At 41.5% G+C, this 488737-nt stretch overlaps 1 protein-coding gene across 1 annotated transcript; it reads right to left on the bottom strand.

The window, feature by feature from the left end:
- Positions 1 to 58318: 58318 nt before the first annotated feature.
- On the bottom strand, positions 58319 to 472821 carry adgra1b (adhesion G protein-coupled receptor A1b). Its single transcript, XM_079560565.1, has 19 exons — positions 472530 to 472821; positions 430684 to 430755; positions 397500 to 397571; positions 392383 to 392454; positions 392133 to 392204; positions 391557 to 391720; positions 371010 to 371223; positions 357151 to 357315; positions 347026 to 347263; positions 342635 to 342784; positions 336785 to 336946; positions 333992 to 334249; positions 199402 to 199612; positions 198898 to 199115; positions 136029 to 136156; positions 114437 to 114560; positions 83027 to 83184; positions 61092 to 61187; positions 58319 to 60837 (listed from the first exon to the last, which is right to left on the bottom strand). Exons 1-19 carry the CDS (start codon positions 472748 to 472750, stop codon positions 59511 to 59513), a joined length of 4122 nt encoding a protein of 1373 aa, XP_079416691.1. The 5' UTR covers positions 472751 to 472821; the 3' UTR covers positions 58319 to 59510.
- Between the last annotated feature and the right edge of the window lie 15916 nt (positions 472822 to 488737).

Here is a 488737-nt window from a genome sequence, read left to right as displayed (position 1 = left end):
CGTGCGCAAAGCATGCTGGTCCAGGTTAAAGGTCAAAAATCCCAAACTGTTAAAGGAACAGGCCACCGTTTTTACATACTGAGATATGTTCTTACCTTAGCTTTGACGAGTTCTTTAGGACCTGTCTGGTCTTCACCCGTGCCTTCAGTCACGTAAACACAGTGCAGACGGCGTTAGCATTTAGCCTCTCCCTGTCTCCACTATAGCTCCAAAACAGGTCAAGATAGAAGCTACAAAGCTCTTCCACGTTTTCCCTATTTAAATATGGTTACGTGAAGTGTTCCACTACAAAGTATGATTACAGAAAATTAAACAATGTGGATTTTCTAAGCGGATAAAAGGGGGGACTATATTGTAAGGCGTAATAATACCAGGAGTAGTTCGAAATCCGCGCAGTAATCTTCACTTTACTGTGCGGATGCCAAATGATGCCAAATGCCGAGTGTGACACAGATATTGAATATATTGAGCGTTGAAAATCGATGATTTAAGCTCTTAACTCCCACCTGAACGGATCCCATTTCCTCCAGTTTGGCTTTACCCTAATCAAAAAGCTTCTTGGAAAAAAAAGCACCAAAACAGCCACACAAAATGAGAAGAAAACAAGGATGTAAACGCAACAAAAATGTGAACCAAAAAGTGACAAAAATGTGACAAAAATTCAACAAAAATGTGACAAAAATTCAACCAAAAGGTGACAAAAATTCAACAAAAATGTGACAAAAATTCAACCAAAAGGTGACAAAAATGTGACAAAAATTCAACAAAAATGTGACAAAAATTCAACAAAAATGTGACAAAAATTCAACAAAAAAGTTACAAAAAATCAAGAAAAAAATGATAAAAATTCAACCAAAAAGTGACAAAAATCAAACAAAAATGTGACAAAAATTCAACAAAAATGTGACAAAAATTCAAGAAAAAAATGATAAAAATTCAACAAAAACGTGACAAAAATTCAACCGAAAAGTGACAAAAATTCAACAAAAATGTGACAAAAATTCAACAAAAATGTGACAAAAATTCAACAAAAATGTGACAAAAATTCTACAAAAATGTGACAAAAATTCAACAAAAATGTTGCAAAAATTCAACAAAAAAGTATCAAAAATGTGACAAAAATGTGACAAAAATTCAACAAAAACGTAACCAAAATTCAACAAAAAAGTATCAAAAATTCAACAAAAATGTGACAAAAACTCAACAAAAATTCGACAAAAATTCGACAAAAAATCGACAAAAATTCGACAAAAATTCAACAAAAAAGTATCAAAAATTCAACAAAAATGTGACAAAAACTCAACAAAAATGTGACCAAGAAAAAAAAAACATAAAAAAAGGTTGCACAACACAGCAACAACGTGATTAAAAAGATCAGTTTTGTGGGTCTTAGCTTTCAAATGAGGTGTTACACAGGCCTATATAATGGCCAAAGAGGACGGAATGCATTTGGTTCAGGCGGGTGGTAAGAGGTTAAAAGAATTCTGTAAGAAACGGGGAAGAGAAAAAGAACTCGTGGCCCTTGCTAAAGCAATAAATAAATAAAAACAGTTGTTGTATTAAGTAAATAGACGTAATGGTTTCAAATAGCAGTACTAGTTATGTCAAACTTACTAATTTCATCCATTCGTCACGACGTTCTGGATCTTTTCTTTCAGTAGGAAATGTGATGCGTAGTTTGGTGGCTCGCATATACAATGCTCCTTTATTGCACTCGTGATTAGAGCAAACCTCTTCCATAGACTGATTAAGCCCACGTGGACAGTCGTACTGCAATGGAGAATGAACGTGAACCTGCATATCGGCGTAAAACCACTTTAAGGGACGTAACAGTCACTAAATAGCCGGTTGTTCGACTGTGATAGTGTGGTTTTAATGGGCTTTGTTGACACCGTGGGTAGTTGTGAACTCTGACTGGAACATTACCCCGCATGCGTACTGACAATGCAGATATGACTCTGTGCAAAACTTCAAATCATAACAATGCTGCCCAAGAAGTGACTTCCTGTTTCTTTCCAGGTCACCAAAATAAAATCACCATCTTATTCATTAGTTCAGCAGTTCATTAGTTCAATTTTCTTTCTGCCTTACAATTAACCCCTTAACTCCCACCTGAACCGATTACATTTTCTCCAGTTTGGCTTTACCCCAGTCCAAAAGCTTCTGGAAAAAAGCTGTGAAAATAGCAACAAAACTGAGACGAAAACAATGATGGAAATGTGACAAAAAAGTGGGAAAACATTGACAAAAAGTGACGAAAAATTGACAAAAAATGGTCGAAAAAATGACAAAATTTTAACAAAAATGTGACAAAAATGTGACAAAAAAATGTGACAAAAAAAATTGACAAAAATTCAACCAAAACATGGGCAAAAAATGACAAAAATGTGACAAAAAATGACAAAAAAAATGACAAAAAAGTTACAAAAATGAGTTGAATACCCAACAAAAAAATAATGGAAAAAAAAATCTGATGACGTGAGGAAAAAGATCCTCTCGGTTCAGGCGGGAGTTAAGAGGTTAACGGACAAAACACTAAAAATGTGTGTATTTAATTATATTCTTGTAATGTTGCAAGTACCTGCTGAACTAATCAATGAGATGAGCTGTGTGCTTTTATTTTAGCGTACTGGATCGAAACAGGAAGTCACTTCTTGGGCCGCGTTGTTATGATTTGATGTTATGCACAGAGTCAATTCTTCGCAGGAACATTTCACAACTGCAGGGTCACTTTTCTATGTCACTGTAACAAAACATGTTAAAAAACTGGCCTGGAAGTTCATGAAATTGGTACAAATGCTTTCAATGTACAGCGTTCTTCCCATAAATGTTTACCATTACTTGAAAGAAAACAATCCAGTATTGTGCCTTTAACCTCTTAACTCCCGCCTGAACTGAGAGCATTTTCTCCAGTTCAGCTTTACCCAAATCCTGTAGGCCAGTGTAACGCCTCATTTGAAAGCTAAGATCTACAAAACTCATCCAAATGGATCTTTTTCCTCACGTCATCAGATTTTTTTTCCATAATTTTTTTTGGGTATTCAAGTCATTTTTTTCACTTTTTTGTCATTTTTTTCCATAATTTTTTTTCTTCATTTTTTTTTTCACTTTTTGTCACATTTTTGTCACTTTTTTTTGTCATTTTTTGGTCATTTTTTGTCAAATTTACGTCACATTTTTGTCACATTTTTGTCATTTTTTCGTCACTTTTTTGTCATTTTTTTCTCACTTTTTTGTCACATTTTCATCATTGTTTTCGTCTCAGTTCTGCCGCTATTTTCACACCTTTTTTCCAGAAGTTTTTGGATTGGGGTAAAGCCAAACTGGATATTCACCAGTATTCATAACAATGCATCACCCTATAAAGCTTTTTTGGATGCTCAAAGACATTTTACTTTCACTTCTACTCTGGCGCTATTGTAGCCACAGTTGCCCTGACACGAGCGAGGCTTCCAATCTGCACCATTTGTCCCTGACCACCACCAACCCCTCGGACAGATGGTACGCTCACACATACAGTAAGGTGAGTGAAGTATCGTGCCCGTGTGCACCTGCAGGACCTCGGATTCAAACTGTGAGACTACCCACACTACCATCTTAGCCACTGCCGTAGCCTATATTTTGGTGCTCCTTCCCCCTGGTAACGCAAGCTGCCCCATGGTGCAAACAGACAGAAAAGTGGCTGTTATTGTGAACACCAGTCATCATCAATCTCATGCTCGTGTTGGCAAGAGAATAACAACAACAGGGATCAATTGCCAATGATTTCAGGACAAGTGTTTTAATAACTAACCTCTTTCCAAATTATTAAAGGGGGGTATTATGCTTTTTTTCAATCACATAGCACCAGTCTATAGCACACTACAATGATGACGAAACCTTCTGTTGGTCTGTAAATGCAGTAAATTAGAATAACTGCCTTGTATAAAATTGCTCTCTCAAAATGGCTGTAGCGAAAGTCTTGAAATAGGCCTCTGTCTCTTTAAAGGAATAGGCCACCGTTTTTACATACTGAGATATGTTCTTACCTTAGCTTTGACGAGTTCGTTAGGACCTGTCTGATCTTCACCCGTGCCTTCAGTCATGTAAACACAGCGCAGACGGCGTTAGCATTTAGCCTCTCCCCCTCTCCACTATAGCTCCAAAACTGGTAAAGATAGAAGCTTGGTGGCTTCTATCTTGACCAGTTTTGGATAAAAGGGGGAACTATATTGTAAGGCGTAATAATACCAGGAGTAGTTTGAAATCCGCGCAGTAATCTTCACTTTACTGCGCAGTAATCTTCACTTTACTGTGCGGATGCCAAATTACTCCTGGTATTATTACGCCTTACAATATAGCCCCCCCTTTTATTCGCTTAGAAAATCCACATTGTTTAATTTTGTGTAATTATACTTTGTAGTGAAACACAACACATAACCATATTTAAATAGGGAAAACGTGGAAGAGCTTGGTAGCTTCTATCTTGACCTGTTTTGGAGCTATAGAGGAGAGAGGGAGAGGCTAAATGCTAACGCCGTCTGTGCTGTGTTTACGTGATAGAAGGCACGGGGGAAGACCAGACAGGTCCTAAAGAACTCGTCAAAGCTAAGGTAAGAACATATCTCAGTATGTAAAAACGGTGGCCTATTCCTTTAAGAACCTCTGACCCTTTCCGGCACGTCCCCTCCACACACTGTCTGTGGCATCAGTGGGGAGGGGGTTCTGCTGAGGAGCAGTGGTTGGTTACTCGGCTGGTGACGAAAGCTGGGAGGCGTCTCCAGGGGGTGGGGGCGTTCCTAGGAGGACCCAGGCAAACCTATCCCTAAAATGGCTGCCATCAGAGTTTTTACAGATTACTCAAAAATACGTGAATGGGCCAAGGCAATAAGGCATAATACCCCCCCTTTAATAAAAAAGACCCAGTATATCCAACATGCGTCATGCACTTTCAAGACGGATCAAACACAAAGGACACATCTCCATTCAGTTCACTTACACTCTTTGTTTATTCATCCAAACACGTGAGGGTGCATTTCTGGGCATTTCCCGCACAATGCAGATGAACATATTGAACGCTGAATCGTTTTCTGTCTCGTTTGATCCGTCTCGCAGTAATTGGCCTTTCACGTCGGTCGCCTTGTTGTGCCGCTTGTGAAGATGAAACCGCTGTCTGAGCTCCAGCTGGGCCCACAGCGGCAGACAATAATGCGCCTATTACACCGGCACTGCCCCGTGGCTTCCCTCAATGATGCACAGGCCTCATCAGACGAGCAGGGAACAACAGTCGATCTGTTGACTGCCTGTTGTTATAGCCTGTTGTGATCAAAAACAGCACGAAAAAAAAAAAGGAAGATTTCCACACTTTCACATCCATCAACTTTACTGAACTAATCCCTCCTCAAAGCTCCAGGAAAGCGCTTTTATTTCCACGTTTGTTCTTTTTCCAAACAAATTTTTCAACAGAATTCAATAGCGTTTGGGATCAAATGTTATTGATTTAAGGTTGCCATGGAAATCCGCCATTTTAGGAGGTACAAGCAAATCTGTCCATAGACTAACATTAGTTGTAACGATGCAGAAAAGCCATCAGCTGCTGTGCCTAAAAGCTTTTATATGAACAATTCCTCTAGTGTTTTTTTTTTTTTTTAACCCCTAAACTCCCACCTGAACCGAGCACATTTTCTCTAGTTTGGCTTTACCCCAGTCCAAAAGCTTCTGGAAAAAAGCTGTGAAAATAGCAACAAAACTGAGATGAAAACAATGATGGAAATGTGAAAAAAAAGGGAGAATACATTGACAAAAAAGTGATGAAAAATTGATGAAAAAGTGGCAAAAATGTCACAAGAAATCGACAAAAAATTGACGGAAAAATTGCATAATGTGACAAAAAATGACAAAAAAATGATAAAAAATAGCTGAAAAAATGACAAAAATGTTACCAAATGTTACCAAAAAAATACAAAAAATTGATAAAAATTTGACAAAAAAACAACAAAAATTTGGCAAAAAAATGACAAAAATGTGATTAAAAAAAATTACGAAAAAATGACAAAAAATTTACAAAAAATGACAAAATAAATGACAAAAAAGTTACAAAAATGAGTTGACTACCCCAAAAAAAAATGATGGAAAAAAAAATCTGATGACGTGAGGAAAAAGATCCTCTCGGTTCAGGCGGGAGTTAAGAGGTTAATATCCCCACTGGCCAGGAATCACAGAAATCTTTCTGATATTGACAACACAATCCAAATGCTTTGGTAGTTCATATAGAGTTGATGCTTATTTAGCATTGAAAAATGATTATTTTCGAACAAATACTTTAAAGTTGATTTGGTAGATGTGTGCAATATGCTTGAGCTTTTCTTTCAAAACGTGACTTTTAGGAGTGCTGCTTGGATATAAAGTCTGGGATTATAGTGTGTTTTAAATCATACCCTTCAGTGCATGTGAAAAAGTAAAACAACTGAAGCACTTAAAAAAAGATTGATGGCTGTTTTTAACTTTTGTAACCTTTTATGAGTGCCTCAGTTTATTGCTTTTTCACCCATGAGCTTCTATTTGATGTACTGTGAACTGTTTTGGATTCCTGTCCATAAAAAAAAGATCAATTTGTGTTACATAAGGTGATCATATTTCGGCGCATTGACTTATTACAACATAACAACGGCGCAGTCCTTGTTTCCAGCGCACTGTGGCCTTGCTATAGATACGTTCATAAGGTGTTTTGAGTTCAAAGGGATTAGCTCATACCGCAGGGTCCCACTCTGCAGGAGAAAGATTAATTATTAAGAAACAGACGGCAGCAGGAAGAACAAGCACCAAAGTGGGGGTTACATCGGGTCAGGCAACTGTTAACAAGTGGCACTTACGTATGCTTTCCTATTTTATGACGATTGCTTTATAAAACTCACCTTCTGCTTTACAAAGTTCCATAGAAACAGGTTTTTGCTGGTGTTGTGTAAAGAAAGGATCCCTAGTGTTGTGTAATTTAATGAATATTACAGCAGTTCTTTGCCATTTCGAGTCTGGACCACTGGATTGCTGTCAGTTTTCTGTTGGCTGCTGGTGAGTGCTGAGATTTGTACCACCCACACGGACAAAAAAAAAAGAGGTGTCAAACTTTTCTGGAGTCCACCCTGTTAAAGTCTCCACGGACTGAAGGGAGACGATGTGCACAGTAGACACAATGAGGACGCTCGGGGAGAATCGGTAGTCAGTAAAGATGGAAAATATGATCGGAAATTTGATTTTAGTCATAGAGTAGTAGCACTGTCTCCCTCTGCATCCAGGGGCGGACTGGCCATATGTCCATTCTGGAAGAGCACAGAAGGGCCACTGGCTCTAGGGTCACCGGTCCCGCCTTAACCGAGCCTTACCCAAATCTAAAAGCTAAAAAGAAAAGCATCAAAATAGCGACAAAAAAAGAGGATGAAAACAAAACAAATATGTGCCGGAAAAGCAACAAAAAAGTGACAAAAAATGTGATGAGAAGTCAAGAAAAACAAGACAACAAAGCAACGAAAAGGCCACAAAAACGTGACAGAACCATGAGAAAAAAATGATAGAAAAAATGTAACAAAAATGTGACAAAAATTCAACAAAAATTTGACAAAAATGTGACAAAAATTCAACAAAAATTTGACAAAAACTCAACAAAAAATGACAAAAATTCAACAAAAATGTGAAAAAATTTAACAAAAATGTGACAAAAATTCAACAAAAATGTGAAAAAATTTAACAAAAATGTGACAAAAATAAAAAAAAAAAGTGACAAAAATTCAACAAAAAGTGACAAAAATTCAACAAAAATGATAAAAATTCAACAAAAATGTGACAAAAATTCAACAAAAAAATTGACAAAAACTCAACAAAAAATGACAAAAATTCAACAAAAATGTGACAAAAACTCAACAAAAAAATGACAAAAATTCAACAAAAAAGTGACAAAAATTCAACAAAAAAATGACAAAAATTCAACAAAAATGTGATGAAAACTCAACAAAAATGTGACAAAAATTCAACAAAAAGTGACAAAAATTCAACAAAAATGTGACAAAAACTCAACAAAAAAATGACAAAAATTCAACAAAAAATGACAAAAATTCAACAAAAATGTGACAAAAATTCAACAAAAATGTGACAAAAATTCAACAAAAATGTGACAAAAATTCAACAAAAAGTGACAAAAACTCAACAAAAATGTGACAAAAATTCAACAAAAATTCAACAAAAATTCAACAAAAAAATGACAAAAATTCAACAAAAATGTGACAAAAATTCAACAAAAAGTGACAAAAATTAAACAAAAATGTGACAAAAACTCAACAAAAAAATGACAAAAATTCAACAAAAAATGACAAAAATTCAACAAAAATGTGACAAAAATTCAACAAAAATGTGACAAATATTCAACAAAAATGTGACAAAAATTCAACAAAAATGTGACAAAAATTCAACAAAAAGTGACAAAAACTCAACAAAAATGTGACAAAAATTCAACAAAAATGTGACAAAAATTCAACAAAAATGTGACAAAAATTCAACAAAAATGTGACAAAAATTCAACAAAAAAATGACAAAAAATCAACAAAAATGTGATGAAAACTCAACAAAAATGTGACAAAAATTCAACAAAAATGTGACAAAAATTCAACAAAAAGTGACAAAAATTCAACAAAAAAATGACAAAAATTCAACAAAAATGTGACAAAAATTCAACAAAATGTGACAAAAATTCAACAAAAAGTGACAAAAATTCAACAAAAAGTGACAAAAATTCAACAAAAAAATGACAAAAATTCAACAAAAATGTGACAAAAATTCAACAAAATGTGACAAAAATTCAACAAAAAGTGACAAAAATTCAACAAAAAGTGACACAAATTCAACAAAAAGCCACAAAAAGAAACAACAAAACTATGACAAAAAATGTGGCGACTTGACAAAAAGTTACAATAACTCTTGTAGGCCTCAGCTTTCAAATGAGGCGCTACATTGTTGCTCTCCAGCCGAGAATAAAGCCGAACTGGAGAAAAGTCCAGGGCTGTTTTTCAGTCCCAGTCCGCCCCTGTCTGCATCTATATTGTTAGTTTGATAGAAAAAAAAACTGGATGTTTCAATCAAAGAAACAACAGGAGGTCCCAGTAGGTTGACAACAAGCCTTATAGAAACCTAGCCCCTCCACAGATGTTGCTTCCTTGTTTGCATTAAATGTTTGCGATTTCGATTCTCGGCTTTATGTGGTAGAAATTAAACAGCAATAAAGGTAACTGAGCTGAACTGAAGATGTGCACAATAGTACAATTGGAAGAGAGAAGGACTAATTCTCTGCCAGCCTTACAAAGCCGTATACCTGCTGCCTGCGCTCTCCTGACTCTAAACCTTTACAAAATGTAGCTCTGACAGTTTTATCGCTCCCTATTAAAGCCTCAGCAGTCTGCTAATCTGGGAACATCTGCTCGCAGCATTTAGCCGCTGTAATTTATTAGCCATTCATGTAAGGCACAGGAAAGAGGAAGCCAGAGCAAACAGTTTTTTTTTTGGAGACTTTGTTTACAGCTAAATAACGCTTCAAAAGATTAAATATAGTGTTGATACTTCACCGGCAGTGGGTAAAAATGTCCCAAGCCTTGATAAGAGAGGAGTGCTTAAATTATGCCTGGATCACATAAATGTAATGTCGTGAGAAGGAGATGTCTCTATAGGAGAGCGTTCTGCTGTGGTAGCCATGAGAGAACGCTGAAGGCCACCTTTTCATTTTACTGAGAAGTGAAGCTGAATAAAGAGATCGACTCGAAAGTGTCATTAAATTCGATGCTATATCGCACTGCTCTGTCTTTACCTGTATCTCTTTTGCAGATGTATCAGACTATTTCCAAACATTTCAGTCTTGTAAATGTGTACATATAAAAATGCCTATCCTGCTTATACTTATTTGATTCATATTTCTTTTTTATTCTGTTGTTGTTTAACCCCTTAACTCCCGCCTGAACCGAGCACCTTTTTCTCCAGTTTGGCTTTACCCCAAACCAAAAGCTTCTGGAAAAAAAGCTGTGAAAATAGCGACAAAACTGAGACGAAAACAATGATGGAAATGTGACAAAAAAGTGAGGAAAACATTGGCAAAAAAGTGACGAAAAATTGATGAAAAAGAGGCAAAAGTGTCACAAGAAATTGACAAATGACCAAATAGTGACAAAAATGTTACAAAATGTGACCAAAAAATTACGAAAAATATGACAAAAATGTGATGAAAAATTAAAAAAATTGACGAAAAAATGACAAAAAAATGACAAAAATGTGACAAAATGTGATTAAAAAAAATTACAAAAATGTGATAAAAATTTGACAAAAAAGTACAAAAAATTGACAAAAAATTGACAAAAATTACAAAAAAATTACAAAAAATGTGACCAAAATGTGATAAAAAATTGATGAAAAAATGACAAAAATATGACAAATAAAGTTACAAAAATGAGTTGAATACCCAAGAAAAAAATGATGGAAAAAAAATCTGATGACGTGAGGAAAAAGATCGGTTCAGACGGGAGTTAAGAGGTTAAGGGCCTATCTTTCTAGCCAGGAGTCTAGTTGGAGACCCGACTCGCTGGTCATGGAGATTTCTCCAAGACGTCCCCTGGAGATAAGGTGAGTCTCCAGGCGAGTCTCAGTGAAATCGATCAGGTTCATTTTCAGCAGAGACTGCATGGACACTTGAGAGAGTGTTTCTGGAGACATTGCAGGGCCGTTTGCAACATCGTCACAGCTGCTTGAGACCATGTGGACCTCTGGGAGACCGCTCAGTCTTAGACTCCGCTGAAATTTAACCTGTTCATTTTCACCGAGACGACCTGGAGTCCCTTATTGCCAAGGGACGTATCGTATAGGCATCTCTGTGACTAGCGGCAACTCTAGTCTCCAACTAGTCTCTAGGCCGGTCAGATAGGCCCTTTGTGCATGCAATCAGTCCTGGTTCCGAAGTCTCCGCAACGTCTCCGCAACGATCTCCAGTGAAATAGGCCCTTTTGGTTGTTTTACTGTGGCAACGCAATGTCAATGTCAATAGCAGTTTTTCTAAGCCATAGACAAACTCTATTTGTTATCTTGAAATGGATATTCTTGCCTTCTTTTAACACATAAACAAAGTGGGGGGGAAAACAATTTTTGTAATTTAAACAAATCTATATATTTATTTTAGAGAGCGAAGTGCACATTTCGCCGTATAAATAAATGTTTCTAATTCTAAAAGTGCACAGATCATTTACTTACTGCTATATTTCTAAATCCTGTAATGGCATGTCCTCCAAATAAGCACTAAGAAGCACCACTACTGTATATCCCGTATCCACAGCCCTTTTGAACACATGGATTCATATCATTGATGAAACCTATTGAAGCACAATCATGATTTAACTTAATATGTTTTCCCTCAAAACCTCCGCATCCTTGTAATCTTCTGATTACTTGAATTGATAATCCGTGATCCACTGAATTGCATCTCAGTCCTCTGTCTCTTTGTGGTTTTGGTGTAACTCACGACTGTGTGTTTGCATCTCCACCGTTTCCAATACACTTATCGGGCCTTTCTCCAATACAACAAAACAAACATTGGTCTGTCTCCTATTTGTTTTGTATCTAAAGTGGAAACAGCCCCTGATTACACACTACACAGCCAATCTTTTCTTTGAGGTCATGAACAAAGTAATCTGCATTTTTCTTTGCGGACGAGGGGGGGAAGCTTTGTTGGAAAGTATGTGTTTGAAGAATGGCTATTTATTTAGCGATTTCCTTGTCAAACCAATGGAAACTTGTTTTTTTTTTTGTGTGTGGCCTGTACATAGCCCACCCTCGACGTTTTATTATCCGCCGGACCCCAATATCTCTGTTCTCGTCCGACCTCCTGTCGCTTCAAAAATCTGTGTTTGTCTTTATCCTGGGAGACCTTCGAGACGTGACCAGTGTGGACATCTGTTTTCACCTTGTTCAAAAGTACAAAACAGGAAACCGCACAGTATTCCCCCTCGTTGGCTGGAGCAAAGGGGAAAATAAGCTTGTAGAGGATTCAGACATAAAGTAAAAGGCCGTGTTTGTAATAGGTCCGGTTTCATTGAGTGTGACAAGTGCTCTGTGGGTTGGTACACTAAAACAGGGATTACATAATCAGACTTTGGCAGGAGATCCTGGGAGATAGTAGTCATAGAGCCAGTTGTTATGTAGGTTGAGAGGTATTTCTATGGAAACGAGTAATCTAATGTAAAGTACTGATTCATCTTCTACATAATCATAAAGAAGACATGTATAGCTGGCAGCTAAATGCTTAGACCATAGAAATTGTGTGTGATATACATTTATTTTAATTCTGATAAACCAGATTACAGCCCCAACAGTCATTTAGTACATCAATTAAAGAGGGGGTATTATACTTTTTTCAATCACATAGCACCAGTCTATATCACACTACAATGATGACCAAACCTTCTGTTGGTCTGTAAATGCAGTAAACTAGAATAACTGCCTTGTATAAAATTGCTCTCTCAAAATGGCTGTAGCGAATGGCTTGAAATAGGCCTCTGTCTCTTTAAGAACCTCTGAGCCTTTCCGACACGCCCCCTCCACACGCTGTCTGTGGCATCAGTGGGGAGGGGGCTCTGCTGAGGGGCAGTGGTTGGTTACTCGGCTGGTGACGAAAGCTCGGAGGCGTCTCCGGGAGGTGGGGGCGTTCCTAGGAGGACTCAGGCAAAGCTATCCCTAAAATGGCCGCCATCAGAGTTTTTACAGATCACTCAAAAATACGTGAATGTGCCAAGGCAACACTTCCGGCATGTTTTTAATGAGGGAATAACATCATAACATGATGTAAAGCTTGAAAAAGTCGATTTTGCATAATACCCCCCTTTAAGCTGCTTTTTATATAAATGGACATTTTATGTATTTTATCATGCCACTGCCCCAATCAAATAAATAAATAATATAGATACAGACGGCATCTCGTCATAGAAGGGGGCGTGGCTTCGCCGAGGGGGAAAATAGAATCTTTAGAGAAACACAATTTTCCCTCTTTTTAGCCATTTTCTGGTGGAATATCAACTTATTTATCACAAAAGAATAAAGTCAAATGTAAATCAGGCCCATATGGATATTTTCTCACAGCAGATTGTTCAGTAGAAGTGAAAAAACGGCAGTTGTAGCAAGCGCTAGCTAAACATTAGCATGAAGTTAGCATTCATGTATCTATGGGCTGTTGAACCACTTTTCTCCTCCCCATGTCTTTGTTTCTTTATTAAGTAGAAACTATGTTCATAACTCAGCATTTGTTACAGTAGTTTTTGAATAATTAGACAAAGTTTCGATTTTTTCAAAATTGTTTTCCCCCTTAACTGTTTTCAAAAATGACCATATATGGACAATTCTAGAGATGCCGTCTGTATCTATAGCGTAAACAAGTGGCAATATTCCTCTCTCTTGGTAGCGGCATATTTTTGCCTTTTTCTGTGAACCGCATTTGTGCTTTCTGTTCCACATTGTTTTACTGGATACTTCTGTGCATCTTTGCTGTGTTTTTGTTAAGTTTTTTTTTTTTTACTGCAGAGAGCCCATAATGGCCATGAAGGAAAGGTAAACAAACATCTAGCCGATGAGCGAAAGACATTTGAGACATGTCTTCATCTGAAACACTGAAGAGCCCCCCACACCTGCAGCACAGTGGGGGCGTCATAAGGGCCCAACGAGGAGGACTAACAATATCCCTATATTGTTCTGGCAAATGTTTGTTCACTGGAGAATCCGACAATTATATTAATCTGCTAAGCTCTTCCCAGAAGATTGTGAAAGACTGTTGTGGAGTGGAAGGAGCTGCGCAGAAGGAAGGGGAAGGAGGTGGCGGAGGAGCTGACCAGTGCAGGACACCACGCTCTGGAAACAGGGACAAACCCAGACAGACGGTGCACTTTTTTTAGAGGATCCCTGAAGGCAGTGCTCCGGTTTCCCCTGCCTCCAAAAACATGCTGGTCAGGTTGGTCAGGCTCAGTTGCAGCAGCTCAGGACTAACCCAACATCTTAAATAAAGCACTTACTTACTTACTTGCTTTTGCTCCGATAAAACTTCATATAGAGGAAGTAATGTGACAGGATGCTGTTAACTTACTAACAAACTGAGCTTACAATCGAAAACACACATTTTACATGTTTCCTGGGTCATTTTGAAGTATTTCCTGCCCTGTCTGAGTGATGCGATCTCTTCTCAAGGCACATTTTTGAGTCTAGGTCATAAGTATTTCTGTTATCAACAAAATGCATTCAATATGATTATTTTAACCCTAAACCAGAGGGAACAAATATACACTACAAGCCAATCGAGTGATTCTACGATGTTCTATGAGCCAGTCTTTGTTTGTCGCCAGTACCCGGAAAGCTCAGCGTGGATCTGTAAAACTGCAATTCTTTAGGCACACAGATTTAGACATATTCAGCAGACTTTTGTTGTTTTTTTATTTTCCCCCCAAACAACCATGATCTCGCGGTCTTCAAGTAGATCCATGAATCTGTGTTCACAATGGACGGCATATGAATACGCTCAAGAGGTTTGCCTGTCTTTCTGTCTGTGGGGTTACATCATGCAACAGACTGGAAAGTACAGGCTCATGTCCAAAAACTACGATTTCGCTGCATTGTTTGGACGGCAAAACAGCCAAGATAAACTCAAAAAGTGGCAGTGAACCACGGTGCAACGGCTCCTTCAAGGCCTCCGTCTGCAACCTACGCTTTGTAAACTTTATGAGTTCCTTACATTAACGGATCATTTGTTTTCCTTATCACTGTGTTAATGAAAGACAAAAAAACTCTTCAGACATTTTTTCTGTGCCAATACTAAGGCCGCTGCACCTCTCGGAGTGCAGAAAGTGCTCCCTTTAAAAGCTCTCCATTGTGTTGACATCTTGTTTATGACTGTGACTGATGACAGGCAATTACTGAACACAAATCACTGTGGACTGGAGCGTGACCCGACATTACTCAGCCACTTGATCACCAGCTTTAAGAGAACTCGCTGAGCTCTACTATATTTATCAGAACTTGGGCTAATGTTTATTTACGCACAGAGACTTTTGCATGTAAGATAATAATTGGAGTCATTATCAAGGGCAAAATGCGTGTATGTCGAAATAAGAAAACCTAATTAAAGACATGTGGTGGATTGTTGATACTGTTCAAGAGGAATTCCGTGGTTATTTAAATGTAATTCCTAATTTAACACCTTAAGTGCTAGATTGTCATCTTTAAAGGGGCAGTGGGTAGCCCCTGGTGGTAATAACATGCATTACACTTTGCCTCAAGTGCCTGCTTACCAGTGAAGTAATATTAGTTTAAAGAAGTAGTTCATGTGATTTGTAAATTGTCAGAAAAATCACTAAAATTGACTATTTTTTTCAACAATGGCTTTGTAACAATTAGCGCTCTTTTACAGTAGTGCTAATTATATCCCGAGGTAAGAGCACACAAACAGTGAATATTTCAAGTCTGAGTTGATTCGAAGAAATGCTTTTCCCCTTTGTACTGAGCCCAAACGTTGGGTGCCTTGTTCTGTTTTCCCAGTCGTCGGTGAGTTTACCCCTGGAGCTATAAGGTGTTCCCCATCAACATTAGAAAACGGTGTAAATGCTCACTCAGTCATCCAGGCGATTCATTCTGTCTTGTAGGTTTAACCCCTTAACTCCCACCTGAACCGAGCACATTTTCTCCAGTTTGGCTTTTTACCCCAGTCCAAAAGCTTCTGGAAAAAAAGCTGTGAAAATAGCAACAAAACTGAGACGAAAACAATGATGGAAATGTGACAAAAAAGGGAGAAAAACATTGACAAAAAAGTGACGAAAAAGTGGCAAAAATGTCACAAGAAATTGACAAAAAATTGACGAAGAAATACAAAAATGTGACAAAAAAATGACAAAAATTGATAAAAAATGACCAAAAAAATGACAAAAATGTGACAAAAAGTGACAAAAAGATGACAAAAAAATTGATAAAAAATTGACGAAAAAATGACAAAAATATGAAAAAAAAGACCAAAAAAAAAGAGAAAAATGTGACAAAAAATGACAAAAAAGTTACAAAAATGAGTTGAATACCCAACAAAAAAATCTGATGCCGTGAGGAAAAAGATCCTCTCGGTTCAGGCGGGAGTTAAGAGGTTAAAACAAAGCAGCTGGAAAACAGAGATAGAAAAACGACACCTTGGCTCGAGATTCGCTTCAGATCTGCACTGCTTCTGTCATCAGGCTATTATTCTGCGTATTTTGCGTATTACTACTTTGATGTTTCGTGTTGCACAATTGCACTGAAAAAAAAAAACCTAGCTGATGAATGCACATTCATTGATGATTAAATTAAAACCTATTTCTTCATCTGCTTGATAAGTCACATTTTCGATAAACCTTTTTAAAATTATTATTATTAACATATGAATGGAATCTGCAAACCAGTTAGGTAAACAAAGTTAAGAATACTGACAATATTCAAGTGAATGTCTTGGCGACAAACTCAAACTCCTCCTATAAATCGCATAGTTACACAAGTGTCTTTGATGTTAAAGTACTTCACTGATGGTTTTCTTATGTTAATGTAACTCACCATGTAAAAACGGTTGGAGACCTCTGATTTAGAGAAATATTCTGACACAAATCAGTAATTAAGTAGCTGTCAAAGTACATAAAATACTGTCAATTCCTTTAAATCTGCAACACATAATGTTACACATTATTTACAACACTGGTGTTTGTAAAAAGTGGTTCTTTACTTTGGGGTAATGAGAGGTTCAGCCCGTCTCAAAACAAACTTGACCACCATTCATTCCTTCATTCAGTGATTCAGTCTGGCCATTGCATGCTGTCGTGTTGTCCTTGGGCAAGACACTTCATTCATGCATGTCGTGTGTGACTTAGTGAGGAGGTTTAAGGGGCTTGAAGGGGCTTTTTATAGCCACACTAGAGGGCGCTGTATGCTGGTACTGATATATAATATGTGTATTGGTATTCCTCTTCTGTTCCATTAATTATTATCATGAGAGCTTTCCTGTTGTTAGTGCCTTAACCCCTTAACTCCCACCTGAACCGGGCACATTTTCTCCAGTTTGGCTTTACCCCAGTCCAAAAGCTTCTGGAGAAAAGCTGTGAAAATAGCAACAAAACTGAGACGAAAACAATGATGGAAATGTGACAAAAAAAGTGAGAAAACATTGACAAAAAGTGACGAAAAATTGATGAAAAAGAGGCAAAAATGGGACAAAAAATGACAAAAATGGGACAAAAATGTGATACAAATTTGACAAAAAAATTACAAAAATGTGACAAAAATGACAAAAAAAATTATAAACAATTGACCAAAAAATTGACCAAAAAATTACAAAAAATTGACAAAAAATGACAAAAAATGACAAAAATGTGACAAAAAAATACAAAAATGTGATTAAAATTTGACAAAAAATTACCAAAAAAAACATATATGTGACAAAAGTGACAAAAAATGACAAAAAAATGACAAAAAAGTTACTAAAATGAGTTGAATACCCAACAAAAAAATGATGAAAAAAAAATCTGATGACGCGAGGAAAAAGGTCCTCTCGGTTCAGGCGGGAGTTAAGAGGTTAAACAAAAGACACTGATCTGAGAGACAGAGATGTTAGCTTCAATTTGAGCCGTTTTAAAGCTAACATGCTAGAGCCGTTTGTTAGCTAGCTTACGGGTAAAGTGGACACTCTGAGCTATTTGTAACAAAAAATGAGGGGTTGTTTGTCACATGGGATATAAATGGTGGGACATTTTTTTATTTTGTGTCTAATATATTTTTTATGATCACTTTATTTTAACATGAGCGGTTGCAGAGGCTGTATGTGTGGGTCATTTTAGTGAATTTGTACACCCTATAGTCATGAACACATCTGGCTTTGCATTACTGTTTTCGCTAAAAGCAAAAAAAAGTTACAAAGGCTTATAAAATTTCAGTCACAGTCGATTTTGTTGTGTTTGACAGTTAATAACTATTTATCGCAATATGGTAGAAGAAACAGAGCGAGGTCTCCTCCAAGTCAAGGGTTCAAGCTTTTATTTAACCTCTTAACTCCCGCCTGAACCGAGAGATCTTTTTCCTCACGTTATCAGATTTTTTTTCCATAATTTTTTTGTTGGATATTCAACTCATTGTTGTAACTTTTTTGTCATTTTTTGGTCCATTTTTTGTAAACTTTTTATCAAATTTTTGTCATTTTTTTGTCATTTTTTTTGTCATTTTTTCATCCATTTTTTGTCATTTTCGTGTAAAATTTGTATCACATTTTTGTCATTTTGTTAGGTCATTTTTTGTCATTTTTTCGTCAATTTTTTGTAATTTTCTTGTCAAATTTTTATCAAAGCGTTATCACATTTTGGTCATTTTTTTGTAATTTTTTCGTCAATTTTTTCGTCAATTTTTTCGTCAATTTTTTGTAATTTTCTTGTCAAATTTTTATCACATTTTTGTCACATTTTTGTCACATTTTTGTCACATTTTTGTCACATTTTTGTCAATTTCTTGTGACATTTTTGGGACATTTTCATCATTGTTTTCGTCTCAGTTTTGTCGCTATTTTCACACCTTTTTTCCAGAAGCTTTTGGATTGGGGTAAAGCCAAACTGGAGAAAATGTGCTCGGTTCAGGTGGGAGTTAAGAGGTTAATGCAGCTCTGACTCTTGTAAAATAGCCCCGGTCTCCCCTACGGAGAGGAATAACACAAGAAAACGTGTAGGAAAAGTGCTATAGAGATATTAATTGTTTTTATTAGGTTGCAGTAAGTTTCCCAAGTGCGTGGGTCAAATGCACAGAACAGACTGCCAGGATGGATCAATAACATTAACTAAAGTTTGACAGTTTGTAAGTTTGTAAGAAAGCACATTCTAAGGTTGTACAGAGGTTGAGAGCGTGACAGAAGTTTGTTGTCTCTAAACTTAAACAAAGCGATCAGTATGTAAATGCTTGTGTGAGTCTGTTTGCTCGCTGCGGTAGAGCTGCTGTTGTGGGGGAGGCAGTCGGGCAGAAAAGTCGAAAAGGGAAAATTAATATTCATTTGGCCTCGCAGACAAACGCTGCTTCAGTCTGAGGGAAACGGGAGGGTGAAACAGTCCTGCCAACGAAAAGAGGGCGAGCTAATCCACATTGTGTGTAAAAGGAAAAGATGAATGGTGCCGTGAGGTCAGACGACACAAAACTTAATGCTTTGAATGTGATGCACTTAAAGAGAAAACAGTGCACAAAAAGTTATTGGCATTAACATTAACACATTTAGTTGAAATGCGAGGAAACTCTTAGGCCACTGCCACATTGATTGAACTGAAATAATAACATGTTTTTCAAATTCCTGGAGATGAAGCAGAAATTCTGTCCCTCACATCAGGGGCGGACTGGCCATATGTCCATTCTGGAAGAGCACAGAAGGGCCACAGGCTCTTGGGCCGCCGGTCTGGCCTCTCAATTTTCCCTTTAACCTCTTACCCTCCGCCTTTACTGAGATTACCCAAATCTAAAGCTTAAAAGAAAAGCAGCAAAATAGCAGCAAAAACAAGGATGAAAAGCAATGAAAGCTCCATGCTGGCCATGCCGCCTTTGCTCTGCCCAATCCCGTCAGACCTTGGAAGCTAAGCAGGGAAGGGCCTGGCAGGACTTGGATGGGAGACCGTTTGAGAACACCAGGAAGCCTAGCGAATGTAATGCGTGAGTAAGTGAGTGAGTGAGTGAGGGAGTGAGGGAGTGAGGGAGTGTGAGGGAGTGAGGGAGTGAGGGAGTGAGGGAGTGAGGGAGTAAGGGAGTGAGGGAGTGAGGGAGTGAGGGAGTAAGGGAGTGAGGGAGTGAGTGGTGGTCGAATTGGCCGATGGCGCAGACTGGTTGCCTTGCTTCCGTCAGTTTATCCCAGAGCAGCTGTGGCTACAATAGTAGCTTACCACCACCGAGTATGGAGTGGACGTATAGTGCAATGTAAAGCGTCTTGAGTGCTCAGAAAAAGCTATATAAAACCAATGCATTATTATTATTATTATTTATTTATTTATTCTTTTATTAAAGAGGGGGTATTATGTTTTTTTTCAATCACATAGCACCAGTCTATATCACACAATGATGACGCAACCTTCTGTTGGTCTGTAAATGCAGTAAATTAGAATAACTGCCTTGTTTAAAATTGCTTTCTCAAAATGGCTGTAGCGAATGTCTTGAAATAGGCCTCTGTCTCTTTAAGAACCTCTGACCCTTTCCGACACGCCCCCTTCACACGCTGTCTGTGGCATCAGTGGGGAGGGGGTTCTGCTGAGGAGCAGTGGTTGGTTACTCGGCAGGTGACGAAAGCTCGGGGGCGTCTCCAGGAGGTGGGGGGCGTTCCCAGGAGGACCTATCCCTAAAATGGCCGCCATCAGAGTTTTTACAGATTACTCAAAAATACGTGAATGTGCCAAGGCAACACTTCAGGCATGTTTTTAATGAGGAATGACATAATAACATGATGTAAAGCTTGAAAAAGTCGATTTTGCATAATACCCCCCCTTTAAAAAACATGACCAAAAAAGTGACAAAAACGTGATGAAAACATGCCAAAAAGGCACTAAAAAGGAATGAAAAAGCAACAAAAATCAACCAAAACATGGCAGAAATTTGCCAAAAATGTAGCGACAATGTGACAAAAACTTACAATCACTCTTGCAGGTCTTAGCTTTCAAATGAGGCATTTCTCTGTTGCTCTCCAGTCGAGGAGCTTTTAGATTTGCCAAACTGGAAGAAATGCACTTGGTTAAGGTGGGGGAAAAGAGGTTAAAACATGTCTTTGTGGAAGTGTCGTATGGGCCAGGCTGGTCAGAGTCCAGGGCCGTTTTTCAGTCCCAGTCCGCCCCTGCCTCACATTTTCTTGTGATAAGGTCATTTTGATACAGCCAGTTTAAGTAAAGGCATTACCAATGATGCACTCTTGCCTCGTGTCCATAAACTGAGTGAAGCGATAAATGTTTATGAACTAGTTCCACGCAGTAGCCTCATGATAATGCCTCCCAGGAGAAGACCAACGAGCCACTTAAGAGAGCTCAAGCTGCGGGCTCGTTTTACATTTGGTCTGAGTTCAGCCACGCTTCACTTTTCGCACCTCGCTGTGTGTGGAGTTAATTACTTCAGCTGTTCGGTGGTAGAACTTTCACTTCATAAAAACGAAAGGTCTGGGTCGGCGCTGCTGGTTACAGGAGAAAATCCCGATTTAGAGCCTGGAGCACTGCTGTGTGCCACGCGGTTACACTTGGCACGGTGGCACTACGATCACACGTCCTACGGGCGCGATGTAGTGAAGAGAGAGCTGCTTTTGTTCCAGGTTTATTTTACTCTTCATAAATACAGATTGGAAAACCTATTTATACTCGGACTGCAGAGTTACTTGCCATCAAAGTCACGCTTTTTATGACTTGAGATGAAACTACTAAAGGGCATTTATTTCGATGTAAATGATGGGGGGGATTATCACTTTTGAAGAAGAAGAAGAAGAAGAAGAAGAAGAAGATCTTTATTTATATAGCGCCTTTTCAGTATGGAGTGGACGAATAGTGCAATGTAAAGCGCCTTGAGTGTCCAGAAAAGCGCTATATAAAACCAATGCATTATTATTATTTTTATTAAAAAACATGACCAAAAAAGTGATGAAAACGTGATGAAAACATGCCAAAAAGGCACTAAAAAGGAATGAAAAAGCAACAAAAATCAACCAAAACATGGCATAAATTTGCCAAAAATGTAGCGACAATGTGACAAAAACTTACAATCACTCTTGCAGGTCTTAGCTTTCAAATGAGGCATGTTCCAATCCATCCATCCATCCATCCATCCATCCATCCATTTTCTCCCGCTTTATCCGAGGCCGGGTCGCGGGGGCACCAGTCTCAGCAGAGATGCCCAAACTTCCCGATCCACACACTCCTCCTCCAGCAGTTCTGGGGGGACCCCGAGGCGACACCAGGCCAGCTCGGAGACATAGTCCCACCAGCGTGTCCTGGGTCTTCCACGAGGCCTTGTCCCAATCCAATTCCACCATTCAGGGATAAGATAGGAGTCAAATGAACTATCAGTGTTTACCCACTTCCTCCCTGATCCCACATTGGTGAGCGTTGTAAACAGGTTCATGCAGATTCTATAGAGAAAAACCTGATTTTGAGGTAAGGAAGGAAAGTTTTTGACCAACATTATATTCTGTTTAGTGCTTATACTATTGCACATAAAACCAGGGGCGGACTGGGACTGAAAAACAGCCCTGGACTCTTACCAGCCCGGCCCAAATTAGCGCAAATGCGACACTTCCACGAAGACATTATTAACCTCTTACCACCCGTATTAACCGAGAGCATTTTCTCCAGTTCGGCTTTACCCAAATCTAAAGGCTTCTTGACTGGAGAGCAACACTGTAACGCCTCGTTTGAAAGCTAAAATCAAGAAAAGTGATGGTAACTTTTTATCGCCGCATTTTTGTCATGTTTTCGTCACTTTTTTGTCCCTTTTTCCTCGCATTGTTGTTGTTTGGTGTTGTGTTTTTGTCTCTTGTTTTTCGTGTTTTTTTTTTTTTTCATTTTGGTCACATTTTGTTGCTTTTACAGCACATTTTGGTTCTGTTTTCATCCTCGTTTTTGGATGCTTTGCTTTTAAGCTTTTAGATTTGGGTAAAGCTCGATTACGGCAGGGTGTGAGAGGTTAAGGAGAAAAGTGAGAGGCCAGGCCGGTGGCTCTTCTGTGCTCTTCCAGAATGGACATATGGCCAGTCCGCCCCTGCATAAAACCATATGACTTACATTAGATTAAATTGTAGTTTCTCAGGCAAAATGTGATGCACATTTAACCTGCTAATTTCAAACCATTATGCTGATACAGCTATAGCTAAACAATGGCTGACCAGGTTGGGGTGGGTTGTAACACAATCATCCCCTATAATAATAATTACACTTGATTGATTTCAATACTTTTACAGAATGTGGAAAACAGTGGAAAAGAAAGACTTACAGATTTGTGCCAGCTTATATATATATATATATATATATATATATATATATATATATATATATATATATATATATATATATATATATATTATAATAATATATTATAATAATATATATATATTTTTTTTAAAGCATCTGATGTGGTCAGAAAGAAGGGCAAGTCAGACCAGATGCAAAGGCACATGGGATCTGCCATGTAAAACTGAGCAGATTGCAAAACACTGCAGACGCTGGGGGTCCAGTGATCATCCCAGTGTGTATTACTGAAACATATGACAGGTTAGAGAGAGAGAGAGACATTGTTCTGGATTGTTCTTTTACTTAAAGGGGGGGTGTTATGCAAAATCGACTTTTTCAAGCTTTACATCATGTTATTATGTCATTCCCTCATTAAAAACATGCCTGAAGTGTTGCCATTGGCACATTCACATATTTTTGAGTAATCTGTAAAAACTCTGATGGCGGCCATTTTAGGTATAGGTTTGTCTGAGTCCTAGGAACGCCCCCACCTCCTGGAGACGCCTCCGAGCTTTCGTCACCAGCCGAGTAACCAACCACTGCTCCTCAGCAGAACCCCCTCCCCACTGATGCCACAGACAGCGTGTGGAGGGGGCGTGTCGGAAAGGCTCAGAGGTTCTTAAAGAGACAGAGGCCTATTTCAAGACATTCACTACAGCCATTTTGAGAGAGCAATTTTATACAAGGCAGTTTTTCTAATTTACTGCATTTACATTGTAGTGTGCTATAGACTGGTGCTATGTGACTGAAAAAAGCATAATACCCCTCTTTAAATTAACCCCCTATTTGAAGGATATCACATGACATGCCCCCTTTTTTTGCTTCTTTTGTCAAACTGTTACAACTCACTCCATCGTGTGGTTCAACCTACCCTGGTAGTGGGGCAGGTTGTAACAAAGGACCACTGTGTATTTCCCATCACCTCACGAGGTCTGTGATTTTCTTGCAGAGGTTCGAATTGGTGCCATGTGTAGTGAACAAATGTGGGTACTTTGTTTAAAAGTTTGAGAACTCTAGCTCAAAAATTTGGTGAGTTACAGGTGCTGAAGCAAAAAGTCTTACAACCATACCCGGTCTCCACTACATGTTCCCACAGAGTTTGGTCCTGGTGGTGCTTACTTAACCTCTTAACTCCCGCCTGAACCGAGAGGATCTTTTTCCTCATGTCATCAGATTTTTTTTCCATCATTTTTTTGTTGGGTATTCAACTCATTTTTGTCATTTTTTGTCATTTTTTTAATCACAATTTTGTATTTTTTTGTCACATTTTGTCACATTTTTGTCATTTTTTTGTCAATTTTTTTAACAATTTCTTTTGTCTTTTTTTGGTCACATTTTTTGTCACTTTTTTGTCACATTTTTTCGTCCATTTTTTGTCAATTTCTTGTGACATTTTTGTGACATTTTTGCCACTTTTTCATACATTTTTCGTCACTTTTTCGTCAATGTTTTCTCACTTTTTTGTCACATTTCCATCATCGTTTTCGTCTCAGTTTTGTCGCTATTTTCACAGCTTTTTTCCCCAGAAGCTTTTGGACTGGGGTAAAGCCAAACTGGAGAAAATGTGCTCGGTTCAGGTGGGAGTTAAGGGGTTAAAAGGTCAAATATTGTACGAGGTGGCACTTGGTGTGAAAACATTTGACAAACATTGTACTGTAGAGCATCTATGCAACATCAGTGTATTTCAAAAGGAGCAGCCTTGTGTTTGTCCATTGATTATGCAAAAACGCCATTAAATAGGTCGGCATAGTTTACCGCGTGTCACATTACGTAGCCTAACCGTAGCCGTAATGCACTGCCAGAATGTGCAATTATTCACTGTTTCCATGACCTATTTGGATAATTATTTCCCCACTGTCTCTGTGTAATAGCCTCTCTTTGGTCTGAATCACCCTCTGCATTTGTGGCCACCGCTGTGACTAAAAGCCCCACTCGTGCATTAACCTGCCCGCTGACCCCCGTGCAAACTCTCCTCTGCTCCTCCATGCATCCCACTGACTACAGATGTTTCCAGTAATTCACACTCTCGAGTCCATTCCAGCAGTTACCGGTAACCCGCCTCTCGGCCACCAGATGGCACTGCAGCACTGGGATTAAGGCGGAAAGGGAGACGTTCAGATCCTACGTGTGTTTTTGCAATGTTGATGTTGTGCTCGGGGGCCATAACGTGAAGCGTGAACGTGCGTTTCTGTTCCTATTCTGTGTTTCAAAGACTGGCTGTTTTATTTGTTCGGTGACGAAGACCTCTCCCCCCCCCCCCCCCTCCTCTCTCTCTCTCTCTCTCTCTCTCTCTCTCTCTCTCTCTCTCTCTCCATGCAAATGCCACAATATCAATTTCAGGCATTTGCACATTGGCCGCCGCATGTTTAAAACGGTTAAGAGTCAAGTGCATAAAAACGTCTCGCCGAGAAATTTAAGAGAAAGCCAAAAGCAATCAGTGAATCCCAGGGCTCCTCTGGTGGATACAATTGGAAGTGGTGCCACATGGACAGTTGGAGAAAGAGACTCTGAGCCAATATTCTGAAACATAAACATAAAAAATAACGGGGGTGAAAACATGCCAGATCGAGAGACGGGGTGATATGTTTTGGTTTAGACCAATCCGATGTATCTATAATAAATACTCACCCATGGAGCCTAACATGTAAACAACACTCTGTGTCAAGCGTCGGCAAGTGTGTGTCGTGGAGGGCCGATATTCATCCTCGCCAAATCCCCAAGGGCCGAACCATTGATGCCCAAAGTAAAGAACCATTTACTGCAAATGCCAATGTTGTGCATTATATATGACGTAATGGGATGAAAGACAGTATTGTCCACATGTATACAGTAGGTTGGTAAGTGGAGCCAGTGGGTAAGTTGATCCACCCATTATATTTTGAATTTTTTTTTTTTTTAATGCGAGATTAAACTTGCCAAAGAAAAAAACTGCAGATGTTGCATATGAAAAGACAAATATATATTCATTTTTGCATAAAATTGCTAATGGGAAACACTAAAATGTAACATATGACCTTTTATGATGGTTAGATGTTCCCACACTTCTGAGATAAAATAACACTTTTTTTCTTGAAAAACACAAACTCCAGGCGATTCTTTTTTAATCCCATAGTAAAATGTTGTATTTACATCATACTGTTTTTACGCAATAACCACCAAAGCAAAAAGTGTCTCATCTCCCCCCACTCTCTCTCGGACTTTAACAGGTATTTGAGCACTAATTTGCGCAACAATATTAATCAAATTCATCTTGGGGGCCAGAGGTTCTATGCTGGAGGGCCGGATTTGGCCCCCGGGCCTGACGTTGCCTACCCATGCTCTATGTTATGTTACAGTGGTGGCGGTGAAGAGGAAGAGAAGATGAAGAGGTAGCTGGTCTTGCTGCTGCGAGGTGGGTTGCTACAAATATGGCTGTATATCAGAGGGGAGAGAGAGTGCACTTAAATGAATGCTTGATAAGCAGCTCAATTTATTCCAAAATAATCCAGTTTCAACAGTGAATGGTCTTGTTATGATATTTGGAAACTGCAGGATGACAGCGGCGCCGGTGGTAGAGCAGTTTTGTTGTAACCAGAAGGATAGAAGTTCAAACCTAGACAAGTTCATGCTGTTGTTGTGTCCTTGGGCAAAACAACAGTCTGTGTTAACGTAGTATGGATCAGGTGGCCAGATTAGTCGACTTCAGGGCAGCCTGTATTAGCACCACCAAGTGTGGAAACTGGATGAATAATGGCTTACTGAAGCGCTTGGATTGTTTCACACTGTCCAACTACAAACACTTTCACAGACATTTGACCCACTCTTACACCCACCAGGACCAGTGGAAGACTTCGGTTGAGACAGGAGAATACCAAGGCTCCACGGGGTCTGGGAATCGAATTTGGACATTTAGGACTTCTCTGTTCTGAGGTAAGATGCCAACACGTTGCTTATTGAAGTGGAAAGTCTCAGAAATGACTTAATTTGCATGAATACACAATCAGCTATCGACTATTCGGTCCAACACATTCTGGCAACCAAGAACGAGCGCTGCCGCAGGTCCTTCATCCACACTGCTGTCAGACTGTACAACACTGTAATGTAACTCACGTGCAATAACTTCTACGCAAAACTACGTGCAATAATCTTTGTATCAGCGTCACATTATCAACAACCTGCATTATGACTGCAAACTTTGCATTGCCGATGCTGATATTATATGTTAGTTAGTCGCTTAGTCGCTTCTAACTTCACCTCCGTTTGGAGCTATTTGAATATACTGGGAGAGGCTAAATGTAACAACATCTTTGGTCTTTTTGCGTGACTGAGGGCACACAGTTCTTCCATACTGTGATATGTTCTTACTTGAGCTTAGATGAGTTGATGCGTGTCTGGTCTTTGTGCGTGCCTGTGAAAGAGCGTGGTAGCTTCCAACTTCACCCCGGTTTGGAGCTATAGGAATATGCTGGGAGAGGCTAAATGCTAGCAACATCTTTGGTCTTTTTGCGTGACTGAGGGCACGCACAAAGACCAGACGCATCAACTCGTCTACGCTCAGGTAAGAACATATCTCAGTATGTAAAAACGCTGGCCTGTTCCTTTAAAGCAGGGGTAGGCAACGTCAGGCCCGAGGGCCAAATCCGGCCCTTCAGCACAGAACCTCTGGCCCTCAATTATTTTATTACATTCATTGTGTCTTCTTGAGTGATAGACTTTTTGGTTTCTTTTTAAAAGACACTAGGTTGAAACAAACAAAAGCTGTTCAATTACCTTACGCGTTTCGACGGACAAGGGAACTACTACCGTCTTCGTCAGAGCAATAAGCAATAAACCTGTCAGTGTGGCCACGCCTTCCGCCGAGTGCTGGTTAGTGGGTTTATTGCTTATGTCAGTGTGGCCACGCCTGGGAACTACAACATCCCAATAAGAGACGCATCATGCACGTCGGGAGACGCCTCTGACGAAGACGGAAGTAGTTCCCTTGTCCGTCGAAACGCGTAAGGTAATTGAACAGCTTTTGTTTGTTTCAACCTAGTGTCTTTTAAAAAGAAACCAAAAAGTCTGGCCCTCAAGATGATTTTGAGAAACATTATCACACAAATTTGAGAGTACTTTTAACAATATTAGACTTAAATGGAAGAAAAAAAGGTAGAAATACTGTCAATACACCCAATTAGGTCATATATTATGTACAACACTGGCATTTGAAGGAAGTGCACTGGAAAAAGAATAATCGTTTTAAGGAAGAAATAACATAAATCTACTTGAATTAAGAGATTAAATCTAAGGATTGAATCTAAGGATTGAGTAGATTTGGTCTGGTCTTAGATGAGATAAAACCTCTAGTAGTTGTTATTCTCTTAATTCAGATATTTTTCTGTAATTTCAAGTGAAAAACAATTGTCTGATTTGAAGTAGGTTTTATTCTTGTTCCATCGGCGCTATAGCCTTTTTATCTTGGATTAGTTCAAACCGACTCAAATTCAACATAGACAAACTTTTATTCAAGCAATTTTAAGTCATTTATCTCATTTAAGTTGGTCATTTTTCCAGTCTTGTGCTTTACTCTGGGCCAATAATCATCGGCTTCGGCCCCTCGGTCTATTTACAATAAAGAAAACTTGCCTACCCCTGCTTTAAAGCTTTTGTATGCATTGTATATAAGATACCTCTATTTACTGTGTTTGTTTGCACATTTCCTCTGTGTTTTGCACACCTTGAGTGTTTCTCGAGAGCTGATGGAACAAGTGATCTCCATTGCGAGATCGATAGAGGCTTATGTTATCTTTTTACACTTGTTTGTCTGAGGTGAAGAAATGGAAAAAGTGGGCCAGTCCAAACAAACCCAGTAAATGCGCACAGTTAGTCGAAACACTCAGCTGGTTGTAGTTCAAATGAGTGCGCTAATTATGAAGCAAAGCAGCGCCGCGTGCTTTTTCCTTTTGTAATCTCCAAACAATTAACCAGAAGAGCTTTTTATGGTACTGCAGAAACTGTACAACAACATGAGCTTTGAACTGATACACTTTACACCAAATATAAGTGAGAAGGCTAAGAACTAGCATCTTTCAAACAATCAATAACCTGACCTTTTTCTCATCTGAAAATCGGTGAACATTATGCCCCTGAAGAATGGATAGGTGTAGTGTAATCTTGTATGTCAATTCTTCTGTATTATGTTTTAAGTCACAACATATTTATAAGTCAATTCTGTTTTGTATAGCCCAAAGTCAGAACAAATGTCCCCTCACAAGGCCTTATAGAAACCCTTGGCGGGGAAAAACTCTGAATACCCAGTGCAAAATTAGAGAATTAGAGAAACCTGGAAGAAAAACCACACTGTAGGAGACAGTCACTCCCACAGATGGATCATTATTGACGAGATCGGGATTCACAAGGTGGTGCGACTGGATAAGGAAGACAACGGCGCAGAAAAATAGGCCAAATTAAGTTACCAATAAGGAAGGATAATTGGAAGACATTTCCGTAATGGGCCCCAATTTCAGCCTGGAAACACAACAGATGAAGTTTTGTCACTGTTAATAGCTCCGGCTCAGACAGCTGGAGGTTAAGCTTGACTGGATGAATTGACTTTGGATCGGAAGACTATGGATCGCATCTTTCGACTGACATTCGTTACGCACGGGGCTGACAAAGACATAATCAAGCTCCTGCAGTCAAGAGACGTCATTATTCAAAATTATTAATATATTTTTTATACAGTTTTTACACAAAGGTCACTATTGCTTTTCTGTTTCTTAACCTTTTTCAAACCAACCTGGCCTTTTTTCCCCTCCCTCTGTCCTTCCTTTCACTCACACAGTAACGAATAGTATGCTCCACATTGGACTCAACCAACTCAAGTGCAGAGGCTTGTTCGGCGTGAAAGATCGGCTTGCTGTGTGTGATTCTCATTGAAGACCTTAAACTATGAATGAACACACGCACAACTCAAAATATCTCTTAAATGTTTTAATTGTTCGCAATTGCCAGCCTTTCTTTTCTTTTCTAATCTTGGCATTTTCTCAATGAGCTTCATAAGGTCGTCACCTGAAATGGTTTCCAGCAATCTAGTGCCAGCCCTGGCAACTACCTTTGCATGGAGGATTAACTGCACCGTTTTACTAGCCTCTCCCAGCAGGCTGTTGCTCAAGCTCTCATTTGCAAACTCGTTCCTCTAGCTGTAGCCATCTAGCTTTTAGCTGGTGATTAGCTTTTTTTTGTTTGTTTGCCATTCCAGTAAGAGTGACCGCCGCTTTTTGCCAGTCCCTCACAAGTGTTTCGCTCACACCGTGCTTTCTTTCTGCTGCTCGATTACTGTATTTTCAAATCTTCAGTGGTACAGGAGTAGCGGATACGGGTACACAAGCCTAGAGCGCCCTCTAGTGGCTGTCGGTGTGAAAAAAACAAACATGTGAAATTATATATTTTGATATATGAGTCGCACCCACAGCCAAACTATGAAAAAAGTGCGACTTATAGTCCGGAAAATATCTGTCTGTCTGTCTGTGTTTCCAAACTTCTGAGGTCTGCTGACCAGCTTCTTTTGTCTGTTCCTAAATCCAAGCGTGTGTCCAGAGGTGACCGAGCCTTCTCAGTGGCGGCCCCAAACTCCACAGACTAAAATCTACACAGTCTGAGAATCAAACACGGGTTCCTTCTTGTTGCTCGCTGTGCAGTCGAGAGAACGGACCGCGCCATCTGTTGAACGCGGAGAATCTGAATATGTATTTCCAAATCAATTCCTCTCCTCCGCTAAGGCCAGTATGCTAAACATGTCATTGAACGCATGGCCAAACCTGCTTAGCTCAGCTGCAACGTGCCCTTAATAAACAGCCATAAGTCACGCTCTGCAGATGTGCCGGCGTAATTTACACCCGACGTTAGAATGGAGATGATGGTGTAAAGGTGACGCCGTAATTCTCAGCGACGCAGACTCTTATGAAGCATGTTTGTCTGTCTTCTCGCATTATCCACAGGATGAGATTGCTCCCCCACGCGCTGTTGTTCTCGAGTTGTTTGCTGGCGGGCAGAGGCGCCGCTGTATGCTAATGCCGGATGCTATACGCTCTGGGGCTAGAAGCGAGGGGGGGGAAATATGGTTGGTTTCTCTTGCTCGTCACCGCCGCGTCTCGTGTCTCCTTCGGCAAAAATGTCAAATTGAATAATGCGGGACAAATCTAAGCAGGTCTAAATAATCAATGCAAGATAATATTCTGATTTCAAGTGGTTTAGATGTGAAGATCTTCAGGGATTACAAAAAGGAAGAGCCTCCGCAGCATCCCCAATTACCACAACTGTGTGATAAAGTGATGTTAATGCCAGAGAGCAAATACGTCTTCCCAGGATTTTCTGATCCTGCATCGGGTCCGCATTTCCTGGGATTCCATCTGTGAGCTTCTTGAGCTCTTATTTAAAAAGTCAGAGGATTCCAATAGCAGCTGGTATAGTGTGAGTCTTTGTTACCCATGTTGCTGGGTTAAGATAGTTTAGTAAATGAACCGTGTACTTTCCTTCTGTGAGGCAAAAGCACGAACCTCTCAGCCACTAAATTCACCAATTTCTGTGATTTCATCTTTATTTCAGGTAATTTTCTTTGCCAATTGGGGAGGGGAAAAAATGATCTAAACCTATTGGCAGTTTACCTTTCTTTTTTCAAGCGAGATTACTTTAGAACTAGTGTGAAATGTCTATAGCAAATTAAAGTTGGCCTGATCAGGAAAAAAAAAGTAAATGAGTGAAAAAACGCTCAAAGATACATTTGCTTACACATCAACTCGTCTAAGCTCGGGTAAGAACATGTCTCAGTATGTAAAAACAGTCGCCTGTTCCTTTAAAGGGGCTGGATGCAAGTTGCCCATTTTATACTCACTACTGCCACCTCAGGCCATATGTGTAACTACACCTTCTATATTAAGCTCGTGCATTAAGGCAATACGGACCCGAAGTGACACCTTAGTGACAGTGCAGGATTTTAGAGGCAGTTGTGGTGAACAGGTCTGGGCTCATTCTACACATTAGGACACGGCTGGAAGATGTAAGAGGAGGAAAATACATAAAACATAATATTAACATTTTTAAACTCCCTATAGTCCCTTTAAATAGGGAAAACGTGGAACAGCTTGGTCGCTTCTAAATCAAATCAAATCAATTGTATTTGTATAGCACTTTTCATACATGTCATGTAACACAAAGTGCTTTACAGATTTAAAAACATTCTCTCACACCCACCTCCTTCCAAAAATACAGACACATTGTCGCATTCACACTCCCCCCACCCACCTCCCCAAAGACACACCACACAAGCACACAATACACACTCAAGGTAACACAGTGGAGACTATGGACAAAAGGCTAAGATAAGGCTGGGTGCAGATAAACCAGGTAAGGGAACACCATCCAAGGAGCCGTCTGCATCGGGAGCGGCACCTCGGCTGCAGCCACAGGGCACCAACACAGGGTGCCCGGACAACACCACACCTCCATCCAGACACCCACAAGACAGCACCCCAGCAGCTTCTAACTTCACCCCCGTTTGGCCCCATAGAGGAGAGGAGGAGAGGCTACATGCTAACAATATCTGCGGCCTTTTTGCATGACTGAGCGCACGCATGAAGACCAGACAGCTACGCATCAACTCGTCTAAGCTCAGGTAAGAACATATCTCAGTATTTAAAAACGGTGGCCTATTCCTTTAAAGAGGGGGTATTATGCTTTTTTCAATCACATAGCACCAGTCTATATCACGCTACAATGATGAGCAAACCTTCTGTTGGTCTGTAAATGCAGTAAATTAGAATAACTGCCTTGTATAAAATTGCTCTCTCAAAATGGCTGTAGTGAATGTCTTGAAATAGGCCTCTGTCTCTTTAAGAACCTCTGACCCTTTCCGACACGCCCCCTCCACACGCTGTCTGTGGCATCAGTGGGGAGGGGGTTCTCCTGAGGAGCAGTGGTTGGTTACCCGGCTGGTGACGAAAGCTCGGAGGCGTCTCCAGGAGGTGGGGGCGTTCCTAGGAGGACTCAGGCAAACCTATCCCTAAAATGGCCGCCATCAGAGTTTTTACAGATTACTCAAAAATATGTGAATGTGCCAAGGCGAACACTTCAGGCATGTTTTTAATGAGGGAATGACATAATAACATGATGTAAAGCTTGAAAGAGTCGATTTTACATAATACCTCCCTTTAACAACAAACAAACATGCAAAGTTTGGGAACCTCTGTTATAGGATTACATACCTTTGATAGAATTAACCACCTGGATGCCTGAGAATTTGCACAGTCTTTATGAAATCATTTCATTATCCTGAGCACCACATGAAAAAGTCCAAATATAACCAGTGGTGCACGCACGACAGTTTGGGAAAGTGTCCTATGGGATTCTCCAGCCTGCCATAACTGCTTCTGTCTCCGTGCACTAAAGGTTAGCTCTCAGCCAAGCCTGATCTCTGCTCTTTCCCTGAGAAGCCCTCTGATGACTTGCATTCCCTGTAAGCGCACGAAAGTGTTGAACCACAAAAAATGAGACAGAAAAAGAAACAGGATCTGCTGCTTCACTGCGGCTTACTGTCACAACTCTGACAAACCTGGATCTCCGTCTGTAACGTCGACCGTAGACGCTTCTTGCAAAAAAAAATACAAAAAATAAGGAGTGACATTTGTTTGAGTGACACGTTTGAATATTCCCTTTAGCTTGTTTTCCCGTCACAGCCACTGGCCCCTGCTGCGTTGTCACATTTCCTTCTGCATCAAACTCTTTCTTTTTGGGCTTTTTTTTTTTTTTCTCCGTGTGTGTTGTGCGCGTCGTGCCAAAGAAAGCGGAGTCAGGTAAGTGTGAAAACGACTCTGCCGTCTAACTCAAAGCAGCGAGCCGTGTTTGGGAGGAATCCAATAGCTGCCAATCCGTGTTGTTGCATGCGTTTGATAGTCCTCCGCTGAATCCTTCCCCCCCCCTCCCCGTCCTCCTCCTCCTCCCTCCTTTGCTCCTCTTCCCTCCGCTCTCGTCTTTGTTATTTATAGCCGCTTCCCTCCAATAGTGACGCAACGCGGTACAATGGGAAACAGCGAGGATCATGTGATGGGTTTAATGCAACAGACCATCGGATTATTAGAAACACAACAAAGGCTGTTATTGAAGAGGGTATAGCAACAAGCTTGGACAAGATGCACTGTACATTTCAAGGCTTTAAAGAGGCTTTTGGGCAGGCTGTGCAGATTCTGGCACACAGATATTTTGCAGGCTTTAAACGTCCTTGATGGCCTTCTTACTTTTCACTTCTGCAAATCCATGCTTGAAGTATCGTGTAACGCGCCGTGCTAAAATCTAAATTGTGCATTAGATGGTGATTTTTCGTCAAAATTGCAGTGCAGCTCAGGTCGGTTTATCTCTCTATTACCATTTCAACCTGGATAGACTCAAACTGACAAAAGCAACGATTCGGAAGATTTATTGACATGTACTGTACAGAGGTTCCGCTAGACTTTTTTTTTGTCGGCCACTTTGGCCGGCTGGGTCGTAAAATGTCGGCCATTCGCAAGAATTACCGGCCATTAAAAAATATATACATAATGAACGTGGCTTATTATCAACAACAATCTACATTTAGACAGAGCACTGCACGAGTGCTTTAATGGGTCCCAAAACACGGCTATTTCTAATTAAAGACTGACGTGAGAAAAATGTAGCAACAGCGAAAATCCAAACATGAAGTTGTGCGCGTGGAGACGGTGGAGCAGCAGGTGTCACGCGGATATACACCACTCATCTGCACTTCAACTCAGACAAAAAGTAGCCGATATCTACGACCCTCACGCCGTCCTTATCCAGGTCTGACCAGCTGCTCAGCGAGGGCTGGGCTGTAGATGCCCTTCCGCGCTTTTACATGGCTTCAGGTGTAAAATAGTGATTAAGTCCCTCGTCACTGAAATATTGTGGAGAGACAAATCGACAGCACTAAAGTCACAAAAGTCAGTCTCGAGCGATTCACAAAGGACCCAGCTCTGCCGCGCTGTAGAGCGGCTCCAACACCGGTAACTGAGCCGAGGCGTCTGCACAGACTGACCGGGGGAAGAGCCTCTAAACCCGGCCACTCTGAGCGGCTCCAACGCCGGTAACTGAGCCGAGGCGTCTGCGCAGACTGACCGGGGGAACCCGGCCACTCTCCCAGGAAGAGCCGCTGCGGGACAGCGCGTCAGTCTGACTGAACACATGCGCGTTTCAAGAAAATCCTAATCAAACGTATTAGCTGCTGAGTTCTTAACACACTTATATAAAAGTAAATGTATCTGTAGTTTTTGCCGTTTTCTTGGAAAATGTGACGAAGCACAAAGAAAGAGCGTTACATATCCAGACAGCGATGATGGCGCTTCGACTGCGCTTTGTAAAACGGGCTAAAGGCGTAAATCTAAACTTTTTTGATAGAAATATTGAACCTTTTTTAATATTTAGACCTGTCTCGAAAACACTTTGTTATGTTAGACACTGACTTAGGTGACATGTTTAATATATTTTTCTATATTCTCTCTCCATATTTTTTTTTACTGTCGGCCAATTTGGCCGATGGACATAATTTTTACCGGCCATTTGCTTTTCAAACCGGCCAAAAGCCGGCTACAGCCGGCTAACGGAAACCCTGGTACTGTATATTAGTTTCGGCGATCAGACCCCGGTGGTAGACATCGATGTATGGCAAGGCAAGGCAAGTTTATTTGTAGAGCACAATTCATACACAAGGCAATTCAAAGTGCTTCACAGCTAGAGCAGCATAAAATATAAGAAAAACAAATACAATCAATAAAAACATCAACATAAAATTAATCAATTACAGTAAGAGGCAAGAGTGTAGATAAAATACTTTCAGTTATATGCATTTTTAAGTCTTGTTTTGACTCGCTCTGTCTTGAGCACTATTTCACTCTGTCTTGAGCACTATTTCTAAGTCTTGTTTTGACTCGCTCTGTCTTGAGCACTATTTCGCTCTGTCTTGAACACTATTTTTAAGTCTGGTTTTGACTCGCTCTGTCTTGAGCACTATTTCACTCTGTCTTGAGCACTATTTTTAAATCTGGTTTTGACTCGCTCTGTCTTGAGCACTATTTCATTCTGTCTTGAGCACTATTTTTAAGTCTTGTTTTGACTCGCTCTGTCTTGAGCACTATTTCACTCTGTCTTGAGCACTCTGTCTTGGATGAAAGTCAGTATGGATGAACAGCTTGGAGTTAGGGATGTCTTCCCCTGGAGCCTGGACACTGGTGGTGGTATGGAAGACCCGTGAAGCTGCAGCAGGTAGAAGCCGTGGACGGAAGAGGCGGAGAAGGGGCGGAGGTGGGTCGCAGCACAGCTGGGAAGCGAACGGACCATGAGTGCTGGGGATTAAAAGCAGGACCGAGGGCGATGATTGGCTGCTACGGAGGTGCGGCTCTTACGCCGATGGGCTGAGGTGGAGGTGTGGCCCTCTTGGAAGCGATCATTGGCTGGAGGTAGGTGACGCTGAAATTAGTCTCCCAGGTTGAATTAACGCCTAGGCTTCATTTGACCATTTCACCAAATCATAACACAAAGCAAACTTCACACACTTCCCTACAAAAAGGGGGGAATCAGGTACGGCGCCTTTAAGCTAAAATCTATAATTGCTGCATTATATTAACCTCTTACCACCCGCCTAAACCGAATGCATGCTGTCCTCTTTCACTATAGGCCTGTGTAACACCTCATTTGAAAGCTAAGACCCACAAAACTGATCTTTTTCCTCGCGTTGTTTTTTTTAATGTTTTTTTTTTTTCTTCATTTTTTGTTACATTTTTGTTGAGTTTTTGTCACTTTTTTGTTGAGTTTTGTCATTTGTTGGTTGAGTTTTTGTCACTTTTTGGTTGAGTTTTTGTCACTTTTTTGTGTGTTTTTTTTGTCACATTTTTGTTGCGTTTACATCCTTGTTTTCTTCTCATTTTTTGTGGCTGTTTTGGTGCTTTTTCCCCAAGAAGCTTTTTGATTAGGGTAGGAGAAAATGGGATCCGTTCAGGTGGGAGTTAAGAGGTTAATGATAATAATATGGCTGAAAACCATCCATGAGATGAAAAACTAATATTGTAATGATAAAATGATGACAAATGACCATTATCTATGTTTCGATTAGTCGGTGTGAGCAAAAGTCTGTATAAAAAAAACCAGGACATATCACATGTTTAGTCCATGCTTGGTGCAGCGTTGTGAGGTCATCCGTGTCATCAGTAGTCAGATTCAGTTCGAGGTTAGACCAGATGTAGTCCTGGTTCAGTGCAGCTCTCGCATTGGTAGGAAAAGTGAAAAATACTGACAGGTGATATACCCACGGTCTGGTCACATTGACAGATCGAGAGTGACTTTAATGCTGGTACGGCTGCATCAGGTGTCAATAAAAACAGACCGAGTTCGTCAAAATTAGTTGTTTGTACAGGCTGCATTGATAAGGAGTTTGTATTACATGAAAAAGATGAAAAAATGCATCACAATTGTCGTCGAGTCTGTGAAGAGCATAGTGACGGGGACATCAGGACTCTCAAAATCTTCCCTGCCGTATTAACAAATCTAGTTAGCTGCTCCTCTGACCCAAAGGAGATGTACATATGAGCAGGCCATGAGGAGACAGACCAGGACCGCATTTCAAATACAGTAAAGTACAGTAAGACAAATCAGTGAATGCTGAGCACAGCCAAGCACACAGATCTCGACTGTTTTGAAACAATCAGGTTGTCCTATTGTTCGTTTTGCAGCAGGATAACACTTAGAACAGCTGCTTCACACACAATGTAATTACTGCTTTGTTTTGTTTAATTAGAGCGCAGTTTTGTTTCCTACAACAAGACTGAGTTACTTATGTCACACAGAGGACTTGCATTGCTCCTGTATGTGCTGACAATTATGCAGTGAGAACCGATATGCTTCAACGCTACAGTGCAATAGTAATGTCTATCTAAAGGAGGCGATACATATTGTCATAGACTTCATATAACCTGGCAGAGTATGTTACACTGCTACATTTACAAGTACCTATAGATCTCCCTTTTGGTTCCCTGTGTAATCACGTTCCTCTACTTCAGGGATAGGCAAGTTTGCGTTGAGGAGGGCCGATTTTCATCATCGCCAAAACACCAAGGACCGAACCTCAACATTCAAGAACGTTTTCTGCAAATGCCAAAGTTTTACATCAGTGGTTCCCAAGTCGGGACCCAACGTTACCCTTGAAAGGCAGGCCCAAAAACACCCAAATAAAACCTTAATTTGTCATATATTATACAAAATATTATGTTTTCCCACACACGTTTTTATTGAACAAGAAGTAGATATGCCTTTTAAATCTGAAATTCCATGCAGTTTCAGATGGAACATGTTGAAAAAAAGTTTCCTATAGACTCGCGACCCACTGAAAAAAGTTCTACTTTTGGGTCCCGACCCACCAGTTGAGATTCACTGTTTTACTGCAGGACCAAGTGGGATATTCTGCCAGGGCATTTTTTGAACACTGACACTATTTATTGCATTTTTAGAGTACTGTAAAAGGAATTTGATCTCTTATAATGTTTCTCAAAATTATCTTGAGGGCCAGAGGTTCTCTGCTGGAGGGCCAGATTTGGCCCATGGGCCTGACGTTGCCTACCCCTGCTCTACTTGCTTGTCCTTAGTCTCTTTTTTAAGCAAATGATTTAGCTGTAAACATTTTCCTATTTTGTCCATTGCTGTAGTATCCCTAAAAGACAATTAAGTAATAGTATTGTGCGCTAATCCTCTTCCAAGGAAACAAAACTTTGCCTTCAGACAAACACCACCAAAGAATGTTCCTGAGACCAATTATAGATCGTGCCAACTCACTTTATTAAGCATTAACACCAGCTAATCCACAGTGCAGAGGTTAGATCTGGGCTAAAGCTTTTGCAACCAGACTCACGCTCACTGAGCAGGCTGGCAGTCACACTTCTGCCAGCGCATCATACTTTAAAGTACAAGTACTGATGAAACAAAAAAAAGAAGTCGCAATCTGCATGTTCTCCCTGTGTCTTCGTAGGTTTCCTCTGGTTTCCCTACCATTACAGACATGTACAATTGTCATGGTGTGATGGGTGGAACAAGGAGAACAGTGTCCAGCGGTGGCTCCAGAACCGAAGGGCCCCATGGAGGTCGGGGTCTGGCAGTGGCTCAGGGCAGGAAGGAGGGGACAAACACCCTGGACGGTGGTAAGAGTCCAGCGGTGGCTCTGGACAGGAGCAGGAACACGGGTCAGGGTCCTCAGCTACCGAAGGGCAGTCCGGTGGATCTCGCAGTGGTCGTGTCATTCTGTCATGGTGTGATGGTGGAACGCGGAAAATAAAACCCAACATGCAGGACTGCAACAAAACTGGTGATGTTTAATGAATGATGATCACCAAAATAACATGACAAAAAAACTCAAACAAACCGGGGCTGACATAGACACTGACACAACAAAGGACAAGGGAAACACAGGGGTATAAATACATGAGGAAACGGGGCACAGGTGAAACACATCAGGGCGGGGCAGGCAAGTAGCGAGGGATGTCGAACAGAAAATCACAAAGACCAAAAAGACATGTCAAAATAAAACACCAAGGACAGATAAACACAAAACAAACCAAAACAGGGTAACAAGAGGCTGAATCGTGACAATAGGCCAGAATAGATGTAATGTGAGTGAAAGGTTCAAGGTGGAGGGGCCGATGGCACAGACTGGGAACCTCGCTTCCATCAGTCTACCCCAAAGGGCAGCTGTGGCTACAACAGTAGTTTACCACCACCGAGTATAGTGTGAGTGTGGCGCTTTGAGAAACTTGGTAATACAGACTTGTAAAGCACAATACAAGTGTATTATAACTACCTGTTATGATCTGGGGTGCTGCCGTTGGTCAGGTCAGCAACATTATATGCCCAAAGTATGAGATCAGCTGACCACCTGAACATCCTGAATGACCAGGTTATTCCTTCAAAATGGATTCCTTCTTCTCTGATGGAACGGGCATATTCCAACATGACAATGCCAGGATTCATTGGGCTCATATTGTGAAAGAGTGGTTTTGGGAGCACGACACATCGTTTTTACACATGGATTGGCCACAGAGTCCAGAGTGATTTGGCAAAACTTTTGGTTTCCGTGGGTTTGACATTTTGTGATGTTTATTGTTCCACGTCCCCGTCAAAAATGGACACAGGTAGAATTTGTTCTGTCCTTGGAATGTGGAATTTTTCCTCTTTTTCTGTCTCTTAACTTTTTTTAGTTTCACAAAATTGTCACTTCACTGTCGTAAAACTTTGATTAATACATACCACCAGCATTATCCCATCAAACCAAGTAATACTTTGTAAATCATGAAAAGCTGTCAAATGCACTGTCACCGACTGAGGAGCAAAAGAATTGTGAAAAAGATTTTTACCAGAGTAGATGACAGTAATGCAGAGTTCTTAAAGCTGAGCCATCAATTAAACATTGTTTTGATTGTGCTGGGACTTTTCCTCCAAGGTTTCCAGTGCTGGAGACCTTCCTTCCTGGACATTACTTATTGATGGCCACTTTGTTTTAGTATCAATGATCCCGGTGCACGATTTGGAAGCACAGAGTGTGTTTCCAAGAAGTGGGTTGATAATATCTCATAAGAAGTTTGACCCTTCTTCTCCTGTCTGCCGCTCCTCTTTGATCTCCGCGCATTACAGCTCTGGATTCTTTCTTCCCGTAAGCTTCAACTATCCGTCCAAATCCCCTCTCCTCCTCCTCCGCCCCGCTGCATGCGTCTCACTTCTTTCCCCCCAGTCACGGTGCTCCTCAGTCGGGCACGCCGCCCCGCCAAGCCCCCCTCACCCCTCCTGCATTTCCATCACTTCCTTCTGCGTGTTATTTTATGTCAAGGGCGGCATTTGCATGACGATCATCACATCGCGTTTGTCTCTGCCGAGGCTGGAGGGGCAGAGCCTTGTTGAAAGTAAGGGGAGAAACTACTAAGCATGCGAGAAGCAAACACATGAGAAACAGAGCCAAAGGCATGGGAGGGTTCAGAACGCGTTTTAGAAGAAATCAATCAAAGAAAACTTGTAATTATGTCAGATTGGGCCATTTGTATGCCAAGTGTTGTCTTACCGCTCTACATATACAGTACATGGAGCAGGCCACCCACTTCTTGTCGATGGGAGACGAAATCAGCACTGTACAAAGAGACTCCAAAATCACACAGCCATCATGCAAAAGCGCAATATAATGAGGGGCATGCAGGGAAGTTGAATCAAACAAGGCTGGCAGTAGATGCCAGGAATGAATGTTAACATGTGCAAGAAGACAGCAGTGAGGAAACATGCCAAGCGACATATTTATAGACCAAAGACAATCTGCTAATTGGCAATCGAAATGTGTGGTTTATTGACTTTTTTTTTGTCTGAACAGGGTTTTTTATGTTACAGGTTGAAAGGTCCTATACTTTTTATTCCTTGTAGTGGAGGAAATCCATTTGTGCCCTAAAGCAAATTTAACATTCACTTACAAAATAAGACGACTATGGCACCATCTTAATACGAATTATTGTTGTCAAATCTGGAAGTCTGAATTGAGAGCAGCTGTGAGTTTTGGTTTTGTGACTTTCATGTGACAGTCGTGAAGCATGTGAAGTACTGCGATGTGCAGAAGGGTTTGTGACCGCTGGAAACAATTAAACTTCCACCCTTGGTCACTGTTTGAGAATGGGAAAAATCGGGTACAATGTCTAACTAAGAAGCACATCGATGTGGCACCAGCACAGTGGACCCGAGAGATTACATCAGCCCCAGAAATATTCTGTCTGCACCCGACCCGGACATGAACCATCATCGGGACGAATGGACCTGAACCCATTTTTTTTTTTGCTTTTGGTCTAGAGGTTTTGTATTTATGTTTTATTGTTGTGCTTTTTCACCCACAATCTTAGTTTGGTACAGCCACGAGAGCTGAGAGTGGTGCCCAAAGTGCGGCCCGTGGACCAAATGAGGCCCTTCTTGTTAACTCGGCCCAAATACCCAAAGATTTTTACAGCAAGTTTAATCATTCAACATGATTTAAACCTCAAAAACTAACATTGTATTGTGAGACAGAGCTGGCTTTAGGGTTCCAAGCCTAAATAAAGGTGTTTTAATCCATCCATCCATCCATCCATCCATCCATCCATCCATCCATCCATCCATCCATCCATCCATCCATCATCTTCATCTTCTTCCACTTGTCTGTTCCCGGTTGGCTCCTCCTCCTGGGAGCCACAAAGCCACGACAACAGAGCCCCCAGGATCATTCGGGGGCTCAAACCCCTCCACCACGTTAAGGTGGTGGTTCCAGGAGGGGAAGGTGTTTTAAACTGCTCTTAAATGCACTCAGTTGAATATTTTACTGCACTGTCTGACTACTGATCCATGGTCCTTCATACCATATACACTTCAATATGCGACCCAAGAGGAAACATTTTGGACACCCCTGTGCTAGAGCTACTGGTAGCTTTCTCTCTTTCTCTCGACCAGTATGAAAACCGCTCAAGCATATGCGCTCGCTAACATATGCATGCAGTCTACACTCACGCACATATTCAGCCACTTGAGCCACCATGACTCCATCACATTCATCTTTGTGTTTTGCCTTTTTCCCGTTGTAAGTATCAGCCCTACAGTCCAGCAAAGGTGATACAACATGATACACACAAGCTGCAACAGTAAATGTTCTTAGAATGAACAGATCCCATGCGTGCCCATATGAATTCAAATTTGAATTTACAATGTTGGTTTTGCTGCAAGGTTGTGTTGTGAAAACCAATGCTTTAATCAGTTTTGCGCAAGAATATCACCCTGGGCCATCAGTCTGAACAAAGCCTATTTGAATTCAGAATATCAGGGCAGCCTTCAAAAACAGGATATACATGCAGCACAACGCCTGTTCTCTTCCTCTTAATGGATCATCTCTGCTCATGAACATTTAAAAACGCGTCCCTCTCCTCTCGGCCCGTATTTACCCACCTATTTATTATAACAGGAAATTAAAAGATAGATAATTGTATCACCAACACACATCTGCGTTACTAAAATCCGATTAATTTTTAATGGAACAGATGCCGTCCTGGGCCAGTCTGTCCCCTTGCCAGCTCCGAACCTGACGGCACTGCAAATTCACACGAGCTGAAAGGACTTGTTCTGAGCATTTTGGACTTTCACTTGTATTGAAATAAGAGATACAAAGACTTCACCAAGGCTAAGATGTGTAAAGCTGTTGTTTAAGTCCGAATGAAGCAAGACACAATGCCTGACCAAAAATAAAACCTAACTGTTATGATCTGGGGCGGCTGCAGGTGGTCAGGTCTAGGTTCATCAACACTATGTGCTCAAAGAATTACATTGCCTGTCTACTTGAACATCCTGAATAACCAGGTTATTCCATCAATAGATTTCTTCTTTCCTGATGGCTATTCCAAGATGATGACGCCAGGATTAATCGGGCTCACATTGTGAAGGCTTCAGGTAGCATCATTATGACACATGGATTGTTTGTATACTTTATTGTCCCCGTGGGGAAAAATTGTCCTCTGACCCTTTGATGCCACTGGGGCGACCCGTACGGAGCAGTGGTCGACGGCAGTGCCGCGCCCGGTGGACCCATTTCCAGGCTGATGGTCAGAAACACCTGACTGGAGGATTCACCAATTGCACATGTTTTTAGTGGTAGGGGAAACTGGAGAACCCAGAGGAAACCTAAGCAGACACAAGGAGAACATGCAAACTCCACACAGAAAGACCCCGTCCTGGTGGGAATCGAACCCAGGACCTTCAGGCTGTGACGTGGAGGCGCTAACCACTACGCTACTGTTCCGCCCTCTACACTCTGTAGTGGTCACGCTAAACCCCATTGAGGATCTATGGGATGTGCCGGAGAAGACTCTGCCATCATCAATACAAGGTGTAGACATAAATGTCCGCTAGGGGTCACTGCAGGACAAGGGCACACAGGATATAGGCGGTGACCTTTGCTACCTGTATAGAGTTGCTAGGCGGACGGGCTCATACGTTTGTTTACCGCTTTGCGGCACTGAGAATGAGGTAAACTGTGTTATTTTTGAATATGAATCTAATTGCACTGCATGGACTGATTTTAGACTATTTTTTGTAATAAAGGAATGCTTTTAACAATAATCAAGCCTCCGAGACTTTGATACGAGCCAAGAATGAATGAATCAGTGAGCTAGCGCATCAGCTAACATGTCCGTCAGCAACAGAAGCAGCTCAGGTTAGGAGGTCCAAGGTCCAAGGTCTTGGAGAAAAAATACTGGAGCACTTGATCTTTTAAGTAAGTAAGTAAGTGCTTTTTTGTGGTCAGGTGTTGGTTTAGTCCTGAGCTGCTGCGACCGACCGCGCCGCCATTGTGGGCCAAAGTGACCAGCATGCTTTTGGATGTAGGGAAAACTGTAGTACTGCCTTCCGTGCTCCTCTGAAACGGTGCACCGTCTCCTGGGTTTGTCCCTGTTGAGCGTGGTGTCCCGCACTGGCCAGCTCCACCTCCTCCTTCCTCTTCCTCCTGCGCAGCTCCCTCCCCTCCACAACAGTCATTCACCATCTTCTCCTCGTTTCCCTCTTTTTTTGTTTCCTGTAGTGCCTCTTGTGACGCCTCCACTTGGTGCCTCTTCAGTGTTTCAGAAGACTAGACATTTCTAGGTCTCAAATGTTTGTCGCTGTCTGTCTCCTTCAGGGCCATGGTGGACTCTCTGCAGTAAACAAAATCCGCCGAACCCCACAAAAAACACGGCAAAGATGCACAAAAGCCAACAATGTAATGCAGAGAAAGGCCAAAAACAAATCGCTGCATCAAGGGAGAGGGAAGTTACTGTTTGTGTTCGTGTCGCCATGATGCGTTTCACATCACTGAAGTTTATAGAAAGAACGCCACAGTAAATATGTAGGATCTTTAATAGGAATCTAAATTGATTTACTTTCTTTGTATTTAAATTGTATCTTCGCCCTCAGTTGTTTCTATTTAGTATAAGTGTCTGACATGGTGGAGGGAAAAAAAAAGGTTGGAGCGTTACGTAGCCTCTTAAATCCACAGTGAAGCAGCCTCCACTCCGCTGCTGTGCTAAGCTAAAAGCAGAGCACTTATAGGTTTAAAAGCACCCAGTGTAATTAAAGCCATCACTGCCTTATAGCCATTATCCGTATAATCACCGCTGCAGCTCGTTTGGCCCGGGCACAAACAAAATCATTCACACTCCAGACTTTTATTTGGAAATGACTCACCACCTTCCAGGTCTCAGAAAGGTCAGGAGCCAAAGTCTGCACTTAAGAAAAATGATGCACGGAATAAGGATAGATCTGGAGCAAGCAGGGATTTTAAAGCATGGGGCAATGTTTTGCAGGTGATCATGTCAAGTCTCGATAACTATCTTTTTGCCTAAAGCTCTAAAGTTGATTTTGCATAACGTCTCCCTTTAATTATAATGAATTGCACAATAAGATGTGAAACAACGTTATAGAATCCAAATCTCATTTATTTTGTGCACCATAGAAGCAATTGATATCCCCTGAGTGGATTTAGATTAATTTTCAAGCCGTATTGAAGCTATGAGTGATGATAATTTGTGTCTAAATCTAAGCGGATACAATTTCTATAAAACAAATATGGAGCTCAGCTTAAAGGTGCATTATGCAACTTTTTATGTGGATTTTTTTTTTTTTGGTGCATATTTGACCTTGTAGTGACTGAATGGCTGTATGAGTGGTCAGCATGGCGCCTTTACCGTCCATCACAGTGGCCTCTAGAGAAATAGTTTGGAAGATTTTCACTGCTGACAGATCCTCTCACCAGAAAACCTAAAACAATTGATCCTGGAGCTTTGTAGACACCGCCGTGATCGAAAAGGCGCCATGCAGACCACTCATAAAGCCATTCAGTCACTACAAGGTCACATATGCACGAAAATCAACTTTCCTTTTCTCGCATAAAAAGTTGCATAATGCAACTTTAATTACTGTAGGACACAAAAAGAAGAACATATTGACGTTAAAGCACCCTTGATTCTATTGTGAGTCAGCTCAAAAATGTTTCTCATGTAACAAGAAGGACATTTTTTGTGTGTGTATGAAATAAAACTCATAAGTGATCTCATGCCCCTCTAGACCATAAGCACCACTGCAGGTGTCGTAGCATGTTGCGCTTTTTTACTCATTAATTATCCGTGAGAGTAAATACTACACTGACAGAAAAGACAAAGGGAGAGAGGGATATTGTACATCCAATTACATAATGGAGATCATTGTTTTCACTCACACTTGGCTGTAAATACTGCTTAAAATGACGCTAGCCCGCAGTTAGCTTTGCCCGTTAGCCTGCTAGCTTCTTCTTCGTGATTCTATTCTATGGCCAGAGACAACAGAGGGAGATGAAAGACCCCCCAATCATCCCATTAACACTTGTATTACCCCCAGAAGGACTACATAAAGGATTTATTAAGGTAAACAAGTTACTTATTACTGCTTTAACAAGATTTGGAAATTGATCAACCTTTGTTTTTGGATTTATTGTACATCATAATCAAATACGTTTCATGAGATTTCAACAATAAACGTGAATTGGCTCTTTCCACTCCATTGTATTGATTTAGAGGTATAAATGGGTGAATGGGTGAGTGGTTCCTTGATATCAAAGACATACACACCCAGCCAGTGAGCACAAATAAACAATCGCTCGATATATTTTAAAGCCGATTTACCATTTTCTACGTTTAACTCACAACTATAAAATTTACACCCCAGCGCAGTGTATCAAATGCCACATTCCTTGTCATTCTTGCGCACCACCCGCCTCCGTTCAACCACGCGGCGTCACGGAGATGCTGTTTGACATTTCCATGCTTTCACCGAGACATGTAATCAGGGCTGGACCGTGGGGGGCTGGGGCCGGGCGGTCTGCATGGCCGAGGGTGAAAAAAAAAAAAAAAAAAAAAAAAGAACAGCGGCATATTAAACGTGCTGAGGCGTTTCATGGCCTGTCAAAGCAGCCGGTGATTTGTGGAACACTCAGGACGCCCGCGCGGATTACGCAGGCGAGCCGTGCACGTGCGGAGACGACAAGCACGGGCCGATGTGTTGGGGGGCCGTGCGCGTCATATAGACACACAGAAACATACAGGAGATAGGCGGGGCGCGCTGAAGCATGCTATCATCTGAAGTTTCCCCCGGGGGGACAATCCATAACACATCTCAATCTCCATTATCCTGTCACAGAGAATAAACATGGAATGGCCACAGTGCAACAGGGAAGCGGGGTTATTCTATTACGGTGGATTTATTTAGGCAAAACAGGATGCAATGTGTGCTGACATATTGGTCACGTGCATTTGGACAGGAAGTATTAAAGGAACAGGCCACCGTTTTTGCATTCTCAGATATGTTCTTACCTGAGCTTAGAGTACTACACTGCGTTCTAAATTATTATGCAAATGAAAATGAGATTTTCTAAATTGTCAACTCAAATGAGAGTCAGCATAAATTTCAAGTCTTTAACTGGTAGAGGATCATTTAAATGTGGTGGAAAAAATGTTCTAGTGATAACAGTATTTTTTTCAAAAATAAATATAGTAAAAACCTCAAAATCCACTGTTCCAACTTATTATGCAACTCATTGTTTCAATACATTTTAAAGCTTGTAATTAACTGAAAATGGTCATTTGTTGAATTTGTAGCATTAGGAGGTCATATTTACTGAAATCAAAAGCTATTTCAATCAAAAAAATATTAACAGGTCAAGTTATATTTTACCAAAGGAGCCCTTCTGTGATAGCAGCTTCAAAATTCTTAAATCCATTAAACTTGTGAGTTTTTGTAGAGTTTCTGCTTGGATTTCTTTGCAGGATGTTAGAATAGCCTCCCAGAGCTGCCGTTTGGATGAAAACTGCCTCCCACCCTCATAGAAGTATTTTTTGTTGAGGCTCCAAAGGTTCTCAATAGGGCTGAGGTCAGGGGAGGAGGGGGTCCACATCATGAGTTTCTCTCCTTTTATGCCCAGAGCAGCCAGTGTTGCAGAGGTATTCTTTACAGCAGGACATGGTGCGTCGTCATGTATGTAGAGGATTTTATCGGGAAAGCACGGCTCTTCATTTTGTAGCATAGAAGACAGTGGTCAGTCAGAAATAATAATTTGGAACGCAGTGTATATTGTAAGGTGTAGTAACAACTTAGGAGCGCTTCGACGTCCGTGCAGTAAAGACGAAGTGCTCCTAAGGTATTATTAGCTTGGTCGCTTCTAACTTCACCCCCGTTTGGCTACACAGTGGAGAGGAGGAGTGGCTAAATGCTAAAAAAACATCTTCAGTCTTTTTGCGTGACTGAGCGCACATGAAAAGACCAGACAGGTACGCATCAACTCGTCTAAGCTCAGGTAGAACATATTGTATCTCAGTATGCAAAAACAGCGGTCTGTTCCTTTTGAGGGGTGACACTGCATGCCTTTTTTTCTTCAAACAAATAACTTATCTAATCTCCACAATAGGAAGTTTACACCACATTTTACAGGCTTGTACATGACAACATTTTTTGGCATTTGTTGATAGTTGGTACACTGGAAACAACGCAATCGTATCTTAAACAAAAATGACTTAAAAGTGCTTGAATTACTGGAATTTGTGCTGATTTTGAGCAGGTTTGAACTATTTAATTGCCAATGGAACAAGAATGTTTCCTTTTGACTTTTTGATCTCATCTCAAGTTTTTTCTTATTTTGAGTGTTCAAGTTAATGCACTTGATTGTAATCTGCCAGTCAAACTGTATATATAAAGTGCTTTTCATGCAAAAATGCAACACATTGTTTCATATTTTATTCAAGCGACTTCCTGCTTATTCCATTGGCTATTTCAAGACAGTCTAAACCTTCTCAATATCAGTATCATATGTCTTAAGTCAAGCACTTTTCTAGCCATTTTCCAATGTATTTTGATTCATAAAGATCCAAACCTGAAAAAACAAGATTCAATTTGCTTGCTATCTATCGTTGATTTTCTAGCTGTTCCTTTGTTTGATCAAATCAGCTTTTCTCGTGACGCCGTGCGAGGCAAATGCGGCTGTAATATTGGGCGGCACAAAAACAAATTGGAATTGAAACAAGGAATTCTTTAGCCACAAAATGTCCTAATAGTAATTTATGTTTTGACCCGCACACTCTGAAAATCACTTCGGCGGTCGCCCAGTATATTGGCGGAGTTATATCAGCTGCGTTTCTCCCCCGGGGCCAATCCGTGAGGCATCTCTCCATCTTCATTACCCTGTCACAAGGAATAAACATGATGTAGAAGCAGCGCGCGGGGAGACCGTTTTTACTCCGTCATATTTATTTCAATGATGTGTCTGTAACGGTGATAGCATGTAAACGTTTTACTGTCTCAACCGAGTGGGCCAGTGGTTGGACAGGCTGATCTTTGGGTGCTGGAAATGGCTGTTCCTTTGCTCTGTGTTGTACAAGCAGCATGTGTTTAAAAAGTCCATTGTACATCTGTATTTTGCCTAGAAGTACCTGTAAGTAAGTATGGCATCGCTGTGGGCCAACCTGACCAGCATGTTTTTGGAGCTCGGGAAACCGTAGCACCAAGAGGTAACCTGGCTAGCTGCCTTCAGTGCTCCTCTCATCCTCTCAAACGGTGCACTGCCTCCTGTCTTTGTCCCTGTTTCAGAGCGTGGTGTCCTGCACTGGTCATCTCCTCTACATCCTCCTTCTTCTTCCTCCTGTGCAACTCCCTCCGCTCCAACAGTCTTTCAGTAAACTCGTAGGGACAGAAGACATGTGTGTGGCTTAGCTGCGAGTCTTGCCCGGATACCTCCTTGTTTGTCCTTTCCTTGTTTCCTGTAGCGCCTCCTGTGACGGCTCCATTTGTGCTGCAGGTGTGGGGGGCTCTTGGTGCATCTTCAGTGTTTCAGAAGAAGTAATTTGTAGATCTCAAAATACACATGGGGGTCGACGATTTATGACTCGCGTGGTTCGCTTCACAAACAACAAACACTTGAACCGGACAAATAAAAATGAAGCACAAAGACATGAGAGTGTTGGAGATTGAATGAGCCACTGGCCTGCCCTGAACTATTGCATACTCTCGACAAATAAGAAAGAGCATATAAAAGTTTTTTTCTTCTTCAACTTAACACTTTTCAGCAATAGGAGCCCTTTTGTGAAAATTGGTCAAATAATATACATTTACAATGTCAGTAATGACCTAAAATGGGAACCCCTCTCTTCCGGCTCTGTTCCCTTTTTTCTAAGTACTATTATTTTCAAAATGAGCCGTGTCCCAAAGAAATCCATCTTTAGAAGTAGGGGACTTTTGGCACGGTTTTGCTCACAATGTGCTTGTGAATTTATCTCTTTTTTCCAATAGAGGTTCATAAGAGCATTTTGGACAGAGTATCCAGTTTTAATAGACATTTTCATTTGGAAACGTTACTGTTTCATTTGGCTAGGTGAGAGTGGATCCACTTAAACATAGATTTTTCCACTCCTGAATATCATCCTCTTTAAACTAGACCTAATAGTTTTATATGTTTAGCTTTTCTAGAAAATTCTTTCATACATTTTTTAACACCTTCTCTTTTGACTCATGAGATTTCAAGCATTAATTACTTGATGATCTGATCCACCCAAAAGCAAGAGGCCTATACATTTGACGACAAAAGATGAAGCATCTGAAGACAGGAGTGAAAGGTCCTCTAGTCTAGTTGACAATTTGAAAATCTCTACTACAATGGAGATTTTCTGGATGGATGAGAGCTTGAAGCAACATTTTGTACAAATATGTTAATTATGTTTATTTATTTTAATCCTCTGAAGTGTCTCAATTCTCCGTTGACCTGCTAACTACAAACATAATACTCTTCACTCTTTGGAGCCAGAAGACTGTGAACCGCAGCAGCCAAATTTCTGTGTTCACACTAGTGACAATCGGGCCCTTTGTGATCACTACAAAGCCACTGAAGGCGCATCAATCAAAACCAGCAAAAGAAAAAAAGCGCAAATATTTTCACAATCATCATTCACCAGAACAAAGAATGATTATTCCAAGTGAGGACTTCATTTGGCAGTTTTCCCTTTTGGCATTCTGCTGTTAAACATTATGTTGGGGAATAAAGTGGAATGGTTTATACTGTAGTTGCATATAGGACAGTACACAGTACATACTACAAAAAGCTTCAACATGACATTGGACGAAATGAAGGACTAAATATTCTCCCCTAAATAGATAAGGAGATTACATAAATGAAAGAAGGGGAGATCAGATACCACGTTACTTACACACTACTATTCTGAGAGTGCCAGCAATGGTTTAAATACCTTCATCTGCTAAATTTGGGAGGCAAATCTGTCCCACATTTATGCATATAAAAGTGTGTAAAGTTCATGGACACAACAACAGGCGTTGCTCAGGCGGGATCAGTCTTCACCTTTAAAGCAGACATATCATGCAAAGTGGACTTTTTGAGCCATAAACCATGTTATAAAGTCATACCTGGAGGAGTATTTCACTATATTTACCCAGTTTTGAGTTCCTCGGGTAATCTTCTTCTTCTTCTATGGTGTCAGCACTTTGTTCTGTACTTCCTGAATATAATTGTGACTGTTAATTACACCCTGAACACATTTTTAAAGCCCACAATATATCGGTTCTGAGCAGTTCAGTGTGTTTATTATGCCGTGCTGAAGCTGTAAACCACAGCATGAATTGAAACTGAAAGTTAGTTTTTAAATAAGTTAATCCCACAGCAGGAGGAGCCTGTCTTCACCAGCTCTGCATTTCTTTGTCTTACAGAGGCATGATTTCAAATGATAAAATATCAATGCTGAGGCACCAAAATAATGTTTAATCTCTATTTTCAAGCCCCATATGCATGATATGTACACTTTAAAGAGATCGTCTGTAAGAGTACGGAGAGATAGACATAATTCAAAAGTAAACAGCAAGTCCCGCCCCCGTCCCGATTGGACCCGGGAGCCACTCCTAGTTTGCAAAATGAAAAAAAAAACACAAACCAAAACAGAAAGTAAACAATCAAGCTCCCTCCTCCTTCTCTCCTGATCGGACCTGACAGGCCAGTTCACAGGAAAGCTCGTTTCATTGGTCAAAGTGATCGCCCGGATTATGATTAGTTGCCAAAATCAGTGAAAGATGGATTTTAGAAAAACTACGATCATTTTTTTAATATTACTTTCGCTACGTCAAAGGTCGGACCCAGGCGCTCAATTATACACAATCTGTTACATTTGTAAAACATTTAAACTTTTTCTGACTATCATTTTATCGCTCGCGAAAGAACACCGCTCTCAACCTTTCTGTATCATAGAAGTATGGACTTTCTAACAGGCGCAGGTCCCCACAGACGCTGAGGGGTGACTGCCCTTGCCTTGCAGCGAGAAGGTCCGGTATTTGATTCCTGAAGCATGTGAGCCTTCCCGTGTGACGTTTGGACGTTCTCTCCATGTCTCAGTGGGTTTCCTCCAACCTAAAACACGCACAATAGGGTGAAACCTCAAGCGAGATACTCCTGACCACTGATTTATTGTAGCTCAAGATCTGGAGGTGGATCCCGTGGTGCTGAACTGCAGCCGTCCACCGCTCCTGGCATGTTGCCCCAGTGACATTGAAGGATAGGTCTAAATCCAGAAATGCACAACAATAATGAGTGACTTACCTTACCTTAGTATAGGCCATTGACAACAGACAGAAGATCTTATTCTATATGATAATAAAGCTGATATTTTTCCCCCCACATTTTTGAAAGATGGATATGTACAAGACATGGCGCATTAGGTTTTAGTGTTTGGTTTGCCACTTAACTTTACAGCACAGTAATAACATGGAAAGAGGATGGAAATAGCATGCTAACTCGAGGAATATTGCCTTTTTCCGTGCTGTCTCTATGATATTACCAAGACAATACTCACCATGTTTATTGATAAAGAAGGGTTGTTGTTATGGAAAACTATACCAACATCGTACGTGATAATTGAGTCTTTACAGTTCAGGATTAATGACAAAATAGTGTTACCGCGTTCCAAATTCTAATGCAAATTGTATTCCAGTGTAAAAAAAAAAGTTTTTCAAATAAACTCATGTGTGGTATCGTGTCTCATGGCTCTTGGAATCACTGACATTAATCTCAGAGACCTGGGATGATAAGTTGTCAGGTTAAACCCAGTTAAGGGAAAAACTACTGAAAAAGAATGTTCCACATTATTAAGCGGACCATCATATTCAAGCAATATGGGAAAGAAAAAGGATCTCTCTGGTGATGAAAAGTGTGACATAGTTTAATGCTTTGGTCTAGGTATGAAAACCTTCGATATTTCATAAAAGATTAAGCTTAATCATCGTACTGTTAAGAGATTTGTGGCTGATTCTGGTGTTAGCCAAGCTCACCTCCATCATGGACAACACCTCCCATCCACTGCACGGGACTGTAGAAGAGCTGTGCAGCTCTCTCAGTGGCACACTGAGACACCCTCAGTGCAGGACTGAGCGCTACCACAAAGCCTTCATCCCCACTGCTGTCAGACTGTGCAATAAGACTGTAAAGTAACATGTGCAATAATCTCTGTATCAGCTACACTTTATTAACTCTGAGTGATCTTCTTGAACGCCAACTGTAACAAGTGAATTTCTCCTTTGTGAGATCAATAAAGGATTATCTTATCTTATCTGATTCAGAGCACACATGGGTTTTGTGGAGATAAAGGCACAATGAGGACGGTTTCTGCCAGACAATACATGAGATTAAGAGAACAGCTGCTACAAAATGGCAAACAGGTATTTGAAGCTGCTGGTGCCCCTGGAGCAATGGCCGCTGGCTGCCCTGCTTTTTGACCACAAACGTGGGGGCCGCCATTGCTCCGCCGTTGCTGCAGTACCTCCATATCGCCGCTAGGCCCCCATTGAAAAGCATTGGACTTTAGACACGTTAAAAACTACTTTAAAGCCTGGTTTCAATTGTTTCAACGCTAGACGAGGCTAGATCTTCCTCCTGAGATAACGCTGGGTTAATAACAATATATGAAACCAGGCTGGTTTTCGTAATATGATTTTTTGAAATCTCGTATTTAATGAGGCTCGGACTGTTAGCATTGGAGCAGCGCGAGCTACACGTCACGCAAGGGCCGAGTCTACGGTGAAAATCCCGCCCGTATGTCCTTTTTAGGAACATGCTTCGTCAGAGCTGGGGAGGGGGAGCCTGTAAATCCGCCATGAATTGCCCCACGGCCGTGGTCATTCTGGTAAACGGGGAGGAGTGAGCATAAGACGTCCATTATTTTCTACAGTCTATGCCCTGGAGTCTCCCGAACATCAAGTTGTAGGACCCTCCAGATGCTTGCGGTGTATTGAAACGATGAGTTGCATAATAATTTAGAACAGTAGATTTAGAGTTTTTTTTACTATATTTATTTTTGAAAAAAATACTCACTGGGAGGTTTTTTCAACCACATTAAAATGATCCTCTAAGAGTTAAAGACTTGAAAATTATGCTGACTGTCATTTGAGTTGACAGTTTAGAAAATCAGAGAAAAATGTAATTTACATAATAGTTTGAAACGTGGTGTAAAAAACATACTATGACAGTTTTAGAAACAATACTATTTCCATCCTAAAACCACTCTGTTATTGCGCTGTAACGTCCTACCAGTTTTACAATCATTGTAAACCTGGAAACAGAAGAAACTCTATTAAACATAGGACCATTCCAGTTTTCTCCGATCTTCTCGATTCTGCACTGTTCACACACACAAAAAAGAACCCAAACAGGATCTCGCCGGTTGCATGGTGAAAAAATACATTTATTGGAATCTGTGTCAATGTAGAAAAAAGTGAAAAGTGGCTTTAGGTTTTGTCACAGTACCACAGGCGAATGCTCGGACAGAACGGAAATGACCTGCAGCCCGCGAACACATCATCTCTGACAGCGGAAAGCTCAGGCTGCTCCTAAACGCACCGACAGCAAACACACACATTGTAGTAGCAGTAACACAGGACTCTCAGGGTCACCACAAGCTTTAGATAGAAGCTGCATTAGGCCATGTCCAAACTAATGCCATACTTTGTTTTTCTTTAATTCGAAGGACAGTAAAAATGAGTTATGGTTGTGCTGAAGGCGAGACACGATCAAACGCTTTTGAGAGTGACATCAATATTTGCCTTCTGATAATCCCACGGACAGGGTAGTGTAATGTCCAATTAAAGGCCACTCTTCTGGGCCTTTAGGACTCTGAAATCTGAATTTAATACAATGATATAGCTTCAATCAGATGTCTTACCTACTACACTTTCCCCCCATATATTTCGGCTCGGAAATGGCACTCAAAATACCCACTTTGTATCTTCGTTTTAGGCCTAACTCCCCAAACACACTACGCTCTTTGCAAATCCCATGATTGTAAAATAAAATGAAGGATGCTGTGTCAAGGATTTATAGCGGCAAACTCTATAAGAAAATAGCAGGGACCAATTTCACGATACGGCTATTTCGAAAGTGGCAGCGGACTTGAAACCTGCAAATACACTGCCAGACCCAAAAAAAAAAGAAAAAAAAGAGTCTGAGAACTGTTCTGATCTTGGGTTGCTGCTGTTCATCAGGTATAGGTTCAGCAACACTATGTGCCCAAAGATCGAGATCAGCTGAACATCCTGAACGACCAGGTTATTCCATCAATGGATTTCTTTCTTCCCTGATGGCACGGGTGCATTCCAAGATGACAGCGCCAGGATTCGTCATTTTCACGCGTGGATTGGCTACCGCAGAGTCCAAACCTCAACCCCATTGAGAATCTTTTGGGATGGGCTGGAGAAGGCTTTGCGCTGTGGTCCCGCTCTCCCATCCTCAATACAGGATCTTGGTGAAAAATTAATGCAGCAACACCGGATCTTTTGATGTTGCAGAGGCTTTTCGAAACAATGCCACAACGGACGTGTGCTGTGATCAAAGCTCAAGGCGGTTCAACGAAATAGCAGAGCCGATATAACCTTTTTGGGACAGGCAGGCGATGGGAAAGGCGACTGGGCTTTCATAGGATGGGAAAGACCAGTCGCTCCCTGATTGGCCAGTCACTGACATTAGAGCCAATGATGAGTGGAGCTCCAAACATGACATCACCTCAACAAAACAATGCTTGCTTAAACTAATCCAAACTAACCCTATACCTAATCCTGACCTGAAGGATAGTGGAGTTTACAAAAGGTGTCTTTCAGGCGTTAGTACGAATCTGACCAATCAGGGGGTTGATATGCAAATGTGACCTTTCCCATCCTAGGAAAAAAGAGATTGGAGATGCCACTGGTCAAGGAGAAGTCTCTGAGGTGTCTCCTGGAGATAAGGCGAGTCTCTAGGTCGTCTCGGTGAAAACAAACAGGTTTCCAGCTAGTCTCCAGACCGGCTACACGGGCCCCTTGTATGTGTGCAGTCAATCCGAGATCCGGCCAGTCCGGCAATGTCTCCGCAGCTCTCCTCCAGTGAGATAGGCCCTTTACTACCGCCCTGGAAGCAGTTCACCACCATAAATCATCATTACTGTCAAAGTTTAATCACATTACTTTGGACATGGCATGAACATGACTAATTGTGATACTGTTACAAATCCTTTCTCTTCAGTTTCAGACACAGGGGCCACTGACTGCACCCTCCAAAGTTCACCAGAGCCCGCGTCCAACGATCAAGCTTGGGCTGCTGTTTTGACTCATAGCTTATGGGCCTATTATTCATCTAAAACCCCGTTTAGTCTGTCTCCAGTAGCCCAGTGCAATGCTATGAGCAGCATGCATCACCCTGGAAAAGTACAGGGCTTTATCCACTATTCGAATGTGTAGGGAGAGTGTGTATTATTTCTTTTTTTTTTATCCCCAATTTTAAGCAGTGACAAATACTAACTCCAGACATTATGATGGGTAGTGCATTTCTATTTGCGATGTGACAGAATACAACACATGGTGGGTCTGCATACTTCATGTCGTCAAATAAAAATGGCAAAACAGGAAACACTGAAACCATACATTTCTAAACTCAGATACTGAGTAGTAACATTAAGAGGTCAGTTTTTTTTTTCCATATCTTTCTTTACACATATTTTTTTATTCTTAAATATCTTCATAAATCTCATATAAAATAATTAGGAACCAATTCTATATACACAGACACGAGTGCACAGGGCGGAGAAGAGATGGCGTGCATGCCGAGAGTTTGCACAGATTTGAGCCTGGAAAATACAACTCATCATCCACAAAACAAACAAGTGCTTCATATTCAATACAATCCCCGCGGAGGGGAAACCTAACCTTCACTTTAATGAGAAAACAACCTCGGCCTTGGTCGACTCTAAAAGCGCAGATGAATCTGTGATGATTTCTTGAGCTAGAAGGACTGTATGTAAAATGGACAGCGCTGAACTGAAGACATTCCTTCAGCTTTGTGGCTATAATTACTTCTTTTCATTTTTATTTAGTCATGTTTTAGTCGACGAAAATATCTGGACTGGATTTTAGTCATAGTTTTAGTCTCATTCACTCTCATTAAATTAGTTTTAGTCCAATTTTAGTCGGCAAAAATACTACTTTGACAAAAATTATGACGAAATGAACACTGGTCAAATTCTGTCATGTAGCATCAGGAAGGTGAAGATGCTCATACTTTTGAAAAGCATGTGGCTCTCCAAGCTACTTGTTTACCCTAATTTCATGCATTACCTGAAAACCCTGTCCTATATAGATTTGATATATCATTATTTTGCCAATCTGAATATCACTGTATTTCAATCGTGGTTTACATGCCCCTCACCTGACCTCCTTTACATGAGATATCACTGTCAATAAACAAATAAAAAATGTATTTAATAATCTAAAACCTAAATGAACTTGCATGCCGTGTGGATTATTCAATATGCATCTCCACCAGTGCTCTGTTGGCTCTATTGTTGAAACGTATCCAAAGCATTTCCATTTGATTCAATAAGATATGCAATCTCGATGTAGAGTAAAAATTCAAAATGGCAGGCAGGCTGTTAGCTTCCTCCAGTGCTGCCCTACATTTGACCCTGAGGGCTGTGAGTGCATCTCTAAAGCTGGGGGTCTTAAATAAAGCTCTGTACTTTGACGGAGCAGGGGCTGTGCGCTGTGGAGAACTATCCAGATGACGCAGGTTTGTACACAGAGCTGCAGCTATTGTAAGCCTCACAACAGAAGTTGAACTATAGGTTGAACTATAGGTTCCCATAGGGTTAGGGTTATGCAATGCCGGCGATTTCTAGGCGCAAGAATTGGTTGGGAAAATGCGTATGGCGTGTATTGCACCGTCCATTTTACATACAATCCAGGCGAAACTTAACTTGTGGGAAGCGTGTGGTCGACAAAATGAATCATGGCAAGCTGCAGCAGTCTTATCGGGTCAAGGCAAATCATTTGTTTACACTAGAAAGAAACATTTAGCTTCATACAACAACAGCATGCATGCTTTGGGGATCAATAAAATTGAAAATAAAAGTGAAATAAACATGTAGGAATTCAACAGCTTCCTGCCATGTGCGAACAGCTGATGTTTAAAGGTATTTTGACACAGGCAGTTTTTCTCGATCATCACCCGCCCCTTCAGCTGTTGGCCCGGGCTTGGTTTTGTGATGGAAAGAAAGGGGGGGGGGGGGGGGGACAATTGTTTGGCAATCAACTTCGTGAAAAACCTGGCTATCTGTTGCACAGTGTTACCAACTGAATAAATAAAACGCTTCATCCACAAACGGAATGGCAGAGACTCTCTTTTCACAACCACTGTCGCTGTTTTTACTCCCCTCAGAAGAAAACGGAAAACACCAGTGAAGACATCATACAGACAGTACGATCAATAGAAACCTGGAATAGGATGCCCAATCTTTTCATAGAGTGACAATTTTTATACCTGGCATCCACACATCTCTTGCAAGCGACAGTATCTTTGTATAGTATTTAGAAAAGAAAAAAAAAGGAAACTAGTATTTATTCACAGTTGCTTGACTGAAATGACAAAAATACCCATGGAGTCTAAAATTGCTGGTTTAGTTTTCTAAAACGTGGATGCCAACAGTTTGTTAAAGTACTGGAGGTGTCAGATTATTGTGGTCCATAGAGTAAAAAATCTTGCAGCGAGTTGCCTTGAGCACTAACACACAGACTCACACACACACCATCCATGTTCTGAATATATATAGATCTGTAGTAATATGAGCGTTTGGAGATACCTTCAGTAACAGCTGATGACACTTCACAAATTCATCTGAATGGAAGAGATTCTGGTCCATTGATGTAACAGCGCCCCCTAGTGAGCACTAATTTCTTTACTGTACAGTAAAACGGTACACAGAAAAACATGACGTGAAAATAAAATATTCCACACTGATTGTGATAATTCCTCCATCTTTAAATCCGTTAAAAGGGAGGTGAGGGTTATATTTGGCGGGAGATTTGGGTATATTCCACAAGAGAGCGCCCCGACTACACAGTAGTTTCGTTCTTCCAAGGCCCAGTGCGTATATTCCCCGTGCTGTCTGATGTGTACAGCAGTCCTTCGTGTAGTCCACCCTTTAGTATCCCGTTCTGATTGGGCGGGTTCTGAGGAAAAGATTGTCTGCGCGGCGCATGCATCTCCAGATGGTGATGAGTGGCCTCCTCCTCTGCCACTTTCCCACAGCCGCACAGGAACATGCCAGTGTCTGCCTCGGCCGGGCACAGCGAGGGGAACAGGTCTGCTTTGGCGCAGCAGATGTGCCGGTGGCAGGGGTTGTGGCAGGCGGTGTGGCAGCTGTGGTGAGCCTCGTGCTCGTGGATGTGGGGACAGATATGGGCGTGGCGCTCGTGTGTGCTGTGAGGGCTGTCAGTGTGAGAGCTGTGTACGCTGCCTGCGTCTGCACTGGAGGAGATGTGGTAGGCGTACTCCCGGTCGCCTCCACACGGGGCAGCAGTGGGCCTGCGGCTCAAGCTGCGGCTCTTAGTCCTGCTGGTCTTTAGACAGGGGTGCAGCTGGATGCCGGGCCGGTAGCCCTCGGGGTCTGAGTGCAGCAGGACGTGAGTGGCTCCAGGCTCCTCATCCAGCAGCTGTGTAGTGTGCAGCGCAGCACAGCAGGGGGCGACAGGCGCTACACACGTCACATGGTTCTGGTGTTTACAATGGCAGCTTAGCAGAGCCTTACAGGCCGTGGCATCATGGTGGCAGTGGCCGTGACATGGCATGTGCCCCGTGGTGTCGCCGTTTACGTTGACCTTGGGCCGAGCCGGAGTGGGACCCTGGGGGGCGGGGCCGGCATTTTCACGGCGACTGGGGCAGCAGGAGCACCAGCAGTGCCACACGTCATCGCGCTTGGCACAGTGATGGATGAGGATGAAGAGACCAAGCGTGACGGAGAAGGCACCGTACAAACAGCTGAAGATCATGTCCAGGAAGTGCCCCTGTGACACGGCCAGCGCCCCGAACGTCCATGTGGCCAGGAACAGGAAGAGCGTAAAGGCGGCGGTTCGCAGCTGTGCCTTGAATGAGTGCTCATTGGCCAAAAGTGCAGGGTTAATCGGTATACCTGGACAGCCGGCGGGACAGTGACTCCCAGGGGCTGGTGCCCCGGGCTCTGCTCCCTGGTGGCAGTGAGGAGGTACATCCACAGCAGCCAGTCGCTGCTGCTCCTCTGACAGAGTCTTTAGCTCATACTTTTTCTCTGGGTGCTTCCGCAGTTGGATGAAGGTGCAGATGAAGTAGATGCAGGTGACCAGGACGATGAAGGCGACGGGGCCGAAGAAGGCCCCCAGACTGGGCTCCCAGGCCATCCAGCAGCTGTGCAAAGAAGGACAGGAGTCAGTCATGCACATTATATGTATGGTTTAAACATGACTATGGGTACAGTTGGACTTCTTGGTTAGAAGTGAAAAATCATGTGTGAATATGTTAATGTATACAGCCAAATACTTGATACAGTAAACACTGGTGTTAGATTTATTCAAATGGCCTCACAGTGAAAAGCTGAAGCCATAGTTCCTGTGAAATATGATCAGATTTGACCTTGAGATCAGGTGTAAATGCAGACTTACTATGGTGCTTGCTCCCCACTGCCATAGTTGTCTATATTGACGGCTGCCGTGACCCCACAGATGATGAGGGGCACTCCACCACTGACTAAATAAAATCTGTGGAGAGAGGGAGAGAGAGAGCACAAGTCAGATACATACAGCCCTTCAAAATCATCCTGCAGTCTTTATCTAATATCTGGATTACGACTGTAAAATGTGCCAGAGTAATAGCATTAGACAAGGCCAAAGGAGATGCACAGATAAAGTGACGGATACATTTTTTTTCTTTTTTTTGCAGTCAAACAGCCCTTTGTTGCTCCAATACGACGGCACTTCAACTTGAAGTACCAAATATTGAGGAACAGAGAAAACAGCAGGCTGAATTTGAGTCATCATTCTGTTTGGAGTGGCATTGTGCAGGTGTGATCACAGCTACAGCCTGTTCCCCAGCTCCAAACCAAAGTGTACATTCAATATAACAACAAATGTGCTTCAGAAGCACCTGCTGTTGAGGCAGCCAGACTCAACAAAGCAGAATATTTTTTTCCCCCCCAAAAAAATTGTCTTATGAACTAGGTTGTTTTCGACGTTTTGGTTGTTTTTGAAGATGCTTAACCTTTCATCTCAGAGGCTTTCTCAGTTCTTCAGGGTCTTTTAGAAAATGGCCAGCCTAGCGTCACACAAGTAGAGAAGTAAAATAAATCCCTGTGTGCAAACCAGAAGAACTAGATCACTTTTTAATGCTTTAAAATCAGCTACCATTATCTACAAGTCTTTACATAGAAATGTAGATGTATAACAACAAAAAACAGACTGAAATGGAAAATTAAAAGATACTGTTGCAATGGTTTTGTAAAGGACTTGATAATGATGACAACACTCCTCGGACACAGTAGGTTGTGTCAAACATTTTACCCAAAGTGGACTATCTTGCCAAATTACAACAGTATTGTCTTGGGCTGGACTGGAACTGCCAACCTTAGTTACAAGAAGACCACTCTACCTGTTGAAACACAATTTTATGGAAAAGAACACTCAACTCAACACAGTTTTCGAGGGTCATGGACAATACATCACCAAACACAATATCCAAGAAGCAACAAACTTCCCGAACTTTGCTCTTGTAGGCCTACATCACAAAATATTGCTCAAGTCCTGCGAACATAGAGACTCATAAAAGGAAAATGTATAAATCCACAGAAATGTATTGTATTACACGAGGTCGAAAACAGCTTGAAATGCCGGTTAAACCGACATCTTGTAAACCCTTAACAAGAGTGTGAGATTAAAGCAGTGCGAGACAGAGAGTAGATAAACAGGATGCGCGGTTAATCCCAGCACCTCCATCGCAGACGCCGCTTCCTTAAGCTTTTTAATGCAAGTCTGCGGGGAGTGCAAAGCCTTGTTTTTTAAAGATGCTAAAACGATTAGCCGCGATGCGCACGTGATTAAGTGGTGGAGAGAACTCATAGCTCGACGGGGAGATTCATACAGCGCCGCGTGTCTCTGGTGCTAAAGTCATTTACGCGCTTATTGCACGCAACTGAGAGATCACAAATACTGGGAGAAATAGTGACTGTTTGTTTTGTTGCATGTTTATAGACCTTCAGTGCAGCTCTGGGCATAAGGCGAGGAAAACGTGTCGACTCTGATTACTCCCATTTGAGATGTTGTAGTTTCAGTGATACAATGCAATACTTCATTCATGACTTTCTATGACTGTTCATGGCTTTATCGATCTTTGGTTGGGGGGAAAAGAAGTCTCACACAAGAGTATTAATAGACATAAACCACTTGCTTCCTTCCACTCACAAGGGGGCAAGAGTCATGAGGACATCGTGAGCGTCGATTGGCGTTCATCTATTATTCAACTGGCTTTATTGTCAATTCTATCGCACATGCAGAGACGTTTTGTTACTCCTAAATTCTTAAAGCTGTGGCAATCAAATTATTTTCTGGAAATAAGAGTAAACTTGTTTCGGCACCATAGATCTACATCGTGTTATCAGTCATCTTGAGTCTCTCTCTCTAAAACCAAAAAATCAGGTTAGAAATCTAGGAGTAATCATGGACTCAGACCTGAACTTAAACAGCCACATCAAAGCAATAACATCAGCAGCTTTTTACCATCTGAAAAACATTGCTAAGATCAGAGGAATAGTGTCAAAACCAGACCTAGAGAGACTTATCTATGCATTTGTCTCCAGCAGGTTAGACGACTGTAACGGCTGCTCACTGGCCTCTCTAAACGAGCTATCAGAGCTACAGTACATCCAGAACGCTGCTGCTCGAGTCCTGACAAGAACCAGGAAATACGACCATATTAGTCCAGTGCTCCGGTCTCTGCACTGGCTTCCTGTCACTCAGAGAATAGACTTTAAAACAGCTCTGCTTGTGTACAAGTCTTTTCATGGTTTAGCACCAAAGTACATCTCTGACATGTTAGAGCCGTATGAACCATCTCGGGCCCTGAGAACTTCAGGGAGGGGCCTCCTGGTGGTTCCCAGAGTCAATAATAAACACGGTGAGGCTGCGTTTCAGTTTCATGCAGCTAAAATCTGGAACAGTCTTCACGAGGATGTGAGACAGGCCCCAACTCTGACCATGTTCAAATCCAGGCTGAAAACAGTTCTTTTTACCAATGCATATGACTGAAAGTATTTTATCTGCACTCTCGCTTTTTACTGTAATTGATTAATTTTTGTTGTTGATGTTTTTATTGATTCTATTTGCTTTCTTGTATTTATGCAACTGTGAAGCACTTTGAATTGCCTTGAGTATGAATTGTGCTCTACAAATAAACTTGCCTTGCCTTGCCTTGCCTTGCCTTGCCTTGAACGTGACATTTGTGAAAGGAAAATAGACCCGTGTGTGCTGTTGTGTGTCAAAATATACAACGCATTTTGCTCCAGCGCAAAGCGGGAAGTCAGGGGCCAAATTAGCGCAGCGTTAGCATCGGTGGTCTGCCTCGTTCACTCTGTCTCGCTACGAATTCCAGCTGAGACGTGCTTCTAATTAACTCCAGTGAAAAATCCGGATGTGTGCGGGAGGGTCTGTGAGAGCTGCAAACGGATTTAGATTTGACCTATTCTGCCGATAACATTCACGGTTTATTCGGTATAGTGCAGTTTTAAGAGACAATCGTGACAAAACACTGCAGCGATATCAAATACTCATGTAGAGTATATAGTGTACACAATGAGGGGGCAAGAAACAATATTTTATTATTTACTATTTCCACCATCATGTTTGGCCATGTTGTGCACACAGAACAATCTCTCTCTAAATGCGGAGAAGACAAAAGAGATTGTTGAGGACCTTCGAAGAGCGCGGGTCCAGCTCCTCTAACAATCAACGGTGCTGCAGTGGAGAGGGTGACCAGCACTAAGTTCCTGGGTGTGCACATCACAAAGAAGCTCTCCTGGACCATGCACACTACATCACTGGTCAAGAAGAGTAATCAGCGTCTCTACTTTCTCCGCAAGTTGAGAAGAGCCAGAGTCCCAGCCTCTGTTATGTCCAGGGACTATAGAGGGACTATAGAGAGCATCCTGACCAGCTCCATCACTGTGTGGTTCTTCTACAGAGGGACTATAGAGAGCATCCTGACCAGCTCCATCACTGTGTGGTTCTTCTACAGAGGGACTATAGAGAGCATCCTGACCAGCGCCATCACCGTGTGGTTCTTCTACAGAGGGACTACAGAGAGCATCCTGACCACCTCCATCACTGTTTGGTTCTTCTACAGAGGGACTATAGAGAGCATCCTGACCAGCTCCATCACTGTGAGGTTCTTCTACAGAGGGACTATAGAGAGCATCCTGACCAGCTCCATCACCGTGTGTTTCTTCTACAGAGGGACTATAGAGAGCATCCTGACCAGCCCCATCAATGTGTGGTTCTTCTACTCTACAGAGGGACTATAGAGAGCATCCTGACCAGCCCCATCAATGTGTGGTTCTTCTACAGAGGGACTATAGAGAGCATCCTGACCAGCGCCATCACCGTGTGGTTCTTCTACAGAGGGACTACAGACAGCATCCTGACCAGCGCCATCAATGTGTGGTTCTTCTACAGAGGGACTATAGAGAGCATCCTGACCAGCTCCATCACCGTGTGTTTCTTCTACAGAGGGACTATAGAGAGCATCCTGACCAGCCCCATCAATGTGTGGTTCTTCTACTCTACAGAGGGACTATAGAGAGCATCCTGACCAGCTCTATCACTGTGTGGTTCTTCTTCAGAGGGACTATAGAGAGCATCCTGACCAGCTCCATCACCGTGTGTTTCTTCTACAGAGGGACTATAGAGAGCATCCTGACCAGCCCCATCAATGTGTGGTTCTTCTACTCTACAGAGGGACTATAGAGAGCATCCTGACCAGCTCTATCACTGTGTGGTTCTTCTTCAGAGGGACTATAGAGAGCATCCTGACCAGCTCCATCACAGTGTGGTTCCTCTACAGAGGGACTATAGAGAGCATCCTGACCAGCCCCATCAATGTGTGGTTCTTCTTCAGAGGGACTATAGAGAGCATCCTGACCAGCTCCATCACAGTGTGGTTCCTCTACAGAGGGACTATAGAGAGCATCCTGACCAGCCCCATCAATGTGTGGTTCTTCTACAGAGGGACTATAGAGAGCATCCTGACCAGCGCCATCACCGTGTGGTTCTTCTACAGAGGGACTACAGACAGCATCCTGACCACCTCCATCACTGTTTGGTTCTTCTACAGAGGGACTATAGAGAGCATCCTGACCAGCTCCATCACTGTGAGGTTCTTCTACAGAGGGACTATAGAGAGCATCCTGACCAGCTCCATCACCGTGTGTTTCTTCTACAGAGGGACTATAGAGAGCATCCTGACCAGCCCCATCAATGTGTGGTTCTTCTACTCTACAGAGGGACTATAGAGAGCATCCTGACCAGCCCCATCAATGTGTGGTTCTTCTTCAGAGGGACTATAGAGAGCATCCTGACCAGCTCCATCACAGTGTGGTTCCTCTACAGAGGGACTATAGAGAGCATCCTGACCAGCCCCATCAATGTGTGGTTCTTCTACAGAGGGACTATAGAGAGCATCCTGACCAGCGCCATCACCGTGTGGTTCTTCTACAGAGGGACTACAGACAGCATCCTGACCAGCGCCATCAATGTGTGGTTCTTCTACAGAGGGACTATAGAGAGCATCCTGACCAGCCCCATCAATGTGTGGTTCTTCTACAGAGGGACTATAGAGCATCCTGACCAGCGCCATCACTGTGTGGTTCTTCTACAGAGGGACTATAGAGAGCATCCTGACCAGCTCTATCACTGCGGAATCTACGTGTCAGTTCCAGTCGACTGAGGAACAGTTTCGTACATAGGGCCATCGGGAAGCTGAACTCACATTGATCTGAATTACAGTTCAATGTGGAATTAAATGGTATCAGTTGTGTGCTGCGAAAACATTGCAAACAAGATTTTTGGATGTTTTAGTCCTATTAAAGCACCACAGTTTTAAAAGCTTAGTTACACATTATTTAACTGGATTCTAATGTTAAAAAGCTAAAAACTAAAGGGCACGGCCAGAAAGACTTTGGCAAAACATTAATGAATGCTGACATCTCCCCGTATTATACTTTGGGGGACACTTGAAGAGTCAAAGTGGATTCATATCAACTGTCCTCATTTGCCAAAAGGTTTTTCAAAAAACACAGACTTCAATATCAAATCTGACCGGGATAAACGGGTTAAAAATACAGTATGTATGATACGTTCTGCTATTGCTTTCTTGTGAAGCAATTCCATCCCATGTTTGTGAAAAAGTTTCCTTTCTCTAATACTGATCATTGCTCCCAAAACTCAAGATGCCACTGAACACATCAGGCCATTTACAATCAAACCATAAAGAAGCCAATCCACTACCATCACTGCAATATTCTCCAGAAGTATAACTAAACTCAAACTAACTTTCAAATGTCTCAATAATCTGCACCTGAGGGTCAGTTCATTTATACAGAGATGAAACAGAGGCTCCATTAGTCACAACTGCACAGTTCCTCACCACAAGACTGCATTTGGTCAGAATGCTTTTACATATAAAAGTGCAAAGTTGTGGAACTCATTACCCACAGAACTTAAAACCAATGCTGAGTTTAAAACATTCACTTCTCGAGTTAAGTCTTGGCTGAAATTGCAACAGGAATACCCATTTGTGAATAGCACTGAGCCTGTGTACGTGAATGATTTATATGGTGTGTATATAGGAAGGTTTTTAGGATGAAATGGAAAATTTGAATGTAGTGTAGAAAGGCCCCACTAGCTCTAAACTCTTTTTGCATAGCATCAGCTCCGAGCTTGTTTTGTACTATTGCAGTGTCTTTTAGTCGTAAATCGTTTTGTCAACAGGATGCTTAACCTGACAGATCTGCCCTGACAGATCTCTCCTACTGTGTTGAAACCCGCTTGGTTACCAGAACATGATCAGATGACATGACGTGGACGAGAGAAACAGTTTATAAGGGAAGACACGCACATCCACAATTCTCAGCCAGTGTGCAGGATCCAAAAAACAGTACTGTGAAAAAATAGAAAAGATCTGCAAAGGGGGGTCTAGTCATAGTCTGATGAAGGGCTAAGACCCCGAAACGTTACTGCCAGTGAGAGCAATACAGTAATTGGCGAGAATACAGTTGTGCTGATCTTTTCTATGGACAAGAGAAACACCCTCAACTCAAATAATCACCTCATAGAATATTAGACCTGCCAAGTACCCGGATTATGATCGTTTCAGGACTAAACTGAATCTAAAATATATCAAAATCAGGCCAAATTGAGTCTAAACTGGGTGTCAGCCTCGTCTAAAGCAGAAGGAAATGCCTCTAAATGCATTAATGAAGCAACAATGAAAGTATCTAGCATTTCAGATTACCTGGAGGAGTCCAAATACCACCAGAGGTACATTTACTGCAGCTTGAAAACCACTGCTGTAGACAGGCCTAATTTGCTTGCCCGGATGGGAATGTGTTCAAGTGTATTTTTAAACAAAGCTCTTGAACTGTCGAAGGGAAGACGCCAATCACGTCCCGCCTCTTCCTGTCCTGTCCTTGTCATCCACTTTGCCATTCCTCAATATGCTATTTCCTGTTCAATCTCCATGTCTACCTCCGCCGTAACCTTTCTCTCCTCGGCTTCACTTTACAAGCCTTTCCCTTCCTTCTCTCTCTCTCTCTCTCCCCTGCTCGGTCGCAATCTGTCCTCCTTCACAGAGCAGCCGTCTCGCTCACACACACACACACGCACACACAAAAAGAAATTCAATTACAATCAAGATGTTTGTCTGTGGCCGGGCTGAGGGGGCTGGGTTTTGTAGGGGGTATTAACGGGCTGTCACTGCTTCCTCCGGGGACCCTTCTCCAACAGAAAGCCATTTAGGCAAACGTCACACAGATGAGTATAAATGAGCGGGATGTTAGCGAAACCACTTATTCACACTGGGAAAAGCCGTGCCACCGAGAGCAGGCTACAAACGCGAGCAGAGGATGTTAGTACGGTCATAAGGGCGTGAGTGGTCTCTAAAGGAAGGCTTGGACTTTACACAGATTGTTTTTGCACTTCTAAAGCAGAAAATGACTTGTTTCTTGTCTGTTTTTGTCTCTTGAACCCCTTTAGAGCGCCCAGACACTTATTTTTCTCATACGTTATTGCACTGATTCAAACACAGACACTAGTTGGAAGCACTCATGTGGGGAAGACTCTCTCAAGTCCCACATCATTCATAACTTCTCTCACCTAAACACAGTTTTATGGTTCGCCTGTTGTTTTTTGAAAATTGAGTGGCTGTTGCTGCATTCATGAGGCCGTCCACATGTGGCCGTCCACATGAATGAGGAGCTTGTTTTCCCGAGATCATTATTCCCAGTCGGCTTGTGTTCAAATGCTTTTTATGTCGGAAAATGACTGGATGAAATGGATTTTGATGTCATCAAATAAAAAAGGTCTTTTATCACTGATTAGCGCTTAACTCAGCACACGAACCATTAAATTTGGCATTAGCGTCTCAAAAGCGAAACTTTGCTTTAAAATCACAAAATCTCGTAAATTTTCATTGATGTCGGGGCCAGGCATTTCTCTTGCAAATATGTTACTCCAAAGATGACACAAACTCAAGAACGTTGCAAGTTTAAAGGTCCTATATCATGCCAAATCAATCAATCATCATCATTTAATCATGTTGTAATCTTATTTCCTTATCAAAAACACCCCCAGAGTGTTTTTGACTTCATTCATGCAGTTCTCAGCATCCGGAATCCTGCTCTCTGAGCAGCTGCTCCGCCCTCTCCTGGAAAACAGACTATTTCTAGTGACTTGCTGTGACATCAGAAAGGAACGGAAGTGCTCGACGTCTGTAATGTATTGCCTTACGGCCCGATTTTAAGTTGTAAAACAGCTTTTTCATTATTTCTGTCATAAGACAGAAATGCCCGACTGCCCCTTCAGTGAAAACAAACGCACCCCCTGAGTGTCTGAACATTTGTCATGTTTGCACTGAAAATTGTGAAGAAGGAGCTCTTTCTTACCTACTCTGGAAACCTGTTCTTTTTTTTTTACCTGACGATAATGTCACGGAGAAAAGCGTACAGGTCTTTAGGTACATGACTTTATTCAACCTTCCTAAAGAAGAGGCCACTCGCCGGAGGTTCGAGTTTCTCTCCGAGATTCGGCGACTATCAGCCAAAATAGTGTTTGTTTGTGAACCTTGGCCCAAATCAAAGTGGCTTAACTTTTATAACCAACGCGAATCCCACAATAAAAACACCCGATGGAGCAGCTAGTGAGTCAATCAAAACGTGGGGGCAGAGTCAACTCAATCCAAGCGTCTTGTCTGCCCGGTTTGCAAAATACCTCCAGAAAATACTTACATTTATCACAAAAATGAGTACTTCATAGTGGTAGAGGTACAATATATCATACTTTGAAATGGCTAAAATGGCATGATACAGATCCTTTAACTAAAAACCTCACATTAAACGATACATGAACAACTCATTTCTGCAGTCAGGTGCGGAATCTTGTTTTGACTCGAGTTTCCCAGTTGTTTTCCCCAGTTGAGTAAGCGTTCATGTGCATCATGTGCACTGGGGAAAACGTTCCAGAGGACCACATGTCTGCAATGTTGTTAAAATCTCGTGTCATTCTTTGATTTGTCCATTCACTTGAGGCTCCATTTACACTTAGATTTAAGTAGAGACAGAATCTGCATAATCTCTATAGTTCCTTTCATAACTTCAAACCCGGGTAAGCCGCCACGATTGTTTTGTAACGGCCGGTCCGTGTGTTTCTCTGGTTGGTTAATCCGCCTGTCAGTCATGCCCAGCGAAACTCGCAGAGATAACGTCGGATCCCAGACTGCACATCTTTATAATGAAAAAGAACAGCGTAGTCTGGCTGTCCAGGATATGGACGCTGCGCTGTAGTCGCCCACTGCTCCTGACAGCAGCACTGAAGGATGGGTCAATTGCAGAGAACCGATTTCCTCATGGGGACAATAAAATATACCTTAACCTAACCTTAAAACGTATGCTATATGCCACCGGGCTGAGGGAAACTGCCCCACAACAATCCCACTGGCTATATATGAGAGTTCACTTAGTTCCACTTTGAAATGTATACGGCAAACTGTTTGCTCTGTGCAACTACAAAGTCTGATTGCCGCGGTTATAACCACGCTGCACCAATACATCACACACAAAACCCTCTCTCAGACAATTTCACTTTGAACTTACCCAGGACGACAGATGCCCAAACCAACCAAAGAAGACAGAGTAAATATGACAAGATGCGAAGCAAAAGCAGTGCAACTTCACAGCGAAAATGTCCAATCCAATAAACCGAAATGAGCAGTTTCTGTCACAAAGTTATTGCGCGGTCAAAGCTCGGCATCTAACAGTGCAATATAGTGTCTCTCTGAATGAATCACTTCCCGGATCATGTTGTGTCACTTTATCGAGATGTAAATATCAGTGTGGACACAAAACTAACTACGCAAAAGTGGAGGCCAATGCCCTTTCAGACTCCCTCTATCGAACTGCAGCAGATTATTGTCAATGTTCAAGTCGGATGATCAAACAATTGTGGAGTACGTACAGAAAATTCAAATGATGTGACTCTCAAACAGTGAGTTAAAGCAGTACTAAGTAACTCTTCCCCCTAGAGGCCATGAGCGCAACTGCAGGTGTAGTAGCAAGTTACGATTTTTTAACTTATTAATTGTCTTGGAGAGTAAATACGAGGCTGACAGGAAAGGCGAAGGGAGAGAGGGTTACTGTGCATCCAATTATACAATAAAAAATTTTTTTTCACACTTAGCTTTGCCCGTTAGCATGTTAGCTTCTTCTTCGTGATTCCATTAGTGTGTATTGCTTTCTCCGGACCGGTGGCAGTCAAGTTGCAAACATGGTTTTCTGGCCAGAGACACCAGGGGGAGATGAAAGACCCTCCAATCATCCCATAAACACTTGTATTACCCCCACAGGGACTGCGGAAAGGATTTATTAAGGTAAACAAGTTAGTACTGCTTTAAGATTAAATAGACAGCAAAAAGTCTACAATGGGGTTGGGGTCAGCGCTCAGTGTGCATTAGGTGTTGGGGCGGACCAGAGTTTGTGAATACAGGAACCAGAGGGAGGGAGGGAAGGGAAGGAAGAGATTTCAGCTTCCTCACAGAATCTAATATATTCCATTATAATATATTTCACTGTAAGCCTTTAGAAAATATATGCAGTATAAGCACTACAGGCCAAAAGTTTGGGGTCACCCAGGCCAGTTCTATAGCTATTCTAATCAGAACAACAGTTTTCAGCAGTGCTAGCATAATTGCCCTTTTTTTTTTTAAAGTATACTTCTTCATAACATAACATACAAAATGACCGAAAAGGTATAGGCTGAAGCTAATGCTTATTTTGCCTACCCTTGTTTTTTTTGTTGTTTTTTTTTAACTTACAGCACGTGTTTTTGTTAAACTTTCTAACATAACATCAGACATTCAAAGGATTTTATTATTGTTTTTTTCCTATTTTTTTCCTATTTTTTTTTTTTAAGTAAGTTGACAGTCTTAAACAAACTAAGATAAGATAAGATAAGATGATACTTTATTGATCTCACAGATGGAGAAATTGCATTCGATGAGAGAGCATCCGGCAGCAGCACCCATTCAGTGCGCACCACTCTTTTTCCACTCTTTTTTTTCTTTGGTGAAAGATCGTTGTGTCGCGGCCGCCATCTTCACTGTTTTGGTCACAGGAGGAGCACTGGTTGATGGGAAATCCGTAGACGATGACCACGGCGGTGGAGCTCTTGCGCTTGGCCACGATGTTCTTGGCCACACAGGTGTAGTTGGCCGTGTGGGACAGACGCGTCTGCTTGATGATCAGGTTGTGGTCCACTGTGATGTAGAAGTTCCTGTCCTCGGCCGGGTCGATGATCTCGTTGTCCTTCAGCCACTCCACCCGCATGACCTTGGAGGATGGAGAAACTGTAGCTGCCCTCTGTCTCCTCTGATCATCTGAAACGGTGCACCGCCTCCTGGGCTTGTCCCCGTCTCAGAGTGTGGTGTCCTGCACTGGTCAGCTCCACCTCGTCCTTCCTCTTCCTCCTGTAAAGCTCCCTCCACAGACTATCACCATCTCCTCGTTGGTCCCTTTTGCTGTTTCCTGTAGCTCCTCTTGTGACGCCTCCTCCGTGCTGCAGGTGTGGGGGCTCTTGATGCCTCTTCACTGTTCACTAGTAAACAGAATTAAGGTATTTTTCAAGTATAATACTTTTATACATTCTCTTTAGGCGGAAGAGAGAGGGACATAATTTGAGATCCTCTGTACAGTCATTCCAGAGATCGACCCCTTTAATGGCAATACAAAATCTCATGGTGTTTGTTTGAAATGTTTTCTTTAACATGATTAGCTTACACAATGTTTCCATGGGCACCACCCACCCTTTGGAGAAGATCTAAGCCACCTGGGCTGGTCCACTCCACATACACTGTGGTTCAAAGATGAAAAAGAATGATCTGATGAATGCTAGAATAGGAATTCACAATATTAACAACGTAATGTATTTCTGATTCATTTAATGTCATCCTAATTGGAAAAAAGTACATTTCTCTCAAAAATAAAGACATTTTAACCCCTTAACTCCCACCTAAACCAAGCACATTTTCTCCAGCTTTACACCAATCCAAAAGCTTCTGGAAAAAAGGTGTGAAAATAGCAAGAAAACTGAGACGAAAACAAGGATGAAAATGTGAAAAAAGTGACAAAAAATTGACGAAAAAGTGACCAAAAATGTACAAAAAATGTACAAAATTGACAAAAATGGCCAAAAATTTGACAAAAAAGTGAGAAAAATTTGACGAAAAAGTGACAAAAAATGGACGAAAAAGTGACAAAAAATGGACAAAAAAGTGATAAGAATTTGACAAAAAAATGCGAATAATTTGACGAAAAAGTGACATTTTTTTTTTTTTAAGTGACGAAAAAGTGACAAAAAAGTCAAGAAAATTTGACAAAAATGAGATGACTGCCCAACAAAAAAAGTGATAAAAAAAAATCTGATGATGTGAGGAAAAAGATCAACTTAGTTTTGTAGGTCTTAGCTTTTAAATCAGGTGTTACACTGGCCTACAGGATTTGGGTAAAGCTGAACTGGAGAAAATGCTCTCGGTTCAGGCGGGAGTTAAGAGGTTAAATGGATCCAAACTTTTGAGCGGTAGTGTAATAATTGCATAATCCCATGCTACAAAGCAGGTGGCACAATATCGACTATGCTTGTTTAAAGGAACAGGTCACTGTTTTTTCCCACTGAGATGCAGTATGTTCTTACCAGAGCTTAGACGAGTTGATGTGTACCTGTCTTTGTGTGTGTGCTCAGTCACGCAAAACGACCAAAGATGTTGTTAGCATTTGGCCTCTCCCAACATATTCCTATAGCTCCAAACGGGGGTGAAGTTGGAAGCTACCACACTCTTCCACGGGCACGCACAAAGACCAGACAGGTACGCATCAACTCGTCTAAGCTCAGGTAAGAACATATCTCAGTATGGAAAAACGGGACCTATTCCTTTAAGTGCAGCCAGCATGGAAGCATTTCTGTTATTAAACACATTGTGAAGCCTAAAAGATATGATTCCATCTCATCACATTAAATATTGCGCCATGAGGTTGATATCATGATAGTGCAGTACTATGAGATACGTATATTGCTACCTACTGTATACCTGTGAAACACAAAACTACACTTGCACATATTTTTATGAATCTGACCCATTTTCTAACCCAACGTGGTCTTGTCTAAAACAATAAAAGGAATTACAGCCCATACACTTATCTCACTTTATGCAAAACCTGCTCGAAAAATTATCCCACGCGGTCCCCTTTTGCTATCGGTTTCATTAAACAGTCCCTGGCATATGAAAACAATAGCAGAACAGCTCTTTAAGTGAGATGGGAGCAGTAATCAGAGGATATAAATAGTCTCTGAAGTGGCTTTAATGGTGCAGGGGAGCGTATCTCTCCTCGGCCTTCTCCTCTCTGACACCGGGGGTGTGCGTCTCCCGCCTGCCCCGCCTGCCCTGTATCGTCCTCTGCTTCAGTGACGCCACAGTGACCCCTCTCTCTGGAGCCCCGCCAGGACGCCACCTCTGTTCCGGGATGGTTCATGGTCATACAGCTGTGAACTGCATTATGCATAAGTACTGGATATCCTCAGATTAAACAAAGGACTGCATGTGTCAGCGGCTTTGGGCAACAGATCACTGTGGCTGAGATAAAGGCCTTCTGAATAATGCAAGCTTTTTGGACTTAATGGACAAATGTGGCGTTAATGCGAGGCTGTGTCTCAGACCTTTTAACACTCTGAAAACCAGAAATGACACTAGAGACTCCATAACAACTCAGCGTGGCCTTCATTTTGATGCTTTGTTACAAAAATGTAGAGGTGCATTTTGAATGAAACATTGGCGTATCAGAGGTTATTTGCAGACTAATGCTTTGTACAAATGTTGAATTGTTTCAGTGAAAAATGGGTTATTCTTGAATTTCAGTAAAGTGATAACAGCTTTTTACCATCTTACGACGTTCCCTCATCAGCTTGCTCATGCCAACCTGTGAAGTATGCGCAACTCGGTTCACAAAGTTTACATGTTTAACTTGCAAACCTACCACTAGATGCCTTAGAATCAACACAAATGTCAAACTATTGCCGCTGGTGTTATGGTAAACAAATCAATTATTGGATTCACTATTTTAACACATTGAGGCCGTACTGTTTTAGGGATTTAGCTGTTGAGTGCCAACAATCCAAACTGTTTTTCATGATATTTGTAGCACTACAGCATATTCTATGTTATAGCTATGGACACATGCTGTGGCTCGTTTTAAAGACGAAGCTCTAAGCTCTCCGTAGGTGAAAACCGTTTACTTCTACGTGCCTCAGTTCCTGAGACATCTAAGCTGAACAGAGGCTAAATTTGATCAAAATCACTGATTTTTTTTCTAGATTCTGAGATAATTAGTGTTTCATCAAACACTCTCCTTTCTGATTAACGCCTCTCCTCCTCTCTCCTCTCTGGATGGACACTAACAATGTTGTAATTTTCAATGACAACATTGTTTTGAAACACGCATGTTAGCGTGTTCGCTCATTATCACGTGTGCCTTCAAACAGCCTGATTCTCGGATTGAAGACTTTAACAGGATGTTTCTCAGTCGTCCTTGGTCCGATTTTGACCATTTAAAAACTCAGAGAAATGTTAAAATCTCAACTGTTTCGATCCTTCCATGGGAAGCCACTCTGCTTTGTCAAACGCGCTCCAGAGAGCGAGAGAGACGTGTCGGGTTTACAGCTGTTTGCTACACAACACCACAGCCCTTCAGACTGAAAAATAAGAGCAAAGAAACACAATAATATGAAATGTCCAGATCGTGACTCTTCACAAGTTTTTGATCGTCATTTATTTCACTTCTGTTCATCACAGAGCTACCACAATCACACACAAGGTGTTTTAGAGTGTCTAGTTTCGCAATAAAAAAAAAAAAAATGGCACTCAACGCATGGGAGCGAATAACAAGTTTCTCCATTTTTGGCACTCTATGGGCCAGATCTTGTGGCGGCGCACGGAGTGGCGCAGGCTCTTGGCGAATTATTTTCTGAGTGGCGGAGCTATATGTGCCATTCGCCTCCGCCACCTGTGAGGGGGCGTCACAAGAGGAGGTGACTGCACTGATGGAAACACGGCTGACATTCACTTCCTCGTTTACAGTGCGCTGTCTTGCGTTCTTTCTTAAGGCTTAGGCTCTCACAGGTCAAACTAAAAACTTTATTTACCCCATCGTGAGCTAAACCATGTTCACGTCTGGAGAGAAAAAGAGCTACAGCGTCCGCTGTGGCGCGGATCGGGCCATGCTTGGCGTGAACGCGAAGCAAAACAAAAGCACATGTTCACCCTCCACTCCCACACAACCACTCTCCTGGACGCGGAGTCGATCTGGTTGGAGGAAAAAGTGTCTCCACCCACTTAAATGCGCTAAGTCTGGAGTGGCAGATTCATTCACCTCAATTACAAGCAACAGTTTGATGTACAAGATGTTATGCTCACATTTTTTTTGCTTTGGCAGAATTCAGTGCCTTTTTTTTTTAAAACACTAAGAAGAAATCCTACAAACATTACTTTTAAAACAGGGTCAGATCAATAATGGTTGAGTAATAGAAGTCAGTTAGCTGAAAATCAAACTGATTGGCTATTTGAGGTCTTTTAGCTGATTAGAAACTTGCTTCACCGTTCGATATACTGCACAGAAATACTGCAACATCATGCTTTCGACATTCGACAAAGGTCACATGGATTGCGCAGTACCAAACAGCATCACCGAACAGGACATGTCTTCTACAGGAGGGGATTGAGGGGGTATACAGGTCCTGCCAGGGGGGGGGGGGGGGGGGGGGGGTCCCTCTCCTTCACACAGATGGGGGGGAAATTGATTTGTTTCCAGCTGCTAAGTCCCATTGGCTGAGCCTGTCTGAAGAACAGCATTACCGTCAATCACCGCGGATCAACTCTACCGCCGGCCCCTCGACAAATTATCTCGTTGGAGGAGCAAAGCATGATGGGAAGAGGGGAGGAGGAGAGCCCAACCTATGCCTCTGCCTCCCCCCACCCCCCCTCCCCTCATCCTCTCTCTCTCTCGTGCAGGTGTCTAGGGGATTTGCTCGGCGATGGAGGGAAAGTGGCGCTTATAAAAGTTGAGGGGATCCTTATCTGATGGGGCTTGATTCTTTCCGGTGCGGCTCTCAGGAAAAAAGAGCGGAATACATTAGCGGCGAGATGTGATTTTAATAATGTCAAGGCATGATACTGCGGGGAGAGATTTCAGAGATGGTCGCCATGTGTTAAGATTCGCGTACTGTACTATTAATCATAGGCATAACTGTGTGCCCTTATGTTTCACAGGGATATGCTATTACTCCATACGATGTGTTAATGCATGCTCCGCTCTCTTAAATTAGGCATGGCGGCACATCACTGTAAAGGATCAGTGTTGATAATATATTTGGTTGAGCAAGATACAGTAGGCGCAGTAACAGTGGAAAAGTATTGTCTTATCGAGGGAATAATGCACCGATGTTTCGTATGTCCATGTAAATAGATCAATGATTAAATGTCTGTTTTCGTGCCAGGGCTGAATGGGTCGAACGCCGCTCACCTATAGGCAATGTTTTCCGTGCACAGCTGAATGTGAGTAGATACTGTTTACGGAGAGCGGCAGCCTGACGCGGGGCCAATTCAAAGCTGTCGTATGGCCAAGTTAGACACGAGGGCGCCACTTTAACTTCACAGCTTTATCTGCATCAGACCAAGTTAAGGGGAGGCACTGCAGGAGAAACTGTGGATTTCTTCTTGTTCAATGTTCATACTTCCCCCACCACTTAAAAGATGTACAATAGGCTCAGATTAATGAGAGTGTGTTTGAGTGTTTGGGTGTGGGACCACGGATGTAATTTAGCCCATGGCTATAATCCGGTGTGGTGTGTATTAACATGCACTGTCCCGACCAAATAAACCAATAAAACTCTGTTAGCGGAACATTGACATCAATGTTACTGCAGGTTTCTGTTTCGTTTTTACCGCGGACCAGATTATTTGTTGTTATCTTGTGTAAAGTGGAGTTTAGACGGAGCGTTTGTGTTTGTGATCGATCATGAGACTGACCCGAGAGAAAACGAGACGCTCGCGCTGATCGGAGGAGTTATTTTGAGGCGTGGGACTGACCTGCACACGGAGCAGCTGGACGTGCTTTGAAGACGCGATGGTGACTTTATTAAAACCCTGGAGGGTCACACAACATTTGTTGTTTGCCCTGTTTCCAAATATCGTCACAGAAGGTTTGAAAAGTGGCTAAATCTGTGTCAAAGTTACGCTCGGATCAGCTCCTCCGCAGCGTCCCCCTCGGCCCGGGTTCCCGTTTGTTTACTTCCTGCACGTGAGTTATCATTTACACCAGTATGAGACAAATTCCTAACATGGGGAATATTTCTACCACTATAGTTTCTAATAAAAGCCCCGGCCTGTTTTGGAGACCGGCTTTAATTTGCCTCCGCCAGCCGTGAACTGGAGAAATAAAGTTATACAGCTCGGCACATTTGGCTGTAGTTCAGCTGAGTTTTCACTTTGCGATGAGAGGATTAAGCTTAGCAAGAGATCCCAGGAGGAGCTTTTATAAAAAAAACAAAGCTCCGAGTAGGTTTTAACATGGTAAAAAGTTATACCCACCCATTAAATTGCCCACCAAATGATTATCCTTCCTCCTGAGCAAGTCTCTTTGTGTTCTAAGAGAGCAGAAACCTGGCCCGTGCACCCCCCGCTCTGCTCTCAAATCTCCTCAAACACGGTTCCTTCTCGAAGCCTCTGGGACCGAAACAAGACGTGTCAAAAGCAGAGCACGCACCACCTTTCCTGCTCCCCCTGCCTCCAACGAACCAAATATAGAGACACGGCACAAAATAAAGGGCTGAAGACAGAGGCAGGAATCCAATGTGACACGTGAAGAGGAATTAAAACGGTCAGGAGGCTAAATACACCGAGATTGGTGATAATGCTCGAGGGTGTGCTGCTTTTGGGATCGAGGTAATTATTGGAGCGGCGAGTGAAGCCATGGAAACGGGCGGTTTAAGCTTCGTGCCCACATTCATCTGTCTGCGAACTGTTGCATAGGTCTGGAACACTGACGAAAAAACAAGAAAATGGCCAACACGTAGACTTTTTCAGGGAGGAATAAAGGCTTTTTTTTTCAATCATTAGACAAAAACTTTGACTGAAATTGGACTTTTTTGACTTTCAATTGCACCTTTGCCTTCGGACTACTTAAAGTGTTCCAAAGTTGTTGATGTTTGCAGATGTTTTGACCCAAATCAGAGCATTTTCCTCAGTAGTTACAGGAAAGGTTAATGTGAAACTGGCACAGAGTGTAAAATCTGTCAAAACTGAATGAATTGCTTTTAACCCCTTAACTCCCGCCTGAACCGAGCACATTTTCTCCAGTTTGGCTTTACCCCAGTCCAAAAGCTTCTGGAAATAGCTGTGAAAATAGCAACAAAACTGAGATGAAAACAATGATGGAAATGTGACAAAAAGTGAGAAAACATTGACAAAAAAGTGACGAAAAATTGATGGAAAAAATGACACAAATTTGACCCGAAAAAAAAAATGACAAAAAAATGACAAAAAATGACAAAATGTACAAAAAAAATTACAAAAATGTGACAAAAATGTGATAAAAATTTGACAAAAAAATGATAAAAATGTGACAAAAAAATGACAAAAATTTGATTAAAAAATGGACAAAAAAAATGACAGAAATGTGACAAAAATGTGACAAAAAAATGACAAAAATGTGATAAAAATTTGACCAAAAAAATACAAAAAATTGCCAAAAAAAAAAGGCAAAAAAGTTACAAAAATGAGTTGAACACCCAACGAAAAAATGATGGAAAAAAAATCTGATGACGTGAGGAAAATGATCCTCTCAGGCGGGTTCAGGCGGGAGTTAAGCAAGTAGGGTGAAGTGTCTTGCCTAACGACACAAGGACAGTGTGCATTTGCAGGAGCTGGGATTTGAGCCCACGACGACCCGCTCTACCAACTGCACCACCGTCGCCCCATTTTGCTCAAATGAGTGAACCGCACTGACTTTAAGGGTGTTATTTTGCCAATAGCATCAGCCTGAGATCGCTGTGAGGATGATGCTCCATTGTTCAGTGAGCGGTTGTGTTGCTAAGCAGCAGTTCCACGGATGCCAGACGTGATTGGATCGTCTGGGCTGAACAGGCCTCTGAAGGGTTTACTCTGCTTTAAGACAATTAAAGACAATTAACTCTTCCGCACAGATTCATTTAATCATTAAACAAAAGACCGCCGCATGTCTATCCCTGACTGTTCTTGGATAGACATGCGGCACAGCGTAACCTCCATACCCATACAACAGGGAAACGGCAGCCTAAAGCAAAGAAGTCAGAACTGAGTCATAGATTATTTACATTTACTATTCTCAATGCGCAACAATGCAGGTTATTTTTTCCCAGGGATACAGTAATTGCTGACAGAAGTGCACTGTAAGTGAAAAACAACGCCGGCTGGACACTCATTTTATTTATGTTATTCCACGGCATTTTCTTTTATGTCAGTGCCGATGCATTTAATCATAAATCTCTGAGCCTTATCCAGTGTGAATCACCTATGGCAAAACAGAATCATAATTTGGCAAAGAAAGAGCTCAAGCCTCAACGAATCTCGACTCACAGTACTGCATTCGAAGTAATATGTTATCGCGTTATTTGTGAGCTGTGAGGACAAGCTGAAATAAAAGTGATGCAATGAGGTGTTCGGTGCTAGCTGCGGTCTCAAAGTAGCATGAGCCGACAAACACCTGCAGAAAACACAGAAGCCAGTACGAATCAACACAAAGACCCCAGTATATGTAAGTACTACGCTCGGCTACACTCTGATGAGAGAAGTTAGCCACTCATAAAATGACACAGAATTCAATTTAAGGCTATGGAAAAGCTAATGAATACAGGCTGCCAGTTTAAAAGAACGTATATCTCACCGTTTATGTGCAGACTCAAAGTGAACTGAAAATCGATATAGAAAAATATAAGCCGTGTTTCAAAGCCCTGTGGGATGTAGCCGCCATATTGGGAAGGTGACGCCATGAAGGTCAGTAAAAAGTGTATCGTAAATAAACAATTTACTTTCTGAACTATGCCGTCTTTCACAGGTAAAACGTCCAATCCTAAGGGGAAAGTTCGGAGTTAGACATTACAACATTGTTTCCTCCTCAAAAGCATACCAGACATATTTACGGCTAAACCACGGTCATTTCTTCTATTGAGCCTATGCCACTGAAGGAACAGAAAACTATCCTCCGCTATTTCACAGTTTAAAAATCATCTGTAGCTCTGCACTCACATTGTGTTCATTGTGGCACCATCGGATTGTTAGTATGCAGTTGACTGAAAGCAAAGTCTAATAACACCATCAAAATCCTTGGAGAATCCTCGATTTGAGAATCTTGGAGAAGGATTCTCAAATCCTTGGAGAACCCTACTCTAAAGATTTAATGGTGTGCAGGAATTTCTTTATTAGACTTTGCTTTCAGCCTTCATCCTACCCATCGCCAATCAATGTGCGAAGTCTCCTTACTTTTTTCTAGCATGCAGTCGGCTGAAAAAGCACGCTTGTATTCAGTCATTTAGTAGAGGCAATTCCCACTAATACCTGCAGTGGGGGCTCCAACCTAATTCAAAATCCTGACCACCGGCTCAGTCCCTCACTCTCTAACCCTATCCATCCATCCATCCATCCATCCACCTATCTACCTATCCATCCATCCACCTATCTACCTATCCATCCATCCATCCATCCATCCATCCACCTATCTACCTATCCATCCATCCACCTATCTACCTATCCATCCATCCACCTATCTACCTATCCATCCATCCATCCATCCATCCATCCACCTATCTACCTATCCATCCATCCACCTATCTACCTATCCATCCATCCATTCCTCCACCTATCTACCTATCTATCCATCCACCTATCTACCTATCCATCCACCCATCTACCTATCCATCTACCTATCCATCCATCCATCCATCCATCCATCCATCCATCCATCCATCCATCCATCCATCCATCCATCCATCCATCCAACCATCCATCCATCCATCCATCCATCCATCCATCCATCCATCCATCCATCCATTCTCTTCCACTTTATCCGAAGCAGGGTCGCAGAGGCAGCAGTCTCCACGTTACACTTCCTCCAGCTGTTCTGGGGGGGATCCTGACCTCCAAGTGTGTCCTGGGTCTTCCACGAGGTCTCCTCCCAATAGGAAGGCGACCGGGAGTCATCCGGGAACAGATGCCCGAGATGCTACTCCGAACTCCTCTCGGGTGACTGAGCCCATCACCCTATCTCTAATGCACCAGCCACCCTACGAAGTAAACACATTCCCGCCCCCCAAAAATGTAATCAAGTTATACAACGTAAAATATGAATACATTGGTCCCCAGAAGAGACTTTTTTTTCACGTCCATAAATACACCTTGCCTTAACCACTGACCACGCCAGTTAAAACCCCTTTGTTTTGACCGGTTTCTCCCATTTGCGTCATGTCATCTTTCTCCATTCCACTCCATCGGTTTCGAAACAGTCCAGAGTGGGAAGTACAGGGGCCTGACACTGGACATGAGCTTTATTAAAATTCATTGCCGAGTGATCCAGCCCTTGGCCTCGGAGAAACACGCACACAGCAGCAGTGACTCATCAAAACAAAACAACAACAAAAATCTTTCAACACCGACTCTCAGAAACTCTCCGAGGCGGGTGCAGCAGGGGTTGGGGTCGGGCGGCGCTTACCGGAGCAGCGGTTGCCAGAGCGGTGACGGAGGAGGCGGTGGAGGGTCGCCGTCTTGGCTCTGAGGCGGTTTCTTCGTCACCTGCGTGTAGATGTTTCGAGCCGTGACCCCGAGCCACAGCATGGTGGACAGAGACGAGTAGTGCAGCACCACTCCAACCTGCAAGAGAGTGTTCAACAGGAACAAGGTCAGTACAGAGGGGAAGCTTCAGCAAACCGAGAAGATAGCCAACTAATGGTGTAAAGCAAAATGATGCCGTTGAAATGATGGGATTTATGAGAGCCAAATCTTCTCAATTCATTTATAAGAGCCATTTAAAAAAACTGGCTCATTTTCATATTGATATCTTAAGATGCCAGCCAGAGAACGTAGATTTTTAGAGAGCTAATTTGCTCAGAAGTACGTCGTTTGATTAAAATGAACAATGCCTACATCAGAATTCACTGCAACCTTTAAAGTTTGTGTTATGCAAATATACCATTCTGCCACATTGAAGAAAAAAAGGCGACAACAGCCTTACGAAGTCCACCTTTCACTTGTGGTTTCGACAAACTGTCTCAGACCATTCAAAAGAGCCAATATTAAACACTTTTACTCTCATCTAGCCACTTATGCAACATGACATGTACACATACCTAAGTCAGACAGAGGAGGTTCGAGAATGTGGTTTCACTAGGGTGACCTTCTGGGGGCTTAATGCTGACTAACTCTTTTATTTTCACCATCCATTTTGGCGAGTTGAAATGTATGAACACCAAGATATAAACGTTCAAGGTTTTCCAAAGTGTCTGCCGTTCTGCTAAGTGTAAGAAAAGGAAATGATAAATTCAGACAAATGTTTCTTTCGCTCCCTACAATTTATTTGTTGGCACGCCGGCCTTGATATTGCATATTTCTCTGTGTGAAGCCTTTGTAAAAAAACCTATGCAACCTGTGCAATAAAATACCAGCTTCACCACATTAGCTTGGACAATCCATTTTGCACACGATCAAATGCCTAGTAAGCAGGGCCGAGTGGTTTGAAAGAGGCACTAGAACCAAATTTTGGTTGCCATCAGGAGGTTGGATTTTGGAAGAGAGAGAATCCATTTAAAGGAACAGGGCACTGTTTTTACATACTGATTATGTTCTTACCTGAGCTTAGACGAGTTGATGCGTACCTGTCTTGTCTTTGTGCGTGCCTTCAGTCACGCAAAACGACCAAAGATGTTGTTAGTATTTGACCTCTCCCAATGTATTCCTATAGCTCCAAACGGGGTGAAGTTTGAAGCAACCACACTCTTCCACGAGCACAAAGACCAGACAGGTACGTATCAACTCGTCTAAGCTCAGGTAAGAACATATCTCAGTATGAAAAACGGTGGGGTATTCCTTTAAAGTTTGATTGGTTCCAGCTATAGAATTGGTCAGCCCTTAGTGAGCGGTGCTTCCTGATTGTTTTTTGTTTATTGTTTACTGGGATCCCCAATAGCTCCCACAGAGCGGCTGCTAGTCTTCTTGAGGTCCTGAAATACTGCAATTTAAAATGACAAAACAGTCAAAAGGGATTACATAAATGTTACACATTTCATATGTAAGGGATAATGTATAGAACGCTGGTCATTATCTGGAAAATAAGCACCGACAGGGCGACCCGGACTTGTTTCGCCCTGAAGGTACTTATTTTCCCGATAATGACTTATTATACGGCCATTTGCCAACTGAACACACACAACATAAACTTTGTACACTTTTATGAAGGTTGAAAGGTTTATTTAATGACTTCCGCGCCAAATAGTTGCTCGGCAACGTTTTGCTAGGCTAGAAGCAGCAAGGCTAGTAGCTAGCCTAGCTACTTAGTTGAAGGCGCAGTTGGAGAGGAGGAATGCTGGTGAATCTCTGGGTAAGTTGAAAGTCAGACTCACGCTAACTTCATGAGCAATTCCCCCAACTTCTCTCTCAGAGACGGGGACAGAGATAGTGTCGCTACTACGTACGCGCGGAGTGATATGAAAGCACGAACTCCGTTGCCATTGGCAGCGGTCATTATTTTTTTCAGGGGTCCTTTATCAGAAAATAATGACCGGTAGAACGTTGGGAAATCCCATTCAAATCAACGGAGCGTTCTACTTACGTTGTGAAGAGCCGTATAATAAAACCATATACTCATAAAAAGCATAAGAAGATATTTTTGCTCACATGTGCTGAGCTAATTGACCTTTCATTCTCAGCTTGAAATGTGGTTTATTTTTAGTGTTTCTAATATTAAAATGAAGCGAGTTCCATGCGTTTGCCTCTCTGTACAGAACAGTTCTTTTCATTGAGTTACTACTAGGTTTGGGAACAACCAAAGACTTTGTTGTCACTTCATCACATGACTGTGACAAAACCCGCTGAAAACGGTTTCTTGTGCATCTCATGGACATTGCTTTGAAAAGGACAGTGGAGCACAACTCTAGCTGCTCTTTTCTGAGCAATTTGAAGTTTCTGAATACGCTTTTGTGTAGCATTGGACCAAACTATAGGGCAGTGACGTAGGTGAGGCAATACTATGCTTTGGACAACAGTTTTCAGAACAGGAGATGGACAGTAAACATTCCTTTGCCGAAGCTATACCTTTGCCCATCATACTGACAATATGATTAATCTGATCGAACCAAGACAATAACTGATCCAGTCTGACACCCAACAGGATAAACCTTTCTGTAATTTCAAAATAAATCAGTATCACCTTTATCAGTGAACCGATATATATATACATGTCGACCTCATATCTGGGGGACACACATAGTTAATGTTTATACAGTGTTTACCTATAAACTTTGAATATATAGACGCTAGTAAAACATCAAGTCGAGTAAGGTTTGAGGTCAAGTCATCGCTCTCTCAACATAGTATTCTTTCTGTATAGCATATACCTGTAGAGCATGTTTTTGTCAAAACATCTGCTCCGTCCCTCAACCCTCTTACTCTCCTTTTTATCGAATTCCCTTTAAGTTTCAGTAACACACCCAGCAGCGAAAACTTCTTTCTTCCGAGCGTTATCAATGTCACTCCAAGGTCTTTGTCTTTCTTTAACAACTCTCCGCTTTGTCTTATCTGCTCCTGAAACCAGAAGAAAGACGCGCTTTCAAAGTGCTATTGACTGCTGAAGGTTGTCTGGATGAGAGCGTTACGCCGGGTTACACTGGTGAGGCCTTATCGGGGCGGGCGGAGGACACGTGCGAACAAGCGAATATAAATGATACTCACCTTGACAACTATCGCCAGTGATGGATTTACAAAAGGAACTGTACACATGGAGATCGCCGTTTTAATATTCATCAGGCAAACTTTGTCTAAGGGCTTAAGACGCGTCGAGGAGAGGTGACAGGGAGAGAAACGACGCTCTAAGGACTTTTTTTTTCTTCGGGAAACAAGTGATCTTAAGGACATGACAATGGATCGAGTCAGTTTTGGCATTACAGGAAGAAGGTCCTGGGTTCAATTGCTGGTAGTGGTGTGACCTTCATGACCGCATCGGCTCTTTATGCTGAGTTCAAACCATATCTCTATTAAGAAAAGAGCTGGATCTGTTTTTTTCTCCATTCTCTTTTACCTTGATTGAACTCATGAATCAGCACAACAGCATAGCAGGCAGCGAGTGAAAGCTTTTTGGACTTCAAACTGTTAACAATTGCAGCCTCTTTCCATTAATCAGTCCCTCCAGTCTTTTCCAAAATCCCAACTATTCCAATAATCCTCAATTTCCTTCGCACCTTTCCCTTAACTCTGTCTCCTATGCGCAACTAAAGTGAGTTTTTGATAATTTAAATATATTTCATTTTTTCTATTTTCGCCCAGTGCCCCCGCCTCAGACTGAAGGACTTTCGCATCTGCTCCGCCTCCTCTCACTCACCTGGGCCTTTACAGCGTGAGGCGCTGTGAGCTCCTACCATGGATCTTCTACTGTGCTCTGTCCAAGTTGCTTTTCTCTGCTACTGGATCTTTATGTGGCGATATAGGCTTTATCTTACAGATAAACTCTGCGTGTGCGTTTGGACGCTTCTTTCCCCCGTGATGGAGTGAGTGGCGTTAGTGTGAGGGGCTGGTGCTTTTACTGCGTGAGCTTTAGGAGTCACAGTTCTGTTGAACCGGAGCCGAAACTCAATGTCGACATTCGTCCGTTTTCCTCGTGTTCTCATTCATGGCTCTATCTAATCAGATTTGTGTGGAGTCAGACCCTGCGCTCACAGAAACAGGCAGGTGCCTGTTAGCCCTGCCCACTTTCTGTAGCTGAGCGGAGGAGACGAGAGGGGAGGGGCGCACATGGTTCTGTTTTTTTTTTTTGTGTATCATAATTAATAATAATAAAAATCTAAAATAACATTTATTTGCACAGCTGGACGAGGGTGTGCTGCTGCCTCCGCGACCCGGCCCCGGATAAAGCGGAAGAAAATGGACGGATTATTCCCCATAGTCTCGTTGGTTAAAATCGATGTAACATACAAAGAAAAGTTACATTGTTATGTAAAAAATATATTGTTTTTCATCGCAACTTTTGGAAAAATGGCCTGCGAAATCAGGCATTTTACCCCACAGCAATCACAAAAAACGCCCGCGAAATCCTGGAGGGACTGATTAATTGTAGCACAAAATCTTTTTCACATGCAAACTTTTCAAAGGGCCAATCTGTTTGAATCTGAACCAAAAGTGGTTTGGGCCAAATGGATACTAATTAACAGAAACTATGTATACTGCAACATACTTGCAAACACACATGCATTATTTAAAAATAAAATAATTCAGAATTTTTAGATGTTCTTGATCTTTTCAGCAGCAAAAGTGCATCCTCTCCCCAAACGACTGGGGGAGGATGGGAAACCAGAGCGGTCCCAGATTGACATCAGCGCTAATGTTATTGGCACTGTTAATATCAATTTGGCTCTTGCCAGGTTAGTAATCTTTCCCATCATAATTTTGTATAATTTCAATAAAAAGGTGCCGGTCAGCGATCGGGTCTTGGTAAAATGTGTTTTCTGGCCGGCGTTATTAAAAAAATGTAATGAAATGAACGGATCCCAAAGACTTGGCCATAAATCCCATCACTAATTCCCAGACTGTGAGCTTTTCTTTGCGGAGTTTGCATGTTCACTTAAAAATATGCACTATACAACAGGTCTGGCTATAAGAACATTTTGTCATTATTACTAGAAGACCTAATGAACCTCATTGGAATTCACAATACAAGCCACTGGTCCTGACAGGTTCCCACTTCAGTGTTGAAAGAGGCAAAGCAAAGCAGTGGACAAATTTCCCTATAGAGATAATAAAGTACACCTTGTTATTCAGCTGCAGGGGATTGGCCAAGCTGACACCGACATTCAAAGAGACTTGTGTGGAAATGGAACCTAAAACATTTAACACGGATAAAGATGTAGTTGATTGGGAAGTTAAATCATGCAACATTTGGAATTTCACCCTGGCTCAATAGTAATTTTCTCAGCTTGCATCGAGATCTCCAATTAATCAGCCGCTCCACAGCTACGGGCCCAGAATGTGGCTATTGCACATTCACAGAGTAAATGCTAATTGCCTTGTCCTTGGGCAGGTTGTGCTGAGGGAGAGTGAGAGAGAGGGGTGGCTAAGACAAGATGTGAACGCCTCTCAGCTTCATTATTGCTGAAGGAAATGTGCTTTTGTAAAGGAGCTCAAGTTAACGGCTGTCGCTGAATTACAGAAACACTGGCTGGTTTACAGCTCATCAGTCCAGGGCTGTTTCCAGCTTTGAGACGACACATACTGTACATTCCCACGCTCGCAGAGAGGCCTCCATCTGCCTCCGAGGAAATCAAGATGAGAAACGTTCCATATCTTTGCTGGAAAACACGGTAAAGGGTTGTGATCGAGAGTCAGTTCCAAGCGCAGATTTTAAACATATGTCCAAACCAAGAGCATTAACATCTGAGAAAAGATTTCTTACAAATTTAGAATATTAGAGACATTCAGAAATAGTTTGGAGAGAAACTGCTGGGATCTCAAACATAAGAAGTCCTGATTGCACTTAACTGCAGTCTATGGCGCGAAACTGCAGGTACAAAAGGGAACTTTTTAAATCTAGATATACTAGCTGAGACCCGGCCTTCGGCCGGGCCTCGCTAGTCTCCACATTTGATATTCTGAGATTATGAGTGATTACAAAGAAATGTCCAACCCGTCACACAGTTCAGCTGTAGACCAGTGGTTCCCAACCCAGTCCAAAAACTATGGCCACTACAAATGAGTAAAAGAATGAATGCAAAAAAAAAAAGTCAAACAAACTGCAATTGGAGTGTTTGATGCACCCGTGCTCCTTTCTTATAAACTACAACGACAATATTTTCGCTAAACTCAGGGAATAGAATTCAAGAGACAGTGGAATAATTATGGATACATATTAGGGGTTCAGTTCTAACGCTTTGGTTCAAAGTGCAGGACCCGTGGTTTGGTGCATGACGGTAGTTTACAATCCAAAAAATAATGAGTAGGGTTTGAACTGAAATAGCCTAATGATCGTTGTTAGACAGTATTTATAACCTTACAATAAAATTGGCAATGCTTTCCAAGCTGCTTTAGAATGAAATGTACCTCTGGGCTCAATACGTGAAAGCAAAATAGAAAACAAATGGTCCAGCAGCAAAGTAAAAAAAAAGATAAAAAGAAAAAAAACTACGTAGTGCAGGCCATGCGCTCGTGAAGTTGTAGTGTCATTTTCGCTTTTACGCACACGGAGGATAAATCAGTCGGAGCAGCGCGTGTGATTAGAGGCTCGTGTTTGAGGAGGTTTTGGGCACGCACGCACACGCACACACATACGCACACGCACACACACGCACACATGGCCCTGTTTGGATGCGCACGCGCACACATACATACACACACACACGCACACACACATCGCCCTGTTTGTACGCGCGCACACGCACGGCAGTCGGATCTCGTGCACTCGCGTGTTTGTGACAGCGGGTTGTCCTCGGACAGCAGCACCGCGGTCCATATGGACCCGTGGCCAATGCCCGCGGCCGGTGGGACTCGTCACGTGGGGGCCGGCCGCGGATGTAATAACACCAACCACGCACACACTCAGTACTGTCGCCAGGCTTCCTGGTGTTCCCAAACGGTCTCCCATCCCAGTCCTAACCAGGCCTTTCCCTGCTTAGCATCGGAGGAACGGTCTCCCATCCCAGTTCTAACCAGGCACTTTCCTGCTTAGCTTCAAAGTCGGTATGGGAAATAAACATGGCGGCGCCCAGGCGGCGGCCATTGAAATAGCGTTTTCTATAATAGATTTTCATATGAAAATATGGCTAACATACCCCAAATTTCCCATATTTTCAGCAACGGAAGCTGAATAATGAATTAAGCCAGGTTGAAAAGCATGGTTTTATTTTGTTGACGTATTAGTGACTTTGGATTTTGGATATCTGTCTATAAAAATTCAGTAAAAAAAAAAAAAAAAGCCTTGCTTTGTTTTCTCAGTGTTTCTGAGAGCTGAATGTAACAAGTGGATTTCTCCATTGTGAGATCAATGAAGGCATATCTTATCTTATCTCTTTATTGATACAATAAATCAGGTTAGGAATGGGATAAATAATAATTAATAAAAACCTCCCTCTTCAAAATGTTGTTATTATCGGCTGGAAGGTTTGAAGTCTGTAGGTGCTACTTATGTGGGGATATTGCCGCACCAATGTGAGAAAAAGGCATTTTGAGGAAATGGCCCTTGAAATTATAATTTCCCAAACAGTGAAAAAAATGTGACATTTAGGTCATTTAAACTGTGATTTTGATTAGTTTGAAAAAGGGTTGGGCTATATCGTATTGCATGTCGTTATCGTGATGTCATTTTTTGATATTGTTGTGGACATGATCTAATATATATTTTCACTCCAGCCACATCAGAGCAGCAAATACACACCAAAATCGCGAGCCGACAAGACTGGAGTGATATGAGGCCTTTGAGGGGCACCTGTTTAGCAGCAGAATTTTGAAAAATTTGTTTAGAGCAGACTTATTCAGACAATGTTGCAATAGTCAAGTCTTGTTGATATGTCTTTTCTCCACACTAATAAAGCAGTTGGTTTCCTCCTCTCTCCTAAAGTGTGGTGTTGTGCTGCGTCAGGGTTTTGCCAAGAAGCTCTGCATCTTGTGTATTTCCGGAAGGCGCCAGACATAGACGCCACATAAAAGTACTTCCTGTACACAAAAGACCAAGAGTCCTTCCACGGATCGAACATGCGCACAACACAAATGACTGTTCCCTTTAATGGAGATAATCTCAAATGGAAGGAGTATTCGGAAGAAGTAACCGAGGGGTAATATACATGTTACGCTCAGCTCCATCAGAGCAGCATAAACACTGACTGTGTTTATGCTGCTCCTTTATGGAAACATTGGTATAGCTGTCTTTTATAAGTTTAATGGTTTTGTAAAGCCCAGTAAACAATACATAATCTTGTATGTATTGTCGATATATATGTCTTTTTATACTATGGACCTAGAGTCTGAATAAAGAATGATGATGATGATGACACAGGGACAGGTGCTTTAAAAGTAAAATGGAATGAAGGATGTAAACTGCTTGTGTAGATCATATTTGCGAGAGGAAATTTGCATGCAGTAAAAAAAAAAAAAAAAAATCACTGACTTAATATGCATAAAGGCTGGGATTTTGAAGTAATTTATCCATTGTCAATTATATCGTCACATATATCGTTATCGTGATATTTCTTTTTTTATATTGTGATATAGATTTTGGGTCATATCGCCCTGCCCCATAGCCACAGAAAAGAAACTGCTTGGAATTTCGCATTTTGCGTCTATAACGGCACAATTATTTCAATAGTTGTAATTCAAATGAGAAATAACAGTGGTTTGAGTGGATCTATATGCCCAGAAAATTCCCTCTATACTCGCCATTTCCACTGTAAGCTCTCCTCTGCTTAAACAACGACAAGCTCGATGGTTCATTAAGTCTCTCAAACACAACCCAATTCCAGCCTGTTTGCTTATTTAAATGACATCTGTTCCTCCCGGTCTGCGGGCTCTCTCCTTCGCATTACGGCCGCAGTGCGTGCTCTCACTGTTAAACTCTATCTGAGGACTTGTTTTAACAATTTTAACCATATGCTAACAGCGCTATACTCACAAGTCCCACTAAGCCCCCCTCTATTGGCAGTATTCATTATATCGGCTCCCCACTGCTTTTTGATGCATAAGTAACCAGCGTTGAATTTTTGTGCATGCGGGGAGAGAGGCCGCGGACTGCTCAAATTGGACCCATTGGAAGCACAAAGCAGATCAGGCTTCGTATTGTAACATCCATCGCAGTCTTTCACCATTACCGGCTAATTTCACAGTGCAACGCTAATGAGGGAAGCCTGTTTAAATTGACGGCCAGAGTTAACTGCGGATTTGGGTCATATTTTGAGGCAAACTATTATTTAACAACGGACCGGGGCTGCACATTTTCAGAAGAATGTCCGATTGAGAATTTTCCTGACACATACTGCAAATACGTTTTTCAAATCGAGATTCAGCTCGCTGTGCAGATTTAAGCATGTCCAGGAGCAGGAACACTGCAGAGAAGATTGGAATGTGAACTCCTCAACCAATATAACAATAAAGTACATTTCAGAACATGTTTGTAGGCACCTAAAGCAGAGGGTGAGCAGGTTTTAAACTCTATGAGGACAGGAAACTCTGTTTGCAGCCTACACAGTTAAGCGCAGGACAACGGATTGAAACTTGCCCATAGCTACAAACCCACATGAACCACACTTGTGTTCATTGTCACGCACAGTCCTATCAAAGAAACAAACAAATATCGTCATTTGCAGACTTTGGCATAGGCCGATACTAATTTCAATGACTACGTTTACATGCCATGTAACCTGGATAGACTCAAACAGAAGCAGCGATTCGGAAGATTTATTGACATTTATATTAGTTTTGGCAATCAGACCCCGGCGGTAACATCGATGTATGAAAGTCAGAATGGAGAAACAGCTTGGACTTAGGGATGTCTTCCCCGGAGCCTGGACACTGGTGGTGGTATGAAAGACCCGTGAAGATGCAGCAGGTAGAAGCCGTGGATGGAAGAGGCGGAGATGGGGTGGAGGTGGCTTGCAGCACAGCTGGGGAGCGAACGACCCATGATTGCTGGGGCTTAAAAGCGGGACTGAGGGCGATGATTGGCTGCTACAGAGGTGTGGCTCTTACACTGATGGCTGAGGTGGAGGTGTGGCCCTCACGGAAACAATCATTGGCTGGAAATTAGTCTACCAGGTTGAATTAACGCCTAGGATTCATTATCCGGGTTATGGCCAATATCGCATCCGTGAGCAAACACAGTTGCTCTTGTCTATGTGGTCATTGTAATCAATTGGGATATCCTGATCTAAACTGCGACACATGCAGAACATCATGACGCAACTACATATCATTTCAAACAACCAAACTCATTATATTGATGTATAAGTATGTAAGTATATAAGTAAGTAAAGTTTATTTCTAAAGCACTGGCCAAGAGAATTGGTTAAAAACAAACAATATAAAAATGACTAAAATTAAAGTGACACTGGTGAAAACCCATCAACTAATCTTTCTGAAATAAACATGTCTTCAGATCATTTTTAAAAGGGTCAACAGATTCGGCGGAGACCGGGGCAGGGCATTCCAGTCTGGGGGCAACAGAGTGAAAAGCCAAGTCCCCTCGGGTCTTATAATGAGTCTTGGGGACGACAAGCAAATTCTGGCCAGAGGGCCGAAGACTGCAGCCAGAGGAGTACGGGCTCAAAAGGTCCTGGATGTACTGCTGGGCCTGACCATTTAAGACTCTGAAGGTCAGCGCTAAAACCTTCAAATCAATCCTGAATTTTACAGGGAGCCAAAGGAGCCGACAAGACTGGAGGGATATGAGGCCTTCGAGGGGCACCTGTTAAAAGTCTAGCAGCAGAATTTTGAACAATTTGCAGTTTGTTCAGAGCAAACTTATTCAGACAATATTGCAATAGTCAAGTCTTGTTGATATTTCTTTTCACCACACTAATAAAGCAGCTGGTTTCCTCCTCTCTCCAAAAGTATGGTGTTGTGCTGCGTCAGGGTTTTGCCATGTTTAGCTCTGCTTCTTGTGTATTTCCGGAAGGCTGCGCGCCAGACATAGACGCCACATAAAAGTACTTCCTGTACACAAAAGACCAAGAGTCCTTCCACAGATCGAACATTCGCACAACACAAATGACTGTTCCTTTCGATGGAGATAATCCAAAATGCATGTATGTAACTTTTGTAAATTAGGACCCTTGCGAACGAGTGGCCAAAACGAGGAGTTTGCGGCGTCTTTGGTAAATGCAGGTGGGGAAGTAAAATGTACGCAAAAGTTTGGAGGACGTCGGAAGATGAGAGAGAGATGGGAGTTTGAGGTCGGTGTGTGCTCAGTATTCAAGGAGCATTGTGACGGTGCATACACCCCGTTCTTTTGGCTTAGAGGTGATCTCTCTTATGCAAATGATAGACTTAAAGGTTTGCCAGTCATTTTTTGGGCACGCTCATTTAGCACTGGGGAACAGTTAAACACCCTCCCCCCCTTTGTTTCTTTTAGCGATTAAAAGATGGCGTATCTTGGGACTTTTTGATTCCCCATCTCCTTTCGTGCAAACATGGCGGTTTGTCACTTGAAATGTGTCACTCTGTCGCTGTTTGGGGAGCACTCTCAATGGTGCGACGTCTCAGGGTATCCATATTTTGTGATCGACGTCCACGTTTTTATCCGCGCACCTCAGAAATAATTGAACCGACCAAACTCCAGTCGGATTAGGAACTTTTTCATTGTCTTTCCTCACTCAGCCCTATGTTTCTATTTCCATTGTAGGCACAACTACTTGAATAGCTTTGGATTTTGCTCTCAGATAATGAACAAAATAAAAATCCTTCAAAGATGACCAAGAATTCCAAACAGTTTTGTGCTCTTTTTGGAGAAAATGATTAAATTTGCATGACCGTTAAGGAAAAACACGCCTTTCCAGAGAACACTAAAAGAAGAACGTGTACTTGCCCGAAGCCCGCAAACTACCACAGACTTTCCTAACTTCACCCTTGCGCTGGGAGCACGTGCGTCTCACGGGTGCAGCCGAGTCACGGAGCGTCGAGGGGAGCGTGGAAGCTGGATGTGCGGTGGATTTGTACTCCGTGTGATCGCGCCTCTCCACCAACGCCGCCGTAATTATCCCAAATGCTGTCTGCTGGGGCCCTTCCCTCATCCCGCGGGAGCACCACAGAGTCTGGGCTCCGAACCAAGTCTGCAGAGAGCCTTCCCGTTAAAAGCAGCGGCTACAAAACCACCATTCAACGGGCCCAGGGACCGAATTAGATAAATGAAAGAGGGCTGAATACACGGGAGAGAAGAGCTAATGGGTTTTGTCAATACACCTGCACAGAAAGGGTCAACAGTATAGAGCAACTCAGTAAACTCTGTGCTTAGCCATGTTTACAACTTACAAAATGGAGAGATTTATTCTGTTACGCCTCCAAAGAAGAACATGCAGTCCAAAAATCCATATCTATCCAAGAAAGTACTATATCTAATGACTAGCAGAGTTTGTGTGGTTGTGTAAGCAGGACTAATGCAGTAATCCGAATCTCCCTGAATATAAAGCAATTACATTTGGACTTACTACTCTTACTGAACCAGCTTTGAACAATGTGAGTCAAAACTAAAAAAGAGGTTTCCTCATTGATTACCCCCGAGTCACAGGACTGTTCATGTGATTTTGTATCTACTAAGGATGAAAACGCAATGAAAAAGCGACAAAATCATGATCAAAAAGTGTGGAAAAAGCATCAAAAATACGACAAAAAAGTGACAACAACACGAAAAAAGTGCAAGGAAATATCTCAGATCACTTTATAGGTCTAAGCCTTCAAATGAGGCGTCGCACTGGTCTGTAGGCTGAAACTTTTTAGATTGGGGTAAAGCCAAACTGGGGAAAATTTGTTAAGGGTGGGGTTACCTTAGATTACCTTAGATAGTTAGATTACCTTCATGCAGGCAGAATCAAGTCAAATGTAATGCTTTTTAATGCCCCAAACGCAAAAAAAAGAAAAACAAAAAAAATGCAGCATATTTGATTTTTTTGTATTTCTTTCATCAAACCTAGGAAAGATCATTTGAACAAAATTTAAAAACATAGAGCATTAAAAATGTGGGCAAGTTCAGCTAAAACTGCAGCTGAACATGTTTTATAGCAGTAAAAAATGTTGAGTAATTTTCCAATAAATTCAGATGTAATGCCAGTTTGAATTCAATTTGATTTTTTATAATGACATTTAAGGCCTTGATTTTAGCAAAATGTATTTAATGACTTTTAATGATGCTTTTTAATGCCCCGCGAAAACCCTGTGTATGTAATACGTAATATGTAATGATAATTTATAGTGTTATAACGTTTTTCCAAAATCTGTTTGTGGAAGCATTTTGCAATTTCAGATTAAAGTTTAATACGGCAACAAACATGGGCCTTGTTGACCAAGTGCAAGTTTTATTTCGCTCAGCTGAAGTCTGGGAGCTTAATAATGTGCTCCCACAGCTCAAAGAACAGCCTCTATGCCATCCGATAATTCCTTCAATTAAAGTACAGTAGTTATAATGAAGGATCAACCAAGAAGAGAATGTTAATGTGGCATTTATGTATTTTTATGCGGCACAGGGCGGCGGGTGTTGGCATGTGTTGAGCTACACCAGAGCTCCGTTACACAAGGGACATGCCCAGTGCCCATAGCAAAAGCAGGGATGAGTTCATAACCACATTTTACAAGTTTCAGGGTCACTTTTCTGGGCCACCATCAACAATGTCAACAAACAGCCTGCCAGTTCATGAAATTATGACAAATGCTTAATAATTAGATACAAAGTTTTCCCCGCCCAAAATGTACTGAGGACGACAAAACAAATTAAATTCAACTACTTGAAAAACGCAGACATTTTAACAGACATTTAAAGCAGTTGCAGCAAATTCAATGGTTTTAAAGCTTCATGTTTTAACATAGATACAGACGGCATCTCTGGAATCGCCCATATATGGTCATTTTTGGGGGAAAACAATTTTGAAAAAATGTACATTTTCTCTAATTATTCAAAAACTACTGTAACAAACGCTGAAATATGAATATAGTTTTCTACTAAATAAAGATACAAAGACATGGGGAGGAGCAAAGTGGTTCAACAGCCCACAAATACATGAATAACGGAGAATGCTAACTTGATGCTACATGTTAGCATCGGGCTAATGCTAACGGTTAGCTAGCGCTTGCTACAACTGCCGTTTTTTCACTTCTACTGAACAATCTGTTGCGACAAAATATCCATATGGGCCCGATTTACACTTGACTTTATTTCTGTGTGATAAATAAGTTGATATAAGAAAGTTGATAAGAAAAAAAAAAAGAGTGGTGCGCACTGAATGGGTGCTGCTGCCGGATGCTCTCTCATCGAATGCAATTTCTCCATCTGTGAGATCAATAAAGTACCATCTCATCTCATCTCATATTTCACCAGAAAATGGCTAAAAAGAGTGAATAATTGTGTTTCTCTAAAGATTCTATTCTCCCCCTCGGTGAAGCCACGCCCCCTTCTATGACGAGATGCCGTCTGTATCTATGGTGCCAGTGATAATCCATCAGAAACTCTTATGGGCCCAATCTTGCATTTCTTAACGCAGGCTGTAGACTAGACTTTTGTGCAGACGGGCGGCGCGCTGTGCAATCTTCAGCTTCATACCTGCCTAGGGCTGTGTACCGTTAAACGGTACCTACTTGGTACCAACCGAAAAGCTCCGGTAGGGGGCGGTATCAAATAACGTTTTTTTTTCTGCGCTAATTTTCGGTACTTTTTCTCTCCAAACGTCAATAAATGATCCGCAGTGAGTCTAAAAAAGCCTGAACTCATGAGCAGCTTCAGCGCAAATGCAGAAGCGAAGCTGTAACTTACTCACACTTCAGTCATTATCAGAGATGGCAGAGCCGCGGTCTGAGCCAGGACTAAACCAGGACTAAACCAGGACTTAAAGTAAGGTGAGGGCTCACTCTGCATTAGCCATTTTTGGAACAGTTATGGTGCATTTTTAGTGAGTGCTCTCACTATGTAACAGATCTTTGATGTGTGAGGAGCTTTCACTTCGTCGGACAGCTCTGTGTGTTTAGAAAAGTTTATCTGAAAGAAAACGGTGCCTGATGTGGATCTGGTCTGTTCCTGCAGCTCAGGAAGTAATAATGTCCTTTCTCTCTTTTTATTAGTGCTTTATTGAGAATTCTTCTAAAAAAATTAAGTTCCAGGTGACGCTGCTGCGCCTGTTTTCTAATGTGCCGTGCTTGGACTTCCTCCTGATATTATTGCACATTATTTTAACTCAATTAAAATAACTCAGGTATCGAAAAAAGTACCGTTAAGGCACCGGTACCGAAAAGCAGGTATCGCTAAAGTAGTGGTATCGAAAAAAAAAACGGTATCCAGCCTTATACCTGCCAAAGTAAGTGGCTGGACAGACTCCCACAGCGATGTTACGCACAGAAGTGGTTCCTCCCCAAGCTTAGCATCCCACAGACTGCACCACCTAGAATCATTTCCCAGACTGTGGTTATGGGGAGCGCACTTGCTGGTGTTTTCATCATTTCTGTGTCGTGGAATTTGGCTCACGCTCTTGAATACTGGTGCTAGAGCAGGATGATAAATTCAGGACATGGACAGTGTTTAACTCACTGTGGGAGAAATAGCTTGCCGTCTGTCTTGCAAGAGCTTCATAAGAAATGCGAGGCTGCGTGCCATGTTAATATTAAGAAGGCAAGAGTGAAAGGCAAGTGTCGGAGTCAACACTACTTGTAGAACACCACGCCACAGCAATATATATGGTTGCATTCTACTGTATGACATTAGCTAAGTATGAGCCCTTATTTTTACTGTGAATAATACATTTTGCGGAGGTTAACAACCAGGTTAAGCTGTTGATTTGTATTCAAATGCTAATACTGTTGAGTGGGAGTAAGCGTGCGTTTAGCGGCTGTGGAGTCAGTTACAGTTTGGCAGAGGAGGTTTTGACAGCTGTGACATGCAGACCGGCTCCTCACAGACCTCCCTGTCAGGATCGCTGCTGTGGACCTGCCACGAAAAGTGAAATATGACGCGGCGCGTTCGACTGCTGGAGGAGGAGACTCTGAAGTGTAGCGCCAAACAGACGGGTGACAGAAGAGCGCAGGTACTGGAGTCTTCACACAGTATGGACAGGGAAGTGGAGATGGTTGAGGCAGAGAGTGGCAGCGGGTTCAGTGAAGGTTACACTTTGAGGATTGTGAGTCAAATTATACTGTCAGCTGGAGGTATGGGACAGACAGGAACGGTATTCAGTGCATCAAATAAGACATAAAATCACTATACTTGGTGGGAATCCTTCAAATTGAACTTGGGGAGCAATTGTTATCTGGTGTTTGAAACATCTTCCTGTTCTCTAAAGTGTTTCTGTATTCTTCCAGCATGTGTCCCTGCATTCAGGGGAAAGGCTGTTTGAGTAGCAATGTTAGTTTTAAGCCTTTGCTCCTATAGTTAGGGAATGTAAGATTAATGCTTGTGCTTTCAAATGAGGATACTGAAACCCTGCTTGGATCATCTAATTTTTTTATATGTTCTTACCTGAGCTTAGACGAGTTGATGTGTACCTGTCTGTTCTTTGTGCGTGCGCTGAAATGTTGTCAGCATTTAGCCTCTCCCAGCAAAGGTATAGCTCCAAACTGGGGTGAAGTTAGAAGCTACCAAGCTGTTCCACGTTTCCCCTATTTAAATACAGTTACGTGAAACGTTACACGATCCAAGTCTAGCTACACAAAATTAAACATGTTGATTTTCTAAGTGGATAAAAAGGGGCACTATATTGTGAGGCGTAATAACACCTGGAGTGCTTCGTCGTCCGTGCAGTAATATCGTCGACCCTAACCCTAAACCTTTGATGAAAAAATTATTGCAAATGTTCCGCCATTTTATGTTTTTCATTTAAAAAGATTATTTTTTATGGATAAAAATTGACGATAATTTCTGCAAAAAAATCAAAAAAAAAAAAAAAAAGGATGGAGGAGATGCATGTTTAAATTTATGGTTTAATTCCGTTGGCATAATAGTCACAAAGATCTCTTGTTTAGTTTTTGAATGAGCTAATAATAAGTGAAAAAAGTCTTTTGCCTTGTTTTTTTGGTTCAAAGCTCAATGAATCCGACTAGGAATTAGATATTAAAAATCCCTGTGAAAAAAAAAACCCTTCAAAACATTGTTACGTCCAAGACTGGGAAATGTGGAGTCTGTGGAGCTACTAAAATGGGAAGGTTGTTGCCTGAGTGGAACGAAAACCTCATTTTGAGAAAACCAGCCCAAAGGTTATGTATCGTGTTTGCATGCACAAGTACATTTATCCAGTCTTTTGTAGCGGGTTTCGTTTCTCCCACAAGGGAAATGACCTTATTTGGATTATAGCGTGATCTTAGGCACCCTATCGTGGATATAAAATATGTCAATATTTATGAATTAACCTTGTTTTTTGGGGTCGCTATGTCAGGGTTACTTCCTTGATATCTCCAGCTCCCTCGAGGTCAAAACGTTATAAATTAAGCACCGTACAGTGTAAGCTTTGTCTGTTTTATCCATGCGCATCCAAGCGCTTTGAGTGCCTCATGTAGAGACCATTTACCATTTTTGGTTTTAAAAAGAGACGCGGCAGGTGAAAACATTAATTTTTCAGGCCAATGGAGATGTGTTTTGCTGGTTTCTTCATTGACGTCTTAAAGGAACAGGCCACCATTTTTCCATACTGAGATATGTTCTTACCTGAGCTTAGACGAGTTGATACGTACCTGGTCTGTGTGCGTGCCCGTGGAAGAGCTTGGTAGCTTCTAACTTCACCCCCGTTTGGAGCTATAGGAATACATTGGGAGAGGCCAAATGCTAACAACATCTTTGTTCGTTTTGCGTGACTGAGGGCACGCACAATGACCAGACAGGTACGCGTCTAAGCTCAGGCATGAACATATTTCAGTATGTAAAAATGGTGGCCTGTGGGGGTATTATGCAAAATCGACTTTTTCAAGCTTTACATCATGTTATTATGTCATTCCCTCATTAAAAACATGCCTGAAGTGTTGCCTTGGCACATTCACGTATTTTTGAGTAATCTGTAAAAACTCTGATGGCGGCCATTTTAGGGATAGGTTTGCCTGAGTCCTCCTAGGAACGCCCCCACCTCCTGGAGACGCCTCCGAGCTTTCGTCACCAGCCAAATAACCAACCACTGCTCCTCAGCAGAACCCCCTCCCCACTGATGCCACAGACAGCGTGTGGAGGGGGCGTGTCGGAAAGAGTCAGAGGCTCTTAAAGAGACAGAGGCCTATTTCAAGACATTCGCTACAGCCATTTTGAGAGAGCAATTTTATACAAGGCAGTTATTCTAATTTACTGCATTTACAGACCAACAGACGGTTTGGTCATCATTGTAGTGTGATATAGACTGGTGCTATGTGATTGAAAAAAGCATAATACCCCCTCTTTAAGACGTCAATGAAGAAACCAGCAAAACACATCCACATTGACCATCACCTGAAAAAATCTATGCTTTCACCTGCCGTGTCTCTTTTTGAAACCAAAAATGCTAAACGGTCTCTACATTAGGCATAATACATAACGGTCTCAAGGACCCACTCACCCATTCACACTCTCAATACACCAATGTACGCAGACACTGGACGCAAGGTGAGTGAAGTGTCTTGCCCGAGGTCAGAATGACAGTGTGCGCACGCAAGAACTGGGATTTGGAACAACTACCTCTCGGTTATAGGACGAACCCCGCTACACAACAAAGAGTGCAAATAACTATTATACAACTATTAAATGGATACTTTTAATTGCCACGAGGGAAACGAGGGAAAAGCAAATAAACAGCACTAGTTCCGCTACCATACACGACTGAGACACCTCTGGCGACAAGTCAGTTTCTAATTGCCACTGACTCCGGGATCAGCCGCAGTGGAACCGAGTAACTTTGGTGCCTTCAGTGAGCTTGCTTCAGAGTTCCGTGTGACTGTCAATTGAGTCGTTTTGGAGCTGAGCGAAAAACGTCCTTCATCTTCCTCTGACATCAGCCAACAGGTTATCTTGTCATGTCGGAGCGATGACGGATAAAACAACTCTGTAAGGCAATAAACCAACTGAATTTGAAAAAAAACAAAGCGCAGGTATCCACATAGTCTCGCGCTTACCCGAGGACCGCGAAGGAAAGGGAGTTCAAGATGATATTAATCCCATTTACAAAACCCCTAATTAGTCATTTGCACTCTAATTTTATCACATTCTGCATATAAATCATCCTGTTCCTGCCTGCAAAATAACTGGAGAACATTTCCCACCATTTACTTTTTGCATATACTGTACATTTTAACTAAAACAGACTAACTATGAGCAATTATATGTCCTCTGTCCTTTCTTCATCAGGACTATATTCCCTCCTTATGTGCAAAGGCAGTAGCAGTGGTAGTGCAGTACATCTCTGTCTGCGCGGTGCAGCTGAGGTGAGGAGCCAGTGGAAGATTCTCTGTTTCGTGCTCACAACCCGAACCGGCCCGACTATCAATCACCTTCAGCACAAATCCACACGGAGCTTTTTGGCCTTCCAACCATCTCCATCTCCCTGACACTCATTTTAACACATAGCTACCTCAAAACCTAAAATAGAGCTGTACGTACTTCCTGTAGCAAGTCTTTCAATAAGAGGAATAACACCTTAAAGTAAGCTGAGATTTGAAGAATTTCAAAGTGTCAAAAAGCCAAACAGAGGATTGTGTGTATGCGCCATAGCCAGCTCCTGGTTTTGGCTTCTTCTTATAACAAATATGTAGACTGACAATATCAGGGTAGTGCAATATTTACATAGCATAACATATCCATAAGGCACATAATAAGGGATAGGGCCTTATTATGTTAAAGGCCCTATACCAGATTGTTTTGCGAACAAACAATGAAAGAGGAGCCACAAAATTAAAAGGATGTGTCCAAACTCATTCCTATAAGACACAAAACTGTTTACATTGACTCAGCTCAAAGTGTGAAAATGCTGCACAATAACAATGAATGCTTATTTTTACAGTCATTCCTTCTGCTGTCAGCAAACTCCTTACCATCTGGTGTCTCTGTTTCTGGGTCGCTACCTATTTCTTGCAAAACCTAAATCATCAATGCAGAGACACTCTCAAAAGATTGTTTTAAGTCCCATGTGCATGATATGGTTACTAATTCAAATCATATCAAGTACTTTTGTATAGCCCCAGTGGCGTAGCAAGGGTACCAAGCAAGAATGTCGGTAGGGGGCCCTCCGGCGCCGCCCTGTGTACTGCGCACTGGGAGAGAGGACGTCATTTGGGCAGGAGCTGGTCACCTGACAACTCCCATAATGCAGTTCTCTGCACAAGCTTCCCTCTGAACAGAAGGATGAGGTTCTTTGGGTCACGGTGATTGTTACAATAAACTGGTTTTACCAGGGTTCGTACAGATTTTCTCTGGAGGTTTTCCAGGACTTTCCATGACTTTTCCATGACCCTTAACAACATTTCCAGGACCCCAATGCCATCATTTTATTAGCCACATTTATTATTCGGCGTACGTATTCATCAGCACTACATCATCAGTTTGGGATTTTTTATATTAGGCCTACTGTAGTCAAGACCAAAACTATACTACTATTATAAAATATAATCTAGTGGAGCCATGAGTAAAAAGTCTGTCCACTGCTCATTATAAGTTTACATTAGGGAACCATGACTCACGAAATCATGCATCAGGATGGGGATGAACAGCGCCAGAGAGCAATGGTGGAGAGATGGTGTAATTGCAGCACCAAAGTTAATAGGAAGACTGTCAATATCAAGCATTTGATGCAAGCTTATAGATAACAGATTAGTGTGTGGGGGCCCTTGACTGTTGGGGGCCCCAGGCAGCTGCCTGCCTTGCCTAATGGCAAGCTACGCCTCTGAATAGCCCAATATCACTACAGGAGCTGCTTCAACCAAACATCATAACAGTGAAACAAATAACCAATGTCCAAATAAAAAGCTTTAAACCTAAAACAAAATGCATGTGAATCTGGATTTTAAAGCAGTACTAAGTAACTCTTCCCCCTAGAGGCCATAAGCGCAACTGCAGGTGTAGTAGCAAGTTACGATTTTTTAATTTATTAATTGTCTTGGAGAGTAAATACTACGCTGACAGGAAAGGCAAAAGGGAGAGAGGGTTACTGTGCATCCAATTATACAACGGAAATATTTTTTTTCACTCAAACTTGGCTGTAAATACTGTTTAAAGTGACGTTAGCCCGCAGTTAGCTTTGCCCGTTAGCATGTTAGCTTCTTCTTCGTGATTACATTAGTGTGTATTGCTTTCTCCGCACCGGGGGCAGTCAAGTTGCAAACATGGTTTTCTGGCCAGAGACAGATGAAAGACCCGCCAATCATCCCATAAACACTTGTATTACCCCCACAGGGACTACGGAAAGGATTTATTAAGGTAAATAAGTTACTTTGTACTGCTTTAAAACAGAAATTGCAACAAAAAAATCTTGATTCGATCTACAACCTATTACTCAAGTACATACAATATAATTCCTTTCTATTCACTGGTCTAGCACTGGTCACAACTGGGCTCTAACTGTCAACCTCCGAGTATGTGGTCTAACACTCCGCCTACTGCAAAGCCATAATCAATCATGAGCTTCCTTGTATATCCGAGACTTCACAGTGCTCGATTTTTGTAACGTTGTATCTCCGAACCGGAAATGAAACTCTTCAAATCCAACTCCACACGATGCTGTTGACAATGGCTCAGTGGAAATATCTGCAGCAGCCACCCACCACTGACCCTGAGCCACAGCAGAGGACAATGGTCCACTGAGGAGAGAGAAAGAGTGGGATTTCCAAAGCCGATACGTGAATCACGGCCTTGTTCAGAGACACTTCGGTAAAAAAGACTGTCCACTTCACACATTCGGCCTCAAAGACATCAGGAGTGGGCGTCCCATTCATTCGACTGCAAAATGGTTTTCCTCCCACCACAATGTCTCTATTCCAAATAACATTACTGGTTCAGAAAAAAATCACACCGACAATAGTGCACGTAAGCATTTCAATGTGATGATGTAACTTTACTCCTATTGAATACTTTGTAGTTTTGTGAAGGGAGCAGACTTCTGAAGAATCATCGGGTGAAGCAATAAACACTTGGATAATCCGAGCTGTTGAGATGTGATGTTCATGTCCGGCTCTTTGAAATGAACGAAACGGTTTGGTTGAATTTTTCCTCCCACTTTGATACAGACGGCAACGCGTCTTACAAGGGGCCGTGGCCTAGACAAGACGGAAGAAAAGCTCTCATGGGAATCACAGTTTTTCACACATAAAGTCAAGTCAAAATCGGGTCCATATGGATGTTTGGACAGGAGAAAAAGAGGGGGAAAAAGAGTGTGTGAAGCTTTCACTTTAGATCCATGGTTGGCGTCCGTTTTTTAAACTATTTATTGACCCGCTCCTCTCCATGCCTCTTGTATCTTTATTTAAAACATATTCATAATCCATCATTTGCTAGTAATGGGAGGAAAGTTTATTCTATTTTTCCTTTATGTTTTCCAAAACAAAGAATAGAACGGACAATGCTAACCAGCTAGCAACGAGCTGAACAATTTGCTGCGAAAAAAAATCATCCATATGGACCCAATTTTGACTTGACTTTATCAGTGCGTGTGTTGCCTTTAAGGTAGTTTATTCTTTAAAAAAATATTTCAAGTAATTTCATGACTTTAAAATGTTGCAATAATTGATACATTATTCATTTTTCATGGATTTCTATAATTCAAAGCAGTACTAAGTAGCTCTTGCCCCTAGAGGTCATAAGCGCAACTGCAGGTGTCATAGCAAGTTGCGATTTTTTTAACTTATTAATTGCCTGTGAGATTAAATACTACGCTGACAGAAAAGGCGAAGGGACAGAGGGATATTGTACATCCAATTACACAATGGAAATAAGTTTTTTCACTCAAACTTGGCTGTAAATACTGTTTAGGTGGCGCTAGCCCGCAGTTAGCTTTGCCCGCTTCTTCTTCGTGATTCTATTAGTGTGTATTGGTGGCTCTGGTCCGGTGGCAGTCAAGTTGCAGTTGTGGTTTTCTGGCCAGAGACACCAGGGGGAGATGAAAGACCCTCCAATCATCCCATAAACACTTGTATTACCCCCATAGGGACTACGAAAAGGATGTATTAAAGTGAACAAGTTACTTAAAATTGCTTTAGTAAAACAATATTATCGCTAAAAGCTAATTCAGGTATCGCGGCCCCGATTCCCGAGTGTTAGCAGAAGCTATGCTACATGCTACAGGCAGTGAGATTCGCATCAGTTGACATCCACCCTGAAAACATTAATAAGGCAATGCTGTTAGTTTGTATATTGTTTTATCAATGCGTTGAGCTTTCTATGTCAGTATCATAAATATATGCAGTTTAACAGGATGAGTGCACTTTATTTTTGTCTCTCCATCAGCTGTTTACTGAGACACTATGTACTGCATGTGTTACAGTTTTCACCATCCAGTAAAGGGAAAATACAAGCTACTACAGTCTCCTCGGTTTCTTTGCTGGTGGTTTAACTCAGCGTGTGATACATATGTTTATAGTCTGCCAGAAAACGTCTAGAAAGAGGGAGCATTTTCAATTCTCATGAGAGGTTGTATGACACGTTGCCGTCTGTATCTATCCCTAATTGCTACTGTGTGTGGTTCGCCCAAACTCGTGGGAGGAATGATTTACTGTGAGGAGGGTCCCAGACTAAAATTGGACTAAAACTAAATTAAAAGTTTTTCATGAGACTAAAACTATGACTAAAACTACTACTACTACTACTACTACTACTAAACTACAAATGACAGTCTGAAAGAGACTCATATCATGAAAATTCTCTGCTATAGGAGTCGCTCTGAGCTTTATCATGTGGAGCAGCTCCATGAAGCAGAGGAACAAGGTTAACCCCTTAACTCCGACCTGAACCGAGCACTTTTTCTCCAGCTTTACCCCAATCTAAAAGCTTCTTGAAAAAAGGTGTGAAAATAGCAACAAAACTGAGACAAAAACAAGGATGAAAATGTGAAAAAAGTGAGAAAAAAGTGACGACAAAGTGACAAAAAACGGACAAAAAATTGACAAAAAAGTGAGAAAAAATTGACGAAAAAGTGCGAATAATTTGACGAAAAAGTGACAAAAAAGTCACGAAAATTTGACAAAAATTACCCAACAAAAAAAGGGATGAAAAAAAATCTGATAATGTGAGGAAAAAGATCAATTTAGTTTTGTAGGTCTTGGCTTTCAAATGAGGTGTTACACTGGCCTACAGGATTTGGGTAGAGCTGAACTGGAGAACACGCTCTCAGTTCAGGCGGGAGTTAAGAGGTTAAATATGATTGTAATGAATATTATCAATGCAAAGTCAACTAAATTAGTCATAAATTTAGTCGACTAAATTGACATGCAATTTTAGTCGACTAAAACCAGACTAAAATTGAAAAGATTTTTTCGACTAAATCTCGACTAAAATTACATTACATTTTAGTCAAAAGACTAAGACTAAAGCTAAATTAAAATTTGTTGTCAAAATAACACTGATAGATATAGATAAGATCCATATAGATAAGAAACCATCATAAGTGAGGCCAATGCGATATTGACAGTACGTGCCTTAAAAATGACACACTCGAGAGCACCGCCATACTTACGAATGACCTCGAGTTCAATTCCAAAAAAAGGTTTTCGTGAATTCCAGCATTTGTGACATTGCGCAACGGCGTAAAAGCTCAGATGCTAATAACTGGATTCCACTTCTCCGCAGCTCCTGGGCCCCGAGGCCAGACACTTCAACAGACACTAATGAAAACACATGGCACCGTTTCTCACAAAAGTCGGCATTTTCAACAACTCGATATTAAACGCGGCGCAGACACGACTCAATTTGTCCAAAAAAAGAAAAAAATCAAGACAAAGCATCTCTTGCCGATCGCCGCCGACGCTAATGACCGTATCTGACGCTAAAACGCTCTCCACTCCACTGTCCATCAACTCGCTCCGGGCCGAATCAAAATGAATTATACATGCGACCGGGGAGAAGTTGTTCTCAAATTTCAGATGAGTTTTTTTTTTTTTTTTTTTTTTCCTCTTCTTTCTACGAGACACGGACCGCATCACATTTTTCATCCTTTGTCCGTTCGTGTTTTCTTGCTCCATTTCTCATTATCTCCAAAACAGCTGAGAGAGTGCGGATGGCTGCTTACAAGCCAAAAGCGCGAAGGCACATTTGTTACTCAGGGAAAGCGGGGGATGAGGTCTGATGGAAGCTGAGAAAGTAAAAACAAGGGAATGGAAGGCAAGTTTAAAGGAACAGGTCACCGTTTTTCCATACTGAGATGTGTTCTTACCTGAGCCTAGACGAGTTGATGCGTACCTGTCTGGTCTTTGTGCCCGTGGAAGAGCGTGGTAGCTTCCAACTTCACCCCCCGTTTGGAGCTATAGGAATACACTGGTAGAGGCCAAATGCTGACAACATCTTTGGTCGTTTTGCGTGACTGAGGGCACGCACAAAGACCAGACAGGTACGCATCAACTCGTCCAAGCTCAGGTAAGAACATATCTCAGTATGGAAAAATGGTGAACTATTGCTTTAACCCCTTAACTCCTACCTGAACCGAGTACATTTTCTCCAGTTTGGCTTTACCCCAATCCAAAAGCTTCTGGAAAAAAAGGTGTGAAAATAGCGACAGAACTGAGATGAAAACAATGATGAAGATGTGACAAAAAAGTGAGAAAACTTTGACAAAAAAGTGACGAAAAAATGACAAAAATGTGACAAAAAATGACAAAAAAATGACAAAAAATGACAAAAAATGACAAAAAATGTGACAAAAAATGACAAAAAAATTAGTTTAAAAAAAGACAAAAAATGTGACAAAAATGTGACAAAAAATGACAAAAAAAATGACAAAAAATGTGACAAAAATGTGACAAAAAAAGAAAAAAAATGAAAAAAAAAATTATTTAAAAAAAAAGACAATGTGACAAAAATGTGACAAAAAAATACAAAAAAATTAGTGAAAAAATGACCAAAAATGTGACAAAAAAAGACAAAAAAATAATTACAAAATGAGTTGAATACCCCCCCCAAAAAAGATGGAAAAAAATCTGATGACGTGAGGAAAAAGATCCATTGAGATGAGTTTTGTAGATCTTAGCTTTCAAATGAGGTGTTACACTGGCCTACAGGAGTTGGGTAAAGCTAAACTGGAGAAAATGCTCTCGGTTCAGTTGGGAGTTAAGAGGTTAAAAAGAGTGAGATTGAAAAAAAAAAAAAAAAGCCAATGTCAAAAATTGATTGCACGGACGTAATTTCTTTGTAGTGTTTTGTGTATGCTCTTTGTCGTACTGGAGTTTTCATTCATAAAGAAGAGCTGTTTTTTCATCTGGACTGATTTATTTGTGAGTTTATAGGTCTTGCTTTATCACATATTTGTATCATGAGCAACCCTCAAGAGTGCCAAAATAAATACATAATTAAAATACAACAGGTATTCGGTTGGAAACGCAGGGGTGTCAGTCTACACAGAAAAAAGATAAGTCCTTTGGGTTTAGAGTAGTTTAGTGACAATGGTGCCAAAAACAACAAAATCCAAGGCACAAAGGACTTCGCCTTTTCTGTGTCGCCTGCAAAAAGATTAGTCGATTAAGAGACGGGTATGAAAATGGCTAATGCTTGCAGTCAGCAGTCTGTGAGAATCACTGGTTACAACAGCAGCTACAAAGGGAAAGCATTTACCATTAAGGAAATGAAAAGGTGTGGGCCTACACTATGCATGTTACAGAGGCCTGTCTAATCCCTCCTGCGGTAAATCACCGGCCGACTGACGTCACATTTTAGTACCAGCCTGATTGCTTATGATGAAGGGGGAAGAGGCTAAATCAGCGCCAGCTCTGAGGGGTTAATACCTGAAACCCAGTCAGATGCAGAGCTGAGCAGGGCTGAGTACGAACGAGGGGGAAGAGAGAGTGTTGGGGAAGTGTGGGGTTGATATAGTGTAAAACATACCATGCATTCATAGAGTTATAGTTTACAGTTTGATATGTGTAACCTTGTTTCTACAGTTGACACAGTAATGTATCAAAGCAAATCAAATCAGATGAACAGAGTGAGGTAGACCTCTGTTTCCAGATCATTATTACTTCCTCTGTTTACAAATGATGAAAGAATGGTCAAAACAATTGTATTTCTTTTCTTTTTCTTATACTGTATATCAGACACTCATGCATTGACAAGCACTCATGCATTGACAAGCACAATAAGTGGTTCAGGTGTGAGCTGCTGTTATTGTTAAGTCTTCATAACACTGTATGAAAGTAGTCAGTATGTATCAGTTGGTGAGCGTAGGAAACATCGAACGTCGATACTGTTCGCTTTTTCTGCTCTGAAACATTGATATTCCACGTACCAGTGCTTTCGCAAAAATGTCACATAAATATTGATTTGGCTGAAAACACAGCCGTTCTCTCTCTACCCACATTGCATTCTCACTAGTCTGTTCATGAAATAATGTGGGCTTCAGCTGCTAAATGTAAAATCAAACCATAAAAAGACTGAAACTTTTAAGCCCAGAAATTCTCCTCCAACAGCTTAATGCTGGTTTGCAGACATTGCTGGTTAGAGGCCACTCATGAATAACATCGAATATGGCGCTAAAGGGTCCTGCTAATGGACTGCAACAAATTTAAACGAGACAAATCAAAGCAAGCTCAAGACACTGGGACCTGCCAATTCATCCCAAACGTTCTGTTATTATTAAAGGGCCACAAAAAATTAAAACCAAAACTTTACCACCTTTTACCAAACAATCACAGAGCGGCAAGTGCAAGGATAAAGAGGCACATGCGGCTCTAACACCACAGATTCCTGACATTGCAGAAGAGCAATAATACATGCGTTTGTGAAAAAACAAAATACCGTAAATTCTCTAATACTGGCCTGTATTCCATTAGCGGCCGGGTCTCTAACAGTGGCTGGGTTTGCGGCTGGCGGAGGCAAATTAAAGCCGGTCTCTGAAACAGGCCGGGGCTATTATTAGAAACTATAGCGGTAGAAATATTCCCCATGTTAGGAATTTGTCTCATACTCGTGTAAATGAAAACTCACGTGCAGGAAGTAAACAAACGGGAACCCGGGCCGAGGGGGACGCTGCGGAGGAGCTGATCCGAGCGTAACTTTGACACAGATTTAGCCACTTTTCAAACCTCCTGTGACTATATTTGGAAACAGGGCAAACAACAAAGGTTGTGTGACCCTCCAGGGTTTTAATAAAGTCACCATCGCGTCTTCAAAACACGTCCAGCTGCTCCGTGTGCAGGTCAGTCCCACGCCTCAAAATAACTCCTCCGATCAGCGCGAGCGTCTCGTCTTCTCTCGGGTCAGTCTCATGATCGATCACAAACACAAACGCTCCGTCTAAACTGAACTTTACACAAGATAACAACAAATAATCCGGTCCGCGGTAAAAACGAAACAGAAACCTGCAGTGACATTGATGTCAATGTTCCGCTAACAGCAACGAAACACTTCCTGTTGTCCCTTCAAAATAAAAGGCGTCAATGTTCCAGCTACTGGGAGAGGGTTTGAAATGTTAATTAATTAATGAACCTAATATTTTAGGTGCAAATGGACACAAATCTCGTTTTTCTTCATTTTCCTGGTCGTCCGTTTTGCTCAAATAGAAATAAAGGCCTGTCTCTAATTGTGGCCTGGTTCCAATAAAGGCCTGGTCCTAGATGCCCTTGAGTAAATAAAGGCCCCGGCCTATATTAGAGCATTTACGGTAGTCTGAATTAGCTTGAAATGACAGCATTGGCTACAACAGCAGTAAGCTGACATGAATCATCATCATTATTATCATCAATACCAAACCAGGTCAAAACTACACTAATATCTCTCTAAGACAGGACACAATCCTGAATATCTGTGAATAAGTGCATTCAATCTCTTTCTCGCAGTATACTGAATGCAGGAGTGAGCATCCTGTCTTGCAAATGTATTTTACCACAACACACGAAACAATATGCGTAATACTGGCAACTCAACACGTGCCACCCACCAACGGCCTGAAGCCACGCAGTAGGAGTCGGACAATGGCCAAAAGTGGATGGATTGCATTTACAGGAGCATGAATCATCCTCTGCGTGATGACACTTAAGAGAAAAGAGACCACTTCCACACAACATACAGGTCAAGACATACAAGCGAAGCATGAACAACAGAAACCATTTGCCGGTCAAAGCTCGGTCGATGCGGCACTGCCCTTACACCTCAATACACAATCTTAATGAATTTCACAGACGGCTTAAGGGGAGTCAGACAGAGAGAAAGGGTGAATGATACCCGTCATGCAAGTGAGGAATTCTGTGAGACCTTGATGATTAGATAAATATAAAAGAGGCAAGGGGGTCGCAAGATGATATTAAGACTATTTTTAACAGCAACAGAGTGAAATTAAAGGAACAGGCCATCGTTTTTCTATACTGAGATATGTTCTTACCTGAGCTTAGACGAGTTGATGCATACCTGTCTGGTCTTTGCGCGTGCCCTCAGTCACGCAAAACGCCTAAAGATGTTGTAAGCATTTGGCCTCTCCCAATGTATTCCTATAGCTCCAAAACGGGGGTGAAGTTGGAAGCTACCAAGCTCTTCCACGGGCACGCGCAAAGACCAGACAGGTACGTATCAACTCATCTAAGCTCAGGTAAGAACATATCACAGTATGGAAGAACTGTGTGCCCTCAGTCACGCACAAAGACCAAAGATGTTGTTAGCATTTGGCCTCTCCCAGTATATTCCTATAGCTCCAAACAGGGTGAAGTTAGAAGCGACTAAGCTCTTCCACGGGCACGCACAAAGACCAGACAGGTACACATCAACTCGTCTAAGCTCAGGTAAGAACATATCTCCGTATGGAAAAACAGTGGCCTGTTCCTTTAAGCCAAAATCAAAATACACCACAGTATCCACACTAGCATCATTAAACCAGATTTTAAATGTTCAAATTATTCTAAATGCTAAATAAATTTTACAGAAGTGGGTCAGGACTTGTTGGTTGAGGGATTTTGCTAAAGACTAACCCACATCTAAACTATTAGAGTGATAAAACAGTCGATTAAACAAAAACAGGGTTAAAAGAACCAAAACCGGGCTGAGCGAAGCGAGAAAACGTAAATTGAATTAAAGCACTAATTGGCAAAGATGTTGATGCCAGGAGACCAACACTTACAAGATAATGCCATGTTTATAATCGGGCTGCACGTTTTCAAGTTTTCCATTAACCGTTAACCGAGGCCCTTATCGGTTAATACTCGGTTAACCATTAGTGCGCTAACGCTAACGCTATCAGTACAAAACATGCTCCCAATGGCCAGCTCAACACAGAACATGCCATGACTACAGTGGGGAATCAAACAATGGATTTGAATGAGAACCTAACCAAAAATGTGAACTAACGTTGAGAAATTACTTCAATCCGTTGGTGACTTGTGGTGTTTAAGGCAGTGTTAATTTCGTCGACTAAAATATTTAGTCTTAATTTTAGTCAAAGTGATATTTTTGACGACTAAAATTGGACTAAAACTAAATTAAAAGTTTTTCATGAGACTAAAACTATGACTAAAATGTCCAGATATTTTAGTCGACTAAAATAAGACTAAATAAAAATGAAAGGGAGAGACTAAAATCATCCAAACTTCTATTGACTGTCTGAAAGAGCCTCAGATCATGTAAATTCACTGCCAAAGGATCAGCTCTGAGCTTTATCATGTGGAGCAGCTCCATGAAGCAGAGGAACAAGATTAAATATGATTATAATGAATATTAAAAATGCAAAGTCGACAAAAATTGTCTTAAATTTAGTCGACTAAATTTACTTGCAATTTTAGTCGACTAAAACTAGACTAAAATTGAAGATATTTTTTTGACTAAATCTCGACTAAAATTGAATTACATTTTCGTCAAAAGACTAAGACTGAAACTAAATTAAAAATGTTGTCAAAATTAACACTGGTTTAAGGAAAAACTGTACACAGGACCAATTCTGACCAAAAATTGCAACCAGCCAATACAACTCACCGCACGGATGAAAAGCGCAGAAAGCTTTTATTTATTAAGCCACAGTGGATCGTTTCATGGCATGACCTTCTCCTTGAGTTTATAACGCCTCAATACAAGATCATAATCAATTGAGCAGAACGTTTAGAAAGCGCTGGAAACATGACAAAGGGGTACGCTCACCGCCTGGCAGATGATGGGGTACTTGATTCGGTTGATGCCTCCAGCGAACACCGCGAAGGTCAGCGCCGTGTGGAAGCAGAAGTTCAGCAGCATGTGCCATCCTTTTCGACTGATCCGGATCGCGCTGGAAAAAACAACAGTGAAGAGTGTTTAGAAAAATACAAATAATGTAAGAAACAGCCGATATGAACCGAGTCCTCTGGCTCTGGGTGAGAACAGGAAAGATACACAGTGTTCAGTGTGATTGGGCTTTTGAAGGGAGCGGACATGACGCACCGCCGGCATGAGTCAACGGAGAGTTCAGAAATATAAAGTACACAGATGAAAAAAAAAAATCCTTTAAAAGTGCATTACAGTGCACTAAAGGGGCTAGATCCAAGCTAGCCATTTATACTCACTACTGCCACCTCAGGTCATACGTGTAACTGCACCTTCTATATTAAAGAGGAGGTATTATGCTTTTTTCAATCACATAGCACCAGTCTATAGCACACTACAATGATGACGAAACCTTCTGTTGGTCTGTAAATGCAGTAAATTAGAATAACTGCCTTGTATAAAATTGCTCTCTCAAAATGGCTGTAGTGAATGTCTTGAAATAGGCCTCTGTCTCTTTAAGAACCTGTGACCCTTTCCGACACGCCCCCTCCACCCGCTGTCTGTGGCATCAGTGGGGAGGGGGTTCTGCTGAGGAGCAGTGACTGGTTACTCGGCTGGTGACGAAAGCACGGAGGCGTCTCCAGGAGGTGGGGGCGTTCCTAGGAGGACTCAGGCAAACCTATCCCTAAAATGGCCGCCATCAGAGTTTTTACAGATTACTCAAAAATGCGTGAATGTGCCAAGGCAACACTTCAGGCATGTTTTTAATGAGGGAATGACATAATAACATGATGTAATATACACCCCCCCCCCCCCCCTTTAAAGCATAATTCCATGTGTTCATAATTGCTGCCTTCTGTGAGAGTCAGCAATGTTTCAAAGCGAAAGAAAAAACTAAATACAAAAAAAGTGTTTACAAACCTTTGATGGGTTTGGCAAATTAGTGCGTATTTGCCTTTTAATGACCAGGACTTTTGTAGCTCTTTTTTTATATCATCACCAAGAAAATACTGAACAAATCCAGAATCATTTACAGTCTGCATTCTGTGTTCGGGTTATGTTTAGTCATTTTCAGTGTGTGCCCTTTTGCCATGTAATTGCCTCACTTTTGAAAAGATACCTCGCTATGTTTATTCTACCACTATGCTATTGTTACCGTTCTATAAAGTGCCGCCGTATTTTGCTGACTTTAATGTCCCATAGGGGGATGAATGCTGTATCACTCACCTGCCGGGCTCATTCTGCACGTATTCTATACACACAGTTTAATGCACCGTTTGTGCACGGTGCGGATCTCTCACAAGACCACCAAGTTCACAGGTTCGCACCGCACATAAGTAAATACTAGTCAACAAAAAAAGGCCACTCCATCGCTGCTCCTTTCTGCCGCTTCCATCACAAATCCACAGGACCCAAACGCAGCGATGGTTTTCTTCTTCCAGGGGGAAACTTATTGTCCTCCTCATCCTCTGAGAGCTCCTCTGAAGCCATGTATCTCTTATTGCTTACATTAGCCAAGTTAGCACAGGTTTGTGGCTGATTTGATTCTAAAATTCAACAGGTTGTCTTCCCTGGCTGGGGCCGGACTTCCTGTTTGGTCCCTGGGCTTGTTCAGAGAATGAGGCAAAAGTAGACTCCTCGTAGATTCCTTCCATATAGCGCCGTACGTCCTTGATCAGGGGCGGACTGGCCATATGTCCATTCTGGAAGAGCACAGAAGGGCCACTGGCTCTAGGGCCACCAGTCCCGCCTCAACCGAGCTTTACCCAAATCTAAAAGCTAAAAAGAAAAGCATCAAAATAGCGAGAAAAAGAGGATGAAAAGTCAACAAAAACGTGAGAAAAACACAACAAAAAATGATGGAAAAAATGATTAAAAAAACAACAAAAATATGACAAAAATGTGGCGACGTGACAAAAAGTTTCCGTCACTTTTGTAGGTCTTAGCTTTCAAATGAGGCGTTACATTGTTGCTCTCCAGTCAAGAAGCTTTTAAATTTGGGTGAAGCCCAGTATAAAAAAAACATGAATCTAAAAGGAATTCCGTGGAGTATGGTGTGCCACAAGGCTCAATTTTGGGACCATTATTATTTATTATTTATATTAATGATTTTTTCTGTTTCTACGACCACCTTTCCCGTTCTTTTTGCTGATGATTCCAATCAAAAAAATAATAATAAAAAGCCGAACTGGGGAAAATGCACTCATTAATGTTAAGGCGGGTGGTAAGAGGTTAAAATATGTATTTGTGGAAGTGCACAATTACGCTAATTTGGGCCAGGCTGGTCAGAGTCCAGGGCTGTTTTTCAGTCCCAGTCCGCCCCTGTCCTTGATAACCAGATCTGCACTGTGCGGGGCCAATGTGAGCCACCAACATTGATCTGAATGAGTTTTGATTTCTTGCGGAGGCTGCATTGAATCCGTTCAGGATTGAGCGTGAGCCTGGGGTTGAATACAGCCGACTCAGCACGGAACACTCAAACATTTCAAATAACCATTCATGCAAATATATTCTATCTCCACTCTGCTATTTCAGTGATTTACCACAGCAGCAGAGCAATCAACCACCGAAAAGCCCAGCCGATTAGCCGCTTCACTAGTTGTTGTCAAGCTTGTTGGATCGATTTGATATTTCCAAATCTACTGACACTTATTTTAAAATCATAAAAAAGGCAATTCTCCACATTCACAAACATAGACGTTTATAGTAATTGGAGCATAGCAAAAGGGCAGAAAGTCTCAGTTCGAGGGCACACTTTGGCCAATTTATTGTAGCACACTCTGCAGCGCTGACCTTCACAGACACCTTCCAACACGCTTTAAGCAAACCAATTTAAAATAACAATGTTTCCGGGTGAGGATATGCAACAAATCAATATTAAGTGCTTCAGATATACATTTTATTTTACAGGCCAACGCGTTCTCTCTGCACATGTAACTCAATGTTCTGGCCGAGAGTTGTTGTGGTTGAAAATGTTGCCCAACATCGATTCTGGACTGTTCATTATTTATGTATTGACCAAGTCTTTGGTTATAGAGCAACTACGTGTACTTGCACATGCTAAGGCGCTTTGAGTGCCTAATGTACCGGTCAAAAGTTTGGAAACACTTTATATGTATTCGCTTTTCTTTATAATACACACTATTTGCATTATAGAATTATCGTTAAAGATATTAACCCCTTAACTCCCACCTGAACCGAGCACATTTTCTCCAGTTTGGCTTTACCCCAGTCCAAAAGCTTCTGGAAAAAAGCTGTGAAAAAACAACAAATCTGAGACGAAAACAATGATGGAAATGTGACAAAAAAGTGACAAAACATTGACAAAAAAGTGGCAAAAATGTCACAAAAATGTCACAAGAAATGGACAAAAAATGGACAAAAAATACAAAAATGTGACAAAAATGTGATAAAAATGAGACAAAAAAATGACAAAAATGTGATAAAATGTGACAAAAAATGACAAAAAATTTGATAAAGAATTGACGAAAAAATTACAAAAATCTGACAAAGACAAAAATCTGACAAAATTTGACCAAAAAAAAGACAAAAATTTGACACAAAAAAAGACAAAAATGTGACAAAAAATGACAAAAAAAATGACAAAAAAGTTACAAAAATGAGTTGAATACCCAACAAAAAAATCTGATAACGTGAGGAAAAAGATCCTCTCGGTTCAGGCGGGAGTTAAGAGGTTAAACTATGAATGAACAAGTGGAATTATGTAGGAAACAAAAAAAAAAGGGTGAAATAACTCAAAATATGATTTATATTTTAAATTCATCAAAATTGCCACCTTTAATTCTTGGCATTTTCTCAATGAGCTTCATAAGGTCACCTCTGCAACTCCTTGAGAAAATGTCAAAAGTGTGCAAAGCAGTAATCAGAGCAAAAGAGGACTATTTTGAAGAATCAATTTCAATTTTTTTTTGTTTAAAACATAATTCCATATGTGTTCAGTTAGAATTTACAATGTAAATAGTCCAATATATATAAAAAAAGAAATCTTTCCCCCAAATAGCTGAAATGTTACTGTATGTTTGTTCATATTGAAAGCGGAATATATAAGGGAAAGCCAGTCTTAGGCCCTGTCCCAATACCAATTTTTATTTTAAATGTAGAGTGGGTACCCAACTGGTATCTGGTAAGTTTTATGTTTTTATACATCCTCAGTTTTGTTGAAGTGAAAAGTTGAAATTGAATTTTATATGAATGATTGCACAGAAAAAGTATTGAAATTGTTAGCATAATGTCCGTAAATACTGAATCAAATCATCGTAGCGCTTCGTCAGATATTTATGCTTATTTCCAAGTAACAGAGCAAACCTTGATTGTCTTTTCACAAATACAGCATTACAAAAGTTTGAATATTTCATTAAAATACTTAATGCACCCCTGACACCTTTCATGTTGTTCCGTGTTCAATCTACCTTTGTGTCCTCTTTCATATTCCAAGGACACTGTAGTACTTGGTGGCTTTGAAGGCACGAGGGTATATGAAAATGTCTTCAAGCTGCGCCAATGGAAGACCTTCAATAACAAAGTGTGCGTCTGAATCCACTTATTGAAAAACGGCGTTGGGGGGGGTTGACTGAGCCCGCAGCAGAGCACTTAACCCACATTGCTCCTCGCCATTCAGCGGGTACAGCGAGGCGAGGGGAGAAGTAGGTCGCACAAAGCCAACGTGTTTGTCAGCTGGCGACAATTAACGCCACATCTATTCTTTTAATTACAGGGCCGCGTCACATCACGGAGGTTTAATTATGAAGACAGTGCAGCGGAGCCGTCTCTCAAATCACTCTCTTAACGACCGGAATGGAGAGGAGGGACACGGAGTTTTAGGCATTAATGTCAGCCATGGCGCTAACTAGGCATAGTCCGGTTGTCCAGGGGAAATAGTCAAGCGTCAGTATAACCCACATACAGACTCATTATGGAGTAAAAAATTATACATAAATCATTTTAATTAGAACAATAAAGATTTTCTTTCCAATACAGAGATTTCACTGTAACCAGGTCGCTGCTTTACTTAGTTATCTCAGTGGTTCTAAACTTGTGGGTTGGGGGGAACCATTTCCGGGCAAATTTCAATGTTTATGAGTCTACAGGAGGGAGGTGGACCGGCTGGCGTCCTGGTGCAGCCACAACAATCCGGAGCTGAACGCCCAGAAGACAGTGGAGATGATCGTGGACTTCAGGAAAGACACAGCCCCACCGTCCACCCTCACCCTGACAGACTCTCCCACCCCCATCTCCATCGTGGACTCCTTCCGTTTCCTGGGCACCACCATCACCCAGGACCTCAAATGGGAGCCAACCATCAGCTCCCTCATGAAGAAAGCCCAGCAGAGGATGTTCTTCCTGCGGCAGCTGAGGAAACTTAAGCTGCCGACCAAGATGCTGGTGCAGTTCCACACGGCCATCATCGAGTCCATCCTCACCTCCTCCATCACCGTGTGGTACCCCAACACTACAGACCGGGACAAGCACTGATTGGCTGCGAGCTCCCATCTCTCCAAGTCCTGTTCACCTTCAGGACCCGGAGGCGTGTGGGTCGGATCACTGCTGACCCTTCTCATCCTGGACACAGACTATTCACCCCCCTCCCCTCAGGCAGGAGGCTACGGTCCATCAAGATCCCGCCACTTGAACAGTTTTTTCTCTACTGCCGTCAGACTGTAATCTGCTCTATTGCACTATGTGGTATGTCCACATTTAGATCCGCTGCTATCATTTATCACTTTAAAACTTTATATCACTTCATACACCTACACAATATGTAAGTCCAATCCCGTTGCTCTATGTCAATTGTTGTTGTCTTACCATATTTTACTTCTTGTTTTTTTATCTCATGTATTTCAATATTCTTTATGTATGCCCCTAAAGCCTTATAGGTAAAAGTTTTATAGCTTATTTTTATCTAAACTCTGTGTTATATGTTTTTTATGTTTAATGTTGCACGTCTCCACCGAGAAAAAAGTTTGTGAACCTATTTACAAACAACGGTAATATAAACTATTCTGATTCTGATTTATCTTCTATAAAATGATAGAAATGTCTGAATCGATAAAAAAAAAAAAGACTGTTGTTTTGGTCATAATTTCAGCTTTATAGGTTTACCGTAAATGTTCTAATATAGGCCGGGGCCTTTATTTACTCAAGGGCATCTAGGACCAGGCCTTTATTGGAACCAGGCCACAATTAGAGACAGGCTTTTATTTCTATTTGAGCAAAACGGACGACCAGGAAAATAAAGAAAAACGAGATTTGTGTCCATTTGCACCTAAAATATTAGATTCATTTATTAATTAACATTTCAAACCCTCTCCCAGCGGCTGGAACATTGACGCCTTTTATTTTGTCGGGACAACAGGTGTTTCGTTGCTTTTAGCGGAGCATTGACATCAATGTCACTGCAGGTTTCTATTTCGTTTTTACCGCGGACCGGATTATTTGTTGTTATCTTGTGAGTTTAGACAGAGCGTTTGTGTTTGTGATCGATCATGAGACTGACCCGAGAGAAGACGAGACGCTCGCGCTGATCGGAGGAGTTATTTTGAGGCGTGGGACTGACCTGCACACGGAGCAGCTGGACGTGCTTTGAAGACGCGATGGTGACTTTATTAAAACCCTGGAGGGGTTTCCACAAATAGAATATAAATCTGTGTCAAAGTTACGCTTGGATCAGCTCCACTCCGCATCGGCCTGGGTTTCTGTTTGTTTACTTCCTGCACGTGAGTTATCATTTACACTCGTATGAGACAAATTCCTAACTTGGGGAATATTTCTACCGCTATAGGTTCTAATAATAGCCCCGGCCTGTTTTAGAGACCGGCTTTAACTTGCCTCCGCCAGCCGCGAACCCGGCCACTGTTAGAGACCCGGCCACTAATGGAATACAGGCCAGTATTAGAGAATTTACGGTATGTATGTTCAGAGTGTGAGTGGGGGACAACGGATGGAAATGGCGTGGTGTGTTTACATGCATGTGTCCATGTATGTTCATTTATGTTCATGCACTGTCCCGACCAAATAAACATCCACATGATTTAAGTCAAGTCCAGTTAATCAAACCAGATGGATTTTCGTAACAAATCATAGCCTACATAATAAGTTATATAATATACAGACCTCACATTCCTTTAGCTGTCTTCTCTCAAATGTGAAAGCCCTTGAATATGAAGTTGCAATAATGTATTTCTAAAATACAAAGCCCTTTCGCTGTAAGGTATGCAACAATTTACTTGACTTTTGTCAGCAGTATGCCCACAATTTTCGCAGAGACAACTTCTGTCAGATTTAAGCATTCCATCAAAGCTCATGTCGCTATTTGAAATCACATTACCTTGCACTGGAGATCTCCTGTCTCCAAAATGGAGGAGAGGTACCCAGGCAGCACGTGAGCCTACTGTAGATGAGAGCTACAGCAGTGAGCTATGACCATGTCTGGGCCTGCCCTGCTGTAAGGAGGAGAGGGGGAGCGGGAAAGAGAGCTTGCTTCTGCTGCGGTGGACCAGCACTGGACTCCATCCAACAGTAGGCCATAAATCAGGCGCACTGTGGCGGCTCTGTGGAGGGTTTTCATAGGCTCTGCTCTGGGCTTTCATTGGGTCAAGTACATTAACCCAGCAACCCCTCACACCCCCCATCTCCCAGAAGATCATGGGAAATAGTGTCCCGTCCCCATAACCGCTGTCTGGCAGGATGTATGGACAGTACATTAGCACTTATTACACGGGGAGTGCCGGCCTGACGGGATCATGTACCGTAACGAAGTAACTGAAAATGAGAAGGAAAACCATCTGAGACGGGTCAACCAAGAGCGAACACTGAAGAAACAAATAAATCGAAACAGCTGGACATTTCTTGCCGTGGACGACCGACGGATTGACCAAATCACTTCTCCAAGGCCACAGTTTGCACAAGATGGGCGATAACAGGACAACACTGCTAAAATTCTAGCTCAATTAAACAGGAATTCTCAGACTCCAATGTCAAAAATAACTACAGAGGTGAGAATTCCTGTTTAAGAAGACGTTGAAGAACAAAAAAGAACAATTTAGACCAGCCGTTCTCTACATAAGTGGGTCGTGGAACCGTTTTCAGTGGGTCACAAGCCTTTCCCAGAAAAAAACATACATTTTAATATTTATGTACAGACAAAGTAAAGAATCACTACTTGAGTTTGTTAAACTGACTTTTATTGGTTGTTTTCATCATTATGTTATATTGTTATTTAATGCTTATTTAACAAATTTTTTTGAGGAAAAGACAATTAATTACGTAATATTGTACAAGTCCAAGTAGTAGTGCTTTAGTCATGGCTAGGCCTGTCACAATAACAATTTTGAAGTTCGATATATTGAGGCGAACGATATTATTGAATCCAACGATATTAGATACTGTCAACTCTCAGGCATAAACATGACAGTAAACCTTTGTTCTAAAAGTACATCATCATATTCTAAAACACCACACAAGCTGCAATAAACATGGAACATAATATAAAGCAATTTGCTTCAGTTAGAAATCAAAGTTTTACAAACATAAAAATGGAGGGAAATGCTAATAAATATACAGACGATAAATATCGAGCCCAAAAATTCATTGTTTAACTGTTATTTATTGAACGAATATAGTAATTATCATGACAGCCCTAGTCACGACCTGTCATCCCAGAGAGATTGTATGGGTCCCGAACCACTGATTTAGACGATGCCTTTGAAATACTAACCAGTGCCACACCAAGTACCACACCAAGTACTATGACTTGAACAACGAAAACCCTTGTACTAGAAGTGCGTGCTTGCTTCAAGCAGAAAAGGTCATGCTAACAACATTTGCTAGAGCTTGCTGCCTGCACCAGGTACAGCCACTTAGAAAGGCAATTACTTTTTGGGCATTTTCTTAGGAACTCCCAACCAATGTCTGGGTCCCTGGTCGCACCTAACAGGTTGAAGAATGGGTACGGTAACCAAAATCCAACTCAGATTTGATATACCTTTCCATTAGCCTGGCTAACACCAGACTAAAATCACAAGTGATATTTAGTCTGGGGACCACCAATTCATTTTCTCGTAGGAGAGGTGTGGTTTACGATCGTCCATACTCGTTTATTGGGCGATACGAAAAAGAAAAAAAAAAGTCTATCATGCGTCTGCACGTAGCCATAGCCAATCGTATCATCGTATGAGATGACGTATGACGTACCCGCTGTAAATTTTTGAGCTTAATTATTTAGAACAAGGTATAAAGCTTGATCAAAAAATACCATTGTGTCTGCTGCTGTCATGTTGGATCCGTAAATAAACTACAAGCTTCCGTATATCGAATAGCGCGTCATCGTTTTGCCGTCCCACCTCGCTCTGTGATTGGTTCCCAAATCCATGCGAAAATTTCGGCCATGGTCCCCAGGCTGTTGTGCAGTTCGAAATAATTCGAGCGCACACAGCAGCCTGGTGTTAGCCAGGTTACCTTTCCATACATGATTTGAAAGAACTGAGATGACTGGCTTATCCAAAAAAACAGGAAACTGTTAATACAAACAGCCGGCATCAAGAAGCCTCAGTCAGCAGCCACCATGCGGTTTATTCCATCTTTCATTCATCACACTCATGCACTGGAGCCCTCTCTCTTTGCCTCCATATTGGCTGGTAAACTCGTGCATTTGTAACAGCGTCGCTGCGCGGAGGTGTGAAAATGAAATGCGCTCCAAACTACAAACTGCTGTAACTCGTTCTCAGACAGCTCTCTCTCGCGCTGATGGAGTTTAGCGCTCGGTCCCGACTCTGAACACATCCCGGCTTCCCTACTGTCAGTCAGAGCCACGCAGCAGCACACAGGAACTGAACGAACATGTGTTTTAGGAGACGCACGGAGCCGTCTGCAGGGGCTGAGGGGGTGGAGGGAGATCTGCCATTCACTGTGCAGAGAGAGAGAGAGGGGGGTCTGTAGTCATACTGTAACTGTAAGACACTGGGTTCTGTTAGGCCATGTTTTTATCATCATTTGTTTATTTGGCCGCACCAGATTGTGACCACGGGCTACTTTCCATCTGTTCTCCTCTCCTCCCCCACACCATACAATGAAACAGGAGGGAAGGTACAGGGACGGCGACAGGATTCGAACGGCCAACCTTTGGATTGGATCGACAAACCCCTATGCAACTGTGCCATTGCTGCCCGGCACTTTTCGGGCAAGCTTTGTTCATCTACAAAGTTCAAATGTGTTCTGTACTAACTTCTCTGTGTCTTGGCGGTTTATTGCAGATGCTCCGGTTTCCCCCATCAACTGAAAACATGCACAATCATCCAGCTCTATTCTCCTGAACAAGCCTTTTGCATAAGATCTCATGAGATCAGGCGCTGCACTGGAGCTTTCTACTGCTCCTGACAGGCTGCACCAACAGTATTGGAGGCTGCGGGTCCAATATAGAATACATAGTGGATAATAAAGGGCTAGGATTAGGGTTAGGGTTACACCAAAATTTGCATCCAAATCTCAAAGCATATTGACTGGAGAGCTTACAGCCTATATGCCAGTGTGATACCTAATTTGAAAGCCAAGACCTTTTAGTTTTGAAAAATATGCCCCCTATATAGCCCCCTGATCAGGTGGGATGGCAGGTAAGAGATTAACTCATAATTCAAAACCAAAATGGTAAGGAAATAAGGAAATAAACATAGAACCACTTATCAGCTGACTATTCCCATTTGTCAGATCACATTGACAGCAGAGCACGGCTAATGCTCTATTTACCACGACCACATATAGCTCTGTGCTTCAAAGGAAGTGACCTCCCTCTCTCCTGGTGCAGCTGAATTTTTTTCACTTTTTCAGTGAATTATTTGCCTTTTTCAGCGAACCACGTTGTTTTTCTGGATTCTTTTGTACGTCTTTACCGTGTTTTTGTGGAGGTTTGGTGGATTTGTTTACTTTGAGAGTCCAAAATGGTCCTGAAGAAAGCAGCTTTTTGAAGGTAAACAAACTGCTAGCTTATCAGCTAAACCCATTTGAGATCTACAAACATCTTCTTCTGAGACACTGAACAGTGAAGAGGCACCAAGAGCCCCCACACCTGCAGCACGGAGGAGGCGTCACAAGAGGAGCTACAGGAAACAACAAAAGGGACCAACGAGGAGATGGTGATAGACTGTGGAGGGAGCTGTGCAGGAGGAAGAGGAAGGACGAGGTGGAGCTGACCAGTGCAGGACACCACGCTCTGAGACGGGGACAAGCCCAGGAGGCGGTGCACCGTTTCAGATGATCAGAGGAGACAGAGGGCAGCTACAGTTTCTCCATCCTCCAAGGTCATGCGGGTGGAGTGGCTGAAGGACAACGAGATCATCGACCCGGCCGAGGACAGGAACTTCTACATCACCGTGGACCACAACCTGATCATTAAGCAGGCGCGTCTGTCCCACACGGCCAACTACACCTGTGTGGCCAAGAACATCGTGGCCAAGCGCAAGAGCTCCACCGCCGTGGTCATCGTCTACGGATTTCCCATCAACCAGTGCTCCTCCTGTGACCAAAACAGTGAAGATGGCGGCCGCGACACAACCATCTTTCACCAAAGAAAAAAAAAGAGTGGTGCGCACTGAATGGGTGCTGCTGCCGGATGCTCTCTCATCGAATGCAATTTCTCCATCTGTGAGATCAATAAAGTATCATCTTATCTTATCTTATCTTATCTTAAATAACGTCCGATATTGCCTTGGGCTCGTACACCTGTCAGCCCGTGATTGACAGGCTGAACGGTATAAAACAGCCGCTGAAATCCCCAACATCAGACGCTTTTGACTGTATCTATGCAGTGGACATGATCAAAGCTAAAGACAGAGAAACTTGTAGTCACTGGAGATGCTTGAAAGGCTATTATTGAGAGGGCACTTCACACGCACCTGCTAACCTGTTTTATAAATGCACTACTACCACACAGCAGCCAGGCTCATGGGCGGCCTCTCATTAGTTAACCACTGCTGCTCGTATTGCACCATTCCCTCTCCTCTTCCCCCTCCTCTCTCTATCTCTCTCTGTGCCCCCTGTCTGCCGCTCTGTCTGCTGCAGTGGCAGATGACAGTAAGTGACGCTGTGACTGCACCACGACGCGCCCCGTCTACGTCCCAGGTGTCAAACAGATTCCAGTCTCTCTCTCTCTCACTCTCTCTCTCACACTTTCTCCCTCTCTGCGCCTGGGAAAGTAAATAAAACCAAACAGGAAAACACCACTTCTTCTCGTAACTCCATCAATATTTCCCCATAAACGACACGTTTGGGACGTTTCCTGCGACGCGGATTGAAATAGATGGAAAGCCATTTCAATAACGCTGAATTAATGCCAATGACACAGCGCTGTGAGTGATGTTTTACGCAGGAAACAAAGAGGGATGGATGGGGTAATGTGACAGGGAGACTGGGAACACTTAACGCCGACACACACACAGAGTACTTGAAATGATGTTTAGAGTCTGATTATATATGTATCTATCAATAGGTGGAGGAGTAGTTACAAGCCCATTTGGGTTTTCTGCCTCTCTCTGCACTTGTAATATTGTATTTTATTGTTATAGAGCAGTGGTTCTCAACCTTTTGGAGCCGCGACCCCCATTATAACAGTTAACCCCTTACCTCCCACCTGAACCGAGCACATTTTCTCCAGTTTGGCTTTACCCCAGTCCAAAAGCTTCCGGAATGAAGCTGAAAATAGCAACAAAACTGAGACAAAAACAATGATGGAAATGTGACAAAAAAGTGATGAAAAATTGATGAAAAAGTGGAAAAATGTCACAAAAATGTCACAAGAAATGGACAAAAAATGGACGAAAAAATGACAAAAATGTGACAAAAAATTACAGAAATATGACAAAAATGTGATAAAAATTAGACAAAAAAATGACAAAAAATGGACAAAAAATGGACAAAAAATTACAAAAAATGACCAAAAAATGACCAAAAAATTAATAAAAATGTGACAAAAAATGACAAAAAAAAGACAAAAAATGACCAAAATTTGTTGAATGCCCAACATAAAAATGATGGAAGAAAAATCTGGTGACGTGAGGAAAAAGATCCTCTCGGTTCAGGCGGGAGTTAACAGGTTAAAGGGGCTCAGGACCCCCCGCCCGGGTCACACCGTGAGAAATTGGCCTACATAATTCTGAAAAAAAAAAAAAAAAAAATCATCAAATTACGAACACATAATGGCACTCTGGTAAAATAGCACACACTTGCGACAATAACATATTATGATATTCGCTAATAAAAATATGTATATTTTATCTACATGATCTGGCGACCCCCCAAATGTGTCTCGCGACCCCCTTGGGGGTCCCGACCCCCAGGTTGAGAACCACTGTTATAGAGGATTGGTTGCCTCTATGTGCAAAACAGATAACTCATATGAAATCAAATAAATCAGCCATGTTCAAGCTGAAGTCCCAGATTAACAAGCAATTGATTATAGGCGGGGTATCTGACGTTGTATGCTAAACTAGATAACAAATAAAAGTCACCTATAGTTTGGCGTAATGAGCGCAGTAGTAGAAGAAGAAAAAGGACACAAAGACAGTAGATCCAGTCTGAATCAATGTCCTCCACAACGGACACCGCGGTGCCTGGTGTGTGTACGACTGATGGTACTTGAGCTTCCCAGGGTCATCTGCAATCTGAAACTTCATTCATTCAAATCGGAGATCATTTCACTTATGCTAAAGTCGTACAAATTGAGCTTTAAACCAATGCTGTGACGTTCCCTCGTCATAGACACACCTGCAGTAGCATTTCACCACATTCACATGGATGAATTCTCGTCATTGTAGCCGTTTCTTCTTCTATCTTGTCATCGCTTCGTCTTTTACTTCCTCACTATTGCGTCATTCTTAAAACCCGAACCTGTCCTGTTTAAAACCCATAATATATCTGAGCCATTCTCTGCCAAAGGGGGGTAATTTACCAAACGTTTGCTAATGTGCAAAACGAGTGGCATGTGAAAAAGCGGATAAGGAAGTTACTTGCATATTTTTAGTCACGCACAATGGGAATGGGAATGGGAACACGCTTCTGTATGGTCCTTATGGTGGTGGAGCTGACATCGCTGTAAAACTACCCCCTGATCATTGATTCTAATGGGACTTCAAACTTACCAAGCCTGGCTCAAAAGAGTTTTTTCGTTTTATAAAAATCGATATGACCTTTGTGACAATGCTGGGGTAGGTGAAATATTTTTAACCACCCTCATTTTTGTTTATCAACCCAAAATCTGGAAGCACTTTCAGTACCTACATTGACTGGCTTCAGAGCCTGTCAATCAGCTTCCCGCCCTTTTGCCCTTTTAAGGAACAGGCTGCGTAGGAGGAGACGGAGCGGCCATTACATTTCACACAGAACTCGGGAACCTTTTTCAATGAATGGGGCTGAATGGGACCCACTCATCTTCATCATGTTATAGAGCTCCACAGTCCCGCCTCCTCTCCGGTCCGGAAGTAAAACTCCCCTTGCTTTGAGACCGTATTGATTTCGAATAAAGTGTTTAACTCCGTAACTACGTCATCTCGGGCTGAATCCAGCTCTGTGGTTATAAAGCGACCGCAAAGTCAGATGCAGGTGAAAAAAGCACATATGAGATCCATCTAGTTTACCAAAAAATACTGCGAGCCTTCGTCCTAGAACTACATTACCCAGGATGCTCGGTAGTCCCATGATCTACTACGAGGCTTTAATTGGTGGAGCTTCACGTTCCCACATGTATTTATTTATTGTAATGTAGACAACATATTATAAATAATTAATAGTAAGAAAAACGTCAGATGGATCAAAAAAATGTTCCCAACGATCCAATTAAACGAACCACAGATCATTTTTATTCCAATTAGCAGGATTCAGATTGTTTAATAGTGAAATAATATAGAACTTTTGTCTGCAAAGTAAAAGAAACTCGCCGTGTTTGCTGAAAACCTCGTTGCCTTGACCAGCGGGAGCGATGTCGCAATGGTTCTTGGGATGCGGAGTTTCTATAGTCAGGAAGTGAAATATGTCACAGCCTTGTACCTTTGGCTTTTCTTCAACATTATGTCTTCTTTTTGGATTGAAATGAAACATTTTATGGTCACGAATTACTACATAGCTGATTAGCTTTTGCGGTGACGTTAAACTCTTAATATTTGAATTTTGGGAAAATCGACGGTCGTGTAGACAAGGTTTTTTTGCTTCCGGAGCAACAGGACCGCAAGCAGCGGGACTGTGGAGCTCTATATCTATGGTCATTCAGCATTCTCTCATTTACATATCAGATTCAGGGTCCTAAAACAGTAATGCAGGCAAACCCGTCTTGATGAATGACCCTCAACGTGTGCACCGTGCTAAACTTAAAGTTACGTTTTAATAAGTTATTCCCACAGCTGCCATCAGGAGGGGCCCCGGTCGAAGTCTACACCAGCTGTTTCACTCTTACAGAGACATCATTTCACATTATAAAACATAAAATATCAATGCTGGGGCAGAATAATGTTTAAAGTTTATTTTTTAATCCCCATATACATGATTTGTGTCTACTGCTTTATACGAAGTTGAGACCAGTCCTAAATCTTGGCTAGTTTAAATAGAAATCTTGATCTAACCTTGTACAGTGAAATAGTCAAAGTTTCTGAGGTGGCAGACTATACTCGGTGTGAAAAGTTTGAGCACCGCCGCACCCGTCAATGAACTTCCAAATTCTAAATATATTCCTTTAAACTGATGTGTCTAGGCATATGCACAGTGCTCTCAAATAAAATCTACATCGTGCTAAAAAAAAGGTATGACTCACTCAACTCACAGTTTGTACAGTAAGTTGATCATATTTTCTTACTCCAAAAATGCAACAGTAAGTTAGAGGGCATTTCCAAGTCCCTGAACCCAGATGCACAGTCTTAGGATTGAGCCCTGGGTCTTAGCCCAGATTTTGAGTGCAGCCCAATCCTCTTATCCACCAAAACTGTCAACAAAGGCCAGCTCTGCCGTAAACCAGCACTCGCCAGAATTAGCCACTGCACACCGTCTTTAGGCTGGACAGTCAGGAGCGAATACATAGACCTGTATGTGCATTTACTTGGTTGAGTTGGTGGTGGGCCGGTTCACATTACTTTCTTGGAAGCAGTGTTAATTTCGTCGACTAAAATATTTAACGCCTGGGAACTACAACTTTCCCAATAAGAGACGCATCATGCACGTCGGGAGACGCCTCTGACGAAGACGGAAGTGGTTCCTTGTCCGTCGAAACGCGTAAGGTAATTGAACAGCTTTTGTTTGTTCCAACCTAGTGTCTTTTAAAAAGAAACCAGAAAAGTTTAAAATATTTTGTCTTAATTTTAGTCAAAGTGATATTTTTGACGACTAAAATTGGACTAAAACTAAATTAAAAGTTTCTCATGAGACTAAAACTATGACTAAAATGTCCAGATATTTCAGTCGACTAAAATAAGACTAATTAAAAATGAAAAGGAGAGACTAAAATCAGCCAAACTTCTATTGACCAACTGAAAAAGCCTCATATCATTTAAATTCACTGCCAAAGGATCAGCTCTGAGCTTTATTCATGTGGAGCAGCTCCATGAAGCAGAGGAACAAGATTCAATATGATTATAATGAATATTATAAATGCAAAGTCGACTAAATTAGTCTTAAATTTAGTCGACTAAATTGACATGCAATTTTAGTCGACTAAAACTAGACTAAAATTGAAACTTTTTTTGGATTAAATTTCGACTAAAATTAAAGGGGCTGGAAGGAAGTTCGCCATTTTATACTCACTACTGCCACCTCAGGCCATATGTGTAACTGCACCTTCTATATTAAGCTCGTGCATGACGGCAATTCGGGCCGAAGTGACACATTTTTGAGAGACCGTACAGGATCTTAGAGGCAGTTGTGGTGATCAGGTCTGAGCTCATTCTACACATTAGGACATGGCTGGAACATGTAGGGGGAGGAAAATACTTAATTTTAACATTTTTAAACTCCTTATAGTCCCTTTAAATTACATTTTAGTCAAAAGACTAAGACTAAAACTAAAATAAAATATGTTGTCAAAATTAACACTGCTTGGAAGAGATATTTTATGCCGTGAGACTTAACCAACATGAACAAAGTAATTTCAGTTTATTGTGAGAAGACCCTTTTTTTCAGCACACATAAATAAATACATTAACTCTACATAAGTAAATACATTTTTAACTCGCTCATAAATGTAGCACCTCAGCCCTGCTATCTACTCCAACCAGTTACAACTTTGGTTCATGCTTACATTCTGTACAATGTCATGCTAAAAGTATAAGAATTACTTCATCCACTGATCACAAGTGCTGCTTGGATACATTTCTCGAACTTTTCACACCGAGTAACTAAGAAATTATTGGATTTCCCAAGGACCACTCAGTCTAATTAAGCGGGGTGTACACTGCGCGATTTTGGCCGTCTGCCACCAACGATCGCTCGGCGAGGGGAAAATCTAGGTCGTAGCTCAAAATCGCAGGTCTGAGGTCGTACAGTGAGACAGGGACACAGATTTAAATAATAGAGCCGTCGTACGACCAAAGACGAGCTGTGACAGATATCAGGCAGGGTTTGATCACTTGGATGGCTAGTCGCAGAGTGAGCCTCCTCTCGCTGCAACGATGATCTCTGTCACAGTGTCACAAGCAACAGAGGCCAATGAGCGGGTCCGACTCCACATTTTACAGTACTATCCCTTCACTTTTCCACAGAAATAAACAACGCTAGCATGAAGCACTTGCCTCAGCAAAGCACACGCCGTCTGGAGCCTGAAACTGCTACGACAAAACTTTGATCAAAGCTATTGTCTCTTTGAACTATCGCAAAGTGGAGACGAGTGCAGGCTCACGATTTTACAATCCCCGCGTTGTGCAATGTGACATCTAAAAAAGGTGCACAACTTACACCAGCAATAAGCCAGATCAATGACTAGACTATATCAACATTTGGTTGTTTTCAGGTTCTACAATGTGATGATTCCCTATTGATTGCGTTGCACTTTTACAAGTAATATCTAAAATGCACAGATTACACACATTGAGTCAATGATCTCACTGTACAACCACTGTAAAATCTCCAAAATAGCAATACTATTTTACCTGCCCCGCACCTGCATTAAAGAGACTAGATGCAAGTTGGTCACTTTATGCTCACTACTGCCACCTCAGGTCTTACGCATAACTGCAGTCTCTATGTTACACTCGTGCATGACGGCACTGTTTGAGCGATTTTAGAGGCAATTCTGGGCTCATTTTACACATTAGGACATGGCTGGGACATGTAGGGGGATGAAAATACTTTTTCTTTTTTTACATGTTTAAACTCCTTATAGTCCCTTTAAGTATTATAGGTTTTTAATGTGGTCTCATCCGAAACACCGCAAATTAGGTTTAGCTCTGGGAAAAAAGCAAACTTTGACAAAAAGTATGCCTGTACTGATTCTAAAATAATTTAAAAAAAGAGGGTCGGCATGATTTTAACTTTTATGTACTATGGTATAATGTAATCTCCACCTCATAAATATGCCTTGAGTGATATTTTGCTAAATTCAACTCTTTCATATTTCATAACTTAAAGGCACACTGCGTAACATTTAGGATCCTACTGGATTCTATACAATACAAAACATGCTCTACTACTCCAAAACACTGAAGTGGGTTCTCCAAGAATTGATTTGGTTCAGCATCTAAATCTCATATTTGGCTGACTTTAATCAAAATCTCCATGGAGACGAGATGGAGACGTCCCTGCTCCCGGCAAAGTCCTATGTCAGGCCACTCACAGCAAATGCATGTTTGTTCGTCTATTTTTTCTAATTTTTTCTTTATATTTTTGCAACAATAAAAATATAGTTTAATCCAAGTTCAAGGGGTATTTTCTCTACATTATTCTAAGTCATGCAAATACCAAGGATATGTTGTTCAAACCATGCACCTCATGACGTAAAGACTGATCCACTCCATGTATACAGTGCCTAGAGCTATTTAAGCAAGATAAACCTACACACAATCACTGCTCACGCAGCCTCCTCCGTCTGTATCTCCATAAAGATTACCGCAACAAAGCTGGGAACCTGCCTTGAAATGTATAATTATGCACTCATGCATAGTTAAATCTTTGCGCTGCCACACTCCCGACTCTCGCAACGCAGACTGATGTGTTAGTCTGCAATATATCCGCTTAGTCAGAGGCAGAAAGCTGGACCTAAAGCATGTGACTCACCGCACCCTGAGCTGGGATCATTATAGGGGGAGACACAGCCCAGTCATAAGCCAACATGAAGGTAACTCGGGGAAATGGGCAGATTACACAAGCAGCCGTCTCCACAGTGTACTCTGGAGGAGGGGGGGGGGGTGGAATCAAAGGCTGACAGGTGTAAGAGCCTTAGGTAATATCGGAAGTTATTTGAAGTATAGAGCTATATGTGGTAGTGGTAAATAGAGTATTAGCCGTGCTTTGCTGTCAGTTTGGTCTAGCAAGTGGGACTGAGGAGTTAGTCAGCTGAGACTGGCTAAATGGCAGAAGTGCAGCTTCTATATTGAATTATAGGTGAAAGATTGACGGACTCTTATACAGAACGTCAATGGAGATTCATGTCTACATCCATGGTCAAGATGAATATTTTCAATAACAATATATTATTTCAGCTGGACAGGTTTTTGATTGTATGTTATTTTATGCATTGTCACGTTGAGATGTTCTTTTAGTTCTTTGTACAACAAGCAAAGACCGTACAGCTGACCTGAGCTCAGACAGGTAGTGTGGGGCCATGTACATTTAACAAGACAAGTATAGAGTATAGAGAGTTTTATATTAAGCTCAAAAAGATCCACTTATTAGAAAGCACTGCACTTAAGGCGATACACGGCAAGTGAAAACATACATTTTTCACACAGTGGTCAATTTTGAGAGTTTTGCCAAGTTTTCTCTCATAACCCCTTAACTCCCACCTGAACCGAGCACATTTTCTCCAGTTTGGCTTTACCCCAGTCCAAAAGCTTCTGGAAAAAAGCTGTGAAAATAGCAACAAAACTGAGACAAAAACAATGATGGAAATGTGACAAAAAAAGTAAGAAAACATTGACAAAAAAGTGACGAAAAATGGATGAAAAAGTTGCAAAAATGTGACAAAATGTGACAAAAAAAAAGACAAAAAAAATGACAAAAATGTGACAAAAAATGACAGAAATGTGACAAAATGCTAAAAAAAAAAAAAAAAAAAAGACAAACATGTGATAGGAATTTGACAAAAATGACCAAAAAAAGGACAACAAAAAGCTACAAAAAAGTTACAAAAATGAGCTGAATACCCAACAAAAAAATGATGGAAAAAAATCTGACAACGTGAGGAAAAAGATCCTCTCGGTTCAGGCGGGAGTTAAGAAGTTAAAATCTTTATCGTTTTAATGTCAGAGTGAAACTTAGACCAAACTCGATTTTCGTGTATTCACTCACACATTTGAACATGTTTGGTATCCACGTGCAGAATGAAAGGCGACCAAGATGACTCTGTAATATTGTAATAATTGTTTTATTTTTTTTATATCTAATTCTTAGCCTGATTTCTTAAGCTTTGAACTGCAAAAAACAAGGCTGAATTTTATTCTTTCACTTTTAACTAGCTTATTAAAAACTAAGCAAGTTTTAAATAAGCTAATCCATTCTTCAGATGTTGTAGCTGAAAATATAGGCAATTGTGGCCATTTTTGCATCTATATTTTCTGGAAAACATACCTTTTTTAACTGGAAACACACACGATAAGTTTCAAATTGATTTCTGTAAAATATATATTTTTCCTTATGTACCTGTGGCGTGTTGCTTTAAAGCAGTACTAATTAACTTGTTTACCTTATTAAATCATAGTCCCTCTGGGGGTAATACAAGTGTTAATGGGATGATGGGGGCTCTTTCATCTCCCCCCGGTGTCTCTGGCCAGACAACCACAATTGCAACTTTCCTGCCATCGGGTAAGAGGCCCCAATACACACTAATAGAATCACGAAGAAGAAGCTAACAGGCTAACGGGCAAAGCTAACTGCTGGATGTACAAAGTCCCTCTCTCTCTCTGTCTTTTCTGTCAGCGTAGTGTTTACTCTCAGGGACAATTAATGAGTAGAAAAATGTAATATGCTTCAACAGCTGCAGTGGCGCTTATGGCCATGAGTTACTTAGCACTGCTTTAAAAGTGCACTTAAAAATACATTTTGTTGTCAATACCTACACTCAGAGAGCAGATTTACTCTCTGTCCAATGTGCTTTTACAAGCGTGAGAGAAAATGTGTCCAGAACCCAGACAAAGAGAAGCTTTCGGGGAAATTGTGCAATGCTTAAGAGGCATGTTTTCTGAGGAATTAGTTCAAGCAGGCGGCGGTCTGAAGAGATTCGTATTAAGTGTCTCATCAATCGATGAAAATAAAACCTTCAGTTTCCAATATTGAACACAACGTGATCGATGGGCCTTACCTGTGGTGCACTATGTAGGTGATGATGGAGGCGAAGAGGCAGAGCAGCATGACCGCAGTGCAGGCATAGACGACCGGGTGCAAGAACTCCCCGGGGTACTGGGGGAACGACAGCACCTTCTTCAAATCCTGCACAGGAGAGACAGGCACAAAAAGAGTGAGGCGGGCGGGCGGGGGGAGAGGAGAAGGATAGATCAGTGAAATGTCACCTGCACATGGCCAGAGACAAGGGTTTAACCTCAGGCAGGACCATAAGAGAGGAGAGACGACATATAGAAGTGTGTGCTTGTCTCACTTTAGTCCACAGTTTATGGGCGAGGGCTCTGTGCTGGACAAGAATGCTGCTGAATGTTTCATAGGCTAAAAAGGAATGGGACTAGGGTTATCTTTGTGAATAGGTATAGGTTTATTCATTTAAGGGGAGACACTACAGGCAAAACACATTTTTTTTCAGTTTTCAGGTTTTGGGCCAAATTGGTCTCTGAACATATAAGCTTTCACCCGGAAACAGAAAATATGCCTAATCTTCACAATAACATGTTTAAATATTGCGCTGATTCAATGTTCACCCATAGACTTATATGGGACAATGCAATTTCAAGGGCCTTTTTCTCAAAACACATTTTTCTGTAATTGTGGCGACACTATGTCCACGTCAGTCGGACCTAAAGACTTCAAATTTTCCAGCCTTGGACTGAACAATACTTGGAAGATTTTTTCAGAGGGATTTTTTATTATTTAATCCCTTGCCCCATTTATTGAGTTTTGAATGTCAAAAATTAGGTGAAAATTATTTTTTTTACAAATTTTTCCACTAAAAAACAGCTTATTTTAAAACTAAACAAGATATCCAAAATCCCCTCTGAGAAAGTCTTGGTAACTCAATCATCAATAAAATGAAACTATAAATTTGAATGTAGCTCTGTCCATTATTCAGATTTCGTCGCCGAAAAGATGGGAAATTCGGGGCATTTTTAGGCATAAAACACCTTGTTCTTATATGAAAAGATAAAATGACAGAAAACCTTCAATGTCTTTTTTTCTCACATTTATGCCAGTGATCGACAGCAACAGTTTCAAATTGATATCTGTAAATATACATTTTTTCCCTATTCACTTGCAGTGTCTCGCCTTAATTGCCATCAATACTTAGTTTTCCTTAGTTAACCCAAACATAAAGCAACATTCGAAATACTCCTGGCTTATAAATCTCCACAGCCAAACGATTAGCCCTCCCCCCGTTCATAGCCACAGCATGCGGCGCTAATACGAACGACTATCAATGAAAAGTCTACGTCCAAATCAGCAGAAATAAGTCCCCAGCCCTGTTGCGCTCCTGCATTTACATTTCGCATTTTGAGGCGTTTAGCTGACACCCAGAGCTTAACGGATGAGCGCGACAATAGCGTAAGCCTCCTAGTCAGCCGGCATAAAGGCGAGTATCAAAACAAAAAACGGATAGAAAGCCAAGTGAAACGGCTAAATGAAAGAAAAGTTAAGTCGCTTTCTGCGCCGCAAAAAAAAAGACACATTGTTAACCGAGGCTCATTAAGCTCCCATCAAAAAAAATCACGCCGCGGGTTCGGAGTTTTGTGACAGCACTTTCAAAACACGGGGTTTTCACTTTACTTTCTCAAATAGTCAGTCGGACAGATCTGTCACACCGCCGCGGTTCAGGCGTTTGGGCCAGACTGCCAGCTGCATGTGACAAGTTATTCTTTTTATTCGACATGCCCGATCACCGACTCTGCTTTCATGCACACAGGCGCACATCGGTTTGAGCATAGTCCGGGGAAAAGTGGGTGAACCGTCTAATTCGAGAGGCAACGACTCCTGGTATAGATCTGTTAACTCATTTCATCTCAGGATCTGGATATGGTTCCATCAGCAGAGAAAGACCACCCTCTGGAACCCACTCCCACAGCCCATTTGAAACTCTGACTCACTACCAACCTTCAAATCAGTACTAAAAAACCCACCTGTTCAGACTAGCTTTTTCCATAAACCCCTATTTTTGTTTTGTTTTATCCCCCATCAGTGTTAATTTTGACAACATATTTTATTTTAGTTTTAGTCTTGGTCTTTTGACGACAATGTAGTATAATTTTAGTCCAGATTTAGTCAAAAAAAACGTTTCAATTTTAGTCTAGTCAATTTAGTCGACTAAAATTAAGACTAATTTAGTCGACTTATATTTAGAATATTCGTTATAATCATATTTAATCGTGGTCCTCGACTTCATGGAGCTGCTCCACATGAATAAAGCTCAGAGCTGTTCATTTAGCAGTGAATTTACATGATCTGAGGCTCTTTCAGACGGTCAATAGAAGTTTGGATGATTTTAGTCTCTCCTTTTCATTTTTATTTAGTCTTATTTTAGCCGACTAAACTATCTGGACATTTTAGTCATGGTTTTAGTCTCATGAGAAAGTTTTAATTAGTTTTAGTCCTATTTTAGTCGGCAAAAATATCACTTTGACTAAAAATAAGACTAAATATTTTAGTCGACAAAATTAACACTGTCCCCCATGTAAAGCACTATACAAGTTTGATGTATTATTATTATTATTATTATTATTATTATTTTTATTATTATTATTATTATTATTATTATTATTATTATTATTATTATTATTAGAAAGAAGCACCCATACAGCCGCCGGGTCACTGAAAGATCAATACAAACTAAAGTTACAAAGTGCACCTTTAAAATGGTCAAAATTGGTCAATTGTGTAAACCCAATGACACAACCACAGTGTGTCATTGCAGGAATGGTGGTTAATGAGCGTGTATTTGCCAGAGTAAGTTTCCAGCCATTACACAACACTTCTCTCCATCCTCTGCTCTGACTCATGTTCTCTTTTACCACATTTATGTGTCTCCTGTCCCCTAATTCCTGGCAGCTCTAACCTCAGCCTCCTTCCACTCAAATGTTCTTAATACCTCTTCTGTACATGTACATCTCAGTCTGACCTCTCTGACTTTTTCTCCCAAAAACCTCCATTCCCTAAGATTACACGGGCGTCAGCCTCAGACTTGGCATCATCTTTGCAAAATGCATTCATGATCTCGTCTCTCTGTGTCTCGCGGCTTATGGCAGCCGAGTTGTGATGTCAAAAGTTCGTCATGTTGGTGTTTCTAAATAAAGCAGCACCTTATCGCTGTAACCCAGCGCTGTCTGACATCCTCTGTCTGCATCACTGTCGGCTGCGTAGACACTGTTTATCCCAGAGCTGAGGAGAATGCCTGCCAGAGGGACTATGACCCTCGCTGTGTAATGAAAACATTGGGGACGAGACCAAAAATACAAGCACACAAGCAAAGGCAGGATAATGTCTTTTGTGAATGCCAAAACACAGAAAGAGAAGCACTGGAGAGGCTTTTTTTAAGTGAGAAACAATGAATGACCAACACAGCAGATCTGGGTTCAGTGTCGAGCTGCCAGATTAATCACAATCAAATTGCAATGAATGGTTGCAATTTGTAGATCACAAAAAATTACACTCCCGAATCAAAACAAACAAACATGGTCACCTGGACTAACTGTTATAATCTGCGGTTGCTGCAGTTGGTCAGGTCTTAGTTCAGCAACACTATGAGCACAAAGAACGAGATCGTCTGACGACTTGAATATCCTGAATGACCAGGTTATTCACTCACTGGATTATTACTTCCCTGATGGCACAGGCATATTCCAAGATGATAACACCTTGTTCATCCTCATTGTGAAAGAGTGGTTCAGGGAGCATCAGACATCATTTTGGATTGGCCACCACAGAGTTTAGGTCTTAACCCCATTGAGAATCTTTGCAATGTGCTTAGCGCAGTGGTCACTCTCCCATAAATGTTTTTTTCTATTTATTTGTTTAATTTATTTGTTTAAAAATGTTAAAACAAAGTATTTTCCTCCCCCTACATGTTCCAGCCATGTCCTAATGTGTAGAATGAGCCCAGACTTATTCACCACAACTGCCTCTAAAATCCTGTCACTCAAAAAGGTATTAATTCCGGTCCGAAGTGCCGTCATGCCCGAGCTTAATATAGAGGCTGCAGTTACGTGTAAGACCTGAGGTGGCAGTAGTGAGCATAAAATGACTAACTGAAATGAAACCAGAGAACCCTGAAGAAACCTACGCCAGCACGGAGAGCATATGCAAACAGGGATCTAACAGGTATCATCAATATAAGATCTTGGTGAAAATGAATGGAGAAGCTTATGGAAACTGTAATTAAAGCTAAAGGCAGGTCCAAACAAATATGAGAGCGTGTGACCTTTTTTGTTTGTGGCTCAGTAATATAATGTCCTCTGCAAAAAAAATCATTAACCCTATAGACTAGATCTCAACAAACAGGACTGCCATGTGATTGTTGTGTCAAGTTCAGCAATTCATTATTCAGTCCTCTTTCAATTGTTAATGATCCTGAACGTGTAATGAGCAGTGCGTGTGAATCACATCTAATCGCTACAACGATGCTTGTAAAAAATGTGCAGCCAGACGTTCTCCAAAGGGTCTAAAGTAGATCTAAAATAAATGATGTCTAAACTGTGAATAAACCATGTCTACTGCAGAAAAGTGAATGGTCTAAAGCAGGGGTGTCCAAAGTGCGGCCCGGGGGCCAAATGCGGCCCTCAGACCAATTTTTGGTGGCCCTCTGCTTATAGTCCTTTTTATTTGAAAATGTAATAATTCTGCACAATTCTAACCAAACAACTAACCTTTTACTGTGAGACAGAGCTGGCATGAAGGTTTTGAGCATAAATAAAGGTGTGGGGCGCAATTTAAACCTCTGCTAGTCAAAGGTTTTGCGGCACTAACCACCGATCTATGGCCCTTCACCCTGTGTACGCTTCAGTATGCGGCCCCCCATGAAAAAAGTTTGGACACCCCTGGTCTAAAGCTACATATGACCCTGTATAGCAGGGGTAGGCAAGTTTGTTTCGAGGAGGGACGATTTTCATCATTGCCAAAACACCAGGGGCCGAGCCTCATCATTGAAGCTCAAAGTAAAGAACCATTTCCTGCAAATGCCACTGTTTTACATTATATATACGGCATATTGGAATGTTCGGCTAGGAGGCTTAAGAAAGACTGACAGAATTTCCCTTAAACAGGTATTTGATCTCTTATAATAATAATATTTCTCAAAATCACCTTGGGGGCCAGAAGTTCTGTGCTGAAGGGCCGGATTTGGCCCCCGGGCCTGACGTTGCCTACCCCTGCTGTATAGGATTGCTAACATGCACAGTTTGGCATATTTACTTGAACTTTGAACTTTGAATTGTCCTTATTTCATGATGTGCATCTTTCGTATTAATCAAAAGTTATCATGGGCAATGCAATTCTACAATGTCTTAAAAGGTGACTCAAGTTGAAGGTGCGCAAATGCTAAAATTAAAGTTTAAATGGTCGTATTCTCATAATGAGGTAATTATTGTAATTATCACTTCAGGTAAAGAGGGAGACAAAGGAAATCAAGGTCTTGGTACTTCTATTGCCTTGGCTCATGCTGGAGAAATAGTGACTACAAAGTGGGTACGACTGAGGTCAGCGTGTACGGGCGTTTTTTGAATCCTTTTTGGAAATCCCTTCCAAAGTCATCACAATCCAGGCAATTACAAGTATTTGCAAAACATACGTCCGCGATTGCACATCTCAGGAGCCTGTTTGATCTACACACACAGAAAGGCTTAGTCACACAGTTCAAATGTTCAAAAATGAAATGTAATTAGTCTCCCACTGTAAAAAAAAAAAGAAAAAAAAAGTCCCCTCATTTAGAAGCGGGGCGGCGGAAGAAAAACATCTCCGGAAAAAAAAAGAAAGTAGCCCTTGAAGCGAAAAGCCAAACATGCTGAGCAAATGTAAACAGCGCCGCTTAATTTGTTGGTTACAGATTTACGGGGGAATTATGAAGAGCTCGGAGCTCGGAGCGATGTCACGGAAGGACAATGTAAACCAAGGCTAATTACGTCCCAATGAATCGATGTGGCCGAGTCTGGGAGAAGTACATGTCCCCGAGCCTTCGCGCCAAATCCCGCTGAAGTGAAGCTTTTAAGTCACTAAGCTGCTTCATATTGATGTAAATACAACTTCACAGTGCGTCAGATGCGGGGAAAGAACCCCAGTAAGTGTCAACAGAAGTAAAAGGTCAGTGCAAACTCTTTGTACAGGATGAATGACAACAGCAGGGCAGAGGAGTTTGACAATATTACTGTCATTCTTATACCAGTGAGTTTAACACCTTGTGCCTGGGTTTCTTGCTTTGTGTATTTATAATGAAAACACAAACACATCATTTCGCTCTTTCCTAGATTTCATGCATCAGTCGCAAGGTAAAGAAAGGTCCTTGTGTAGCCACAGCTGCCCTGGAGATCAAACACCAAACAGGCATTCACACACCACATTCATAAACTTAACCTCTTAACTCCCGCCTGAACCGAGAGGATCTTTTCCGTCACGTCATCAGATTTTTTTTCCATCATTTTTTTGTAGGGTATTCGACTCATTTTTGTAACTCATTTTTTTGTACTTTTTTGCCACATTTTTGTCATTTTTTCGTCAACTTTTTGTCAATTTTCTATCACTTTTTTGTGTCATTTTTTTGTCATTTTTTCGTCCAATTTTTATCAAATTTTTGTCACATTTTTGTAATTTTTTTGTAATTTTTTGTTCTTTTTTTGGTCATTTTTTGTTCATTTTTGTGACACTTTTTTGTCAATTTTCTATCACTTTTTTGTGTCATTTTTTCTTCAAATTTTTATCAAATTTTTGTAATATTTTTGTAATTTTTTTGGTCATTTTTGTGACATTTTTGCCACTTTTTCATACATTTTTCGTCACTTTTTTGTCAAACTTTTCTCACTTTTTTGTCACATTTCCATCATTGTTTTCGTCTCAGTTTTGTCGCTATTTTCACACCTTTTTTTCCAGAAGCTTTTGGATTGGGGTAAAGCCAAACTGGAGAAAATGTCCTCGGTTCAGGTGGGAGTTAAGGGGTTAAAGGCCCCATACCTATGTTTTATTACAAACAATGAAAGAAGCAGCCACAAAATGGAACACAAGATCGCTGTTATTTGTGATCCAAACTCTTTTGTATCTTTCTGAACACATCTGTAGCATCCCAATTCTCCACAGGAGGGAAGCACGTTTCATAACTTGGAAGGTCACTTCACAGAAATGTGATCAAACGAGCCTGTAAGTTCATTAAATTGATACAAAGGCTATATTTAGATGCAGTGTTTCTCACACAAATGTCTGAGTTTACAATATACTAAAGGAGGTCAAGACAAATTCCGTTCCACTAGAAAAAATCAGGTATAGTGCCTTTACACACAGTCTATAACCAAGGAGACAACATTCACATTCCCTGGACAGAGCTTTGGATTGTTTTCACCACATCAATGAGAACAGTTTCCATCATTTTAGCTTGTCTCTTACAGGACTTACTTCATCACTCTGATCCAGGTGTTGTTCAATTAGCTCTGACTTTTATTTGAGTCTTAATGTGCTACTTAAATGAACGGGCTATGCTATATGTGACACTAAATCAGGTCAGACCAACTAGACCAACATATACATATGACTGGGACCCGGTTATGTGACAGACCACCGATCACATTCGGTCTCTGGGCAGAGCGAGGAATACAGACAAACCTCAGGGATCAAACCTATTACAACCTCAGGCTGGAGGGCAGGAGAACTCAGAACCACTCTTTCATCACGCACCCCTTCTGGAGACTGAACGATATAATGCAGTGGTTCTCAGTGCTTGAGTTGATTCACTTTTCTAATATTTATTTTTTTCTTAGTTAAGGATCCGGGAACTATATCCGGTTTTCCAATATGGTGGGTTGGGACTCAAAAGTGGACTGCTGGACCATGCACTGTGGTTGTGTCCTTGGGCAAGACACTTTAATCACCTTGCCTCCAGCGTCTGCGTACATTGGTGTATGCATGAGAGTGCACGGGTGAGTGGGTCCTTGCTTTTAAGTGCTTTGAGTGTCTAATGTTGGTGGAAAAGTGCTGTAAAGTGGAGACCATTAACCATTCACCATCTAGGGACAGCGTATATATAGTACTATATAGGGCTGCTCGAGTATTGAAAAAATAATAATCGCGATTATTTGTTGCCTTTAAAAAAAAGTCTTTGTTTTATTTATAGATTTATTAATAAAAAAAAACGATGCTGAATGTTTTCTGTTTTCTGAACAGTCATAAAAGTACAAATGATTTCAAGTTTGCCTGGATTAAGGAGAGGTCTCTGTTTCACACCTGCCCCCTGCTGGCCAACCCTCACACCTGCGCAAGTAAACTGAGCAGCGCGGCCTGATGACATCATCACTCAGCGCTATTTGTTTTTATGCCAGGCAAAAGCATGAGCCAAGGGAAAATAATCCCAGCGCCATGAAATAATGCAAGTCTGCTTTGCAAAAAAAAATAAAAAATAATAATGATAAAAAATAAGAATAAAATAATAAATAAAAATTACATTGTTTTTTCCCCGATTATGCTAATTTTGTAATCGTTTAGTGTAATAATCGAGATTGTAATCGAATGTCGATTAATTGCACAGCCCCAGTAGTATATAATAAAATACTTTTCGATAGTCAGTCCCCTTATCATAACTTGAATCAGCAGATCTTTATATTAAATATCATTGGCTTGTTAACCTCTTAAAACCCCCCACCTGAACAGAGCAGCTTTCTCCAGTTTGGCTTTGTCCAAATCTGAAAGCTTCTTGAAAAAAAGAGTAAAAAAAACAAAAAAAACAAACGTGACCAAAATTGTGCAAAAATGTGACAAGAAAATCTGACAAGAACATGACGAAAACACAACAGAAAAGTGACCAAAATGTGGAAAAAAAAAAAGCATCAAAAACGAAAAGTGATCACAACACGAGCAAAAAGATCCGTTTTGATTAGCTTCGAAGGTCATAGCTTTCGAATTAGGCGTTTTCTTTTAGATCTGGGTAAAGCTGAACCGGAGAAAACTCACTTTTTGAAGGCGGGGGTTAGAATTCTGTAACAGCCTCAGATTCTTAAGATTTTTGGGGAGAAGAAACTGAACCCTAACAGACATTAGATAAACTTAGGCAGATATTATTGAAGGGCAATCGTGTTGTCGCAGTAGCTCAATAATAGCAATCATACAAAACTAAGTAAAGCAGCTTGCTAGTCTACTTGGGTGAGGAGAAAATCAAATTATATCCAAAGACGCAGCAGTGTTTAGAAAGTAGAGTGAAATTAAAAATAAACGTGACAAAAATGGGGCTGAATAATGAATTGCTTTCATTAAAAGTAAAACAAATATTTCTATCTTTTTAATTGCAGCGTGTTTGCAGCGTGTGTTGAAAGTGGGTCCCAAAGCTTCTGCCATGGATCAGTCACAAATAACTACAGTTTTTATATGTGCTCCATCCACCCACAGGCGACAAAGTAAAAACAATGGCGATATTTATTACGTACATTCAGGCTTTGCTGCCTGTCAACGAACCACAATAGTTTTCGAAGTTATTGTTTGTGTACGTTACAACCGCTCATTGCACCGTAAACTTCACGTGCTCAGTTAAACGTAATGTCCGTTGCATCCCGGTCTGTAAACATCAACACAAACGCTGTTAATAATCATGCCCCTGGTACCACTTTCTGCACCGACTCTATAAATACATTGCTGACACCGTTTACAATTGAACAAGTCATAAACCTTATTCGTCCGGTTTTAACAGGAATCCAATACAAATAGGATGCTGTAATGTGATTCTTTGCAGTTGCAGTTCGTTTCCCATTCCCTGTTGCCATGAATGTGGTTCCGCAGTGTTTGAGTGACGGCCATGCGGGAACACGGGGATGATCAGGGTGTTTTTGGGTGTTGAGCCTTTACAGTTTCCCTTAGGCTCATAAAAGGGTGAAGGCACAGGGTTTCTGAAATGCAACATATGCTTGAAAACTTCGACTAGAATAGAGCAAGAGAAGTTTGAACCAACACCACCAATACTGCAGGAACTTTGATGCAATACTCGGGGCAGTCTTCTGGTAAATACTGTAGGACACAAAAGCATCGATCAGACAATCACTGTCAACTGCAATTTCAGTTTAAGCGATGATATACACGACTGAGAGGCCTGAGTTAGTCATTTTATACTCACTACTGCCACCTCAGGTCTTATGCGTAACTGCAGCTTCTATATTAACCTCTTAACTCCCGCCTGAACCAAGAGGATCTTTTTCCTCACATCATCAGATTTTTTTTTCATCATTTTTTTGTTGGGTATTCAACTCATTTTTGTAAGTTTTTTGTCATTTTTTGTCACATTTTTGTCATTTTTTTGGTCATTTTTTGGTCGTTTTTTTGTCATTTTTTTGTCATTTTTTGGACATTTTTTTGTCTTTTTTTGTCACATTTCTGTCATTTTTTCATCAATTTCTTATCAATTTTTTGTCATTTTTTTAATCACATTTTTGTCATTTTTTTGTCACATTTTGTCACATTTTTTGTCACATTTCTGTCATTTTTCTACAATTTCTTATCAATTTTTTTGTCACATTTTTGTCAAATTTTTATCACATTTTTGTATTTTTTTTGTCACATTTTGTCACATTTATGTCTTTTTTTTGACATTTTTTTTGACATTTTTTTTGTCAATTTCTTGTGACATTTTTGCCACTTTTTCATCAATTTTTCGACACTTTTTTGTCACATTTCCATCATTGTTTTCGTCTCAGTTTTGTTGGTATTTTCACAGCTTTTTTCCAGAAGCTTTTGGACTGGGGTAAAGCCAAACTGGAGAAAATGTGCTCGGTTCAGGTGGGAGTTAAGGGGTTAAGCTCGTGCATGACGGCACTTCGGACCCGAATTAACACCTTTTTGAGTGACAGTGCTGGATTTTAGAGGCAGTTTAGGTCAGGTCTGAGCTCATTCTACACATTAGGACATGGCTTGAACATGTACAGGGATGAAAACAAACATTTTTAAACTCCGTATAGACCCTTTAAGATGAGAGACAATAATTCTTTATTGATCTCACAATGGAGAAATTCACTTGTTACATTAGGTTCTCAATAAGACGGCGACATTCAGGGTGTGCAAAATAGACAGGAAATGTGCACATAGTTAAATAGTAAAAACAGGTGTCTTTTGTACAATGAGTAAAAGCAAAAATCTTAAGGGGCAGAAATACAAACAATAAGAAAACAAAAATAAAATAAAAATGAGAACAGGTTGTCAATAAGTGACTCTGAAACAGGGAAAAAAAGTGGCGCTGCTACAGAGAATATTGCACATATGTTACTTTACAGTCTTGTTGTGCAGTCTGACAGCAGTGTGGTCGTGGCTCCTTCTTGCACTGAGGGTGTCTTACTGTAACTGTGTAATGTTTACTGTAGTGGGTTAGACACATAACGCCATATCTATATTGTGGTTATATTAATGCATTAATGTACTAACCATTTCAATGCATACAGTCAGGGCTGCTGCAAGCCATTTTGGCTCCCTGAGCAGAAATGTTCTACTGTGCCCCAAAACAACCCCCACCCTCCCCAAAAAAGGAGGAGGAGTGCGGGAAGGAGGACCAATTACAATCAAACACACTCCCAGAACTTTACCTACAATGTTTGTAAAATTAAATAAATCGAGTTTAGATCAGTGTTAATTTTGTCGACTAAAATATTTAGTATTAATTTTAGTCAAAGTATTATTTTTGACGATTAAAATTGGACAAAAACTAAATTCAAAGTTTTTCCTGAGACTAAAATTATGACTAAAATGTCCAGATATTTTAGTCGACTAAAATAAGCCTAAATAAAAATGAAAGGGAGAGACTATAATCACCCAAACTTCTATTGACCGTCTGAAAGAGCCTCATATCATGTAAATTCTTTGCCAAAGGAGCAGCTCTGAGCTTTGTTCGTGTGGAGCAGAAACATGAAGCAGAGGAACAAGATTAAACATCATTATAATGAATATTATCAATGCAAAGTCGACTAAATTCTTCTTAAATTTACTTGAAAATTTTGTCGACTAAAACTAGACTAAAATTGAAGATATTTTTTTGACTAAAACTAGACTAAAATCGAATTACATTTTTGTCAAAAGACTAAGACCAAAATTAAATTAAAATATGTTGTCAAAATTAACACTGGTTTAGATGTAGCAGGTTAATAGTTGATGCCCCCGAGAACCTGAGTTTCTCTGCTCTGCCCCTGCAGCCGCTCAGACGTGTTTTCCCTCTCTGCGCCTTCCCCTCTTTCCCTTTTTCACTTGCCGCTGTGAGCACAGGCGCCCGACAACATTACATCTGAACTTAACTGTGTAAACAAATTTGCTACGTTTATAGTAAGTCTCCTCACGCGGCTCTGAGATTCCTCCGTGTGTTGCATCGCTGGTCGCGTTGGCGCACATTTCTATAGCTTTTCTTTCTTCATCGGTCTCACTGAACACGGGCCACTCTTTTGCCTGCTGCATTAATAAAACAGCAGCGCAAATACAGCAGCCTACGGTACCATGCCGCTCAATCACAATGGCCTTAATGTGGTGTCCCATACAGTATATTCCATACAAGAAAAAGCAGATTCTGTCAAAATGTGCACTTTGATTTACAGACTGAATGAAAACATAACTAAAAAGATGCATCAAGTTCCCTACAAGGCTAAAATGGTTCTAAATGAGGAAAGTCCTGACTGACCTGAGCTCCTGTTTAGACTGGATTTTGCAATATCTTCCTGCATTAAGGATAGCACAACATTGGAATGATGATAATAGCAGATATACTATATTCAACGCACACAGCAACAACAGACTTTACATTTCTGTAAAAAGCAGTCAGCTTGAATGTTTTGTGTGTCTATTGGAGGACAAGTGCTGGTGTTACTTAAATTAGCAACAGCCGGACGTCAAATGTTACAAAAGAATCGGTTGGCGCTCTAAACAAGAAACGAGATAAAAGCGACAACAAAATTAAAACCTGGTCCCGAGCAGCAGCAGCAGCTACAGCCTTTTTCTTATCAGCTCCTCTGTGGCGAACACTACGGCTACATCCTGCTGTATGGGCCAGTATATGGAGCGGGATAAAAGCAAAGAAGAAGGGCATCGGGAGAAAGAGCGCGCCTCATCAGCAGAATCCTGTCCCGGACATGTAAAGGGGGGGAACAGGACCTTGGAAGCAGGCTGCAGGGCTGAGGCACACAAGATAAACTGGGACTGTCCCGCGCTCCAGATGGATGGGCCTAAAAGAAAAATGGCAGTGCACACGTGGAGATGCCCCGGGACAAATTGCTCGTAAGGCTCCAAGGAACAGCGCTTATGATGCTTCTACCACTGCCGCTGCTGCTACTGCTGCTGGGCGAGGAGGGCACACACCGGCGGTCATGAAAAGATAAACGAGAGGAAAAACTGGACACTGCTGATATGAGACGGAGCAAGGGATATAGTTTGATGAAAGTAACACATGCGGTGTGTGCTCATTTGATCGAGTCATGTCAAGATCACAGCAAATTGCTACTGTAATTCAGAATGAACAATTTTTGAGCAATATCTAAATGCAAACCTTTCTCTGAAGTGTATGTATGATAAACACACTCAAGATAAGGATTTGAGAGAAGACAGATATGAACAGCTTAGCACAATAATGACATGCCTTTCAGAACATCAGGACATAGAACATAGCGGTCTACTGGGCTAGCAGGTTTCAAAAAGACTCCATGACAACAAGATCTTTATTTCTCTAAAGAGGGCATTATTGCGATTATTATGATCCAAGTTTAGTCACACAAAATTAAACATGTCGAAAGCAGCAGATAAAAAGGGTTACTATATTGTGAGGCGTAATAGCACCTTAGCAGAGGCGTAGCTTGCCTGAGGCCCCCAAGAACTAGTCCATTCTTTATATGCTTGCAACAAATGCTTGATATATTATTTTGATTATATTATTTTTATTTTTTGGTAGACTGTAAATGATGAAATTCTTTGACATTTTGTACAATCATAAACGATTTATATCAATATGTAAGCACAGACTCATGCATCGGTTTCTTGCATGAGTATAGCGGAAAGTTTATGTGATGATTACTTGAATGAGAGATAAGGGGTAGGTTTACTACAAGTGAACTTCTTCTTACTCCTTTTGAGCACAAAGTTTTGTTTTGTATTCTTTCTTTCTGTAAAATGTTGCCATATAAAATACATAAAAAACAAAAATGACATAAATAAAAATGAAATGAATATTCACAGTCTTCCCAATGACTTTAGTGCTGCAGTTACACCTTCTCTCCACCAACGCCTCTGGCTGCTGCTGCTTCAGTGAGTCATGGTTCCCTAATTTTAACCTATAATAAGCAGTGGACATGACTTTGTACTCATAGCTCAGCCAGATTATATCTTTTAACAGTGAAACCAGTTTATTGTAACCTCAGCCTTCTGTTCTGAGGGAAACTCATGCAGAGAACGGCATTATGGGAGTTGTCAGGTGAACAGCTCCTGCCCAAATGAGGTCCTCTCTCCCAGTGCACAGTACACACCGAGCGGCTGCCAGAGAGCACCCTTCTGACGTTCTTGCTTGGGGCACCTTGGCACCCTTGCTACTCCACTGCACCTTAGGAGCACTTCGACGTCCGCGAAGTCGAAGTGCTTCTATCCGCTTAGAAAATCGACATGTTTCAGTTTGTGTGTCTTGGATCGTGTAACTACTCACGGAACCGTATTTAAATAGGGAAAAACGTGGAAGTTGGTCACATCTAACTTCAACCCCCTTTGGGTCCATAGAGGAGAGGAGGAGAGGCTAAATGCTAACATGTTTGATGTTTTTGCGTGACAGAGCACACGCATAAAGACCAGACAGGTACACATCAACTCGTCTAAGCTACAATAAGAACATATCTCAGTATGCAAAAACAGGGGCCTATTCCTTTATAGACACAGCCAAAAACAGCGACTTATTTATTCACTTCTTGTCTCACGTGAAATAGACTGATTTGAATCTTTCTCAAAGATCTCTGTGAATCTTTTTTTGGCCTATCCCAATGATTCACTCATATTCCTGCCAAAAGAAACTACAACAGCATGCATTAGCGGGGATCCAACAACCAACTCACTCGGTCATCACCCCTGAAGTCTCTAAAAGCATGTTAAATACTGTATTTCCAAAGGTGTTACTGCGACCTTTACCTTTTAAATATTCATCTAACAAGTAGTGCAGTGTTTCCCAACCGGTTCCATGTAGCTTATTAGAGACTACAGTATGTACTATTCCATAAATGGGGTCAGTGTAACTTTAAAATACTTGCATAAACTCCATAGAGACAACTGCGACAATACATGCTCCTGAGGCATGACCCCTTTTCCGTCGTCTCCCCTCCATAGAAGAGCTAAAACAACTATTTATATAACAAATTTAGTCATACATTTTTGTTCACTCTGGTGACCTATAACAAACATGTCCTTGCTCCTTCCTGAACTGGCCTGAATCCAGGTTTCAAAAGGTAAAGTCATCCAGTCGTATGTTTAAATGTAAGTGGATTTTTGTTGATTTACAGCTCCATCCTTAACGCCGAAAGTTACACAACGGCTACACACAACCTCGTCTCGATTCGATCCACCTGCTCTTAATGCCCAAGCCGTGCGAGTCAATTCTTGTTATATAGCATGTTTCGAAAGTTGCCCCACAAATCTATGTCTTGTAAGGATTCTGTCCATACCGTTTAGCCGCTGCAGGCGCATAAAGGCTGTATACAGACCTCACTGCGCCGTGTCTTAAATACAGATACAGCCCGGGCGCCCTGGATGACTTGACTTGCGCTGACCGGTTCATGATTGATAGGCCATTGGCGTAGCTCACAGCACGCTCTCAACAACTCCAGCTTTCTGTACTTCTCCCCCCAAAGCACCGACAGAATGTCAAGCGAGGAGCTGCGCCAGAGACTGTTTCGGTGCCGACAGGTCAGTCAGTTAGTGGTCTGAGCACCGGTTAAGTGCAATGCAACGTTTTGGAAAAGCTGCTGAACACTGATGCAATTGTACTGATAACATTTGGAAGAGCGGATTCTTGTGTCTCTCATGAAACTGAGTGGGAAGGTTATGGTACTGTATACATTATAGTGCCGTACGGAAATGTATCTTCTGTATTTGCTCTTCTATTCAATGCACCGGGATGACAGGAGCAGCGTTTTATTAGGCTATTTTCAAGGCAAAACGGGTTTCAAAAACGTTCTCTATAAACACATAGCCAGCTCATGTGTGTAAAACCGCTGTGATTCATCCACCAGGCCTGTGTGTGGCGCTGTGACACTACCACAGATAATGGGACAAGACTGTAGATAGTAGTTTAAAGGGGGGGTATTATGCAAAATCGACTTTTTCAAGCTTTACATCATGTTATTATGTCATTCCCTCATTAAAAACATGCCTGAAGTGTTGCCTTGGCACATTCACGTATTTTTGAGCAATCTGTAAAAACTCTGATGGGATAGGTTTGCCTGAGTCCTCCTAGGAACGCCCCCACCTCCTGGAGACGCCCCCAAGCTTTCGTCACCAGCCGAGTAACCAACCACTGCTCCTCAGCAGAACCCCCTCCCCACTGATGCCACAGACAGCGTGTGGAGGGGGCGTGTCTGAAAGGGTCAGAGGTTCTTAAAGAGACAGAGGCCTATTTCAAGACATTCGCTACAGCCATTTTGAGAGAGCAATTTTATACAAGGCAGTTATTCTAATTTACTGCATTTACAGACCAACAGAAGGTTTCGTCATCATTGTAGTGTGATATAGACTGGTGCTATGTGATTGAAAAAAGCATAATACCCCCTCTTTAAAGTGAACAGCAGCACGTCATGAAAATGAAACTGCTTCATGGATTTACGATCTACAGAAGCGACGGGGAGGTGGATTTATTCTTCAGACCTCACAAGACTAAAGCAGAAATACTGTGATCACACATTCACTGTCAGTTCAAAAAACACAGACTGAATCGAACTAGCTCTGCCGTGTTTGTCTCCTTATCACCTGTGGCTCGTGGTGGAGCAGAGGAGTAAAAATCATTATGAGGCCAGTAGATTATGGTAGGGCTGGGCAATTAATCGAATTTCAATCTAATTGTGATTTTAATAAAGGTCGATCACGACGGTGCGTTTTAATCGACAGGAGAAGTGGCCAGTCTTGTCACATTCTGGAAAGAAATATGGACGACGCAAAGCTGCCGCACCTGTCAGGTCAATCCCAGGGAAACACTCTGCCCAAACAAACAGGAAGCGCAGGACGGCACATGCGGCAGCATGAGGAGAGGATCTGGTGATTTTACATGTAAAGGTTGCGCTAACTTCGTCTAAAGGGCAAAACAGAAACGCTGCCAGAGGAACAGGACGCGCACGGGGATGAAGGGTACATTCGAAGAGGAAAACTATCGATTGCTATTTGGACCATGTGGACTTGTTTTGAGGCTGCAGCGCTGGATGAGCTGGACTTCTAACAGTGAATTTTAAGTTTGATCATCTTTTTTACTAATAAATGCGCGGTTTACTCATTTCTGTGTGACGTCGTGGCCTTTTGAGGCTAAACATGCGCTCGTTGTTGCTTCTGACATTCTTCAAACATTCCAATTTTTGGAATGCTATTTTTTTCCAATGCTTGTCCAGGGGTGACATGGGGATGTTGTACTGTGATGCTAGAAGTGTGGACTTTGTTTTTGCTGCTGTGTTAGCTGCAGTTTTCCGTTTGGCCGCAGCATCTGTTTACATGCTCGTCCAGGAAAGACCACATTCATTGTTTTTACTTTTAAACAAAAAAATCAAATAGAAAATTGAGATCGATCAATATGTGGAAAATAACCGTGATTTCCAAAATCGGCCATCCTTAGATTATGGATAACGTACAATGCTGGCGCTGTGATGTCATCATTTTAGTAAAAGTTGCAGAGGTCGTAACAATGGAGCCACATAAACAGCGTTTCGAGATCTTTCCACTAGCTAGTTCGGAAAATGCTTCTACAGACCTCCAAATTGCTGGTTTCCTGTGGATTCACGAAATAATTTTGCATCTAGTCCTGAGCTTGTGGACAAAAGGTTTTGCTGAGAAACACTGATATTTCAAAGGCACAGTTCTAAATACATGACACGGTACGGTGTGCAGAGAACAACTCGTTCAAGAAGTACTTCATTGTTTCATGGGGACCTCGGTTTGCAATCTGTTACACCTCAGACGCACCTTTAGCATCGAGGACGCTTTTCTGGATTAGCGTTGAGTGACTGTCAAAGTTAAGTCCAAAAACTCCACTCTTGTCCCTGGGCGTCTTCACTGATCGCTGTTTATGCTGTTGTTACAAGTTTAATCCACAATCCTCTCCCCGTGCACAATCAGATTAGAGACTCAATTAAAGTCTGTGTAATCTGGCAGTCCCGGGACAATGGGTACAATGTTATCAGCGCCGCGAAACAAAACTAAACCACTTCATCCTTCGGAAACAATAAGGGGCCAACGTGTCGACGGCGAGATTGGGTTTGCTTTGCATTTATCTCCAAAAAAAGAAATGTGAACAGAAAATTGAGCGATTTAGACAGTGGCACTAAACGTAACACAGAACTTTAAAGACAGGATGCGTTGGAAATAGCGAAGACAATGTCAAAGTCAACGTGCTGATGTTTGTGGAAACTCCAGAGTCAGAACCTTTTATGGATCGAGTCTTCACAGCTCAGCCGCCAATGGCCCCATCAGTTTCCACACGTCAGCTCTCAGCTAAATGAGATAATTACAAACCGCAATTATCCCAGCTGTAGTCATTGATGTGCCATAGTTGTCATATAGCGTCGCTCGTCGAATGTGCAACATAATCGGCAGCTGAGCTAACAAGACCCACTGTGAAGCACATAATCTTATCATGGCAAATGCTCCGCACACATATGAGCCACTGGGGATGTGGAGGCATGACTGGTATACAAGATGAGAGGAACTATAAGATTGATTAGTTTTATACAGCGACTCTTAGAGATTGCAGGCAGCTAAAATAACCAGCTATAGTCACAATTATCAACTCAGAAAGGCTGTAGAAATAGGGTAGCTAGAGAATGTTATTGACAAATGACCCAATATCCTAACCCAGTGGGATCTTATTGTGAATAAAATGTTCTAATCTTGTAGTTTGGACCAGTGTGTCTCAACCAGGGGTACGGGGTCACTTTAGCACTTAGCAGGGGGTACTTGGAATTATTTCAGATACATAAGGAAAAGGTGAAACTAAATATTTCAATAAAGGAAAGTTCATTTTGTTGATGCTTTTCAATATAAAGCTTGATTATATGAGGGTATTTTAGCAACAACAAAAACGGAATAATCTGAGTATAGTTGATGTCTTTTCAAAAAATAATGTCGGGATCCTCGAGGCAGGGGGTACTCAGAGTAGAAATGAAAGAATCAAGGGGTATGGGAAACAAAACAAGTTTGGGAACCATCGCTTTGGAAACACAAGAAACATGGGCAGCAGTAGTAGTTTAGTCCAAATTTGGCCAAATCCTAACAAAGTTTTACAAGTTTAGTTGAGTTTATTTGAGCAATTCCAAGTTCCAAGTTATTAGACAAAAAAGAAAGAAACACAATAATGCCCAAAAAGGAGTAGGCTGTTAGATACATAACAATAATCAAGTTGGAAATCAGTTTACGTAGTCTTCTGATGTACAAGAAAGCTGTCCTACAATGCATTGTACTGTATATTCTTACCCATCCAACAGCACTGGATTATCGCTGCCATCTGATACTGCCCCATATCGTACCATCACTACCATATTTACATATATGTATATACATGGGCAGTACATATATATGCATATACTGTATAAACACAGAGTTTTCTTCTTGTGTGTCTTCTATGCTTTGTCATTTAGTACATTTCAATGTGACCTGATCTATGCATTAAAAGAACCAAGGTTTGATAAGCTGCTGCCAGAAGGGGGCGCCCTTCCAGCACCAGTCCACCTCCAATTCAACCTATTCTTCATTGTATTGCAAGGAGTGCCTTTGGGTGTCCTGGTCTATGCAATAAACGAGCAAGAGTTGGTTGACCTTGCACGAGGGTGGTGGTCCCACTCGAGCACCGGTTACCTCTAGTATTGTTGTGTATGTATTTAGTATTATATTTATTTGAGTGGAAGGTAACAAGGATGGAAGTCGCCCACAAATTAAACACGCAAGTCATATTTAATGCAATGAAAGCAAAACTGCACTTTACAGACTCCACTGAAGGACTTTTGCCTGACCAGTCAACTAACTTATCGTCGATAGAAAGCTAAAAGTCACATATTATTTGTTCCAATTTGAATCATTAAAGATCCCCTCTAGCCATAATGCAATAATAATGCATGTACACTGCTTTGAATAAAAATCTGAGCGGAATGTGGTTCTGAAGCATTAAACATGTATAACACGGCAGCTCATCCACCTCTCTGGGCTGCTTATTCTCTACATGCAAATCGGGTTCATTTTGCAGACAGGACCAGAGGAAGATTGGATATTTTGTGCTTCTTGAAAGGTCAATATAAAGATCTCTCACTACACCATCTGGCACTAACGCGGGAGTAAGGATTGGTGTCAATGTTGATAACAGAATACCCCATAATTAGTTAAAGCCGCTATGTTTTAATGCTTTTACCCTTGATCTGTGGCTCTAGAGACCTGCTCACGGATGCAAAGCATGCAATAAATCAAATCCATTATGGTTATATTATTTCTACGGTGGGGACAAATGTACGTCTAACCTTAAATATGCAACAAGCGTTTCCTCTTCTCTATAGCCGACATGAAGTTGAAAATAGCCTGTCAAAAAGAGAAGTGCATTGTTGCTATTGAGATGGAAAGATTGCAAGGACTCGGGGAGCGGTTGAAGAAAGGCTTTAGAGAAGAAAAGGACTGTATACCTTACTTCCCGGGAGACAAATACTATTCTACTAAACCAAGGACTGGGTTAGATTAAGCTAGGGCTGCTCGATTATTGAAAGAATAATAATCACGATTATTTTAGGCATAATTGAAATCCAGATTATTCAAACCATTATTTGTAGCCTTTAAAAAATAGTCTATCTTTATTTTATTTATTTATTAAAGGGACTATACGGAGTTTAACAATGTCAAAATTATGCATTTTCCTCCCCCTTCATGTTCCAACAATGTCCTAAGGTGCAGAATGAGCCCCGACCTGTTCACCACGACTGCCTCTAAAATCCCGCACTGTCACTCAAAAAGGTGTTGATTCGGTCCGAAGTGCCGTCATGCACGAGCTTAACATAGAAGGTGCAGTTACACGTATGACCTGAGGTGGCAGTAGTGAGTATAAAATTACGAACTTGAATCTCGTCCCTTTAATCAAAAAACTATGCTGAACATTTTGTTTTCTGAACATTCATAAAAGCACAAATGATTTCAAGTCTGCCTCAATTGATGAGAGGTCTCTGTTTCACACCTGCCCCCTGCTGGCCAGCCCGCACACCTGCGCTGCCTGATGACCTCATCACACAGCGCCGTTTGTTTTTATGTCAGGCAAAAGCATGAACCACGGCACATGAAATGCCAAGGGAAAAAAATAAAAAATCCCAGCGGCCTGAAATAATAGAAGTCTGCTTTGCAAAAAAAAAAATATATATATATATATTTTTTTTCTCGATTATGCTAATTTTGTAATCGTTAAGTGTAATAATCAAAATCGTAATTGAATTTCGATTAATTGCACAGCCCTAGAGTAAGCCTTATCTGAGACTGAACCAGGACTAAACCGATTCTGAAAATTGCAGGACTAAACTAGTTAAAGCCACACATTTTCACCTATAAATAAAATTGAAATACTAGCATTAATTTTATGATAGATCATCATTGGAAAAATACCTCATAAATGTACAAACAAACATGTGTTTTTTTGCTGTGAGTGGCTCAGCTCTCCTAAGACGTGACTAACTTTACAGAGAGTGAGTACGTCTCCAGCTCGTCTCCATGGAGATGTCGATTAAAGTCAGTAGAATTTGAGATCTAAATAGCTTAGGTCACTGCAGTAATAGCATTTTCTGTGTCGAGCTGGTCAATAGGAGCATGTTTTGCACTGAAGGCAACAGTATAGTCCAAAATGTTACGCAGTGTCCCTTTAAGGTTATCACTTCGCTTTCTTTTTTTTTTTTTTTCATTGTATTCATTTTATTATTATGCAATTTAAAAAATAGCACAATGGCAGGGCAAACAGACAACTGGTCTTCCATCCAAGTAATAGCCAGGAGTAAACAATGTCCCCTGTACAATAGGGGGAGGGGAAAGAGGTTAGTGAACCATTTGGTCAAAACTGGGCGTCATCTGCATCCAAAGATTTGCCTCCATATTGTAACGTTTATCCAGCTTCTTTTTTTTCTAGGGTTAACTGCAGAATTTGCGCTCATTGCCTCGCCTTTATTGACTACATTTGTCTCTCTGCAAAAAAAAACCCATTACATTGTGTTACAACAGGGCAATGTTCCCGTTGTACAAATGATCTCTGCCGCAATAAAAGCATTAGGATCGAGCTTCCAAGTTTTTCAGACAAGCCGCGTTCAGAATGCCTTGTACCATCTGAAATGTTTCACTGTGTTACAAGTTTTCCAGGAACGCATTACCATTTTATGTCATCACTCAGACAGATTCCGCTTCGAAGGGAATTCAGCAGCAGGGAAGCCGTCGATCCTTTTTTATGTTCGCGGATTATCATCAATGAACTAATAGCCAGATCACAACACGCTTGGATCAAATCTCCAGATAATTCGCAAAATATACATCACAAGCCAAAACTACGAACACAGTCATCATGTATCACAATATCTCAGCAAAGCGGCGCTCGTTCTATTCACAGGCTCTCGTTGTTTTTCCTCACTAAATGGCCCTACACAATGTGAATTTCAAGAGTATCCTCAGGGCTGCGTTTAAAAATATGGCAGCAATAATACCATAGTCGAGTTATTAAATATTTCATTGCGTTTATGCACCCCGTTCTATCTCAATAACACACGCCCTGCAATTTGTCTGCGCTACGAGCCAAATGAGCAGCAGATTTCGAGACTTTTTCGGTCATAAATCAAAAGACAATCCCCCTGTATCGCATCATTTATCTGTGTAAAAGAATGTGCTTGAGATGCGAGTGTGACCGAAAATGTTATAGAGTCCCATCGACTTTTCTCAACACAGTCGTTTTACACCAGAGTTAGGACACTTAAGTCCAGAGACCTAATCCAGCCCTTCATCCTTGTGCCCCGCTGATGATTTTGAGTAAATTACAGCACACACCATAAATCTAAACAGGTAGAAGGCACGGGCAGTGTGGAGGAGACCAACCTCATTCAAGAGACAGTGGAATATTTGTGTGGCGATGCCCGGAGGTTCTTCAGTTCTGGGAGAATGTCTCGAAGAAACTCTGAAATATTACTGGAATAGCTATACCCTGCACTCCAAGGGTTATTCTGCTAGATGATGCCTCAAAAATAAATCTGACAATTAAAAAACTGTCGAATGATATTAGCTGGTTTAACGGCTGCCAAAAAGATGGTAGTTTGCCGATGGAAAAAAAGTGCAACCTCTGACTGTGAGGGAATGGCTTGTCTCCTATAGAGATATAATTCAGTTGGAGCTTTCTGCTGCTCCAATTCATGCAGCAAAAATGGAATATATTCCTTGTTGGTCCAATCTACTATCCAGAGCCGGTTTTTCCTATAGGCAAACTATGCAAGTTGCATAGGGCCCCCGCAGCCGCTAGGGCCCCGCATCTCAGTCAAACTACGGTGTTGTTTCACTGATTAATCAAGGCGTTGTTACAGGCCTATTTTGTCTCAAACATGACTTGAATCCACACGGTTCTCATACACGCAGTTACTTACAGTAACTCTGGTTCTCTGAGTCTAAAACGAATTGGGCTGCTCACAAGCTAACTCTCAGTGGTCAGACAGAAATAACTGTCAGGTGCAGGTGTTAGTTTTAAATCAGTGGTTCCCAAACTGTGGGTCAGAGACCAGAGGGGAGAGAATGTGACCATTTGCCATTTACCATTTTAAAAAGTTGGGAAATAGACGAGTAGTAGTCCTGAATCCCAGTCTCACAGTAGCTTAGAGGTTAGTGGTTCTCACACTAAGGGGCAGGGCCTGAATTGAGGTAATTATTTTCCACTTCTGCCCTGCACTAATGCACAGTGGAACTGTTTTTGACCATAAATGGATTCGCTCTTTGTCGAATAACCGTGGGACGTGTACTGTACCGTGTGTTTTTTTGCTTAGGGCCCCAGAAGGGCCAGCACCGGCTCTGCTACTATCTACACCGGTTGCGGATTAGATGCGGCATTTGACTTTTTCTTTTTCTGCCTGTACATAATTGTATGTATCCTGTTGTGAAGGTTTCTGCGTATTGTACATATACTTTATGTATATTTTGCTATTTCCGCAGATGTCTTTTGATGGAGGAAATTAGCTTTGTATTTCAAATAATACATCAATGCACTCGTGGTTGTAAATCCTGGACAGGGTCATATTTCCTTTCATTCTGTTATTATTATTTTCTTTCTTTTATTATCCATTTTTTTTATTCATCTTCTATTTTATCTCTCTTTTATTTTCATTTCTATTTGTCCTGTTTTGATCTTTCTTTAAGGAATTGCCTTCAGTGTATCTGTTTTGTGTATCATTTGATGATTCAACTAATATGATGCCCAATCTCAAGGGGGATTGGGGAAAAGAAAATGTGGGGGGAAAAAAGTGTGCTATGCCTGTATACTGATACAATTGTAAATGCAATAATGGCATCACACCAATAAAAAAAAAAAGAGACAGTGGAATATTTATGGATAAATACGCTTGATTGAACATGGATTTTACATGAATGAAGGAAACGGCCTGGATTATTGCCTTTTTGTCTGTGTTCAATCATGTGTTTATGTTTACATTTTTTAGAGAGTTTTCCATAAAACTACAAATTACTGGCTTTGACTTTGACTTAATTCAATTTAACAACTCTCACTTTGAGGAAAAAATATTGGGATACATCGTATATATCAATATTCAACCAAAATATATCGGGATGCGACTTTTGCTCCATATCGCCCAGCCCTAGTTTTTGAGATTATTCATTTGTGTGTAATGAATCCACAATTAATCCAGCCTGGGGGCAAACCAAAATCGGTCTGAGGACTGTATTTGTCATGTACTTTGGGCACCCTTACAAAACGCTTTCCTGTCATATTTTGAAGAAAAATTGACAAAAGATAGAATAAAGGGTCCGGCAACCATCCTAATTTTTCATCCCGTGAGAAATAGTCTGTAGTGATACACCAATGATCTCTTTCATGATTCTCTTTCTAAATCATGCGATCCACCACTGGCAGGCAACTCCCGATCCACATTTTAGTTTATTTATTTTTTAACAAAATATTCGAAAATTTCCACCCACTTTCAGCGTTTAGTGCATTCGGGCAAGACGATAACAGCTCCCTGCACGAGTTAAAGAGTTTTCACTGGAGCCATCACAGCGAGCCGTACTCAAAGCCTGTCAGACAACCCTCTGCAGTCTGGCAGCGCGAATCAATAAAAACAAAGATGCCCGAAGATTGTTTTGAAAACTTGAAGCGCAAAGCAAAGCAACAGGCTGAGAGAGCAAGGTGTTTTGAGGGGGGGATTTTTGAACCGAAAATCCAAAAATGCTGCGAGGGACGCCCTGATGAGCAAAGGGAGAGAGAGAGAGAGGCTTGGCGTTTGTCGGAGAAACGGTGAGTCATCTCCACGGAGCACAGTGGACAAGATGGTTTGTGAAGCGACAGAGACGGGTCATTCTGGTACATGCTTTGTTTGGGTCTCACAAACATGGATGCTATTGGGTCAAGCCATGCGGTTTCTCACGCAAAATCTAGGGAGAAAAAGAGTACAACGAGGGATGCACCCAGTACTTTGATTTAAGTACTTGCCAATGCCGAGTACAAGGCATTTTCTTCAACATTTTTACTTTTTTTCACAGCAGATTGGTTTGTTATTAGTTAATTTACTCATGTACATTTCCTTAAGTAAAGTAGGCGACACATTTAAGAGCAGTTGTATTAGAATTGCGCTGATGCCACGTATTTATTTATTTTATTTTCATTCAATATAGTTTTTTATTTTTATTGCACTGTCCATCATAGACAGAAAAGCCCATGTCCAAAAGCTCCCCAATGCCCGTGCTTTACTCATTTATGTATTTTTATTTAACAATAGTATTGAGATGTTACTTAAATGGTCTCTTTTCGCCTTTACTTCAGCTCCGTGTAGATTTTCACGTGTATGTGTAGCAACTTAGCGAGTAGCTACAGCGTTTTCATTGTTCTGCTGCAGCTCACTTTCGCTCAATATGGACATGCTGTATCTCTTTAATTTGGATTTTCTGAGGACTTTTTAGTCGCTGGGTTAGTTTTTTTCCAGATGAATAAACCCCTGGGCATAAAACGGAGTCAGAATGGCCACAACTATTAGCCGCGAGTTAGCAACATTAGCCTGTATCTTGTAAACACTGCAGACTCCACGCTGCAGCACTAACAACATTAAGCTCTGGTTAAATCCAGCACAGACAGGTATCGGCCCGATACTCGATACTGGTATAGGTATCGGTGCATCCCTAAGTACACCTGCGCAAACTCATGAAAAAGATACGTTGAGATACATAATTCCAATCCTTTACCCTCTACACATACATATAATATACAGTATAAGAGAGCCTGATTCACAGTCTTTCACATATAAAATCCAAGTTTTCAATTTCAAGTGGTTTAGTGTTGTCCCACAGAATAATACAGCAGTGCCTGATGTACCATTTTCAATTTCTTTGTCTATCTGCAGTGCGCGGCTCTTTTCATGTTAGCTTTTTCTATTGCCATAGAAACTACTGAGTTTTTGGGAAGAGAAAGGGATTTCCGCCAAGATAAAGCCATTAAAAATTGATGGCAATTTCTCTTCGGGGGAATCAATTTGAAAAAGTCAGTCAGTGTCAAAATTCTGGGCAAACACGGAGCGCAGCGGAGCTGGAGATTACTGAGCCGAGATGTGGCGAGAAGCATGTTTTTGAGAGGATTTGACCAATAAAAAGGTCAGTTTTGCCACGTCGTACACAAATCTGCATGAATTATTGAAATGTTCTGTTTGCAACTCAAGCAACAGTGACTAAGCTGGAACATTATAACCAAAGAGGGAGCGGCATAATCCCCTCTCCGAACCAATGTTGTTCGGTTCTTGGGCTGAAAAAGAAAAAAAAAAACTTTCGCAAATTGCCATTTATTTTGCAACAAGCGAACTTTGGCACAAATGTGTTCATAAACTGTGGGACCAGTCATCTCTGATCTGCCTCACTGCGCGCTGACAAAACGCAACAAATGACTTTCTGCGAGAGATTAATCACATTTCAAAGAGTCACGATCACACGGATTGACCGGGGCCAAACTCTGCCGTTGGAATCAGAACTCCAACACAACAGGCTACATACAGAAAGCTTCTTATTTCAAAAGAACTATAACTACAGATAAGGTGATACACGTGATAGATCCTTTGTAATTTTCCTCTCAATCTCAAAACCTCATTGCTAGTTAGCGTCCCGAGCAGATTTGAAACATATTGATTGTTTGAACTGAACATAGGCGCGCACCACTGGGAATCGCATCAATAAACCCTTTCGAAGAACGGTGAGTCTAACTGGAACACACTCGTCCCTATTCCCAGGGCTCCGGTCCCTGTACGAGGTAATTTCTCTCAATTTCTGATTACAGATTGCGCGCCATGATCTGAACCGGATTAATTCCACATCTGACGGTTGTGCTATCGATGCCATTTAGGCTCAAGTGGATACTCAATCTTCAGCATTAGCCAATTTTACGTGCGTGCATCTTGATACGGTCATTTGTAAAGGCGCGCTGATGAGTGGGGAGGAAAGCGCTGGACTTCGAGGCTCCTAGATTAGTTTTCACCTGCAATATTTGAAGCCATAGCTCAAAGAAGCTAGGGGGGAGAAAAAAGATGCCTTGGTTTAAATTAGAAAATAGGTACCTCCACTTTTGCTACATGTTCAGGAAAGGTTTGATATATTATGTTCTCTATATATTGGCGTCCGATTAGATCTTTTGGCCTTTGTTGCCGAGAGCGGAGAACTTTCTTTGTGGGCCTTCAGATTGACTTCTGCAGGCTCAACTCATATAACATAACATATAAAACAACAGGCAAATACAGCAACCCCTCAGCCAATCAGAAGCCTGGGTTTACATGCCCTCGAGGCCTTCTCCAAGCCCAAAAGGTGACGTGACGCATCTCGTTGGACAAGGGAAGGGAATCTTATTTGTAAAGCGCTTTTTTTTTTTATATGACACATTTCACACCCAAAGCGCTTCACACATGAAAGGGAGGAGGGTTCATTCACTCCATGCTGATGGCGGTGAGCTACATTTGCAGCCACAGTTTCCCCTGGGGCAGACTGACAGAAGCGAGGCTTGCTCACATCTGCACCAACAGTCCCTCCGACCACCACCAACCACTCACACAGAGGCATTGGGTGAAGTGTCTTGCCCGAGGACACAACGACAGTCTGCACCTGCATCTTTGAAATGATGTAGTGAGCTAAAACATCTTATACCATGGTCTGGGTGAATACTCGATTCTGATTGGCTGGTGGGGGCTAACAAGCGTGCATTATCCCGCTTTTATTATACGGCTCTTCACAACGTAAGTAGAACGCTCCGTTGATTTGAATGGGATTTCCCAACTTTCTACCGGTCATTATTTTCTGATAAAGGACCTCTGAGAAAAATAATGACCGCTGCCAATGGCAACGGAGTTCGTGCTTTCATATCACTCCTCGCGTACGTAGTAGCGACACTATCTGTCCCCGTCACTGCGAGAGAAGTTGGGGGAATTGCTTGTAAAGTTAGCGTGAGTCTGGCTTTCAACTTACCCAGAGATTCACCACCATTTCTCCTCTCCAACTGCGCCTTCAACTAAGTAGCTAGGCTAGCTACTATCCTTGCTGCTTCTAGCCTAGCAAAACGTTGCAGCGTAACGCGCAAACTTTTGGGAACTATTTGTCGCGGATGTCATTAAATAAACCTTTCGGCCTTCATAAAAGCGTACGAAGTTTATGTTGTCTGTGTTCAGTTGACAAATGGCCGTATAATAAGCGGGATAACGTATAGAACGCTGGTCATTATCGGGAAAATAAGTACCTTCAGGGAGAAACAAGACGGTTCGCCCTGTCGGTGCTTATTTTCCCGATAATGACCAGCGTTCTATACATTATCCCTTACAAAACCGCACACGTAGTCCGGTAGTTAAATCACTGGGATATCACTCCGCTGTGGGCATCGCCATAGCAACGTGTGACACAGCTGAATCAGATAAAGGCGTAATTAGTGACTGACAGGAACGTATGAGATGGATTTTGTGGTTAATTTCAACGTTTTTGGCCAAAACAAAACGTTTGATAAATGTGAAGTAGAGGAGAGTGAGCAGCTAGATTAGCTACTGTTGAGCTAGCTAGCTAGCTTCAGGTTAAACAGCGTAAAAGTGAAATAACTCCTGCCCACGAGTGCCGCATATCGGTGTTTACTTCCACGGAAAAGTGTTTCCGGGTTAGTCCTGTTGTGTTGTGATTCTGTGCTGATGTTGTGTCGTTGAGCCTGACTGAGATCCTCGTAATAGCTGCGGAGAATGACTCGCTCTGAGACAAGCCTTCAGTGACCGGCTAATAACCCACAGAAAATAGTCCCGGTAGTCTGGCATAGTTAGTGAGTTTAGTAAATGAAAAAAACCAGTGCATTATAACTGTCTAATGCACGGCTCCTCGTTGTTTAATCCTTACTGATTAATCTGGTAAATACCTGCTCTAAAATCGTGTGGCGTTAAACAAAGAGACAAACTCTCTATCGGAGGAGGAGGCACTAAAGAAGCTAAATGTATATCTTGAGTCAGCCTCTTCATGCTCTGTCCTTTTCGCTCATGCTTTCTGGATGTCGTTTTTATGTCCCTTTTTGGAAAATAATCATTTCTCCAACTCGTTGTCCCCTCAGCCACTGAACTGTTGAATTCTGAGGGGTGTCTAAAGTTTTTTGAATCTGAAATCTTCTGTTTTTATCATTGAATGGTGTAATCTTCGGTGTAATCAAGGACATGTCTTTTATTGTGGATGCCATTTCTATCGCTGCTGATTTTCTTTTTTCAAAAGATGGACTTTGTTTGAAATGGCCCGAGGCTGGATCATTGTGTTACTCAGACCAGGAGGTCGTTCGGAGTTTCAGCTCACGAAGCAGGAGCTGGAATATGCGGCTTTGAAAACTGAATGACACAGAGCTGGAACATGGACCAAGGAGAAGATTCAAAACAGTACAAATGGGAGGACTCTGGGATTACCACAATGTTCTAATCGAGAAAAACTTCTACTTGAAGTTTGGGAGGACTCTCTATCCACCTCTTGCTCCTTGGGCATTTCTAAACTTGCTACCAATAGGAAGCCTGGATTCTGCTGTACAATTTGAAGGGGATTTCAGAACAAAGCTATAGGGCTGATAAAAGCACATCTGTGAAGGGGAACGCTTTACATTATTGAGTCTGACATATACATTCACAAAATCTGACACATTTTGGCACGAGGCAGAATCGGCGCAGACAGGAAGCACGGCAGACAACGTCCGATGGGAAATGTCTCTTTTCGACATGAGAATATAGAAACCAGGGCATGCATCACATCAAAGCATCACATATGTGGATATCTTTGATCATATTTACGGCACGGGGCCTGATCCAAATGGTATCGTACACTCGGGGAGATATGGAATAAACGATTTGTATATATCAGATGGAATACAAAAGGCCCATTAATGGAGCGAGATTTGATTCATGTTGTGTACTCTATTGGACAACGCACCTCAGGGAAATATTTCCAAAATGTATTGTGGAAGTAGTTTGTCTCATGAGCTGCCAGAGAGGCTGGTATTTGAATGGACATTATTACATAGAGTCGGATTAGAGGAATAGTTCCACAACCTGTTTTTTGTTTTGTTTTTTTGAGGTATTTTTGCTTTTATAAATTAAAGGTCCTTACGCACTCAGAACACCTGACTCCCGTTGTACATCACAAAGAGAAATCCAAGAAGTTTCTCTGAGTTTTAAGGACCAGACGCCTTCGCCAATCTCGTTCAGGTGGATTTGGGCGAAGGGAAGTCAGATTTCTACTGAAAGGATTGCATTGGCATCCTGCTAACAAGGAGTTCTGGGGTAATCTGGATATTTCCAGGTGGTGCGAAACTAAATTGTCAACGTTTCACACTGCTGTCCGTCGAGGTGAGCTAAAGATCCAACTGTAAATGACACTATCAACAATGACGACGATCTGAATGTGTTCTGATTCAAAACTTAACCTTTTTTCTGTGTCATGCTGCTAATACTAAGATGTTATGGTGATCCAATCATTAATAGCAGATGGAAATATGTTGTTAGTTTTCTGCTACACATATAAACATCAAAAGCATGACCTGAATAATGTTACTTTTGGGCTGGTACAGTTCATGTCTGTAGAGCTGAATTGCTTCTATGCAGACTCATCTCTATGCATTTAAACCAGCAAATAGACTTGTAATGGTCTCATTTTTAAGCTTTGGCTCGTGGATTGTGTCTGTTTACCAAAATGCATTTGAATGAGACAGCCTCTAGACAGCGATTTTGACAATGGTGAGAATCACATTTACAAAACAATTATTTACATAGCCATTGTCTGCAGAGATGCTGGGTCTTGTTTTGCCAAATGCAATGCTCATACACTGGCGTGCGCCTCTTCATTCATTCTGCCCCTTGTGTTTTCTGTCTATTCATGTTGTGAGGAAATGAACTGGGCACTGAGCGTCTCAAAGGCCCCTCCTGTGCTTCTGCATTGATAAAAGAATTGCCTTGTCACCCCTGAAATGCTAATTCAAGAATCAACGCTCATTAGTCAATAGAACAACCATGTGATACTGTATGGCAGTGATGTAGTTTACGGCCATCTTAGTCTATTTGGTTATTCGTTTAATATTTATAGCAATATCCACAAAAAAAACAGCCCAGTCTTGAGTCATATCTAAAGATCTATTCATTCGTAACTAAAGTGAAAGAATGGGGAAATAGCAAACCTGATGTGGTGGAGCACTTCACCCACCTAGCCTCCAGTGTCTGCGTACATTAGCATATGAGTGCATTGAGTTGCCTTGTGTGTGAAATGTGCGGTATAAATAAACTTGCCTGGCCAATGAATGAGTGGGTGAATGAGTGGGTGAGTGAATTGTTCTTTGATGTAAAGCATCAGTTCTCAGCTGGTGGGTCAGGACCCAAAAGTGGGTCGCAGAACAGTTTTCATTGGGTCGCCAGCCTTTGCCTGGGAACATTTCTTTCAATATCACTCTCCTTAGAAAGTATAGTAGCACCATCAGCTCTGTTAAAGAGGGGGTATTATGCTTTTTTCAATCACATAGCACCAGTCTATATCACACTACAATGATGACGAAACCTTCTGTTGGTCTGTAAATGCAGTAAATTAGAAGAACTGCCTTGTATAAAATTGCTCTCTCAAAATGTCTTGAAATAGGCCTCTGTCTCTTTAAGAACCTCTGAGCCTTTCCGACACGCCCCCTCCACACGCTGTCTGTGGCATCAGTGGGGAGGGGGTTCTGCTGAGGAGCAGTGGTTGGTTACTCGGCTGGTGACGAAAGCTCGGAGGCGTCTCCAGGAGGTGGGGGCGTTCCTAGGAGGACTCAGGCAAACCTATCCCTAAAATGGCCGCCATCAGAGTTTTTACAGATTACTCAACAATACGTGAATGTGCCAAGGCAACACTTGACATAATAACGTGACGTAAAGCTTGAAAAAGTCGATTTTGTATAATACCCTCCCTTTAAAATGACTTTTCAGCTTGTTTGCGTCATGATTTTTAGTCTTATCTAATTCATGGGGAAAATGCAATATGTTGTATTATATATATACAACGGATCTAATTCTTCCTTGAGTCGCAGCTTGTCATCCTATTGTGAGATGGTAGATCCCAACGCCATATCAGTTAAGAGCCACTGAGGTAAAGTGCTCTGAGTGCTTAATGTAGGTGGAAGAAAAAAAAACGCTTTATAAAAAGAGACCATTAACCACAAACCCATATCAGTCTGACTGATAAAATACTAAAGATGTTATTAGTTTGAAAGAAGACATAACATTGACAATAGTTTGACTGAAAGCAGAACTAAGTAACTCATTCCCCAAGAGGCCATATACGGCACTGCAGGTGTCGTAGCATGTTGCATAAATTGTCCGTGAGAGTAAATACTACATTGTGCCACAACCTAATTACACAACGGAGATATTTTTTTTACAATCAAACTTGGCTGTAAATCCTGCTAAAGTGACGCACAGTTAGCTTTGCCCGTTAGCCTGTTAGCTTCTTCTTCGTGATTCTATTGGTGTGTATTGCGCCTCCGGGTTGGAGCAGGGAAAGTTGCAAGCATGGTTTTCTGGCCAGAGACACCAGGAGGAGATTAAAGACCCCCCCCCAATCATCCCATCAACACTTGTTACCCTAGAGGGACTACGGAAAAGGATTTATTAAGGTAAACAAGTTACATAGTAGGCTACTGCTTTAACACAATCCTATCTTAAAGGGGGGGTCTTATGCAAAATCGACTTTTTCAAGCTTTACATCATGTTATTATGTCATTCCCTCATTAAAAACATGCCTGAAGTGTTGCCTTGGCACATTCACGTATTTTTCAGTAATCTGTAAAAACTCTGATGGCGGCCATTTTAGGGATAGGTTTGCCTGAGTCCTCCTAGGAACGCCCCCACCTCCTGGAGACGCCTCCGAGTTTTCGTCACCAGCCGAGTAACCAACCACTGCTCCTCAGCAGAACCCCCTCCCCACTGATGCCACAGACAGCATGTGGAGGGGGCGTGTCGGAAAGGGTCAGAGGTTCTTAAAGAGACAGACGCCTATTTCAAGACATTCGCGGCAGCCATTTTGAGAGAGCAATTTTATACAAGGCAGTTATTGTAATTTACTGCATTTACAAACCAACAGAAGGTTCCGTCATCATTGTAGTATGATATAGACTGGTGCTATGTGATTGAAAAAAGCATAATAATAATAATAATAATAATAATAATGATACCCCCTCTTTAATGAAATCTCACCACCTTTTATTCCTGAAGTACAAAAAAACGATTATTTTTACTTCATTTAGCTCCTTGTTGGTGACCGTTCATTGAACTGTGTGCCAGCCTTTGCTTCATGTGGGCCCAGTAAGACAGAGATACAAACAAGCCACCAGGACTGTAAAAAAAAAAGGCAGAATAGACTTGGATAAAACCGCACACGAGTGTTTTGATGTCATGAAGGCAACCTACTTAAGCTGAATCCAGACATCCTTCACCTTTACAGTGCAATCTTCAAATGGGCTTATTTTAAATTGGAACATTTGCACATTTTCCTTCGCTTGATTTAATACATCTCTCAGTCCACCCAAGAGCATTTGGCTGAAAATGTCTCACCCACTTCACCACTGCACTCAAAACAAGCTCTTTAGACACAAGAAGCGAAAAGTGCGACAGGGACCGAACATTTTTGATGAATTTGTTTACGCAGCGTGATGTTTAAAGTGTCGTATCTGCAACTGCACCGGTCACTATGTTGAGGCAAAAAAAGCCAAGAGCAAACCAGTGCGGCTGTGGCGTCATTTGAAACTCATGAATAAGCCGCATTAGCTTTAGTGTCATCTTAAGTAGATTGTAAAGAGAAGAGACAAGAGGCCAAAGCTCAACAACCTGTGTACACTCCTGCAAAGCTTTCTGGGTAAGACGAGGTTGTAACAGTGATTAGCTGTGTCGGAAAGGTCACGCCGTATAATAAAGCACTTAATTTGAAAAGTCTGTTATGAAAATGAACCTTTTCACCTGGTCATTTCTCGAGGCTACATAAATCACAAGCTGGTGGGAGGAGGAACATTCGGTGGCCGAGAGAATTAATGACTTTGCACACAACTGGAGGTGCGAAATATCAGTAATAAAAAGAGGGTAGCAGTTTAGTGAAGTACATGAAATAGTCAAGAAGCTGCATGTCAAGTTAGAAACACGGCTCAATGTTTTCTCCAATAGAGGTTTATCAAAAGAAAAAGATTTCACCCAATAAAGAAGGAATAATAGTAGATGTTCACTGACGGAAGCCATTTCCCCCAATTGATTTCATTGCATTTTGTCAAAACAAATCCAAATAGGACGTTTCAAAACTTTCATTGACTTATTATTACGTTCTTATCTGGTTTGATGACACAATCCCAAGCATCAGATCATTATGAGCCGATAAAAAGAGAATGTCATCATCATTTTAAACCCCCCCCAACAATACACAGGACAAGAACCACTTCTAACTCAATTGCATCTATATTTTACCAAAGGACTTTCTAAAGTGTTTTGTTTTGCTGAGTAACTGTAACCACAGCTCCGTGAATCACGGCGGTCAGATGGAGGCGTCACTGGGACATGTTGGGTTTGAATCATTTCTGACCAACTGTGGATCTGAGCAGTTTTTTTTCTCCATAATTTTACCGGAACTTAACATGTGGAGCAGTAATATTTTACCTACTTTTGATACTGTAATAAACTGTTTACTTGGACATAATGTAACACATTAGTTTTAGGCTAGATCCAATCAACGGAAATTCCATCAAATTTTACTTGAATTTTGCCAACTTTACACTTATATAATTGTATTCAAACAAATGCACGAAGCACTATTTGTTTCTGTGAAAATCTAAAGCCTGGTTCACACGGCAGGATAATTAGGCAGCCCCAATTCTCCCCTTCTGACAATCTCAAAGACGCCCCGATTATCATAAAATAATCTTGTCAGATATTCCCGCTGTGTGTGGTGATTTAAGATTGCTCTCGTCTGCTCGGAAGGACGATGGGACCACTCAAATCTCAAATATTCAACATGTTGGATTGTTTTGGCCCAATTTCTCCTGGTGTGTGGTGAGCCCCGAGGACAAACAAGCCTGCTGACTGTGACCAATCAGAAAGCGAGGTGACGAGGCGGCGAGGAAGCACCAGGAAGCGCGGAGGGGAATCCAAAATCAAAACAGCTGTCATGGCGCACCAGAAAGTCCGGTGGGCGTCGGCAATCTGGGAATGTTTGTGAGTGAAATCGTTTTGTGTGTGATGTGCTGAAGCACCACACTCTGTACGACCAAAACTGTTAGACTCTGGATTTTTTATCACCATGTGTGCAGGTTTGGAAAATCTGCAGACAATTTTGAAATCTTCCCATGTGAACCAGGCTTAATATGAATTACAGGGCTCTTTTAACCCCTTAACTCTCACCTGAACTACGCACATTTTCTCCAATTTGGCTTTACCCCAGTCCAAAAGCTTCACAAACAAAACTGAGACGAAAAAAATTATGGAAATGTGACAAAAAAGTGAGAAAACATTGATGAAAAAGGGGCAAAAATGTCACAAGAAACTGATGAAAAATGGACAAAAAAATGACAAAAAAATGACAAAAAGTGATAAAAATGTGACGAAAATGTGACAAAAAATGACAAAAATGTGACAAAAAAATGACAAAAATGTGACAAAAAAATGACAAAAAATGTGACAAAAATATGACAAAAAATATGACAAAAAATATGACCAAAAATGTGACATAAATGTGATAAAAAATGGACAAAAAAATGACGAAAATGTGATAAAAAATTGTCTAAAAAATGACAATGTGACAAAAAATGACCAAAAAAAAAGATTAAAACGTTTTTAAAAAATGAGCTGAATACCCAACAAAAAATGATGGAAAAAAGATCCTCTCGGTTCAGGCGGGAGTTAAGAGGTTAAACTGTCAACGAAAGTTCAAATGTTTTTTTAGTTTTAGCTTTCTTTTCATTTTCACTGAACTGCTTCTGTTAGTTATGCATTGTCCCTTTTAAATAAATAAATACAAATACAATATTAACTGCTTTAAATTTAGTTTTAGTCTAGTTTTAGTCTGCAAAAATAAGCTTATATATCAATCCAATCGGTACCACCACTGTTATCGTATTAAAGGAACAGGCCACCGTTTTTTCCAAACTGAGATATGTTGTTACCTGAGCTTAGGCGAGCTGATACGTACCTGTCTGGTCTGTGTGCGTGCGCTCAGTCACGCAAAACAACCAAAGACCAGACAGGTACACTCAGGTAAGAACATATCTCAGTATGGAAAAACGGTGGCCTGTTCCTTTAACATTTACAAAACTCCTGCACAACTGAGAATTTACACCAACCTGTGAAAACTAGTGGAGGAAACCCAGCCAGACACAGGATAAACATGCAAACAAGGCTCTGAGAATTGAACTCGGGACCTCCATGCTAGGAGGCAGGAGCCCCAACCACTCAGCCACGACTTCATGCTATTATCTTTTTGCCACACTGCTCTTGAGCCCAGAAGCATTTAATTCCGCTAATGCAATTCCGTCTCTTCACTGTTCAGCGTTACGTAACATAATTAACGCTTCCAGGTCAAACTACATACAATGTGTACATTTGGAAAATCACTGGCGTACTATATATTTGCAGATTTCTTATACATTTTACTCTAAAAGGTTATGTGATTTGTGAGTTTGGACGCTGGACTCAGGTAGGAAAAGCAGAGAATGTGTCCTCAGCCAAAGTCAGTGTTTCATTACTTACGGTATAAATGAAGGCGATTGTTTCGAGTGAGCCAAATACTGAGGTACAGTATAAACGAATAGGCTATTAATCTTGTAGGATTCATGAATGGGGAGAAAATAAATTAAAATAAAATTAGACATATTAATTTGAATCTTATATATTAGTCACATAGATTTTCTGATTTTTTGAATAATCAATTTATAAGTAACAATAAAATATGTAAAAAGTCTAATTTTGCTTTGTTTATTGCGGTTCAAAGCCCAATAAATCAGGCCAGGAACTAGATATTAAAAACTTCTAAATACTGCAAAGTACATGACAGGAAAGTCTGCAGGAGCTACCAAAGGGGAGACACTGTTGAGTGTGAAGAGTTTGATGTATGTCCCCGGCTGTTTTTTAAGGAAGGAAATTACCATATTTGTTAGTTTGTTTGTTTATTTATTTATCAGGACAGTGCACAATTACATTATGCTCGAGAGCAAAGATGATCCTATCAGATTGTAGCTTCTCAAGCTTCCATCTGTAGATATATATTTGGATTACAGCATCATCTCGGTCACCTTTTGTGCTACACTTTGATATCAAACATATATTTGTGAATGAATACGAGTGTGAAAGAGGAGGGACAGTTATTTCCGGCTTGCTAATGGATACATCACAAAATGAGGTTACTTTTACTCTGACATTAAAACTGATATTAAATATTAAAGCAGTACTAAGTAACTTGTTTACCTTTTTGTAATCCTTCTGGGGGTAATACAAGTGTTAATGGGATGATAGGGGGATGATCATCTCCCCCTGGTGTCTCTGGCCAGAAAATCACAATTGCAACTTCCATGCACCGGGTCGGAGTCACCAATACCCACTAAGAAGCTAACAAGCTAATGGACAAAGCTAACTGTGGGCTAGCGCCACTTAAACAGTACTTACAGCCAAGTTTGAGTGAAAACAATGATCTCCATTGTGTAATTGGATGTACAATATGCCTCTGTCCCTTTGTCTTTTCTGTCAGCGTAGTATTTACTCTCACGGACAATTAATAGTAATTAATTAATTAATTAATAAAACGCAACATGCTACACCTGCAGTGGCATTCATGGCCTCTCGGGGCATGGGTTACTTCTGCTTTAAGGCAGAAAACTAGCAAAAAATCTCAACAATGACCACTGCGGCAAAAACATATGTTTTCACCTTGCTGTGTCTCGCCTTAAAATGACTTTTTTTTTTTGTTAGTTTACTAGTTTTTACATTTTAGATGTTTTTATTTCAGTACTTTTTTACAAATTGATAAAGTTCTCTTGGTCATAAACAGCCGAGTTCTGATTAAACTTGAATATATAGCACATACATAGATAAACGTGTTGTCAAATTGGATATCCATGTATCCAGCATCCGTGGTTTCTCTGCAGTTGTACAATTAGATTTGGATTTAAAAAAAAGGTAGGGTTCACCAATGCAATTTAGTCCTGCTCCAAAGACAGACGAGCTCTGCTTTGAAAGTCGAAGAAGATCCAATTCACAGAGTAAGGGAAAAAAGGCCACAGAGGAGTAAGTTTCGGCTTAGCCCTGCAACGCCAAAGAAAACTGTTGATCACTGAGAGAAATGGAGTGTGTGCTGCAAACTCATTAGTCATGGGGAAAACTATCTGCATCTTGTGTCAGTGCGAGATAGGGACAGAGCCTTAAGGCATAGATCCTGAGAACAGTCTGCAAATGAACTGAGGGTCATCTCCGAACGCATGCACATGCTCAACTATAGTGGTTTTATAGTTTACTGCCATTTTTATAGAAGTTCAGCAAGCGCACTGTTTGATATATCGGTCAAAAATGTCCAAATAGCATATATGGGAATTGCTTTACAGATTTTACTTTTTGGCTTCATGTCAGATGCTCTTCAATAAACAAAGACTTAAGAATTTGTCTAATCTTGGGAATTGAATAATGATGTGACGCTCATGACCAAATTGTCTCTTTTGGATCAAGAGGCAGATCTTCTTTTCTCAAAGTTGCACAGCTGTAACAGAACAAACACTACAAAACGGCAGAGCAGTAGAAAAACACATTACGAATGAAAGGTGTTTGCAATAAAAAAAATCCTTGGCAAAGCAGTTGATTCCTTCTTTCCTTAATTGCAGCCCTAAGACATATTTACATAATATAATTTCCAATTTCCTAGATCATGTCTAATACAAGTGTTCTCGCTTTTGAAAAAACGCACATAATATGAGCTAGTCTTTTGACCGTCTCGATTTAAATAGTAGTGTGATGGGATTGGCATGATGTTGGAGAAGAAAAGCTGACAGAGAGTCGAACCTCGGATACAGAAGTCCACATGTGCTTTGTGGCTTTTGAGAAGGGATTCAACCAGTGTCCTATGGGGGAGCGCTGGACGTTAGTGGTTGGGGCTTCTTTTCTAAGGGCCTTTGTTCCTGTAAGATTTGTTACTTTAATGGACAGAATTTATAGGCACCACCAAGGGCTGCAAGGAGATAGATAGATAGATAGATAGATAGATAGATAGATAGATAGATAGATAGATAGATAGATAGATAGATAGATAGATAGATAGATAGATAGATAGATAGATAGATAGATAGATAGATAGATAGATAGATAGATAGATAGATAGATCTCAAAAACATAGATTTCAAAACATAGATCTAGCAAACTGGATCTTTCCCTTACTGCGAACTCAGGGTTATCTCCGAACAGCAACACAAACACGAGCACGAGTAATCAAGCCTGACATCAAATTCAGCTAATGCCTACAAATGGAACATGGTGCATTTATTAAATATTTAACGTAGCGGCGAACCTCAGTCATGTGCACTGAGTTTTTTCCACTAAACTCTGCAGCCGGAACAGCAGGCAGGATGAGTGAATGAATGAATGGCCAAACAGGCAGGACGTGTAAGACGGTAACTCAAGGACACGAGGTCTCTTCTGACCAGTGTGGCATCAGGTATCAAGTATGGAGGAAAGTGCATCCTAGGCAACGAGAGGGGCATGGAGGCTAAGCAGATCGTGAATAATTTAACATATTAGTTTGTTAAGCAGCAGAATGGCGATAACTCTGTATATATGAAGTTCTGCTGCTGGTTCCCAGATTCAGGACTAGACGTGATCCAGGCGTGGTACAGTCTTATGCTGCTAAAAAATCTGGAATTGTCTTTTATCTGCACTCTTTGTCAATTAATGATATTATTTAGTAGTCACACAGATTAGCCTCCTTCTAATATCATATAACTGTTGAATTGCATTGTAATAGGATGGTGCACTATGAATTAACTTACAATGCCTTGCCTAAATCATGCATGAATATAAAATACAATTCTGACATCAAATTTTTATCCTTTTCTCATATTTCTTTTTTTTTTTTACAAACTGCACTTAAATAACATCTGGTTATAATCCCACCATGTTTTCCGCCTGCCATGTCACTTATTGAACCCAGAAATCGTCTGGCAAGTCATGCCACTAGGAAAAAGAATTGATTTGATCAATATCAGTGTCGTTTCCAATTCGTCAAATTGACCCGGTACTTTAACGATCAGGGTCCGTCACGATTCTCTTATCAAGTCTCCATGTGTGAACTTTCATTTGAACAGGGGTAATACATGCAACGCTTTTCACAAATGTGTAAGCCAGGGGTAGGCAACGTCAGGCCCGGGGGCCAAATCCGGCCCTCCAGCACAGAACCTCTGGCCCTCAAGGTGATTTTGAGAAACAAAATGGCACAAATCAGAAAGTACTTTAAAATTTTTAAGGTTAAATGGGAGAAATACTGTCAATACACCCACTTAGGTCATATCATTTACAACTCTAGCATTTGTAGAAAGTGCACCGGAAAAACAGAAATAAAAAAATATAGAAGAAATGACAGAAACCTACTTGAATAAAGATTCAATCTAAAGTTTGTGTAGATTTGGTCTGGTCATCTTATCGCCAATGGAACAAGTCATTATTCTCTTAACTCAGATTATATTGTATAATATATTTGTAATATATATTTGTCTGATTTCAAAATGGGTTTTATGCTTGTTCCATTGGCATCAGCATTTGTATCTTTATCGTAGATTAGTCCAAACAGACTCAAATTCAACATAAAGAACCTTTATTCAGGCAATTTGAAGTCATTTATCTCATTTAGGATGGTAATTGTTCCAGTGTAGTGCTTTACTTTGGCCTAAAACTGGCGGTTTCGGCCCTCGGTCTTTTTACAATGAAAAAAATTGTCCCTCCGTTAAGAAAACTTGCTGACCCCTGGTGTAAGCAATGTGACAAAGCCACCAACTATTTAATCAAAAAGATTTCAGAAGAGCAGGATAGGACAGATTTCTGTAAAAAAAAATGTATATTTAACTTATTCTGCTTAGCGACAGGCTCTGTGTCACCAGACAATGAACAGGTAAATGGGCAGTTTTATGAAGCAGCCCGAAGCGGCATCGAAAGACAATGTTAATGGAGACGAACGATTCCAATGGATTGTTCAAAACAGCACCCATTCTGGTTGGTCACTCCTATTGTGCATTCAAAAACCAAAAGCATAGAAGACTGTGACCACAGCAAGTAATTTTTCCCACAGTAACAGCTAATTAATGCAGCATTCGTCTTTCTAAACATGTAAACCACCATGCTGGTTAGACATGAAGGGAACAGAGACAATACATGTTACATAAATGTTACATACGAATTGGAAATCAGCATAGTCTCTGCTGGTCAGGCAAGAAAACTGCAGTACTGATGTGGACTTCTAGTGCTTAGGACCTACAGCTGAAATAATGACTCGCAGTCCTCTATGCAGCAGCCTTTGTTCACTGTCTTACATATACAGCTCATGAAACATTAGACACATAAGGCAAATGCAGGCTCCCTGTCATCTGTGACCGTTTCATCCTCTGTGAAGTGTGCCTCTTTGTACTCCAGTAATAAGGCTTTCGACTATCTGCAATTATCTCGGCTGTGCGGCCTGGCCACGGTTGGATTTTATCTCCACCAATCCCACTCATTATAGGCGGGGTTGTGTGTGCATAGGGCTACTGTATGTGCAGGCAAACACAGAGGGCAGCACCATATGAGAAAAACATTATTAATAAAAAAAAAGAAAAAAAGGACTTGTTGTACAACTGACAGTACGCAGAACTCCAGCAGTCGTGTCATGTTTAGTCCAGGTGTAGTCTTTGGTCTTAAAGGAACCGGGAACCACTTTTACATACTGAGATATGTTCTTGCCTGAGCTTAGACGAGTTGATGCATACCTGCCTGGTCTTTGTGCGTGCCCTCAGTCACGCAAAACGACCAAAGATGTTGTTAGCATTTGGCCTCTCCCAATGTTTTCCTTTGGCTCCAAACGGGGTGAAGTTAGAAGCGACCAAGCTCTTCCACGGGCACGCACAAAGACCAGACAGGTACGGATCAACTCATCTAAGCTCAGGTAAGAGGTGGCCTGTTCCTTTAAAGGGAGGGTATTATGCAAAATCGACTTTTTCAAGCTTTACATCATGTTATTATGTCATTCCCTCATTAAAAACATGCCTGAAGTGTTGCCTTGGCACATTCGCGTATTTTTGAGTAATCTGTAAAAACTCTGATGGCAGCCATTTTAGGGATAGGTTTGCCTAAAGGCCTATTCATACTCCACAAGACGCGAGAACTTTGTTCTCGCACCCAGAGCTGCGAGAACAAAATGACGTCATTTTCTTCTCGCAGCTCCTGTTCGGCAGGTCTGGCTGACGCATCAGCTCAGCAGAACTTTGTTCGGCAGGGCTGCGAGAACTCTGGCTGTGATTGGCTGGATTTTTAGTGGGCGGGGTTATTTTAGCGGAAGCGGAAAGCGAGAATCCAATGTTTACGTCCTAACACCGGTGCGGAAAACGGAGACAACATGGATAGTTTTGCGGCACCGCTCGCGGCAGTAAAATACTTCGTTGAAGGATTACAAGGACACGCACATGTAAAGAAGTCCTGGGGAGAAACACGCGGACGTTTTGGGCGAGGACGAAGAGGAAACAGAAGAGCCTGGTGCTGCCTGCGTGAAAGAGGCGAGTGATAAAGAAAAAAAAAAGTGGTTCAGGCTCGTGGACGGAGGAAAACCAGGCTTGTACATCTCAGACCCTTTCATCAAACACCGGGAAACATCACCAACATGTTCAGTGAAGGTTCTTGGATGGACAAAACCTGTACTGAGCTACACAGACGTGAAACTATTAGATATTATAAGACTTGTTCTTCTCCTCTGCTCCGTTTCATTCAGACCGTGTTGGCTTGGCGGTTTTATTTATTGTGATTGCACAACATTACTTTTGAATGAAATAAATAAAATGAAATGAAATGAAACAACATGGTTTTACTGAGTGACACGGAGGTAAGCTTTTAACGTGAACGTTTTTTAACGTAATAAACCAGCGGGAGACGTGGCTAAACATGAAGTCAATCTTCAACATGTTTTCAATATCGTGACTGATACATTTTATAATAGTTTGAAGTCAAATGGCTCGTTTTATTTCGGTCATTCCTTGTTTGTTTTGGATGCGGAAAAGGGGGGCGTGGCAGTTCGGCAGAAACACGTCTTGTGGAGTATGAAATGTCAGAGCTCAGACGAACTTTGTTCTCGTTCTTTTTGCCTCAAGAACAAGAACAAAGTTCTCGCGTCTTGTGGAGTATGCAGAGGCCTTGAGTCCTCCTAGGAACGCCCCCACCTCCTGGAGACGCCTCCGAGCTTTCATCACCAGCCGAGTAACCAACCACTGCTCCTCAGCAGAACCCCCTCCCCACTGATGCCACAGACAGTGTGCAGGGGGCGTGTCGGAAAGTGTCAGAGGTTCTTAAAGAGACAGAGGCCTATTTCAAGACATTCGCTACAGCCATTTTGAGAGAGCAATTTTATACAAGGCAGTTATTTTAATTTACTGCATTTACAGACCAACAGAAGGTTTGGTCATCATTGTAGTGTGATATAGACTGGTGCTATGTGATTGAAAACCGCATAATACCCCCTCTATAAGAGTACAAACACCTCCAATCAAAGCATTGACAGTTCCAGTCCAATAATTATTTGCAGTAGCACAAAATGAGGATAAACAAAATCTTAACTATAGGCCATTTTTTTCCTTAAAGGGACTATACGGAGTTTAAAAATGTTCAAGCAAAGTATTTTCCTCCCCTTACATGTTCCAACAATGTCCTAATGTGTAGAATGAGCACAGACCTGTTCACAACTGCCTCTAAAATCCTGCACTGTCCCTCAAAAAGATGTTAATTCGGGTCTGAAGTGCCGTCATGCACGAGCTTAATATAGAAGGTGCAGTTACATGCATGACCTGAGGTGGCAGTAGAGAGTATAAAATGGCAAACTCGCATCTAGCCCCTTTAAATTTGACTTTAAAGCGAATCATAACCCACTTTCAACTTCATATCAGGGAACGTTACTCTCGCATTACTGAGGTTATTATACTTTTGCGACAGATAATGCAGACCTACAAAGCCAGCAGTCCTGGAAAGAGCAGCGAGGCGCATGTCTGAAAGGCGGTCTCTGGGGGGCTTGTGAGATGGGCATCGCGAGGTGTCTTAGTCCAATACAAAACCCTTGTATTTTAATCCACTATCAGTGCAGCCTCCCCTGGTGATATCTCCACCTGTCATCGCGAGTCCCCCGTCTCCAAAACATGTCAACACCAGCGGCAACAAAACAGACGGCGTATCTAAACAGGCCATCAGCGCTATCAGTGGGGATCTCCTCAAAGCAACACTGTCTTGGTGGTTTCATGTCCTTAAAAGCGAGGTTTTCTTTTTTTCTTTTTTTTGGGGGACTTTACATTCGCAGTTATACAGTAGAGTTGACTACAGCAGCAAACTTTTCACAAGAAGCACCACCTCATGAAGTCTCTGACCTTCCAAGTGTCACCAGGAAGAAGGGATGAAGATAACACAAGTGTTTCGCTATGTAAACAAATCAAAGTTCAACTTAAAATTCTACATAAATGACAAGGCCCAGTGCAATCCCTTTGTAATGCTAATGCTAACAAGACTCTCTCTCTGTTGTTATCGATAAAAGTTGCCCCTAAAACGAATATATTCTGTGTCTGTGCCTTATATGTGACTTGTTATTACCAACTTAATGGATAAAACTATGAAAACAAACAGGCGGCGAGAGGGAATGGGGAGCAGAGCACACCAAGGGCGAAAAGGATGACATTAGCATTATTTATATATTATATAACAGGGCGATTGTAACGAACAGTTTATGTAACTTGTTCCTGTGAGCTGTAGTTTCATGAAAATGGTGTGCGGAAAACCAGTCTTTGAATGCGTCACGCTGACATTTGTCACCTTTGATTGTGTAGCGTTGATTATCTAAAGCAGGGATCTCCAACCAGAAGCTCTCCAGCACTTTTTAGGGAGCACGCTAAAGGCTTTCTGCATTTCTACAATCACATTTTAAATTTTGTTCGGAACAATTTGAACAGAATCTGCACCACATAAGGCAAATAAAGTAAATGGTAGGTACAAAATTTGAGTCATTTTCTTTAATTTTGTTAAAATATCTTGGCAACAAACTCTACTGAGTGAAATCCTGAGTCTCATAGTAACAAAAGTAGCTCTCTGATGGTTTTTGTATGTAAAAGTAGCTCACTGTGCCCCCCCCCTCCCGCTCAAAAAAATAAAATACAGATACAAATTTAAACCATTTCTATAGGAACACATTCTAATGCAGATTGTTTTCCTCTAAAATCTCAGTAGATTCTGGACTAAACAAAATAACAAAATATTCCTCCAAAACGGTTGCTTCTTCAACCAGATTTACTGCAATTCCAAATCCTAATTTTTCAGCGACTGCTTTTCAGCCAACACAATACAATTACAACTACGACTTTAACTTTTAATACCCATCACTACTACTGATACTACTACTGACCAAGGTCACACGCTCTAATACTTAGTTGCACTGCCTTTACCTTTGATTAGTTTGTGGTGTAGTCTCAATAAGCTTTATCCAGAAAAGATCCAGCGTTGCATTTATTTTTCAAGATCTTGTATTGATGATATGAGAATGTGACCACTGTGCAAAGCTTTCTCCAGCACATCCCGATTCTTAACGGGGTCAAGATCTGGAGTCTGCAGTGGCCAATCCATCTCATGCTCCCTGAACCACTCTTTTACAACGTGAGCCTGATGTGTGCATTGCCATCTTGGAATATGCCCGTGCCATCAGGGGAAAAAAAAATTCATGGATGGAATAGCTTGGTCGTTCAGGATGTTCAGGTAACCATTGATCTCATTCTTTGGACACATGGGGCCCCGATCTTGTGTTTCTAAACTCAGTCTATACTGTGACCTTTTCCGACTAGGAGGAGCGCGATGTGAGATCTTGCTGCTCCCCAGACCTGGTGCATTAAGTGGGCTGTATGTGGGCAGGACAGTCTCCCATGGCCACCGGAAACATCGACCAGTGGTACAGTGGGACATATCTTTCTCTCAGGACAAGGTGGGATCAATAAAGTTTTACTTTGACCTGCTATAGCTTATTAAAGCCTATAATGCTAAAGGAAGAACATGAGGCAGCGAGGAAAATAATGGGAGGCTGTCGTGGTGCTGCTTGTTATAAACCACACCTTTTTGTTAATAAGCAACGCCCTCTTGCTAGTGGTGCAGGCACATAGTACAAAAGCTGCACCACATGCATTCAACATCACATTTGGAGCAACGCTGTCCTCGCGCTAGGGGGAAGATCGACCCCATAGTGTCGCTGAACCTAGACCTGACCAACTGCGGCAACCCCAGATCATAACGGTTTGTTAAATCCAGTTGCTGACTTTATTTTGGTTCAGGCAGTGTATCTTTTACTCTTACTACGAAGAAACACTTTTGAGGTTTTTTTGTATTTCTCCAGTCTTTGTGTTGATTTTCAAGTGGACACACAACCAGACGTTCAAACTTTTCTCCACAAAAAAACACTTCTATTCGTCTTTGTATTCCAGCAATTTTTTCTCTTTTTTTTGTGTGTGTGCCATATCACAAAGATGCCGCGCAATCTTTAGTCAGAAACTGTCAGCGATTGAGAAAGTCGAAGGCGTCAACAACAACAGAACCAAACACACTGTCAGAGCCTTATGTAACTTCATGCGGGGCAAAAAATAACGACAGTGTTGTGCTTCTGTCAGAGCTCGACTGCGCTAAATAATGAGCTCACAATGGTAAACAATGAGCCTAAAGAAAGAGATTTTCAAAGCTCTTTCAATTAGCAACACGTAGGCCATGCATTACCCACAATCCCCAGCTGCAGACATTCTTTGAGTAATTAATCCTTCCCGCAAACTTCTTTTGACTCTCTAAACTGTAACGCTCTCTAAATGATCTCGTCTTGAATCGCTTCTATCCGCGGACTCTTCTGGGACGGCTATTTTGGTGATTTAGGAGACCATTAACATTTCCGCGATGTCCCGAAACAATGTAAAGCCGCCGTGCATCCTCACGAATGGCTCTCTGATTAGTTTGTGCTTTAGGAGGAAGCCGCCTAGACGGATAAATGGGACTTCAAATATGAAATGAGGGGTATTTTAAAATCCTGCATGTCTGAGAGGAGCTGGACAAAGCAGTGTGATATAGATTTCTGTATTGCAGCAATTTTGCACAATCACAAACACTGCTCCCCGATATTTTCCAGCCACAAATGGTTTGGGAAAATATATCTAGGGCTGCATGTGTTTCGGGGATATGTACGAAGGAAGGGTTGAATCCTGACTGTTGTTGTGTCCTTGGGGAAGACACTTTACCCACTTTGCCGATGAATGTGGTGTGTGAGTGCGAGGGGCTGTCCCGGTTTGTAAATGTGCTATAGAAACAAAATTGACATTGACATTGTGACGCATGCGTGAGCGTTCGGTGGTGGTCGGGGGGGGGGGGGTTAGGTGGTGTAAATGGGCAGCCTGGCTTCTGTCAGTCTGCCCCACAAGCAGCTGCAGCAACGACGGTAGCTCACTTGTAATCTGCGGCAACCAATAATTCATCTATAACTTTCAACATATGCGGTGTAAAAGTTTGAGTTAACTTAATGCAAATCTAATTGCCATCATACATTTTGCATCGCACCATATGCTCCTTTCAAGGTGGTGCTAAGTCACTGTCTCCCTGAAATTACTGAAGTATAAAGAAAGCTACCTTTTCGAAAGCACTGAATATATTATCACTGCACATCATGTCACATCATACACACACCCAACCAGAGGTGGGTAGAGGAGCCAAAATATTTACTCAAGAGTAAAAAAAAAAGTACTTGGAGAAAACTTTACTTGAGCACTGTGTGTACTGAGTCACGGTTTTGAGCATAAAAGTTTCATTTATTTTTCAGTTGTGACATAAATGATGAGAAACCAAAAATCCAGGCACACAAGTCAGGTGAGTGAAAGTTTGTTTATCTTCGCTGGTGGCCGCTGTGCCATCGTGTCTGTTTGCTTTTTGATGAGGCCATTGTTGTGCTGTAAGCTATAGTGTTCAGTTGGATTGGATTTGTTTGTGTTTTGTTTTGGTCGTAAGCTGTGTGCAGGTTGCGGATAAAACAAAGTAGTCATTGTCCATGGCACTTACGATCGTGTGCATTCTTCTTTCCCTCTGGTCAAATGTGTGTGTGTTGGGATAATGTTGCTAGTTGTCATTGTGTTGCTAGTTGCTCTAGAGGTAGGTATTTATATTTTTGCCTGTTTGCAAACCTCAGCTGAGAGGTGAAAACTGTCCAAACTTTAGAAGCCGATTTCTCTGCTTAGAGAGATATTAGAGACGCTAGCTTCAAATGTTCACAGATTTCCAAATGTTATCAGATTTTCATGTGTTACACATCATTGGAAAGCTTGGAGACTTCACTTTCATAATCTATGTCCAAAAACTCCGGTTTCAGTGATGGGTCACATACTGTATATAAAAATGAATTATCAACTACATAAACAAAACAATGTGTACATCTAAAAAATAAAGTAGTAGTAGTAAGTAAGAGTAAGGATAATTCATTTTAACATTACTCAAGTAGAAGTAAGTTAAGTTAAGTCAAGTTAAACTGTATTAATCTCTGTAGAGAAATCTCTGTAGAGAAATTAGTTCTCTGCATTTGACCCATCCTCAGTGTCGCATGGGGCGAACTGTAGGAACAGTGAGCTGCCAGCATGGGCCGGCGTTCGGGGACCCATCTCTATGATGCGGAGGCAGGCTGGTGGTCAGAAACACCTGGCTGGAGGATTAACCTATTGCACATGTTTTTATAACCTACCACTAACCTACGCAGCCACGGGGAGAACATGCAAACTCCACACAGAAAGGCCCTGTCCAGGTGGGAATCGAACCCGGGACCTTCGAGCTGTGAGGCACGAGCGCTAACCGCTGCGCCACCGTGCCTACAAAAGAACTGTATGGAAAAAAAAAACTTCAAAAAGTATATAAGTCAATGTCACTGAGTACTACCCGCTTCTGATCATGACATTCTAAACAGCTACTAACAGATGGTTTTATTTGTCTAAACAGTTGGGGATCTTCCGCTTGGAGACTTCTTTTCAAACTAATGAATCACCCATAGATGTATATATTGGCCCCTGCCCGCCGTGTGATATTTTCATCAGCAAATTCGACACCACGATCCGTATAACGTGTAACTCATTCTACAAACCCAACGGTGACACATTCCGTGGTGAAAAGTGCCTATATTAGCGCCCCGTGCAGCAGATTCAGATTCAGCACAGACGGCAGCTTTAGCACGTCGCCGGCCTCTAGCATGTGTCTGACAGCTGTGTGCTAACATTAACATCAGCGCAGTCACACATGGACCGAGCCAACACTGTCATTCACACCTGAGCCAGCACTGAGACGCCAGCGTAAACAGCACTCAGGAGGGAGCAAAGACGGGGATTGTTATTATTTGATCTTACTACATTTCTATTACAAAATTAGAATATACCATTTGATTCCAACAGACAGTGCGAGTTAATTCCATGACGCACTCTGTTACAGAGAATTGAAAGCATTGAAAATAGTTTAATCTAGTGGAATTTTTATGATTATACAGCACACTGGATTGTAGCCACGAGTTTGTTCCCATTGTCCCACAAGCACACTCTTAGTCATCAGCGTACACTTGAGTAAAGTGTCTTGCCCAAGGACAAAACTGAAGTATGAAGGTAAGGGACGCTTCAAAAGTTAAATGCAAAAGTTAAGTTGCAGAAAGTAATGGGTTTGCACAGATTCAACCTCAAAAAGATATATCTAGCTTAATAGTACGCCTAAATAATGATAATGCAACATTTAGTAAATGTTTAGAGACAAAAACTTGCATAGCTTTGATTTTGACAAAATAAATTAAGTGTATTTAAAGGGGCTAGATGCAAGTTCGTCATTTTATTCTCACTACTGCCACCTCAGGTCTTTTGCATAACTGCAGCTTCTATATTAAGCTCGTGCATGACGGCACGGACAGAATTAACACCTTTCTAAGTGACAGTGCAGGATTTTAGAGGCAGTTGTGGTGAAAAGGTCTGAGCTCATTCTACACATTAGGACATGGCTGGAACATGTAGGGGGAGGAAAATACATCATTTTAACATTTTTAAACTCTGTATAGTCCCTTTAAGGTTAAGTTATACTTCATTGAGCCCCATTTGGAAAGTTTTCCTCTGTATTTGACCCATCCTCACGGCCGCTGGGGCGACCTGGAGGGGCAGTGAGCACCCAGCGTGGGCCGGCGCTCGGGGACCGAGTGAAGTCAGGTTAATCTCTTAACAACCACCTGAACCGAACGCATTTTATCCAGTTCGGCTTTGCCCAAATCTATAAGCCTGGACTGGAGAGCAACAGAGTGATGCCTCATTGGAGAGCTAAGACTTACAAGAGTGGTCATAACTTTTTTGCCGTGTTTTTGTCACATTTTTAAGCGTTTTTGCTGTGCTTTCGTCTCTTTTTTGTCACTTATTTTTGTCGAGTTTTTTTCATGTTATTGTCCCTTTTTGTGGCTTTTCTAGCTAATTTTTATGCCGTTTTCATGTAACTTTTTTGTCATGTTTTTGTCGTTAATTGTTGCTTTTTCATTGCTTTTTTGTCACTTTTTGTCACGTTTTTGTTGCTTTGCTGGCATGTTGTTTTTGTTTCATTTTCATCCTCGTTTTCATCTCTATTTTGATGCTTTTAGATTATGGTAAAGCCAAACTGAAGAAAATGTGCTTGGTTCAGGTGGGAGTTAAGAGTTAAGTTGAGCTGCCTTACTCTTTTTTACAGTTTGTTCAGAGCTGGGACCGAATCCCCAACTTTCTCACTGATCGACCCAACGCTGCCACTGAACCACTGTCACCAGGCTGATACGAAACAAGGCCCAACCTCGCTTAGCTTCAGACATGATGGAGCATTCTCAAGGTGGTGTTGGCTGTGGCGTTTCAGTCCTTCACCAACAGCAGAGGGACAAGAGGGGGGGGTAACTAGCCACTCTATTTGTGCCAAAGAAGCTCCACTGCAAACTTTTACAGCAAATGGCAGTTTGGTTCACTTCCATCCATTTCCAGAAGCCATTCTTTGCTCGGGTAAATTGCACATTGTTTTATAACAGAGGCCACGTCACTCTTCAAATTATTGGGTTAGTAAATGTTTTAGTAATAAAAGAAGAATAAGCCACTCTTTCTTTACTCCGGCCTTGAGGTGTTTCATATCATTGTGCTCTCACAAAAGCAAACCGCCTACACTGAATCGGCCCCTCTTAAAACCTGCCACAATATATAGCCGGTGCTAAATGTATCAGGTCTATTTCTTTTTTTTATACAACCAAAGCAGATAGAAAGGGGTGGGGGGGGGAGATTTAGAGAAACAAGCAGCAGACGGGACCCTTTTGGAGCCTTTCTTTTTAATGCTTTCCATTGATTTAAATGTTGAGTAAGCTCTTTTGTTTTCAAACTGTATGCAAATGTTGCTCAAGTCTAAGACCCAGACAAGACAAGTAGAGTCAACAGACAACAAAAACCCTATTTGTTCCAACACAAAGCAGTGACATTCTGTTCTTAAACTAAGCTAAAAAATGCTGCAGGATTTGTTCATGCATCACCTTTTCTTGAACTAAATTAAAGGGTTGTACTAGGATGAGTATTTTTTTTTAATCTCTCAACTCCCGCCTGAACCGAGAGGATCTTTTTCCTCCCGTCATCAGATTTTTTTTCCATACTCATTTTTGTAACTTTTTGGTCATTTTTTTTTGTCATTTTTCGTCACATTTTTGTCATTTTTTTGTCATTTTTCTTCACATTTTTTGTAATTTTTTTGTCAAATTTTTATCACATTATAGTAATTTTTTAATCACATTTTTGTAATTTTTTATCACATTTTTGTAATTTTTTTATCACATTTTTTTTCATTTTTTGTCACATTTTTGTAATTTTTTATCACATTTTTGTAATTTTTTTATCACATTTTTTTTCATTTTTTGTCACATTTTTTAATTTTTTTTGTCATTTTTTGTCACATTTTTGTCATTTGTTCGTTATTTTTTTTAATCAAATTTTAGTCATTTTTTTGTCACATTTTTGTCATTTTGTCGTCAATTTTTGGTCAATTTCTTGTGACATTTTTGTGACATTTTTGCCACTTTTTCATCAATTTTTCGTCGCTTTTTTGTCAATGATTGTTTTTTTCTCAGTTTTGTTGCTATTTTCACAGCCTTTTTCCAGAAGCTTTTGGACTGGGGTAAAGCCCAACTGGAGAAAATGTGCTCGGTTCAGGTGGGAGTTAAGGGGTTAAATCCATGCAGGTTTGAGTTGCAGATCTTTGCGCACAAAGAAATCCAACCACAGGTGTCCACATCTCAGGCGCAATCATGTGAATTGACACAGGAAACGGTATATTTGCCGGATCGTGACCGGCAAGACAACCGATCACCCTCCTTCTTGTAATCTACAATGCCCTCAAGTGAAAATAACATGTTGCGCTGGAGAGAAACCTCTAGACACTATAGAGGGAAAAAAAAGGGGGGTGGGGTGGTGGTGGGGGCTGTTCAGGGGTGGGAGGGGTTCAAGTGTCCGGGAGCTCGGGTTGTCACGGTGATGAAGACGGATGATGAGGCTGCATTGCTGTAAACGTGTGAGTCAGGCCTCCTTTCCGCTCCACACGGCCGGGCTGAGAGGAGGAGAGAGAGGGGGGGGGGGGGGGAGCTGAAGGATTCTGGTCTGACCGCGATGTTTCTGACAAATGCTGTATTTACATCTTAAATGAAGACACGTTCTATAGAAGCCAAAATGACTGCAGCACAAATATATACACAGGGATTGAAGCGTTTCAAAAACAAATTTGGAGAGATCCACGACAGGATTAGGTTTGGTACACAGAGGCCCAGGGTGACTTTTTTTTTCCTTGAGAAAAAGTGTCCAAATAGCGAAGGAAAACGAGGCTGAAAAACGCAACAGTCAGTGACAAAAACGCGGCAAAAGAGTGACAAAAACAAACCGGAAAAGCAACAATAACAGAATTTTAAAAACACTCGACTAAACAGTGATGACAAAGCAACAAAGAACAAAAACATGTGACCAAAACGCAACAAAAAAGGGACTACAATGCGATGAAAAAGCAACAAAAACACGACAAAAAAAGCGATAAAAAGAGATGGAAGAGCTCCAAAAACATCTTCTTTTTTTTCAGTTTTGCAGGTCTTAGCTTTCAAATTACATTGGCCTAGCCTTCCAGTACCTTTTAGTTTTGGGTAAAGCTGAACTGGAGAAAATGCGCTCGGTGAAATTGGGGGGTAAGAGGTTAAAGGAATAGAGCTTACCCTGTGTACCTGTCTGGTCTTTGTGCGTTGTTGTTGTTGTTAGCATTTGGTCTCTCCCAATGTATTCCTATGGCACCAAACGGGGGTTAAATTGGAAGCTACCACGCTCTTCCATGGGCACAAAGGCGAGACAGGTACTGTATGCACCAACTGTGATATGTTCTTACTCAGGTACGGACATATCACAGTATGGAAGAACTGTGTGTCCTCAGTCACGCAAAACAACCAAGGATGTTGTTAGCATTTGGCTTCTCCCAGTATATTCCTATAGCTCCAAACGGGGGTGAAGTTAGAAGCGACCAAGCTCTTCCACGGGCACACACAAAGACCAGACAGGTACGTATCAACTCGTCTAAGCTCAGGTAAGAACATATCTCAGTGTGGAAACAATGGTGGCCTGTTCCTTTAAAAATCATGACTCATTTCAAAGCCGTCTGACCGAAATAACTGCAAATACACAACTCACATGGATTTTTGGAACATGTCAGGGATAGCAGGTTTGACACTTAAAAAGATCTCATAAATACTGGACAGAAGGATTTAGATCAGATATATATGTTAGGGCTGGGACAAAATATCAGATCGGACTTGGATCGCAATACTCTGTGCTGCAATACCTAGAATCGATACTTTATCAAGTATTGCAATACTGGAGGCACTTTTTACCACACACTCCTTTGTTTTCCAGCAACGGTTGCGCAGCACTTGATTACCTATAACTTTAGACACATGACTTTTTACACAATTTAAGGTAAACATATTACTTATCACACTTAGTTGCTATATTGCAATACATATCGGATCGGCCCCTGAGCATCGTGATATGTATCGGATCGCGACAAAAGTGGATCGTCCCAGCCCACATATTTATAAGTTTAGCCATTTTGCTGGCAATTGAAATTCAAATTGCAATGAGAGATATATCAGGGCAATATCGACCAAATATGATGTGGGTTTTTGCTTGTCAGAGGGGTGAGGTATTAGGTTTTATTCAAAATATGACCCTCGAGATTTTGCAGCACATTACCTAAATCAGGTTTTGGACTTGCTAATTGTGACTATTCAAATTGTAATTTCGAAACGCTTGCGCTGCATAATTCGGCCCCGCATTAGGCAGAAGAGGTCCGCTTTGAAAGTGAGAGAGGGGGGGGGGGGTGAAATGCATGGGAACTGTCCGCGGTGCTGAAATCTGGAGCGCACTGACAGACACAATAGGGGAGAGAGACAGAGCGGAGCTTCCCAAAAACAGTTTAGCCAAGGCCCAATCGAAATCCTGTCAATACGTGACCCACTTCTGCGCGATCTGCATGACTAGTGACTGCTGGTATTTGACCCGCTACACTTGTAATTCAAAAACCTATTTGACAACACTGCAGCAGCCAGCCAGAGAGAGAGAGAGGGGGGGGGGGGGGGGGGGAGAGAGAGAGAATAATCTGGACTTTTTAACACAGCGCTTCTTCCAAATCAGCACTTTGGCATTCTGATCACAGGGCTATAGCGGGAGAGAGCGTGCGAGGAGAGAGATGTGTGTGTGTGTGTGTGTGGGGGGGGTAACTATGGGCCGCAATGCAATCTATGAAGCGCACAATTCAAAAGCAATTTCATCATTTGTCCAACATTTTAAAAAACATCTTGTTACTATTACTGCAGCAGCTGTCCAGACTGATTCTTTTCCGTCACTACTTGTTGGAGCACCGTTCAGTTTAAATTAGATGCGCATACTCAAGACAACAGGAATGTTAGAACGCATAACCAAAAGGGATGTTTTGCTCTTGCCCTTGGTATGATGTTTAACCCTAGACATGCACAACAGGATACAAAGGGACTCCAGACCAAAGCAAAACTTTAGATATGGCGTCACCCACTACACTGGCCGATCGCCCTGTAGGATTTAGGAAAGGGTCAAATGAAGGGACGATAGAACATGTAAACCGGGCAAGTTTGCGTTGTGGAGGGACAATTTTCATCATTGCCAAAACACCCAAGGGCCGGACCTCAACATTGTAGCCTAAGGTAAAGAGCTATTTTCTGCAAATGCCAATGTTTTACATCAGTGGGTCCGAAGTGGCAGGGCTTTGGGACCCGCCATTACCCTCGGATGAGGACCCAAATAAAACTGTACTTTGTCATATATCGTATAAAATATTGTATTTTCCACACAATTTTTTGTTGAACAAGCAGTAGATTTCCCTTTAAGACTGAAATTAAGATCAAAACAACCCAATAACATTCATTTACACAGACACAGTTAGTGTTTCTATGCAGTTTCAGATGGAAAATATTGACTAAAAGTTCCCTATAGACTCGCGACCCACTTTTGGGTGCCGACCCACCAAGAATCACTGTTTAACATTATATAACCAAGAGGGACGTTTTTAGACTACTTTAACAGGTATTTGAACTTTTGTTTGCATAATAATATTTCTCAAAATCATCTTGGGGGCCAGAGGTTCTGTGCTGGAGGGCCGGATTTGGCACCCGGGCCTGACGTTGCCTACCCCTGATGTAAACCCAACACTGCATTCTCATTTCAGACAGTAGAAGTAGCAACATTGCATTGTCAACATCAGCAATTGCCAAACAGCAAATATCATTGGTACAGAATGTCAAAATGTCAAGAAATATGTCTCCTGAATTGAAAAGGTTAAAGCCTAATTCGGTAAGTCACTTATTGATACTTACATGATACTACCAATTCCTTTGATCCTGACTTGGATCCTGTCCCAACAGGTACTTTAGATTCAGACTTGGGCTGTGCATGTTAGAGGACAAAAGGGGAAGGCACTGCAATACATGCATTAGCTTTCTGCAGTATTTCTCTCTATTTAGTCGCTGCCAAAGCTACTCTAAATAGCATAATCATAATGGTTTGCACTCAACAAGCTTTTCAACGCTCGACAGTAGACAACGATTCACTCCCTCCCCACACTCTGCGGTGCATTTGTGAGTAAAGCCACACTCGCCACACTCTGCAGGTAAGATGGGTGGAGTGTCTCGCCCATGGACACGAATACAACACGCACCAGACGCGGCTGAGCTTTGGCTCCGTGTACGAACGCGCCAACCACTTACTCCAAAATTACGAGTCAAATCAAAGTACCCCACATTGAATCCGGCACCTCAGAAATAAAATATAGAGTCCTATGTATTATAGATGCCTCACAGCTTTGCCCAGAGTGATTTCTCTGTTTGAAAAAAGTCTGTATGATCCAATATTATCTCAGCCAAAACACAGTCACTTAAAGCACTTTTTGAACACTGAGACCTATACGTCTCAGGAGACTTCCGTATTTGGGCCTCGCTCCTTTGTGAAATTGTCCTCTCTCATAAGAATTGACTATGAAGGAATCAACAGGAATTTGCAGCAAGCTTTTCTTTCTTTTTTTTTTTTTCCAGGCTTCCCTCCGTACGACCCGCCATGCTCTTTGAAGTGATTTTGTTGCATAATTCATCTTGCCAGACTGTCATGCTTTGTGGCTATCCCTGTGTCACGTTTGCTCAACTATCCGTGCCATACTATACAATACGACAAGAGGGATTTCACATAAAAGGAGGATTATAGGTTTTTAAGGTTTTACTGAAAGCAGACTGCAGACACATTGTCAGGATGGTACATTATCACTAGACGTACTAAACATCGCAGGCAGCGTTTGGTTAGCGTCGAGTGGATCAATGAAGCGAAAGAAAACAGCAAATCCAGTTGATTCTTTCAAGAAATGCATGTTTCTGATGAGAGAAACAAACGTTAAACGGAAGTCATTCAGAGCGGTTATATATATGGTTAAAGTTCCTGATGTCATTGCTTGAGTAAAAGTATATGACAGTAAGAGTTAGAGGCCGGCCAGTATATCGGGCCGATATTTGGGTATTTTCAATATTGACTATCAGTCGATCTAATGTTGATAAAAGGCTGAACAGAAAGTGATAGATACAATACATACTTCCCGTTTCTTATATTGGACAGAGCTCAGACAGAGCTTTAAAGGGATATTTCAGGATTTTTGACATAGGGCCTCATTTCCTAGTTATCCAGAGTGTTGCTGATTTCTGGAGATATTTTTTTTCTTTAATTCATGCAGTTCTTATATTTGAAGAGTTTCGTGGCGCTAGGCTAATGCAAGGGTAGCGCATTTCTACGGTATCAGCTAGCCTGCATTAACATTTATATGGTTAGTCTGGTGTTATAAGTGATTTGCCTCAGGTGCTCTGTGGAGCGGGTCACTAGCCTAGCGCCACGGAACTCTTCAAATAAAAGAACTTTTTTTACAAAAAAAAATATCTCCAGAAATTAGCAACACTCTGGATAACTAGGAAATTTGGCCCTATGTCAAAAATCCTGAAATATCCCTTTAAAGGAACAGGCCACAGTTTTTACATACTGAGATATGTTCTTGCCTGAGCTTAGACGAGTTGATGCGTACCTGTCTGGTCTTTGTGCGTGCGGTCAGTCACGCACAACGACCAAAGATGTTGTTAGCATTTGGCCTCTCCCAGCATATTCCTATAGCTCCAAACGGGGTGAAGTTAGAAGCGACGAAGCTCTTCCACGGGCACAAAGACCAGACAGGTACGTATCAACTCGTCTAAGCTCAGGTAAGAACATATCTCAGTATGGAAAAACGGTGGCCTGTTCCTTCAAAATGCACCCCCTACAATTTCCTCAGCCTCAGGGAAACTGGGAAACATCGCAATGAAAATTGGTTACAAGTTTGTTATTATATTTATTTATATTTTATGTTGCAGACACCAGCTTATAATTTTGGAACCATAAGAGATGGGGACGTAGCATTTTTAGTTTGGGAATCTGATGATTTTTGTCTTTAAAACAAGCTCCCTCTAAGTACAGATGTTTTTAATGTTCTTAATAACAAAGCGCCCCCTGCTGTCACAGTTGAACACTGACGCACAGTTTACAGTTTAGAAGCATCACACACAGGAGGATTATAGACGAGACATTTGGAAAAATCAGCCAAAATGATCCGTCAAAAACATCAGCAGTGCATATTGCATTGGCTAATCAAAAGTTTAAAAAATTGGCCTCGGCCTTAGAAAAACTCATATCGGTCGACCTCTAGTAAGAGTTACTCAGTCAATCTATTACTACATAATCATTCATCACTGAAAGGCTGTAATTTACCATATGTACAGCGATGTGATGGAGACAAACCTTTTTTCTTGTCATGTCTGTAACAGTGGCACTACATCCACACACCACCAGCTACTATTCCACATACAGTAAGGACTGAGAATTGGAAAAAGCATCCAACCAATTTCAGACTTCATACGAAAGGAGTAGAAAGTATTATATTCAAACTTTAGTGGAGTAAATGCATAGGTTCTCAACAGAGCCTCAAACATTGCACATTGTCAGAAAGAACTCACAACATGTCGATAAAAGCATTGCACGATTGGCACCGAAAAGAAAACACGGGAACGCGTTGCAGCTGGTGATGCTATAACTCCTTTCCGAGCATCTTTTCTGTCGTGTTGTGTTTGTAATGTCTCAAATCACCACAGAGTTCCCTATACCACGTTCGGTTATAGTCAGACCTTGCAGGATTCAGCTCACAATCCGTCACAGTGACACAAGTCATTGATAAGTTATTAATAAGCAATCAATTGAAGAATTTAGAGACCCAAGAAGTCGGTGATTCCTCAAGAGAACCTTCTCAGTTGCTTCTTGTGCTGCCAAGGGACAGTAATGTAGATATATTTATAGGCATGCGCGTGGGCTTGTGTGAGACATATGCAATGCTTTGAACAGAAACCAATTATATTCATATGTGAATATTCTATTATCATTCATAATTCACTGTTATCCTCTTGGCTGAAACGCATTAACAGCCCGTATTATTTCACCACAGAATAGGAACATATGTTTAAACTTCGACAAAAGCTCACCCAAAATAATAATAATCATAAAAAAAAGAGCAAACAGGAAATCCACAGTGGTACCTCAACGGAAAAAAGCCACATTTAAACTTTACATTGCTTATCCTCGCCCCACATCATCAGATTTTTTTCATCCGTTTTTTTGTTGGGCAGTCATCTCATTTTTGTCAAATTTTCATGACTTTTTTTGTCACTTTTTCGTCAAATTCTTCAAATTTTTTGGTCAAATTCTTATCACTTTTTCGTCCATTTTTTCTCCATTTTTCTTCAAATTTTGTGTCACTTTTTCGTCCATTTTTTCTCACTTTTTTCACATTTTCATCCTTGTTTTCGTCTCAGTTTTGTTCCTATTTTCACACCTTTGTTCCAGAAGCTTTTGGATCGGGGTAAAGCTGGAGAAAAATGTGCTCAGTTCAGGTGGGAGTTAAGAGGTTAAGCAGATAAAACATGGAATAGTCTTTCAGAAGATATGAGACCAGGGCCTCAGCTCTGGCAATGTTCAAATCCAATCCAATCCTTCTATCAAAAAGAGGACGATCTGTTATTTCAGCGCAATGTCATGTCGTGATTAAACCAGCTCTATATGTTGTGTGTTGTCTGTGATTGACAGAGGTATTTAGCCAATCACGGCCAAACGTCAACAGCGGAAGACTTTAGTTACCTGTTAGTAAGAATAAAAAGCTACAAAGAGCACACGAATCATTGTGACAAGAACTTTTCGGCATTGTCCTACTCTCAGGTTATTGTTCGATGGAAGCAGATCTCACCATAGGACAAACCAACCAACTCAAGAAACTACCCAGCCATTTGTCATGTTTCAATAACTATTTTTTCCTTAGGTTTTCTCTTTCTATAGATCAGCTACGGCTTCAAACCTAAGGACAGCCTACTGACACAATCACTGAGCCTGCCCTCCTGCATCAGTCAGAGCAAAGGGAGGACGCATGGCACAGACACGCAGCGAAGAGGCTGAGTTCATTTCAACTTTTCAACTTGTTTAACATTAACTTTCCACCGAGCCTCTCAGAACACAGAGGCTTATCCGAACAGACTCGAGTAGCTCCAGTGACGAGTCAGCCGGTGGCCACGGTGTACATTTGAGTCAGACGCCCTCTCCCTTTTGACGTGAAAAGATTATGCAACAGGTCTTACATGCTCCCAGGCGCCCTCATAAACCGCGAGGGTCACTGTGGCGCGCGGATGGGGGGAGGGGGGGCTTGTTTTAAGGATGAGGTCAAACGGAAGGGAGTGATGTCACGAGCCCCCCGTATCAAAAAAAAAAAAGGACAAAAAAAAATAAAATAAGGGTCGTTTTTGTCGGGCACTGCGGAGAGACCAGGCGGGTGTGGTGACTGCATTAGCAAGACGCGCAGGCAAGCAACCAAGCAATCCAATTCTCCACACATCACACACACACACACACACAAGGGCGCGCGCGCACGCACACACGCACAGCCGCAACGACAGCCGCGGACAAGACGAGGCGTTTTTTTTTTTTGGGGGGCTTTCAAAACAGCGTTTCAGAAAACACAGGACAGCGCTTCCAAAAAAAAAAAAAAAACGAGGCAGCGACACAGTGACACGCACACGCACGCCTTCAACAAGCTCCCTAGAAACACAATGACAATGTGACATCTGCTATCCATCTGACAGCAGTTTAGTATTCTCCACAGGCAGCTCTCTCCCGGCTCTGCGTGCACCCCTATGGCGCTCCATCCCTCCACTCATTCCAATGCGGCTTTTTTTTTTTTTTTTGTACATGTATAACCAAGACACACACACACGCACGCACACGCACCGACGCACAGAACAGCTTCAGGTACAATCAAATAAACTCAAACACACAAGACTTTTAGTTCATGCGGTAACTCAAAAACTGACCTCCCAGTCTAACGCATCCCACTCTTCGGTAAACATCCGGAGGTTTTCTTTGCATCCAAAAAAAAAAGACGCCGGGAGCGTGCTTTTTTTTTTCTTATGGAGTAGACACGGGACGACGCGATGCCATTGCGCTTTTGGTGATCCTCCTCGTGGAGACGGAGCACGGGGGGGATGACGAAGAGGAGGAAGGACGAGGAGCGCGAGGCATCTCCGCGGCGGCGGCGGCGTCGTCGAAGTTAAACGACTCCCAACATGTTCCTTCGCTCGGCGTCGTCCGTAAAGCAATTCCACATCTGCGTCCCCGCTCGAGCACCGCCGCTGTTCTCAGAGCCGCTGCCTGCTTCCCCCCGCTCTCTCGGCGTTTGGGTGGCAGCGGGCTACACGAGGAGCCACGCAACTTTTCATTTCCAGGAGAGAATTCACTCCAAAGCCAATAAATCCCCGTTGCGCATTAGACAAATCCTTCCCCTCCGCTGGAGAGCAACAATAAGGAAGCTTTTAACGTCCCCTGTATGAAGTGCTTCGTTAAACACGTGACTCCCATGTAGAAGAAAAAAGCATTTGATCCGTAATAGGCCCTAAGCAGTGGTAATGTAGGAGGAGGAGGTGGTGGGAGGTGGATGGATGGATGACTCTAGACCTATACTACTCACCATTAGAACAGCAAAGTTGTTGTGGTGCAGGCTGCAGTCAATGGTGGTCGTATTGCCCCCGGTGCCCGTTATGTGGCAGCCCTCTGCCCTCCAGCCGCCGTGGCCATCCAGCAGGTCAAAGTCCCAGTAGGCTGCGGTGGGGTCGACACCCAGCGCGAAGTGCCTCAGAGCGATGGTCACGGAGGAGTGCACGGCGCTCCGGAGGCTGCTGCAGCCATCTGAGAGGGGGAAAAGTCCGCGAGAGATACAGTTCACAACGAAGGAAGGATGGGCAGGGGCAAACAGCATGTGCGTAAACATAAACAAGCCTTAAATGTCACGTTAGTAAAGTTTTACGCAGCGGCACCGTGAGCACATTAGTCTCTCACATGTCGTTCATGAAACACAGGCTTCCAACATGTTGCGCAGAGAGCGCCAGTCTAGTCTGCATGCATGAACAGTCCACTCGTCCACAGCACAGCGTTGACATCACAAGCACAGCGATAAAAATGGATTTCCTCTTACCTAATTTGGTGAAAGCAACTGGTGTCGAAACGCTCCTACGCTTGCCATCGTCCGCGAGGTTTGAAGAATTCCCGGTGCAGGGGAAGAGTTTTCCATTGCGAAACACGATAAACTGCAGCCTGCAAGTGGAGTTATCAACAGATTGCAACGTAGAGGAGGAGATAGGCGTACCAGCCAGCGGTAAATGGATAGAGGCGACTGCCACTGAGTTCTGCGGATGGAACAAAAACAAGAGAGAGGGAATAGAAATTAAATAATGTCCCCCAAATGCGCAGGAAAACACGGCGTGGGCTCAGAGAAAAGCGCCACGGAACGCAGCTCTCCTCTCCAGGTGTGCAGCGAGCATACACCACAAGTGACCAGGGGAATGAGAATCACGTTTGAAGCGCTCTAGTGCGCCTATTTGGTCAGGCTCCCTGCCGCAGAGGTGGAAATGGTTCTTACCATTTCAGCTTGAGGGCACATCAACACTGCAGCTTGATTTAAAGAGACAATCAGTCTGCCTTTATCTTCCTTTCATCGACTCAAATCAGCCCCAAAACAGACACAACAACTTTAGTTTAGGGGCAGAAGAATGCTTTCAATTCAGGCTGGCTCTCATAGGTAAACCCAGGTGTCCAACTCCCAGCCAATCCACACTCGCCCCCGCACAATTAGTTTTATGATGCCAACCTCAAGCCAAAAACAATAAACCCTATAAAATGAAGAATCAAATGAAGTCCACATTATGTCCCGTGCCAGTCATACTGTCCTACTCTCCCCCCACAGCCCAAAATAAAAGTGATGCCTGCTCCATGAGGCTGCAGGAACTTTGCCACAGCTGCAGAGGCTCGAGTCTACGCCCCTCTGTGCTCATCGTGGGACCAGAGAGGGACTGACTCGCACTCAACCAGGCACAAGTTTCAATAATTAAAGCTCAGGGAAGAGTTACAAGCAGGAATACTCAACAAGTCAGTGAAACATAAAAGGAAATACAAAGTGCAAACCCCTTTTTTTTTTGCATGTCTGATACTGATATATATCATTTTTAGAGACATATGTTTCTGTATTCGGAGTAATTTGCGAGATTGCGAGACGTGTTTCGTTAATTCTCAATTAACGCTGCATTATGGAACTTTTTAAGCGAAAAAACAAACTTGATATTTGTGTTTGATTTGCCTTTCAGTGACCTGTATGGGTGGTTTAGCATGGTTCCTTTACTTCCAATACCGTTGGCCTCTACAACACTCCAGGATCAAATGTTTTGTAGGTTTTCTGGTCAGAGGGTCCTTCAGCAGTGAAAACCGACCAGAAATTTTAAAGAGGGGGTATTGTGCTTTTTTCAATCACACCAGTCTATAGCACACTCCAATGATGACAAAACCTTCTGTCGGTCTGTAAATGCAGTAAATTAGAATAACTGCCTTGTATAAAATTGCTCTTTCAAAATGGCTGTTGCTAATGTCTTGAAATCGGCCTCTGTCTCTTTAAGAACCTCTGAGCCTTTCCGACAAGCCCCGTCCACACGCTGTCTCGGCTGGTGACGAAAGCTCGGAGGCGTCTCCAGGAGGTGGGGGCGTTCCTAGGAGGACTCAGGCAAACCTATCCCTAAAATGGCCGCCATCAGAGTTTTTACAGATTACTCAAAAATACGTGAACGTGCCAAGGCAACACTTCAGGCATGTTTTTAATGAGGGAATGACATAATAACATGATGTAAAGCTTGAAAAAGTCGATTTTGCACCGTGATGGGAAATTAAGGCACCATGCTGACTACTGGATCACTAAAAGGTCAAATGCGCAGTAATAATAATTTTTTAAAAATCACATAAAAAGTTCCATAATGCAACTTTGTCTGATCTTCACCCGTGCCTTCAGTCACATAAACACAGCGCAGACGGCGTTAGCATTTAGCCTCTCCCCCTCTCCTCTATAGCTCCAAAACAGGTCAAGATAGAAGCTACCAAGCTCTTCCACGTTTTCCCTATTTAAATATGGTTACGTCAAGTGTTCCACTACAAAGTATAATTACACAAAATTAAACAATGTGGATTTTCTAAGCAGATAAAAGGGGGAACTACATTGTAAGGCGTAATAATACCAGGAGTAATTTGGCATCCGCACAGTAAAGTCTCCTAAAGAACTCGTCAAAGCTAAGGTAAGAACATATCTCAGTATGTAAAAAACGGCGGCCTATTCCTTTAAGGCTGAACACTTATGCCACCAACATTTTGTTGTTTTTCTTTTGCAAAAGTTCAACCATTTCCAAACTGAATCTTGTGGATTTTCTCGTGGATTTTTCTATCAAGGTATAAAGGTAAAGATATAGCAAATGGTGAAAATAAATGTACTACTTTCTTTTTACAAACCTGTGCTTCTCTACTGGCCACTCAAAACAATTCATGTCAAGAAACCATTCAACCGCTCACAGCCACACGTTCCTCGGGGCTCTGCGCTGGCGTCTCGTCCAAGAAACTCCCAGCGCTAGTTTTCGGGCTCCAGTTGGTGAACATCCCTTTCCGCGCATGCTTTCGAGGCAGAGACATTAAACTCGCCCTTGCATTTATCCATCACGACCTGATACTCTGGAGTAGTTTTAATGGTGACTGATGCTAATGAACTACAGATGCTATACATTACTATAAAGTTAATGGCTTTGTTGTGCATCGGTCCCAAACCCGGTCTTGTCTTTGCGGAGCTCTCCATCACTTCGCCCTGCCTCAGCGTGAGAGGAGCAGCGCCGCAGCCTATAGGGGAGGCAGGGAAGATGAATGCACATGCCCTTACACTTAATGGGGAGCTGCTTAGTCAGAGCTTCAGCCCAATCAATGTCAACAAGAAAAATGGACAAATTTCTTAATTAACTTAAACAAGACCTCCCTTGTCTGTTCTGTCTGTTCCTGCGTGCCTTATCTCTGCCCATTGTTTGGTGCTTGTAGAAAGTGGATTTCCAGGAACTGCAGTAAATAGATAAGAGGGACTTATGAGGACAACAGATCGGGTGCTATTTATTTACTGGTTTTAGTGGCTACTTTTGGCCCGCAGCAAGGAGGACTCTTTCTTGAGTGGTGTGGGCGTGCGAGTGGATGACGGTGTCAGAGGGTCAGTCTGCGCAGAGGGAATGGAAAAATCACTTGTGAAATGCTTTGAGAGATGTGTGTCATGTGAATATATTATCTTATCCCTTCCTTTCTGTTCAACCTCTTAACTCCCACCTGAACGGATCACATTTTCTCCAGTTTGGCTTTACCCTATAATCAAAAAGCTTCTTGGGGAAAAAAGCACCAAAACAGCCACAAAAAATGAGAAGAAAACAAGGATGTAAAGGCAACAAAAATGTGACAAAAATTCAACAAAGATGAGACAAAAATGTGACAAAAACTCAACAAAAAAATTACAAAAATGTGACAAAAATGTGACAAAAATGTGACAAAAATGTGACAAAAATGTGACAAAAATGTGACAAAAATTCAACAAAAAAGTGACCAAAACTTAACAAAAATGTGACAAAAATTCAACAAAGATGTGACAAAAATGTGACAAAAACTCAACAAAAAAATTACAAAAATTCAACAAAAATATGACAGAAATTCAACAAAAATGTGACAAAAATTCAACAAAAATGTGAAAAAAATTCAACAAAAAAATTACAAAAATTCAACAAAAATGTGACAAAAACTCAACCAAAAAGTAACAAACATGTGACAAAAATGTGACAAAAATTCAACAAAAATTTGACAAAAAATTTGACAAAAACTCAACAAAAAAATTACAAAAACTCAACAAAAGTGAACAAAATAAAAAAAAAAACATACAAAAGGTGACACAACACAGCAACAACGCGAGGAAAAAGATCAGTTTTGTGGGTCTTAGCTTTCAAATGAGGTGTTACACAGGTCTATATAATAGCCAAAGAGGACAGAATCCATTTGGTTTAGGCGGGTGGTAAGAGGTTAAAGCAGTGGCTCTGAACTGTTATGATTTTGAGACCCACTATCACCCGAGGATGACAAGCCACAACCCAAATAAGAATTTAATTGGTTATATATTGCATTGTTGTTGTTAAATAAGCATTAACTGATCTGATAAAGCTGAAAATCATAATCAAAACATCTCAGCAGTGCCATAAACAGACTCTGGGACTGGGCTAGGGCTGGGCGATATATCGGTATATAAAGGAACGGGCCACACTTTTTACATACTGAGATATGCTCTTACCTGAGCTTAGGCGAGTTGGTGCGTACGTGTCTGGTCCTTGTGCGTGCCCTCAGTCACGCAAAATGACCAAAGATGTTGTTAGCATGTGGCCTCTCCCAGAAAATTCCTATAGCTCCACAAGGGAGGAGTTGGAAGCGACCAAGCTCTTCCACGGGCACGAACAAAGACCAGACAGGTACACATCAACTCATCTAAGCTCAGGTAAGAACATATCTCAGAATGGAAAAAACGGAGGCCTGTTCCTTTAAGATATATCCCAATACCTTTAAATGAGACATAGATGTATATATCAATATAGTTCAAATTTGCGCTGTAGTACTCTCTTCAGGGCAGTGGCAATATGGTGACCTCCCACAGAGCATCTCTGAAGCCGGATGCCGCTGACAGGCTGGTGTTTCTTGCACAAAATCTTAAAGTGAAGGAGGACACGCTGGTCTATCTTCACTGCAAAAAGTAATTGACTAGATCAGTATAAACATCTCAATTTGAGCAAAATACTCAAAATTTTAGTTGTTTTAACTAGGTAAGTTGTTGTTGGGCATTTGTCCTAGATTATTTCACTTGTTCTGAGATGTTTCTGACTCGTTTCGATACATTTCGTCTTTATTTCAGGTTATTTTCTTTGCCAATGGGGTAAGAGAATTGGTCTTATCTCATTGGCAATTTTACTTTCTTATTTCAAGCGAGATTTACCCAAGAACTAGTCTGAAATGTCCTCAAACAAGCAAAGTAAACTTGGTCCGATCAGGAAAAATGTCTAAATTAGCGAAAACCGCTCAAAACAAGATATATTTTCTCAATTCCAGTCATTTAAGACAATTCTTGATATTTACTTTTTGCAGTGTTCTAATGTCTACCTCAAGACAGCACTACTGCTTATTATCAAAGCAAAAAAAGAACATGTTTATTGAGTTGATAGTCTTTTTCTTGTGCAACTGGTTGAGACTGTTCAGAGAAGCTATTAAGTTAACAAAAAGAAACAGGTAATAAAAAAGTTCATCTTAAACTGAGCACTTTATTTTGCCATCTCTTTATATATAAATGCTGCCCTCAGAAAAAGATTGACCTACTTTATTTTATAGGCTATTTTTATTTCAGATATTTTCTTATTTAAATGTGCACCCTACGGAGCTTTGTTATACAGTGTTTATGTTAAATTTTATAGTGAGTTTTCAATAAAACTACTCGTATTTGGCATTGGCTTTGACATTCATTTCACGGCTCTCACTTTGCGGGAAAAAAATATTGGGATACAAATTGTATATCGATATTCAACCTGAATATATCGGGACATGACTTTTGGTCCATATTGCCCAGACCTATTGTGACCCACTAAAAATGGTTGTGACCCACTTTTGGGTCCCGACCCCCGAGTTAAGAGCCATGGGGGAAAATATGCATGTTCTCACAGTGTTTAAACTTTATGGTTTCCTGGTTTGCCCTATCAACCTAAAACCTTGGTTCTCAAACGTGTCACTCCAATTAAAACCTCTACATCACCGACAGCAACACCACTAAAATATTTGATAAAATGAACCCCTAGCTCCTGACAACAAGCAAGACAATGGCACAGATAGAGCAACCAGTCGAACAGCTGTATAAAAAAACAAATACAATTTGTTTTATTTTTTTGCCAAAGAAACCATTATTCATCTCACCATTGTCCAATTTTAGAGAAAACTTCATCTACAGATGATGTTGATTGTTTTATATTGCAGCGGTGGTTGTAAATAGTGTATAGTCCATGTTTGTTTGTTTTTTTCAATAAGTATCTGTACTGATTAAATGAACTACTAGCCAATTCATCGTTGAGCTGTATAGAAGACAGAAGATAGAGAACCATCTGAGATCTACAAGAATTAAAGGCAAATAAACATAGAATCAAGCAACTTTTTTTTATTTTGGTTCACTGCTATTTCTATAAAAAGCTTGTGATGTGCAATGAAATAAAGCCACTGGTTAACAGTGAATCAATAAGACAAGCAATTAATGAATTTGAATGAAAGTAACTGAACAAATAGTGCATCCCAAACTGAGGAAAAATAAACACCGATAATTGCGTTGGCGAACAGATTTTTTTGTAATTATCTGTACAAAATACTAGAACCCCCACTGCTTTTAAATCTAAGGTGCGTGCATCTGACTTTCCATGTCAAGAGAGCGATAATTATTGCATTTATTTCTTTTTTTTCCCCCCCTGAAGTCTTAAGTTATGCATAATTAAAGAATGCAGCAGGGGGAGGCAGGTGTGACAGGCGCAACCGTTTGTTGAATAAACCATGTACTCTGTCAGACAGCTTCAAAACGCTTTACTAACAGGAGTAGCGAGTGTACATGCAAATATTTCATTAAATTTGCTCAGGCTTACATTAACACCCATTAATCAAAATCACCACAAGTCTCTGTTAATTAACATCAGCTTTTTTCTTTTTTTTAACTAATGACTAACTAACTCACTCCCATCAGACGTCAGACAGACCTCCAACCTCCCTTCATCTGCTTTGTTTCTCCAACCATCACATCAAAACCATCAAGACCTACTAAATTAAGACTGAGGACCAGACAAGGTGGCAGAAACAAGCCACGTCCGATTGTATTTGGCAAATCCGAGTTCAGAGGTGAGAGGTCCTGCCCTCAGAGGAGGTGATTTACCCGATGTGGACTGTCAACACGAGGCCTGCAGTCATTGGTCAACAGCCAGTGAGAGGTTATAGAAGCTGGGTTTACTCACGGTCACGGTACTTTAATATGACAACAAACAATTCAGCAGCGGGCGGCCCTGAGGGAAACAAATCCTCCTTCATTCGTAGCGGGCCACATGCTTTCAGGCGTTGACCTTCTTAGCGGGATGGACAAGATGACTGAGAGCCTCCCCCAAGGATTTCAAGTTCATTTCTCGTACTGTATAGTGGATAAAAGTGACAAGACGGACGTGGACGAGGTGCGTGGTTTTCAAAAGCACTTCTTGAACATAAAGGAAGTGACAACAGTTTGTGAACCCCTCTCCTCATCTCGGTCGAGCTTGTCTGGCTGAAGGATGAGGCATGTTTTAGAAGAGGAGAATAACAGTGACACCGCATCTGTTTCAAATGGCAATTTTTATTTTTGTTTGAGGAGGAGGCCGGATGGGCTCGCTGGATCTCGATCGTGTGTAGTAGTACCAGGTGCTTTTCGGAAGAAAGAGAATTTTTGGTTTGGGAAGCGGGGCCTTTCAAAGATGCATTAAAGGAACAGGCCACCATGTTTTCATACTGTGATATGTTTTTGCCTTGAGCTTAGACGAGTTGATGCGGACCTGTCTGGTCTTTGTGCGTTCCCTCAGTCATGCAAAACGCCCAAAGATGTTGTTAGCATTCGGCTTCTCGCATATTCTCCCAACATATTCCTATAGCTCCAAAACGGGGTGAAGTTAGACGTGGGCAAAAGTACTTATTTCAAGAATAATTTACTAATATTACGATTACTTTTTGCAGTCTTTCTATCTAAATGGCAAAAAGTAACCTTGAAATAGTTAAAATTTTAGTTCAGTTGATCCTGTGGCATAGCAACTTACTGTAACCATAATATTCCGCAGTGAGGCTTTAATATACTTAAGTAGTTGATCTCAAAGTGCATACGACATTTTTTTTTTTTTTTGCCAAAACGTAGTTAACACGATTATATTTAACATTTTGCAAAGAAATGTTACCCAGTTTTCTTTTTTTGTGATGTTTATAGTTTCACTTCCTTATTGTGACATAGATAGAGGCAAACCATTTTAAACCGTTGCCGTGCCGACCATGTCATGTCAATGCGAAATGAGTCAAACTGCTGTGGAACTTTACCTCTACCTATGTCACCTCTATCTATGCCCCATCTCCAGATGTAGAGCCAAGGTGACGGTCAGAATCACCTGGCTGGAGGATTAACCTATTGTGCAGGTTTTGGGTCAATGGGGGAAACCGGAGAAGCCAGAGGCAAACCAATCCAGACACACATAGCATTCAGCACTGAAGCTTGTACAGTGTTCACGCTGGCAATCTGGCTGTTTTTTTGGCAGCTCCTATATTTAGAAGAGGGCAAATATAAATATAAAAAGACAAACATTGTTAAGTGCCTTTTTTAGTCACTACGCCGAACCCCGCACTTCTTTGGGTTGGTGATGTTAAAGGCCTCCCAGCAGGACTTTACTCAAGCACAGAAACCACTCGTACTTTTTGTTTCTTTTTTTTCTTTTATTGGAGTAGTTCCCAGCAGGTAAAAAACCTTTAACAAATGGACACACAACATGCGCAACTTAGATCAAACTTCTAAACTCAGATCAGCAAAGTGTAACTTAAATCCATCACAGGCATTATATCTTACATTACTATTAGCATAAATTGTTTTACATTCCTTTAGAACAAATTGTTTACACGTTTACTTTTCCTTTGTATAAGAGTCACAAACCACATAATTTAAAGTGATTATCCATCCCTGCTTTCTTTCATTTCCTTAATTTTAACCAAACACAACCAAAACACATCTCCACCGGAGAATACGTCATAACGAAACCATAATAACATAGATTGGTGTTCTTTAAGTTCAGTGTTCATCGTGCGTAATGCGCGTAATGCAACCGCGGCGCTCACGAACGTAAACACAACACTCATGCGCTACGTGTGAGCCATCGCTTTTGAACTCCAGTTTGTCCATTTAACAGTCTGAGGGCTTTCTCTTACCGGCAGTTTCTTCGGAGGTCACTTTACACGTAACAACACCCTGCGTAGTGGTAGCACACAGTTCAGCACGATCTGTACTCCAGAGACCATACTTTTTTGTGTTTTCTCGGGGCGCACAGCTGATTGTCATTTCATTTACCGCACCTGCTGCGGCGCGCACGCAGTCAAGGCAGAGTGAGGTCACGTGACCGTTGCCGTGACAAACATGTTGAGGTCAAAATACAGAGGGGCAAATAAGCTTGAATGGTAAATTACAGCAAGGACCTTCCGGAGCCTGCTCTCCTTTCCTATTAGGCTTCCCTAGGCTTTGGTGAAAAACATTCACAGTTTACGATTATATTGCATGTCTCATTCACTCCATTTTCGTATAGCTCCAAGTTTTGAATGGTCAGCCTTCAAGTTCCGGTTTTAAAAAAATACCCGCTCCACAAGCTGACCCATTGTCACCCCTTATTTATGGAGGAAACTTGGGCACATTCAGGTCAAGGTATAAAGAGGGCAACTCCACACAGAAAATCCCCACACAACCCGAAAGTTGACCCGGGGACCTTCTTTCTATATAATCCACACATAAACTGAATGATTTCTCTGACCTCAGTTTCACAATGTCCTATTACATTGCAACATAATGCACAATATGCAGAAAAAATCAAATTCATTGGTAGGAGCTGACCCTGGAGGCCCGGCCAGCTGTTGCACCAGATTGAGACTGTAAAATATTTAATGATTAAAGATCATAAAACCACACAGAAGGATCATTATCTTCTGAAAAAATAGGGCACGTACGCAGAGGATGTTTGGAAACTGGTGCAATGCAGTACATCATACCATAAATAAATATCATCAATGGCAGTCATGTTTTTTTTTTGCACTTAAAATGAAATCCAACAACGAAAAACCTTCACAGTGCCCTGATCGCTGCCTCCACTTTTGCCCCGTCTCTGTACATAGCCATGAAGTGAGTTGTTTAGATCTCTCCATTTCCTCCATCATCCAGAACATAATCTCATCTCGTCTTGAGCAGCAGCATGCTTAAGCACAGCCCCTTTACATTATAACCTATGTGGGTATGGATCGTACAGCTGTGGGGTTGTTTGCCATTTGTTTCTGCATCGACTGCTTCTTGAAAGGCTATTGATTTCAATCCGGTGCGGTGTGGGGAGAAGCAAACAAAATGGTAAATGAGGGCAGAGGGAGAGTAACCCAAAATCCTACCTCACTGTGGATTTTATGTCGCATCATTTCCTTCGGTGAACAACTCTTTGGGATGTCATGGGACAAAGGGAAAAGCAGCCAGAGTAACCAGAAGGAATCAGATTCAAAACAAAACCAAAGTAATTAACCTCTTGCCACCCGCCTAAACCAAATGCATTCTGTCCTCTTAGGTTATTATATAGGCCTGTGTACCACCTCTTCTGAAACCTAAGACCCACAAAACTGATCTTTTTCCTTGCGTTGTTGCTGTGCTGTGTCACCTTTTTTATGTTTTTTTTTTTTTTGTTGAATTTTGGTCACATTTTTGTTGAATTTTTGTCACTTTTTGGATAAGTTTTTGTCACTTTTTTGATGAATTTTTGATGAATTTTGGTCACATTTTTGTTCATTTTTTGTCACATTTTTGTTGAATTTTTGTCACATTTTTGATGAATTTTTGTCACATTTTTGTTGAATTTTTGTCACATTTTTGATGAATTTTTGTCACATTTTTGTTGAATTTTTGTCACTTCTTGGTTGAATTTTTGTCACATTTTTGTTGAATTTTTGTCACTTCTTGGTTGAATTTTTGTCACATTTTTGTTGAATTTATGTCACATTTTTGATGAATTTTGGTCACATTTTTGTTGAATTTTTGTCACATTTTTGTTGAATTTTTGTCACTTCTTGGTTGAATTTTTGTCACATTTTTGTTGAATTTATGTCACATTTTTGTTGAATTTTTGTCACTTTTTGGTTGAGTTTTTGTCACATTTTTGTTGCGTTTACATCCTTGTTTTCTTCTCATTTTTGTGGCTGTTTTGGTGCTTTTTTCCCAAGAAGCGTTTTGATTAGGGTAAAGCAAAACTGGAGAAATGGGATCCGTTCAGGTGGAAGTTAAGAGGTTAAAGAGGGCATTCCCAAAACAAAAGTCATTTTAAAGCAACAAAACCCCCCTTTTGTTGTTATAGCAGCGTAAAACCCGTTTCAGCAGCAATATGTGACAGAATTTGACTTCTGCATGTTGCATGCATCTTTATTGAAAACGTTTTATCAAATGCAAACCTGGAAGGATGCACTGGGGTTAGTTGGTGTCACTGTTTGACAGAAAACTCTTCTGTTCATTTCAAATATGCATGAATGTATTTGAAGACGTGAGGAGGGTTTGTGAGAACTATAGACATTGGGCATTTCCAGTACATACTGTATATTATAGGTAAACAAGAAATAATATCCAGCTCTAAACCACCAAAGAAGAAGAGGGTTGAAAAACAACAACTAACTGTATGGTTGGTGTACACTGCGTGATTTTTTTTTGTATTATAAGATTATTCAATGTCACATCCTTGGTGGTTTATTTTGGCAGAAAAGTGCAGGGAAAGTCCTGTAAAATGCGGAGTCCTGCTCATGTGTGGCCTCTGTTGCTTATGACTCTGGCAGTGGTGCGGCATACTTTATTGAAGCTACCCCTGACAGACAGATCCTAGTTGATGCGAGAGAAGGTTCACTCTGCGATAAGTCGTCCAACATATCAAACCCTGTCTGATGTCAGCTCGTCTTTGGTCGTACGATGGATCTATTTGAAATCGTTGTCTCTGTCTCACTATACGACCTAAGAACTGCAATTTTGAGCTATGACGAGGGATGGTTCATCGCAGACGGCCAAAATCGCACAGTGTTAGAGAATTAACAATGGCGTTCGAGAGGATAGGTGAAGAATAGGCAGCAGTCTGGATGTCTTGTACAGGAGATGCTTATTTACCATTGGTATGGGACATGAACTTGAGACATTGCACCATTCAAGTCTGTCTATGCTTCCACAGAAGAGACACCTTCTCAGGGCGTCAAACTGATACGCAGGCGAAGCATTCAGTGGCTGAGAGTGGGCGCCACAGTCAAGGCTGCGACAGAGATAGTACGACTTTACAGCTTGACCCAGTATGATAAATAGCGATTTAATGTTATCCTCTAACACCCGGCTTTTAACAAGGGTTTAACAGTACAATGGGAATATTGCTTTTTGGTACATCAGTATAAGAAACTACATTCTTATGTGCAGCACTTTGGAAACGCTTTGTTGCTTAAATGCACTAAACAAATAAAGTGGATTGGATACATTTTAATTCTTTGCATGTGCTTTATGCGTAGTAGAATAATGCAAGTGACTAGCTTGAATTGAGATGACAGTGACTCAGGAGATAGAGTGGGCAACAAAATCCAGCTATGAACTGCAAAAGACCGCAGAGTAACTGACATTACAGGAGGATTTGATACCAATTGATAGCCATCCGCCGGCTTTAAAAAGGGTCTTCACCGTGGGGACAACAGTGTCTAGTGACCTCTCTCCCAGGGGACATGTTTTGTTGCTCAGATCTCCCTCCATCTTATCTTGTACACTCGTCTCCTCATCTTTTCTGCATCCTTTATCTTCTTTTATTTGGCGTATCAGAGGGATTTACAGCCCGTGGGGTGTGTGCTGTGAGGTAGGGCACACGAGGAAAGGTCTCACTCTAAGCCGGGATCTATGTTTCTCTTGCGCAAACTAAACGGCTACATTTCCTCCGCCGCCCGGGCCATTGGGGACCCCTCACTTCAGAGTTGATTTAGCGGATTGTGGCTCAGACCCGCGACCTCAATACAAGCACCTCCCACTCGGTAAGGCACCGCTAACAAGGGGGTCATTCTGTAGCTGGAGAAACCTCAATTACAATGCACTGCTAAAGGTTGTCCTCTTTTTGCCTTTATTGTTGTTGACAGTATTTTAAGAACTGTATCATTGGGAATCTGGTCTCAAAACCCATAATAGTGGATGATTATGAGGGAGAACACACAGTTTAGGACTTCATTTTGACATGTTTCTTGTTTGTAAATAAAATGGGAAAAACATTTGTTTTTGCATATTGCATGTAGTCCTCACATATGAATTTTGAGATATCTCAATTAATTTAGATAAGAATAATGTCAATATTGCCCAACCCTGTGTGTGGTGCACCGTGGACACATAAATGCAACAAATATTCACTCGAGAATATAACAGATTAACTGCTAAGCACTTCCCAGAAGATGGTGAAAGACTGTTGTGGAGCGGAGGGAGCTGTGCAGGAGGAAGAGGAAGGAGAAGGTGGAGCTGACCAGTGCAGGACACCACGCTCTGAATCAGGGACAAACCAAGGAGGCGCTGCACCATTTCAGAGGATCAGAGGAGCTGAACTGAAGGCTGCCAGTCAGGTTCCCCCGGATGCTACGGTTTCCCCGACCTCCTGCTGGTCACGCTGACCCACAATGGCAACGCGGCTCAGTTGTAGTGGCTCAGGACTAACACCTGAACACTATTCCTTGTAGGCTTGTACAATGACAAATAAAGCACTTACTCACTTTAACATTACTGCGACAAGTTTGGCCACTGCATTGACAGTTTTGAACAGATTTCTCAGTTCCAGAGGGAATTTTGTTTCTTGTATTTACCCCTCGCATCTTTCAATCAGTACCCCAGGGCGAGGAGCAGTGGACGACCGCAGAGTAACCATCTCTCGATCTTGAGCCAGAAGATTGTAGATTATATGGTGCAGGTTTTGGGTTGAGGGAGTATTACGAGGGACTGTATCCCTAAAGTGAGCACAGTATGATTTTGCTTCTAAAAAGTCCAAATTCCATTAGTCCCCCTCTCTGTTGTATCAGTGTGGACAGGATTATTTCCCCTCAGCCCTGCTCTCGTGTGCAGAGGTCATGCAGGCGGATGTCGGCAGTCACCTCTTGTTCCCGGCTGTTCCCTCCGCTCCTCTCCCCCCCCCCTCCCCCATCCTCCTTCTGTCCCCTCCCTCCTCAGCAACAGCCGACCACAGCGGCTCTGCTACTACGACGACTACCACAGCCCTGCGGGCCCGAACTCTGCAGGCGTGTTTGACCGGGGGCGGGCCGCGAATCACAGCATAAACAGCCCTTAAACATGGATCTGGAGTCCGCGGGGGGGCACCGCGCAGAGTCGAGAGCGCGTGTGTCTGATTAAACGTGCCGTCTGCAAAAATCAAGCACTGCGTCCCATTACACGTGCAGCTCGTCACAGATATTAACATAATCTGTCACAATTTGCCAGGGAACAGGAACATTTAGGGACAACTGCTGGTCATCTCGAAACCGCCCCATAGTGAAAGAGTAAATCAGTTCAGCAGGTTCATGTGTGTAGTAGCGTAATCTTGTCTGATGAACTGATGCTAAACAGTAGCCACAGGCGTCCTGAGGCATGCCATACGGAAGAATGGCGGCCATACATATCCGATCTTGATCAGTCTCTCCCATTAACTGATTCATTTGCGTGAACTGCCTTTGTTAGGACATGACAGCTGTTTTAGTAATGGAAGGTATACTTTATTGTCCCTCAATGGGGAAATTTGTCACGGTGCTGCTTCAAACACACACACAAAACAATAATGAAAACAAAGAAACAATCACAACACATCAATACAAGAGTGAATGGTTCTAGATGACAAATAAACCAAGTATCATTAAAGTACCGGTATGGAAAAAAAATGGACAGTACCCAGCCCCAACAACGACATTATGCGCCTACAATAGCAAGGATTCAAACCTCCAATCTTTCCATCATCACACAAGCATGATTTTACCGCTGACCCCATGATAAAGAAGTGTGTCTACCACATGCCACAATAGGCAAAGTGTTCTACGTATTTAAGACACTCCAGGTGGGGTAGGGAAAAAACAAATAATAGACCGACATATCATTTTGAAACGTCGCTTTATATGTTTTCGTATAAAATAAGGCATTTTGTGAATGAAAATGGCCAAAATTGCCTATATGTTCAGCGACGGAATCTAAGATGTTAAGGGACGAAACTAGCTAAAAGTCTCCACTTTGACCACTATGTGAAAAATCAATACTTTCACCTGACGTGTCTCGCCTTAAAGCAGTGCTAAGTAACTTGTTAACCTTAATAAGTCATTTCCGTAGTCCCTCTGGAGGTAATACAAGTGTTAATGGGATGATTGGAGGGTGTTTCATCTCCCCCTGGTGTCGCTGACCAGAAAACCACAAATGCAACTTCGCTGCCTACGGGCCGGAGCCACCAATACACTAATAGAATCACAAAGAAGAAGCTAACAGGCTAACGGGCAAAGCTAACTGCGGGCTAGCACCACTTAAACAGTATTGACAGCTAAGTTTGAGTGAAAAAAAATATCTCCATTGTGTAATTGGATGTACAATATCCCTCTCTCCCTTTGTCTTTTCTGTCAGCATGGTATTTACTTTCACGGACAATTAATGAGTAAAAAAAACGCAACATGCTACGACACCTGCAGTGGGGCTTGTGGCCTCTAGGGGCATGATTTACTTAGTACTGCTTTAATACCCAAGAAATGCAGGTTGTTTTACTATGTGTCACAACTCCCACTAACCATAGAAGTGGTTTCAAGCGTTATCAAGCGTTGCCCTTAATAATCAGCTTCACTCCAAACAAGCTATTTTTACATTGTGTTAGAAAACCCCAACATTCGGCCAAGTGTAGACAAAGCAACCTCTCCATGGAGACGAGCTGGTGATGTCCCACTCTAAGCCACCGCTTGTTGCCTGTCAAGTCTAAAGTGACGCATACCCACTCGCAGTGACGGGGGTTTCTGACAGTCACAAGAGAAGTGCTCCAGAAACCCGCAATCTCCTTACGTCGTTTGAATTATCCGCCATATGGTAACGTACACTCTGATTAAAAACTACGCAGAGACGCTCAGGTTGACGGGGCGCACGTGAAGCCTAATCTGCGGTGAGTTTGCTGAAGGAGCGAGTTGCTTGATCTGACGCGCGGCTGTGAGGAAGCGCCGACGTGCCTGACATTTGCATAATTTCTGTTCTCATCAGAGACACACACAAAGCCCCAAAGACACGATGGCCATGACAAACACACTGATGTCGTGACTCCGAAGGCTCACGGCTAAAGTCTCTGGACACAAAAGAAAAGGAATAAATCCAAGTTCGCCCAAGACCATGGATAATTCCGAAGGATATACGAGGAATAATACGCAGCGTAGATATTAGAAGGAGCAACATCTCATTGTGCATTCGATTCTACTCATAATAAACCCTTAGTCAAATACATTTCCATTCATTCATTTCCTTACCTCTAACTAGGAAATTATTACAGATATTCAGAATCTCTTGTTACAGGATATGCACGAGCCCAGGAAGAGGACATGCAAATTTAACCTCTTACCACCCACCTGAACCAAATGCATTCTGTCCTCTTTGGCCATTATATAGGTCTGTGTAACACCTCATTTGAAAGCTAAGACCCACAAAACTGATCTTTTTCCTCGCGTTGTTGCTGTGTTGTGTCACCTTTTTTATGTTGTTTTTTTTTGGTCACATTTTTGTTGAGTTTTTGTAATTTTTTGGTTGAGTTTTTGTCACATTTTTGTTGAATATTTGTCACGTTTTTGTTGAATTTTTGTCACTTTTTGTTGAATTTTTGTTGAATTTTTGTTGAATTTTTGCTGAATTTTTGTTGAATTTTTGTTGAATTTTTGTCACTTTTTTGTTGAATATTTGTAACATTTTTGTTGCATTTTTGTCACTTTTTGGTTGAGTTTTCGTCACATTTTTGTTGAGTTTTTGTCACATTTTTGTTTAATTTTTGTCACTTTTTGGTTGAGTTTTTGTCACATTTTTGTTGAATTTTTGTCACATTTGTGTTGAATTTTTGTCACTTTTTGGTTGAGTTTTTGTTGAATTTTTGTTGAATTTTTGTTGAATTTTTGTTGAATTTTTGTTGAATTTTTGCCACATTTATGTTGAATTTTTGTCACTTTTTGGTTGAGTTTTTGTCACATTTTTGTTGAGTTTTTGTCACTTTTTGGTTGAGTTTTGTCACATTTTTGTTGAATTTTTGTCACTTTTTGGTTGAGTTTTTGTCACATTTTTGTTGAATTTTTGTCACATTTTTGTTGAGTTTTTGTCACTTTTTGGTTGAGTTTTTGTCACATTTTTGTTGATTTTTTGTCACTTTTTGGTTGAGTTTTTGTCACATTTTTGTTGAATTTTTGTCACATTTTTGTTGAATTTTTGTCACTTTTTGGTTGAGTTTTTGTCACATTTTGGTTGAATTTTTGTCACATTTTGGTTGAGTTTTTGTCACTTTTTGGTTGAGTTTTTGTCACATTTTGGTTGAATTTTTGTCACATTTTGGTTGAGTTTTTGTCACTTTTTTGTTGCTGTTTTGATGCAATTTTTCCCGCAAAGCTTTTTGATTAGGGTAAAGCCAAACTGGAGAAAATGGGATCCGTTCAGATGGGAGTTAAGAGCTTAATGCAGAAAGGCCCCACATTGTCCAGAAATAATACCCAAGACTTAAAAAAAAATGTAAACATTTTCATTCAGAAAGACAAATATAGGACCAGGACGTTGTGTCACAGGGCTCAAGGACATTGCCTTCCTTATTGTTGTGGGTTTAAGTCCTAGAACTCATCATGCTTAGCTATTCCCATTCAAAATGTAACTTAAATGTTTCTTTCAACAAAACCACAGCTGCCTTTACATGAAAAAAGGCTTCAAATACTTGTAAAGGACACACGTTTTAAACAAAATAAAAGCCTTTCCCTTGGCTTGGGAGCTTAAAGGCGCATTTCTCTGGACATGTCGCTTCTTTCACTTTAGCTTTATTTGTCAAGAGAATTGAAGTTCTACGGGGTCGCCATGACAACCAGAGGCTGCTTCCTCCCGATGGTGGAGCGGGGTTTTTTTTTTTTTTTCCTTTGCGATCACCAGAATTGGGTTTGTGAATTAAGGACTGCTAAGGAGATTGGGATGTCAGGATTTTTGAATAGGTCTGACGTGCCCCTCCTTCTGGCAGTGGAGTGGAGTGGGGATGACAGTGAAAAAAAAACTTTGAACAAACATCATGCTATGTCACTGTGATGAACATTTGTTGAGCGCAGAACTGGTCCAATGAGTTGATTATAAACTGAGGACTGTTTTGTGTAATACGCAATGAAAAAAAAAAAAACGGGAAGTACAGATTGCAGTGCTTTAGCAGTAAAATAAGAAACAACAAAGCTACATGACATCATCAAAAAAGCCTGTTTGGAGCAGGATTTGAAGCAGAAGAGGCATGTCCTTTTTGGGCTGAGCTGTCAGCTGCTCCGGCCTCATTCAGAGTTGACTCCAACTGTCACTTCACAGATTCACGACCACAGCACTCGAGAGAGAGAAACAGGCGCTTGACGTTTTCAGTCTTAAAGGCATCACAGTGTAAACAAGAATCAATTTACTGCGTGTGTGGTAACGTACGGGCTGCGCCGCCAGAGACGGAGGGGAAGAATTTGTGACATCTTTGGGGCCATTTTGAAACATTTTGTACTTCAACAGCACTCTTCACAAGATTAAAGGGATGTTTCAGGATTTTTGACGTAGGGCCTCATTTCCTAGTTATCCAGAGTGTTGCTGATTTCTGGAGATATTTTTTTCTTTAATTCATTCAATTGCATTTCTACTTCTTCTATCAGCTAGCCTGCATTAAAAACAGTCTGACCCGGCTCCACAGCGCACCTGAGGCAAATCACTTATAAGGCCAGACTAACCACATAAATGTCTGTGTTAATAGAATCATTATAACTATTTTGCATTTAAAATAACTTATATTTGAGCAGCGTCAGCTTCGTGGTTGTATAAGCTACGCAGCAGCGGAGTGATCTGCGAGAAAATAGTCCCTTAAAATTCCTGTGATACAAGGTCAGTTATATTTCAAACACGATTCTATTAACACAGATATTTATGTGGTTACTCTGGCATTATAAGTGATTTGCCTCAGTTGCACTGTGGAGTGGATCGGACTGTTTTTTAATGCAGGCTAGCTGATACCATAGAAATGCACTAGCCTTGCACTAGCCTCGCGCCACTAAGCTCTTCAAATATAGGAAATGCATGGATTTAAGAAAAAAATATCTCCAGAAATCAACAACACTCTACATAACTAGGAAATGAGGCCCATATGTCAAACATCCTGAAATATCCCTTTAACATTATTGTCTGTATTGTCATAAATGTGACTCTGATCTCCGATGCCAGAGATATGGGCAACCACAGAGGTTACAAAGGCCCCAACAGCAACAGCAAGACAGTCACGGCTGTCGTGAGGCAAACTGATATGTCACCTGTCTTACTTTTATACACTGTTCACTATTTGTTCCTTTAAGTTTGGTCTTGATTCACCCACTTTACTTTGCAATTGTATATTTCTCACTATTCAATGCCACAGTGACACACTTCTTTTGTCACTGAGATGGCAAATTATCAACTTTTACAGCTAATATAGGTTGTTAGACAATGTTAGCAATGTTGTTAGCATTTGGCCTCTCCCAACAAATTCCTATGGCTCCAAACGAGGGCGAAGTTGGAAGCTACCACGCTCTTCCACGGGCACGCACAAAGACCAGACGGGTACGCATCAACTCATCTAAGCTCAGGTAAGAATATATCCCAGTATGGAAGAACTGTGTGCCCCCAGTCAAGCAAAAAGACCAAAGATGTTGTTAGCATTTGGCCTCTCCCAGTATATTCCTATAGCTCCAAATGTGGGAAAGCTAGAAGCGACCAAGCAAAGACCAGACAGGTACGCATCAACTCGTCTAAGCTCAGGTAAGAACATATCAGTGTGAAAAAAGCCATTCATCCGTCATTCATATGGCAGTGTAAAGTACCTGCCAACCAAATGTATTGAGAAAATACATTTTAGCAAAAGTAACTCCCCGGGCGTGGGAACCGAGTGATGTCAAACAATGAATCTTGGACTTTTTTTCAGATTTCTTGAACAGTTATCTTTCAAGTCAAATGACGGTGTGCTTCTTTTTCATATTTTTTTGTTTTGTTTCAACCAATTGCTGGGTTGCAGGTGACATCACAGCGTTCTAAAGGCCACTGCTATTGTATGGAGGAAAAATTATTTTGTTTTTGAGGAAATTTTTGGTCTTGTACAGAGAGATCATGGACCCAGTGATTGATATTAATGATCATTTTTCTAATTCATACATTTTCTTTTGAGCTACGACTTGTGAAAGTGTAATGCTGTTAATAGGAAAAACTGGCTCCTGCCCCCCGCTGGGCCCGATGACATCATCATATTCTAGAACCTGAAACCCAGCAATACATGAAAAAAAACAAAAACAAATACAATTCAAGACTGAAGAAAAACCTTGAATGTGGCGGGAGACGTTTTCAAACTAGCTCGATTGATGAGGCAAAAAGAAAATAATCTGTCGAAACCCCAACAAAAAGGCCTGTAGTTCAAATCCCGTTGCTGTCTTTTGGAGCAAGACTCTTTGCTCCCACTTGCCTCTGGCTGCGCACTAATATATGCGTCTGTGCCAGTGTTGGTAATTTATTCACTTCACGAGATCCTTTACAAAATCCATCCTCACTGTCAACAGCTACTGTACACTGACTGTAAATGACTGAGACGTGGAGTGTACCAACAAGGTGACGTGCTGGAAAGACCTTGATGGATATAATTAATAATTTGCCTATAATTACTATATAAATGTGTGACATGTAGCTTAATAACTGTGAAATGTGTGTAATTTCATTTATCTGTGTTGGCTCCATTTATGATCCAACAATTATGAAAACGACTCTGTGTGACATTGTTTGGGGGATGAACAGTGTAAATGTTAGAGTGTCATATGAACATTTTGGTGGGTTAGCATGAATGCAAACACATGAGTGAGTCTCTGGAAGAACTTATTCAATGGAGAGAGAGCAAAATTGGCTGATACATTCAAACAAAAAATAACTGTCTCTAAAAAAACTCTCTCACACACAGATTTTTTAAAGGGACTATGTGGAGTTTAACCCCTTAAATCCCACCTGAGCCGAGCACATTTTCTCCAGTTTGGCTTTACCCCAATCCAAAAGCTTCTGGGGAAAAAGGTGTGAAAATAGCAACAGAACTGAGACGGAAAACAATGATGAAGATGTGACGAAAAAGTGAGAAAACTTTGACAAAAAAGTAACGAAAAAAATGACAAAAATGACAAAAAAAAGACAAAAAAATTGCAAAAAAATGACAAAGAAAATATTTTTTAAAAATGATGAAAAATTTGACAAAAATGTGACAAAAAAAAGTTTAAAAAAAATGACAAAAAAATGACAAAAAAGTTACAAAAGGAGTTGAATACCCCCCCTCCCCCCCCCCCCCCCAAAAAAAAAGATGGAAATAGATCTGATGACGGGAGGGAAAAGATCCCATTTAGATGAGCTTTGTAGATCTTAGCTTTCAGATGAGGTGTTACACTGGCCTACAGGACTTGGGTAAAGCGGAACTGGAGAAAATGCTCTCGGTTCAGGCAGGAGTTAAGAGGTTAAAAATTAAGTATATTCCTTCCCCTACATGTTCCAGCAATCTCCGAAGGTGTAGAATGAGCCCAGACATAATCACCACAACTGCCTCTAAAATCCTGCACTGTCGCTCAAAAAGTTGTTACTTTGGGTCCGAAATGCCGTCATGCACGAGCTTAATATAGAATGTGCAGTTACACGTATGACCTGAGGTGGCAGTGGTGGGTATAAAATGGCCAACTTGCATCTAGTCCCTTTAACCAATGAGAATCTTGGTAATTTAAAGTTTGCAGGATCTCTTCTTAGGTTTCCTCCAGCTACTCTGGTTTCCCCTACCAGTAAAAACATGAATAATAGGGTCTCCATTGGGCAGTAATATTGAGAGTGAATCCAGACTATGGCCACTATCCAGCATGGCGTTTTTACATGCATGTTTATGAGTGCTTAGTCCTTACTAAATAAACAACATTAAATAAGTAAAGTTGATGTGTCCCCATATAAGACATTAAACATGCCATTATCTTCAGCACTACTATAGAATTCTTCTCCTTGAAAGATAAGACAAGATGGTACTTGAAATGTAAAATATACAGTAGGCTATTTTGATTGTAAAGGCACCACTCACAGCCTATGTTGTTCATGAGAGCTCTTCAGAAATAAAATAAAAGGGGGGAAAAAAAGCCTATCCTCTTCCCTATTCATGTATTCACAGCCACTAAAGCATTCATCACCTGTTTATTTCAGCCCAGCCGCGCCGAATAATCCCCCGCAGTTATAATTAGACTGTTTTCAATGGGTCTGAATTGGCATGACTGGGATTCAGAGGAAAGAGTCAGCAGCATTTGGACAGAGCGAATAAGAATGTTTATGAGACAAAACTCACAGTTCGTCCACATCCGAGAATGACTCATTTTTGGCTCGGGCTATTGCATAAGAATTGCTAAGTATGTGAAGAAAGAGCGTGCAAAGTTATCACCAAACAAAGGCTTTTATCAGTATGCTCTCATTAGTAAACTGCCAGGCCACAAACAAAGGTCACACAATCAAATAAGTTTGTATAAAGGAGCTTGTATAAGTTTTAGTTTGTATAAAGGAGCTTCAACTTCAGAGTGATGCTGACAGCAGTGTGTGGAATGCTTTTATGCAGGAGTGCATCAAGGCCCGCTACTTGGCCCTCTATTTTTCTTTTCAATGATGGAAGAAGCAACGGAGGAGGAGGGAGGGACTGCACAAATTCTTTCATGCGGATGGTCTAGTATTGATGCCAAGTCTTGAGCGGTCACAACATTTGCCAGCTCCATTTGTTTAGCCTATGAAAAATGTTAAATGCGGGAGTTATTGATCAACAAACAAAAAAGCATTTGGACACTACAGTATTTACCTGAAGTGATCCCTCAGCTAACGAAATGCCCCACAGCTCTTTTCTACACTATTTCTATGATTTTTAGCTAAGGATTGTCATGAACAAATTTGCTAGTTCCCAGATTCAAGGTGGATATCCATGTAAACAATGAATTTATAACGTTCCATCTTGTACTTGAACAAATAAGATCCCAAATTCTTAACCAAAGTGTCAAACGCAATATCCTGCAGAACTATAAACACAATTCGATACACTGAATGGAAGTCGGGGCTCCGGTCCAAATCTCATTCAGTTTGGGGACCTAATACGTATTTCTTCAATGTTGGCACTTGAATGGCTTCGTTCTATTGCTTTACAATTTGGTATTTTGGAAGCCAGACATGCAGCGAAGGTCACACCGGGCTAACTTATTATTAATCTGTGTTTTTCAGTTTCAAAGATTTCCTATGCCTCTATCCGACAACATCATTTCACACAGCTGTCAAAGCCATATTTTTCTCCAAAACTACGTGTTCGGCTGCGGCGGCGTGATTAAAGTACGTCTCGATTCGCGGGGAGAAAGAGAGGGAGGTAGAACAATTGTCGGTCTCTTTGGGGGCCTTTTTCAGATTGTAATTTAAGATTTGACTCGGAGGTGAAATGAATGTGAACTGGAGTGTGCTCCCCAGATTGGATCATTCAATTACTTTTCAGTCGCTATTTGATTTTCCGAGAGTGCGGTGTTTATGACAATCTCTGCGTTTTGGCAAGACGACACCCGATATGATCCTGCGAATGCGTGCCAGCGAGCGAACAGTTTGGGGAACAGGCAGGATGGGTGCATTAATTGAATAGAATAATTACAAAGCATTAGGAATCAAACAGGTCGCAATTTGTGAGATCACGTTTTAAGTCTATGAATTTGTAGCAATCAGTCAGTGTGAGATGAAAGTTAGAAATGGCTAAATGAGGTGAGCGTAAAGTGGTGGGTCTAATCAGAGTGCTGAATGGTTCTTTGTCTGGTCCTAAATATACCTATTATTCGTTTATTTTCTATCATATAAACAGCGGCATTAAAATTCATAGATATTTCAAGAGTAAAGGCATCAAAAGGCACTATATAGCCTTTACCAAACACGATTAAAGAGTTCACATCATTACATCTCATTTGCAAAAAGGAGCTTGAGTAAAGCATATTTCTGAAGTAGCTCAGGTTTTGCAACGCTTCAAAAATATTTTCATAAGCAAGGACCACGCCACAACAGAAGGAGACATTTACTAATGTTGAGATGATTGCTGGGTTCAGACTATCTTCAGGGGCAGATAGATCAGCCCTGAAAGTGGGCTTGGCTGGAAGGGCATCTGGATGACAAGAGGCGGGGTTGGGTGAGGGATGGTTGTGGTCTTGCTCCTGAGCCTAGTCGATAGAATAATTAGAACATTCCAATGGTGATATATATGTCAATGTATTTATTCAACTGGGCTAATTTCCATCCATTAACCTCTCAACCCCCACTTTAACGGAGTGCTTTTTCTCCAGTTCGGCTTTACCCAAATCTAAAAGCTTCTTTACAGCCTACAGTGCAACGCCTCATTTGATAGCAAAGACTTACAAAATGGATTAAAGATTTCGCCTTTTGGTTACTTTGTTGTTGTGTTTTGTTGCTTTTTCCATCCTCATTTACTTTTCGTTTTTTTGTCATGCTTTTTCCAGGAAGCTTTTAGATTTGGGTAATGCCTGGATAATAACTGGAGAAGATGTGCTTGTGTATGTGGGGGTAAAGAGGTTGAAGGAATAGGCCACCGTTTTTACATACTGAGATATGTTCTTACCTTAGCTTTGACGAGTTCTTTAGGACATCCGCATCCGCACAGTAAAGTGAAGATTACTGTGCGGATTTCAAACTACTCCTGGTATTATTACGCCTTACAATATAGTTTCCCCTTTTATCTGCTTAGAAAATCCACATAGTTTAATTTTGTGTAACTATACTTTGTAGTGGAACACTTCACGCAACCATATTAAAATAGGGAAAACGTGGAAGAGCTTGGTAGCTTCTATCTTGACCTGTTTTGGAGCTATAGTGGAGAGGGGGAGAGGCTAAATGCTAACGCCGTCTGCGCTGTGTTTACGTGACTGAAGGCACGGGTGAAGATCAGACAGGTCCTAAAGAACTCGTCAAAGCTAAGGTAAGAGCATATCTCAGTATGTAAAAACGGTGGCCTATTCCTTTAACACATGGTAACAGTCATAAGCATGAAGATAACTTTAACTCAGGGGTGTCAAACAAATGGATCCGGCCTGTGAGATGATTTAATCCGGCCCCGGCCCTGTAGAGCATAAACTCCAGAGGATGTAAAAAAAAAAAAAAAACGTCTTTAGGCCATTCCTATGCAGAGTTATGATTTTTTAAAGAATAACCAGAATGCCCATTCTAGCCACTAGGGGGCATTAAATTAAAAAAAGGAAAGAGTTCCACACGTGTCCAGCAGAGGGCACTGCCATAAAAAGAGCTCAGGATATGAACAACACATTATATAGCCACGTGGTAAATGGACAGTCTGCCCTAGGGCGGCTGTGGCTTCGATAACAGCTTACCACCACCGAGTGTGGAACTTGTGATACAGGCTTGTAAAGTGCAATACAAGTGTAAGCTGTTGTTTTTAATGAAGCTACAGTCAAGTTGGGGCTTTGACCAAATCACAGCTTATTATTATTCATTTATTGGAAAAATGTTCTCTATTGTATGTGGCCCACGACCCGCCCGTGACCCAAAATGAGTTTGACACCCCTGCTTTAAATGCATTTCATTATTTACCAATATAGAGAAAAGTTATAAATAATAACTTTAAAATGGTTCTGCTGAACACAACTGGTCTGGTCTGTGACATTTTGGAGTTCACCGCTGTTATAAAACACATCCTTGTTCTTTAACCCTTCTGTCCATGTCCATACAAACTGCTTTTGGTTTGTTTTCTTCTCTTTTTTCAGTTCTACCATTGCAGGAAAAAAAAAAAATAAATAAATCATAAAATAAAGCAATTTCTTAAGTTGTTTTTTGACTAACCTGGAGGTGCTACTTTCTCACCGACATTTCGCGCCAGCAGGTCGGAAAATTTTAAAACCATCAAACTCTGCCAATGTCTTTTTCCAAGGCCATACCTCAGAGTCAGGGCGAACAAATAAAAATAAATATATTTGCTTTCTGTGTTTCCTTTCCCGGAGTAAAATGCTAGCTGTTTGTTGATTCGGTCGACAAAAGCGGAACCTTAAGGCATTTTCACTTGGTTAACCGAAGAAACTGCAACATTCTGTGATTTTTTTCCCGCCCTTTGTATGGTTAACTTCAAAACAGGCAGGTCGGTAGAGGAGCGCTGTCGAGTCCTTGGGCAAGACACATCATCTAACTTGCCTTTGTTTGAATGTGGTGTGAGAGTGGGAGGACTGGTGTTTAGCAGAGGGGAGTTATGGATACAGAAGTAGAGTATGGAGTAGTGATGCACCGATACCACTTTTTCTAAACTTACTTACTTTGATACAAGTACTTTGATTTAAGTACTTGCCGATACCGAATACCAATACGAGTACAAGGCATTTTCTTCAACATACTTTTTGAAGTGAATAGACGGTTTATGGATTGACTTTTTCACAGCAGATTGGTTTGTAATGAGTTAATTTACTCATTTACATTTCCTTGACTAAAGTAGTCTACACTCTTAAGAGAAGTTATATCAGAATTGAACAGATGCCATTTTTATTTTCCATTCAACATAAATGTTAATTCATGTTTCACTGTCCATCATAGACAGAACAGCTCATGTCCCCGTAGGAGCCACACATCAAGTGTTATCAGTTTCTGGTATCGGGAACTCATGAATGAGTACAAGTATGAGTACATGCATGAGGTATCAGCCCGATACCCGATACTGTTATCGTATCAGTGCATCCCTAGTATGGAGTTTATGAAAAGCGGACAAAATTGTAAAGCCAGAAACCATAATGCAAACCATAAAGGGCCAGCAAATGCAAGAGTAGACCGATATTTAATGACACCACTGGTGGTAAGCACAGGTTCAGTAGCGACACCTGCCTGGGGGCTGAATATTGACACGTGTCTGGAAATGTGCGCACCAGTGTCTGCCCAATGACAAAACATCAGTATACACTAGCTGAGATCAGGCATTTGGAAACGGCTTTGGAAAGACTCCAACCACAGAAAGTTGAGGGTTCTGTTTAGAATGAAAAATTGGTGGATAAGTGTAAACTCTATTTCTAGAGGTTTCTCAGTCTAGATTACAACATCAGGGGCACTTAAAGGAATAGACCACCGTTTTTACATACTGAGATATGTTCTTACCTTAGCTTTGACGAGTTCTTTAGGCCCTGTCTGGTCTTCAGCCGTGCCTTCAGTCACGTAAACACAGCACAGACGGCGTTAGCATTTAGCCTCTCCCTCTCTCCTCTATAGCTCCAAAACTGGTCAAGATAGAAGCTACCAAGCTCTTCCACGTTTTCTCTATTTAAATATGGTTACGTGAAGTGTTCCACTACAAAGTATAATTACACAAAATTAAACAATGTGGATTTTCTAAGCAGATAAAAAGGGGGAACTATATTGTAAGGCGTAATAATACCAGGAGTAATTTGGCATCCGCACAGTAAAGTGAAGATTGCTGCGCAGTAAAGTGAAGATTACTGCGCAGATTTCGAACTACTCCTGGTATTATTACGCCTTACAATATAGTTCTCTCTTTTATCCGCTTAGAAAATCCACATTGTTTAATTTTGTGTAATTATACTTTGTAGTGTAACACTTCACGTATCCATATTTAAATAGGGAAAACGTGGAAGAGCTTGGTAGCTTCTATCTTGACCTGTTTTGGAGCTATAGTGGAGAGAGGGAGAGGCTAAATGCTAACGCCGTCTGCGCTGTGTTTACGTGATTGAAGGCACGGGTGAAGACCAGACAGGTCCTAAAGAACTCGTCAAAGCTAAGGTAAGAACATATCTCAGTATGTAAAAACGGTGGCCTATTCCTTTAAATAAGTCTGAGACAATCCCACTATATATTAGTAGAGTAACTTTTTAGAATCAATATTTATCGATATTTTTCAGAATAGATAGGTGGTACCAAAAACAAGACAAAATCCGTATTATGTTGGTATATATTCAGTCTGCTGCTAAAATGGCATTTGTTGCTGATGAAGTCTCATAAGGCGAGAGGCGGAACATCATTACATTGAACATCAAAGCAACCCGACACTTTGAAAACTATTGGACACTTTTTTTTGGACACAGTTTTAGATATCAGGGGGCGTGTTTAGTATGAGAATGATGAAAGTGCATATCCTCTACCCCCCCTGCACCCCCCCCCCCCCCCTCCACACACTCCCCCCTTCCCCCCCCCCCCAACATTGTTTTCTGCAGATGCTCCTCTCCCACGGACACAGTACAGTGGGTTTGGGACGGGCTTGTATTGGCTCCTCTCGGTGATGTATAGCTTGTATTAGGTGGTAGTAATAACCGCTGAGATGTGTTGGCCCGGGGAGGCGCCTCGTGTTTATGATTCAGAGGTACAGGTGGAGTCTCCATGGAAACGCTGTAGGACGTGACTTCACAGCTTCCTGCTCCTGAGTTACACGAGTGGAGCTGCATGGAGAGGGGAGAGCTTCTTCATGCGTTGACGTTGCGTGGAGATGAATGCGGGGGGAAAGGAGGGAGCACGGGGCACGTTTGTGAATAAAACTATGGCAACTTTACATAAGGGCTGCACTTAAGAAAAACAGGGAATATCAATGCTGTAGATCTGCGGTTCTAAACTGGTGGGTTTGGACTTAAAAGTGGCTTATGGATTTCCAAGGAAACACATACTTATTGACTGCAAAAGTGCAAAAACACTACCCGAGTGTGTTAAAATGACTTTCTTTTGTCATATCTTCTGCTTTATAAGCTTATCCATTGCTTAAAGGGGGGGTATTATGCAAAATCGACTTTTTCAAGCTTTACATCATGTTATTATGTCATTCCCTCATGAAAAACATGCCTGAAGTGTTGCCTTGGCACATTCACGTATTTTTGAGTAATTTGTAAAAACTCTGATGGCGGCCATTTTAGGGATAGGTTTGCCTGAGTCCTCCTAGGAACGCCCCCACCTCCTGGAGACGCCTCCGAGCTTTCGTCACCAGCCGAGTAACCAACCACTGCTCCTCAGCAGAACCCCCTCCCCACTGATGCCACAGAGAGCGCGTGGAGGGGGCGTGTCGGAAAGGGTCAGAGGTTCTTAAAGAGACAGAGGCCTATTTCAAGACATTCGCTACAGCCATTTTGAGAGAGCAATTTTATACAAGGCAGTTATTCTAATTTACTGCATTTACAGACCAACAGAAGGTTTCGTCATCATTGTAGTGTGATATAGACTGGTGCTATGTGATTGAAAAAAGCATAATACCCCGTCTTTAAATAAAAATGGGAAAATACAGTATTTCCCATTTCAGATTAAGAGCCCGATCTTCTGCCTGGCACAACAACAGCATTTGTTCAGACCAGCATCCTGCGCACACAAACATGCTGCGTCAGAGAGGGCGTCACAAGAAGAGGCCGGTTGAGGCGTTGCTGCGAGCGCAAAAGCCTCTGCTTCACCGCTGCAGCATCTTTTCATTTCCTTTTAACATCGCTCCTCATGATCTTCATTCAGGCCACATCTTGTCTAAGCTCTCACAGGACAAAGTACCAACTATGTATCACACAGTGAGCTAAATACTGCCCGTGTCTGAGAGAAAGAGAATGCAGTAGACTGATAGTCCAATGGTCCAGAAACTTGATCGAAACACCTGCATGTGCCATCCCCTCCCACTCCCCCCCCCCACCACCACCAGTCTGCAGGTACAGTCTGTAGGAGGAAAAAGCTCGGGGAGGGACCGTTGTACATAACATCGTCGTTCGCCATGGGTGTCTGTCCAGCCCTAGCCTGGCCTTAGCCATCCGTAAACTCCAGTCAATCATAATTTCCCTAATTTACACTTTTGCTGGTTGTAGTTTGGCAATGACGGCGGATACGAAAGAAATGGAAGCTCTTCAATGCGCTCTGGCTCGGCTCCCAAATATCCAGAAATTAAAATAGAAGCCTTGGAATGCGTGAAGGAATGCCACCAAGAGTTATGATAGCTTCTTCACTCACTCGGGCGCATTACACACGGCCCGACCTAATGCTAGAGAAAATCATATCCAATCGTTTCAAAGGAGTTCACCCCTTCCACCTGATCCTGGAGCTCAATTGTGAAGATCCAGACCCTTCTATGAGGGTATGGTTGAACCAGGCTAGTGCCACTACAAAATAAATATCAAGCCTTGGCTTAAATGACTTGAATTAAGAACATATATCTTGTTTTGAAGGGTTTTCACTCATTTAGACCTTTTTCCTGAACTGAGCAGTATCAGGAGAAAGGTCTTGGTCATCAAACTATTTTGCTAGTTTGATGACATTTCAGACTGGTTCAATGGTAAATCTCGCTTGAAATAAGAAAGTAAAACTTCCAATGGGACAAGACCATTTTTCTTACCCCATTGGCAGAGAAATTTACTTGAAAATATGGCGAAATGTATTGAAATGAGTCAGAAACATCTCAGAACAAGTGAAATAATCTAGGTCAAATGCCCAACTAAATCTTAACTAGTAAAAACAACTAAAATGTGGATTATTATGCTCAAATTGAGACATCTAAACTAATCTATTAAATTACTTTTTGCAGCAAGCAGCCCAGGACAAGCCCACTTACTGCTTCACTTTCTGAAGCTGAAGATTCCGCAGAGCCTCCCCCGTCAACGCAAAAGTCTGCGTTTAGGAACACAAGACCGGGCCAAAATTTCAGATCAGTGGTCTCCAAACATTTTTGCCTCTTAAGCTACATGTATGTAACAGAAATCAACAGTGTTAGCTGTTGATACAAATGTGCACCTTTGGCTTGTTTGTTATTTGCTTCAATGAACGTTCTCTCCCCATACAAATGAATGGTGAAGACAGTTTGTATGGCATGTCCGTTTCATGGCATTGATGCAATTTATGTGTTTTCTCCATCATAAACAAAAGAGCAGTGGCGTTTATCTGTCTAGATGTACCTCTGTATTTCTAAAATTCTAGTTCTGGCACTGGTCATGGTCACTGGCCTTCAAGTGATGGCAATAACAATAATCTATCCAGACAACATGGCTTTATTTGCCTTTATATAGATATTAGGGTATTAGAAATTATAGTAACCACAATTTCATGACTTGAATGAAAAATGTTGCCCCAGGAAATCCAGAGTAAAAGTGTTATTTTTATGCAGTCAATGACATAACACACATTTGTATTTAGCACTGGAGCATTTAAAAAGACTGAAATTCCCGGCTGGTGGTAGCACCATGCACAAACTTCGATCAACATGAAAATAAAAAAAAGAGTGTCAGAACGTCAGCAGAACCAGTAGAGCCAGGCTGAAGTCTAGCTGCGGCTGTGCTCTCCGCATGAGACCGGCATAAACTGCACTCTGCACCCACCGAGATCAAACCGGGTTTAAAGATTCAAGAAACAGCCGGGATTAAAGTTTGATTCAGGGTTTTAAGTCAAAAAAAAAAGGCGGCTGCTGTGATGATGCAAGAGAGGGAAGAGAGCATGGGTCTGCAAAACTGCAGATCACTAAATGTATGGTTTCAGAGGGAAATAATTGTTGGATAAAATGGTCGTTTCCCGCTTCAGCGTTTTGCTCTACAAAACATGGATGAAATAATGTTACTTTTAAATAAGGCTGGGTTTGATCTCACTGATGCTGCAAAGCTCTTCACACTGATGTAATTCATTTGTTACATTTACAGGCATAAACTCTCCCAGTCTATTCACACAGCAAGGAAAGTTTGTAAGTAGTACACTATATGTACACAAGGCAATTCAATGGTGGATAAAATCAAACCATAAAGTGTAAATATAGTCATTAATTAGTTAAATTAAAAGGGAACAGTCCAAATGAAATACTTTCAGTTGCCATAGAGAACTAACTAGAACTGTTTTCAGCCTTGATCATCAGCGTTGAGGCCTGTCTCACATCTCCTAAAAGGTAGCTCCAGATTTAGCTGCATAAATGGAAACACAGCCTCACCATCTTTAGTCCTGACTCTAGGACCATAGAGTGGTAGGAAAAAGTATGTGAACGCTTTGGAATTTCTCACATTTCTGTCTAAACTGGTCACTAAATGTGGTCTGATTTTCATCAAAAATATAAGAATGATTAAACAGTGCCTGCTAACACCACCCAAACATGTACATTTGATCATATTTCTATTGGCCATAACATGAAAACATTCACAATACAGCGTGAAAAAGTTGTCCAATAGTTTGGGAGGTCTCAGGGCCTGGACAACGTGCTATCATCAATAGAAGAATTTATTAACAAGTTTATGAAGACATTTTGCAGAAAAACCTGAGATATTCACGACAGCGTGGAATCCCTTGTATTGAACATCTGGCTGATCCAATAACTGCTTTCCTGTAGATCAGACGCTCACAATGATCAGGATGAATCTTGGACCATTCCTCGTTTATCAAGATATTTTGCAGAAAAAAGACATTCACATCATCATTTGACTACAACAATATCTCCAGGCAAGTAGCTCCTACAGACTTCATATTGTCCGGCCTCGGACTTAAAGAGGGGGTATTGTGCTTTTTTCAATCACATAGCACCAGTCTATAGCACACTACAATGATGACGAAACCTTCTGTTGGTCTGTAAATGCAGTGAATTAGAATAACTGCCTTGTATAAAATTGCTCTCTCAAAATGGCTGTAGCGAATGTCTTGAAATAGGCCTCTGTCTCTTTAAGAACCTCTGAGCCTTTCCGACACGCCCCCTCCACACGCTGTCTGTGGCATCAGTGGGGAGGGGGTTCTGCTGAGGACCAGTGGTTGGTTAATCGGCTGGTGACGAAAGCTCGGAGGCGTCTCCAGGAGGTGGGGGGCGTTCCTAGGAGGACTCAGGCGATCCTATCCCTAAAATGGCCGCCATCAGAGTTTTTACAGATTACTCAAAAATACGTGAATGTGCCAAGGCAACACTTCAGGCATGTTTTTAATGAGGGAATGACATAATAACGTGGTGTAAAGCTTGAAAAAGTCGATTTAGCATAACACCCCCCCTTTAACCATATTTTAAAGGTTTTTTATTTTAAATTTATTAATTTTTAGGTCTCCTCTGAAAAAGCCATTGTAACTAATACTGTATATCAACAAAATATAACCATAAATTTAAACTTGGCTCAATCCATTATTCACATTTCGTTGCTGAAAATATTGGAAATTTTAGTACATTTTATGCTTAAAATGCCTTGTTTTGATATGAAAACCTGCACATTTTTCCCTCATATGCCAGTTATCCACAGCAAAAGTTTCAAATTGATACCACTAAATTAAAAATAGTTTCTCTTTTCAGCTGTAACGTCTCGCCTTATATTCCGTCCGTTGTCCCACACACAAACACACACTCAGTCGTTGAAACCTGGACCCTCTTGCAGAGAAGGGACTCAGTGGGACTTTCTAGTTAAAAGAAAAAAAAAAGGACAAATAAACCACACTCACTTCTAAATCCTTGCACCTGTCCCCAATCATGAAGTCTGCACTAACAACGCTCACAAGCTGTCTGCTATACACAGCATTATCTCGGCAAACTTGTGTAGTCTCTAAATAATGAAGCTCCCGAATTAAAAATCGAACAGCATTTTTTTTTTCATTTTTACACCTCTGCTTATTGCCGCTGCCCTTTTATGGCTGGACCGTATCTCAGAATAACTGAACGGCGGCTGGTGCCCTCCATTCGCCTCCCACACAGAGCTGCTGAGCTGCGGACCACACACCTGCTGTTGTGCAAATGAAGGAGAGGCTGTATAGGGTCAGTGGGTCGAAGTGCTTTCTGTAGCCGGTGCAAAGAGAGAAACAATCACACGGAGAATAATAAACAACAAATGGAATGAATCATGTCCACGCACACGCCTCGACAACATAATGAGCCGTCCGTGTGCCATCGACGAGGAGTATGACGCAACGGGGAAGGCAGTGGACCAAACCCACACAGGAAACCGAGGCTCATGAACGCCGAAGATTTATCCGAGTACGTCACCATCAGGAGAGGCAAGTAAAGAGAATCTGATTAGGAGTGAGTCATTGTAAAGGCTTTAAACAAAAAGGCATCAACAGAAAGATGATGTAACATGCTGCTACTTATAAACATTTAGAGATTATATTTAACTTTAGGAATGTGAATCGGTCTGACTATCTCTGCAACCTATGAAGCATTGTTATTTCAATATAGGAACTTAATTTCCCATTTTCCTTCAAGCCACTGGTTGGTTTATACATTGATTCCCTTTATAGACAAAAAGGTAAAGGGCCAGATCTTGTGACTGGCGGAGTCTGTGCGCAACTCTAAACGCAACGTGGTTCACGCGCGATCTTGCATGTGGCGCAGGTTTTGCGCTAAAGGCTGCGCCACTAGGGAGAGGGCGTTATTTAAGAAAAAGAGGCCGGCTGAGGCGTGGTTCATTACAAGCAGCACAATTGAAAACAAAAGAGAAATTGCTTTAAAAAGTGTGTTTGAGCGTCGGTTACGCACAGGCTTACTTTGACAGATCAACGCTCACACTCCTAACACCAAAACAACAGTTTTCCATAAATAAACCACACGTGCCTTCAAGTGCCACAACACCAGGTCTGATCTGCGTTTTAAGGAGACATTTCCAACGTGTGTCAGTCTTTACCTCCTGATGATGCTCCTTGTGTATCCACAGCTTAGTCCAAAAGAAAGAAGCGCATTTTACAGGGGGCAGAACAACTTTTTTTTTTTTTTGAAATTCAGCCGCTCCAGGAATCCTGCAGCTGTAGCGCAAATGTTCCAATACGCTACAGTTTTCTTGCAACTACTGCATAACTCTGTAACTCCTGTACAGCCGATATGACAGTTTCTGATTAATTAAATCCTGTACATTTCGTAACTTTGTGCATTCGAACGGTGTCCAGCGCGAGGCTGCTGCCTCTCTGTCCCGCCCGCTCATCTTGGATCTGCAGTGAGTGGCTGCAGCAGCGGAGGGACACTTTTATTTCTTTAATCTTTATTAAACATTGCGCGTTGCATCATGCATGTTATGCGTTTACAGGAGAACCCCCCCTCGCAAACCACCGCCTTCCACAGGTCTGGGGAAAGCATGGGGAGGGGGCGGCACCACAACATCGCAATATGAGTCTGTCCCCCCCTCCTGTCCTGCCCACTTTTTGCGCCAGGTATGACACTGAAGATTGCAAGGAGCGCCCCCCGTCTGCGCAGTCGTCTGCTCTACAGCCTGCGTTATGAACCACAAGATCTGGCCCTAAATGTTCTATCAAAATTATATACTTTTTCCATTGTCATCATCTTTGTAGGTGGGTTTCCATACGAATGCTTCAACCTATACCAAGGAAAATAGCTTCACAAATAAATGCCATAATTCAATCAGCAATCAGTCTTAACTCCACAATCTTTCAACCACAATCTATTGAATTATAGAGCAGAGAAATTAAAAGGAGAAACGGCCTTCAATCCTATGTGGACAATTATGTCATGCCTATGTGCCATGAAACAAACATATCATGCCTTGCCATACTTTAATATTGGCCTGTCAGACAGCTGCAGTACATCCAGAACGCTGCTGCTCGAGTCCTGACAAGAACCAGGAAATGCGACCATATTAGTCCAGTGCTCCGGTCTCTGCACTGGCGTCCTGTCACTCAGAGAATATAATTTAAAACAGCTCTGCTTGTGTTACAAGTGTTTTCATGGTTTGGCACTGAAATACATCTCTGGCATGTTAGAGCCATGTGAAACATCTCGGGTCCTGAGAACTTCAGGGAGGGGTCTCCTGGTGGTTCACAGAGTCAATAATAAACCCGGTGAGGCTGCGTTTCAGTTTCATGCAGCTAAAATCTGGAACAGTCTTCACGAGGATGTGAGACAGGCCTCTGACAATGTTCAAATCCAGGCTGAAAACAGTTCTTTTTACCCGTGCATATGACAATGAAAGCATTTTGTCTGCGGTGTTTGCTTGCTGATGTTTTATGGATTGATATGATGTGCTTTCTTGTAATTGTATGCTGTAAAGCCCTTTGAGTTGCCTTGTGTATGAATTGTGCTCCAAATTAACTTGCCTTGCCGAGTTTCACCAAGTGTTTGTATTTAGATAGGACGCTCAATTCCAACAGGTCCGGTAAGTCATTGGCTAACAGAAGTAACATATGCATTTGTAGGAACAGGCTCAGATTCAGAAGCTAAAGGCATTACTATGACTTCCTTTTAAGCCAAACTGAAATGTGACCTGCATGTGCTGGTTTAGTCCTGGTTTGGAGAAGGTCTAATGAATCAGTCATTCTCAATGAGACCTGATTAGGTATAGTTTATTAGTGGTTTAGTGTAACTACATTTTCAAGAAAGATTTGCTCTTTGGATCTGAAAGGTTGCAGAACAAATGCTAATGGCTTCTCCAATTACACCACCATTCTATTAACCAACATTTGAAACATGAAAATTCTGAATTGTTCTTGGCTCAAATGTACTTAAGGCACCATTAGCATCGTCTGGGGATGTGACTGTCTTTAATGGCCAAACCTCACTAATAGCTTTCAAACGTAAACCCTCAGGCAGAGCCAGGGCAAATCTCAACGATCTTTGGAGAAAATGAGAGGAGGGAGCACTGTATATTTATGGCAAGCCTCGCCATATTAATCCCGCCGCACTAATCCTTGGGCTGCACCAAATAAAAGGGTAATGGCCTGGCTGGTCACCCTTATCGCTGCGGGCGCATGATGAACTGGCAGAAACTGACAAACTCATTCAGGAGACGGCACGCATTTATTACGCCTTATGCAAATGTGGCAGATAATGGGGAGAATATGTAGGAGTTCAGCTCAAAATGTATGCAATACACCAGTCTTTGATCAAAAGGAGGAGTGTGTGCGTTCTTCTAAAGTGCAATCCAAATGCTTCTTAGGTTACAGAGATCAAGTTTTCTTTGTGGCTTACGATGATTATATATAGCAATAACTTTTAAGTAATTCTAATGTATGCCATGTACTGGTACCCACTTGTATTTGCATTGAAATTGAGGCCCACAATTCTGTTCATTTAAATTGTAATCTTTCAAACTATTTAGACAAGTTTTAAAGGAACAGGCCACCGTTTTTCCATACTGAGATATGTTCTTACATGAGCTTAGACGAGTTGATGCGTACCTCTCTGGTCTTTGTGCGTGTGCTCAGTCATGCAAAACGACAAAAGATGTTGTTAGCATTTGGCCTCTCCCAGTATAGTCCTATAGCTCCAAACGGGGGTGAAGTTGGAAGCTACCACGGTCTTTCACAGGCACAAAGACCAGACAGGTATATATCAACTCGTACAGTATGGAAAAATGGTGGGCTGTTCCTTTAAAGCTGGGGTGCCTAAAGTGGGGCCCAAATATGGCCAGGCCGGAACAATTTTGTTGGCCTGCCAGAGGGTGACCTACTGTTGCGCCACATTTGGTTGATTCTAACTCTCTCCCATTCATTCTCCATGGTAAATATGGATGCAGTACACTTTTTGTCCACAGGGGTCAAATTGGGGGCGCTGTTTCACTCCTTTCGCAAAGTTAAGGAAACACGGTTGTAGGGTCTTGGTGTTTATCAATCACATGTATAAATATATGTAAAATAATCTATTGTGGCAGTGTGTGTTATAGGTAAAGTCACTGTAGGTAGGCTACTGTAAAACTGTGTTGTTTACATTTTGGTAAACAGGATTTTGCCATAGTAAACATTTGTTTTAATGCAGCATGTTATTGCGTAGGTAGACTCAAATGCAAATATATACCGAAAAAATAAATAAAGTAACTATTATTATATGCAGCTATATGTGTTTCACACTTGATATCGTGTTGTCGTGTGTTGCCCACGACCCACAGGCACTTTTTCATTTTGGCCCTCGGAGACAAAAAGTTTGGGCACCCCTGCTAAAGCAGTACTACTGCTTTAAAGCAAAATCTGAAATTAAATAAAATTGAAAAAAGATGACATACTTCGATCTCTGTAGGGAAACAAGATCTCCATCTTTGATTTGATTCATCCATCAAAGCGGCAGTCTAGCCTTGAGCGACCAATGCAACATCCAGAAATATTCTCGAGATCTGTGTCATTGCATTCATGGTCTGTAACATTATAGATTACGTTGCAGGTGGGTTACAGGCACAGGGTAAACACTTAGAGTCAACACTTACAGTTGTAAAATGCCACTACAAAAATGAAGGCATGCTGAGCTCAACTCAACACTGCTTTTGTCCTTTGTGAACCTCCATCTCTATATTAAAAAGCAATGGGACGACAACATAACACAATCTGAAATTGACCCATAGAATTGCCGCGATTGCAGCTCTAGTCTCCACAGTAAAATGTCGATAAAGGGAGTGTTTCTCAGACTTCATCATAGCTACAGCGTATTTACGGTAAAGTCTAAGTCACTGTCATGTTTTTCCCGTAAAAGTGGTGCTTCTGCCGGCAGAGTTATGAGCTTGAATCAGGTTTTACTGTTATGTCACATATAAAGGTTGCACAAGGCGGTGTCAGACGTTTCCGTAAAATGGTCCCAAATGTAACATCTTTGAATTGGAAATGACACCCAGAGCAGAAACAATAAATCCACACAGACTGGATACACAAGTTGGAGTTGGAGTTTTAAAGCAGAACTAAGTCACTCATGCCCCGAGAGGCCATAAGCGGCACTGCAGGTGTCGTCAGTTGCGTTTTTTTAGTCATTAATTGTCTGTGAGAGTAAATACTGCGCTGACAGAAATGGAGAGGGATACAGTACACCCAATTACACAATGGAGATCATTTTTCTCACTGAAACTTGGCTGTAAATACTGCTAAAGTGGCGCCACCCCGCAGCTAGCTTTGCCCGTTAGCCTGTTAGCTTCTTCTTCGTGATTCTGTTAGTGTGTATTGGTGACTCCGACCCGGCGGATTTCCAATACACATACATTGTTTTACACGTTACAATACAAAAACATCAAGTCCAAGATGCCCTAAAGTAATTTAAAAAGCTTAAATAAAGCATGATGTACCTTTAATTCTTTTTCATAGAAGTACTTTTGCTTGTATAACCTTGATCCTAAAGTTTCAGTAACCTTGAGTGAGACGCTGTTGCCATCTTTTTTGAACGGCACTTTCCTCCTGAGGCAGTGTCTGGGCTAAATGAGGAAGTGTTGAATCAAAGGCAAAGGACAAATACAATGGTTGGGTGTATGGCGCGTACTCCAGAGAGAAGGGTTTGTTGTTCAGGTTTTAGATAGAAAAAGGTAATGTCAGTTCATGGAATCATAGCAAAAAGTCTTCAGTGAAATAGTGTAGAGGTTCTACGATGGGATTTTGTGTTAATAAATACATAAATAAGAATGAAGCAAACTTATTTTTTTTCTTCCTTTTACTGGCTCTGTAATGGGGGCCAATTTTTTAGGATTCTTTCATCGCAAAGAGCAGTTTAATAGACTGATCAAGACCTTTTGAATCAAATTATCCAAACTTCCAATGGGATTGATTTGTACCCTGAGAGCTGGGGTGCTGTCAGGACCCGCACTTTAATTCTATGATCATAAAAGTCCCGTATGCTTCGTCCAAACACTGGCCACGAGTATTATATCACTGATTTCTACCATAAAAGAATTCTTCTCAAAGGTAGCTTTTAAAAGTTTTCTCTCACACATGATTGTCCTAAACATTTCCGCATGTAAAAAATACAGAGCACGGAAAGATGCCGTCCTTATCAGAGTATCTTGAATTGCTCCGACTGAAACCATAGCTACAGTGCTTTGTTATCACCATTATTCTGCGGTTTGGGCGACTATTCAGCTGAAATTGTCAAAGAAATGCTCATTGATTGTAGCGAGAAAGGGAGTCAGACAGAGCTTGTGTGAATATGATGATATGCATGCATGGGAGGCCAGTCTATTTTTTAGCCCAATCGAGAATCCAAACCAATGGCCGCTGGCTGCTCTGCTTTGAGACCATGACACTAGGGGCCGCCATTGGTCCGCCATTGCTGTAGTACCTCAATACAGCTGCTATTACCCATTAGAAACCATTGCACTTTGACACGTTAAAAACAGCTTTAAAGCCTGGTTTCTAGTTTTCCTAAACTTTCTACAGATATATATTTCTCCTGTGATAACACTGGGTTAGTTACAATTAAAGAAACCAGGCTGGTTTTCGTAAGACACAATTTTGAAATCTCATATACAAATGAGGGCCAGACTATGATTGACAGGCCGTTAGCATTAGTGCTAATGGCATGGGCTAGCCTGTATAACGCCTGACGGACCATGGCCGAAATTTTCGCATGGATTTGGGGACCAATCACGGATTGGCACTAATATACATACCTCGCTTGTAGTTTGTTTACGGAAAGAAAGAAAACGTTTATTTAAGGATCCAACATGACAGCAGCAGACGCAACGCCATTTTTCCATCAAGCTTTCGACTGTGTTCTAATAGTTTAGCTCGAAAGTTTACAGCGGGTACGTCGTATGTTATCGGATACAATGATGCAATTGGCTATGGCTACGTGCAGACGCATACGATAGATGTTCGTAGCGCCCATTAAACGGCTATGGACAATCGTAAACCACACCCATCCTACGAGAAAATGAATTGAGGGTCCCCAGACTAAAATATCACTTGTGATTTTAGTCTGGCATTAGCCAGGCTAGGCGCGGGCATGACCACGACCGAAGTACGTGCCCCGCAAGTACCGAGTCTACAGTGATTATATGCCCTTTTTAGGAACATGCTCCGTCACAGCCGGGTAGGAGGAGTCTGTAAATCTGCCATGATTTCCCCCTCTAATGTAGTTATTATGGAAAACAGGGAGAAGTGAGGAGGAGTTGTCTATTATTTTTTACAGTCTATGATCCAGACACAGAAAAGGTATGCATCCCACTGAAATGGGTTCCGCGACCCACCGGTTGAGACCCACGGTTCAAGATCAGTATGAATATTTCACATTTACATCATCACATCATTCTATATCTAAAGACCCTTTCACTGCTTACATCATCAGTGACATCAGCTGGAGGCAGGAAGTTATTAAGAGAAATAAGATCAAACTAAAACTAGCTATAATAAGTGTAAAACTACAACTAAAAAATGTGGTACTGTTGACATTTGAGATGATAAAGGTTTATCTGATATTTCCAACAACGGTTAGACATTTGTTTGTCGTTACTATGACAACAGCTACAACCCGCGGAGTGGGTGATGTCCCCCCCCCAGAATAGTTGGGAATCAGGTCTGACAACAGTAAAGATGCAACTGTAATTGAGATATTTTTCACAAATATTTCCCCCCTATTCAGGAAAAAGGGAAAAAAATTGCGAGCCAGTATGGCATCACACAGATCTTGTACTCCTCTATATTCTGTGGACGTTCTTGTATTCCAAATTGGCGACAGTGCTAAACAGCAACCACCACATCCTGCTCGTTCTAGTTTGGATGCCCGGCACATCCTGATGCATCTAATCAAAGCTGAGTCGACACTGTGAGATCCCAGTTATGACTGATAATTGCACAGCATTTCAATCAATTCTGTATACACCGCAGCATCATCATGACTACCCCGAACATAGCAGCAATGCAAATCTGACTGACGAAGCATGTCTGGATAATCGCTGACGTCAGGCTTCCCAATATGCTAACGATTAGAGGACATGTGCGGAATAAAACATGCAAAGAAAAGCCAGTTGGCCGGTTTCTGATTCTTTCCACCTGATTTGCTGTAATGTATTCCGTCTTGATTTGCTCCTGCTTGGCATTCGAAAAGGGCAGATAACTCACCAGGAGCCATAGTGAGAGTAAAAGAAGAGAGCTCACGGTGTTGGCATTTTCAGGTGATTTTAAATTTAGTGGGAAAAAAAGAGTTTGGACATGTGCAAAGAAGAAATGTTCAGAGTTCTGATTTCTTTTGGGTTTAGAAATGTGTTAAGAAGTTGAATCTTTTGCAAGGGAAAGCATTTGGATGAACAAGGGGATCCAAAGAAGCGAGGCAAAGGTTTTGCCTGGGTTGTAAATTGTTACTCAGATTATTGTGGATAGTGGACTCTGGTGGCCAATCCATGGGTGAAAATTACGTCTCAGGCTCCCTGAACCACTCTGTCACAATGTGAGCCTGATGAATCCTGGCAATAGGGCAGGGCAATTAATTGAAATTTAATCGAAATCACAATCACGACTTTGGTCAATCTCAATAATCATCACGGGGCTTTTGCCATTTCTTTGGCATAAACAGCACCTGGTATTGAAGTTTGGAAGAGTGACACGGTTGGTAGAGTGGGTTGTCTCATCATCAGAAAGTCTGGGGTTCGAACACAAAGTCGTTGTTTGCCTGGCCTGCCAAACTACATGCTTTTTCATAGATATTTCAAAGACAAATAGTCTGGGAGTAAGCATGATCTCAACGATTTCCCGGTGGGCGTGATTGACAGACGGCATCAACCAATCAGAGCAACAAACGGCAGGAAGCCTTTCCAAAAATGTCTTATTTACGAGGAACGCTTCGAACGCTGTTTCTTGCTGTTTTAGGGATTAAACCTTTTTTCAAATGATTTAAAAGACAAAAGAGCAGAAGAAAAGATCGTATTACTCGCCGCACATGGCATCTCTATTGTTTTGGTAGAGTGTGGTAACGGCTTCCGCCTCTTGGGGGAATGAAGTCCCGCCTCTCGGTGCGTGATTGGACCGATGTGGGTAAAATCGTGAAATGAAATGGCTGCGAGGAGCTGTCCAGACGGTTCTTCTTTTGAACAGAAAGGAGGAGTGCATGGTGTATGAATGAGAGAGTGAATGGGTGACTAAAGCGCTTTGGGCAACTGTAACTGGGGGAAAACATTTGTTTGAGCTGAGGTTTCTATAAAAGGGCTGTCTAAGTTAATGAATCAGCTACATGGATTCTTCTTATTGTATAAAATAACAAAATTGAATCGAAAATCGAGATAATACCAAAACAACCGTGATACTTTTTTTTTTTTGCCATATCGTTCCAAACTACCTACCATTGTAAACTTGGGGAAGAAGGAATCTATTGATGGAAAAACCTTGTCATTCAGGATGTTCAAGTAGTCAGCTGATCTCCTTCTTTGGACACATAGTGTTGCTGAATCTAGACCTGACCAACTGCAGCAACCGCAGATTGTAACAGTATTGTAAGTATTTTTTGGTCAGGCAATGTATCTAATGGGTGTATATCATTCACATGTCAGAGCAAATGTCTTGCTATTCAAATTCTAAGACTGTATTTAGGCGGAAAATGTATAACTCTATGCAAAAGTACCGAGCAGTTCTAGGAATTGAACATACAAACTGCCTGTTGTATTTTCATGACAGAACAAGGTGTTTTTATCCACCTGCTTTGCCGTAATGTATTCACCTGATTTGGTTCTAGTTGGCATTCCGCGCCGTCTTTTTTTTCCTTTTTTTTGCCCAGGCTGGAGACGCCTCACTAAAAGCCATGCTCGGATGAAAGATTTATCGGTCCGTTCTTGTTCCTCAAACGCATATCCCTCTAATCGATCCGCTGTAGCATTACCCTAGTCAGCTCTGCTCTCTCTATCTCTAGCTCTCTCTCTATCTATCTCTCCTCAACCCCCAACTCTACATTCAAATCAATAAAGGTCCTATCCACAGACAACCTGCCCTCGGCTACAGTGGGACCAACAGCAAATTGACTCATACTTGTGCAGAGTGGAGAGAAAAAAAAAAAAGAAAAGAAAACCCCTCTTGGATTCCTCAACACTGGTCATCATTTCTACATCGCCGCAATGTTGACGACCAAGGCGGGAATTGCAATTATCCTAAAAAAAGATGATGATCTAAGCTTATGCTCGTCGCAAATGAATTCCGGGGAGATTGGCAGTTTAATCTGTTAAACAGGGGGTAATAAGCTGGTGTCAATCCGCTGGGCTGTTTAGCACAAGCGCAGTAAAAAAAAAAAAATGCAGCTTGGAGGCATGAGGTAATGTAGTGGAGGAAGACCAGTAACAAGCAGATACAGGGCGATGGGGGGGGAGGGGGGTGCAAGAGCAATGATAAACATAGAAGGAGCAAAAAGAAAAAAAATGTACGTGCACGATATCAGATGCATGTTTCAGTGGAGCATGTTTTCTGAACTGAAAAGGCTGTGATCAATGTCATTAAATGCAACCTGGAGGCGCTTTGCTTTCATGTTTGCATTGGAATAGTATTTCACGCTACCTCTGAAGACGGTATAAGCGGTCTCAATGCGGTCTGAATTGGGATTAGATAAACTAAGAAATATTTCATCTTTCATCCAAGAAGCATCGTCAGTTGTGAAAATCCTTTGGTCTGTAAACTGAATATTTTCTTAGCTAAAACCTGTTGTTTGCACTAGTTTTGAGTAGTTTCGGTTGGGGCTGGACAATTCATCCAAATTTAATCAAAATCGCAAAATAAATAAACAAGACATTTCTTTGGCAGAAACAGCTCCTAGTTTTGATTTTTCAGACAGTTAAAAATCAAGATCGATCAATATGAGGAAAAACATCTTGATCTTTTTCAACCCTAAATTTTGGTTAATTCAACTAGCCAAATAAATGTCAGTGTAAATACAGAAGTTCCAAATAAATCAGGCTATAGTGTAAATTGCATATGTCTGAACTAGGGCTGGGCGATATATTTTTTTTTAATGATTTTAATCGATTTAATTGTAAATGAACATAAAAAGTCTCCTGATCTTTCATATGAAGAAAACTGCTCATTAATAAGATTCATAACATAGCCTACAATTAGCAGGCCGATTAAAAATGTTGTTTCTGTTTGAAAAAAAGTGAAACTTCTTCTTTAGTTTGATCAACCTCGAGCTCAGCTGAGATTGACAACCGTCTCCATGGAGACTCAAGGGGAAAGGGGCGGAGTTAAATGCAGCAGCTCAGAGCTTGGCTCAGCGTGAGAGAAGGGGAGAGAAGCAGACCGGGGCAAACGTTGTTTTAGCGGAGAAGACTCACAACGCGCGGCCTTTGTAAAGCAGCAGAGATCGCTAAAAAGTCTCTGGTTGGGCTCCGCTGGTGTGATTTTCGAAAACAGTCCCTGTGGAGCGTCTGAAACGCTGCAAAATCTGCAGCACGGCGCTCGTCAGACGGACATGGAGCGGTGGACACGATTTTACGATCTTGCCATTTTCCAAATTGTCTGTTTTTAAAAGCATGAATTAATTGAATTAATTCTATTTCTCTATATTGTTCTGATGGCTTCAACGAACCAGGACCTTCAGCACGCTCTGGGGCGGTTTGCAGCCGAGTGTGTAGCGGCCGGGATGAGGATCAGCACCTCCAAATCTGAGGCCATCGTTCTCCACCGGAAAAAGGTGGTTTCCCCTCTTCAAGTCGGTGGGGAGTCCTTACCTCAAGTGGAGGAGTTCAAGTAGCTCGGGGTCTAGTTCACGAGTGAGGGACGGATGGAGCGTGAGATCGACAGACGGATCGGTGCGGCGTCAGCAGTGATGCGGTCGCTGTATCGGTCTGTCGTGGTGAAGAGGGAGCTGAGTTGGGGGGCAAAGCTCTCGATTTACCGATCGATCTACGTTCCCACCCTCATCTATGGTCATGAGATTTGGGTCATGACCGAAAGGACAAGATCGCGAATACAAGCGGCCGAAATTAGTTTCCTTCGCAGGGTGGCTGGGCGCACCCTTCGAGATGGGGTGAGGAGCTCAGTTACCCGAGAGGAGCTCGGAGTAGAGTCGCTGCTCCTTCACGTCGAAAGGAGCCAGCTGAGGTGGCTCGGGCATCTGTTTCGGATGCCTCCTGGTCGCCTCCCGCGGGAGGTGTTCCAGGCATGTCCTAGTGGGACAAGGCCTCGTGGAAGGCCCAGGACACGGTGGTGGGACTATGTCTCCGAGCTGGCCTGGTGTCGCCTCGGGGTCCCCCCAGAACAACTGGAGGAGGTGTGTGTGGATCGGGAAGTTTGGGCATCTCTGCTGAGACTGCTGCCCCCGCGACCCGGCCCCGGATAAAGCGGAAGAAAATGGATGGATGGATGGATAATTTTATTTCTCACCAGCCCTCGTCTGAACAGTCTGTAGTTCACCGTTTGAGAACCACAATGCCCATGAAACGTGTTTAAGTTTGGCTTTGGATTACAACAATATACTGGATAGTTTATGATGGCAGATAGAAAGGACGTTTATCCTTTGGCTTAAGGGTTTACAGTTTGATCAGTAATTAGTCTAGTTTCATTTAACAAATCACCCCTTGTACTCCTCCAAACTCCAAACAAGTGTTTCTGCTAAAGAATTGGTTGTTGACCGGAGATTGAAGCAGTGTTAATAATGTAATGTAATTTTGGTCAAAGTGATTTTTTTGACGACTAAAATTGGACTAAAACTAAATTAAACGTTTTTCATGAGACTAAAACTATGACGAAAATGTCCAGATATTTTAGTCGACTAAAATAAGACCAAATAAAAATGAAAGGGAGAGACAAAAATCATCCAAACTTCTATTGAGCGTCTGAAAGAGCCTCAGATCATGTCAATTCTCTGCCAAATGAACAGCTCTGAGCTTTGTTCATGTGGAGCAGCTCCATGAAGCAGAGGAACAAGATTAAATATGATTATAATGAATATTATAAATGCAAAGTTGACTAAATTCGTCTTAAATTTAGTCGACTAAATTTACTTGCAATTTTAAAACAAGACTAAAATTGAATTACATTGTCGTCAAAAGACTAAGACTAAAACTAAATTAAAATATGTCAAAATTAACACTGGATTGAAGCCCATGAAGATTATGGAGATTCTATTAACATGTGGTTGATTGTCCGGCCGTACCCACCTGCATACTGTTGCTTATTCTTAGGGTATGACACTATTACACCTTGCAGACAGTAACGTGAAAGCACTATGTACTTGATGAAAACGGGCGCTAAAACAACAGCGTTTCACCAACAAGTATGACATCAATCGAGTTTGAGAAGGAAGATCTATGTTTCTGTTGTATAATTTTCGGATCAGGTAAAAGTTGACCAGGGAAAAAAATCCAGAACAAAAAGCCAAACAGCAGACAGATGTACACAATCATGATGTCAGTTCTGATACTTCCCTTTCGGCGCTCCCAGCAACAGTATACGACTCGGAGGAAACAGGACTCGGATCAAACGTCGCCTGTATAACACTTGTCCATCGGAAACCACTTGGAGCAGATTAGCATCAGACGAAAGGCTCACTTTGAAGATCCAGCCAAAGCCATTAGCCAAGAGTCATCCGAGTAAGCCAGCACACTTCTATAAACGGTCCCATTGGTTTACACAGTGCGCGGCAGGGGTCAGATTTGCTACAGGACTCATCCATCAACAACCTGCTTTAGGCTGGGCTAATAAGCGGCTGACCTTTTTCTCTTATTACTACATGTTTGACGAGGCAACAGCTGACTTTAATGTGATCTATGTGTTTATAAGCACACATTTACGGTTTAATTGTCCCTCGGCATATGGATCCATGTTTGTTCCATATTTTGGCATTTGGAGAGTTGGGTGAATGAAAATGCTCATATTTAAAGGAAGAGTATTGTTTTTTAATAAGAAAAGTATTCTTCATAAGTCAAGGATTTTGTGATACTGTGATAATACAAAATAAGTAAAATAACAAAAACGTACGGAGAAGTAAAAGATCCAGCCACATTGAAGTGAACTTTAAGCTAATCTAAAAAAGGTGTTATGAAGAAGAGTTGATTGATTTTTGCACTTGTCGCATATTGAAGCGTGCAATCGATGCTTTTGCAATGCTTTTTAGCTTAAAGAGCATGAAGTCTATTCGAAAACCTCACAGTCTGTAATGGCGATGCGTGAAGAGTGGCTAATTGTTTGTTTGCTGCGCTCAGACTCTGAACAGGGACACGCTAAAATCTTATTAGATCTCTGTGTCTTCAATGGAAACCAACCATGTGCCTGGATAAAGCGGAAATTCAATTACTGCACTTCAAATGACCGTAGCTTAAAACACAGGCCTGACAAGCAAAGAAGAATTCATTTTATCGCGGAAACAAAATTGCAATTATCGTATAATAATAAAAATGAAGATTTGACAAGATTGAAGACTTGTCAATCAGCCTTTCATACAAACAGAAGGTTCCCTTGTCCGTGCGTCCTTTGACAAAAAACATTAATGACTGCAGTTTAGTGAAAGCAACTTCATATTTTCCATTGTCAAAAAGGTTTAGAAGTCTTCATCTGCATGCTTTGTTTTTCCATTCAAGACTGACCCAGTAAAGATGACTACATTAAGACCTTGTATACATGTCCTTTGTATTTTTTTTTTAAAGTTTGAACTTATCTTTCAAAGTACAGTAAATATTATTTAGAACAATGAACTTATTAAACAATATTGATAGCTCCGAAAATAGCAATGTTTAAGGCAATAAAATCTAGCCTGTATTGGTTTAAACCAAGGGTGTCCAAACTACGGCCCGCGGGCTAACTGCGGCCCACAGTCCATTTTTTATCGGCCCACTGCAAATTCTAAAGATATAATAGATTTTTTTTCTAGAATTGAATATGTCCCACATACTGCATGTGTTTCTTTAATCGACACTGATACTGTTGCAGAAATGAAAGACTATAATGTCCAATGACATTATTAGACTAAACATCCGACCTACACCTCATACACTGGTGTTGAGCGAAAAGAGAAAGTTAAGCAAATACGGGTTGTCCCAGTTGCATCGAAGGATGGGTCAAATGCAGAGGACAAATTTCCCTGTGGGGACAATAAATTATACAAACAAACAAACAAACAAACAAACATGTCTAAAAAGTGCAGCAACACTGCTCCCACAAAGTGTAATGCCATTTCGTTATAGTATTCATGTGTTAATATTCACAATTCTTAATAAATTCAGTCAGTTGACGTTAATATATTTTTGAAAGGATTCATGTTAAGTTACTGTGAGCTACTGTATACATCAGTCTGTGTTGGTGAGTAATTGTGTTATTTCACTGTCGATTACCTTTTTTCTTTTGTTAAAAATAAATGAAAATCCATTAATAGAAAGCTGTGATGAAGGCTGTTTTTTACTTTAAGCATATTCAATTAAAAAGCATAGTTAACATTTCATTGATTTTGCTAACTTTAATACAATGGAGGTGAAGTTGTGCATGTGACCTGTACTGAGTGCGGCCCAGTTGTTTGTATATTTTTCTGTATGTGGCCCTCAGTGAAAAAAGTTTGGACACCCCTGTTTTAAACTTAACTATATTTCACTGAATGTGGAGCTAATAGAAAAGTATTCTTGATGTGACTGTAAGGGCTCTCCAAATGCGGGGCCGTTCATTAAATGAGTACCGTCACATATGCACGGACATAGGCCAAGAGAGCAATGACATTTCCGACAAGCGCCACTCTCCACTTCAATGCATCAAGTGTTGAGCTGTGCGGTGCTCGGAAATAATCACAAAACATGACGAGGTTATCTTTATGGTAAGCAGATATTATTCATGAGAAATGTGGGTGCAAATGAGTTATTGCCTTTGGTTGTTTGTTTTGGGAGAAAAGAAGGGCTAAAACAGTCTCCACAGTCCGGATAATGCAGATGTTTGTCAAACAGGAAGCAGGTTAAATGCTTCTCAAACAAAAATGACCTGATTCAGTGTACAGTGCACCTTTTAAATAATTCCAAGTATCTTTTTTTTATTTTAGCTAAATATGTATGTTTTCAATTGGTTTGTGGAGTCTCGGCTTAGACTTGGCCCAGGAGCTTTTGTGTTGTTTAGTTGTTTCTTCTAATTAAACATCTGTATTAAAGGGGGGGTATTATGCAAAATCGACTTTTTCAAGCTTTACATCATGTTATTATGTCATTCCCTCATTAAAACATGCCTGAAGTGTTGCCTTGGCACATTCACGTATTTTTGAGTAATCTGTAAAAACTCTGATGGCGGCCATTTTAGGGATAGCTTTGCCTGAGTCCTCCTAGGAACGCCCCCACCTCCTGGAGACGCCTCCGAGCTTTCGTCACCAGCCCAGTAACCAACCACTGCTCCTCAGCAGAACCCCCTCCCCACTGATGCCACAGACAGCGTGTGGAGGGGGCGTGTCGGAAAGGGTCAGAGGTTCTTAAAGAGACAGAGGCCTATTTCGAGACATTTGCTACAGCCATTTTGAGAGAGCAATTTTATACAAGGCAGTTATTCAAATTTACTGCATTTACAGACCAACAGAAGGTTTCGTCATCATTGCAGTGTGCTATAGACTGGTGCTATGTGATTGAAAAAAGCATAATACCCCCTCTTTAAACTAATACAGAGATTCCTTATTATTTCATTAAATATTAATTAAGGCGCATTGAGTTGCCTTGTGTACGAAATGTGCGGTATAAATAAACATGCCTTGCCAATTAGATACTAATTTAAGTCTTTGCTTTGCCAAATGACTGTTTGAAAATAATGTGTGAGTGGTTCTCAACTGGTGGATCACGACCCAAAAGTGAGCTCTGGCAGGCATTTACAAAAAATGCGTTAATGGGTGCATGATCTGATAGTTGGGGCTTACTGTATATGGTCAAAGCTTGAATAAAAGGAAAGTATTTTTGGTATTGTTGTAACATGACTTAAAGCAGTACTAAGTAACTCATGCCCATAGAGGCCATAAGCGCCACTGCAGGTGTCGTAGCATGTTGCAGTTTTTTACTCATTAATTGTCCGTGAGAGTAAATACTACGCTGACAGAAAAGACAAAGGGACAGAGGGATATTGTGCATCCAATTACACAATGGAGATATTTTTTCTCCACTCAGACTTGGCTGTAAATACCGTTTAAGTGGTGCTAGCCCGCAGTTAGCTTTGCCCGTTAGCCTGTTAGCCTCTTCTTCGTGATTCTATTAGTGTGTATTGGTGACTCTGACCCGGTGCAGGTAAAGTTGCAATTGTGGTTTTCTGGCCAGAGACACCGGGGGAGATAAAACACCCCCAATCATCCCATTAACACTTGTATTACCCCGAGAGGGATTACGAAATGGATGTATGGAGGTAAACAAGTTACTTAGTACTGCTTTAGTTGAAAAAAGTTGAAATTAATGTACTGTATAACGATCAAGGCTCGCCATGATACCTTCACCGTGGATCCTGAAGCTGAGAAATACTGCAATAGACAGTGTATTTTCCGCCTTTAGGACTGGACTATGCCGGCTAAAGAGGCACCCGCTGATGGCATTGATTTATACCAACGAACTCTCTTTACCTCCGCTCTCCTCGCTGTGCCCTCCGTCCTCAGAGAGACGCTATCTATCGCTGTTCCTCATTTACTTTGACCCCAGATGACCCCGCTGTCCCTCCCCCTCAACAAGACTAAGGAGGTCTGTCTGATCCCGCAGCAGCCAGTGGTAAAGACGATGGAGATAATTGGTCTCTTTATAGAGGAAAGAGAGGTTAGAGCCATCATTAAGCAGCTATTACACTTCACTGTCTCGATATTACCCATAAAACCGGGTCAAAGCGTCTTCATTTTAACCCTTAGACGACCACAGAATAATGCAGTCGCTCTGAGCATTCATCTGAATTCATATTGGCTGTCAACCAAATGGATATGCCGTTTCATTCCATTAGTGGTTAATTTCCCTAAACTCGGCTACTGTTTGCTCTCCGTAAAGCATTACAGTTCATTTACTATGCACCTATGGAACAGAACAGGTTGATAGTTTGAAGACGAAAGGCGAAAATGCTTACACCAGGTTCCCAGACAAACCGTCTCCATCTCTTTTTGTGACAAACTATAGTTCTAAGAGTGACTTATGTGCAGTGATCACTGGAGCATATGTCAGCCCATCCTCTGCATGACCCATTTGGCCAATGCTGAAGCCAACTTTTATTCACTTACTTGCTCTTGTTACTTATTGGTTACTTGGGAGGTCTGGTGTGAGCAGTCCTCCTTTTGTCTTCAAACTAGGAGGTATTGAGAGAGCGAGAAATGAGTTAGGGCCAAAACTAAACATTTCACTGTTTGAACAGGAAAAATCAGGCACCCCGGCTTTAAGTATTACAAATGTCAAAGGATCTGATCTTAGACGAATTAGACGGGTTGATGCGTACCTGTCGCTCAGTCACACACAACGACCAAAGATGTTGGCCTCTCCCAATGTATTCCTATGGCTCCAAACGGGGGTGAGGTTAGAAGCGACGAAGCACGCACAAAGACCAGACAGGTACGCATCAGCTCGTCTAAGCTCAAGTAAGAACATATCTCAGTATGGAAGAACTGTGTGCCCTAAGTCACGCAAAAAGACCAAAGTTGTTGTTAGCATCTGGCCTCTCCCAATGTATTCCTATAGCTCCAAATGGGGGTGAAGCTAGAAGCTGTCTAAATCTGACCAGACCTCTGTGTGTCTGACTTCAGGATTAGTCAGGGCGATTGAATGGACTTCGCAAAGCTTTGTCAGACACATCAATATTAAAGATTATATTGGATCTTTAATATAGCATAAATATCTGCTATAGTCTGTTATCCCATACTCAAAATGATCAAAGCTGCACGTAATCAACTTGTGATAATAGAGCCCTTTACAACAAACAAGGTGACCAAATAAACAATACATCATATACTCATAGCAGAGTGTAATCCATTTTGCCCCCTTGCAGTATTTTGTGGTCGCAGACATTTGTGGGGAACAAAAACAGACGACTGCTGCACGGTGCTTGCTCCGATCTTGAATCCGAAAGCAGCACCGACTCGACAAATTGTTTTCCAAGTGGGAACTAATATTGTAAACATTACAGAGTCACTTTGCTCCTTGAAAACAGTGAAACATGAACATGAAAAATGGGGGAAAAGGTTACGAGGTCTTTAAAATGTGGCCATTTCCCCCTGACATTTTGCTTTGTCTCAACTCCACCGCAGCAGCAGAACCATCGGCCTCTTTTGCGACCTCTCCTTCAGCCTCTGTAATATATATGTTCTGGCTGATTGGGACATCAGCTGCTCGTCTCCTTACAGGGACCAGAAAACTATAGCATGCCACCCCGGTGTTGGCTGCTCTGAATTGGCTTCCTGTGTATGATAGGAAAATGTTTAAGTTTTTAATCATTGTCTTTAAATGTCTCCATGGCACTTCTCCTCTGCATTTGTCTAAGCTTGTAAAATCACATCCCTGCTAGGGCCTTGAGATCTGCTGATCTGCTGTTGCTGGAGGTTCCTCGCTCCAGGGCTTTCTCTGTTGCAGCTCCAAAACTGTGGAGTGAACTGCCTATCCACATAAGAGCTGCACAGACGCTTGATCATTTTTAAAACCCTGCTAAAGACACATTTCTGCTCAAAAGCTTTTAACACCGTCTATAGCACAAAATCTGAGCTGCTAGTGTTTTGCTGCTTGATTTGATATACATTAGCCAAGAGACCAGTTCCGTTGTGCTGCTTTATGCCGGTCCAAAGCCTGCATTATGGACACTGTACTGCACCATGAGTGGCATCATAAAAAAAAAAAGACTGCATGTTAAAGGGCTGGAAGAAGGTTTCATGTTTTATCCAGAAGTAAAACCTAAACATGCAGTACATTTAATACAGTCCATATACTGTACGTTCCCCGCCGCCACAGCTATAGGCTTTAACCTCATAAAGGAGGTTTGACTTTTCCATTCGGACGATGCCATTTATCCGTGTGTCACATACAACTGAATGTTCTCCATTATTTATTGTTATTCTTTCAGCACAAACACATAAATATGGTGTAGGTGCACATCTTTATGGAAGCCACAGTCACAAATAACACATGTAATCTGGACTCAGGCTGAGGAGCTGAGCCCATAAATCACCCAAGGGCCGGAGGCGCAGGAGGAGGAGACGTGTTCATATAGTGCACCTACAGGCCCGCTGTGATGCGAATTCTTCATAAATTTGGACAGTAAATAATGATAATTAATACCGCCATTGGCCAAGTCTACAGGCAATTTCTTTAAGTACAAGCCCTCCGAAAGTCATTGAACAACAAATAAAGAAAATAAGTTGTAGCCATGTGCAGTTTGGACGGTTAAAAAGATGAGCTCATGGAAATGGGAGACAAAGCCTAGATCAGCGCCTCATGGGACTCACTTTCAATCTCTCTCGACGAGCTGTGACCCACATAAAAATATCAATTTCAGCGTAACTGAAAATGAACCTAATGATACAGTTTGACACAGTTCAGAATATGTCATTAGTGATAAGGATCGCTACCAAAATCTAATCAAACTACTCCAACGACTACTTTGAAAACCCACATAAAATCCTGTGTAAATGATAGAAAAAGCAGACAATCCCTAACAATCAGAAGATGACTTCACTCTACTCAGAAGAGTTTGTCATGTATTACAGCAGGGGGTAGGCAAGTTGGTTTTGTGGGTGGGGCAATTTTAGGACTTATCCAAAGTCTAAGGGCCGAATCTCCCAATCGTGACCCAAAGTAAAGTCCCATGTTCTCCAAATCCCAGTGTTGTTCATCCTATCTGTCCTTATATGGGGGTTGGGGCGTCCTCTTGGAAATTGTTAAGTAATTGATAGTATTTTCAGTATTTTCAAGCCACTTAGTGAATCATATTTCTCAAAAACATGTTGCGGGACAGAAATTCTATATTGGAGAGCCGGATTTTGCCCCCTGGACATGACGTTGCCTACCCCTGTACTTCAGCACATACAACAAAAAATAGCAAATCTCTCCCTACGTAACTGTCTGGTCTTTGTGCCCGTGGAAGAGCGTGGTCGTTTCCAACTTCACCCCCGTTTGGAGCTATAGGAATATACTGGGCCAAATGCCAACAACATCTTTAGTCGTTTTGCGTGACTGAGGGCACGCACAAAGACCAGACAGGTACGTATCAACTCAGCTCAGGTAAGAACATATCTTAGCATGGAAAAACTGTGGCCTGTTCCTTTAATAAGCTTCTGTACGACTTATTCTCATATAGTGTTGTATTAAGTCTCCGCCAAGATCTTGTATTGATGATGGGAAAGTCGGACCACTGCGCAAAACCTTCTCCAGCACATCCCAAAGATACTCTGCGGTGGCCAGTCCATGTTTGGAAATGATGTCTCATGTTCCCTGAACTATTCTTTCATGACTTGAGGTCAACTTGGAATATGCCTGAAATCCATTGATGGAATAACCTGGTCATTCAGTACACTCAGGTAGTCAGTTGAACTCATAATGTTGCTTAAAACTAAACCTGACCAGCTGCAACAACACCAGATCATACAAATCTGCCGACTTTTTTGAGTTGGAAGGCATTTCTTAAAAACAGCTACTTTCTGTCCATCTAAAATGCTGACAGCCCTCGTTTTCTTGTTGCAGTTCATTTGTACAAGTTTTAGGCTATTTTAACCTGCAGATCTTATTCAAATCGCCGAGGACCAATCTCATTCTCGGTATAGAAACTCCCTCTAAAGCGTGACCCAACTCTTGGACAGCTCCGTCCCCGCTCGAATCAGTCAAACTTTGGCCTCAGAAGTGCCGAGCCTTTGGGTGAAGAGAATGAGAATGAATGCTCTGATTTCAGCGCCACTCGGGGGACAGACCTGCTTTTTCCTGTCACCACCAATGTAATTTTCACTCCGCCAAAAAGCACCGCAGGTACCTCCTCGCCTCAGTCCAGGATTAAGCAGAGAGAGGGGCCGAGCGGCGGGTCGCGAAATTAAATCAGGAGTACAGGACTGTCTGCGGATATGCTTATGGATGTACTATGTGGAGGCGGAACACAGCAGACATCCTCCGGTGTCACCTGCGTTTTGTCCCCCATAGACAAAAATTGTCCTTGAAGCATATGCAATTATAATGCTATGGAGGGATTCGATTTAATTCTTGAAAGCATTTTGACCTTTAGATGTCCACGCCGAAATGAAAGTGCGGCACCAAGCTAAAGATTTTTTATAATGAAAAGGCGCAATACAGTTCCCAAAATAAATTTCTCATTTGGGATGTGAGATGGGTGCGTTTCTTTTAGCCTAAAATCAGCAGTTTTCTTTGAGTTTTTGTTCGCACTAAAGATTCCCATTTTCAGAAGAAACTAGCCGAGTTCAAAATTAGAAACGTTTAGTTTGTGATTGAACAAATTCAAACGCTGTTACAGTATTTGCACCCCAAGCTAGAGGCTGGAAGTTGAGCTCCCCCTCACAACATGTGTGTCATGGTGCAGTGTCCTTGGGCAAGACCCTTTGAACACTGTTGTCTTCTTTCACTGGTGAACATGTGAATAGCTCCTTGATGTTAAAGAGGGGGTATTATGCTTTTTTCAATCACATAGCACCAGTCTATAGCACACTACAATGATGACGGAACCTTCTGTTGGTCTGTAAATGCAGTAAATTAAAATAACTGCCTTGTATAAAATTGCTCTCTCAAAATGGCTGTAGTGAATGTCTTGAAATACACTGCGTTCCAAATTATTATGCAAATTGGATTTTTGTGTCAAAAAGGTAAAAAAAAAACAATAATAATGAAACTCATGGATGGTATCGTGTCTTGGGGCTCTATGAATCACTGACATGAATCTCAGAGACCTGGGATAATTCGTGTTCAGGTTAAGCCCAGTTAAGGGAAAAACTGCTGAAAAGGGTGTTCCACTTTATTAAGCAGATCATCATTTTCAAGCAATATGGGAAAGAAAAAGGGTCTCTCTGCTGATGAAAAGCGTGAAATAGTTGAATGCCTTGGTCTAGGTATGAAAACCTTCGATATTTCATGAAAGATTAAGTGTAATCATCGTACTGATAAGAGATTTGTGGATGATTCAGAGCACACTTCGGTTTGTGCAGATAAAGGCACAATATGGACGGTTTCTGTCAGACAAACACATCAGATTTGGAGATGCCACAAAGCAGCAGACAAGTATTTGAAGCTGCTGGTGCCTCTGGATTCTCCCGAACATCAAGGTGTAGGACCCTCCAGAGGCTGCAGTTGTGCATAAACCTTCTATCCGGGCCTCCCCTAAACGGTTAATTGAATGCTGATGAACAGAAACGGCTGCAGTGGCTCAGAAATACATGAGGACTCATTTTCAAACAGTCTTGTTCACTGATGAGGCCGTGTTGCCCTGGATGGTCAAATCAATGGAGTAGTGGATGGTTGGTGAATGGCCACAATGTCCCAACAAGGCTGTGACGTCAGTAAAGAGGTAGCGGAGTCATGTTTTGGGCCAGAATCATGGTGAGAGAGCTGGTCGGCCCCATTAGGCCCTTTTAGGCTCCCTGAAGGTGTGAAAATGACCTTTGAAAAATATGTGGAGTTTCTGACTGACCACTGTCTTCTATGCTACAAAAAGACAAGCTGTGCTTTCCCGAACAAAACCTCTTCATGCATGACAACGCACCATGTCCTGCTGTAAAGAATACCTCTGCATCAATGGCTGCTATGGGGATAAAAGGAGAGAAACTCATGATGTGGACCCCCTCCTCCCCTGACCTCAACCCTATTGAGAACCTTTAGAGCCTCAACAAAAAACACTTCTATGAGGGTGGGAGGCAGTTTTCATCCAAACGGCAGCTCTGGGAGGCTATTCTAACATCCTGCAAAGAAATCCAAGCAGAAATTGTCCAAAAACTCACAATTTTAATGGATTTAAGAATTTTGAAGCTGCTATCACACAAGGGCTCCTTTGGTAAAATATAACTTGACCTGTTAATATTTTTTTGATTGAAATAGCTTTTGATTTCAGTAAATATGACCTCCTAATGCTACAAATACAACAAATGACCATTTTCAGTTTATTACAAGCTTTAAAATGTATTGAAACGATGAGTTGCATAATAATTTGGAACAGTGGATTTTAAGGTTTTTACTATATTTATTTTTGAAAAAAATACTGTTATCACTAGGAAATTTTTTCCACCACATTTAAATGATCCTCTACCAAATAAAGACTTGAAAATTATGCTGACTCTCATTTGAGTTGACAATTTAGAAAATCAGAGAAAGATGTCATTTGCATAATAATTTGGAACGCAGTGTAGGCCTCTGTCTCTTTAAGAACCTCTGACCCTTTCCGACACGCCCCCTCCACACGCTGTCTGTGGCATCAGTGGGGCGGGGGTTCTGCTGAGGAGCAGTGGTTGGTTACTCGGCTGGTGACGAAGGCTCGGAGGTGTCTCCGGGAGGTGGGGGCGTTCCTAGGAGGACTCAGGCAAACCTATCCCTAAAATGGCCGTTGGAGTTTTTACAGATTACTCAAAAATACGTGAATGTGCCAAGGAAACACTTCAGGCATGTTTTTAATGAGGGAATGACATAATAACATGATGTAAAGCTTGAAAAAGTCCCCCCCCCCCCCCCCACCTTTAAGAGCAAGGCCATTTGCAAGACATTATTGGGAAACCTAATCTCATTGTTAGAGAATATACAATGGTGTTCGAGAGGATAGATGAAGAAAAGGCAGCAGTCTGGATGTCTTATGTTTATTTACCATCGTTTCGGGACCCGGAGACATGAACTCGAGACATTGCGCTAGTCCTACCATTCAAGTCTGTCTATGCTTCCACAGAAAAGGGATAAATACCCTCTCAGAGCGTCATACTGATACACAAGAGTCTGAGCACCACAGTCAAGGCCATGACAGAGACGGTACGACTGCAGCTTGACCCAGTATGAAAAATAGCGATTTAATGTTACCCTCTAACACTCATACTGTGAAGAACAAACTTAATAAGCTGCATTTGGAACGATATCACCAGGTACTTTTGAAACAACTTGTGGTGTGACATACAGGGCCATACTGTGTAAATCTCATTCAACACCTGAAGAGCACAGATGGGATGTTTGGAAACCGGATTTTTATTTTATTTTCAATGTATTTTTTCATTGTATTGCCACATATTGGTTTTGTGTGTGACCACTATGGTACAACTTAATTGACACAGGGAGAGCACACGATTCGTTGGCCTAAAGAAAGAAAATACATGTCCACGATGTCTTGCATTGTCTTCAAATACTATCTTCATTTCACAGTCAAGTCTTCTATCTTGTTATGAGTTCCCCTGAAATCCAGAGCTGAAAAAATAGTGTACTTTTTGTGTAGCCGATCAACACATTGTTTACCGTTCCCTCTTAAATGCCAAATGTTAGCACAGAAAATCTGCGGCGTATCTAACATGCCAATTAAAATCGTAACCACGTAGGTCTTTAAATTGCAGCATCGGGGCTGCTCTCGCCAAGAGCAACACGGCCCGAGGTGATTAAGAATACTGTTTACTGGTATTATATGAATCAGTTCTGATGGTATTTCATAAACAAAAGTAAGATAGTATAAAGGGAAGGCAAAACAAGCACAATCTTAAGCCTACACCTTTTGAGAAGAAGCATATTTAATTGTTTTGATAATTTGTGTATATGACTGAAATAAAACCATATAATTCATTCCCTTTCACCTGCCTCTTACTAACATTATTAGTTTAAAAATGTGTAATGCTGGGCCTATAAGCTTGTAATTATCAGCGTGCAGGCCCGGTTGGCAGGTGTCCCCAGCTCCCCTATGCATTGACGACCGATATTTAAAGGCTCTTTATTGCAGCTTACAGTTCCCTATCTGCCCATCCAAACCACATTCTCCTGTTATCTAAACGACCTTCCGTAGACAGCCCTCTGTCCACAATCCCCCGCCAAAACAGACTGAAAAACGAAACAGGCAAGTGCCTAGTGCAATCCCAAACACGGTCGACCTTTGAAGGCCCCTCATGGGAGAGGCATTGCTGGGTGTGTAGCTACAAGAGTTAACCCAGCGCACTCTGCCATCCGTCACCGTCTCACACAGGCCAACCATGTTGAAGCATGTCCTCCGGTTCATTTACTGCTGAACCCACTTCAGAAGCTGCCGGTCAAGACAGGGCGAACTCACATGACACGGACACTGGGGTTTATCCGAGGTGGATAGAGCTGGACAAAAGCCATATTAAAGTCTACATATATAATTCTGATTGAGTCTAAATTTGTGAATGTATAGAGGATTGTGATGTCATACCGCTAAGCATCATGGGGGTCCGAGTTATGGTTTACTGGGGTTGTTGTTTACATTAAAGCATTTAAACACCACTGTGTGATAGATGTATTTACCAGTAGGGACTCAGCAGCTCATGGAGTTGTTACAGGGCATTTTTCTCCACTTTTGATTCTGTTGTGTGAACATGTTTTCCAGTACCCACAAACATGGTGGATTTCCATGGTAACAGTGCAGAACTCTACTGTTTCAGATTTAAAGGTCCGGTATCATGCAAAAATCAACTTTCTATGCTATTTCCTTATCAAAAACACACCCAGAGTGGTTTTTGGCTTCATTCACGCAGTTCTCAGCAATCCTCCTGAATCCTGTTCTCTGAGCAGCTGCTCCGCCCTCTCCTGGTAAATGACTGACTTCTGACACTCTGACGTTTTTTACGTCATAGTGTCAAACAGGAAGAGCCCAACGTCTGTAATGCAATATTTTTCATTATTACGCACCCCCTGAGCGTCTGAACAGATGTCATGTTTGCACTGATGTCATGTTTGCACTGAAAGTTGTGAAGAAGGAGCTCTTTCTAACCTACTCTGGACACGCCTGTTCTTTTTTCTTACCTAACGATAGTGTCACGGAGAAAAGCACATTTGGCAACGAGAGGTGCAGGACTTTATACAACCTGCCTAAAGAAGAGGCCACTCATCGGAAGTTGGAATTTCTTTCCGGGATTCGGCGACTGTCAGTCAAAATAGTGTTTTTCTGTGACTGTCTCTTGATGGGTGTTTGGTGAACCTTGGCTGGAATCAAAGTGGATTAACTTTTATAACCAACGCAAGTCCCACAATGTAAACACCCGATGGAGCGGCCAGTACAGAGCTGTGAGTCAATCAAAACTCATGTTAGCTTGTGTGTGTGTTAGCGTGTGCATGTTAGCTTGTGTGCTAGCCGTTTATGAAGCTATGTTGCAGATGTCAACTCCTTATAACTGCATTGTGTAACTTCACTTACTGCTGTGATATTTATATTTCTTTCAATGCTAATTGTGCATGGGTGGATTTGCTCGGAGAGAGGGGGCGGAGTCAACTGAATCGAAGCGTCGTGTCTTCTGGGTTTGCAAAACACCCCCAGAAAATGCTCATATTTCTTACAAAAAATAGTACTCCACAGTGGTAGAGGTAAAATATATCATATAAATGTTAATACTTTACTTTGGGATGGCTAAAATAGTATGATACAGATCCTTTAAGATTTGAGAGTGTAAGTATAAGCTTTAAAACAAGGGTCACATTTTCTATTTCATAATCATGTATACTATTCTGTATTTGGTTTAGCTTATCCATATGCATCCTTCAGTCTCCTGGCCTCCCACCGAATCCCTCTGAAGTCTGTGTTCTAGCTGATGGATCCTGTGTGGCTCTTTGCTCCATAAAGGAATAACTCAGGGGGAGTGGAAGTCTAGCGCCGCGTTTCTGAGACATGAAAATATTGGATTTAGGATATGTCCAGCAAAAAAATCAACAGTAATCACAATGACAGGAATTGAATGGATCGCATGCAGACTTTAGACGTGCCACAACTTTTGGTACAGCTATAGATGGCTTGCTATATGTTCCCCCCCCCCCCTTCAACAAGATTAAAACCAAACAAAAACAATGCTGTGAGTTTGACCTCTTAAATCAGCAAATGCATTAATTGCCCAGAATAATTGAGAGTAACATTTGCTCTACTTCACCGACTCTCTGCAAAGATATACTAAAGTAACTGGCGCAGGAGGAGCAGGGCCGCCTTGAAAATCCCATTCAGATAAGTGGTGAATAAAGAAATCTATGAGAGGGCTCGTACGGAATGGAAATGAGGGCATTAGGATAAATATAGAACCGCGATACTTTTTGGAGGACACGTTTTGGAGGCAAACTTAAGGCTCTCAAGCTGAAGAACTTCTCAACAAATTATGTGTTTTGCTTCTATTTACATAAACTTCTGGCACCATGACAACATCTATACATACATCTATAAACAACGTGCTGGATTGTACTTGTATGATAAACCATGCAGCCTGAACAACCAAAAATGCTTGTTATAAGAAAAGTAAGAAAATATTCAATTCCATTCAGTGTGGAGTTTGCATGTTCTCCCCATATGTTTTCCTATAGGTTTTCCCTACCACCAAAAAAATATGTGCAATAGGTTCCCTTCTAACTGTCTAATTTAAAAGTAGGATTTCACCAAGTCTCAAACAGGAAGAAGAAGAGAAGAAGAAGATCTTTATTTATATAGCGCCTTTCACAGACATAGTCACAAAGCGCTTTACATGAGACAATTGTACATTCACTCCATACTCGGTGGTGGTAAACTACGTTTGTAGCTTCAGTTTCCCCTGGGGGAGACTGTCAGAGGCGCTTTCGCGACTACACACGTCTGCGCCAACAGTCCCTCTGACACCACCATACATTCACTCACACACATCATTCATCCTGGCCTATTGTACATGTTTTTTGTGGTAGGGGAAACTGGAGTGCCCGGAGGAAACCTACGCAGAAAAGGCCCGTCCAGGTGGGAATCCAACCCGGACCTTCTAGCTGTGAAGCGAGAGCACTAACCGCTGCGCTACCGTGCCGCCCAGGACTTACCTGTGAGTAAATAAATAGGACATTAAGAATTAAGAAAAAACATCAAGCATACAAATGAACAACAATATCTAAAGCGATACAAAAAATCATCGCAACACGGTAGCGCATCGGTTAGCGCTTGTCCAAGAAGGGTTCGTCCAGGTACTTCGGTTTCCCCTATGCCGCTAAAACATGTACAATAGATGACTCCTCGAGCCAGGTACCTGGGCAGATTTAAAAGCAGTTTTAATCAGTTTTATCATGCCTTGTTGTATCCTGAGATTTTGTCGTTGAGATGTTTTTATTTATTTATTTATTTTTTAATGTAATGCACTTGTGTGGTTGTAGTATGTGCTATAGAAATAAACTTGACCTTGACCTTGACTATCAGCCCAGCCTTACATCTGGACATGGGTTCCCTGGTATTGCCGTGGCCCGCTGCTCCTTATGGGTTGCGACATCGAAGGATGGGTCAAACACAGAGGACAAATTTCCCTTCGCGGACAAAAAAGTACACCTTAACTTTAACCTCAACATACAATACTTGCCCGAGGGACAGACTGATTAGACCAGGGGTGTCCAAACTACGGCCCGCAGGCCAACTGTGGCCCACTTTAAATTGGCCCGATGCAAATCCTATAAAACCAAAAGCCTTATTTTAATATATATATATATATAAATAATAAATGAAAATCTATTGATAGAAAGCTTCAAGTATATTCACTTAAAAAGCATAGTTAACATTTTATTGAATTTGCTAACTTTAATACAATAGAGGTGAAGTTATATATCTAACCCCTACTGAGTGCGGCCCTGTTGTTTGTATATTTTTCTGTATGTGGCCCTCGGTGAAAAAGGTTTGGACACCCCTGGATTAGACAGTCTGAAGAAACCTAAAGCTCCACCAATAGACACCTCATAAGGAAGGTGAAGAGTCTTTCTCATTTCTATATGGTTTATGTATGGTTTATTTTCAGACAAGTAACGAATAAAACATCATGAATAAGGATTGAGCATCCATCTCCTTCGGCATAATCCAGGGTCAGATTGTTTAGGTAGCAATCTTAAACACGGTGCTGCCCGGGCTTCCCTATCCACTTCTTCAAGCTCTTTCTAAGGCAGGTTCTTCCCGCAAAGCCTTGTACCAGATTAGTTTTATAGCTATGAAAGATGGAGCAAAAGTTTAAACTGTTAGTTGTGGTCCATGCCCCTTCCCGACATCCGCATTTCTAACATCCCTGTTCTTCATAAAGAAACTTTCAGGGTCATTTTTCAGTTCACAATATTGATACAAATGCTGTATAATTACACGGACATGGTCTTTTTTCACCAATCACTGCACGTTCAATACACCGGAGGACGACAAAACAAATCTCATTTCACAACTTGTGAGAAAATCGAGGGCCTTTAAAGGCGTCTGAGTGATTAAGTGGAACTGGATGAGCGATGAATCACGTAGGGGATAAGTTTACAGAAAAATTTAGGGAAGGTGAATTCATTTTTAGAGATAACTTTCAGAGCCGGCGTGCCTCTGTGGTCTGTATCCTTGAGCTAAAACAAGTTGAGATAATGTACCCTCCTTCGTCCTCTTGCTGTTTACACAAACACGCAGCGCTGATTCTCAGAGATAATCAGATAACAACTTTTCATGAATAAATTATGACTCGCTGCGTTATACACTCTTGGCTTCTCCCCCCCTAAAGAACCCATCTATTCCTTTAACACCGTTTTAAGCAGCGTGTTTGACCTCTCCGATTTTGAGATTAGGGTTCATCAGACTGTAAGTGTGACCTTCTACTCGCAATTTTTGTTTTCTTTCTTTCTTGGTAATTAAGTAAGATAGTATAGCAATGACAATGACAAAACAGTAGCTATGACGTGAACTCCCCCTCCGTATAACGCTCAATGCATTTTCGCTTTGCTGCAGCTTTTGTGGCCCGTGTAGCTATAAGGAACAAGCCGAATGCCCATCTCGACTGCGCATGCGTGGGTCAATCAGGTTCCTAATTTCGGCCCAAACAAACCGCTCCGCCATTGAAATGTGTGAGTGAGTTCAGGTAGCGGAGCGAGAACACTGAAGTGTATTGAGCCATAACCGTGACCCATAAGGCTTATGGGCATTTGTTTAAAGACTATAAGTCTCAAGTTACATTTCTTGCAAATATTTATGTTGTCAATATCTTGAAAGCGAGGGAAAAGTCAGGATGGCGGCTCCGTAGGCAGGAGTGGACCCCAGCGTACCATAGCGTACCATAGCGGACGGGGGACGACAGGACCTGGGATCAGCCCGACACAGACACCGTCACTTTTTAAATCATTTAAATTTGTCTTGAAATTGCAGGGAAAAGTTTCAAAACGGTGTTGATGTTAAATATAGTGGGTACATTTCCGTCTGTCAAATTAGCGATCGATTAGCTATGTTGTTCCATCAGATCACTCGTAAAAAATACAAAGAAAGTACATTTAGATGGCCTATGTGTACGTGGATTTCTTTGGTCACAATAATAATAAAAAAAAGATTTTGTTTACTGTCCACCTCCTCTACATGTTTATTTCTCACTCCAGTTTAAATGTTCTGAATGTCGGGACATGAGGCCACAGTTTCAGACCCTGCACTTTGTCCAACAGTCGCTTTCGAGGGTCAGAAATTTTTTTCTCACATAGTTTTTCCAACTATGTGAACAAGGACTGGACGCCACTTTGACAGCATCTCTACATATGAACGGCCGTTCAGTTCTTTCAGTTTCTGTCTATCTCCGTTACGCAGCCGAGGTTGTAAAAATAGACTTTATGCTAACATCATAACAAGCTCCACGGTGACGACAAAAGCACTTTACATCATCAACTTTCCAGTGGTTAAAATGGTCCAAATCAGAGCTTTCTTCGTTGCTTTACGCTAACTGTCAATACTGTTTGGTAGCCGAAATAAATTCCATTACCCATAATGCAACGGGCGACCCGAGATGGGCATTCGGCTGATACGTTCCGGCAACGCATTCGTTACACAGTAAGGCCAAGGTTCCCTTCAATACACCACCCCTTTAAACAGAGCTGAATGGCTTATAAAATGAGTATCTAATGCTCCATTGTATGTTGATGTGCTAGCGACGACTCCAACACACTTTACACTGACATTTTAAAAAAAGGTCAGTGGTGCAGCACAGAAAGAAGACAGTGTCGTTGTTTTTCACCAAGGAGAGTCTATTATATTACTTTAGCAGTGGTATCATTAGGTCGCTATCGGGTTAGAATTAAATCATTACATAACATAGGATACCAGTGGGAGCAGAAGTATGGAGTTGAGATGTGCTTTGAAATGATAAAACTAAGAAATGAATGCTGCAGCTATAGAAATGAATGAATGATCAGCACTCAAGCATCACAATACTAAGCACTTTCGAGGCGTTGGAATCTACTTTGGATGTTTAAACCTTGATAACTAACTTGATGACCTAAATATAAGGCACACGAACTGAATTCGAAAAGAAAAAGTACATTTATAGGCCGCACTTATCTATATGCTGCAGGTGTCTGTCCATGTTGCAACATGAGAGCGCACACACATCTGCACCAGGGAATGGCCTAGAGATGAGTTTAAACTTTTCTGAGAGAAAGAACATGTTGCGTTGGTAGCGGTTTAGGGCAGGTATCAGAGCACATGCCTCGCCATGCTATAAAAACGCAGGTCGTACAATGAGACAGAGACAAACAAACATTAACCCCTTAACTCCCACCTGAACCGAGCACATTTTCTCGAGTTTGGCTTTACCCCAGTCCAAAAGCTTCTAGAAAAAAGCTGTGAAAATAGCAACAAAACTGAGATGAAAACAATGATGGAAATGTGACAAAAAAGTGAGAAAACATTGACAAAAAAGTGACGAAAAATTGATGAAAAAGTGGCAAAAATGTCACAAAAATTGACAAAAAAATGGACAAAAATGTGACAAAAAAATACAAAAATGTGACAAAAAAATGACAAAAATGTGAACAAAAAATGATTTAAAAAAAAGACCAAAATTTGATTTAAAAAAATGATGAAAAAATGACAAAAAAAAGACAAAAAAATGACACAAATGTGACAAAATGTGACAAAAAATGACAAAAATGTGATAAAAATTTGACCAAAAAATGACAAAAATGTGACAAAAAATGACAAAAAAAGACCAAAATTGATATAAAAAAATGGATGGAAAAATGACCAAAAAAGACCAAAAGAAAAAAAAAAGAAAAAAAAGATGAAAAAATGACCAAAAAAATGACACAAATGTGACAAAATGTGACAAAAAATTATAAAAATTTGATACAAATTTGACAAAAAAATTACAAAAATGAGTTGAATACCCCACAAAAAAATTATGGGAAAAAAATCTGATGACGTGAGGAAAAAGATCCTCTCGGTTCAGGCGGGAGTTAAGAGGTTAAGCAGTGTCTGGATATTGGTGCAAATGAACATTGGACATTTTACACAAAATCTACTAAACATCAGATTTTAGCGGTGAACATTTTCCCTCGTTCTCCGTTTAAATGAACGGGCTTCGCGCTCTACTGGGAGTGTCTCTACAAAAGAAATGCCGAGACAAGGCAAAAAGAGGCAAAAGTGGGTGGAATAAGGTGTATAGGATCTCTGTCAACACCAGCACCGGCAGAGTCACAGCAACAGACGAACAAACATGTCTGCATTTTACAATCCCTGCAGCCCCAACGGTTTTGACATCTAAAAATCTAACATGAAAAAAACAAAACGTAGTGTACACTTTAGTGGGCTAAAAAGTCACAACTAAACCATCTAAGCTAGTTTGAATCTGAGTAATCCTAACTAAGTCTCAAACTTTTCAACCAATTCAATCATTATTACAACAAGCATAAGCATTGAATTAAAAAATGTATCTCTCAAACTCTGGATGGAAAAAGACAAAACTTAATATAACAATGTGTCATGGCAGCCTCTTCTGGTGTCCATCTCTCACTTTGTTTCCCCTCCTCTTGTTTGTATGTGTGTGTCTGTCTGTTCCCTCCTACCTGGGCGTGGCAGCTTCAGAGCCAACCCGGCGTGAATCTCCAATCAGCCTCCCTATAAGAAGAGCAGCTCTCCAGCCACTCCTCGCCAGTTTGTTAATCAACGCTCACTGTTAGTGACAACACTTGATACATTTTTGGAATTTTGTGATTAAACCTGCCTGCCTGCTCATCTGCCTGCCAGTTTGCTCCTCTGCCTGCCAATCAGCCAACCTGCCTACACCTCTGCTCTACCACAATAAATCACCCATTACCAATTACCTATAAAATACATTATGACCACTTAACTGTTGTGTTCAGCTCTTGGGTTCAATCAAGAGAAGTGACAATATGTGCACAATGAGGCTCAATAGTCAGAATTCGTAAATCGCCCTAGACGTTTTGAAAACGTTATTTACATTACATGGTTAAAGGTGCTTTATGCAACGTTTTATGTAAGAAAGAAAAGTTCATATTTGTGCCTATTTGACCTTGTAGTTGGCCCTGTGGCTGTATGAGTGGTCAGAATGGTGCCTTTACTTTTGATCACGTGGTCTTTACAATTCTCAAGGACACTGAAGTCACAATGGAGGCTGATCAGCTATGTGGTAACTACTGACCATATATGGGTATTTTACTAGAAAGACAATACGACAAAATACGTGTGTAATACATTTTCAATGAACATTTTCAATAAACGACTTAAGGCCTATTCATACTTGTTCTCTCCTGTTTGGCAGTTCTTGCAGGTTATTCTTGACATCTCGGCTGAGCAGAACTTTGTGCGGCAGGGCTGCGAGGACATTGTGCTGTGATTGGTTGGATGTTTAGTGGGCGGGGTTAATTTGGCAGAACCGGGAAGCGAGAATCCATCCATCCATTTTCTTCCGCTTTATCCGGGGCCGGGTCACGGGGGCAGCAGTCTCAGCAGAGATGCCCAGACTTCCCGATCCACACACACCTCCTCCAGCTGTTCTGGGGGGACCCTGAGGCGACACCAAGCCAGCTCGGAGACATAGTCCCACCAGTGTGCCCTGGGCCTTCCACAAGGCCTTGTCCCACTAGGACATGCCTGGAACACCTCCCGCGGGAGGCGGCCAGGAGGCATCCGGAACAGATGCCCGACCCAGCTCAGCTGGCTCCTTTCGACGTGAAGGAGCAGCGACTCTACTCCGAGCTCCTCTCGGGTAACTGAGCTCCTCACCCGATCTCGAAGGGTGCGCCCAGCCACCCTGCAAAGGAAACTCATTTCGGCTGCTTGTATTCGCGATCTTGTCCTTTCGGTCATTACCCAAATCTCATGACCATAGGTGAGGGTGGGAACATAGATCAATCGGTAAATCGAGAGCTTTGCCCCGACTCAGCTCCCTCTTCACCACGACAGACCGATACAGCGACCGCATCAGACGGGAGACAACATGGAAGGTTTTGAGGCACCGCTCGCGGCAGTAAAATACTTCGCTGAAGGATTACACGGACACGCAAATGGCAAAAAAGTCCTGGCGAGAAACACGGATGTTTTGGGCAAAGATGAAGAGGAAAGATAAAACAAAGTGGTCAGGCTCGTGGACAGAGGGATACCAAGCTTGTACACCTGAGACCCCTTCATCAAACACCGGGAAACATCAACCAACATGTTCAATGAAGGTTCTTGGCTGGACAACGACTGAGAGCCTACACAGACTTGTAATTCCTTGTTTGTTTTTGCCTCAAGAACAAGAACAAAGTACTTGCGTCTTGTGGAGTATGAATCGGCCTTTAGAAGTTGGCTGACCACCTGATCTAGTGGTGTCCATACCACAGTTTGAGAAGATCTGGATTCTGAGTCCTCACGTTATGTAATCATAAAACAGGAATAAGTGGAGGAATGCAGCATCCCACCGACAGTACAGTTCTACAGTGGAGCAGATATTGGCCGATGGGGGCAGGGATGCGAGTTTGATAAGGGGTTCACCAATAAAAGAAGACAGAGGCTCACAGGCTGGAGCCGCGGGGCTGAAAAATCAATGCTTCGACGAGTTAAAGCTGCATCATCTGGAGCCAATTGTCTTAATTGAAAAGCTCTCCGGACTGTGGACACGAGCGGGCCGTAAAAGAGCAGAGTCCGCAGCAGTGAGATTGGAGTATACACTTTCACAGACGCGCAGAGTTGGATAGGGCCCACTGAACTAGAGGCGCGAGGGGGGGGGGGGAGCAGGGCGGCGGAGGGGAAAACTGATTTTTATTGAACCATTAAATCCCCCGTGCAGAATTTAATTTGAGGTTTTTGTTGCTTTGGCACTATTAGCCGCTAACAATCCCTTCGCTCACGGGGCCTGTCCCGATCTAATCAAAGTGGAGAGGGCAGCAGTCTATTGAGCTCGGGTAGTTATGGTTGTGTTGCAGCTTTCAGGCATAAACAAATCATTATTTTTAAATGCTAATGTGTAGCGGACTTTTCCTTCCAAGTACAAATATTTGTGAAATAAAGAAACTAAGATTTAGTGGGGGGGATAAGGGGGTTACACAGAGCCGGTGCTGGCCCTTCTGGGGCCCTAAGCAAAAATCCACACTCTTCTGGTGTCCATCTCTCACTTTGGCTGTGTCCGAATGTCCACACTATGCCCTAACCCCTCATTCACTACATAGGCCTAAAAATAAATAAATGCAGGAGCAAACCATACAACTAGCTACAGTTCGCATCCCATGGTTACTTCCCGAAGAGCGAACCATTTACGGTCAACAACGTGCAGTAGTGCAGGGCAGAAGGAGAAAATAATGACCTCAATTCAGGCCCCGTGTGAGAACCACTAACCACTAATTGTGAGACTGGGATTTAGGACGACTATAGTCTATTTCCCCCATCCTGGAACCGCCACCTTAACGTGGTGGAGGGGTTTGAGCACCCGAATGATCCTGGGAGCTCTGTTGTCGGGGGCTTCGTGCCCCTGGTAGGGTCTCCCATGGCAAACAGGTCCTAGGTGACGGGTCAGACAGAGAGCGGTTCAGAAGCCCCTTTTGAGAGACCAACAGGCCTGGTTAATCGTGAGGCCGTCCTTCTGTGGACCCACCACCTGCAAGAGGAGCCATAAGGGGCTGGTGCAATGTGATTTGGGCAACTCCAACAGCTGCCCCCCACGACCCGGAAAAGTGGAAGGAAGAGGGAGGGATGGATGGATGGATGGATGGATGGATGGATGGATGGATGGATGGATGGATGGATGGATGGATGGATGGATGGATGGATGGATGGATGGATGGATATGGATGGATGGATGGATGGACTATTTCCCAACTTTTGAAAATGGTAAATGGTCACATTCTCTCACCTCTGGTCCCTGACCCACAGTTTGGGAACAGCTTAAAACTAACTGAAACCTGCACCTGGGGGTTATTTCTGAGAATTAGCCTGTGAGTCGCCCAATTTGTTTTAGACTGTGCACATTCAAAGAACCGGAGTTACTGTAAGTAACTGTGTGCATGAGAACCGTGTGGATTCAACTCATCTTTGAGGCAAATAGGCCCGTAACGAGTTGATTAATCAGCGAAACAACACCGTAGTTTGACTGAGATGTGGGGCCCTTGTGGCTGCGGGGGCCCTAAGCAACTTGCAGAGTTTGCCTATAGGAAAAACGGCTCTGGGGTTACAACCTCACCAATATTCAAACCTAACACATTTAACTAACTTCGACGTCCTGAAAGGGGTTGACTCTCGATCCCTCCAATATTTTACCAAACGTTACGCCCTTGTCTGATGATCATCTCTAGAGGAGGATCCCCTGAGTTCCCCACACTGCAGGAGAGAGACGGCTGCTGTCAGGGAGATGGGACACCCACTGCACCAACTGCTGCCTAAAACCCGAGATCAGAGCTTCCGAAGACTCTTGTGCAGCAGAAATAGCGTCTCTGAAAACAAATATCAAACTCTCTCTAAGTACAAATATTGAACTGGAAGATTTGGACCATCTGTACTTCCAACAGCAGTTATAGGCTCAACAATCAGGCCCTGAAAGGATGAATTAACAATACATAATCACTCTCAGAATGGTAAAAAGTCTTTAGAGTCCAATTTACTACACCCTTTCACCACCACATACTGTGAAACACTTCTCTACTCTAACACAAAGGATAATAATATTGAGGAATTCCCGTCAAATCGAATCAGAGTTAGAAATGGAGGGAAAGATCCAACCTTGGTGTTATGACAAAGGGACACAGCAACAAACAATGAGGATCAAATGGGGAGCGATGGAGTCTTGATTTGAGCGGGCAGGCGTGCCGTGTCCATTACCGACTGCGTGTTTGTGTGCACGGCAATCGCTGCCGCCGAACGCCACCGGGGTAAGTGCGCATTGAACGACAGGGGACAGGCCACATCACCATAAAATGTAATCTATTAAGGCTTATCCCAGACGCCATCACTACATCTAAATTCCGCTCAGAGAGTCAGCGGCCGCTCTGTCCCCAAAGCCGCTGCCCCGTAATGGGATGTGACAGGACATGTCCCGAGGAACGAGCAAATAAGAGATCTCCATGTCACACACCAATGTCATTTTCATATGGGGCGATGGAGGGCTAATGCGGGAAGAGCAGGCGCTAAACAATCCGGTCATATAAAAAAACAGAGGCAAAAATCAAGGATGGCTGCCGTTTGTTTGCAGCAAATGCTTTAATAATGAAATGATTGTTGGTTGGTTTACCACTGTAATAAATAGCATTTGTATCTGGGATAGTGGTGTTGTCAATTCCATGATCAAGCTGGAGACTAAAGGTAGCCAAGAGACTGTGGACTGTGTTTTCTAGTATAGTATGTATAGTATATAGTATTTCTAAGCTTAAATGTATAATCTGAGCTAAATGCCATATCATGTAAGGATTTCTGTTTTTGTGGTGGTGTTAATGGACACTAAACATCTTTTTTAAGATGATTAATGTCCTGGACAGGGACAGGAGGTTGACGTTGGAGGAGCGGAGGGAGTGAGGTGGTGGAGCAGGTCAGTGAGGTATGGAGGGGCCAAATTATGGAGGGCTTTGAAAGTGATGAGGCGGACCTTGAACTGGATGCGTTGAGGGACGGTGAGCCAGTGGAGGTTCTGAAGGACAGGGGTGATGTGTTCACGGGAGCGAGTGTGCGTGAGGGTTCTGGATGTACTGAAGTTTATTGAGGGTTGAGCCATAGAGGATGCTGTTGCAGTAGACAATTCTGGATGTGATGGAGGCATGAATCAGAGTTTCAGCGGCGGAGAAAGTGAGGGATCAGCCCCCACAGCTTCTCCGTCTCCTCCTCTTCACAATCAAGTGTCTCTAAGCAACACTAGCCCTTGGGGCGGGTTCACACGTTGTGTTCTCCCAGACTCGGATCCCTTGGTTAACCCAAATCTGTCATTGTCTACGTCAATGTTGGATAGAAATGCAGATGCGGACCTTTAAGGATAAACTTTGGCCCAGAAATACTGAACGGCAACACTCCCCGGAGACTGATATGACATCTGTGTGATTCTGTTAGTGTGTTGGTGCGATGTTAGCCATACATCAAGGCCTAAACATATAATCTGCACTTATTTAAGTCTAAGATTCACTAACACTCTCCGTGTCCCCCCAAGTACAAAGTGCAATATGCTTGCTTATGCTTGTTTGTATGTTTTATTTCTTGTTTGTTTGTTCGGGCGAAAGTGAGAAACTGAAAGTTTTCCTCCACTTCTTACACTTGCAGTCGGAATTGCATTAGTTTGTATTTACGTGAGATCAAAACAGGCGCTTTTAGCTGTAGGCTTTCCTACGGCAAATGCTTGCAAAGCTCTGGGAAACATCTCCGAAAGGAAGTGGCAAGTCTGTTCTGATTTATTTCATCACTTTTGAAATCCAAACCCACACTGTGACACTTTGTACAGATAAATGTCTATAATGTACAAATGTATCAAAAATAACCTCAATCTATCAGGCACATTTTCAAGCATTCTACGGGCCGTAGGCAAAGCGCTGTTGGGGAGCTTTCTGTTTGACAATGTCACAAAAAAGTTTTACTTATATCTGATATTTCTTTAACATCAGGCATTTTATCAGTCGTGTTGGCATAGCTTTATATAATCCTTATTTAAACTTATATTTAAATATTTGGGTCAAAATCAGAAAAATAACCAAGGACTAAGACTAAGTAAGACTTCCACTGATGCCTTCATTTCACACCAATCACAGTATGGCTGTAAGGACACCCCAAATTAATTTCTTAAAGGTACATTTTGTAACTTTTTATACAGTAAAAAATATGTTTGGGTGATCCAGGGCGTATGGGCGGCTAGCACGGCGCCTTTGTTTTTCATCCCCAGGCTTCTAAGACGCTAGAGAATCAATAGGTTTGTTAGGTGGTGACGTCACAGCTCTACTTCCGGGTCCACAGATGTGCGAGAAACTACAAAAAACTCTTTAATACCACAATCAATATTTCTGAAACTCAACAGAGAGTTACTGAACATACTTATTTATCAGGCCCATCAGCCAAAAATGCTGTACCTACAAATATAAAAGTAACATTTACCAAAATCGGTACATCCAGGTTAGCGGAGAAAAATGCTAACGGTGCAGCAGCTGTGCTAACCCCGGAAGAAGTGACTTTAGTAAATATTACTTTCATAGCAGTAGGTGCAGTATTTTTGGCTAAAGAGTCTGAGAAATAAGTAGGTTCAGTAACTCTCCGTTGAGTTTCAGAAATATTGATAGTTGTTTTAAGAGTTTGTTTTTTTCTCACATATTTGCCGGTCTGCTAGGACCCGGAAGCGGAAGTCGTGATGTCACACTTAACATATGTGTTGTTTTTTTAGGTTTTCTGGATGGAATGTATGCATAACCATGGAGATAGTTCAATCAGCGGTGAAAACTTACCAGACACCACAAAAACAATTGATCTGCATCTTAATGGCCACTGGGGTGGAAAGCGAAGCCACAGGCACTAACATCATAGTTTTTACAAACGTGACATAATGAGCCTTTAAACCAAAGGCGCCCAAAACAGATCTTTGAAAATGCATTAGCCTCTCAGTATGTGGGGTTTTGTGCATAGTCTTTTGAGTAGAAATGCACAAAGCCAGACATACCGTATCCTCAAAAAATTCAAATATGATTGCGTCAATGCCCATATAATATGTATGTTTGTTCACAGTGGGAGCACACCCTAATCCAAGGAAGTTCTTAAAAAAAAGAAATATCAAGGTCAAGTTGTGGTAGATTTCAGCAACGGGAAGAGGAGTATTGACTGCCATTCATAATCTCTGACGTCAGCGGAGCTCTCGGCTTTGAAGTGTCTCTGGTGAGTCAAAAGTGTTGAAATATTTTTGGTATCTGGTCTTCGCTCGCTTCGTTTTCCCACACCAAAAGGCACCATCAAAAGGATCTTGCTACAGTAGAGGTTTGGTTCTTTATGGCCTCAATTCCACATTCATTGATGAGCGTAGTTTGCTTTTACACGCCAAGATAAATCAACTCGACGGACTGGTTTAGGGCCGTGCCTGACTGCATCACAGCCTCTGCTTGTTTTAGATGGAGTTGTATAGATGTATTATGAAGGGTTTTGAGCTTCTGCACATGATGTTGTGCGGAAGAAATTCACTGTGCTGTCTGAGAAAATGCTCTGAATAATCACTTATTCTTTTATGTAAACAAAAAATGAAGCATAAAAATCATCAGAAATTAAGGTCTACACTTAGAGTGCCTTCTGCAGCTCGCATATCCACTGCCCGTCTCCTTAACAGCCCGTATGCAATAATCACCCGATCACAGCCGCGTCCTCCAGACTCTAAGTGGATCACCCGAGGTTTTATCTGAAAACACAGGCAGTTTGTCCCTCACCTACTCCCCCCCTCCACCCCCCCGACCACCCCTCACTCGCAAGCATCCTCTCCGTCAACCTGCCAGACGCCGCCATCTTTGAACAATGCTCCAATCACTCCACAGACAGCGTGGCCTCAGCTGCCCCCCCCTTCTCCAGTCCGCCCACTGCGATTGTCAAAAGTCCAGATCGGTGATTCCCAGCCTTTGACTCCGAAAGCTTTATTAAAATGCAATTGCACCTTTCTTTGTCGTCTGAAATTATTCCAAGTACATGCACAAATGTACTCACAAATGTTGTAAGAGCTAGATCCAAACCACCATAATCCATTCACATCCTCAAAATCCCACGGAAGTTGCGACATTGACGGGGGGAAAGTGTCGAGAAACAACACAGAGGGACAGCAGGACGAAAGGATCACACTTTTCGTTTTGGCTGGAAAGAGTGGAAGACTCTCTATCCTCTTGACTGTCAGCCGTGGTAATCGTCCCATTTATATTCAGGTGGAGCAGAAAAGATCTTTATGAGCTGAGCTTGTCCTTCACAGAACCTCCAATTTATGAAAAATGTATTTCTACGGAGAGGCAGTAGAATCTAGGTTAGAATGGGCTACGGTTTTACCAAGAGAAATTTGGGTCTCTCAATCACAAAACTTTTAGACATTTGCAAAAACCTTGTGTCAACAGTTGCAGAGTTGCTTTTAAAGTTTATCAATGAGGACGTTGCAGATAGCGACGGCAATTAATTCGGCGTTGATAAATGTTGTGAACCAATCAGTGAAGGTTTGATAATGAACCCGCTGGGACCTATTCACTCCGGTGAGTCACACTGCGCCATTGTTGACTTGACATTTTTCGTTGATGAAGCCAGTGTTATAGTTGTTAGAGTTAATAAGGTACACTGAGGTTATGACCTGTTAATTGCCGAGTTGGTCTGTGGGTCGTCACACAATACAAACGTCTGTCTCCGAGCGTAATTGCTGGAGTGATTTTTTATGTATTTTTTGGCTAGACCAAGAGCTTTGTTTTATTTCTAAACACCGCTGCATGTTTAGGTATCAAACTAATCAAATATGGTGGTAAACTATGGGCGGGGTCCTGGGTACTTTTACTTTGAAATAAATAAACTGGTAAACAGGAGATACGAGAAAACAATGACTCCTAGAGCTACTAAATAAGTTATAAATGACAGTGCCTCTTCTTAACGAAAGACATGGTAAATTACTTACTTCCACTAAGAAAATTAATCTATAAACCTTTTAAATCTCTATGTTTGTGCACAAAAATGAAAAAACAACACATGCACAGTGAAGTTGAATGCAAAAAGTAGAAATTTAGTAAATAAAAAAATTGGAATTGGCAAAAATAAACAAACAGTGGGTTGGTACAATCACTAGAATACCCCCTTTTTTCTCTCTCTGTTCGTTACCCAAAAATCTCAGCTCAGTTCACTTTTGTTTTTGTTGCTGGCCTGTTGATGCTTGTGATAGTTGTGGCCTTACACACATAAAAATTGGCCTCCACTCTTCAAAAAAATAGCATGTGCAGCTGGTCGTTTTGGAGTACTCATGAACTCTTGGTTCTAAATGGTACACGGTAGTGACCGGGCTAGGCGGCAGATGAGACGAGACATCGAGCGTTCAAATGGCGGGATCGGCTCAGCAAGTCCTCACCGAAGCAGCAAGACTACTTAAACTCCCGCAGTAGGGTCCGAAGAGAAATCTTTAGTATTAAACAAATTTGACCCGTCCAAACTCTTCATGCAGACGGAGGAAAAAAAAAACTAGCATTAGCATTAGCATGCTAAACCACGCCACGGTCATCAAAGTTCTCACATCATTGACAGGTAACAACAAATCCAACCAGAGCCTGTAGACTCCATGCATCCACGTGGATAGATTGTTTTTACTGGACTGATTAATTTATATCTGTTTGGTTCGCTGCTCCCCTCCTGGAACCGTCACCTTAACGTGGTGGAGGGGTTTGAGCACCTGAATGATCCTGGGAGCTCTGTGGGAGGCTTCGTGCCCCTGGTAGGGTGTCCCATGGCAAACAGGTCCTAGGTGACGGGTCAGACAAAGAGCGGTTCAGAAGCCCCTTATGACAGACCAACAGGCCCGGTTAATCGTGCGACCGTCCTTCTGTGGACTCTCCACCTGCAAGAGGAGACATAAGGGCTGGTGCAATGTGATGCCCCCACGACCCAGCAGTGGACAAGTGGAAGAAAATGGATGGATGGATGGATGGATGGATGGATGGATGGATGGATGGATGGATGGATGGTTCTCTGCTAAAAGCCGAGTGACTCGAGGGCTAGACTTTCCTCACACTTGCGGTGTTAGGTTACGCCCATCTATCCATCCATCCATCCATCTCTGATTGAATCTTGCAGGTACATCGTCCGATAAAATAAAATAAAAACATTTCTTATGCAAATTAACTTTTTTCAGCTTTTTTCAGGCAATGTTGTGCCTTTCTACTTGTCACCACTTACCTTTTTTTTTTAACTAGCTATGATTCGACACGCTTCCTCTGCTGGAAATGCCGTTTTACATGAACAAAATGGAATTGTGGCAGCATTTGGTTTGCTCTCCATGTAAACACACAGACAACACAACATAGTTTAAATAATATGAATAATGCACCTTATAGAACCTTTAGTATTCAAGTCATTTCAGCCAATGCCGTCCCCACCTCCCCTCGCGCTCCCCCGCTGTGTCTCTCTCTCTCTCTCTCCGTCTGAGTGAGGCCAAGCTTTTAGTTCCTTATCACAGCCTCATGAATTATGAAGGCGCTCTGTCCGGCGCGCGGTCAGGACTCCGCGGCTGCCTTTTCCTTCTCCATCCGAGCGATTCGTGGCACAAAACAGGCTTACTATAGCCAGCAGTCTCCGACACCTTGTACCGAAGACCTCACGCATGAATTATTGAATGCATTGTGACCACATTTCTCTGCCTCTACCCGCGAAAAAAGTGAGTCTATGACGCAGAGAAATTCACCAGCTCCCTGCCAAAACCTCAAACGAAACGGATCACAAGCGCTGCCACCGCAAAGGCCCTGTCAAAAGGAAGGTAAGGCAGCGCGCTCACCCCAGGGCAAAGTTTGACCCAATATATCCAGAGTAGAATGGAATAAATTGAGGTCTATATACCAGCCAATTCTGAGAGAGTTCATGCTTTTGCAAATCCAGATGCATTGAATATTGATGAGTTATTGAATAAAATACTTCTCCATAAAATATAAGCAGAGATTCCTCACACTGTTGCATTGAGTTGGCAGATATTTAACGTGGATAGCAAAGTTTTCTCATATAAAATAATCTAAACTCATTTTATATTTGCCAGAAGGAAAGCTAATCTGTCACAAAATAAACAAAACAATGACAGACATGGGCAGTGCATGGTGGACCACAAAGGCGATGCCATGAGGAACAGCAGCTTGCCGCACCGCTTTAGTGCCACTGGCTTCTCTGTGGATGTAATGAAACGATAACCTGATGCTGTTTGGATACATTGTTCAGTGCTTGGACTTGTCTACTGTGAGTGTGAGTGGATTCTGCCGCTAATCAGATCACTATGGGGTCGTGATGTCGGTTAGCTCGTTTCCAGACCCTCACCCTTTACAATTTCGTGCATTATTCATTCACTCCATACACTGTGATGGCGAGCTACATTTTTAGCCCCTCCAACCACCACCAACCACTCACTCACACACTTCATTCACCCAGGCTTGCGGTCTCTCATCAAAGTACCGAGCAGACCCTTCCTGCTCAGCTTCCGAGATCTGATGGGATCGGGCAGAGCAAAGGCGTGATGGCCGATTCCGTCTGATCTGACAGAGATTCGTCCACATTGAGGCACTGGCAGAAGTGTCATTGTGAACATGACTTTTCCCAAAAGTGGTCACTCTCATCTTCTGATCATCCCAACAAAACTGTCTGCACATTAGTTCATCAACATGCTTTCTGCGTTCATACCAGTACTGTATTTAATTCTTTGTAGAAGGTTCATACTGTCATCTTAGGTTAAGTCTATTACAGTTTTGTTTCTTATAGTAAGACAGAAGGTTTAGTTTATGCGAGAAGGAGACAGCCAACAGACAAACAAGAGCAATAAAAGAACAAGCAATGCAAGAAAATCTCAAATCAGCCATATCAGGCCACTGTAAGAGGGAGAACCACATCATGAATTGGGACACTGGCAGGGTCATCCGTGCCGAAAGTAACAAGTACCACCGCTGGGTCAGAGAAGCCATCGAGATCAGGAAACGTGCATCAACATCTATGAACCGGGACGAGGGAGCGTACACCTTATCCCACACCTGGGATGCCGTCCTGGAGAAGGCGCCAGTCAGTAGCGGGCGTAAGCTCTCCCTACTGACCGAAAAATCCATGTAAGCGGCCTACGACACGGCACCTCCACCACTAGGTGTCGCTTCTGAGGAAGATCACAGGAAGTGATCGAAACTAGTCAAGCAGGTAAACTAAACCTTTTGTCTTACTATAAGAAACAAAACTGTAATAGACTGTATTTAATATTTAATTGGGAGAAAAACCCTGTGACTTCGCTGTCAGTCGTGCTTTCAGACCATGGATCTATTATGGCGCAGACTGGAGAGTTAGGGTTAGGGTTACTCCCTTCTTCGGCTCGTCAACGTATACTCTTGTCATGCTTTTGTCAAACAAGGTGTGTTTACGTTATGATATCATTATAGTCTTCGTTGATAAAAACAACACACAATGAGAAAAAGTGGACTATAGGCACAGAAAACAATACGCCATATAGGACAGCCGAAAAGGTTGGTTTAGCATTTGAACACATCCTTACATATTCCGTGACAGTGAAAATAAATGGATTTCTACATGAAGCCGTGCCTGCTTTGTTCTCTGTGAATTCCTGTCAGATTTACAGTCATAGGGAGAAGCTGAGCTGGCTGGATTTTCCATGAGTTCTATTGCATTCAGATCAGGGCAATTGCCCCTCAGACACTGGGGACTCATACAAATGACAGGCATGCATAAAGAGAAGCCGGCTACTTGAACATATATTACAGAAAGACGCACATCTCAAGTCCAGGTTTAGACCAGGCCTGTGCGGCATTTGTTTTGGGACGCTGTCTTGCATACCCATTAGTGCTGTGCTGTTTATATCCATTTGCAGTCATATCATTTTCAATACGCTGTGTGCTCTGTTGCTCTGGTGCTAATGTTTAATCCTGTGTCTCGCCGTGTGGCTCATTGCATAGTCACAACAATTTTTTTCCCCCTCTCTCTTTCGATCCCAGTGATACCTGCATCGAAATGGCCTGCGCGTTGACTCTGCTCATCCTAATATCTATACCCGCTGTGTGCAGACTTCAGTAATTACTAAAGAGTAGGCAGAGAATGCTAATCGGAAGCAGCGAGCTGTACCCGGGCATGGAGGCTCACACTGGGCCACAGGGGGAGGCTGGAGGGGAAGTCAGCCAGAGTGCGGGGCTTTGTGTCCAAAACATTTGGTGCTTTATGCAAATACTGGAATATAAAAATGCTGTCCATTAAATTCTGGGTCTTTCCCAGACACTGACATCCAATGTGGTCAATAGCATACATCCATCTCCACCTGCTGCATCATCTAATTAGGCTTTCTTTGAGCATAAGTCTTTCAAGTGTAACTTGTTCTGATGACATTTGAGAGACTAAATCATAATTTGTCATAAGAAAATGAGAAAAGTGGCCAATGGAAGATAAATTGGACTTACATTTGGTGAAATTAATGAATATAATATGATATATAGCAGTGTTTTTAAGGGGAAACTGATACATTTTAATTTCAAACTTGGAAAAATGTTGGTCTACTTGAAGATATAGAAATTACCTTGGAGTTTGTTCACCACAAAGTTTGAACAAAGACAACATTCTTAGACAACTATGTATATTCAAATTTTCCATGCTTTATTCACCGCGCAAACATTGTTGTTATCGTTATTGAATAATCTACATTGCACTAATGTGACTTATGGGCGAAATGAACACAAACTTGGAGCAATGTTAAGAAATCGTCTTAAAGTAAATAAAGTACATTATGGAACCTTTTATGTAAGAAAAAAAAACAACTTGATATTTGTGACCCAATTGCTGCATGGGTGGTTAGCATGGTGCCTTTAATTTCTCTCATGGCTACCTCTACAACGCTCCAGGATCAATTGTTTTGTAGGTTTTCCGGTGAGAGGGTCCATCAGCTGTGGAAACCTACCAGAAGCTTCAAAAACTGTGCATCGTGGAGCATTTAGAGGCCACTGTGATGGAAAGGTAAAGGCGCTTAACCACTCATGTAGCCGCTGGGTCGACAGACGGATCGGTGCGGCGCCGGCAGTGATGCAGTCGCTGTATCAGACTGTTACGGTGAAGAGGGAGCTGAGTCTGGGGGCAAAGCTCCCGATTTACTGCTTGTTCTATGTTCCTACCCTCATCTATGAGATCTGGGTAATGACCGAAAGCACAAGATTGTGGATGCAGGCAGCTAAATTGAGTTTCCCTCGCAGGGTGGTTGGGCGCTCCCTTAGAGATAGGGTGGGGTCACTCACTCACCCAGGAGGAGCTCGGATTAGAGCAGCTGAGGTGGCTCGGACATCTGTTTCTCCCTCAGGTTTTCATAGGATGTCCTAGGAGGCCTCCAGGAAGATCCTGGGCCAGCCGGAGGGACTATGTCTCTGAGCTGGCCTAGTGCCCCCAAGAACAGCTAAAGGAAGTGCGCGTGAATGGAGAAGTCTGGGCTCTCTGTTTAGGCTGCTGCCTCCACAACCCGACCTCGGATCAAACGGAAGGAAATGGATCGATGGATAGATGGTCGCTGGGCCACTAAAAGGTCAAATACGCATTAACCTCTTAACTATTGACATTTTCTTCATGTCCAGCTTTACCCAAATCTAAAAGCTTCTCGACTGGAGAGTTCATAGCTTATGGGCCCCGCGTTTGTTGAAAATGTTGCTTTGGCCGCTTTTTTGTCATGCTGCTGTGTGCACTCGGATCCTTTCGAACTTCACAGCAGCCTGGAGACCATGGCTGATATCTTCGCATGAATTTGGGAATCCAGAAGTAAAAAGTTATCTGTAATTAAATTATGACAAAATGTAAGTAACTTGGTTCTTAAGAACGCTTTGTGAATCTGACCGACCACAGAAACTTATCACAGATTTTCTTCAGAATGTTTTCATGAATGATTAATATAATGATAACATGCCACAAGTTTAGCTCTTTGCAAAAACATTAGTCCTTTCTTGCAATGGCGAGCATGTGCATGTAATATATTATTCTCCAAGGTTCAAATCTATAAATGATACACATTTTTATCTAAAATTCTGGCCTGTTCCTTTAAGAAACCCCATCTGCCCAGACAGCCTGTTGTGTCAGGTATGATCACCCAGCATTATCCATGTTCATTAAAGAGACTAATTGAATGGCTGTCTGTAGAACAATATCCACTAACAATCCAAATCACGTCGAGTGTTAAGCAACAGGTCAGTGTGATTAACTTCTTCCTCTCCGCTGATTGAAAGCAGAAAGCGAGGCGCGGTAATTATCAAATCACAACAAATACACAGGAGTTTTGTCCGGGTGGCAGAGAGTGGAGGAGCTGAGGACAGGAGCAAACAGGGACACGCTCGAAGAGAAAACAGTGCTGTCCACTCTAAGACCGAGGCTGAGAATGATCAAATAGCAATTAGTGTGTTATCTAGTTCAGCGGACTCAAACTGCGGTACGTTTACCGCTGGGCTGCTGAACTCAGGCTGTCTGTGATTTTAGATGTTGTTCAGTTTAATAAAAGACTTAGTAATGCGGGTTAGTTTTCTGGTTTAGCCGTGTTTAGACATAATTTAGTCCAACGTATGTTCAGGGTATTTGATCTATACCTGGTGGTACTTCAAGGTCAAATGTTTATGAGATGGGAGTTGTGAAAAGTTTGACCATCGTTGTAGTTGGTTGGATGTGGAGTGTGGCAGAGATTTTCAAATATTGTCGACCAGACTGTAAACAGGTGTACATTCTGACTGCAAGAGTGACCTTCTCAAGAAGTGACCCTCATCTCAATCAGCCCAGCTCAGTCAACATCTTTACCTCAATGGTATAACCCTGGGTGACTGAGAGCCTACACAAACATACTGATATAGAGAGCAGGATTATATATTCACTTCATGATTCAACCAAAACCTAAACCGAAAGGACAAGATCGCGAATACAAGCGGCCGAAATGAGTTTCCTTCGCAGGGTGGCTGGGCGCACCCTTCGAGACCAGGTGAGGAGCTCAGTTACCCGGGAGGAGCTCGGAGTAGAGTCGCTGCTCCTTCACGTTGAAAGGAGCAGCTGAGGTGGCTAGGGGTGTTCCAGGCATGTCCTAGTGGGACAAGGCCTCGTGGAAGACCCAGGACACGCTGGTGGGACCATGTCTCCGAGCTGGTCTGGTGTTGCCTCGGGGTCCCCCCAGAACAACTGGAGGAGGTGTGCGTGTATCGGGAAGTCTGGGCATCTCTGCTTAGACTGCTGCCCCGGAAAATGCGGAAGAAAATGGATGGACGGATGGACCGTTCAACCGTGGATGACAATGTTTTGATTTGTGACTGCTAGGTTTGTCTGATGATATTTCAATGAAAATTACTTACATTTTCTCCTTATACTCTACTTTATGTACCTAAAAGTTTGCAGATTCTGTTCTAAATGCTATGCAACAAAGAAATGTATCTAAAATGTGATTAACGTTGAGCGAGAGCTACTGGTTGGAGATCCCCGTATGTGCTAGTATGGCTATAAGTTGTGATTAAAGTGTGTTACTTCCCAATGTCAAATATCAGGCTGTGTGAGCGCGAGCGCGTGGGCACAGGAGGATGTGTGGGCCAAGTAATACATATTAGTGCTGTCATGGAATGGAATAATACATGTGCTTTGCAGAGTGCGGATGCAAGAACATGCCTTAAAGGGACAGTTCGAGCAAAGAAAGACAAGATGGGAGGATGCATTTGCTATATCAAGCTATAGCAAAACTATTTGAATGTGCAAAGTATTGTAGTATGTCTTGTTTGGAAATGTTTTACTCATAGTGAAAAAAATAGCTTCATAGAAAAAACATTTAAAATCAGAGTTCTTCATTATTTGATTTTAATGGTACAATATTTCAGTCTAACTAAATTTTGGCTCGTCTGATACAGTATGAGCTTGCAGTGCTTCACATGATTTAAATTTCCCTTTATAGATGGAGAGAAATAATCTGGACAAATCCAACGACCTAAGCAAAACACATGGCTGTAGCGACTTTAAACCATTTAGAACAGAGCTGAATGTGCTGACAAAGCTCCGGGCGCCATCTTGTTCTGAAATAGAGCCATTGAGCTCGTCCAGCTTTGTGCTTTAACAAACACACAAACACTGCAAATATATGGATATAGCACGGTTCGATTTGTCCAGGCTGGAAGCTGCAGTGGAGGGATGAGTGACCAGACCGACTTCTTCTGAGTAGAAAAATAACTTGTGTGGTTGTGTGAGCAGTTGAAACAAACCTTAACCCCAAGAGTGACTTTACTTTTATTCATTTTTTTTAGAATGGGTTGCATGCTATATTTTCATTTGGGTTGTGACTTTTTGTGATATGTTGAAGATGAAAACACTTCTTTACGATGAATAAAGATTCTACTTTCTCACAAAAATAATCTTAAATTAGTCAGCCAAGGAAATTGTAAAATAACAGACGGGCAGAACTACTTATTTTTGACAAGTAAATTATTTCTTTCCTGGGCACTTGCATTTCATTTCGAGTCACAATTACAGCGGTGAGTCCAGTGGCTCTGAAAGTAGCTCATTAACTGGGCAGGAGTTTACGGAAGCTGTCATGGCGCCACATAAGAAATCAAAATCTAATTTCAGGCCCCGTAACTTTGATCCATAATCATGACGGATTTAGCTGCGCGATCATAGTCGCTTGTAACAAAGGAGCTTTTGTACACTGTGTCCGGACTGCAGTTTTGGAAGTGCTCTGACAGCAACTTCACCGCAATATTTCTGTATTCCTATTTTGCTGCATTCATAACAAAATGCATAGAGTTCCCCTTGTTTGAAAGCGCTTTAAGCATGAATGTGGTCAGTTTGGGAGAGTAGGATGAATTGCAAACCATCAGAGCATTTAGAAGTTTCAAGTTCAAGCTTGGCCTAAAGGATGCAATAGCTCTTACCTCCTCCATGTTAAGAGATACATGGGGATACAGTCTGGAATTGCGCGATTTGAATCTCGCTGACTCCGACAAACCCAAAACGAGCCAATCATAGCGGGAGGCGGGAGTTAACGGTGCGTCATCCTCCGTGCTAGGATTTCCCATCAAACACCAGTGTTCCTCCGGGCCGTAGCCAAAACAGTGAAGATGGCGGCCGCGACACAATGATCTTTTACCAGCTTCTTCTGTTTTAAATGAGCTGGACTTGTCCTTAAAGCCAGAGCTGAGGGTTTTCACCAGAGCATTTACTCAACTGCACGTGTGGACAAACAATCACGGGGACGACGTAAACACAAATCATTAGCCCCGCCTCCAGTCTTGATTTGTAAATTGCATCCTATTACCACAATCCCAGACTGTCTTTATATGTATTTATAATTACATAAGTAAAGTCAGTCTGGCTTTATGCCAGGCTACTCCCTCAGTCCATTCTTAATTTTACAGTCTATGAATTGTATTAAGGGCTGTTTTAGTTGGCACACTCTAGCAATGACAATTAGAGAAAGTACCACCTATATCTCATTTAAGAGACAGTTTAAAGAATGGCTTCTTCGGCAAAATTGTGACCACTAGGAGGCGATTGAGTTACAGGGACCAAAAGATTTAACCATGAGTGGGTATGTGTGCATGAGTGTGTGGGGGGAATAAGGCCTAATATTTGGTGTGAAAATGTGATAAGGCACCTTTATTTAAGCAATGTATGTATTTGCTTGTATGTATGTACATGTTTTGTCGTTCTCATCTATGTTCTCATGTATGTTCTCTGTCTATGCTTTTACCCCATAGGAAATGAGCTCGAAATCCGGCATCTTGACAGCAATTGTCTGTTTATTAATATGCACTGTCCCATTTAAATAAATTAATAAGTGAAATAAATAAGTAAAAATGGAATTCATTACCCACTGAACTTGAGACCACATCTGTGTTTAAAATGTTTATCTCCAAGCTTAAGTCCTCGCTGAAACAAGCGAAAGCTGCTGTATATCACTGTGTGGGTGTGTGAATGAATATTTTGTTGAGTTTGTGTTGTGCCTGTATTGGATTGGTCTTTTTAGTGTGGAATGGGTGGCACGGTGGCACAGTGGTAAGTGCTGATGCTTCACAGCTAAAAGGTCCCGGGTTTGATTCCCACTTGGGGGCCTTTCTGTGTGGAGTTTGCATGTTTGCATGTTTACTCCGGTTTCCCCAACCACTAACAACATGCAGAAAGCAAATTTCCCTTCACAGAATTTATAGTCTAATAACTAACTTATCTTAAAGGAACAGGCCACCGTTTTTTCCATACTGAGATATGTTCTTGCCTGAGCTTAGACGAGTTTTTTGTTGTTAGCATTTGGCCTCTCCCAACATATTCCTATAGCTCCAGCCGGGGTTGAAGTTGGAAGCTACCATGCTTTTCCACGGGCACAAAGACCAGGTACATATCAACACGTTTAAGCTCAGGTAAGAACATATCTCAGTAACACAATGGCCTGTTCCTTTAAAGACTCAACCGGGAACATGAAAACGGTCACTATAGCTACACACTCGATATGCATCACATCATCCACAAGCCTGTGTTGAAACTACGTTGATTAAAAAGGGAATGAATGATTTACTTTGCAACTGTCTTTTCTTGCTTCCTCGAAAGCTTACAAACCCATCCTTTTGCGTATACTATCAATATTAATTATTTGAAGGTAACCATGGTGACACACTGTGACGAAATCTCCATAGGAGCGCTAAGATCACTCCTGCAACTCAAGTAAAGACATTACCGGAAAATTTAAGCTACTTCACACTGGAAGCTAAATGTGTAAATTAATAGCGCTCATTTATAATTGGGATATTTTCTCTTCTTTAAAGCAGCGTCAAGTATTTCAAGCACCACTGGAAGTCCTTGGAGTTGATCCATTAAAACCAGCATGTGGTATTTGAGAAAAAAAAAAATCTGTCTGCTGCGAGTGGTAACACATCCAATTTCCTTGATATGATCACGGCGTTTGAACACACAAAATCACCGAAATGAAAGGGGCGCAAATTGTCAGGACGGGAACGCTCCGAAAATTGTACGCGCACACAAATTGTCTTGAAAGCGCTCTTCTCCTCTGTTTTCCGACAAACACGCCTCATCAGAAATAAGCAGCTTACATTGTTTCCGTAAATCCAAAATTATGGACACCGCGTGGGAGGATTTCCGAAGTGCTGTTCCAAATTTACAGCCATTCAAAGTGCAGCAACGGAGACAGCGGGGGGCGCAAACTACCATTTCCACTTGAGGAATAACAATAATTAGCGGGAAATCTAGCGAGCGCGAGGCTGCGGTGTCCCTCTATGCGGAGACTTATGGTAATTATAAATCCAGCGCTCCTGCCGCACGATCCATCTGAACCAAACGCGCTGTTGGCAGAAGGGGGAGAAAGGCTAGAAAAATCTTGTTGATCTATAAGAATCTAATTGCGGAAAGGGTAAAAAAAAAAAAAAAACTCCATGGTGCAAGATGAAAACGAAGTCCCCATCCTCCGTTTCATGAGGATTGACAGAGACTCTGAAGGGTTTTGGGGGGAAACATTTGATTGTGATTTGTTGAAATATTGTAATTGTGATTTGATAAGCTTAAAGATTTGCTTGACTAAACATTCACGCATTTCATTGTTTGCAGAGGACATATACAGATACTTAAGCAATTGGTTAATGTCCAATCATACAGCCTAGCAACCATTACTATGAAGCTAGTTCCGTCAAGCCGCAGACCTCCAATGCAAAACAATGGGGACATAAGAACAATAAGCACCGAGACGTTTTTTTTTTTTTACAGCTAACCACCAAAAACCCTACCAGACAAAGAAGAAGAAGCAAAATGCTGCAAAATGGTGAAGCGATCTGCCTATGGAGGATGTAAATCAGACACTAGGTACCACAAGAGCATGGGCGTAGGTTTGCGTGGGGACCATGGGGACATGTCCCAACCAATATCTCAGCATAGCCAAGTTGTCCCCAGCAACTTCATGTGGAGATCTTCATTGTGCGATCTTTCACAAAGACTTGACTCAGATGTGGCACTTTAGGCTTGGGAGAGGACGATCGGCATCACAACACTTTTTGTTTTGCGTTGATTGGTCAAATATTCGTGGAGATATTCATATTTTCAGGTTGCAACGGAGCTTCTGTCTGTTTATGGAACCTTATTACGTGAGCCGCATTTACGAGTCCGATGGAAACACGCGATGTTTCTCGTTTATTTATGTCGGATGTTTCACTCGACAACGATCAGAAAATGGTTGGTTTGCTCTTTCCATAACTTCTTTTATTAACAAGTTAAGTTAAGAGAGTGGATGTGGATTCTGTTCCATGTTCTCTGAGCGCAGCAGTGAGGGGAGATCAGAGACTTTTCAGTTACCAAAACAAAACAATTAAAACATGGCTAAGTGACGATGTTTGACAAGTCTGGAGGCATTTTCATTGTTTTTAGAATAAAATATTCTTTTTCTTTTAAAATATTCTTTTTTTTCCCAATAGACTTTGGGAAATGTTACCATGGACGTCCACCATCGTGTTAGCATCCTTTTCCATTGACTAAAATAGTCTATTAGTCCACTATTTATACTGTATAATACAGTATAAATAATGGAGAAAATAGCCCTTGAACAACTCCGTTAGCTGCAAAGTTACTGCTGGTAAATACATCTAGCTCACTGTGGCACTGTGGTGTCCAAGTGTTTTAATGTGAACAATAACTTTTAAAATGTCCATCAGTTTATAATTGCTGATAATCCTGTAGTGCTAAGCGCCATGACATCACATTCCCAAACTCTAGAGTAGCTAACACCAAACCTACGACCTTGCACATGAGACACAACCTGAGCACTGCCCACAATGGATCAAACAATGTGGACGGTCCTACGGCCAGCTAAAGGTCCCAAAAATAAACAAGCAAACATCTGCTCTAAGGTATGGCTAGGCTAGCACCTTAGCATGCTAACATCTAGATAGCCTACTGACAGTCACATATTGTTACACAAACTAGAGCTGGAGCTGCGGTGAACATTTACAAGCCTACCATCTCACTGATTTTTGTCTCCCTTTATGATAAAAAATATTGTGCTTTGTCACAGTTCTAACGATAACTGGCTGTAGCTGATTGTCATTGTCGCACCTGTAGGATTAGCTAGCGTTAGCTAACCTTAGCGAATCAAATCAAGGCTCATATTTTTAACAAGACTACAAAAATAAGAGAGTGCTTATCGGACAGAGCAAGAGCACGACTGGTCCTCATGCTGTTGCATTTCAGGAAGAGATCATGAGTTTTCTCTGATTTCGCTAAAGACCTGTATGCTTTAGTCTCAATAGATGTACTTTATTCTTCGTTAGATAGTTTAATACCTTGAATATCCCTCTGCTCCAGATTGCAATTCATTTTGCCTCGATCTGGAGGATATCGCGCTGGTGTTTCGCTCCAATAAGAGTCACTAACACGAGTCACTCCAGCACCAGCATCAGTTTGACGGACGTAGCAACTAAGTGGGCGGGGCTTTTGCGAAAGGTCAATTGCACCCTTTGCCATTTTCAAATCGCGACCATTCAAAACTTTCCAAACTCATTTTCCCGCCCCGGTTTCAGAAACCGCACAACGCCGAAGGGACACGACCTGAAAGATGTGGGAGACAGGAGATCATTTGCGGACGATAGCAACCAGCGATATATCAGATGGAGAGAGAGAAAGATCTATGTAGTGAGTTGTAAGGCTTCACCAGTTAAGGGAGCGGAGCTTGCTGAGACGGCAGTAACAATTGATCGCATTCCCCCGATGAACCGACTATGAGCAACAAAAGTCTATAAACTCGGCAAAAACATACATCCGCAGGAGTTGTAGGCAATTTCTCTGTGGATCCCCATTGGCATCGCTGCAGAAAATGTTATTCAAAACAAACAAAAAAAGCAACATTCGCAAAAAAAAAAAATACTTCCACTGAATGAAAGAAAGATCAGAAGTCAATGTAACTCTGTCACAATCTCCAGCGCATTCAGTTCTGCAGTAAATGAACAAAATGTAATTCACGCATCTTAAACCTATTATCATTAGGAGTAACAGATGAACAGATACTTCACAATGGTAATGTATTGGATTTCCAGTCCACGTGGAGCCTTTTTGTGAGGAGTTTGCATGTTTTTCCCAAATGAACCGGTTTATGAAAGCAATAATAGGCCGCATATAGAAACTGACACCTGCGCCTTTAAAGACAGACCCCTCTCAACCAACAGAACCTAAAATAGTGCTGTTTATCTTACTTGCCAATGGCGTACAATGCTTCACACCCAAAAATCAAGGGTTGACACGGAACGCTAACAAAGACAATCCATGACAGATCTCTTTGTTTAAATGTTTATAAATGGATGAAGTATAAGATTCACTTCGCAAGTAGTTTCATCTGTTCTATATACTGTCCTTGTCAATACGGTAAAACGTTTTAATGAATAGTTCCAATGACAGCGAGACATCTGCTTGATTTCCCACAGCTGTGATGCTTCAACCGAGATTTCATTCTAATCACCAGCTCCATATCAACACTGGAACTACTTTAATATGTTTTAGCAGCTGTCAGTAAAATGAGAGAGGCCTGTGAATGTGTATTGATTGATTGTTTAGGGTTTAATCCTGAGTTTATTCTGAATCATTTTAACACCATTCCCTTCTTTGCAGCGCCCTGTATTTGGTCATGTGGCCGTCCCGTGTCTCCTTATGAGGCGCTCAGCACAGCTGTCTCTTCAGCAGCTGGCGGTCATCTCTCTCTCTCAGTCTCTCCCGCGGTTTCCCAAACAGCCCACACGCTTTGACGTTTATTTACAGTATTCTTCTACATGCCTGCTGCACACCACTAACCCTGACCTTGGGCTTGCCGCTGCGACTGCTGTTTAATGCTGTATTAATTTGCCAGTAATTGCCCCACGTGGCGAAGGGGGAGCGATGAAAGCGGATCCCAGTTCACAGAGGAGAGAGATGAGATGAGGCGGATCGTTGCTCCCCGCTTTAAGACCGAGGAGGAGACGACTGTGGCACCCAGAGGAGGCAGCGTTGAGATAGATACAGCACTAAAGCGGAATCAGCTCGATGGAACAGGCTATGTGATGCTATTTAAAATGAATTATGTAATCATTATTGACACTCCAATGGAAACATATACTACACTACTGCTGATCATTAGTTGCTGACGAACCCTCGATACTCCCCAGTACAGATGTTACCAGACTATAGGTCGCACTTTTTTCATAGTGGGGGTGCGGTTGTACTCTGGAGCGACTAATATGTCATTTCTTTTTTTTTCAAATATGTAATTTCACATGTCGCTAATCGGTCAGCAGAAAGGAGAGAGCGAGAAACTGGCGAGGGACTGGCTAAAAGCGGAGGTTAATGAAGAAAGAAAAAAAAGCTAATCACGGGCTAAAAGCTAGATGGCCACAGATAGAGGAACGAGTTCGCAAATGAGAGCTTGAAAAACGTGCTGCCGGGAGAGGCTTGTCCACGTGCCCAGGTAGCTGTGACACCGAGGATGAAGATTTCAATGGATTTAGCGATTTGGAATGAGATTGAGAGTCTGGTATGTTCTTTATGCTATAGTTATCTAAACTGTTTATGTGACGTTAACATACCAGACACCCATTTTAGGCTATTATTTATGCTTCATCTAGCTAACCATCAATGTGTTATGATAGCATACCTGTTGTTTTTTCTTCATTAGGAATTTTTTGGCTAATGCTTATACTCCGGAGCGACTTACAGTCCGGAATATACGGTACTATACCAATACACCTTTGCTATGATTTTGGATCTAAAACCTTTCATGCCAGTAACTCCTGGGGAGTTTTCCATTTTTTTTGTTATTTCAGGAAAGTGCCAGTCCTCTCCTCGTTGACATTTCTTTGCGGATAACAAGCATCATTCATTTGGGTAATAATATCATCCACAATATCTGTTCCATGTAGGCAATTTGTGTCCCTACATTTTCATTAAGTGAGGTCATAAATCTGTTGCGCTGAAATTAAGCAGGGAAGCAAAACAAAAAAACTTAATGTACAGATTTTTTTGCAGGCTCAACAACTGTCAGAACTTGATTATTATGGGCTTGACCAACATCAAAATCTTTTCTGTTGTTGTTTGTTCTGTCTTTATAAAGCAGTACTAAGTAGCTCTTGCCCCTAGAGGCCATAAGCACAACTGCAGGTGTCGTAGCATGTTGCAATTTTTTTAATTGATTAATTGTCTTGGAGAGTAAATACTACGCTGACAGAAAAGACGAAGGGAGAGAGGGATATTGTACATCCAATTATACAATGGAAATAATTGTTTTCACTCAAACTTGGCTACAAATACTGTTTAAAGTGACGCTAGCCCGCAGTTAGCTTTGTCCATTAGCATGCTAGCTTCTTCTTCGTGATTCTATTAGTGTGTATTGGTGGCTCCGGTCCGGTGGCAGTCAAGTTGGAAGCATGGTTTTCTGGCCAGAGATAGGGGGGGGAGATGAAAGACCCTCCAATCATCCCATTAACACTTGCATTACCCCCACAGGGACTACGAAAAGGATTTATTAAGGTAAACACGTTACTTAGTAGGCTACTGCTTTAAATTGGACCTTGTGTCCACGATAAAAGTTTGATGATGATAATCTGTTTGCAATTCACCCATGTGTTTTTAGAGAGAAATATTCCACCCTATTGTTTGTTTGACAGCAATAACCTTGACATCATCTTTTTCCTCCAGCGGTGATTTATCCCTAGATTTTAGCCTAATTATCCCGACGCCAATGTATCACACTGATGAAGAAACCAGACGAGAAGCATTGCACCAGGGCCCCCCGCTGCTGTACCCTACTTTTAGGCTGTGAGGGCAGACAGGCAGAGCATTCATCGGGCTGTAATTTGTGGAGCACAAGTGAAGGTGCAGATACGGAGGGATAGGCCAGATTAACTAGCACAGGGGAAGAGGTCTGGGCCAACTGGCTGAAAGCTGGCTGCTTTTAGCCACATGAAGAGAGCCAGAGAAGACAGATGAGAGAGAGAGGGGGGGGAGAGATGAGAGAGGGAGGAAGGAGCTCTCAAAAGTGTGTGTGCTTAACCCGATTAAATTCCCAACACATAGAAACTGAGTTTGGTCCATGGCCCATTTTGTCCTATATATGCACGGTCAAGCACTTTTCGATAGATATAATGGCATTTATGAAATTATGTAATATGTGAAGTAGCCTGTCACCATTCAGTAGACATGGATATACAGTTAGTATATGTATAAAGGCATTTTCTCAAAATCACATCCTTAATAGTCCATTCGTTTCAGTCTTTAGTGCGCGCATAATAAAACGCTCAGACCCATTTCAGGTCAGATCGAACATTAGGAGCCTCGGTGAAAGTGATGGATGCTATCTGACTCCAGCCACTCTCTGCTAATGCCCCTCTGTCATGTCAAAACCACCTTCAAGCAGAGTCATAATCTGCACTAAGTGGCTCCGAGCCCTGTTAAATGCATTATTCACTCAATTTATAAAAGTGTGTTATTTTTCTCAAGCTAACACATAGTCGATCCCAACAGTATTTCTTTATCATTAGCCCTAACTAGTAATGTTAAGATTAACTGGTTGTACAATTACTGCATTTTTTTTACAGCTCACGGTTAAAGGGGCTAGATGCAAGTTGGCCATTTTATACTCACTACTGCCACCTCAGGTCATACATGTAACTACACCTTCTATATTAAGCTCATGCATGATGCCAAAATTGGGACCCAAAGTAGCAACGTTTTGAGTGACAGTGCAGGATTTTAGAGGCAGTTGTGGTGAACAGGTCTGGCCTCATTCTACACCTTAGGACATGGTTGGAACATGTAAGGGGAGGAAAACACATACTTTTGACATTTTTAAACTCTGTATAGTCCCTTTAAGGTTAATCGTAAGAAATTTGGTCATGTTTCATGAGCCGTAGCATATTTTGTCAAACGGTGCGCACTTATCGGTAAAGACTGAAGAAACAGCTTCCACCCCAAAACACAAGATGTCAGCTGCTGGTTCAATAATACGATGTTCAAAGAGGAAATCCTGTCCATTTCATGGATGGAAGGAAGAGTCCCAAAAGAACCATGTGCAGGAAATCAGCTGATAGATTCATAAAATGTATTGCTTTGTTTTTGTGAATTTTTGGACAGTAAAGGTTTTGAGAAATATTTTCTTCCATAATTTTGATAATTGTGTCATAAATTGCAAGATCTCTCCTCACAATTATCGTGACTCAAAGATTTAGAATCGTAACATCCCTAGCTGTAACAAGAACTACAGCTACACTTCCAAGAGTCCATATAAAATCCAGACAGAAATGTGTTCTTTTTCCTTTTGGCATTGGATTTTTTCCCCCCTTCACAAAGCTTTAGACCCAAACATCACATTATCTGCACATTATCTGAGTTAGCTAAGCAGATCTCTTACATAGAAGAGCAAAAAAGAACAACAACAAAAAAAACTGGTCTCCGACGATTGTGAGAAATATAATTTCACAGCAGCAAGTCCAAATGTAATGCTTCTTAATGCCTGGATGTATTTCAATACTACGATGGCAAAAAAAAAAAAAAAATATTTATATATATTTTATTTCTTCAGATTTGCAAATAGTCCATCAAACAGACGAATGCGGGGCAATTTGATATTCAAAAGCAAATTGGACACAACAAGCAACCTTTCAGCAAAACAAATTGTGGACAATTTCTACCAAAATTGCAGCTATTTGAGCAATGCTATTATTTTTTTCCCCACCAAAATTGATTTCATCTGTCATCTGAGTCATAAGAGAGGTCCAGTCAAATGGACAGCTCAGTGCCAGTCTTACTATTACAAATCCCAGTTTGAACATTATGCCATCCAAATAAGCAGAAATACATTTCTTATTAAATGTTTAACTAAAAGACTGTGAATCATGCAAATAAAATAGTATGACACTGCATAACTGAGTATTTAGGCAATATGGATAACACCTAAAATAACATTATGGACCCACAGCTGCTAGACAATACATTTAACTTTGCAGGAGCGCATTGTTTTGAACCTGGCCTGACCTCATAATCTCCCCTAAGTGGCTCGAATGACTCTTGTATGCACTATTTATCCGGCGTTTACCGACTGCACGTCTCCACTCGCCTCTGTTTTGTAGCAGGCACCTGGCACCATCCCAGGGAAGCCACTCCGAGGGCCTGCGACTCTGCCACTGCTGCCGGCTTCATGAGTTATTCAGGGACCAAAGATGTTGCTCGTTCACTCCCGCTGCTACTGTGGGACATAAACCATATTGCTCCGCTTGGCGCCAATTCAGCAACAACAATGACAACTCTCCAGAAAAACAAACTTAATTTTAGCAGAAGAGCCTTTCGATTTTTCTCCGAGGGGAATGTAAGGACGGGGTGTTATTTGGATTTGGTGAAGTGGGTGGACAGATAGATATGAATCTCAAGGAGTTTGTTTAGTTTGTGCAATGAAAAAGGATAGAAAAGTAACGAGAATGCCATTGTCACTTGACTTTGAAAGAATATGTTCACTCAAGGTCAAAGGATACAAATCATTTCATAATATCACCAAGTTCAGATTTGGCACATCATTTGTAAACAACCAATACTATTTACCTTTTCTGGTTTCTTTCATGTGTTTTTGGATTTGTTCCTGTGCATTTTGAGGTTCAAAATTACAATAAATAGTGACTAAATGGGGAATTATCTTGGGTGTAGTTTACCATAATCTACACCATCGATCTCTTGCATAGTATATCATACAAGAGATCGATGACTATCTATTCAGCCCAATTCATAGTAATGATCCCGAGTGGTCTGAAATTAACATGGCTGCTTAATCTCCTCCCACGAAGCGTGTTCCTTAAAGGTCCAAAAGGCAGGAAGCCCAGCCATCGCGGGGCGGGCGGACCAGCTACGAGCCTCCACAGAGCTCCAAAGCCTGTCAATCAAAAACTACTTTTTATATAATATACAAAAAACAACCTGGTTAAAGATATGACACCTACCCCAGCGTTGTCACATCGGTCATGGCAATTTTTAGAAAAAATGAAACTCATTGGAGCCAGGCTTTTAAGCAGTTTAAATGAAGTCCAAAGCTATATTAGAACCCTGTTTCCAAAGTGTCTTTTGGAGTTGCCCCCGGCCACCAGGGGGTGGTATTACAGCAATGACAGCTCTCCGCCATGAGGGCCAAAGAGATGAGCTTTCCTCACCCATTGGAGTAGGAGAAAGCTGCAGACTCGGTGCCAAGACAGATCTACCGTGAAGCGAATCCACCGTGATAGTGCGCCCTCTGCTGGATAAGGTGGATCTAGACCGATCATCTTTGATGTTGATGTTGATCTACTTCACACGTGAGGAGTTAGTAGGCCAGTTATTTAATTGTTTTCATGAAAACAAAACAAAATTCTTATGAAGACATTTGAAAAGTGTAATTAGATGCTTCTGTTGATTGATAAAGATACCATAACATCAAACAGCATACAAATTGATTGTTATTTTTGTTCCTAACGATCCTAGTCTTAACCTAACCCTAACAACCCTAACCCCAACCCTATCCTAATCTTAATCTAAACCAAACCATTTTAAACTAAACCTAACAATAATTGTAAAACATAAATTATGAACAAATAATACCGTCATGGATTTGCTCCGACCAGCAGAGGGCGCACTATCACGGCGGATCCGCCTCACCGTCGTGGATCTGTCTCGGCTCTGGGTCTGCAGCTTTCTATTATTGGCCCATTGGGCTTTACTCAATGTGCACCATTTTCTCTGAACATGATCAACATGCCTTAAAGGCCAGGGCTGGTTAGGATTCCATGGAGCTCCCTCTACAGACAGATGTGTGAATGACACATTAAAAACAGAGAGTTTGTTCATGTCAGTGGTAAATTGTGTTTTAAAGGACCATAAACACATGGACAGTATGTGAGCTTTGTGACTTTTCCTGTTTAAGTTTCAATGTGGAACCACTAGTAATAACACACGTCCGCCCTTTGCTGAAAATCCAGATCGGAGCACCTCAGTAGTAATGAACATGTAAACGAGTACTAAAAACGTGCGCAAGTGCAGTAAAATACTAATCCGGGAATGTTTTTGATGAGGGAACAACATTAAAACAAGCTTGGAATTAAGCCTGATGTTACTTTATTCTGGACCAAAGCTATAAATGTGTGTAATGCATATAAGTGAAGGTGAGGCACAGTAGAATACAACACAACAAGTTAACACACCACATTAGTGTTAATAGATTTTATTGATGAATTCTTTACACATTAATCCATATCATCCATTTTTTCTCAAGCTCATTAGGACTAAAAAGATCTTATTTACAACACCAATACTTATTATGGATGTCAAAGAAGACCAGCACACTTTGAAAACCAATTAACTGTGAACATAATGTACTCACAGCCACAGGAAAATGCGTTGAACTACCAGGCTCATGATGAAAGCTGAATGTTTTCGACCCATGCGACCTAATGCGTGGTTTCCCTCTTTAAGCAACCATAAGACGAACGCTATATACTTCTACCCTGAACTTGGACCTCTCGCCTGCCCCGTACCCAACCTCTGTCTATCAACGTGCCCATAAAAAAAACACCGACTGTTCTAACCTTTGCGTCGGAAATGGAACGCTGCGCCTTTCCATCCTGATTTGTCCAAGTGAGAAGCTAAATATCTTTTCTGTCAAATATTTACCGAGCAGTGAATTTTCCATTTGGTTGAGCACAGTGAACCTTAAGCCCGTCGGAGGTGATGTGGGGATGCGGTCTCTTTGCAGACAGTGTGAAATTTAACTTTCTCTAAGCTCTTACAGAAGACAGTAAAGCGCAAAAACAGCCTTCTAGTACAGTGTGAAGTTGTGCATTTTTAGAAAATACCTGAACAAGGCCAAGAGTCCAGTGTCAAAATGACCAGGGCGAGAGTGGCTCGGGTCATTCGATAACTGAGAGGTTGGCTGTTCGGAACCGTCGCTGTGTCCTTGGGCAAGAAACCTCACCCACTGCCAGTATGAAGTGAGTGAGTGGATGGTGGTGGAGTGTGGAGTGTGAATGTGGAGTGAATGAATAAGAAAAACAACTACAGTGTGGCGCTTTGAGAAACTTGTAAAACTCCGGGTTAAGGGTAAGCCATGATTATGAACACATTGGATTAGATTGTTGTGTTATCCATAAATAGCTTATGAGCGAAACACTGAGGAGGTACCAAGAACCCCCCACACCTGCAGCACAGCGGAGGCATCACAATAGGCGCTACACGAAACAAAAAAACGACTGGACAGACGAGGACGTATCTGGGCAAGACTCACAGCAAAGCCACACAAATCTTCTATCCCTACTATTGTAGTGACACTAATGTAGAGACACTGGAGAATAAGACATGATATTTTTGTCTGCTATGCTCTTCCCAGAACATGGTGAAAGGCTGTTGTGGAGCGGAGGGAGCTGCGCAGAAGGAGGAGGGGGAGGAGCTGACCAGTGCAGAACACCACGCTGTGAAACAGGGACAAACCCAGCAGGCGGTGCTTTGCTCTTGGTGGTGCAGCAGTTTTGGGGCCGTAACTTTATCCTGAACTTTTACTTTTAGCTTTTTACTTATTTTTATACGTGTAACCAATGGCCGCTGGCTGCTCTGCTTTGTGACGACGACACTAGGGGCCGCCATTGGTCCGCCATTGCTGTAGTACCTCCATATAGCCGCTAGTCTCCCATTGGAAACTTTAGACACGTTAAAAACAACTTTAAATATGTTCCTCCTGTGAAAACGCTGGGTTAGTTACATTTAAAGAAACCAGGCTGGTTTTTGTAAGAATTTTTTTTAGAAATCTCATCATGAGAGTCGGACTTTGATTGACAGGCCGTTAGCATTAGAGCTAATGGCGTGACTACGACTGAACTACGTGCAACGCGAGGGCTGAGCCTACAGTGAAGATCCCGCCCTTATGCCCTTTTTAGGAACATGCTCCATCACAACCGGGTAGGAGGAGTATGAGTCCGCCATGATTTCCCCCTCGAACGTGGTCATTATGGTAAACGGGGAGGAGTTGTCTATTCTTTTAACGGTCTATGCCTGTAGCAGAAAATAAGGTCATCGGAATCCAAGCAATACTACAAGAGATAGTTTTGATCAGAACTACTTCAGTAATTTGGAAGTGATGAAAGGTTGCTAATCTTTACCTGCACACATAGAGCACCGCTCCCATTAAGACTAAAGCAGAGGAAGTACAAGGGCTAAAGAAACTGAGGAACTAGTTTTTTTTTTAGAGATCTGATTTCATCCATTATTAACGAGAATGTTAACCAAAATTTAAATCAGAATCATAAGGAGTCCTTGGAGAAAAATGCTTGGAGTAATTTCTCTGCATTCCACCACCACAAGCGGGCATTTCTGTGTATATTTTCACAATGACACTTTTATATCTATACTCATAAATACCTGTGTTCCATATTTGCATAATGCACCAAGGATTAGGGTTTTTTTTTGCAAAGGAAGACGGGCTTTCTACAGTAGCCGTCTTCGAAAGATGGTAGTGTCTCTTGATAAGAGTGTACCGTAAACCAAAGGATGTGGGCAAATTATGTATGAGAACTGAACCGCCAGAGATGAGCAAAAGCCTCCATTCTTCTAAACCCTATGGTGCCATAAGGGAAAGACACATTATTCAGCGGTAAAAAGACAGCATTGAACATTGCACCCAGCGGAGAGGCTTGAAAACAGCGTGCAGGCATTGAACAAAACGGCGCTGGAGGTGAAATGGGGACATCGCGGGAGAACGCATGAGCAAGGTGACCGCAAAGTTTCACTCCGGAAAGTTGGAAAGTAATGATTTATTGGGAAATGCTGCTTTTGCCTTTAGTCAACAAAAATATACACCGATTGTAGGTTATTTGAGGGAGATTGTGTGAGTACTCCGCAGCAAAAAGTGGAAAAGAAATCCCCTACTGTGATTTTTCTGACAGTGTGACAAAAGCTGTGCAGTAAACAGGCAAGATAAAAGAGTGTATGGCACTTATTTTTGTTTCAGTTATAATGGAGCGAACTTGTTATAAAACGTTGAGGGCAACTATCGAGCATCAGTAAAGCAAAACGTCGTATTTAAGCTAGTAGAGCTGCAATTATTCAAAATCCATTCTAAAAAAAAAAAATGCTAGTGTAAGCTGCTGGGTGGCAAATTGCAGCCAATTGATCAAACACAATAAGCTGCTGAAGCAGAAGCACAATGTGATACACAGAATGACAGTTGAAGGCCCTGACTGACCGTGTGGGGGCGGCTCTTTGCATGATTGGGTATGTTCAATATAATGCGGCTCTTTGCATAAGAATTGGTAAATATTTCACATAAACTATAAGAATCTTGACCAAAAACCCAACCATAGTCATACAGGGTTGATCTGATATCACCAAGTAATTAAGAGTCCAGGACCAATGTAAAGTTTTTTGCCCAGGACCAACGTCACAGCCAGTCAATCAGCCTAACCATAACCCTAACATTGGTCCTGGACTCTTAATTACTTGGTGATATCAGATATCAGACCCTGCTTCCCATCTCTACACAGATGAATGAGAGTCCGTACTCTCTCCTTTTCGAGGCGGCGAGTAAGGTGCCCGTGCAGAAGCTTCACTCAAAGCCAGACGCAGGTTAAACACCAATCAGCTTATGTGCTTCTAAAGTTTCTGATCACTCTTTATTTGATTTTATTCACAGAAAAAGATCCAAATTAGGAAATGAAAAAAGACGAGCTCTAATGAAGCACATGATGCGAAGATGATCACATTATATTTAATCACAAAAAACTACCTCCCCTGGATCTCGCGAATGGTCGGTGCCTTTCTGGCTCTATTGGTTGGGAAAAAAATAAAATAAAATAATAATAATATATATATATATATTTTTTTTTAAAACCTCACCCTCCGCGGGCGGTCTCTTTCTCCTCCTGCTCGGGTCCTCTACCAGAGGCCTGGAAGCTTGAGGGTTCTGCGCAGTATCTTTGCTGTTCCTAGAACTGCACTTTTCTGGACCGAGATGTCTGATGTATTTCCTGTATTTCCACTCCTCCAGTTTGGGGGTCACTGCTCCGAGTGCCCCAACGACCACGGGCACCACTGATGCCTTCACCCTCCAGGTTTTCTCCAGCTCTTCTCTGAGCCCCTGGTATTTCTCTAGTTTCTCGTGTTTCTTTTTCCTGATGTTGAAGTCGCTTGGTATTGCTATGTCGACCACAACGGCTTTCCTCTGCTCTTTGTCCACCACCACAATGTCCGGTTGGTTCTCCATTACCATTACCATGGGAGCATCTGGAAGTCCCACAGGATCTTGGCTCGGTCATTCTCTACCACCTTTGGAGGTTTTTCCCACTTTGACCTTGGGGTTTCCAGCCCATACTCTGCACAGATGTTCCTGTACACTATACAGTGTACAGGGCTGCCTGTATACTATACCAGCCACTTGGTTATGGCGCTCCATGTAATTTTTCCCTGCCAGCATCTTGCACCCTGCACCCCATATATTATATAGGGCCAGACCTGCGCCCCTCTACTGGTGAATTATTTTCCGAGTGGCGGCGCTATGTGCTTTGTGCCTTCTCCACTTGTGAGGGGGCGTCACAAGAGGAGGTGACTGCTCTGATGGGAGCACCACTGACATTCATTTCCTAATTGACATTGCACTGCCTTGTGTTCTTCCTTAACCATGATAGGCTCTCTCAACTTTATTTACCCCATTGTGAGCTAAACAATGTTCATGTCTCGAGAGAGAAAGAGCTACAGCGTCTGCTGTGGCGCGGATCGGCCCGCTTGGCGTGAAGTCTTGACCAAAATATCAGGACAGGAATTGAGTGGAGACTGATTCACAGGTTGAAATCCAGTATGTCTGTACTGTTTACTAATTCTAATAGAAGAATAATGCACTACAATGTGTTGAATATGCCCATTTTGTTTACAGACATTACCAAAAGTCAATTGCCAAGAGGATTTCTCCCCTGAAACACTGACATCCCCACGGGTTTGCAGCAGCACAAGGAGAAAGGTTGATTCAAATGCAATGCACCCAACCTGTGTCTTTTTGTAATCTTTATTCGCTCTTTCTCTCTCTCTCTCATGGCCTCAGTCTGCGCTTTTCCACATGTCTCACAATGTCCAGCTGTTTTTGTCTAGTCCTTCATTTGTCACTTTGCACTGTACGCCTGCTTCAGTTTTAATCCCGGCTCCCTCTCCTCCCCCCCCTCGCTGTTACGACGTGTTTAGCATTCAAGGCCTCTCACCGCTGCATCACAGACCTGTTTGTTTCAGCGAGCGAATTGGAGAGAGAGAGGAGAGAGATGCCATCCTCCAGGGACCAAGTCAAATTTCTATCGCGCTCCGCCGTCTTCTCTTCACATGTGCAAAGAGAGAGAGAGAGAGAGGTGCCTCCGCAAACATGGGGAGATGAATAAGAGCCTAACCTTCACACCTTTGTAGATGCAGATTTAGAATCTTCACACAATATCATGCATATGTAGAAATATCGACCTATAAAGAGCACAGGGGAGCGTGGCTGCTGGTAAACTCTCACCCACTCAATCAAACACATACGTAAACTACGCACTGCATTATGGGCAGTTACATGATCCACCCATTTCACTTAAAAAATGACATCACCTACTTTTAGAACTGTTCACTGCATTAACATGTACGAAGCTGTAGTGTGTGTGTGTGAAGCACTACTGCTAATAATACATTTTATTTGAGGCGCCTTTCAAGACACTCAAGGTCATAATACAAGAGAATTGGAACGTTAAAATCACACATCATTCTAGTGAATGTAAATTTTAAAATGTTTGCTTTTATTTTCACTATGCCATAATTTGAAGAGATATCAGCTTCCCATTTATATTTCACATGGACTTTTCAAAAAGAGTTTAAAAGCATGACCCAGGCTAATCAGCTATGTGCTAACTCACGGACATAAAACACACAATTTTAAATTGAGGATTTGCCTAAATTTTATCAACTGAAAAGTTATAAAATAAATATGTCTTATTTTCAAGTACCGTAAATGCTCTAATATTGGCCGGGGCCGTTCTTTACTCAAGGGCATCTAGGACCAGGCCTTTATTGGAACCAGGCCACAATTAGAGACAGGCCTTAAATTCTATTTGAGCAAAGCGGACTACCAGGAAAATTAATTAAAAAAGAAATGTGTGTCCATTTGCACCTAAAATATTAGGTTCATTTATTAATTAATATTGCAAACACTCTCCCAGTGGCTGGAACATTGACGCCTTTTATTTTGTCGGGACAACAGGAAGTGTTTCGTTGCTGTTAGCGGACCATTCACATCAATGTCACTGCAGGTTTCTGTTTCGTTTTTACCGTGGACCGGATAATTTGTTGTTTTCTTGTGTAAAAGGCGAGTTTAGACGGAGCGTTTATGTTTGTGATCGATCATGAGACTGACCCGAGAGAAGACGAGACGCTCGCGCTGATGGGAGGAGTTATTTTGAGGCGTGGGACTGACCTGCACACGGAGCAGCTGGACGTGCTTTGAGGACTAGATGGTGACTTTATTAAAACCCTGGAGGGTCACACAACATTTGTTTCTTGCCCTGTTTCCAAATACAGTCACAGGAGGTTTGAAAAGTGGCTAAATCTGTGTCAAAGTTACGCTCGGATCAGCTCCTCCGCAGCTTCCCCATCGGCCCAGGGTCCCGTTTGTTTACTTCCTGCACGTGAGTTTTCATTTACACGAGTATGAGACAAATTCCTAACATGGGGAATATTTCTACCCCTATAGTTTCTGATAAAAGCCCCGGCCTGTTTTAGAGACCGGCTTTAATTTGCCTCCGCCAGCTGCGAACCCGGCCACTGTTAGAGACCCGGCCTCTAATGGAATACAGGCCAGTATTAGAGAATTTACGCTATTTTGTGTTTTCCTTCTTGTAAAATATCCGTGCGATGGTCAGTAGTTAGCACTTAGCTGATTAGCCTTTAACTCTTTTGCCTATTACTCCACCACTACGTAAACTGCTGCTGAATAAGGCCCATTGATGTATTTTCTACCAAAAAAGATACAAACATCGAGATGAGCAAAGTGGTTCGACAGCCCATAGCTTACATAGAATGAGAATGCTAACCATAAAGCTAAGGTTAACTTCATGGTACAAGCTAACAGCTAACATCGACAATCTGCTCAGGAATAAACCATACCATAACAAACTTTCTTCTCCATTGTTAGGCCACATCTCGCAGTATGTTTCGAAAAACCCACAGTTTTTCAACATAACTTCATTTGCACAATCAGCGTTTTCATATAAAGCAATCAAAGAATAGAATAATCTCCCAAATGAATTTAAAAAAAAATCAAACAAGTTATAGTATTGTTACCAGGGAATTGAAAAAGTGGCTGCTGCTGCTGAGAGGCCAAACCTTCCAGCACTGACAGGGGCTGGTTTTAGGTCCTTCATTATTCTAAGATCAAATGTAGCTTTTGCTTATTCATTGTGAACCACTGGGGGCAGCACTGGATTATTTAAAGGCATTTTAATACGTCTGTAAATAGGAATGGCGATTGTACTTACGCAGAATGAAACTTAATGTGATTGGTAAAGTGTTATGTGACTGATTATGGGATTGACTGTTGACGAAGTATGAATGGTCATAATGTATAGTGTTATTTATTTTGATGTAACCAGGGGCTACTGATTGAAACAAGCTATTTAGCTATTATCTGGTGCAGTACATCTCTGTCTCTTTGAGCTTAATGTCTCTGTGCATTGTCCCTTCAATAAAGATTAAAGTAAGTAAAGTAAAAGTGTGATAGGCCTAGTTGAAAAGTTTCGAACCTGGAAGCGAGCCTGCGAGATAGGCCAAGGAAACTTTAAATAAGCTGTTTTAGATCATTATAGAATTTCCTAACCAACAAAGTGTAGGTTAAGCGTTGAAAAGCCGCTTCAGTAAAATCAAGAAAAATTTCAGCATAAGAAATTATATGCATTTTGAACTATGTGCATGTAAAAACACCTGCAGCAACCACTCAACACAAACATGCTCTCCCCACTCCTCCGCATTTCATTATCCTTCATTAGAACAACCAATAAAACCATAATAACCATTACATCGAGGTGGGGCGTCAGCTGCCATTTGACTTCCCCTCGGGTTTCCTCCCATACAATTAAAGGCCTCAGGAGCTCGTAAAATAACGCGTTTGCTTAGCGCCGCCTCCGCGTGAAAATGCAGGTCAACAAGCTAATCGAGGGCCTCCATGCCGTGTTGGCGGTAAGTAGTTTTAATCCGGCAATTATTGAAGGAAAGCTAACAACATGTAGCCACACACTGCAATTAGCGGCAAATTATGAAGACATTAAGCATGCAGGAGGCGCCATGTTTACTGTATAAAAAAACAGTAAAAAAAAAAAGTAGGTCAGATTTGATGAGTTGCTTTTCCAAAATAAGCCAAAGGGTCTACCGCGCATCCCCTCGATGACCGTATTGCCTTGTAGCGCGGGGGGGAAAAAAAACATGGACCGGTGTTTAGAAATGCTGCAAAAAACCAAACAAAAAACGGGAACCCACACAGATCCGAGAGGGCGAGGGTAATTAAGAAACATTGCGGAGCGTGCAAGCAGGGGCCATCTGAGGAGACACGGAGGTGGGGGAAGCTCCAAACCCAAAAGGCAAAAGCACTAATTACCTGTCAATGGTGAAAAAGAAAAAAACACATATAAAGTGACAAACATAGTTGTAAATTGTTTGTGTCCCTGCGCCATTTGCGAAGGATAAATCATACTGACAAAACCGGGACAAGCTGCCATGCGTTTCTGTGATTTAGGGATAATTATGACCCGAATCCTCTGCGGAATTAATGACTGTGATATGAGCGAAAGGTCAACCGGCAACTACAGCGATGTGGTGCTTTATCAACGGCACGGCGCAATAATAGATTTAAAATGGTTCAGACGTGATGTCTTTGATGCCGTTCTAGGCATTTTTCATCCTCTATTCACTAGGGCAGCCGGGGGAGGGCTTGTTGGTAAGGGCTACTGCCCTCTCCTAACTGGCCCACTCCACACCCTGGCTTTTTAATGCACCACACTATATAGGGCAAAAAAAAACAAAAAAAAAACCAACACTTAAAAATATCGTAGTGGCAATAGTAATGACAACAAATGCTTTATCAGGATCTCTGTGTCTAGTAAACAAGATTCCATTCAATCTCTGAATATTAAATATGCCAGTATTTTAGCATAATATTGCAATATTATAATATTACAATAGCAATATCTAGGATGTCATCAAAAATAATAAAACAAATAATTGTAATGATGGTAATAACATTCATAATATTAATAATAATAACAAATGCATTTGTTTGTATGATCATAATTCTCATTTTTGATGTATGCAATAGCATAAATGTAAATCTTAAACACAGTTGTATGTGCCTGGGTTTGGAAAATCGAATACATGATTTTTTTTATTTTCTTGTTACTTGTTTAGTTTCCAATAGGAAATGTAAGCTATGGAGTCCATGCGTTCCACTCATGTAATCTCATTTCCTTTTTATGTGCAAACTTCTTCTTGGTTGTGGAGACAGTGCTCATGTATTTCTGTAAATGGTAAACGTTTATTAGGTTGAATGTGGGGTAGGCGCTCATAAGCTTCTTGCTTCAGCCGACTCCTTTTGAGCATCTGTGACTGGTTAATGTGTATTTGCAAATCAGGAAAATGTAGTTGCTCAAATAAAAATTAAACTAAACTATTTCATTGTGTTTTCATTTTTTTATTCAATCCTGAATCCACGGTGGTGAAAAGGGGAAATGTTCACCTTGGAAGGTCTGGTGTTCCAATCCTCACGTTGCAATTCTAGTTTGTGTATGAGGTGGTAAGTGGTGGTTTGGATAAGATTGGCAGCTTACTTTAACCCTTTAATAGTTTGCTCAGCCATTTGGTAGAGCACACTTTATCGAATCATGTGTTGTTTCTAATTCTGCCTATCGCTACCATTCGGTTCAAGTTTGTAATACTCAAAATATCCATTTTGGACTAGTATAGGCTGTGGTCGGATGAGTTCGGACTGGTTTATGTTTGTTTAGAGCAGGTTTGGGCCGGTTCCGATCTAGTTTGTACCGGTTTAGAGCAGTTTTGGACTGGTTTGGACCAGTTTAGACCAGGTTTGGACTGGTTTATGCTGGTTTGGACAGGTTTAGAGCTGTTTTTACTGGTTTAGAGGAGGTTTTGATTGGTTTTGACCAGGTTTTAATTGGCTAGATGCAAGTTGGCCATTATATACTCACTACTGCCACCTCAGGTCATACGTGTAACTGCAGGTTGAATAGGTCTGAGCTCATTCTACACATTAGGACATTGGTGGAACATGTAAGGGGAAGAAAATACTTAATTTTAACATTTTTAAACTCTGTATAGTCCCTTTAAGGCAGGTAGCTAAGAGGTTTATTAAAAAATAAATAAATAAAAATACATAGAAAATACATGAAAGGGTGTAGGGAGAAACATTTAAGGGTTAAAAAGCTGTATTTAATCACCACTACCGCTGTCACTGACCAAATCATTTTCTTGGACGACCAAAAACAAGTGTAAATGGATGCTTACAAAGATGACAATGTATCTGACCCAAACTGCACAAGATAACAAACTCACAAGGGTTCACACAGTAACAATTATTCATACAGGAGGTATATTTACATGATATACTAAAGGTATATGGTTAAACATGCATGTTAAGTCACTCGAGACATTGATCAAAATGTAGGTAAATGTGTAGTTGAATCTGGTTTTAGGTTAAACGGTGCAGTTAAGATGTGAAAGGTGTGAGTTTGTTAATGCTTGTTTATTTTATCCAATTTGGCACCTTCTTCTGTGTGTCAATAAATTCAATGCTACTATAAACATAACAAACAACAACCTGATATAAAGAAAACACCATTGAGTGAAATCCTGTTTAATTCTTCATTAGTCAGTCGTCCAAGGTTCCTTTTAAGTGCAGGAAGTCACATAATTGCGAGTTTGAGCTTTACAGTAGCGGACAGAGTTTATACTGTATGTAAAAACACTGATTAAACTTGATATCCATGTACAGCGCTGCACTCTAGTTCTGCCTTCTACTTTCCTCATAGGTATTAGACCTTCAAAGAAGCAGCGGGCCTAAATCAAGCATATAAAAAACAATTTATCTGTATCACCGAGGCATACATGAAATAATCTATAATTATTAATCTATAATTACTTACCTGAGCTTAGACGAGTTGATGTGTAACTGTCTGGTCTTTGTGTGTGCGCTCAGTCACGCAAAAAGACCGAAGATGTTGTTAGCATTTAGCATCTCGCAGCATATTCCTATAGTTCCAAACTGGGGTGTTGTTAGAAGCGACCAAGCTCTTCCATGTTTTCCCTATTTAAATACAGTTACGTGAAAAGTGACACGATCCAAGAATAGTTACACAAAATGAAACATGCCGATTTTTTTTAAGCTAATAAAAAGGGGTACTATATTGTAAGACAATACCTTAACCTCTTAACTCCCACCTGAACAGATCCCATTTTCTCCAGTTTGGCTTTACCCTAATCAAAAAGCTTCTTGGGACAAAAGCACCAAAATAGCCACAAAAATGTGACAAAAATGTGACAAAAATTCAACAAAAAAATCAGCAAAAATGTGACAAAAACTCAACAAAAATGTGACAAAAATTATACAAAAATGTGACAAAAACTCAACAAAAATGTGACAAAAACTCAACAAAAATGTGACAAAAACTCAACAAAAATGTGACAAAAATTTAACAAAAATGTGACAAAAATTCAACAAAAATTCAACAAAAATGGAAAAAAAGAAAAAACATATAAAAGGTGACACAACACAGCAACAATGCGAGGAAAAAGATCAGTTTTGTGGGTCTTAGCTTTCAAATGAGGTGTTACACAGGCCTATATACAGTATAATAGCCAAAGAGGACAGAATGCATTTGGTTTAGGCGGGTGGTAAGAGGTTAAATGCCGTAAAAATGTGGAAGAGCTTGGTAGCTTCTAACTTCAGCCCAGTTTGGAGCTTTAGGAATATGCTGGGAGAGGCTAAATGCTAACAACGCCTTTGGTCTATTTGCGTGACTGAGCGCATGCACAAAGACAAGACAGTCAACGTGTCTAAGCTCAGGTAAGAACATATCTCAGTATGTAAAAATGGCGGCCTATTCCGAAGGTTTCAGATGACTTTGAAGAAGCCGTCAGTTTCATAGTTGCACTTTACAGCATAGGAACATCACCTACAAAATCAGCTGTTAGGGCAGCTGGGTGCAGGTTTATTGATGGGGAGCTACTGCTCTTTCAACTGGCCCGCTCCACACCTGGCTTTTTAACGCACCGCTCGATGTAGGGGTTACATCATACACTGTACATAATAAAATATATATAAATAATAATAATACAATAAAAATGCACATAGATTAAAATTGTGTTGAGCATGGTAATGACAATTGGAGCAACAGGAACACGGAGTATAATACGTGTATTAATGTGCCCTTATGTCATAAAAACAAGTGAGTATGGCTGATATTTGGCATTGGAAACTGAAAGAAATATATGAATATTTCTTTCAGTTTCCGCTTTGTTTCTTGCTTTGTAGCGATCTTGCAGGAAACAAGACCGTTCTTGTAATAGTGTTTGGTTCTGTTATTATGTGAATAGTTCAAACAGTGGTTGTGAGCTTGGTTTGCTATTGTTCCTTGTTGTTGTTTTGTATACATTAATTGTACTGTGTGAAATGAAAAGTTTTATCATTTTGAGTTGGGGGTAGGCGCTCATAAGCTTTTGCTTCAGCCTAGTCCTTTTGAGCAAAATGCATGCTCAAATAAATAAATAAATAAATAAAATAACAACATTATAAATAATAATGCAACAAATTGCAAAGAGACTGACTGTCAACAAACTGGAATAATCTACTACTCTACATAGTGAATAAATACAACTGTTTACGTGGTTGACCCGTGATGCTCGCAACCAGAGAAATAAAAACACTGAGAAAGGGCTTCAACTTTACAGAGAGAATATGGTGCATTCAACAAAGTTCTCTTCAAAGCAACCTCCACAGACGTCCAACAAGCCGTGTGCATACTGGAGGTTGTTTTAGGTTCAGGAAGAATCGAATGCACAGACAAGAAAAGTTTTATGCGTTATGCAAATCGCAATCTGCTTTGGAATTGTTACTTTTTACGCCGACAAACAACCTCCTCACCAACAGCGCACTGCTATTTTCCATTTACATCTACGTTAGAGATAGCCATTTCTCAAGGACCAACTCAGCCCCTCTTCAAATCTCCCCAAAAAATGACTTTGAAGAAGTAAAGAGGGCAAACATTATCTAAAGTAAAGGCGTATGCACAGCAAAGCCTTTGATAATACCTGGTCTTCCTCAGTCTTTGCGTGCGAACCGTTCAATTGCAAACATTTCTTTTGGCAGATTAATTTCCGTACAAAATCTCAGACGTGTTTTTTCGTTCTCTTTGAATTTTTACTGTTTGGAAATGTCAAAGTCAGTTTTAACTTGGGAAAAGATGAAAGCAAGGATTTGTCCTGTATTCTCAATGCTCTAGCATCGCTGATTTGAATAGGCAATGGCAGCCAGACAAATGTTTCCCCAAACTTGTAAAGGCATAAAATAACATAGGAAGAGTAAAATGAAGTGCACTGAAGCATTTATCATCATTCCAGTTTATTTGTGTATGTAATGTTTCCCTAAGTGGCTGTCGTACATTGGTCTAAGCTAAGAGCTATTCAACTATATTTATTTTGTGCACCAAATTGCCCGAAGCCCTGGTCCAAACAATCGTCTGGAAATCTGAAAGTCAACTCGCCATGCCACTGATCCCCTGATAATAAAAAAGGAGGAACCCAAACAATAAACAAAAGTTGTTCTTTTCCTGAGTTGACTACATTTGCTGACATTTTCGGGAAAGGTCAGAATTTCTACCAAGAAAAAAGGATTAGTTTCTGGTGAGGGTTCGTGACTTTAAAAAAGGTTTCACACAATTGCGAAATACACAGACCCCATCCACAAGGCTATCCCACATCCGACGTCTCTAACACCAGATAACATTTAGACAAAAGCGCTTAAAGGGACTATACAGAGTTTAAAAATGTTAAAATTAAGTATTTTCCTCCCCCTAAATGTTCCAACAATGTCCTATTGTGTAGAATGAGCCCAGACCTGTTCACCACAACTGACTCTAAAATCCTGCACTGTCACTGAAAACTGTGTTACTTCGGGTCCAGGTGGCAAAAAATGGCAATGTGGCTTTGTCAGCACTAAAAATGGACAACTGGGCGTCAAACATGCGGCTCACGGGCCTGATCCGGCCTGCGAGATGATTTAATCCGGCCCCTGCCCTGAAAAGCATTAACTTCTTAACTCCCGCATTTTCTCCAGTTCAGCTTTACCCAAATCCAGTAGGCCAGTGCAACACCTCATTTGAACGCTAAGACCTACAAAACTAAATTGATCTTTTTCCTTACATCATCAGATTTTTTTTCATCACTTTTTTTGTTGGGCAGTCATCTCATTTTTGTCAAATTTTCGTGACTTTTTTGTCATTTTTTCGTAAAAGTTTTCGATTTTTTTTTGGTCAAATTCTTATCACTTTTTTGTCCATTTTTTGTCACTTTTTCAATCATTTTTTCTCAATTTTTCGTCCATTTTTCCTCAATTTTTTGTCAAATTTTTGTCCGTTTTTGACGTTTTTTTGCACATTTTTTGCACATTTTTTGGCACTTTTTCGTCAATTTTTTCTCACTTTTTTCACATTTTCATCCTTTTTTTCGTCTCAGCTTTGTTGCCATCTTCACACCTTTTGTCCAGAAGCTTTTGGACTGGGGTAAAGCTGGAGAAAATGTGCTCGGTTCAGGTGGGAGTTAAGGGGTTAAAGAACAACCAGAATGCTCATTCTAGCCACTAGGGGGCATTAAATAAAAAAAAAAGGAAAGAGTTCCACACGTGTCCAGCAGAGGGCACTGACATAATAAGAGCTCAGGATATGAACAACACATTATTTAGAAACGTGGCAAAAGGACAGTCTGCCCCAGGGCGGCTGTGGCTTCAATAACAGCTTACCACCACCAAGTGTGGAGTGAATGAATAATGACTGTAGTACTTTGAGGATTTATTGGAAAATAAAAATTCTCTATTATATGCGGCCCACGACCCGCCGTGGGAGCTGATTTCGGCCCACAACCCAAAATGAGTTTGACACCCCTGCCTTTTACAATATTTTACTGTTATAAACACCATTTCCGGAACTTATTGTATTTATTGTCAATGACCCAGGGAATATTTCAAATATTAATTACTTCCCACTCATGAATTAAATAACCATGGCAGGTTTCAAACTACAAGAAACGCTGCATCTCTGTCTCAAAATCTTTGAACATTCCAGTGATATAAGTCCTGGCATCTCCAGTAAGGTAAATCCATCTGTTTTTGTTATTTTCGATATCTTTTCTGTTTGATGGCTGACAAGGCGCGGCTGTTTTGGGAAAAGAGACAGAGAGGGATGACTAACTGTGCTGGGACTCTGGGACGGCCATAATACTGTTAGTCAGAAGATTTATGGATTTGATTTTAAACTCCTTCAGATTTGGACTTTACTTTGCAAAGAGGCCGACTTCGACAACAGTCCACCCTATATACACACACAATACAAAGAGTGTTTAATAATGTAATGTGCGTAGTTATGGGAGTGAAGGCCAGACCGCGGCTGGGAAGATTCGATTAGGGTTGTTCAGGCACCAATAAGTAAGTTTTGTATCTGTTGGATCAGATATTATTGTGCATGTACTTATTTGACCTTACCCTGTCTTCTGCTATAAAAGGCACATACAACAGTGGTGTTCTATCCTCAGTGTAAGATCAATCCAGGTTAATTAATCTCTTAACCCCCGCCTTAACCGAGTGCACTTTCTCCAGTTCAGCTTTACCCAAATCTAAACGCTTTTCGACTGAAGCCGGCAGCCAATAGGCAAGTGCTATGCCTCATTTGAAGGCTAAGACCTACAAAACTGATCTAAGCAGATCTTTTTCCTCATGTTATCATTACTTTTTTCACGTTCTTTTTCATCTAATTTTTTGCTGCACTTTCATAGCTTTTTTGCCACTTTTTGACGCATTTTTGTTGCGTTTTCCTCTTTTTCTTCTCATTTTCATTGCTGTTTTGACACAGCTCTAAGATTTGGATAAAGCTAAACTGGAAAATGTGCTCTGTTCAGGTGGGGGTTAAGAGGCTAAGTTTCACTATTTATCTGAAGCGATTCCTCTCAGTGCTCCAGCTCCAGCTCAACGCTCCAAAAACCTGGGATAAGAAGAAGAAGTGAGCATTAGGATCTAAAGATAAGGGGATATTCCTACCTTCCTACCTCTGAACGTAGCGTTTAAGTAGTGAGTGATGGATGATTGTTGGTGGATGGAGTGGCTGTTAGTGCATTTCATCAGCCATGCTTCCATATGTTGTGGCCTTTGCAATGCCCAATCCCGTCAGACCTTGGAAGCTACGCAGGGAAGTGCCTTGGATGGGTGACCGTTTGGGAACACCAGGAAGCCTGGCGAATGTAGCGAGTGAGTGAGTGAGTAGTGGTGGTCGGAGGAGCCGATGGCGCAGACTGGTCGCCTCGCTTCCTTCAGTCTACCCCAGGGGAGCTGTGGCTACATGACTGAACAAACATTGTCACACTGTAACGTTTTGGTCCACCTTGAAAAAGCTGCAAATCAAAGCTATTATGAATCCCAGTTTCTTCTTTTGATTGTTTGTTTAAAGCCACACATCATGTACAAAGAAACATGTGCTTTTGGCTCACTTCTGCTAAGACACGACTGTAACACCGGAAGTGGGTACGTCTCCAGCTCGTCCCCATGGAGATGCTGACTTAAGTCTGTAGAATTTGATATTTAAACAGGTTAAGTTTTCATCCAAATCCATTCTTTGATTACCCACTGCAAAAATAGACTTATCTGTGTCGAGCTGGTCATTAGGATCATGTTTTGTTTTGATGACAACAATATAGTCCAAAATGTTACGCAGTGTGCCTTTAACCCCTTAAGTCCCACCTGAACCGTGCACATTTTCTCTAGTTTGGCTTTACCCGAGTCCAAAAGCTTCTGGACAAAAGGTGAGAAAATAGCGACAGAACTGAGACAAAAACAATGATGAAGATGTGACAAAAAAATGATGAAAAAGTGGCAAAAATGTCAAAAAAAATTGATGAAAAATGGACAAAAAAAATGACAAAAATGTGACAAAAAATGGACAAAAAAATTGACAAAAAATGTACAAAAATTGACAAAAAAATGATGAAAAAGTGGCAAAAATGTAAAAAAAATTGATAAAAAAATGACAGAAAGTGACAAAAAAAATGACAGAAAGTGACAAAAAAAATGACGAAAAATGTACAAAAATTGACAAAAAAATGATGAAAAAGTGGCAAAAATGTAAAAAAAATTGATGAAAAATTGATGAAAAAATTGACAAAAAAATGACAAAAAATGACAAAAATGTGACAAAAATGTGACAAAAAATGGACAAAAAAGGACAAAAAATTGACAAAAAAGGACAAAAAAATTGGGAAAAAATCTGATGACGTGAGGAAAAAGATCCATTTAGATGAGTTTTGTAGGTCTTAGCTTTCAAATGAGGCGTTACACTGGCCTACAGGATTTGGGTAAAGCTGAACTGGAGAAAATTACTCCCTCCAGTGGTGTTTGGGCAAGATTTGCACGAGCAGAAAGCACCACCAACCTTCTACTTCTTTTCTGCATTGACCTGTTATCTGCCATCTCTGTTATTTTCTGCCATTGTGCATATCCAAATCTCAAAGCCGTTTTCAGGCCGCCCAGAGAAACAGCCCAATGTTGACTTGTTGGTGAAAATGACCATCGGGAGGTCGGGGTGGTTCGAATCCCAGCTCCTGAAGTTGCACACTAGGACACCTAACCCCCCCTTTTCCTCCAGTGTCTGCGTACAATGGTGAATGAATGAGAGTGTAAATGGGTGAGTGGTTCCTTGTTCCTCAATCTACTGTACCTCACATTTACAGCGGCACACATTTTCCCTCGCTCTCCACTTAGAGAACGGACTTCGCGCTCTGGAAGTGTCAATAGAGAAGTGCTGATCCGTAGCAAAAAGAGGCAAAAGTTGGCGGGGCGGAATAAAGTGAATTGACAGGAGCGCTTACAGTCTATATGCCAGTGTCACGCCTCATTGGAAAATTCAAAAAAAAAATATGAGTAAGATCTGTCAAACGCAACTCGAATCCTATTTGCCGTTCCTAACCTTAGCCATAACACTAACCCCTGACCCTAAGCCTAACCTGTCTCCCTGCAAGTACACAGGTTAGACAAACTTCACTCTGATGTGGAATAGGGAGAGTGACTGAAGTCTCTGCTCTTCCAAAGAAAAGAACAACATTGTCATCATGGCACAGTGACCCAGGGGCTGAGCTTCAGGAATAAATATGCACGCAAAGAAATGAAAGAAAGAACAAAATCAGCACAGGAGAGTTTCACCGGTAACAAGATTATAAAATATTTGTCTCAATACTGAAGTGTCCAACTCACACGGATTCTTATGCTTATCCCATCCAATAAAGTTTAAAAAAGAAGACACCGAACTTGTATTTGCCTGTGTTATATAGGGCTCTCCTGGTTTGTGTCGGTTTTCTCCCAGTGATTTTTGGCACGGCGTCTCCACAGCGGGGCCATATGCTGTACGTCTCCGTGCAGTTGGACTCAGAATGGCTCTAAACGGCGCGAGCTGGTGCCAGGGAGAGACAGGTGCAATCACTCATACGTTCAAGTTTATGTGCAAGCGTGCAAGGCCGATTCATCACTATTAAGGAGAGTTCTCGAAAAAGTTTAGGGCCCCCGTTGTTCTCTCAAATAAGGAGCTGCTGAAGACGCGGCAACGGGGCCACGTGAACATCGCCTTCGGAATGTAATGATTTAAGGCAGCCCGGCGAATCAGTGGGGCAGTGGGGCAGCCAGGAGTCAATGACACACGCAAAACGTAACAGCTAAGTGGAGAAAGATGTTACAGTGCACAGTGGCGCAAGAGATTAGCTCTCCTGTCTATCAAAAAAGGAAGTTGTGAGGTTAATTCAGGTCAACTCACAATCTGATGCCTATACTTGCAAATCTACTGGACCCAATAGACATTTCCAGTGTCATGTGTCCAGTTTAAGGTAAGAATTATGAGTTTATGGCCCAGATAAACAGACATGCTGTTCATAAATTGAGCCACCGATGTGAAGCTACCTGCAAAATAGAGCAGATCCATGTGTGTCTTTGCTGTTATTAACACTTCCATATAATCCATAGAATCTTATCAGCTTTAAAGGAACAGGCCACCGTTTTTCCATACTGAGATATGTTCCTGCCTGAGCTTAGACGAGTTGATACGTACCTGTCTGGTCTTTGTAAGTGCCCGTGGAAGACCGCTTCCAACTTCACCCCCGTTTGGAGCTATGAGAATACACTGGGAGAGGCCAAATGCTAACAAACATCTCGTTTTGCGTGACTGAGGGCACGCACAAAGACCAGACAGGTGCACATCAACTCGTCTAAGCTCAGGCAAGAACATATCTCAGCGTGGAAAAAAACGGTGGCCTGTTCCTTTTAAGCAGTACTAAGTAACTCGTCCCCCAAGAGGCTATAAAGCGCCACTGCAGGTGTCGTAGCATGTTGCGTTTTTTTACTCATTAATTGTCTGTGAGAGTAAATACTACGCTGACAGACAAAGACAAAGGGAGAGAGAGATATTGTACATCCAATTACACAATGGAGATATTTTTTTTTCACTTAAACTTGGCTGTAAATACTGTTTAAGTGGCGCTAGCCCGCAGTTAGCTTTGTCCGTTAGCCTACTAGCTTCTTCTTCATGATTCCATTAATGTGTATTGGGGCCTCCGACCCAGTGGCAGTGAAATTGTAATCATGCTTTTCTGGCCAGAGACACCCCCAATCATCCCATTAACACTTGCTTTACCTCCAGAGGGACTACGGAAAGGATTTATTAAGGTAAACAAGTTACTTAGTATTGCTTTAAACTATTGATGATTTTACACGTAAGGATTTGTAGCATATAATCAGATGCCTATAACTATATTCCAGCGGCTCTGCCATTGTACTTCCATGACTAAAAACTCATTCAAACAGCAGAATTAGCCTTGGTTCAATCTGAAAATACCATTTATGTTATGTTAAAAGCACAGACATGACTGAATTTTCCTTACACTTTTCTTTCTTCTTTCTTGTCTCTGTTTGCTGGATAAAAAGCCACCTCAGTCTCCCAGTATTCAGCACACAGCCAGATGACTCATACCAGAGACACTGGGGAGTTTTTTACCTTGCTTCTAATTTATGAAGTGTATTTATTCAAACAGAACCTACAACCGAACACCTCCCTAAGTTTTGTTTGTTTTCATCGAGAGATAACTTCTCTCTAAACATCACGACTCCACTGCCCGGAACCTTATTCAGCCAAATGACTCATTGTTTTGGAATAGTTCATTATGTCTCCGCTCCATTTTATATTTTAGCATGAACAAAAATAAAATAAATATAACTTTCATTAATTTATTTTCAACTATAATTTGGCAGTGATTCCCTTCTGACTGCGCAGCTGTCATGTGGCTCTGCTTCAGTCAAACACAGCCCTAGGGAAGAGACCTGAGGGCTATTTCATAAAACTGGCTCAGAAAAGCAAGGCTTCCGGCCGGACCTCTCCCTTGACTGAGCGTAAACACAGGCTCAGTCCATTTTGCCACATTTACTCAGTCTTTTCGAAACGAGAGCCATGTTGTAACTCTTGTGGGAATCCGCCGCCTTTATCTGTGTTTGAGGCGATCCGAGGAACAGAGGAGACAACGGGCAAACTTTGTAACACTTCCACTCGAAGCTGGCCGTGCACAAGAGTTTTGTCGAAACAAAGCACAGAGACACTTTGACCGAGAACAATATACTGTATATAATACCATACACACATCTGTTAAATGTGGAATGATTCATTATGCTTTTAAGTTGATTAAATATACTGTTAATGCATTTCTAAACGTAGTTGCACATACAAAAATAAAAAAAAACATTTGGGGCAGTAATATATACTGCCCCACCAGCCGAGTAACCAACCACTGCTCCTCAACAGAACCCCCTCCCCACTGATGCCACAGACAGAGTGTGGAGGGGGCGTGTCGGAAAGGGTCAGAGGTTCTTAAAGAGACAGAGGCCTATTTCAGGACATTCGCTACAGCCATTTTGAAAGAGCAATTTTATACAAGGCAGTTATTCTAATTTACTGCATTTACAGACCAACAGAAGGTTTGGTCATCATTGTAGTGTGATATAGACTGGTGCTATGTGACTGAAAAAAGCATAATACCCCCTCTTTCAGTAAGTCAGTTTTATGAAAACAAAAGACAAACAAAAATCACATGAAACAAAAGCTTTGTTGAGTTGAAGATCCAGCGGTTTCAATTTATCAGACTTTTTTTTTTTAAGAAGTTAGTTAGTTAGTTAATTTATTTTCTTCGGTCATTATGAACATTTAAATCACATGTCACATGTTTTCCAAAGATCTAAGACATTATACAATAAGAAAAACACATACATTTAGATTTAAATCTAAATGATGCCTGACCGAAGGGGTTTAGGCTGGAGCCAAGACTTATTCTGCCTAACCCCTTTTACAACTGTGACTCTGTGTCCCAAGATGACACATTTTACACTTTCTTTAATACCAACGATGGTAACACTTAAGCACAAAACTTAAACTTCAACAAACAAAAATTATGCTATGTATCCTCGATCGACTTCTCTTCTAATGGTTTTCATTCAAGTGTTCTATACTTCTCTATCATGTTTGATTTATACATTTTCTTAAATGCTTTAATAGTTTTGGAGCCCTTAAGTTGAACAGATAAACCGTTCCATAGATCAACGCCTTTAACTGATAAACACCTCCTCTTAGTATTACTGTGCGCCAGAGGTTTCTGTAGCAGATCAGTTCCTCTAAGGTTGTATCTAGATTCTCTAGTTTGAAACATCTCCTGTAGACTCTGAGGGAGCATGAGATTGTGAGCTTTGTACATCACAACTGCTGTGTAAACATCAACAAGATCATGCAATTTTAGGATATTTAGTCTGATAAAAAGTGGATTTGTTGGAGCCAAGTATTCTGCATGGCTGATCACTCTAATTGCTTTCTTTTGCAATAAAAAGATAGGTTGTATGTTAGTTTTATAGGTATTCCCCCATATTTCCACACAATAGCTAAGGTATGGAAGGATGAGGGAATTGTACAGTATATATAATGCATTTTGATTCACAGAGGTTTTAATTTTACATAGTATGGCAATAATTTTAGAAATTTTAGTCTTTAGTGTATTTATGTGCGCTTTCCAATTTAACTTATCATCAATATTGATTCCCAAAAACTTTGTTACATACACCCTTTCGATTTCTACCTCCCCAATTTTGAGTTGACACGGTTTATTTACTTCCTTGTTTCCAAATACAATATATTTAGTTTTATGCAGATTTATGGAAAGTTTATTTATATCAAACCATTTTTTTAGTATCTTAAGCTCAGTTCCTACTGTATTTAAGAGCAGCTCGAGATCTTTTCCTGAACAGAACAGACTGGTATCATCAGCAAATAGGATACATTGTAATTTGTTGAGGACTTCAGCGATTTCATTAATGTACATGATAAATAATTTAGGTCCCAAAACGGAGCCCTGAGGAACACCGTGGGTTATTTTTTCCTCCTTTGAGTTGATGTTATTAATATGTACATACTGATTTCGATCACTTAGATAACTTTTTAGCCAAGTGTGAGCTAGGCCCCTGACACCATACCTTTCAAGTTTATTTAAAAGCAATGAATGGTCTATTGTGTCAAAGGCCTTGCTGAGGTCAATAAAGACTCCAACAGCATACTCCCTGTTCTCAATAGATGTTGATATCTTTTCTACTAGTTCGGTGACTGCCATTGAAGTGGACCTATTGGATCTAAAACCGTACTGATGTTCACTTAACAGGTTATGCTTGTCTACAAAGCTATCAAGTCGTCTGACAAATAGCTTTTCTAATATTTTTGAAAACTGCGAAAGTAATGAGATCGGTCTGTAATTAGTAAACTGTTGCTTTTCTCCACTTTTAAAAATAGGTATTACTTTGGCGGTTTTCATTTTACTTGGGAAGATACCGGTTATAAAAGACTGATTACATATATGCATGAAAGGAGTGACAATAAAATCAATAATTTCTTTCACGAGGACCATATCTATGTCAGATCCATCTGTTGATCTCTTAGCTTTGAAGGAATGTACAATTTCAATGATTTCGCTCTCACTAACACTTTTAATGAAAAGTGAGCTAGGATTATTTTTTACGTTTCTTTCTTCAAATTCTTTTGCATTGTTTGGTTGCACAATTTCATTGGCTAACTTAGGCCCAACACTGACAAAAAAACTATTAAATGTATTTGCAATATCCTTTTTTTCACTAATAATTGATTTATTCACTGTGAAGTAATTTGGATATTCTTCCTTTTTTCTCCCATTCCTGATAAGGCCATTCAATACCTTCCAGGTACCTTGGATATCACTCTTGTTCTGCTCTAACAACTTGTGATAGTATGCTTTTTTATTGAATCTTATTATTTGAGTTAACTTATTTTTGTACGTTTTATACCTTTCTTCAGTTTGATTAGTCCTTTTCTTTAGATGTACTCTATAGAGTTGTTGTTTTCTTTTACAGGCCTTAGCTATGCCCTTGGTAAGCCATGGCTTATCCTGACTGTTTTTGTTTTTAATATAATATTTTTTCTGTGGACAGTGCTGGTCATACAGTTGGATTAGAGTAGATAGGAAGGCATTGTATGCCTTATCAGGGTCAGGAGTTGCATACACTTCTTCCCAAGTTTGGGCACATAAGTCACCCTTAAGCGCAGCAATAGCTTCAGGTGTTCGATGTCTTACAAATTTGAAGTCATTTATTTTGGTTGTATTATTTTGTAATTGTTTAAAAATACTAAAAATAGGAAGATGGTCAGTGATGTCATTGATAAGTACTCCAGAGGTAATTTCACTTGCTAATTGATTAGTGAATATATTATCTATTAATGTTGATGAGTCCGTGGTAATTCTGGTTGGCTTAACAATAAGGGGAAAAAGAGTATTGCTATACATAGCATTGATGAAGTCTGTTGTTTTTATATTTTTCTGAGGGTTCAGAAGATTAATATTAAAGTCACCACACACAATATGGACCTTGTTTAAGTTACTGAAAAGGCTGTCAATTTTTTTGTTGAAAACATCTAGACATGATCCAGGTGTTCTGTACACACAACTAACAACAATATTTTTAGATTTTTCTACAATAATTTCACATGTTATACACTCCAAAACATCCTCAATGGTGGTTGACTTACTACTGATCTTTTTACACCTCAGATCTGTATCTATGTATAGTGCAACACCCCCTCCTCTTTTATTTATCCGATTGGTAGTGAGCAATTCATATCCATCTAATTCTACTTCGCAGCAACTATCTGCATCCAACCAAGTCTCAGAGACAGCAATGACACTGAATTTATTAAACTGACTGAGGTAATGTTTAATATCGCTATAATGTTTGTTCAAACTTCTACTATTAAAATGTATAATGCTAAAGGCTCCATTCCTATTAATGCACCCAAATTGCTCATCAGTATAGTAGTCACAATCATTAATTATATTATTAAACAAATGCTTATCCGGATCTATGTCACAGCCAAACTCATTTGTCCTATAATTTATATCATCGTACAGAGTGTCTTCACTACCATTTATATATTCTACATCACTGTTGTCAGCATCCACTTCGCTCAATTCACCCTCACTGTCATACATCGTTTTTTAGTTTTGTCATGCACACACATTCCCACCATAAGCACATAGCGTTGGACACACCCAAAGACAGGACCACTCACGCTCATGGAGCACACATTCACGCACACGCACTCAGGACACGCATACACACAGCGCAAACATCCACATTTATGCACAGACAACACACTCATAACCACACACAGGCGCGCACACAGCACACAGTCAAACGCACGCAGAAAACTACAGTCCATTTCGAGATGTCCCGTAAGGTTCCCAGTCCAGAGCATAGTCCCCTTGTCCCCAGTCCTCCCAAGTCCAAAGTCCAAAGTCCGAGTGATCAAAATATCCATATCCACTTGTCGACTCCACTGAATATTATTAGCACAACCGCTGATAGGAAAGAGGCTCTCTGTCATTAAATCCTTTGAAAAAAATGTCCCAAAACTTAAGTCTTCCATCCAACGTAAGACGAACACGCTCTGTCCATTTGCAGAGTTACAGTCATATATCCTCAGTCTAACAGAAAAATATCCATCAATCCATGGTGTACTTCGTGTTAAATTATTCCTCCAGGAAACGTCCGCTGCGTAACTAAAAATAATAATAAGGCTAGATATCACCTGTGAGCATCCATGTTTTCCCAACTGAACACAATTTTCTTTCCCATTAACACTAGGGCTTAGTTTCTCTCGAGTTGTAGCAAGAATACTCAGTGGAATCGGCAGCATTATTTGAATTGGTCAAGATCTTTCATTTCTCTTACCAATATGACTCTAGCTTGTTCCGGAGTGTGCCCATTTAGCTGGATAAATACCTTACAATTCCTCGTCCATGTCGCTTTGATCTTCCCATTTTTTCTCAAGATACGCGCTTCTCTGGCAATTCCAGCCGTTTTCCTGGTGAGATGATCATTCAGATACACTGATGTTCCTTTTAACTTCTTCCCTTGACGCATGAGTTCTGTTTTATGTTTGCGGTTTGCAAAACGCAAGATGATAGCTGGATTTGCCTTGTCCTTCCGTGGCAAGGTGTGGCATGCCGAGATGGTGTTCGGATCCAGGTATACATCCTTCTCTGCCAGAAACTTCACAACTTGCTCTTCCAGCGTTTGCAAATCCTCGGCGTGCGCATCCTCACTTATGTTTCTGCCTTCCATAGCTGCTCTAGCGTAAGAGCGGGGCTTAATGGTAAGGCCTGTAATGATTACATCTTCCATTCTGGTGTACTGCTCGAGATTGTCTACTCTTTTCTCAAGCTCCTCGATGGTTTTGTCTCTTTCTCTTACGATGTTTTTAAGTTGTTTCACTTCTTCGAAAAGTTCCGCTAGCTTCATCAGCTGTTGCGTCACTTTCGTTAGCTCCCCCGACATACGGTTTAGAGACTCACGGATTTCCTCCAGATCATTCTCCATCTTTGCCTCCGTTGCTGCTTTCTTCGGAGGCATCGCAAACTTCTCCTGTGTTACTTTTTGTTTCTTACTCACACAGAAAAAACATAAATTAGATGCCTAAGACTGCAGCACTTCGCAGGGCGCAGCCATCTTGGACAGTGTAATTGTTAAACATTTATAACTTATTAGAAACTAGAACTGCAATGTTTGTAACTGCTAGTAATGGCTTGTGTCATCAACAAGGCGGGTTCAGAATCAGATGACCAATGAGGTTTGGCTTAGAGAATGGGAAGAAGGAAGAGTGTGCTCTCCGTTTCTGCACTGGCTGCCCCGGTTTCTCCTACCCTTCATTACCCTCAGGGGTCAGGATTTCCCTGAAAACAACATTCTGAATCTTAGTGTAACTTTCCTGGTTAAATAAAGCTAAAAAATATATAATATATATACAGAAATAAATAAAAATATGTTTTATTCAATTGGTCATTCCTTAACCTCTTAACTCCCACCTGAACGGATCCCATTTTCTCCAGTTTGGCTTTACCCTAATCAAAAAGCTTCTTGGGAAAAAAGAATATAGCCACAAAATAATAGAAGAAAACAAGGATGTAAACGCAACAAAAATCGGACAAAAATCCAACAAAGATGTGACAAAAATTCAACAAAAATGTGACAAAAATTCGACAAAAATTCAACAAAAATGTGACAAAAATTCAACAAAAATGTGACAAAAATTCAACAAAAATGTGACAAAAATTCAGCAAAAAGTGACAAAAAACTCAACCAAAAAGAGACAAAAATTCAACAAAAATGTCACAAAAACTCAACAAAAATGTCATAAAAATGAAAAAAATAAAAAAATAAAAATAAAAAACATAAAAAAGGTGACACAACACAGCAATACTGCGAGGAAAAAGATCAGTTTTGTGGGTCTTAGCTTTCAAATGAGGTGTTACATAATAGCCAAAGAGGACAGAATGCATTTGGTTCAGGCGGGTGGTAAGAGGTTAATGTTATGCCCATGCAAACACTGGCAGAATGTAATGCTTTTCTAGGATTGAACCAACCACCTTCAGTTATTGGGAATGGCTCTTACTGAGCTATTACGGCCACTATTAAACACAATAAGAGTGATTTAAATGATAGCGGACAGTGTGACCTTTATCTCTTATGTAATGATACAGTACATGCCGCACTGCTGTTGCTCTCCCTCCCCCACATGACCTGACAGGGCAGTGTGAAGGAAGATTTAGTGCCATACAGCGGAGCTAGCTTTAGCCGATTAGAGAGCTTTTATAGTCAGTCAAAGCCACTTTAGTCTCCCTCAACAATTATGATTTAAGTGGAGCGGGTCGTGGTGGGACTTTGGGGGGAGCAGTGGAGGAAACGGGGGCTGAAGGTGTGAGTGTGTGAAACGCCCCGGGACACGCTTGGAGGGGAGCGTGCATCTAAAATAAACTGGAAACAGAATTAGACAGTCTTTTCTTGCATCTCGCTAACAGTGATACGGTTTGCTATTATATGTCCAGGGACAGTGCACATCTGTCTAGCGAACATTTTTAAGGTTGCTGTGCATATTTTGTAATTACACCGAAACCACTGCAATTACATGAACGAGGGGATCAAATCTCCCGCCTAGTCTGACTAGAGCAGAAACAGCTAGAAGGTCCCGGGTTCAATACCCAGACAGGACCTTTCTGTGCGTAGTTTTCCTCTGGGCACTCCGGTTTCCCACACTACACTTAAACATGTACAATAGGTGAATCCTCCAGCCAGATGATAATGACCACCAGCCGGGCTCCACATCTGGAGATGGGTCCTCGGGCACTGCTCTGAGGACGCCCACTGCTCCTTATGGGGTACCCTAGTGTCAAAGCATCGAAGGATGGGTCTAATGCAGAGGGAAAATATCCCCTACTATTCACCTTATCCCGCCCACTTTTGTCTTGGAACTTCTGTTGTACAGACACTTCCAGTAGTGTCTGTACAATACTATAAACAACTTTTTTGTTATAGTCTATTTACTTATTCTTTACTGTTTATAGTTTTTGTCCCCACAAAAGTCCTTGGTAGTCATTGTATATAAGATATCACTATTTACTGTTTTTTTCCTCACATTTCCTGCCTATTTGCACACCCTGAGTGTTTCTAAGAGCTGAATGTCACAAGTAAATTTCTCCATTGTGAGATCAATAAAGGCTATCTTATCTTATCTTAGAACACTAAGCCCACTCATTTAAACAGAGAACGAGGGAAAATGTTCAGTCAAATCTGATGTTTAGTACATTGATTTGTGTAAAATGTCCAATGTTCACTTGCACCAACATGTCAACACTGCACCGTTTCTCTGCGCGGCCTAAAATCGGCTTTGTTCTCGTGTAGTAACTGATTTTATCATGACTTCTCCAGTCCTATGTGAACTGGGCGGGCACAATTCATGGCGGCGTCCCCTGGTAGGGTCTCCCATGGCAAACAGGTCCTAGGTGACGGGTCAGACAAAGAGCGGTTCAGAAGCCCCTTATGAGAGACCAACAGGCCCGGTTAGAACCATGAGGCCGTCCTTTTGTGGACCCACCACCTGCAGGAGGAGACAAAGGGGCTGGTGCAATGTGATTTGGGCAGCCCCTACAGCTGCCCCCACGACCCGGCAACGGACAAGTGGAATAAAATAAATGGATGGATGGATGGATGGATGGATGGATGGATGGATGGATGGATGGATGGATGGTCAGTGACCTGCTTTGGCTGCTTGCAGTCAAACTAGAGCGACATGTAACAGCCCAGCTGAGTCAAAGTGCATTGAATTGGCTAAAAGTTTCAACGCATGGTCTCCCTGTGCTGGAGTGTCTGACAAAAGCAACATCAACAATTAGAGTTAGATACTTGAAATGCCGCTGTCCAGCAAAGCTGTGAACTACTACTACTACTAATAATAATAATGATAATACATCAGACTTGTATAGCGCTTTTTTGGACACTCAAAGACGCTTTACATGGGGGATAAAACAAAACACAAAGGGGAGTTTAGGAAAAAGCTAGTTTGACCAGGTGGGTTTTGAGCACTGATTTGAAGGTTGGTAGTGAGTCAGAGTTTCTAATGGGCTGTGGGAGTGAGTTCCAAAGAGTGGAGGTGGCGATGGCGAAGGCTCGGTCCCCCCAAGGAGGCGGCGGGTGGGTTGGGGTTGTTGCAGGAGCTCGGTGAGGTAGGGCGGGGCCAGGTTATGGAGGGATTTGTAGGTGAGGAGGAGGAGCTTGTACTGAATACGATATTGAACGGGGAGCCAGTGGAGCTGTTGGAGGACAGGGGTGATGTGTTCTCTGGGCCGGGTGTGGGTGAGGAGGCGGGCAGCAGAGTTTTGGATGTATTGCAGTTTTTGGAGATGAGGATGACAGGAGAGCTGACTTTAGTGGTTGGACCAGCACCGGTGTAGCCTATCGAAGCATCGTAACATGTAGCCTTTAGCCATTAGCTGCGAGCCAATACTTAAGCATATACTTAAGCATATTGGACAAGACCTTACATGTAAGCCTGACCTAATATACCTAATCATATAATAAGCTGACCAGTTTCAATGCTGATCATCAGTATCCCTGCAATCACCATTACATGTCACTTATCTGATAATTCCTACATCTACGTCAAAGTTACCACCTCCACGATAAAACAGCTCCAAACTCTGGAGATGCAAGTGATGTAGCTACGATTTGAGTAATTTTCCGGGTAGGCATTTCAGCACGACTCCTCATTTATTGTACAGCTCGGCGGAAAAGCTCTTCAACGCACCATTTAGTTTTAGCTCCAAGAATTACACAGACACAGCCATTTGTTAGACTTCTCCTCCAGAAAAAAAAGTAATTAGAAGCTTTTTGTGAAGATAAAGTCAAACGGCAAGGATGAGATTATATAGATACAGTTGTGCCAATAAACTTCTCAAAGAATATGAATGAAAACACAAAAACTTTTCTTTCACTCATGGCCAGTGATGTTGTGAAGCTATTAATTCTGAACAAACAATGTGTGTACACTTTTCAACAGGGTCATTTTGGTATTTTATTATTTTGGTGATTTGAAATGAGTTCACACATTTTATTTTCACAATGGCTTCACAAAATTACTGACCATGAATGATTTTTTGTGTGTGTGTGTGTGTTTTCATTCATTTTTCTTTCAGAAATGGCCAAAAATCACAAAATCCAGCAGGGTGTGTAAACTTATTGGCACAACTGTATATGACAGAGGAACGTTTGGTCATTTATATAGTAAAAAAAATAATAATGTGGTAAAAACAACGAAGTCAAGTTCTTTTCTGTTTGAAGACTCATCCTGCATTTGATATCTCCAAAGCCAAACAGTTAGGAGCGAGGCGACTGTGGTCAGGAACTTGGATTACCTTCTTTCGTACATGTTTTGGATTGATGGGGGAAACTACAGACAGACATGGGACCTTCTTACCATATGGCAAGAGTACTGACCACATTTTTTACAATTGTTGTTATTTTTTTAGCATGGTAGTGCATTTTCAATAGTGTTTCTACATTTACAGATAATAGGAGTCCTGGACAACTTTAGAGAAGAGGATTATAAATGACACCAACACAAACCATTCAATTAACTTCCTTATCACAATGTCTCACAATCCAACAAAATCCAAATCCATTTCAAATCCAACACAACCAGAGATTGAGATTTAAAGTCACACTGTGTAACATTTTGGGTTCCACTGTTCCAAGCTATTTTTAAAATGTCTTCTCAAAGAATAGATTTGGATGCAGAGGACAAAATTCCCTAGGGGGACAATAAATTGTTCCTTAACCTTAAAGGAACAGGCCACCATTTTTACATACTGAGATATGTTCTTACCTGAGCTTCGACGAGTTGATGCGTACCTGTCTGGTCTTTGTGCATGCCCTCAGTCACGTACAATGAACAAAGATGTTGTTAGCATTTGGCCGCTCCCAATGTATTCCTATAGCTCCAAATGGGGGTGAAGTTTGAAGCGACCACGCTCTTCCACAGGCACGCACAAAGATCAGACATGTACGTATCAACTCGTCTAAGCTCAGGGAAGAACATATCACAGTATGGAAAAACGGTGGCCTGTTCCTTTAACCTATTGAAATGTCATAGTTGCCTGCTTTTAGTCAACATCTCCATGGACACGAGCTGGAGACGTCCCGCTCCCAGTAAATATCTGTAATGTCAACATCTGTAACAACATATACATTTTATTCTACGTATTAGGTGAAATCTTTAACACATATTCACTGCTATCGATGCCATGAATGGATGTGGGGACACGACAAACACTGTGGAAGTCATTAAAACCATTTTGCTGTGTAAGCTTTAAGACTCCAATAAAAAGGAGAACGGTACAGTGATTTTTGGGACATCTCCACACCAGAACAGCGCAGGCGTCTTGTGCTTATCAACCCAAGCGTACGATTTAGAGATGTGCATCAGAAAATTAGCATCTCTGGGGAATGGGGCGGGATACGCATTTACAGACGCAAGAAGCCCAAAGTATCCACAAATCAACGCGAGCAAACAGGATGTCCCCTTCACTGCCTCCGCACACAGCAGCAGCAGGAACTGTGCTGCCTGCATTTGTTACACATGAAAGAGGCTTATAATAACCACTGTTTTAGATTACCTTTTCCCAGTCGAGGGGAAGCCGAAATGGATGCTGTATTTATTGAATTTACGGAGATTTGAACATTAAACACATCAAAAGGTTATTTGGATGGTGGCTCATTTAGTTAATTAACCACACATTTATTATCAAAAGTATAATATGCATTGACACAACAACAAAGTGCTGAACTTTGGATCCACGGACAAAGGCTGTTGGCAAACGGAAACCTTCGGCTGGCTAATATGAGTAATCTTTTTGTATACATCAAGTCCATTCTCCTACATTAATCTCGAAGCCCCAATGACAATGAGAAACTGCATTATTTTTCTTTATGAGCTGCTTGACCTCTCTTCGCTTCCACTGTATACTGTAGATACAGAGCCTGGATCTTGCAGGCAGCCCGGAGCGGGGATGTGGCTAAATGCTGTAATTGCTGACAACACCAGTGAGAGCAGGCAGTGGCTGTAGGAGGAGAGGAAATGAAATGAGCTGTCCCACTGAAGACAAACACATTACAGTCGCCTCCATGACACACATTCACACTCATTCACGCAGATACGATCTCACACGGGACAGGCGGAGCAAGACTGGGACGCATCAGTGCAATATTGTTATCTCCTTTGGGCAAGGCTCATGCTAGAGTCCTATTTTGGTCCAATATAAACATGTATCCTTTGCACTGATATTTCATGTTTAATAACTTCACCTAAGGCTTAATTATGTATTAATTTCCTTGTCTAAAACCTTGAAACATATTTGTATATGCCAATGAGACATTAGTAATTATGTGTGGGTCCCAAGCAAAAAATAAATAAATAAAAAGAGGATTGTTCCCAAATGAATGACATACTAGTAAGTATACACAAGGTACATACTTCAGGCTTCACAATACATAAGAGTATGTTGAAATAAAGTGACTTTTGCTTCCTAAAGCATTGGTGTTTTTCATTACACTGGACACAAAATGCAACTTTGATAAGATAAGATAAAATAAGATAAACTTTATTGTTTGTCGGGCTATTCACCCATGCTGCAGCCAACAATCAATACACATAGACAACATATATAAAATATACAACATTTTATATATGTTGTCTATGTGTCTATGGCCTGCCCCATTCTATAAGAGTACAATACAAGACTATGTCCATTGTCCGTTATTCAAACCCCTATCAATGTTCAGCATGGCACTTTCAGCTTTGTTTAGATTTTGTTCAACAACCTGATTCAAGCCGGGACAAATGAGTTTTTAAATCTGTTGAGATTACAGGGCGGGACTCTGAGCCTTCTTCCCGAAGGCAACTCTGAATACAGAGCATGTGACGGATCACTCAAAATCTTGTTGGCCAAAGGCAGAGTTCCGGCTCTGCAATGAGCGGTGCTCCCGTTCACCGAGGATTTTCCAAGCAGTGTGGCCTTGTAGTCTGTAGCTGACTGGAAAGGCAACCATAGCAAGCTGTAATGCGGTACCTTCCTACACTCTCCAACACTTTCATGAGCTTTTAACCAACACAGATTGACCTCGATCATCCAGGTAGACGCAATACAGAAGGTTTAAAACAATTGGACAAGTTTTGCCTGGTGACTCTACAACAACTATTGCGCTGGAGTATGTCACCACCAAATCAAACATCTGATGGAACTTAATAGCTTTGGCCCTTGAAGAAGAAAATAGGATAAACTTTTTCTGGTTTCTTTATAAAATATAAAAAGAAGAAAATAGGATGATTCTCAAAACGTCTGCAACTAATACAAATTTCCTTTTGAAGCGATTAAGCCTTCTGTGTTGTCACATTGCACGACGTGGGCATGGTAAAATCATGAGCTGCACACGTCTCCACTGAGCGAGTGTTCAAAGAGACAATCAAAGCTTTGTCGTAGCAGTTTCAGGCTTCAGAAGGCGTGTCTTTAGCTGAGGCGAAAAAAAGTCCACAGAAAGTCCTGTAAACTGCGGAGTCAGACCCGTTCACGCCTGGCCTCTGTTGACTGTATTTAAAAATGACACCAAAAATGAGATGCGAAATTACACAGTCCTCGTTAATGAAGGGCTCTATTATACAAAGAAATTGATTCACTTGCAAACGTGAAAGGAATATCAATGCAGAGGTTTACAAAGCACAATTATGCAGGATATATGTCCATGTTTAAGCTAATTCCCGAGTGTGGCCTTTCATCAGTCCGATCCTGACATCAGTGCGCTCGGGCTTGTTAAAACACAGCTCAGCGTTTGAGAGCCTCAATGCCAGGCCGCGTCACTGTTTTGTCTGCTGTCTGCAAATGTGGAGTGGCCCTCATGTTTCAAGATGGCGTTTGTCATTGTGGATGGGCCGGCGACTGATTTAGGACGACATTAATGCAAGGCCGGAGCATCCATCACCGGGTAGTGGTCCGCTCGCTGACTCCAAAATCACCATTGGATTTGCAGGCCCTGCCCCGAATACAACCCCCGCATACATGCAGCTGATGCACGGCCCGTCAGGTAACCCAAACAAAGTGTCACCGATGCGGGATGGATAGACAACGGCAGGCATTAGGATGGTGGTGATCCTTCTTGAGCGCCTCTGCCAAATTCATTCCGGTGTGCCCATGAGTTACAGTGCAGCCAATATTCCTCACATGTGGAGGACTTGCTTGTTTGGATCCGGTTTGGCCATGCCTCTGTCTGATTGGGTGTTTCGCCTGTCCATCTTCTGCTCATCAAAAGGAGAGATCAACTTTGACTATAAAGAGTAATTATGACACGGTATTGCTTACTTCTACCACAGTGATTGGATTTTTGATACGTAACACTGCCTGAAAAAAGGTCGCAGCTTTAATTACAGCACGCATTCGCTATGACATTGCTTCAATAAGGTTCTGCAATGTCAAAAGATAAGATAAGAGATACGATAGGACTTTATTGATCTCACAGCGGAGAAACTCACATGTTACAACAGCTCTCAAGATTCAAGTCATGCTAGCGATTTGACTGAGTTATAGAATAGGGCAAAAATTAAAAAAGGAAAATAGTGAAAGGATAAAGACAAACACGTGGAGGTAAAAATGACGAGCCGGAGTTTAATACTGACTTTAAAAGGGGCAACAAAGTTTCAATAGAAAGTCCAAAGGAGCAAGGAACTTCCGGAGCCAGCCGCTATTTCCTCATGGTAACAGGAAGAAGCAGGCTACAATATGTCCATTCTTAGTTTTACAGTCTATGGTTCAAACAAGCAATGGTAAATAATGGTAGCCTGTCTTATGTACAATGAATACAATCTTTGAAAAGGGCAACAAATGTATAAATAATCAAAAAGATCCGATGTTGCATTAATTTTTCACCAAGATCTTGTACTGATGATGGGAGAAATTATGTCTCCTGCTCCCTGAATCACTCTTTCACAATGTCAATGTGATGAATCATGTCATTTTCATCTTGAATTGCCCATGCCATTGGGGAAGAAGAAATCCATTGATGGAATAGCCTGGTCATTCTGGAGTAGTGTTGCTGAACCTAGACCTGACCAGGTCTACCCCAGATCAGAATGGTTAGTGACGTTTTTTTTTGGTCAAGCAGTGAATAGATACAGACGGCATCTCGTCATAGAAGGGGGCGTGGCCTCGCCGAGGGGGAAAATAGAATCTTTTGGAAAACACAATTTTTCACCAACATCTATGAACCGGGACGAGGGAGTGTACACCTTATCCCACACTTGGGATGCCGTCCTGGAGAAGGGGGCGTAAGCTCTCCCTACTGACTGGAAAATCCATGTAAGCTGCCTACGACACGGCACCTCCACCACCAGGTGTCGCTTCTGAGGAAGATCACAGGAAGTGATCGAAAGTAGTCAAGCAGGTAAACTAAACCTTCTGTCTTACTATAAGAAACAAAACTTTAATAGTCTTAACCTAAGAAGACAGTATGAACTTTCTACAAAGACAATTTTTCACTCTTTTTAGCCATTTTCTGGCAAAATATAAACTTATTTATCACATAAAAATAAAGTCAAGTCTAAATCGGGTCCATATGGATATTTTCTCTCAGCAGATTGTTCAGTAGAAGTGAAAAAAGGCAGTTGTAGCTAGCACCAGCTATCCATTAGCATTAGCAAGATGCTAAAATGAAGCGTCCTGTGAGCATTCTCCGTTATTTATGTATTTATGGGCTGTTGAACCACTTTTCTGCTCTCCATGTCTTTGTATCTTTATTTAGTAGAAAACTACATTCCTAATTCAGCATTTGTTAAAGTAGTTTTTGAATAATTAGAGAAAGTTAAGATTGTCTTAACTGTTTTTAAACATGACCATATATGGCCGATTCCAGAGCTGCCGTCTGTATCTATAAGGCCTACGTCAGTGGTTCTCAAACTGCGGTTCTTTCAAGAAGCAATACTGTCATGGTAACATAAATGACAACTTGCCCGCTAGTTTACCATCAATAAAAATGTGTTATAATTTGATGCACAGTGATACTTTTCACAAAATGTATGTCTTTACAATATATTGAAGGACAAAACCAAACTTTATTCCACTACTGTAAAAACGAAACAATGGGTCATGGATGAAAGCAGCTCCTGTAAATAGGCGCAGCCAATGCCATTACTACAGAACAGAAAAGAGTACAGCCTTAGTTGCTGACGAAGCCTCTTGTGGTGAGCGGCAAAACATCCTCAATTCCACATCAACCCAGTGCAGTTGGTGGATTAAAAAACCTTTTCTACAACACTATTTCATGCTGTGCTGTTATCTGTGAAACACTCAACAACCGGTTAGCGCTGATTTCTAACATTGTTCGTTTAATGTTTCAACTACCTGCGTTTCAAGGTTAAGTACTCCAAAAGAAACCGGCGGCAACAAGGGCGAGCGGTAATCCTTCTCGTCCGAGCCGCCGCCAAATTCATTCCAGCGTGCCCATGAGCTACTGTACAAAGCTCCATTTCTTTCTCTCAGTTGGCGTTTTCTCTTGCCAATACGGTCTTTTTTACTCGCTAATCCTTCAATTTGAAACCCAAAATATCCTGCTGCACGAGACTCTGAGCCGAAGAGGCAACTGAGACGCGCTCTCTCGACCAATTGCCATCATTTCTTGAGCGATCTTACTCAAATACAAGAAAAATCAGAAGCAGAAGCAGATTGAAGGGGAAGTTCTGATCTACTCTTTTCACAACTGAATAAGCCACAGTCTGGGGGTACAGCCAAATAGAAGGAAGGAACAAGTAGGGGATATTTTGGGGGTAGTTTTAGGCCCTACCTTGTGGAGCGTCCTGGTGGCTGAGCTGCTGCTGCTGTTGATCGCGTGGCACTTGAATTTGAGCACTGATTCTCCCGTAGCGTCCTCTCTTCTTCCTGTCTCCCTGTCGCCCTGGGATGCACGCGAGTCTCGGCCGCCGTGGGATGCGTGTGATGGGACGTCCTGTGTCGGAGAGGGGCGCTGGTGCACTGTACAGGACAGCCCCAGGAAGTTAGAGGGATGGATCAGGAAGGCCTCCAGGGCGATGTTTGCCGACACCTGAGGAGACGGAATGGAGAATGAATTTCCAGCGCAGAGGGAGAGCATCTGAGGAGATCACTGGCACCATGTTCTCCTCCATTCGGGACATTTTCCCCACATGTCTCACCCACACAGACCTCAGCACCGCGGGGGTTCCTATGCTCCCATCACATAGTGTCTTAACCTCTTAACCCCCACCTGAACCAAGCGCATTTTCTTCAGTTTGGCTTTACACAAATCTAAAAGCTTAAAAAAAACATCAAAACAGTGACAAAAACGCAGCCAAAAAGTGATGAAAATGCAGCAATAAAACAACGAGTGTAGCGAGAACATGACAAACAAAATCTATGAAAAAAGTGACGAAAAAGCAACAAAAACATGACAAAAAAGAGACCAAAACATGACAAAAACGCTTCAATAATGTGACAAAAATGCAGCAACAAAGTGACAACAAGATCACTTTTGCGGGTCTTGGCTTTAATGATAATATAACACTGCTCTCCAGTCGAGAAGCTTTTAGATTTGAGTAATGTCGAACTGGAGAACATGAGCTTCAGGTTCAGGCGGGGTTATGTAGTGAGGTTAAAGGAAAAGGCCACCGTTTTTCCATACTGAGATGTGTTCTTGCCCGGGCTTAGAAGAGTTGATGCGTACCTGTCTGGTCCTTGTGCGTGCGCTCAGTCACACAAAACGACCAAAGATGTTGTTAGCATTTGGCCTCTCCCAGTGTATTCCTATTTCTCCAAACCGGGGTGAAGTTAGAAGCGACCACGCTCTTCCATGAGCACGCACAAAGACCAGACAGGTACATATCGACTCGACTAAACTCAGGTAAGAACATATCTCCGGATGTAAAAATGGTGGCCTGTTCCTTTAAGTAGCCTGCGATATCCAGGTCCTGCCGACTGATTAACACCTTCTTCCTTTGCTTTCACAAACACTGGTCCCCCTCAGCCCATTCAAGGACAGTCTGATCCCAACTTTTGTTTCTTTGTGAAAATGCTATTTAGGCTCTAACTGTCTCGGAGTGTGAAAGTGCGAGGTAATCGAGTAAACTCTCTAAATATACAGTTCACGTTAGTTAATTAGATTTACATTTCAAAATACTGTGTGAAGTTAGACTCTTTACAAACTCTTGGCAAAACTGACTCTGCAACAAGACAAAATGTATTGATTTTAACTACTTAAACATAGTGTTTGTGCTGGGGATTAGAGAGCAACAGAATTTAAATGATCTGGATGAACATGTGGAATTGTTAACAAGCTGACTTTTGACAATCGTGAAAAGTCAAAAGGTAGTAGCCCTTAACCTTATCAGCAGAAAAAGACGCTTGTAGTGGGGCCATTATTGTTAGAAAATGAAAATAGTTAGCTGCCTTTGGGGCCTGTGTATTAAAACTCGGGGTTTACTGGAATGCAATTCATTTAGCTTTGTAATTCTTCTGTAATTCTGTTTCTCTTGTTTAAATGTCACGGCAGAGGAAGACTGCGAGGCTGATTATATTTTCATACCACTGTGTTAAGTAAATTATGGAAGAACTTTGGGCTGTGTTCTTGTGTGAAGAACGTTACATACAGATACACATGCCATGTCTAGGTTTAGTTTTAAAGGGAAGCTCTACTCGAATATGTTTTATGCCCTAATGATAATGCAACAAACTATAAGTATAAATGCCAAACAAAAAATATAACACTAATAATAGCATGTTCTCACACGGACATTTCCATCACGCACAGCTAATGCAATTTGCCCCCAATTATAAGTCCACTATCTACTCTTATTACAGGACATCTCTGGTCAAAAATGGTCAACCAAAAGTTGGTGCCATGCGTCTTTCATTCTGAGCCCAGCTGCAGCTCTACCCTCTCCGTCCGGGGCAAAGGTTGATGATCAGACTAAATGCCGCTCACTTTACCTCTTTTCTCGGGCCGGGGGGTAATGAGAAGTTAATTTGACTCGGGCTGATAGTGGGAACAAAGCCACACAGACAAATGGGGTCTTTTCTCTGTTTCTGCAGCTTTCCATCTATTTCCTTTGTCTTCGCTGGCATTCCCGAGAAAAAGGAGGGTTTTAGCTTAATGAGGAAAATAAAAAAAGTTCACGCCACCTTCAGCTCCTCTTAAGCTTTACGACCATAGTAATAAAGTTTGTACATTTTGGGGAAAAAAGAGACAGTTCTTGGCTTCGATGCTCCACAAACTTTGTCTTTAAACTTTGAGGTCATGTCCATACAAGAGTTGACATAATGTTTTAGGCTACTGTCAAAAACTACTTAAAAATGATTTCACTCAAATAAAAAGTGAAGGTTTGTAGCAGTAACTATTGCATTTGCAAATATGTATTACTACGAGGGATTTGCTGTCACTTCTATTGTTGTTGGTATAGCCTTTAGGCACAGAAGATCTACAATTGCTCAACACCGCTATGCAAATGACATAAGATAGAACTTAATCCCAAAAGAAATACAGGTGCCTTCGCAAAATAAACCTGTACAGTTGCTCCTTGTATTCTTATGAAATGCAGTATTCCAACATATACATTTCTCGTTATACCTTCGAAATGGCCTGGTTGTCTGTGGCCAGCGCCAGGTCGGCGATCCTCTCCACGCACTGCACGATCCTGGTGCAGGCGCGCGCTTCGGTCTGAGCCATCCACAAAATGTGCTCCTCCACCTGCATCATGTTGCTGGCAATGTCCGAGATATAGTCCCCGAGCTGCCGAAACACAGACAAGAGGCGATGAGTTACTCAAAATAACGTAGCTTACCACCACCGAGTATGGAGTGAATGTAAAAGTGTCCCGTGTAAAAGCGCTTTGTGACCATGTCTGTGTAAGGCGCTATGCAAATAAAGTCCTCTTCTTCAGTCCTGTGCAGTGAAAACCAGAAAAAGTCAAAAGCAGAAGCATAATACCATCTTTGGATCATAAATGAATGCCTTCAGTGAGAATCTACAATGTAAATAGTCTTGAAATAAAAAAGAAATAGCAATACATACAAACGGTGTTTCCAAACTTTTGACAGGTACTGTAATTGTGTATATAATAAGGGGGTAATGCATGATTAATGAAGAGAAGCTTCAGGCACAGAGGAAATTAATGCAACTTGTTACAACCCGGCTCAGCTAGATTAGAAGTTGTAATTTAATAAAAGGACTGTAAAAGGGGAAATATGAACAAAAGTAGTGACAAAAACAGCCAAACTAAGGCTATTTACAATATACAGTGTTCCCTCGTTTATCGCGGGGGTTACGCTATAAAAATAACCCGCAATAAACAAAGTATTTTTACAAGTATTAGTATATGTTTTAAGGCAGTAAAACACTGTATACACTTTTCTCATCAGTTCACACGGGTTCTCCCTCATGCCTGGTGTTACTGTGTGATTTTTTATTGTCTAATAAGATTTCTAGATGTCACATTACAGACGTGGGGATGGAAACATCGCGAGCTGCTCTCGTCTCCGCTGTGCGCTTAATTCAAACTAAGAGACAATTGTAGCTACAAGTGACCAACGTTTTATCGTAGCAGTTTCAGGCTTCAGAAGGAGTGCTTAGCCTAGGCGAGTGCCAAATGTGCAGAGGAAGTAAACGCGGAGTTGGACCCGCTCATGCCCGGCCTGTGTTGCTGTGACTCTTGGATGTGCGGTGACGTGATGAAGGGACAATGACAGAGATCCTTTCTGCAGCCAGAGGAGGCTCACTCTGCGACCAGCCAATCAGGACGCAGATCACAATGTGGGTATGGCGCTCATACGCTGTAAAAAAGCATGCAAAATTGTGCTGAAAATAAATCCGCGAAACAGCGAGGCCGTGAAAGGTGAACCGCGTTATAGCTAAACCTAAAGAACCCAAAATGTTCACAAAGCAAGGTTACTGAAATAAGCTAAATTCGCACTTATCATACTGCTCCACCACTTGGTCCCAAGTCTCTTCAACTACATTGAAACTCTTATGGTCTCTATACAAAACAACTCTTAAGGTCTTTGACAAGAAACCCCGACACTGGCATCACTGTGAAATTATACAGAAGTATAAATTCTTAAATTTCGAGAATTTTATGAATTTTAACACTCTTAAACTATTTTTTAAGTGTCTGAATTCTGACTCACTCCCACATTCAGAATTAGCTGTGCATATAAACTGTACTAACAGAGCTACAACAAGAGGTGTAACCAATGGTGATTGTATTGTTCCAATGTTCAGATCGAGCTTTGGTCTGTCTGCCTTCTCAGCTGTCGGAGCCAGGCTCTGGAATAATTTACCAAAAGACATAAAACTAAAAAGATTAAATTAAAACACTACTTAAAATCCACTCAACATTGTTCTCATAAATAACAATAATGATTAACATGTATGATTTCTTCTGTTGTCATGACTTGCGTGTCATGCATGTCATGTTTTAATGTGCACTGTTGTTGCTTTAATGGACAGGTGCTGTAAAACTTTTGCTAACGCACTAAAATCATTGCATCTGGTTTGCCCAATGTACATGTGATGTCCGTAATAAACGAAAAATAAAAAAATAAAATAAAACATGAACCAACTCACAAGTGTCTCAAAAAGTACGAGTGTCACAGACAGGCTGAACAAAAACAAGACACAGAAAACGCAACTGGGATTACATTACAACAAAGAGACACACAACTAATGGTATACTGGCCACAAAACCAGGTGAGCCCTGATTTTAAAGGCGTGGCTGTAACAGGTGTTCTAATGATATGGCAGGTGTTCCGGCACCGCACCAATCAGGAGTGAGAAGCAGCAACCAGCCCAGAGCGGGAAAGGACCCAAGCAAGGACTCACACAGCCAGGGGTTTACATAGAGGCGAAAAGGAAATTAGCCAAACAGCCAAACTCAGTACAAAACGGAGCGAGTGAAACCCAGGTGACATCACATTTGCCGTTCCTAATAATAACACTAACCTAAACCTAAACCCTAACCCCCTCAGGACAACGTGGCTGAAAGCTTTAGAAGTTTATGTTTGTATTTTTGCCAGACATATCCCTTTTAAAAGCTTGTACATGAATAGAGAGGCAGACTTTTCGCACCCTCTCCAATCAATCACGGGAAACAACAGGCGAATTCATAATGTAGTCGGGACGGTGAGGGAGGCGCTGGTGACTTCATTCATTACTGTGAGATTTAATTTAGATTACAAGCTCTGCCGGGGCATAATCACTTCCTGGGGATGGCCCTCCTCTATTTACTTACTGTACTTCCCCCATTGTCGAGCGATTTCACTATGCTTTAATGGATGAACACGGGTGGGCTCATCAGTATTGTCTCGGCTAGGGCAATGATAAAAGTTTAAGCATCTTCCTAATAATATCTCCTCCCTCGCGCCCTGTCGTGAGTAATTGCACTGGAGGGAGCACATATTGATTTTTTTTTTTGCTTCTTTGGCTATAAGCTCGGCACCCGTTTCCTCACTAAGCCTGACCTTCACCAAGACGCAAAAAGCCCAGGGCAAAAAGGTTCACTCGAGGCCAAGCACGAAGGTGTGTCTTTCTGTGGCTCCATTCTGAGGCTGCTTTATAAGAACAATACAGTGTGGCGTCTATATGCATGTGAAGGTCATGTGACTTTCGAGAGAATCCTCAGGAGGCGCTTCTCTTCCGGTCCCGTTATTTCCCTATGAGTTAATAGCAGTGTCCAAAAAAATAAATAGCTCAAGATTACATGCAGGCAGTGAGTTGCTGATTGACAGTTCACTGGAGGAAACTTCCGTGCTCATTACAGTGTTTTTGTCTTGAAGCTAATGGCTAACACAAAAAAAGAAGAAAGATTTTGAACGAACAGCCTGTCTACTTTTTTGTTGTTTAATTTCGGTGGTGTTGTTTTTTGATACAAGCCAATAGCTCTGAGATTTAAAAAAAAGAAGAAGTCCTACCTCAATGAACACAGACGTTTCCTATACAGTGTTTAAAAAGTATGAATTTTCCTCCCCCTACATGTTCCAGCAATGTCCCAATGTGTAGAATGAGCCCAGACGTATTCACCACGACTGCCTCCAAAATCCTGCACGCCGCAGTTACGCATATGACCACAGGTGGCAGTAGTGAGTATAAAATGACCAACTTCGCATCAAATCCCTTCAAGCCAGCGACTTCCCATCAGTAGCTCACTGTCTGTGATGTTCTCTTAAACTGCTCGGTGATTTGTGCAAGACATTGCTATTCCTTAAAGGGGCTAGATGCAAGTTGGCCATTTTATATTTACTACTGCTACCTCAGGTCATACGTGTAACTGCACCTTCTATATTAAGCTCGTGCATAACGGAAATTCAGTAACAGTTACACCTTTTTGAGTGAGTTGTGAACAGGTCTGGGCTTGTTCTACACATTAGGACATTGCTGGAATATGTAGGGGGAGGAAAATACCTAATTTTTACATTTTTAAACCCTGTATAGTCCCTTTAATGGGAAAATAGCTCGAGAGGAAGGACCACGACCTCCAGAGTTCGCACTCGGATATCAGGTGTGCATAGAGCCTGTGGGTTTAGAGAGTTGCTGACATGACTGCTGAGTGTTATCTTCAGCATTATGTTAATGAGTCACATAATAAAGTTACACATACATTTATAAAATATGTGATCAAATCCCAAGCATTAATAAAGGTTTGCCTCTTCTACAGTGTCAGTCCGTGAGCGCCAAAAGGAAATGTACTCAACCATGACAGGGAGAACATGCAACATTACAAAAAAAATGTCTCAGCCAAAAACAGGGTTCACCTAAGGCCAAACACATGCCGCTCCAAAAAAGAAGACATCCGTGCTGTTCATAGCTGTAATTGCCATGGCCGTGGCACCGGCAGAATGGGCTGAGGGAGCATTTGAGGTGAAGAGTTAAGCCGTCTGGGATCGATCGGAGCAGAGATGTCAGAGTGATGGCTGCATGACTTTTTCAGAGCGGTACGCTGTGGTCCCAGATGCATTAGCTGGTTTGTTTGTTCAATCCGATTCAATTTTTAGGAGCAAGCTTTTAGTCATGTCAATTAAACTCTGGGTTGAATAGTGTAATCACATCACATTGCATAATTCATTCACTCCTCAGACTCGACAGTTGTACCCGCACCTAGGAGGGAGTGGTACAAGGACTAGTATCTGGATGTCGCGCGAATACCAATACATTTTACTTTAACCTCTTAACTCCCGCCTGAATCATCAGATTTTTTTTTCCATCATTATTTTGTTGGGTATTCAACTCATTTTTGGAACTTTTTTGTCACTTTTTTTGGTCATTTTTTCTCAATTTTTTGTCATTTTTTCGTCAATTTTTTATCAATTTTTTGTCGTTTTTTTGTCACATTTTGTCACATTTTTGTCATTTTTTGGTCAAATTTTTCATCACATTTTTGTCATTTGCTTTCCACATTTTTGTCATTTTTTTCATCATATTTTAATCAAATTTTTGTCATTTTTTTGTCACATTTTTTCACTTTTTTGTCATTTTTTCGTCATTTTTTAATCAAATTTTTGTCATTGTTTTGTCACATTTTGTCACATTTTAGTAATTTTTTTGTCAAATTTTTTTATCACATTTTTGTCATTTGTTTGTCACATTTTTGTCATTTTTTCATCAATTTTTTGTCAATTTCTTGTTGCTTTTTTGTGACATTTTTGCCACTTTTTCATCAATTTTTCGTCACTTTTTTGTTAACGTTTTCTCACTTTTTTGTCACATTTCCATCATTGTTTTCGTCTCAGTTTTGTTGCTATTTTCACCGCTTTTTTCCAGAAGCTTTTGGATTGGGGTAAAGCCAAACTGGAGAAAATGTGCTCGGTTCAGGTGGGAGTTAAGGGGTTAATATGTACCTACACCATGAACCATAAAATGTGTCAAAATTGAAACATCACATTGATACTTTGGATACTGGCTCCATATTTTAGTATATATTGATCAGCCCATCACTAGCTGTGACTAGAAGCACCCAGGCTGACTGACAGATGTGGCTGCAAATCCATATGGCCTTCCAGACCGCCATCAAACTGAATCAAAGTGGGTAAAGTGACTTGAGCGACGACTCAGTGACGGTCTGCAAGGGCAACAGCTGGATAAATGTGTTCATATATGTCTGTGTGATTGGTGGTGCATGGTTAGAAGAGCAGTGAGATTAGTCAAGAGAACCTGAATCTCACTGAGACCTATTAAAAAATATACCTGCTCTGCCAGACAATTCCCTGTCCATTCTACACAGGGCAGTTAGTCTGGTAATGCAGCAATTGGAGCAGTATGAAGGGGCGGGCCTAGCGTGCACAGAACCAATCAGCAATTAGAGGATGTGACGACAGCTGTCAAGAATACAGCTTTGGTCCAAGAAAAGAAGTGGTTGCGGTTTACCAAGCTCATTGAACATGCTATCAGTGAAACCCTTAATAAGAGTTTTGGTTTTTTTCTTCTTACATCTCTGCGTTTGTCCAGGAGCCTGGTCAGTCTTTCCACCAGATGAGTGACAAAAATGACATCCATGACGTCTGTAAAGTCCGCCGCTCTGCTGGTGAAGGCCACCAACTGCTGCCCCAGAGGCTGCGCATTACTGGTGTTAATGGTGATCTGAAAACAAAACATATAGTCACATGACAACGTTAAAGATCACATATTACGCTTCATCCATATAACGTAGTAAATGGTTTGTATTTTACAAGCTTGGTGACGAAAGCTCGGAGGCGTCTCCAGGAGGTGTGGGGGCGTTCCTAGGAGGACTCAGGCAAACCTATCCCCAAAATGGCTGCCATCAGAGTTTTTACAGATAACTCAAAAATACGTGAATGTGCAAAGGCAACACTTCAGGCTTGTTTTTAATGAGGGAATGACATAATAACATGAGGTAAAGCTTGAAAAAGTCGATTTTGCATAATACCCCCCCTTTAAAGGCCCAGTACCTATTTCTTTTTTAAAATATAATAATAACAAACAATGACAGATGAAACACTGAAGAGGCACCAAGAGCCCCCCACACCCGAAACACAGTGGAGGAAGTGGAACAAAAAAGGGACAAACGAGGGGGTATACGGGCAAGACTCACAACTCATCCACAAATGCCTTCTGTTGTTCTAGCTCATGGACGTTCACTGGAGAATAAAACAGATTAACCACAAAGCTCTTCCCAGGAGATGGGGAAAGACTGTTGTGGGGCGGAGGGAGCTGCACAGGAGGAAAAGGAAAGAGGAGGAGGTGGAGCTGACCAGTGCAGGACACCACGCTCTGAAACAAGGACAAACCCAGGAGGCGCTGCACCGTTTCAGAGGAGCACTGAAGGAAGTCAGCCAGGTTTCCTCCAGGTGCTACAGTTTCCCCAACCTCCAAAAACATGCTGGTCAGGTTGACCCACAGTGGTGGCGCGGCTCAGTCGCAGCGGCTCAGGACTACCACCTACACACTATTTCATTGCATGGTTGTACAAAGGCAAAAAAAGCACTTACCTACTTACTTTTCCGGGTCACTTTTACAGAAATGCTAGAAAACCCGCCTGTATGTTCTTAAAATTGTTCCATATCCAATTTATAATTACACAGTGTTCTTTCCCACAAATGTGTGAGTTTACAATATACTAAACAGATTTTGTTTAATTTCTAGGAGAACAAAAAAGTGGTATAGTGCCATTAATACTGGGTGATTGTAAGACACTAATGTTGTCACAGCTGCCCTGGGAACAGATGATGGAAGCAAGGCTGCCAATCTCTGCCATCAGCCCCACCACCCACTCATTCTCACATAGACAAGCTGCTCAGGCGGTAGCCAGGAATCATACAGAATTCAGCGCACAGAAAACATCACAGTTACAAGATATGAAGAAAAAAAGCACTGTTAAAAGTTTTTAAAAGTCAGTTTAGAAGAGTGTGGGGGAGAAACGAGCAAAAGAAAAAAAAAGACATCCAGGATCCAATATCTCTGTTCGCTAAAAGAAAAAGATTAATGTACAATAAACCCAGGAGTAATGTAAAATACACCTTAAGTGTCTTAAGTCAATAAAAAAAAGTGCAGGTGTAGAGATAGCTCCAGGCTACAGCGGATTCAATGGAGAAATGTCTGACTATTGTGAGATATGGAGTCATTAAATCCTGGCTTTTAGCAGTTTGTATCACGGCTCGGCAAACATGTGAAAGTCGACATGTGGCCCGCTACAGTAAATTGTCAAAGGGAGCTGCTACATTGCACCTCTGCTGCGTAAATGGGTGTAAGTGAAAATTAGATTTCTTATAAATAGCCTTGGTAATAGAATATGATGCTGGAAGTTCATCACACTGTAATTGCTTCCAGATTGTCCTGCTTTCTTCTAACAAAGGCGAAAGTGCCCGAACATCTGACCACAGAACATATCAAAAAACAGTTGCCTTTGTTCTTGTGATTTTCTGTAGAAGGCAGTAGCATTAAGTTGTGAGGAATTTCGCTGCAAGTGGCTGGTGCACTTCACAAGACAGAGAGAGTCTTATGTGTAAAAACTGAACCAATATCAAAAGAGCTAGACATGACACTCCATACAAATTTGTCCAAAATGGCTTCGTGATCGTGAGTGTGGAAGGGTGGTGGAAGACATGAATAGAAATCACCAGGTGCTAACCAAATTCGTATAAAAAGGCACTTTCCAAAGTGTTTTTTTTTTTTTTTTATACATTGCACATAAACGTCATTTCAAGTTGTATTGTACAGTACCTGTGAAAAGTTTGGAATCACCTTTTTTATGTATTGTAGATGTAGACTTTTTACATAAGTAGATTCTCAAATAAGGTATTTATGAATGAACACATATAATTATTATTATAAACATTTTCACAATGGGCTACAAAATTTAAAGGGGCTGGATGCAAGTTAGCCATTTTATGCTCACTACTGCCACCTCAGGTCTTACGCGTAACAGCAGCTTCTATTTTAAAGAGGGGGTATTATGCTTTTTTCAATCACATAGCACCAGTCTATAGAACACTACAATAATGACCAAACCTTCTGTTGGTCTGTAAATGCAGTAAATTAGAATACCTGCCTTGTATAAAATTGCTCTCTCAAAATGGCTGTAGCGAATGTCTTGAAATAGGCCTCTGTCTCTTTAGGAACCTCTGAGCCTTTCCGACACGCCCCCTCCACATGCTGTCTGTGGCATCAGTGGGGAGGGGGTTCTGCTGAGGGGCAGTGGTTGGTTACTCGGCTGGTGACGAAAGCTCGGAGGCGTCTCCAGGAGGTGGGGGCGTTCCTAGGAGGACTCAGGCAAACCTATCTCTAAAATGGCCGCCATCAGAGTTTTTACAGATGACTCAAAAATATGTGAATGTGCCAAGGCAACACTGCAGGCATGTTTTTTAATGAGGGAATGACATAATAACATGATGTAAAGCTTGAAAAAGTCGATTTTGCATAATACCCCACCTTTAAGCTCGTGCATGACGGCACTGACCGAAGTAACACGTTTTTGAGTGACAGTGCAGGATTTTAGAGGCAGTTGTGGTGAACAGGTCATAGCTCATTCTACACCTTAGGACATTGTTGGAACTTGTAGGGGGAGGAAAACACTTAATTTTAACATTTTTAAACTCTCTATAGTCCCTTTAAATGGTAACTTAACTAATATAGCGCTTTTCCACCTTCCACTCAAAGCGCTTTACAACAAGGAACCACTCCCCCATTCACGCTCTCCTTCATACACCAATGTATGCAGGTACTGGAGGAAAGATTTGGTGAAGTGTCTTGCCCAAGGACACGACGGCAGTGTGCACCTGCAGGAGCTGGGACTAGGACCCCGACCTTCCGACCATGAGACGACCCGCTCTACCACCTGCGCTAGTGACGCACAGGTTCTGCCGCGATCCTGCATTCGGATCGGGTCGTGAAATCGCGAGATCGGGGCGGGTTGTAAAAATAGAAACAGCGGGGCGGGCCGGGGCTGGTTAGAACCTGCTCCAAATGCGGGACCCACGGGCTGAAAAAAAACCCCGACCCCTGCATCACTAATCTGCGCCACTGTCACCAGAAGTGGTTTTGACCTCACAGACACCATTTCAGGTGACTACCTTTTGAAGCTCATTGGGAAAATGCAAAGAATAAAGGGTGGAGTAATTTCACTTTTTTGTTTCCTACATAATCCAAGTGTTCATTCATAGTTTAATGAAAAGTCGCAACATTGAAAGCTTTTCCAAACTTTTGACGGGTGCAGAGCGAGTCAAAACAAGACTTAAAAATAGTGTCAAGACAGAGTGAAATAGTGTTCAAGACAGAGCGAGTCAAAACAAGACTTAAAAATAGTGTCAAGACAGAGTGAAATAGTGCTCAAGACAGAGCGAGTCAAAACAAGACTTAAAAAAGTGTCAAGACAGAGTGAAATAGTGCTCAAGACAGAGCGAGTCAAAACAAGACTTAAAAATAGTGCTCAAGACAGAGTGAAATAGTGCTCAAGACAGAGCGAGTCAAAACAAAACTTAAAATAGTGCTCAAGACAGAGCGAAATAGTGCTTAAGACAGAGCGAATCTAAACAAGACTTAAAATAGTGCTCAAGACAGAGCGAAATAGTGCTTAAGACAGAGTGAATCTAAACAAGACTTAAAAATGCATATAACTGAAAGTATTTTATCTACACTCTCGCCTCTTACTGTAATTGATTAACTCTATGTTGATGTTTTTATTGATTGTATTTGTTTTCTTATATTTATGCAACCGTGAAGCACTTTGAATTGCCTTGTGTATGAATTGTGCTCTACAAATAAACTTGCCTTGCCTTGCTTTACATATTGTATATACGGCATACTTTCACCAGGACATGTCAGAACATCCTTTTCCACAATCTGCTAAACTAACGCCCTCACACCTGCGTGAGCTCGTGCAGGACCCTGGTCAGCTCACTGGCGTAGGGGCACTGGGTGTAGTCGTCCTCAGCCCAGCGGCCCATTCGGTCACACCGCCTCCAGGCTTTCTTCTCCTTCTTCTTCTCCCTCTCTCTGGAGCGAGATGAGTGAGGGGCGAGGCCTGAGGGGTGTGGGGCGGAGCCAAAGGTGGCAGGGGCACAGGGCTGGAAGGCCAGGATACCAGCCAGAGTCTTTGGCCACCTGTAACCAAAAAAAATCACAGATAACATCCCGCTGACTTAGTGGTTGTCACGCTCGTCCCATAGCAGGAAGGTCCCGGGTTCGGTTCCTGAATCATGAGGGCCATTCAGTGTGGAGTTTGCATGTTCTCTCTGTGTCTGGGTGGGCTTCCTCCAGTTTCTCCCATCAATACTACTACAGTACTATTTTACTGTACAGCACAGAGACAATGAAATAATGGATATATCATGGTACCTAAGAGTGTAATATGATAAAAAAAAAGAACACACATTTAATAGGTTTAACCTCTTAACTCCCGCCTGAACCGAGAGGATCTTTTTCCTCACGTCATCAGATATTTTTTCCATCATTTTTTTGTTGGGTATTCAACTCATTTTTGTACGTTTTTTTTGTCATTTTTTCGTCCATTTTTTATCACATTTTTGTCAATTTTTTGTCAATTTTTTATCACATTTTTCGTCATTTTTTCGTACATTTTTTATCACATTTTTGTCATTTTTTTGGTCATTTTTTTTGTCATTTTTTTGTCATTTTTTGTCCTTTTTTTGTCCATTTTTTGTAATTTTTTTTGTCATTTTTTTTGTCATTTTTTGTCACATTTTTGTCATTTTTTCGTCATTTTTTTGTCACATTTTTGTCATTTTTTCGTCATTTTTTTGTCAATTTCTTGTGACATTTTTGTGACATTTTTGCCACTTTTTCATCAATTTTTCGTCTCTTTTTTGGCACATTTCCATCATTGTTTTCGTCTTTTCACAGCTTTTTTCCAGAAGCTTTTGGACTGGGGTAAAGCCAAACTGGAAAAAATGTGCTCAGTTCAGGTGGGCGTTAGAATATGACCAATCCTTAACTTAACACTGCAAACCCATAACACTGTCAATTTCCTGAAAACATGGCAAATGTATTTTCTTAAACAAGGCTAATACATTATTCATATCTATCCGTAGTTAGATGAGTGACACCTGTGTGAGCATAAGTGAATGGTGGTGGTTACAAAGTCTGTTGCTGCATATTATATCCTGCCCCATTTCAGTCAGTCTACACAAACGTAGTAATGGAGTGAATATAAATGGTCCCATGCCAAGCGCTTTGTGACCGTTTTTGTGAAAAACGATATCCAAATGAATTCTATAGACAAAAAACATTAAACATAGTAAAACTGGGCAACCTCCAACTTCTAACAAGAACTTGCCAGAGCAATATTTCCCAAAATGTATCAGAAAACAACACAAACCATCACCTGATCCAGTGTCAACTCACTTTAAAGTCACACAGCGTAACATTTTGGACTATACTGTTGCCATCAGTACAAAACATGCTCCTAATGACCAGCTTGACAGAAAATGCCATTTTTGCAGTGGGTTATCAAAGGATTTATGAGGTATTTTCAATGTTGAAAATATCTGGCACAAAATAAATGCTTGTGTTTCAATTGTGTTTATTGGGTAAAATGTTACGCAGTGTGTCTTTAACCAACCAGTGCTCATCAAGGTTTGGTAAATGGCCAAACTAGACAATATGAACAACAACAATGAACAAAGTTATTGGACACTTAGCTGAGAACGAAAAAGGGTCGACACTTAACCCCTTAACTCCCACCTGAACCAAGCACATTTTTTTCCAGTTTGGCTTTACCCCAATCCAAAAGCTTCTGGAAAAAAGGTGTGGAAAATAGTGACAAAACTGAGACGAAAACAATGATGGAAATGTGACCAAAAAGAGACGAAAAATTTATGAAAAAGTGGCAAAAATGTCACAAAAATGTCACAAGAAATTGACAAAAATTGACGAAAAAATGACAAAAATGTGACAAAAAATGATGAAAAAATGACAAAAATGTGACAAAAAATGACAAAAAAAATGAAAAAAAATGACAAAAAATGACAAAAAATGACAAAAAATTGACAGAAAATTGACAGAAAATTGACAAAAAATGTGGAAAAATTTTGATAAAAAAATTTATGAAAAAAGGAAGAAAAATGTGATAAAAAATTGACAAAAAATTGACAAAAATGTGACAAAAATGGACGAAAAAATGGACGAAAAAGTGGTAAAAATGACAAAAAAATGAAAAAAATGTGACAAAAATGTTATAAAAATTGACAAAAAAATGACAAAAATTAGATGAAAAAATGACAAAAAAATGACAAAAATGTGATAGAAAATTGACAAAAAGTTGATGAAAAAATGACAAAAATGTGACAAAAAATGACAACAAAAAAAGATTTACAAAAATGAATTGAATACCCAACAAAAAAATGATGGGAAAAAAATGTTTGTGACATAAAAATGTCACAAGAAATTGACAAAAATTGACGAAAAAATGACAAAAATGTGACAAAAAATGATGAAAAAATGACAAAAATGTGACAAAAAATGACAAAAAAAATGACAAAAAATGACAAAAAATGACAAAAAATTGACAGAAAATTGACAGAAAATTGACAAAAAATGTGGAAAAATTTTGATAAAAAAATTTATGAAAAAAGGAAGAAAAATGTGATAAAAAATTGACAAAAAATTGACAAAAATGTGACAAAAATGGACGAAAAAATGGACGAAAAAGTGGTAAAAATGACAAAAAAATGAAAAAAATGTGACAAAAATGTTATAAAAATTGACAAAAAAATGACAAAAATTAGATGAAAAAATGACAAAAAAAATGACAAAAATGTGATAGAAAATTGACAAAAAGTTGATGAAAAAATGACAAAAATGTGACAAAAAATGACAACAAAAAAAGATTTACAAAAATGAATTGAATACCCAACAAAAAAATGATGGGAAAAAAATGTGATGACGTGAGGAAAAAGATCCTCTCGGTTCAGGCGGGAGTTAAGAGGTTAAAGTCTTGATCATCTCACACACAACATTCAATTAGAGCCAACTTTGAGAATTCACAGGCAGCTTCAACGCTGTCGTACTTCCCAAACCCCATCAATCACTTTCATTCTTTCCCCACTCTGAGAGCTATTAAACATTTTTACAAAGCAAAGATGAAAAAATGCTTTGACTCTAAAGGGAAAACTTATGAGTCATTACACTGCCTAAGTCCAGGAATGGAGTAATCTTCATGAAAGCTAAAAATAGTCTTCTTCTCAATAATGTCATCAGGAGCCAAAGCTTTAACCCGCTCCGCTGACCAACCCTGACACGGCGGCCTGATTTTACAAGCAAATTGGACACTTTCATTTTCTGCCCGATGGCTTTTAGTGTTTCAGTAAAATAAGATTCGTCTAAGAGTGAAATGTCAGGTAAACCTTCACGGAGAGGTCCCGGGCTCCTAAAAGGCATTGGCATGATGCAAGGTTTTGTTTCTGTTTGCGTTAGTTTGAGGTTTTCTCTTCTCTCTTCTCACATTTGTGTGTGTTCAAACAGACTCAATTCATGTGTCGTTTCCTGTTTTGCTATTGGATTACTGCGAGACAAAACCTCTTAATCGGTGCAATTCTTGATTGGAACAGTGCACAAAGGTAGAATTATACGGAACATGAGGGACAAAGTACTACTTTAAAAATCAAAGTAAGGAGCTGAACTGTCCTTGGTGCTGAAAGCAAAACTAGCATCTCATGAATATACGCATTAAGTACATTACTGTGAAAACGATATGGTGCACATGAGACTTTGTATGTGGGACTTTTGTTTCAACACAAGACACATTTGGTCCCAGGACATCCAGACATACTGTTGTAAGTGTGTACAAAATGACTAGTTTATGTCCATACTGTGTCACACTCTGCAATGAAAGAAAACCTATAAAAATGTAAAATAAAAATACATATAAAAAAGCAGTGGGTCTCAGACTCACCACCTCATAAAATATTTGACCTTACAAATACCACCTCAAGGTGCCATTAGGTCAAGATAGAGATCAAAACAGGACTAAACCAGACCGCCTTTGCTCTGCCCAATCCCGTCAGACCTTGGAAGCTAAGCAGGGAAGGGCCTGGCAGGACTTGGATGGGAGACCGTTTGGGAACACCAGGAAGCCTAGCGAATGTAATGAGTGAGTGGTTGGTGGTCGGAGGGGCCGATGGCACAGACTGGTTGCCTCGCTTCCGTCAGTCTACCCCCGGGGCAGCTCTGGCTACAATAATAGCTTACCACCACCGGGTATGGAGTGAACGAATAATGCAATGTAAAGCATCTTTGAGTGTCCAGAAAAGCGCTATATAAAACCAATGCATTATTATCAATGTTATTATTAAACAAGACCTTAAAAGCTTTGACAATAGCAAGTAATGTCTTAAAGTGGGTGTTAACCTCATCTTAATCTGAAAGGAAAAAAAAAAGACTAACTTAGATGCATTTCCAAAGCATAAATATAGCACAATTAGCATCTGTAATGATAATGTATAAAGGCAAAGTTTGCAGATGACTTGGACCAGTCAGTTTAAGAACCACCACGGTAAGGAACAATATAACAATGTGGCAAAGATTTTCGGACTGTTCGGACCTTCAACAAAGATTCTGTCAGTTCTCAGTTTCCAAACCATGCATATATTTAGTTTCAGAGCTTCATGCTGAACACAATGGCTAACACACTAGAGCTGAATATCTTTGACAGCCTTTCTTTCGCTCTCATGTAAAACCAAACTCAGTTCACACATCACAAAAAAAGAGGATAAAAATATTGTGCCTGTTTAATTCGGAAAGGGAGACAATACCATAACTGGGATTACATGAGCAACATGAAAAAAAATATTTGCAGCTATGGATTGCCATCTAAATGGAAACAAAGTGTTCTTGGCCTGAGGCATTACATGCTGTCAGACCATAAACCTGCCTCCGTTCCTCCTTCCTCCGTTCTCATCCCTCCCTGATGCTGCGTCTGTGTCCCGCAGAAGCTACTTAGTAATAAATTGCATTAATTTCAGCCTCAACAAAAAAAAGAGGGCTCATTTTCCAGCCCATTACTCCAGAGCTTCAGTAAAACAAAGGCTTTCTGCTCACTGCACTCAAACCGGGCTACAGGCAGAGACAATGCACTGTACATGCCATCAGCGTGCCCATGAGGGAAGACTGGCCAATTTATTAATGTGCAGTAGAATGACAAAAACAATCCTTGTATTTGGAGGTAAAAAGACCACAAACTACAGTGGGTAAAAGGGCTGAAATGGCCGTGCCGTGTACCACTCACATCTATTCTGTGGTGCACAGACTTCATTTTTCATTCTAAACAGACCCTGCAGCGGCTGAATCAAACAACAATGCAGACTTGCCACTCATATGCTGTGACATCACTCGCATACAAGCCAGTTGGCCATGTTATCTATTTCGTTGTGTCCTTGGGCAAGACACTTCACCCACATTGCCCCCAGTGTCTGCGTGCATTGGTGTATGAATGAGAGTATGAATGGGTTAGTGGATCCTTGCTGTAAAGCGCCTAATGTAGGTGGAAAAGCGCTATATAAGTTGAGACCATTTACCATTTTACCATATAGGTCTGTGTAACACCTCATTTGAAAGCTAAGACCCACAAAACGGATCTTTTTCCTCGCGTTGTTGCTGTGTTGTGTCACCTTTTTTATGTTTTTTTTTTATTTTGGTCACATTTTTGTTTAATTTTTGTAACTTTTTGGTTGAGTTTTTGTCACATTTTTGTTGAATTTTTGTCACATTTTTGTTGAATTTTTGTCACTTTTGGGTTGAGTTTTTGTCACATTTTTGTTGAATTTTTGTCACATTTTTGTTGAATTTTTGTCACTTTTGGGTTGAGTTTTTGTCACATTTTTGTTGAATTTTTGTCACTTTTTGGTTGAGTTTTTGTCACATTTTTGTTGAATGTTTGGCACTTTTTGGTTGAGTTTTTGTCACATTTTTGTTTAATTTTTGTCACATTTTTGTTTAATTTTTGTCACTTTTTGGTTGAGTTTTTGTCACATTTTTGTTGAATTTTTGTCACTTTTTTGTTTTGGTGCTTTTTTCCCAAGAAGCTTTTTGATTAGAAACTGGAGAAAATGGGATCCGTTCAGGTGGGAGTTAAGAGGTTAACTTTACTCTGGTGGTCAGAGCTCCTTCCTGACTTTCCTAACACTGCCCGACGAAACATCCAAGTTTTGGGTGATGCTGATGCTTAAAACTTCACAACTTTCAGTCAACAATCAATGTGAAAGTATTCTCAAAGTTTTCAAAACACAGTGCTCTGATTAGACAAAGTAACGGGATACGTTACAAAATACATTTTAAGGCAAGTATTCAGAATTTAGTAACTAAATACGATTTCAAAGTATTCTCCCCAACACTGACTCTGTATGTGTTTGCTCTGTTTTTTCAAAAAATTACCGAACCGTGCCCTAAAAGTAGTACAAAGTAGTAGTTGTACAAAATGTAATTTTAGTGTACCGTTACACCCTATACGGGAAGCAAAAAAATTAACACACATTTCTTTCTTTTTTTTTTTTTTTGCAAAACTAATCCAGTTTTAAGTAAAAGCTTTAAACTGATTTTCCTTTTTTTTTCCTTTTTTTTCTACCTGTGAACTGAAAATGGATTTAACCTCTTAACTCCCGCCTGAACCGAGAGGACCTTTTTCCTCACGTCATCAGATTTTTTTTTCCAGCATTTTTTTGTTGGGTATTCAACTCATTTTTGCAACTTTTTTGTCATTTTTTTGTCATTTTTTGTCCCATTTTTGTCATATTTTTGTTATTTTTTTGTCACATTTTTGTCACATTTTTTGTCATTTTTTTTGTCACATATTTTGGCGCATTTTTGTAATTTTTTGTCAATTTTTTGTAATTTTTTGTCACATTTTGTCACATATTAGTCATTTTTTGTCATTTTTTGTCACATTTTTTAAATTTTAAATTTTGTATCAAATTTTTGTAATTTTTTGTTATATTTTGGCCTTTTTTTGTCACATTTTTGTCATATTTTTCTTATTTTTTTGTCACATTTTTGTGTTTTTTTGTCATTTTTTTGGTTATTTTTTCGTCGATTTTTTGTCAATTTCTTGTAACATTTTTGTGACATTTTTGCCACTTTTTCATCAATTTTTCGTCACTTTTTTGTCAATGTTTTCTCACTTTTTTGTCACATGTCCATCATTGTTTTCGTCTCAGTTTTGTTGCTATTTTCACAGCTTTTTTCCAGAAGCTTTTGGACTGGGGTAAAGCCAAACTGGAGAAAATGTGCTTGGTTCAGGTGGGAGTTAAGGGGTTAAAGGGACTAGATGCAAGTTAGCCATTTTATACTCACTACTGCCACCTCAGGTCATACATGTAACTGCACTTATCTATATTAAGCTCCTGCATGACGGCACTTTGGACCCGAATTAACACCTTTTTGAGTGACAGTGCAGGATTTTAGAGGCAGTTGTGATAAATATGTCTGGGCTCATTCTACACCTTTGGACATTGTTGAAACATGTACGGGGAGGAAAATGCTTATTTTTAACATTTTTAAACTCCGTATAGTCCCTTTAAGTTTTGCTCATCTGCAGTATTCAGAAATATATTTTTACTCAGTATTTTGTCTGGCGCGCTCACATAGGCCACTGAAGAAACATTGCTAGGTTCTTTTTTATCGGCTGGAAAAAAATATCACAAACGTGTACAGGCAGAACCAATGTCTCACTTTGTCTTCACTCTGCGGCCATCAGCAGTGAGATATAGCTGAAATATGGGCGGCTCGAAGGCTGCTGTCCTCTCCTTTATGTGAAACCCCAGTACTTTGCAACAGGCTGTGTCCTTTTTACCGCCTGCAGTAAAGTCAGGGCTGTATTGTTTGTGGGACTCCTGATACCTTATTTCCAATTATTATGAAAATATATGAAGCGGCCACACTCACTGCCCCCTCTCAGGCCTGGTCCTTGAGAATTAATGAGCTGAGAATGAGCCCAGCAGAGGAGGACGTGCCGAGAGTAAAACGCTAAATAAAGTTGGCAACACAAGGTTTAGTGCCGCAACAATATGATGTTAATGTGGTAAACAAACAATGGAGGTGCGTTGTTTGTAAAGACATCGGCGGTTTCATTATCAGTTTGATTGTGAAATGCCTGTAAAACTTAGCTGGCTCATGAACTCAACAAATATCATAAGGCTGAGTGGGAGAAAAAAGAGAGCACCGACAGTGACAGTCAACATTCACTTCTACCAATAACTCACATACTCATAAATACTTAGACAAGGTGGGTGGAGAGTTTACAGTAAGAACTGGTTTTGGATTTTGAGTTTATATATACAAATAAAAGATCAAATACCTGTTAAAGTACTCTAAAAATGTGAGAAATAGTGTCAGTATTTTAAAAATGTCCTGTCAGAACGTCCCTCTTGGTTACATGATGTTAAATAGTGATTCTCTACTGGTGGGTCGGGACCCACGGCAACATTTTCAGTCGGTCGCGACTCTATAGGGAACTTATATTCAATATTTTCCATCTGAAACTGCATGGAAACACTAACTGTGTCTGATAAAATGAATGTTATTGGGTTGTTCTGATAATAATTTCACTCTTAAAGGGACATCTACTGCTTGCTCAACAAAAACGTGTGTGTAAAATACAATATTTTATACGATGTATGACAAATTACATTTTTATTTGGGTCCTCGGCTTGTCATCCGAGGGAAATGGTGGGTCCCAAAGCCCTGCCCCTTTGGAACCACTGATGAAACCATTTGCATTTGCAGAAAATAGTTATTTACTTTAGGCTACAATGTTGAGGTTTGGCCCTTGGGTGTTTTGGCAATGATGAAAATTGGCCCATACAGTACATATTCACATAAATTACAACATAAATGATAAGATAAATTAACTGTACGTGTAAACTAACAACACAGTCCCCATCACTTCTGTACAGAGTTCAAGAGCTGGAACTCTGGGCACAAAGGTGGTCTTCCTCCTGGATCCGGAGCCTGTGTTCAGAGGGCAGCCATTCAGACATGGGAAGGGTCTTGTGCTGAGCCTTTTTGAGAGTCTACTGATCACAGAGCTAGGGCAGCGAGCGAGCGAGCGACAGGACTGGTTGCCCTATGATTCTGGAGCAGACTTTTACAATGCTCAGGAGGCCATTTTTGTTTTGCAGTGAGATGGAACGGATGAAAAACTGATCACATTCTCTAAGAAAAGCAAAGTAAGATGGCGAGAATGTGCGCGCTAAGAGTTAGTACAGTCTCTGGATGCACTTCCTCAGGATCCCCTGCATTAACCGAGAACTTACTGTAAGTGAGCTGTCAAAAATAGTTCATCCACTTTCCCGACCGGCTCCCCGTGCATCATGGTCGTAATCACCTCTGCTCTTTGTCTGTGCTTTGGGGGAATTGTAGTGAGGTATTGGTGACAGGGTGGACATAGCATTTGTTTCCACGTACAGTTAATGCTGCCATTTTGAGGACATACCACAACATTCAATAATATTGCTATTCAGGGTGAACGATAAGAGCATATTTAGGCTACTAACTGAGACACAGGGCTGGTCAGGAATTTGCCTGGAGCTCCCTCTGCAGGCAGTAGTGCGAATGACAGTGAAAAACAAACTCAGTTTCAGGCGCCATGATGAACACATTTTGAGAATTGAACTGCTCAGAATGTGTTTGGTGATGGATTATCAGTTATAAAGACATGGAAGACAATTTTGTGTTTTATCTACAACTAATCCAGAAAGAATATATTGAAATGCTTTAGCAGTAGAATAAGAAAAGTGCAGAATAAAGTGAAATACCACTCCAGGTACGCTTCTGACAAAGGAATGTACGTTTTAAAAGCTAAAAGAAAAAGTAATTTGTTTTCGTACTTGCATTACTTGCATTTTTCCTGACTTTATTGTTTCTAGTTTCATTGGAAAGCCCTTTGTTCATGTGGCGTGTTATGAAGCGTTCTACACAGAAATGCTTGACTGACAGGAGACTTATGAGCTTTGGTTGGTAAGGGAGTCTCTCACACTCACCGGAAGTCCCCCTTGTTGTTAGTAACTCGATCGGCGGGACAGTATGTCGCTGATGTTTCCAGGACGACAATCTCCATCTGTTTAGAGCTGTTTCCACGAAGACTGGAGACCAGACACTCCCAGGTGCCCGCCAGAGATATGTCTATGTTGGACAGCACCACCTCACTGCAACACAAATACAGGAAATACTCTTGAATATGCTCTTGATTTTAAGTATTTATTACATCCTGGGTGTTTATGTTTGGTGAAAAGCTCCTTTAAAACACTTGACAGGGAGCAGGCTCGCCACCTATCAGGACTCCCTTTGTTGGGAGCCGCAAATATGTGGTTTAAATACATTTTCCAAAGTGCTTTATTTTGTTCATCCAGTTATGACTTGAAAATATGTGTTTTTTTTCCTCTCAAACCCCAGATTTCATCCAAAAAGCTGTACTCTTCGAGAAAACATTTGATTACTGTGCACGTTGAGTCGCACATCTGTGTGAGCTGGCCTTCGGTCCAGAGTTAAATGCAGTTTGGGATTAGCTTTGTTAAGCCTGGGATTATTGAGGAATTTTGCAAAAAAGATTTGAGTAATTCAAGTGTAAAGCAGGGGAGGGGTGAAGGTGACTATGACATGTTCAAAAAGCTTAATATTAGCTTCAAAAACGTCATATTTGCAACAGCATTTGAACAGGCCATTCATGTGTCATCAATGGTCTTGAACTCGTCCTTGACTTCCAGATAAGCTTTCGTTTCATAACAAGCCTATTATCCTCACCACTGTAGGTCAACGGTGGCCGAAGCATGGCCTGGCAAAATGGGACCAAGAGTACTTTTTTTTTGTTTTATTTGAATGTGTTCATTACATTTTCTGCACAAAAATCACTGAAGGCTGATTAAATGTGCACCAGTATTCCTTTGTGTCACATTGGAGAAAGCCGACCATGTGTGTGAAAGAGCTTAACATGTTGTCTTTGACTTACAATTATCATTAGGCTTATCGCCCCACTCCGTCACAGCGATTCAGATCTCTTTGAAAAAGGGCTGATTAAACAAAGGCCGCTGAAACAATGACAAAGCGCCGACGTGGGCCATTTGCCAAAGCGACGACTAATCTGAAGGATTTCTCTCCTCACCAAGAAAAAAAAAAAAGACAGCATCCTTTCTAAGCATTACATAGCTCTGTGGAAATCCGGGCATCAACATCCGAATAAAAGACAGAATTAGAGAGACACGCACGCTCAGCTCTTTTGTGCCTTTTCGATGGCTTTCTTCTAAACACATCCAGAATGGAGTGATGTGATGGGTTTATTAAGCGCAGAGTAAAAATACAGCATCCTTTTGGAGCATTTGGACCTTTTCGTTTGTCTTTCCTTTTTGTTAGTAAGCTTGACAAAATCTCAAATATGCTATTGTTCATGCACTCCCTACACGAGGCGGCGTATCGGTGCCAAACGCCACCAATCACTCGTCATTTTGGTCAAGTGCCCAAGGTCACAACAATCGCATGATCTGATCAGAACTATGTCTAATGGCCAAACTACCAGTTCTAAGAGAGCCGTTTGACCACTACAGATTTTGACATTGCAACATGCTGTATATTCTGTGTTGTAAACTTAGAGAGCGGAGAGAGGCACATATAGTTACAGCATGCATACAAGGTTATGTACACAGTCACTTGGTTGGTGGGTGAACACTCAGCTCACTGTACCATTGAGATCAGTAGTTCTCAAAATGTTCACACCGAGTACCATCCTATGAAATATCTGACCAACAGAGTACTATTAATCCTCTATTTTCTAATGTTTTATTTGGGACCACACACACTTTAAGCTGGCCTTTCCAGGTCGAAGACAGAGGCCCCTTCCGAAACGGGCAGATTGGTAAGAGGTCTGACGCCAAACCGGATGTGCGTCAGAGTCCACCATGATAAGAAGCCTCCGAAATGGGCTGTCAGCTAGGAAGGAGTTAGGAAAAGGAGCCTCAATGCTAACTATCACAGCCACTTTAGCGTAGGGACCCCTGTGATCAGGGAACTATCCGGTGATTAGGAGCTATGTGCCATCCCATAAGCCACTGTGCCAATCCTCCCACCCCCCTCGGCCCCACCCTGCTGATTTACAGGTACACAATAAAAAATGCCCGAGCTTACTCAGCTGGCTCGTCTCGATGAGCTCTTCACGGGTGACTGAGTTCCTCACCGAGGGTGCGCCAAGCCACCCTACAAAGGCAACTCATTCTAGTATCACTCATTCTGCCCGGTTGTATCCGAGATCTTCTCCTTTCGCCCATGGCCCAGATCCAGTGTTAATTTCGTCGACTAAAATATTTAGTCTTAATTTTAGTCAAAGTGATATTTTTGACGACTAAAATTGGACTAAAACTAAATTAAAAGTTTTTCATGAGTCTAAAACTATGACTAAAATGTCCAGATATTTTAGTCGACTAAAATAAGACTAAATAAAAATGAAAAGGAGAGACTAAAATCATCCAGACTTCTATTGACTCAGATCATGTCAATTCTCTGCCAAAGGATCAGCTCTGAGCTTTGTTCATGTGGAGCAGCTCCATGAAGCAGAGGAACAAGATTAAATATGATTATAATGAATATTATCAATGCAAAGTCGACTAAATTCGTCTTAAATTTAGTCGACTAAATTTACATGCAATTTTAGTCGACTAAAACTAGACTAAAATTGAAAAGATTTTTTTGACTAAATCTCGACTAAAATTACATTGCATTTTAGTCAAAAGACTAAGACTAAAACTAAATTAAAATATGTTGTCAAAATGAACACTGCCCAGATCTCATTGACAATGAAGGTAGGCACCGAGATCGACTTTTTCGGCTCCACTCCCTCTTCGCCGATACAGCAACTGCATCACTGCTGTCCCTAACTCGTGAACAAGACCCAGAGATCCTTGAATTACCTTCAAAGTACTATCTCATAAAATGTATGACCTTTTATACCATATCATAAATTATTAAATCTTCAGGACCTTCGATAAACTCTATAAATAAATTCTAGCGATAAAACAATTCATGATCAGTCATTTCTGCAAAGGCCCATGACCCACTGAAAATGGTTGTGATCCTTTGAATGACTTATTTAAAATGCACCAAATTCAAAATGTACCAAAAATAATGCTAATCTAACACCCTTTAGCTGTACTGCATGACAGGATTACACTGGTTTACACGGTTATGAATCTATCCACTTTCAGTCTGCCTTCTCTGCACTCAGCCAATGTTCTGAACCAAGACTTTTTGAAACAAATGTGCCGACCTGAGCACTAGACTGGGTTTATAATAACTTCACAGTCTGACGCCTTTGTGTTGGTGGTATTTAGATAGTAATGGGTATAATATGCCCTCATATGCATATATTAGTGGGCATTTACTGTTAACACATGTAATAGGGCAGAATAATTCAGTTGGAAATAATGAAGGCGATCCCTCCTCCAGAAGCTCCCATTAATTAGTTCCTTGTATATTAACCCACTCTCCATTCCAGGCACTGAACATTATACACCATCTTAATAATCTGCAATTTATGTTGTTTTAAGCCAATGATGCACAACAGGCTGTGATATTTGCGATATGAAGAGCTGGAAGGGGAATTGCTTAAGTGATTACAAACACATCTGAGGTGAGGGAGCGTTGGGTCCAATAATGTTAACAGCTGGGGGCAACAGTGGTTCAGCGGCAATGGTCCGTGGTTCCAATCCTGGCTCTAACTGGTGCATGGTGCCATTGTCTCCTCGGGTAAGAATCGGATGTGTGGATGATCAGAATGGCCTCTGGCAGTCTTCCCCAGAATCATTAAGGCTACATTGATAATAAAAATATGTACAATAGGCCTGGCTTCATACTTGGTGCTACTAAAAAGTGAGGTCCACCAACCCCCACCACTCACTCACTCACTGACCGTCTGATCATACCATCTGAGCCACTGCCTCCCTCTTCATAAAAGAATGAATAAAATCACAGTGGTGCAACACAGCGCCATCTGCTGCCAAATCCAGGGCTAATCAGAGATGTGGGTTATAGGTGAATATGAATGAGGGCTATATCGGGAGGAATTGTTTTCTTCCATATTTGAGTGATGCACTACAAATAAATGAAATGTAGAGAATGTAAAATACTGTTCTGTTTTAGCCTATTTCACAATTTTGAGTGCCTAATCTGTAGGTGTAAACGTGTGAGTTGAGACCTTTACTCTTTCTGAATGAATGATGAAGGAAAGACTGATTTTTTAATACTTTCAACACAGTTCAGTGCACACAAATAATAATGTCAATAGCGCCACCTTCTAAGACTTAGAGACTACGATTAGTGTTAAGCACACGTTTTGTCGTTTTAAATTAATACTTACAGCGGCTATTGCAGCCTTTTCTGCCTTAAACAGGAAATAAGAACACTTGTCATGGAGGATATTGTATTGAATAACATGTTGATGTAGCGGTCAGTCCCTGGATACCGTAATATACCTTTTAAACAACATTGCTGCCGGGAAGCCTCGGGCTGTTGACTTTTGACAGATGCAAATTGAAGTAAGTGTTGTGTGGCATTGATTGTTTTCCAACAATGAATCAATGCACAAACTTTAAGCTCAAAACAGGCACAATATAGCAAAAATGCTTTTATGTTCCCATTACAGTGTTGTTACTGCTCTGTAAAGCAAATTGTGGCTATAATATCACTCGTTACACATTTCCACAGTTCTGTAAGATCAAATAGAGTGAATAATATCAAAACTGAATAGCATGAGCCTGTGTCATTACATTTCACTCTCGGTTGGATACCGAAACCTGGTTCTTCATTTAGTTTGTGATTAACCTGATTGAAAACGCAAAGGATTAAGAGACAAGTCCCCTCTGACTCTCACGTGTTCCTACAGGCGTTCAAATGTTTGTTTAATGCCACGCAGTTGGGTACCGCTGGTGTCGGGAGCTGAGCCGGAGCGGGGATTTTGGCCTGGGACCCTTCTCTCAGCGGGAGTCTGGCACATGCTGCAGCAAAGCAATGTTTCACAGGGCATTTTTAAAGCGCGAGCAGTGCAGTGTGCGGATGGGACTACAGGACAGCCTTGACTTTGGATAACAGCGTGTGATGGCAAGCTAGCAACTTGAAAAATGCAATCAATCAGAATTCCGTAGTCAGTAATTGTAGTGTGGAGATCAGGCAAGTCAAAAGACATGTTCACACTGGTACGGCTCCTGGCCTCCAGCTCCTCCATTTTAACCATATGTGTGCAGTAATCTTGTATGCTGAACCCCTTTTTAGCGGATGGTTCTTCAGCTATCCTTAATAAATCCTTTTCGTAGTCCCTGTGGGGGTAATACAAGTGTTTATGGGATGATTGGAGGGTCTTTCATCTCCCCCTGGTGTCTCTGGACAGAAAACCATGTTTGCAACTTGACTGCCACCGGGTCGGAGCCACCAATACACACTAATAGAATCACGAAGAAGAAGCTACATGCTAACGGGCAAAGCTAACCGCGGGCTAACGTCATTTCAAACAGTATTTACAGCCAAGTTTGAGTAAAAAAATTTTTTTCCATTGTATAATTGGATGCACAGTAACCCTCTCTCCCTTCGCCTTTCCTGTCAGCGTAGCATTTACTCTCCAAGACAATTAATAAGTTAAAAAATCGCAACTTGCTACTACACCTGCAGTTGCGCTTATGGCCTCTAGGGGGAAGAGTTACTTAGTACTGCTTTAACTGCGGGATTCCTGTCAAAAAACCCTCTGATTCTGGGACAATGACTCAACCACCTGAACCACTGTCACCCCAAATCTCAAAGTGTTGAGAAGTGTTCCTTTCCAACCTGCCCGTTCATTTTTGAGCTCTTACTAAAGGAAAACTTCTTTGAAACAAGAAAGTCTCCTCCCCAACTTTATCAATCTTTACCCTAATCTTATATTGTTGTGGCATCACTCTTGCATTTCACTGATGAAGCCTATTGCAGGGGGAAAACAGAAAACATCCACAGACACCGAGCTCACCTTGAGAGGGTCACCTCTTCTTGCTCAGCAGTGCAACAGATCTGGCAGCATTAAGCCCTGCGCTAAATCCTGTGTGTTTAGAGTTTCCTGTCTGCCGCCGAGGCGTGGAGGTGAGCCGCCAGCCTGACCTGTGACGGCTAATTCAGCGTCCTCCGCGGGCCAAGCTAACATTGACACTGGGGATGTAATCGTGCACCCAAGCCACGATTCAATGAGATTCGCCAAAAGATGATTATCAACAAGTGCTAGGATATAATTTAAAAGAGACATATCACGCAAAATCAGTAACTTTGAATAGCAATTCACTTCATTCACAAAGGAATTATTGATCATTTTGTTTCTACACCAGCAGTGATCCAATCTGTACTTCTTGGATTTCATTGTGTCATAGATTAAACTATTCTCTACATTTTTTAAAGGCCATACGTTGAGTTCATAGGTCAAAAGCAGAACAGTGACCTCTAACAGAAAAAACATCATGGATGTTTCACAACAATATGGTCAGCAGTGATGGAGCTGGTCAGGATGCTCTCTAGAAGAACCGCACAGTGATGGAGCTGGTCAGGATGCTCTCTATAGTCCCTCTGTAGAAGAACCACACAGTGATGGAGCTGGTCAGGATGCTCTCTATAGTCCCTCTATAGAAGCTGCTCATAACAAATAGATCCTGGGACTCTGGCTCTTCTTAACTTGCGGAGAAAGTAGAGACGCTGATTACTTTTCTTGACCAGTGATGTAGTGTGCATGGTCAAGGAGAGGTCCTCTGTGATGTGCACCCAGGAACTTAGTGCTGGTCACCTTCTCCACTGCAGCACCATTGATTGTTATAGGAGCATGCTGGACCCTTGCTCTTCGAAAGTCCACAACAATATATTTTGTCGTCTCTGATTTTTTGCAATAGCAGGAAAACAGAGCCATCTGCAGTCCGACTTCTAGGAAAGTTGGCAAGCCCCCACGTCCCGGTTCACAGTCTGGGGAGCGAGCTTCTGGATCTTGACGGCTTCTCGGATCCAACCGTGGTGTTTGTTGCTCTCTGTGCCAGTGACATGGGCATTGTCCCAATCCATGAGGTGGTTCTCCCTCTTGCAGTGGTCTAATGTGGCAGACTTCAGCCGTTTATGTTCTGCTTGTCATCTGGTTGCTCGTGTGCAAGCTTTTGATGCTTCCTTTGCACATTCTGTCTTGGCTTTCAAATTAGGTATCACACTGGCATATAGGCTGCAAGCTTTCCAGTCAATACACTTTGAGATTTGGATATAAATAATTGTTAACCCTAACCCTAAGGTGGCAGTTAAGTGGTTAAAGGGGGGGTATTATGCAAAATCAACTTTTTGTTTTTTATGTTATTATGTCATTCCCTCATTAAAAACATGCCTGAAGTGTTGCCTTGGCACAGTCACGTATTTTTGAGTAATCTGTAAAAACTCTGATGGCGGCCATTTTAGGGATAGCTTTGCTTGAGTCCTCCTAGGAACGCCCCCACCTCCTGGAGACGCCTCCGACCTTTCGTCACCAGCCGAGTAACCAACCACTGCTCCTCAGCAGAACTCCCCTCCCCACTGATGCCACAGACAGTGTGTGGAGGGGGCGTGTCGGAAAGTTTCAAAGGTTCTTAAAGAGACAGAGGCCTATTTCAAGACATTCGCTACAGCCATTTTGAGAGAGCAATTTTATACAAGGCAGTTATTCTAATTTACTGCATTTACAGACCAACAGAAGGTTTCGTCATCATTGTAGTGTGATATAGACTGGTGCTATGTGATTTAAAAAAAGCTTAGTACCTCCCCTTTAACACACTGGTCTGGCTATAACGCAGTCATTGTTACTAGGCCTAAAGCACCTAATTGGACAACAGTTTGCTATACTTTTTTTTAGCTGGTTGAGGCATAGTATTAGGATTATGTTTTTTTATATCAACTTACAATGCACCATTACATCTCTGGTGTCAACGCCATAGCACTCGGATCAGCCATGTCCCACGACTCCCATTTGTAATGCGCAAGCTTCTGTCAACACAGCAATTTTCGAGATATTCCAAAGGGCAAAAGGTGACGCTGTACATTGCATGACTATTTTTGTTGGGCGAAACTCAACTTGGCTCTCATCAGTTAAGGAAATAATGTCTGCGACTTTGCACATTCGCGGGAGTGCGTGCAAGGTGCCAAAAACAACACAGAATCAACTTGGGGGACACAATTATGTTAACTCTATATGTACAACGGAACAGGAGTTAGTAATTTAGGCCAATCAGGCTTCTAGCTACAGGGGATTTGAGAGGAGAAATTCAGTCAGGTTTTTTGGGGGCACCAGCCACAGAGGGGACGGCAGAGGGGCCCGCGCAGTTTGTTCTGTTTCAAATGGGCATCAGCCAAAGTCTGGTTACATAAGCACTAACCCTCAACGGACAAAGCGCTCCTCATTTCCGATTGGACAAGGACAAAGCGACCAGTGATTTCTGAGTAAACCGATGAAGGTTGGAAGTTAACAATCGGCCGGGTTAGACGGGTAAATGTGGCACTTGTTGCAGAAATAATGTATTCAAATCACACTCGCTGGATTTTTTACAGTTACTGGAAACGAACAAATTATAAAAGGGTGGGCAGTTGGTGTTAAATTCCTCTATCGATTCATTAACAGTGTATAATACAGTGGTTCTCAGTTGGTGATTAGTTGCTATAATAATAGATTTGAGGCAGAATGAAGGTAAGCGACAAATGCTTTGTTAACCTCTTACCACCTGCCAAAACCAAATGCATTCTCTCCTCTTTTTGTCATTTTGCCATTGTCAACACTTTTTAGTTCCCTTATGTGTTTTTGTCACTTTTGTTTCTTTTTTGCTGGATTTTGGTCACTTTTTTGCTGGATTATTGTCACTTTTTTGTTGGATTATTGTCACTTTTTTGTTGCTGTTTTGTCACATTTTTTGCTGCTCTTTTATCACTTTTTTGCTGGATTTTTGACACTTTTTTTTACTGGATTTTTGTCTTTTTTTACTGGATTTTTGTCACATTTTTTGCTGGATTTTTGTAACTTTTTTGCTGGATTATTGTCACTTTTTTGTTGGATTATTGTCACTTTTTTGTTGGATTATTGTCAAGGTATTTTGCTGGGTTTTTGTCACTTTTTTGCTGGATTATTGTCACTTTTTTTGCTGGATTTTTGTCACTTTTTTGCTGGATTTTTGTCACATTTTTTGCTGGATTTTTGTCACTTTTTTGCTGGATTTTTGTCACATTTTTTGCTGGATTTTTGTCATTTTTGTCAATTTACATCCTCATTTTCTTCTCGTTTTTTGTCACTATTTTGAAGAAGCTTTTACATTTGGAGAATTTGGAGAACAGGAGAAAACATGTTCAGGTGGGAGTTAAGAGGTTAAAATTTTCAGGTAGAACAAATATCATTTCCACAAAATTACATTGTTTTTAATCATCATTTTATCAATCAAAATGTGTACGCTTTGTTGATGTTTGCGCTAAAACATATTCTGTGGCTCTATGCTTCTTTCATTTGATCTGATACAGGGCGAAGTGGCTCTTTTGATGGTGAAGGTGACAGACTCCTGTTCTTTAAGTCTCTAACAATGGTCACACTTTATACAAACTACACCTTATTTAGCCTTAATAAATGATGAGTTAACACTAAATAACTAATTAACAACAATTAATAAGAGCAATATGTGAAGAACTATCCATTAGAGGCATTGACTGTAGTAGTTAAGTAGTTATTAAAGGAACAGGCCACCGTTTTTCCATACTGAGATATGTTCTTACCTGAGCTTAGACGAGTTGATACGTACCTGTCTAATCTTTGTGCGTGCCTGTAAAAGAGCTTGGTTGCGCCCCGTTTGGAGCTATAGGAATATACTGGCAGAGGACAAATGCTAACAACATCTTTGGTCTTTTTGCGTAACTGAGCTTAGATGAGTTGATACGTACCTGTCTGGTTTTTGTGCCTGTGGAAGAGCGTGGTCGCTTCCAACTTCCCCCCCGTTTGGAGCTATAGGAATACATTGGGAGAGGCCATATGCTAACAACAACTTTGGTCATTGTGCGGGACTGAGCGCACGCACAAAGACCAGACAGTTACGGATCAACTCGTCTAAGCTCAAATAAGAACAGTATCTCAATATGGAAAAACAGTGGCCTGTTCCTTTAAGTGTTGGTCACACTTAACTAATGAATTCTTCATGTATTTGGTTTAAGTAATGTGTAATTATCATAAAATGTTACCATGATTGTTTTTTATGCATTAAAGAAGCCTATAAACCTGAGCTTTTAATCAAAATAACTCCACTAGTTGAGAACCACTGCTTTGAAGCGTCTGGGAATTCTTGATTGGCCTGTGTTTCATGAGTGAAATCCTACCCAGAAAAAAAGAAAAGGCCCTATAAAATTGTTTTGGCAATGTGCAGAAAAAAAAAATCATCCCAATGTCACTCTACCAGCTCAGCGGATGCTTCCATGTAAAATAGTGCACCATGTAATTTGAAGTCACATAAAAGCGCAGTGTTGTGGTTGCCAGATAAACCTCACAATAACCAGCGCTGCGGACTTGTTGACAGATGGAAGCATATTTCTGTCAGCGCTCTATCAATATTTATGTGGCGTGGGGCAGAGGCGGAGGCTGCAGTTAAACTAATCATCCGCCGTGTGCTCCTGTCGCAGACGTGTTGCCAGAGCGTTACGTCAAACACATCTGGAAGTGGGAGAGCGGGACACAGGGGCTGACATTTCAATAAAAGATCCAACGTGAAGTTTGAAGAGATCTGAAAAAGAATATTTAAAGGCATTACACCTCATTTTTTGTGTGTTTTCAAATCAAGATTGAAAGAAAGTTTTGCTTGTTTCAACCACAACTAAATATTTAAAACTTTAGCCCCCTTTATGTCTGTTCGACTGCTCAAGCACATGTCTTTAGAATACATCTTTACATGCTATGAACCAGAGTTGAGTGGAAAATATTGTACTTTGTAATGCAACATCATATTACTGATAAAAGCAATGTTTATTATTGATTTATGGTTGCATAACATCCAGCAGGGCTAGTAAATACATCCATTTGCAGGATATACGTAGGTTTCAACAAGCATTCAGTCCACAAGTGTTTGAGACAGGTCTATAGTCTACTTCAGCACCAGTCTGGGTTATTATATCAGGGTCAGCTGTTCTCATTGACCATGTGTTGTTGAGAACATGCACCAAGCTCCAGAAAGGAAGTGTGGGAGTGAACAGAGAGGACAGAGAGAGAGAGAGGGGGGCGGGGGGGGGGGGGGGGGAGGGGGACACAGAGAAACAGCGACAAGGGCCAGTCTCCGGAGAGCTGCTGCCGCTGATTGGTCTAAGGCTCTGGCGCTGGGCCAAGCCAATTTCGCCTGTCCTCTCAGATCCTTATCAAGGACACATCGCAAAAGGGAAATCGGAGACGTGTAAACATAAACACCCGCATACAACATCAGCACAATGCGCAGGACATCTGAAGCCATTCAATGTCTGTATTTTCCTTCGAAACAGCTCATCACTCTGATCATCCACATAAACTGAAATTACATAGACAGCACTCGGTGGAGCTGATAGTCAAGTGGTTAATGGAAGAATACCGTTCTCGCATTGTGGGTCTGAATCTCGGTTCAGAGAAGTTCTGTCAAATAAAACCTATCTACAGCGTTGGAAGAGATACATGCAAGGTACTACACACTTTATATCATGCATTCGATCACATTTTAAACCGACCTGATCTCGTAACCACCCCTCACGTGAGGCAGGGTTTCTGTCCAACACACACCTGCAGCGTCCGTCTGTTGGCGTGTTTTGGCCAGGTTTTGGAGAGGCTTTTCAAGGCAGTTCGGGGACTGATATTGGGCAACTCTGGAGTGGTGGGGGGAGGCCGCTGATAACTAGACTCGACACGCACCTGTGGACCGATCAGCTTTTGGTGTGATAGAATCAGATTGCCGGCGCCACACATGTGTTTCTCCACCCTCTTACTCGCAGCATGGTCACTTGTTCTGACCAGAACCGTGACCGCACTTTACTAATAACCATATGCGCTACACTGGTCATATGCTCCACTCTGCATCTCATTAAAAATCCTCCCAATGATTATTTGCATGTGTTATTGACTTATTCTGCTTGGCTGGACTCGTATATGTCCCTAAAGGTTTGTGTCAGTAGCTAATAAGCTCTCATTGCCTATAGCCTAGAGCAGTGAATCACAAACTTGAAACACCACATAACAACGTAGGAGTTATTTGACTTTGAAAGTGTGCAATTTTTTGGGGATAAAATCAAGTAATTCACTATTAAAAAAGCATAAATTAGGAACTAGTGGTATGAGGGCAAAAATCTACTGCAGTAACACTAAACCTGGGTCCTATAGGCTGTTTGAACTTCTCTTGGATAAGTTTGTTTCACCCAGGGAGACCTAACCATACGTGACAGGCTCTGGATAAATGTCGCTAACACTGGAGCGATAAACGGACTGAATTATCATCCACATCAGCGCTACACGGTCAATGAGTAACACTGTGCTGAAGTTATGACGAATATACTGGACTGTCCCATCCAGCTCTGTGACATACTTTATATTCCCATTGTTGGACTTCCTGTTATGATCTGGGGCTGCTGCAGTTGGTCAGGTCAGGGTTCAGCAACACCGTGTGCCCAAAGAATGAGCCAACTACCTGAACATCCTGAATGACAAGGTTGTTCCATCAATGGATTTCTTCTTCCCTGATGGCATGGGCATATTCCAAGATGACAGTGCCAGGATTCATCGGGCTCACATTGTGAAAGTTCAAGGGGAATGAGACACTATTTACAGGGATTGGTAGAGTCCAGATCTTAACCCCATTGAGAATCTTTTGGATGTGCTGGAGTAGGCTTTGCACAAGGGTCACACCCTCTCATCATCAATAGAAGATCTTGGTGGTGATTAATGCAACATTGGATCGTTTGACATTGCAGAAGCTAAATGAAACAATGCCACAGAAAGAGTGTGCCGTAATCAAAGCTAAAGGCGGTCCAACCTGATATTAGAGCGTGTGGCCCTTTTTTTGTGTGTGGTGACTTTTATTTTGATCAAATTCAGGCAGGGGCAAAACAGATTTAACCTCTTAGCTTCCGCCTGAACCGAGAGGATCTTTTTCCTCACGTCATCAGATTTTTTTTTCCATATTTTTTTTTGTTGGGTATTCAACTAATTTTTGTAACTTTTTTGTCATTTTTTGTCACATTTTTGTCATTTTTTCGTCATTTTTTTGTAATACTTTTTGGTCAAATTTTTATCAATTTTTTTTCATTTTTTCGTCAATTTTTAATCTTTTTTTTTTTTCATTTTTTTGTTACATTTTGGTCATTTTTAGGACTTTTTTTTAATTTATTTTTTTGTCACATTTTTTGTCACATTTAAAAAAAAAAAAAAGTCAATTTTTTATCAAATTTTGGTCATTTTTTTGTTACATTTTGGTCATTTTTTTGTCAATTTTTTGTCACATTTTTGTCATTTTTTCCTCACATTTTTGGTCAATTTCTTGTGACATTTTTGTGACATTTCTTCCACTTTTTCATCAATTTTTTGTCACTTTTTTGTCAATGTTTTCTCACTTTTATGTCACATTTCCATCATTGTTTTCGTCTCAGTTTTGTTGCTATTTTCACAGCTTTTTTCCAGAAGCTTTTGGACTGGGCTCAAGCCAAACTGGAGAAAATGTGCTCGGTTCAGGTGGGAGGTAAGAGGTTAAGCGACACTAAGACTAACTTAGGACAAAAGCAGGATGTAAAAGGTGACCACCGGCGTTAACCAGGTCCCTTGCACTTGAGTACTACCAGAATTGTTTTGTTTTCTTGTACTTTCACAGCGTCTCCATACCTGGTGATGAGGCTGCAGTCGTGGATGAGGCTCTCCTCCACCGCCACTCCGCGCTCCTCCTGGGTGCTCACTGGGTGCCCGTTGTGCCTCCACTTGAGCTCCATGTGTGGGTGCAGGTAGGACGCGGTGCACTGGAGGGGCAGCCTGTCCCCCTGAAACACCAGCTGCCTCTGGGACGGGATGAGCTGGAACAGAGGCAGCTCCAGAGGCCCATCTGCGGGACAGGGAGGGGAGACAGGGAGGTCAACTTAAAGCAACACCCCAGGTTATAAGTGGCCATCAATCCAACAGGAAAACATAGACAATGTTAAAATGATACATGCTGTGAAAGATTAGCAAAGTTACAAACCTGCTCACAGTAAAAGAATATGATTTTCATGTATTTTACACCAATAAAAACACTCACAATGAAATGCCGGTATTTCACACTGTATATTGGAGCGAAATGCCATCTATGACTTTAATACCAGCTTCATTTCTTGTTTTTTTTTACAAACAAAGGACCTGCACTGACGCTGATAAGCTATCACCAAAAAAAGGGGAAAATTAATGATGAGAAGGCTAGATAACAACAATCACCTTTGCTAGCAGGGCAGCGTGATTTCTAAAGGTCACCAGGGAAAAAAACAGAATGGAGTGTGAGTTTATATGGATATGGCTATATATAAATGAAAAAACAACGTTTGACTAACTGAGGAAGGCTTTGATTACATCGTGGGTTATATGAATCTGAAGATACATGGAACGTAAGAGCTTGCGGTTATACATAATCCTTGTGACAAATGTCCTGACTCCTCCCATTTGCATTTTACAATTGCTTAATACAACATCAGATTGGCACAGTGCTAGGTTTTGCATTTGTCCACAAAGTGCCAGCACCTGCAACTAACTCACCTTCGAACCAAAACAAATCTCCCTCAAAGTAGCTCTGTTGGTGATCCTGAAACTCTTTCTTCCCCTCTGCACACTGAACAAAGCATTTTGCACACTATCTTCAATATTGCTATTCTGTTGTTTCAAAGCTTTCAGTGGAATCCTAATTGGTATATAGTTTTATGTCTCAAGTTCAGACATAGTTCAGTCCAATTCAGGCCTATTTTTTTACTTTTAGAAAACCTCCGCGATACGTGCTGGATCACAGTTGAGGCGAGCGGCGCATGCGCAAACACCGATGACAGGAGACCAGCTACAGGTTGGGATGAACATCGGTCAAACATCAGTGTATATGGGCCAGAACAGTAGAAATAGTCATGGGACTAGGGGCTCGCAGTGTATTATACTGGGTCATGCTGTATGGCCATAATGTCTCTGTGGAACAGTCAGAACAAAAAAGTAAATCGGCTACTCACAAAGCGCTCGCTGATGCTAAAGGGGCTAGTGCTAACATCCACAGCAGCTTATGCTCGCACTGAGAAGGGTCTGCGCCAAAACAAAATTATTGTAAGAAAAGATTTAAATAGGATAGTGTTATTTAAAGGGGGGGTATTATGCAAAATCGACTTTTTCAAGCTTTACATCATGTTATTATGTCATTCCCTCATTAAAAACATGCCTGAAGTGTTGCCTTGGCACATTCACGTATTTGTGAGTAATCTGTAAAAACTCTGATGGCAGCCATTTTAGGGATAGGTTTGCCTGAGTCCTCCTAGGAACGCCCCCACCTCCTGGAGACAGCGTGTGGAGGGGGCGTGTCGGAAAGGGTCAGGGGGTTCTTAAAGAGACAGAGGCCTATTTCAAGACATTCACTACAGCCATTTTGAGAGAGCAATTTTATACAAGGCAGTTATTCTAATTTACTGCATTTACAGACCAACAGAAGGTTTCGTCATCATTGTAGTGTGCTATGGACTGGTGCTATGTGATTGAAAAAAGCATGATACCCAATCTTTAAGTCTTACTGGCGTACAAAGGTCTTCAAAGTTCAATTGAATTAGTTTGAAAGGCTGAGGCGCACCCGGAAATGACTTAATGCACCATGCATGACTTAAAGGAACAGGCCACTGTCTTCACACTGAGATATGTTCTTACCTGAGCTTAGACGAGTTGATGCGTACCCAGGGGCGTAGCTATATAGCTCCAAACGTGGTGAAGGTAGAAGCGACCACGCTCTTACACGGGCACGCACAAAGACCAGACAGGCACGTATCAACTCAATTAAGCTCAGGTAAGAACATTTCTCAGTTTGGAATAACGGTGGCCTGTTCCTTTAATATGCGAAAAAACAAAGCACGTACTTCAGCGTTCCCGATTACAGTCGTTGGACTCGATTCTACCAGAGTTCTGACTCTACTCTAAAGGCGACAAGGAAACACCGCAAAGGTAAGTCTTTTCTTTACAATAATTAGGTTGAAGCAGGCGCAGACCTGCCTCAGTGAGAGTATTTATCAGCCAGGGCAAGTGTATATGCCCTATGCCTATAGGCTGCTGTGGACTTTCGCACTAGCCGCGTTAGCACTAGTCGTGTTAGCATTGCGAGTGCGCTGCGATAAACCTATTTATTTATTATGAAATCAAGGTTATGATTGTAGTACAGAGATATGTACTACAATATGATAAGCTACGATGGTTTTAGACTGTGATTTCCGCAAATATTTCTACTGTTCTGGCTCATTTATGATGATGTTTGACTGATCCCAACCCCGGACCGTTCTCGCGTGTTTCAACTGTGGCCGAGCACGTGCTACCGAAATGAGGAATTGCGCGTACATCCTCACCACATCCGAGTATCAAACCATCACTGCACCTTCAGTTCCTCAAAAGTGCCGCTTGTAATCCACACAAATGCACTGCCAAGGTCACACACCTCCCTCTCCTCTCTCCCTCCTGTTCACACATGTATATCCACTGTGCAATCAGCAGTGGCCGATAAAGGAAACAGCCTTGAGCGCTCAGCTGGACTCTCCTTGACTTCTTACATGCGCACAATACAAGCCTCGACATCACTGATAGGATTACTTACCTACCTTAGCAGCCCAGCCTAAGTCCCCCAAGCATTTCAGATATTTTTTTTATTTTTTTGCTTTCTTTCGTGGAAGAGGAAAAACACTATGATAAGGCCGCGATAAGGAGGAGTGTGTTTAGGATAAAACCGCAGGGAAACAACACGGGACGGGCTTCAGGCTGCGATAGAGAGAGGCAGATGTCAGATGTCTTGCGGATACTGAGCCAGCGTGTATCTGTGTAATCACATGGTTTGGGGGTTTCGAATGCTGTGCGAGGCATTTGAGGACAGAGGCCGAGTTTAGAACATGATCCGTGGGAAGAGATAGCAGAGGCCATTGATATTTTAAATGGAACAAGTTTGTCTACTCGAGCGATTGGTTACAGGGGCCCATCAGGAAACAGTCGGTCAGAGGCACAATGTGAGAGGATATGCTAAATAAGATTAACTATGTAATTTGTTTTCCCTAAATCACCAACACAAGCATTTCATGAATAGCAGAAGCAAATATGAAACAAGCAAATCAATGACATTTGATGAAAGGCCACATTTGACCTGCATGTGCATTCCCCCCGTACATAGTAATATTATAGATTCGCCAATTCATATCTTTCGATAATGCAAGGCCGTCAGAGAGAACACACTTGTAAACAAAGCCGTGAGCATTGCCAGCATGCCTATCAAACTACAATTATCTCACTCAGTCTGTTTATGCTGTACACATGCGGTACTGCAAATACGCTCCTGTTTCTAGGCTGACTTCATCTCTCCAGAGGTCAGACTCTTGTCTCAATATGCATGAATAAATATTTATTTGCGTCGGGTTTGTTTCGGATTCAGGCCGACAATTAAAGTTAATTGCTCGGGTTGGGCTGGGCATTGTGCCCCCAGGCCGGGGTCGGGGAGGGCTGAATATTTTGGGCCCGATCTAAACTCTAGAAGAGAATGAGCCAAGATCCTGAGGGACTTCCAGATACAGATGGACAGAATGGTAATGGCGAACCAACCGGATATTGTGGTGGTGGACAAAGAGCAGAGGAAAGCTGTAGCAATACCAAGCAATTTCAACATCAGGAAAAGGAACACGACAAACTAGAGAAATACCAGGGGCTCAGAGAAAAGCTGGAGAAAGCCTGGAGGGTGAAGGCATCAGTGGTGCCATGGAGCATGGCCATTGGAGCATTCGGGGCAGTGACCCCCAAACTGGAGGAGTGGCTACAGCAGATCCCAGGAAACACATCAGACATCTCAGATCAGAAAAGTGCAGTTCTCGGAACAGCAAAGATACGGCGCAGAACTCTCAAGCTCCAAGCTTGGAGGGAAAAGAGACCGCCCGTGGATGGTGAGGAACATGTATGTAGAAACTAGTACTTGAAGAAGTAGGTAAACACCTTTGCACAGAACAGTTTGGTGTTAGGCAACAGACACAAATCAGGCAGTATATATTTCTTTAAAGCCAAGAGGACTTATTTGCTAAAATATTAATAGTTTTTTAAAGAATTATTGATAGTGGACTTTGTAAATATTCCCTTAAAGACTCAGTCAGGAAGAGGAGCGGCAGACGTTTTGTGCAGACTGTGCTCGCGCAATGAACTCATTTGCATATCTCATTTGCGGCACAAATAACACGCACAGTTTCTAAGAGTAAATCAGGTGCAACATCCCCACTTGCTCATTTTAAGCACTACTCGCAATTTAGCACCTGCTGTTTATTTCCCTGTACAGTGGAACGCAGCTGGGCACAGACTCCTTTCTGCCCTGGAGACCAGAAGGAGCACATGGGTCTGATTGTACGAGTGCATTTGAAAGCCTGTCCTCGCATACAGTAGTTGCAGTAGGCTGTATACATGTAGCTCTGCCACTGTTCTGTCCTTTACATTTGAGCCATCCTTTAACCAGCCACCCTGAGACACCTGTCAGGAGCAGTGAGCGACCGCAATCCTGGTCAGGTGTACCTAGCTGGAGGAAAAGGTAATTACTCACAACACAGGGACGCAAGGAGAACATGCAAACTCAGAACACACACAAATCTATCAGAAAACATAAGCAGCAATCATCTAAGACCAAAACCCTTCCCTTGCTGCTTTAATACTTGCTTTTGGCATGTTCTTTCATCGCCGCGATCCTTCGTCACGGATACTGCATTAACGCGGAGTCTTGCCAGCTCCGCTTCCACCTTGGTGCACATTTGTTCATGCGCCTCTAGACTTTTCTTTGGACAGAATCCAGACGGTAGCGCTCTCCTTTCACTTCTCCTCCAATCAATTGTGGATGTTGTGCCATTTGACAGGCAATCCGATACACGGGTCATAAAGTTCCATTCTGCTTTGTGCGTGGCTTTCAGAAGAACACATGCAGGGGGGGGGGGGGAGATGGGCGTAGGCGTCTGTGGCCCGTGGCTTGGCATTAATCACGAGAGCGAAAGAGAGGCGCGAGCTGGCTGTTTATGACACATAATCCACTGACATGTCAACACGCCGAGCCAAGGCACTCTCAAAGAGCTTTAATTGGTATTTGATGTTTTTTCGGAGAACTGGAAATGTGTGTCTTTAGCTGAACTGACTCCAGTTTAAGGTCACAGAGCTTTCATTTCTTTGTCTAAGTGTGATTGAGGCTTAGACAAAGCGGACGAATACAACAGAATTTCATGTTTGATATTCCGCAGATGTTGAAGCACTTTGGTGAATGTAAAGAGTGTTGAAATGAAACTCTCCAGCGTGACACAAGGTCTTCGAAGCAAAAGATTCAAGATTCAAGATTTTTCTATTCGTCAGACCAGGTGGGAGGGAGGGCAGGGAGTTCAGCTTCCCGATGGCCCTGTGTACGAAACTGTTCCTCAGTCGACTGGAACTGACCCGTAGATTCCGCAGTCTCCTCCCTGAAGGCATAACCTTGAAGAGACTGTGTGATGGGTGCGAAGGGTCCCTGGCGATTTTGATGGCTTTGCGGGTGAGACGGGTGGAGTTCATCTCCTGTATAAAGGGGAGAGGGGCTCCACAGATCTTCTCCGCTGCTCTCACGATGCGCTGGAGGCTCCTTCGGCAGGAGGCAGTGCTGGCGCCGTGCCACACAGTGATGGAGCTGGTCAGGATGCTCTATAGTCCCTCTGTAGAAGAACCACACAGTGATGGAGCTGGTCAGGATGCTCTCTATAGTCCCTCTGTAGAAGAACCACACAGTGATGGAGCTGGTCAGGGTGCTCTCTATAGTCCCTCTGTAGAAGAACCACACAGTGATGGAGCTGGTCAGGATGCTCTCTATAGTCCCTCTGTAGAAGAACCACACAGTGATGGAGCTGGTCAGGATGCTCTCTATAGTCCCTCTGTAGAAGAACCACACAGTGATGGAGCTGGTCAGGATGCTCTCTATAGTCCCTCAGTAGAAGATCCACACAGTGATGGAGCTGGTCAGGATGCTCTCTATAGTCCCTCTGTAGAAGAACCACACAGTGATGGAGCTGGTCAGGATGCTCTCTATTGTCCCTCTGTAGAAGAACCACGCAGTGATGGAGCTGGTCAGGATGCTCTCTATAGTCCCTCTGTAGAAGAACCACACAGTGATGGAGCTGGTCAGGATGCTCTCTATAGTCCCTCTGTAGAAGAACCACACAGTGATGGCGCTGGTCAGGATGCTCAATTGTCCCTCTGTAGAAGTTGCACATAACGGAGGCTGCGACTCTGGCTCTTCTCAACTTGCGGAGAAAGTAGAGACGCTGATTACTTTTCTTGACCAGTGATGTAGTGTGCATGGTCCGGGAGAGGTTCTCTGTGATGTGCACACCCAGGAACTTAGTGCTGGTCACCCTCTCCACTGCAGCATCGTTGATTGTTAGAGGAGCATGCTGGAGCCGCACTCTTCGAAAGTCCACAACAAGATGCTCCCTGCAGATGGAATTGGAAAGCAGGCGAGTTTCTGGAAACATGTTGTGTTCGACTAATGTGTTAAAAAGGTGTCTGATGCTTGGTTTGGCAGGACTTAGAGCTGCAGAGTGAACCAATCAAAGAACGAGTGAATAGGACAAATGTACTGTACCGGTCCAATTGAAGACAGCTGTAGACCGAACTTGAATTCTTGAACTTGAATTGTTGAACTTTTTTTTTCCCCCAAGAATGTCCCGAATAACACTTAACGTCATCCATATTCTGGCCCTGTCATGCCAGACCTGATCAGTAGCATTGATTAAATTATCTCCAGAGGGGACACGGCGCTCCCAGCGGGGCCCCACGTCTGCGGAGGCCGACTCTGTGCTCTCCAACATCAAGCCAAGAATCACACGCGCCGCTGCTGTTTGCCGCCAAGGCTGAGACACTTAATGGTGATGTGAAAGACATGAGCTACGAGGGCTTATTTTAGCAAGATGTGCGCTGATGAAAAGCCAGTCACTTTCAGAGTTTGGTAAGATGTTACCAAATGGGGACTTGCAGAGAAATAAAAGGAGAGATAGATGAGGGGTTACATAAAAAGAGTTTGGGAATTAAATACAGAAGCAGCAACAGCTGAAAGGAACGCCTGCCGTATTTTACAACCAAATGAATGTTTTCTTTTTTTTTTTCCTTTCTAGTTCAACTTTGATTTACGTAACATCACTAAAGCAAATGTTGTTGTGTCGCTGGGCAAGACACCTCACCCACATTCCCAGCTGTGATACAAGAAGAAACAGTGAATGAAATCTTGTGACATAAGTAAGAAATACAATGCTTTTGCTTGCCACATATTTCTCATAGTTGTGTGTAATTGTGTATTCATGCACAGGGATACACTGAACAAGTCCCTGATTCTTGTCCTTATGATAATTTATACATGTTTGAAATCCCTGCCCTAAGCACTAAAAAATGTTTGTTGGTGACTGAGAGAGAAAAAAACAAAAAACCTTCTATATATTTTTGTTTCTCTAATCCTTTTGGAAACACTATATGGAAGAGTTTTTTTTATTTATTTTTTTGTATGAATGTCATTGTTTTATCATATTGTGTTTATCTATTCATTGAAATCAATTATATAACAAGTGTGTTCATGAAAAGTGCGAACAACAGTTGGAGAAAGGGCACACATTGAATAGATCAATCAATAAATAATGGAGCAGTGCTGGTTGACAGCAATGGTACTGAAAATACATATTTTTTTCTTCTCTTTAATTAACAATTATACACATATAATAAATTACTAGGCCCTCATTCCACACATTAATGCACCACATGTACAATCATACATTCAGACAGATTTAGCCTTGTTGAATGCAACAAGTAAATTTCTCCACTGTGAAATCAATAAAGCCTATCTTATCCTTTATTACCCCCCACCACATGTTCATTTATTCACTTAGACATACCATTGTCCTGCTTATTTTGTTGTTGTTGTTCACCTCGATGTTACACGGCTCCCCGGAGGCGTATGGACCAGGGAGGGGGCGTTTGAAATCTCTAGTCTCCAACACAAAAGCAACTGCAACTCTCTATAACTTTTTGTTCTAAAGTTAAGTCCGAAAATCAGCGATGTTGTAGATGGCGGGAGCATGGGGCTCAAAATGACCCCTTCCAGCAGATGGCGCCCTTGAAAGCCGCCTTAATCGCCTATGCCCAGGACCCTGATGAGGAGAGCGGCTGATATACGGAAAAGCCCTGTTCAAAATCATTTCTGCCTATTATACATGTAAGCTGCCTGTCTAAAGATACAACCTGTCAACCTGTCAACCTTCATCCCAATTTCCAATTTTTATTTTCAATGCTAAAATGAATTTGTTGAAGTTTAGTATTGAACTTCATAGCTTATCTTCAAAATGAAAGTGACTTAGATTTAGACATGACTGAAGGGTGACTTATTGTAGTATTTTGGTCCTAAGACTGCAGCACTGTCAGTATGTGCTCAACAGTATAGATAGAGACATGCGCAAACTGCCAAAGGCTTTATCTGTGCTCATTGGGCCGTTGTTGTTTGCTCACGGTTTTATCTGGCGCATTTTATCCGCACACTCCTCGGTATCGGTGAGTATTTTTCCTAAGTGCGAGATTGCAATGTAACAATGCTGGGAGCGACTACACAAGAGGTCAGACAGTTGTTTGATGATGGAAATGATTGCCGCGGTATGTTTTCAATGGCCTTGGCAGCCACTGAGGCTCAACCCAATTAAAAGCACATGAAAGATTTGGGGACTGAAGTGTTCGACAGCTGCCGCAGCCATCAATGGAAATGAAAGAAAATATGAAGATGGAACGGCTGTCCCTCAAAGACTTCAGTGATGAGGGGGATGACACGGGAATGAAAAATAGAACAGAGATGTACTTACATAATGTGTCTGTAGATTTTCTTAGGTCAACATAAATCGCTGTCAAACAAGGCCTCTAGCAAACTTTTGTTTAAAAGGAGGTGTTTTTGCAGTTATTTAAAACTCATCTTGATCTATCTCACACACTGCTGGTTAGAAAATGCTATTTTAATCGAAAACTGCTCATTCAACATTTCCCAACATTTAGCTTCAACATATAGCCACAAGCTTTTTAGTGTGAAAATATGGAACTGTGATATTCAACATCTACGTCAAGTACTTGAAACCAGTTTAAAGATAGTATACTTAAATAAGATACAATTTTCCATGTCGAATTTCACAAGGCACACAAAAATGCATTGAGCAAATACTGCCACGTTCAGATGGATTTCACTTTATTTTACAGCACAGTAATAACATAGAACATAGATTGGGAATATGTAAGGGATAATGTATACGTTATCCTGCTTATTATACGGCCATTTGCCAGCTGTACACACACAACACATTTTATGAAGGCCGAAAGGTTTATTTAAAGAGGGGGTATTATGCTTTTTTCAATCACATAGCACCAGTCTATAGCACACTACAATGATGACAAAACCTTCTGTTGGTCTGTAAATGCAGTAAATTAGAATAACTGCCTTGTATAAAATTGCTCTCTCAAAATGGCTGTAGTGAATGTCTTGAAATAGGCCCCTGTCTCTTTAAGAACCTCTGACCCTTTCCGACACGCCCCCTCCACACGCTGTCTGTGGCATCAGTGGGGAGGGGGTTCTGCTGAGGAGCAGTGGTTGGTTACTCGGCTGGTGACGAAAGCTCAGAGGCGTCTCCAGGAGGTGGGGGCGTTCCTAGGAGGACTCAGGCAAACCTATCCCTAAAATGGCCGCCATCAGAGTTTTTACAGATTACTCAAAAATACGTGAATGTACCAAGGCAACACTTCAGGCATGTTTTTAATGAGGGAATGACATAATAACATGATGCTTGAAAAAGTCAATTTTGCCTAATACCCCCCCTAAATGTCCCAAAAGTTTGCGCGTTCCTTGGCATGGTGGTGAATCTCTGGGTAAGTTGAAAGTCGGATTCCCGCTAACTTCACGTGCGATTCCCCCAGCTTCTCTCGCTGTGACGGGGACAGAGATCGTGCCCGCTACTGCGTGCGTGCGGAGTGATATGAAAGACCTGTATTACAAGGACAAACTCTGTTGCCATTTTCAGAGGTCCTCTATCAAAAAATACCGGTAGAACGTTGGAAAATCCCTTTCAAATTAATGGAGCGTTCTACTTACGTTGTGAAGAAAACAGGATAAAGCATTTGGCTGCTTTGTTTTCATACTGTATTATTACCAGGAGAACAGCAGCTTCCTGGTAATTTGCATAACAATATTATCATTATGGGAAAGGTCAGAAATAATCGCGGTACAACCAATTTAATTAGATTTGTATGTTATTATCCCATGTATTACCACTTGGCCGAGAGGGTAGATGATAAATAGGCGGTAGTCTGAATGTCTTACGCAGGAGAAGTTTATCTGCCATCAGTGCGAGACCCGGAGGCATGAACTCAAGACATTGCGCTACTATGACCATTCACGTATTCAATCTAAATTACGTTATTACACATTTGATGGCCATGATATCACTGTGTTGATGTAAAGTGCTGAAGGTCAAGTTTGTGCAACAGCGGAGATTTATTTACAATCACAAAGTTATGATCTGCAAAGCGTTCTCGACCGTGTCACCTTCTCTTTTTATCTGTACGTTGCACATAACTTTATATAATCCAGTCATTAAAGGCAGCCCAGGCTCAAGGAGCAGAGCTGTAGTTCCTAATGACCACTTGCACCATGTGTCGTCATATCCCTCTACAGAAGTCCAGTCCGGCTGCAGAGAACAGGGAGGGAGACAGGCTTTGGAGGAATCTTTCATCCCGACAGTGTTAAAGCTCCTCGGGCTCTGAACGGACGAGTCAAACACTAGGACTGACTGACCCCAGATCTGCAAGGACAAGCGGCTGACAAGGAGTTACGCTATTTCCCACAGTACTCCCGTGAGCGATGCCATGAGATACTGGAATTGTACTACTTGTTTGGAAAAATCCTATGCAAAACAACATAATATAAAGCTACAGTAGTTCATTTGCTAGCTATAAAGTCACACACTAACCTTGGCAGTTTAATCCTCGCTCCCAGCATTGAAAACTGCCATTGTGTCACTTCACTTCACTCACTGTGCCCATGTGTGAATGTCTAAGCTTTACGGTGTGTGCTGTCGCGGTAGGGGACATAGTAGCTTACCACCAACAAGTCTGACTCAAGAATGAATGAATAATGGACAGTTGAGGCACGTTAGAAGCTTGTATGGTACAGTGCATTCAAAATCTGGGCCAGAGAGCAGTGTCAAGCCAAACGACAGAGCCAAAGCAAAGCCAGGATGCATGCGACTGTTCAGCGCTGTTACGGTTCGGGGGATGAAAGGTGAGTGTCAGCCGTTGACAGGAAGCAGGCCCTGTAAGTAGCCACACGTGGGGTCACCTTAACCAAAAGCAACACCCTCCCCACCAGTGAGGTGATCGTGACACGGTGAATCTTCAAAACGTTTGTGTTGCATAATGTAGACTCTTCATTTATGAGTTAGATATCCTCTCTCTCGGGAATTGACCAAACTCAGGTTTCCCCCCGTTTTTACTGTGACCCTAGTCTGCCCTGGGTCTCCCCTCATTTACAGGCAGCACGCGCCCGCTTTCAGCCCAGGGACGAGAGCTCATTCCTGGATCGGCCTCGACATCTGCTCCCTATCAGAGCAGAGCCGCAACAGCCCAAACAGATGCATCTTGTCTGACATATCTTCATAAAAACAATAGAGGAAGGGTCTGTGGGGAGATGTTAATATTTTCAATGGTATGTGAGGGTGGAAAAATAACACATTTCCTCAAGTCCTATCATTTTTCCTGATAACAAGAAGCCAGAATCAGCCTGAAATGTGCTGTGGACTTTACATGTTGTAATGAGAACTAAAGCACCGCACTCCTTTACTGTACAAGCAGAAAGGGGTGGGGAGCTCTCACCAGACCCAAATCAAGATAAGTAGTTGATTTTTTAGGCAAACAGATATGTAGGAAGTAAGCAGGCAGAGAGGGGAGGACCACGGAGCAGGTAAGTAGGCAATGGCACCGGCACACAGCAGAAGGAAGTATAAATACTTGCAAAAACGAGTGAACTACGTAACCAGGAAGGGCTGCTCTTACTTCCCGCCTATGCTCCCATTCCGTAGCACAGTAAACTACTACAAAACAACATCCTGCAGCCTCTTCTGTTACTATAGCACAGATGTCCAACAGTAAACTACATCCACAGCCAGAAAGACACCAAAGGTTTGTTTTGATGAGGAGCGAGGGGAGGAGGACCTTAAAGAAACAATTTGTATGAGCCTGTTTCAGATTGGTGCTGCTCTGTCTAACAAACGAAATACGATAAAGTGAAAAAGATGTGATTGAAAAGACATATAAAGAACAGTAAGATCTCTCTCGACAGCTGGAGAAAAAAGGCCCCGGAGCATGACAAGTGGCACCATGTGTGAAAAACAGCAGTTGTAGCCATCGAGGAAAAAGTGCCAAAAAGAGTACGAGAAAGCTCATGAGAGATGGCACTCTACAGCAAAAAGAATTTGCAACAGAATGCCGTCGCTGTTGCAGAGTCAGGCCTTTTTTCTCTTGAGATCCTGCCTACAATAGCCTCCAGCCAAGGCAGTTATCGTCGAACACGATGGACAGCCGAAGAAGAGATATCATACAAACAATACTTCCCTTGGATGAGGAGAAAGTATGCATAGTAACGAGTTACTTCTAGCATGGGCTGGATTTTTTGTACTTGTAACGTTTAGGTCAGGCAGTTTTAAGTCCTCCCTTAAAACCCACCTCTTTACACAGGCCTTTTAATATGTTCAACTTTCTCCATTGTATTCTTGTTTAATTGATTTTGACGTAAAGTTTATTATGCCTTGTTTGTATTTGTATTCATAGTTTTTATCATCTGTTTGTGTTGTGAAGCACTTTGGGCAGCCGTGGTTGTTGTAAATGTGCTATAGAAATAAACTTGACCTTGACCTAGGTTGTTTGAATCTTACTCTTACCCACCAGTGTATTGGCTTGCATTTCTCCAGACCTGCTTGAATTTCATTGTGTTGTGGTGGTCAGGGAGAAGGTATAACAGCTCCAGGGGAGATATTACTATTATAATAATAACAATGATAATGCATTGGTTTTATATAGCGCTTTTATGGACACTCCAAGACGTTTTACATTGCACTATTCATTCACTCCATACTTGGTGGTGGTAAGTTACTATTGTAGCCACCGCTGCCCTGGGGTAGACGGAAGCGAGGCAACCAGTCTGCGCCATCGGCCCCTCCGACCACCACCAACAACTCACTCACACACTCCATTCGCCCAGGCTTCCCGGTGTTTCCCAAACGGTCTCCCATCCAAGCACCGACCAGGCCCGTCCCTGCTTAGCTTCCAAGGTCTGACGGGATCGGGCATAGCAGAGGTGGTATAATAGAATAGCTTAACACAAAGTCAGGTATAGAAGAGAAAGAATCATTATGAAGAAACTTTGAGCACTGAGAAACCTATGCAAGATTACTACACTATTATTGCAAACACAGAAGTGGCAACAGGCATGCTTTAGGCATAATTATAATATCCAAAACACTTCAAAAAAGAAAAAGACTTGGATTTCAACAAATGTACTATGTTTGATCCTTATTCACATCTGGACCAATATCCACGTCTTTCTAACGGACAAATCAATGCTGAGAAATGTTTTGCTTATTGGTGCAGGAAATCATTTGTGAGACTCTAACAGATCCGCAAGATGTTTTCTTGGCTTTTGGGGGAAAGCGAAGCAAGAGAAAAACATTGTCAGAACAGTGCAGTTTTGTCTGGATCACAGAGAACCTGCACCAACATGCGTAAAAGGAGAAACAAGTAATTTGAGAACTGTGTAAGTGTGTCTAAGAAGAAGCTGCCGAATGAATGCGCTATTGTAAGATGCTGTAGAGACGTGCGGTTGGAGGCAGGAGCAGGAAGCCGAACGTGATCATTGTAATCCCATAATGGAGGCTCCAGGCTCCAACAGAAGCGCTGCTTGTCCTGCCGCGGGATACCTCTGTCCACGCACTGTGCACAATCCCCCTGAAACTGCAGAGGATCGTTCTGAGCAGATGAAAAACACATACAATTAGGAGTGTGGAATAGCTCCCAAATGTCTGTGGTGTAGACAGCTCAAAGAGTATGGCCCGAACCAGTCTCATAAAGTCTCTTATTTAATCTTCAGAACCAGTTGTCTATAGCTTTGAGCTCAAGCTACATATTTCTGGTTTGTTTGTCCGTAACCTAAAGGCGAAACATGCACACTGCACTATACACCAAACTGCCATTGCCATTACCAGGCATTATACTGTATCTGCTGATTTCACCAAACCACATGGCAAAATACAAACTGAAAAACCACATTAATCAAGGGACAGTGACCTCCTCGATTTTTCCTCATTAATTTTCTTTGATGCCGTTTCATGAGAGTCACATGAATGCTGCCCGGATACTTTCTGATTTGCATAATTCACTTCAAACACGATTTAATTTTTGTGATCTCTGCCCCTTTGTCAGAACTTCATGGGGTTTCATGCATTCATAATGATTCATTAAACCACGCTCCGAGTTGGCATCGCAAATTATGATGTTTGTGATACTGATAATCCTGACTAGTCAGACCTAAATTCCTTCTTCAGTGGAACATGTTTGTTATTATCTACTGGCTTTCATTGTTATGGATGAAACAGACCAAGAAAAACAAGAAGCAAACTCTCACCTGCTTACTTTGCCAGATGTCGTGATACAGATTCAAATCTTATCTTAAGTGTTTGACGACTTTCCTAGCATGTGCATATCTGAGTATTTTCTTTGTAACTTATGACAGCGTAGACAGTGTCTTAAGCAAAGCATACACGGTATGATTTTCAGGCCAAATTGGCATAATTTTAGGTACCATGACAATTCTCAAGCAGGGCCACATTTCATCTTCTCAGTGTGTACTTGTACACGAGGTTACGAGCAGCATATGACAAGCTTATAACTGGGAACAGTACAGTCGCGAGAATGTCTAATGGACATATCACTGTTTGCAAATTTGTTTGCAACTGACTGATGTAAACAAAGCAAGTTTTCAAAAGTTAGGTTCTACAAGTGTTATAGGACATAATTTAAGAGCGCTTGATGAATCGGTGAGTTTGGGCGGCAATCTGATAAAACTCATCTGCATAAAATGAATATCAAGTAAAAATAGGGTTCTGAAACCTGCAGCTATGGAGCCTCTTCAGCCTCCTTGGAATGGCTCCCTTTGGCCTTGACAAAAAAAACAACATAAAAATTAATATTGATTGTTATATATATATATTTATTTTAGTTCTGAGGCTGATAAATGAAGGAATCTGAAAGAAACCGCAGAGGATGAGAACACTAAAACGGACTAACTTTCCTAATTTTACTACATTTACTTTTTAAAAGCTGCTAAGCTGCTGTAAATGTTTGATTCATATTAGAGTGGGCTATAATTGTACACACACACATATAGGAAGGATACACATAGTCCAGCATAGTTTAATTTGCTGGACTACATGTTTTTTTTAAGGAACTAAATGCAAGTTGGAAATTGTATACTCACTACTGACACCTCAGGTCATACGTTTAACTGCACCTTCTATATTAAGCTCATGCATGACGGCACTTCAGACCCGAAGTAACAGCTTTTTGAGTGACAGTGCAGGATTTTAGAGGCAGTTATGGTGAACAGGTCTGGGCTCATTCTACACATTAGGACATTGCTGGAACATGTAGGGGAGGAAAATACATCCTTTAAACATCTTTAAACTAAATGTTGTGGTTCCAAACTATAGCTCGTTTGCTACTGAAGGTTGCAGACCCCTGATTTAGAATGTTGAAAATCACATCACAATCAGTTGTCAATTGAGGATTATTAATGCTAACGCCCTTCTATTCTGTTCATATTGAGCCTACATCAAAGACTGACTCCGTAGCTTGTTGTTAATTCCGCTGTAGCATGTGTTTAAACCAGAAGTCGTGGATCTAACCTTCCGCAATCCCGTGATTAATTTTTTCCCAGAAGCAGGTGGCCAGAAGACGCACGGACCACACAAACTTCAGCTGATGTGACCACTTTTCCCCCAGAGGTTTTCTCTCTCTCTGGCACCTCCGCATTAAATCAGCGCCTTAAATTAGTCTTGTCAGAGCGTTCGCAGCAGGTGGAGAGATAACAGCGGAGACTGGGGCTATTATTAGAACTCGTCTCCTTAATCATGCTCTCTTTGTGCTAACACTTGAAAATGCACTGTTAGTCATTCAAATCTGGATCTGCTAACAATGTGTCTCTGGAGGCCTTGGACTGATAGCCCTTATCTCTAACAAGTCTGCGCAGAAACAGACACCTTTGGAAAACCTTTCACTCTGACGGGAAGATGGACTGTTTTTACAGACACACTCTGCTCTTGGCTGGGCACGACGATAAATGATACTGACAAGTTTTTCTAATTCTGGTGATGGACTTTATAAACACTGAACACACTATTATGCATTTGTGAAGAAAATGCTTAGTTCCTCATGGATGAAATATTTTGTCATTCATCTGTAAGCAGAAAACAAGTTGGGAATTGACAAAAGAAACACATTCAACAGCAAAAACATACAGTGGTATGCATAAGTATGGGCCCCCCTTTACCCATGCCATAAAGGCCAGATTTGTGCAGCGTACGGTTAATAGTTGTTTTGTGGACAGTTTCCCCCACCTGAGCTGTAGCTCTCTGCAGTTCATCCAGGGTCATCATAGGCTTCTTGGTAACAGCTCTGGTCAGTGCCGTCCATGTACGGTTAGTAAGTTGAGGAGGACGACCAGGTCTTGGTAGGTTTGCAGTGATGCCAGACTCTTTCCATTCCTGGATGGTGTATTTAACTGTCCTTTGAGAGATGTTCAAAGCTTTGGAAATCTTTTCATAACCTAACCCAGCTTTATACTTCTCAATAACTTGACCCCGGACCTGTCTGGTGAGTTCTTGGACTTCATGATGCTCCTGCTCCACAATAGTCTCTTAACCCCTTAACTCCCACCTGAACCGAGCGCATTTTCTCCAGTTTGGCTTGACCCCAGTCCAAAAGCTTCTAGAAAAAAGCTGTGAAAATCGCAACAAAACTGAGACGAAAATAATTATGGAAATGTGACAAAAAAGTGAGAAAACGTTGACAAAAAAGGGACGAAAAATGGATGAAAAAAGTGGCAAAAATGTCACAAGAAATGGACAAAAAATTGACGAAAAATGACAAAAAATGTGATAAAACAAATGACCAAAAAATTACAAAAATGTGATAAAATGTGACAAAAATATGACAAAAATGTGATAAAATAGTGACAAAAAAATGGCAAAAATGTGACTTAATGTGACAAAAAATTTACAAAAATGTGATAAAAAATTGATGAAAAAATTACAAAAAATGTGACAAAATGTGACAAGAAAATTACAAAAGTGTGATAAAAATTTGACAAAAAAATTACAAAAATTTGACAAAAAAAGACAAGAAATTACAAAAATGTGATAAAAAATTGACAAAAAAATGAAAAAAATGTGACAAGAAAATGACAAAAAAGTTACAAAAATGAGTTGAATACCCAACAAAAAAATGATGGAAAAAAAAATCTGATGACGTGAGGAAAAAGATCCTCTCGGTTCAGGCGTTAGTTAAGAGGTTAAACAGACCTCTGAGACCATCACAGAGCAGCTGTATTTGAACTGACATTAGATTACACACAGGTCAACTCTATTTAGTCAATGGGTCAACATGTGATCATTCAGAAATCATCGGGCAACTTCTGAAGGCAATTGGTTGCACTAAAAGCAAAGGGGGCCTTTTGCACTTTTCAGTTTTTTATATATATAAAAAAAATCATTTCACTTCACAATTGTGTCACTTTCACAATCTTTCTTTCACATAAAATTTAAATAAACATAAACATTTTGCAATATATGTCAAAAAGTTAAAGGGGGCCCATACTTTTGCATACCACTGTACCTGGAGCAGTGTTTTGCTTAACTTTCCCAATGCGCCTATAACTAGTAATTTTCCTTCTGCAATTTCCTCCAATTTTCACAAAGCGTGTTTTATTTGTTTTGTTTTTTCCTAATAGAACTGAATTCCCAGCACTGAACACCGTGTACTCTCCAAATTACCCACAAAACTCAACTGGCCACGAAAATATCCAGCTCACGATTGTCTCGGTCTTCAGGGTCTTGAAACATTGCATGGCAGACGGGAACTGCTGTTTAAAAATATGTTCATCTACTTTACTTTCAAAAAACAATTTACATCTGGCACCTTCCACGTGGAGAGATTAATTACGGCAGAGACAGCAGGTGATAGAAACTAATTAACCAATTAACAGAAACGAGCGTCTGAAGAGTCATTTACAGCCTCGCGAGATGCTTTTTTTGTAGAGAAACAATGTCAGTGTGAGGAAATGATTACAAACAATAAATACCAACAACTGTCGGAGCTGTGTAGAGCAGTTCCATCATTAAAATGTGTCAATCTTTACAGTATAATCTTCCGTAAAGTAGGGTGACCAGATTTCACGTTGGGATGTGTGAGGCAGTTTTAGCAGGTTATCAGTGAGAGACATTCCTGCTCGGGATCTCTGATGCAGCACACAAGTCCATCACAGACTTGAGACCTCTCTCTACGTCAGGGGTAGGCAAGTTTTCTTGACAGAGGGACGATTTTCTTTATTGTAAACAGACCGAGGGCCACTGATTGTTAGCCAAAAGTAAACACAACACTGGAAAAATAACCATCTTAAAGGAGATAAATGACATCAAATTGCTTGAATCTTCTATGTTGAATTTGAGTCGGTTTGACACAAAATTCTCTGAATTAAGAGAATAACTTCTACTAGAGGTTTTATCTCATCTAAGACCAGACCAAATCTACTCAAACCTTAGATTTAATCTGTTAATTCAATAAAACGATAATTCTTTTTCCTGTGCACTTCTTTCAGATGCCAGTGTGTAGAACATATGGCCTCATTGGGTGTATTGACAGTATTTCTACCTTTATTTTCTCCCGTTTAACTCTAATAGTGTTAAAAATTCTCTCTGATTTGTGTAATAATGTTTCTCAAAATCATCTTGAGGGCCAGAGGTTCTGTGCTGACGTTGCCTACCCCTGCTCTCCGTGTTTTTATCTCTGTGCTGCTTCTAGTGGGACCTGTTTGAACATTGGGGCGAGGGACTGGGTGTTGCTGTGCACACGCAGGTGCTCTGCCGCTTTCCCACAGACAGTAGCAGACTCCGTATCCAGGACACCCGGGATTGGGCCAGCGTGAGGCGGGACAAAACAACAGGGCTGCTGAAACCCGCCGGGACATGGGACACAGAGCTCAAAACTCGGTAAAGCGGGACATGTGGTCACCCTACCATAGGCATTCCTTATTCCTGACTTTTAATTATGTATTCATGGGTAATCAACCCGAGTTGACCAATAAACAATAGTCACAAATAACAGAGGCCCTGTCACCAAATAAAAAGCTATGCAACAACAACGAGATTTTCAGCCCATCAGACACATTTTAGTTATATCTAGACAACCAACTCTAGATATAACTCACACACAAGCCAATGCACCTTCCCAATACACTGTGAAAACAGTATTCGACAAAAATATATGAAAAACAAAATAAAATGTTAAAGCAGTACTAAGCAACTCATGTCCCTAGAGGCCATAAGCGCCACTGCAGGTGTCGTAGCAGTTACGTTTTTTTAATCATTAATTGTTCGTGAGAATAAATACTACGCTCTAAAAAATAGACAAAGGGACAGAGGGATATTGCACATCCAATTACACAATGGAGATAATTTTTTAATTTTCAAACTTGGCTGTAAAAACTGTTTAAGTGGCGCTAGCCCACAGTTAGCTTTGCCCGTTAGTCTGTTTGCTTCTTCTTTGTGATTCTATTAGTGTGTATTGGGGCCTAAGACTCGTTGGCTGCGAAGTTTTAATTGTGGTTTTAACACTTGCATTACCCCCAGAGGGACTACGGAAAGGATTTATTAAGGTAAACAAATTACTTAGTACTGCTTTAACACACCCACACATACCCACCCCCTAGAAGTTTGTTGTGTAGAAAACAGTCAACTAAGGCTTGGCAATAGTTCAGTCATGCAGATGCACTGACATCCATAGCCTTTCAGTAACAGCTGAATATAAATAAATGCCTCTTACCACATCGCAGCTGGTGCTCCCGGAGGTCCCTGAACTCCAGCCCGTGCAGGTGAGTGGGGAAGACACAGGTCGTGTCGTTTCCAATCCGCACCGAGTTCGCCTTGGCCCAAAGCAGCAGCCACTTGAGCTGGCAGTCACAGAACAAGGTCTCCGTCTTAAAGTGGCTGCAAATCAATATACAATGGGAATTAGTTTGTGTTTTCTTAATTATATGTTCAAATCTAAGAGAGAAGACTTCATTTCCCCCTCAATTCTTTGTCGCTTAACACTGAGATGCAATGAAAGGTCTGGGGAAGGGTAGACGAGAGAACTGATGGGGCAGAGGAAAGTTGTGGAATCACTGAAACTGCAGGTTGCTGGAGGGGAGAGAGTGCATTTATATGAACAGAGGTGGAAGGACTATAAGGCAGCAGGTTGTCATTGGCTGCTATGAACAAGACAAGAACAGGATTGGGAACAAGGAGGGAAAAACATGCGAAAAATTCAGTATCAAATGTTACAAATGAAACGTCGGACTAGTTTCCAATACAATATAATCAATTAGTCAATAAATAAAGGTTCTGAAATTGTCCTTACAGCACTTTGAGAGCCAGAAGGTGAGTGAAGAGTCCAATTGTCAACGTGGAGAAGATGTTCCCCGAGAGATTCCTGTTGAAGACATTTCAGAAAGCGCACGTTCAAAAAGCTAAATCTATCCAAGCTTCTGTTTCCGTTCTAAGCCGCTGTAAGGCAATAGCAGTAATTTGTATGCTACAGTTCTATATTCTCCACAGGCACAGAGGAAATTAAGCATAAAGAGCATGTTTTCAATTAAGGGATTACTCACAGTTTTGAGAGGCTGCCCAGATCCAGGAACATTTCGGGAGCGAGGCAGCCAATCCGGTTACGGGACAGATCCCTGGAAAGACAACGAGGAGCTAAAGGCGTATCCTGTGGCTAATGCGTGCGTACTGTATATGTGTGCGCGTGAGTCAAAAGGGATAATGAAGATGAATGGGAGCAGGTGAGGAGAGATTAAATGTTTTACTGCAAATTTCTGTCAGCTTGTGTTAAAGGGAAACATTAAACCGACGCTGTGTAAAAAAAGATTTAGTTAGTCTGAGTAAAGGCTGACACACAGCAAATAATGTGCCTCCATTTTATTTTTTTTTGGTTCCTTCCCATGACAGTGAGAGCACACACCCAGCGAGCGGAGGTGCGTGCCGATGCTTGACCCCTCTCCTCAATTTGAATCCGCTCTGTTTGGACACGGTGCTGCGACTGAAAGCACATTCTTGTTTGTTCAGCCTGATTGGTGTGACATCGCAGTTTTTTTCTCCTCGGACTTCGAGTTAGGACTAAGGTTTGGGTTGGGGATCGGAGGATTGGCGTTGGACCGGTCAGCGGAGGGACCATAGATTAGGATAGATTAGGTCAAGTTAGAGGTAGGGATCTGGGACGTTCTACTCCCCCAAAACAACTGCACCCCGAAACCTTGGTGGGGAAACAGATCCCTCTCCAACAGTCTTAATTTCATCGACTAACATATTTAGTCTTAATTTTAGTCAAAGTGATATTTTTGCCGACTAAAATTGGACTAAAACTAAATTAAACTTTTCTCATGAGACTAAAACTATGACTAAAATGACCAGATATTTTAGTCGACTTAAATAAGACTAAATAAAAATGAAAAGGAGAAACAAAAATCATCCAAACTTCTATTGACAGTCTGAAAAAGCCTCATATATTTAAATTCACTGTCAAATGAACAGGTCTGTGCTTTATTCATGTGGAGCAGCTCCATGATGTCGAGGACCACAATTAAATATGATTATAATGAATATTATAAATATAATTAGACTAAATTAGTCCTGATTTTAGTTGACTAAATTGACATGCAATTTTAGTCGACTAAAACTAGACTAAAATTGAAACGTTTTTTTTTACTGAATCTTGACTAAAATTAAATTACATTTTAGTCAAAAGACTAAGACTAAAACTAAAATAAAATATGTTGTCAAAATTAACACTGGTTGACACTAACTGTTTTGATCTGGGGTTGCTGCAGTTGGTCAGGTTTAGGTTCAGACTATTTTTGCGCTTAGTAGGTGCGCCCGGTGTCCTTGCGCCAGGCATCAAATCTGGCCCTATATGCCCAAAGAATGAGATCATCTGACGAGCTGAACATCCCGAATGACCAACAGGTTATTCCATCTATGGATTTCTTCTTCCTTGGTGGCACGGGCATAGTCTAAGATGACAGGATTCATCGTGCTCACATAGTGAAAGGGTGGCTCAGGGAGCATGAGGCGTCATTTTCACATGTAGATCGGTCGCCACAGAGTCCAGATCTGAGCTACATTGAGAATCTTTGGAATGTGCTTGAGAAGGATTTGCTCAGTGGTAACACTCTCCCAACATCAATACAAGCTCTCTGTGAGAAATGAATGCAACACTGGATCTTTTGACATTGCAAAAACTTATTGAAACAATGGCAAGGAGGTCCAACCTAATTTTGTGATGATTTTTTGGTCAGGCCGTGTATTGCAGTATTAGTGGGACAGATTAAGTCCTCTGTTTGGGCAAAATGTTCACTTTGCGCTACAGGCGCCAAATTTAGCACAAACAAAACAACAAACAAATAAAAGGTGTCAGACCCTGATAATGATTTCTATTTTTTTTTAATGTACATTCATTTTAGCCACAGTTGTCCTCAGCTCATTACAAGTTACTGACCTTATGTTCCCACTCAGCCCTCTTTTGTCTTAAAGGAACAGGCCACCATTTTTCCATACTGAGATATGTTCTTGCCTGAGCTTAGACGAGTTGATGCGTACCTGTTTGGTTTTTGTGCGTGCCCACAGTCACGCAAAACGACCAAAGATGTTGTTAGCATTTGGCCTCTCCCGATGTATTCCTTTAGCTCCAAACGGGGGTGATTTTAGAAGCTACCACGCTCTTCCACGGGCACGGACAAAGACCAGACAGGTACGTATCAACTTGTCTAAGCTCAGGTATGAACATATCTCAGTATGGAAAAACTGTGGCCTGTTCCTTTAACCTCTTAACTCCCGCCTGAACCGAGAGGATCTTTTTCCTCACGTCATCAGATTTTTTTTTACATCATTTTTTTGTTGGGTATTCAACTCATTTTTGTAACTATTTTGTCATTTTTTGTCATTTTTTCATCAATTTTTATCACATTTTTTTGTCTTTTTTTTTTGTCTTTTTTGTCATTTTTTGTCTTTTTTTTTGTTATTTTTTTGTCAATTTTTTATCACATTTTTGTCATTTTTTTTTACATTTTGTTGCATTTTTGTCATTTTTTTGCCAAATTCTTTTTCAGTTTTTCGTAAATTTTTTATACAATTTTTGTAATTTTTTTTGTTACATTTTAATCATTTTTTGGTCACATTTTTGTAATTTTTTTGTCACATTTTTATAACATTTTTGTCTCTTTTTTGGTCATTTTTTGGTCACATTTTTGCCACTTTTTCATCAATTTTTCGTCACTTTTTTTGTCAATGTTTTCCCACTTTTTTGTCACATTTCCATCATTGCTTTCGTCTCAGTTTTGTTGCTATTTTAACAGCTTTTTTCCAGAAGCTTTTGGACTGGGGTAAAGCCAAACTGGAGGAAATGTGCTCGGTTCAGGTGGGAGTTAAGGGGTTAAGACCGCATATACATGAGGTTAGGAAATGTAGCACAGATATCCAAAAATGTCTTACATGTAACTGTAATTCAAGACTCTTACATTCATTCTTTGATGTCAGGTCTAAGGGGCTTTAAGGGGACTAATGTTTTTGCGATTTTTTTTTTTTATTGCCCACCATTAAAGAAAAGCTTGTATTGTTATAATATTTTCTATTGATTGGGTCAAATGCAGCGTAGAACGGCTTCAAAGAGCGAACACTCTCCCGCGCTCATCTGTAATTCCCCGGAGTTTCGCCCTGTCACCCTGCACTGCACCTTTTTAAACACACTCCATGACCTGTCGTAACCTTTAGCCTCCAGAAAATCACCACCTCTGCCTCCGCCTGTTTATCCACACGCCCTGCAGTGTGTGTGTGTGCGGCGCGGCGCAGCGCCCGTGGCTCGGTGCCCCGGCCCCTCTGTAATTAAAGAGCTGCTTTCGACGGAGCAGCTGTGGGAAAATAAGCAGAGCACTGGAGTAATCACTGGTTGGGGAGCACTTAAATTAGCCGCGAGCCGCTCCGCACACGCGCCCCCAGACACACGGCGGACTCGAACCGAAGCGGGCGTCCGAAGAGCAGGAAGAATAAGGCTATCAGGCTGCAATCATGTCAGTCACTAGATACGGGGTCGACAGAGGAGGAGAAGAAGGGTCGACAAAGCACAGGGAGACTTTCACAAAGAGGCGGATTTGTTTTTTTTTGTAATCATTTTTGTTGTTATGTAAGACTACGCTATGTCCTTGTGATTTAACCTCTTACCACCCGCCTAAACCAAATGCATTCTGTCCTCTTTTGGCTGCGTAACACCTCATTTGAAAGCCAAGACCCACAAAACTGATCTTTTTCCTCGCGTTGTTGCTGTGTTGTGTCACCTTTTGTATGTTTTTTTTTTTTTGTGTGTGACATTTTTGTTGAGTTTTTGTGACATTTTTGTTGAATTTTTGTCACATTTTTGTTGAATTTTTGTTGAGTTTTTGTGACATTTTTGTTGAATTTTTGTCACTTTTTGTTGGATTTTTGTCTTTTTTTTTGTTGAGTTTTTGTCACATTTTTGTTGAATTTTTGTCACATTTTTGTTGATATTTTGTTGAGTTTTTGTCACATTTTTGTTGAATTTTTGTTGAATTTTTGTTGAATTTTTGTCACATTTTTGTTGAATTTTCGTCACATTTTTGTTGAATTTTTGTTGAGTTTTTTGTCACTTTTTGTTGGATTTTTGTCTTTTTTTTTGTTGAGTTTTTGTCACATTTTTGTTGAATTTTTGTCACATTTTTGTTGATATTTTGTTGAGTTTTTGTCACATTTTTGTTGAATTTTTGTTGAATTTTTGTTGAGTTTTTGTCACATTTTTGTCACATTTTTGTTGAATTTTTGTCACATTTTGTTGAATTTTTGTTGAGTTTTTGTCACATTTTTGTTGAATTTTTGTCACATTTTTGTTGAATTTTTGTCACATTTTTGTCACATTTTTGTTGAATTTTTGTCACATTTTTGTTGCGTTTACGTCCTTGTTTTCTTCTCATTTTTTGTGGCTATTTTTGTGCTTTTTGATTAGGGTAAAGCCAAACTGGAGAAAATGGGATCCGTTCAGGTGGGAGTTAAGAGGTTAATAAAATACTTGGTGACATTTTTAACAATTCATTTCTTTATCAGACTGCTATGTAAAAAAAAAAAAGAAGAAAGAGTCCTCAAACTTTCTGAACCTACAGTACAATGAGGTTTTGCATAGAGAGATTTGCATAAGCTTCTGAAATAGAGACTGCTACTTGTTATACTTTTCGTCTTATAAAGTCCTCTACAAAATGTGACATTGAGACGGTATCCGAGAATGAAATTTTGAGATTTTACAGTATCTAGTTCAACTTTTCCACTGAATGAAAGGGTTGGATTTAAAAGTAAATTCCGTCTTCGAGCGAGAATGCAATGTACAGTTGTTATTCATAGGAACAGGGTGTTTAGAGGCTAATACCTTCCTATTCCCAGGCTATTTACAAGGGGCACCAAAGGCATTTATGTGATTTTTGTGCAATAGCGACAAAAAGGAATCTGAAAATGTACTAAACCCTCTGTACAAGAAACACAGAGGCAGATGAATGCTGTGTACGTCCCGATCCTTGCCCTTAGCCCCGAAGACATATAGCGTGGATGTGTCTGGACGTACAAATGGGCAGCGGGGGCACTCGGTTGAGGACATCTCCTGCGAGCGTGTCATTTAGAGCTTCAGACGTGTGTGTTTTTGAAGTCGGAGTGGTGTCTTCATCATACTCACAGTCTCCTCAGCGCCAGCAGACCACGAAAGGCCCCGGGCTCCACTGTACTTATCAAATTATTCTTCAAATCCCTGGAGGAGAGAGAGCAGACAGGAAAGTCAGCAGTGCAGCGCATCGCTCTCCATCTCTGTATAAGAACAACAGATACAGCGAGGCGGCGGTTTGAAATCGAGCTGTGTGTGGAAAGTTGGGGTTGAGAGGTTGAGAGTTGTGTGGCGCTCCAACTGGCTCATCCGTAGAGTTGGTAAAGCTTGGTGTTTCAACCCTATCCCTCGATGTCCTTGGGCAAGACACACTTCAGACACTTTGACAATTATTGATTTTGTGAGTGTGTGAGGTTGTTATGTTGCATTGAAGGAACAGGCCACCGTTTTTCCATACTGAGATATGTTCTTACCTGAGCTTAGACGAGAGCTGATGCGTGCACTCTCCTCCTCTCCTCTATGGGGCCAAACAGGGGTGAAGTTAGAAGCGACCAAGCTCTTCCACGTTTCCTCTATTTAAACACGGTTACATAAGTAGTTACAAGATTCAAGTATAGTTAAACATGTCAATCTTAGCTGATAAAAAGGGGAACTATATTTTAAGGCGTAATAACACCATAGGAGCAGTTCAACGTCTGCACAGTAATATCTTCACTTTACTGCTATACTTTACTTGCTATACTTGGATCATGCAACTACTCACGTAACCACATTTAAATAGGGAAAACGTGGAAGAGCTTGGTCGCTTCTAACTTCACCCCCGTTTGGGTCCATAGTAGGGCATGAACAGTGTGTACCGTAAATGCTCTAATATAGGCCGGCGCCTTTATTTACTCAAGGGCATCTAGGACCAGGCCTTTATTGGAACCAGGCCACAATTAGAGACAGGCCTTTATTTCTATTTGAGCAAAATGGATGACCAGGAAAATGAAGAAAAACGAGATTTGTGTCCATTTGCACCGAAAATATTAGGTTCATTTATTAATTAACATTGCAAACACTCTCCCAGCGGCTGGAACATTGACGCCTTTTATTTTGTCGGGACAACAGGAAGTGTTTTGTTGCTGTTAGCGGAGCATTGACATCAATGTCACTGCAGGTTTCTGTTTCGTTTTTACCGTGGACCGGATTATTTGTTGTTTTCTTGTGTAAAAGGCGAGTTTAGACGGAGCGTTTGTGTTTGTGATCGATCATGAGACTGACCCGAGAGAAGACGAGACGCTCGCGCTGATCGGAGGAGTTATTTTGAGGCGTGGGACTGACCTGCACATGGAGCAGCTGGACATGCTTTGAAGACGCGATGGTGACTTTATTAAAACCCTGGAGGGTCACACAACATTTGTTTCTTGCCCTGTTTCCAAACATAGTCACAGGAGGTTTGAAAAGTGGCTAAATCTGTGTCAAAGTTAGCTTGGATCAGCTCCTCCGCAGCGTTCCCGATCGCCCGGGTTCCCGTTTGTTTACTTCCTGCACGTGAGTTATCCTTTACACGAGTATGAGACAAATTCCTAACATGGGGAATATTTCTACTGCTATAGTTTCTAATAAAGCTCCAGCCTGTTTTAGAGACCGGCTTTTATTTGCCTTCGCCAGCCGCGAACTGTTAGAGACCCGGCCACTAATGGAATACAGGCCAGTATTAGAGAATTTATTTATGTCAAGGCGGAGCCCCGTTTCCGTATTTTGGTGGGACAATAAACAGCTTTACACCATAGCAGACCAGCGGCTAGTTGTTTTTACCGGTTAGCGCTCCCTTTTTAGTGCTCTACGTAGAGTTTCACCCGCGTAATCGCTTGTGCTCAGCTGAAACCGAGACAGTCTCCAACGTCAGCGCGCACCGTGGCCCATCAGGCACACGCAAACTTTTGTCTCTCACGGACTTATTGATGTGGAATCAACCACGATCTAACACTCTGGGATCGAAAGCTTGTTTACTTCAGACCTTGGATTTAAAAGGAAGATGAGAGGCCAGATGAGAGTGAGACAAATGGAGGCGGAGAAAGGCGAGAGGACGCGGATCTTGGGTTTGTTTCTGGAGGCGCAGGTAAACACTGAGCATTGCCTAAAAAAAAACTAGGAAATGGTAATAAGCCACTACATTGTATATTAACTCAGAAAATACGCTGTAAAACCTGCTTACATGTGAGCCTATATTATTACAATGACGGATTTGGACGTGAACATATTGTACTTGTTGTTATTTAGGCGTTATTCCTTCGTTGTTAATATGATGACGTCATCCCACGACTAGTCGACTATATACGTCGACTTTGACACAAAGACCAGGAAACTCGTCTAAGCTCAGGTAATATCTCAGTATGGAAAAACGGTGGCCTGCTCCTTTAAGTTGAAAGCAAATGTGAGTGAAAAGAACTATGAATATGTTTGCAGTCTTACTTTTACAGACCCCATTTGCAGAAATAAAGGGCAAAACTATGTTAATATGGCCTGGTTTCCATGCCAGGGGATGCCCCATTAGGAAGTTTTCAAAAAATCTGGATGACAAATGTTTCAAACATTGAAATAAACTGTGTTGTTTTCGTTGTTGCACGGAAGAGTATAGTGTGAAAGGGACTGGAGATGAGGCGCGATCTCCCAATGCTCAGGCTAAGCCAGAGCCTGGGATGCATGTGCTGCAGCCTTATCCAACAACCACAAAGCCAGAGGTGCCACAAATTTGGATGAGCAAAACGGTCCAAGGGCCGAGCACAAAAAACAAAGGCAATACCATTTCTCATGTAAAGAAGTCAATAGCAAACATATCCATCATTGATTTTGCATTAATTGAGCATGATGAGACTCTCTCTTCAAACAGTTTAGTTATTGTATGACATAAATCTCAGCACCCGCTTGAGCTCCTGGACTAGGCATTCATGGTTCACTTATTGCTATGTTTCCCCAATTTTTAGGTGCGCCATCTGAGGCATTGGAATGTATCAGATTTTTTTGTATGTGTATTTATATTGTTCGCCCTTGTATATAATAAATCCAGTCTGATTATTGTTAGGACATCATTCTCTGTACCTGGTGATACCCGACCACTTGCTCATAGGGCCGGGGTAGGCATGTTTGCGTCGTGAAGGGCCCACTTTCATAATTACCAAAACACCCAAGGGCAGAACCTCACCATTATAAAAGTAAAGTAAAGCAAATAACTATTTTCTGCAAATGCCAATGTCTTACATCAGTGGTTCCCAAGTGGCAGGGCTTTGGGACTCACCATTACCCTTGGATGACAAGCCGAGGACCCAAATGAAACTGTAATTTGTCATTTATCGTTTAAAATAATGTATTTTCCACACAAGTTTTTGTTGAACAAGCAGTAGATATAGAAGACTGAAATTATGATCAAAACAAAACAATTGTAACAGACACAGTTAGTGTTTCCATGTAGTTTCAGATGGAAAATATTGAATAAAAGTTCCCTATAGGCTCGCGACCCACTGAAATGGGTTCCATGACCCACTTTTGAGTCCCGACCCACCAGCAGAGAATCAATGTTTAACATTATAACCAAGCGGGATGTTCTGACAGGACATTTTTAAAATACTGACACTATTTCTCAGATTTTTAGACTACTTTAACAGGTATTTGATCTCTTATTTGCACAATAATATTTCTTAAAATCATCTTGGGGGCCAGAGGTTCTGTGCTGGAGGGCCGGGTTTGGCCCTCGGGCCTGACGTTGCCTACCCCTGTCATAGGGTTTGGAGATGTCTCAAATGTTGTTCCCACAAATCACTACTACCCTTACTTAAAATGGCTGGTCTGCCTCTATGGTCTTTGCTCCAGTACTCGCCTCTATACTCTTCCGCTCTGGCTTGATAACATGCACCGATCACTTTGTTTTCTTGCCATTACTTCGCACGCTGCCAATCGATGGGTGCAGGCAGCACCTGTTAGCTGGACTGCACGGACCATTTCCTGCTTTGGGGGAACCACAAACCACATCCAGTTGAGAGGCAGACCCACCCCCTCGGCCCGCGCCAAACCTCCGCTAAAAACAAATCCAAATCGTCTCTGCATTTCCCAACGGGCCAAAAAAAACTTCCTGAAATTGTGTCCTTGGCTTCCTCCGCCGCTGCCCCGTCCAGTGTGATGGGAATCAGACCATTGAAAACATTTTCCCAAAAGCGTCTGACCGGATCCGAGCCGAGCCACTGTCCCGCAGAGAAAATAAAGTTAATGCTATGCTGGAGTAGTTTTTATGTGACCCGCGAGAAATGTAATGAGGGAAGCCCATTCAACTCAGAACAACACAGAAGCTCCAAAAGTATTCCTGGTCCAAAGTGATTTTTTTATGGTGATATTATACAGTATGATACTTTATATGATCTGGGTATCTTGATGCAAATGTTTTAATTACACAATAATGAGAGAAACGTCCAAATGGCTTTAAACAATTCCAGATATGCTGTTTCCTTGCAGATGAGAGAACACCATTAAAACTATACTTCGAGTAAATTGTCCTTAAATTTACCCTGTGAGGCTGAAACAGGTTGAATCCAAGTCACAAAAGTACTTTTTATGATACACTCAGTTGGATTAGAAACTTGTATCTGAAAGGGCAAACAAAACCATTGCTTGCTATAACAGAAAACATCTAGTTAAAGCTGGGGTACCTGACTTGTTGTTGCTGTAAAGTCAATTTGTTTTTTACCACTACAGAGTATGTTGAACCCACCTGCATGGTCCTCACCTATTTTTGTATTGAGTCATGGAAGATATATGTAAATGAGTGAAAGCTGTACACGGGCTTGAAACGTGCATATAAACAATTTGCTTGAACCATTTGGACATGCAGGAGGGATTGTGAGAGCTAGAAACGAGTTTAGGCCAAATTTTAAAAAATTCAGTTTGTGCAGGAAAAATCAGGTCAGACACTGATGGTGAATAGGGGGAAAAAAAATGCATTGTGATATCAATTTGAAACTTCCGCAGTAGATTACTACATTTTTATAAACATGAGAAGAAAAAATGTATTCCAGGTATTCCAAGTCAAAATAATGGATAGATTTTGAATACCATCCATCCATCCATCCATTTTCTTCCGCTTTATCCGGGGCTGGGTCGCGGGGGCAGCAGTCTCAGCAGAGATGCCCAGACTTCCCGATCCACACACACCTCCTCCAGCTGTTCTGGGGGGACCCCGAGGCGACACCAGGCCAGCTCGGAGACATAGTCCCACCAGTGTGCCCTGGACCTTCCACGAGGCCTTGTCCCACTAGGACATGCCTGGAACACCTCCCGCGGGAGGCGACCAGGAGGCATCCGAAACAGATGCCCGAGCCACCTCAGCTGGCTCCTTTCGACGTGAAGGAGCAGCGACTCTACTCCGAGCTCCTCCTAACTGAGCTCCTCACCCGATCTCGAAGGGTGCGCCCAGCCACCCTGCGAAGGAAACTCATTTCAGCCGCTTGTATTTGCGATCTTGTCGTTTCGGTCATTACCCAAATCTCATGACCATAGGTGAGGGCGGGAACATAGATTGATCGGTAAATTGAGAGCTTTGCTCCGACTCAGCTCCCTCTTCACCACGACAGACCGATACAGCGACCGCATCACTGCTGACGCTGCACCGATCCGTCTATTGATCTCACGCTCCATCCGTCTCTCAATCGTGAACAAGACCCCGAGATACTTGAACTCCTCCACTTGAGGTAAGGACTCCCCACCGACCTGAAGAGGGGAAGCCACCTTTATCCGGTGGTTTTTGAATACGCTATTTATGAGAGGGTAAAAAAAAAATCTAATTTTGCCTTGTTTTTTTGTGACCAAAGCTCAATAATTCAGGCTAGGAATAAGATACATAAAAAAAAAAACCTCCCTTCAAAACATTGTTAGGTCCAAGACTGGACAGTTTGGATTCTATAGGAGCTACTAAAGATGTGAGGTCATTGCATGAGGGGAGCAAAAACCTCATTATGAGAAATCCAGCCAGAAAGTCTTTCTTTTGGGGTTCTCCCAGAAAAAAAATTGGCCATATTTGGATTGTAGCGTCATCTTGGGCACCCTTCGCAGTAGATACAAGATATGTCACGTTTTCACCTGCTGTGTCGCGCCTTAAATTTACATCAAGCGCTCAATGCTGCCACATGATGTCACACGGGCCAACATAGAGGTTTAGGAATGGAAAATGCAGATGGCCCTCTCCTGCACCGGTTCTGCCGCATGCGCACTCCGGATCAAACTGCTCTTTGATCATGTACAATACCACACAAGAGAAGGGTCAGGGGTGATGGGTTGTCGCCATGGTAACAGCTACGCCTTTCATCCCGACCCGACTTGACTTGACAGCAGCGCCGGGATCTGGTTTGCGCCGGCTGATTCCGCTGTTTAATATAAATAACCCTTTGTATTGGAAGAAAATGTGCCACTTTGCAGCTGCTTGAAAGACGGTCGATAAACAGCTGTACCGTATGATATTTGGTAATTGCTTTAATGGCCTCTTTAGACGTGCGCGCACAATTTAGGGGTATTTATATTCACTTGAGATTAGTGTCGTGACGCACTGAATCATCATCGACACCCAATTCAAAGTTGCCGTCTCATTGCTGATTTAGACGGGGAAATTGTATGGTCTTGGTTTTGGACACAGATAAGTAACATTTTTATTACGGTTTAAAATGCATCATCATTTTCACTTCATTGTGTCATAAAAACACATTTTTGCAATCAACCCGTTTTGCTCTAAATTTTTAACTAGAATAGAACGTAAAACTTTACTGTCTGCCATGCACAATGATCCAGTTAACTGCGGGCCCAACAGCAGGTTCAACTCATCAATTGAAAAAAAAAATGGAACGGACAGAACAACAGCCGGGCTCTGACGACACAGGGCACTAAAGGGTTCCCATAAACATTGTTCTGTATCTCTGGCCTGGAAGGAACTCAAAGTGGTGGACACTGTAGACCAGGGGTAGGCAACGTCAGGCCCGGGGGCCAAAGCCGGCCCTCCATCATCAAACTCTGGCCCTCGAGATGATTTCGAGAAATATTATGACCCAAATCAGAGATCAAATGCCTGTTAAATACTCTAGAAATGTTAAAAATACTGTCAATTCCTTAAAATGTCTTAGCAGAGCACACCATTTTAGGCCATAATCCTAAAAGAATACTCTAAGAATACTAAGAAATTACTTAAATCTACTTGAATTAAGAGATTGGTCTGGCCTTAAATCAGATAAAACCTATTCTTGCCAATGGAACAAGCACACGTTTTTTGATAATTCACATTATTTTGTGTAATTTCAAGTGAAAAATAAATATTTTTTTACAGCTAAAGTTAATTTGTTTGACTTCCAGTGGGATTTCTATTTGTTCAATTGGCATTGGTGTTTTTATCTGATCTTAGATTATTTCAAACCGACTCAAATTTAACATAAAAAATAAAAACCTTTATTCAAGTGATTTTAAGAAATGTATCTAATTTACGATGGACATTTGCCCAACACTGGCATATGTAGAAAGTGACGCTTTACTTCAATTGCTTCAGATTGGAGGGCTCGGCCCTTGGTCTTTTGACGATGAAGAAAACCGGCCCTCCACCGAGCGAACTTGCCTACCCCTGCTGTAGACATTGGCTGATTTCCATCCTTGGACCCCCACTCGCACTCTCAAGCACACTCAACCTGGCCTATTGTACATGTGTTCAGTGGTATAGGGGCAACCAGAGCCCCCAGAGGAAACCTATGCAGATACGCAGGGCCGGATTTTAAATGGGCCCCGGGCCCATATGTCTGTCTGATTCTCTCTCTCTACAATGACAGGATAAATTCATGATTTTTTTTTTTAATTTTAACATGCACAAGTAACTTCTTAAACAAAGTACTAGCTTAAAAATATCAACATAATTACTCCAAGTTGAGCTCCGTGGCGCTCGCGGAATAACCTTTGCTACTGCCAGACTGGTAAGGGGACTCATTTAAAAGGGGGGTCTGGGGGTCCTCCCACAGAGATCTTTTTTTATTTTAATGGTGCAATTTTGTGCATTCTCATGCATTTTAACAGACCAATAGGTACACATTTCCCCGTGTCAACTCAAAGAAAATGTCTCAGACCTTGTTTAGAACGGGTTTAGTCTTGGTTTAATCTTGGTTTAGTCTTGGTTTAATCTTGGTTTAGACCTGGTTTAGTCTTGGGTACAAAGTCATCAGATTAAGCCTTACATGTGAAGGAGTCTGCAAAGAGAGAAGGAACTCTCCTTTTCTCCTTATGTCCATGGGCCCTTCAGCCTGCTGGGCCCCTGGGCTTAGCCCCTGTAAGCCCCTGAGTAAATCTGGCCTTGCAGATACGAGGAGAACATGCAAACTCCACACAGACAGGCCCCGTCTGGAGATCAGACCAGGGACTTTCTAGCTGTGAAGCATGAGCGTTAACCACTGGCTCCAGTGTATGTTTCTGATACCTCTGTTCCCCCTTTTCTATGGAGAATGACTTGCTTCCCCATCAAGTTTCAGGGTGCAGTGGGTCCAACATAAGTGATGCATGAGAAAACTTTGGTGTCTGTGGTTGGTTTTACCACTCTGCTAAATTTAGTTCATGTTTTTAACCCTTTACAGATTAACCCTTGTTAAGATATGGTCACTGACTTCAAATTGTCTCAGCGGGAAAAGCATATTGATTCAAAGTGAAAAAAATGTCCAAAAATGTTCCTAAATATTTGAATTAGTCCTCATGCTCTACACAAAAAAATACTTAAATCAAAACAATTTATAAAACATTTACTCATCAGTTTAAGTATCCATTGTTGTCTTTTATAAGCACCTAAGTAAGCATCATATAACAATTCCCTTATAATAATAATAATAATAATGACTTATAATAAGGTTGACATTAAACACCTATTCTGCTCAACTGGTTCAAGTTTTTATTAACTAACTCAAAGTCTGTGTTGACTGAATCTATTGACTATTTCAGACCAACATAATAAACAGTGTGGTAAAAAACATTTTGATTTATCAATATGTTCAGTCACTATGAACCGAAGCCTGGTTTATTTTACCAGCTTCCCGTATGAGGTCATTTTTAAAGCCCTATAAAACAAGTGAGAAGGTTCTTACACTTGGGCAAGCAAATAAATATAAAAAATGTGAATGTGCCGGGTTTTAAAGTGGCCAGATCCCAGACGGGTGGAGACAGCCACAGAATACAGCCAAGTCACTGCCAAAATGCTTCAACAATACAAGGAAACTATCTGAGTGACAATGTAGTAAACCTCTCTGTGCGCTCTGCCTCGGAGTGAACTATTTACTTAGTCTGAATGGAAATGAACAAAACAATGAATTATAGGATCAAATATTGTTCCTTCTAAATAATTGCATTTAAAAAGGAAAGTTATCAAGTGCTAATGGGATAATTTTGCTCAGGAAGCATAACTCATTGTGTTCTGAGTAGTTACGAGATAATTAGGTTAAAACTTTTTATTCACAAAAGCCAAAACAATGTGCCAAAAGGTCCAGGTATTCATGTTATGCACATATCCTGAGTGAATAACTTGAGTTTAGTCAGAAACTAAAAAGGCTAAAATTGCTGCAAAATCATTTACAATATAAAGTCTGCAGAGAGTTTGTTGGATACTTGAGTAATGATTGGACTCCAGAGTTAACTCTGGACAAGTAGTGGCCAGAAAGATAATTCATTTAAAGGAGAGAAAGGGTAAAGTAACGCTTTATATTAAAGGTGCATTATTACTCACCCTCTCACCAGAAAACCTATAAAACAATTAATCCTAGAGACCAGCCTCGATCGAAAGTAAAGGTGCCGTGCTGACCACTCACACAGCCACCGGGTATCAACTTTATTTTCACATAAAAAGTTCCTTAATGCACCTTTAAGGTGTGCTTGTTAAGTATAATAAGGCATTAATAAGCATCAATAATAAGCTTGTATGGATATCATTGACATGCTTACTATACTATTATCTATTAACATACTAATAATATTCTTATTCATGGCTTGGAATGCATCTTTAAAGGTGCATTATGCAACTTTTTATCCAAAAGAATGTGTATGTGTGCGTGTGCGTGTGTGTATGTGTATGTGATCTTGTAGTGACCCAGCGGCTGCATGGGTGGTCAGCATGGCGCCTTTACTTTCCATCACAGTGGTCTTGAGGACACTCCAGGATCAATTGTTTTGAAGTTTTTCTGGTGAGAGGGTCTGTAAGCAGTGAAAACTTACCAAACAATTGATCTTGGAGCCTTGTAGAGGCACAAATATCAGCTTTTGTCCCCCCACATAAAACGTTGCATAATGCACTTTTAAATGTGACCTGTCGTTTTTTTAAGAGAGTAAACAAATTTGGCTTATCAGGCCAACGTTCAGTTGTAGAAATATCTAAAATGGGTGATTAAAATAAAATATTATTTAAACTTCGAATATTACTTTTTACAAAGAATTGCAGATTGACCTTGTTAATGAGAAAACATGTTTTCCCTCCTGTGTTGGCTCACGCATTGATTAAAACCGACTGAGTCTAAAACTATGAACATTTTCTGAACAGTCCTTTTTGATAAAAGCTCACAAACCACTGGAAAGAGTCCACCAGTTGAACCGTGGGTTTAAAAGCAAAAAGTCTGACACAGCTAACCTTGAACCATTTCGTACATAAAGCGCTAATATATGACCAAACACACAAAGTCGAACAACATCTCAGAGCTTTTTTGCACAATCGTTCCACAATATCAGGATTCTGTCGCAATGTGGACTAAATCTTCCCATGACCTCGAGGGCACAAGTTTATTCCGCACCATTAAACTCATCTCTAAACAAACACTGAATAGAAATGGCCCACACACGCACACGGCGCTAAACAAAAATAATGAGGCTGGCTTGCTAAATAAAGACGACAGAAATCAGTGGAGATGCAGTTATCAACATATCATATACTCTTTCAAATGCATAAGTAAAAGTTTGAAAGTCCACTAGATAATTTGGTAAGCTAAACAGAAGTAACAAGTTATCTAAAGGGCTGCTGTTGTAAGTGTTTAGTAATGAGTTTTTAATTCAGCTTGTAAATGTAGCACGAACTGAAACTTTTTGTTTGACTTTACTAATCCAGCCAAATATGCTTAAAGGGACTATACGGAGTTTAAAAATGTTAAAATTAAGTATTTTCCTCCCCCTACATGTTTCAACAACGTCCTAAGGTGTAGAATGAGCCCAGAACTGTCACTCAATAAGGTATTAATTCGGGTCTGAAGTGCCGTCATGCACGAGCTTAACCCCTTAACTCCCACCTGAACCGAGCACATTTTCTCCAGTTTGGCTTTACCCCAGTCCTGGGGTAAAAAAGCTGTGAAAATAGCAACAAAACTGAGACGAAAACAATGATGAAAATGTGACAGAAAAAAGTGAGAAAACTTTGAAAAAAGAGTGACGAAAAAATTACAAAAATGTGACAAAATGTAACCCAAAAAAATGAAAAAACATGACAAAAATGTGATAAAAGTTTGACAAAAAAAAGACAAAAATATGAAGAAAAAAAATGGAAAAAAATGAAAAAAATATTACAAAAATGTGATAAAAATTTGACAAAAAATTACAAAAATGTGACAAAATGTGACAAAAAAAATTACAAAAAATGTGATAAAAATGTGACAAAAAAATTACAAAAATTTGACAAAAAAATTACAAAAAAATGACCAAAAAAATGTGACAAAAAAATGACTAAAAAATGACCAAATTGAGTTGAATACCCAACCAAAAAATGATGGAAAAAAAAAATCTGATGACGTGAGGAAAAAGATCCTCTTGGTTCAGGCGGAAGTTAAGAGGTTAATATAGAAGGTGCAGTTACACGTATGACCTGAGGTGGCAGTAGCGAGTGTAAAATGGCTAACTTGCTTCTAGCCCCTTTAAGTGCAAGGATTACGTCTGAAAATAATGAACAGTGTCTTAACGTTTAAAGTAGAAAAGGAAAGCTCATATTTTATTAACAGTAGGCTGACCTAGCTGCTTACTCTCCTCTACTTCACATTCAGCAAAAGTTTTGTTATGGCGATTCCCACAGCAGAGTGATATCCCAGTGATTTAACTACCGGATTACGTGTGCGGTTTTACGAAAATAATAATCAGAATCGAGTATTCACCCAGACCATGGTATAATCCTACATATTCATCCCGTAGAGCTCAAAAATAACCACTGCTTTACTTTTCTCTCGACAAAATGACTCAAATGAAGCTCCAGAAATCAAGTCTTTTGCTCCTCGACAGTAAAACCTTGTCTGTTGGAGCCGCCGCTGCTACACCGGCCGACTTGGGCACTTAGGCAAATAGGAAGCGATGCGCTGTAGTCCACCACAGTGCTTGATCCACTTAATGAAATGAGAGGCCGCTACAACATTCATTTGTATAACTTGCATCATATTTCGTGCTGCCGTGAGGATTATAGAGGAGGCCGTATAAATGTAAGGGCACCTTGTTCTCGGCAAACAACAAACCCAAACGTATTGTCCGTGTCGCGCACTCTCGAATTATCACCGGGGATATTTATGAACTAATGCTGAGGGGCTGCACTCTGGGAGTCCATTTGAAATGACGATGAGCACGACGCGACTCCTGCCAAGTTCATCCTTCTACATTAGGGTTGCATCAGAAGAGCTCTTAAAAGCAACATAAATAATAAGCTATTTGTGTTCATATGTTGTACAAAAGACTATAACACAATGGTCAAACATATTCTTCCAGCACAAAGAGGAAATATATAGAATTACGCACCACTGTTTATGTTTATATTGCATAATGGGACTTGTCCTTTCGAGTTTAACACTACAGCTACTGTGCTGCCCTCCCTACATTTGCTGAACTACACAGTCAGCTAAACTCCTACTCCAGATCAAGACTCTAAAGACCGATTTTCCGTTGCCCACGTGGCAAACTGCAACAAAAGCATTTGAACGCTTCCCCAAATGCATCCATCCATTTTTTTCCACTTTATCCAGGGCCGGGTCGCGGGGGCAGCAGTCTCAGCAGAGATGCCCAAACTTCCCGATCCACACACACCTTCTCCAGTCCCACCAGCGTGCCCTGGGCCTTCCACGAGGCCTTGTCCCACTAGATCTCGAAGGGTGCGCCCGCTTGTATTCGCGATCTTGTCCTTTCTGTCATTAAAGGATGACCATAGGTGAGGGTGGGAACGTAGATTGATCGGTAAATCGAGAGCTTTGCCCCCGACTCAGCTCCCTCTTCACCACGACAGACCGATACAGCGACCGCATCACGGCTGACGCCGCACCGATCCGTCTGTCGATCTCACGCTCCATCCGTCCCTCACTCGTGAACAAGACCCCGAGATACTTGAACTCCTCCACTTGAGGTAAGGACTCCCCACCGACCCGTAGAGGGGAAGCCACCTTTTTCCGGTGGAGAACCATGGCCCCAGATTTGGAGGTGCTGATCCTCATCCCGGCCGCTACACATTCGGCTGCAAACCGCCCCAGAGCAGCTGAAGGTCCTGGTTTGTTGAAGCCAACAGAACAACATCATCTGCAAACAGCAGAGATGAAATCCTGAGGCTCCCAAACCGGACACCCTCCGGCCCACTTCCCCAAATGCACAGTGCAAATTAAACACAAAATGCCTCTGTCACTGTAAGTCGCTCTCACTATTGCAGGTTTTTAGCTATTTATGACATGTATTATTATTTTATCTTGAAATGCAATGTATTGTGTTTGGCAACAATGTGTATATAATCCCTTCCATAAGAACTGATATGGTTGCAAAGCAGTTCACCTGCCTCTAACACTGGCAACACAGCCTCCCTTTATACCTTCACAAATCAAACGTTAGTCATGTATAACAATGTCACTGGATTAACATTCATTCACATGCTTTCCCAGATTTCCTGAGTTGAGAATAACATGACTTACTGAGTCTATTATTCACCTTCTTAAAAGGGACCACAACAGAGAAAACTTCATGCAAAATAAACTTCACCACATACACCCCCACTCTCTGTCCAAGATGCGAGCCGGATGTATTAGAGCCGAGAGCAATCATTTCACAGAGGTCTGCGCCGCGACAAGAAGCACTTTTTTTTACAACATAATGTCTCATGGGCAAAGTGTGTTCTGCCTTTGGAAAGATCTCGATTGTCAGACTTGTTTGGATTTCCTTTTCGGGACCCTGCTTGGTGGTGAAAACAAGTGAAATTCCCGGGTGAGTATTTCTTGCACCTTCCCTGAGATCCTCAATGGCCGCTGGCTGCTCTGCTTTGTGATGATGACACTCGAGGCCGCTATCGCTGTAGTACCTCCATATAGCCGCTAGTCACTGTTATGGCATTTTAGTATTTAGTTAGTTAAATTAGTAACCACACTGGCGTCCCTGTCTTGGGTCCCCTGCTGGGCCTTTGACTAAACCAGGTAGAGAGACCGGCCTTTCCTGGACCCCAGACGAGGCCCTCGCACCTTTAGACAAAGGTCCCAAATGGCCCATCACTCACCTATAAAGGTAGTGCCAGGGCTGAGCAGAGTAGAGCTTACCATGATCTCCGCGGTCTGGGTAACCCTCTCCGCAAATGCATTTGTGTAATAAACTTCACATGTTGACTAGACAAACTTCTCTTAAGCTTTATTAAGCAAGAAAATCCACAACATCACGCATTGGAATGCATTGGACTTTCGATTTTTTAAAAAGAAATCCTCCTGTGATACTTGTGATAACAATTGAAGAAACCAGGCTGCACGTCACGCAAGGGCCGAGTCTACAGTGAAGATCTTGTGCCCTTTTTAGGAACATGCTTCGTCAGAGCTGGGGAGGAGGAGTCTGTAAATCTGCCATGATTTCCCCCTTGAACGTAGTTATTTTGTCCAACGGGGAGGAGTACGTAATGACGGTCCATTGATAATATGTCTGTGGTATCCTCCCGGGAGGATGTATGGATGTATGTAGATGACTTTGCAAAGTGTAAAAGAGCATGATATCGCGCCTTTAAGCACACTAACATCGAAGCAAACAGAGCCATAATTTGGACATAACTGAAACAGAAAAGCTACTACTATTAACATTACAGAGACAAATTACTGCTACTACTACTACTAATCCTCCGGGCAGCCTGACAGGAGCAGTGGGCGACTGCAGTGCAGCATCTGAGACCCAGAACATGAAAACTCTACACAGAAATGCTCGTCTGGGAATTGACTCTGTGACCATCTTGTTGCGAGAGAGTACAAACAGTCCATTACAGTTTCCAAATCACAAAAAAAAAAATGTGTGCCACATTTGGCAGTAACAACCCCATAGATGCCCTGGGACAGATTGATGGGGGTGTGGCTGCTAACATAACAAAACATAACCGTTTTGGGCCCTGAAAAACCTCTAAACCTTTGCCAAACCCCAGTGACATTTTGCTTATTGTTCTGGTTTTCCTGCACCAAAGGGCCATGTTCTCCTCAGGAATATGCTGTACCCAAGCGTGACCCTGAAATGAAGTGCAAAGTAGATGAATAAAAGTCATTTGTTTAGTTAAAGATGCAAATATCCTCCATGACATTTGGAATACAATGGTAAGCAGCAAAGCAATTATTGCTCAAATCTGCCAAAAACTAAAACTTCTGCACCAAATAGATGTCCTTGGAAAGATTGTACCGCCTCACTTGTCATTGTGGAAACTTGCTCTGGCACTGGTTCACCTCAGGCTAACACACTCTACTAATGCTGATAATGGAGTCAGTATTAAAATGCATGACATTTTGCAAACTAAATATTCATGGCTCGATTTGGTGACGCCGTCCTGGTGAAACCTTCGCCCCGCTCCGGAAAGATAGCAAACAGACTCTGGGCTATCTGTAAATAAACATGTCCAACGCTAACGCTACAATTTAATGGTCTCATTGTGGCCATATTGTGACAGAATTGTAGCAAAACAGTGCCAGGAAATATAATAAGCCACTTACATTTATGTGCAAATAACAGCTCAGTTATAGCCACAGGGACAATTGATGCATTATTTAATTCACATCGCTCTACTGTAAATTGGCGCAGGATGAATTAGCAAAACTAATGACAGTTCCTTCTGTAGTTTCATGGATTTTGACCTGTGGATATGTCTATTTGTGGCCTCTGTAGGCAAGGTTGGGTTAGGTTACATTATTTATACCCGTGGGTAAATTCGTCTTGCAATTCTGAGAACTAGTCAAAACATTAAAACGCATTATACAAAGATAAAACATCACACATATTTAAATATAAAGCTTGTAAGTGCTCCAGATACTAACAGGATGCGCCTTTGGTACAGAAACAACTGAAATGTAAGCCACTGGACAGTAACAAAGATAAAAAGCTGTGTCAGGGGCAATTTGATCCCGACTTGTTCATCAAGGAAAGGGCAGCGGCTACAAAACTTTTTTTAAAGAGGGGTATTATGCAAAATCGACTTTTTCAAGCTTTGCATCATGTTATTATGTCATTCCCTCATTAAAAACATGCCTGAAGTGTTGCCTTGGCACATTCACGTATTTTTGAGTAATCTGTAAAAACTCTGATGGCAGCCATTTTAGGGATAGGTTTGCCTGAGTCTTCCTAGGAACGCCCCCACCTCCTGGAGACGCCTCCGAGCTTTCGTCTCCAGCCGAGTAACCAACCACTGCTCCTCAGCAGAACCCCCTCCCCACTGATGCCACAGACAGCGTGTGGAGGGGGCGTGTCTGAAAGGGTCAGAGGTTCTTAAAGAGACAGAGGCCTATTTCAAGACATTTGCTACAGTCATTTTGAGAGAGACATTTTATACAAGGCAGTTATTCTAATTTACTGCATTTACAGACCAACAGAAGGTTTGGTCATCATTGTAGTGTGATATAGACTGGTGCTATGTGATTGAAAAAAGCATAAGACTCCCTCTTTAAAACGGTTCGTATGGCTCATTGGCATCAAAAACCGACGCCCAGATGGATCAAAACTCTGAATGCAAAGGATGCTCGGTGTCTTTTATGATGCTTTCGTGCCATCCTCTCTAACTGTCTAACATGCAGAAAGTCCAAACTGGTCTGAGGCTGGCCGATGACTTTACTTGACCACTTGACCAGCTGATTCAAGGCGTTTTTGTTGAGGAGCTCCCATACCAATGCGACCAAGCAGAAAGTTAGGGTCACTTTTGAATGCCCGATAACAAAGCGTCATCACAGTTTTATCTACATGAAAGAAGGACAGTTTCCGAAGACAATGCAGTCGTTGGTGACCCTTTTTTATAAACAACAACACAGTTTTCATTAAAAATTCAGTTTTCAATCTGTAATTGTTCCAAGATACCTGTAGGACTCCACACACTCCACTGGTTGTCCCTTTATATACGTTGCAACATGTGGGAGAGCGTCCTTCCTAAAGTCGATGATCATATATTTTGTTTTTGCAACGTTTAAGAGAAGATACGACTCATCACACCATTTGACAAAATCTTCAACAACTGGGCCATGCTGACTTTCATTTTTGTGACATAGACTTACAATAACTTAGTCATCTGCGTATTTTAAGATGATTCTGTTTTCATGGTCTGACACATGCTATTGCACAATGATGATTTTCTTGAAATAATGTACAAATTAGGTCATTTTTTTAATCACCTATGAGCAAAAAAGCTCCTGTAAATTGTCAGTAATGGGAAACGCCATTAAAAAAAGGCGTTCGACCAATTGGCTCGCTGCACAAAAACATCAGAGAGATCCCACTTTTTCTGTCCTGTTCTTTTCCCATGTCAATTCTCACTTGATACATTCCTTCCTGAAGATTACACAACAGACAGCAAGTTACTGATGAAACAAAACAGAAAAAAACAAACAAAAAAACTAAGACAGGATGTAAAGCACTTCCCCAGGAGAACACTTTGTTTTATTTGTTGTTGGAACTCAAGCCAATAGTTAGAAATCACCATCTCTTTGAACACTTGTGATACTGCACTAATAGTGGGAGCTACACATGTAAAAATAAATAGTAATTTAATAAATAAAAAGAGAAGAAAATCCAAGCCACACATCGGAATCACAAAGATGAAACCGGCGAAGGTGGGTGGATTTGCAATTAAAACTAAACCACTGGTGCCCTCGGACCCAATTTTGTTGGCCCTCAGGCACACATCGGGAGAGATGGTACTTTTTGGTTAGTGGTTTACTCAATTATAACCTCAATAACTAACATTTTAGCATGATACAGAGCTGGTATTTATGTTCTAGGGCCCGATACGGATACTGATATGAATGGGGTTGTCCGATAGCTGATATATTTTGGCGATATTTTAAGTAATTTAATTTCACAGGGTTTGTTGCTTGTTTTATCTCTCAAACAGCCTATTGTTGAACATTTATTGTAATAGTAAATCACAGAAATATACTGTATTTAGAGGTCGGCCACTGAGGGTTTCTCTAAGGCCAATGCCGAGTTGCACTGCTCATATTTTTGGCAAATATTTAAAAAAAAGGTCTCGTCTATAATCTCGTGTTTGATGCTTCTCAACGTGTCAGTGTTGATCTGTGACAGCAGGGGGTGCTGTAAGAGGGGCTGATTTATTCGGTGCATTCATGTTTAGTAGGCTCTTCAGAGGGAGCTCGTTGGAAAGACAAAAATCAGTAGATTCCATAAAAAGGCAAGACTGTAAAATGGTTCCGAAATTATACGCATATGTCTCCGACTTAAAATAGGTAACTAGCAACTTCTCCGCCCCCTTAAAGGAACAGACCACCATTTTTACATACTGAAATATATTTTTACCTGAGCTTAGACGAGTTGATGCGTACCTCTCTGGTCTTTGTGCGTGCCCTAAGTCACGCAAAACGGCCAAAGCATTTGGCCTCTCCCAATGTATTCCTATAGCTCCAAACAAGGTGAAGCTAGAAGTGACCATGCTCTTCCACGGGCACGCACAAAGACCAGACAGGTACGTATCAACTCGTCTAAACTCAGGTAAGAACATATCTCAGTATGGAAAAACGGCGGCCTATTCCTTTAAGGCAGGGGTAGGCAACGTCAGGCTTGGGGGCCAAATCCGGCCCTCCTGCACAGAACCTCTGGCCCTCAATATGATTTTGATACATTAACACTTAAACATTTTTAGGGTTAAATGAGAGGTGGGACAAGGTCTCGTGGAAGGCCCAGGACACGCTGGTGGGACTATGTCTCCGACCTGGCCTGGTGTCGCCTCGGGGTCCCCCCAGAACAGCTGGAGGAGGTGTGCGTGGATTGGGAAGTCTGGGCATCTTTGCTGAGACTGCTGCCCCCGCGACCCGGCCCCGGATAAAGCGGAAGAAAATGGATGGATGGATGGATGGATGGATGGATGGATGGATGGATGGATGGGAAAAATACTGTCAATACACCCAACTAGGTCATATTATGTACAACTCTGGCATTTGTAGAAAGTGCACTGGAATAATAATAATTTTAAGGAAGAAATTACATCAATCTACTTGAATTAAGAGATTCAATCTAAAGTTTGTGTAAAGTTTGTGTATTTCGTCTGGTCTTAGATCAGATTAAAACATTTTATCGCCAATGGAACAAGTCATTATTCTCTTAATTCAGATTATATTGTATAATTTCAAGTGAAAAACAAATCTTTTAAAAAGTAAAAGTTCATTTGTCTGATTTCAAAGTGGGTTTTATGCTTGTTCCATTGGCATTAGCATTTGTATCTTTATCTTAGATTAGTTCAAACAGACTCAAATTCAACATAAATAACCTTTTTTCAAGCATTTATCTCATTTAAGATGGTCATTTTTCCAGTGTAGTGCTTTACTTTGGCCTAAAATTGGCGGCTTCGGCCCCCGGTCTTTACAATGAAAAAAACTGTCCCTCCGTTAAGAAAACTTGCCTACCCCAGCTTTAAGGCCTAGGAAGTATGGGGGACTCATTTTAAAGCTCTGACTGACCTCTTTCCAGTGCAAAACACGTCTCTATCACTTTTGGCTCTGGAGATATCGTCCTTTTCATCGGCTGATACCCAAACATCGGCCCGAAATATCGGCTGCCCAATATATTGGTCGGGCCCTCTTATGTTCGAAGCCTAAATAAACTCCTCCTGAATGAATCCCACTGAATGTCCACCGTCTGTGGCAGTCCACATGGTAAACACATCAAAATGGGGCCTCTAATGGAAAAAAGTTTTGTACACCGCTGACCTAAACAAACTTAAACGTACACGAAACAGCCTCCAGCTTTGTTTCGGGATGGGTAGCTTTACATAATACAGGGCTAGACAAAACCTCTTGATGGGGAAAAAGCACAAGCGGAAAAGTTCCGTGTTTCTGCATCACAGCCTCTCCTCGAGTGCTGCCTCCATGCAGGTCTATTTGAAGCGCGTGGCCCTCATCTTTATGGGGCAGGGTCGAGTATTCGGCGCATCTCTGACTCTGAACAGGTTTGAACCCATTTGGGGCGGCGATTAAACACTTGTCGAGAGGAGTGTAGTTCTTCAACTCATGGGGGCGGATGTGAGGAGCACTTTTGGGATGTTTTCACTTTGTCTAAGAAGCACAGCTCGAGACTTTTTTTTTTTTTTTTTTTTTTTTCCCAGCCCACTCTCTCCTGGTAAAAAAATATAGTCCCTGGAAACTGCAGATGGTGAAGAATCCGCTGAAAGCCCCATGGTACACATTTCCCTGTTTTCAGCACATTTGCCAGATCTAAATGTGGAACGAGCGTGTTAATCTGTGGGCGATATCTGAAATACATTTGAAAAAAGGTCAATGAGAGTTGAGAGATGTGATAACTTTATTTCAGTGTGTTTAAGAATGCGAAATACAGTAACGGATTCTAATAAGGCGTTATGAACAATCTATGCTAATTCTTCCTCCTTGGGCCTTAACTTTTATGTAAAAAGATTAGCAATTTCAGTCTGTGGTTCTTCTGTGCATAATTAAACCTTGCCCATCCGTAGAAATGATCCAATACACTTCTCTAACTCCAAACTTGGTCAGGCAAAGGTTAGCCCGGCGTCTCTCACATGTCCCTCCTCGGCGACCGTCTTCAGTAAAACAACAAGGGCAGCATTCATGTATTGAAACCGCACGCTTTGATCCATTCGGAGATTCATCATTTATGTCCTCTCCGGGGTAAAAAACATAAAAACAACACAGCCTTCACGTGATAAGAGAAACGCGCCGGACTCCAAAGCAAACATAATTTCTCCGGGTTCAACAAAAGGACGGCAAGATTGGCAAAGCTCTGTAATCTACCAAGGACAGTGCTTTATTTTGTTTAGAGCGGATAGAAAGATTAACGTGTTTGCAGGAGGAGGGGATTTCAGGAAGTCAGCTTTTGCATAAACATAAAACAGTAGCATTACAGTTTTTTTTTTTTCCCCCCACACTTTATTGGCGGGACACTGTTTCTGAGACATGGCAGAACACCGCAGACTATGTGTATATTTATATTTTATTCTTGGAAGCGTATTCACTGAGCTATCGGGTTGGAAAAATGTGAACTTTGTCATCAAAATCACTACGCAGCAAAACACAAAAACACTCTTCTGTAACTGTTTTCAATTCTCTATGCGTTTGTGTGACGTCACGACTTCCGCTTACAGCTCATTCATATTGTTAGTATAGTTTCAGATGATATTTAGTTAATCCCTTAACTCTCACCTGAACCGAGCACATTTTCTCCAGTTTGGCTTTACCCCAGGCCAAAAGCTTGTGGAAAAAAGCTGTGAAAATAGCAACAAAACTGAGACGAAAACAATGATGGAAATGTGACAAAAAAGTGAGAGAACATTGATGAAAAAGTGGCAAAAATGTCACAAGAAATTGACAAAAAAGGATGAAAAAATGACAAAAAATTGACCAAAAAATGGAAAAAAATGTGACAAAAAAATGACAAAAATGTGAAAAAATAACAAAAATGTGAAAAAAAATGTGATAATAATTTGACAAAAAAATGACCAAAATGTGACAAAAAAATGACAGAAATGTGACAAAAAGATGACAGAAATTTGACAAAAAATTACAAAAAAAAATACAAAAATGTGACAAATTGTGACAAAAAAATGTGATAAAAAATTAACAAAAACATTACAAAAAATTGACAAAAATGTGATTAAAAAAATTGACGAAAAAATGACAAAAATGTGACAAAAAATGACAATAAAATGACAAAAAAGTAACAAAAAAAAAATGAGTTGAATACCCAACAAAAAAATGATGGAAAAAAAATCTGATGACTTAAGGAAAAAGGTCCTCCCAGTTCAGGTGGGAGTTTAGAGGTTAATTATTAATTTCTGGCTATATTCATTGTAATCTATGCTAAGCTAACTTAAGTATTTTGATCGACGTGTCAGTTACGTGTATAAGTAATCAGTCTTTCCATATGTACTTTCAGATTACCAGATATTTGCAACCTCATCAGATATTTGTAGCAGACCTTTGTACCATCATTAAATTCCTAAACTGCCCTTTGTGTCTCCCAATTCGATGTGTTGAGTGGATGAAGAATTCCAAAATCATAATATTGTCCTACAATCCCCAATATTGGTCCTTCGAGCCGGATACAATCCCGAATAATAACTGCTCTTTTTACGTGTGAAACTGCAAACACTAATAAAGGTGGAAAAATCCGTTTGTTGATAATTTCCTGAATGTATCCGTTGAATTAAGTTCTGTGAAAAGAGCCAAATTCTGTTCTCCAACAAAGTGAGAATACGTGTCATAGAACTGTGTGCCGTATGTGGATTTTGTTTTTGAAGGTTCTGAAAAAAAAGAGTCTTTGAAAAGTTAGTTCAGTTGGTGGCTTGGTGCAAAGACATTCACAACTGAAGAAAAACTGAAGGCCTGAAACTTTGTGTAATTCATTGTAATCCATAAACTACTCTCCTGCATATACACGTGACTTCAAACTTGAATAATGACGACACTGACTACACAAATGCAAGTGCTCAACTAGTTAGGCTGTTTCTGCTTGTCTGTCGATTAATATTTGCAAAAAGGTTCATTACTTAATAGTGATTTTGTGTTGTGTTGGCAATCTGCCTCAGTGAATACAATGCTGTGACACCGTATAGTAAAAATGATGCACGCCAAACAAAAACTTCATATTGTGTCGTAAATCAAAGCCAGCAGGGCCAGTGTTCCCTAATTTGAATTCATGGCACTATAACAACAGATTATCGGCGCAGTCACCTGACACATGCTGCAGACCTGGTGTAATCAGGTTTTATTGACCCATCGGCGGTCGATTATACAGATGGCTCTCTCGTTCATTCTTCCGCCCATGTTAACAGCCTTCAACCTTTGACCCAGAACAATGACCCCGGGTTCATGGCGGTTCATTTTGGTGGTGGTCGTGACATTTCTGGGTCAGTTTTGCCCAGAAACGTCATGGTTTGTTTGGTTTTTCATGGTTCATTGTCATCAGGCAAATTCCTATGGCCCAGTGGTTCAGCCGCTTTAACCTTTGTGGCAAAGACGATCTCAGGTAACATTTGAGAACATTTGAACTTAAAAGGCCCTACACCTGATTTTCTCATTTCAAACAACGAAGGAGGAAGTCACTAAATTGAAATGTTGGTGGGGGTACAAACGCATCCCTAATCTTCCTAACATATTTGTAGCATCCCTATTCTTCACAGGGACATGTTTATGGGCACATTTCACGACTTGCAGGGTCACTTCTCAGGGTCACTTTCAGAAGAATGCTAGAAAACTAGCTTGCAAGTTCACGAAATTGATACAAATACTTTGTAATTAGGTCTACAGTGTTTTCCCCACAAATGCGTGAGTTTAATATACTTAAAGGAATAGGCCACCGTTTTTACATACTAAAATATGTTCTTACCTCACTTTAGTCGAGTTAATATATCCCCGTCTGGTCTTTGTCCGCGCGCTCTGTCACGCAAACGGAGCACATACGCAGCCTCTCCCAGTTGTCACATAGCTCCGAAAAAGCTCACGATAGAAGCTACCAAGCTCTTCCACGTGTTCCCTATTTAAATAAAGTTACGTGAAGTGTTTTCATGCGAAGTATATTTACACAGAAATGTAACATGTCGATTTTATAAGCAAATAAAAAGGGGGACTATATTGTGAGGCGTAATGATACGAGGAGTAAAACGTCTGCGCAGTAACTCCTAAAGGTTATTGACGGAAGTGAGCGGGGGAAGTCTTTAGGAGTTACTACGCGGACGCTTTGCTCCTCGTATCATTACGCCTCACAATATAGTCCCCCTTTTTATTTGCTTATAAAATCGACATGTTACATTTCTGTGTAAATATACTTCGCATGAAAACACTTCACGTAACTTTATTTAAATAGGGAACACGTGGAAGAGCTTGGTAGCTTCTATCGTGAGCTTTTTCGGAGCTATGTGACATGTGGGAGAGGCTGCGTATGTGCTCCGTTTGCGTGACAGAGCGCGCGGACAAAGACCAGACGGGGATATATTAACTCGACTAAAGTGAGGTAAGAACATATTTTAGTATGTAAAAACGGTGGCCTATTCCTTTAAGGAAGACAAAACAAATTTCATTCCATAAAAAAAATCTGGTATAGCTCCTTTAAGGTAAGGTAAGGTAATAAGGTAAGGTAAGGCAATAAGGTAAAGTAAGGTAAACTAAGCGAAGCTAAGGTAATAATGTAAGGTATACTTTATTGATCCCTGTAGGGAAATTGATCCAACCTTCAATGCCACTGAAGCAACCTGTAAGAGGCTGCTGCATGGAGCCCGGGGGGCCCATTTCCAGATGTGGATCCAGGGTAATGGTCAGAAACACCTGGCAGGAGGATTAACCAGCCAGTTTCCGAATGGGGAAACTGGAGCACCCAGAGGAAACCTGCATAAACACAGGGTGAACATCGTCCGTTCTGGAGATCAAAACTGGAACCTTCTTGCTATGAAGTATGAGAGCAAACCGCTATACCTCCATGTCATCCAGAGCTTCTTCTGTGTCTGTGAGTTTGTCATGGGTGCTTCAGTTCCCTCATTCTGATTGAAACTATGTGCATTTAGGCAATCCTCCAGATAGTAGATAGTAGTGGAAATATCCAGACCTGGAGATGGTCTCGGCTCATCGCCCAACAGACAAATATTTCTGTCCTTACTTGCTGATCAAGAGCGAAAGTACATACTGTAAATCAGGGGTAGGCAACGTCAGGCCCGGGGGCCAAATCCGGCCCTCTAGCACAGAACCTCTGGCCCTCAAGATGATTTTGAGAAACATCATTACACAAATCAGAGAGTACTTTTAACACTATTAGTTAAATGGGAGGGAAAAAAAAGGTAGAAATACATCCAATGAGGTCATATGTTATACATACTGGCATTTGAAAGAAGTGCGCTTGAAAAAGAATCATCGTTTTATTAAATTAACAGATTAAATCTAAGGTTTGAGTAGATTTGGTCTGGTCTTGGATGAGATAAAACCTCTAGTAGCAGTTAGTCTGTTAATTCAGATCATTTTGTGTCATTCCATGTGGAAATCAATTATTTGTCTGATTTCAAGTGGGTTTTATTCGTGTTCCATTGGTGCTACAGCATTTGTATCTTGGATTAGTTCAAACCGACTCAAATTCAACACAGAAGAACTTTAATTTTAAGTCATTTATCTCATTTAAGATGGTCATGTTTCCAGTGTTGTGTTTACTTTGGGCTAATCATCAGTGGCCCTTGGTCTGTTTAGAATAAAGAAAATCAGCCCTCTGTCAAGAAAACTTAGCTACCCCTGATCACTTTTGCATGGAAAGCTACGTTTGTGTCTGAATACATGAGCAGCGGTTCACAACTGGAGTAACTTTCAACTTTGGCGTAACAATTACTTCAGCAGGGTGACAGAGTTTTGGTTTCACAGCAAGAAGATACCTATTTCTATGTCCCAAACAACTGCTCTTGAGGACCGATCTTAGGAGTTTCTTAAAATATGCACTTTTAGATCTTAGATATAGACACACAGTAGAGTATAGATGCAGACTCGACAATCAACACCCGCCCTCCCCCACTCTCCATCTCTCTCTCACACCTCTCACACCTGCAGTCTCTCAGTCAAACACCTCCCTGCCTCCTGACCTTGTCCTGTCTACAGCTCACGTCCTCCGCCTGCTCTATGCACCGGGTCTTCCTTCACACAGACAAGAAAAATGACCAGTGTTTGAAGAAAATATATGTATTTTGGTTTCATGTCGCAAAACGGCGCTGTCACAGCTTTGAACGCGACTGCAGTAAAGTGAAGGGGCTTAAAATACAGTGTGTCAGATGTTGACCAAATAACTGGAGGATTGTTGGTTGAACTTTTCTGAAGTGCACATCAAAGTGAGGATGTATTTTTATTTCATTTTTCCCCAGTAGTGCTGCACAATCTCTTTTAAATATCCTATTGTTTTAGTCAAGCTTTTTATAATCATTTTAGAGATCTTAGTAGTGTTATTGTGCGCTTTATAACTTCATAAAATGATCCATGTGGCAATCTGGTGGGTTAAATACAGCTGACAAAAACCTGTTGAATATCTGTTTTTGTGTCTGCACTTAAAAAAAAAAACACCACCTTGTGACATCAGCAGGTGGGAGGCAAGTGTTTTCAGCTCTTGTGAAGGAGGCTGACAGAATATGTGAATTGTGATAATGGAACAACAACATTTAACAAGATCATAGGGGAGAAAACAGTCAGTTTGGTTGATATAATAAGTGTAATAACAACATATCCATCCATAAAGGGACTATAGGGAGTTTAAAAATGTAAAAATTATGCATTTTCCTCCCCCTACATCAGGGGTAGGCAAGTTTGCTTGGTGGAGGGCCGATTTTCTTCATTGTAAAAAGACCAAGGGCCGGACCTGCCAATTTTAGCCCAATGTAAAGCACCATTTTCTACAAATGCCAGTGTTGCATGTACACGATTAGGGCTACCATTAAACGATAGTCTGGTATCGGGAAAAAAGTTTAGGTTCTACTGGCATCTAATTACCGGGGGGGTAAAATACTGTTTTGATGTTGTTGGTCAAGGGACAGCGTTAAAGGAAGTGACTTGGTTGTTTTCCCCAATTTTTTTTATTACAATATTTTCTATATTTCCCCAATGTGTTCCCCATTTATTTTTGTCCCATTTCTTCACACAATTTTTCCTTATTTTGAGCAACATTTCCCCCCAAATGATTTCCAATTTTTCACACATTTCTTGCCATTGGAGATGAACCCGATATTGTAAATTAGCAGATCTTCAAAACACTATTGTTCATTTTCTGTTTCGAAACGACAGATATTTTTGTATAGGTATCGAATAAAGTATAAATCAGGTTCTGTTTGAAGATTTTATGAAGAATTGCCTGTATTTCACACATTTTTAGAGTATTCACAGGCATTTGATTTCTCATTTGTGTCATAATATCATCTTCAAAATCATAAAAAACATCCTGAGGGCCACAGATTCTTAGCAGAAGGGCCGGATTTGGCCCCAGGGCCTGACGTTGCTTACCCCTGCCCTACATGTTCCAGCCATGTCCTAATGTGTAGAATGAGCTCAGACCTGTTCACCACAACTGCCTCTAAAATCCTGCACTGTCACTCATAAAGGTGTCACTTCGGGTCCGAATTGCCGTCATGCACGAGCTTAATATAGAAGGTGCAGTTACAAATATGGCCTGAGGTGGCAGTAGTGAGGCCCTTTGTTCGCCAACCTCTCCCATGGGACCTCATTTGCTAACGTGCGCATGTGTCTATATGAGTGTCATACGTCCTGTCCATTAGAACGCCTCTATCTCTGCCGTGGACCAAGATCACATTATGGACTTTACCTCAGGGATGAATGAAGTGCCGATTCTGTTGGACGTGAACGCGGTGCTGATGATGATGGACTGTGTGGGGGGGAAAGGGAGCACATGCAGCGGGACTTAATGAATTACATTGCACCACATGTAATGGTTTAGCTTTGCACCGCGGGGACCGTAATGGCGATTCTAATTGGGATTCACTCAGTCCAAATCCAACATGACTAAATGGAGCTATTGGAACCAAGGACATGTGATGGCTCAACGGCAATTTTCACGATTCCAGGTTCAATTTAGTGCAATCTTTCATCCGGTTTGGAAATATTCACAAGCTTGAAAACATAATGTATTTTGGAATAAAGGGAAATAATTAAAGCCACACCGCGTAGAATTTTGCCCAACGATTAAAATTGAAATACAAGCATTAAGTTAATGACAGATATTTTCATCATTGAAAAAGTACCTCATAAATGAATAAACACTTTGCTCTCTGAAGACATGACTGTAACTTTACCGGGTGCGGGTACGTCTTCAGCTCGTCTCCATGGAGATGTCGACTAAAGTCAGCAGGATTTCAGCTTTAAATTGGTTAGGTTCTCATCCAAATCCATTCTTTGATTACCCACAGCATTTTCTGTGTTAAGCTGGTCATTAGCATGTTTTTTTATTTATTTTATTGATGGCAACTGTGAGGTCCAAAATGTTACGCAGTGCGCCTTTAAAGGAACAAGCCACCATTTTCACATACCGAGATATGTTCTTACCTGATCTTAGACGAGTTGATACGTACCTGTCTGGTCTGTGTGTGTGCCCGTGGAAGAGGTTGGTCGCTTCTAGCGTCACCCTGTTTGGAGCTATATGCTGGGAGAGGCCAAATGCTAACAACATCTTCGGTCGTTTTGCGTGACTGAGGACACGCATAAAGACCAGACAGGTACGCATCAACTCGTCTAAGCTCAGGCAGGAACATATCTCAGTATGTAAAAATGGTGGCCTGTTCAAATCAAATATTGGTTTTATACTACAAACATAGTATAAATAAAATGACTGAAATAAAATAAGTATAAAATGTTTTTGTTGTTTTTGTTTTTATATTTTTAGTGACTCTTTCTTCCACAATCCCAGCACCTATTCCAATTAGGCCTTAGTTAAAAGTCAGTGACTGAGATTCGTAGCTTTCAAATGAGCAAAAAAAAATGAAACTATGCTTGTGTCCTCAAGGCAACCCATGCTCAGTCAACGTTGCTGTGCTTTTTATTAATCCACTAAAATCGCGCATAAACACAACCTTTCCCCGTGTTACCCGTGGAAATAAATGATCACTTCAGAAAGAAATTTAGTTACTGAAAAGAGGCTTCTTCAACATAAGTTTGTTTATTATCCACCGTGGAAAAACATCCGGTCCACATCTGCTCCATGCACATGTACGAGCATTATTAGGCCTGTCAATCACGAGGCAATCCACCCGCGGCTTTCAGATCCCCCTCCCTGAGCCAGACGCACAGGCCGGCGATGTGTGGCAGACGAGACAACAGCTGGGCCACAGTTTCCGAACTCACACTCCTATACCTGCCCTGGCATTGACTATTTAGCTCCAGAGGGCTGCCAGAAGAGCTGGCCAACCCTCTCTCTTACAGCAGCCTTATACAAGAGCGGGTGATCCTAGGGTAAGGGCACGGGCCGAGCCGCCCCCTGGAGGTCAGCCAGAGTAACCTGTGGCAGTTGGTCCTTAAAAAAAAATCTCACTCTCACTCTCACACTCTCTCGCTCTCAGTGAAGGTGAAGGCAGAAAGGTCTAATAGCTGTAATAAGGTCCACAGAGACAGGTGACGGGTCACACAGGCACAGCCACACAGCAGCAGCAGCAGAATGTATGAAACAGTCACACCAATCTATTAGCTATGGGGGGTTAAATATTATATCCAATTACGCAGAAATAACGCGTTCCTTTGAGTCTCAAATGTTGTCCTCGAGAAAGATTCATACATTCCACCTAAATGAAAATGTTATAGCAATGCTTTTGTGTAGGGATGCACCAAGACCACTTTTTCTAAAACCGAGTACTTTGATTTAAGTACTTGCTGATACTGAATACCAATATGAGTACAAGGCATTTTCTTTCACATACTTTTTGAAGTGAATAGACGGTTTATAGACTGACTTTTTCACAGCAGATTGGTTAGTAATTAGTTCATTTACTCATTTACATTTCCTTGAGTAAAGTAGACTACGCTTTTCAGAGAAGTTACATCAGAATTGAACAGATCATGTCCAAAAACTTCTCAATGCTTGTGCTTTATTCATTCATCTATTTTTATTTAACAATAGCATTGAGATGGTTACTTATTACTGCAGCTGGTCTCTTTTCGCCTTTACTACAGCTCAGTGTAGATTTTCTCGTGTGTTTAAAACAACTTAGCCAGTACCCCCAGCATTCTGATTGTTTTGCTGGAGCTAATTTTTCCTCACTATGGTGTATGTCTTTAATTTGGAATATCTGAGTACTTTTTAGTCGCTGGGTTGCTTTTTCAGATAAATAAGAATCGCCAGAACTGTTAGCGGCTAGTTTAGCCACACTAGCCTGTATCTTGTAAACACTGAAGACTCCACGCTGCAGCACTAACAACATTTAGCTCTGGTTAAATCCAGCAGACTCTGATTTAGGGAGTGTCGTCTGTAATGAAGTCAGCTCCATGTGAAATATTGTATTTCCACTAAAGAATTCTCCAGTTTGTTGCTGTTTTCTCTCCAGAAGCTGCGCCCCGTTTGAACGCCGGCCACACGTCAAGTGGTATCGGTTTCGGTTATCGGGACCTCGTGAATGAGTGCGAGTGTGAGTACAAGCATGTGGTATCGGCCCGATACCCGATACTGGTAGCAGTATGCATTGACAAACTATAGATTCTCTCTGGCCAATCAAAACCCTGATTATAAGGGCTGTCTTGACTGGGGTGGTTTGGGCCCCAGTTTGACCAAACCGTCATGAGTCGCACCATAATGCTCCTATTTAAATGCACCTTTAGAATAGTGTAAAATCCATGTTGAACTAAACTTCAATTGGTGAACATTATTTTTCATTTTACCTATTTTTTGGTACATGATATGACCGTCTGCTACAATTATATTCACTGTGAGCCTTTTCTTCTTTTTTTCCTTTTTTACCAGCCAATGTCCATGTCAACATCAGGTGGAGAGGCAGTGATCACCGGGCTGAGCGGCGGGCTAGCGCGATCGATATCTGCCTTTGGGTCGGCGGAGGAGGAGAATGGAAGAGGCCGTCCGAAGCTCATCTCCAGGCTGAGCACACGCCGGCTCCTATGGGACCCCTCTGTGATGTGGGATTCATGGACAGTGTCAGACGTCCCTGATCCACCGCTGCATAATAACCCCATACGATGCTGTATATTACCTCTTTAAGACATTTACGGGCGCGATCGGGGTTAAGCTGAGAGGCGAGCACAGGGGAAATCCCCATACACGGGGCAAAACCAGACAAGATGGTTAACGGATAATGGGTGTTTGATGGTAAGAGGATAATTCCATGTGGACTCTGTGTATTATATGTCGAGGTTAACTGTATGGAAGTTCCTTCATCTTCATATCTCAACATTTAAACGACTTAATGAACCCACTCAAAGACCACTGAGGGAGTTTGTAGCACTACTAAGATTATTATTATACTATTACTATTAGTAGAATGATTAAACTTTTAGGAGAGTGGTTTGTCGGTGGGTGGGAGGGGATGGTTATGGGAATGTAAGGTGCGGGTGAAAGTGCGTGGGTATGGGAAATAGGTGGAAATGGGTGGGTGTGGGAAGGTGGGTGGAAGTGTGTGGGTTTGGGAAGGCGGGTGGAAGTGTGTGGGTATAGGTAAGTGGGTGGGTGGAAGTGTGTGGGTTTGGGTAAGCAGGTGGAAGTGTGTGGGTATGGGAAGGCTGGTGGAAGTGTGTGGGTATGGGTAAGCGGGTGGAAGTGTGTGGGTATGGGAAAGTGGGTGGGTGTGGGTGGAAGTGTGTGGGTATGGGAAAGCAGGTGGAAGTGTGTGGGTATGGGAAGGCGGGTGGAAGTGTGTGGGTATGGGAAGGCGGGTGGAAGTGTGTGGGTATGAGAAAGTGGGTGGAAGTATGTGGGTATGGGAAGGCGGGTGGGTGTGGGTGGAAGTGTGTGGGTATGGGGGGGCGGGTGGAAGTATGTGGGTATGGGAAGGCGGGTGGGTGTGGGTGGAAGTGTGTGGGTATGGGAAGGCGGGTGGAAGTGTGTGGATATGGGTAAGCGGGTGGGTGGAAGTGTGTGGGTATGGGAAAGCGGGCAGGTGTGGGTGGAGGTGTGTGGGTATGGGAAAGCAGGTGGGTGTGGGTGGGTATGGGTAAGCAGGTAGAAATGTGTGGGTGTGGGAAGGTGGGTGGAAGTGTGTGGGTATAGGTAAGTGGGTGGGTGGAAGTGTGTGGGTATGGGAAAGCAGGTGGAAGTGTGTGGGTATGGGAAAGCGGGCAGGTGTGGGTGGAGGTGTGTGGGTATGGGTAAGCAGGTGGAAGTGTGTGGGCGTGAGAAAGCGGGTGGAAGTGTGTGGGTATGGGAAGGCGGGTGGGTGTGGGTGGAAGTGTGTGGGCATGAGAAAGCGGGTGGAAGTGTGTGGGTATGGGAAAGCGGGTGGAAGTGTGTGGGTATGGGTAGGCGGGTGGAAGTGTGTGGGCATGAGAAAGCGGGTGGAGGTGTGTGGGTATGGGAAAGCAGGTGGAAGTGTGTGGGTATGGGAAAGCGGATGGGTGTGGGTGGAGGTGTGTGAGTATGGAAGAGCAGGTGGAAGTGTGTGGGCATGAGAAAGCGGGTGGAGGTGTGTGGGTATGGGAAAGCAGGTGGAAGTGTGTGGGTATGGGTAGGCGGGTGGAAGTGTGTGGGCATGAGAAAGCGGGTGGAAGTGTGTGGGCATGAGAAAGCGGGTGGAAGTGTGTGGGTATGGGAAAGCGGATGGGTGTGGGTGGAGGTGTGTGGGTATGGAAGAGCAGGTGGAAGTGTGTGGGCATGAGAAAGCGGGTGGAGGTGTGTGGGTATGGGAAAGCAGGTGGAAGTGTGTGGGTATGGGTAGGCGGGTGGAAGTGTGTGGGCATGAGAAAGCGGGTGGAAGTGTGTGGGTATGGGAAGGCAGGTGGAAGTATGTGGGTATGGGAAGGCAGGTCGAAGTATGTGGGTATGGATAGGCGGGTGGAAGTGTGTGGGTATGGGAAGGCGGGTGGGTGTGGGTGGAAGTGTGTGGGTATGGGTAAGGGGGTGGGTGTGGGTGGAAGAAATGAGGACGGGAGAGCGTCTCTCCTGCAATATGAAAAGTGTAGTAAATATATGAGCAAAAAACTGAAAAATAATGTATTTGTTCCTAACAGTGCTGGATTTTGCAGCACTATGGACCAGAGACAGAAAACTTCTTGTAAAAAATTTAAACTGAAGAACGATTATGGCAAATGAAGTGTTAATAATACACTTAAACATTTCCAAAGCTTTCAAGGACACATAATCATTCAGTACTCACAGTCTCTCCAGCGCCGTCAGCCCGTAGAAGGATCCATTTCTCAGCAGGGTGATCTTGTTGTTGCCCAGGTTCCTGTTTTGGGAGGAAAAAATGGCAGACACATGATTAAACCCACAAGACAGCAGTGATTTCTTTTTTAATAAACATGACAAAAATAGCCCAGCAGGAAATTACTCATTCAAATGCCTGATAAATAGTTTTCGCTCTGACTGCCAATATGTTTGCTCAAGATAAGCATTTAGGCGTGATGAGATTGAGGTTGTAAATTTCCCATCCGCGCTAACGTTGCCATGTTGTTTATGGCTGTTTGCGCCAATGATCCGAGTCTGTCCTCTGCCTCCATGTGTGCGTGTCATAGACGAAGAATAAGCTGAAGGAAATGCCCCATCAGCAAATTGCGAGCATGCATCGCTCACAATGTCACCACGCACAGATCGATAGAGGGCGCCACAGGAATCACAGAGTGGTAGATTCATATTCCTCATTTCTTCCTTGAGGGTCAAAATAATAATGCTTTGGTTTTCGGGATGAAATATTGTTGACAAAAAGCGAAATGAAGCTGCACTCCTGTCTGTACCCACATTATCTTTGCCTCTCGATCAGTCACTTCTCAAGCTGTTCATATAAATGCACTCTCTCTTTCTTATGTCCAGAATCATCAGCCACTGCAGGAAGCGAAAAAAAAAAAAAAAGCCCATTTGAGTGGACATATCCAATAGTGGCTTATACACCTTAAAATAATTTCTGTGAATGGAAAGAACCCTTTATCACCAAGAAATATCTCGGTTTACATCTCAGTGTTTGGTCGGACCACCCTCTGTAGGCAGCAGGTGGAAACGCCAGACCTCAACAGAAAAACAGCTTTCACAATGAAAAAGTGACAATTTAGGGACTTAATGATGCAGATTGTTCATTCAGGTTCTATCTATTGTGCAACAAAATTCACAAATTACTGATCAGGGTGTTACGGTCGGGGATTTCAGCCCCAGTTACACTCCCGTTATTTCTGTCCGCAAACTGTGTGCTTTGTTTTAATATATGCACACCCGCTCGGCGAGGCCCGCCGCGTCATTGGTGCGCTCCTGTTCTGCCGGCTCGTTACTGATTGGAGAACCATCCCACACGGCAGACCAATCAACGGACCCGGCCGTCAACAAGCTGACCACTCGGGCCACAGCACCTGGAATGCCACGCCCTTTAAATGCCTGGACTGTTCCCCTGTTCGAGGCGGCTGGGGAGTAGTGGGACCCAGTCCGCCTTCGTTTCGTGTGTCTCTTGGTTTATATCACCAAATGGCTAGCCTTGTTTTGTTTGTGACTAGTTTATTTAGGTTGAGACGCTTTGTTTGAGATATTAGTTCCTTAGGTTGCTTTGTTGTTTTAGGAATTAATTTGAATTGTTCGTTTTGGTAAATTTTCTAAGTATTTCTTATTTTGTTCATTTTCTTATTTTGGTTTTCGTTAGTGCTATTTTTGTTTTACCCGTTGGGCCTCCTTATGTTCCCCTTTACCTTTGTTTTGTAAGAATAAAACCTGCAGTTTAGTCATTTCCATCTACTGTGTTCCTTTTTTGTACCCTAGAGCAAAGAGGGCGTAACACATTTGCAGAGGCGGAAACAACAAAAGTGAACATGAAATGATGAAAACTGTTCGTCATTGTTAAGTCAAACTTAATGCGGTCACCAATTAACATGAGGAAGCTGGATGGGCATCTTGTTTTACTTTTACAAAACTGAAAAGTGAACATGAATTAAAATTGCAAGAATATGACAAAATAGTATACAAAAAGTATATTTAAAAATACATTTTCCATACAGGTATGTTTCCTTTAACTCAACTCTAGCCATTCCATCTCCTCCCCATCACCACCGATCATCAGTGTCCAGGTCTTAAAGGAACAGGCCACCGTTTTTCCATACTGAGATATGTTCTTGCCTGAGCTTAGACGAGTTGATGCGTACCTGTCTGATCTTCGTGCGTGCTCTCAGTCACGCAAAACAACCAAAGATGTTGCTAGCATTTGGCCTCTCCCAATGTATTCCTATAGCTCCAAACGGGGGTGAAGTTGGAAGCGACCAAGCTCTTCCACGGGCCAGACTGGTGCGTATCAACTCATCTAAGCTCAGGTAAGAACATATCTCAGTATGGAAAAACGGTGGCCTGTTCCTTTAACCCAACTCTAACCATCCCATCTCCTCCCCATCACCACCAATCATCAGAGTCCAGGTCTTAAGGTGAGACATGTTCCACTGTAAATCTATCTACTATAGTTTAAAGCCAACTCAAGCACATACACATACAGTAGTTCATTTTTGATCAATGTGCACTGTCCCTAATCAAGCGAATAACTCATTGCATGACTGACTTTGCGAACTGCCGGAGCCTAAGCACCAAAGTTCATCCATTCAATACGCTGTCGCACCCGCAGCTCAAGTGCCATGTGCTTGTTCGACTCTCTCCTGGCCGAGTTGGAGGATTGTTTGGCGAAGGAAAGGCAGAGCGCGAGGCTGGCCCAGGAGTCGTGCGGAGCTGGTAACCAGAGGCGCAGAGTTACACACACCGGCTCATGTCACATTATTCTGCTCTGGGAGACGGGGACGGGGAGATCTCAGAGCCAAACACAGCAGACAAAACACAAACTAGCCCCGGACTTACAGCACAAACAGGGAACTTAGGTGGATTCTGCCCGGGATTCTGTTTCAGTTTTTTAACCATTGCATTTCTTATATTTCCCCCCCCTGAGCCTCACTACAGGTTTGACGTGCACTGGGTGTCAACAGGAAAGCACTTGAGATTAACATGTTATGTGCAACGTACACTCATGAAATAAAACATATTCTAGCGGAAGACACATAAGACAAACACGATTGTGCGTCGATGATGGGAGAGTCACTTTGACCACTGTGTAAAGGCTTCCCCAGCACATCCCAAAGATTCTCAACTAGTGTGAACTCTGCGGAGGCCAGTCCACGTGACCACTCTTTCACAATATAATGAGGTACAGCCAGAGCCGTTGCTGGCCCTTCTGGGGCCCTAAGCAAAAATTCACACGAGGGCCCTACAGTCCACATCCCATGGTTTTATTTGCCGAAGAGCGAACCATTTACGGTCAACAACGGTTCCACTGTGCAGTAGTGCAGGGCAGAGGGAGAAAATAATGACCTCAATTCAGGCCCCGCCCGCCTGTGTGAGAACCACTAACCACTAATCACCACTAATCCACTGCGAGACTGGGATTTTTCAACTTTTGAAAATGGTAAATGGTCACAACTGAAACCTGCACCTGACGGTTATTTCTGTCTGACCTCTGAGAATTAGCCTGTTCAATTCGTTTTAGACTGTGCACATTCAGAGAACCAGAGTTACTGTAAGTAACTGTTCGCATGAGAACCGTGTGGATTCAACTCATCTTTGAGACAAATAGGCCCATAACAACGAGTTGATTAATCAGCAAAACAACACCGTAGATTGAGATGTGGGGCTCTTGTGGCTGCGGAGGCCCTAAGCAACGTGCATAGTTTGCCTATAGGAAAAACTATGCAAAACATTTTTCATAGTAACGCTGGGAGAAAAGGGTAAAATGTGTGATTATTTCACACACAGTGTCTCAGGGAATATTTGACGATGTTGTGCTTAGAATAGCCCTTCTTTTCTCCCCTTATGCCCACACTATGCTTGTTATCATGTTCAAGAAACGTGCTTCTGCTCCCTGTAGTCAAATCCCTTTTTAAAAAGGCCAGATTTGTTTTACCTAAAACTCTCCCTAACACGTCCACATGCTGAAAGAAAGCTATACATTTGTTCTGTAGCTGCGAAAGAGAGCTCCCTCAGTGACTTGTTAGACATTGTAAAAGGCTGTTTTAGCTGCTGCTCCACGGCTGTCGACATTTCAGACTGGGGATCGGGGCTCCTCATTCTCTGCAAGCTAATAACCTCTGCTGTTTTTGTCCACCCCTCGCCCCGACACGGCGGACATGAGCACCTCCGAGCTACCCCAGCAAAAACACTAATACTACAGGACAGGGCCAGGAAACTTCAACCCGAAAAAGTACACATCGCGAGCAGAAGCTTCCAGGGCAGAGTGCTGAATAAAAATCCCAATTTGAACTGTTGAAATTAACTCGTTGTTGATCATTTCTTGAACTGATCCCCAGTGTCTTAGTCAGGAGTGCTAAACTGGAATCATGCTGGCTCATCGGGATAGGTTTTGGGATGCAAAGTCTTCGGGCCCCGCTTTTCACCTCTATCACTCACTCGCACGCAACATCTCAAATTTTTCACGCTGAAAAGCTTCTCACTTTGGTCAGTATCGCAGGAGCCAGGCTGTTGTCAGAGCAACGCGACAAGAGGTGAGCCAGCAGCCGCCGTGTCTGTGGGTGAGCGCTCGGTTCCAGCAGCGAGAAAACTGGATTTAAATTAATCTTATTTGTCTGACAAGGTCCACTGACTGCTGAAGATGTAGCAGACTCGAAAGTAAAATATGCAGCGATGTAAGCATGGGTCATTGGTTCCAAATATCAGGGTTTTTTTTTATGACAAGCTAAACCTTGACCTATCAGCTGCGTTCTTTTAACAATGACAAAAACTAATATGTTGAGCTAACAAGGTGAATGTGGGCCGATCCATTAGCATCGGTTGCATTGGACTGCAGACGTCAAGAGAAAATCAGTTCTGCAAGCTGTTTTCAGGTCCCCCAGAGAAACAGAGTAGTGTTACTGTATACCACATTTTAGCAGCAAACATTTTCTCTCTTTCTCCATGTAGTGAACGCTCTTTGCGCTCTACCGTAAGTGTCAATACACCGGAAGAGCCGATCCGTGGCAAAAAGAGGCAAAAGTGTGCGGTAGTGATAAGCGGGTCCGGCCCACCGTGACACGATGAAAATCAAACCAACTCGACCAGTAAAAAATGAGTCTCAATTTGCCGACCCAACCCATCAAAAAGAAACGGTGCTTGTTGTTTTGTTTTATTACTAAGCTGCTGAAATCGTTTATAGACTCAGAAATTGAGGAGCAGAAACATTTATGAGACTTTACTTTTATCACGTCATGAACAACTCTTTCTTTCAACGAAAAAACAAATGGGAAATTGAGGATGAAATGTTGTCTGATGTCTATTTAATACAAACTCAAAGAAGATTAGTAATAGTAATCCAGGGGTGTCCAAACTTTTTTCATGGGGGGCCGCATATTGAAGCGTACACGGGGTGAAGGGCCATAGATCAGTAGTTAGTGCCGCAAAACCTTCGACTAGCAGAGGCTTAAATTGTGCCCCATACCTCTATTTAAGCTTAAAACCTATAACATGTTAGTTGTTAGGTTAGAATTGTATAGAATTATTACAGTTCAAATAAAAAGGTCCATCTCTGGTGATGTGTACCGATACAGCAAGAGTCCGAGGGCCACCATAAATTGGTCTGAGGGCCGCATTTGGCCCCCGGGCCGCACTTTGGACACCTCTCATCCATGCGGAAATGTTGTTGTCCTTGATGCGGTTTTGAAGCTTTTCTTCAGTGGGTGGGTAGGTAGCTAGAATATTAACTCAAGGAAGAGAATCGTCACACTGAAGTCATTTCCCTCGAGTAGAAATGGAAGGTGGTGACCAAGACTAGTATAAAAGAGTATAAAAGAAAAATGGCAGAAAACACAGAATAATTGTAAAGAACAAGGTGCACGAGACGAGCAACATCTATATAACAGATCGAGATGAGTCATTTGCTGCTTTACTCACAGTGGAAAATGCAACTTTTATTTTAATTCATGTAAAAAGTAAAAAGCACTGTATGGATAAACTGCTCTAAGAAGTACAATCACTTCAAAAAGTTACTCAAGTTCATGTGCTTGAGCAAATGTAATTGAGTACTACCCGCCTCTGGAATCTAATATCTTATTTTGGATACAGACCGGATTGTGCTGAATCACCGGGGAAAGTAAATGTTTATTACATTGATTACAGGGTTGACGTACATAAGCTTTCTAGCTAGGCCTGTCACGATAACAAAATATGAAGTTTGATATATTGAGGCGGGAAAGTATCGCGATAAACGATATTATTGACTCTAACGATACTGGATGCTGTCAACTCTCAGGCATAAAAATGACAGCATACCATTGTTGTAAAAGTTCATAATCATATCCTAAAACACCACACAAGTTGTAATAAACATGAATTATAATGGAATTCAATTTGCTTAAAAAATCTATGTTTCGCATAGAAAATTTAGGGGGAAATGCCAATAAATGTACAGACGATAAATATCGAGCCCACAAATATATCGTTTTTCTGATTAGTCATTGAACGATAAATCAATATAGTAATTGCTGCTCCTTTTTTGAGCTTCTATAACTGAATAATGTGAATTCTGTAAAATAAAATGAATAAATGGAACTTTGGAACTGGTTCTGCATTGGAACGGTGATCGAAGTGACCCGACCCGCGGATTTTGGGTGGCCCGCGCATCACAAGTGGGTAGGGTGGAAAAAGGTGAATATCTATGTAGTTTAGGCCTTTACAAGCGCCTTCGCCCCAAATCATTCAACCAAAAAGCATTCATCATGCTTTATATCAATAGAATGTGCTGCCATGGCAAATGTGGCGCTTGGGAAAAGCTAATAGCAAATTGACCATGAGCTGGACTTGGAATGAGAATCCAATGGTAATAGTTTAAAGCAATGGCATTTTTACCTGATTACAATCAATCCGTGTAAAGTCATTAATCACAAACAGCTCGGATAATTAGCTTTACACAAAGTTAGCAAAGGTTGAGATTTAAAGACAATTGAATTAGCCTGCAATAATGGAAAAGCTGAAGATTTTCCACATGTTATCTTGAAGTTGTCTTTGTTCCGTCCACATCGGCCAAAGGGAAGCTTATCTAGAAATGTTTTACAAATAATTACGTCTTTGATTGGATTGGATTAATGTCCAGCTATGGGCTTTAGTCACGTGACTTCAGAGTGGATCCTAAGTAGGTACAGCTTTCCCTGTCCTGTTATTTCCATTTATTTGAAAAAAATTTAAAAATTAAAAGACTAACTCATGGACATGGACACACAAGGTTAAATTGAAGATTTGTTTAAAACGTTATAAACTGAGAAGTTACCAAATAATTTTGTTGTGCTTTCAAACTCTTAGTAATATAATTTTTTTTTAATATCCATGCTAAAAATGAATGGGACTTTGACCCTGCATGGCACGAGACCGGAGGTGGATGGGACTGTTGAGCTCTATTGGGAAAATAGCGAGAGAGGAAGTACTGCGACCTCCGGAGATCGGATCACACGTGTCACTCGCATGCCTATTAATGCATTTCTATCAAAACAAAAACAAACAAAAAAAGATCATTTGATTTTGACATAGTAATTCATTCAACAATAACCCTCAACAACCAGTAATGAAAAGGCACCATCAGGCTCCTGCCACAGAACAAGCCTTGCCAGTGCACACGGAAATCTAAACCAATCACACGTGTTTCAGTAGTGTCTTTCTTCATTCAACTCGCATCATTAAAAACACCTCGGCTGATACTTCTGCCTTTCTTATCTCCTGAAATATTGATCGGCTTGGTTCATCCTATAAATCATCTGCTGCAGGGCTCGCTCTGTCGCTGTCATTGCATGTCCTCACATTATATGAACACTACAGGCTTCGGTTTGCATGCGAGCGCGGACATCGCCTCTCTCCTACTGATGTGTGCGCTGTAAAACATACGCAGTGGAGAAAAGCATCCGTTCAGGAAAATACTTTAATGTGAGCAATTCAAATTTCATTCAGTGATTATGAAGAGGAGGTAACGTTAACCCTCTGACGCCTGAATTTATTTCCAATCTCACTTGTGGTACTGATTAGTTCCAGTGGAGTTTGCTGGTTGTTTGCTGTTTGCTGGTTGTCTCTGTGTTTGGTTTGTGGGGATTTCCCTAGACACTCGAGTGACCATGATTATAGTGTGTGACACATAAACAAGCAGCAACTTCCCTCTCTCTTGGTACAGCTGTGGTAATTTTGGCCTTTTTCTTTGAACTGATTTTGTAGTTTCTGTGTTCCACATTGTTTTACTGGATGCGTTTGTACGTCTTTGCCGTGTTTTTGTGAGGTTCAGTGGATTTTGTTACGGCAGAGAGTCCATAATGGTCCTGCAGACAGCAGCTTTCTAAAATTAAACAAACAGCTAGCTTAGGAGCTAAAGACATTTGAGACCTACAAATGTCTTCTTCTGAAACACTGAAGAGGCACCAAGAGCCCCCCCCACCTGCAGCACAGTGGAGGCGTCACAAGAGGAGCTACAGGAAAAAGGAAGGGACAAAGGAGAAGATGGTGAAAGACTGTTGTGGAGCGGAGGGAGCTGTGCAGGAGGAAGCGGAAGGAGGAGGTGGATGAGCTGAGCAGTACAGGACACCACACTCTGAAACAGGGACAAACCCAGGAGGTGGTGCACAGTTTTGGAGGATCAGAGGTGACTGAAGGCAGCCAGCCAGGTTTCCTCCGGGTGCTTCCCCGACCTTCAAGAACATGCGGGTCAGGTTGACCCTCAGTCGTAGCGACTCAGGACTGAACACCTGAAACAATTTTGTTGTACAGTTGTACAATGACAAATAAAGCACTTACTTACTTTTAATTCCAGTATTAATCTAATAAGCAAAACAGAGTCAAAATTCCAGAAGAGAAAATCAAATTTCAATGAGCTTGAGTCTGTTCTGTGATGAAGGTGCTCTTAGGAAACACAATCTAGTTGGAAACTAAGGCACGGTTCTTGCATCAGAATTATTTATTTATATTTTCTAAACAAACTGGTAATTTCAAGAGGCTAGTTTGAAAAATATTGAAAAAGCTAGCTGGATTGGAAAAGTCTTCGCATGCATGGTGTGACTATGTAAAACTCATTGAAGACTAATATTCAGAAGCTCTAGCAGTCGATATATTTTTGTATTTAGTGCACACATCTCATGCTCAAGGCCAGGTTTCACAGATAAAATAAAAGATAAACTGGTCAGGAGTGAAGCCGGTTCCTAGAAACATGCCACGATTGGGATGTGTCGCTCGTAACACGCATACCTTTTATTTTGTATTAACCTTCAGATTAAGAGTAGACACAGTATAACGCATTGTGCTGAACAGGCAGAGCGCTGGCCAAGAAGCAGAAGGGGAGGGATGGGGGGGTGCGGGGTCTCGACCTTGGACGGTACATAAAGATGGACACAGCGACTATAAGGCCAATTTGTTTTCAATCATCTCAATGGGGCCAGTGGATGTCATGAGCTGGAGCCGCCCATTTGCGCTCAACATGTCCAAGGTAAGGTAGAGTCAAAGTCAGGGCTGCAGCTGATGCGCCGTGGCCAGGTTTGAGAGGGAGGGAGCTGACAGTAGGCGCCCGCCAATTTGTGTGTTTCAGCGGTGCTACCTCGGTGAGTTATAGAAATAGTGAAGTTAAATAGACAGATAGCCATGCAGCCCGGAACATGGAACTTCTGAAATGTCCAAATCACTTAGACATCGACCTTCAATTTGGAATCAACAGTATGCAGGACTGGCTCATCGAGGTGAAAGAAGTCTAACCCCGACATAGGCTCTCAAATTAATGCGAACCACTGGACCTTTTCTGTCTTTTTGTCATTCGAGTTATAGAAGATTGCGTTTTTAAAGTCGCCTTCACCCAGCGGTGCCATGCCATTGGTCCGACAACCCATTAGTCCGAAAATTTACCATTGAGCAGAGGTGCCATTAGTCCGACATCTCTAACCCAGTTGTGTTGTGGATTAGAGAGCCATATACGACCATTCGCCCTAACCTTAAAGGGACAGGCCACTGTTTTTCCATACTGAGATATGTTCTTACCTGAGCTTAGACAAGTTGATGGTCTTTGTGTGTGTGCTCAAAGATCAAAGATGTTGTTAGCATTTGGCCTCTCCCAGTATATTCCTATGGCTCCTAATGGGGTGAAGTTAGAAGCGACCAAGCTCTTCCACGGGCACAAAGACCAAACGGGTGCACATCAACTTGTCTGAGCTCAGGTAAGAACATATCTCAGCATGGAAAAACGGTGGCCTGTTCCTTTAAGGTCAGTGGACTCTTGCCTGAACCTAATTTGAATGGGGCCGACCCCCACCCAGCGCTTAGATTGGCATTGCTTATTTTGAATCTAGCAGTTGTTGAGCCTTTTGAGCCTCCAACAGGGCACAGCTCTCAGCTGAGGAGAGAAAATAGCAACAAGCTGGAGAATTCTTTAGTGGAAATACAATATTCCACATAGAGCTGACTTTATTACAGACGACACTCCCTAAACCAGTGTCTGTGCTGGATTTAACCAGAGCTAAATGTTGTTAGTGCTGCAGCGTCTGCAGTGTTTACAAGATACAGGCTAATGTTGCTAAACTAGCCACTAACTCGTTCAGGCGATTCTTACGCCGTTTTATGTCCAGGGGCTTATTTATCTGAAAAACTAACCCAGCGGATATAAAGTACTCAGAAAATACAAAATAAAGAGATGCAGCATTTATAATTGTGTTTATGTAGCTATAAACAGGAAAAATCTACACAGAGCTGTAGTAAAGGCGAAAAGAGACCATTTAGCTGCAGTAATAAGTACCATCTCAATGCTATTGTTAAATAAAAATAAATAAATGAATAAAGCACAGGCATTGGGGAGCTTTTGGACATGAGCTGTTCTGTCTATTATGGACAGAAAATTAAACAAATATTGAATAAAAAATAAAAATGAAATGGCATCTGTTTAATTCTCATATAGCTTCTCTTAAAAGTGAAGTCTACTTAAAATGAATGAGTAAATTAATCAATTACTAACCAATCTGCTGTGAAAAAGTCAGTCTATAAACCATCTGTTCACTTCAAAAAGTATGTTGAAGAAAATGCCTTGTACTTCGGTATCGGCAAGTACTTAAAACAAAGTACTCGTACTCGTATCGGTTATAGAAAAAGTGGTATCGGTGCATCCCTACGTTTTAGGAAAGGCTAAAGCGATTCACAGAGCACACATCAAACACTAAGTAATTCCAAGTGGTTAACATTGCTTCACCTTCGTGCATATATATAAAATTGCATGACCATGTGTCGAAAACCCAAACTGGCTCATCAAGGCGATCGAGAGTGCCCAATAAGAACATCCCACAAAAATAAATAAGGATAATTCTGACCACAAATGAGCATCTCTGAGGAAAACACCCATCCATCTCTGTTGATAACCCGCTGCGTCTTGGCTGGAAGCGCACAGCTGCAGACAGGAAGTCCCCTCTCAGCACAAACCCTGCGTCAGCACTTTCATGTCAACATCCAGTTCTCTGTTTACATCAGGGCCGCTCCGAAACGCTAACTGTGGACAATATTAAATGTCAATGATTTCCAAAAGCTAAACAAGGAGAGAATTGAGAAGCCCTAACCTTTTAAATAACGTTCAGATTCGTGAGGAGTGAAGGATCTGGCTTTTTGCACCACTGTGGCTAGATCTACCTTCACCAAGATACTGTATATCAACCCCTTAACTCCCACCTGAACCGAGCACTTTTTCTCCAGCTTTACCCCAATCTAAAAGCTTCTGGGAAAAAGGTGTGAAAATAGCAACAAAACCGAGACGAAAACAAGGATGAAAATGTGAAAAAAGTGAGAAAAAACTGACGAAAAAGTGACAAAAATTTGACCAAAAAGTGAGAAAAGTTTGACGAAAAATTGAGAAAAAATTGACAAAAAACGACGAAAAAATGCAAATAATTTGATGAAAAAGTGGCAAATGTGACCAAAAAATTGACACAAAAAATCAAAAAATTGACGAAAAAGTGAGAAAAACTTGATGAAAAATTGAGAAAAAATGGACAAAAAAGTGCTAAGACTTTGACGAAAAAATGCGAATAATTTGATGAAAAGTGACAAAAAGTGACCAAAAAATGGACACAAAAAAATCTAAAAAATTGACGAAAAAGTGACAAAAAATGGACAAACATTTGACCAAAAAGTGAGAAAACTTTGACGAAAAAATGGACACAAAAGTGATAAGACTTTGATGAAAAAATGCGAATAATTTGATGAAAAAGTGACAAAAAGTGACCAAAAAATGGACACAAAAAAATCAAAAAATTTGACGAAAAAGTGACAAAAAATGGACAAACATTTGACCAAAAAGTGAGAAAAATTTGACGAAGAATTGAGAAAAAATGGACAAAAAAGTGATAAGACTTTGACGAAAAAATGCGAATAATTTGATGAAAAAGTGACAAAAAGTGACCAAAAAATGGACACAAAAAAATAAAAAAATTTGACGAAAAAGTGAAATGTTTGTCCACTTTTTGGACAAACATTTGACCAAAAAGTGAGAAAAATTTGACGAAAAATTGAGAAAAAATGGACAAAAAAGTGATAGAACTTTGACGAAAAAATGCGAATAATTTGATGAAAAAGTGACAAAAAGTGACAAAAAAATGTACACAAAAAAAACAAAAAAATTGATGAAAAAGTGACAAAAAAGTCACGAAATTTGACAAAAATGAGATGAGTATCAGAAAAAAAAAAGTGATGAAAAAAAATCTGATAATGTGAGGAAAAAGATCAATTTAGTTCTGTAGGTCTTAGCTTTCAAATGAGGTGTTACACTGACCTACAGGGTTTGGGTAAAGCTGAACTGGAGAAAATGCTCTCGGTTCAGGCGGGAGCTAAGAGGTTAAACCAATTTTCAGTGCTGTCCGTGCCTTTATGATTGTCCTGAAAAATCTTCAAATCGCCATGAATACACTTGAGTCTAAAATGTCATTGCGCAGCTGAAGTCAGCGCTGAACGGCTAAAGAGAAACCGCTATTTATATGAATTTTCATTGTTGTTGATCCAAACGCCAATACCCCACTGGGTCTGTGTCCGCTTGAATTCATGTTCTCACAGAGCACAGCTAGAGGTGGAGAGGGGAGCCGATCAGAGTCAGCGTGAAGCCCAGCCGAATGCCGAGGAGAAGCTTGAAAAGGCTGAGAGTGTCAATTTCACAATACTTCACACCCAGATTCAGTGCAAAATAACCAGCCGGCCGAGGACTTTTTTTTCTTTAGTCTCCCTCCTAACACCTCCATACGGTCAATAAATACCACAAGTCTGTTTTTAAAGAAGCAAAGGAGTGGAGGCTGTAGATGCGATTTTAATACTATTTTTGGGCTATGGTGGAAACTGACAGTGCTTACGGGGAGGAGAGTTTATATTTTACAAGGAGATTTTTTGGGGAAAAAGGTATGTTTCAAATGCATTGATGTGATTATTCCGAGGCTCCCCTCCTGGAACCGCCACCTTGACATGGTGGAGGGGTTTGAGCACCCGAATGATCCTAGGAACCCTGTAGCTCTGTTGTCGGGGGTCCTATGGTGACGGGTTAGACAAAGAGTGGTTCAGGAGCCTCTTATGAGAGACCAACAGGCCCGGTTTGAATCATCAATAAGGGGCTGGTGCAATGTGATGATGGAAGATGGATGGATGGATGGATGGATGGATGGATGGATGGATGGATGGATGGATGGATGGATGGATGGATGGATGGATGGATGGATGGATGGATGGATGGATGGATGGATGGATGGCGTGAGTGAGTGAGTACAACCATGCCTTGTCCAATTCACAGACTATGAATGAATAAAAGTTTGAATAGTAATTTCTGTATTTGAATTTAGTTTTAGTTGCTGCCAAGTTTTAGTCAAATCGTTAAATTTGCATATAACTTTAATTGACTAAATGTAAGATTCATTTAGTCAACTTCACATTCGCAATATCCATTATAATTATGTTTCTTCTCCCACATGAACAAAGCAGCTTTGGCAGTGAATTTAAATGATATGAGGCTCATTTTGACTCACATTTTGATGATTTTAGTCTCTTCTTCACAGTTTTAGTCTCATAAACAACTTTCAATTTAGTTTTAGTCGCATTTTAGTCAGCAAAAATATTACTTTGACTGAAATTTTGATTAAAAGTTTTAGTCAAAGAAATATACACTGGTGTGTCGTTAAATTTATTTTAATTTGTTCAAGTAACAAAGACAAAACTTTATTGAAAAAAGACAATAATCCAAATTTGGAGCCATCACAGAATCAAAGCCTCTGGATGACGTTATGGGAAACATGCCTTTGGTGTGTCAGCCGTGACATCACTGCTCACACTGCTGCCCCTGTGTCATGTGTCCTGCGGTAGGACGTCCCACGGAGGGACAGGCAGCCTCTGTTTGTGCAAACTGAAGCGTGTCCCGGGACCTGCGCATTCCTCTCTCAGGCCTCTGCGCAGTGTCCAGGAAATCAGAGCAAAACACATCCAAACATTACGTAAACAAGCAGCACAGCCTCCTGCAGCCGCGCTCCAGCCCTTTGTTTACCCGGTCAGTGATGCCACATGTGACAAACTGCTATTGTCTCCACGGACAAATCATCAATATCTACAGGAGAATGTGACTCGACAGAAGACGTTTATCTTTCAGCATATCATTTTACTTACATTGTGCGACTATCATTATCTGTATTATATTGTACTTTCATGGAAATGTGCAAACCAAAACATGAAATGCAGAGGCTTCTCTCTCCATAAACATCACTCAATCAAAGCAGAAACAATGAGTGAAAAGTAGGGCTGTGCAATTAATCGAAATTCGATTACGATTTCGATTACAACAGTAAACGATTACAAAATTAGCATAATCGCAAAAAATCGATTATAATAATATTTTTTTTCAATTTTCAATAATTTTTTTTTCAAATTTTTTTTTTAATGTTTTTTTTTTCAAATTTTTAATTTTTGGATTTTTGTCACTTTTTTGCTGGATTTTTGTCTTTTTACTGCTGGATTTTTGTCACTTTTTTAATGGATTTTTGTCTTTTTTTATGGATTTTTGTCACTTTTTTTATGGAGTTTTGTCTTTTTTTTATGGATTTTTGTCACTTTTTTTTATGGATTTTTGTCTTTTTTCTGCTGGATTTTTGTCTTTTTTGCTGGATTTTTGTCACTTTTTTCTGCTGGATTTTTGTCTTTTTATAATGGATTTTTGTCACTTTTTTGCTGGATTTTTGTCTTTTTTTTGCTGGATTTTTGTCACTTTTTTGCTGGATTGTTGTCTTTTTTTGCTGGATTTTTGTCACTTTTTTGATGTTTTTTTTTAAAGGCAACAAATAATCGTTTGAATAATTGTGATTTCAATTATGACAAAAATAATCGTGATTATTATTTTTTCAATAATCGAGCAGCCCTAGTGAAAAGTTTCTGAGTTTTAGTATCTTATAATTTATTGTGGCTCAAGAATTCCCACCTGTCCCTCCCACTCATTCTTCCAAATGTTATGAATGCAGCCTATTGATCTAAAAGGGTAAGGCTCTGTCCTTTTGGCCTGATAAATCAATTTAGACAGCGGTTTCCAAAGTTCATAAGTTTATGTTTGCTCTGCATGTGCTCAATAATCCAGTCGATGTGTATGTTGACTGATACTGTGTATAACCCAATGCTTTTCTACGGCCTCAATATAAATCAAGGAAGGACACAAGGCTCCTATGATGCTATTTTTAATTGGCTCAAGCTGTTTTAACAAACAAAGATGCATACTGGACATTCAGTTTAGAGTTTGTGCCAGTATTTCCTACAGATGTTGCGTTTAACATCGCGGATCACAGAGGAAACCATTCTTTGATGTTATTTTTGAATTGGCCACAATTAAAACGAGCATCTCTTAATCCTTGTATTACATTCACGTCTGCCATTCTAATTCTGCCAGAGGCCTCATCTTGAACTGTTGCTGATGTTGTGTTGCACAGCGGCATTTTCCCACAAGGACGACATACTTTTTTTTCCTTGTGTTTGTCACTTTGAACACAAACACAAAAAAACATCAAATCCTCATGGTAACTTTTAGTAGATGCCCTGTTGCAAGACAAATTTCTCTCTCAGGAGACAAATGAAACTAAGTACGTGAACTAGAAAAGCACTGCATTCAAATGCTTTATGAAAGTATAAATGAAGTGCTCTATTAATATAAACGAACAAACTCTAAAATTGCAGATGACCCGAGCACCACCTGAACAAGTCCATGTACCAGCAGCCGGACATGAGCCACAGATTGAGAACCAACGACCAACAATATTAACAAACAAAACACAACAGAAATCGATTATTGTTGGATGTGGTACGTCTGGGCCATATCATGTCGTGCAGGGTTGAATCTTATTTGCACTACATGATTTTAGTGGTAGGGGAAACCGGAGTACCCAGAGGAAACCTACCCAGACACATGCAGAACATGCTAACTCCACACAGAAAGGCCCCGTCCGGCCATGGATCAGACCCGGGACCTTCTAGGTGTGAGGCAAGAGCATTAACCATTCAGCCACTGTGCGGCCCGCCACGGAGGAGACTTTGGGAAGCCCTAAAATATTAAAATGAAGCTTCCATAGATTTGCAAGGAAAGTGTTGGTATTAATTTACCTCACATTTTGTCAATTATATCACCAAATATTGTTTGGTGATATAATTGATTTGCATTTTAGGCCATACCACCCTGCTCTAGGACAGGAGTTCCCAATTTTTTTAGGACGCGACCTCAAAATTCACACAACCAACAACTCGGGACCCCCTTTTTTTTGTGTGTGTGTTGCTTTATTCACCTAGTGTACATGTTTTTAGTGGTAGGGGAAACTGGAGCACCCAGAGGAAACCCACGCTGACACGGGGAGAACATGCAAACTCCACACAGAAAGGCCCCGTCCAGGTGGGAATCGAACCCTGACCTTCTAAACCGCTGTGATGAGGATTTATAATCACTTATGGTGCAAAACATTTATTTTCTATTTGGCTTACTTTTTTTAAACTTTTTTTAAATGTATTTATATGTTTATTTGATAGGGACAGAACAAGAAGCATTGTTGCAATAACCAATGCCATGTTCATAGGCCGTATAGCCAAAAGCTAATTTGCAGACCTGGTCCCTAAGACAAAAAATAGTTACACATTTACATAAATCATTACAAATAATACAATTTAGAAAAGGTTTGCAATAAAATATTATAAACTTCTGTTGTGTCCACAAGTTTGATTCAGTTTGAGCCACTGTTTAACTTTACTTTTAAACTAAAATATTGTGTTTTCAATCAAAAATACATCAAATTCAATGTCAGTGCTACCCCCACTGCTGTAGGATGATCTAGACTTTCAGTCCGTCATGAGGCAGGTTAGTTTTACTCTATGATGTGTTGTTGAAATCCATTGTCTGACCACAGCTGTGAGACTGCTCTCCTGTGAGGTCCAGCTGAACATGCCCAGCCTCTGTCTCACCCCAGACACTTGCACCATATTATTACAGCAGAACGAGCTGCAAAAATAGCCCAAAACTGACACACACACCAATCTGAGCCAAAGATTATAATGAAAACTATTGCAAACATTGTAATCCACTAGCTTCGATCTTCCTTCCCCTCGTATTTAAACAGCCAAACCCCTGTGTTATTCCTAAAGATCAGGTTACCAGGCACAGCTCACAAAAATAACATATTTCATATCTACTAACATTGACCTTGGATGAGAAGCAGACACCGCCGCGGGCCCTACCTACAGATGCAAGTCTTAAAAGGGATTCTCAGAGTCCCCAGGTGTCAGTGGAGTACATGAGCCTGGGACAACTCCCCCTTTCAGCAAAAACAAGAGCTTCACAAAGCTGAAGTCGATTCTTCAAGTTGTACAAATAGGAAGTCTTGTAGGTTTAAGTCAGGAGACGTGGAAAGCAATATGTACTAAAGCAGTATTTTGAAAAAAAGAAATCCCATTATTAGAATAAGAAAAGCATCAACCATTCACAGAGCACTTTTGCCGATGCTTAATCCGTATTTTATATTGTGAATGGACTTAAGTAAGAATGCACATAAACCTGCTGTCTCTGCCCAGCGATTGGTCTGTGCAACACATTTGTTGTGCAATGGCAAATAAATAAATAAAATAAATTGTCAAGCTCGGTTAGATAGAAAGGGTTAGTCATTAATGTTATGAGTTACCTTGTGTATGAAATGTGCAGTACAACTAAATATGCCTAATGTCTGTGTAAGCTCTCAAGTTGTCCAGCTGGAAACGCTAGTGTTGCTGATGAAGCTTTTGGATGACAGACGAAACGTCCTACACTTTAACTACAGAGTACAGAAGAGGCTCAAGAACCTTCATCTCATGTCATTAAATTATGCCAAATCAATCACATTAACAAACCTATCAACAGTATTGTGCTGTACTATTTTGAAACCTTTTCTGTTTTGTTCAGTTCAGTCCAATTCAATACTGACATGGACTAAGTACAAGCCAATACAGCAGGGTGTCTATAAACAATAGCATATTAAATCTGATGATTGTTTTTTCTGCAGAGAGAGTTAGTATGTAAGGTCCTCTGTGCAATAGAGGCAGCATTAGCCACAGCACAGTGTGCAACTGTCGGCCCCATCTGTTGGTCCGCTTTACAAAAACATTGAAATATTGCTAAAAACACTGAATCTGGCTACTCGCTGAAACACGCCTTCAACTTAACTCCAACAAACACCTCATTTTGCTCAGGGTTCATTTTCAAATGTCTTGTGATCGTTTGAGAAGCTCAGACACCTTTGTATGAAAATAAAATAATACAAAGTGTCAATACAATAGTCCTGCTGTTCTGTCTCGACTGGATCATGTTCTGCGTTCAACATAACCGTGTGCTAATTATTATTTATGCCTTTGTGATGAGCTCTTGTGTTCCATGGGGATCAAACATCAAACAATGTATCCCTGCAATTAGTCCCTCGATTTGCATATGTATACATTTAATTTGACGTAGAGCCAAAGGTAAAACTGTAGATGAATTTTCAATGCAAAAAAAAAAAATGGATGTCAAAGTGCAATGAGGGCATTGAGATGAAATAAAGAGTGATGTGATGTTCATGTTCTTTTGAACGGCTCTTTAAGGTGAAAGGTTGGAACCTTTTCCGGGGGAGTTTATTTACCCAGAACTCCCCCCAAACACACAAACAGCCCAACAGTGAGGCAGGCAACACAAGGGAAAGCTTTACGCACTAAAGTCAAAGCTAAATGCACTAAAAATGATTTGTCAGACACTTGCAGCCTCTTCATATTAGCATTCATATTGCAAGATTTTATTCACAAACACGTTTTCAAATCGTAAATATCAGTCCCATTGTTTTAGATTATTTAAATTAAATTGTGCGTGTGCGTGTGTGTGTGTGTGTAACATTATCTGGCTGGCGTTATCAAAATGTTACATTAAAAAGAGCCAGTGTTTTGAACGGCTCCCATGGACTCCCAGAAAAGAAAAAAGCCGTAAATCCCTTCACTAAATAAATTTGTTATGAAAGTCAAGTTGGTGTCAGCCTTTAAGAGGTTAAAGGAACAGGCCACCATTTTTACATACTGAGATATGTTCTTACCTTAGCTTTGACGAGTTCTTTAGGACCTGTCTGGTCTTCCCCCGTGCCTTCAATCACGTAAACACAGGGCAGACGGCGTTAGCATTTAGCCTCTCCCCCTCTCCTCTATAGCTCCAAAACTGGTCAAGATAGAAGCTACCAAGCTCTTCCACGTTTTCCCTATTTAAATATGGTTACGTGAAGTGTTACACTACAAAGTATAAGTATAATTGACTGCGGAATTGCGGGAAGCGAATGCAGAAATTGCATAAACTGTTCAAATTGCATAAATTGCTTAATTTGCATAATCTAATTTGCATAAACTGCATAAAATGTCATGTTGCATAAACTGCATAAAGTGGTAAAATGCATGAATGGGTTAATTTGCATAAATTATGTAAATTGCATTAACCCTTTAAAATTCATAAATCCTAAATGGCATAAACTTTTAAGTTGCATAAACGGTTTAAAATGCATAAAGTGGTTAATTTGCATAAGTTGTTAATATTGCATAAACTTTTATATTCCATAAACTGGTCAAACTGTTGAAATGGCCTCAGTGCTTGATTGGCAGAAGCTGCACAAATGGCTGAAAGGCCTGGAGTCTCCCCATTGGCTGGATTCCCCCATACACACCAATGCAAAAATTTCAAACTCTTGTATGAAAAAACTGGAAATCTGCAGAAGGCCAATTTTTTCTCAAAACCCACAAGTTGCATAAGCTGAACATGCACAAAGTGCAGAAATTGCTTAAAATGCAGAAAAAAGTGCAGAAAAGCATGGATTTGCAGCAGCCCCATTATAAGTCAATGGGAAAAATCTCCAACATTTTGGCCGATTGCGGAAAAACCGTAAGTTGCAGAAGTCCCAAAAGTAATAGCACCCTTCTCCTCAACATGCGGAACATTTTGATGCATAACTTGCATAAATTGCACAAAGCATGAAGGTGCTGAAAGCTCTAGAAAATCGGGAAAAAGATGGAAGAGGAATAATAACTAGAAATGCAATGGCTGCGCCATTGCGATTGACTGCGGAATTGCGGGAAGCGAATGCAGAAATTGCATAAACTCTTCAAATTGCATAAATTGCTTAATTTGCATAATCTAATTTGCATAAACTGGTAAAATGCATAAAATGTCATGTTGCATAAACTGTATAAACTGCATAAGTGGTAAAATGCATGAATGGGTTAATTTGCATACATTTTGTAAATTGTATAAACTGTTTAAAATTCATAAATCCTAAATGGCATAAACTCTTAAGTTGCATAAACGGTTTAAAATGCATAAAGTGGTTAATTTGCATAAATTGTTAATGTTGCATAAACTTTTTAAATTCCATAAACTGGTCAAACTGTTGAAAGTGCTTGATTGGCAGAAGCTTCACAAATGGCTGAAAGGCCTGGAGTCTCCTGATTGGCTGGATTCCCCCATACACACCAATGCAAAAATTTCAAACTCCCGTATAAAAAAACTGGAAAACTGCAGAAGGACAATTTTTTCTCAAAACCCACAAGTTGCAGAAGCTGAACATGCACAAAGTGCAGAAATTGCATAAAATGCAGAAAAAAGTGCAGAAAAGCATGGATTTGCGGCAGCCCCATTATAAGTCAATGGGAAAAATCTCCGACATTTTGGCCGATTGCGGAAAAACCGTAAGTTGCAGAAGTCCCAAAAGTAATAGCACCCTTCTCCTCAACATGCGGAACGTTTTGATGCATAACTTGCATAAATTGCACAAAGCATGAAGGTGCTGAAAGCTCTAGAAAATCGGGAAAAAGATGGAAGAGGAATAATAATAAAGAACATGAAAACCAATAATTGACTGCGGAAGAATTCCGCAGTCAATCAATAAAGAACATGAAAACCAATAATTGACTGCGGAAGAATTCCGCAGTCAATCAATAAAGAACATGAAAACCAATAATTGACTGCGGAAGAATTCTTACGGTTTTTCCGCAATCGCCCAAAATGTCGGAGATTTTTCCCATTGACTTATAATGGGGCTGCCGCAAATCCATGCTTTTCTGCACTTTTTTCTGCATTTTATGCAATTTCTGCACTTTGTGCATGTTCAGCTTCTGCAACTTGTGGGTTTTGAGAAAAAAATGGCCTTCTGCAGTTTTCCAGTTTTTTTATACGAGAGTTTGAAATTTTTGCATTAGTGTGTATGGGGGGAATCCAGCCAATCAGGAAACTCCAGGCCTTTCAGCCATTTGTGCTTCTGCCAATCAAGCACTGAGGACATTTCAACAGTTTGACCAGTTTATGGAATTTAAAAAGTTTATGCAATATTAACAATTTATTCAAATTAACCACTTTATGGGATTTAACCAGTTAATGCAACTTAAGAGTTTATGCAACTTAAGAGTTTATGCCATTTAGGATTTATGCAAATTAACCCATTCATGCATTTTACCACTTTATGCAGTTTATACAGTTTATGCAACATGACATTTTATGCATTTTACCAGTTTATGCAAATTTGATTATGCAATTTCTGCATTCGCTTCCCGCATTTCCGCAGTCAATCGCAATGGCTAAATGCTAACGCCGTCTGCGCTGTGTTTACGTGACTGAAGGCACGGGTGAAGATCAGACAGGTCCTAAAGAACTTGTCAAAGCTAAGGTAAGAACATATCTCAGTTTGTAAAAACGGTGGCCTATTCCTTTAAAGGTGGGGCACCTGATTTTTTCTGTTCAAACAGTGACATTTTTTGTTTCTAACTTGTTTCTAGCTCTCACAGTCCCTCCTGCATATTCAGATTGTTCAAATAATGCAATTACATGCACATTTCACACCCATATACAGCATTGAGTGGTGACAAAGTGAAGCAGGGCCACCACCCCAAGATAAATTCCAGTAATTTAGGTTAGACTTCCATCGTCCATTCCTCAATAAAACTTTAGGTGAAGACATTACAACAAGGTCTGTCTTTTGCTGTGTTTACAACATACTCTGAGGCGGCAAAAAGAAATGTATTCTACAACACCAAAAAATAAGTACCTTCTTAGTTTTAGTTTAGCCAATATATACATGGAATGCATCAGTCTGAGCCACAAACCTTCTCCTTCACCGGTCGTATTCTTGTGGTAGCGCTCAAATTGTCTTCCCCACGCAGCTTAGCATGTTTGCCAGCAGCTTCCATTGTTATACTATAAAAAACAAATGCTGAGATGCCCCAAAAAACAGCCTAAATTAGCCACTTTAAAATGGTTTCCACTTTTTCCACTACAGCTCTCTTTACACATTGCACACATCAATATCACCATCACTTTTGCTTTACAGTGACGTGAAACGGGTTAAGACAACATTCCCCCAGACAGAGCTGTTGTTCCGGACTAAATTTACGCCTCTTTTCGAGTCCCTCCCGTTCCCCTTATGGCAGAGAACAACACTCGGCTGCACTCGTACATCTCGGGCAGGAGTCGTATGCGTCTGATATTATGCACTTTCTGGACACGCTGTCGCTTTGCAGGACGTGATCGCCCTCCTCCCGTCTCCTGCTCCGGGTCGTGAACTCCGTGGATAAACGGCGACGGCCTGGAGCAGTTGCGATCAGCTGTTACTCCACATGAACCGAGTCACTGCCAACGGGATAAACTGTGATGAATGATACCGGGCCAACAGGAGATGATAACAGGGGCTGAATATTTTGGGCTTTTTTCCACAAACTTCTGGGCGCCTTAGCAGGGGCTGGGTTGTGCATGTACATACTGCAGTGCAAACACTAACAGATACTGTACATGCAAAAATAAATCCCAAAAGTCGTGTCTATTTAAAAACAGCATTAACATGAAATTATTTAAAGCTTTTGAAGGGTACAAACAACACTGGAAAGCATAATCCCGCCTCCTGCTGTGCTGTTGTGTAAATATGTCTTTTTCAGTAAAATGACAAGCTACAGGCTGCTGGCTGCACACAGAGAAGAGCAGTAACAGAGTATGTGGCTGTGGTGATTCACTAAAGATTACTGTACTTATCTGCAGAGACGAGACTCTGCTCAAGCTCATTGGTGTCACTAAAGGTCTTTGCAAAGAAAACATGCAAGCAAGAATTGCATAAAAGATGGTACAGAGATTCTTAAGAGGGACTATCCTGGTTAACCTCTTACCACCCGCCTAAACCAAATGCATTCTGTCCTCTTTGGCTATTATATAGGCCTGTGTAACACCTCATTTGAAAGCTAAGACCCACAAAACTGATCTTTTTCCTCGCATTGTTGCTGTGTTGTGTCACCTATTGTATGTTTTTTTTTTTCATTCATTTTTTTTTCATTTTTGTTGAATTTTTGTTGAATTTTTGTCACTTTTTGGTTGAGTTTTTTGTCACTTTTTGTTGAATTTTTGTCACTTTTTGGTCGAGTTATTTGTCACTTTTTGTTGAATTTTTGTCACTTTTTTGTTGAATTTTTGTCACTTTTTTGTTGAATTTTTGTCACTTTTTGGTTGAATTTTTGTCACTTTTTGGTTGAGTTATTTGTCACTTTTTGTTGAATTTTTGTCACTTTTTGGTTGAATTTTTTGACACTTTTTGGTTGAATTTTTGTCACTTTTTGTTGAATTTTTGTCACTTTTTGGTTGAATTTTTGTCACTTTTTTGTTGAATTTTTGTCACTTTTTGGTTGAGTTATTTGTCACTTTTTGTTGAATTTTTGTCACATTTTTGTCACATTTTTGTCGCGTTTACATCCTTGTTTTCTTCTCATTTTTTGTGGCTATTTTGTGGCTTTTTTCCCCAAGAAGCTTTTTGATTAGGGTAAAGCCAAACTGGAGAAAATGGGATCCGTTCAGGTGGGAGTTAAGAGGTTAAATGAAGGTCAATAAATGAAGGAATATAATTACATTTTATATTGATCAAATATTTTCTTGTTTTATGTCCTTTTTTCTTCACATGACATAATAGTGTACCTGCATGAACGAGTGTGATATAAAATGTCCAGACCTCCTACGGCCAACAGCACAAGATACTGCCACATAGCTCTGTAATGCTGTTTATTGTCCACATAGGGAAGTGTCTTCTGTATCTGACCCATTCCTCCATGCCGATATATCAGGCCACCTGTCAGGCGCGGTGAGCGACCACAGTGCATCGCTCTGTAACCCATAACTCGATATTGTGCTATAAGCCAGCCCTATGTTTTAAGTAGATGTGGGGAAACCAGAGCACCCAGTCAAATGTAGAATTTACCTGGAAAAATGAGTGACATAAACTACATTTCCAGAGCTGAACATATGCAAGAAAACAGGAGGTGGAGTAAACGAAGGACAGCGAAGGACAATCAGCGGTGTTATTTGCGATTCTGCATTAAAACAGTACTAAGTAACTCATGCCCCTAGAGGCCATAAGCGCCACTGCAGGTGTCGTAGTATGTTACGTTTTTTTACTCATTAATTGTCCGGGAGAGTAAATACTACGCTGACAGAAAAGACAAAGGGAGAGAGGGATATTGTACATCCAATTACACAATGGAGATACATTTAGCTTCTTCTTCGTGATTCCGTTAGTGTGTATTGGGGCCTCCAGGTCAGAGCAGGGAAAGCTGCAAGTGTGGTTTTCTGGCCAGAGACACCAGGCCATTAATACTTGTACTACCCCCAGAGGGACTGCGAACAGGATTTATTAAGGTAAACAAGTTACTTAGTACTGCTTTAATATTCAAACGGGTTAATGAACTACAAAACTCAACTGTCGATGTGTTTTTAAAGCTCTCTCTAGAACTCTCTCTGTAGTTTTCATCACGATGTCAGTACAGCTCCTGAAAAGTTGTGAAACACACTCCAGGGAAGAATTGAATTGCATTTAAGAATGTTCGTTTGGACCACAACAATGTAAAAAGCACTATTTTATATTATTAATAATATACAGCTGAACATAGAGAACAATTCTAGGGACACCATAAAAGTACAGGCAAAAGCAGTACTGCGGCTTTCAGACTGGACTGAAATGCAGTAAATAATAAAATCAAGGGGTGACTTTCCCTCTTGCAGTACAGTATGGGGTCACTTTGCCGCTGTCTTTTCATATTACCAGCCTTCTCCCGGCCCGATCCTATGACACCGCATTTAAAGCACTTGGCACAGCAAGCGTCTGCAGTCTACGTATGCTAACAGGTTTTGTCAGCCAGTTAATGCACAGGAGGATATGTACAGGGGCTACAGTGAGCGCATACCGATGAAATATTCATGCGCAAGTAAAAAAAATCTGAGGAAAGGAGCTCGCGCACAACACCCAAGCAGCAACAAGACGCCCCTAAGAGACAGCAGCAACGAGGAGATGGTGAGAAAAGAGGGGATCTCCGGAATATTTATGGACAAATGAAGAGAGGAGATTGAGGAAACCATTTGGGGAAATACAAAGGGGTAAATAGTCGTCTATATGCAACTATTGCTTGGAGTGAGAGTACATTTGAAGCGAGATGATGTTTATGATAGAACACTTAATCCTCAGGGATGAGAATTTGAGCAATCCATGAACGTTTTTCTTCATTAATGATTCCTATTTTCCGTATTTAAAGAGGCAGCTGTGAGCCACCGCCTTTTCATACACGAGGCAGTCCAGACCTCGAAGTACCACTTTTTACTTTCACTTCTTTACAAAGAGGGTTTATACAGGAAGAAGCAAGGCAAATGTAATGCTTTTTAATGATCAAATCCTATATTTCAACCTGTTTTGCCAGGAATCAACCATGTTTTACCCCATCTTGGAGTTTTTTTTGTGTGGTGATGGGACAGCTCGCAGCGGGTCCCTTATTTTCAAATCCAAAACTTGACAGGTAAGTAAGTGCTTTATTTGTCATTGTACAACCGTATAACAAAATTGTGTTCAAGTGTTGTGAGCCTGAGCCGCTGCAACTGAGCCGCGCTGCCATTGTGGGCCAACCTGACCCACATGTTTTTGGAGGTAGAGGAAACCCGGAGGAAACTTGGCTGGCTGCCTTCAGTGCTCCTGTCATCCTCTGAAACGGTGCACTGCCTCCTGGGTTTGTCTCTGTTTCGGGGCGTGGTGTCCTGCACTGGTCAGCTGATTCCTCTTCCTCCTGCGCAGCTCCCTCCGCCCCACCACAGTCTTTCACCGTCTTCTGGGAAGAGCTTAGCCGTTAATCTGTTTTATTCTCCACTGAACGTCCATTAGCCGGGACAATAGTAGGGGCCGAAGGCATGTGTGGCTTAGCTTTGAGTCTTGCCCGGATACCTCCTCCTTAGTCCCTTTCTTGTTTCCTGTAGCTCGTCTTGTGACGCCTCCACTGTGCTGCACGTGTAGGGGACTCTTGGTGCCTCTTCAGTGTTTCTTTTTATGGGTAAACATGACACATACCAACTCGGGCATTTTTTTTTTTTCACTTTTCAGGTCTTCATTTTGTCATCAATCTTTTATTGCTTTTTAATGCCCTGCAGGAACCTTGTGAAACTATTGGTAAGGTACACCCAAAAAGTGACTGGCTGCAGGGTGAATACACAATAAAAAGTAAGTGGGTCACAAACACGACTCCTACCTACTATCATTTAATGGCAGCTTCAGGACAGATCCAGAGTAATGAGCTTTTGTCATAGCTGTGTGGTAAAATTATAATAGAAACAAGCACATCATTTTTAGGGATGACAAAATCACCTCATCCCAATGGAGCTGAGGCGAAGAAAATCCCAGGCTGACAACGAGCTTAATGAATATTAGAAAGCAAAACAAAACATCTCTGTGAGTCCCAAGGTCTAAAACAAGAAACGTGCTCCTTTTGACTCCTCTTTACATTTTTTTTTTTTATATTGCTTTGTCCACTGCAGTACAAATGTCTCATTGAAAAGTTGCGAATGGAACATAAGATACAAGAACAAACACACAGTATACTTTGCAAAGTAACAGAGTGGCATGTCCACTTTAGTATCTGCTCCTGAGTTCCCGTGAGCCAATGATTACAGAGATTACAGTGATGATGATGATGATGATGGGGGCTGTAGATACAGTATTTTAAACCCCAGCACTCTGCGCTCCCCCTGTTCTTTATCTGAGAAAGACCCGTCTCCTTCAGCAGCTGAGGGGCTGGATCTGAGGAGCTTAACGTGGTCATTCTGAGCGAGCGGCAAATCCATGCAATCACTGTCATCCGCCTCTGTGCTGTCATTGCCTGTTCTAAAACTATATGTTAACGCTTCTCACTTACAATTGCTATTAAAAAAAATACTTCTAACCCTCTCACTGCGGCAAGATATAACGAGGAGCTTAGAAAAACGGGGCTGTCAAAGAACACAATGTTTTCAATATGTTTGCTTCAGTAAGAGAAATGTCCGTGTTTTGTCAATTACGTGAGCATTACACTCAACACAACTGGAAACAGGAGCAGCAGACAACAAGAGCAAGGAGGCAAGATGGTGCTGCCAGGACCCTGAAATTAAATACATTTGAACATGAATATACATAATATAGTTTATGCAACACCATACGAGCCCACAGACCCCGGACCTTGGACCACATCCAGCTACAGCTTAACTCGAACCGGCATCAGTGCTGCAGTAGGAACTTAGAAATGCACCCACATTGAAACTTCACAAACTACAATCAATCAATCAAAGTTTACCTCTAGGGCAGTTTACTACTAAACCTTGGCCGACCAATGTGCTTTCCATAAAAAACACAAAATAGAAAAACAGCAACATTAAATGACCTAAAAAGTTAAAAGAAAATAGTGGCAGGTCAGTGATGACTCGCAGCTCAACTGGGAGCGAGTTCCACAGTTTGAGCCCTGCCATGGCAAAAGCACGATTGCCCCACTGCCTGGACTCGGACCTAGGCACATCTAAAACCATCTGAGAAGAAGAGGACATGGGCACATCTAAAACCAACTGAGAAGAAGAGGACCTGGGCACATCTAAAGCCAACCGAGAAGAGGAGGACCTGGGCACATCTAAAACCATCTGAGAAGTGGAGGACATGGGCACATCTAAAACCATCTGAGAGGAGGAGGACCTGGGCACATCCAAAACCATCTGAGAAGAAGAGGACATGGGCACATCTAAAACCAACCGAGAAGAGGACATGGGCACATCCAAAACCAACCGAGAAGAGGACCTGGGCACATCTTAATCCATCTGAGAAGAGGAGGATCCTGGCACATCTAAATCCAACTGAGAAGAGGAGGAAGTGCCAACATCCAAAACCAACTGAGAAGAGGACCTGGCACATCTAAATCCAACTGAGAAGAGGAGGACATGGGCACATCCAAAACCATCTGAGAAGAAGAGGACCTGGGCACATCCAAAACCATCTGAGAGGAGGAGGACATGGGCACATTCAAAACCATCTGAGAAGAGGAGGACCTGGGCACATCCAAAACCATCTGAGAGGAGGGGGACATGGGCACATTCAAAACCAACTGAGAAGAGGAGGACCTGGGCACATCCAAAACCAACTGAGAAGAGGAGGACATGGGCACATCCAAAACCATCTGAGAAGAGGAGGACCTGGCACATCCAAAACCATCTGAGAAGAGGAGGATCTGGCACATGTAAAACCATCTGAGAGGAGGAGAACCTGGCACATCTAAAACCATCTGAGAAGAGGAGGACCTGACACATGTAAAACCATCTGAAAAGAGGAGGACCTGGGAACATCCAAAATCATCTGAGGACAGGTTGCCCTGGTGCCCAGCTCAGACAGCACATGTCCATGAAGAGTTTTAAAAACGAACAGCATCATTTTAAAATCAATTTGAAAACTCAGTGGTGGGAGAAGGGCATCAGGTGAAAAAGCTCTCTTTATAGTACACCCCCTATATATCCCATCGGGTAAATGCAGGGACACCCCACCTCACTACAAATATCACTCTTTGAAGAAGCACGCTTTTTAGAATATTGTTTTAAAGTCAAATTGCTGCCTGATTCAGAACTGCCATTCATTTTATTTTTGAAACGTACAGCAACATCATAAAAGCTGGTATGCTGTGTTTGGGCGATCGCCAAATGTCTTCGAATGAACTAAAATTGTTTTTGCAGCCACATAACTTCATCCGCTTCACAAAATACTGTAAATAATTAAAATCTTCACAAGAAACTCCAATTTGCTCGCTCTCCACAATAAATCTCGCGTAAGAAATGAAGGACCACATTCCCCCTGTAAAATAACTAATTATATTTAAAAGTCAATAGCTCTGCTTGGTGCCAGCTAGGGATAATTCAATGCTTTTATTTCCAAAGAATTGCACATAAAAGAGCCGGAAAAAGCCGAGATAATATCCAACTGTGTTTTTACTGACATTTCGCATTCATGTTTTCTAAATATTGATCAAGATTCAGTCCACGGTGCTCATTTCCTCACAGGGAAATATAACAAGACTGAAACAAAAGGCTTCGCAGGTAACTTTAGTTTTTCTGAAAAATAGGCAATCTTATGCAGCTTAGTCGATTTACCATTCGCGACTACCACATTGTGCTTTTGACTTCATTTCGACACGACGGGGAGACACGGGAGTCAGGGGAACAGAGTCGTCGAGCTGCCCCTTTGTGAGAGCGGCGTCCAACAGTGACGGCACATTTCAGATCCAATCACCTGCAGCAGAAGAGCAGGTAAATGAGGTCTGAAGGAACATCTCCTCCATCACTGCAGCCGTCCGCCCGAGTCTCACCGAATATACTGACTGTTACATTTCCCAGCATCCCCCCTGTCACCTCTCCTGTCCACTGGAAGCATACAAAAGCAGACCTGGGGGAAATGCAGGGTAAAATTGTGGTCTAATGAGTTAAGTATTATGCTTTTTGCAGTAAGTTCGTCTCACCCCCCTCCTCTTGCTCCTCTTCGCTGAACAGTTTATTTAATAAGATAAGAAGTAGTTTGGGAAAAGGAAGAGCTTTCTTGGGGGCTGCGCTGCAAAGAAAAGTCACTGGAGAAGATTCAAAGCTTTACTCAAAGCTGCGCGAGTGGGTCAAATACATAGCTGAAGGTGTGTTTTTAATGAGAGAGCAACATTGTTTACGGCCCAAAAAGTTGATTTTGCCTTTAAGATGAATGTTAATACGGTATAAGCAAAATACTTAAAGGCACACTACGTAACATTTTGGACTATACTGTTGCCATTAGTGCAAAACATGCTCCTATTGACCAGCTTGACACAGACAAATACTGTTACTGCAGGGAATAATCAAAGAATGGATTTGGATGAGAACCAAACCTATTTAAATCTCAAATTCTGCTGACTTTAGTCACATCTCCATGGAGACGAGATGGAGACCTACCCACTCCTGGTAAAGTTACAATCATGTCTTAGCAGAGCTGAGCCGCTGACAGCAAAGGCTTATGTTTGTTTGTGCATTTATGAGGTATTTTTCCAATAGTTAAATGATCTATCATAAAATGAATGCTAGTATTTCAATTGTATTCATAAGTAAAATTCAACGCGGTGTGCCTTTAATATAACAAATCGCTAATAGTTTGTCTGCCCCGACCAAAGACTGTAGAATTACAGCATCTGCTCACTCCTCCCTGTTTACCATAATGGCCACGTTCAAAAGGGAAATCATGGCGGATTTACAGACTCCTCCTACCCAACAGTGTTAGAGGATGTTCCTAAAAGGGGCATAAGGGCGGGATCTTCACTGTAGATTCGGCCCTTGCGAGGCACGTAGTTCGGTCGTAGCCACTTCTGCGCCATTAGCCTTAATGCTAACGGCCTGTCAATCAAAGTCCAGCCCTCATTAGTATACGAGGTTTCTAAAATGTTTCTTACGCAAACCCATCTGGTCCCTTGAATTGTAACTAACTCAGTGTTATCACAGGAGCAATACCTAGCTTTAGAAAGTTTAAAAAAAATCTGCACCATGCATACAGTTGTTTGGAACGTGTCTAAAGTGCAATGCGTTCTAATGGGAAAGTAGCTTGCTTTGCCGTACAGCTATGGTGCAGCTATGGCAGGCAATGTTGGCCCCTAGCGCCGTAGTCTTAAAGCAATGCAACCGGCGGCCATTGGACAAATTCTGCTAAACTTACTAGTCAGAGCTGCCATCATCATCTCCTCCCTCCAGGGAAATAAACATGGACTTATGATGTCTCCTTGTGAGTTTTTGAAGTCCACATTCCTTTACCTGACCTTTTTTTTTTAATTCTCAAGTATCCGACTTTACTCATAAAACAAATGATGTTCAGCAATGCTTTGAACCATTTTAATTGGCTTTTCTAATCCATTAACATGCAAGTATAATGCCTAAATTGTATGCCAAAAACATTGGTATTTAGAAAAAGAGCCGGTTTATGCTAAACAATACTCAGAGGCAGAAATTTGCCATGCACCACAGTTCGCTGAGCCCTGACCCAGAATCCAAACAAAGCGTAACTAGATGCACAAAGCCAACAGTGTCTGGCGCAACAACGAGAGCAACATGCATTATCGAATCCATTACTTTATTTCTATGCTACCGACTGGTCACTAGCAAAACCTGCTCGGTGATTACTTAGTCAATGACGTACGAGGTCAACCGGAAAAATCATAGCAGCGCACCAGAGCAGGGAGGGAGGACGTAGATCGATGTATGGATTTCCTTTAGCGTTTCTTTAGTGGGACAGCAGCGCCCGATGAAACGGCCCGGCTCTACTGTGACCTTAATTGCGTGTGTAAACAAAGTGATGTATTAAATCCTGTTGGTAGCAAGCGTGAGGGCCAACAGAGGGACAGGTCGGAGACTTTGGGATGTCACCACAAAGGGGATGTGTTAGATCAGGGGTTCCCAAAGCTTTTCAGGCCGCGACACCCAAAATGTCGCCGCCTGGGGGTACTTGAGGACCTATAGCAGGGGTTACTATTTTAGATTGGAAAAAAGGGGAAATTTAACATTATTTCTGATAGGAAAAGCTATATTTTGGAGTAACATGTGTAGTTTAGGGATAATTTTAGGTCTATATTAAACGCAACATTGTCCTTTTACTTACAAATAATGCTTTTAAAGGGGGGGTATTATGCAAAATCAACTTTTTCAAGCATTACATCATGTTATTATGTCATTCCCTCATTAAAAACATGCCTGAAGTGTTGCCTTGGCACATTCACGTATTTTTGAGTAATCTGTACAAACTCTGATGACAGCCATTTTAGGGATAGGTTTGCCTGAGTCCTCCTAGGAACGCCCCCACCTCCTGGAGACGCCTCCGAGCTTTCGCCACCAGCCGAGTAACCAACCACTGCTCCTCAGCAGAACCCCCTCCCCACTGATGCCACAGACAGCGTGTGGAGGGGGCGTGTCGGAAAGGGTCAGAGGTTCTTAAAGAGACAGAGGCCTATTTCAAGACATTCGCTACAGCCATTTTGAAAGAGCAATTTTATACAAGGCAGTTTTTCTAATTTACTGCATTTACAGACCAACAGAAGGTTTCGTCATCATTGTAGTGTGATATAGACTGGTGCTATGAGATTGAAAAAAGCAGAATACCCCCTCTTTAAGTGAAGTAAACTGCAACACTCTTAAGGTAGGGGTACATGGACTACCACTGAAAGGTCCACAAGACAAAAAAAGACAAACAAGGTTTAAAACCGGACCACTGATTTAAAAGGGCTAGATGCAGGTTAACCATTTTATACTCACTACTGCCACCACAGGTCATATGTGTAACTGCACCTTCTATATTTAAAGCAGTACTAAGTAGCTCTTCCCCCTAGAGGCCATAAGCGCAACTGCAGGTGTAGTGGCAAGTTACGATTTTTTAACTTATGAATTGTCTTGGAGAGTAAATACTACGCCGACAGGAAAGGCGAAGGGAGAGAGGGTTATTGTGCATCCAATTATACAATGGAAATATTTTTTTTCACTCAAACTTTGCTGTAAATACTGTTTAAAGTGACGTTAGCCCGCAGTTAGCTTTGCCCGTTAGCTTCTTCTTCGTGATTTCATTAGTGTGTATTGCTTTCTCCGGACCGGTGGCAGTCAAGTTGCAAACATGGTTTCTGGTCAGAGACACCGGGGGAGATGAAAGACCCTCCAATCATCCCATAAACACTTGTATTACCCCCACAGGGACTACGGAAAGGATTTATTAAGGTAAACTTAGTACTGCTTTAAGCGCGTGCATGACGGCCATTGGGACCCGAAGTGACAACTTTTTGAGTGACAGTGCAGGATTTTAAAGGCAGTTGTGGTGAACAGGTCTGGGCTCATTCTACACATTAGGACATTGTTGTCACATGTAGGGGGAGGAAATTAGGTCATTTTACCATTTTTAAACTCTGTATAGTCCCTTTAAGGTACAAAACATTTAAAATCTAATAATGTTAGTTTCTATGCTGTATTTTGATATTTGGCATACTTTCAAAAATCAAGAATACATCAGAGTCAATGTAAAAAATGTAAAAAAATAAAAACATTTTTAGTGTCCCGCGACCCTCCAGGGTGCCCTGACACCCACTTTAGGAATGACAGTGTCAGATGATTGTGAAAATATATGGCAATTTTGTGAAGTCAGGATTATTGAAACGTAAATCAAAATCTGAACATTGTCAATTGTTCACTTGTTCTAAAAACATATACGTAAGTAACAATTTGGTCCAGCTAAGCAAAAGCATTGTGACTACTTGGTTTCCTCTGAGTGGTGTTATTACATCCATTAACCCGAGATACGCACAACTTAGGGTAATTAATCATAGACCTGACAAAGACCCAAGTTCAAGATCTCTCTTTTTCCAGCAGCCTGCAGAAGGGGCAGGTCTGGGCCATAGCGGGACATCCCAGAGGAGGATGCACTGCACATACTTCCCTGGACAGTTCTGTTTATTTGCGCAGCGACTCTAAACAAAGGACGGAGCAGAAGGCCTCTACAGAAGCAGTGAGGTCACACTTCCACCAGGAAAAGTGCAGCCTGGTCTGAAGAGTTCATCTCGGAAACAGGACGGACCGGGGGAAGCGACGGCATCCTGGTGTCGAGGGAAGGCCAGCACATTCAGAGGAAATAAAGAGCTCTGTGGTTTGACAGTCAGGTCTGGAAAGAGGTCAAATTCAAGTTTTTTTCAAAGCACTTCATTATAAAGTACATATGTGGGCCAAAATGATAAAAACAACGTTGGTCGATTCAGACAAAGCCATTTCGATCGACTAAATAATGACATAAAGATTAGAATCATGAAAACAGTGTTTTATTCTAAATTGGTAGCTTTTATAATTTCATTGACTGCACGTTGTCCACAGAATTCCAAAATTCAGATTTACTGTCTCCAGTTTTATATCTCTCTATTTGTTTTCATTCTGAAATTTTAAATGTATGGACCTCAAGACATTAGTGTGTCTTTCTAATAACTTCATGTTAAGTCGAGGTGCCCAAAGTGGGGTGCCCAAAGTGTGGCCTGGGGGCTCAAACATATTGTTGGTGTCCCTTGGGCTTCTTGCTGAATCAGCACACACGAGGATCTCATTCATCCAGGAGGTGTTCATGTGGTCACATTGTGTCACATTCTGACCACAAGAGCTAAGAAGAAGCTTCTGGGAATTAGGGTTGTTAAAAAAAAATGTATTCCTCAATACTAAATTGATACTAAAAGTAGTATCGAAGCTACAGATATTCATTTGATATGGTATCAATACTTCCTGTGGTATCGAGAATTCCCCTCCTGGAACCACCACGTTAAGGTGGAGAGGTTTGAGCACTGAATGATCTTGGGAACTCTGTTATCGGGGGCTTCGTGCCCCTGGTAGGGTCTCCCAGGGCAAACAGGTCCTTGGTGACGGGTCAGACAAAGAGCGGTTCAGAAGCCTTTCTTTCATTACATTCATTATGTCTTCTTGAGTAAAAAAATTCAGTTTTTTGGTTTCTTTTTGAAAGACACTAGGTAAAAACAAACAAAGCTGTTCAAATACCGTTTCGACGGACAAGGAACTACTTCCGTCTTCGTCAGAGGCGTCTCCCGACGTGCATGATGCGTTTCTCATTGGGATGTTGTTGTTCCCAGTTGTGGCCACACTGACATAAGCAATAAACCTGTCAGTGTGGCCACGCCTTCCGCCGAGTGTTGGTTATTGGAGAAGTGCGTCCCATGTGTGCGCCCTCATCTCTGTTGATGGATCTTATTCCTCGCTTTCTGATCTCTATGGCCTCCCGGATCCAGTTTAACCAGAGCCATAAAACAAAAGGCCACACAAGAAAACCTCAAATCCGCAATATCAGACCACTGCAAAAGGGAAAATCATATAATGGACTGGGAGGGGGCGAGGATCGTGGGAACGGAAGACCACAAGTACAAGCGCTGGAAACGCGTAAGGTATTTGAACAGCTTCGTTTGTTTTTACCTTTCAAAAAGAAACCAAACAACTAAAATTTGGTTCAGAAGCCCCTTATGAGAGACCAACAGGCCTGGTTTGAATCGTGAGTCCGTCCTTATGTGGACCCACCACCTGCAGGAGGAGCCATAAGGGGCTGGTGAAATGTGATTTGGGCAGCTCCAACAAACGGAAAAGTGGAAGTAAATGGATGGACGGATGGATGGTATCGAGAATTGAGTTTTATTTTCAGTATCAAAATCGAGTTTGAAATTTTACTATTATGATAACACTACTGTGAATGGAAGCTAAACGTCCTCGACTCAACCAAACCCAGTCCAGTCGACGATTTAAGCTTCACTGCGATCACCAGAAATAGTCTTTTGTATTTAATCCTTCATATAATCCTTACTTCAACAACAACATCATCACCCCGTGCATGCTTCAATATGCGGCCCTCCATGTATAAACATTTGGGCACATCTGTGTTATGTAAATTGCTGCTTATTACAGGACAGTGAACTGCAGTGTGGGGTTTCCAGATCCACTTTCTGTACTGACATTTTACTTCCACAGACAGAAGCTTCACTGAACAGTTTCCCTGTCTGTTCTTCACATAATCAGCGGTTCTTTGTCAGGATATTATGATTATGGGCCGTCCAGAACACAAAGTATAAATAATCTCGCCGTCCAGGTTTGTACGAACTGATTTATCGACACACGTGCTCCGAATGTCAAGCCAGTGCACGTCACACGATCTCCTGCTCCCAAAATAATCTTTTCTTGGCAGATTTTTTTTACCCGGGGTCTTAAGACGCCGCCGCGCGACTGCAAACACTCGTATCAAAACATCAGCATCACCTTGAGCGGCTGACAGGCGGGAGGAGCAGCTCTCCAAGAACAAAAGCTGCCTGCTCCGACGCAAACTGCACTCAAAACAAATTGCCGCGAGCAAAGTGCTATCATTAATCACGCACGCTTCGCCCCACTGTAACGCGTCAGGGCCATTTACATTTAAGATTTGTTTTTACACTCCAAAGGCAAAAGCAACCGTTTCCCAGAATAAAACCATCTATTAATCTAGCAGTCAATCCGCGCACCTGCAGCGAGGGGGGCGTGCGGGGACACTTATCAAACGCGCCCACTATTTGAAGTGTTTGCAGGAGAACACAGAGTGAATATTAAGGCAAATTCGGCGAGTCTGGATGTGTGGAAGAGCACGGATCTGTATGAATAACTTTGAATTTAATGCAAATAATGTTTCCCAAGGCACTTTGTGGAGCATAATGGATGTATGCAGAATAGATGGGATAGTTAAAGTGTCTGAGGGGCTGAGAGATGGGCTGCACAGCGTGTTAGGGAAGAAGATCTTTAGGAAGGAATGGCCACTGACTAAATCAACACATTTAACATGAACTAATAGTAAACCCAGTTAGACGGTACATGTATGGTTCATCTCAATCTCAAGCAAGGCATTGTACTATATCCTTTGGCAAGACACTTCACTCATCTTGCCTATGTTTGTAGTTTTTGTGTGAAGGTTTCAGCGTGAGCAACAGTGCTGACTCCGATTCTTTATTAAGACTGGGATCAGGGGTGATTTCTTCAAATTCCTGTTGGCCCCCCCACCTTAAAGGAACAGGCCACCGTTATTCCAAACTGAAATATGTTCTTACCTGAGCTTAGACGAGTTCATATGTACCTGTCTGGTCTTTGTGGGTGCCCCTAGAAGCGCTTAGTAGCTTCTAACTTCACCCCGTTTGGAGCTATAGGAATATACTGGGAGAGGCCAAATGCTAACAACATCACCGTGATATGGTCTTACCTGAGCTTAGACGAGTTGATGCGTACCTGTCTGGTCTTTGTGCGCACCCATGAAAGAGCGTGGAAGCTTTCAACTTCACCCCGTTTGGAGCTATAGGAATATACTCGGAGAGGCCAAATGCTAACAACATCTTTGGTCGTTTTGCGTGACTGAGGGCACGCACAAAGACCAGACAGGTACGCATCAACTCGTCTAAGCTCAGGTAAGAACATATCTCAGGATGTAAAAACGGTGGCCTGTTCCTTTAAGCGAGTGCTCGGCTAAAAGCTTACAACCTATTCACCTTATTCCGCCCCGCCCACTTTTGCCACTTTTTGCGTCGTCTCGGCGCCTCGTTTTCCTGACACTTCCGGTCGAGCGCGAAGCCCGTTCATTTTAACGGAGAACGAGGGGAAATATTCTCCACTCAAATCTGACGTTTAGTCGATTGATTTGTGTAAAATGTCCGATGTTCATTTGCAGCGAAATGTCGACACTGCACCGTTTCTCTGTGCGGCCTGAAAACGGCTTTGTTTTTGTGTAGTGACTGATTTTATGCGGACTTCTCCAGCCCCATGTTAACACATAGGAGAAAAGGGGCGGGACCAATTCATGGCGGCGCCCACGCGAACGTCCGGAATAAGGTGAATAGGCCAGTCTAACAGCTCATTTGAAAGCTAAGACCTACAAAACTGATCTAAATGGATCTTTTTCCTTGCATTGTTTCTGTGTTGTCATCGGATTTTTGCCACTTTTTCATCACATTTTTGTCAGTCTGTTGTTGCTCTTTTTATTGCGTTTTCAAACCATTTTTGTCACTTTTTCCCTATTTTTCACATTTTTGTTTTGTCCATTTTTTGTCACTTAAAAAAAAGGCACTATTTTGTTGTGTTTTTGTCAAGATTTTGCCACTTTTTTAAAGAAGCTGGTTAAACAATTGGAGAAGAGCCGGATATGGTGTATTTTGTAAACAAGAAAGTTAGTGGTTTACCGAAGCATCGGTCAGAAGAGCAGAGACTAATGTGAACAATATATGTCGTTTATGCCACAAAGCTTAAAGAGACTAGATGTAAGTTGCTCATTTTATGCTCACTACTGCCACCTCAGGTCTTATGTGTAACTGCAACTTCTATATTAAGCTCGTGCATGACGGCACTTCGGACCCGAATAAACACCTTTTTGAGTGACAGCGCAGGATTTTAGAGGCAGTTGTGGTGAACAGGTCTGGGCTCATTAGGACATGGCTGGAACATGTAGGGGGAGGAAAATACTTAATTTTAAATTTTTTAACCTCCGTATAGTCCCTTTAAGGATTAAAGCAACTCGGTTCAGATTTTAAATGTTGGAGAATGAACAAAAATGCGGAACGGCTTTTTCCATCAACGCACGTTTGCAAAGGGATAAAAAAAAACTTTCGATAGATGGTAACATGAAGAAAATACTCCACATCTATCCACATTGCTATCTCCCTGAATGCTTTTGTCTCTTTGTCTGTAGCTTAAGTCTGCGTTTCTTCAAGTGTGCCCCAGTCTAAACCAGCCTTATCTCCTCCGTGTATTTTCCTATTCTTATTATAGCAGAAACATTATCTGATTGCAGAGGAAAACACTTCCCTTGATGCACTGCAGTGAGCTTTTTTGTGTTTGAAGTGCGGTCTGTAAAAGGCAGAAAGGCAGTGCGAGTCTATTACAAAATGTTCCATTATATTTTTTTTTATTGGGGCTGAGACATTTGAGCGCAAAATGAATTTATGACGTCTCCGCTGAGGGCTGTCTCAAAGGGCAGGAACAGTGGTAAGTTTAACTTCTGTGTAAAATTTAATTTGCGTTCATAATTATCAGTAAGTGGTTGGACAAGTCTGTGTCAGTGACGGGGAGGGGGCTGGACTCTGTTGGTGAGCCTACGGAGAAACGACCCCCTGCACGACTCTGCGGCCGCTCAGAGAAGCCTCTTAGCCCCCACCTGAACCAAGCGCATTTTCTCCAGTTTGGCTTTACCCAAATCTGAAAACTTCTTGAAAAAAAGTGTCAAAATAGCAACAAAAATGAGACGAAAACGAGGATGAAAATGCAACAAATGAGCAACAGAAAAGTGACAAAAAAGTGATGAGAAAGTGACAAAAATGTGATGAAAACGGCCTATAATCTTTTAGATTTGGGTAAAGCTGAACTGGAGAAAATGTGCTAGGTTAACCTCTTACCACCTGCCTGGACCAAACGCATTCTGTCCTCTTTGGCCATTATATAGGTCTGTGTAACACCTCAGTTGAAAGCTAAGACCCACAAAACTGATCTTTTTCCTCGCATTGTTGCTGTGTTGTGTAACCATTTTTATGTTGTTGTTTTTTGGTTTGGTTTTTTTTGGTCACATTTTTGTTGAGTTTTTGTAAAAAAAAATGTTGAGTTTTTGTCACATTTTTGTCTAATTTTTGTCTTTTTTTTGTTTAGTGTTTGTCACTTTTTGTTTGAGTTTTTGTCACATTTTTGTTGAATTTTTGTCATTTTTTAAATTTATTTTTGTCACTTTTTGGTTGAATTTTTGGCCCATTTTTGTTGATTTTTTTGTTACGTTTACATCCTTGTATTCTTCTCATTTTTTGTGGCTGTTTTGGTGCTTTTTTCCCAAGAAGCTTTTTGATTAGGGTAAAGCCAAACTGGAGAAAATGGGATCCGTTCAGGTGGGAGTTAAGAGGTTAAAGGAACAGACCACCGTTTTTTCATACTGATATGTTCGTACCTGAGCTTAGACGAGATGATGCGTACCTGTCTGGTCTTTGTGCGTGCCCTCAGTCACGCAAAACGACCAAAGATGTTGTTAGCATTTGGCCCAATGTGTTCCTATAGCTCCAAACGGGGTGAAGTTAAAAGCTAAGCTCTTCCATGTGCACAAAGACCAGACAGGTACGCATCAACTCGTCTGAGCTCAGGCAAGAACATATCTCAGTATGGAAAAACGGTGGCCTGTTCCTTTAAGGCAGGGGTTAAGAGGTTAAGTTAGGTGTGCCTTTGAACCTCTTACCTCCTGCCTTAAAGGAATAGGCCACCGTTTTTACATACTAAGATATGTTCTTACCTCACTTTAGTCGAGTTAATATATCCCCGTCTGGTCATTGTCCGCGCGCTCTGTCACGCAAACGGAGCACATACGCAGCCTCTCCCACATGTCACATAGCTCCGAAAAAGCTCACGATAGAAGCTACCAAGCTCTTCCACGTGTTCCCTATTTAAATAAAGTTACGTGAAGTGTTTTCATGCGAAGTATATTTACACAGAAATGTAGCATGTCGATTTTATAAGCAAATAAAAAGGGGCACTATATTGTGAGGCGTAATGATACGAGGAGCAAAACGTCCGCGCAGTAACTCCTAAAGGTTATTGACGGAAGTGAGCGGGGGAAGTCTTTAGGAGTTACTACGCGGACGCTTTACTCCTCGTATCATTACGCCTCACAATATAGTCCCCCTTTTTATTTGCTTATAAAATCGACACGTTACATTTCTGTGTAAATATACTTCGCATGAAAACACTTCACGTAACTTTATTTAAATAGGGAACACGTGGAAGAGCTTGGTAGCTTCTATCGTGAGCTTTTTCGGAGCTATGTGACATGTGGGAGAGGCTGCGTATGTGCTCCGTTTGCGTGACAGAGCGCGCGGACAATGACCAGACGGGGATATATTAACTCGACTAAAGTGAGGTAAGAACATATCTTAGTATATAAAAACGGTGGCCTATTCCTTTAACCAAGTGCATTTACTCCAGTTCAGCTTTACCCAAATCTAAAAGCTTCTCATGGAGCTTAGTGTAGCAGCTTATTTGAAAGTTAAGACCTACAAAACTGATTGTAACTTTTATGTTGCGGGTTAGGATTAGGGTTTTTAGTGTTTTTTTGTGTTGTTGTAATTTTTATCTTGTCGTGTTTTTGTTGCTTTTTCATCGCTTTTTTTTGCTGCTTTTTTGTCATGTTTCCGCTACGTTTTTGTCACTTTTTTTTTTGGTGTCTTTTTTATTGTGTTATTGTTGCTTTTCTGACACCTTGTTGACGCTCTTGTGAGGCTTTTTCATCACTTTTTAAGCCATGTCTTTGTCGCTTGTTTATTGTGTTTTTATCCCTCTGGTGTTGCTTTTTTTTTGTCACATTTTGTCGCATTTTCACCATGTAGAAGTTTTCAGATTTGGGTAAAGCCAAACTGGAGAAAATCTGCTCGGTTCACGTGGGGGTTAAGAGGTTTACAAGTCAGTAGTAGATACTCAAAGACTTCCTAATTTCGCGCGGTTTCAGCGTGTGATTCCCGTGCCACCTCATGACACGTTGATCTTATCCCTTCATTAGATCTGGCTTAATGCATTCACTCCGGGCTCCAGTCCAGGCTAATGGAGCGTGCTCACTCGTAAAACATCCGACATCGTGTCTTGTTGTCACTCATGAGACTCGAAACGCTACTCACAGCGACACGGTCCTGTTGGGAAGGAAGCTCGGGTGCAGCGCGTCCATGAGCTCCGCGTCATCGCACACCACTTTGACGCGCTGAGGCTGCTGCCGGCTCAGCTCCTTGGACCTCTCCGCGGCGCAGTGACAGCTCTCCACGATCAGGTCCGGGCAGTCCGTGTTGCCCGCGGCCAAATCCCACACGAGCGCCACGACGCAGAGCCACGCCGGCAACTTCATGGCGCTACCCGGACTTTGCGAGCACTTCGTCTTAAGTTATGTCATCCAAGTTTGCGCGAACCATTTCAATTTGTTTTTCCTTCCTTGTAAAAAATCCAACTTGCGGAGTTCTCACGCGATACGAGCGCAGATAGTCCCAGCTAATATCCAAAACAAGCCATTATCGATGTCGTAAAAGCGCGTGTTACATCCTTATAGTCCATAATGCGTTCACTGCCGCCCCGTGCGTAAAGTAAACATCCCACGGTGCGCTTCCAAAGTACCGGCAAAGTTCACCACGTGCAACTTCAGTGAAAAGAAACAATGGTCCGTCCACGGTGGAAAAGAAATAAAATCCATGATAAAAGCGCGTGTTTTAGTGGCGTCGAGATCAATTTGGGGCTGACTTTCATCTCTCCTGCACTTCTTGCGCCCTTGGACTTGTTGCGCAGTGTCCAAAGTCCCTCCTCCTCCTCCTGAGCCCGGGCAGGACACAGCGTGGGCTCAATCACCGCTCATTCAAAGGGAGCAGCGAGTTACAATGGGCACTCAGATATCGGACAGCTCTGCCAAAGTGCAGCAGTCAAGTCCGTCTGTGGGATTTGGAATTCGTGGAGCTGCACAAAATAGGTCAAAAGTTTTGTTTTGTTTTTCTCATTAGTTTTCATTCTAAAGAAATCAATACCTTAATTATACGATTTCCAATTAGGCTACTTCATCAAGGCTGATCGTAGATGTGCCAGCTAATTTTAACATATTTTATCAAACTTTTTTTTTTTACATTATTGCAATAAATAAATTAAAAAAAGGATGGTGTGCAATGGCTGTAATTCTCCACCTGGGCGTCAGGACCCCAATTGGCGTTCCCAGAGCTTCTGAATTAAAGTTTTAATTATAGTTAAATCGCTTTTTTAAGCCATTATACAACAACTGTGCAAGGAAATTTGTCCAGTAAGGAGCAGTGGGTGGCGTCAGTACCGCCCCGGAACCCATCTCCAGATGTTAAATATAATTCTTAAAGGGGGGTATTATGCAAAATTGACTTTTTCAAGCTTTACATCATGTTATTATGTCATTCCCTCATTAAAAACATGCCTGAAGTGTTGCACTGGAACATTCACGTGTTTTTGAGTAATCTGTAAAAACTCTGATGGCGGCCATTTTAGGGATGGGTTTGCCTGAGTCCTCCTAGGAACGCCCCCACCTCCCGGAGACGCCTCCGAGCTTTCGTCACCAGCCGAGTAACCAACCACTGCTCCTCAGCAGAACCCCCTCCCCACTGATGCCACAGACAGCGTGTGGAGGGGGCGTGCCGGAACGGGTCAGAGGTTCTTAAAGAGACAGAGGCCTATTTCAAGACATTCGCTACAGCCATTTTGAGAGAGCAATTTTATACAAGGCAGTTATTCTAATTTACTGCATTGTGCATTGTGTGATATAGACTGGTGCTATGTGATTGAAAAAAGCATAATACCCCCTCTTTAACTGAAAACAATGTTGAGGTCAATTAACAAAATAAATATAAATATAAATACATACTTAACCAGATCTTGGCTACATTTATTTAGTTTTTAAAATGGGAGCCCGGAGTGTTGATTATTTTGGGGTCCTGGCCTGAAAAGTTTGGGAACCTGTGCAATATGGTACTACTTTTTTTCCCCTACAGTTTTCACACCTTCAGCACCTGGCAACATGCTTCGTTAAATATGTTTTACATTCAATCTGAAAATACTTATGAGTAAAAACTTCAGACTCGTGTGTGCTGTACCGTGGGATTAGATTAGACAGTGTGTAGTCTGGCATGTGGAGTCCCCCAGGGCTCTGCTGCGGGACCCGCTGCAGTCTGAAGCCTCCGTTTATCAAAGCCAAACATTTACACAGAGCAATGATGAAACTTTGTCTTATCCCGAGTTTATCCATGAGCCGCAGCCAGACAGCTGTTTGGATCCGGCTGTGCTTTCCGTACACAAGCTCTACACAAAACAAACCTGAAGTAACCTGCGGTTTACGGCAAATTCATAAGACATGCTACTTACAGATGATGCAATGAAGTGCACAAATGCTTCGATTTTAGACAACATTCTGGCAGTGTTTTTTGATTGAGATGGGGGCACGTAAACTTACTGTTGATCAGCTTTTTAAGGTGTTGGAAAGATTAATAATGTCACTAATATGGCTATGGGTTCAACATCAGCCATTTCTTTTCAACATTTTAATCGCAAATATTTGTCTGTAGCTGCACAGTGACACTGCTTAACCTCTTAACTCACATCTGAACAAATCCCATTTTCTACAGTTTGGCTTTACCCTAATCAAAGAGCTTCTTGGGGAAAAAAGCACCAAAACAGCCACAAAAAATTAGAAAAAACAAGGATGTAAACGCAGCAAAAAAGTGACAAAAATGTGACAAAAAAGTGACAAAAATGTGACAAAAATGTGACAAAAATGTGACAAAAATTAAACAAAAATGTGACAAAAAATCAACAAAAATGTGACAAAAAATCAACAAAAAAATTACAAAAACTCAACAAAATTACAAAAACTCAACAAAAATGTGACCAAAAACTCAACAAAAAAATGACAAAAACTCAACCAAAAAGTGACAAAAACTCGACAAAAAAATGACAAAAACTCAACCAAAAAGTGACAAAAATTAAACAAAAATGTGACAAAAAATCAACAAAAATGTGACAAAAAATCAACAAAAATGTGACAAAAACTCGACAAAAATGTGACAAAAAATCAACAAAAATGTGACAAAAAATCAACAAAAAAATGACAAAAACTCAACAAAAAAATTACAAAAACTCAACAAAAATGTGACCAAAAAAAAAACATATAAAAGGTGACACAACCCAGCAACAACGCGAGGAAAAAGATCAGTTTTGTGGGTCTTAGCTTTCAAATGAGGTGTTACACAGGCCAATAGCCAAAGAGGACAGCATGCATTCGGTTTAGGCGGGTGGTAAGAGGTTAAAGGTCCAAAGTCAAAAACATGTACAATGGCTTATACTATCCGAGCCTCTGAGTCACTTCAGATGGCATCGTACCATTTGACAGTAAATAGGGCTGCCGAAATATCTCTATATGCTAACTGTATATTTGTGATGCTGTGGGATGGTGACATTATGGGTCTTTTGAGAAATATTCAAGCAGCAAAAATATATGCACATCACCAGGTGCAAGGCTACGAGTGAACAGTGAAAAAGCCCACAGACTTACTCCAATGAAACTGCTTCTTTTCAGATGTTTTGATCCGAGTGGATTTTACTTCTTTTTGGAAATGTGGAGTGGAGTGGAATTGAATGTTAATGTAAGCAAGTAAGTAAGTGCTTTATTTGTCATTGTACAAGCGTATAACAAAATTGTGTTCATGTGTTAGTCCTGAGCCGCTGCAACTGAGCTACCACTGTGGGCCAACCTGACAAGCATGTTTTTAGTGGTAGAGAAAACCATAGCACCCGGAGGAAACCTGGCTGGCAGCCTTCAGTCTCCTCTGATCCTCTCAAATACTGCACCGCCTGCTGGGTTCGGTCCCGTTTCAGAGCGTGGTGTCCTGCACTGGTCAGCTCCTCCTCCACCTCCTCCTTCCTCTTCCTCCTGCGCAGCTCCCTCCAATCCACAACAGTCTTTCACCATCTTCTGGAAATGGGAATTCATCTGTTTCATTCTCCAGCGAACGTCCATTAGCCAGAACAATAGCAGGGACACAAGGCCTGTGTGGCTTAGCTGCGAGTCTTGCCCAGATACCTTCTCCTTTATCTCTTCCTTGTTTCCTGCAGATCCTCTTGTGACGCCTCCATTGTGCTGCAGGTGCGGGGGGCTCTTGGTGTCTCTTCAGTGTTTCAGAAGAAGAAATTTGTAGGTCTCAAATGTCTTTAGCTCATAAACTTGCTGTTTGTTTACTTTTAAAAAGCTTTCTTCAGGACCAATACGGACTCTTTGTAGTAAAAAGTAAAAAAAAAAATCTGCCGAACCTCACAAAACATGGCAAAGACATACAAAAGCATCCAGTAAAACAATGTGGAACAAAGAAACCACAAATGCAGTTTGTATTAGAATAAGCAAAACACATAGCTGTACCAAGAGAGAAGGAGGTGTAGTTACCACGGAAATCCTGTATTTTCCATGGATCAACATTATCCCAAAAACAATGTATTTTAAAAAACAAAATAAAAATTAAAAAGTAGAGAAAAGAGCCGTGTAAGCACTCAGTTAAGAGCTGGGGTGTCTCCTGCTAAATTCATCAGTGTCCAAGCGCTTTTATGTGAACAACAACTTTAGTGTTTTGCATTTTCAAAACTCAATTTGTTCATCTTCATGGAATATGCAGCAATCCCACAGATCTGAGTGGTTTTGACGACACAGTCCTGAGCTGTATGCACGAATACACAGGCGTCTTCATCAGGCGCGGGACATCGTCACAATCTAGAATTTGAAAAACAAACAATTGTAATTTTCTGCATCAGGAAACAGTGAGATGGAGATGAGGTCTGAAGTGCACAGGAGCGTTGTATGATTTTATACAGGCTTTTTTATAGCTCTGAGTCGATTAGCAGCAGTTTGCAGCAGCCCGAGGCCGGAGCACTTTATGAGCAGGAGACACACTTGTAAACCTGACACTCATTTCAATGACAGCCGTAAATAATCATTATGAGCTGGATTTGCACCAAGTTGATGCAGAAGCACAATGTTCCACGACTGATGGCTGTTTAAAAAAACAGGATTTAATAATACATTTATTTAAAATACGCAAATGCACTTTGGACAGAAAGGGGGATACAGGAGATACCTTTTTATTTAGCCTTAATGAGGATGCAGTGGCTTAAAAATGTGCGCCCACAACCCCAAAGGTCGCCGATTCAATATCAGCTCTTACCAGTGCCTGCTGCCATGTCCTCTCTATAGCAAAGGCTCCATTATGGCTCTTGGCAGTGGACTGTTCGCTGAATATGCGCACCTCGGTGACAGGAGCAGAGAGAGAGAGGAGAGGAGACAGGAGAGGAGAGTGACCCAGTCAGCTCCCATGTGTCGGGGCGAGGTGCGTCCCCTGTGTGTCCAAATTCCTCCCTCATTATCCACATTGTGTCCAGCGCAGGAGCACAGCACAAAGGATTATTCAGGCCGCTCCCACTGACCCTGCTCCAGATCTGAGCGCTATTCTCTTGCAGGACATGCGAACAATAATGTCTATGAAAAACAATCTCGAATTGATAGCTTTATTAGTATTAATATCAAGGCCTGTTCTATGCGAAATCAACTATGATGTTACACTGTACATTAGGGGTAGGCAACGTCAGGCTTGGGGGCCAAATCCGGCCCTCCAGCACAGATCCTCTGGCCCTCAATGTGATTTTGATACATTAACACTTAAAAAATGTTTAGGGTTAAATGGGAGGTGCTCCAGGCATGTCCTAGTGGGACAAGGTCTCGTGGAAGGCCCAGGACACGCTGGTGGGAGTATGTCTCCGAGCTGGCCTGGTATCGCCTCTGGGTCCCCCAGAACAGCTGGAGGAGGTGTGTGTGGATCGGGAAGTCTGGGCATCTTTGCTGAGACTGCGGCCCCCGCAACCCGGCCCCGGATAAAGCGGAAGAAAATGGATGGATGGATGGATGGGAGAAATACTGTCAATACACCCAACTAGGTCATATTATGTACAACTCTGGCATTTGTAGAAAGTGCACTGGGATAATAATAATTTTAAGGAAGAAATGACATCAATATACTTGAATTAAGAGATTCAAGTAGATTTCGTCTGGTCTTAGATCAGATTAAAGCATCTTATCGCCAATGGAACAAGTCATTACTCTCTTAATTCAGATTATATTGTATAATTTCAAGTGAAAAACAAATCTTTTTAAAAGTAAAAGTTCACTTGTCTGATTTCAAAGTGGGTTTTATGCTTGTTCCATTGGCATTAGCATTTTGTATCTTTATCTTAGATTAGTTCAAACAGACTCAAATTCAACACAAATAACCTTTTTTCAAGCAATTTTAAGTCATTTATCTCATTTAAGATGGTCATTTTTCCAGTGTTGTGTTTTACTTTGGCCTAAAAATGGCGGCTCCCTCCGTTAAGAAAACTTGCCTACTCCAACTGTACATCTTCATCAGAAACATACCTGGCATAGTGTCTTCTTTCATTAGTGCATATGCATTTTGAGCCCCTCTTCCGCGCTCTCAAAACGCCAGCCCACACTCCAGGAAACATCATGCGGCAGAATCGTTCTCTAAACACACAAACATATTACTAGACCCTTCCAAAGACTTCAGTAAACACCTCCAGGCAACCCCAGTGTAGACCCTCGCAATATTAAAAAGTGATTAGTCCAGAGTCGATTGGGCTGAAGCTGTGCAAACACCCCCCTCCTCCTCCTTCTCCTCATGTTGTCTCAGTGGTTTAACTGTTCACAGCTCTCCATTATAACCCTATGACAGAGATGAATGGCCCAGGCCCGCAGCAGTGGCAGACCTCACTAAATATTTACCTGTTCCACTGTTAGTACTGAGGGACTATACAGCCAGGGGGCGACTCAGGTTATTAGGTTTTCATGGAGTTCTGAGTGTGTTATATCAGTGCAAAAATAGCTATTGTGTGCTCTGACAGGTATAGATCCATATTTGAGAACAGAGGCAGACTTTTTCACTGGGCTGGTCCATAGGGCGACATTGAGATATCCATTGTCAGTGAGTCAGTGAGGTAAGGTTCAGGATGCAACACTTGAATAGAGCTCCACAGTCCCGCCCCTTGTGGTACTGTTGCTCCGGAAGCAAAAAATCCCTGTCTACACGGCCGTCGATTTTCCAAAAATTCAAATATTAAGAGTTTAACGTCCCCGCAAAAGCTAATCAGCTATGTAGCAATTCGTGACCATAAAATGTTTAATTTCAAAGACATAAGAAGACATGATGTTGAAGAAAAGGCAAAGGTACAAGGCTGTGACATCATTCACTTCCTGACTATAAAAACTCTGTATCCCAAGAACCATTGCGACATCGCGCCCGCTGGTCAAGGCAACGAGGTTTTCAGCAAACACGGTTCTATATTATTTCACTATTAAACAATCTGAATCATGCTAATTGGAATAAAAATGATCGGTGGTTCGTTTAATTGGATCGTTGGGAACATTTTTTTGATCCATCTGACATTTTTCTTACTATCAGTGTTAGATATGGATAAAACGTCAACTATCTGCCTGCATTATGTTTAATACATTATTTATTATGTGTTCTCTACATTACAATAAATAAATATGTGTGGGAACGTGAAGCTCCACCAATCAAAAGCCTCGTAGTAGATCATGGGACTCCCGAGCATCCTGGGTAATGTAGTTCTAGGACGAAGGCTCGCAGTTAAACTGTATTTTTTCGGAAACTAGATGGATCTCATACGTGCTTTTTTCACCTGCATCTGACTTTGCGGTCGCTTTATAACCACAGAGCTGGATTCAGCCCAAGCTGGCGTAGTTACGGAGTTAAAGACTTTATTCGAAATCAATACGGTCTCAAAGCAAGGGGAATTTTACTTCCGGACCGGAGAGGAGGCGGGACTGTGGAGCTCTATTGTCCACATTCTGGTCTTTTCTACCTATTTGTCAAAGTTTAGTGACATAAATAAAGTTGAACTGAACTTGTTACTGACCTGGAATACAAGCCGAAGATTTCCTGCGACTAATCAGGGCATCGAGAGCTGCGTTGGTGACTGAAGTAATCAAGAAACGTGGTACTTTCTGAATCAGGAATGCTCCATCTGTTTCGATTAATCAGACTTCATGATTGACCTGGATGCTTTCGTATTCCTGTCGTTTGATAAATTGATGCTATAGTGCTGCTTCTTGTAAATACAACAAGATGCACGTTTATTGTTCAAAATTGCCGATAAATCAACACTGAAATGCTGCTAAAACTAAAAAGTAATGGATGAAACAAATGAACGCCGTTATTGCCCCTGAGGGGAATCTGTCTCGCACTGAGAGCTTTAAAGCCGGAGAATCACAACAACAGCCATAAAGATAACTATAGCACAGTTCAATAAGGCCATAAAAAGCAGGAATAGCTGTAAGTAGTTTAAAGTGATAGTCTGTAAGTATAAGGAGAGAGACAGATTGATTTCTTGAAAGCCACATCTACTTTGCACAATGAGGGACACACATCATTTTCAAAAGTTAACAATGAAGCTTATCTCCTGATTGGACCTGACAGGCTGGTTCACAGAAAGGTTCGTCTCATTGGTCAAAGGCACGGCACTGGGGATTCTGATAAGCTGATGAGCAAAAGGAGGGACTTCAGTAAAATATAATATTTAAATATTACTTACATTACGTCAAATTCATAATCAGAATCAGAATGGGTTTTATTGCCACTGTCAGTGAACAGGTTCACAAGCTAGGAATTATCTTCTTTTAAATCTGTTAAACTATAAGGTCATGCATAAAGTAGATTCCAAATAAAATCTGATGAGAATAATTTGACACAAAACGACAGGTGCATTAAAGCAATACTAAGTACTGTGTTTACCTTAATAAATCCTTTTTGTAGTCCCTGTGGGGGAAATACAAGTGTTAATGGGATGATTGGAGGGTCTTTCATCTCCCCCTGGCGTCTCTGGACAGAAAACCACAATTGCAACTCCACTGCCACCGGACCGGAGCCACCAATACACACTAATAGAATCACGAAGAAGGAGCTAACAGGCTAACAGGCAAAGCGAACTGCTGGCTAGCACCACTTAAACAGTATTTACAGCCAAGTCTGAGTGAAAAAAAATGATTTCCATTGTGTAGTTGGATGTACAATATCCCTCTCTCCCTTCGCCTTTTCTGTCAGCGTAGTATTTCCTTTCACGGACAATTAATAAGTTAAAAAATTGCAACTTGCTACGACACCTGCAGTTGCGCTTATGGCCTCTAGGGGCAAGAGTTACTTAGTACTGTTTTAAGAGTTAGCAGCAGATCAGAGTGTGGACAATAGAGCAGTGCAAATGTTTGTGACTACATTCTTGAGTCTGATACAGAGTTATTGGATCTTTTTTGTTCATGAGTCTGATGGCAGAGGGGGAAAAAAACTGCAGGGCCAGGCGCACAATTATACTTTTCCACTTACACTAGGTACTCAGAGCGCTTTACAGCAAGCAACCTCATTCATACACCAATGTACGCAGACACTGGAGGCGAGGTGGGTGAAGTGTCTGGCCCACCTGCTCCACTGTCACTTAAAAAAAGGCACTGCGTCTTCATTTAAACCTGGATTGACGTAAATTGCATGAACATTTTCACACATTTTCGGGTGTTGAGATTGAGGAAGTAGGATAGACTCCATTTGTTTTCCAGCCATTGGATCTGGCCACCCTTCATTATTTGTTGGCCTCATTCTGCTTTCTGAGTGGATAATTGTATGGAGAATCAAAAGAAAAAATGTAAACATGAAACAACTTTTGCATCACGAAAATGTAAACCAACATCTGATCTTTACCTCCTTTCTGGTGACACAGGCTGGTCACGTTTCTGAATTATTTCCAAAACTCCAACATATCCTACCGGTAACATTTCATGTCTAAAATTTACTCTTTTTCCAGCTTTGGCCTTGTTTCTTTGTATGCACTGAGCTGTAGACAGATGTTCCCCAGGCCATGCCTAGCAGCTCTGCTCCCTTCGGGACACCCAGAGGCAGTGCGTGATGGATGGGTTAAACTCCGCTGAATAATCTCCCCACAGGCCAATAACGTGCTCACATTAAACGTTATACACTCGTTTAAGGTCTGCAATGATGGACACTGTTGATTTCCATGTGTCAGAGCCATACAGAAATGCAGACAGACTATTGACCGTGTTGAAAACTCAATGTGAATGGCAATTTTGTGGGCCTGCCTTTTGAGGTGTCACGGGTGAAGACGTTTTTTGGTCAAGTTTAAAGATGAAGAGTGGAGGCGCCGACACATCATCTCATTCTCAAAGTGAAAGGTCTTTTATTTCCAGATGCTGCTGCTAATTATATTGTAGATGGGTACGTGTGGATCAGTGGCATTTGTGCAGACAATATCTGGCATACAGTCCTTTAAATGCCACATGCAAAATGTCTGGAGCAGAGCCGTGGGAGGGCAAAGGGTTAATCACTCTCTATCGCTGCAAAATCAGCTCCCTGTGCAATGGATATGGACAAAAGAACATGCAAATGATTTTTATAAATGAATCTCTTGCCAGTTTTCCTTGTTTTATAACTTAAAGTGATAGTCTGGAGTTTGTCAGGAAAAAAGAGAGAGAGCTCTCTTTTTGAAAAAAAACTGCTCAAGCTCCCGCCCCCTCCCCTCCTGATTTGTCGGGGAAGCCACGCCTGTTTTCCCGTGCACGCGCGAGGTTCAATGGGCCAAGAAGTGACGAGGAGAGACATTACGGTGTCAACAATGGAGTTTTCCAAGGTAACAACAATACATTTTATGTTAGAAAATTGTTGTGTTTTTTGACGAGGATAACACGTTTATGCAGCTAACTTTGTACTGAAATGTCAAATAAACTGGTATATTCAGTAAACATGTAGTTTTGACATCGTTTGGCATGGTTTATAGCATGCGACATTGTGTTTACTTCTTTGATATGCTAACAGCTAGCGTACGATTTATTGTCCTCTCGTCTTTTTGGTGTGTTTTAGACCATTTCAGATTTAGGCCATATTTCTTTTGTTTTTCTAATTATTTTATCTTTCATCTTCTGCAAAGCTCTGTAATGGGAGGATCCTCTGATGAGGAATAAACCCCACCTGCAGCATCAAGCAGACCATCTCCAAAAGCATCTGTGGCCAGGGTCGTGGAAGCATGTTGGAGACCCAGCTTTAGACCTTAGTGAAGAGGATTTAGCCCCTGGTCATAATCAGAGGCTACACTTCGAACGTGTAAGTCCCTTCAGAAGTCTGTGTAACCATTTACAGCAATTGTAATAAAAAGTTTTAGTATAACAAAACTACTCTTTCTTTTGGTATGCACAATCAGAATATGACTCTGGAGGTCAGGACGGTGGACAAAGACCCTGATGTCATCATCTCTCACTCTGCACCTCCTGGACACACCCCAGTGCAGAAATGCCCACTGATATTGAAAAAAACATGCTGCTGCAGCCTCCAGTGAACTGCATATCTAAAGTGTCACAGAAACTAAATCAGACACACTGATCCTAGTGGGCCCTACATTGGATTTATGCCACATGTTGAGTGTAATTAACATTTCAGTTGAAGTCACTTTGCTTTGTTTTCGTGAGAATAAAGAATGCAATGTAATACAGTTTGTAATTTCAAAGCACACACAGCAACACATTACCTAAAAAAAAACATGCACAGAAATACCATCTCATAACTTGTCAGGGAAACATGGTTACACATAGAATCAAACAATGGTCAAATACTTTTCAACAACTATTTATTTATTTATTTATATATATAAAAAAAACATTATTTCTGTGGCAATTGTTGACCTGTAAAAAAACAAGGATAATGTTATGGATACATAGACGTATGCAATTTCTATAGTCAATATTGTGAGAAGAATAAATGAGTCCATACCATCTCCTTATGTGCTGGTGTTGGAGTAACTCCTGGGTTGTTGGGTCAGTTTACAGCAAACCCAGTTGTCTGAGGATCTCTTTGCGCGGCGTGCAGCAACAATCATTGTCTGGAGCTCTGGAATATATGAATTGTCCTTCTCAACCTTCACTGTATACATCCTGCAGCACCTGGACTTTTTATTGAATACTTTCCGGTATCTGAAATAGGGACAAAATAATGCTAAAAAAGTAAATCGTAGAAAAGCAATGAAGATACATAGTTTACAAAATGTGTACATACTGAATGCAATTATACATCCATCAGTATTCCTCTGTGCAGATCTGTGTGCACGGTGAGGGCTGAGAGTGGCATTCTTATATCCATAATGGGCAGGTCATAACTGAGTCTTTTGCGGGCGTACATAAGAGGACTGTGCAATGTCTCCAGGCGTGCTGTTGATCCACAAAAATAATGCATACTTTGAAGCTTCTATAATTTACATTTAAAAAGAAATTGCAAATACAATACCTAAACTTCACATACTTTGGTACTTCTTTGAACCAACATTCTTTCAGAATGACCTCACGCCGTTGAACCTTTCACTGTCCACTCGTTCACTTTCCAGTGCGTTGCGTTCATGCAGCAGAGCCAGACATGATCACAGATGTCTTAGTTCACTGTAGTACTGTGAAACATCCCTTTTGCTGGCCTGCCTACACAGAAAAGACACAAAAATCAAATACATGTACAGTATAATGCACAATAAGCATCTTTTACAAAGCTCACAATTTTACTTACTGCATGGAACTTTTTGACAAAGTTCTTAGTCCCAGCCGCATCATGTGTGCTCCACACCACTGTCTTTGTATATGCCATTTCCTGTGTCAGGATTATAAATTAAAATAAGAATTATAATTGCTTTAGATGTGTCCAATTATAAGTTTCATAACAAACAAACGATGACATTGAAAAGAGCAGAAATGTGTGAGTGGGCATCAGGACTCACTTCTGTAATGTTGACCTCTGCCTCCTGCTCACGTATGTGCTGAAGGTCATTCAGGTCTGTTTTCCTTCTCAGAGAGGCCCCTGAACACAGTGTGAAAAATGAGTATTATGTACAAAGGTTTACATGTTCTGTTGCGTGTCTATATCTGCATGTATTTATGTGGAACAGGACTGGGTTGGTTTAAACACAAGCTCAAATCCTCACAGTGTGGCTGTTCTCCTCCTCAGGAATACCAAGTGATGGTAAACTAAACAAAAAACAAAAACATTATTTTCATTTCAGTGTCAATGACCAGTGTGACAACTATACAGATACCAAACATGTTTTACTTACTCTCCGGTTCTTGAAGTAGAAGCTTCCTCCTGCTCCAAGATGTTCACTCCCTCTTCAAAATCATTATCTCTACAAATACAGGATAATGGCAGTTTATGAATTATTTCCTAAACTGACACTCAACCCATGAGGGTTGTTTTGTGGTGTTTGGGTGTCTGTTTTTCCATAGCATCAGCAAGGCTTACCTATTTTTAGTAAGTAATGCACACCATTTGATTAGACTATTATCCTCAACCCACTACAGTTCACACGTCTATACTTTGTTTCTGTGGTGATTTTTTTAATTTCAATGCACATTTTTTTCTGCCCTTTACCTTCACTGTCGTGTTGTGTGATAATCTAATTTACCCCAAAACATTCTTACCTCTCAGAGAAGTCCCCGTGTATACTTGATAGTGCTGACACAGAAATATGAGCAGGAAATAGTGGTTGTTTTTTTAAATATATTTTGGAGTAGATATTGGAACTCCTGATCCGGTTTGGTAACTGGAAACATAAAGTGATGTATATTTACACAAAATGTAGCAACGACATTGTGCAAGTCTAATACAATTCTTACAGAGTAAGCTATATTTTTAATCACATTTTCTTCAATAACGCACGTAGCCCACTGGCCCTCATTTATTTATCGTACAATGAAGTTCAGATGCAAGCACTATGTTTAGGTTTTGACATTGCATATACTGCTTGTCTGCACGTCTCCAAATCTCAATGCTACATTTGATGTAACAGTTTGCACAGAAATATACATGGTCAGTTCACGTGCATGTAAAGTAGTGAAAACATCCGCGGTGACCAGTGTCAGTGTTTACAGTAGGCTAACCTATAGCTTTATAACGCCATGCAAACAGGTCATAGTTAGCTAGCGTATTAGCGCTTAGCATATGCAAAAACCCTAACCATGACGGACTAAATTCAACTAATTATCGTCATGAAAACTTCAAAATGTCATGCATTTACCTGTAGAAACTGCCATCTCTCTTCCTCCGTGCTGCAGCTGGGCTCACGTAGCTCCGTCCATCTGTTGAACTACTCTCCGATATAAATTCCACATCTGTCTTGCCCTCGTTTTTCTGCTAGTTTAGAAGATGGACTTTTGAAGTGTTTACATTTCTGATGAGAAGGAGCAGGCAGTCGTAGCTTCTGGCTGTTGTTGTCATAGTTGTTGTCCAGAGCGGCGCTCGGGCGCAATGGCGGATCCAGGTACGAGAAACACTCTCTGCGCGTGCTCAGTTCTCGGGCGCGAGCCTGCAGCGCGCATGAAGTGTCAATCATCGTCTTGCTCGCATTTTATTGGTCTACGCGATCGGCGAACGGGCTCTTGAGTAGTTGCTGAGATCAGGGAAGGTGGGACTTAAAAAATATATAATAATATATATTTGTACTCACTATATATCAAATTTTAAGGCCAGGAGGTCAATTTTGTGCATTTCTTAAAAAATGTAAAACATTTAGACATCCAGACTATCACTTTAATCTAATACTTAATCTAATACAAACGTGTACACTTTTGGAGTCTTCTTATTTATTCATTGATTTACATGAGTTCTGCTTGCAAATTGTGGAGTGTGAATAAAACTGAATAAATATGTACGGCAATCAGTCTCCCTGCTTAGCCTGCTTCTAACTGGTTGGCCTCCAAGCAGCTTTAACTCATAGGTCAAATGCAGAAGATGAATTAACCTTTTGGAGCAATGTAGTAACACTTATTGAAGACAAACTCTTGAGTTTCTTTGGCTTTTCTACTACTGCTACTACTTTCCATGGCCGCAAAAAGTGGCAGTTAAATTACACGCCCAATAAAAGCAGGAAATAACCAAGAGTAACCATGGTAACAGTGGTTGTGAAAGCTACTCCTAATGCTAATTTTAGCTGGACCTCAGCGCAGTGAACAACAGCATGGAATAAAATATAATTACATGTTAGTCACAGCACAGAGCCGGGGTCCTAAGTGCCACACTGTGCCAATAAGAGGCGGCATAAAAACTAAGGCTGAATACACTATGGCCCGGACCGGTTACACATCAAAATATGAAATTAAAATCTCTGCAAAGCTGTGTGGTTATTTCTCCAATTGATACTAAGTACTGACTACCAACTGTAAAGCAAAAATGTGTTCAGTACCGACCAACATTCTTCCGAACGTTTGTGCATTTACTTATAATCAGGGGTGGGTGGAGTAGCCAAAACATCCACTCAAGTCGGAATAGTGTTACTTTAAAATAATTGTACTTAAATAGAATTATAAAAAAAATGGCCTAAATAATTACTCAACTAACCTCTTCACCCCCGCCTGAACCTAGCCTGGTTTTACCATACCCTCGTACTCATTGCATTTCGTACAAGGGTCTGGACCTTCACAATTGAGCTCCGTGCGGCACGGTAGCGCAGGGGTTAGTGCTCTCGCTTCACAGCTAGAAGGCCCGGGTTCGATTCCCACCTGGACGGGGCCTTTGCATGTTCTCCCCGTGTCTGCGTAGGTTTCCTCCGGGTACTCCGGTTTCCCCTACCACTAAAAACATGCACAATAGGCCAGGATGAATGATGTGTGTGAGTGATTGTATGGTGGTGGTCAGAGGGTCCGTTGGCGCAGACGTGTGTAGTCGCGAAAGCGCTTCTGACAGTCTCCCCCAGGGGAAACTGAAGCTACAAACGTAGTTTACCACCACCGAGTACAATTGTCTCATGTAAAGCGCTTTGTGACTATGTCTGTGAAAGGCGCTATATAAATAAAGTTCTTCTTCTTCTTCCGTTATCAGGTGGGAGGGGTGAACTCCTTCAAAATGATTGGATCTGATCTTCGCTAGCACCCGAGTGAGTGAAGCAGCTATCATCTTAGGGGCATTCCTTGCGCATTCCAAGGCTTCAATTTGAATTTCTGGATATTTGGGAGCCGAGCCAGAACGGATTGAAGAGCTTCCATTACTTACTATCGTATCCGCCGCCATTGCCAAACAAACCAAACAGGTCGTAGGCCTCCCCCACTTGCTGAATGGTAGGTTGAAATTCAAGCGATGTAGCGTGGCCTCCGAGATCAGGCCCAGATGTACATGTAGGGAAATTATAATTGACCGGAGTTTACGGGTGGCTAATGCCAGGCTAGAGATAAGCGCTAACTGTTATATGCACCTTCTACAGA

Source organism: Gobius niger (genome assembly GCF_951799975.1).
Source record: "Gobius niger genome assembly, chromosome: 7".
Lineage (NCBI taxonomy): Eukaryota > Metazoa > Chordata > Actinopteri > Gobiiformes > Gobiidae > Gobius > Gobius niger.
Note: the sequence above shows the minus strand (reverse complement) of the source record. Positions and strands in the feature narration are given on the sequence as shown.

What these genes read in the sequence shown, in the direction of transcription:
- adgra1b (XM_079560565.1), bottom strand. Translation starts at nt 472,750, where the DNA reads ATGAAGTTGCCGGCGTGGCTCTGCGTCGTGGCGCTCGTGTGGGATTTG. An exon ending in ACCCCATCATCTGCCAGGCG is followed by an intron (nt 83,185 to 114,436) that starts GTGAGCGTACCC and finishes ACTCTCTTGCAG; the next exon opens with GTTGGAGTGGTGCTGCACTA. An exon ending in AGTGGGGAGCAAGCACCATA is followed by an intron (nt 60,838 to 61,091) that starts GTAAGTCTGCAT and finishes TTCTTTGCACAG; the next exon opens with CTGCTGGATGGCCTGGGAGC.